This window comes from Dermacentor andersoni, chromosome 7 (genome assembly GCF_023375885.2).
Source record: "Dermacentor andersoni chromosome 7, qqDerAnde1_hic_scaffold, whole genome shotgun sequence".
In the NCBI taxonomy this organism is placed as follows: Eukaryota; Metazoa; Arthropoda; class Arachnida; order Ixodida; family Ixodidae; genus Dermacentor; species Dermacentor andersoni.
In genome coordinates, this window is record NC_092820.1 from 19,884,641 (window position 1) to 20,340,652 (window position 456,012).

General features: G+C 46.0%; 3 protein-coding genes, 3 long non-coding RNA genes and 2 pseudogenes across 11 annotated transcripts; 3 read left to right on the plus strand and 5 right to left on the minus strand.

The window, feature by feature from the left end:
* Positions 1 to 23,235: 23,235 nt before the first annotated feature.
* Positions 23,236 to 24,035, minus strand: LOC126535664 (uncharacterized; annotated as a pseudogene).
* A 26,077-nt stretch (positions 24,036 to 50,112) lies between these two features.
* Positions 50,113 to 357,917, plus strand: norpA (no receptor potential A). The gene is made up of 31 exons (XM_072289167.1): positions 50,113 to 50,478; positions 85,957 to 86,044; positions 96,945 to 97,042; positions 97,962 to 98,048; positions 110,530 to 110,589; positions 111,671 to 111,808; positions 116,780 to 116,859; positions 146,221 to 146,274; positions 156,512 to 156,593; positions 157,978 to 158,078; positions 173,450 to 173,507; positions 180,969 to 181,288; positions 183,982 to 184,075; positions 210,255 to 210,334; positions 211,179 to 211,263; positions 218,363 to 218,453; positions 219,797 to 219,929; positions 228,106 to 228,145; positions 228,782 to 228,817; positions 230,585 to 230,802; positions 263,792 to 263,864; positions 267,794 to 267,897; positions 290,423 to 290,694; positions 296,012 to 296,107; positions 297,755 to 297,859; positions 302,186 to 302,338; positions 304,314 to 304,441; positions 305,522 to 305,787; positions 310,487 to 310,588; positions 313,593 to 313,737; positions 344,262 to 357,917. The coding sequence occupies exons 3-31, from the start codon at positions 96,959 to 96,961 to the stop codon at positions 344,328 to 344,330; spliced, it is 3,354 nt and encodes a 1,117-aa protein (XP_072145268.1). The 5' UTR covers positions 50,113 to 50,478; positions 85,957 to 86,044; positions 96,945 to 96,958; the 3' UTR covers positions 344,331 to 357,917.
* LOC140219445 (uncharacterized) lies at positions 128,500 to 134,475 on the plus strand (annotated as a pseudogene).
* On the minus strand, positions 273,975 to 278,481 carry LOC140219395 (uncharacterized). The gene is made up of 2 exons (XR_011895624.1): positions 277,420 to 278,481; positions 273,975 to 276,938 (listed from the first exon to the last, which is right to left on the minus strand). It is a non-coding gene; the product is annotated as an uncharacterized lncRNA (long non-coding RNA).
* A 3,148-nt stretch (positions 357,918 to 361,065) lies between the features above and the next one.
* On the minus strand, positions 361,066 to 375,342 carry LOC140219396 (uncharacterized). 2 transcript variants are annotated; one of them, XR_011895626.1, is made up of 3 exons: positions 367,203 to 375,342; positions 362,375 to 362,432; positions 361,066 to 361,263 (listed from the first exon to the last, which is right to left on the minus strand). It is a non-coding gene; the product is annotated as an uncharacterized lncRNA (long non-coding RNA). The 2 variants fall into 2 exon arrangements; XR_011895625.1 differs by lacking the exon at positions 367,203 to 375,342 and adding an exon at positions 367,010 to 367,174.
* Positions 375,343 to 375,887: 545 nt separating this feature from the next.
* Positions 375,888 to 399,667, minus strand: LOC129385993 (protein CEBPZOS-like). 3 transcript variants are annotated; one of them, XM_072289170.1, is made up of 6 exons: positions 399,433 to 399,667; positions 398,376 to 398,503; positions 393,893 to 393,937; positions 391,030 to 391,293; positions 385,454 to 385,646; positions 376,479 to 378,481 (listed from the first exon to the last, which is right to left on the minus strand). In XM_072289170.1, the coding sequence occupies exons 2-4, from the start codon at positions 398,497 to 398,499 to the stop codon at positions 391,214 to 391,216; spliced, it is 249 nt and encodes an 82-aa protein (XP_072145271.1). In that variant the 5' UTR covers positions 398,500 to 398,503; positions 399,433 to 399,667; the 3' UTR covers positions 376,479 to 378,481; positions 385,454 to 385,646; positions 391,030 to 391,213. The 3 variants fall into 3 exon arrangements, with proteins under 3 accessions (XP_072145269.1, XP_072145271.1, XP_072145270.1); XM_072289169.1 differs by lacking the exon at positions 376,479 to 378,481 and having other exon boundaries at positions 384,380 to 385,646; XM_072289168.1 differs by lacking the exons at positions 376,479 to 378,481; positions 393,893 to 393,937; positions 398,376 to 398,503; positions 399,433 to 399,667 and adding exons at positions 375,888 to 376,452; positions 382,474 to 382,526 and having other exon boundaries at positions 391,030 to 391,212.
* Positions 399,668 to 406,782: 7,115 nt separating this feature from the next.
* On the plus strand, positions 406,783 to 419,079 carry LOC140219398 (uncharacterized). Its single transcript, XR_011895627.1, has 3 exons — positions 406,783 to 406,839; positions 413,328 to 413,436; positions 413,641 to 419,079. It is a non-coding gene; the product is annotated as an uncharacterized lncRNA (long non-coding RNA).
* A 93-nt stretch (positions 419,080 to 419,172) lies between these two features.
* Positions 419,173 to 443,458, minus strand: LOC140219397 (tubulin-specific chaperone C-like). 3 transcript variants are annotated; one of them, XM_072289172.1, is made up of 7 exons: positions 443,369 to 443,458; positions 443,125 to 443,262; positions 438,138 to 438,182; positions 437,269 to 437,531; positions 435,123 to 435,301; positions 430,720 to 430,824; positions 419,173 to 419,774 (listed from the first exon to the last, which is right to left on the minus strand). In XM_072289172.1, the coding sequence occupies exons 4-7, from the start codon at positions 437,425 to 437,427 to the stop codon at positions 419,222 to 419,224; spliced, it is 996 nt and encodes a 331-aa protein (XP_072145273.1). In that variant the 5' UTR covers positions 437,428 to 437,531; positions 438,138 to 438,182; positions 443,125 to 443,262; positions 443,369 to 443,458; the 3' UTR covers positions 419,173 to 419,221. The 3 variants fall into 3 exon arrangements, with proteins under 3 accessions (XP_072145273.1, XP_072145272.1, XP_072145274.1); XM_072289171.1 differs by having other exon boundaries at positions 443,077 to 443,262; XM_072289173.1 differs by lacking the exon at positions 430,720 to 430,824 and having other exon boundaries at positions 443,077 to 443,262.
* Positions 443,459 to 456,012: the final 12,554 nt, after the last annotated feature.

A 456,012-nucleotide genomic window follows, 5' to 3' on the forward strand; every position in this document is an offset into this window, starting at 1 on the left:
TTCATCATCTGGATAACCCTCTTCATTAAAAAATATGTCAAGTCCATGAGGGCAGAAATTAGTTTGTCACCGCGCTTATTCTGTTTTCCCTCCAGCATAGTATGCTTTAACGTCATGTGCTTGCTCTCAAGGTGCATGTTAGTGTTGACAGCTGCTCTAGTCCTAAAGCACTAGGCCCACTCTTGTGGTCTAACTGCACAGTGGTCTTTGAAGTACTTCAGGAAGTCCCTCAGTTTTTCTTCCTCACTAGAAAGGAATTGTTTAAGATAATCTTCAAATGTCTTTTCCTCAAGGAACTCTAAGTGTAGGCGCACACTATGGTAGACATGTGGCCTTAGCTGTCTCTCTAAACACTCGAGTATTTTCTTACGCCAATTCTTATTCACATGCCAGGCACAGAGAAGTTTCTGTTTTGGGACACCCATGACCGTGGATCATGCTTTGTAGAATTACGAGGCATCATCAGATATAAATGTCTTAGCAGCCACTTTTTTGGCCATGGCCGACTCCAGATATTTGAAGAAGGCTGCCAAAGTTTGCTCGTTCATCCAGTTGCAGATGATATAAGCTATGGCTACACCTGATCCTACTTTATCTAGCACCAGAAGAGTCGTCAGGTCAAACTGATACTATGTAGTTCCATGTGTGGAGTCAAGACCTACAGTGCCTGCAGGGCCCAATTTTTCTAGTAGCTCCTTCTGAGGCTCTGTCATCAGAACAAGAGCAAAGTCTGCTGAAGAAAATGTACCACTTGGGTCCACTGCACCTTGTGCCTTGTACAGGCGGACAGGTGTTTCACCTTTTTCTTTCATCACAAGCACCCACGTGTCTACACTGACAGCGTCATTAGTGTGACACCGTTCAGGAGCATCTATGTTGCAGGGTTGAGCCCTCTGCCAAGTGCACTGGCCTCAGCTTGGATGCCACAGATGGTCTTATTCGTTTTAGGATGGTTTTCATGGGCACACCTCTTTCTAGGTTCTCTGCTATGCTGGCCTTTTCCTTGTCACTCATTCTCAAGTGCTGAATTACTGGTTTATGACCATAATGGTCTCTTTGATACCTGACTTTTATGGTGGTGCCTTCAGGTGTCGGACTCTTGAGTGTTGTCCTTTGTGACAGCAATAAATGAAAGACATATCTTACCAGACCTACAGCTCTCTTGACTTTTCTCCCGACGGTCACTATGACCTTCCTTTTTCCTTGCCTCGCCTGATCTATTACAGTAATAGTGGACCCTTCTCTCTCCACTGGCCAGCTTTTGGGGTCCGTGGGCAAAATGAACCAGCAGTTTTGGCTACCCTCTTCTTCTGCTTTAAATTCATGAAATTCTGTATTAAAAGCACAAAATAGCATTAGATAGGGACAAGTACATTGGGGAGAGAGATGCAAACAAAAATAATCACTTTTAAGGCCTTGGACACGGGTTAACGTAGCATTTATTTTACTCCCTCACTTTCAACTCGACCGTGTCATGAGGCCACCCTTGATATTGCTCAAATTTCTGTTAAAATTGAATTTCAAATGCGATGCACCCTAACTTCAAAAAATTACCATGTTAGTTTTCTTTTAATAAGAAACAAATCTGAAACTTAAGCATGATCTATCCTCACTCCTTCAATATTGAATCGGACTGTACGTTCACCGCAATGCTGTTACGATAAGACAAGACGAACTGACAGCACGTGGTGCAAGCTACGCCCCAGAACAGTGCGAATCCCTTCTCTCAGTTTCTTCTTGAAAAGTTTTTCTTTTCAAGAAGAGCTTGATTTTTTCACTGTAGATAGGGTCTTGGCGAGGGAGTGTTCCATGGTCACGCGGTTATGATCTGGCTTGCGCATGCGCCTGGTTCGAAGAGGCTGCATTGTGTGTGATTTCAATAAACCAGTTGCTAGTCTGCGTTCGTCCTGTCTTCTTCTACCTTGGTGTCTCGTCCCAAGCGCAGTTTAAGTTCACAAAAAGATGTCTTACCAAGTAGCCTCCGAACACACTTTCTTAAACAAAAAAAGGATTGCGCGTGCGTCAAATTTCGCTCCATTTTATGAAATCGACAACTAGAGTCCTTCAATTGAAGAACTGTGGTACTACTAAAGAATTTTCCCAAAGTACGCCGGGAGACCAAGCCGCTGACAGCCGCAATTTCAAGTGTGGTCCTGGACCTACGTCGGCCTGCATTCGGACCTATTGCGGCCTGCACTGAGGCGAAGACTACGCCACGCACGCAAGTAGCCCAGAGCAACGTCAGAACCCAGAGCAAATCCCTCCTCTCGTTTAAGAAAAAAAAAAGGGGGGGGGGGGGTTGTGCGAGCGTCAAATTTCGTTCTATTCTAAGAAATGTACTACTAAAGAGTTTTCCCACAACACGCTGGGAGACCATCCCGGCGACATCCGCAAATTCAAGTATGGTCCCGGTTCTGCGTCTCTGCCGCATTGCAACGTGCATGGAGGCGAAGACTAGGCCACGCACGCACGTGGCACAGAGCAACGTCAGAACGCAGAACAGCTTACTCCTTTCGCTTAAAAAAAAGATGTACAAACGTCAAATTTCACTCCACTTGCTGTGCAGGAAAGCAGACTATGCCAAACGTATGTCATGTAGCGTATCGTGGAGAGCGCGCACACATGACTATACTATAGATGGATAAACAAATTATATTTAACGAGGATACAAACTTCAAAATACCCCAAGGAAATAAATCGGGCACCTGCTCAAAAGGTGCTCTTCGCGAAACAGATGGAGAAAGAGAAAACCCCATTGGACCACAGATCTCCAGTGAATGTACAAAGGACGTCGTACAAAGGATATTTTGACGTCCGTCGGACATCCCTAGAAGTCCCGATGATGTACTACGGATGTCCATGGGATCGTCCGACGCAAGAGAGTTGCACATCCAACGAACGTCCTTCGTACATGAAAATCAAATATTAGGACGTCCACAGGACCTTTGAAGACAACCCATTGGAGCACCAACGTCCTACAGATGTCCAGCAGAGATCCAAAACGGGACACTCGAACGCCCCTGGGATATTCGGACGTCCAAGAGATGTTTAAATACAGATTATTCTTATTGCACAATCCCAAGTACATCCTATGGACCTTTTTGTCAGGATGTAGGACACTTCTAGGCCATTTTACCAATTGTCCAAAGGACGTTTGTGGGACATTTGGTTGTGGATTTAATATTTCCACAGGGCGTCCATATTGATTATAAATTACCGTAATTGGGACGTTCCTCAGAATGAGCCCTAGCAGTGCAGCAAGCCTGCTGTAATTTACATACCATTAACAAAGTAAGCTTGGCCTGGTTTTGTGATGGCTTGTGGGCAATGAAGAAAAGGAACTGCATGGCTTTTGAAGATCCATGCCAGTGCTCCAACAAGGCAACCAAATACTTTTTGTCATGCAAAAGGTGAAGTAGGAGGCAGGCCAGGAATATAGCCCACCGCATCTCTAAGCACGTTAAATGAAGGCTGTAGTGCAGCTAAGCATTGTGCACATGGTTCCCCGCTACGCTAACCAAATACGTTACATACAACTCGATAAAAATGCATTAATTGAAATCGTATAGACATGTAAGTTATACTTTTCTGTGCTAACTGGAACGAAGCTACAGAACTAAGTTCTGCAGGCTGCTGAATCATCTGACAATCTCATTAAAAACACAGCATTTATTTCAATAAAACAGTTGCAGGAAAATCAGTGGTTCAACTCTGAAATGCATTCAGCAGTTTTCAGTAAAGCCCATCAATGCAAAGAAATAAAACTCAATAATTTCATCATACAAGCGCAGCCATTAGGACTTATTTATATCGCACCATGGTTAGTAAAAGTGCACATGAATGAAACTGTTTACAAATGCACTTTGGATAGCAAGAAAATTTAAGAATTCGCAGTGGGGGCACTACGGAACTTATCACGAGGCTTGCTGTGGGCTCACTCCGTGGTCGCGGGCACATCAACGCAATATTTCCTGGACAGTTCAGATATGTTAGCCACTTCAGGTTGTCACAGCCTTTCCCTAGGCCATATTCAGTAGTTACAAACACCAACACGAGTTATGCTAAAGGTGTCACAACTACATTAGGCGTTAACAAAATTACTTTAGACTAGTTTAGTGGTCATATACAGACACAGACAGTTGCATGACCATCCATTTATAGAGCAAATGCGCTATGCATCTATAAAAAGTTCTGGTAAAGGTCACCAGAGCAAACATTGACACTTTCATGCAGTGACGAGACCATTTCAGCTGAGCTAATAATTTGCAGATGCACCTCGGCCAGTAAAAGAACTTTAAAAGCCCTCTGCAAGGGGGGGGGGGGGGGGTACAAATAAGCTAGTAGGAGGGTTACTGTGGGCTAGCTCACTTCAACGGTCGCAGGCACATAAATTCAATATTTGCTGGAAAGTTCACAGGTGTCTTAGCCATGAAGGAAGCTACTCCAGACTTTCTGCAGGCCTGCTTCAGTGGTCGCACACAGTAAGTACTCAATATTTTAGACACACGGGGCATTAAAAAAATTACTGTAGGATCACGTGGCAGTTGGAAACACGAACATTACTGGAGAGTTAAGAGATACAAAAGGAGTTACAAGACGCTTGATTCAACACAATACCAAACTGATTTCACAGGTACTAGAAGTTACAAGACGCTTGCTGTACTTGAGTGGTCACAAGCACAAATTCACCATGAGTGTTCATAGGCTTGAAGGCCTCTAAGCAAGTAAACAGAAGCTGAATGCGACCTTTGCGTAGTCACAGCCAAATATTGCTGAACCGTCACAGGTACCTTGGCCACTACACAATCAACTAAAAGCTTGCAGCATGCTCGCTTAAGTAGTCACAGACAGAAAAATGCATTATATGAGTTCACCCATATGAAAAGCTAATAGAGGATTCGTGTGGGCTTGCTTCAGCGGCCACACATAAACACAAGTTCATCCTAAAAAATCACGGGTATCAGAGCATCGATGCAAGTTACCAGAGGCAGAGCATGACTGTTCTTCAATGGCAGCAGTTAAAATACTTCTGAAAAGATCGCAGGTATCTTGGCGACTAAACATTTTACTAAGGCTCACTGCAGGCTGGCTCAGCGGTCGAAGACATCTATATTGCAGTTCACGTGTACTAAGAAATTTAGTGGGGCATTTCTGTGGACTTGCTTGAATAGTCCCAGAGACAAAAATTAACCCAGAGTTCACAGGTACATCGGCCCATAAGGATGTCGCCACACGCTGGGTGGTCTTTTGTCCATAGTTTCAGATGCAGAACAGAAGAGATCCGGGGTACGGTACACAATTTACTAGTCATCCTGAAGGATCGGTTCCAGTGGTTCATCATCATCATCATCAGCCTGGTTACGCCCACTGCAGGGCAAAGGCCTCTCCCATACTCCCATACTTCTCCAACTACCCCGGTCATGTACTAATTGTGGCCATGTTGACCCTCCAAACTTCCTAATCTCATCTGCCCACCTAACATTCTGTTGCCCCCTGCTACGCTTCCCTTCCCTCGGAATCCAGTCCGTAACCCTTAATGACCATCGGTTATCTTCCCTCCTCATTACATGTCCTGCCCATGCCCCATTTCTTTTTCTTGATTTCAACTAAGATGTCATAAACGTGCGTTTGCTCCCTCACCCAATCTGCTCTTTTTTTATCCCTTAACGTTACACCTATCATTCTTCTTTCCATAGCTCGTTGCGTCGTCCTCAATTTAGGTAGAACCCTTTTCGTAAGCCTCCAGGTTTCTGCCCCGTAGGTGAGTACTGGTAAGACACAGCTGTTATACACTTTTCTCTTGAGGGATAATGGCAACTTGCTGTTCATGATCTGCAAAGGCCTGCCAAACGCACCCCAGCCCATTCTTATTCTTCTGATTATTTCACTCTCATGATCCGGATCAGCAGTCACTACCTGTCCTAAGTAGGTGTATTCCCTTACCACTTCCAGTGCCTCGCTACCTATCGTAAACTGCTGTTCCCTTCCGAGACTGTTAAACATTACTTTAATCTTCTGGAGATTAATTTTTAGTCCCACCCTTCTGCTCTGCCTCTCCAGGTCAGTGAGCATGCATTGCAGTTGGTCTCCTGAGTTACTAAGCAAGGCAATATCATCAGCGAATCGCAAGTTACTAAGGTATTCTCCATTTACTTTTATCCCCAATTCTTCCCAATCCAGGTCTCTGAATACCTCCTGTAAACACGCTGTGAATAGCATTGGAGAGACCGTATCTCCCTGCCTGACGCCTTTCTTTACTGGGATTTTGTTGCTTTCTTCATGGAGGACTACAGTGGCTGCGGAGCCGCTATAGATATCTTTCAGTATTTTTACATACGGCTTGTCTACACCTTGATTCCGCAATGCCTCCATGACTGCTGAGGTTTCGACTGAATCAAACGCTTTCTCGTAATCAATGAAAGCTATATATAATGATTGGTTATATTCCGCACATTTCTCTATCACCTGATTGATAGTGTGAATATGATCTATTGTTGAGTAGCCTTTACGGAATCCTGCCTGGTCCTTTGGTTGACGGAAGTCTAAGGTGTTCCTGATTCAATTTGCAATTACCTTACTAAATACTTTGTAGGCAACGGACAGTACGCTGATCGGTCTATAATTTTTCAAGTCTTTGGCGTTCCGTTTCTTATCGATTATGATTATGTTAGCGTTCTTCCAAGATTCCGGTACGCTCGAGGTCATGAGGCATTGTGTATACAGGGTGGCCAGTTTTTCTAGAACAATCTGCCCACCATCCTTCAACAAATCTGTTGTTACCTGATCCTCCCCAGCTGCCTTCCCCCTTTGCATAGCTCCCAAGGCTTTCCTTACTTCTTCCGGCGTTACTTGTGGGATTTCTAATTCCTCTAGACTATTCTCTCTTCCATTATCATCGTGGGTGCCACTCGTACTGTATAAATCTCTATAGAACTATCAACACGCAGATTTCTTTAATCCGTTGGAAAATTGCGCGGCACCGGGATTCGAACCACGGACCTCTTGCACGCGAGGCGGGTGTTCTACCTCTACGCCACCGCTGCACTGGTTGCAGCCACGAAAATGCCACGTGTCTGCAACCACGTTTCGTGGTTGCAGACACGAAAATAAACTGTTGAGATCAGAGGTACTAAGAAGGTTAGCAGAATTCCGTGGGCTTGTTTCTGTTTTGATCATCAACAAAGAATGATGTCGACCCAAAATGACACCAGGCTCATGGCAGGAACACAGCATGGCTGTAAAGTATGCACTAAAAACGTGTAAGAAGTGTGTACGAAAATTGCTATCCACCATGTGCATGTTAACAACCTACACGTTTAACAGCAATCTGCAGGTTCTTACAGCAACTTCGCTTCCTTGTGGCCTAATACAAACTCGTTGAGCTAACAGTTATCGGAAAAGAAGTAATGACTTCAACTCTGTACAAAGATAAAAGGAATTCTCCTGGTCTCTACGTCAGCATAGCTATGTATAGCGACCTGATAACAGTAAATAATGTCGCAGTATCGTCCGAAAAGCGAAGCAGCGATTGGGACAGCATATTACTAGACGCCTATAATTAAGCAGCTGTACGTGTTATCGCCAGAGTAACTTACAGTAAACCTTCGCTTCCTTGTTAATTTAACAAACGGTGTCGTGCGCAAAGCCAAACATGAACACATCTCCCTGATGGTAAACACGCTCTATGAACGCTGGCGTGATGAAGCGGGACAGCAACGACAAGCCATCGCATCTTGCTGCTTTCAGCCACAATGCGTTTCCAGAGCCAAGTTTACGCCACCTTCGACACTAAGCTGCGCGGGAACAGCGCCCACGAAGCCACTACCCACCGCGGCGCACGTCCGCGTCAGCGGAATTTCTTCAGGAGTGTCCCTACAATTTCTATCGCAATAATAAACAAAAATTAGGTGAATGCCAACTATATAACTCCAGTAAATATACAATGACATTATGGGGATGCAAGTCTCAATCTTATCCAGTGCGTCGCGCACACATGTAAGCATATACGCTGGCCAAAATGATAGCAAATGAGAGAAGAAAGCTAAAGCAGCACGGTTGGTCAACAGCCCTGTGTGCGAGGTGCTGCCATTGAAATACAATTGCCTACAATATAGTTCCGTTATTCGGAACTTCCGCGATTGCAAACGCGATTAAGCGAAGAAAACTCAAACGGTAGACGAAACTTACGTGACACGGCAAATCACCTGACAGAAATTTAATTAACAGTCGAAGAGACAAACGTTCAGCATTATTAAAAAAATAAATTACTGGGTTTTACGTGCCAAACCCACAATCTGATTATGAAGCGTGCCATAGTGGGGGACTCTGGAATAATTTGGACTACCTAGGGTTCTTAACGTGCACCCAAACCCAAATCTAAGTACACGGGTGTTTTCGCATTTAGCAGTTCACAAGATGTCGCCCAAAATTTCGTTATTATCAGAAACAAATGTGTACGGCATTGTATTACAGAAACGCATGGGAAAGTCCAGTAACGCGGCCGGCCAACCATCACGTGCAACAAGTGCTGCGATCACGAATCAAATGCCCACAAATTTTGTTATTTCAACCGCACGCCGTTTTACGATCACTCTCGCAGTCGCAGTTACGCAAAAAAAAAAAACTCGAGCGGCAGACGAAGCTCAAGCGACACGGTTAATCAGTGAGGGCGAGGGCTTGACGCAAATTTAGCAGTCATCGAAGATCGACAAACGTTCCCCATTACTAATACGAAACAATACGACCACATGCGAACGAGTTATAGTATAAGTAGCGTAAATGTGTCGAATGTGTCGAGACCTAAGCTTGATCTTATTACCCTCATAATAGCATGCATCCAACCTCACACGCAAATAGGCAGCAGCCTAACAAGTCGCCCAAAAGTTTCGTTATTTCGAAAAATGTGCTTGTCACCATTTGACATGTATATATATATATATATATATATATATATATATATATATATATATATATATATATATATATGTCATCATCATCAGCCTGGTTACGCCCACTGCAGGGCAAAGGCCTCTCCCATACTTCTCCAACAACCCTGGTCATGTACTAATTGTGGCCGTGTCTTCCCTGCAAACTTCTTAATCTCATCTGCCCACCTAACTTTCTGTCGCCCCCTGCTACGCTTCCCTTCCCTCGGAATCCAGTCCGTAACCCTTAATGACCATCGGTTATCTTCCCTCCTCATTACATGTCCTGCCCATGCCCCATTTCTTTTTCTTGATTTCAACTAAGATGTCATAAACGTGCGTTTGCTCCCTCACCCAATCTGCTCTTTTCTTATCCCTTAACGTTACACCTATCATTCTTCTTTCCATAGCTCGTTGCGTCGTCCTCAATTTAAGCAGAACCCTTTTCGTAAGCCTCCAGGTTTCTGCCCCGTACGTGAGTGCTGGTAAGAAACAGCTGTTATACACTTTTCTCTAGAGGGATAATGGCAACCTGCTGTTCATGATCTGCGAATGCCTGCCAAACGCACCCCAGCCCATTCTTATTCTTCTGATTATTTCATTCTCATGATCCGGATCAGCAGTCACTACCTGTCCTAAGTAGATGTATTCCCTTACCACTTCCAGTGCCTCGCTACCTATCGTAAACTGCTGTTCCCTGCCGAGACTGTTAAACATTACTTTAGTTTTCTGCAGATTCATTTTTAGTCCCACCCTTCTGCTCTGCCTCTCCAGGTCAGTGAGCATGCATTGCAGTATATATATCTGCTGTACGTAATGGTTAATTGACCGGCCGCGCTGATGAACTTTACCACCCTTGTCTTTACGACTGGTATACCAGCCGTAAAGACAGGCGTGGTAAAGTTCAGCAGTGCGGTCGGCCAATTAGCCATCACGTACTACATGCAGCAAGTGCTCCGATCATGGTACTGATGCTTACATCTGTATTTCACTTCCCAAGTTCACGTACAAACCTGCACGGTTATTCCTTCATTCTAATGTCAGCGACAAGCTATCCCATCATCCTTCAATACCGCCATTTCCACTTATTGTGTAGAATCCCACCCCTATTTGTAATGCCGTGCGAGACATTCAGAGTACTGAAATAAGAAAATTTAGTTAATCCATCCTTACGCAGTTTTTACGATTGCTATCGCGATCTCTAAGCAAACAAAACAGCAATGGCAGACGAAGCTTAAGCGACACGGTTACTCACTACGAGCGTGTGATGGAGTCAACTCTCACAAACTCTTATGATAAATCAATTGCGACCACGTGCGAGCGTGCTCGTCAGCGCGCACATTTTGTCGGTACAGAGCTGAGATGTGAAGTTGACCTTAACACCATACTAGCATGCATCCGTTCACGTGTAAATAAGCAGAAACCTAACAAGTCGCCCAGATGTTTCGTTATTACGATAACGTGCACGACACTATTGGCCAAAAACAATACCAGCCGTAAATACACGCGTTGTTAAAGTCAGCAGCGTGACAGGCCATCATGGGCAGCAAATTCTCAGATCGCGATACAAACGCCAACAAAGTTCTATTATTCCGAACGTACGCAGTTTTACGATTACTTTAGCAATCGCTGTTACGCAAAGAAAACGCCAACAGCACACGTACCTAAGTTTACGGGACACGGTTATCACTACTAGCACGCGAAATAACCAGTCAAGCGAGGAAAAGGTTTCACTGTTATTTAAATAATACGACCACGTGCGAACGAGCCATTAAGTAGGCGCAAACGTTTCGTTCGTCACAGACTGCCGAGGAGTAAGCTTGTCTTGATGTCACCACCATCCGATCACGTGTAAGTGAGCAGAAAGCTAACAAGTCGCCCTAAAGTTTCGTTATTCCAAGAAAAGTGCATGCGCTGTTAGTAGGGACAATATAGCAGCCCTAAAGACAGACGTATTAAAATTCAGCAGCGTTGCCTGCCATAACGTGCAGCAAGTGCACCGACCGTGGTACAAATGCTTATAAAATTTCAGCTATTTCATCCGTACGCAGTTGTACGATTGATTGCTCTCGCAATCACGGTTACGCAAAGAAAACGCAAACAAAGCTCAAGCAACGCTATTCTGGACAGTGTGTGTCGGGAAGTTATTATAATTAATATTCATTTTCTTATTATTCGCCACTGTTCAGAAAAGACACAACGATAACTCTCGCGGACCCATCCTGTGGGCTCCATGGAAGGAGTTAGCGGTTCTAAAGTTTCGAATTCAAAATTTCTTTTTTGGCGGATCTCAGCGCTGCGCTGAGATCCGCCAGAAGATCCGCAAAGTAAGCTCGGAAGTTTGCAGAAAAGTAGTACGATGCGTCCAAACGCAGCACAACGAATGGTCAATCGCCGATTGATGTTACCGTCGCTGCAAATGATGGGGATGTACTACAATGCCCGCCATTCGATTACGCGCAGATACTTTAGTCGAAAAATTGCAGGACTGCTAATAGAAAAACGTTGACTTCATGAACTGTCACTTACCTCTTGATAGGCGTAAGACATGCAGGCGCCGCAGAAATGGAGCTCCAATGCGCATGACAAATACGTTCACCTGGAACAGACAAACGCTCATGCTCGAACTCATGAGCACATGACAAAACGACACAACCACCACGTTCAGAGAAAGCGCACGAACTGAACCTGTGAGTGCGCGGAGCGCACCAACCCAGCAACCTTCAGGCATTCCGAGCTTACACAGAAGGGCGAAGAGATCCAATAAGACGGCGGCGTTAAGTCATGTGACCGACTACGCTCAGATCAGTGCAAAGCGTGCGTGTGCATACAACAGACAGTGGTGACTCGACTGGGTAAAAGCAGTCACTGCTCCGTACAACGGCAGGCGTTGCAGGCGTTGCAGAAGCTGCCGTACTCTTCTTTCTTTACACGTTAGGAGAGCGTAGGAGTACAGTGTAGTAGGAGCATACGTTGGTTCTTCATTCTATGAGCATACGACCACAGAACACCTGGTAGGACACGATTGATTGGGTTACGCCTTGCGGTAGGTGGTAATGCGCAGCTGTTCCGGCGTTCTGCCGGTCGCTTTGTGATGTTTCCTCCCGATGTGCTTGTGCAGTTTCGGTCGTTCATTTCAACTTCTCCGTTTATTGTCTCCCAGGTAGCACAAAAGAGATACGTAACGTTTTCGTAGCGTTTATCCAAGACGATAAAAACGGGTTAAAGAAGACACGAATGAGAGAACTTCGGCGGGAAAACGTCGTATATCTCTGCTAATGACCGGCTTAATTACTTTCTTGAGACGATCTAGAACAGGTCTGCAAGACGTATTCGAAAAGCTGGTCTAGAAATAGGATTGGGAAAGACACAAGTAATCCCTTTGCCAAAACTATTCGTAACCAATTTCTAAACGTTTTTAGGACGTTATCAAAAAGCTGGTCTAGAAGCGGTCTTGAAAGGTTTACGATCATCTGAAGCTAATTTTCGCGGGTGACGGGCGCGATCAGAAATCGTTGTTCAAAACACGCGTTCAGTTTCGCCTCACGCGACTGGCCTATGCCGCGCAGACGTCGTCAGCCGCACCCGTTGGCACGGCCTAGGGCAATCGCGTGAGGTGAAACTGATCGGGCGTTTCTAACAACGATCTCCAATCGCGCCCCATATAAGTAGAAGCGTCGGTGTTGACTGTAAGAGCCACGGCGCAGTGCCAAGCACTGTTCCCCGCATGGCCGGCGCATCCTCTACCAAGTCGCACGAAAATGAGCCTGTTAGGAATAATAAATCCTTAATACCGCCTTTAGTAAGCTACGATGCTTACAACCACAATGGGAATGACATCCTGCAAAGAACAAATGACCACGTCTTGGCAGGTGGCCAGACCAAGCCCTTCATGCCAAGAGTGCATGAAATGAGAACATTGTGACAAAGCAAAAACACTTTATTAAAATGTAATGCTTATGCAAGGTTCGAACAAACTGTGTGAGAAATGCAAATAGAAGTAAAGGTACATCAACAATGACAAAAGTCGCAGAAAGGATTCGTAATGAACTCGAAAGTGAACATTCACTAGCACATAAACAAAATTCCAAGTACACATACAAAAATGAACAGAAAAACCTGGAGTGTACTAAAGTGTCTAATTTATCATAGTAAAGTGCACGTGCTATTAGAAAGACTAGAGTTATGCAGAAGTGACATCGGAGCGAATGGAAGAAGTAGACTGAAAAATGCAAGAGTATGAATCGGATGGTAACTGCCTCCAAGCAATGTTACCTATCAGCTAGAAGCTTGAAAAGAGCACAAAAAGAAATACCACCGCATACCATTCCTGTGACAGAAATAAAAAAAAAATGAGAACAATGCAAAATTGGAAATATTGCCTGTAGGATATATCAAAGAAGGTAATGGCGAGAAAAAAATAACCATACAACAAAAAAGCAAAAAGTGAAATTAGTACAGAATACTTAAACGGGCGATTCAGTGTAACAAGTGAACACTACTGTAGTACAGCGAACGATGAGACAGTAATGCTGCATCTTGCCACTCCAGAACGTGAGAAATGAATATGCAAGCGTCATATTAGAAACTTACATAAACATGGGAATAAACTGGAATGCACTGGAAGCTGCATTTGTGTAACAAAGGAAGCAATGGTCATAATAAATAGTATGTGTTTTACCTAAAAAGCCCTTTACAAGAGGCAAAGTTGTACCTCTCTGGCAAAAACAAAGTTGCAACGAATAATTTGCAAACCAGCAAATACATTAATTAGCACACTGACATGTCACACTTTGCGCACATCTCCAGTCTCCTGAAGTAAAAAAAAGCTCTCTGAATGAGCAAAACGTTTAACACATGTAGCCCAGAGCAAATTCTTTGCCAGTTCACTCACACTTTCACATCCAAAAACATTTGCCACAAAGTCCAGGCACAGTTCCACTGATGTTTACCAATTCACCCCCACTTTCACGTCCAAAAATATTTGGCACACAGTCCAGGCAGAGCTTCATAGATAAACAGCTTGAGAGCACCCTACTGATTATTGTGCAGTCCCGCTGCTGGAAATAGAACTGCCGCACATGCTGGTAGTGGTTTCAATGTAGACACAATTGCTGCCCTGGACAGGTATGCTCAGATATCTGCACTGGTGCTCCATTTTGTTGAAGTAGACACATTGATGCACTACGCTGGTAATTGAAATGTATTGAATGCACAAGTATTGGCTTCACCAGAGAGACTTGCCCACATACGACCACTGGCATATATATGCACTTGCTCTTCACTCAGTAGTATTGAAATTAAAGTGTTCCTCATGTGGGAGCCAGTGTAAAACCGGTGTCACACGACCACTCTCGATCGCGATCACGCCCGATCCGGATCGAAATTATCGATGCGACTGGCTCACTCTCGTAGCTTGCGCAGAGGAGCCAATCACGACCGAGAAATTCGATTTGTAACGGACTGGATAGCGGCTAAAAGAGCCCCGTGTGAAACCGGTATCAAATAATGCACAGACGTACGCTAGGAAAATGTGTTGCACAAGGACAAAGAACTGCGACATGCCCTGTTGTGCGAAGCGCGCGAACAGAACACATGTATATATATATAAAAAAAAAACTGCGAGAGCGCTTCGCGAACTCCATGCGCACACATGGCACCCGCACGAACTCGGTAGGCCGCCGTAAAGCGCGAAGGGCGCACAGCGTACATTCCGACACATGTCCCAAACTGCAAACAATCGTACTACCTAAAGCATACAAGTTATTTTATACCAAGGGCATACTCGACTCACGTATGCAGTATCCACAAGCGAGTTATGCAGCGTACATGCTGTATCCATTCGCCAAATAGTAAAATTGATAACAAGCACAAAGCTACGAGGGACTCAATACATTACTACCATTTGAGGCGTCAAATAAAATCGAATTTGGCCGTTTCATATATTGGACACAATATATGGACACATGTGGTACCCGGTAATACCATGAAATACCCATCACGTGGGTAAAGGGGGCGAAAACACAATCGAGAACCTGAAGCGCAAACGATAAAAGCGCGGTATGGTGCACGCAAAATTCTGTCAGTGCGCTGTAGCGCGAGGGAAGAAAATAGGGCGAGCACTTGACCTCACCTTTTGGGATACCGCACTAGTACTGAATCATAAAAAAAAAGCCTGTTTGAAACAGTTCCCTTGTCTGCAACACTCTTGCTAAACGGGAGACTAAAATACCACGATGACGGCTCTATTGCGGAGATCGGCAAGGTGCGCACAGACAGAAATTTTGCCGCCTTTCTTCGTATTCTGCAAAATGCTTTCTTGTTAGGATCACGCATAGCGGCCGATCCCGACGCTAGGGACACACAGGCACGATTTCGTCCCTCTAACTTTCGTCCTTATACTGCCCTTAACGCCTTAATTACAGCGTCAGTGAAAAGGCGCCTCACATAACATGACAATGAACTTGAAGAGCTGATTAGTGCCCTCCACTCCGCGCCCTCCAATTGAAAACACTACTGATTTCCAAATTAAACTACACAAAGAGATCGCACAACCCAAACTAATCACAGAACGTCGTTTTCTTGACGGCAAAACCCTGCAACACTTACATGACAAAGGGCAGCGGCAGCACATTCAGAACAGCCGCTATCATACCACAGCGCAATGCAAGTGCGATAACGCTATTATGCCCGGCTCAAATAGATCGCACTACCCAAACTAATCGCAGAATGTCGTTTTCTTGACAGCAAAGCACTGCAAACTTACATGACAAAGGGCAGCGGCAGCACATTCAGAACAGTCGCAAACAGACCATAGTGCCATGCGGGTGCGATAACGCAACTATGCCCGGCTTCACGAATAACATGGCCGCCTTGGTCACATAACAATTGAAAACACTACTGATTTCCAAATTAAAACCACACAAACATATCGCACAACCCAAACTGATCACAGAATATCGTTTTCTTGACAGCAAAACACTGCAACACTTACATAGCAAAGGGCAGCGGCAGCACATTCAGAACAGCCGCAAACACACCACAGCGCAATGGGAGTGCGGTGACGCGACGACGCCATGACGACGCGACTATGTCCGGTTCGCCCGGCATCACGAATCACGTGGCCACCTTGGTCACATGATTTGACGACGGTATCGCCACCTTGCGCAAGGTTGGATCGCGTTGATGGGTTGTTGAATATTGTAGAAGCCGCTAAAGAGGCTGACGCGCCGTGGCGTGGCGGTGGCGCCTTGAGTCGTTTTCAAAACGTATTCACCCCTCGTTTTTAAGCTGCCTGGCTTCCAACGTTATCAAAACGTATTCACCCCTCGTTTTTAAGCTATCTTGTTTGGAAAGTCTCTGATGCGTCGATTTTGGTCAAAAATCCGTTTCAGACGTTGAATCCCTTAATATGACGTTTTCAAGACTTTGTGTGCTACCTGGGCTGCATCGGAAGTTTGATTCTGATTGCAGCAACTTCACATTGCTGGCTGACGTCTTTTCGGAAGAGCGTGCGCTGAAGGCAGCCGTGGACTTAATATTCCGCGATATAATCACGTGGCACGTGTTGGACAGCGTGTGTTGGTCCCACATATGGCTGGTATGGGACATCCCATTGAAAACATCCTTCGGACATCCATAGGATTAAAGTTTTGGGATTTTGTTTAGATCCCAGAAGTTCAATCGTATGGATGTCTGAAGGATGTCTTAAATATGACATCCCGAAATGAATGTCCTCATGTTTTCCCACTGGACGTCCCGACCGGGACTTGGACGTTCGGATCTAATCGGGATGTCCAGAGGAAATTCGTGGTCCAATGAGAAAGGCCCGCAAGACATAAACAACTGCCTTTTTGTCGGCGTACTGCGCAACAAGAAATTTTAAAAAGCCCGAGATATAATATTGCGTTTAAACGTCATTTGCTCACGATGAATGAGAATAAACTTAATAAAACTGTTCCTCAGCCTTATTGTTTCGGAACACCACGTGCACGTACTCAGCCTCGAAGCTGTGCGCAGCAATCTGGTTCCCCGAATACTTCTCCATTGTAGGGAGGGAAGTGCCACATACGTCGCATTTCATCAATTTCTTGACATCCACGGCCATTTTGTGAACGTTCCTGATGTGTTGCAGCATGTTCTTCCTCTGGATGAATAGTTTGCTGCAAAATTCGCAGCGACGATCGTCATCGCCGATGGCAGCTCGATCACAGACGTGCGCCATTCCGAAACGGAGTAGGCGGCGTTTGGAAGCAGGTGGTTTCCGTGTCATTGCACGCACGTGGGTTGTTGTATAATCCGGCGGCAATACAGGGAAGAAACCTCCCCAATCACATGATACACTAGGTATTCAGTGGCACCATAGGGACATTTGGAAACCAACTTAGGAAGCCAACATCCGGGAACGTACGGTCACGTGATGCTGCCGTCTATTGTTCACCGGCCTCAGCCAGCCTGCGGGGACACGCATGTAACGGGAGAGGTTCTCCGCAGTACGTGCCATAGGGTTTCCTACAATTTTTGTAGGAAACTCTATGGTACTTGCCACATGGCTCTACATTGCGCATGCCCGGCCGTCGCCTAGCAACGGAGACGCGTGCTCCGCGATCACGGCCGGAAGCAGCCGTAGAGACGTGAGCGACTACACATTCGCGTTTAATGCAGCGCGCTAGCATACGCCTAGCGCAGACGACTCAGATGACCCAATGAAATATGTCGCTTTACAGTAGCCGAAATCAAGCTTCGAAGAACTTGAAAGATACGAAGGCTCTCAGGTAGGCATATCTGAAAGAAATGTTGCACCTACAGCTGCTGCAACAGGCATTTATATGTGCTGCATGCAGGCAGCCGCAGCCACCCACGGCTGTGTCTTTGATGAAGATATGATGAAGATATTAAAGGTTAGCGCGAGTGTTGCTCTACTCTATCCGAACATTTCTGCTGTACAGGTCATTCATTTGAGTGTTTTAGCACCGCCCTATGGTAAACGCGGCAAATGCTGCAATTGCTACCACACGCAAACTTGGCGTGGCAAACACTTCGCGACGGTAGCAACGGCGACGCGCTTCGTTATTTACCGTACGGCTGTTCCGGCTGCGCTAAAACTCTCCATTAATTAGGTCTCAGGAGGGTGTTCTGCTGTGATGGCTGCGGGTATCTCCAAATAATGCACGTATAGCATGGAATATGGGGCATATGACTTTGGGGGCCAGTATACTGGCCCCCGAAGCCATGCAAAGCAGACATCCACGCATGTACAGCAAAATATCTTGAACAACAACAACAAAAACCAACACTGGCAGCCACACTGACCACTTCATAAATGGCTGTTGCGCGCGCGCGCATTATGTTTATCGCACTAATGGGCATGCAAGAAGAGAAAATGCGAACTGCTGGCCACGACGCATGAAGAATCAGAATATAGTTAATTTTTGCTAACACTTAGTTACTATAAACACAAAGCACGGAATTAGGAAAGTCTCGTATTCGAGGACTTGCTGTGGCAAGTAGGTCGAATGTTGCTACAAGAAAGCTACATCACAGGCATACATGTATTATACACTGTTACAAATGAATGCAGCATAAAACTTAAATTTGAAAGTAATTAGTAATATATATGAGGTACGCACACATTGGCAGCACAGAAATAAATATGTCATAAAAAATACTACAAAAACATTGCAGCAACCCACAAGGACACATAAAAGATTGGTACACCTGTATAATTTCTTGGAATTGCTAAATCAGCTTAAAAATTACCATTTGAAAGTGATGAGTAATATATATCAGGTAAGTACACATTGGCAGCACAGAAATAAATATGTCATAAAAAGTACTACAAAAGCATTGCAGCAGCCCACAAGGACACATAAAAGACTGGTATATCTTTAGCATTTCTTCATCTAGCACACAAGACACACTAGGGTGGGGTGAAAACACAGACACGTGCTAACTTCCAACAGATTGCTTTTCAGAAGCGTCCCACACATATATATGGCGATGATCAAGAGCATGCGCAACTGCGTTTGTAACATTTGACGTGATACACGCACGAAGAATACGCCAATACAACAATCAAGCAAAAGTTTACTTTCCAAACACATGATGGATAGTTCAGATGTAAATTGCAATAAAGAAATTAAATTTTGTCGGGTAGTTTTTTGTTGCGCTTCCCGCTAAGTCTTTCACTCCTTATGGTTGAGATAATTTTTTGTATCAATGGTGCGCACTCACACACAAGTCCCCAAAAAATTTTCAACCAAGATTCTCAAAAGCCATGACAGGCTACGGCGACCACTATTTCCAGCTAAGTATAACATAAATGAAATACCAACATATTTCATGTGTAGCAGATTCCAGTGCAGAAGAGCAAAATCCCGGAAAGTCGTTAATGGAGTGTGAAGGAAAGAAACAAATGAAGGTGTCACGCAAAATGTCTCTGTCATCATGCCAAAGATTACATTCTACCTCTCACTAACTCTAGCAGTACGAACCAACAAATAATATAACACGACATAATGGGAGCATCGAATACAAGACAGTCACAGCTAAAAAAAATACTTTGCAAATGGCTTTATTTATTTTAGTATTTTTACTTCCAAGCGCCCAACATATATGTAGGCTTGCAATTATCACAATGGTGATTTGTAACATTCACAATTTTAGCCTTTCTGCCCACCCTTCACCGTGAATCCCAGTGCTCCTCTGGCGCAGATGGTCCTTGTGCAACTGCAATTTCTTCATTGCAATTCCAGTTGCTGGTGATGTCAATGCTACTTTTTTGCTTTCACACCTGAGCACCCTTTTGTCGGTGAACCTCTAACAGCAATTCCATTTCTCGTGGCCACATTTTTTTCAGCGAGCATTCTCAGCTCATGTAACGAGCCAAACAACTGCTGCAATACTGTCACCATTTTAGTGTTCGCGTAGGCCGGGATGCGGTCTGATTGACTTAGATTGGAGTGACACGGTGATACGCACTCATTGCTCAAGCTCCCATGCTTTATTCCAGGTTGCCAACCGAGTACTCACATTTGGCTAAATGCTGTTAATAGACATTACATTACCCTCCTTGGGGAAAATGAAATGAATGCGGACACAATGTGATTAGGGAAACCATAAACGGAAAGCAATTCACTGTTGAAAAGTCGTGAATGTCTCCTACGAACAAACAGTCACAATGTCAGGTTGCGAAATCAGAAAGATGGTGTGGAGGCTTTCTGTTTCTCTTTGGGTAGCGCTCTCTTGGAGAACTCTGTGCAATGCTGGTGGTGCAGGATCTGGCATTGAGGTGGGTAGAGGATATATGATGTCATCACAGTCAAATGATGTTTTGGCTGGTGCTTGTTTAAGGCCAGAGGCATCTTTGAAAAAAATTGAGTTGCGCGTTATTACTCTATTTCCTCTCGATGCCTTGATTTGTGATCCATGAACGCTGACAATGGTATAAGGGTCTGGATCATAGTACGAAGTAAACTTGTGTCTGTCTCGCTTGCACAAGACTCGTTGACTGACACAGAAGCGATGTGGTTGAGCGTGCCTGCGTGCATCAGCATGTTGTTTGTTGTAGGCCCTTTTCTCGAGCACAGTTGTTTTCAACTTTGTTACGTCTTCCGTTTCCGAAGCAGCTTCAACATAGCAAGGCAGCAGATTTCTCATCGGTCTGCCAAACAGCAGTTCATACGGTGATCTTCCTGTAGTCAAGTGTTTTGAAGGCCTGTATGACATCAGGAAAGTGTCGAGCTCTACTTTCCAATCTGTGTTCTCAAGCTGACTAGTGTGAACATACATTTTCAATGTTCTCATAAACCGCCCAGCGTCACCATTAGCTTGAGGCCACAAAGGTGTGATCCAATGATGCCGAAATCCTAATTCTTTTGCGAATGCAGCAAACTCTTTGCTATGGAATAGTGGCCCATTGTCACTTTTTACCTGTGCAGGGATTCCAAACTGGCAAAACACTTGTCGTAGGGAGGGAAGCACACTGTTTGCACTTGTGGAGTGTATGACTTGTACCACTGGGTATCGTGAGAAGTCATCTAACACTACCATAGCGTACTTTCCATCTGGGAAGGGACCACAAAAGTAGACTGATATTTCTTCCCAGGGACCACTGGGTAGTTCCGTCATGGCAAGTGGTTCTTGTTTTGCTTGGGGAACAGCTGCTTGACATGGTAGACAGCTTTTAATCAAAGTGTGCACGAGCTTATCCATGCCTGGGAACCACACTTCTTCTCTTAACATTTGTTTTGTTTTCACAATCCCTTGAGGCCCTTGTGGGCAAGCAGCACTGCTTGTTTCTGCAGGGTAGTGGGAAGAACTAGGCGTGTTCCTCGAAGGACGATGCCCTCTGGCGTTGTTGTTAGTTGTTTTTATAGATGCAAATGGCTTCAGTTCAGCTGAGACCCAGCTGGTGAGTGTGGGGTGCTGGATAGCACTGATAAGTGACTGTAGCTGCTGGTCTGCTTTCGTTGCATCAGCGACTTCTTGAACCGAGAAGGCCTTTGGGATGTTGTGGCGCTAGATAAAGTTGACATACTCATTAGGTACTTTGTCGATGCGGGCACACATTTACGGTTCAGGAACTGGATGCCTGGAAAGGTAATCGAAAGAGTTACTACTTCCTGCAGTGTGTTGTACAACAAGCTTGTACTGTTGAATGCGTAGAGCAAGTTCAATTTGGGAGTAGCGAATTTGAACTGGTGTAAGCGCTCTACTTGCATAAGCCATCACTACAATGTCTTCACTGTCACGCTGTGTGAGGATAGCATCTACCACCAATTCTGTCGGTTTGGATGGGTCAAAGTAAGCAAGGGTGGAGGCATCGGACATGGCTTGCTTTAGGCTCTCAAGAGCATTTTGCTGTCGTTCTGTCCACTCCCAGACAACATCCATCAGTGTCAGTTCACGTAAAGGCTGTGTGAGGTCAGCAAGATTTCTCAGAAGTCTGCCTGAATAGTTGATCATTCCTAGCAGGCTCTTCACTTCTTGTGGTGATTCCGGTGTTTTAATCTGTAGGAAGGCTGCTATCTTCTTAGGATCAGGACGAATGCCATCAGCTGAAAAATTAAGTCCAAAGAAGTTCAGTTCACGTTGATGAAAGTGACTCTTCTTTTCATTCAGTGTAAATCCAGCGTCTTGGCGTCGCTGCAGAACGGCTTCCAAGGACAAGTCTCGCTCCTGTTTTGTTTGCCCAAAAACAAGAATATCATCACTAACATTCAGGACATTGGGGTTGCCGTTGAGCACTTGGCGTATGGTGTTCTGAAAGATTTCCGCTGCACTGCTGATGCCGAAGTTCAGTCGTTTGTAGCGAAACAACCCAACATGTGTTGAGAGCGTGGTGAGTTGCCTTGAGGAAGGGTCAAGTTCCAACTGATGATATCCATTCCTTAAGTCAAGATTGGAGAACATTGTTACTCCATTTAAGGCAACAATGATGTCATCCACTGTTGGGCACAAATGTCATTCACGTTGAATGACAGTGTTCACAACACGCATGTCAATGCAGATTCGAATTTCATCAGGCTGATGCGGTTTAGGCACAATAACCACAGGGGACACCCACGGTGTAGGTCCTATGGCTGGCTCAATGATGTCTTCTGAAAGGAGGTGTTCAAGTTCTTTCTCTGTGGCGTCACGTAAGGCAAACGGAATACGCCTGTGTGGTTGTGCAACAGGTGGGACAGTGTCGTCCACAAAAAGATGAATGTGGTGGTTTTTGAGTTTTCCAACTTCACTAAACAACTTGGGGAATGCTTCCACGATTGACTTGTCACCTTGATGCTCATTAACTTGGTATGTGATCTGGACAAGCCCCAGGTTGGATGCTGTTGTGAAGCTTAAGAGTGGTGCACAGTTTCCTCGAATGACAAAGATGTCTTCTTCAATGCAATTATCTTTGTATCTCATTGTGACAGAGACTTTGCCTAGAAGTTCAAGCGGAGATGTTGCTTTGTATGAGAACACTCTGATGGATGTTTCCTGGAGTTTCACCTTCAGGCGATAGCTCTCAAAGTCATTTTCGCCAACAATTGACACTGTTGCACCTGTGTCGATTATGAAAGTGACCGGCACATTGTTGACAGTGACAATAACTTTTGGAGATGGGCCTGTCTGAGGTGAGGTCACGGCAACGAAAACATACTCGTCACTGCTTGAACTGGTGTCACGGGTGGCAGCACATTCTTTGGTGCTAGAACTCTTCTTACTGCAAACTGTCTGTGAATTCCTGCTTGGACCATTGTCACAGTCCACTGCTTGTACCATTTGTCTCGTTGAACGACAGAATCGTGCAAAGTGACCAACCTTGTTACATGCCTTGCATGTCTTGCCCCATGCAGCACAACTCGATCGTACGCCTTGGTGAGGCCACTTGCCACCGCAGTTGCGACAATCTGCTGATGAGACACGAGGTCGTTGCGGTGCATAGGTCTATCGTGGCATCTGTCGGCTGTTTCTTTGGTGTTGGCCATGGTGCTGTCCTTCCTTGTGCACCGCGAGCACCGCCGCATTGCTGTCGACGTTCTTTTCGATTTCGGATACATCCCGTTCGACATACTCGAGCATTCTTCCCTGTTTAAGTAAGTCAGGTAAAGTGAGGGAATGAAGCATTGCGTATTTGCGAAGGCGAGACGACGTTGTGGCGAGGATTATTTGGTTCTGTACTTCAGCGTCGACGTTCTCGAAGTTACAGTGGCGAGAGAGCTGCCGGAGGCGCGCGTAGAAGGCGTCCATTGGCTCACCAACGTTTTGCTGGGCTACGCGAAATTTGTAGATCGCCAATGTCGAGTTCACTCGCGGGGCGAAGTATGCACTCAGTTTCACTCGTGCGGCATCGTATTCTGGCGTCGATGGGCTCTGCGTGGTCTGGGTCGCGCTTGTAGCTGTTGCAGCTTGTGTAGGGCTGTCGGGGAGGGAGCGAAATATGTCGTAGACTTCCTCGCCGACGTAGTGTAGGAGGAGCGCTTTCTTGCGTGCATCTGCCGTGATGTCACACTCTAAAAGAAAGTTCTCGAACCTTTATATCCATTTGGTTCATTCGTGACCAGTATTGTTGGCGTCTGTGGCGTGAAGGTCGAAACTTGGGAAGGGTGGGAGCGAGTGTGCCATGGCTGCGATTGCCGGTTACCGCTTGCTGCTGAGGGATGATACGACGGAATGACTGTTGGTCGGGCACTCACATGAGACCAAGTAACACTTCTGACACCATTTTAGTGTTCGCGTAGACCGGGATGCGGTCTGATTGATTTAGATTGGAGTGAGACGGTGATACGCACTCATTGCTCAAGCTCCCATGCTTTATTCCAAGTTGCCAACCGAGTACTCACATTTGGCTAAATGCTGTTAATAGACACTACAACCATGAATGTAGTGCAGGGAAGACAGTATGCGCTCGGTTTAGGCCTTTATCTTCGATTTGAAATGGTGCCTGCTCTGTTCAGATGTTTTCTACAAATCACACTCAAGATGTTCAGTGACTACATCACCTACGTCTTCAGTGTATCGTGCATCAGAAGATGCGCAGCCTGTAATAGCATGGGCAGTCATATTCGGCCCTTCCCTGTATTCTGCAGGCGGACGTGAAAAACCCCACCCATCAACAAGCAAAAAAACTGCAGCAAAGTGCTTGCATGGCAATTTTGTCCTGTTAAAGTCGAAGCATGTACAGCTTGGAGTGCTGAAGTTAACTTTATGAAAGCCCCTACCCTCATTGACAGAACGAATACGGAATGTTCCTTTTTCACTGCCACCTTCCATGTGCTCGGACCTGTAATCACACACTCGTGCAAGCCGCTCCATAATGTGTGTTGCTACAACAGGAGGCCTCCCATGGAGGAACTCAGGCGCAGCATGGTGGTAAAGACGGTATGAAGGTGAAAAACTCAGATTCGCCTGCAAGAATTACACCTCTTTCTCTGGAAAAAATTTTTCGACCAAGACTTTTAAAAGCCCCTGCAGACTACGGCGACCGCTATTTCCAGCTAAGTATGTCTTGAGCTCCTTGTTTTTTTTATTCAGTTCCATTATTCGTGCCAAAAGGGAGGTGCAACCTATACATGTTCACCCACATTTCCTTTACTGAGAGCCATTTACTGCTTACATAGGCTTGCAACTACTCATTTTCCTTCCAATGGGGTGACTGCTTCACAGCTTCAATAGCTTTTGTTAGATCATCCTCATTCGCACTGGATGCTACTTGCCTGAGCATTTTCTTCACAATGTCGACATCTTCTACTTCATTTTCTTTTTTCGAAATCCACCTGTGCCAAGCCTGTTCTCTGCGAAAATCACACAGGACTGGCCGACTGTTCTGGAAGGCAGCAGAAAGTGCGCTGATTTCCGCCTGGCTGTAGTCCACCATCCAAAACTTAGGACTCAGAGTTGGCTTCCAGGCCTTAAAGGTGTTTAGCGCCTCTTCGATGCAATCAGCCGTTTCAAATTGTACCATGAAGGCACCATCAATAGCATAGGTACTTGCGGTCTTCACTATAATAAGGAATAGCGGTAGGGCATAATCTGTTTCATCTGTGGCGTCGACATACCACATCATCACTATACTTGAGCATCAGTTCCCTCATAAACTCAGTCTGAATACAAAGCAGCAGTGTCTGCTCGCATTCCTGTGCCACAGTTTCTAAAGCGTCACAGTAAGGTAACTCATCCTGTGACTCCTCTTGCCCTTCTGAATGATTTTCCATTGACTTCACATGATAGGGTCGAAAAAAACATCTTGTTCCAGATGCTTTCTCAATCATTTGTTCAACATACATTGCTACATTTTATTGATCAACTGAACTAAATCTATCCTTACGGAGGGCCTTCTGGATATGATTTCTTATGTCTGTCTTTGTAGGGTAGAAATCTCTGCATGTGGTCGAGGGGCACTGCTTGTTTGAGAACAGTACATCTCAGACAAAAACGTCAGACAGCTCTCGACTGGTTTTACAGATGTCACACCTTGTTGTACAAGCTCGCAAATTTTTTGACACTTCTGAATTTATTGGCTGCGCGTAGCCTGCGCACCGGGCATCAATGTCGTGGTTGGAGTGACTTTCCTTGTCGGACATGCAGACATTGAAGCGATGCTGGCGCAGAACAGGTTTAGCACTAGCTTCTTCTTGCAATGCCAACCTCAGCCGGGACATCACTTCCTTCGAAGCTGTCTCGTGCTGCCATTTGGTACATTGTTCTGAAATGTTCTAAAGAGAAAAGAAAAGAGCAGATGGTAAACAGGGTAAACAAAATTAAGCGGTTCTGAATTTTGTCGGAATGAAATGATAACCTCTTTCAGTGATAGAGAATAGAGATAAATTTGGCATACGAAAGCAAAGGCATGACAGCTGAAATGCATAGACATAAGAAGCTGATGTCATTATATTGGTGACATTACAGAACAATAACATCAATACAATACCACTACAATAATGCTAAACAACATTTTTACAGCTTTATCAGCATAGGCCAGGAAGTCTATGCATGGCCAAGCATCCTTTATCCACAAATACTGCAATTCCGTGCTGTAAAGCACTTTTTTAATGCTTCTCGACCGACAGTTTCGCCTGTGGCATCAAATGCTTAGACCTTGCATCAAGAATTGCAGTATGAATAAGTGAAAAGATCGAAACAAAAGGCAAGAAATAATAATGACAACAAACAAGAAAGATCTTGTACATTTATGCAACAGTCAAATGTATTACAAAATTGAGACTGCCCATGTTTGTCAAGAAGCATTTCGAGATGTCTGTACAACACTCATGGTTTCTTGGGCATTGTAACATGCGCTAGCTATTGTATTGCGAAATCAAACTCATGCGCTGACCCAGCGTTCCAAAAGAAGTGTAGAGAGGGATATATATCATCTCAACAAGCATACTCGGATTTTAAAGTTATTCTGATGACAGAAAGAAATTAATAAAACAAGTAGTTACGTTCACAAGCTGAATAACATTTCATTCATTGATTCCAAAAACAGTCATAAATAAAGCTGTAAAACTTGTAGGTTGAATAATTGTCCATACTTCTCCAAAAGAAATTGATTATTAAAACAAGGGTTCAAAGGTGGAGGCGGGTACTTAAAATTAAAAATTGCTCATACTCATAGACATTACCCCGTCAGTTCAGCCACTTTCAACCAAAGACACATTTCTGCACTCGACGAGGAGCAAAGAATGTCATTCAATACTGATTGCACAATCCACATGCGTTCACAAAAACATGTCTTTCATAGCGCATATTTCAAACCACAAGTTTCTTTCACAAAATTAGTGCCAACTAGTTTCGCTTAGTGGATGCCCCCAATTTTAACACTCCAAAATGTCCTAAAATAATTAATTAAATCAATGCGTGAAGAGAGTAAGCGCATTTTATTGGAAAAAATGAGAATTTAGGCATCATTTGAAATTCGCTCCATGTCAGCTCATTACATATTTGACTGCAAAAATCTACATTTTATTCATGACCGCTAAGCTGATGAAGTGAATGACTAAGCTGAAATGGTCTAATTTCAAGTCCCTTAAATTAAAAATAAACATGCAGCTGAAAAAGGCTGTTTACCTTATCATCAATGTTGATCTTCCTGGGCTTCCAGTGAGTAAATCAATCCCAAAGTCAAAAAGTTAATATAGGCTATATGTGTTTTTGCTTACCCTGAATTCCGGGAACAACTCCACTTGTTTTACGTGCATCATTGCAGTGCAGCCCTTCTTCGTTCCTTGTAAATTCACCTTTTGTCGTTGGAAGGCAGCTGCTGACTATTCTGCGTCTTTCTCCTATTGAATGAAGTGAGATATCGAACATCAGTACGCTATAAATAATGACAATTACATTTGGATGAGTGCATGCAGTTAGTGCATTCATTGTGAGTGCAGTATTGGTTCCTTGCTCATGCTCGTCCTTTATGGAACAATAAGTTCCATGGTCGCTTTGGCTCCTGCCAGTTGTCAATATTATAATTTAGCTTCGGAGAAGCACTCCACATCGTCCCTTGGGCACAGGCACAACAGCATTTGGCTCACATTTAAACTAGCATTATAGATCAACTTATAGATCAAATTTCGCTTATTATACTTTTCCGTGAATTCTGCCATGACACACAGCACTGGAAGTCCTGCTACTAGAGTACGGTCTACTTCAGTCTAACCTCCCACAAGTGCGTGTCACATTTTTAGATGGTATTTTTGACTAGTATCAAGGTTAAGACACCCATCGTCATTACGGCTATATTGACACGTGTACTTATCTTCATCGGGCGACCACGTTTCGCCACCTAACAAATGTAATCGCACAGCGCGGGACGCGCCTGCATGTATCCGAAGTTTCTGGAAAGTTATCGATACTTCTACCCGGCTATCTGTTGTCGCCGAACGTTGTGTTATCTGATTTCATCGTGTAACGCGAATGGTGTAGAACATTGTGGAAGGTACGCGGGTCCGAACGATTAGTCTGGAACATTCGACGACTGCTCTATAAAAGCCGACGCGCTTGACTCGCTGATCAGATTTCCGACGATCGCCGAACGTGTTCGCCGCTATCGTTGTGCTACAAGCGTAGCCTGTTTTTGTGGGCACAGGTTCGCCCAATAAAAGCTAGTTTTGTATTCCACCGTATTGCTGCTTTTCTTCACCGTCACTACCACGTGACAATATTAAATTGATCACCAGGTGAATGGCTAAATTTCCACACCCTAAATATTAACTAATTAAAGAAATATGAAAGCATAATGCAAAATTGGAGGACGCTTAAGCTTCGCCTTCAAGAGTGAAACGCGACAGCGTTCCCGTCGACCCGCCAAGGGGTGTAAGAGAACGCGCTACGGCGCTGCGATCACTTACGAGGCGCCCCGCATCGGATTTTGCACCCACCAATCACGCGGTGAGCGTCGAGCAACGCAGCGTTCGGCGCGGCAACGAAACGTGCGCCTGAGCAAGTGGAACGAACCAAAGAACTCGGTGTCTCGGAGGGGGAAACGATCTACGCCAGCCAAACGTCGTGATCGGCACGGGCAGAGAGATATATAGATAGTGATCTAAAGAAAGGAAGGACGCTTGATTCTGCAACCCGTGAGAGAGCACGGCGAAGCGTCGTCAGGGGAGAGGGAGTCGGGGCCGCGACGCGCCTCGCGCCGGTCCCCGCACAGCCCCGGATGGATGGATGGATGGATGTCATGAGCGTCCCCTTTGGAACGGGGCGGTGGGTTGCGCCACCAAGCTCTTGCTACTATGCTGCTTAATATCCTACCTAGGATAACCAATGAAAAAAGAAAAAAACACTATGAACTACCACGTTCAAACTATCTGATCCCCTATTGCGAACTGTGCTTTTGTACGTCTCCGTCTTTTGTCGTTTCCCTACTTTTCTTCAACCAATCCTCCAATCGCCTCTTACTAATGTCTATTGCGGACCTGTTTGCTTTACCACTGCTCCCGCTGAACCCAAGGGCTTCAAGGAGGCCAGTGGTGCCTAAATCGACCGCTGGGTAGACGTCTTCACATTCTAATAAAATATGCTCCGTCGTTTCCCTAGCTTTACCGCAGCAAGCACATGCTTCTTCTTCCTTCTTATATCTCGCTTTATAGGTGCGTGTTCTAAGGCATCCCGATGTCGCTTCGAAAAGTAATGAGCTTCCCTTTGAGTTATCATAAATGGTTTCTTTCCTGATTTCGTTTTTTCCTCTTAAGTAGTTACTCATATGGCAGGTTTCTTTTCCATTGCCGCCACCCATGAGATTAATTCAGCCTCTCTGACTTTCCGCTTGACCTTCCTTGTTTCTGTGTTGCCCACCCCACAGGCCGCATACTTGCTGGTAAGCTTCCTAGTTCTTTTCCTCCACTGTGAATCAATGTTTTGCCTGTACAGATACCTGAACACTCTCCCAGCCCATTTACTTTCAATATTACTACGAGCTTCCCTCACTTCAAAACTAGCCCAGCCCATATCACCCTGCACAGCTTCATTTGTAGTTTTCCCGTGAGCGCCCAATGCGAGGCGGCCCACGGACCTTTGGTTCACATCGGGTCCTGATTGTACCCCTGATTTAAAGCAAACAACCGCATTTCCAAAAGTAAGTCCTGGAACCATTACACCTTTCCACATACCGCGGAGCACCTCGTACCTATTGTATCCCCATAACGCTCTGAGCTTCATTATGGCTGCATTTCTATTCCCCTTTACTGTTATGGTTTTTTCCTGTGTTTCCATATACCCATTGCCTTCGTTTATCCATATACCAAGGTATTTATATTCTGTTACCCGAGGTATTTCTTGGCCCTGTATCTCCACTGTCTGTTCACTCTTTTCATTGAATACCCTAACACCTGATTTTCTAACACTAAATTTCAAACCTAAATTGTTGCCTTCCTGTCCACAGATATTAGCCACACGTTGCAAATCACTTTGCTTGTTAGCGATCAACACAATGTCGTCCGCATAAAATAAACCTGGGAGTTGCTGCTCTATTACTGTACCTGCCTGTTTGTATGAGAGATTAAATCCGATATTACTTCCTTCTAGCGCCCTCTCCATCCTCACCATGTACATCATAAACAGCAGCGGGGATAAAGGGCACCCCTGCATCAGTCCCTTGTTGATATGAGCTTTCTCCGCGCTCCTCATCCCTTCCCATTCAACACAAACGGTATTTTCTAGGTAAATCTCTCTCAAAAGCTGTAGACAATCGTTACCTAAGCCTTCCCCTTCCAGAATATCCCACAAAATGTTGCGGTCTACGTTGTCGTAGGCTCCTGTAATGTCCAAAAAGCCCACATACAACGGTCTGCTTTCTGCTTTTGATATTTCAATACACTGAGTAAGAACAAACAAGTTATCATCCAAACGCCTACCTATTCTAAAGCCATTCTGAAGCTCTCCCAAAATGCCATTATTCTGTGCCCATGCTTGAAGCTTTAATTTGATTGCCTGCATTGCTAGCCTGTATATTACCGATGTAATGGTCAACGGTCTATACGAGTGAATTCTGTCTTTCTCCCGCTTACCTTTATAAATTAAATTCATTCTACTTTGTCGCCAACTGTCTGGTATTCGTCTATCTTTTAAAGTTTTTTCCACCGCTTTCACCAGAGCTTCCTTACTTTTTGGTCCCAATTCATTTATCAGCCTAACGGGAACCTCGTCTAGCCCTGTGGCTGTGCGCTTAGGAATTTTCTCTTCCGCTTTCTTCCAGTCTAAATTTGTCAGCACCAGCTCCTTTTCCACTTGGGTCTCTTTCATGCTCTTTCTTTCTTCAAGCACAACCTCGTCCTTGCCTTGGAAAGATTCGGCTGTTACTTTTTGGATGTAATTTATTGCCGCTTCTTCTTCCAGTCTGTTTTCATCTTCGTCTAGGATATGTTGTTGTATTGTTGTTGAGTTCCTGCCTAATAATTTTATGTGATTCCAAAATATTCTAGGTGCGGCCTTCTTTTTCTCACGTATTTCTGACAACCAACGTTCACTTTCACCTTTTAATTTTGCTTGCACCAATGCGCGCGTGGCGCGCCACCTGCGGGGCAGCGCCGTACATTGAGAGGAGGGGGTCTTCTGTGTTTGCCGCAAGATGGCTCTGCGTGGGCGGAAAGCGCAGAAGAAATGTAGCGGAAACGTACTCCGCTACTCGTGTAACTGCAACTTCTGTAAGTTACATGCTCATAATTACCGATATACACCGCAGTATAACTTTCTACGGCACGTTTCTAAAACAACACCGCATTCACTCGAGGCGCTTTTGTACCGCTTTGAAGCATCGAACTCGTGGCTGAGTCCTATAAAACTATAGAACATGTTTTTCTAGATTGTTGGGCGGGTGTCTTCTTTTGGGATGTACTTCAGAGGACTATCAAAAAGGACTTTCTTTTAGATCCACAGGGTATTAGATATTTATCTATAGAAAACGACGATGGACTGCCGTTTGACCTAATTATGCTAGTTGGCCTTCACTGTCTATGGCGCGCCCGTATGGCGGGGTATCACTGCGATCGGGATGCTCGGCCGGCACGAATGCTTTTCCGAGAATGCATGTCGAGATTTGTGGAAATTCAGAAAGCACAAGATTGTGTACCTGCGTGGCTGTCAAGGGTGGGACCCTTGACCGCGCTCAAAGAATTCTAAAATAGTCAGCCCTGTAAGGCTGACACTTGGTGCTGAAAACTTGCTAATTTATCTTCTTTTCCCAGATGTCGTTTGTTGTTTGATATAGAAGTACAAAACCGGCATTAAGTAAAAAAAAAACACTCGTGGCTGAGTGGTAGCGTCTCCGCCTCACACTCCGGACACCCTGGTTCGATTCCCACGCAGCCCATGTTGCAAGTTGTTTTTATTTATAAATTGCCTGCCGGGATTTTTCGATCACGGCCAACGCCGCGCACGCCGACACTGACGCCGCACCGACGACACCGGCTTTTCTGCGACACGAGCTCCTTAACGCTGTCGCGTTAATAAATTGTACACGTTAACGATGTCGACAAGCATAGACTTGAATGGATGCACTGTCCACTTCTGTTTCTTCAGAAGCATCGCCATTGCTCAGTTCTAACGGTATTTTATCATTACAGAAACTATATAAATACTCACTTGAAATACTTGTCCATAAATCTGTTAACGGTAAGCTCCTGTTCTCTATAATTAATTACTCACGACCAGTTTCCTCACTCCACATCCACCCGGTTCACTTCTACCACATTCATTATTTATTGCCACAACCTAGAACTAATCATGGTAAATTCACTACTAATTTTCCCCCACACAACTCAGGAACTCATTAACTTGTCGTATTATGATACACTCTCATTTCATCATCATCATCATCATCAGCCTGATTACGCCCACTGCAGGGCAAAGGCCTCTCCCATACTTCTCCAACTACCCCGGACGTCATGTACTAATTGTGGCCATGTTGTCCCTGCAAACTTCTTAATCTCATCCGCCCACCTAACCTTCTGCCGCCCCCTGCTACGCTTCCCTTCCCTTGGAATCCAGTCCGTAACCCTTAATGACCATCGGTTATCTTCCCTCCTCATTACATGTCCAGCCCATGCCCATTTTTTTTCTTGATTTCAACTAAGATATCAGTAACTCGCGTTTGTTCCCTCACCCAATCTGCTCTTTTCTTATCCCTTAACGTTACACCTATCATTCTTTCCATAGCTCGTTCCGTCGTCCTCAATTTAAGTAGAACCCTTTTCGTAAACCTCCAGGTTTCTGCCCCGTACGTGAGTACTGGTAAGACGCAGCTGTTATAAACTTTTCTCTTGAGGGATAATGGCAATCTGCTGTTCATGATCTGAGAATGCCTGCCAAATGCCCCCCAGCCCATTCTTATTCTTCTGGTTATTTCAGTCTCATGATCCGGATCCGTGGTCACTACCTGCCCTAAGTAGATGTATTGCCTTACCGCTTCCAGTGCCTCGCTACCTATCGTAAACTGCTGTTCTCTTCCTGGTAAAGATTACTTTAGTTTTCTGCAGATTAATTTTCAGACCCAGCTTTCTGCTTTGCCTCTCCAGGCCAGTGAGCATGCATTGCAGTTGGTCCCCTGAGTTACTAAGCAAGGCAATATCATCAGCGAATCGCAAGTTACTAAGGTATTCTCCATTAACTCTAATCCCCAATTCTTCCCAATCCAGGTCTCTGAAAACCTCCTGTCAACACGCTGTGAATAGCATTGGAGAGATCGTGTCTTCCTGTCTGACGCCTTTCTTTATTGGGATTTTGTTGCTTCCTTTATGGAGGGCTACGGTAGCTGTGGAGCCGCTATAGATATATTTCAGTATTTTTACATACAGCTCGTCTACACCCTGATGCCGTAATGCCTCCATGACTGATGAGATTTCGACTGAATAAAACGCTTTCTCGTAATCAATGAAAGCTATATATAAGGGTTGGTTATATTCCGCACATTTCTCTATCGCCTGACTGATAGTGTGAACATGGTCAATTGTTGAGTAGCCTTTACGGAATCCTGCCTGGTCCTTTGGTTGACGAAAGTCTAAGGTGTTCCTGATTCTGTTTGCAATTACCTTAGTAAATACTTTGTAGGCAGCGGACAGTAAGCTGATCGGTCTATAATTTTTCAAGTCTTTGGCGTCCCCGTTCTTATGGATTAGGATTATGTTAGCGTTTTTCCACTATTCCTCATTTATACACATTTAGATCGACCCTCCGTGAATTTTTTCACTCAGTATGTTCATTTCATCATCATCATTTTATTATCAATTATTTTGTGTTATTAAAATACCTTACAGTGTTAGCTATAGTATCTCATTTTGAACAGTGTCTTGTGTGGCGTATAGGTATATTGGATTTACTTATTCTACTCATCTCTAGCGGAAGGTTCCTTGTAAAGTCTGTTGACTATGGTATCTCCCTCTGTATGCATGTATTATTCCCCATTTAAAACCTTAAAAATATTGACACGTGTACTTATCTTTATCGGGCGACCACGTTTGGCCGCCTAACAAATGTTATCGTGCAGCGCAGGACGCGCCTGCATGTAAAAGAAGTTTCTGGAAAGTTTTCGATGCTTCTATCCGCTGTCTGTTGTCGCCGAACTTTGTGTTATCTGATTTTATCGCGTGACGCGAATAGTGTAGAACTTTGTGGAAGACACGCGGGTCCCATCGGTTAATCTGGCACATTCGACGGCTGATCTATAAAAGCCGACGCGCTTTACCCGCTGAGCAGATTTTACGACGATCGCCGACTGTGTTCGCCGCTCTCGTTGTGCTTTAAGTGTAGCCTGTTTTGTGGGCACAGGTTCGCCCAATAAAAGCTAGTTTTTGCCTTTCACAGTTTTGCTACTGTGTTCTTTGACGTCACGACCACGTGACATCTGGTGGAGGTGCTTTGCGTTCATGTACCGGACGCCCCCACAAACCCGTGACCCAAGCCCTCATTCGGAAGACACCAACGTCGCCAAGAACCAGCGAGGTAGCCGCAGGCTGCAAGGACTGCCCCCGGAGCACGGACTTTTGCCTGAGACGACTAGGAAGATGGCCACCACGTCCACCCCAATGGCAGCCCCTGCGTCACCCGTCGTGCTGCAGCAGCCCAGGGAGCCTCCGACGTTCCGCGGTTCAACTTTCGAGGACCCGGAAAGCTGGTTTGAGACGTACGAGAGAGTCGCTACCTTTAATAACTGGAACAGCGACGACAAACTGCGATATGTCTTCTTCGCTTTGGAAGACGCGGCCAGGACGTGGTTCGAGAACCGAGAAGCCACCTTAACGACCTGGGAACTTTTCCGAAGCGGCTTCCTGCAGACGTTCGCAAGCGTCGTACGCCGAGAACGAGCCCAAGCGCTATTAGAAACCCGGGTGCAGCAACCTAATGAGACGACCGCGATCTACACGGAAGAAATGAGCCGTCTCTTCCGCCACGCCGACCCTGAAATGCCCGAGGAGAAGAAAGTCCGCCTGCTGATGCGTGGCGTGAAGGAGGAACTTTTTGCCGGAATGGTACGAAGCCCACCGAAGACCGTCGACGAGTTTCTTCGCGAGGCCACCAGCATCGAGAAGACACTCGAGATCCGAAACCGGCAATTCGACCGCCGCACAAACTCGACGAACTACGCTGGAGTTCAATCACTGGCCACCGACGACCTGCGCGAGGCTATCCGAGCGGTCGTGCGGGAGGAGCTACAAAAGCTGTTCCCACCATCACAGCCTCAAGTGGCTTCGATTGCCGACGCCGTGCGAGAGGAGCTCCAACAACAACTTGGAGTAGCCCCTGTATCGCCCCAGCCCGAGCCGCAAGCGATGACCTACGCCGCCGTCGCACGCCGTCAAGGTCCCCCTCCGCGACCGCGCCAGGGCCCTGTCACGCCGCAGTTCCGTCGTCCGCCGCCGCCAGCGCCAGCACGACCATCCGTCGCCCAGCGCACCTACGCGAGGAAGACGGACATTTGGCGCGCTCCTGACCACCGCCCGCTCTGCTACCACTGCGGAGAAGCGGGTCACGTCTACCGACGATGTCCATACCGGGAGATGGGACTGCGAGGTTTCGCCGTGAACGCTCCGCGCCCGCAGCAAGGTGAACGCCCCCGCGATATCGCCGATTACCTCGCCGCTACTCAGTGGAGCTCTCGACGACCGTCGCGTTCGCCATCACCAGGCCGCTACCTGTCGCCGTGGCGCCGACCATACACTGGCCCAGCGCGGGGCCGCTCTGCGAGCCCATACCCGGAAAACTAAAAGCAGCAACCGATGGAGGTGCGGTTGCTGTTCGTCGAACTGACGAAGATCCTCCGCCGCCGACGAAGACGACGAAGAGACCATCTCGACGACATAATAACGACACGCCGCCGTCCCGACGAAGTCGGGAAGCCAAGACTGCACCGACGAAAGACGACTTGACGACCCACCGTTCCAGCTTTAGTTCAACACGACGCAGCCGTGATCCGACGCCAAGACGTAACTGCAACGCCAGACAAAGAACCACCGACCTCGACGTGCTTCTCGACGGCCACGCAGTTACCGCCTTAGTGGACACAGGGGCCGATTACTCCGTAATGAGTGGACACATCGCCGCCCATTTGAAGAAAGTTAAAACTGCATGGGAAGGCCCTCAAATTCGAACCGCTGGAGGACACCTCATCACTCCGACTGGAATCTGCACGGCAAGAATAACCATTCATGACCGGACTTACCCTGCCACCTTCGTTATCCTCCAACAGTGTTCACGAGACGTCATTCTCGGCATGGACTTCCTGAACCAACACGGCGCAATCATCGACCTGAAGTCGAAGTCAATAACGCTGTCGGAAGATCAAGCGATACCGCCGGAGAGCCCTCGTAGTCACCACGCCTTGAGGGTGCTCGAAGATCAAGTGAGCATCCCGCCTCGCTCCAGCATTGTCATTTCAGTCGGCACCGAAACACCCGCTGACGTAGAAGGCGTCATCGAAGGCGACCAACGTCTACTGCTCGACCGTGAAATTTGCGTCGCAAGAGGGATCGCTCGACTGCACGGAGGAAACACGAAGGTGTTGCTGACAAACTTCAGCCAGGAGTTCAAGCACATCAACAAGGGCACGACGATCGCATACATCGAGGAAATTCAGGAAACCAGCGATGCTTTTGTCCTCTCCGATTCTGTCGCATCTACCCCGACGACCGTAGTTCCCGAGCCAGACTTCGACATAAATCCAAGTCTCCCCGTGATTAAGAAGCAACAGCTCAGAAGTCTGCTTCGACGATACAAAGACTGCTTTTCGACGTCATCGAGGATTCGACAAACCCCAGTCGCAAAGCATCGCATAATAACCGAAGAGTGCGCTCGACCACTCCGCCAGAGCCCTTACAGAGTTTCGACGCGAGAACGCGAAGCTATAAGACACCAAGTCGACGAAATGCTGCGCGACGACATCATCCAGCCGTCGAAAAGCCCGTGGGCCTCTCCAGTAGTTTTAGTTAAGAAAAAGGACGGAACCCTACGTTTCTGCGTCGATTATCGTCGATTGAACAAAATCACGAAGAAAGACGTATACCCCCTCCCACGGATAGACGACGCATTGGATCGGCTCTGCAATGCTAAATACTTCTCATCGATGGACCTCAAGTCTGGCTACTGGCAAATAGAAGTCGACGAAAGAGATCGTGAAAAGACCGCCTTCATCACGCCAGACGGCCTCTACGAGTTCAAGGTTATGCCATTCGGACTGTGCTCGGCGCCTGCAACGTTCCAGCGCGTCATGGACACGGTATTAGCAGGATTAAAGTGGCAGACCTGTCTCGTTTACTTGGATGACGTCGTCGTCTTCGCCGGAAATTTCGACGATCACCTCAAGCGGCTTGCGACAGTACTAGAAGCCATCAAGTCGTCAGGGCTTACTCTGAAGCCGGAAAAATGCCGCTTCGCTTACGATGAGCTTCTGTTCCTAGGCCACGTAATCAGCAAATCTGGTGTCCGTCCAGACCCGCAAAAGACAGCTGCAATCGCACAGTTCCCGCAACCCATCGACAAGAAAGCAGTGCGTAGATTCCTTGGCATGTGTGCCTACTACAGGCGCTTTGTCAAGGACTTTTCACGCATCGCCGAGCCGTTGACACGTCTAACTAAATGTGATGTTGAGTTCAAGTGGGAAACGCCGCAGGCCGACGCATTTGAAGAACTCAAACGACGCATGCAGTCGCCGCCGGTACTTGCGCACTTCGACGAGTACGCCGATACAGAAATCCATACTGACGCCAGTAGCCTAGGCCTCGGTGCCGTTCTAGTCCAGAGGAGAAACGGAGTCGAACAGGTGATAGCTTACGCTAGCCGGTCGCTGTCAAAAGCGGAAGGCAACTATTCTACGACCGAAAAGGAATGCCTCGCCATCGTTTGGGCTACAGCTAAATTTCGCCCTTATCTTTATGGCAGGCCATTCAAAGTCGTCAGTGACCATCATGCGTTGTGTTGGCTAGCGAATATAAAGGATCCTTCAGGACGACTGGCGCGGTGGAGCCTCAGACTACAAGAATACGACATCACTGTAACCTACAAGTCCGGACGAAAACACTCCGATGCCGACTGCCTATCACGCGCCCCCATTGACCCGCCGCCGCAAGACGACGAGAATGACGACGCCTTCCTTGGCATAATAAGCGCGGAAGACTTCGCTGCACAGCAACAGGCAGACGTGGAGCTAAAAGGCCTCGTCGAATATTTGGAAGGGCACACCGACGTTGTCCCCAGGGCATTTAAGCGCGGATTATCTTCCTTCACGCTTCAAAACAATCTACTCGTGAAGAAGAACTTTTCACCAGTCCGCGCCAACTACCTTCTTGTTGTCCCGTCAGGACTTCGTCCAGAAGTATTGCACGCCCTACATGACGATCCGACCTCTGGACATCTAGGATTTTCCCGGACACTATCGAGGATACAAGAAAAGTATTATTGGCCGCACCTGACCGCCGACGTCGCCCGTTATGTCAGAACATGCCGAGACTGTCAGCGACGCAAGACACCGCCCACAAGGCCAGCCGGATTACTACAGCCAATCGAGCCTCCTTGCCGACCATTCCAGCAGATCGGGATGGACTTGCTGGGACCCTTTCCGACGTCAACAACCGGAAATAAGTGGATCGTCGTGGCAACGGACTACCTCACCCGCTTCGCTGAAACTAAAGCACTGCCGAAAGGTAGCGCAGCCGAAGTGGCGAAATTCTTTGTCGAAAACATCCTGCTGCGACATGGCGCCCCAGAAGTCCTCATCACCGACAGAGGAACGGCCTTTACAGCGGAGCTCACTCAAGCCATTCTGAACTACAGTCAGACAAGGCACAGGAGGACAACGGCCTACCATCCGCAGACGAATGGTCTTACGGAGCGGCTGAATAAGACCCTCGCCGACATGCTAGCGATGTACGTCGACGTCGAACACAAGACGTGGGATGCCGTCCTGCCGTACGTAACATTCGCTTACAACACGGCGGTGCAAGAAACAACACAGATCACGCCGTTCAAGTTGGTTTACGGCAGGAACCCGACGACGACGCTCGACGCCATGTTGCCGCACGTCACTGACGAAGAGAATCTTGACGTCGCTACCTATCTCCAGCGCGCCGAAGAAGCCCGACAACTCGCCCGCCTACGGATCAAAAACCAGCAGCGTACCGACAGCCGACACTACAACCTCCGACGACGCTTCGTCGAGTACCAGCCCGGCGACCGTGTTTGGGTATGGACCCCGATACGCCGACGAGGACTGAGTGAGAAACTACTGCGACGCTATTTCGGATCCTACAAGGTCATCCGACGTATTGGCGCACTGGACTATGAGGTCGTGCCAGACGGCATTTCGCATTCACAGCGGCGCCGCGCACGACCTGAAGTGGTCCACGTGGTGCGTCTTAAACCGTTTTACGGACGCTAACGAACTTCCCTTATTTTGTTGTTTTCTTTACTACGAGTGCTTATTTATTACTTTCGTTTGTTTGCAGCATCGGGTCGATGCTTTTTAAGAGGGGGGTAATGACACGTGTACTTATCTTTATCGGGCGACCACGTTTGGCCGCCTAACAAATGTTATCGTGCAGCGCAGGACGCGCCTGCATGTAAAAGAAGTTTCTGGAAAGTTTTCGATGCTTCTATCCGCTGTCTGTTGTCGCCGAACTTTGTGTTATCTGATTTTATCGCGTGACGCGAATAGTGTAGAACTTTGTGGAAGACACGCGGGTCCCATCGGTTAATCTGGCACATTCGACGGCTGATCTATAAAAGCCGACGCGCTTTACCCGCTGAGCAGATTTTACGACGATCGCCGACTGTGTTCGCCGCTCTTGTTGTGCTTTAAGTGTAGCCTGTTTTGTGGGCACAGGTTCGCCCAATAAAAGCTAGTTTTTGCCTTTCACAGTTTTGCTACTGTGTTCTTTGACGTCACGACCACGTGACAATATATAACCTTTCACTGCAGTGATGCGGATGGCAGATATGCTATCGTGAACGCGCATAAGCAGAATTTCGTGTGACGTACCGATGCTTGCACGCTTCAGTTCGTAAGATATATGAGCGCATTCTACCCATATCGGATCCACGTAGTCTCCGCGCAATTGTCACGTACCTGTCGAGCACTTCTTGAATCTTGCACCTTGTGAAGGTCTCGCCCAAAGAAGCAGCCCCTGCAGTTGGTCCCCTGAGTTACTAAGCAAGGCAATATCATCAGCGAATCGCAAGTTACTAAAGTATTCTCCATTAACTCTAATCCCCAATTCTTCCCAATCCAGGTCTCTGAAAACCTCCTGTCAACACGCTGTGAATAGCATTGGAGAGATCGTGTCTTCCTGTCTGACGCCTTTCTTTATTGGGATTTTGTTGCTTCCTTTATGGAGGGCTACGGTGGCTGTGGAGCCGCTATAGATATATTTCAGTATTTTTACATACGGCTTGTCTACACCCTGATTCCGCAATGCCTCCATGACTGCTGAGGTTTCGACTGAATCAAACGCTTTCTCGTAATCAATGAAAGCTATATATAATGATTGGTTATATTCCGCACATTTCTCTATCACCTGATTGATAGTGTGAATATGATCTATTGTTGAGTAGCCTTTACGGAATCCTGCCTGGTCCTTTGGTTGACAGAAGTCTAAGGTGTCCAAAAACAGCGCTTGTCTACGTCGTCCTTTTTGTCCTCCGTCTATGTTTGCGCTGTAAGTTACGATTTATACCATGGAATTCCAACTAGCCCGTAGTCAAACCTTGCCCTGTCCACGGTTTGGACAACCTTAAAAGGCATATCTTCATTCACGGCTACATCTCCGCGCTGAGTGCTGAACATCAGCCTGCCTGATATAAAATAAATATTTATATCATCGTACCATCGATCCTGACGCGGTACGTACGTACTACACGCTTGCGATGAACATACCTTTTGGCTTTACAAAGTGCTCAGTATAGAAGTACACATTGACAGCGGCGAGGTCCCTCAGAAGCTCTTCGTATACTTCTTTGAAGCCTGCATAACCGTTTCAGGTGTTTCCACACTTTTTCAAACTCCCGCAGGTGCCTCTTTAAAGCTTCTTCTTCAGCTGCTGTCGGTACGGCAGGATCCATCGTTACTCCCGCCACAGAAAAAGTGGTGCGAAAATCTGCTCACGGCCACGGGCACACGGGCACGCCTGGTGGTGTAGTCGTATATTATAGTTTGTGATTCTCCAGTCACTTTCGCGCGCTCATTCGATTCTCGTCTGCTGCACGCGCCGGCGCAAGCGGTGGTACCATTGCTAGGCGACGGCCGGGCATGCGCAGTGCAGAGCCATGTGGTACGTACTGCGGAGAACCTCTCCCCCAATAAACACCGACGAGCACAGCTTCTCGGGGTCAGTCCATATGGTCAGTCATCGTTCATCACCACCACGCTGCGGAGCGTCCGTCTAACGGAGGGTGCCTCGAGCCCTCCCTTCACGAACCCGGGCAGATGGGCGACGAATACCCACGGATCGTCCCACGCCGACGCGAGCGGCGAAACACCGCCCCCCGGCCGTTGCTGCCGCCATGCCGCTGTACGGAAGGCTCGAGCCGTTCGAGGGAGATAGGTCCGCCTGGCCAATTTACGAGGAACAAGTCGACGTGTACTTCCGGGCAAACTACACACCCGAGGCCAAACAGCGGGAAATTTTCCTGGCCATGCTGCCGGACCCGCGTCTTCAGTCTCCTGCTCGACCTTCTCAAGCCAGCCACGCCTGCGAGCTACTCGCCATACTGCGCTTCAACCCGGCACCGTCCACACTAATGGAGCGTTTCCGATGCAACAACCGGAGCCGCCGCGAAGGAGAGATCCTCGGGCAGTTCGTTGCTGCGCTACGAGGGTTAGCGAGTGCCTGCGTTTTCGGGGACCAGCTGGACTCGCTGCTCCGGGACCGTTTCATCTGCGGCATCAACAATGCCGCCATGCAGACGCGAATCCTGGAGTTTCCTGACCCCTATCTGTACGCCACCGTGAAGGCAGCGCTGGCAATGGAAGCTGCCGGCAAGGAAGCCGGCGAGATTGCCCGTGCGACTGGCTCACCGTCGGCGGAAGCGGCGGTCAACAAGTTGGCGACAAAGGGTGGCACCTGTGGCCGCTGTCGTGGTGCCCACTCCCCCTCACAGTGCCAGTTCTCTCAAGCACAATGCTTCACGTGCGGGAAAGCTGGGCACCTGGCACGTGTATGCCGAAGGGGGAGGACGAACAGCAAACAGCAGCAGCAGCCTGGTTCAAACCCAGGTACCACACAAGCCCGCGGCCAGGGTACGTGGCGGGGGCGTGCGGCAGCAGGCCCGAGTACTTCCGCGGCCAGGCTCCACGTCGTGGCCGAGGACCCGCAGATTTTCGACTTGTGGAACACAGGCCTTGTACCGTCGTCTGTGCCGCTGTACATGGTGACCGTCGAAATCTGCGAGCACCCCATTTCTATAGAGCTGGACACAGGGGCCAGCGTGTTGGTAATGGCCGGGAAACTCTTCAGGCGTACTTTCCCCGGTGTGTCCGTCGAGGCTTTGGGCGTGATGCTGCGCAACTACTCCGGGCAGCTATCCTGGGTCCATGCATGGTCAGGCACAGGTCAGCGTTCGCTTTGGTGACAGGGAGGCAACCCTTCCCCTTTACTTAATCAAGGGGTCGTCGCCGACGCTGCTGGGCCGAAACTGGATTCATGCACTGGGCGTTCGTCTGGCAGAGTACCAGGAAGCCAGCTTGCATGTGCTGAAAGACGCCCCCAGCCTCCTGACCGAGTTCGAGTCCCTGTTCCAGCCAGCGGTGGGCACATTTGCCGGCACAACGGCTGGCATCTATGTACCCGAGGGAGCCCAGCCTCGTTTTTCCAAACCTCGCCCACTGCCGTTCGTCCTGGAGGACGGAGTCACCCAGGAGCTGCAACGGTTACAGCGAGAGGGCAGCCTGGTGCCCGTCAAGACGTCTGAATGGGCCGCTCCCATCGTACCAGTCCTCAAACGAGACGGCAGTGTCAGAATCTGCGGGGATTTCAAGGTTACAATCAACCCCGTCGCTACCATCGAGAAGCACCCGTTGCCCCGGATTTAAGATCTCTGGTCAGCGTTGTCCGGTGGACAGAAGTTTACCAAGCTCGACCTCAGAGATGCTTACCCGCAGTTGGTGCTCCAGGATGCCTCCCTGAAGTATGTCAAACTTTGGCGCTCTTCCAGTACACGCGCTTACCGTTTGGCGTGGCCTCAGACCCAGCCATATTTCAGAGGGAGATGGACAACCTCTTCAGGGGCATGAGGCACGTGACGGTGTACTTGGATGACATCCTGGTTACTGGCAGCAACGACAGGGACCACCTGCCGAACCTGCACAACGTCCTGGCACGACTGCAGAACGCCAGTCTCAAGCTTAAGCTGGAAAAGTGCATTTTCCTCGCCCCCAGTGTTGAGTACTTGTGACATATTTCCCAGGCTGGCCTAGCCCCGGCTCCCCGCAAAGTTCATGCTGTGCTCAAGGCGCCTAAGCCCCAGAACAAGAAGGCGGTTCAGAGCTACCACGGCCTCATGAACTTCTACAGGAGTTTTCTGCCGAACCTGTCGGAGCATCTACAGCCGCGCCATCTTCTGCTTCGAGATGGTCAGCAATGGGTCTAGAAGAAGGGGCAGGACCGGGTCTTCGAGTGCAGCAAGGAGCTAATCACCAATGCTCCAGTGCTGATGCACTTCGATCCTGCCAAGCCTGTCGTCCTGACCGTAGATGCGTCGCCATACGGCGTGGGAGCCGTCCTGGCGCACCGGGACAAGGATGGCCTGGAGCGCCCTGTGTCGTTTCCTTCTCGTGCGATTCATATTGCAGAGCAACGCTACAGCCAGCTGGACAAGGAAAGCCTGGCCCTCATGTTCAGTGTCGAACGTTTCCACCAGTATCTGCGAGGCCGGAAGTTCGAGGCGGTCACGGACCACAAGCAGCTTTTGGGGCTGCTGGGGTCTGACAAGGCAGTTCCTGTGGGGTTCCAGAGTGGTGATCCCAGTTTCCGGTCCAGGGTCCTGCACTTGCAGCTCGCGGGCCATCCTGGCGTGGAAAAACCAAGATGGTGGCCCGGTCCCATGTTTAGTCCCTGGACCAGGACATCACTCACATGATGCAGAGCTGCCAAATCGGCCAGGAGCGAGCCTCACGTCATGTGGAAATCACGCCCTGGCCGTTCCAATAGAGACCCTGGTCCCGCCTACATGTGGATTTCGGGGACCTTTCAAGGCCCACTACTTTCTGGTGGTGGTGGACGCCTTTTCGAATTGGGTGAAGGTTCTACCTGTCACCACTCCATCAGCAGGCGCGACTATTGCAGCGCTACGACAGGTCTTCGCCGCCCAGGGGTTGCCGGACGTCATCGTGTCCGACAATGGTCCTGCTTTCGCCAGCACTGAGTACCTGGCCTGGCTGATGAAGAACGGAATCCGCCGGATGATGGTACCGCCGTACCACCCTGCTTCAAATGGCGCAGCCGAGCGGGTGGTGCAAGCCATCAAGGACAAGCTCAAGAAGAGCCAGACTTGGGATTTCCGGACGCAGATTGCCCGGATACTGTTTCAGTACCGGACCACGCCCCACAATGTCACTGGCCCCCTGTGCCCCCTGTGAGCTCCTGCTGTGTCGTATGGTCAAGACACCCTTGGACGTCTTGCATCCGCGGACCTCCGATCCACAGTTCTCCTGAAGCAGCTGAAACAGAAGCTGGCTGCTGACCAAGAGTGCCGTCCCGGCCTTTGCCGGAGCCGACAGCTCCAGTTTTCGCCAGGAACTTCCGTCCTGGCCCACCCTGGTCCACCGGACAGGTGGTGTCCTGCCAGCGCCTCATCGCTGCTCGTCCGCATGCCAGACGGGGCTACGTGGTACAGACACGCCGACCATGTTAGGCCTCGCCTTGGGACCTGGCCAGCACCCTCGACTGCCACTTCCGAGTTACAGCCCGCAGGAGGACTAGCGGCAGCACCTGTCGCTTCCAGCGGAGCACCGCCAACCTCGGAGGCCGTTGCCAGTGGTGCGGCGCACGTTGGGCCGGTGTCGAGCCCGGCACCACTCACAAGGCCGACCACTGCGGACCCTCCGGATGGAGCGAGGCTGTCTCAGGTAGCACCCGGCGTTGCCACACCCGGCCCGTCAACACCGGTGCCCAGGCGGAATACTCGACGGCGGAAGCCACCGGACCGTTACTCGCCTGGCTGGCAGGCGCCATCGACCCGGCTAGAACGGAGACAGAGCCTCGCACATTGAACTTGGGAGTTTTTTTGTTGTCGACAAACAAACTGGGGGTAAGGGGGTGTGACTAGAGTCACTGGAAAAAATTTCAGAGTACCGCAGACGTCGGGATTTGACTGGCAACACTGAGCGGCCACCGCCATATACCTTCCAAGCCGACTGCGTCGCGGGAAGGCCGCCGTGTTGGAAGAGCTTGATATTCGGTGACACATCGGGCTGAGTGTTTACTGAAGTACAAATACTTTGTGCCCGGAGGTAATGGTAGCTAAGAACGAAAATAAAATGTTATTTTGTGCGAAGTAATGCAGCCGGTGGTTGTTTTGCACGCCGATCGTGTTCACTGCTGGAACTGTGCTACGATTGTGGGCAGCAGCTTAGCGCTGCTATCAGGAGCTTATGCACGCGTTTTTTTTTTTTTTCCCTTCCGCGGAGCGAGCTACGAAGGAAACACTTCGTCACTTCGAGCCGGAATGAGGCAAGCTTGTGCTTTTGGGCATGAACATCGTGGATCGCCGTCGGCTTCTATTGAATGTTTCCAATCAGGACGAAACTAACACCTGACAGTGTCACAGGCACATACGTTCATTGTATAATTTCGCAAGCTAAATCGGATACATTTAATTTAGTTTGCAAAGGGATACCGCGCGTTCTCGATTCTGCCGGGCGACTTCGTCCGCCGTATACGCACGACACACTGCGACTGCCGTGTGCGCACCGGTGTTTGCGCCGTGATCGTAACACGATCTGTGCACAGCAGGCGTAAAAACCAACTTCGATGACCATTTTGCGCACTAAATCTTGGGGAAGGCCAATATGAGCCATTTGCGTGATTGCAGCAACGTATATGTACTTCTGTACACTGATAATGCGCGAGCGTTTGCTACATTGTGATTTATGAGCGCGGCTGTCTAGTGCGTTCATGAGCGGCTACTCTTCTAATCTTATTTATGACTGTTTTGTTAGACTGCCAAGATTTGCTGCCTGTGTAAGAAAAAAAAAAGCAGGAACGCCGGCTGGTGACGCAGCACTTTTTTCTTCTAAGTTACATAGGTGATGTATAAAATTATTGTGCTTTTAGAGCGGTTTATGTAACATTCATAGTGACACAGTGAAACTAAAGCTACTGGGTATTCTGTTGTATTGTATTTCTTATTATGGGGCATCAAGCACAACATTATTTGGGTATGCACAGTAGCATTTCAACATAAAAGATAATATGTATGCTGACTTCAGTTCATTGCATGTGCTCGGCTTACAAGCTCAAAATTTGAAGCATGTGTTGTTAATATCACCTGGCCATTGATTTCAAGCTCGAATTGCGTATGTATAAATGAGTAAAGGATAAGTGGAAGAAAGGAAGTATCATGGGCCTCGTATTGATCATGTTTTTATTGACTGCGCGATCGTCACGATGTGCGAAAAACAAGTGCCATATGGGTCCAGTGACTCGAGGCGAGAGCGCGCTCACGTGCGCGGAGAAATCATGCGAGTACCTGGTGCATGTGAGGACGCGGAATTCTCGCGCGACAAGTGTGCCTTCGCGTGCCACGAGCACGGAATAACCGCGTGTGTTGAGCAACAAACGCGTACCCGTGTGCCCGCGTCAAACGTGCAAGACGCGAACGATCCCTGCAATGAACTCCTATTTTCGCAGCATCGCTAACACCGCGTGCACTTCGCTTAAATATCTTCTAAAACAGTGCCGAAAAGCACAAGCAAGGTGTACTTATACCTCGCACACGCGGGTGTTTTTTTGTAGGCTCGAAGTTCTCCCGGCCGATTCTGTGTAGCTACGCAGAACGACGCTCTCGGTCATTTTTCCCGGTCGGAATCTAGAAAAATGTATTTCCAGACTCAGTTCGGTTGCTGCATCCGAAGGCGCAGCAGCCAGGCATGATTTCCTTGCAGTCAAACGCGAGCGCGACAATCGTAACATCAAAAAACGTAGGGAACCTGCGCTGCCTACGCTCTAACCATAGAATAAAGAACAAACTAACTCAGCCGGCCCGCCCGGCGCTTGGAAGGTATTGGCGGCGAGGAGTTACGGAGTCGCCATCTATCGGAAGCGCCTCGCTGGCGTAGTATGAGGGATCACGTGGCGCGCTCCTCATAGGTTTTGCTGTCAGCGCTCACTGAAAACACCACGCGCGAGCTCTCCCGGATATTTCTGTAAGTACTTTTGAAACGGGGGAAGTTTTTTACTGTCTAAATAATAATCTTGGGCAAACTGAAAGCACAGTATCGTTTAGAGACGCTATGTCTCTTTACCGAATACGTACAGCGAACGCCACTGCCGCGGCCGCCGCGATGGAGTCTCCCGAACCGGTTTCTTGCGTGAAAGTTAGGCAAACGCTGAGAGCAGAGTATGTGAAATATGTCCTTATAGTGTTTGTATAACTAGATGGAGCCTATTAGAATGAAGCCTCAATGCAGCGATCGCACAGATTCGCAGCGACCGACTGCGCGTCTGCATGCTTGTCCGCGTACTGTTTCGCTTTCACTGCGTGCGCGTTTTCGCACCGTGCCATGAGCCGCAGAATATGAGCATTTGACAGTATACAAGCAACCATTGTTGCGTGGGCGCTATCAGAGCTATTCAAAAATAATTTCATTGTAGAGGCTTCGACGCCTACGGGGACTGTGATGTGCCGTCGCGACGATTCAATGTTTTTTTCTTCTAAATTCTAGGACGCTTCAATATTACTTCTCGAGTTGCGCCGCTGTATGTTTATCGGCGTTCTCAGCGTGCGATTTCCCGCTGCTTCTTTTTGGTAATCCTGTGCATTAATCCATAACACAAACATGACCATATGCCATGCTTTTTTAATGTGCTTCTTACCACTCCCTTTCCACTCCAGTGAACTTGCCAGTATCTATAGCATCGACAAGTTCGTAGACCAAACCGTCATGACATTAGTCGGGCAGCGGACTCGGGCGAGCGTCTCAGTGCGCGTTTTCCGAACATCGCATACCCGGCGGCGTAGCAGAAATCTTTCTCGCGTCTGTGCTTGCTGCATACCCGAGTTGTAGCCGATGACCGTTTGCCGGTTTTATGTTTCGCGAGCCAAGCTTCACGCAGCTTCTTGTCCTGCGGCTGCGTGTGAATAAGGCTGACACCGGGCTCCGTTGCGTAAGTCCGGCACTGCGGCACCGAGCAATAGCCTACCATGTTGCGCGCCTTCAAAAGCAGCCACTACCTATTGAAGTGCTTTCAAGCGTTGTAAAGGAGGCACTCGAAGCGGGAAAATCTCGCCACTAAATGAGGACCGCAGCGTACGAGGGAATTTAAACTCTCGTTTTCAGCTCGCTTCGGCGCTCCCGAAGCAGCCGACGCGACCGCTATGTCCACGTGATCCCTAATAGCACGTCACACCGACGGTGGCGCCAGCTTTTCCAGTGGTGGAGCTCGAGGCCAATATGGCACTCCAAAGTCACGTGGTACGGTTGGGCCAATGAACGCGTCGGCGGCGCGGGGAAAACGAATGCGGTACTCTGAAATTTTTTCCAGTGATTCTAGGCAATGTTCTAGGTGTGACAAGCATGTGACGCCCCCTCGGGCATCATCTTCGTTGGCCCGCCAGGCTCGGTAGGCAACATTGGCTACCGCACCCAATAAACACCGACGAGCTAGCACAGCTGCTCGATCGGCGTCAGTCATCGTTCATCGCCACCACGCTGCGGAGCGTCCGCCTAACGGAGGGTGCCTCGAGGCCTCCCTTAATTGTTCACGAATTCGGGCGAGTCGTGACAATGTTGTATGATGATCTCTATCTGGGTTTAAAAGACTGATACATCATGCTATTTGGTCTCGTAGGCAGCACAGTGCGAGATCTATCTGCTGTCTACCGGTCTGGTAAGAGTTCTATGGGTCAGGTGGGAATATATATCAGACTCATAGAAGGACCCGTACAACCTTTACATATTCCTAAGAGACTTGTAGAAATTTCTATCAGTTTTCTTTTTTCTAGGGATGCGTCTGATTTTAAAACTGTGGGGTGACACGTATTTTTGTTGGCATAAAGTTACGACTGAAGCGCTTTCTATGGGATAACTTGCTCGTCGGTAAATTAATCAAAGGGCAGCTCTACGTGGCCTTCGCTCACGGAACCGTACGAATAAACACGAATCGTTTTCCTCATCACGACTGCGCATTGCTCACTCGTGGAGGCCAGAGGTCAACCGCTCAGTTCAAATATGCGCGGTGAAGCGCGCGCCGGGCAATTAGAGAGAGGATGAAAGCGTCCTCGGCAGTTTCGTTTTCTTATTCGTTTGGCGCTCAACCGCGTTTCCTCAAGGGGTGCAGAAGATAGCGCCAACCTTTCCTTTCTCGTTACGAACCACTTCTCTCTTTTATTCATCGCAATAGGTAGTCTCGACTCGAAGAAATAGCCAAGTCGGCGACGCTTTGCGAGTGTACAGAACCTGCCTTCCACCTTCGCTACGGGGAGTAGGGTGCACTTCACAAGCCCCCCACACTCGATCAGAACTGCTTGCGGCTGGTTCACAAGTCGCCACTGCAGCTCCAAATATCTTCTTCGGCGCTTATCCGCCCCACTGTGCACTACAATAGCGTGCGAACGTTCTTGTACAGGTTCACATTCTTCGCCGCAACCTGCCACCAGCGGTTGCGACTAATTAGATCATCGCTGCGACCTTGCAAACCCCACCCTCTAACGACATAAGCCCTGAGGAATCGGACCGTTGCGGTTGAGAAAGTGGATGCGGCGAGCGTGACGTGCGAGCAATACAAGCAAGGGACCAGCAGCAGCGCACCTGCGGAGAACGCGCTCCCGGGCGCCATCAGCCCCATCGTCATTTCACGCGCGGCGGCGGCGACGCTCCCTTCGGCACTGCGGCAAAGACGGCCCGAGCCAGCGGCAGCGACCCGCCAAGCAGGTGAGTGCGACGCCTTTGCAGTGTGTATTTCTCGCATTCTAACCAGCGCCCCTCGCTGCGCCCGTCCGGCCGCGATCGGGGTGGCCGAACGGGTTTTTTTTGCATCCCTCGGAACAGCGCCGCTCAGGTCCTCCCCGCGGGAAGATGTGTTCCCTTCGCTCCTTTCGGGCTGTGGGCCGACCATTCCCCCCACCCCTTGAGGTGCGCGCTGCCTCTCCGCTGTCGTAGTGCACAAGCAGCGCGGCCGAAAATCGGCGACGATGTCCGCGCGCAGCCTGCTTGCCACGCGCGGCAACCGCCGTTTGTTTACGTCCCTTGCCGGATGATTGATTCACGGGCGCACCCAGCTGCGTCCGAGCCAAGTGATGTGCGTTTGTGTTTTGCAGTCCGCCCGGACGAAATTTTCCGCGGCCGGAGGACGTAATGCGCGCATTCTCTGATACGGATCCCAGTAAAGAGCCTCCCACGGTCCCTGACCGTGAGTCGGAACACGCTGTCTTGCGGTTTTGAACATGTCGTTGCACCTCTAATCCGCGCTCGTTTTCGGATGCCCGCGGCGCAGGTGCCCCCGCGCGCATTCTTGGCGGCCACAAATATTTTTGTTTGAGAAGGCGGCCGTTAGAGGCTTTGCTCAGCACATCCCACGTACGGCTTCGTTTCGTTTGATTCCTCTGTCCTTGTCGCGCTGGAAGGGAGCCGTGCTATCTAGCGATATGCCGCTGCTCTGTAATTAGCGACGATGACGCCGAAGGATTCTCGAGAAGGAACTAGCGCACGCGGCTTGCAGCGGTTTCGGTCCATGCGGAACCGTCGTGTGTGTTCCGGTAACATCGACGGGGCGCGCGGCTTGTAATGTTGGAAACATCGCGTGCCGCGAGGGAGTGCCAGGTACACCGTCGTACTGTCACGTCAAGTGTGGCGCCGCGCGTCCGTCTCACCTCTTGACCATTTCGCATAATATGTGCGCCGCGTGCTGAGCGTCATCCGGCGTTCCGTCTTTCGTCGCCCGTATCGATCACGACTTGCACTTGTTCACGGCCCGTGTAGGACGTACCACGTACGCTTTCAACAACTTTCTAGAAATGAGCGAGAAGAAAGGGGGTTAACCGAGGGGCCCGATTTTTATTAGTCATATCATAAGCAGCCAACAAACACTGACACCAAGGATAACATAGGGGAAATTACTTGTTCTTAATAAATGAAATAAAGAAACGATAAATTAATGGAAATTGAAGTGGATGGAAAAACAACTTGCCGCAGGTGGGAACCGAACCCACAACCTTCGCATGTGTTTGTTGGCTTCTTATGATATTTCTATAAATGAGGGGTTTGGTATTTGTAGAGCAGACGAGGCGTTTTCGCCGCCCAGACGCAATGCCGTGGAACCGATAGGGCAGCTGCCTTCCTGCCTGATATTTATTTTCCAGGGGATCTATAGCTACGCCTGTTTAAGCGTGTACGCAGACGTCTCAGACAGTGTCGGGTATACTTTTGTATTGGGTCCAGTATTCCTTAGACATTGAGAATGTGCATTTGGTGCTGGATCGAAGCTCATTCACCACTATGCTGTTTAATATGAAGTAACCTCCAGTGCTGGGCTGGCACAGCTTTTAACAGAAATTTTATTCATAAAAGGCTCAAGCTGGAGTGCTAGAGGGTAGGCTAGATGACGTGGACACCAGCTTCTAAAATTTTCAGTGCCGCTAAAGTCCCTGTGAGTCGAATGATACTCCTGATAATATTAACCCTTCATATATAAATTATGAAAATAGATTCGGTCTCCTTAAAGTGCTGTGTGGTAAAGTGTGCTGGACATTGCAAGATACAAACTGGGCCATTAAAAAGCTGTTGGCCCAAGTGCGAGTATGCTGTCGCAGAGACTGGTCATGAATTTGTAGATGGCATGTAAAATGATGAGCTCTTTAGTGGCAAAAATATAATGTTCAAATTGTTTGCAACACTAAAAAAATTTGTTGATTCCACACAGCTCTCCATTATTCCTGGAATATAGTGCAGCAGCTAATGTCACTTGTGTTTTCATGATGATTGTGTCACTATTGCTTGAACACTATGCCTCCCTGAAAATTTCTAGTGCCTATTTTTTGTTTCACCATACAGAAAGGTGGGCATCATCCGCAGTATAAGTTCCCCTCAAAGAACAAGGTGTTAGTCCACGTGTCATATTGATGTGTATACATTAAGTGCCATGAATTGTCTTTGCTAGACTGCTGGGGAGGGTATTCTGTAAAGGCTCACTCACACTAGGCTGATTCGACACCGATTTCAGTCTGCTGACTCTCCGTTTTTTTCCTTTGGTTCGGCGCCTCCGTCACACGGTACCGACGCCGACAATCTGCCGACGGTCGGCGGAGAGCTCCGAGTTGGTACAGTGTGACAGAGGCGCTGAGACGAAGGTGAAAAACCGTCACCGGCAGTGAGCAGGCAGAAATCAGTGTTGGATCAGCCTAGTGTGAGTGAGCCTTAAGTGCCAGACTAGTGAACGTGCCCATTTCGCCTGCTGTTGAAGTGTTGATTGGTTGGGCTGGGGTACCAGCAAGAAAGAAACAGGTACTCCTAGCCAGTCTCCTTCTTGCTGGTTCAGCTCCAGCCAGTCAGCGGCAGTTGAAATGGACAGTCCAATAGGTGGCTAATTACAGAACACTCCTCTGTAGTCTAGCCCTCATGGCGTGCATGTGCTAGCACATTATGCTATAATACACAATACAAGAAACTGATAATTAGGTTAATTCGTAATGGTTGGCAGTGCAACACAAGCAAGGACAAGCAGGGACATTTCATGGTCAGCTGTGCAGCTCTACAAACAATGTCTCTGTTAAATGACATTGCACGTATGTACAGGACGGAATGAAGAAAAGGCAACAAAAAATACCTGGGGTAATCACAACCTAAAGCTTTTACTTGCTACATGCCGATCCAGCAGAGCCTAATCTCTCACACTGCAGCAAATACATTTGAATATTCAATTTGTGAAGGGTATCACCTCTGCCACACAGATGGAAGGTACTTGTTGTGAAAGCACATAAACCCACAAATGTAACACGAAACAAACAAAAATTAACAGTGATTTTTCTTTCTTTCTTTGTATTTCCTTTTTTTCTCTCTGTCTTTTTCACTTGCCAGAATGACTGCTGTACTTACGACTGTCCCTTATGCCCAGTTCCATAACCAGAAAGAATTCCTGATCACTTAGGTTCACAGGTGGATGACTGAAGCTTAACAGTGTGCCCTCCTTTGGGTTTGTCTTCCTTATGTCTACCAGCTCAGTAGCATTGCTGCTAAGCAGGATTGTGCCCGTCCTGCTTCATTACTTGCCCTTGCTTATATTACACTTCCATTGTTATCACAAACATACAGTAAATGCAAAATAAAACATGCTGATCAAATTTGTGTCAAGTGAAAACCAGGCTTCATGTTGATGATCATCGGCATAAGTGGTCATCACGATATCAGCACTACTTTTCTAAATTTAGCAGGCTTAGAGCTTTCTGTAGGCATCAGAGTACTCTTGCATTGTACAACATATGTTATGATTTCAAGTATTGTTATATATATAGTGAGCTCTTTCTTTTTCAGATTTTTTTGTTTCAGTGGTTTCCAACTTTATATGTCATAGACCTTCTTACTCATATATAGGTTGTGGACCCTTGTGAAATTTTTTCTTTTACATTTCACCCAGAAACGTGCAAAGAAGAAATGAACAGTTGGGCATGGTTCTACTGTCAGGAGCAAGGCAGTATATGTAATTTTCAGTCTGCGAAAATATTTTATTTTATTCTCATTTTAAACCACCTGCACACTGCTCCGACTTCTGTCATAAACAGCTCATTAGAATGGGGAAGTGGGCAGTAGGGGTTGTAGGGTTACAAGTGCCCCATGACTTGATCACTTAGCAGAAACAAAGTTACAAGTCTATTCCATGTGTAGTAATAAAAAGCCACCGATGTGGTCGGCACACAGGTCAAGCTACAAGTCTTCTTGAATGCCAATCCTGTTTCTTTTTTTTTTTTTTTTCACATGAGAGAATGCTGCTTCACTACCTCATCATCATCAGCCTGTTTTGCGATGTCCACCTCCATACTCTGCTTCTAATTTCTTATAGACTCATCGGTGTGAGCACGTAGTCATCAGCATACAAGCATGCTTTGTAAGTCAATCCTTCAACTATATGATTTATAAAAATTAGCGAGAACATCAGAATCACAACATCTATATTTTGGCAAACTGCTGCTGTTGGTCATTGAAGAAAAACAGGCGTAATAAGGATAAAATTCCTACTGCAGGCTGGAAAACAAACAAACGAATGAGTCGCTGCTGTTTTTGCTGGTCTACACAGCAACAAGTGCTGATGGTAACTGGCACTGTGTGCACTAAAGGAGATTAATTTTATCAGCTGAAAGATGCATTGTATTTAACTACAAAACAGGTCAAGGAAAATGCACTTGTGGGCTGACAGGATTTTCTATATTATTTTATTTTATTCTTCAAAAATTGGTACATGAATCACTGTGACCTAGCTACAGGAGCTGCATTTTGGTGGAGGTAGCAGTGCAAATGTGCTTGTGTGTAGATTTAAGGGTACATTGATGAACACCAGATGGGCAGGACTAACTTGGAATCTTCCACTACGACCTCTCTCTTGTCAGATGTGTAGCTTTTGAATGTTGGACAGACACTACAGGGAAAAATTATTTGAGTGGTATCTGTAAATTACCCTTCTACAATTAAAAAAAACAAACAGCCACTCTTGCTATCGGAAGTTCAGTGAGGCAGAAATTATGCAAAAAGGAAAGACAGCAGATGGTGGAACGGCCTTGAAGTTCTCATACGAGCTTGCCCTAATGTCGTGGATGTCGATGTCATCTGCTCAAACCTCATCAATTTTTTATCAGTATGGTAGGACTACATTTTATTTCAGTAGATCTCATGATTGATAGCAAGCTTGGAATAATTCTTGCCGAGTCACAATGGTCAAAATAGGAAAAAAAAATATTTCAAAATATGTGATGCCCTAGCATGTTGGCACTGAGGTTTTAATATGAAATTTTTAAGAAATGGAAGTTGGACTTTCATTGTCTCTTCTGATAATCAACCAATCACTGCAAAACCATGTGTCTTTAGTGTCCGTTCAGAGCCTCGTCAATCATTTTATGAATGTATTTGGCTTCAGTTACAGTTCAACTTCAGTTGGCCTTTCTGCTGTGAATACACAAATGGAGTAAAGAAAAGTTGTACTTTCAGATAGATCAGGTGCTAGAAGCCAATTCAGTTTGATGTGGTTGCATTGTGTTTAAGTGTATGCAATGCTGACAATGCCAAGGACTGCATTGGGGTTTCTTTACTAGGCAATGCTGCTGCTCTAATGTCTTGACATGTACAAGGGTGAAGCACTGCACAAACATTCACGAGAAGGAAACTAGGGCAAGCTCAGCAGCTGCGAAGGAGTCCACTGTAGCTGTTGGGGCTGAAGGCAGTTGGGCAGGTGAGGAGAGCTCGTACTAGGAACATCCCCTCTCGTAATATTGCTGCAGTAATATTCCTCTAGAGGAGCATCGACGAAGAAGACGCTTTTGATCTGGCGTGTACATTCGCCCATATGGTTCAGTACTTGCTCTCCTTGTAAATATATTGTAAATGCATTTCCCTGTTGTGTCTGGGTCTACGTAATATCTTGGCGAAGATGCAGGGGGGTCTGATGCAAGATGGAGCTCTGCAGCAGTTGCCACTCTAGGCATGTCTTCCGGCAGTGAAACTGCATCAGCAGCCATGCCAGCTGTCATCCTGGCTCTATCCCGTGATCCTGGGACATTTTCTGGCGCTGATAGTGACGATGTTGACAACTGGATTCGACTTGTGAGTGCGTAAGCGCACATTAGAGGTAGGACTTGACCTTGATGCTGGTGAACATGTTTTATCTAAAGGGAACTGCGAAGGCCTGGTTCGATAACAATGAAGAGGAGTTCACAAGCCGGAGCGTATTTAAGACAAAACTTCGGGAGTTGTTTGGCCAACCTGCAGGCTGCCAGCATTCCGCCAAGAAAGAACTTGCCATGCATGTGCATCTACCGAGTCTACTGGTTGTACCGGGACACTGACTGTTTGTCTCGTAATCCTGTGGTTCCATCTGAAGCCTCCGATGGTGTGCCTGCATGTGTACTCGTGCTGTCCACTTTTGAGCCACGTCCGTGATCAACAGCGCCATGATCCCATCTTAGGTGAGCTTATTCAGAAGCTGGATTCTCCAGCATCCAATCCATCCCTTCGCCTCTTCGTGCTTGAAGATGGCACATTATATCGCCACAATGTCCACCCGGATGGACACGAACTGCTGCTTGTCCTTCTTACACATCTGCGCTTGAGCGTTCTCGGCCAGCTCCATGACACCCCACCCGCTGGTCATCTTGGAGTTTCCCGGACCTACGATCGCATTCGGTATCGCTTCTTTTGGCCCTGTCTTTACCGCCTCGTTCGTCGCTACGTTGCTGCATGTGACCCGTGCCAATGCCAAAAGAAACCACTTATGCCTCCTGCTGGCCTCCTTCAGCCCCTCGACATCCCATCTGAACCCTTCTTCTGAGTTGGTCTTGATCTCTTCGGTTCTTTCCCTGCCTCTACTGCTGGCAACAAATGGATTGCCATTGTTAGAGACCACACCACCTTATACGCAATTACACACGCTCTCCCTACCAGTTGTGCAGCAGACGTCACTGATTTCCTGCTACGGGATGTCATCTTGCATCATGGAGCCCTTTGTGAACTCCTCACTGACTGTGGCGCTGCTTTTTCTCCAGAGTTATCGATGACCTGCTTCACTCCTGCATGACAAAACACAAATTTACTATGGCTTACCACCCACAAATGAACGGCTTGACTGAACGATTCAGCGGGATGCCAACTGACATGCTTTCTATGCATGTTTCTTCTGACCATCAAGACTGGGACACTGCATTGCCCTTCGTTACGTTTGTCTACAATTCCTTCCGTCACAATACCGCTGGCTCTTCACCCTTTTATCCTCTGTTTGGCCACCACCCAACGCTACCTTTTGACACTATCATTCCCGCTGCTGACCATTTGCGCCCAGAGTACGCCCGCAATGCAATTTCCAAAGCTTACAAGGCGCACCATATTGCTCGCCATCACCTTACAGCATCGCAAGACTACCACCAGAGGCACCACTATGGCTCCTGTCATCGCAATGTTATCTATACCCCGGGCGCCGTTGTGCTTCTGTGGACTCTGACTCGGCATATCAGACTCTCTGAAAAATTGCTTTCCCGGTACTCCGAACCCTACCGTGCCTTAAGATGTGTAACAGATGTCACTTACGCGATTGGCCCACCTCAAGTCTACCTCTTCCTTCATTTCGCTGCCTACAGACGTTGTTCACATATCCCGCCTTAAACTTTACCGCTCCCATACACCATAGCAAGCACCGTGACGGTGATTCTGCAACTGGAGGACATGTTACGGTAATATTCCTCTAGAAGTGCATGGACAAAGATGATGCTTTTGAGCTGGCACGCGCATTCGACCATATGGCTCAGTGCTTGCTCTCCTTGTAAATATATCGCAAATACGTTTCCCTGTTGTGTCAGCTTCCATGTAACAATATTGTAAAAGCTATTTGCAATACTTCAAGTCTCAATGTAGCTGATGCATGGTGTTGCAAGTCTCAATGCAGCTGATGTTGCCTTGATGCAATCAAGGCAACATTGAAAACAACTGTAGAACAACATTGAGAACTACTCTACGTACAGTGGTGCCTAAAGGTAATAAACAGCACATACTCATGGCACAGATGGAAATCCTACATTAAGTGTAGCAAGAATTACAGTAGCAATTTATAGTTCAACATTTCGGCCTGGTAGATAACAAGAAGCACGGTACTGTATATTGTCATTGTAATTCTTGCCATACTTGATATCAACAAATCTGAACCCCTCTGTTTTGTGTGCAGGAAGTGCAGGCACATTGATAGGCCAGTGCTACCAACAGAGACCATTTATCTAGAGTTTGAATATTAATGAATTACTTGGAAAGCTAGAAGCCTTGGTGCATCTTAGCAGTGTCCTAGGCACATAAGGAACATGACATAAAAGCAGAAGAACGGTGAAATCTAGGTCAGGTGCAGGGTGAAGACCTGTAACAGCAGAAGAATAGACAGCGGGTCGAGTGTGGGGCTTCCCTGCTTGGGGATTCGGGAAAGGAAACCCTTCTGCTGACTCACTCAGTGGAACGACTAAAACTAGATCGCATCCAAAGGTTGCACCAAACAGGATGACACAGCACCTACAAGGATTTACTAGACATGTTGTTGGTGTGAAGTATGGTGTATGAAGCAAGCCAACCGGAAAGACACAGAGAAGCTGTCAGGCAAGAGCAGTGACCAAAGTGTGAGGGAATTATTGGAAACTTTTCACATAAGAAAGAAAGGGTCTGCTTGTATTATGGACACATATATACGTTGCTTTCTTCAAAAGGCAGCTTGTGACAATGTGTTTCTTTGTTACACATTCTTTGTACTGTGTGCTATGTGTGCATGAGCATCTTAGTTTTGTATCTGGGTCCGCTGCTAAAAAGTTGGTAGTTGGCAGTTCTTTGGGTCATTCCGGTTATCTGGCTTCATGTCCTGTACTTTGTGCTAAGAACAACACTTATAGTAAACCTAAACACCAACTTGCCCTAGAACAAGTTCACATGGAAGGGTGGCGGGTGATATCCTTACAGGGCAGTATCTTAGGATATTACCTAGAGGGAGATCTGGTGATAATGTCAATGTGAATTTTGTAGTCTTCCATCATGGGAATATGGGTTTGGCTTGTATTAAACATGGTTTGGCCTTAGACAGGGTCACAGCTGTGCTGATAAAGTTTTCTAGGTATAAACTCTTCCTAAAAGACCTTGGTTCTCCTGCATTACATTGTACAGTATTGGTTCCTCACATCTGAGACAAGAATTAGCATTTTCCATTTTGCACCCCTCACTGCCTAGCTGCACTTAAGGAATCAATCTAAAACAAAGCATCTCACATTATCCCCTCTCAATACTTAAGTCAGTAGTATTTCATTAGAACAGTCACTTGGCTTGCCTTCAATTGCATTGTGCCATGTCATCTTGCACCTTTGCCAGCTTCATTCTTTTTCTATTGCCTGAAGTCGCACGATATGCTGTTAAAGCCACAGTTCAGAATATTGCCCAACCTTAATACTTAGCCAGACAATAATAACATGTGTAAATTGTCACACATTGCTTCTCGGCCAATCAGCTAAAATCAATTTGTCACACGTCAGCTGTAAACACATACTCTTTGCCCTTTACAGTAGTGTGGAATGCTCTTCCTGATCACAGCCACGTGCATAGGCCACAAAATATTCAGAGGAAAACTATCTACCTGGTGTGCATAGCTTCATACACACACTGCTCCTGAACTGATGCACTGCACAAACTCTAGGAAACATATCACGTAATAGTTCTGCGGAAAACCGCAAGGTGCAGAGAAGTAATTAATTAAGGGAAAATGAAACATCTACCCAATCGTCCCGGACCAGGACAAATTTTTCTTCAACTGCGTGGATTTTATTTCGAGCAACATGTATGGGTTTCCTTTGTATCAGTTGCTACGATTGGGTAGATGTCTCATTTTCCCTTAATTAATTACTTCTCTCCACCTTGCGGGTTTCCACAGAACTATAACGTGAAACTCTTGCCTTTGCTTCGAGTTGTTGACAAATTCGACTTCGCCCTGCCATCTACTAGCTGCCTGGTTAGCTCAGGTGGTAGAGTGACTGCCCCAGTAAGGTGGTGGTCCCGGGTTTGAGTCCTGGACCAGGACGAATTTTTCTTCAACTGCAAGGCTTTTCTTTCGAGGAACCTGTATGGTTTTCTTTTGTAGCAATTTCTACGATTGGGTGGATGTCTAATTTTTCCCTTAATTAGCTAGGAAACATACCTACTTGCTAAATTTCTTGTTTTCCAAGTTTGTCTTTACCCTCTGTACTTGTTTTCAGTGTATAGATATTTATCTTTGACAGTTGTTTGCTTTTACGTTTCTCATAACTATTGCAACTGCATTTCCGTTATATGTTCTCTAAATTCTTGAGAGTATCCTGATGTTACAGGCTTCACATCCCCCTCCTCCTCACCCTTTGATAATGCATTTGATGCCTTAAGGGAGAAATAAGTGAAACAGTATGTCAGGTATAATGCAAAGGACAGAAAGACAGCGCAGACCTAGTTTTGAGCTCGTAGCTATTGTCTAGAGCATGTAAGCAGTTGTGTATTATAGTAATGGAATAGGTGCCACATGAAGAGAAACAAGTCAAGTATGGCAGAAAACTAGGTGTCCATACAAGTCATAAGTTCACAGGAAGACCAGCAGATGTCTCCGAAGTCAATGTTGTCTCCATTGAGGCCTGACGAAGACAAGTCCTCTTTTCAAAACTTTGACTCTAGAGACATTTCTTGTTCAACCACTGTTGATCACAGAGAATTAAACGTTGTGATGAGATTAGGAAAGTTGTGAGCAAAATCTGAATCATTTTATTACACATAGGTAAAGTGATCCACATACACATGTTATATGCAGGAGCAGGAGGGCGATAGTCAGACTGAAGTCCTACAAAATCCAATTTAAAGAGAATGGAGTCTACTGTTTGGCTGCTGTAGATAGGTAAGAGAGGCATTTGACCTGCAGTGGACATGAAAAGGGCTGATGATGTGAGGGATGATCTTGCCTGTATCTTTGTTAGCCCATGGGATGGATGGGGGGTTTTGTGTGAGAAGCATGAAAGATGAGTGGAGGCACTGATTGATTAGCTTGGCTTTCACTGGTGCTCTTTCTTGGCCGCAGTGTGCAACCTTGCTATGCTTAGGGGGCGAAGCTTCTTTGGAAACTGTCATTAGAATAATTCTTCTCATGCTTATCAGAAACAAGTCCTCTGTCTGTGCATTGAATGTGAGCATAACCGCAGCATGTTCAAAGCCTACCACTGACTGTCGTGGTTCAGTATGTGGGAGAGTGGAAGTGCAGGCAGAACACATTTGTTAGGAGGACCTCATGAATACATAGGTTGTAAGTGACTGTGAACATACGTAACTACAGTGCCATACACACTATAGTGATGGAAACGTAGTTGAACTGAGCAAGTGAAACTGCAGATCACTCGGGATTTAAAATCTAGAGGCAGCCCAGAATTTAACTGCACTTTATAGGCAGCTGTAGGTAGGCCTGAGGGAAAATTTGATTGCAGTACAACGTAAAGACTTGTGCTTAGAGGTCCCCATCGTATCCCCAGTCGGCTGGCACCTCTGAATACCATTTGGCCTGCTCTCAAGTCTTGCATAAAAAACAAAAGAAAGTCTGTGTGACAAATTCTGACACCAGTATTCCTGCCTCTTCTTGGAAATCTCTGCTTTTTACATATTGATCTCCTTGTGACTGCTTTTAAATCCAAATGCTTCATAATTCTCTGGGCTTGGCTCATCTATTGAGAGTGGAAGGAAATTATACTTTATTAAAATATGCTCAGTCATTTCCCTGGCTTACATGTAACAGTGACAAAGGTAATCTACGTTATCAAACTTGTTTGCAAGCATCCAGCCCTACCACTGAAAAGCAAGGCACTCTTGTTGGAGTTGTCAAAAATGATTGTTTTCTAACACCTTCAAATTGAATGTCCCCAACTGCAGTAAATTATGGGATCGATATACATTTGTGGATAGCTCCAGATTAATTTTTACCTCCTGGAGTTCTTTAATGTGTACCTACTGAGTGCATGACCTTGTGTGCATTTTGCCCCCATCAAAATTCAACAAACCCACAGCTTCCATAATGGTGCAGTAGAGCTATAACCTTCACTTACTTCTGCATCTTGGTTGCTCCCTTGTAAACCCTCTCGTAATTTCTTACTTTTTTTTAATTTTACTTAGCCATCTTAGGCTTGTCATGCTCCACTTTAGCAGCTGCATTCACTTGCAAGCCGCCATGCTATTCTTCACATTGCAGGGGTACAGGCACTGAATGCCCACAGCACTCATTGTTCCTCCACTTGTAGGGGTGTTGGAATATTAGAAAATTTTGATTAACAGATCAAATAAGGCCCTATTGGATTTAGTCTTCAAATCGAATAATCGGTATTTGTAAACGTGAATATTTTTCGAACAATTTTTGAGTAGTTTAAATCCTCTAGTGTGTGCACCCAAATAAAAAATCTGAGCAGAAGTGCCATAAATTTTCATCTTGGCAGCCATAGCAGGCAAAAGAATGCAGGCCCTCCTGTAATCAAGAGTAGATGTAAGCATGAAATGGCTACCAGCAAAGCAGATTGGTTGGAGTAATTAGGACGGTTGCTCACATCCATCTCACAATCATCCATGGCACACTGGATGCTGCTGGCCTGGTCACACAGTGTGGCGCCATCTCGAGAGAGAAAGAGGCGGTGCAAAAACCGCTCTGCGAGATTTAGGACCGCTGGCATTGAAAAGAGCACAAACAACCCTGTCTCAGTGCCGAAAGATGACAATCAAGTGTGTGGTGCACTGTATCTGCCTTTTGAACATCACTATTGGAAATGACAGATAAAACTTCAACGTACTAGTAGAAACAGCTTGAGTGATATTGTGAACAAACATTAAAAGGAAGTCGGAAGCAATACTTTTGGTTACTTGTTTGGGCAGTAACTAGTGCATGTAATGCGGCCCTGTGCAAAGGGTTCAAGGCCAGAGACCGCATTTTCTAAAGTTTTGGCTGGTTGCCCAGATGTTCTCGTCACAGTGCCAAGATAATGGCTCCGGCTTTTGGCTCAAGGTCACTTGAAGGTCGTCACTGACAATGGGAGCTAACAGCATATCATGCTTAAAGAAAGAAACATTAGAAGTTACGTATATAGCAGAGCCATTGTACATTACTCGGGGAGCCAGACCTCTTCTTCTGAATCGGGATTCTCTGAAGAATTCTGGGTATGCAAGCTAAGTGCCTTTTTGTTTTTTATGCTCTATTTCAACTTTTAAGAAACACTGTTTCATAATGTGCAACAGTATGACAGAAAATTGCTTACATTGTGAATACTAGGATATGAATATCATTCTATGTTCATGATTTGGTCTCAAAAATTACTATTCCCACACCCCTGTTTGTCTATACTTTTCTACTATGTCTAAGCTTCATGCTGAAGCTTAGTCTTTTACCTCCCAAATGTTGGGTACTTCATGTCTCCTCGGATTGTTTTATTTGTTGTACTGCCAAAAACCCTATTCTTGACTTGAAGGCTAGAATTGCTGCCTGATCCCAGCCATACTTCTGCATTCAGCGACCTACCGTTGCAGCCTTGCACATTACGCTAATTACTTCATATTTGTATCACATGCTTTCTGACAGCAACATTGTTGCTTTCTTTACTTCCTTTCTCTACTCTTTTTTGCAGTCTTCCCGTATTCATCCATGCACTGAAATATTTGCATGCTTTGACTATAGGTAATTTTGAGCACTACAACATAATTGTGTTGCCATCATCTTTATACCATTAGCATTTTTTTCTTTGAACAAATGTTTCAAGATATTGTGGGTGGCAGATTACATGATGTCACCTCCCCAGGTAGCTTGCTTGAAGGCTTAGAGTTCACTTGCGTGACATATATTGGAATTGTAAATTAGCTAATTAACAATATTGTTACAGTAACTCGGGTGTTATACTAACTAATTAGGTAATTAGTCATTCACTTTGGGGCACATGTAATTGCAGAATTGAAGCTGGGTGGTAACTAGGTCTATTTAATGGAAGTCATAATACTAACACCAGTTTCAAGATATTTGTTCCTGACATGTTCTACAAAATTCATTAGCATTACAGTTAGTTTCCTCCCAGAGTTCATGGAGGGAGCCCTTTGAGAAACTAGTAACTTATGTATTTCGTAACACGTATTTAAGATGGATTATGAACTCCCAAGATTGCCTTTGAAGTCTCGAGACTCGTGCCACTTTCGAGTGATGCGAGGGCCGTGATTTTTGTAAAATTGACATGAATTTATTGGTACTAGGCTTCAATTTGGCTAATTGCAACATGTGCTCTAAAGGTTAATAATTAAAAAGCTTCATAGCTTTTCAACTTTTTTTTTACTTGCTTTTAGCTTTAGGTAGTGCAACAAAGACAAAAAAAGAGTGAATTTACAGGACATGCACTTTGCTTTTTTATCTCATGTTTATTTTGATGGTATTGCTTTTAGCAGTTTCTGTTGTACTTAAGCATTTGACTTTCATTAACAAAATTCATTTGTGAGAAATGACAGTGGCTTTCCAGCTAGTTCACGCTATTGTCTTATCATGCTACCTCAATCAATTATGAATCCACTGCAATATTACCACCTTACTGTATTGCAAGTAAAAAGTTTATTGATGAATTTTTGTTAACATTGTTGGCCAGTATTTTCAGTTTTCAAGTTAGCCACCTGCAGAGGCAGGGTTGCACTTTCTTGTGCAAATGAGTTTTAAACAATTCCAATTGGGGTTAGAAACAACAAACCAGTGGTATAGCCAGAAATTTTTTCACCCTCTTCACCATGGAGAGTGGGGGGGGGGGGGAGGGGCTGTCCTGGCAGATTGTATCCTAATAGGAATCGAAAGGGGGGGGGGGTGCATGGCCAGTGTAACCCTCCCCCCGGCTACGCCACTACAACAAACACTATCCCATAACGCCCATCTTTTCTTGTGCATATATGTGTGTGGGAAATTCCAAGTCTCTTGCCTTCGCTCCACAAGTAGTCACCAACTTTTGAAGGTAACTTCAACTATCCATTAGAACAGTCCCATTGGTGAACGCAAGGCTTGGTTGGCAATGTGTAAACTTTCCCTATTTGTTGACTTGGCAAATTAATTCATGGTTTGAAGAGTTATACACCTGTGACATAGGTGCATTCAATCGCGATCAAGCTGTCGGGGTTGAGCTTGTGGGAGATACGGGTGGTTCTCCTCCGTACTCTTGGGACAAAGGAACGACAGTACAGTAGTGCAAACAATCACAAGGGCATTTATTGCACCTTTCATAGATCAATGCCAGCTAGCCGAGTTGCTATCCCCAAAACATGCCGATGGGCGCGCGACAAATCTAGAAGTCCGACTTACCGCGACCGATAGCGAGCGAATATGTTCGCCCCATGCTGGATCCCAACGCCTGGTCGTTCGCGTGTTCGGTCACGCCAACGGAGGCGCGCTCGAAGGCCGCCACGCGAGGCGGTCTCGCAGAAGCATGGGTCGCCGCGCGCGCGTGGGACGTCCACGCCGTGCGCCCGACCCGCCGGGGGAAGAGCAGCCCCTTGTCCCTCGGCGCCCGAGTAACCCCGCCGCGGCGCGACGGTCGCGACATCTCTCGCACCGCGCTTGTACCACGCCGCGGGCGCCAGGCCACGCGAGCCGTGCGGGAAAACAGCATATCAGGGGATGCGCTATGCGGGAAAAACATCAGAGGACGCGCGAGAGTCGCGCATCCCCACAAGCTCAGTCCGCATCGAGTGTTCCTTCACTCATGACTTTGCTCCATGTGGAATCACAAGTTGTGCATTGGCCACTAAAGATTGTGATTGTAGGCTGACATCTGCACTGTGATTTTTACTGCATATGAGAAAAATTTCTAAGTGCTTTGGATCACATATCAAAACCTGGTGCAATACAGCTCACCCAACTTGATCCAAGTTTTTGTACTGGGTAGCAGCAATCAACATTGATTGAAGTTAGAATATTTCATCCCTATTGGGCCCTATGGCAAGCAGAAGTGTCTGTGCAACATTGATATGAGACCTAGAAATTTCAATTGTCAACAGATAAACCCTATTAATTTAACATCCTATATAATTACCTACCGTCCCTGGCAAAATCATGGAACATATCATATACTTGCATATCACAAAATTCTCGAACTCAATCTGCTCTTTTTGCCCTTGTCGACATGGGTTTTACAAAGGGAATTCTTGCGAAAGGCAGTTGGCCATCTTCCCTCATGACCAGCATGTTAACCTTGACAGTAACCGTCAGACTGATGCTGCATTCCTCGTTTTCGCAAAAGCATTTGACACGGTTCCTCATAAGCGTTTGCTTTTAAAATTGTCTCAGTTAAACTTGCACAAACAGGTAGCAAACTAGAGCATTCTTCACTAACTGTTATTAGTTTGTCTTCATTAATAACCATTATTCGAATAGGCTCCCCATAAAGCCAGGTATCCTGCAGAGGGCCCTCCTAGGACTGCTACTTTTAAAAAAAATTATATCGGTGATCAACCAATGCATGTATCGCGTAACATTAGTATGTTTGCAGATGATTGTGTAATCTACTGCACAGTTGCCAACAGATTTGACCACACACACATCCAGAACAACCTTAACAATGTACAAGAAAAGTGTCGTTGCCGTCTAATTAACTTAAATCCTAATCAATGTAAACTTGTGTCCTTCTCTTTCTGCCATAACCCTCTCAGTTTTACCTATTCAATTGCTAACTTTCCAATACAATCAGTCCAATCATTCAAATACCTCAATGTCGCTCTGTCTTCTAGTCTGTCCTGGTGCTTGCACACTACTAAGGTCATTTTAGCTGCTAGTAAATCACTGAGATTTCTTAGGCACCATCTACGTCATACTCTGCAACATGTAAAACCGTTGCCGTACAAATAATTTCATCATCATCATCATGATCATCACCATCAGCCTGGTTACGCCCACTGCAGGGCAAAGGCCTCTCCCATACTTCTCCAACTCCAAACTAGGAATAGGCAAGAATCAGATGTACGCGTTAAGAGACAAAGCCGGCAATATCACTTCTAATATCGATAAGATAGTTCAAGTGGCTGAGGTGTTCTATGAAGATTTATACAGTATCGGTGGCACCCACGAAGATAATGGTAGAGGGAATAGGCTAGAGGAATTTGACATCCCACAAGTAATGCCGGAAAAAGTAAAGAAAGCCTTGGGAGCTATGTAAAGGGGGAAGGCAGCGGGGGAGGATCAGGTTATAGCAGATTTGTTGAAGGATGGTGGGCAGATTGTTTATACGCAATGCCTCATGACCTCGAGCGTACCGGAATCTTGAAAGAACGCCAACATAATCTTAATCCATAAGAAAGGGGACGCCAAAGTCTTGAAAAATTATAGACCGATCAGCTTACTGTCCGTTGTCTACAAAGTATTTACTAACGTAATCGCAAATACAATCAGGAACACCTTAGACTTCTGTCAAGAAAGGACCAGGCAGGATTTTGTAAAGGCTACTCAACAATAGACTATATTCACATTATAAATCAGGTGATAGAGAAATATAACGAACCCTTATATATAGCTTTCATTGATTACGAGAAAGTGTTGGATTCAGTCGAAACCTCAGCAGTCATGGAGGCATTACGGAATCAGGGTGTAGACAAGCCGTATGTAAAAATACTGAAATATATCTATAGCGGCTCCACAGCCACTGTAGTCCTCCATAAAGGAAGCAACAAAATCCCAGTAAAGAAAGGCGTCAGGCAGGGAGATACGATCTCTCCAATGCTATTCACAGCGTGTTTACAGGAGGTATTCAGAGACCTGGATTGGGAAGAATTGGGGATAAGAGTAAATGGAGAATACCTCAGTAACTTGCGATTCGCTGATGATATTGCCTTGCTTAGTAACTCAGGAGACCAACTGCAATGCATGCTCACTGACCTGGAGAGGCAGAGCAGAAGGGTGGGACTAAAAATTAATCTCCAGAAGATTAAAGTAATGTTTAACAGTCTCGGAAGGGAACAGCAGTTTACGATAGGTAGCGAGGCACTGGAAGTGGTAAGGGAATACATCTACTTAGGACAGGTAGTGACTGCGGATCCGGATCATGAGACGGAAATAATCAGAAGAATAAGAATGGGCTGGGGTGCGTTTGGCAGGCATTCTCAGATCATGAACAGCAGATTGCCATTATCCCTCAAGAGAAAAGTTTATAACAGCTGCGTCTTACCAGTACTCATGTACGGGGCAGAAACCTGGAGGCTTACAAAAAGGGTTCTACTTAAATTGAAGACGACGCAACGAGCTATGGAAAGAAGAATGATAGGTGTAACGTTAAAGGATAAGAAAAGGGCAGATTGGGTGAGGGAACAAACGCGAGTTAGACATCTTAGTTGAAATCAAGAAAAAGAAATGGGTATGGGCAGGACATGTAATGAGGAGGGAAGATAACCGATGGTAATTAAGGGTTACGGACTGTATTCCAAGAGAATGGAAGTGTAGGAGGGGGCGGCAGAAAGTTAGGTGGATGGATGAGCTTAAGAAGTTTTCAGGGACAACATGGCCACAATTAGCACATGACCAGGACAAATCATTTTTGAGATTAACACTTGAGTATGCATCTCCAATCTGGAACCAGCATCAAATTTATATCATAAATACACTCACGCTACTAGGTTTATTCCTTCTTCATATTCACCTGATATCAGCATTTCATCATTGAAAGCAAAATCTGGTTTGTCAACACTTGCTTTCCATTGACAGGTTGCCACCCTCTCTCTCTTCCATTTATTTTTTGCACCGTTCCCTTAATTGCCCACTGTACATCACACGCTCCCTTCATGCACATCTCGCCGCACCAGTCATCATCCCCTTCAGGTTGCATGCGCACATGCCCGGACCACCACATTTCAAGCATCAATTTTTCATTCAAGCAGCAGGAGCCTGGAACAGCTTCGCACACGCCATCACAGCCATCGCAAGCCCATCTGCCTTTGCCGAAGCTGTTGTCACCCTCACCCATACTGCAATATGAACTCCCGTTTCTAATATTTATTTTGTGATCCACCACTTATGTAATGCCACTTCAATGGGGTTTTTAAGTAAATAAAGTAAAGTGAAGGAAACATGGATGTAATACGATTGAAGAGGACAATACAAATGCCTTGTTCTTGTTGTGTCAGGGTCTTGTGACAATCTTTTGAAACCATGAATTCTTACCTGTTTGCTTTTCTTTCTGTTGTCCAAACAAATTAGTGCCTGGTTAATTGATTTGTTCTTTGGGTTTATCATAAATAGCAATGGTCATTGTTGCCACCTTTGTGAAGTCCCATTTTTATTTTTACATTAGTTACAATCTTCACTCCTATTCATGTAACTTTCACAGTGTTTTCCTGTTAGACTTCTTTTAATGTAAACGCAGTTGGACTACTACTATTCCAAAATGTGCCACAGCAGGCCAAACACTGATATATTCTTTGAGGCTTCCTTTACATGCTGTTGATCATCAAAGGACTGCTGCCTATGTATCTATATATTGCATCTCGATTCTTTAGGCTATTGTGACACACATTCACTATTCTCTGTAGATGCAATAGTTATGGTTAAAATATGATGGTGTACCTAATATTATTTAACTTTGTTTATTTTTGTTATATTTCTAACCCTTCACGGAAAGCCTTTCTTTTCAAACATTTGCCTATACTAGAATGGCAAGTATCAGATTCTTGTGTGATAGCTTGTATTTTACTTCTTCATTTATTATTATACGATTGTTTTTGCATATGTTCAACATCATCTTTTCTATAACACCTTCGTATCCATCTGATTTCTCATTGTTCACATTCATGTCACCTAAAATGAGTTTCTACTTAGCCTCTTATTGGTTTAGGGCCTTCATTTTGTCAAGTACGTTCTTTATTTCAGGAAATCCTCGGTGCACGTACACAAACGCAGTCTGCGTTCCGTCCCACCCCGCCGCATGCGGCTTTCTCCGCCGATTACTTCACTCACTCACTTCGTTGTCACGCGCTTCCCGCATGCCGACCGCACACACACCATTGCCTACTGTCCCGTGCCTGCTCATCATCATCATCATCATCAGCCTATTTTATGGCCACTGCAGGACGAAAGCCTCTCCCCGCAATCTCCAGTTACCCCTGTCCTGTGACAGCCGATTCCAACTAGCACCCGCAAATTTCCTGATTTCGTCGCACCACCTAGTCCTCTGTTGTCCTCTACAGTGCTTTCCTTCTTTTGGTACCCATTCTGTCAGCCTAATGGTCCAACGGTTATCTAATGTGTGCATTACATGACCTGCCCAGCGCCATTTTTTTCTCTTGATGTCTATTAGAATATCGTCTGCACCCATTAGCTCTCTGATCCAAACCGCTCTCTTTCTGTCTCTTAAAGTTATGCCTAGTATTCTTCATTCCATCGCTCTTTGCACAGTCCTCAATTTGTTCTCAAGTTTCTTTGTCAGTCTCCAAGTCTCTGCCTCATATGTCAGCACCGGTAAAATGCACTGATTGTATACCTGCCTTTTCAATTATAAAGGTAAGCTTCCAGTCAGGAGCTCACGATGTCTGCCGTATGCGATCCAACCCATTTTTATTCTTCTGTGAATTTCCTTCTCATGGTCAGGGTTCCTTGTGATTAGTTGACCTAGGTAAACATACTCCTTCACAGACTCTAGAGGCTGACTGGTGTTCCTGAATTCTTGTTCCCTTGCCCGGTCGTTCATAACTATCTTTGTCTTCTGCATATTAATCTTCAGCCCCACTCTTACACTCTTTCTGTTAAGGTCCTCAATCACTTGTTGTAACTCCTCTGCAGTGTTGCTGAAACAATGTCATCGGCAAACCAAAGGTTGCTGAGGTATTCGCCGTCAATCCTTACTCCCAAACCTTCCCAGTTTAATAGCTTGAATATTTCTTCCAAGCACGCAGTGAATAGCATTGGAGAGATTGTGTCTCCTTGTCTGACTCCTTTCTTTATGGGTATCTTCCTACTTTTCTTGTGTAGAATTAAGGTGGCTGTGGAATCTCTAGATATTTTCCAAGGTATTTACGTAAGCAGTCTGTACTCCTTGATTACGCAATGCCTCTACGACTGCTGGTACCTCTACTGAATCAACTGCTTTTTCGTAATCTATGAAAGCCATATAAAGAGGCTTATTGTACTCTGCGGATTTCTCGATAACCTGATTAATGATATGGATGTGATCCATTGTAGAGAATCCTTTCCTGAAGCCCGCCTGTTCCCTTGATTGACTAAAGTCCAGTGTTGCCCTTATCCTGTAGGAGATTATTTTGGTAAATATTTTATATAATACTGGGAGTGAGCTAATAGGCCTATAATTTTTCAGTTCTTTAATGTCTCCCTTTTTGTGTATTAGTATAATGTTTGCATTCTTCCAGTTTTCTGGGACCTTTGCAGTTGATAGACATTTCGTATAAAGAGCCGCCAGTTTTTCAAGCATTATGTCTCCTCCATGTTTGATTAAATCGACTGTTATTCCATCTTCTCCTGCTGCTTTTCCCCATTTCATGTCTTGCAAGGCCCTTCTGACCTCATCTCTAGTTATAGGAGGAGTTCCTGTATCCCGTTAATTGTCGTTTCGAGTGGAGTTCTCCCGAGTCCTTTGGGTATTGTACTGGTCAGTATAGAATTCTTCCGCTTCATTTATTATACCTTCGAGATTGCTGATGTTATTACCCTGCTTATCTATCAGTGCATACATCTTGGTTTGTCCTATGCCAAGTATCCTCCTCACCAATTTCAGGCTACGACCATTTTTTTCGGCTTCCTGAGTCTTTCTCACGTTATAATCTTGAATATCACTTATTTTCGCCTTGTTGATCAGTTTTGACAGTTACGCGAATTCTATCTGATCTCTTAAATGGGACACTTTCATTCTTTCTCGTTTCTTTATTAGGTCCTTTGTTATTTGGGAGAGCTTGCCTACTGGTTGCTTTGGTGCCTTGCCTCCCACTTCAGTTGCTGCCTCTGAAGCCAGCCTTACGGTTTCATTCATTAGCTCTATGTCATCATCATCTTTCTGTTCTAAGGCTGCAAATTTGCTTGCAAGTACCAGCCTAAATTTGTCTGCTTTTACCCTTACTGCCTCTAAGTTGACCTCTTTCTTCTTGACCAATTTACTCTTTCTCTCTTCAAATTGAGGTGAATCCTAGCCTTCATTAACCTATGATCACTACACTTTACCCTACCTATCACTTCTACATCCTGCACTAAGGTGGGATCGGCACAAAGTATGAAATCAATTTCATTCCTTGTTTCACCATTAGGGCTTTTCCAAGTCCACTTTCTGTGGCTACGCTTCCTAAAATAGGTGTTCATTATTCTCAGCTTATTCCTTTTTGCGAATTCTACCAGCACCTCTCCTCTAGCATTTCTAGAATCGACGCCGTAGTTGCCAATTGCCTGTTCATCGGCCTGCTTTTTCCCCACTTATGCATTGAAGTCACCCATTACTACTGTATATCGAGTTTGCACTTTTCTCATTGCTAATTCAGCATCTTCATAAAACTGCTCTACTTCCTCATCGTCGTGGCTGGATGTTGGAGCATAGGCTTGTACTACCTTTAATCTATACCTCTTATTAAGTTTGATTACGACGACGGCTACTGTCTCATTAATGCTGTAGAATTCGTCAATGTTGCCCGCTATGTCCTTATGGATTAAGAATCCTACTCCGTATTGCTTCTTATCTGGCACACCTCAATAGCAGAGGACATGGCTGTTATTGAGCAGCGTATAAGCCTCACCAGTTATTCTAACCTCACTAAGGCTGATGATTTCCCAAACAATGTCTGATAGTTCCACGAACAGTACTGCTAAGCTAGCCTCACTCAGCAGAGTTCGGCAAGTAAAGGTTGCCAGGGTCAGTTTCCAATCGCGGCCTGTCCGGACCCAGAGATTCTTTGCACCCTCTGCTGTGTTACAGGTCCGACCGCCGCCTTGGACAGGTGCTCCGCAGCCGCTGGGGACTGAGGGCCGTGAGGTAATTGTAGATATCATTGGGGAGGCTGTGTCCAAGTGCTGCACCAGGGAGGCCAATTCCTGTTCTGGTGAGGGAGTGTCTTTGTTCAAGCTTAATGGGCCTTCCTAATTTGGTTGTACCTTGGTTAGTATAGCCCCACTCGCTCTCGGCATCTTTCGGCGGTGTCAGGCGCCACTCCAAGCCTGCAGATGTAGTGCACTGGAGGATGTCATACGGAGGTACACCATCGTAAAAAAAAGGGGGGGTTTGAACTTCCGACTACCGCAACCGAGCAGAAGACATAGCTCAGTAAGATAATCCCGCAGGCAGCTAGGCTACCTTGTCACCTAGAAGTACGGTCCAGAGGGTCCTACGTGCCTAAGAGATCCGCTGATTTGTCCGCCCTTTGTGGGTTTTGCTGATCGTCATAGGTTGCACAATATAGTGTCAATTCAGAGTAGTCCCAACATCGTGTTTTCCGAATCTCATGCACGCATGCGGCCTTGAACGCGCCTAGGTACACAATATATTTTCGGTGAATTTGAACAGCACTTAACACATGTGCGTAAAAATATAAAGGGAAAAGTTTTTCAGTGCTTACCAAGAGGCCGGGAGTTGCGTATGATCTGCTCGTCGCGTCTGCTTGTCCCTTGGCATCCAAAAACTAGCGCGCCTGCGGGTAGCTATTCACAATGGCCAGTCGCACCGCCTTCTCAATACCGCTCCGAGTCTCGTGCGGAGGGAGTGACTTGAAAGCTCCCAATGGTGTCTCCACCCTTTCTTCAGCTTTGGACAGCGCTTATAATAGAGCCAATGAGAAGGAGGAAAAGGGGGGAGGGGGAGGGTAACAGATCCCGTAGTTTTTCTGGGAATGCTGTGGCCCTAAACGGTAGGAAGTTGGGAATTGTATGCCTCGTTTAACCTGCAGTGGTGCCTTCTTCGATCAGTCAGACATGCTTTGGGCATTTCGTAATTATAAACAAATTGGCGGCTGTGTTGCTGCCACGGTTGCAATACAGTTCTCAGGATTACAAATGAAAATACGCAAGAAAGAATATCTGCAGATGCAGACGAAAGGTATGGACGCATATACGATCGTTCTGACGTGCTGGAAATCTGGGCGTTAACTTCACAGCTAGGTGTTGTTGCTACATGCTTTTCCTTCTTTGCATGAATATTGTAAACAAAAACCTTCCCATCATTTCACTCTGTTCTATTTGTGCGGAAATTTCGCATCCTCAAGGAAAGCCCGTTTTGGCAGTGTGCCTCGTAAGTTGCTGTGGATAAGTTCTGTGCCGGAACAGTGGCCTGCTACTCTATACAGTTTCCTACCATCTCGTGCCTGCGACTCTACGCCACCTGGCATCGGTCCGGTATCCTCACAATTTAATTGTACAAGTAACAAGTACCTCCATCTCCTTTCCTTTGTTACTGCTGCCCATCCACAAGTGCTGTACACTCCTAGTAGGACCTCTCTGCCTTCGATGTAACATTTTATCTATGTTTTCTTGTCATGAATTCCAGCAAACTAAGGACAGACAGGTTGCACATGTGAGAAATGTTTGTCATTGGAAAAACAAACGTAAAAATAAACTCAAAACAAATAATGTACAGTACAAGTTAATTCCACACATTCCCTAAATTCCTCAGACACTATGCATTGATAAGTCCAAAGTATTTACATTGAGACCGCCGGCATTGCCGCGTCGTCAATGCTTTCGATGAAGTCATTGGACCCACCGACGCGTCCTGGATTCAACCTTGTTTCAGCCGTCCCGTACACGGTTGATCTGGCCAGAAGGAAGGTCAGGACAGTCGGGTGACCGAGGCACCTGAATCGCCTGGCAGTCTTATCTAGCCTGCGGATTATAGCTGCAGGGACTCTTAGAAATTGTGCCATAAGCATGTAGCCCACTCAGCTCATGAGTCGGTGCCACGGCAGCTGAAGCACAGCCCCCACTCAATTGCCACCGTTTCCATGACCCATCTGTCACATCCAAGCTCCAGCTCCTGGTCGTCGTCCCAGAGTGTCGCTGGGTAGCTCCCCTCTACTACTTGTTCTTCCACAGTGTTGGCCATGCACTTCCACGTGCATTTTTCAGCTTCCTCTTCGTTCATATTCAGTTCTTTTCGTGCTACCACTTCCTTATTTTCTAACATCTTCTTTCTCTTTATCTCTTCCTCTACCACCTCGTACTTTCTTGCTCTTTTTTTTTTTCGATAGCAATTATATGGACACTCCAGGTGGATTTCTGCCATCACCTTCACCGTGATGCTTCATATAAAGTCCAAGTGCAATAACACTGTGGTCGTGCACCATATGCTGTATGTGCAAGTGAAAGCTCGCGAGGGTGAGCCGATGATGGCGGCTCAATGGGGGAATGGAGGGGGGGGGGTGCAATGAGGCGTTCTCCTATGGCAGCCGCTCCAAATGGTGCGGCCATGCAGGCCCTAGCTTGAAAGTGAACTGCGATGAGTACAGAGTCTAGGTGCACTGAGGGCTCACAGCTTCATGTGTCTTGTGTTTCTCTGGCTTAGTTCATGTTGAAGCGAGAGGCAGAACGAACGTCAATCATTTCTCCACAGCTGTAAATATCTGAATCATTAGCCCCTATCATGCTATCCTGGCCTCTCTCCTGATCTCTTGCATGTGCGTAATGTCAGTACCACCCACATGTATCCTTCGTTTGCAACCTGCCTGGCCTTTCCTTTTTGTTCCGTGTTAGAGGATGTAGATTTCATCTTGTCACCTCTGTCATGTCCGTCATTTTCACTCACAGTGGCAGCCCTGAGGTGCCATTCTGGATGGCTTCCGCCTCATTGTCGAATTCACCAACTTGTCAGCTCTGGTTGGCTCACAGGGCTGCTATGGCCTCTCTTGTTAGCGTAAAATGCCAGCATGGAGGAATTTTATTGTGTTCAAAAGAGCACCGTTAGTTAGCTTGTCCTTCAATAGCTTTAGCCTTTCCTTGGCTAGTTTTCACTCATCTTGTCTACACCTTACTTTCTAACCGTGTGATGCTGTGCAAAAGCTTTGACAATTCCTGTAGTTTCACTTCCACCACACTACCTGCAGCTGAATTCAACTTCCTCCACACTCTCATCCCCTGTTCTCTACTCTCTTTTACTCCGAAATCTGTGCCAAACTGTCTACAGCTTAGTCACCAACCTTAAGCAGCATTTGGCTGTACTTTAAAGGAAAGCGTTCGTCATCTCTTTCATGCCTTACTATTAGTGCCTTATAGACCCAGTTACTTTTATCTGAAATCCTTAATTACAAACAAAATGTCAAAAAGAAAACCTGTGGTAGTATGTGTAGACAAAAGAAGGAAGCTGAGCATTTTCGGCTGAGCATCTTCATTGTGGTTGCATTTTTTTTTTCAGTGAAAGGTTGACAGGAAAGTAATAATGCAGCAAAGGGCAGTGAAATGAAAAGGCTGCACCCACAGGCAAAATCTGAATAACTAGAAGCTTTAGGCAATTACAATTTGCTATGGACTAAAGTGCTGAACGGCTGCTGGACTTTTGGTTCTTTCTGGTAATTGTGATTTCAAGGTTTAATGTGACCTTTAAGTTTTTGCCACACTGCGCTACATTTAGTCTAGGGTAAAGCAATATTCTTTGAAAGCAAGCTATGCTAGCCACGTCGCTGTGGGATGCACACAGCTGTCTCTGTCAAATTGACGAGATAACTGGCTCTGCCATAGCCTGGCTTCAAATTTCAGATGTGTGCAACTGCAGCACTGGATAATTTCTCCATTTGCCAAAAATAACACTCCATCCAGAGATTTTACTTACATCTACTGTCATCTGCACATGTGCCAAGCCCAGACTGTCAAATTGCGCTCACACCTGTATAAATATCCCAAGCAGCTGCTGTCAGTATCGTGGATGCACTACAGATATCATTGCATACATAGTAGTACACTTTGGCTGGGCTCTAACCTGCCACAATGGGCTGGTCGCTATGTCGTTCTGGCAAGCCCAAGGTCATGGGTTCGATTCCCAACCGTACAATGAGGGAGGAATGCAAAAATGTTTGTGTGCCGTTCTTTGCGGGCACATTAAAAAAAACTCCAAGCGGTCATAATCGAGTTTTGGGGTATTAACCCCTTCCCCTTTTTTTCTGGACTCTTATTATTTAGCAAATTTGAGGTGGCATAATGCAGTGAACTGAGTTGTGGCCCAGGAATCTCTATCAAGTGATAAAATTTCAATTGTATAATTGTTGTTATTGCATATTGGCTTCATGGAAGTGTGTAGCCAAGAACTTAAAACGTTAGAAATTGTGCTGCCATATAATGGGTAGGATATGTAAACTTAGTGCATCTTTGAGGGCAGGTGTAGAGGCATCTTCACTTAGAGCATTCTATCATCTCTCTATGCTTTGCTGCTAGATTGTTGTAGTACTTGAGATATCTGTTACTACAAAGCACTTGCAGCAGTCTCTCTTTAACCATATGTATATGTAGTCAGTAAAAAATGTTGCATTGAATAGTGGGAAGGTGACCAAGCATAAACATTTTCCAACAAGAGTTCCTATGTAACACCTAGTTCTGTTGCACTAACTTTGCTGTTGTGTTTGCATTCCAACTTATACACTGGAAAGAATGGCAAGCTCAAAGGTGTGCATTAGTCGCTCATCGGCAAGTACTAGCTCATTAAGTTCGAAAGTGTTGGAGAGCTGTCCGGAGCATTTGATCGATGTTGCTGTATTCGCAAAATACTTGTAAGTCTTCAAACATCATGTTAAGGTCACTACTGAAGGAATTCAAATCTATTGGGCAACTTTTTTTTTATCTAGGTAGAGAAAATAATTGCAAATTTGGCCCTGAAAAGTGACCAAGAAATAAGAAAGGCTTTGCCATACTGAGTTAATTATTTAGTGTTGTAATATCCCAGAAAGGAGATTTCGTTCATGCTGAACTCTCACTTGGCAGCATTGATGACATGTCAAAATCAGTCAATTTTACTGCGAGCAGAGTCTTGGTAAGCTGAAGAAAAGACATGAAGGAAAGATAGGTCTGAAGTTTCTACTCTGGCTTCTCATGATGTTGCGAGATTTGGGCAGCATCTGCTCAGTAGTTCTTGTTAAAAATCTGCCAACATACTAGGGCAACACTGCATTCTTAAAGAAACAAAGACTCAACCAAGCGAGCTTGGAAAATTTTTTTCACACAAAAAGACAGCTCAAACATGTCAAAATACTTTCAAATCGGTGATGTCGTATCAATGCTCTAGAGTTGCCGTTTGGGTGTTAAAGAAAGGGAAACATAGCTCTTCGTGTTCTGACACATATTTTCATAGTTGTAAGAACTCTACCACATGCTTCTACATAAAAGTGTCACATTTAGCAAGTAAGCTTGGAAAGCATTTACGAATATTTTAATTTGATAGTCCTAAAGTTTGTCTCGAAATGCCAAACCTGGAGTTATTGATGTTATCATTAAATTGTGACACAGAACAAGATTTGCTGATGTGTAGCTATAAGGCTGGATATGATGACGTTGCTCGTAGAGAAAGATGAGCTAAAGTGCTGCACATGTTTTTTCTGGCTGCACTCATGTTTGGCACTCTAGCAATCGTAGGAATAAAATGAGCTATTAGATGGATGGATGGATGGATGGATGGATGAATGAATGAATGGATGGGTGGATGGGTGGGTAAGTGGGTGGACAGGCAGGCGGGCGGGCGGGCGGGCGGGCGGGCGGGCGGGCGGGCGGGCGGGCGGATGGATGGATGGATGGATGGATGGATGGATGGATGGATGGATCGGTGGGTGGGTGGGTGGGTGGGTGGGTGTCAATTGTTCGACAAGTAAGTAATGATGTACACAATATTTGCAGTGAAATACAATGGCAGACTGCAGCTGTGTCATGAAAATAAAGTGAACAGTAAAAATACAACATAATGCCATCTTTTGGTTTCTGAAAGGCACAATGAGCATTTAACGCACGAACCAATACAAAAATACCACATATGCATAACAGCTAAGCATAAACATACTAAAAGATAAATAAAATGAGACATTAAAAGCAATGCTTGCAAAGGAACACTTCTCATAGTGCAGTGTTAGTTGCATTCTCTCCAGTAAAATAAAACGCAAATGGCACATTATCAGACTTGATTCTCATTAACAAAAACAAAATTCACATATGGGAACATCCAAGCACTATTTGACTAGCCTTGTATTCAGCAAAAGAAAAATAGAAACAACTTCATCATCATCATCATCAGCCTGGTTACACCCACTGCAGGGCAAAGGCCTCTCCCATACTTCTCCAACAACCCTGGTCATGTACTAATTGTGGCCGTGTCTTCCCTGCAAACTTCTTAATCTCATCCGCCCACCTAACTTTCTGCCGCCCCCTGCTACGCTTCCCTTCCCTTGGAATCCAGTCCGTAACCCTTAATGACCATCGGTTATCTTCCCTCCTCATTACACGTCCTGCCCAGGCCCATTTCTTTTTCTTGATTTCAACTAAGATGTCATTAACTTGCGTTTGTTCCCTCACCCAATCTGCTCTTTTCTTATCCCTTAACGTTACACCCATCATTCTTCTTTCCATAGCTCGTTGCGTCGTCCTCAATTTAAGTAGAACCCTTTTCGTAAGTAAGCCTCCAGGTTTCTGCCCCGTAGGTGAGTACTGGTAAGACACAGCTATTATACACTTTTCTCTTGAGGGATAATGGCAACCTGCTGTTCATGATCTGAGAATGCCTGCCAAATGCACCCCAGCCCATTCTTATTCTTCTGATTATTTCCGTCTCATGATCCGGATCTGCCGTCACTACCTGCCCTAAGTAGATGTACTCCCTTACCACTTCCAGTGCCTCGCTGCCTATTGTAAATTGCTGTTCTCTTCCGAGACTGTTAAACATTGCTTTAGTTTTCTGCAGATTAATTTTTAGACCCACTCTTCTGCTTTGCCTCTTCAGGTCAGTGAGCATGCATTGCAATTGGTCCCCTGAGTTACTAAGCAAGGCAATATCATCAGCGAATCGCAAGTTACTAAGGTATTCTCCATTAACTTTTATCCCCAATTCTTCCCAATCCAGGTCTCTGAATACCTCCTGTAAACACGCTGAGAAACAACTTAGCCTATAAAAAGAACACTCTTAAAACCACCAAAACGTCAGCGCAATGATAAATTTAGTAAGAGAAGCAGGCAACGCCCTGTAGCGAAAGGGTGCCAAATTAGCTTCTCCATAAAGGAGGAAAATTCGGAACACAGCTGCTTCATAAAAAAATTGTTTTAACATATTGTTCTCACTCGACGAGAAAGTCATTTTCTTCGAATAAGTAAACATGCAGTACAAGTACAAAAATGGTATGCTCTATAAATAATTTGAGTAGAATAACTATACCATATTTCCATGCGAGTGAGACTACAGCCAATTTGGGTGTATATTCATGGATCATAATGAATGTCAATGTAGTTGCAGTTAGTGGTTATCTAGTACCACAGCACAGTTGGCGTGCACTAGTCAACCAAATGCAGTGGTACCAGGCCACACCATGCTGCTGAGAGTGCTGAGCCACTTGTAGCAGTATCAAATCAGCCCTTGCCTTTTAAGCTGTCTCACTGCTTTCCGTACACTCAGCCTAACATCACGTAACAGGATTCTATATTTGTCACATTTTTGAAAACATACAGCACTACTAAAAATGCAATCAGGTGCCACGAAAGGCCAAATCATTGATTCAGCTGATGCTGGAGACTAGCTGCTACATCTACATCTGTGTAGCGTTATCTGGTTGGTGTTCATACACTGGACTCAACATAGCAGCAGTGTTTAATTGCATTGGCCCCCCACAGCAGTACTACCAAGGAAACATGTTGCAGTGAGTGCTCATCTTAAGGTGGCCACTTCAAAGGGAACATTATTTTTGGGTGCTGAAGATAGTGAGGTTTAGCCTTGTAGTAATTACCGTGACTACAAGTTAGATCGCTACCAGTTTAATAAGAGGAAGAAAATTTGTCAGCACTCCTAAAGGCACATAGTACGATGCCATGTGGGGCTGGAGTGCGAACCATGCTTGGAAGATCACTCTCTTGCTGACTGGCTTGAGCATCCTAAACCTGAAAAAGAGGAAAGAATCTTTACAACTAAGCAAACACATCACTTATTACTTACCCCACATTCAAATGTTCACCCTTGCTTGAAGCCCATGCTTGACTGTCACTATAACAACAGGTGCGAACGTGCCCAAGACACTCACTGTCTCTCCTTGGGCGCATTCGCATCGAGCTTTATCTTGACCAAATCAAGCATGGGCTTCAAGTTAAGGCACGTTTCTGAATGCGTGGGTAAGATATACAAGGTCGCTTAAGACGCCGAAAGTAACCGGTTTTCAGCTTCTCTAAATACAGTGATTAGGTTAAAATCCCAGAGTATAAATCCACACCTATAGCATCTATATCATAGGGGCAGATCTAAGGCATCTGCTTAAATAGTACCACTGACAATAAAATTTGTCTTTGCAAGCAGTAGAGCACAGCAAAGCTTTATATAATATGCAAAAAGATCGACTGTTTAAGAACATGTGAAAGTACATGGCTTGTGCCTACAAATGGTACAAACACATAATACTGCACGCTATACACAGGAGCTTTGTAAACGTACAGAGGACAGAGGAGCAACAAAGCATGCAAAATATCATGCAGCTCTACAGACAGCCCTTATTAAAAAAGACCTCCACTGGCAGACAGAACAAAAGCAATGCATGAACGGTGACTACCTCACAACATCGAGCACCACTATCGAAAACGTGTGCCAGAACTACTGAAACCATTGTGCCGTTGTGCACAAAACCTGTGGACCATGGGAAGCACGTACAGTATAAGAAACACCAGGACGATTATGAGAAGATGAACTGAAACATGGGACAAAGGGAGACAAACAAGAACGTCACTTCTCTATTGCCATTTCTTTCCGGTTGCAGTCCAGCTGTTCAAACGAGTCTTAGCTATGTACCAATTGGCTGTTTAAAACTATTCTGAGAAGAAACATCACCGACATGCCTTGAAGGGTGCTGCCAAAACCGTTGGGCGTTTGCGTTGTGCATCAGCTCTTCCGGCCCATGCTAAGCAATCATTACCAGCATAAAAGAGAAAAAAATACAAAACAAGCTGACATACCTTGAAAACCATGTGCCTTCTGCGACCGGACACCACTGCAGACATGGCTGGGAATAAGAAATGAAGCGTCACAGCATCCGCACCACAACCTAAAAGTGGTTCGTTATGAGAATGGAAAGGTTGGTGCTATCAGAGTCCTTCCATGTTTTTCTGGTCACGAAAATTCGCTGTCACGCTATGGGAGAGGTTCATATGCTGCCCAAAAGTGCCGCGACGCAGCGCCACTGTGCCACAGAGGGCATCGTTCGCGTACCGAAACGCGTGCGCAGTGCGAGGCGAGCTGAGTGATCGGGTGCATTATGTGCATGTACTGTGCTATTTTTCGAGTGCTGGGCTGTTTAGTTGAAGTGGCGGGGTGGGACAACGATGCCGAACACGTGTTGCATGCCGGGGTGCCGTTCCGGCTACAAGAGCACGACTGAAAAAGTGTCGTTGTTCTGTTTACCTGTTGACAAGGAGCAGTGCAAGAAATGGAAGCGGACCATACCGCGGCAGGAAAGTTGCGGTTTTAACTTCGAATCGATGTGTGCATTCTGTATTTATTGCCATTCGTTTGCTGGTGTTTGTTTCCTGCTTCCCCCCCCCCGATGCATATCTCTTGTTTGATGTTCTTTCTTTATGCTTATTATATCAGTGTCATGCTTTTAACAAACTTTTTGCATTGTGAATGGTGGACCATTTGTGACCGGACGCCTCTTTGTGCTGTGTGTATTTCACTGCGCTTATTTTACATGATAAATAAATGATCGTGCTTGTATGTTGTTTTTGCACCGACACGTTTTATTTCTTAATCGAGTTATATAGTTTCTTTTTGTTTTGTTTTTTTTCATTTTTCGACCATGATAAGAATATCAGGACCGGTGATTACAACATTTTAACATCTTGTGAATAGTTGCGCGGTAAGAACCAAATTACCTAGACTCGTCGTTTCTGCGTCGAAACCACGAGCAGCATGAATAAGGGCTGGGCTTACTGATGCTTCTAAACGGCTGCTTGCTAAGGCAATTGCCTAATTACAATACAGCTTGTTTCAACTGTGCAGGTCCTAACACTTCATGCTCGCCTTAATCCGTTGCTAAAATCCGCACTGAAGACACTTAGTAGCGAAGTTCATCTTGCATTAATCCTACCTAAATCTCATTCAGAAATGGCATCGCTTTGCAGAGAAATCTTAAGCGCATGGAGCAGCTCAATTTCCTTTTCTTTGTCATTAAGTATTCTACTGTAGCAGCCCTTTGGAATAAAAATTTCATTCTTTTGATTTCCTGATAAGATACTGCCCACAGTTTAGCAGAAAGTGAACAGCTGTGCTCGGCGAGCAATCTGGCACTATGCTCAACGGAGAGTTTGTGCTTACTTATGGCAGAGTCCTTCTTACGGGTAAGCAGGGGTGCCATAGCTCGTATGTTTGCATCTGGTGATAAGTGGGACCACTGGTGCTTTGTTGCGAATGCGCGGTGTTTAATTTCAGGCAAATATTAAAAAGGGGAGCCCACCGAAGGGTTGAGGCAAACGGCGATGATGAAGAAATCTGGGCCGAGACCGCCCGGTCGTGTACAGCGGATGCATTTCGATGGGGGCGAAATGCAAAACACCCGTCTATTTAAATTTAGGTGCATTCTAAAGGATCCCAGGTGGTCAAAATTAATCCTGAGTCCCCCACTAAGGCGTGCCTCATAATCGTATCGCGGTTCTGGCTCTTAAAATCCCAGAATTTTTTTTTGGACTGAGACCACCGAAAGCGCCATGTTATGAGCGGCTTTTTTTTTTTCATCCCGGGCACTCGTATCATGGCAGAAGACGCGCTCAGGCAGTTATTTATGCATGTTGAATGTTAAAAATAGTTACGTGAAAGTAAAGCGATGGTTGTGGAAGTTGAGAAAGCTAGGATACCGAGGCTGCCCCATACATAACCACAGCGGTAGTGGCGTTCGCATGCCCTCTCATGCATGGTTGCGCCTCTAGCGGTGGGCGCTGGCTCTATATGAAGCTGAGGGGGCAGTTTCGTGACCAGAAAAAAATGGAAGAACTCTGGTGCTATCTTGCTATCTTCTGCGTCCCTTCGGGGAGCACAGCACAGAGCAACACGACTCAGCGATGGAGAAAGCTCAGCGCCAGCACATGGCCAGCACTGGAACACAAGCTCACACATGCCCGCATATCCTTTGTTGCTGCGCCATTGCAATGGCTGCACTTATGGAGAGGTGTGACAGGCACGTGACTGTGAGAATAATTGATAATTGGACAATAATGCTGCGAAAATCTCTTTAAATCATTTGACTTTTCTGACCTCCTTAAACACCATTTTTAATTTAGTGCAAAATTTGTGTGTGCTTCCAGCTCCTTGCTTTCGAGCATGCTTTCGATGCACATGGCCTCCAAGATACAGTGTCAAGTGTCGGAGGCCACGCAATCACTTCCACACGGGAAGCTTGCCACAGTTTAAAAAAGTTTGGTGGTGCTCAACAAAAGTAGAGTGCTTTGATATAATTTTCATGCAGTTTTTTTCTACTATATATATCAGTTCATTCCCAAACATACTGTACCTTGATTTTTCAATTACTTTTCCAAAGTAGCAAATAAAGAAATTAATTGCAAAAAAAAATATACATCTATGGACATCCATTACATGATCACTGATGATACTGGGCGATTGTCGCACCAAACTACAGGCTCCAACTGAGCAGCATCTTCCACGCCAAAATCACAGAAGCGCGCGTAGACAATGCAAAAGCTTTGGGGGGCCTACAATGCACATCTAAAGTACAAGCTTTATGGATGTTCTATGGACATCCAAAATTTTTTTCTGCTCTACGTCTGATGAACGAACTAAATGGATGTTCATTGGACATCCAAAACTTTGATGCCATTGTACGTCCCTTAGACGTATGTGCATGCAAAGGATGTCCATAGGACATCCCATTTTTTGCTGGATGTTTGGAGCAATCCGGTACATCTATTGGATGTTTGTGCCTATCTGGGTACTCCTTTTTGTAATCACATCCGTTCCCCTTGAAATCGACTTCTTTAGGCATTGTCACAATGGCCAGTGCCACGCTAGGATAACCTTCTTCTAATAGGCGCCGAACCTGTTCATTAAATCTGGCGCTCATTTTGTGCATGCACGATCTGGTGAGAGAAGACTCAAGGCACGACATGGCAATTCCATTTTTTTACTATTTGTAATGCTTGGATTGAAAGTTTAACAATGGCTTCGAAGATCTAGGGGAGTACTGCCAATACATGTGATTTTGTTCGAAGACCAAGGAAATGTCTAGAAACAGTATTACGGGTCTCCGAGGAAATTCCTTGGTAAACTTTAATCCTCCTCCATTAAGTTTAAAATGCTCACTTACTGGGATAGCAACGGCATCAAATTCGTCCCCATTGCTGAAAATCAGGTAATCATCAGCGTAACGAAAAATCTTAATAACACAATCGCCTAAGGCCTTCTCTAAGCAGCTGTCAATCTTGCTCAGGTAAAGTTAGTGTTGCTCTTTAGTCGCCTTTAAGGCAACGAAGTGATGATGTGATAAAGTGAGGTGGCACATGAGCTCCCTTTGTCTGTCTTCCAGAGGAGGAGCATCCAAACGGGACTCACCTGAGGGTGCGCCCTGGTGACGCCAGCATGCCTCTGCCACGATGAATTAGCCACCTGCTGCAGTGAGTAGCCCACGGCAGACTAGCCCAGCTCTTCCTCGGCATGTGCATCAAAGCATGAAATCACCAGGGGGCAGTGACCAAAACAGCACTTGAACGAGGAATGCCTCAGGGGCTGATGCTTCAGAAGTGTATGCAGTTGGGCTGCCTGGTTCGTGACTGGACCATAAATGGGGCAAAAGAACAGGACATTGTCTTGTCCCTTTCTTACGTCCAGTCTATATATTTATTTATTTAAAAAATACCTTATAGGCCCCTAGAGCTTCTTTTGCTCTGTTTCTGGTGAAGGTCTTGGTAAGGTGGCTTGTTTTTTTCTCCATTTCCTTTTCTGTACCTCATTTCCTGCTTAGCTAGCAATGCTGCAGAAGCTACAGAAGTAGTGCAGTGATACAAGTCTTGCTTCACACATTTTGCTGTGGGGTTGTTCTTGATCTTCGACACTCTTTAAGGAACAAATCCTTCATATATTACAACTACATCTTAATTACATTAGGCTGCATCAAGTGACGTATTATGTATGCACATCTGTGCTTCCAGTATGTTACATACTACGCATTGGCAACAAGTGCAGTTGTCATGGTGTAGCCGCTGGCCACAAAACGTGCGACTCCTCTCATTCAGACATAAATAGGTTCAGATCTGTAATGGCTTCTATGCAATAAGTATATCATAGTTTGTAGCATACAAGTATGAGACTTAATATTGCATTGAATTACATAGTGCATATGTAATATTTTTATCTGGTCATGAATGCAAGGAGTGAGAGAAGTCTCCCTAGCATTTGCCAGTTGTCTGTAAAATGGAGTACGGGCCTGATGTTGTTGAAGCATTGGCTCCAGTGATGTTTTTCGTTTCACTCCTGTTGATCACATTGAGTCTGGGAACTCTTCTGTCGGGTGCACATACCACTGATGGGCAGGCAGCAGTGCACAAAAGGCACCCAGTATGCAAATATTGTTATCGGCACTTTAACATTAACCCCCTGCAGAGCATGATTTCATGAAAGTGCGATGGTGCTCACATATCCTTGAAAAAAAAAAAAAATTCATGAACTCCATTGATGTGAATTTCTTCAGAAGACGAGATTCTTAGTAGATGTTGCCAAGTTTGTAAAAGATACAAATTATAGATTGAGAGTTATAGATTTTAGATTTACAGGCCCAAAGAACAATTAGTTTTATGAGTTACCTTGAAAAGATCATTCTTATTCTTCAAAGTGACAAATATCAACAAAGAAGATGTGTCATTGTAGTCATCTGGTCCTTTTGCCTACACAGTGCAACCTTGTTTATGAATGTACAGCTTGTCTATAGAGGCATGGAGAATGTAATTGGGCATAATCAAAACTGTAGGAACAACATGGTTAGATAAGATGCCACCACTGTTACAATCGGCCAGAAGTGATAGTGACCTTCTAGCCTCTCCTAGCCCTCTGTGACATATCTCTTCGTGAAGCCAACAATGCATCTCCCTCGAACAGGCTATCGGCGCCACAAGGCGAGGCACGTTTGGTGAACTGAGTAATGTTAGCTGGTTCGCAGTCACCTTCACAGACCAATTGGAGCAAGAAAACTGGAAAAGGGTGTTCTACGGGGTTCCCCCACAGACTCCGGTAATCATCACAATCGTTTGACGGACGCGGCAGCTAACTGTGGAGTCAGCTCAGGAACCAAGACGTGCCAGCTTGAATCAAGCATGACAACCCCTGTCTACGAGGTCCCACTCCTTTTAGTGTGTTCAGTGAAACAAAAGTGCAAGAGTGAGTGTATGAACCCTCGCTCTCAAAGGCGGGTCCTTTGGCAACTTTGGACTCCAATTGGATGAAGGTTAAATGGTTCCTAGGCCAGTTTCCCTGGCCCAGGAATCTAGGGAAAACAGAAGTGGTTTTCATCAGCTGTTCTCGGCTCCTTGGTGTGCTTCGTTTCAGTCATGCTAGACTGATGAAATGTAACATTCTCTGCCCTTCATGTAGATACTGTAAATAAATCCCGTACTCCTCGTTTTCGATGAGAACAAGTTCCTCCTTTCATCAACGTCCTGGCGTGGATGATCGGACGACAGCATAGGCTAGCTACCCCTTTTGACATACCCGACCCCAACTCTTACAACTGGCTGGTAGCGTCGAGATGGACTTTGCGACGTGGTGCTATGTCTGCAGTGAGTGCTTGGTTTTTACTTTAACTCCCTGGGCTTCATTTTGTGGTTGTTTAGAACAGTAGGGAAGCTGGATTGTTGATTCTTAGCTAAGTTGTGTTTACCTAGTTATGTTTATCGAGCAGGACCAAGGCAGTAAAGCAGCAATCATGGATTTGAGGACACTGCTGAGAGACAAATTATTGGTTGTCGGGGAGGAACTAGGCCTAGAGGTACACAAGGAAATGATGAAATCGGAACTATTAAAGCTGATTTCCGATCAGGCCAGTGAGGAGGACATTGGAATTGGGTTAGAGCTCTTTAGGAAAAGAAAGAAAGGGAAGAGAGAGAACAGGACAGAGAGGAACATGAGTTAAGAAATATGCAACTTGACCTTGAAAGTAAACGTTTGGTGCTGTCTCGAGTGAGTGAAGGGTTTCTGGAACAACCAAGTGAGGCAGAATCATACCACATGGACAGGTTGTTAAAGCCATTTGAGGTTGGGAACAGCATAAGGTTGTTCCTAAGAAATTTTGAAAGGACTTTTGAGAAGATGAACTTTGCTCCAAGTACATGGTCACAGCTGTTGCTGTTGATGTTGCCATGCAAGGCTGCTGAAGTAATCGCCAGACTCAGTGCACAAGATGCATATGATTGTGTGAAGGTTAAGGCTAGCCTTTTAAACAAGTACCACCTTTCAGCCGAAGCTTTTCGACAAAGGTTTTGAAACACTGGGAAGAAGGATAGTGAGGGATATCCGGAGTTTGCATATGGCTCAAAGGCAAACCTAGTCGAGTGGTTGAAAAGTGCGTAAGCGTAACGAGAGCAGAGACATGATTATTGAATGCATGTCTCTAGAGCAGTTTTACAAAAGCATCCCACATTCTGTGAAGCTTTGGGTGGAAGACAGAGGAAATTTAATAACTGTGGAAAGGGCAGCCGAATTAGCCAAAGAGTATGCAACATGTAGAAAGCTGAATGCTGAGGACGGAAATTGGGACGGTCAAAATGGACCGCGGAAACAGTTTCCATTCAAAAAGGGATCGCACATGAAACGACCAGAGCATGTAGACGCGGAGGAAAGGACGTCAGAAAAGAGCAAGAAGTCAAATGGCAAAACCGTACAAAGAGAGCAGAAAAAGGGAATCTTTTAGGACAATTCACTGCTATAAGTGCCACAAACTCGGACATATCACTGCGAACTGTGGAAGCCTAGCATAGTTTTGTCCTACGTGGACGAAAGAGATGAGAACATGGAACTTTTAAGCCCATATCTTCACAGCATGCATATTAATGGAAAACCATGCTGGGTGCTACGAGACAGTGCCACCACCATCGACATTGTCCATCTGTCTTACGTGACGGTAGAGGACTGCGTCGGAGAAGTAGCATGGATCAAACAGGTTGTAGAAGAACACAGTGTGTGTCTGCCCATGACCAAAGTCAAAATCAGTGGACCGTTCGGGAAGCCCATGACCGAGGCTGCAATTTCCAAATTTTTGTCTCTGCAGTACCCTTACATTTTGAATCAGTCAGATCAGTTACTGCGTGACAAAGGGCTTAAACAAAGAAAGGTCTTAGTACAGGCGTTGGCACGAGGCCAAGCTCGGAAAATTTCGTCGCTTTCGGCTGAAAATGCAGAAGCTGCTCCAGCGGAAGTAGCAAAAGAGGTAACTTCAGTAACCGAATCCGAGCTAGGCTCGAGGGACGAAAAAACGGTTGAGGAAACACGGCCAGCTGACCAGCTCAATGGGAGCGTCTCACTGGGGTGTCAAAGTTCACACCTGCAGGAAGAGCCAGCTGACACACTCACAAGTGAGACAAGGTCGTTACTATCACCGGCCTCAAAGAACTTTGATCAGCTCTTACATGTGGACAGAGAGTCACTGGCAGCTGAGCAAAGTAATAATGTCAGCCTAGCTAAATTACATGAAACAGCTAAAGAAGGCATTGCTAGGCGCAATGTGACGATGCACGAGAAAGGAGGCTCATTATATCAGCACTACAGAGACCGAAAGGGCAAGACTCTGGATCAGTTAGTCATACCTACTAAGTACAGGGAGGACCTTTTGGATCCCTGTCATGGAAATGGGTGGTCAGGCCATCTAGGCATAAACAAATTGAAATAAAGATTGCGAATGTGCATGGAATACTACTGGCCTGGCTGTTTCAAAGACATAGAAAACTGAGATCATGCGACGCCTGCCAGTGCTCGGCTAAACCAGGAGACACATGGAAAGCTCCACTAAAGGTAGTGCCCTTAATATCAGAACCTTTCAGACGACTTGTGATAGAAACGGTAGGGCCTCTATCAAAGACAAAGTCGGGTTACCTGTTTATCATGCTGTGTCCGACTACAAAGTTTCCAGAGGCAATCCCTCTGAAAGAACTCGGCTCCACCGAAGTAGTTGATGCGCTTTTGACAGTATTCCCACGAGTCGGGTTTCCAGCCGAAATTCAGGCAGATCCCAGGCCAGTATTCGCCAGCTCACTAATTTCCACATTCTTACAAAAGTGCGGGGTAAAGTTGATGCACAGTTCTGTCTATCACCCTCAGTAAAATAGTGTAGAGAGGTGGCATTCAGTGCTTAAGGGAGTTTTGCAGGCGCTCTCTTACAAGCACAAACAGAACTGGGAGAATTGTCTTCCGGCTACTTTCTTTGCTTTGCGAACAGTTCCTCATAAGGCTACATGGTTCTCACCAGCAGAACTAGTGTATGGGAGGACACACTGTTCCCCACTGAGAATGTTAAGAGAGATGTGGGTGGAAAGAGGAGAGAGTCAAAGAGTGGTAGAGTATGTGCTAAATCTGCTGGAATGGCTAAATGCAACATAAGAACTAGTTGAAAAGAACAAAAGCATGGTGCAAAGGAATGCCAAGCTATATTACGACAGGATGTGAGGCTTCGAACGTTTAACAGTGGGGACCAGGTAATGGTTCTCAAGCCTTCAAGAAAGAACAAGCTTAAGTTCACTGGTATAGACCCGTTAAAGTGTTGCACAAACTTTCAGATACTAACTATGCTCGGAAAATGGCCGGTTGCAGGAAGGAGGTGAGGATATACACACCTTAATATCAGAACCTTTCAGACGACTTGTGATAGAAACGGTATGTATGTATGATAGAAGCCATATGTAGAGCAGAGCTGGGTCGTTAACTTTACCATCAAAGAACCGGATGACATTAGTACCGAGTTTAATGAGTGTAAGGCTACCTCCAACTCAGAATTCAGCCTGGAAGAAGTTGTAGAACACTCGGTAAGCACAGGTGCTCCTAAACCCGAGCAGCTAGATGAGCTTAAGTGGCTGCTAGGGGAATACACGATAGATTCAGCGAACAGCCAGGTAAAACCAAACTAATAACACATGAAATAGAGCTGACATCAACCAAACCTGTAAGAATAAAGCCTTGCAGGGTGTCTCCATGACAGAGAGAAAATATGGAGGCAGAGATGCAGTGTATGCTAGAGTTGGGAGTTATTGAGCCTGCTGAGAGTGACTACATGTCACCACTAATGTTTGTGGAAACCCCTAATAAGGACCCTTGTTCGTGCGTCAGCTACAGAAAGTTAAATGCCATCACCAGGTATCATTTGTACCCGATACCCAACATTGAGGAACGAATCGAAAGATTCAGCGCTACTGAATACATTTAGACTCTGGATCTTGTGCGGGGATACTGGCAAGTTCCCCTTTTAGAAAGTGCCAGCCCGCTATGCTACATCTATCTCACCTATAGGCACTTTTCGCCCTCTTGTTCTCAGCTTCGGACTGAAAAACATGCCGTCTAGCTTCTCTAAGTTGATGGAAATTGCCCTAAAAGACTTGCAGGAGTTCGCCTTGCCATATCATGATGATGTCGCAATTTTTTCTAACAGCTGGAAACAGCATGTATCGTACCTGAAGCAGGTCTGGTTGAGGGAAGCGGGATTGATGAAGGTGAAAAAATGTAGGTTTGGCTGCTCACAGGTTACTTATCTGGGCCATGTTGCCGGCCAGGGTACGAGATGGCTGGCTGAGCTGAAAACAGCTACGATTGAAGATTTTTCACAGTCGCGCATGAAAGCAGACATTTATTCATTTTTGGGACTTGTTGGGTACTAGCAACGGTACATTCCGAATTACTTGCAAATAGCAAGTGTTTTAATGGATGCACTCCTAAAGGGAGCACCGAGTAGTGTGCACTGGGATAAGAACAAAGAGAACGCTTTCCAAGGTTTGAAAATGTTATTAGTTTCTCATCCTGTGCTTCCTGCACCTGACTATACAAAGGAACTCATAGTTCAGTGGGACGCAAGCGACAGGGGAATGAGCGTGGTACTTAGTCAGGTCGGCAATGATAATGAGGAACATCCTCTTCTCTATGCCAGCCGTAAACTAGCTGGAAAAGAGGAAGCCTATAGCACTTTAGAGAAGGAATGTGCCTCTTTGGTTTGGGCAGCCCAAACGTCGTGTTACCTGTACGGAGCGAGATTCATCTTCGAGACCGACCACTGCTTTCTGACGTTGCTTAATCAGATGTCTCAAAATATGGCTGCTTGCTCCGATGAAGCCTTACTCTCCAACAGTAAAACTTCTCTGTTAGATATAAGAAGGGAAAGTTGCATAGCAATGCAGATTGCTTGAGCAGGCTACCTTGAAACTCGTTCTGCGTTTAGGGATCCCTACTAAATTTTGTTGTTTTATTTTAATAAGACAATCCCCTTTTATGTAGCAGAACTCCATCCATGATTGTTAGGGCGACACGAAATTCCTTCAAAATTTGGGTAGCGAAAAGCAGTATTTGTTGTTTCTGCACTCATCTTTTCTTTGAAGTCTGGTGGGTTTAAAGCAAGATCCAAGATCTGCACAGAGCCGTGTTGTGGGGTTTGCTTTGCTGTTGCCTATCATTGTGAGATGTTTTGAGGTGTATGTCAGCATTTCGCAGCTGGTTGCTGCAAGCCAAGTCATACCCCTTGCCACCAGCCATTCTCTTCCTGCCCAGCGGTTATCAGCACTGGCCAGTCGAGGTTTTCCAGACCACGAAGGAGCTGTTGCAATTGGCCAGGGGGTGATAGTGACCTTCTAACCTTTCCTATCCCGCTGTGACAAATCGTTTCGTGAAGCCAACAATGCATCTCCCTCGGACAGACTACCGGCGTCGCAAGGCGAGGCAAGTTTGGTGGTCTGAGTATTGTTAGCTGGTTCGCTGTCGCCTTCACAGACCAATTGGAGCAAGAAAACTCCTGGAAAAGGGTGTTCTACAGCATTCCCCCATGGACTTCAGTAATCGTCACAGCCGTTTGAGACGCGGCAGCTAACTCCGGAGTCATCTCAGGAGCCAAGGCGTGCTAGCTTGACCTGTCTACGAGGCCCCATTCCTTTCAGTGTGTACAGTGAGACAAAAGCGCAGGAGTGAGTGTGTGAACCCTCTCCTTCAAAGGCTGGTCCTTCGACGACACATCGCTCTCAGTCTTTCTTCATTAATAACCAACCCTCGAACCCACTTCCAGTGACTCCCGGCATCCCGCAGGGTTCTGTCATAGGTCTCTTGTTAGTATTCCTAATTTACATTAATGACTTACCCCAGCATATATCTTTTTGCATCTGCTTCTTCGCCAATGATTGCATTATTTATTGCCAGTGACTAACCCATCTTACCAAGAATCCCTTCAGGCAGACCTAAACCACTTGCTAAATTCGTGTTGGCAGTGGATGATGACACTCAACCCTAACAAATGTAAGTAGTATGTGTCTTTTCACCACAGTCGCAAATTCTTTGTTTTCGAATATACCATTTCTAGCTCCCCTGTTGACTTCGTCCAGTCTTACAAATACTTAGGTATCACCATTTATGAAGATTTATCCTGGCTAACATGTGACTAACCTGATATCATCAGCTAATAAAACACTAGGTTTCTTAAAACGTCACCTGCGGGAAGCTCCACAACACGTCAGACTACAAGCTTACATTTCACTCATCAGCACAAAACTAGAATACGCATCGGCCATGTGGAACCCTAATCAAGCAAATTTAACAAATGGCATTGAAGCTGTACAATACCGGGCTACCAGGTTCATTCACTCTTCATATTCATATGACATTAGCATATCATCTCTAAAATTGCAATCAGGCTTGTGTAATCTTTCTGCTCGCCGCCGCATTGCTAGTCATGTCTTGTATCACAAGTTCTTCTATTCATCACTAAGACAAGAACCATGCACCTGCGTACCCCTACCATGCAGATCCCATTGCATCGGTCACCCTCTTCAAGTTTTGTGTCCACGAGCTCGTACCTACCACCTTCATGAAATCATTTTTTTCTCGGGCAGCAACTGACTGGAACGGCCTTCCCCATCATGTCGTTGCCATAATGTGCCCAACATTTTCGACTGCTGTAAACGCCTGCATTTTGTAAACCCCATCCCTTATGTAACACCCCAGAAGGGGTCTTTAATGAAAATAAAGTGATGTGATGTGATGTGGCTTTAGACGCTCCGATTGGATGAAGGTTGGACAGCAGTTTCCCTGGCCTAGAGATCTAGGGAGGACAGAGGCGGTTTTAAGCAGCCGTTTCCGTCTCCTCGTTGTGCTTCATTTCAGTCATGCTAGACTGATGAAATGTAACATTCTCCACCCATCATGTAGATATTGTAAATAAATCCCGTACTCCTTGTTCTCGATGAGAACGCGTTCCTCCCGTCAACAACATCCTTAGTGTGGATGAGTTGTATGATGGCATGGGCCAGCTACACCTTTTTGACATGCCCTGCCCCAAATCTCGCACCGCCATCAAGGGAAGTACATCCAGAAAGATTGTGTCATGTTGAGACACTACAATCTGAGAAATATGCTGAGAAAGCTTTAAAAAAATCGGGGATATTGTCAAATATTGTCCTTTAATGCAAGTAGAATTCACTGTGATGTTGAATGTGCATTCATTATCGGTAAAGTTGTTTGAAAGTGTGTGTTAAAATATATCAGCTTAAACTTCAAAATTTTTTTAATGTGCCTTCATTTTACTCATGTTAATTGGAAACATTGAAAGAGCAGATGTTGAGAATCTATGTGTATTGAATGGCTGCAATGCACTGTGGCTACATCTAAAGATGTACCATGTTAAAAAATGATTTGGCTGCATGGTGTTTGTGGGTCATGAATATGAATTATTCAGCTTTTATTGCATTAGGAAAAACAAATTTTCAGCGTTCATGGGTTCATGACGTTCAACAAATGGATAAATTTCTCACAAACAATGATTTATGTACATCTGCTGTCACTCCAGGCTGATTATTTAAATTGAATGTTTGGTTTTGTCTGCAATGAGTCGCTCAGTTTCAGATTGTTATTCTTTCAGCGAACATTCAGTACCTTACAAAGAATATACAGACAACTGTCCCAAAGTCAAGGACTGCAACATGACCCTCGGTTAGTAGTAAAAGTGAGATAAGAAGTAAAAAAGCAACAAGAAGAATGCTATGTAGCTCAATGCTAAAATACATAGGTAACAAATTTATATGTTGAGAAATCAAAGGTTTAGGTCTAAAAGCATTGGCCTGCTGAGCACAAGACTACAGGTACAGTTCACAGATGTTGCAGTCTATTCTGGTATGGGTGAAATGAAAATATTCTGGTGCTTTTATATATGCGGATCATAGAACTGAGGTGGTGAAAGTATAATCTGATGTCCACTGTCACATTGTCCTTATCAGTTTATTGTGTAGTTTTGGGATGTCAAGTCAATCAGTCAATCAATATTTTGCTTAGCCTTACACATTCTCAATGTGAAGTTCTTAGCCTAACTACATGTGCCAGCCAAGGTTTCCTGGCCCTTGCATTAACTAGCTTTTTATGATATGTACCATTGGGCCATGATGCAATAAAGCCTGTCAAGTTAAAAGGTAAAGGGTTGGCAATAGGAGGGCAAGATTGGCCCATAACAGAGCATTGCCTGAAATGCAGCGAGGCACGTCCGTGCAAGTCAGTGATCCAGCTGCGTTTTTAAATGCATCTGTTGGGTGCCAGCCTCAGTTGGGGACACCCCCACTGTGAGCATTTTTTGTTCTTGCCCATCGCTGGCTCTTCGTTAATTGAAACAAGGGGTGACCACGTGCTGACATGGCTGTGGTAGCTCTGACAGGTCACGGTTGTGGCCTAGGCCATGAACGGCTCTAATGAGCTTTTGGGCTGCATACGGAAGTGGCTTTTTCAAGGTCTCACTAATGACAGACTGATGAATATTCATGGCTCCTGAGCAAGTTCACTTCTGCTTGTCTCGTGAGAAACAATCTGCTGCTGCCAGGGTTGGGCTGCTCGTCGAACTTGTGAGTCTTCTTAGTTTCAGCTTATAAATCTTGCATTGTTGTTCTCTCGGTTCAAAATGGTATTGAAGAATGCGGGTGAGGTAACTGGAATCTTATCTTATTAGCATGGGCCTTAGAGCAGAACAAGTCAACATTAAGATAAGGATGCATTGTGCAATACCTAAGGGCCGGGACACAGTTTCTAATACTGTTACCACTGATCCTCTGCAGTAAATCTTCTGCAATAAATGTAGGAAGAATGGCCTGTTGTGTTTGCTAGCAGATGAATGGGTGTTCACATGATGCCATTCTTTGCCATGATTTTGTGGCTAAGTTTGTAGGCACATATATACCCTTTCATTTGAGAAAGACAAGTGCAGTATGCAGCAAGTGTTGGGCGCTCTACACTGGCATAAGCATGTGGAAAGAGTTACCTCCAACTTGCTATGGCTGGAGTTGTTCAACTGAGCCTTTGTGCATCTCGCAGCCTCTGGCACTGTCATGACGAAAGCATACGACTTCAACTGGCAACGTCCTGTACCTGAAGCCCTGCTCAAGGGATGCATCTTTGACCGTTGGGAAGAGGTGTGTTTCCTTGCTTTTTCTCTGCTATGCTGCATGTGACACACATGCTACGTCCAACAAGGACTACTTACGATGAACAGTGTGTGCCATACTTACATATTATTGCCATGCATGCATCGTTTTACTTCTGGCTAATGATCACTTTTACTCGGACATCACTGGCATGCTATCCCTCTCACAGAAGACATGTTTACTGTATTAAAAACTGTGAGAATGTTGTTGTCACTGTGATAGAAAGACGGGACCCGTCATGCTACAGTATGTTCTCCAAGAATATTTGACACACTTCAGAGGGCGGATGGGATTGCACAATGCTTGACCATGCTTGCCCTTTTCTGTCCTCGCACAACTGTTCCAGGGTGCCCAATAAACACTCCTGTTCTCCTCATTCACCTTTTGGTTGGTGGCATTGCACTTTCAGTGCCCTGTGATATTATCACTAACCAAGGAGTAGCTTAGCAGCTTATGCTCTGTTTAACTTGAACTTTGAAGCAAGAAGTTGAGATCTGTGTTTTTAGAGGTCTAGCTATCCATTCGTACTTGCAGGATCCCATGATTACCGTGGCCGTTCTTTTGTTTGACATGGTACTCTTTTTAGACATACTTGAAATGAGCTTGTTGATGTGCTGTCATGTACAAGTGTTGGCTGCAGCACTTGTAGTCGCTGTTAGGATACAGCGCACAGCAGGTGCACTTTAAGACAACAAAGAATTGCAGTTCTTATAGTTGAAGTAAGTTAAATTTGAGGGCTCACCAGTTAAAGGAGTACTGTCTTAACATTTTAAACTTTTCATTTATTGCATTAGATGAAGCCCTTTATTTAAAGTGAAGAAAATTATAGTCGAGAACGTCAGTGCTCCTTTAAGCCCAGGCCATTTTTATTAGCGTTTACTTATGTGCATGCCTTTCTTGCCCACAGGAAAAAGAACAAGTAGTCTACGAACCTAATGCTTTGTTCCGAGTTGACGAGTATGGATTTTTCATCTATTGGAACAGCGACGGAAGGGTGTGTACATTTATTTACGTTTATTTTTTCTTTCTTTCTTTTCTTTTACATACATCAAGTGTGCAGCTTGTAAAATGTGCAGCCTGTAAAGTGTTTGCCCTTGTTTAACACATACGCATTGCAGGACTGGGACCTTGATCTTCGAATCTTCCTCTCAGATGTGTTTTAACTGTTTTGTTCTCATAGGGTCATCATTGTTAAGGGTTCCTGCAGGCACCAGCTTTTGAACAGTCTTTGTCTCTTATCATAGAGTGATGTTGGAGCAGGAAGTAAAAGTTTTGAATGTAGAGCAAGTATTTCAGATGGGCATGGTTTTAGAGACACTAAAGGAAAACAACAAATCAGTTTAGGCTAATAAAGCATTGTTTGAGAACACTGCAGGCAGTCATTTCAAAATAATAGTTCAATTATTAGATGAGGAAATGGAGGTCGAAGTATCAGTATTTGAATTTCGCGTCGAAACCCCGGCGCCGGTACGTCAGTGTGACGTCAGGGATTCCAAAGTATGTTTTCGTATTTGGGCCGCGTTGGCTGAGTAAAGGTTCCCGAAACTTGCCATGTTTAATATTTGGTTCCTTTAGAACACAATGTAGTCAATCTGTACAGCTATATAATTAAGTAGGCCGTAGAAGATGCCATCAGAATCCATGACGTCACAGAGACCAGGTGCGGAAACCTCAAGGAGGCGTTGCCACCCGTCTTTCGTTCTTGCGCCTTTTCTGGCTTACCAAGCGTATTATCGTAGTAAGAGTGGTGTTTTTGGTGTCCTAGAGAGGTAATTTACTGATGCAGAAAAAATCATTTTTCTCTTTAGTGTCCCTTTAAGGACACCTGTACAAGACATACAAGTTGCAGCATGAAAGAACAAAGTTAACAAGATTCACTCTTATTAGGGAGTTCTATGTTTTGCTCACCCAAAGTTAGGGGATGTGCACCGCCGGGTGTACGAAATAATAAAAAGGTGCACACAGAAGAAAGCAATGGTGGTACAAAATAGTGTAAGCGGTGCATGGGGCTATGGGTACACAAAGACCCTTGGGTGTGCTATTTCTAAAACTTCCTGCAGTCATCAAGTCCAGGAATGGATGCATTTTTCACATGGTGGCAGCCTGCATGCATAACAAAGGCCCCCCAGATGTTTAGTTGCACACATATCTCACAACAAATGTTGGAAGATGCCAGTTATAAATTTCTCAGTGGCAGAAGGTGTTGTCAATCAATCAATCAGTTGATTTATTGATTGTGTTTGATGAAATTATGTTTGATGAAATGAAAGGTGGGTTTGATGACTGAGATGCTGACGGTGAAGCCATGATGACGGAACACTGGCAGCTAGCATGCAGTAAGAACAGGCTGTGCATTATCACGGTTGCTTGGGACCTGATGGAAAGAGCGACTGCGGGGACGCTCAGCCTGTTATTACCGCATGCTTGCCACCAGTCGCAAAGGCACCTCACAGACTCTGGAGAGAGAAAAAAACACAACTCGCTCTCTGCAACAGTTACTTTTCGCAGTTTATGGACTTTACTCTGACATATTAGGAAGGCGTGCGTTGCACGGCAACATGGCGCGGTGAGCCACGTCGCATGGGAGAGTCCAAGCGAAGAAGGCGTTGCCAACATTTGGTCAGCATAGTGTGCACAGTTGGGCACAGTGTAAAATTTGCGTGTCTGTTGCTCGCTTTCCTACCTGTCTTTGGCTTCGCTGTGTGTCGTCGGCCCAAAGTTGAGTTATGCGCCTGCTGTGGGACAGCTCAGACATCAATAAACTTTGACATGCCAATGAGCAGGACGGTCAAGGAAAGAGACGCACACAGCATGGTTGTCAAAACAACAGGTGCCAAAAATCAGCGCTTCAATGTGATGCTTGCAATAATGGCAGATGGCCAGAAGCGGCTGCGAGGACGAGCTGTTGTGGATCCACAATGTGGATGAAGAGGCCAGCGACGTGGATGACAAGTCTGGTGGTTTCAATGTGGAGTGAAGTGCAATAAAAACGCTGTTACGGTTTGCAAATACAGTCGAAACCTGCAACAACGAATCCCCGCGTAAATGAAATTCTCGAGACAACGGATTCTTTTGTATCCCCGCCGAATGCCTACAGGATTCAATGCATTTTGTACCGCTTGACAATGTAATGCCACTTTACTACAATTCCGCGTCAACGAAATTTGCCAGAGCATAACCCCACATATTATCCACTCACACAAGGCTAGCAGGCTCCAAAATGTGCTCAAATGCATTTGCTTTGCGACGAAATTTCGTAAAATACGACCACATTGCACTTGCGCCGGCGCCGCCATTTTTTTTTTACCGAAACAACTAAGCGCCACAAGCAATCGCGTGTGCTGAGACACATCATGGCCGCCATCTTGTTTGTTGATTGCTCGTTTGAAATTCCACACATGTTGCTACAGGCATGTGGCGACTGTTTTTGCATACCTAAGGTCCGCTCGATTCTCCTGCACCGTTGTGAACCCGTTCACAGTGGTTCACGAGAAGCTAGGAAATTCTAGTACTATATTTCTTCAGTTCAGGCGCAGCACGATGCTCAAAATGAATGCCAAAGTACAGACACGGTGCAGGCATGTTGTTTTTTCCGACTAATGTTCACGGAAGGCGTAAGCTTGAAAAGTCAAGAACTGCTGGTATGATCGGGTCCCGAGGCATAAGTACACCTGCGCTTATGTAGACACAGCAGACACACATAAGCAGGGTTTTAACAGTGCTTGTGCTTGTGCTTGACATAAAAAGTGTAACAGCACAAACACATGGAACCACAAAGTAACAAGGATGTCCTTGATACTTTGTGTTTGCATGTGTTTGCGCTGTTACAATTTTTATGTCAAGTATGCACCAACTCGCCCAGAAAGAAGCTTTAATGTTGTGCTTGTGCGCTGTGTCGTCTGCACCTCGTGAACTGGTTCAGGTGGTGCAGGCAAATCAAACGTACCTCTATTACAGTGCGTAATGTGCGCCTCGGTGAGAAAAAGGCACCAAAAAGAAGGAAATCCACGACCCACCAATGTGGAATTGTTTATGACGCTTGAGATGGCGGTTGCAGCATGGAGTGCCATGCATCGAGCCGTGGTTGAGCAATCATCCGGGAATACGCATCCCTTGCTTCAAGAACGCTGGTTTTGGTGCCACCCGAGAGGCATCACGTGTGGATTCGGCACCGGATGTAGATTTGTGCAAAGGGGCCGTAATATCGATCAATTACCTTCGGGTATACGAGATACGATCACTTTCGTGCTCGGCACCAGATGCGTCAGCGCCTCCGGGCGACAGCATGGGGCGAGGCAAGGTGTGGCTGGCTGCACTTGTCAAAGGGGGGGGTGAGGACCAGGTGGCACGGGTGCAGCAGAGAGATAGAGGAAGGAAGTCATGGGTGGCACGTAGCGTGCTGTGCGCAGATGGACGGCGTGGCAGGAGAGTTGCGGAGTACGGTAATAAACTGAACGTTTGCGACGGACATGGTGGCCTGTCGTCGTTCGTAACAGCACAACATTTGGGATTGCTTTCTACAGCCCAAAAAGTACGAAAAATAAGATATTGAAAAGGTGTTCCTTATTTCACATGACACTGCCTGAAGCAAGTGTCCAAATAACACAGCGCAGTCCTGGCAAATCCACTTCTCTGCTTTCTTCATGCTGTAGTGGCAGCACATATTCGCAAACAAGCAGGCTTGCCAAATATTTAGAATATATAATGCTTCTTTTGTTACTGAGAAAATTCTTCTGAAGCCAAAATAAAAATAAATAAAAATAAGTTTGACCAGACTAAGAATAACCACAAAAAGCAGCAGCAGCTACTGAACAGTCACCTGTTGAACCTACTGAACAAGTCATCTGTTGATACCTCTATAACCAAAATAAATTACAGTAGTCTCACTTTTTCTGAACCCAACGAAATTGCTAATGCTTTCTCGCATTACTTCCGTTTATACTAATAACAACCTACATGCACAGTTGCATAATACTTTAAGCCATACGACACAATCATTCTTCCTGTTTCCAGCTACACCAAATGAAGGGTTTTCCATGATTGCTAGTCTTAAAAATACAAGGCCTGGCATAGATAAAGTTTGTGTAAGGCATTTAAAACTGGTTGCACATTTAGTTTCTGACATGCTCTGTAATATTATTAACCTCACTTTTAACCCCGCTCATTCCTTTCATTTTTAAAAAACGCTAAGATTATTCCTGTTTTTGAAAAAGGGTGACAAACAAACAGTTGTCTACCTATTACTGTCCAATCGCAATTCCTTCCTGCCTTAGTAAACTCATTAAAAAAATTGGTTAATGTCTTAATAACTACATAACAAAGCTTAAGTGTCACGATCCACCCGGGCTCGTGAACAAGGGAGGGCTCGAGGCACCCTCCAATAGACAGACGCTCCGCAGCGTGGTGGTGCTGAACGATGACTGACCGGTGAGCAGCCGTGCTCAACGGTGTTTATTGTGGTGCGGTGACCAATGTTGCCTGCCGAGCTTTAGCAGGCCACCGAGCTTGGCGGGCGAACCAAGATTATGCCCGAGGGGGCGTCACATACTTGCTACATCCCCTTACCCCCAGTTTGTTTGTTAAATGAAAAACGAACGTCCATGTTCACAATATGAGGCTCTGCCTCCATCCTAGCTGGGTCGACGGTGCCTGCTATCCAGGCGAGTAATGGTCTGGTGGCCGCTGTCGTCGAGTACTCCGCCTGGGCACCGGTGTCGACGGGTTGGGTGTGGCAACGCCGGGTGCTGCCTGGGCCAGCCTCGCTCCATCCGGAGGGTCCGTAGTGGTCGGCCTTGCGAGTGGTGCCGGGCTTGACACCGGTCCCACGGGTGCCGCACCACTGGCTACGGTTGCCGCCTCCGAGGTAGGTGGTGCTCTGCTGGGAGCGACTGGTGCTGCCGCTAGTCCTCCTGCAGGCTGGAACTCAGAAGTGGCAGTCGGGGGTGCTGGCCAGGTCCCGAGGCAAGGTCTGACATGGTCGGCGTGTCTATGCCACATGGCCCCGTCTGGCATGTGCACAAGCAGCGATGAGGCGCTGGCAGGAGACACCACCCGTCCCACAGACCAGGGTGGGCCAGGACAGAAGTTCCTGGCGAAAACTGGAGCTCCCGACTTTGGCAAAGGCCCGGGACGGCATCCTTGGTCAGCAGCCAGCTGCTGCTTCAGCTGCTTCACAAGCACTGTGGATCGGAGGTCCGGATGCAAGACGTCCAAGGGTGTCTTGACCATGTGACCCAGCAGGAGCTCACAGGGGGCATAGCCAGTGACATTGTGAAATAGTATCCGGGCAATCTGCGTCCGGAAATCCCCAGTCTGGCTCTTCTTGAGCTTGTCTTTGATGGTTTGCATCACCCGCTCGGCTGCACCATTTGAAGCAGGGTGGTACGGTGGAACCATCATCCGGCGGATTCTGTTTTTCGTCAGCCAGGCCAGGTACTCTGTGCTGGCGAAAGCAGGACCATTGTCGGACACTATGACATCCGGCAACCCCTGGGTGGCGAAGACCTGCCGTAGTGCTGCAATGGTCACGCTTGGTAAACTTCTGTCCACCAGACAATGCTGACCAGAGATCTTCAATCCGGGGCAGCGGGTACTTCTCGATGGTAGCGACGGGGTTGATGGTAACTTTGAAATCCCCGCAAATCCTGACACTGCCATCTCGCTTGAGGACTGGCACGATGGGAGCGGCCCATTCAGATGTCTTTACGGGCACCAGGATGCCCTCTCGCTGCAACTGTTGCAGCTCCTGGGTGACCCCGTCCTTCAGGGTGAACGGCAGTGGGCGAGGCTTCAAAAAACGTGGCCGGGCTCCCTCAGGTACATAGATGCCAGCCGTCGTGCTGGCAAATGTGCCCACCCCTGGCTGGAACAGGGACTTGAACTGGGTCAGGAGGCTGGGGACGTCTTGCACCACATGCAGGCTGGCTTCCTGGTACTGTGGCAGACGAACGCCCAATGCATGAATCCAGTTTCGGCCCAGCAGTGTCAGCGATGACCCCTTCGTTAAGTAAAAGGGAAGGGTTGCCTCCCTGTCGCCAAAGCGAACGCTGACCTGTGCCTGACCCTGGACCTGGGAGAGTTGCCTGGAGTAGCTGCGCAGCATCACGCCCGAAGCCTCGACGGACACGCCGGGGAAAGTACGCTTGAAGAGCTTCCCGGCCATTACAGACACGCTGGCCCCCGTGTCCAGCTCCACGGAAATGGGGTGCCCGCAGATTTCGATGGTCAGCATGTATGGCGGCACAGACGACGGTACAAAGCCTGTGTTCCACATGTCGAAAATCGGTGGGTCCTCGGCCACGACGTGGAGCCTGGCCGAGGAAGAACTTGAGCTTGCTGCCGCATGCCTCCGCCGCGTACCCTTGCGACGGCTATCCTGGCCGCGGGCTTGTGTTGTACCTGGGCTTGAATCCGGCTGCTGCTTGCTGTTCGTCCTCCCACTTCGGCATACACGTGCCAGGGGCCCAGTTTTCCCGCACGTAAAGCATTGTGCTTGAGAGAACTGGCACTGTGAAGGGGAGTGGGCACCACCACAGCGACCGCAGGTACTGCCCTTTGTCGCGAACTTGTTGACCGCCGCTTCCGCCGACGGTGAGCCAGTCGCACGTGAAATCTCGCCGGCGTCCTTGGCGGCAGCTTCCATTGCCAGCGCTGCCTTCACGGCGGCGTCCAGCGACGGGTTGGGAAGCTCCAGGAGTCGCTTCTGCATGGCGGGGTTGTTGATTCCGCAGACGAAACGTTCCCGGAGCAGCGAGTCCAGTTGGTCCCCGAAGGCGCAGGCACTCGCTAACCTTCGTAGCGCAGCAACGAATTGCCCGAGGGTCTCTCCTTCCTGGCAGCTCCGGTTGTTGAAGCGGTAACGCTCCATTAGTGTGGACGGTGCTGGATTAAAATGCGAGTGCGGTATGGCAAGCAGCTCACCCAGCAATGTGCGGCGTGGCTCGCTTGGGAAGGTCGAGCAAGAGGCTGAAGACGCGGGTCCCGTAGCTGGCCAGGAAAATGTCCCGCTGTTTGGCCTCGGGTGTGTCGTTTGCCCGGAAGAACACGTGGACTTGCTCCTCGTAAATTTGCCAGGCGGACCCATCTCCCTCGAACGGCTCGAGCCTTCCGTACAGTGGCATGGCGACAGCAACGTGGGGCGGTGTTTCGCCGCTCGCGGCGGCGTGGGACGCTCCGTAGGTACTCGTCGCCAGCTTCTTCACCAGTGTCACGAGGGTGCCACCCCCGTCGCCAGTGTCACGATCCACCCGGGCTCGTGAACAAGGGAGGGCTCGAGGCACCCTCCGATAGACGGACGCTCCACAGCGTGGTGGTGCTGAACAATGACTGACCGGTGAGCAGCCGTGCTCGTCGGTGTTTATTATGGTGCGGTGACCAATGTTGCCTGCCGAGCTTTAGCAGGCCACCGAGCTTGGCGGGTGAACCAAGATAATGCCCGAGGGGGCGTCACATACTTGCTGCATAAGTTGCTAAGAAACAACAAACTTGGTTTCCACCCTTGAAGTTCCACTAATATAGCTGTGCTCTCTAAATAACTACATAAAAAAGGTGTATTGATTCAGGAAACTTAGCCGGATCTGTTTCTTTTAGGCTTCACTAATGCTTTTGACGCAGTTAAACATCGGGTCCTGTTCAATAAACTTGAGCCTTATGGTATAACTGGTCCTGCGCTATCATTCTTAAAAAATTACTTACTTGACCGGCAATACACAACACACGTAGCAAATACTTTCTTTGTAACAAAATGTATTAACTAGGGTGTACCACAAAGCTTAGTTCAAGGTCCTCTGCTTTTCTTTCTATATATTGGCATGTGTACTTGTTTTTATCGGGCAACCACGTTTGACCGCATAACAAATGTTATCGCACAGCGCAGGACGCGCCTGCATGTATCGGAAGTTTCTGGAATATTATTGATGGTTCCATTCATTATCTCTCACCGAACCTTGTGTAACCTGATTGCATTTATGCGCAACGTAAATAGTGTAGAACTTTGTGGAAGACACGCCGGTCCCAGCAATTTTTCTGAAACATTAGACGATTGACGTATAGAAGCCGATGCACTTGACCCGCTGATCAAATTTCCGATGATCGCCAACTGTGTTCGCCATTGTCATGTGCTTTAAGTGTAACTTGCTTTTGAGGGCACAAGTTCGCCCAATAAAGATTTAGTTTCGCCATTTACAGTTTTGCTACTGTGTTCGTCACAGTCACCACCACGTGACATCTGGTGAAGGTGCTAGTGCTTTCATGTACCAAACACCCCAGCAAAGTCGTGATCCAAACCCGAAAGCCGACGACAACACCAACCTCACCAAGGACTAGCAGGCTAGCCGCAGGCAGCAAGGACTGCTACCTGAATATGGACCTCTTCCCGAGAAGATCGGAGGAATCAAGCTCAAGTCAGCAACCCCAATGGCTGCCCCAGCGTGCTCCATTCTGCTGCAACAACCTTGGGACCCACCAACCTTTCATGGATCATCGTCCGAAGACCCAGAAACCTTGGCTGGAGACGTACGAACAAATCGCAACTTTAAACAACTGGGACTCCGACGACAAGCTGCGACACGACGGTGCAAGAAACTACACAGATCACGTCGTTCAAGCTGGTTTACGGCAGGAACCCAACGACGACTCTCGCTGCCATGCTGCCGCATGTCATCGACGAAAAGGATCTTGACGTCGCCACCTGTCTCCAGCGCACTGAAGAAGCTCGACAGCTCGCCTGCCTACGGATCAAGAACCATCAGTGTACCGACAGCCGACACGACAACCTCCGACGACGCTACGTCGAGTACCAGCCCGGTGACCGTGTTTGTGTTTGGACCCTGATACACCGACGAGGACTCAGTGAGAAACTATTGCGATGCAATTTCGGACCCTACATTATCATCCGACATATTGGCGAACTGACTATGAGGTCGTGCCAGACGGCATTTCACCTTCACAGTGGGGTGCCATGCACTATCTGAAGTGGTCCACATGGTGCGTCTTATGCCCTTTTATGCACGCTGACGAACTTCTTTATTTTGTTGTTTGTTTGCTACGGGTGTTTTTGTTTATTACTTTCAGTTGTTTGCAGCATCGAGTTGATGGTTTTTAAGATGGAGGTATTGACACATACTTGTTTTTATCGGGCGACCACGTGTCACTGCCTAACAAATGTTATCGCACAGTGCAGGACGTGCCTGCATGTATTGGAAGTTTCTGGAATGTTATCGTTGGTTCCATCCACTGTCTGTCACCGGACCTTGTGTAACCTGATTGCATGTATGCGCAACAATAGTGTTTTACTTTGTGGAAGGCACGTGGTTCCCAGCAATTACTCTGGAACATTTGATGACTGATGAATAAAAGCCGACGCGCTTGACCTGCTGATCAGATTTCCGAAGATCGCTCACTGTGTTTGCCACTATCATTGTGCTTTTAAGTGTAACTTGCTTTTTAGGGCACAAGTTCGCCCAATAAAGATTTAGTTTTGCCATTTACAGTTTTGCAACTGTGTTCATCATTGTCACCACCACATGACAATATTAATGATCTTCCAGATTCTCTTACCTCCTCCGACTGCAATCATTGTATTTTGTATGCAGATGACGCAACAATATCTTCATCAGATAAATCTATACTGCTCTTACATCAAAGTTAGATATTGCATTGAGTAACACTATGAAACGCTGTTGCAACAATTACTTAGTTCTTAATCCTCTAAAATCTAAATTTAGGTTGTTTAAAAGTGTTTGAGGCCCTTAGCTTTTATTCCTGAACTAAAGCTTTCAAGCTTTAGTTCCATTCAGTTCCCACTTGCAACAATGTTACTTTTCTTGGCATACATCTCGACGCTAACCTTACATTTCGCTGTCACTTCCAACATCTCAAGCAGAAGACTGTTTGGTATCTGCACGTTAATCAAAGCTCACCCCTCTTTTTTCTCGTGAGGCTCTGCTGGCCTTGTATGTTGCTTTCATTACTAGTCGCATTAATCACGGGGTCATTTCATGGGGCAACATGTACGCTTGGCACTTATCATCAGTTCAACATATCCAAAATCAGTTAATATGCATTACATTCGAACCCACTTATAACGATACCAGTTTTAACAATATATCCGTTATAACAATGAAAAGCTGCTGCACTGTCAACTTTTGCATGTTTTCCATGGTGAAATAGCCCCCTTACTACAATGCCCCGATGCCGCATTATAGGTTATAACAATGAACTCTGGCTGCTAGATGTCCAAGCCGAAAGGCAGTGAAATGCGAGATCCTTGAAAAGAAAAAAAGAAAAAGAAAAATTCGAGCCGCTGCACTTTAGGCCGACTGCTCCAACAGCCGCCGGGTGCTCATTTTTCAGCCAGCACCGCGCAGCTCTCTCCCGTCGCCCTTCCACCCCTCCAAACACGAATGAGCTGCGCCTATAGCTCTACACTGCCCCAAGCTCCGAAGCACGGATGGACCGCACCAACTACGCCGCTCGCAGATCGCTCGTATGTTGCTCTGTTGTTCGCTGGTCAGCGCAGTTCTGCAAACAGCTTAATAGCTTGCGTTCGTCTTTGTTGGTTGCATCGAAATCGTTCCTGGCCATGCAGTCTCTCAGCCTCGCTTGACTCGCTGCCTAAACGGACGATGGCTGATCCGCCCACTGATCATCGGCAATGCACGACGTTGCCGGTGAAAAGAAAGCGCACGGCTGTAGACTTGGAAACTAAGTGCTTTTAACCAAGGATGCGATTGTTGCAAACATGCTTGCATCAAATAGTGACGGCGGTGACGGCAACGATGACGCAGTAAGGCAGGCTAGGCTGCCTCGACGTTGTCCTCACAGGAGGATTGGTAGGTAATTCAGTCCCTCCAGGGCTTCGTTTTCACGGGGAACCTTCTGCTGCACAACATAGAGCATGTGGATGTGTTGGAGAAGGATGTCGGCAAGCTTCGCCTGAAGCATGCAAGGCTAATGGACATAGGCTTTTCTTGTGCAAGCCACTGAGAAGTACATGGCGAGATGCTTGTGGCGATCTCTCCTGAGCGTTTCTTCTGGATTTCTCAAGCTGACAGGCTGCCGCGGCAGCCTTCTCGCAATGTTTAAAAGTCCCCTTTCGGGGCCACCGAAGCGATGCCTCGGCGGTGCTCGCATATCGCTTGCTACCCTTGACACCCCTTTGCAGTTGTTACAGCAGTGCCATTCTTTAACGCCGACAGCTGCGGCTTTTTTCACGCGCTCAGAGCGCCCAGGAAGCAGTTAAATGAGTGAACACAATCAGAAGCCAGATGGAGGAAGGTGGTCGGGAGGGGCAGTGGCCTCCCCGCCAATATAGTTTTCTCACATCAGCTCTGCCGTCCCCCTATTTCGATTTTTTCATGCAACCTGGTTATAACAATGATTGGTTATAACAATGGAATTTTCGTGGCACTTGAATATTGTTAAAAGTGGGTTCGACTGTATTACTTCTAGCTGCATGCAATCCAATGCCTCTGTGTAACTTTGCTTGTACATTATCTTGCCTGTTAATAATTTGTTGCAGTTCAACATAGTCGTCTTATTCCACAAGTTGCTTCATAATAACCTTACATTTCTATTCATTGCAGTTGGCCTTTTGCAGAATAAAAATGCAAGCAGATTTGCAGCTAATAACGATACCTTGTTACCCATGGTTCATACCAATTACATGTGCCTTTGCTGCAATTTCTCTTAGGAATGAATTACCATCAACAATAAATTTCAGTAGTTCTCTTGAAATCTTTAAAAATTACTTCAAGTATAATTTCCTGTGATAAGTGTACTATGATCCTGGCGGGGCATCTAGAACTTCTCTCTCACATGCCACTTTTTGTGTTTCGTCCTTGTTGTTTTCTTCCATGCCTTTTCCTGGCTTTCTTTTATGCCATGCTGATCATGTTTACTTGATTTGAAATGATATGTGTAATAATGTATTGAATCTGTCAATTTATTTTGTAATAATGTTCATTTGCTGTATGTAGATATCACCATCAATGTTGTACTATTAACTGAGGGTCCCACTACAGTTCTTGCACTTTGGGACTCTCAGCTGTGTATTTGTGATGTTGGGTAACGACATTTTTGGAACCAATAAACCTGAATATCTGAATCTGAAGCCACAACTCACGTGAAATGATAAAACAGACAGCATCGCCGAGATCGTCTCAAAGTGTGGAAAACACTGTAGATCAATTTTGCAGCAACAGAGGTCACCACTGCATTTAATTTTGCTAAGTTTTAGTAAGGTGCCAACACATTCATGGCAGTTAAAATAATGCTTTCCACGGCCTGCTTACATACATATAACAGCTGGAAAGTGTACCTCCACCTAGTAATAGGGCAGAAAGAGGTTTTGCTAGACTGACACTAGTTGCCTTCAATTTTCCAAAGGAGGCAAAGTGCACTTATGTGGCACTTTAAGTTCACTTTCATCTATTGTTCTCAAAAATGGCATGTGCACATTTCTTTTGCACTTCTAGGATGGTCAGGTACTCGAATTGTCACAAGTGAATGACATAAGGGCTGGTGGAATACCAAAGGTATGTTTCTGCATTTTCATTCAACACCTTTCTTTCGTACATGCATATTATTTTTTTGATCCACCTCCATGTTAAATGTATTAGCACAGCAGACCCCGTTATGTCAAGCCTACTTGCTATGTCTATGTTCAAAAGCGTACTGCATGAAGCAAAGCATGCTGTCATAAGCTGTTCCAAGTGCTTTGTTTTCCTATCTCTCTTGATTAACCAAGCAAAGTGGGCCTTTGCGGTGATTCCATATGTGTGCAGTGTTTCACACAAATCAAGGAGGCCAGTGTGCAAGGGCTTGCTTTAGTTTCCACCAAGCCATGCAATTTTTGTGCAAGGAGCTTGGGTTGATTGCCGAAAGAGGTGGGCCTCCCACTCTGTAACACACCGTGAACACACCGTGACACACCATATGCGAAACTCCTTTCTTCCAACCATTCTTACATGGGGTGCACAGGTTACTGCATTAATGATTGTTAAGATAGCATGCATGTTTGCTGGAGTCATTTTCATGCAGTAATGTTTCACACATTGCAAATGTTAGGGTTGCTGATCTGACCTAGATGCACAAGCAAAGAACTCCTGAAAGGGCAACTGCAACAAAATTTTTGTCTACATAAAATGGCTAGATTTAGATAGTGTATATATAGATCAGCCTCTGTGCAAAATTTTACATTTGAAGTAGTATGAGTGAATGCATCATGAAAGAATCGGAAAAGTAGACGTTTTTAATACCGAAACGTAAAAAGCACCATCATTACCGCTCACCAGAAGGGATTCATACTCGGAGTTGGCTCAGAGTTGGTACAAAGCTCTGAATAATTCTGTAGGCAAGCAGCAAGATTACAAACACTTGCGTAAAGAGTAATGTCTGCTAAATGTTTTTGTAGTGTACAATTTTCTTAAGACTGCGAAAGTCACTGGGCATGGTGTGTTAGAAGGCGCTGCTGACCCTTGGCTGTTTGCTCTTGCCTTGAGCACATGCTGTGTGGTTGCTTGCATGGCCAACGTGAGGCATTTCTTGGTTCATCCCTCTGTGCGTACGGGAGTGTGGGTACACTGGGGCCTCAGCTTACCCTATACGTGTGTGCAGGATGTGAGACTACTGGCAGAGCTGAGCAGCAAAAACCGGTACGGCCTAGACGAGGTTTCACTGACCATCTGCTCAGGCACGGACATGGTCAACATCAACTACACACATGTCGTCTGCCCAGATCCTGAAACAGCGAAGGTAGTATGCATGGTCCCCTTGTTTTATGACTGTTTAACACTTTACATACACTACTCATTTATGCAGGTTTTAGACTTTGTACAGTTATGCCATGTCATATCATTGTGACATAAAACAGTGTCACAGTATGTATTCAGACGACTTGCTACATAATTTATCCCGGGCACACATTAGTCATAACATCAAAGACTTAGGTGCTTACTGTGTGGCATACAATGCATTTTCTCTGCTAAAACATCTTAATCACCATAGTCACTGGATGATTATCTGTGCCTGCAGACAGTGGTGACGACTTCTGCGTGAATCCGCTTGATGCATTGTGCATGTTGAGTCACTTCTAGGCTGAAGAAGTTAAGGAGTAGATCTTGCTGTGATGTCTCCACCATGCAGACTTGGCTAAATAATGGCTAATGCAGGTACACTTTGCAGTCAGATTGTCAGGACTGCTTCCTTTGTGCCACTGGGCTACGAGTGGTTACATGTCTCCCTTACTAAGTCGTTTGAGAATTATTATTCTCCATAGGCAGTATTGTACAGTAGAATGTTGGTGTTACGATTATGGCTCATACAAATTTCGGGGTGATACAAATTTTTTGTTGGCCTCAGCCAAGTTTCATTAGAGTACAACGTGCTAGAATTCTAATTTAGTGAACTGCTTTTCATTCCTTGGCTTTTGATACTAAGAGACGAGGCCACCGAAAACACTCCACGGTGAGGTGGCACGGCACGGACAGCACGCTGCTGTTGTCAGTCCAGCTAAATGGCCGCACAGTGTTGTGTGGGTTGCCAACCTCGCCTGCCAGCTGCGCCTTCGCTTTGCAAGCACAGATAGCGCAGGCAACGCAAACAGGCTGGGATGGGCTGCGCCAGCCATGCCATTTTTTTCTTCTCTTTGTGTTCGCATTTGTACACCGTGCCTTGTGATGGCTATGCTGTTTCAGCAAGTGCCTTCAAGCAAAGAAATTTGTCTTGCAAGGCGAAAAACCTCCCCTGGATAAACGTGGATAAGGATCCAAAAAGAAGAGGCATAGAATTAGCAAAAAAGCTAAACCTCACACCATCGATATTGTGCATTATCATTGGACAACGTGATCAAATAATGAAGAATGTGCTCCGCTTCAGCGTAGACACGAAGGAGGCAAGTACCACCCCCTGCATTAAGCTGGAGGAAGCTCTATTAACCTGGTAAATTTCTCTGAGAAAAAGCCAATGAGATAGCACTTTCTTTGGGCATTGATGGGTTTCAGGCTTCTGGTGGCTGACTCCATTGCTTCAAAGCAAGGCATGGTCTTGCCTGCAAAATTGTCGCCAATGAAGCAAAAAAAGAAAAAAAAAAGATGACCAGTCAGTCGTGAGCGGTTGAACTACCAAGTTTATTTGGTTAATGCTATCAAAGCAGTGCAAAATCGTGCTGCTTGCTTCATTCATTTTTCTTATTCATACGATATCAGCTTGTCATCCCTTAAAAATGAATCTGGTCTGCCTACTCTTTCGTCTCGCCGCAGGATCGCCACGCTATCACTTTACCACAAGTTTTATCACAGTTCTTTCAGCCATCCACCTTATATCGCTCCCGCCGCGCGCACTTCCCCCCGCACGGGCCATCCACTTCAAGTCCCCCAACCCCGTTCTGGCACCACAACTTTTTCTGCATCATTTTTTTGCCGTGCAGCTTCAGAATGCAATGGCCTTCCCCACGACATTGTTTCAATCACCTGTCCATCACGTTTTATTCAAAGTGTATCCATGTACCTGTCTTGTTAAAAACCTGTGGCATTAGTAACATCTCTATACAACCCACCCCTTATGTAACACCCCCTTGTGGGGTCTTTAAGGAAATGAAGTGAAGTGAAGTGAAGTGAATTGAGACTATGTTGGTGTTGCTCATCTTGGGATATGAGCCCCAAGACATGTTTAACGCAGATGAGGCAGACCTGTTTTTTAACCTTCAGCCTGAGAAGAGCCTCTGCTTTAAAAGCCAAGTATGTCGGGATGGGCAGAAAAGCAAGGAGAGGATCACCATTCTATTCTGCTGCAATTCTGACGGATCAGAGAATTTTCATCTCACTGTAGTGGGCAAGCGTTAAGCGGGAGAATCGCCTGCACTGCATTTACTGGGCAAGCAAGAAAGCTTGGATGACGGTAGCCCTGTTTGAAGAGTTCTTTTCACTCCTCGACCGAAGGATGTCGAGTAAGAACAGAAAGATTTTCCCGAATATTGATCAGTGTGCCACCCGCCCTAAGAAGACAACGCTTCAAAATGCAAAGGTAGCTTTTTTTACCCCAAATACAACACCTTTTTAAAGGACTTCTTGTGCGGTGCCTACTCGCTAAGATTAGTCGTAGCAGCAAAAACTTGAAAATAAGCCTTCTGGATGCGCTGCACCTCATTGCCATGGCTTGGGACTGGCTCACATCAGTTACCGTAGCCAACTGTTTTGGGAAGTGCGGTGCCTTTAGAAATCCCAATGTAATGAATGCCCCAAGAGCCATAGGAACCAACAATCAAGGAGGGGAGTGATCTTCGCGCCGTGTGCTCCGTGCAAGATTTTCTCGCAGCAGATGTGAAGACGATTTCTCACGACTTGCGGTGTGCACACGATCGATGACGAAGGTGACGTCCAGCGAGTGACGTTGACGGGAACAATGACGAGGAGCCACCACAAGCAGCTGAAATGCTGCATGTTTTGAGGCACGCCATGGGCACAAAAGAAGGCAGTGATGGTACTTGCGAGTGTTATTATGCATATGGGAAAAGTCTGCTGGCTTACTTGATGAAAAAGAAAAAGCAACAAGACATGAGTGATTTATTTACCTGCAAGTAAACTGTTTGTTTTTTGCTCCACTCAGTGAAAAGCTTGTCAGTTTCTCTAACTTTAACTCCCGTTTTTATTTTTTTTAACTGATACGAATTTCGGGTGGTACAAATATTTTTCACGGCTCCTTAAGATTCACATCATTGAGATTCTACTGTATTAGCAGTTCTGTTTTAAACCAGATAGCAAGAAATGTAGTAGAAATTCTTGAGTGTTACTTTGAACAGCGGGGTTGAGCAGAGTTCTTGAGCAGTTGTTGGGCAGACTTACCAGACACTCGTGTGTGTAAGAAGCTGCAAAACTCAAGCAGAGCGCAATTAGGTCCATTTTCTCATTGGAGTAAAACCACAACACATGGGGCTTTTCAACTGAGACAATATTTCATGATTTTCACATCCTTTATACAAAACTAGATAACATAAATACCTTTTTCTATATACTTTTAATTTATGTTTAAATGAATTCTACTTACAAAAATAGGATAGACAGTTGGCATTGCTGGCACCTTAAAGAGGTGGGCGCAAAATTTGACCTATATATGAAAAGAAGATTGCAGCAGAATCAAAGAACTAAGCAAAACTGCAATAAATTAAAAATGCATTTCAAGCTTTGCAAACACCTGTAGGGACTTTCAGGTGACATGAACAAATTTCTCTTTTTATCAATTTCTAGAGGAACAATATGAAATGAGTTGTTGCTCCATCAAATAGCAGGCGAATTTCTCTAGCTATCTGAATGAGTTTTGGTGTCAAGATGCAAGGGCACAGGCATTTTGCTCTTTTGTAGTTCAAGGCAGTGTGCAAGCATAATTTTGCAATTAAAAACTTGTAATAAAATGAGACACTAAACATTATACCAGCAAAGAGAGGGTTAGCATGTGTCCTGTCATCCTCACTTTGCCAGTCCTGTTCACTAATGTTTGGTCTATGGTAGAACCAACATGCCCAGCTTCGCACTCTTGCAAAATAAAAAATTATATCTCTCCATCAAGTTGTAAGGAATTTGTTGCGTGTGCCAATATTTCCAAATATGTATGTGTGCAGTGCACAGCAGCTGCTATGGCACGGGTGTTCGTTTGTACCATTCGTGCTGAGGCACCAGACTTTGTGGGCATGCTGTGCTCTCTCATGTTCGCTGACATTCAGTCTTTTCCACATGACTATCATGCCTCCTGACATCTGGCTTCCCTGCATCACACATGCTATGGTGAGAGTCGATGTTGTAGTTATGCAGCTTTCATGAGAAATGGCTTGAATATTCCAATGCTAGTGCCACTTGACAGCGTGAATAGCTCGAGCGGTACAGGAAGTTGCTTTCACTTTTTGAGCTGCAGAATGTTGGCACTCGGAGACTGACCATGTTTTGTTATTGCACCCCACGGGACTGCTCTGAAAAATGCTGCCCGTTTGGCTTCAAAGCACAGCACTAAAATTGCAGAACACTGTCACTCTGACATGGTTCCGTTCACGGTACTGAATCTGTAAACAAAGCCTCAGTGTTTGGTATGGATAAACATTTGCTTGGTATACCTGCATGGTGAGTCTAACTTCCTCGATCCCTCAGGATGTTTCGCCGAAGAACTGTTCCTTCTGCTGTCAGTGTAAGTTGAAACCCTGAAAAGTTGTAAACAACTTGCTTTTCTTTCCAGTTTCACCTGCATCTGTAGCAGGGGCCGAAATGACAATACATGTACGATTTTCCCTACTTAGAAACTGGCTACTGAGCAATTGCACAGCGCACTTATACATAATTATGGAGAACAGAAGTTCCGATCACCTATTCTCAGTTTGCATTTCAATTTATGCTAACTCTTCATTTATCGAATAGCTGGCATTTTATAGAAGGAGCAATGAATGCCCCTTTTGTATGTTGGTGCTGCTGTGTTTGTTACTGAGAGCTTTTGAGACCCCACACATAGTATACAAAGTCTTCAAAGTAGTAGTAGTACTTTTGTTGTAAAAAAGAGGAACAAAGGAGGTAAGAAATAATCCGGTGGCCATGAAGAAGATCCAGGTGAACACAAAAGATAGGAGAGAGGAAAGTCGTAATAGGTGTTAGGAAATTAGAAGAAAGCTAAATGGAAAAAGAATGCACTGGTCAACTGGTTGTACTCTTTTCAGACTCCTGAATTTTTCTCACAATGCCTTCTCTGCAGGTGTGGCAAGCTGGCCTGCGCAGCATCACCAACAACATCAAAGCCAACAATGTGTGTCCCGCCACCTGCCTTGAAAAACAGTTGAGTCAGATTTTTTTCACGCCATGGGCTCCATACCACTGACTTAATGCACCACAGGACTAGTAGCACAGTTGGCATCGAAAATTTATGTGAATAGGAGTTCGACAAAGAGAATATTTTTCGAGTCTGTGCACACTGCCTGTATTTAATATTTGCTACCTGTACCTTTGTACGCAATTAACATAGTGTTGTACTGTTGTACAGGTTGCAAGATATACCTGGCCTGACATTGGATTTTTTGTTGAACTTAAATATTACAATGTTTTGAAATTGACTATACATTCTAGTTCAGCAGGTAATTGATTGTTCTGTGCCAAGGAAGGTGGCAGAATGCAAAGCAGCTCAGTATTTTCTGTAATGTCACAGTATGTTTACACAAATGTTGTAAATTACTTCATAATAGTACTAGCTCAATAATGCCAAGTAAATCAGATTTTCCGGGATATCATAATTTAACGGATAATAATATACTGCTAGTACAAAATGAAATATGAACTTTTTTAAATATCCAATAACATTCTGTCATTGTAACAAATGGGGGATTATTGTTTCTGGAACCATAAAGTTATTAAGAAGCTCAAATGACTTTATGCATGAAAGGGACTTTATCCAATGTGAAGTGCATATGCGGAGTCTACATACATCTGTTGCTTTGATAAATGCACTTCTATATGTCCGTCATTTGTTTGCATGGTGCCATGCACGAGTGTGGCTGACATAAGACTGATTCATGAACAAAAGACTCGACATCTCCCATGTGATGTCCAATGCCATTGTATCATTTGATATGTTGTGGCACACCGTAGAATGGATTGACTTACCACTATTGATTACACTACAAATTTGATACACACATACATTACTCATGTACTGTATACAGTCGAACCCACTTATAACAATATTGAAGTGCCACGAAAATTTTATTGTTATAACAAATAAGCGTTGTAACCAGGTTGCATGAAAAAAAAAAAAAATAGGGAAATGGCAGAGCTGTTGTGAGGAAACTATAATGGTGGGGAGGCCAGTACCCCTCCCCACCACCTTCACCATCTGGCTGCTGATTGTGTTGACTCGTTTAACTGTTTAACTCTGCTTCCTGCGTGCTTCAATTGAATGTAACAAGCTGCGGCTGTCGGCGTTCAAGAATGGCACTGCTATTACAACTTCAAAGAGGAGTCACGGGCGTCAAGTGACATGCGAGCTCCACCAAGGCATCCCAGCCCCAAAAGGAGCCTTTTAAAAAATGTGTGAAGGTTGCCGCAGCAGCCTGTGAGCTTCAGAAATCCAGAAGAAACGGTGTGGCAAGATCATCATAAGCATCTCACCACATAGTTTTCACTGGCTTGCGCAAGAAAACTCTGTCCGTCAGCCTTGCTTGCTTTACACAAAGCTTGCCGACATCCTTTTCCAAGGCATCTAGGTGCTCCATGTATTGCAGCAGAAGGTCCCTCGTGAAAATGAAGCCCCAGAGTGACTGAATCATCTGCAGGGCCTCCTGTGAGGACAATGTTGAGGCAGCCTGCCCTACCGCGTCACCACTGTCATCGCTCTTCGATGCAAGCACGTTCACGAGGATCGCCTCATCAGTTAGAAGTTTTGATGTTTCTAATGCATTGTGCACATCTAAAAACGCTTCGAGTCCTGAAACATCCTCATCAACTGCGGACCAAAAGTTCAGGCATCACTTCATCAGAGGGATATTCACAGGCTTTGTATAAGTCACTGCTGCTTGGGACAAGGCATGCTTTCCTAAAGCAGTTCCACACCGTAGAAGCACTTACTTCGGACCATGCACGGAAGATAAACTGCACAGCCATCAATAGATTGATCTTCAATTCTGTTTGCTCCTTGCTTGTCCATGTGGCCATGTCCATCAACAAGACTAACTTGTTCAAGATGCGGCGACGATGCATGGCCTTAAAATTGGTGATCACGCAGGTGTCCATGGGCTGCAAGCTTGCCGTCATGTTCGGTGGCAGGAAAAAACTTCCACGCTTTATAGCTTGGGCATGGAGTGGGTAGGCACTACAATTACAGTAATCCCTCACTATAACGAAGTCAGTGGGAGGGTAAGAAAATTCGTTATAAGTGGTAATTCGATATAAGTGACCACTCGAGAAAAGCTAAAGCAGTTGAGCTTTAATTGCACCACAACTGCGAGGAAGTCAAAATCTATTGTATTCAGTGAAGCAAAACTTTATTCAGGTGCAAAAAAAAGGCAGTGAGCTTTAGCTGTTTCAAGTTCCCGGTGTGAGCAACCCCTGCTCTCACTTGACCAAGCATTGCACGAGGCAGTGGTCGCCGCCCATGCATTCTACCTTATTTCGCAGCAGGCATAGGTAGCACGTCTGCACCATAGTTGGCACTTCACGTGGCTCTTTGTCCGCCGGCTCTTCGTCCTCGTTAGGGCCACCAACAGCGTCATTTAGTATCTCAGCATCCATCACTGGGGCGACCATGGGAGCAGCAGCATCAGCCAACACGAATGTCTCGAAGTCGCCTTCTACCTCTTGGCCAGCAATTTTATGAACAGCCTCGTACAGATAGCTACAAGTCTGGTCATCGTCAGTCTGGTCATCGTCAGGGTCGCTTATGATGGCGCGGGAGAAGCCGGTGTGGCCAGAGCAGTTGGCGACCTTCGAAGGTGCGAGTTATTTCCTTGAAAAGTTCAGCAAATGGATTGCCCCAAGCAAATCAATGTTGTACTTCTTCACTGGCATCATACGCTAAGAGCATGCGCTGCAAAAGAGCCTTGCGGTACAGCTTCCGGGTGGTCTCAATGATGCCCTGATCCATCAGTTGCTGTACCGTGGGTGTGTTTGCAGGATAAAATTTCACAGCAATCGCCTTGAGGTTGTCGATCTTCCCATGGCTCGGGCAATCGTCAATTATGAAAAACACTTACCGATTCTTTGCGTCGAACGGTCTATCCAGAAGGCGCACATAGCCATCAAATATAGCAGCAGTCATCCATGCTTGCTTGTTACTTATGTAGATGCATTCCTTGGGAATAGCTGCATTTCGGAAGCACTGCTGCTTCTCCTTCCCCAGTATCGACAACGGAAGCTTGTTCTCGCTTGTTGCATTGGCACCAAACAGCACCGTGACACGCTTCTTGCTGTGTTTTCCTCTGGGTGAGGATCCGCCAGCGTTAGTGAAAGTGTGATTCTGTAGCATCTTGTAGAAAAATGCAGCCTCATCTAGGTTATAGATGTCTTTGTCTTCATATTTTTTCAGTCCAGCTTGGAGCCGATGTTGGCGCCACACGTCTAGAGTGTTACGATTCATGGCTGCCCTTTTGCCAACGTGACTTCAAGGTCATGCCTTGTATTTTCTTGAACCACTCAAGCCAGCCATTCCTGCACTTGAAATCTTTGTGGCCCATTTGGAGGGCAAGAGCTTTGGCTTTTGCAATAAGTGCCGGTCCATGTACGGGGAGATTTGCACTCCTGGCATTTTTCAGCCACTGTAGAAGTGCACGTTCAACTTTGGGTCTTCCTTGTCTTTTTAATACATTTGATAAAGTAGGCGGCGGTATACCAAATTCCTTTCCAATGTCAGTTTTCTGCCAGTCGCCTTTTTTCCACTTCTTTTATGAGCAGAACTTTCTGCTCCAAAGTCAGACACTTTCGCCCAGAGACTGACGGAGCCATTCATCACTGTAGACCACAAAAGCACACGCCAGGCATGCCTAACGAAGCACTCCGAATGACACACAATCACATGGCCATCGGCGCCAAAGTTACTGAATGCGGCAGGCAATGCAGAAAGCAGAATCTTCTAAATGTCGTCAGGGCAGGCACGCACCCAAAAGGAGTGGGGGGGGGGGGGGGGGGCCTCCTTGCCCAAGCCACCACTCCTCACACATTTTTAAAGTGCCGCCAGATCAATGTTGAGACTTGAGAGCTATTCAGTGGTCAACATTTACCTGCCACTTTCACTCCTTTTGGATGGTGGTAGTTATCGGCATCTCTTGGGGTGTAAGGCCAGTTTTCTCATAGATTCGGTGCCCGCGCGATTAACTCGAGATGTGTTCAGTTGTCTCCATGTATTCAATGGTCACGCGCATTGCTGTTGCTTCGTTAGTTCAACCTTCTTTGTTTAGGCTGATCCAGGAACCAGGAAAGCGATTTGGTTCTTAGTCAGCCGGTCTCAATGCTCGTGGAACGAGTTTCAGCCGGAGAAAATGCCAATTGCATTGGAACTTTTCCTTTTGCTTCATTATTTCCTTGAGTGATGACTCGCCGCGAGGCTGGCAGATCCCTGGAACCATATACCTGCGATATGAGTTAGGTAAGGTGGAAAATAAAATGATGCGAAAGAACATCCATCATCAAACCCTGCAATAATCCTTAAACTCATAAGCAATATAACTGTCACCTGTTGCCTCGTCTGGTTTTTCCTTAATTGTAAAGCACTTTTTGTGCAAAATTGGCAACTGGAAACAAGAGTCACAAGGAGTTGAGAAATTAAGCGATCTACTAACGGAGAGAGCCAAGGCAACAGCCAAACAGGAAGGAAAAGCAAAAATTAACAAATTTAACCAATGTTTACGAAAATATTTATGGATCAACATCTTATTTAAAGAGGAAGTCGAGAAAATGCCGCCGGAAGTGGAGAACAATTCCGTGTGTATTGAATGGCGCTTCTACAGTTATCAGTCAAACCGTCTGACGTAGCCACTTCTCTGCTGTGCTTATGTGGGTGTTTTTCTAAGCTTTCGCGGTGGGTGCAGTACATCTAGAACCGCAGTGTCCTGTGCTCTATGTGGTTGTATGGGACTGGTGGCCATGCATCATTATGCAACTTTCCAAATAACATTATGAGTCGGTTTCGCCACTTGGTAGAGCAGTAAACGAAGGATCTGAAAGAAGTGTGTTTGTTATGCAAATATGTATTTCTCTATAACTCCTCCAGAGCTAATTCAAAAAACACTACTATAGTCGGATACAACTGAAGTCTGCAGTGAAGCCCTGCCCACCGCGAGGCTGCAAATAAATTGTACTTCAAACTTTTCCTGTTACCCAAATAAGGCGGTAACCACAAAAATAAAATTATTAGCACGTAATTTTATACGTTTTACCGCACCTATAATAGTGAAATGGCGAAACCCTAATTCTTTATTGAATTGAAATAAAATGCTTGTTTCGCTGCAACTATTTATTGTCAAGTTTCACTTCAGTTGGCAGTGAAGTTTCACGAGTAAAACGGGCTCAGCAGTGAAATGAATTGTACCGCAGACTTCTGAAGAGTGAAATGCTCAGACTCCATATACCTTGTCCATTTCTGTTGCACACCTAATTGCTTCCAGCGATGAAAAGAATCTTTAAGAACAGCAGACGCTCTGGAACTATCAAGTAGAACGCCACTTTGAAAAGACCTCATGACGATGATTTTGTTTGTTTCTCTGATTGGCTGGCAGAGTAACACAATCTCGTGCAGTCCGTGTGCCTTGGTTGATAACTGCTGGATTTCTTTTTTAAGTTGTATTCTACTACTATAGAAATTTTTATTTTAAACTTTTGCTTGTTTACTTATTCTTGGGTCACTCCACGCCAAATCAACCAACGTTTTTTCAACCATCACAGATAAAGCTGCAAAAATTTCCACATGTTTGTTGGAGTTCAAAACTCATCCTCCACATTTATTTTTTTTTTGCCACAAAAATTTCGTTGAATTTTGACGACAATTTGTTTTTCCTACCATGCTGAGCTAGACGGCATCAATCAACATTTTTTCTCGACACACTGTATGATCCACTCCTTCAAATTGTGTTTATGGCAACCCAAAGATGCGATGTGACTGCAAAAATTGCCAATTTTATAAATATTTGAATACTTCAATTGGTTCTGGCCCTAGCAAAAGCGTGTAAAATTGCAAAGTTTGAGTTTTTTCTCGGAACGTAGAAAAACCTGGAAGTCACATATAACATATATACTGGTAGCCCAGCTAACATAGTACAGCTGAAAATTATTTAAAGTATCGAAGGTTTAGCAATTCACATGGAAAAAAATTTTAAAGTTCCATTTTTTTGCAAGAAACTCCATATTCAAGGTAAAAGAAGGTGCCTTGGTGGTCGGCCTAAAAATATATGCATTATATCATTCGATAGTCCTATGTGTCTACTATGCATGTGAGAAGTTATAAAAAGGTATTATTTTTTAAATGCAAGAAATTATTTTTTGAATTTTCGTGTCAGCACCGGCTTCTTTTCGACGTGAGTCAAGCTAGGTAGAGCACTGATTCGGGTGCTCCGCGGCCCAGGCTTGCTGGCCTGGGATCCAGATGACAAAGCAAGCATCGTCTGCAATGCAGACGAAAGGGAGACGGTGTGATCATCTGCATTTCATTGCGAACAGACGCATGCTTCAGTGCAATGCGGCTTGTGCTTGGTGTGTGCCAGGTAAACCATCCACTAATTGCACGTGGAACTTAAGAGGAAGCTTGCTAAATACATCTAAAAGGAGAATTCGTCTTTTTCGGCAACCACTGCGCCAAATTTGACGAGGTTTGTTGCAGTTAAAAGAAAAATTTAAAATCTAGTGACTGTTGGTTTCGGATTTTCGAGTTAGGTCGTCAATTTTTTATTAAAAATTGTCAAAAATCAGAAATTTTCAAGAGACGAAACTATCAAGTTTAAAACTCTAACTCAACAACGAAAAACGTTAATGCAATTATGTTAATTGGAACTAATAGTACATCTAAAGCGGACAAAACTGATATGTTACACATGAGTATAAAAAAAATTTAGTAATATAGAAATACAGCTTTTGCAGAACCCTTGTAACCAACGTAACAAATTCACGTAAGATGCAAAATGACATATAAAATTTGTCCGCTTTGAATGGATGCCGTTCACAGAACCGCGATACCTGTTTCTGATGCAGAGCTATGAATTTGTAAACTACGTGCTTCTACTTTTTCCGAAAGATAGAATATTTTAAAATCTTTTTAACAAAATTCAAGCCCTAAATCGAAAATCCCCTTCCAACAGTCACTAGAATTTAACTTTCTCTCTCAAATGCAACAAATTTCATTAAAATCGGTCCAGGGCTTATCTCAAAAAAACGTTTTTGCGTTTTACATGTATTTGAATAGGCCGCGTCAGAGTTGAGCCCGACCTAAAGCTTCCTCTTAATTTCCCCAGAGAGTCCTGCACATTTGAAAGGTATGTTTCATACATTCATAAATTGAAATATTTACACATAAGTATAAACTAAACTTCACGAAACTTTCTCTCAAGTCTCTAAATATTTTAAGGCAGTTTGTCGTGTGCTCATCATGACCACGCACGCTTATATCTTCTTCCGTTTCTCTGCCGCGGGTGCGCTTTAATACCACGGCGCTGCAATTATGCTTCAGAAGCTCCTTTCCTTTCTTCTCCTCCCTTAAATTCGTTCTCTTAACTACTACACGCAGAGACAAAGCAACAGCGCTCGCATTTGATCCCATATATGAGATGAATATATATATATAGAGAAAGAGAGAATTATCAGTCATAGCACTCGTAGTACAGCCCTCTCATCCGTTCTTTTTTTCGAAAGTAGTCTTATTATGGTTATAATTACACTAAGGTATTTCGCCCTCGTGAGCAGCATTCCTTGAGATAGTTACTCAGGCTAGCTTCCCACGCTAAGAGTGCCGCGCTCGCACCTGTTTAAGCTTTTCCTAGACTCTAGAGCTATACTATGCCCGCGAAGCCTTGAGCGATCGGAACGCACGTTTTCTGCGCTTGGCCGGCAGAGAAGGGGGCTTTGTTCCGGCCACAAAGCACTCCATGTCTCAGTAAGATGCCTGGTGTGGTCTCGTGCGGACGCTGTCCTCTCGGTGAGTGCATATTCCCCTCATCTTTTAAAAAGTTCAATTATTCCAAGCATTTGTTTCGCAAACCATACTTAGTTCAAGGGAATTTTCCCCATCTCCATAATTTCTCTCGTCGTATTCGAGTGCTGATTGCCCTGTTATCAGTTGTTCACGAAACTTTCTCTCAAGTCTCTAAATATTTTAAGGCAGTTTGTCGTGTGCGTATCATGACCACGCACGCTTAATCTCCTTCCGTTTCTCTACCGCAGGTGCGCTTTAAAACCATGGCGCTGCAATTATGCTTCAGAAACTTTCCTTTCCTTTCTTCTTCTCCTTCCTTAAATTCGTTCTCTTAACTACTACACGCAGAGACAAAGCAACAGCGCTCGCATTTGATCCCATATATGAGATGAATATATTGTCACGTGGTGGTGACGTTGAAGAACACAGTAGTAATACTGTGAAAGACAAAACTAACTTTTATTGGGCGAACCTGTGCCCACAAAAACAGGCTACACTTATAGCACAACGATAGCGGCGAACACGGTCGGCGATCGGCGAAAATCTGATCAGCGGGTCAAGCGCGTCGGCTTTTATAGATCAGTTGTCGAATGTTCCAGATTAACCGATGGGACCCGCACGTCTTCCACAAAGTTCTACACTATTCGTGTAGCGCATACATGCAATCAGATTACACAAGTTGCGGTGAAAGACAGTGGACAGAACCATCGATAACATTCCAGAAACTTCTTTTACATGCAGGCGCGTCCTGCGCTGCGCGATAACATTGGTTAGGCGGCCAAACGTGGTCGCCCGATAAAGATAAGTACACGTGTCAACATATATATATATATATATATATATATATATATATATATATATATATATATATATAGAGAGAGAGAGAGAGAGAGAAATTATCAGCCATAGCACTCGTAGTACAGCCCTCTCGGCCGTTCTCTTTTTTGAAAGTAGTCTTATTAGGGTTATTATAATTACACGAAGGTATTTCGCCCTTGTGAGCAGCAGTCCTTGAGATAGTTACTTGGGCTAGCTTCCCACGCTAAGAGTGACGCGCTCACCTAGCACGTGATCAAGCTTTTAATTCCTAGTCTCTATAGCCGCTCGAGTTCGCTCTTATCCACGGGCGGCCATTTTTCCAAGAAAGTATGCCTTCCAACCACTCGGAATTTTGCGGAACAGAATAATATGCGGATAATGAATACCTTCTTCCGCAAGCGGGTTAGCCGAAAGTGGACGTGGAGGAGCCCGAATGGTGAGACTAGAAATGAAATAGACTTCATACTCTGCGCAGACCCTGGCATCATACAAGATGTAGACGTGGTCGGCAAGGTGCGCTGCAGTGACCATAGGATGGTAAGAACTCGAATTAGCCTAGACTTGAGGAGGGAACGGAAGAAACTGGTACATAAGAAGCCAATAAATGAGTTAGCGGTAAGAGGGAAACTAGAGGAATTCCGGATCAAGCTACAGAACAGGTATTTGGCTTTAACTCAGGAAGAGGACCTTAGTGTTGAAGCATTGAACGACAATCTTATGGGCATCATTAAGGAGTGCGCAATAGAAGCCGGTGGTAACTCTGTTAGACAGGAGACCAGTAAGCTATCGCAGGAGACGAAAGATCTGATCAAGAAACGTCAATGTATGAAAGCCTCTAACCCTACAGCTGGAATAGAACTGGCAGAACTTTCAAAGTTAATCAACAAGAGTAAGACAGCTGACATAAGGAACTATAATATGGATAGAATTGAACATGCTCTCGGGAACGGAGGAAGCCTAAAAGCAGCGAAGAACAAACTAGGAATAGGCAAGAATCAGATGTATGCGGTAAGAGACAAAGCCAGCAATATCGTTACTGATATGGATGAGATAGTTCAAGTGGCTGAAGAGTTCTATAGAGATTTATACAGTACCAGTAACACCCACGACGATAATGTGAGAGAGAATAGTCTAGAGGAACTTGAAATCCCTCAAGTAACGCCAGAAGAAGTAAAGAATGCCTTGGGAGCTATGCAAAGGGGGAAGGCAGCTGGGGAGGATCAGGTAACAGCAGATTTGTTGAAGGATGGTGGGAACATTATCCTAGAAAGACTGGCCACCCTATATACACAATGCCTCATAACCTCGAACGTACCGGAATCTTGGAAGAACGCTAACATAATCCTAATCCATAAAAAAGGGGATGCCAAAGACTTGAAAAATTATAGACTGATCAGCTTACTGTCCGTTGCATACAAAGTATTTACTAAGGTAATCGCAAATAGAATCAGGAACACCTTAGACTTCTGTCAACCAAAGGACCAGGCAGGATTCCGTAAAGGCTACTCAACAATAGACCATATTCACACTATCAATCAGGTGATAGAGAAATGTGCAGAATATAACCAACCCTTATATATAGCCTTCATTGATTACAAAAAAGCGTTTGATTCAGTCGAAACCTCAGCAGTCATGGAGGCATTACGGAATCAGGGTGTAGATGAGCCATATGTAAATATACTGGAAGATATCTATAGCGGCTCCACAGGCACCGTAGTCCTTCATAAAGAAAGCAACAAAATCCCAATAAAGAAAGGCGTCAGACAGGGAGATACGATCTCTCCAATGCTATTCACAGCATGTTTACAGGGGGTATTCAGAGACCTGGAGTGGGGAGAATTGGGGATAAAAGTTGATGGAGAATACCTTAGCAACTTGAGATTCGCTGATGATATTGCCTTGCCTTGCTTAGTAACTCAGGAGACCAATTGCAATGCATGCTCACTGGCCTAGAGAGGCAAAGCAGAAGGGTGGGTCTGAAAATTAATCTGTAGAAAACTAAAATAATCTTTAACAGTCTCGGAAGAGAACAGCAGTTTACGATAGGTAGCGAGGCACTGGAAGCGGTAAGGGAATACATCTACTTAGGGCAGGTAGTGACCACGGATCCGGATCATGAGACTGAAATAACCAGAAGAATAAGAATGGGCTGGGGGGCATTTGGCAGGCATTCTCAAATCATGAACAGCAGGTTGCCACTATCCCTCAAGAGAAAAGTGTATAACAGCCGTGTCTTACCTGTACTCACGTATGGGGCAGAAACCTGGAGGCTTACGAAAAGGGTTCTACTTAAATTGAGGACGACGCAACGAGCTATGGAAAGAAGAATGATAGGTGTAACGTTAAGGGATAAGAAAAGGGCAGATTGGGTGAGGGAACAAACACGGGTAAATGACATCTTAGTTGAAATCAAGAAAAAGAAATGGGCATGGACCAGACATGTAATGAGGAGGGAAGATAACCGATGGTCATTAAGGGTTACGGACTGGATTCCAAGGGAAAGGAAGCGTAGCAGGGGGCGGTAGAAAGTTAGGTGGGCGGATGAGATTAAGAAGTTTGCAGGGACAACATGGCCACAATTAGTACATGACTGGGGTAGTTGGAGAAGTATGGGAGAGGCCTTTGCCCTGCAGTGGGCGTAACCAGGCTGATGATGATGATGATAAACTAAACGCAGAAAGAGCGCTCGCATCGTTCATGCAAAGCATTATAAATCAAATCTGGCCCTGAAATCGGTGAATTAATTTTCTATTTTCAGATGAACACCTTTTGCCCTGCTCACTGGGACCCAGAGACTCATAAGACGACACAAGTGAAAAACACCTTCCTGATTAGAACTAACAGCCTAGATGAACGTGAACTTAGTCTTCTGGTATTGCGTGCGAAAAGCGACTAGGACACTTTAGAAACAGTATGCACACACCATTATTACGTCTATATTAAGAAGTTCACGACACTATGTGCGTGAAAGATGTGCTCGGACCCTTTCTCCGTCCATGGGTCAAACCGTCGGGGGTACGTGGGTCATATCTCTGGGCCTCGCTACAGCAGTGTCTCTCTTGGGGCTGGTTCCTGGTGAGAGACTCTGTTCACAATGTATAGTCAGGTGTTTCCAAATGCGGGTGCAGTTAGACACAGCCAATAAGAGCTTGGCAGATTGTGAAACAATATGCGAGTCTACATTTGAAGGGTATGCATCCACCTCAACAAACTGTGCTGCACCACGAGATGGACTGGAAGGACCTCGAGCAGAAAACGGAAGTGCCATGAGGAAGAAGCAGCTGTCGCAGGTGGCACCTTGCCCAATGATAATAGTAAGGATGCTCAAGTGCAAGGCATAGCCTATGAATTGGCACCAACCACCGTACTTGTGGAAGACTATAAAAAGCTTCTTGAAGACGTGAGAGATCGATTCGTATGAGAAAGAAAACGGTCGAAAGAAATTTCTCTTCTGGCATTGGCGCCTCATTCATGGTCCCGAAAAAAAGTTGCTGAGTGCTTTGGTGCATCGGAAAGTCAAGTTCGCATTGCTATGAAAATTAGGCAACAGGGAGGAATTTTGGCCTCTCCTACGTCAAAGTGAAGTAGACCACTAGACGAGAGAACAAGAAGCATAATAAAGTTCTATGAGGATGAACATACATCCGTCTATCTTTCAGGCAAGAGAGACGTCGTCCGATGTGAAGCAAAAAAGATTGCTGCAAAGGAATCTTAAGAAAGCGCACGAAGAATGGAAGAAAAGTAACACAGAGCTGAAGTGGGGCTTTTCCAACTTCGCCTACCTGAGGCCACGCCACTGTTTACTTGCCGGTGCTCCGGGAACGCACTCTGTTTGTGTTTGCATTTACCACCAAAATGTAACATTGATGCTGCAGTCCTTGGGCATTTTACAAACAATCGACTCGCTCCTTCAGATGACTGTGTGTGAGATTACGAATGAGTGCTGTATGACCGCTATATGCAGCAATTGCCCAGGAGATTCGTCGCTCAAGTCGCTGATATTGAGCTCTCCTGCACTGAACCGAGATTTGGCAGCAAGTGTTTCTGTCCGTCAGTGGGCTAGTGGAGTGCGCTGCCGATTGGAAACAATCTTGTTTACCCATAATGACTTTGTAGACCGTCTCCTTGAGATGATGTGACTTAAAATTGCATCACTTTGTCAGCAAGCTTCAAGCTCGGCACCTACGCAATTTGACGACCGCTCTCATGCCTGCAGAAGCCATAGTTGTAATGGATTTCTCTGAATACTACAGCTTTCTCATTCAGAGTCCCCCGCAGTCAATATAATGCAGGGTACGCACAGGTCCTTGAAAACCTTGAAAACCCTTGAATTTGAATATTTCGTTTTCAAGGCCCTTGAAAATCCTGTACGTTTTGCTGCTCCTTAAAAATCCTTGAATTCCTAGCGTAGTACATGCAAATGACTATCAATAAAAAAACGCTGTTAAAATATTTGTATTTTCAGTACCGTGCTTCAATATATGTATTTCAGGCGTAAAAAAATCTGTTTGTGCTAATATAACCAATGTTGTGCGACGGTTAGCCACATTGGAGCCACTCGGCTCTGAAACCAACTTGAGCCGATTCAATCCAATCCGATCTTGGCGCTTTGTTATGGTGGTTGACGGCATTGCATTGTGCCGTCGCTTCTGCACCCTACTTGTTGCGGCTGAAACATCTGAATACAAAGCTAATGCCTGGAAAAAGCAAATTTCAAGGCGCGTGGCTTCACAACGAGGCTTACAAAGACTGGATTGCACTAGATACGACGAGTGAGCACTGTCGATATCACCAACATGGGCGAGTCAGCATTAAAGAGCCATATGAAGAGTGCTAAGCATGCTGGCATCATGGAGATTGCAGCCAACAGCTCGGTGCGAAGGTACTTAGTTCCAAGCACGGGGCAATTCATTCATCTCACAAGGTGGCAACGAGGTATTATACCTCGGTGTTTATGGGGCACTCGACATCCGAGGACATCCAAGGAACGCTGCTGACTGCGCTCGAGCCTTTCCCCCTTGAGAAAATTCTTCAGATTTGAATGGATGGTCCCAATGTTAACCTGAAGTTACTCAAGAATTTCCAAGAGCACCTGCATCAAGCATACCAAGTTCGATGTCTGGACATTGGGACTTGTGGCCTCCACACCATGCACAACATCTACAGGGCAGGTGTTACAGCAAGTAAGTGGGGACTTGACTGCTCTCCAGTCTGAGCGCGCTTTTCCATGGTTCTCCTGCAAGAAGGGAGGACTTCTCAGCAGTTACCGGTCAGAAGGCTTTTCCCCTGAACTTTGTTGCCCACCGGTGGTTGGAGAATGTGCCTGGGATAGAGAGAGAATTGCCGTTGTGGTGTGACATTAAGAAGTTTATTGCAGCTGCAAGGAAGAAGGAAGTAAGCCCCCCAAAGTGTGGATCATTTCACAACTTGTGTGAGTTTGCCAGTGATGACTTACTGCTAGCAAAGCTTCAATTTGCACTGGGTGTGGCCATGACCCTCAAGCCATTCCTCACTGAGTACCAAACGGATCAGCCCATGGTGTTCTTTCTTGCAAGGGACTTGGAAACTGTGGTCAGGAAGCTACTAACGAAGTTTCTGAAGTGCTCGGTCTTGTCTTCAGCAGAAGAAGCCACTGGTCTGCTGATGGTGGACATTGAAAGCACCGAGAACCACACTCCACTTGAAAAGGTGGATGTAGGCCATGCCGCTGAACAGACTGTCAGGAAAACTAAAGCAAGCCAAAAGGACGTGTTCCAGTTCCGCATGGAATGCAAATGCTTCTTGATCAGTGTGTTAAAGAAGGTGCTTGAGAGAAGTCCCCTGAGATTCCCAGTCGTGAGGAGTTTGTCCTCTCTGGACCCACGACAAATGTGTACTAAACTAGATGAGTGCCTGGCTGGCTTCAGAAGAGCGTTCGATGCCCTCATTACAGCGAGCAGAATGTCTGAGCACCAGAGAGACACTGTACTGGGGGAGTGCACCGAGTTCCCGCAGGAAGAGATGCATAACCTGTGAATGTTTGAGAAGAATGTAAACACGTTGGACGAGTTCTTGACTGAGCTGATGAAGTTTAATTCATTATATGGGGAACTGTGGAAGGTTGTCAAACTTTTGCTCGTGCTCAACCACGCACAGACCACTGTGGAGCGAGGGTTTAGCGTGAACCACCAGGTTGCTGTAGAAAACCTGAAGGACTTGTCGTACATTTCGCAACGTATTGTGTGCGACGCTGTGGACAAGGCAGGGGGCGTCCTTAAGGTCCCTATTACAAAAGAGCTGAGGACTGCTGTATCAGCTGCCCGGCAGCAGTATGCTGCATATCTGGAAGCAGAAAAAAAAGAAGCAATGTGATGATGTAAGGGAATCAAAGAGGCGCTGCATTGACGAAGAGATCGACGCAATGAAAAAGAAAAAGAAACTCGAGGCGACAATAGCTGACCTCCAGGCTTCAGTGGATACGTATGCCGAAAAGGCAGAAGCAGCTAATGATCTGAAGTATGTGGTCAGATCAAATAGTCTGAGGAAGGCTGCACGAAGCAAGACTGAGGAACTGTGTAGCCTCAACCAGAAGATTCAGGAAAAGCAGCAGGAGCTCCCCTGAAGTTGCCATTAGCACTTTTGCACAATGGATTGCTGTTCGACATTGGTGCAATGCACTGCAGGGTGTTTTTCAAGACGGAACATATATTATGTTGGTTTAGTGCAATACGATCTGTTGCTTGAAATGTTTTTCTTCGACTTTGTTCAGTAATATTATGTTGGTTTAGTGCAATACAAGCTGTTCCTTGAAATGTTTTTTCTTTTCAACTTTGTTCAGTAATATTATGTTGGTTTAGTGCAGTACAAGCTGTTCCTTGAAATGTTTTTACTTTTTCTACTTTATTCAGTAATGTTATGTTGGTTTAGTGCAATACAAGCTGTTCCTTGAAATGTTTTTTCTTTTCGACTTTGTTCAGTAATATTATGTTGGTTTAGTGCAGTACAAGCTGTTCCTTGAAATCTTTTTACTTTTTCTACTTTATTCAGTAATGTTATGTTGGTTTAGTGCAATACAAGCTGTTCCCTGAAATGTTTTTCTTTTTCGAATTTGTTCAGTAATATTATGTTGGTTTAGTGCAATATAAGCTGTTCCTTGAAATGCTTTTTTTTTTTTTTTCGACTTTGTTCAGTAAAATTTGTACCTGATATTGAAAACTGCTGCATGTAGCATTGTGTTAAGTCCTTGAAATTACTCCAACTGGGCCTTGAAATTCCTTAAATATCCTTGAATTTTCCCTTTTATGTCTGTACGAACCCTGATACTGGGACAACTCTCAAGCAACAGTACACTCGATTGTAGTCTACTCTCGCTCTACGGACTCTTCTGATGAACGACATGTTCAGTCGTACGTAGTGATATCCGACTACCTCGACCATACAACTGCCGCTGCTTCGACGTTTCAGCAGGTGCTGATGGATCAACTTAAAGTAGACATGCCGCAGGTAGAACATGTGCACTACTTTTCGGATGGGGCTGCTTCCCAGTACAAGAACAGAAAGAATTTTGCAAACCTGTGCTACCAAAAGGAAGATATTACTTTGGATGCTAAATGGCATTTTTTTGCTGCATCACACGGAAAAAGTGCCTGTGATGGGGTGGGTGGCACCCTGAAACGGTTGGCTGCCAAGGCAAGCCTACAAAGGCCTTTCTCAAGGAAGATTCTGACACTATTTGAGCTGTACGACTGGGCACGTGAAAGCCTTTTACATATAAAACCAATTTGGGTGCTGGAGAGTGCAATATCTAAACGGGAGGTAGAACTGTCGTCCAGGTTCTCGAATGCTATGCGCATTAACGGCACCAGGTCGTTACATTATTTTCAGCCGACGTCACTTTTTCAACTAAAAGTTGCATTCACATCTTCGTCGAAGACAAGAAGTGTTAAAGCTGTTCGACAGCCGGCACCTGCTCAGCTATAAAAGTGATAGGGGCTATGTTCAGGCTAATGTATTCAAACGCGGTTGACATTAAATTTTCGTAGCCATGGAAAGAAAAGTCAGGGATATGGCGTTGGAAATAGCTTGTCTTAGTTTGCATACAATAAAAAAAGCCACAAGCTCCTTGCTGAATAGTTTCTTGGCCTCACTTTGTTGCCAATATGTCTTTGCAGGATGGCTACGCTTCATATATGTACGCTGTTTACGTGATCCACGTACTGAAAATTAAAAAAAAAATCATTTCTTGCGGTTAACATAATACCTTTTTATAACTTCTCACATGCATAGTAGACACATGGGGCTATCTAATGATATAATGCATATATTTTTAGGCCGACCACCAAGGCACCTTTTTTTACCTTGAATATGGAGTTTTTTGCAAAAAAATTGAACTTTACAATTTTTTCCCCTACGAACTGCTAAACCTTCGATACTTTAAATATTTTTCAGCTGTACTATGTTAGCTGGGCTACCAGTATATATGTTATATGTGACTTCCAGCTTTTTCTACGTTCCGAGAAAAAAACTCAAACTTTGCAATTTTTCACGCTTTTGCTTGGGCCAGAACCAATCGAAGTATTCAAATATTTATAAAATTGGCAATTTTTGCAGTCACATCGCATCTTTGGGTTGCCATAAAAGCAATTTGAAGGAGTGGATCATACAGTGTGTCTTTGAGAAAAAATGTTAATTGATGCCGTCTAGCTCAGCTTGGCAGGAAAAACAAATTGTCGTCAAAATTCTATGAAATTTTTGGCAAGGGAAAATAAATGTGGAGGATGAGTTTTGAACTCCAACAAACATGTAGAAATTTTTGCAGCTATATCTGTGATGGTCGAAAAAACTGTTGATTTGGCGTGGAATGACCCTCTTGGCAGTGTTCCTTCTGCGCTTCTTTCCTGCGCGAGTCCATTTGATGTAGTTCCTTGTTTGCCAAATAAAGGAGAGGTGTATTTCACAGGCCTACCTGTGAGATACACCTTATTTCATTTTTCTTTTGCGGGTTTACATGTCTTTATGGTGAATGGTGGGCTTTATTCATATTTGTACTAATAAAGGTACCCCCCTCATTTGCATAGGAAAGTTACCTTGGGTTGGGCCCTCTTCCGAAAAAAGAATACTGGGTACATGCCTGCGTCAGGGCATCTCGCCTTCCTCGTCAGTGCGCACTGGTGATGGCTACAGTTGCAATGGCGGGTTTGGCATTGGCTTCACGTGTAGAGGAAGAAAAGTGATCAGAGTGGTGGAGACCAAGAAGCAGGAACCGTGGGAGGGCACCCGTTGGTGGAAGATTGTGTTGGAAGGGCAGGCTGGAAGAGGGCAGCTTTGGAGGAGCAGCGGCGTCGAAACTGGCAGCGAGGAAATGCGGAGTTGACATGAAGGAGAGCGAGAGGAGTGACTGGCATCTAAACGGCTTGCAGACTGGAGAGCGAATGAGAAGGGGAAGGCCGTGGGCCGCTTTTACAGGGGGGCGGTGCAGAGGTCATGGAAGACTACGAGAGTATCACGCTGGAAAGCGCCTTAAATGCCGTGGCTCAAGTCTGAGGTTGTGTTTGTTGTGTTCGAAAATCTATCAGCCGCTCCTTGTGGATACGCAGCGTGATCGTGAAAACTGAACAGTTTTGCAGTAGGGACTTTCCATGATCACTGGGCAATTTTTTCTCGAATTGTGCAGCCGTGAAGTTTGCAAAACAAAAGTTTTTCGGCGCACCATCGTCAACAGCACTGTGCTAATTCTACGATTGGAGGGTCGGTGTTCGCGTACCGTAACGTCCGTGCCATCGACACATGTCTACAAACCAAATTCAATGATCCTACCACACATTTAGACCGTTTGTCTAAAGTCTGATGGTTTGAATCGAGCATGACCAGCTCGAAAAAATCGACGGAAAACACCAGCTTGCGTTGACCCGTCATGTTGACAGCCTGACTGACAATGCTCAGGTTTTTGATGTTTTCGACAAGTTATTGGTGGATTTGTACCATCGAAAGTGCAATGAAGCTAGGGGCAATGTTTTATTGTGATGCAGGTCAATTATAGCGAGTGGCAAGAATATTTCTAGACTTCCCCAAAGTCGTCTTCCCAATTTGTCAACGTAGCTCCTCGCATCAAACATGACACTTATAATCCAAGGGACACTTCTTTTGTGCTTGTTGGCACGTTTCAGCATCACAAGTGCTCTTTAAGAGTGGTAAAACTTTGCTCATACAGCGCACTTCATGGAATGCTATGGCACAAGTCTACCCGCAGTCTTTTGGCCACTTTTCAGCATTGAAAAGACCGTTGTTTTCATCATCATCATCATCATCATCATCAGCCTAGTTACGCCCACTGCAGGGCAAAGGCCTCTCCCATACTTCTCCAACTACCCCGGTCATGTACTAATTGTGGCCATGTTGTCCCTGCAAACGTCTTAATGTCATCTGCCCACCTAACTCTCTGCCGCCCCCTGCTACGCTTCCCTTCTCTTGGAATCCAGTCCGTAGCTCTTAGTGACCATCGGTTATCTTCCCTCCTCATTACATGTCCGGCCCATGCCCATTTCTTTTTCTTGATTTCAACTAAGATGTCGTTTACCCGCGTTTGTTGCCTCACCCAATCTGCTCTTTTCTTATCCCTTAACGTTACACCCATCATTCTTCTTTCCATAGCTCGTTGCGTCGTTCTCAATTTCAGCAGAACCCTTTTCGTAAGCCTCCAGGTTTCTGCCCCATATGTGAGTACTGGTAACACACAGCTGTTGTACACTTTCCTTTTGAGGGATAGTGGCAACCTACTGTTCATGATTTGAGAATGCCTGCCAAACGCACCCCAACCCATTCTTATTCTTCTGGTTATTTCAGTCTCATGATCCGGATCCGTGGTCACTACCTGCCCTAAGTAGATGTATTCCCTTACCACTTCCAGTGTTTCGCTACCTATCGTAAACTGCTGTTCTCTTCCGAGACTGTTAAACAGTACTTTAGTTTTCTGCAGATTAATTTTCAGACCCACCCTTCTGCTTTGCCTCTCCAGGTCAGTGAGCATGCATTGCAATTGGTCTCCTGAGTTACTAAGCAAGGCAATATCATCAGCGAATCGCAAGTTGCTAAGGTATTCTCCATCAACTTTTATCCCCAATTCTTCCCACTCCAGGCCTCTGAATACCTCCTGTAAACATGCTGTGAATAGCATTGGAGATATCGTATCTCCCTGTCTGACGCCTTTCTTTATAGGGATTTTGTTGCTTTCTTTGTGGAGGACTACGGTGGCTGTGGAGCCGCTATAGATATCTTCCAGTATTTTTACATATGGCTCATCTACACCCTGATTCCGTAATGCCTCCATGACTGCTGAGGTTTCGACTGAATCAAACGCTTTCTCGTAATCAATGAAAGCTATATATAAGGGTTGGTTATATTCTGCACATTTCTCTATCACTTGATTGATAGTGTGAATATGGTCTATTGTTGAGTAGCCTTTACGGAATCCTGCCTGGTCCTTTGGTTGACAGAAGTCTAAGGTGTTCCTGATTCTATTTGCGATTACCTTAGTAAATACTTTGTAGGCAACGGACAGTAAGCTGATCGGTCTATAATTTTTCAAGTCTTTGGCGTCCCCTTTCTTATGGATTAGGATTATGTTAGCGTTCTTCCAAGATTCCGGTACGCTCGAGGTTATGAGGCATTGCGTATACAGGGTGGCCAGTTTCTCTAGAACAATCTGACCACCATCCTTCAACAAATCTGCTGTTACCTGATCCTCCCCAGCTGCCTTCCCCCTTTGCATAGCTCCTAAGGCTTTCTTTACTTCTTCTGGCGTTACCTGTGGGATTTCGAATTCCTCTAGGCTATTCTCTCTTCCACTATCGTCGTGGGTGCCACTGGTACTGTATAAATCTCTATAGAACTCCTCAGCCACTTGAACTATCTCGTCCATATTAGTAACGATATTGCTGGCTTTGTCTCTTAACGCACACATCTGATTCTTGCCTATTCCTAGTTTCTTCTTCACTGTTTTTAGGCTTCCTCCGTTCCTGAGAGCCTGTTCAATTCTATCCATATTATAGTTCCTGATGTCCGCTGTCTTACGCTTGTTGATTAACTTAGAAAGTTCTGCCTGTTCTATTCTAGCTGTAGGATTAGAGGCTTTCATACATTGGCGTTTCTTGATCAGATCTTTCGTCTCCTGCGATAGCTTACTGGTTTCCTGTCTAACGGCGTTACCACCGACTTCTATTGCGCACTCCTTAATGATGCCCATGAGATTGTCGTTCATTGCTTCAACACTAAGGTCCTCTTCCTGAGTTAAAGCCGAATACCTGTTCTGTAGTTTGATCCGGAATTTCTCTAGTTTCCCTCTTACCGCTAACTCATTGATTGGCTTCTTGTGTACCAGTTTCTTTCGTTCCCTCCTCAAGTCTAGGCTAATTCGAGTTCTTACCATCCTGTGGTCACTGCAGCGTACCTTGCCGAGCACGTCTACATCTTGAATGATGCCAGGGTTCGCGCAGAGTATGAAGTCGATTTCATTTCTAGTCTCACCATTCGGGCTCCTCCACGTCCACTTTCGGCTAACCCGCTTGCGGAAAAAGGTATTCATTATACGCATATTATTCTGTTCTGCAAACTCTACTAATAATTCTCCTCTGCTATTCCTAGAGCCTATGCCATATTCCCCCACTGACTTGTCTCCAGCCTGCTTCTTGCCTACCCTGCCATTGAAGTCGCCCATCAGTATAGTGTATTTTGTTTTGACTTTACCCATCGCCGATTCTACGTCTTCATAAAAGCTTTCGACTTCCTGGTCATCATGACTAGATGTAGGAGCGTAGACCTGTACAACCTTCATTTTGTACCTCTTATTAAGTTTCACAACAAGACATGCCACCCTCTCGTTAATGCTATAGAATTCCTGTATGTTACCAGCTATTTCCTTATTAATCAGGAATCCGACTCCTAGTTCTCGTCTCTCCGCTAAGCCCCGGTAACACAGTATATGCCCGCTTTTTAGCACTGTATATGCTTCTTTTGTCCTCCTAACCTCACTGAGCCCTATTATATCCCATTTACTACCCTCTAATTCCTCCGATAACACTGCTAGACTCGCCTCACTAGATAGCGTTCTAACGTTAAACGTTGCCAGGTTCAGATTCCAATGGCGGCCTGTCCGGAGCCAGGTATTCTTAGCACCCTCTGCAGCGTCACAGATCTGACCGCCGCCGTGGTCAGTTGCTTCGCGGCTGCTGGGGACTGAGGGCCGGGGTTCGATTGTTGTATTCATATAGGAGGTTGTGGCCAAGTACTGCACCAGGGTGGCCAATCCTGCTCTGGTGAGAGAGTGCGTTACCGGTTCTGGTCACCGGGATCAGGCCGCACTCCAGGCCTGTTTGTGCAATTTTCTCAACACACGGTTTTTTTTTTTTTTGTATTTTCCGGTGGAGAATAGCGCGGCACCGGGATTTGAATCACGGTCCTCTTGCACTGGAGACGGATACTCTACCGTCCCCGTAGGAGTTAAATTAAAAATTAATTTATGGGGTTTTACGTGACAAAACCACTTTCTGATTATGCACGCCGTAGTGGGGGACTCCGAAAATTTCGACCACCTGGGGTTCTTTAACGTGCACCTTATTCTAAGTACACGGGTGTTTTCGCATTTCGCCCCCATCGAAATGCGGCCGCCGTGGTCGGGGTCCGATCCCGCGACCTCGTGCTCAGCAGTCTAACACCATAACCACTGAGCAACCACGGCGGGTCCCGCAGGAGTTGTACGCCTCATTTAACCTACAGTGGTGCCCTACTTGGTCAGTCAAGGTGGACCAATCTGAGCTCGGTTATACCGCATGGATGGCACTCGGCTAGAGAACCTGGTATTTATGACCTGCACATGTGAGTGTGAGCCCATACATATTTGAAGATATATATCTTTCTTTTTTTTTTTTTTTTGTTTAGGAGGGTTCCCGTACAGTGATAAAATAAAGGAAAAGACATTAAAAGAAAGAAAAAGGGGCGGAAAAAAAAAAAAAAGGAACATAACAGGTGATTTGAACTCGTGACCCTTCGATGTTGCCCGGAAAGATAGCTCAGTCGGTTGGTTCGTCAGGCCCCAGGCTACTTTCAAGCGCCACAGCTCCTGCTCCGAGCCTCACACACAAAAAACTGCAGCGCCGTGGTTTTAAAGCGCACCCGTGGTAGAGAAACGGAATGCGATATAAGCGTGCGTAGCCATGATACGCACACGACAAACTGCCTTAAAATATTTAGACTTGAGGGAAAGCTTCGGTAACAAACGATAGCACAGCAATCAGCACTCGAATATAATTATAACCCTAATAATAATTGTAAATATTCATCTCATCTATTGGATCTAATGCGCGCGCTGTTTCTTTGTCTCTGCGTGTAGTACAGTTAAGAGAGCCAGTTTAAGGGTGGAGAAGAAGAAAGAAGAGAAAAGCAAAAACTGCAGCGCCGTGGTTTTAAAGCGCACCCGTGGTAGAGAAACGGAATGCGATATAAGCTTGCATAGCCATGATACGCACACGACAAACTGCCTTAGAATATTTAGACTTGAGGGAAAGCTTCGTTAGCAAACGATAGCACGGCAATCAGCACTCGAATATAATTATAACCCTAATACTAATTGTAAATATTCATCTCATCTATGGGATCTAATGCGCGCGCTGTTGCTTTGTTCTGTGTGTAGTAGTTAAGAGAGCCAGTTTAAGGGTGGAGAAGAAGGGAGGGAAGGAAAGTCTCTGAAGCAAAATTACAGCGCCGTGGTTTTAAAGCGCATCCCGTGGTAGAGAAACGGAAGGCGATATAAGCGTGCGTAGCCATGATACGCACACGACAAACTGCCTTAGAATATTTAGACTTGAGGGAAAGCTTCGTTAGCAAACGATAGCACGGCAATCAGCACTCGAATATAATTATAACTCTAATAATAATTGTAAATATTCATCTCATCTATTGGATCTAATGCGCGCGCTGTTTCTTTGTCTCTGCGTGTAGTACAGTTAAGAGAGCCAGTTTAAGGGCGGAGAAGAAGAAAGAAGAGAAAAGCAAAAACTGCAGCGCCGTGGTTTTAAAGCGCACCCGTGGTAGAGAAACGGAATGCGATATAAGCGTGCGTAGCCATGATACGCACACGACAAACTGCCTTAGAATATTTAGACTTGAGGGAAAGCTTCGTTAGTAAACGATAGCACGGCAATCAGCACTCGAATATAATTATAACCCTAATACTAATTGTAAATATTCATCTCATCTATGGGATCTAATGCGCGCGCTGTTGCTTTGTCTCTGCGTGTAGTAGTTGAGAGAGCCAGTTTAAGGGCGGAGTAGTTGGAAGGCATACTTTCTAGGAAAAATGGCCGCTCAAGGAGAAGAGCGAACTCGAGCGGCTTTAGAGGCTAGGAAAACTGCCTTAAAATATTTAGACTTGAGGGAAAGCTTCGTTAACAAACTATAACACGGCAATCAGCACTCGAATACGACGAGAGAAATTACTGAGACGTGGAAAATTCCCTTGAAAAAAAATCTGGTTTGCTAGACAAATGCTTGTATGTATTGAACCTCTTAAAAGATGAGGGGTGAAATATGCGCTCACCGAGAGGGCATCTTCAGCACGAGACATCCACAAGGCACCTTACAGAGATGAGGAGAGCTTCGCGGCCGGAACGAAGCCTCCCTTCTCCGCCGGCCAAGAGGGGGAAACGCGCTTTCCGATCGCTCAAGGTTGCGCGGACAAAGCATAACTCTAGCGTCTAGGAAAAGCTTAACCAGGTGCGATGGCGGCACGCATAGCGTGGGAAGCTAGCCGCCAGAATAACTATACCAAGGACTGCTGCTGATGAGGGCGAAATACCTTCGTGTAATTATAATAACCCTAATAGGACTACTTTCGAAAAAAAAAGGAAACGGCCCAGAGGGCTATACTACGAGAGCTATGACTGATAGTTTTCTCTCTATATATATATATATATTCATCTCATCTATGGGATCGAATGCGCGCGCTGTTTCTTTGTCCCTGCATGTAGTACAGTTAAGAGAGCCAGTTTAAGGGCGGAGAAAAAGAAAGAAGAGAAAAGCAAAAAACTGCAGCGCCGTGGTTTTAAAGCGCACCCGTGGTAGAGAAACGGAATGCGATATAAGCGTGCGTAGCCATGATACGCACACGACAAACTGCCTTAAAATATTGAGACTTGAGGGAAAGCTTCGGTAACAAACGATAGCACAGCAATCAGCACTCGAATATAATTATAACCCTAATACTAATTGTAAATATTCATCTCATCTATGGGATCTAATGCGCGCGCTGTTGCTTTGTTCTGTGTGTAGTAGTTAAGAGAGCCAGTTTAAGGGTGGAGAAGAAGGGAGGGAAGGAAAGTCTCTGAAGCAAAATTACAGCGCCGTGGTTTTAAAGCACATCCCGTGGTAGAGAAACGGAAGGCGATATAAGCGTGCGTAGCCATGATACGCACACGACAAACTGCCTTAGAATATTTAGACTTGAGGGAAAGCTTCGTTAGCAAACGATAGCACGGCAATCAGCACTCGAATGTAATTATAACTCTAATAATAATTGTAAATATTCATCTCATCTATTGGATCTAATGCGCGCGCTGTTTCTTTGTCTCTGCGTGTAGTACAGTTAAGAGAGCCAGTTTAAGGGCGGAGAAGAAGAAAGAAGAGAAAAGCAAAAACTGCAGCGCCGTGGTTTTAAAGCGCACCCGTGGTAGAGAAACGGAATGCGATATAAGCGTGCGTAGCCATGATACGCACACGACAAACTGCCTTAGAATATTTAGACTTGAGGGAAAGCTTCGTTAGCAAACGATAGCACGGCAATCAGCACTCGAATATAATTATAACCCTAATACTAATTGTAAATATTCATCTCATCTATGGGATCTAATGCGCGCGCTGTTGCTTTGTCTCTGCGTGTAGTAGTTGAGAGAGCCAGTTTAAGGGCGGAGTAGTTGGAAGGCATACTTTCTAGGAAAAATGGCCGCTCAAGGAGAAGAGCGAACTCGAGCGGCTTTAGAGGCTAGGAAAACTGCCTTAAAATATTTAGACTTGAGGGAAAGCTTCGTTAACAAACTATAACACGGCAATCAGCACTCGAATATGACGAGAGAAATTACTGAGACGTGGAAAATTCCCTTGAAAAAAAAATCTGGTTTGCTAGACAAATGCTTGTATGTATTGAACCTCTTAAAAGATGAGGGGTGAAATATGCGCTCACCGAGAGGGCATCTTCAGCACGAGACATCCACAAGGCACCTTACAGCATCGCAAAGTGCCAGGAAAACATTATTTTCGTGTGGATTCTATCATGGGGAACACCAGCGATGCGATTGCAACTGAGATTAACGGTTCAGAGGCATGTTGCACCACGGAGTTTGACAGCTTCTGTTCGCTCTGCAGTAAACAGCTAGGAGCACTCAGCAATCGCTTGGTGCCCGTTACCAGGCGGTCATTGGTTGTGGGCTTGGTACTTTTGTGACCTGTTCTGTGCCTTCATGAGACTTCCTCACTGCAGTGTTTTGACAGCGACTTTCTGCGGTCATCGAGTGAGACGTGTTCATGTTTGCTTGTGCGTGCATGACACCATGCTTGTTAATTCACAACTCGTTAATACGAAATTTCGGATAATTCGAAGTAGCCGCTGTGGTCTGTCTAGCAGTGTACTGAAAGCAATATGTAACACATCCCGCTAATTCACATTGAAATCTGCACCACCACCGCTTATTCGAACTCCACGCGATTGTGGATGGGCAGAGTGCTAGTGTGAGGGAGCTCGCTGGCATTGCCACGTGGGTCGCGCAGCTTTGCTTTTTCCATCCGCGGTCTTTTGTTTAGGCCTGACTGGAGGGAGACGTGTTTGCACCTGGCCAGGCATGGCCAGAGCTTCTGTTGCATGTAACTTCTCTCCCGTGAGGTTCCGTATTACGCTCAAGGGCGATAAAATCGTCGCTGTGCACCATATGCTGTATGTGCGAGCGAAAGCATGCGAGGGTGTGCTGGCCAACGCAGCTCAATGTCACGTGCGCGAACGAGGAGGGCGGGGCGGATGCGTGCCCTTTCTTTTCGCGCGAGAGGCACCAGGGTGAGGTGGAAGGAGGACGTTCTTCTCAGGCAACTGCTGCTTACGGCACAGCCATGCAGGTGCGGTATCTTGAAATCAGTCTGCGACGTGACCAAAGTGCCCGCCCGTGTGGGCCTCATTTTCAAAGCAATCTGCGATGTTTGCAGCGTGTGTGTAGTGCCGGTAGCTTCGTATGCAATGTGCTTTCTACATTACGCTCGTGTTGAAGCGAGAGCTGTACGAAGGTCACTTCGCTCGCTGCTACTGCCACGATTCCTTACTCCAGCATTTTTCAACGAGCTTCAGCTGTCATCAAGCGACAGGTGTTCATGTTTACCTGTGCGCACATGACACCGTACTTGGTAACAAAATTAGTAAGCAAATGTATACAAATTTATTTGGCCGATAAAACTACTATCTTTACTTCGTATAGCTATCTACTAATTTGCTATCGCAATCGATGCTTCACTTTCCAGGTGAAACAGCGAAATTTTTTTTCTGCGCAATGGTCAGCGGGACGAGTGCGTGGATGGAGCAAGAGCCATCTCGACGTCAGGCACGTCGGATCGCATTGCCCGCATCCGGTTACGTTGGCTGCGCCAGTGCTTCAAAGTATAGACGTTGTTCATGCCAACGTGACGTAGCATGTGTGCACGCGTGCTCACGCCACGTCGGACTATATACACGCCTTAACTGAACAATTTTTTTCTCTGACTTTCATTAGTTCGAATTTTGTATAATTCGAATTTTTGTAGCATACCCGCGGAATTCGAATGAACAAGCTTTTACTGTAAGTTATTTAGTATGCCTATGTTTACAAGTTCATATTGCTGATAAAACTACTATCCTTACTTCATATAGCTGTCCACTAGTTTGCTATTGCAGTCGATGCTTTGCCTTTTGGGCGAAACTGCAACTTTTTTATTTCCAAATGACAAATGTAGGGCACTTGTCGCTCCTGTCCATATTGGTGCGCAAAAATACAGAAGCACAGCTTGCTGTTTTTGCCGCCTTTACACGTGTCTCTTTTGAGTGCATGCGTCTTGGACGACAACATCTGAAAGAACAGTCCTGTTTCATCACAGTTATATATGTCGGTGTAAACATAGTTGCCAAGGAGTCGGGGCAGCATTTCCTCCACCCACTTCTGCTTCGTCTCCATGTCAAGTGAAGCTTCTTCGCCTTTGTAAACAATGCCGTTCCTCTCCTTGAAGAGGTGTACTTAGCCGCCACCTGGCTGGAAGTTCACATTGTTGATGAGTAAGGCAAACTGCTTAACTTTTGTGGCCAGAATTGGCCCGGTGATTGACAAGTTCATGGCATGGGCATCAAGAAATCACTTGTAGAGGGCTTCCACCTCCTTATAGGAACTTCGTAGAATGTGTTTGCGTCCATTGTCTACCGACCAGTTTTATTTGTTGAACTTCTCTGCAGAGCGAACTACACTGTCAGTTACGATAATCTGTACTTCTTTACCAAGTCATATTTGTTTACCGTCCTTCACGATACTGCATTTCATTGACAACCTATATCAGTACATTTTCTCTTCACCGGCAACGGCATTGCTGATGATCAGTGGGCAAATCGGACATCTTCCATTTTGGCGGCAAGTCAAACGAGGCGGAGAAACCATGTGGCCAGGAACGACTTCGATGCAACCAACAAAGATGTGCACGAGGGACTTTCAGAGAGTGGCATGGCATAGAGCTATGGCCGCAGCCCATTCATGTTCAGAGGAGTGGAAAGGCAATGGGAGAGAGGCGTACAAGGCGGGTGAAGCGTATGAGTGCATGGCCATTGGGGCGGTAGGCAAGGGTGCGGTGGCTCAAATTCCTCTTTTTCTTTTCACGGATTTCTCATTCCATTACCTTACAGCACAGGCACCCACTAGCCAGGCTTCATTGTTATAGCCGATAATGCGACATAGGGGCTTTGTAATTTCACCATAGAAAACATGCAAATGTTGATGGTGCAGCAGCTTCTCATTGTTAGAAGCGATATATCTTTAGAAACAGTACCGTTATACGTGTGTTTGACTGTACTCAGACTGGTTGGTTATTAGCAACTAGAAGTGACACCACTAAAACAGGACAGCAGCTAGAACAACTGGACGATAAACACCATGTTACTCTTGTTGTCATCTTGTCGGCAGCATCCTGTTGGAAGCATGATGTCCCATCAGATTTGCTATCGCCTCGTTTCAGGTTAATTTTCTATTTGCTACTTGTATTATTTACATACGATTTCATTCTTCAGTGTAGGTGATAACATCCACTTTCCGTGAAATCAAGTTATACTGTACTGCTGTTTGCCATGCTTCTGAATTCTCCACGAACAAGATGTCTTTGCTCAAGTGTACTGACTGTTAATTTTGCTGATGATTTATTAATACACATATCTGCATCTCACCTTCAGGGCAGAAAATACAGCCTGATGATGCTACTTTCTGGCAATGATTTATTTGTGAACTGTGGGGTGGCACACAGCCTCCCTTTTATTGTTTTATTCTCTGTTGAGAACTTTACTCAACTGTTCTGTCCATTGTAAAAAGCGCACCAGCAGAGGAAGGAAGGCCAGAAGAAGCTGGTGTGCCGCCCTCCGCCTACTGGTGCACTATTTTTTACCATGGATTACAAACTAGCCCAGTCACGTGCCTTCTTCTGTGCAGTTGGATCAAGCTAGGATTCCTGGTGGATCCAGATGGAAAATTACCAGTCCGAAGGTGGGTCCCACTTTTGGAGCTCTCCCATGTCTCGTGTGCATGCTTCTTTGCAAGACCGGCCAGGTTTGCACATGCACCTGTATTATGACAGGTATGTCAGCTAGTGCAAGGTCTTAGTGTGCAAGGTCTTAGTGATCGAAGTAAAGGTCGTAGACATTTATTAAACCGTGTAGTCGAGGCTGTCTTATGCACCAGAAAGGACGTAAACTGGTATCGAATTGGGACAAGGATATATGAAAACGGGGGAGACCAACTGGCCCAGCAAACTGCTCTCCTAAATTCCAAGTTCACCGCAATTCAAGGCGTGTTGTGCGGTGAAGCATACTAAGATTGGAAAGGGGCTGATGTCGCGGAACAGAGTATGCGTTCCTTAACCCCGTGAGGGTCAATTTTTTTCAATAAATGCAACACTCCAGGGTTAATATCTTTATTTCAGATCTATAGTCCTCAGAGTGACCTATCTTGAAGAAAATTTACTCTAATTTTTTTAAATGACCGTAAAGGGATAAAAATATATTTTCCGTAGGTAAACAATTCAAGGAGTCTACCAACAGGAAAAACCGGGAATTCTCAGGAATCTTGCATAGTCCGGAAATACTTAGAGAAAACTCAGTGAATTTGTGCTTATATCAGGGAGAATTAGCTGTAATTTCATTGAAAGGGAATCAAAGTCGCGCTAATGCTGGCTCGAATAACAGGAATCGCAACCAATCGTCTTTGATGCCATGTCATCGGCTGGAAGAGTTGCCAGTGTAGTCAATGACCAATTTTCCGCAGACCAGACTTTTGTTACATGCCCGATAATTCGAACGGCTTCGCGGCACTACCATGTACCCCATGGTATTGAGTCAATGTGTAAAAACCAGGGTGTCTACCAACAGGGGAAACCGGGAATACTCAGAGATATTGAATAGTCTGGAAATACTCGGGGAAAACTCAGGGAATTTATGCTTCTATCAGGGAAAATTAGCTGTAATTTTATTGAAAAGGAACGAAAGTCGCGGTAATGCTGGCTCGAGTAACAAAGAGGAATCGTAATGAATCTACTTTGACGCCGTGTCGTCGGCTGGAGGACGTGCCAGTGTACAGTCAACGACAGACTTTCCGGACGCCCGATAATTCTGAGAGTTTTGCGGCACCACCCCCTAGAGTCAACGTCGGAAATTTTGGACGCCAGAACTCTTTGTCATCCGATTTTCCAGACTTTTTGCCGTAACAGCAGATCCAAAATGGCATTAATCAAACAAAGCCTCCACCACCGCCATTTTGATTACCTCGCCGCCTTGAACGGCGCTCTCGCACGCAGATCCGCTTGCAGCCGTAGCCACCATCGTGGCAGCGCTAGGCCCAGCTACTTCGACGTTCGCTGTTAAGCTTCTTGCCGTTCGGTGCCGTGTTTTTAATTGAAAGAATTCGCCACTGTCCTCAATGCGACTCCGCCTTTGTGGTCCTCGCTATTAGCTTCGAAGCTTGGAAAGCACGACGCGTTGCATAAGACAGGTTCCTGAAAGTTTTCTTCGCCTTAGTAAAGTAGTGTTATGTAGTGAAGCATACGCAAAAGTATTGCAGTGAAGCATAACAAGCGTCGGAAGGGGCAATTGTCACGGGGCGCAGTATACATTCCTTAATTATACACGCGTACACTCGCCATATCCTTCTCAGTACGAGTATTCATATGCCTAATAAGTGTACTGGCATGCATTCAGAGCTTTTTGGCATGTGCTTCTGGCGATTTGAGCCCTTAAAGGGACCCTGAAACAATAGAGTAGGGCCTGCTGATCATTAATTGACGCATCTAAGTGCTCGACATAAAGCGTGTAGCTCATTATAAGGTTTTAAAAATCTACATCGCTGCTGATCGCAGCACACTGCTCGGTGGAATTTTCAGTTGCCTCTACCCCATACGGCGTAAATCACTTAATTGATGTCAGCAGGGCAAGCTATCCGATTGGCTGCCCAGGGTGCATTGTTGATAATTTTTCCATCTTTATTGGGAACAAATGATGTCCATAATAGTTGCAAAGCTAATTTGTTTCTATAAAAAGAAAGTAACAGAAAGAGAATGCACGAGAACAATTTCTCACTACACCTAAGCACTTTTGGCACACAGCAAGCGTCGTCTGCTTGTGTTACAACATGCTCCATTTTGACGAGAGCTCCACTGTCAGTCGGTCTCAGTCTTTTCGCAATCACTATGATTCGCTTTGTTGCACTGTGAACTGTGAACATAGCAACTGGCAATATGTCAAGTTGGGACATCGTGTCCCTCTGCAAAGCAGCAGACGAGCGGACTGGCTGCAGCGCATCGAACTGCCGCTATCCGATCGGCGCCAGGATTTGCGTGTTTGCGGCCATCACTTTACACCAGAAGATTACTAACACAATAGTGTTTTGTAAGTTCGGTATTGGGGTAAATGCAAGCGCAAGGGGACAGGGCCTGGCCATTTGACCGTGTCGTTTCACGGGATGAACGGAAGCACAAATGTGAATGGTCTGCACAGTGCAGCCACCTGGTGGCAGAGAGCTCAACCACACACAGTAGCAGCAATGAAATGTATTCTTTGCAGCTGGTGCAAATATTATGCAGGAGCGTAATCGAAAAGACGTTTTTGTAAATGTTTAAAATGTTTTTCACTTGGTTAGAGCAATATTAGTGCTTTGTTTGGCTGGTTAAGCTCTGCAACAGGTGGCTGGACCGTGCAGACCGTTCGGGCCGCTCATGCGCTGTGACATACGCATGCTGCTTCGATAGGTCTCGCTTGGGGTCGACTGCTGAGAGTTTGGAGAGGCTTCGCACGCTTGCTTCTAGAGAACCACAAGTCGACGACATGACGTGACATCATGACGCAGAGCCAGTGAAGGTGGAGCTTAGCCCCGATCACTCAGCGAACGAGTTGAGGAGAAAATGCATGACTATGGAGGAGGGTAACTTGTAATCGTCTGTAGCTCTTTAATATGAGATGTTTCACAAATTCTGGCGCTGTACCCCACGCGTCTACAAAATTTGTTCAAACCGTTTCAGGGCAAAAAGACATGCATTTCTTTGGTCAAACTGTCCGGTTTTCTTTTTTTTATGTTTTCGCAGCCCCTAGGGAGTACTAAAAATCGTATGTTCACTGTACAACTGACCATGAGGATGGTTCAAATGGTTCGTGAAGCGAACATGCGTCGGAAGGAGGATGAGAACAGAAAGGACTGGTGCATTGAGAAATGAACGGGAAAGGAGGCGTGCCATCGTTTCTTTGAAGAAGCTTGAGATAAAAAAAAAAGTGTGTTGGCTGACGCCAAGATGCAGGTGTCCCTCATTCAAACCAAAATAAACTCTTTCAAGCAACGAAACGCAACATTGAGGCATGGTGCGCAGGCTGAGAGTATGTCTGGACAGCTTTTGAGAGAGAATCTCACTTGTGACAAAGTTTGGACATCATACCGATGAGCTTGTAATCAATTGATAGAAATAGCTCTCATTCGAAAATATTTGCTTCTGTATGCATCTCCTTTTTATCTGTATTTGAGAACGGTTGAATTGATTTGCACTTGGTTTTACCTTTTTTTTTTTAATGTATTTTATTTCCTGAGCATTCCACTAGCCCCCCTTTTCTGTTTTCTTATTGAATAAAATAAGCACTACTCCTTATTACAAAAACTGAGTCGCTTTTTTATTTTTTAACATGCTTATAGAGAGTGACAGCATTGGGCGACATGGTGTCCAGCCCCCCTTGACATAAAACAAAGTTCTGTGTCACTCAGGGAATATTGCAAAGCCACTCAGGGAAAACCTGGAGAACTCGTGGAATTTGGAAATGTCAACTTGGTAGACACCCTGAAAAACACTAGGCCAGGTCAGGTCAGCTTCGATGTTTGCTAATAAGCTTGCCGTTCTGTGCCGTGTTTATCATTGAAAGAATTCGCTGCTGTCAGCAAACCGATTTCGCCTTTGTAATCCTCACAATTGACTTCGAAGTTTGGAAAACACGGCGCGTTGCATAATGCCTGGTCCCGAAAGTCAGCTTCACCTCGCGCAAAGTATTGCGGGGAAAGTTTACGAGCGTGGGAAGAACAATTGTCAAGGGAAACAGTATGTATTCCTTAAAGATACACGTGTGCACCCGCCATCTCTTGTCACAGTACGAGCACCGATATGCCTAATAAGTGTACTGGCAGCCCTTCAGAGCTTTTTCTGATGTGCCTGTAGTGATTTGAGCCCTTATGAGCAGTAAAATACATGTATTCATTTTTTGGGTTGCCTAATTTTTTGGACATTTTCGCGGCCCCTAGGGAGTTTGAAAAATTGAACATTGAGTGTACCACTGACCAAGAGGATGCTTCAAATGGTCCATGGGACGAACGCGCAGCGGAGGGGAACGAGAACAGAAAATGCCTATACATTGAGGAATGAACGGGAAAGGAAGTGTGCTACTGCTTCTTTGAAGGAGTTTGAGCTAAAAAAAAAAGAAACGTGTTGGCTGATGCCGAGATGCAGGTGTCTCTCATTAAAAGCAAAATAAACTATTTAAAGCAGTGAAACGCAACACTGAGGCATTATGTGAGGGGTGAGAGATGTCAGGGCAGTTGAGATTGACTTTCCAGCTGCTCAGAGAAAATCTCACTAGTGACAAAGTCCGGGCCTCATACTAATGAGCTTGCTATCAGTTGATAGAAATAGCTCATATTCGAAAATACAGTCGATCCCGGGTATATCGAACTCGAAGGGGATCACGAAATAGTTTGATATATCGATAATTAGAAATATAAAATATGCATGTCAAAAGCTTCTCTAACAACTCCACACATCTCAAGGCAGTTTCCCTATGTCGTGACTAACGGGAACTTACCGAGCTTTACCTCCAAGGCGCGTGAAAAAACAAAAACACAATGCAATGACCAGAGCACTTTATTTCAGAAGAAAAAGAACTATGACCTTTGCTTGCTTTTTCTTCTACACCATCAAGTTCATTAAGCTGTCCTCAAGCTTGTTGACAGTGTCCAAATGACAAAGGCCAGCTCCTTCCATTGTGTCACAACAGCGGCAAATGACGCTGAAAGCTGATGCAAGTTCAGCTGCAGTGCATGGTGATTGGTCCTCTTCGCCAGAACCTTCGCCGTTGCTCGAGTCTGCGTCCTCGTCACCCATGATGTCAGCCACAATCTCCCCATCAGCGCGATCCGCTACAGCTTGCACGCCGTCGTCGGCGCTGACGAAATCGCGTGCTGTAACGCCGCCTGGGATGGTACCTGGGAATGCAGAGAGCTCGCGAAATTCGCTGTCCAGGCATCCAGCGTCATCGTCTTCACTGTCAAGACATCCATCGTCTGCAGCTACCACAAAGCCTGCTTTGCGGAAGCAGTTCACAATTCACAAAAGATGGGACGCTTACATGACACGCTCCAGGGTGACTCGACTGCACTGCCTTCAGCTTAACATCAGCTTTGTTCTTGAGGATCGTACTCAGGTGTTGCGTGGAATTCCGAACGCTGCCGTGGCCGACGTTTTCTCGCCAGCATCCACCAGTCGAATGATGTCCGCCTTTGTTGAAAAATCCAAATTGTTGCGTTTTTTCGCAGCCATGGTCAGGAACATGTGCAAAAGCGGAAAGAAAAATGCACTGCACCACATGAGTCTCAAGCCTTCGCGTTGGCCTCGTGAATAAAAGGAACAAAGCGAATCGAAAGACGCACCACTCCGCGTCTCCGCACTACCACCAGCCCAAGCTGCACTAACCTCGTTCGTCTCACTGTGCCAGCTGTGTCAGCCAACCAAAACACAGGAAACTAGTGCCTGCGGTCAGCATGGTTTCTCCCTCCCGCTTCCCTTTCACACCAAATCGCACTCCAAGTGCTCCACGTCACGTGCCTTTTACCCACACGCCCCTTTCTCAGAGTTCGGCGCGGCGCGCGTGAGATCGCGGGAACATCGCGAGAGCTTCGCGAGAAGCGCACTTGTGGGAGTGGGATGCGATGGGAGAAGCGCACTTGCAGGGGTGCAGTATAGTGGGAGAAGTGCTATTGCCGGGGCGCAGCTCAGCGTGGAGTTCGATACATCGATATGCCACGGGAGTTCTATATACGCAAACAATACCGCTATACTTTTGCATGGAATTCCCAAAGGTATTTTTCAACTGTTCGATATAGGCAATAATTCGATATATCCGGGATCGACTATTTGTTCAGTATGTATCTCTTTTTTATTCATATTTGAATATGTTTGACTCAATTTGCATGGGCTTTACCATTTTTTTTGAAGATATTTTATTCACTGCATTTTACTAACGCCCCCCTTCTGTTTTCTTTTTGAATAAAATGAACACTACTCTTCACTATTCAAATTGGATTAAGTCGTTTTTCTTATTTTTAACATGCTTACTAGAGAGTGACAGCATCGGGCGACATGGTTTCAGTCCATCTTGACATAAAACAAGTTCTGTGTCACTCAGGAAATTTCACAACGGCATTCAGAGAAAACCTGGAAAACTCAAGGGAATTTGGAAATGTCAGCTTGGTAGACACCCTGGAACATGCATTGTTTATTCATGAGTACAGATGGGCTTGCATAAATACTTCATCACCAGCCTATTTTATGTCCACTGCAGGACGAAAGCCTCTCCCTGCAATCTGCCTTGCGCCAACCGATTCTAACTTGCACCTGCGAATTTTCTAATTTCGTCATCCTACCTAGCCTTATAATAAGTATAAGAAAGTCGATACACATACTGGAATAGATCTACAGTAGAACCTCGTCCATACATCTTGTAAAAGACCGCAAGAAAAGACAACATACTAACAAAGAAAACATACAATCCGAAGTAGCTAAAAAAATTGACAGACCCAACTATTGTTGACATCCACGTAATGTGAAGCATTGCGCGGATCGTTGCGGCACGAGCTGCCGACATGCATCAAGCTGGTGGTGCTGCAGCGGCCAGAGACGCATTTTGTTTTTTTCCAATTGCGTGGTGTTTTAAGATGGCCACAGGAAACCAAGACGAAATCAAGCTGGTGGGTGATGCCAGATGCCACCGAAGCGAAATGTGATGTCCACATGTCACCGCCTGCAATGAAGAATGGCAGCGTGTTTGGATTATCGCTTACTAAAAGCGTGCAGCGCGCTACAAATCGCACTACGCACCACACACTGTAAAACATAGGTGAAGATGCTTATCTTAATAGATCTAGCGGGATAGCTGTGAATGCAGCATGCGGCAACCCCACCATAGATTTGCTGGTATCGAAATAAGAAATTGTGCACGCCATCGTTTTCACGAGACGAGCAGCTATATGCTGTTCTCGATTACGCAGGCCTCGCACCTTTTCCTGTTCACATGGGATCTATCAGCCGGAAAATGTATGTGATCGTAGTCTGCAGCAGGGAACAGCATCGTGTTTCGGTTATCGTCTATTAAAAAGGTGCGCTACGCTTCCGACAGGCACTATGTACGCACTCTGAAACAGATAGGCAAAGATGCTTATCAGAATAGGATTGGTGGTGATAGCTGTGAATTCCACGTATGACAACCCCAGCGATAATTTGCTGGTACCAAAATGAGAAACTGTGGGCACGCCGGCATTTTCATGTGAGACGGGTGGGCAAGTATTGTGATGAAGCTGCTGCACCGGGTAGCTATATACCGTTCTCGATCGTACACGCCTTGCGTCTCTTCTTCTTCACATGGGATCTAGAGGCCGGAAAACGTATCATACAACCACAGCTTCGCGATGTACTGAACGTTGGTGCTGAAAAATTGTCTTCTCTGGCAAGGTATGAACTGGCATAAAATGAGTGTAACATCTATTGAGTCATTTTTTATGTTCTTGATTGTTGAGTGGTCATTCAACAGGTGAGGCATCTGGTAGAAGCCAATTATCCAGTACACTTGCTTTCTTCGGTGGCTGAAAAGTTGCTCAAGGTCATGCAACAAGGACATAGGCCAGAGAAATGTGATGTCGCTGAAAAGAGCCGGCCTTTCGTTCTGCCATATGTGCACAACATTTCGCACAGGTTAAAGGAGATTGTCAGGGCACTAGAGTGAGTGTGGTTTTCTCGGCTCCAAAGAAACTACAGAAGCTATGCAAGTGAGTCAGCGCACTACGTGCTAACTTTGCTTTGTGCTCCATCAAGCACAAGTCAGGTTTCGTCCAATACGTAGAAGGGGTCGTTTACTCAATCCCACTGAAGTGCAGAAGACCGACCTATGTTTGCCAAACTGGCAGACACCTCAACGACTGCTTGCACAAGCACCGAAACAAAGTGTACAACACGGTGCAGGGTCAGCTTGGCATTCATTGCCAGCATTGCAAGTGCACTCCCCTCTTTCAACAGTTCATGGTATTGGCAAGGCATAGGTCGCACTTAATCTGAGAAATAATAGAAGCGGAGTACTTTCACAATCTAGGTGACCACTGTGTAAGCACCTCTTTTATTGCTCTGTCATGACCTGAGTGAGATAACGAGGCCGAGCGCAGGGCAATCGTGGGCACGTGAAGTGATTTGTGTTGTCAATGAGCTGATTCTCTGTATTCCCCCTTTTCTGCTTGCTGCACATATATATTATGCTCGTCCGCAAATAAAGATCGGCTTTAAGTTAGCACTCTTTACTCGTCTCGGTCCTTTCCTACTTTCGTGCGCTACGCAAATGATGCCAGAAGAAAGTGAGGAGGAAGCATGCCGTCTTCCATCATACGCTAAGCACCGGGGGAAATGGGAGGAAGGGGGCAGAAACTGCTTATGTGCAGCCGCGTGTGGTTGGGCTGGCCATATCGTGAAAGCGATCTGCGTTGGCGCGAGAGTCTAGGTGCGCCAATGGCTCATACCTTTGTGTGTGGTGTGTACTCGCCACTCGGTTTGCGTTGAAGTTATAGAGAGCACAAAACTCACTTCAGCAGGTTGCCATTATCTCTCAAGAGAAAAGTTTATAACAGCTGTGTCTTACCAGTACTCACTTACGGGGCAGAAACCTGGAGGCTTACGAAAAGGGTTCTACTTAAATTGAGGACGACGCAACGAGCTATGGAAAGAAGAATGATAGGTGTAACATTAAAGGATAAGAAAAGAGCAGATTGGGTGAGGGAACAAACGCGCGTAAATGACATCTTAGTTGAAATCAAGAAAAAGAAATGGGCATGGGCAGGACATGTAATGAGGAGGGAAGATAACCGATGGTCATTAAGGGTTACGGACTGGATTCCGAGGGAAGGGAAGCGTAGCAGGGGGCGACAGAAAGTTAGGTGGGCAGATGAGATTAGGAAGTTTGGAGGGTCAACATGGCCACAATTAGTACATGACCGGGGCAGTTGGAGAAGTATGGGAGAGGCCTTTGCCCTGCAGTGGGCGTAACCAGGCTGATGATGATGATGATGATGATACCAAGTGCAATAAGAGGCTACTGTCACGGGAAATTAAATATATTTCTTAATTTCAAACGCGCGCCACCGCCGTCTCCTGTCCCAGTACGGACATCGAGATTCCTAAAACGTTGCGTAATGCCGGTTCCCGAAAGTTTGCTTTGCCGCAACGCAAAGATGTTATGCGGTCAAGCAAATGAAATAGATTAAGGTGAAGCATACCAGGAATGCAAAGGGGTAACTGTGTTGGGACGAGACATGTTCCTTATTTACGCACGCATGGGCCCGTCATCTCCTGCCACAGTACGAGCACCGAGACGCTTAATAATTGTACTGGTAGGTCTTGAAAGCAATTTCGGACATGGCTGCGGCAGTTTGAGTCCTTTTAGGCAGTTAAAAGCCATGCATTCTTCAGACATTTCTGTGGTCCCCTGGGAGTTGGAAAAATCAAACGTTGACTGTAAACCAAGATCAAACTATCGAGGTTTTACTGTTTGCACCTTGAATGATAGTTGTCCTTGAAGTGTACTAGAGACTACAGTACTGGCGTCCTCTGTGGCAGAGGTCCTCTGTGGTGTGGCAAGTCACATCATGAAATTATTCAGTTGTTGATAATAATATACATGTTGATCCTGCTTTCCAGCCGTTGCTTTTGCTTCACTGTGACTGAGCTGCCAACAGGTTGTTTGTGGACAGTGCTATGACCCATGTTACAGCGGAGTTGTGAGATGTTTCACTTTATTTGTTTATTGCGAGTCACTAATTAGAGTGCGCAACATTTTATAGCCATCACTCCCATGGGAGATGACAAGGTTCTTCAAAAGTTGCAAAGCATCCATAAGGAGGGATTTATGGCTCACTCTGAAATTTTTCCCACTCCCTGCTTGTGGGGCTGCAGGATAGCACAGACATTTGCATCAGGCAAGACTGAGAAGCTGGTGTACCAATGCATTGGCGATGTTGGACTCCCAAGTGGCAAGGTAGGCCTGCCATTTTGTGTTTTGGCAGAAAACTCTAGCCATTTGATCTCAGACTCAGTGCTGCACATGGTCAGGGGTGGTTCTGGATGGCCACTTCAGGGATACCTTCACAAGGTTTCGCATCACTATATTACATTTCGTGCTTAACCCTTTCAGGGTTGATTTTCTTTTTTTTTTTTGCCACATGCAACTGCCCAGGCTCAATTTTTTTTATTGCAAATTCCAATTCTTCTGAGAGACCTATTTTAAAAAAAATTTACCGGAATCTTTTACGGTGACCGTAAAGTGAGAAAAAAATATTTTGTGTTGGTATATATGTACTACAATATGGGCACAAACAGTACACAACCGGAGTAGTTGGAGGAGTATGGGAGAGGCCTTTGCCTTGCAGTGGGCATAACCAGGCTGATGATGATGATATGTACTGTTTATTCATGAATAAGAACAATAAAAAAATGAAATAAACTTATGAGAATTAAAAATGTGCACATGAGAATATTTCGCAAGTCTCAAATGTTCCTGCTCTTAAACTAATATTTATGTCCATAGCATAATTGAACTGCATAGGTGAGCGCACTCAAGAAAACTGTGTGGTTGTGCCCGTCAAAAAAGCAGAACATGTCATAAACTTATGCTAATCTTCATCTTATCGCCAACCAGAGGCAATTAGTTCTCGGGAGTCTCAAAAAAAGGAAAAGAAGGAAACGCATGCACGGTGGCATCCTTCCTATGTACACCCCTGTGAGCACTAAACGAGCGAGCAATTAGTAATGAGATTATATTAGAAAGGTTGGAAATAGCTGTGTAAGCATGCCTTCTCTAGCGTTATAGCCTTTGCATGATGGACTATGATTGTGTTGTGTAGATATCTTTGTGTACGCATGCCTATTCTCGGGTGGATATTAAAGGCTGGTGTTATTCAAATAAAAATAAAGTTCTTCCATAATTTTTTTATAGCCTAATACAATGAAGCAATAAAATAAGATATATGTGCTTCACTCGACTTTTTTTTTTTTTTTTTGTGAATGCAAGGTGGTCTCACGTCACAGAGATGTCTCCCAGATGGTACCTGGGCTTGAAGCGGTCTACTTAAAAAGCTGCAACCTCATTAAAACTTTGTTTTGGGCTAGTTTATTCATTTCTAAAGTATATGCTGAGCAGCACACAAAGAAGCACCAGCAAAGAAGGGACATTTCACTTGTCCTGTCCTTGTTTGAGTATTTTTGGGGGTTACATCTGAAGCTGCAACTCTGCATTGGTTTATTATATTCAACCAACATTTTGTACATCTCTTGTGAGGGCTAGTCTAAGTGTCGCCTTCCCAATTGCTATGCAATTTATGACGGCAGACTTTTGGTGACCTATTTGTACCCAACGGTTGCAGAATGATGTCATCGAACCAAAGGAGTTCACCCTCGAGAAGTTTCAAGAGTTGTACCAAAGGGTCTGTCCCCGCAATGACATCGAGGAGCTTTTCAATTCCATGTGAGTTTGAAATTTTGATGAGACAAGAAATCTTGCAGGAATAGTGAAATTTGCATCATCTAAGAAATGAGCACTGAAAAATTCGCCTTCATCTAATTGCTCGATTGGTCAGGTCAAGATTATTACACAGTAAAAGTTACTGCACAGGTTCCCAGAACACTCCTGATATGTCACATCTTGTAAGTAAACATTTACTTACACAATACCCCAAGAAACTGGACAGATTATTACAGTATCAATTACATCCATCGTTTTCATCATGGCCCGCCAACAGTAGGCTGGCTTTTTAGTAGCAAAGCCAAGATTACCATAATGTAGTTTATGATAGTATTTGTTCACAATAATGATGACACAACGTTGTGACACCACAACAACACATATTCCTTTTCTCATTGCTGCGGGCTCGTAGGCTCTGGTTGGTTCTACGGAAACCCACAATGTGGATTACAAGTTTATTTCTGTCACAGCCCTTCCTCCTCCTCCTCCGCCCTGTGGGCTTCCTCTGAACTGATTCAGTGTCTGTGTGCTTCGAGTTTTCAATTGATTCACCCTCACTCTGCTGGCATCCTGGTTAGCTCAGCTGGTGGAGTGACTGGCCCGGAAAGGCGTTGGTACAAGTTTCAATCCTTGGACCAAGATGAGCTCTTATTCCACTGCAAAGCCTTAATTTCTGTGCAACCTATGTGGGTTTCCTTTGTTGCTTTGGCTACTGTGGAGGGAATGACAAATTTTACGATTAGCCACTGGCATGTTTGTCAGCATTGTCACGTGACTGCGAGCACAAATAGGGCTCGTCCAGTGTGACTTCCATGACAGATGGTAAGTGATGCATTCTGTCCCCTGCTTGTTAGTCACTGTTTATCAATACTCAATTGCAGCTCCAGCTGCATGCACGTGATGTTTGTAAACTTCATTCAGTCTTGACTATTGAACAAAATTACTTCACTAATGTTGAATTCCAATGGCGGAGCCGGAGCAAGTTTTTCTGCTCGTTTCGGAGCAAGTTTGTTCCAATGGCAGAGTGACGGTGGGAGTAAGATGTTCCAATGAGAGAGTCGGAGGGGATTCAGAACAGGAGTCACTCCATGGAGCAGAAAAAGCTGCTCTGCCAAAATCGGCGGAGTGGACCGGAACTCTGCGTGACGTATTTCCTTTACCACGTTTGTCTGCTAGGAGACGCCACCGATCACGACTCGCGAGGAAGCTAAAGCTGCTGCACGCTTGGCGAGATATCCATTCCGCACTTTAAAAAAAAAAACAGGTGAACGGCGCTGAAGAGACAAGTGACCGGTGCGGCGGTGCTGGGAGCAAACAGCGGAAGGAAATGACAACACGCAAGGTATCCTGGGTAACTCGGTGATAGAACTTCCGCTTCCGCCTTGCTCCGGCGGCGCAGGTTGTGTTCCATTCGCGGATCTGGAGGCGTTGCTCTGCGCCAGAGTCGAGTGCTCGCTCGCGGAGTCCGTCGGCTGCTCCGACTCCGCCATTGGAATTCAACATAAGTTGAAGTAAATGCATGGTGTTGAATGAGATGGAAGACTGGAAAATTGAGAAAATATTTTTATATAGTGAATTTCACTAAATTGAGATGTCATTTCGAAAGTTCAACAGTACCGTAATATCCCGACAAATGCCCCACCCCTGTTTATGGCACAGTGATGCTACCACTGCGCCAATTGCGCCGAACTGTGCTGAGAGGCAAACCCTGCTACATCCTGCTAGATTTCAGCAAAATATGAGAAAACTGCCCCACCCTGTGCCTAAGGTGTTGCTCAGGCTTTCAAAAGCTGAAGTAAGTCTGCAAGAGCCATTGCTCCTAACAATCGAAAGCGGCATGGCAGGAATCAGCAGCTGCGGTAACTCCTCAGTGAACCGAGTCAATCCTATCCAGTTAAGCCTGGATCGTACCGCTGTTTCTTCCATGGCTATTATCTATGTTCGATACACCCCCCCCCCCCACCCCGCATGCAGGTTGCTTAGGCAATGCTACAGCGTCTGTTGTTTTCAGGCGGCAGCGAGTGATTGCTATGGTGCCAAGCCGGGCTGCCTCAGTGACCGATGTAAATTAGTGACCGAGGTTTCGGACGCTGTACAGTATTTTACTCTGAATTTTTTGGACATGTCCCGCACGATGTCATAAGCATGGCAGCCACAAACAAAGTTGCCACCATTCAATTTGTTGCCTATCCCCTACTTTCGTTGGCAAGGTCATTTCACTGCCATGCCGCCATTATGATTTTGGTGAACTCGGCACCAAACAGCAACTTTCACCGCTGGATACTGATGAATTGATGCTCATTAGGCCTAGCTGCATGGTACGGCCATGGCGAAAATTCGCTGTCAATCAGCAGGTCGTTGTATCAGAGCCGCGAAGGACGTGACAACAGCAAGATAGCCATAACAAGAAGAACACAGGTTTATTGGGAAGTGTTGCTTTTATAGCCGACCAAGTGATAACGGGCCGACCGCAACACGCATGTCAGGAACAGGCGCACGGTCATGCACACGCCTGATACATCCTTTCATGTGAACAAACAAAACAGACTCTTGACAGATTCGTTAAGCAATTTGATTAACTGCCTTGTCATAGTGAAGGCGTTCCGGGGGTCTAGTGTTCCGGGACGATCTTCTCGGAACTGGGGTCTGCACAGAAACCGGTGTTGGCCTTCCTTCTGTGTTGTGCACTGTTGTGCCCCATCAGTCATTCGTGGCGATTCCAAGGCCTACGATGTTGATCCGGCCGAAGAATGCATTGCAGGTACCTGAGGGTTGTCGACAGGCGTGCTTGCTTCGGTTGTGTGGTCCCCATCTTCGCTGCTCGTCTCAGCATACGGCTCATCCGTTTGTATGAGGTGTTTGCGGTTGCGCCGCAGAACTTGCCTGTTATATTCAGTTTCTTTATTCATTTCAGTTCTTTATTTCCCAGGGGGCGCTTCTGTTCTTCATTATATATATTGGTTGTATATGTTAAATAAATGGCTTTTTACTTCGGGACGGCTGGAGCCTGACTTCCACCTTCGGTCAACACCACATTGGCAACAAGGATGTTGTGAACGTACCCCCAGCCCTGCTGCACCATCCGTATCCACCCACCATGAGCTTCACCGGGCTTGCTCCGCCACTGTTTTTCCTTCCGACGCCCGGCCGTCCCTCATTGCCATGGGAGCAGTGGGAGCAGATGTTCAACGTGTACTTGCTGGCATCCGGAGCCGCCGCATTCAAGCCGGAGCAACGCAAGGCTATTCTTTTGCATTGTTTGGGGGCGGAGGGCCAGCGTATTTATCAGACGCTACATACAGGGACCAGCGCCGCAGCACCGGCCGCGCCAAGTGCCGCAGCACGCGCCGATGACAAGTCTGTCGTGGCCCCTCCTGACGAATACGACTCTGCACTCACGGCATAACAGCACCAGTTTCCAACGTCGCGCAATGTTATCATCGAGCGCCATTGCTTTCACCGCCGTAGCCAACACACAGGCGAGTCCGTTCATGACTTTGTTGCCGCTGTACGGGAGCTAGCGTCACATTGTTCGTTTGCCTCGCAAGATGATGCTCTGCGGGATCAATTCGTTGCCGGCGTAGCTTCCACTCGTGTACGTGAGCGGTTACTGCTCGAGGGTTCCACACTTCCATTCGAGAATTCTGTTCGAATTGCACTTCAGTTTGAGCAAGTGGCTGAAGAGCTAAAGGAGCTTTCTGCTTCGGTCGAAGCAATTTCATTGTGGCAGCGTCGTAAACCATCCTCGCATTCTTCAAAAAAAAAAAAAAAGGTATTCACAACCGGCAGCCACCTTTAAGCAGAATTTAACGAGGAGCGTGGGCGGCTCACGTGCGCCGCAGCGGAACCGCCCCTCTGAGCGGAACCGAGAACAGAGTAGCCGCTCCGGTTCGCCACGTTGTTTCCGATGCGGCTCGCGGGACCACATCGCGTCAGCGCCGCAGTGCCCAGCGCAAGGCAAGACTTGTTCGTTTTGCGGTTGCAAGGGCCACTTTCAAAGGGTATGCAACCGCAAGCTAACCCAAATGCAAGGACGAGTCCGTGAAGTTGAATTTCATGAAGATGTTTCGTCATCCAGCAGTGCTGAGGAAGTTTTGACTGTGCAACGTTCCGTGCGTAGCGGAATTCATATTCAAGTGCAAGTCGGGAATGTCACTTTGACATTCCTTGTTGATTCAGGGTCGTCTGTTTCAGTCCTGTCGGAGCAAGAATTCAGTCGATATCTTCAGAGCGTTCCGCTCCTGCCTGCTCCGCATGTTAGTCTGTTTGACTACTCTGAATGGCCGATTCCAGTGCTGGGTTGTTTCCAGGCAGACGTTCGGTTTAAAGGCCGCACAGCGTTGGTACGTTTTTATGTTCACCGAGGAACTTGTCTGATCGGTCTTGACGGCATTAAAGCCTTCGATCTTCGCATTGAAGGTTCTGCTCTCAAGTGCTTATACATGTCCGTTGCTCCGCAGCCGACTGTTGTTGACCCGCTATCCTGTTCTATTTCCACACCGTCAAGCACGCAGTCCCGTAACAAAGCTCTTCTGCCAGCCTTAGCACATGAGTTCAGTTCTTTTTTCAGTCCCGAGTTGGGTCTTGCTAAGGGGTTCATGCATCGCATCAAGACACGGCAAGGCGTGCAGCCTGTAACTTCGAAGCTTCGCCGTCTGCCATATTCTCTCCGGTCACCAGTATCAAATGAGCTTCAGAGGTTGCTGAGCCTTGACATCATTGAGCGGATCGATGCTTCTGAATGGCTGTCCCCCATTGTTGTTGTTAAGAAGAAAGATGGTAGCATCAGGATATGCATAGACCCTTGAGAGCTGAACAAAGCTATTGTTCCAGACAGTTTACCGTTGCCCCACACAGAGGAGCTGCTTCACGCTTTGGTAGGCGCTACGCACTTCTCCAAACTTGACTTGGCTTCCGCTTACCATCAGGTTCTCTTGCACCCTGACAGCAGGGATCTGACAGCTTTCATCACTCATGATGGCCTTTTTTGTTTTAAAAGAGTTTGCTTTGGGTTGGTTTCTGCCCCAGCGGCGTTTCAGAAGATGATGGCGAAAATCCTTGACTGCTGCCCTGGCGTGTTGTTCTACATTGATGATGTCATCATTTTTGGCAAGACCGCAGAAGAACACCTTTCATACTTTAAGACCGTGCTGCAAAAGATCAAGAACGCAGGTCTGAAACTGAACAACAAATGCCTTTTCGACGTTCCAGAACTTGCCTTTCTAGGGCACAAGGTCACTGCACGTGGTATCTCACCACTTCCAGAGAAAGTAGACTCCATAGTTAACACACCAGTGCCAACTGATGTGGCCACCCTTCGTTCGTTGCTGGGTCTCGTAGAATACTACTCCAAGTTTGTTCCACACTTGGCACAAGTGGTTGAGTCTATGAGAGTCTTACTTCGCGAAAATGAGCCATTCATCTGGTCTGCCGAAGCAGACAGCAGTTTCCGGAGGGTCAAGGAAATGCTTTCGTCGAGTAGAGTCCTCCAGATGTTCGATCCGTCATTGCCAGTCATTGTGTCGACCGACGCGTCCGACTGTGGGCTGGGAGCAGTCCTGCAGCAACAAAGTGGCCACGAGCTTCGCACAGTCGCTTTCGTATCTCATACACTGTCGCCTGCAGAGAGAAAATATTCAGTCGGTGAATGAGAAGCTCTTGCGTGCATTTGGGCGTGTGAGCGATGGCACACGTACCTGTGGGGTCGCCATTTCACAATTCGAACAGACCACCAGGCACTGGTGTCCTTGCTGTCGTCACAAGGACATGGAAGACACCCACTTCGAATCGCACGCTGGAGTGCACGAACACTTTGCTACAATTTCACTGTTGGATACCGCAAGGGGTCCACAAACACTGTAGCAGATGCACTTTCTCAGCTACCAGCGCCTACCTCGGAGGCAGAGATTGCTAAGGAGGAAGAAATTGTCTCGTTCATTGAACCAGCCTGCGTGACTAAGGAGAAGTTCAGGCAGGCCACCCTCGACAACAGTTGCCTGGAAACCGTCAAGTCATTCGTGCTGAGTTCCTGGCCGCCAAAGAAGTCCATACCAGAAGAAGCGAAACCATTCTATGCCATTCGGGAAAAACTTTCTGTTGTCGATAACCTGCTTCTGCGTGGAGAGCGCCTCATTGTTCCGTCCTCCCTCATGGCTCAGATCATCGGCACCGCACACGAGACACATCCAGGTATCACGCGCACGAAGGCGCGACTGTGTGAGCGGTTCTGGTGGCCACGAATGGATAAGCAAGTGGAAACGGCAGTAAAAAACTGCCATATCTGCCTGGAGGCAGATAAGTCCACCAAAACATCACCAGCACTGTTGCAACCTGTTGAATGGCCTGAGCGACCGTGGCACAAGCTTGGCCTAGACATTGTTGGTCCTTTGTAGCATGCAGCTTACAACAGCAGATTAGCTGTAACGCTTGTTGACTACCATTCTAAATGGCCTGAGGTGTATTTTTGCAGCAAAGTGTCCACGAGCACCGTGAAAGACTTTTTAACAACTGTTTTTGCCTGTGAAGGCTACCCGGAAGAGATTGTTTGTGACAATGGACCTCAGTTCACTTCGCGGGAGTTCATAACTTTCCTGCAAAACAGAGGCATTAGTCTTTCACATTCTTCAGTATACTACCCCCATGCCACTGGGCAAATAGAATGTTTTAATCGCACATTGAAGAATTTCCTTCAAGTTTCACTCCTCGAAAGACGACCACTCCGGCAAGCTGTCACAGAATACCTTGCCATTTACCGCTGTACTCTGCGCGCTACCACCGGGGTCGCCCCAGCAGTCCTACTGCATGGTAGAATGCCCCGAACCAGGCTGTATGTCGTGGGTTTCTCAGCACCAGCATTTGCTGAAGACCCAGCCAAGGAGTTGGCGCGACTTCGTCAAAGGGTGAGGCATCAGCAGCAAAGCAGCAAGCACTACACGGACAAAAGGAGAGCCGCCAAGAAGACGAAGATAGCCGTAGGCGATTTTGTCCGTATCAAAAAAACCGTCCATTCGGTTCAAGGGAGACTGCGCCTTTTCTTCACCAACTGAGGTGATCAAGAGGAGGGGACCAGCCTCTTTCGGACTTGGAGACGGCCGTACGTGAAATGCCTCCAAGCTTTCCAGGGTTCCGGAGAGGGGCACCTGGGAACCAGGCCGACCTGCCACGCCGCAGCCGCGGTCTCCTGATGCGCTGCAGCCTGCCACATCGCAGCTTCCTGATGCGCTGCAACCTGCCACGCCGCAGCCACGGTCTCCTGAGGCGCTGCAGCCTGCCACGCCGCAGCCGCTGTCTCCCGATGTGCTGCAGCCTGCCGTGCTACAGCCTCCTTCTCCCAGGACGCAGGCACTGTCTCCTGGCATACCGCAGCAGCAGTCAATGAGCCCGTCGCCAGTGCGACGTCCAACGTGCCTGACCCGAGAGCGCCGGCCACCGGCCTGGCTCCAAGACTATCAGACCAATTAGTTGGCGGTCTGACATTGTGTACATAGGTTGTAAATATGTGTAAATAAGTACAGTGTGCATGCTTTGGGGTTTTCCTTACTAATACTTACTAACAACTAACCACTAAAAATAAGGGAGGGAGTATGTTATATTCAGTTTCGTTATTCATTTCAGTTCTTTATTCCCTAGGGGGCGCTTCTGTTCTTCATTATATATATTGGTTGTATATGTTAAATAAACGGCTTCTTACTTCGGGACGGCTGGAGCCTGACTTCCACCTTCGGTCAACACCACATTGCCCACCTTCAGTTACCAGCTGGTAGGACCTTGGAGCTTGCGTGCCTCTTACCCTTGCTTTCCGGAACCACATTGTCGTTCCTCGCAGCCGTACTCCGTCCCCTCAAGAAAGCCTTGGCAAAGGTTTGCCTTGTGCGTGCTGGCAGTGCTTCTTCACCTCGGTGCAGGATACTTCATGGAAGTCCGGAAGATTGGCTCGCAGGCAAATCTTGCAGCAGTTCACCAGGGGATCGCCCGTCCTTTAGTGGAGCTGAGCGATAAGCCAGTAGTCCTTGCCAGAAGTCGTCCCCGGACTCCTGGGTTTTTTTTCAAGATGCATTTGACAAATCTGTACACCTTTTTTCGCCAACCCATTTGACTGCGGGTAATGAGGACTAGAAGTTACATGTGAAAAATCATAGTTTCGTGCAAACATGGCGAAGTCATAACTCGAAAACTGAGGTCCATTGTCCATGCAAACTTCTAACGGGATGCCATATCTTGCGAAGATAGCGCTTAGTGCAGCTGTTGCAGTCCTCAAGGTAGTGTCCTGGAGTTGTTGGACCTCTGGTAAGTTCGACAAAACATCATAAGCGACAAGGTAGGAGTCTCCAGCAAAGAAAAATATGTCCACTCCAACCCTGTACCACGGGCATCTGGGAACTGACCACATCAGTAGAGGTTCTTTTGCTTGTGCATAAGCATATTTCTTACAGGTTGAACAGCTTGCATGTAGCGCTACAATTTCACTGTTAAGGCCTGGCCAAAAAACAAGGCGGCATGCTCTCTCTTTGCACTTTTGAACACCAAGATGTCCCGCATGAATTCTGGACAAAATCTTCTTTCGCATGCTCTGGGGTACGATTACTTTGGATCCTTTGAAAAGTATCCGATTCACAACAGATAGTCCTTGTGCAAAAGGCTTGAGTTCACCCTCAACGGGTTGGCTCCTTGACAAACGTTCCACCACTACCTGCAGGTAGCTGTCGCGTGCAGTTTTTCTGTCCGCAATTCACTCTCTGTCGTTGGCGTCACCATGTAACCTAGGGACTGCACTGCGTGAATTTCCACGTCGTCCATGTTTGTGTCTTGTCTGCTGCAGTCATCAGCCATGGATCGTGATAACATATCAGCCAGAACTAGGTTCTTTCTCAGAATGTAGCGTAAAACAAAGTCATACTTAAACAGACAAAGAAAAAACCTTTGCAGTCGGGGCGGCATGTCATCAATTGCTTTTTCTGCTATCGACATGAGTGGCTTGTGGTCAGTTTCTATGAGTAGCTTTCGCCTGTATACGGATTGATAAAATTTTTCGCATCCGAAGCAAATGCCAAGGGCCTCCTTTTCAATCTGAGCGTATCTCTGCTCTGCCTGTGTGAGAATGCGTAATGCGTATGCTACGGGTCGCCATTCATCGCTGTGACGTTGCAGCAGAGCTTCTCCTACACCGTCCCGTTAAGCGTCGCACGAAATCTTGGTTTCCTTTTGAGCATCAACGATAGTGGCCAAATCTTGTGTTATGCTCTTCCACTCCCTAGCGTGGTTTTCAGTCCACTGAAAATCTGAGCGACACTTGATAAGATATCTCAACAACACTGTTTGTTCAGACAGCCGCGGCACACATTTTCCGAAGTAGTTTAGCACTCCCAGCATGCGTTGAACATCGGGCTTACTTGTTGGTTCCGGCATTTCAATCATGCTTTTAACGAGCTGTGGGTTCGGTAATATACCATTTGAGGTCACCAAGAAGCTTCATTTCTGTGACGCCGAACTTGCATTTTTGTGCATTAATAGTTAAGCCAGCTTTTTCGGCTGCTTTCAGGACAGCTACTAGGCGCTTGTCGTGCTCTCGCCGTGTTGAACCCCACACCAAAATGTCATCTATGTATACTAGTACGCCCGGCAGCCTGCCTAGAACTTGAGTCATTGTTTGTTGAAACACTTCTGGTGCAGACAATATTCCCAACGGTAGACGCAAAAATCAGTTTCTCCCAAAAGGCAACGAGAAGGTACATATCTTTGAGGTTTGCTCATCCAAAGTTATCTGGTGGTAGCCAGAGTTAGCATCCAAACAGCTGAAGTATGTGGCACCCGCTAACTTAGCTTCCAAATTTTTGCACTTAGGGAGGGGAAAATGCTGCCTTTTCACCTGCTGTTTGGTATTCCTAGAATCCAAACACACTCGTAGACTGCCATCTTTTTTCTCCACAAGTACCAGGGGCTTACCCAGTCACTAGGCTCCTGTTCTTTTATGACGATTCCAGCCCGCACAATTCCTTCGAGTTCATTTTTGAGAGGCCCCTCCAGTGCCAAAGGAAAACGACGACCTGGCTGGACAACCGGTACTGCTCCAGGTTTCAGGACCATGTGATAGTGCTGCTTCAGGCAATCAAGTGCCTCGAAGACATGTCTGAAATCCTTCAGATGATCATGTACAGAAGCCGCGTTCACAGCATCCCAAGGACTCACTGGCTTCTAGTCCCAGTATGGACTGGCAACCATTTTTTACAATGAAGAATTTCACTTGAGTGTGGGCATTTCCAACACGCACAATTTTCGACACTGTCCCAAAGCACGTTCTGACACCCTTACCAGTAAGTCAAGATGCTCCAAAGTTGCACTGTGAGGCTTGTTTCTTTAAGTCACGTAGAAATTTTTCGAACGGTTCTCCTTCCGCTTGGGTCCTCGTGCAAAACAGGTATCCTTCATGCACCTTGTTGGTCACCTCTGTGCAGTAGACGTCGAACTTTTGTATTAAGGTCTTGTAGTCATCCTTGCTCTCCTTTGGCTCGAACTTGAAATTGTTGAATACATCGAGCGACTCGTCACCCACGATGCTCAGCAGCAGTGCAGCTTTCGAAGCCTCACTTTTTAGCTGGTCCTTCACTTCCGTTTCTTGCAGGAAGAGCTCAAACTTTTGCTTGAAACACTTCCACGATGCCGAGACATTCCCTGCCAGACGCAGGGGCTTCGGTGCCTGCAGCCATTCCATGCTTCGTACTGCACCGCTGCCGAAGCTAGAGCGTCATAGCCACTTCTGACACCATGTATCCGAGCCGCGAAGGACGGGACAACAGCAAGATAGCCAGAACAAGAAGAATGCAGGTTTATTGGGAAGTGTTGCTTTTATAGCCGACCAAGTGATAACGGGCCGACCGCTGCGCGCATGTCGGGAACAGGTGCATGGTCATGCACGCGCCTAATGCAGTCGTAACGGCTAAGTGGGCTGTCAGTATGTTCGAACTCATAAACCCCCTTGGCGATTGGGAGTGGGATCATGGGCTAGCCTCACGGCCAAAAGCCAAGATTGGGTCCACGGGCGATATGCTAGCAACTATCGGGGAGGGGACCCTTTTTGTTTGTTTTTTGCACTTAATGGACAGAACAGCAAAATCTCACGTGTAGGCATAAAGGTGCAAACTGAATACATACATCAGAGCTTAATCTGACAGCATTGCACAGCGAAAAGTTGCGCATATATCTGCACTTCGCAGCTGCGCGGTACACACATCGAGCTGCAGCATAGTGAACGAATTAGAAACGGCTTTGCGGTCTCGACCATCGCGGTATTTTAAGTAGATCGTATATCAGTAAGCACAGCACTAGGGCGGTAAGTAGGTAAATTTTCGTACCGCTGGTGTTAAAAAAAAAGCAACGAAATTACCTTACTGCTAAAGTTGATGTTTTTGGGCTGCCTGATTATTTGGACGTATCTTGGGAAAATTTTTAAAATGAGTCAGTGACTTATTTCACCATCAAGTTTGACACTCAGAACGCTAATTTCACATTCGGAGGCGAAAGTCTCGACACAGCGACTAACCCATCATGCGACATAAGTGATTATCTAGCATGCTAGCCTATAATAAGCCTGGCAGTCTATAGCAGCTGTGCCCTCTCTAGGTGACATTTACCTGCAATAAGGTATATGTGAATTTTGGGGGAGGAGGCCTGTATATAGACACCCACCTATGAATGCAAAATGATCTTATGCTCGTTTAAAATATGATGATGAATCTTTCGGAATGGAAGCATTCTTGGAGAATCAAACAAAATGAAGTTGTCTTGGAATTAATCACTTGTTTTCAATATAACCATGTTATACCATAAATAGTCAAATCAAAAGGGACATTTTTGTTTGCCAGCTCTACTTGTTCACAAATACTGTGTCTGTTGCATAAGTCTGAATGACTTATGCAAGCAGCTATTTGTGCAGCTAGCATTAGTCTTATCAGAATTACTGGTACTTGAACTTTAAAGGACTTTATAATATTGAGAGTTTGCAATCGCTTTCATAAACTTGCTCCGAAATTACATTTTACTGCTTCAAAACACATCTTTGGCTGCTCCAAAAGCTTTTCTGAAGTTGTATGGGCCAGTAGCATCACTGATGGCATTATTTGCTTTCTTTTTTTTTTTTTCCAAAAGCACCAAAAGGTAGCCCACAGGATCAGTTAGCTACTGCTGTAAAAAGGAACAATGCTTGCTGGGAAGGGCAGTCTTCTTTAGTTCCAAGTCCTAAAGGTGGTTCTAAAAATTCATTGCAAAACTACAGGCCCTTATCCCTGACGTGCGTAAGCTATAAAACAATTGAGCTTATTATTTAGACTGCCGTAATGGAACATCTTCATAACAACAATTTCTTTTCGAATTCCCAACATGGGTTTAGGCTGGATTGTCATGTACAACGCAACTAGTAGAATTCTGCCAGGATATGTTTTTCTCTTACGATTCAGGATTTCAAATTTACTGCATATTTTTGGATTCTAAGGAAGTTTTTGATGCCGTTCCTCATGCTTTACTAATACATAAATTATCCTGCCTCTCAATAAACCCTACTATAATCAATCGGATTAGTAGTTACTTAACTGGGTGCACTTAACATGTTCTGGTCAATGGAGTTTCATCAACTCACGTCACCATGACCTCAGGTGTACTGCAAGGTTTAGTTCTTGGGCTGTTGTTATTCTTAATTTGCATAATTGATATTGAGAGGGCCTTGAATGCAAAGTGCGTTTATATGCAGATGGTTGTGTTGTTTATAGAAATGTGCAAAACATACAAGATGTCTCCAGCTTATAGAATAACCTCAACAGAATACATGCATGGTGCGTAAAATGATGCACGCCTTCGAACAGTTCAAAATGTCAGTTCATGTCATTTACCCGAAAATGTGTGCTAGTGAGATCACTGTATAACTTGGATGGCCTTCCTCTTGAAATAATTCAGCATTATAAACATCTTGGTGTCTTTTTTTTTTTCAGAAAACTTAAAGTTAAACTTAAGTATCTCACTTTAAAGTCATCCAGAATACTTAATCTTACCAGACATAACTTTTATCAGGTCCCTGTAAATGTATAAGAAGAAGTTTACGTTACGAATGGGCGTTCAATTCTTGAATATGCTTGTGCTGCGTAGCACCCTCAAACCTTGTTGAAAACCTCAGAACGAATTCAAAACCGTGCTGCCAGGTTTGTTTCTGGCAGTTATGACTTCCACAGCATTGTCTCAGTAATTAAAAAATATCTAGGGTGGAAATCATTAGCACATTGTCAAATGCCCACAAAACTGCAACTGTTTTTCCAGATATACTTTGGTGTCACCGGAATAGACAAAGATCAGCACATTCTTCCTCCCCACTATGTCTCTCAGCGATGTGATCAGGATTATAAAGTTCTCGAAATGCGCTGTCACACTGAAGTTTTCCTTCATTCCTTTTTCCCGCTCACTTCAGCTCTGTGGTATAGGCCCCTTATGAGCGTTAATCAATGTAAAACCTGTTCCAAGTTTACATCTTTCTCATCGTTAAATTTCTCATAGCTGCAAATTAACCTATTATCATTTCTTCACTTGTGTCTTGGTTTATGGTTTGCCTATTGTAACAATTTACCTTTTGCTTTATTGTTTTCTTGGTTTCCCTTGTCTATGTTTTCCTGCTGGTGTTAGTCTTGCTCTTTCTTCTGAGATTTCTGTATATGTGTATTTTCTTTCCGGGGTCAGTCCTTTCAGTACCAGTGTATCTCTGAAATACCCCCCCCCCCCCCCCCCTGCTACAATGCCCTTGTGGCGCTGCAGATATTCACATAAATAATAAAAAAAAATCTTTTGGTTCATTCCCTTTTGCTGCAATGGTGGCCTTCGCAGAAGCTAGGTACCATGGGAGATCAGCAAGTAATGCAAAACAATTCCGAAATTTGACATTTTGTTTGGCAGTGACAGTGACTGTTCTTTTGAAGGTTTCGAGGAGGACTGAACGAGAACATATAAACAAACCTTCACTACCTTTGGGTACAATGGTCTTTATATGTCAATTTTTTTTCTTTTTTTGAACTTTCCTTCATTGTAGTATACCGAAAGTTAGCCCACTCCCTCTTTTCACCCTATTTGCTCTAGATTTTAGGTGGGCTATCTCTCGGGATATTGCAGTATGTGTTTTGTTGTGTGTGTGGATTTTATGCTGCAGTGTTTACCTGTTAGTTTTTCCAGCACGTGCAGATAGTGGCTTTTTTCCCTTCATTATCATGCTGAAAGCCACTCTTGTTCCCTGCACAAGCAAGTTACTCACAACTTGAATTTGTTCTGTGAGTGGATGCTTTGACCCACAGATTGCGCATAGAATGCTATGTGCACGCACCCACAGGCACATACAAAAGACAGAGGAAACAAGCACTTTGCTGTTTATTCCCACACTTGTATCCATTTGTATTTTGTGTCTACGTGTACAGTTTCTTGTCTGGTTTACTATGGTATTTAGTTTTATTTGCAAAATTTTGTTATACTGTTTTGTGATATCCAATGTCTGGCAGGCTGCGAAATGTCATTTGCATAATGAATGCAAATCTGGCTTGCTTGTTGTTTTAGCATTTCTTTCTGGTGCTTTGTAATAGCAGTTTGTGACTCCTTCAGCTCACCGGTGTTCAAATCTGTGCTCCTTTCATCTGGAACACAGGCACCTGCTGTGCACATTAGCTCTGACTCTGAAGAAGAAGTCTCTGAGGCTCTTTATGCCAACAGCAGTTGTGCAGAAAGAAGGGCTCTTTAAAGAGGCACTGAAGAGAAGAATGGTTTCACCGGTACCAGCAAATTACCCTTGCCAAAAAAAAAATGCCACTCTTGGCAAGCCAGAAAAGACTGGCACTGATGCTGCCTTGAAGTTCCCGCACCAGCTTACTGTGAAGTCGTGGATTTCGGCCGTGTTAATTGTTTGTTCATAAAAATAAAAATCGTGTTCTAAAGGAGCCAGGAACATTTAGTGTGCCAATATGGCCCAAATATGAAAAAATACTTTGATATCTGTGATGTCACACTGACATCAGGCTAGCCAGCCTGTCTTCACTCGCCATCCTCCCTGTCTCTCTCTCTCTTTCTCCCTCCCTCAAAAAATTAAATTTTGACTTTATTTTATTTTGTATTAATCAACTTATTACCACAAAGTTAACAACAATAGAGTTTGCAAAGAATACTTTATCACTTGTAAACTGACTTGGTGTTTCTCTTTCAAGTCCCGTTAATGACATTGTGGCTATTCCTAGTGAAATTGCTTTGTCATGTTTGGGGTCTCCAAGGCAACTAATTGTTGTAGAGAAAGAAGTAAGGCATACACCCACCCAAGCAACTTTCCTGTTGCTGTACATGTATTGACATCTTTTTTACATTTGCAGAACGGAAGGCAGGACAGATTACATCAGCCTGAAGCAGTTGATCACATTTCTCAATGAAGTAAGTCATGTTGCTCTGTACGTAACTGGATAGCGCCTTATCTGTGTCTTTTCTGCATTTGCATAACTGTGAAAATATTCAAAGAGGGTTTGATACTAGTTGGGTAAATTACCTCAGCATAAAGTTTTCAATTTGCAATCTAGGATTTGTATATTTGTGTTGTATATGCATTCAGCAGTTCCTGGATTTCATGCTTCGAAAGTGGCAGATACCACCGTGATGGCTACTGTGATCATTTCACTCTTCGTGTAATGCCCTACTGGGGCCCTTGAGTTATAGGTATACCAAATAGTAGATTTTGAATCGCATATCGAATTAAATCAATGAAAAAAAGCCATATATTGGATCAAATATGGTGCACACTTGTTACAACGGACTCTGATAATCATGCAAAAAAGTCCGTTACATCCTGTTCTATCCAAAATTACGGTCGTGGTATGTTGTGAAATGGGGAGACTTTCACATAAACCACAGTTTAACCCGTAAGTGCGTGCAAAAAGGATAAATACATCAAAAATAAAATACCTAACCATAGATAAATTGGTTTGCATGGTAATCACACAACCATGTGGCATGGTGTCTTCCTGTCCGCTGTTTTACGGATGCCGGTTGCTGACAAATGGAGGCACCCTCGTACTAGAGCATAGGTGCATCCATACAACGGCAAGATTAATGGCTGGCACAACAGCAGAAAGTGTGCTGGCCTGTGATACTGTGCCAACCAACCAGCTCAAGCGCACCGCTGCCACCACCGACAAAAACGATGGCTACAGTTTGTTCTTCACCAAAAACAGTTGCTGGAAGTATGAAGCAATGTCTTAATTTTATCTGTCATGACAAGCAGTGACCACTGTCAAATGTGTAGCATGAACGAGAGCCACAGTGTGAGGCAAGTTCAACTTGGAGCCTGGCTGCCACTGCGCTGCATGCGAGACGGCTTGACCGCATCATGCCCCTCGCAGTCTGGGCACCACGAAAAGCAGCCTATCTTCATTTTTGTGCAAATCGATGTGATGAGAAATAGAGCATTCTCAAAACGCTGCAGTTTGCGATGGGTGGCGGTGGTCCTCTTGCATGGTCAACACGAAAACTCTCCGCCGGCAGGGCGCTGCGCGACACACTGTTGCAGTAAGCTTGCTGCTAGTGTGGTCGTTGCTTAAGAAAAAATTCATTTTCACAACATCCACAAACAACCAGAAATGGTTGCTTCAAGCGCACTGCCACATGCATGTGCCGTGGCGGCAAAGTGTGTTGCGTTTACACTGTATAGACAAAATTTCCCTTAAATGTAGTCTGTTGTAGCCAATAGTCCATTATAGTCAGACCCGTGTTAAAAGCGAAATTGTTTACATTGATAGTACAGGAGATCAAACTAATTGAGAAAGATAGTCTGTTATATCCGAAAGTATGTTGTATGCAGATCTATTGTAACAGGCGTGGACTCTATCGAATGTTAGAAAGCTGTCTGCAAAATTTAATGCTTACAAATTTTGGGCAAGAAAATAAAGCGCTGCACATGGTTGGGAGTCTCGTAGCATTAAATAACAAGAATGTAGCAAGCTGTCTGTAACTTAGGCACATAGAAATCGAGATATACAGCACAGTCCACTCTCATTAAAGGGGACACCAAATTTATTTATTTGAATACCTGCAGCACCACAAGGCCATTGTAGCAGGGACGGTTTACGCACTTTCATTAAGGATTAGAAGTTTCTGGAATTTATTTATGTCGGTGACGGTTGCGATGTGTGATGGCTAGCTATTCCACTCAGTTATAGTGCGCGGTATGAACGATCTGGCATAAGTTAGTGTGCGACACGTGAAGCGTTCGATTTTAAAAGGGTGATCACGGCGGGGAAAGATGGCAGAGGGTGGCCTAAAGAAGTCCTCGCGAAGTGATGCATGATGGCAGAGCTTATGAAGAAGTGATAAGCGAGCGATTTTACGGCAACATGATAACACCTGCAGTTCAGCACGATTCTTCAATGAAGTGACGCTAATGTGACGTGAGTAATCCGAAAAAATAAAACGCACAGCACGGTTCTGCAGGGCTTCGATGTTTTTAATAGTGTAGTCTTGATCGGGATCCCAAATGGCTGAGGCATATTCTATTTTAGGACGGATTAAAGTGATATAAGCCAGTTTACGTAAGTGCGATGGGGTGTGTTTCAAGTTACGTTTAAGAAACCCAAGTGAGCGGTTTGCTGAAGCAAAGGTGACGTTAATACTGTATGGTAATGCCAGGGCAGGTCAGACTGAAAGTTATCTCCAAGATATTTGTACGTGGTTGTAAGTTCCACTGAAGTATTATTTAGCAAGTAAGACGTTGGAATGCGAAAAGCTTTTTTAGTGAAAGACATCAACTTAGTTTTCGAAGGATTTAGTGTCATTAGCCAAGTTGTGCACCACAAAGTTAAGGAGTCAAGGTCACATTGCAGAGATTGGCGGTCAGCTTCAGAAGAGATGTTGCGGCAAATAACACAATCGTCAGCGAATAGCCTAACTCTAGATTTGAGGGAGGAGGGTAAGTCATTTATATAAATTAGGAAAAGCAATGGACCGAGCACACTTCCTTGAGGAACACCGTATGAGACTGAGACGAAAGGAGAGTCAAAGTTATTGACTGACGTGAACTGTTGTCTATTAGAGAGGAAGGCTTGCACCCATGCCAGAACAAGTGGGTGAATATTAAGTTGTCTAATTTTAGTAAGAGCCGGTGGTGAGGAACTCGATCGAACGCTTTTGAGAAGTCAAGGAATATGGCGTCAATTTGGATGCCGGCATTCAATGATGAGTGTAAATCCTGAGTAAATCCTGCAAGTTGTGTTTCACATGAGAAGCCCTTGCGAAAACCGTGCTGGTATTTGAAGATGATATTGTGTTCCTCTAAATATGTAATTACTTGTCAGTAATTAGTACATGACCGGGGTAGTTGGAGAAGTATGGGAGAGGCCTTTGCCCTGCAGTGGGCGTAACCAGGCTGATGATGATGATGATGATGATGATGATGATGATGATGATGATGATGATGATGGTGATGATATAATGTGTTCCAAGAGTGCCAATGTGTTCCACGATAGTGATAGAGAGAAGATGGCTGCCAAGCAACGATAGATACCAGAAGAAATATGTTTAAGTATTTTGTTGTCGAAGCCATTATGATCAGATGCAGATGAAGTTATTAAGTCGACGTAATTGCTGATTGAACCATGGAGAAATGTTGCTTGTTTTGATTTTCATAGCTGGAATGTATTTGTCAATTAAGTTTGAAAGAGTATTTTTAAAAAGGTTCCAGTTATCTTCAATGGAACGTGACAAATGGGCATCTAAAAAATGTTCCGTAAAATGGGATAATTCGATACATATTGCATCAAAATTGGCTCACTTATAACACCTTATACGCTTTCCAGCAACTCTCTTTTTGTTGAGTGAACAAGTTAAGCTTCCAGTAATTATGTTATGGTCAGAAAGACCATAGAGATGAGCTATGTCAGTAAACAGGTCAGGTTGAGAAGTTAAAATTAGGTCAATAATGTTTACGCATGTGCTCAAGCAACGTGTAGGTTTTTCGATAAGCTGGCACAACAAAAAATCAAGGCAGGAATCAAGAAATTCCTGTGCCTGAGTATCGTTGGCTGAAACAGATAGTGTTAGACCATTGAATATTGGGATAGTTGAAGTCTCCAAAGATTATAAGAACTGCATTTGGAAACCTCCCGCATATTTCAACAATAATGCGATGAAATTTACTTTCGAAGGTCGCATTCATGTCCGGGGGGCGATAAAAAACACCAACAATGAGATCAGTGGAACCAAGCTTCAGGGACACAAATACGCTTTCAAAAAATGAGTTAACAAAGATAGGTATAGCAATGAAATCTTTAGAAATTCCAATAAGCACACCCCCGCCTCTTCGATCCTTTCTATCGCAGCGAAAAAAGTTAAAATCTACTTGACTGACAAGAATATTATTATCGGAAACAGTATCGTTCAGCCACGTTTCTGTTAGTGCGATGATGGAAGGAGAACTTGAGTCGATAATTGAAGATAGTTCAACACTTTTAGAAAGAACACTTCTGATATTAGTGTAGAAGAAAGAGACCTTTCCGTCTGAACGAGATGGGGTGGTTACATGTGCTCGACACTCAGAAGGGGCACGTCACGTAGGTGGGGTGATTGCTCAGCGTGCGTCGGTGCATGGTACACCACGCAATTAGAAATTGTGTCCCAAATGTAAGTGGCCTTATTTAGGGACAGCCTGTCAAAAATAAGACGCACACGATCACCTTCCTTCCTTAATGTTTTCGAAAACTGCAATAACTTCCTGCGTTTGTCCCGCACAGCCTCAGAATAGTCCTGTGCGACATTGAAGGGCGTATTTTGTAGTTGGAAGCCTGTGCTCAGAATAGTTTCGACTTCTTTGTCATTAAAAAGTTTAGCGATGATGGGACGCTTTTTAACTGAGGAGAAGCGACCTACTATGCGGTGAGCCCTGGCTAGTGACGAAATCGAAAAGTCAAGTCGGTTCATGCAGGAGTCACGCACAAGATGTTCAGATGATTTACATGTTTCAAATTGTTCCCCGTCATCAATTCCATAGAATATTACGTTTGACCTTCAGGAACGATTTTCCAAGTCGTCAATTTTGGCTTGAAGGTCTGAGAGGTCTGATGAAGGTCTGATATTGTCCTGGCGTGACAGGTTTTCCACCTCATCAGATTTTGAAGTGAGTTTAGTGATAGATTCCCTAAGTGAGACAATTTCGGAGTTAAGCTTGTCATACATAGCACTACAGTCAACAGCTCCTGTAGAAGATTCGAGCGAAGATACACATGTTTCAAGGGCTTCGAAGCGGGAATTAAAAGATTCCTTGATATCGGCAATGTCACATGCAATTTGTTTCTGACCAGCCAACAATTGTGCGAGAAGATTAGCCGTCTCTGGAGGGGAACTAGTAGAGCACTGACTGCTAGTAGTGTTATTAGCCTCACTTGACTTTGATGTACTTGCTGAAGGCACACCTCTAGGTCCAGGGTGAAGTTCAACATCCCCACTCAAGAGAGGGCTATCAGTAACAGTGCAAAATGTGAAAGCAGCAAGTAACAACCCTGTTCGGGTAGAACAGCAGCAGCAAAAAGCGGTCATCAGAACGGTGGCTATAGGCACCTTGAATATAACATACCTCCGTGAAAAACAGGCAGGGTTTAAGCAACATTCTGGCTTCGCTGCTGTACTGCCCACTGAAGGAAGGTGTCATTGCGAAGACCTTTATATCATCCGGTGTAGACGTCGCTGACCGCAGCTTAGCAGTGATTGGTAGAACGACGATGACATCAGCCAGAAGCGAAGCACGTGGGAGGCCGTCGGCAAAGCCAAGGGGCATGCCAGGGCTATCACCAACAGGAGTGACAGGGCTGTCCATGGGCACACCATCGACTGCATCCATGTGCCGGTGAAAAGGAAGCGCAGAATATAAGGCAGCGTCCCTGCAGAAGAATCCATGGAAGCATCCCAAGAACTGCGTGAAAAACAGCCAGTGTTTAAGCAACATTCCAGTGTCGCTGTTGTACTGCCCACTCTATATATACAGTATCTTTCATCAATAGAATTTCTGTTGAATAGAATCAAGTCCCTTTTTTCTGCTGAAACTAAAGAATTAGTTACATTCTGTTGTACTGAATGCCAATGAGGTTCTTAGTTTAATAGTGGACCTGTGTTTTGCTGCAATCTTTTATTTATTAAATAGAAAGTTGGGCTTTCCAGTTTTTCTTTGAACTAAAAAAAGGGCTACCCCAATTTTGTGACAGGTGGATTAAAGTAAGGCCAATGTGCATAACAAACGAAAGGACCCTGCATCACATGACCTAATCACTTCTCCAAGCATATCCGGCCCCAACAGTTACGAGCAGGTGCCATACACCGCGTTTCATTGTCAGGTTGGACGGGATTTGCCACCTGTCAAAGATTGTAAAATTTGGAAAGTCACGTCAAGTTCACTTGATGCTTCCCACCTCTTTGTTCATCCGCAGTCCGTGCAAATGCATGCAACCAGCCATGCTGCTTTTGAGCCTGCCATGCACATCGAATGCGAGTCTTGTGATGGGTTGCTTGAAGCGACAACAAGAGACAGATGTGCATCTCTGAACAGTGTAGGGAACGAGAGATCGCTGCACGGTGTGTCCCAAAGATGGTGGCCGTGAACAACTCTGTTGCCATCCTGTGCACTCAGCTTCATTTGCAACGCAGTTTGTCGGCTTTCCGAGCATTGCATAGCTGCTGCGAATAGATCTGGATCGATTTGGCACCAAACTGTAACTTATGCCCGATGAGGCAGCGCCAATTAGGCCTAATGGCCTAGGCAGTGTGGCCGTGATGAAAATTCGCCACTGGCTGGTGGTGTAATGGGCCACAAGCCGTCACAGAGTGCTTGCCATTAATATGTTGTACGGGGGCCTTATCAGGGATCAGTCTTGAGATCACCTGTGCGGGCAAGATTGATGGCTGTTGAAGTGGCATGAAGTTCGGTGCCGCATATCCAACAGAATCTGTGAGCCTATCGGAGACTAATCAGCCTGATCTTCACACATGCTTTTGCACTTAACGAAATATGCGCTGCTTTTGTTGCCGTTCGCTCTGTCCATATCGCATTATCATTTCAACCAGTCCTGTCGACTCAGACGAACGTTGTACCGGCGGAGGTGGACCTGGCCGATGCGGCAAAGTAGAGTAAAGTGGAAGTAAAAACAAGTATTGTTCTTTGTTCCATTTGGGCAAAAGTTAAGGCCACCCTCAGTAACAGCATGCCTGTCACAAACGAATTAATTTCTTGCTGATGTGTTTAGAGCAGATGTGAAGCTGACTGCTGGCCCTCCACAACCATAGAGTAAAGCTGTACCTAGCCATGGCATTGCTCCATCTTTCACATTTGCTGTTTTACGGTCTCCATGTTCTAACTGTGCTGTCTGTGCCGATTCATAGAGTCCAGCACCTACGTCCTCAACTTGTCTGTGCAGCCATGTGCCTGAATTTGACAGGCAAATTCTGCATAATTTGTCGACACTCCATCACTCGCTGTTATGGAAGTGCAAATGGTGCATTGTAAGCTGTTTGTCTACAGACAGCATGGTAACGCACATGTGGATTGGCAATTGAAGATAACGTTTATTTTGTTCTTGTTTTTTAATTTAAAGAAGTATAGGTGGCACAAAAGGGAGCTACAAATTTAGATGATCCCTGCACACACATGCCTTTCGTAGAAGAACAGTAACACTCAGTTGAAAGCTACCCATATCTTGCGCCTCTTGGTTATGTCTTCACTGTTTGGTAGAGTCAGCAGCTGTGTACAGATCAAATGAAAGGATGAAATTTATTTAGTTATCGTAGACGTTCTCAATGTCTGAAATGCAAAAAAAGTGCAGGAAGTGCAGCCTGCAATTCGCTGGTATGCTTTTGTCTATGCAGAAGCAACGCGACCCACGGCTAAACGAGATCCTGCACCCGTTCTATGATGAGCGGAGGGCACGGGAGATTGTCACTGCCCACGAGGTCAACCCCGACAATGTGCGGGAGGGTCGGCTCAGCCAGGGGGGCCTGGTGCGCTACCTCATGTCGGATCAGAATGCGCCCGTGTTTCTCGATCGGCTCGACATGTACATGGAGATGGACCAGCCGCTGTCCCACTACTACATCAACTCCTCCCACAACACCTACCTCACGGGGAGGCAGTTTGGGGGCAAGTCCTCCGTGGAGATGTACCGGCAGGTGCTCCTAGCAGGATGCAGGTTCGTGCCCCTGAATTCTGCTCATCTTGGGTGAAAAAGGAGGTACGGAAAAGATGTTGCAAAAAAATAAAACAAATAAATGAGTGCACAGATAGTATGCCTCATTACAAATGTTGAAGGTATATTGGAGCAGCGCGATAGTACGAGCGCAAGAAAACAACTACGATGGGACTAGCAGTGACTGCCAACTTTAATCTATTGGAAGAAGCACCAGCCATTTATAGTCTGACATAAAAACAACAAGGAAAACCATTTAAATTGACAAGCATGCACACAAGTAGCACTAGAGGTACAGGTGTTTATCCAGAATAAATCTTGATTTGTTAGGCCAAATGACGCTCCACTGACAAGCTTACCTTTTGCTTTTGCAATGCAGCAAGTGCCTACAAATTCTTTTTTCTTTCTTTAGTTTTTGCATGTTTCTGGAACCTGGTGCTGCTAAACAGTGGAGTGCGCGCACATCTGTTACAATGAACAGCTGCCATACCGGTTTTTTTTTTCACTGTTTTTGTGCTGTCTTGCTCTGTCGTGAAAAAGTTGCCCGATTTGTCCAATATGTATCTTTTGAACAGCTTAAAGGTATGTGTGCATTTATGATTTTTTATTACATTGCATAGTTTTAAAAGTTTCTAAGGAGCGGAGAATACTAAGGTGACTTGATGTCGACTGGTGACTTTCTTTAGATTGTGAGGAAGCGTGTGAACACACTGGGTATGGCATGTACTGGTCTTCTTTTTTCCTTGTCGTGCTTTTGCAAAAAGTAAAGAAGTGCACAAGCAAAGAAATAAGCCAGCTGGCAGTTAGGTGTTTGCCATAGCACAGGACGGAGGCTCGATGAGTAGTGGCAGGTTTTTCCTAGGCTGGCCTTTGTGGCAAAGGACGGGGCCCAAACTGGCAGCGGGAACCTGCCCAGGTACCACAATGCACCGTTGCAGTACTTTGGGGAAGGAGAGTCAGTGCATTGCCGGTGGGTCCCCTTTTCGGGCCAGGTCTTCCAAGCCACCCACCACTGTCTCCAGAGCAGCAGTTGGAGATGCGGCCACACTTCTCGAACACCACGTCAATCCCTGACCTGCATCTTGACCACATTCTCTTTCTCTCCTTTTTGTCTCCTGTTGTCTTTTCGTTCTCTTCCTTTTTCTTTCTGCATACAGTAAGACCTCGTTGATTTGAATTCCATGAGACTGGAAAAAATGTCAGAATTAACGGAATGTCGAGTTATAAAGGGTATCAAGAAAACAATAAACAAATGCTTACTAGGTCAGCACGCTTTTATTTACTGAATGAACGAGCAAATCGTGCTTCTATTTTGAACAAAAGCAGTGCGGAAGCTGCAATTCTTGTCATATCGTGACTGATTGCCTTTAGCAGCAGCGAAGGCCTCGTGACTTCCTTCACAGCACAGCCGCGGCCACACGCCTTCATCTGAGACATGTTTTTTATTACCGCATGCACATCCTGATTATCTTTTTGCCAGTGAGCTAGTTGCCAACAGATCATCCATCCATCGTGACGTAGCCATTGCTCTTCATTGCTCTTTAACACTGCGCTTTGCACAGTGTTAAAATGAAACAACCGTTTGCCGCAACCACTGGGACAATACCACAGCTGCTATCGATATGTTTATGGACAGCAGTCTTGCAGTTATGAAGGCATGCTGCTGACCCGTGCACCCATTCAAAACGAAACTGCTGTTTGCCACAACCGCTGTGGACAAAACAATGGTGCCTATCGACGCGATCCTGGATGGCGACTCCGTGTGTTATGTGCAGCGGTAAACGCAAGAATAAGGGCCTTAAAGGCACAAAGCAGGGCACGAGGCGTTCCGGCATTGTTGTGATTCACATACGACTCGGCCGCTTCGTGTCAATTGGATGCTATTGCCATTGCTGCTCTTTTGCGTCACACATTTGCGGTGCTTCGCGCTCGCCGAGTTCCGAGAGTTGTCCGAATTAACCAATGTGCCACCAAGTACGTCTGAATTAATTAGGGTTTTATTGCATTAAATAATGTGTACACTTGCCAAGGTCGGAGAACGAGTCCGAACTATCCGATTTTCTAAATTAATGTTGTCTAACTAATGAGGTTTTAGTGCATATCCTAGAATATTTTAATCATTTTTCTTTGTCTTTTCTCGTTATAATTTCCCAAATCACCTGAAATGACACTCACCTTACTCCAAAAGGTCACTGGGGCTGTCCTTTCTTGCAGCACCAAACACTGAATTCCCACTGGCACCATAGCAACAATAACCAACTAATTTTCACAAACACTCACCTCTTTCTCTTGTTTTTCCTAAAGCATCCTATATAATTTTCGTATTGCTTTTTTCTATAAATGCATGAATTCAAACCATTTCTCTCTGAATTCTTGCCCATGAAGGGGCAAAAAGTAGGTGGCAGTTTTTCTTGCAAACAATTCCGTATTCAAATATCATTCATCACTTAACATTTCTCACCGTTATTTGACATCTGGTTTGAATTCAACTCAAGCTTAAACAGGGACTGCAGTAAAGACACATGCATATTTGCATGTATATAAAAAGAACAGTGTAATTTGTGCGCAGTGATGACAACTGTACATTGGTTACCTGAAAATTGAGTTCTGCTACTTTCCGCTAACTTCATGCTGAAAGAGCCTTGCCTCGGAGGAGTGCGTTTCGTGTACAGTAACCACAACTGGCTGTGGTGCAGGTGCGTGGAGCTTGACTGCTGGGATGGCAAAGGCGAAGACGAGGAGCCCATCATCACACATGGCAAGGCCATGTGCACCGACATCCTCTTCAAGGTGTGTGCTTAGCTCGAAATTATAAACTGAACACGGCTTACTCTGGCACAGATTTAACGCACCTGAAAGCAGTTCTGTCCAAATGCTTGACAATGCTGAAGTGGTCTTGTGTTGTATTCAACATGTGCAAACAACTTGCAGTTCCCTGCACTCTTGACACTTCTAAGTGATAATTTTTTGCTAACACTAGGAGCATGTATATAGAATGAACTTTGTTGACAAAGTAGCTGCAGAAATATTGAAGTTCGGAATATTGAGCACTTGCGGTGTGATATATTTGCAAACAGTGAACTGTACACCAACACCTTTGGACACTTTCGACAGGCAAAGTTGTCATGTTGCCTTCATCCTTAAGGCTGATACCCTGTTTGCGTATGAATATGACTGAAAGCAAATTAACTTGTCATTAAAGGAAACATTTATCGATATCACAGTAGCTGCTTGACAGGGCTGGTGCTCTGATTTGTTTATTCTTATACTGATGAAACCTGCAATAACAAAATCGCCAAGGAACGTGAAAAAATTCACTTTCCTCTTGTGCGCCACATGCTGTAAGTGCAAGGGAAAGCGTGCGAGGGTGAGCCAAGAAGCCTGGTGGCTTGATGCACGACGTCATTCCACGCATTGTGCACTTGGCTTGGAAGGGGAGGGGGGATCAATGGAGGGGATGGGAGAGCTTTGCAGGCTTTGCTTTGTTCCGATAGATATTGTTACGAAGAGTTGCGAGGAAATGGTTTTATTTACAGGCGATGGACGATGATCGTAGCGTGATTGCAGCGCAGCTCGGCCTCCCAAACTCCTCGTCCTCTTCGTCTTCTCTCTTCTTGTCCGCACCTTTCGTATCCGTTACATTTCCCCGCAAGCAGACAAAGCCCGTAGGGCGAGTCAGGATGGACAAGCAGTGTAGAAAGGCTTCAGGCGAGCAATATGAGTCAGCTGAGTTCTGCTTGATCGCCGACCATCGCGCAGGAGGCGAGCTATGACGTAAGTGAGTTCGCTCAGGCGGTCCACGACTACAAATGGGCCTGAATATTGTGACAAGAACTTTTGGCACAATCCGCGCTTGCGTTGCGGTGTCCAAAGAAGGACCAAGTCACCTTTCTCCAACGATACTTGTACGTGACGGTCGTCGTATCGCTCTTTCGAACGACTTTGCGAGGCCAGAGTACGAAGACGAGCTATTCGACGGGCTTCTCCGGCGAGACACAAAGTCTTCGATACAGAATCGTCACTGTGCAGTACGAAGGGTAAGAAAGTGTCGAGAGGGCTTCGCGGTAACCTTGCATACAAAAGATAAAATGGGCTATAGTTCGTGGTTTCATGTTTCGCCGTGTTGTATGCGTAAGTGATGAATGGAAGCAAGTCTTCCCAGTTCTTATGATTGGAGGAGGCGTACATGGCAAGCATGTTGGTCAGCGTTCTGTTCGTCCTTTCAACGAGGCCATTGGCCTGTGGATGATACGGCGTGGAATGACGGAACTGTGAAGTGCACAAACGAAGTAACTCTTCAATGGCATCAGCAGTGAACTGGCGACCACGGTCGCTGATGATGACACATGGTGGGCCATGACGAAGGACCACGGAACACAGCAGGAAGACTGCCACGCAAGCAGCGGTAGAAGACGGTATGGCTGCAGTTTCTGCATACCGTGTAAGATGGTCTACGCAGACAATTATCCAACGGTTCTTGTTGTTAGATAACGGGAATGGACCCAAAAGGTCAATCCCTACTTGCTCGAACGGCATACTGGGCGGTGTCAATGGCCAAAGGGGACCCGGGGCTGCGGTGGTCGGCCGCTTGTGACGTTGGCACGTTTCACAACTAGCGACATAGCGCTTGGTTGTTTTGTACATCTTGGGTCAGTAAAAGCGCTCCTGCGTGCGATGCAGCGCTCGTACGAAGCCGAAATGGCCGGATGTCACATCGTCATGCATGGCGCGTAGAACGTCGAAGCGGAGACTCTCGGGGACAACAAGCAGAAAACGCGCTCCATGCCCGGAGTAATTAGTTTTGTAGAGCAATTTATCACGGACAGTAAAGCGACCGCTGCCTTTAGATGTACAGGCAGTGACAAAAAAGCGGATCGAGGGTAACATCATTTCGTTGTTCTCGCTGAAAGTCTGCCGCATCAGGGAACGTAGAAGTAACAGCAGCGAGACAGTCGTCAAAATTCTCTGCATCGCAGTCGGTAGTCGCAAGAGGAATCCGAGAGAGGCAGTCTGCGTCAGCATGACGACGGCCACTCTTGAACGATACCACAAAGTCGTATTCCGGGAGGCGCAGCGCCCAACGTGCGAGACGACCAGAGGGATCACGCAAACCGATCAGCCAGCATAAAGAATGGTGGTCAGTGATAATCTTGAATGGTCTACCGTAAAGATAACACCGAAACTTTTGTATGGCGAAAACGGCTGCCAGGCATTCCTGTTCCGTAACCGCATAATTGCGTTCAGATTTGCTCAGGCAATGGCTGGCATATGCGACAACATGTTCTGCGCCACTGTGACGTTGTACAAGTACCGCTCCTATCCCGATTCCACTCGCATCAGTGTGAACTTCAGTCGGGCAAGATGGATCGAAGTGACGCAAGAGGCGTGCTGACGTTAGTATAAACTTCAGTTGAGAGAATGATGCGTCACAGTCTGGTGTCCAATTGAAGGATGCATTTTGTCGCAAAATACTTGTCAACGGGTGAACGATGTCGGCAAACCGGGGAACAAAGTGACGAAAATACGAACATAGGCCAATGAATGAGCGGAGTTCTCGTGCTGACTGCGGTGGCTTGAAGGAGCTCACTGCTTGAATCTTACGAGGATCGGGTCTGACGCCATCCTTGTCGACTAAGTGTCCCAGGACCAGTGTTTGACGTTCGCCGAACCGACACTTTTTTGAGTTTAGAACCAGTCCAGCTTTCTCAATGCAGTCGAGAACGAGGCTGAGGCATTCGTTATGTTCTTCAAACGTGCGGCAAAGATTATAACATCATCGAGGTAACACATGCATATCTCCCACATTAGTCCACGTAGTACTGTGTCCATGAATCTTTCAAAGGTGGCAGGAGCATTGCAAAGGCCAAAAGGCATAACATTAAATTCGAGTAGGCCATCTGGAGTCACGAAAGCGGTGATTTCCTTGTCGGCAGGGTCCATAGGTATTTGCCAATACCCCGATCGCAAATCAAGTGTTGAGAAGTAAGAAGCAGAGTGTAAGCAATCAGTGACGTCATCGATTCGGGGTAGCGGATATACATCCTTCTTCGTCACTGCATTTAGATGTCTGTAGTCCACGCAGAATCTCCAGGAGCCATCTTTTTTTCGGACCAGGATTAATGGGGCTGCCCATGGACTACACGATTCTTGAACGACACCTTTGTTCATCATCTCCTTGACTTGCTCTGCAATAACTTTGCGCTGGGACGATGACACTCGGTAGGGCTTCTGGTGTCTGGTAGGGCTTCTGGTGGTGCTGAGCCGGTATCTATTCTGTGACGAGCGCGGGACGACGGTAAATGAAGGGGTGCATCTCCATGCGTGATGTCAAATGCAGCCTCATGCCTGGCAAGGACCTGTACCAGTGCTTGCCGTTCCGATGTACCGAGAGCCTTGCTGATCATGCTAAGCATTAGCTCTTCAGAATGGCGATGATCGCAAGGAGCGCAAGCTTTAGAGACGTCCGTAGTTAGTGCCGCTATTGAGCTACACGCGGCTTTATCGAAGAGAGCGATTTTCATACCGCGAGGAAGGACAACCGGCGTGGCGGAACAGTTCAGCACCCACAATGTGGCGACTCCTTTCGTCATGCACACGACAGAGCAGGGCACAAGTATATCTTTTTTAGCACAGTTTATGCGGAGAGGCCTAACTACAAGGTCAACACAATCAGCATCAACGAACGGGCGTCAGGCACCACGATGGTGCAATCACTTCATCAAGAACACTGAGTGTGTCTGTGTCCCTGTCTTCACCACCCGACCTTTGTTCGGAATGTGCTGATATAAATAACTTGTTCAGTGATATTTCGCCACAACCACAATCCACGGAAGTGCCGCACTGTTCAAGAAAATCTATCCCAAGGATAACATCGTGCGAACAACGAGAAAGAACAAGGAATTCCGACACAAACTTTCCCAGCCAACAAAACACTCGCAGCACAAACGCCAAGGGGATGAAGCCACTCGCTGCCTACTCCACGAAAGGTAATACCGTCGTTCCAAGAAAACATAACTTTGTGGCCTAGACAGTTTTTGAAAGCGAAGCTCATCACAGTCACAGTCGCCCCAGTATCAACTAACGCCATGGTCGGTATTCCGTCAATCGAGACATTCACTTTGTTTTTGAGCATCACAACAGGCAGAGGCATTCCTGGCAAAGACCGTCCGGCGACCACACCTCCATTGGCCGCGGATGCTAGTTTCCCGGCGGCGGTGAGGAAGAACGGCGCCGAGGAGACGGAGAGCGGAGGGGACGGTTATTTGGTGGCGTCAAACTGCGCTCAGATGCTAGCGAATCGCCGCGTCTGGGCTCGTGTGAGAAGTGGTCCATTGTAAGGAAATCGGTCGTCCACAAATCATATGAAGTACGGGTTCTGGGTGACGAGAACATCGGTGGTGTCCTACGTGATTGACGGCCTTGGTGACAATACCGAGCTATATAGCCTGTGGAACCGCAGTTGTAGCACACGGGAGGGTCACAGTTCACAGCGTCTTCCTCAAAACGAATGGTAGGCTTCTGCAGGCGGCGAGAAAGTTTGTTGTCATGTGGATAACGTGTCCCTGCTGCTTGCTGAAATCCGTTGTATCTTTCATAAGTCACGTCGTGGTAGTAGGGTTGGTGCTGTTCTTGTCGCGGCCTGACAGAAGTCAGAGGGCCTCGGGGGTAAAAACGTGGCTGCTCTCGTTGTGGCCGAGCGTCATAAGCAGGGCCTCTGTCATAGAGACGTGGCTGCTGTCGAGGCGCGAGTTCATAATCCTCAGTGCCCCTTGACGCAAGATACGGAGAGAAGGATGCCACGTTTGGCTCAAAATCTGGTGGTAGGCGGAAGCTATGAGTGCCTGGATGTGTCACTTGCGCGTGCAGGCTGAGCTCTTCCCGAACTATTTCCCGGATCGTTCATGCAAGATCGAGAGGCTGGTTGCTGTCCACGCTTGCAACTGTTGTCACATTGGCTAGCCTGCCAAACTTCAGCGTGATGCGCCTCGTCTTTAGTTGCTCGAAAGTGCGACAGTGCCGAATGACGTCAGCGACGGAAGCCAGGTTGTCTTTTGCAATGAGGAAATTCTATGCATCCTCGGCAATTCCTTTTAGGATGTGCCCGACTTTGTCTTCCTCGGACATTCCACAGTCCACCGTCCTACACAGTTTTATTACTGCCTCGATGTACGTCGTGCAGGTTTCGCCTGGCACTTGCGCACGTTGCAGTAGCGTCTGTTCTGTCCTTTTATTTTTCGGCGAGGAGTCGCTGAATCGCTCTTTGATTTCCGAAACAAATCTTCCCCATGTTGTGAACGTCTCCTCGTGATTGTCGAACCACAACAACGCCGTATCCGTTAGAAAGAACACGACGTTCGAAAGCTGAGAAGCGCTGTTCCACTTGTTGGCGGCACTCACCCGGTGATAATGGATGAGCCATTCCTCGACGTCTTTGTCCGATCTTCCGACGAAGGGACGCGCATCTCTCAGTTGCAGAACAGAACTTGTCGGCGCAGCAGTTGGAATGGGCCGTTGTTCGTCTGCGTCGTGGGACATATTCAACTCTGGTGGATTCGGTGGGAGTCCAGCAAGGCGACGGCTCCGTCGAAGAACTTGTGGTTCAGCCTCCGTCATCGGGTGTCGATTACCCAGCACCTTCCACCACAACTGTTTTGAAGAGTTGCGAGGAAATGGTTTTATTAACAGGCGATGGACGATGATCGTAGCGTGATCGCAGTGCAGCTCAGCCTCCCAAACTCCTCGTCCTCTTCGTCTTCTCTCTTCTTGTCCGCCCCTTTCGTATCCGTTACAATATGTACCAAAAATATTGTCGACGTGGCATGAAACAGGAGCTTTGGTCACTGACTCTCAAATTCAACAAAATGAATCTTTCTTGTCATTAAAATTTGTTTAAGAAATATTTACGGCCCGTTTTGGGTAAAGAAAGTTAATTGCAACTATACTTATTTGTTATTATAATGAAATGTTGATACAGTGGAGTAAAGTGCCAATTTTACCGAATGTTTTATTCAGGTCTAGCTGTACAATATCTGATTGTACAGTGGAATGTCCTTAATTTGCACTCGTTTAATTTGAACTTCCAATTTATTCGAACTGACACTGTGATCCTGTCAAAATTACATATATTTAAATGTGCAAGAACACTTGATAATTAGAATGCATAAGCATTTGCGACAATTAGTTCGACGATACTATGCCGCCGACTATGCTCTAAGCAGCGCGCCAACTTGCACAGTGGCATTTCTGACCGAGCGACATGCCGGCTGCTGCTTCTATCTCCCATTGTAAGTACCATATTTTGGCATGTATAACTCGCACCGATTTTTTTTTAAGTCGGGATGCAGTTTAAATGCAAATTTTGCCTTACAGTGTGGCTTCACAACAGTACAAATTTTGCGTAGAGGTTGGTTTCACGGCAGCCCATGCCGCGCTGCAGTGAAGCCACAGTTCTGGAACTTGTCACTCGTGTGTGAGCTCTAAGCACATGTGCCATCTAACACAGCACTGCGCGTAAGTCCTTCATTCTGTAACAAGCATGTGACGCCCCCTCAGGCATAATCTTCGTTGGCCCGCCAGGCTCGGTGGTTTGCCAGGCTCGGTAGGCAACATTAGTCACCGCATCAATAAACACAGACGAGCACAGCTGCTCGGCGGTAAGTCATTGTTCATCACCACTGTGCTGCGAAGCGTCTGTCTAACGTAGAGTGCCTTGAGCCCTCCCTCATGCACGAACCCTGGTGGATCATGACACAGCCGACGAGTATCCATGGATCATCCCACGCCACTGTGAGCAGTGAAACACTACCCCCCGTTGCTGCCGCCATGCCGCTGTACGGAAGGCTTGAGCCCTTCAAGGGAGATGGGTCCACCTGGACAGTTTACGACGAACAAGTCCACGTGTTCTCCTGGGAAAACGACACACCCGAGGCCAAACAGTGAGACATTTTCCTGGCTTGCTGCTGGACCTGCGTCTTCAGTCTCCTGCTCGACCTTCTCAAGCCAGCCACGCCGCAGGTTAAGGCACTGGGTGAGCTGCTCGCCATACTGCGCTTCAACCAAGCACCGTCCATCCACACTAATGGAGCGTTTCCGATTCAACAACTGGAGCTGCCGGGAAGGAGAGACCCTCGGGAAGTTCGTTGTTGCGTTAGGAGGGTTAGCGAGTGCCTGCGTTTTCGGGGACCAGCTGGAGTCGCTGCTCCGGGACCGTTTCGCCTGGGCATCAACAACCCCGCCATGCAGACGCGACTTCTGGAGCTTCCCGACCCCTTGCTGGACGACGCCGTGAAGGCAGCGCTGGTAATAGAAGCTGCCGGCAAGGAAGCCGGCGAGATTGCCCGTGCGACTGGCTCACCATTGGCAGAAGCGGCGGTCAACAAGTTGGCGACAAAGGGTAGCACCTGCGGCCGCTGTCGTGGTGCCCACTCCCCCTCACAGTGCCAGTTCTCTCAAGCACAGTGCTTCATGTGCGGGAAAATTGGGCACCTGGCACGTGTATGCCGAAGGGTGAGGACGAACAGTGGACAGCAGCAGCAGCCTGGTTCCAGCTCAGGTACCACACATGCCTGTGGCCAGGGTAGCCGGCGCAAGGGTACGTGGCGGGGGTGTGCGGCAGCAGGCTCAAGTTCTTCCGCGGCCAGGCTCCACGTTGTGGCCCGCCGATTTTCGACATGTGGCACACAGGCTTTGTTCCATCGTCTGTGCCGCTGTACATGCTGACCGTCGAAGTCTGCAGGCACCCCATTTCCACGGAACTGGACACAGGGGCCAGCGTGTCAGTAATGGCCAGGAAACTCTTCAAGCGTACCTTCCTCAGCGTGTCCGTCGAGGCTTCAGGCGTGGTGCTGCGCAGCTACTCCAAGCAGCTCTCCCGGGTCCAGAGTCAGGCACAGGTCAGCATTCACTTTGGCGACGGGGAGGCAACCCTTCCCCTTTACCTAACTAAGGGGTTGTCGCTGACGCTGCTGAGCCAAAACTGGATTCATGCTCTGGGCGTTCGTCTGGCAGAGTACCAGGAAGCCAGCGTGCATGTGGTGAAAGTGGTCCCCAGCCTCCTGACCGAGTCCAAGTGCCTGTTCCAGCCAGGGGTAGACATATTCACCGGCACGACGGCTGGCATCTATGTACCTGAGGGAGCCCAGCCACGTTTTTTTCAAGCCTCGCCCTCTGCCGTTCGCCCGGAAAGACGGGGTCACCCAGGAGCTGCAACGGTTACAGTGAGAGGGCATCCTGGTGCCTGTCAAGACATCTGAATGGGCCGCTCCCATCGTACCAGTCCTCAAACGAGACGGCAGTGTCAGGATCTGTGGGGATTTCAAGGTTACCAGAAACCCCGTCGCTACCGTCAAGAATTACCCGCTGCCCCAGATTGAAGATCTCTGGTCAGCATTCTCCGGTAGACAGAAGTTTACCAAGCTCGACCTCAGAGATGCTTACCAGCAGCTGGTGCTCCAGGATGCCTCCCTGAAGTATGTCACAATATCGTCAACTTTGACGCTCTTCCAGTACACGTGCTTACCATTTGGCGTGGCCTCAGCCCCAGCCATATTTCAGAGGGGGATGGACAACCTCCTCAGGGGCATGAGGTACGTGGTGGTGTACTTGGTTGACATCCTGGTTACTGGCAGCAATGACGGGAACCACCTGCAGAACCTGCACAATGTCCTGGCACGACTGCAAGACGTTGGTCTCAAGCTCAAGCTGGAAAAGTGCATGCTCCTGTCCCCCAGTGTTGAGTACTTGGGACGTGTCATTTTCTAGGCTGGCCTAGCCCTGGCTCCCCGCAAAGTTGATGCTGTGCTCAAGGCGCCTAAGCCCCAGAACAAGAAGGAGCTTCAGAGCTACCTCGGCCTCGTCAACTTCTACAGGAGTTTCCTGCCGAACCTGTCTGAGCATGTACAGTTGCTTCATCTTCTGCTTCAAGATGGTCAGCAATGACTCTGGAAGAAGGAGCAGGACCAGGCTTTTCAGCGCAGCAAGGAGCTAATCAGCAAGGCTCCAGTGCTGGTACACTTCGAGCCTGCCAAGGCTGTCATCCTGATCGTAGATGCGTCGCCGTACGGCATGGGAGCTGTCCTGGCGCACCGAGACAAGGATGGCCAGGAATGCCTGTGTCGTTTGCTTCATGTCAGCTTCATGCTGCAGAGTAACGCTACAGCCAGCTGGACAAGGAAGGCCTGGCCCTCATGTTCGGTGTCGAACGCTTCCACCAGTATCTGTGGGGCCGAAAGTTCGAGGCAGTCACAGACCACAAGCCGCTGTTGGGGCTGCTAGGGCCTGACAAGGCAGTTCCTGTGCAGACATCACCTCGAGTGGTACGCTGGGCCTTGAGGCTGGCAGCTTACAGTTAACAGCTGGTTTACCGTCCGGGAAAGGACTTGGGACCTGCTGATGCCCTGAGCCGCCTGCCCCTGCGAGAGGTGCCTGATGCTGTTCCGGAAGCTGCTGAAGTGTTCATGCTGGAGCACGCGTACCCGGAGGTACTCTCCAGATCTGCGGTATCGCAAGCGACCAGCCGGGACCCAGTCCTGTCTCATCATCATCAGCCTGGTTACGCCCACTGCAGAGCAATGGCCTCTCCCATACCTCTCCAACTACCCCAGTCATGTACTAATTGTGGCTATGTTATCCCTGCAAACTTCTTAATCTCATCCGTCCACCTAACTTTTTGTCGCCCCCTGGTACACTTCCCTTCCCTTGGAGTCCAGTCCGTAACCCTTAATGACCATCGGTTATCTTCCTTCCTCATTACATGTCCTGCCCATGCCCATTTCTTTTTCTTGATTTCAACTAAGATGTCATTAACTTGTGTTTGTTCCCTCACCCAATCTGCTCTTTTCTTATCCCTTAACGTTACACCCATCATTCTTCTTTCCATAGCTCGTTTCGTCGTCCTCAATTTATGTAGGACCCTCTTCGTGAGCCGAGGGCATCTTTCATTCTTCAGGCGAATGATGGCTTTTTCAGCTGCAGCAGCTATTTTGAGCCTGTCCTCGCCATCATCATGAGCGCCAAAGAAACGGCGCAGCAGGTCTGCCGCATCCAACGCTTGCGCGGGCGTTGGTACGTCGGGTTCACCAATATTAGGCGCCAGGCTGTCGTCGACACATTCGTCACTGTCGTCATTAGGCACCCCCGTCACCGCGCGCACAATTCCCGCCTCCGCCACCACGTCGGCATGAAGCAGGCCGGAAGCAATTGGCGATCGTGCTTGCCAGTACAGCCATTTAAGCAGCCTTTAGCATCTCGATCGCCTGGTACAAGTCGATCGTGGACTCGCGCTTCATGTTCCTATTGAGCAGAATCCGGTCGATCACACGCTTGCGGTAGCCCTACTTAAAGGGACACTAAAGTGAAAAATGATTTCTTCTGCATCAGTAAATTACCATTCTACAACACCAAAAACATTACTCTTACAATGATAAGACGTTTGGTAAGCCAGAAAAAGTGCAAGAACGAAATACGGGTGGCGACGCCTACTTAAGTTCCCGCACCTGGGGGCTGTGACGTCTCGGATTTTGATGGCATTTTCTAGGGCCTACTAATTATATGTAGCGGTACAGATTGACTACATTGTGTTCTAAAGGAACCAAGTATTAAACATGGCATGTTTCGGGAACCTTTATTCAGCCAACGCGATCCCATATGTGAAAACATACTTTGGAATCCCAAACGTCACGCTGACATACCAGCGCTGGGGTTTCGGCAAGAAATTCAAATACTGATACTTGGACCTTCATTTTCTCATCTAATAATCAAACTATTCTTTTGAAATGACTGCCTGCAGGGTTCTCAAACTATGCTTCATTAGTCTAAACTGCTTTATTGTTTCGCTTTAGTGTCCCTTTAAAATCCATGATAACTCCTTGGTCAAGGGGTTGCACAACTGCAGTGCAGTTTGGTGGCAAGAAGCATAGCTCGATGTTTTTGAGCACGGCAGCACTGTGGTGGACCACGCAGTTGTCCAGTACGAGGCATATCTTCCAGTTCAGCTTGCCCAGCCAGTCGTCCCACTCTCGCAGCCATTGTGCAAAAATTTCTCTCATCATGCAAGCCTTACAGTTGCACACATAACTCACTTGGAGCTTTCGTTTGCCTTTGAAGCATCGTGGGGACGCACTTTTGCCGACCACGAGTGCAGGCACCTTTTCCGACTCATCCATGTTGGCATAAAGCAACACTGTTACGCGGACCTTACTCTGTTTACCACCCTGGCAGCGTTCACCTTTGAAAGCCAAGGTTTTTTGCGGTAACATCTGGTAGAACAGGGCTGTCTCATCCACGTTGAATAAATCCTTGGCACTGTATTTTTCTAGCAGCTGTCTGACGTTTGTCTCCACCCACGCCACTGCAGCTTCGCGGTGACAAACTGCGCTTCCTTGCTGACAGCCCTGCCAACGATGTCGTGGCGCTCCTCGAAACGCTGCAGCCAGCGGACACTCGCCACAAAATCGTCGTGCCCCATGATGCACGCGAAACCCCTCGCTTTGCACTGCAACAGTGCCCCACTCACAGCAGTGCCGCTTGTTCTTGCGTCCCAAAACCACTTAAGACCACCTTCTCTACAGCTTCAAAAGCGGGGGCTCGCAGCTTCTTTCCGTCGCCTTTTATGCCACGTGCGGCAGCACTGTTGACAGCTTCTTTGCTGCTCAAAATCATTGATAGCAGCTCAACACTATGCCGAAATAGTTGGCCACTTTTTTCTTCTTCACACCGGACTCGACTTTCAGCATAACCACCTTCTGCTCGATTGATATCGTTTTGCGCTTCCGTTTGCCGTCATCCATCTCCTTTCTGGTGGCGGGGAACTTGCACGATCGAACAGATAGAAATACTGATATCGTTGATGCGCATGGAGGTAACGACAAGCAACAACAAAACTGCAGTCGGTGCTGCCCCACACACGCAGTGGAAGAGCGGGCGGGTCCACCAGTAAATGCTCGTTGTGGAAAAAAATTGCCGACGATTACATTACATCCTAATGCGAAATTTTAGCCCAGCTCTTCAGCTGTTTTGGCTTTTCTATATACTGAGGCAAATAATTCGAGCAAGACATGTATTGGCAGTTACAACTTCTTATTCTTCACTTCTTCAAGGAACACTCCACTCCGAGTTCTTGATTGTCATGCAGGTAGCTTTGTGGTCGGAGAAATAGATGGATTTATGCTCGACTTGCTGCACCAATGCCTGGTTCGGCATAGCGCACCTCTGGATTCTGGCTGCGACAGCGCTGGGCCTCTGCTCGGGCAGCTCGTTTAACAGAAGCGGCAGACGAAGGAATTCCACCGGTTGCCTTGCCCATTGCTCAGAAAGAACTGGCTGGGAATGAACTACTTATATAGGCAGACGCATTATATTCTAGTATAAACTGTCTGTGAGCCTCGGACAATTCATCTGGTGCGGAACATTTCGCACTAGCCGCCGCAAACGAAGCGTAGCTTGGCGCAGCAGCCGCACTTATCGGGAGGTTGCGGGAGGCATAGGAAGAGATGGCAGCATAGGTGCATAGGAAGAGATGGCAGCGGCTGACTAACGCTGCTAGCGAGTTAACTGAAGGTGGCTTTGCGTTTGGGCTTGAGAAGCACGCACCGTGATCCGCTGATACCGAGCTGGTGCTTCGGCAACCGGAGAATACCATGCACTCTCGCGCAGTCGCCGCCACAGAAGAGAGGAGGGGGGAAGGGGTACACGCAGTGGCGAATGGCGGCAGCTATGCATTTCGGCTTGGGCAGCAGCACATCATCGAGATCAGCCGCCCCCGAGCTGGCGCTCTGATTGCCGCCGCACATCGGTGGCATCAGAGGAGGAGCGAACAGACCAAGGCTCGTGCCGTGCACGAGAGATGGCGCCAGAAGCGCACGCAGCTAGAGCAGCGCGCTGGCCCCAGTTGCGGAGCTGGTTATGGCTAGGCACGACGGCGCAACGAAACACAGGAATGGGCGCCACAGAGCTGCGCTCTAAAGAATGGTTCGTTATACCCATCGTGAGGAAACTTTAGCTTCGTTAAAACAAGGTTTTATATACATGGGCATCTATTGGAACTTCAAGGGGAATCACAATTGCTTCGTTATATCCCGTTTTGTTATAACAAGGTTTTACTATATATAAAATTAATAATAATCTTTATTACATCCAGTCGTGTCATGGTTACAGTATACAGCTCGCATAAGCAACATTGCTTGTATGCAAGGCTGGGCAGTCAGCTGGTTGTACTGATATGTGTACAAATAAATAAATAATGAAAAAGAAAGAAATATATAAAGTGAAAGGGGGTTTATTGCAGCTCGTACGAGGGATCGCAAGTAGCTCTTGATCGCGAGTCCTAGCCGTTCGCATCAGCAGCCCGAGCTCGGGTCTCGCGCCGCAGCGGTGGCAGTCCGCACAGCGCCACATGCATGTTACCCACTACAATTGCCCCCGCCGCGAAGAGGAGCCATCCTGGCGACCTAAGGTGATGACACGATAAGGGGGTCGTGGTACGGCTTCAGACGACTGACGTGAACCGTCTCGCGGCCACGGCGGCGTTTGTCCGAAGATGGCGTCACCGGTTCCACCACATAATTCACCGGCGATGTACACGCGGCGATCCGGTACGGACCCTGATATTTTGGAGCAAGCTTTGGGCTAAGGCCTGGAGATTGGAAGGGCAGCTGAAGCCAGACGTGAGAGTCCACGGCGAAGGACTGTGTGGGCTGCCCGTTGTCGCGGCGATCTTTGTGGATACCTTGGGTATCCGACGTGAACAAGCGAGCCAGTTGGCGGCACTCTTCAGCATGGCGAGCAACTTCGGAAAGAGGGGTGAATTCAGAGGCATCCGGATGATATGGTAGCATAGTGTCGAGGGTAGTGGATGGTTCACGTCCATAAAGAAGGAAAAATGGGGAGAAGCCTGTGGTAGCCTGAACGGCGGTGTTATACGCGTACGTCACAAAAGGGAGGACATTGTCCCAATTGGAATGATCAGACGCAACATACATGGTGAGCATGTCACCCAGAGTGCGGTTGAACCGTTCCGTGAGACCGTTAGTCTGTGGGTGATACGCCGTAGTGGTGCGGTGAATAGTGCGGCAAGCGGCGAGTAGCTCATTAATAACTTCGGACAAGAAGACACGGCCTCGGTCGCTGAGCAGTTTTCGCGGTGCGCCATGCCGTAAGATGAAATGCCGTAACATGAATGCGGCGACATCGCGAGCAGCAGCCGAAGCAAGTGCAGCGGTTTCGGCATATCTTGTGAGGTGGTCTACTGCAACAATTATCCAACGATTTCCTTTAGCAGTGGATGGAAGAGGCCCATAGAGGTCAATGCCAATCCGATCAAAAGGACGTGCAGGACACGGCAAAGGTTGCAGAGGGCCAGTCGTATGAGGAGATGTCTTGCGTCGCTGACAGGCTACACATGACCGAATGTATTTGCGGACATAAGAATACATGCCGCGCCAGTAGTAGCGCTGACGGAGCCGCTCGTAGGTTTTCAGGACGCCAGCATGAGCTTGTTGGGGGTCGGCGTGGAAATACGTGCATATGTCGGAGCGCAAATGGCGAGGGATGACTAGCAGCCATTTGCGACCGTCCGGCTGATAGTTTCGGCGGTACAAGATGGCGTCCCGTAGCACGAAATGGGTGGCTTGGCGACGAAGGGCTCGAGGGCATGTAGCCTTTGAGGACTGTGAAGAATGTCAATGAGAGACACAATCCACGGGTCTTTCCTTTGTTCAGACGGCATGTCAGTAACAGCAAGTGTAGCAACCGGGCACTCTACGGGTGAGGGTGGCGTTTCGTCGGATCTCATGGGTGATCGGGAGAGTGCATCGGCATCAGAATGTTGGCTCCCGGATCGATAGATGACGCGAATGTCAAATTCTTGGAGCCGAAGAGCCCAACGTCCAAGACGGCCTGACGGGTCTTTCAGTGACGCAAGCCAGCAGAGCGCGTGGTGGTCTGTCACAACATCGAACGGATGGCCATACAAGTAAGGGCGAAATTTGTTTAACGCCCAAACTATAGCCAAACATTCTTTTTCTGTGACAGAATAATTGGTTTCTGCCTTCGTGAGGGCACGACTCGCATATGCAACCACATATTCCGGAAAGCCAGGCTTGCGTTGCGCAAGGACGGCTCCAAGACCAACGCCACTGGCGTCTGTATGAACTTCGGTCGGTGCAGTTGGGTCATAGTGGCGTAGAACAGGTGGTGAGGTAAGCAGACGACGCAAAGTGGTGAAGGCTTGGTCACATGCCGGAGTCCAATCGCGAAGGTCACCTGGGCCAGCCAGGAGCTTCGTCAGAGGAGCGATGATGCAGGCAAAATTGCGTACAAAGCGTCGAAAATACGAGCAAAGGCCGATAAAACTTCGGAGCTCTTTCAGTGTAGTCGGCCGCGGAAATTCTGCGACAGCACGAAGTTTGTCAGGGTCGGGAAGGACGCCGTCTTTGGAAACGACATGGCCAAGTATGGTCAGCTGTCGGGCGCCGAAGCGGCACTTTTTCAAGTTAAGTTGAAGGCCGGCGGTGGCAAGACAAGTAAGGACTTCGCGTAGACGAGAGAGGTGAGTGGTGAAATCAGGGGAGAAAACTACCACGTCGTCTAAATAACACAGGCACGTCTTCCATTTGAGGCCTCGCAGAATATTGTCCATCATTCTTTCGAATGTCGCGGGCGCATTGCAGAGGCCGAATGGCATTACTGTAAACTCATACAGGCCATCAGGCGTAATGAAAGCTGTTTTCGGGCGGTCGGATTCATCCACTGGCACTTGCCAATAGCCCGATCGCAAGTCCAAAGAAGAAAAGAATTCAGCACCATGTAGACAATCCAGGGCGTCATCTATGCGCGGTAGAGGATAGACATCTTTTCGTGTAATCTTGTTGAGGCGACGATAGTCCACACAGAAACGAATCGAGCCATTTTTTTTCTTAACGAGTACTACGGGCGATGACCAAGGGCTGCACGATGGCTTGATAACACCACGGTCAAGCATGTCTTCAACTTGCTCGGTGATGACACGACGCTCGGTGGATGACACGCGGTACGGACGCTGGCGTAATGGTGCGTGATGTCCCGTATCAATGTGGTGAGAGACGGTACTTGTGCGGCCTAACGATGCTTGGTTCCAGTCAAAAGACGCGTGAAACTCATTTAAAAGAGTAATTAGCCGCTCACGTTGTGTCGGCTCGAGGTCATCGGCAATGGAGCGACAAAAAACATCCGGTGGGACTCGGTTAGATGGCACATGGGGCGTCAGTGCTGTTACGTTGGCAGTATCGACGTCGTCGGCCATGGGGAAATGCACAATAGCGTCAGCGTCCACAGACTCGATGGTACCAATAGTCTCGCCACAGTGCAAAGCCAAAGTGTACGAATTTGGGTTAGAAATCAGTATTTCTGCAGCACCATGGTGAACCGTGAGGAGGGCGAAAGGCAACAATATAGGCTGGCGGCGAATGAAGACGGCAGCGGGTGTAAACATGACCGTCGCTTCGGCAAGCGATGCACATGAAAGAGGGACAAATACAGCACTGTGAGGAGGAAGGTCAGTATCTGAAGCTACACAGATCCTGCTAAGATCGTGAACTAGAAAGTCGCGAGATGGCAAATCGCACAGAACGGAGAACTGAACCTCAGCACGTGCACAGTCGATGACGGCATGATGGCGCGACAGAAAATCCCAACCGAGAATGACATCGTGGGAGCAACAAGTTAACACAAAGAAATCAATGGAATACAAAATGTCTCGAATCAGCACTCTGGCAGTGCACATAGCGACTGGCTGTACTTGTTGCGCACTGGCTGTTCTAAGCAATGGAATCGAAGGCTTCATGGTCACTTTCCGCAATGCACGACAAAGCTTCTCGCTAATCACGGATACAGCAGCACCTGTATCGACGAGCGCAAGGGATTTGATGCCATCAACGCACACTTCAATAACGTTAGCGGGGGAAAAACGAGGACTTTGATGTTCCGACGATGACGCAGTTCGTGCCTCAGGAACTGCGGAAATCAGTTTTCCGCCTCAGCAGTACTGGCACTGGGTCTACGACGCATGGGTGAGAGTGAGCGCCGACGAGGGGAAGGCGAGCGACGAGTGCCGTAGAGCTGTGACTGCGGTGCCGGTATGTCATCAGCAGCGTAGACTTCTGGTGGTGGTCGTGAAGGCATACGGAAAGGTCGGAAGTCGGAGCTGGGTCGTCGCGGGGTGCCCACGAAGGCCGGCAAGCGCCGGCGGCAGAAGCGCACTACATGACCCGGGGTACCGCAGGCATAGCATATTGGGCGGTTGTCAGCAGTGCGCCAAGGATTTGGACCCTGCTGCTGTGCACTGAAAAAGGGATCCGCCGGCTGGCGAGGCGAAGGCGGAGGAGAGAACACCGGCGGGCGAGGCGCTGAAGGCGGAGGAGAGAACCCCTGTAGACGAGGCGCCCGCGCAACGGCTTCAGCATACGTCAGAGGCGCGGCCACGGGGGAGCCGGCTGACACGGAGGTGGAAGAGCTTCGGTCACTTGCTCTTGAATTATCTGTCGGAGCGCTGGAGCCAAACATTGAGAAGGCTTCTCCGTGGTCGGCAAAATCGAGAGCTGTCGTGCGACCTCCTCGCGCACAAATTCTTTTATTTGCGTCAGCAAAGTTGTGTGGTTGTCGCCAATAATTAATGCTGCTAGCGAATCTTCCGTAGGCGGTGGGCGCCGAGCTAAGATGCGTTGTTTCCGTAGCTCGTCAAAACTTTGGCACAAATTGATAACTTCGGCCACGGTACGCGGATCCTTCGCTAACAACATCTGAAAGGCGTCCTCATCAATGCCTTTCATAATGTGTTTTATCTTGTCCTGTTCTGACATTGACGGATTCACGCGCTTACACAGGTCAATGACATCTTCGATGTAACTTGTGAAAGTTTCACCGTGATGTTGCGCACGCCCCCGTAAGCGTTGTTCTGCGCGAAGCTTGCGCACAGCGGGGCGCCCGAACACTTCAGCGAAACTTGTTTTGAATGTGCTCCATGTTGCGAAATCGTGTTCGTGGTTTCGGAACCAGAGGTTCGCGACGCCGGTTAAGTAAAACAACACGTTGTGCAACTTGGTGACGTCGTCCCACTTGTTATGTTGGCTCACCCGTTCGTAAGATGACAACCAATCCTCCACGTCATGATCATCGGTGCCGCTAAAGATGGCAGGATCACGCTGGCGCAACACACCGGAAACGATGACCGCCGGAGGCTGTGGTGCATGTTCCTGGGTGGTTTCGTCAGGCATGGTCGCAGCAGTCGGTAGCGTCCGGCTTCGGAGTTCCAGTTTCCGAGGTCTACCCCGCACCTCCACCAAATGAAAGGGGGTTTATTGCAGCTCGTACGAGGGATCGCAAGTAGCTCTTGATCGCGAGTCCTAGCCGTTCGCATCAGCAGCCCGAGCTCGGGTCTCGCGCCGCAGCGGTGGCAGTCCGCACAGCGCCACATGCATGTTACCCACTACAAAAGAAAAAAAAAAGAAATATAGGAAAAGAAGTAATATTGCAAAAGAATGATATTGCAAAAAGCAACATAATAATGCATCAACAGCAAAAAAAAGAACTTCACCATAAGGTTCGCATGCTTCAAATCCTGAATAAGAAGTTTAAAAGATATGGGCATTACATATCACCCATGACCTTAAATGTGATTTAATTTGTTTGAATGTTCCTGTAATATCATCATCATTTAATTTATTGAAATTAGCCGGCACGTAGAAAGCACGAGTCCTCTTGCTGTAGTTTGTGTGCACACGAGGTATCACATATCTTTCTGTCTGACGTAAGCTGCGAGATTTCACATTAAAATTTTTGAAATTAGTAGAAAAACAACTCTCACACATGGCGTTGAACAAAACTTGTTGCTCGACATACAACATGTCTGACTGGTACATGCTCAGCAAGACATCTTCCCAATGGCCAAGTGTGCCATACGAGAGGCTATAGGCAATTTTATTTTGGATGCGGTTAATTATCTTAAGTCTACTAGAAGAAGCAAAGCAATAAATTGTTATTCCGTACCTTATGATCGATTCACCAAGTGCTTTGTAAACCATTTTACGAACATTTACATCACAGAAAGATTTTAGGGCATACAAATGAGCGCACACAGCACATAAGCGCCTTGCGAGCTCTTCAATGTGGACATTCCGTGACAATGTGTCGTCGAAGTGTAATCCCAGGTATTTTGTGTTATTTACCAGAGTTACCGGAGGACATGAGCATGCAAGGCAGTCACTGGTGGGGAGATAAACAGGGGAAATATCCGCGACTGCTTTATACGGGCTGTGAAAACATATCATGTTAGTCTTCGATTTATCAATAAACATTTTGTTACTAATGAACCAGTCAAGTAGTTTACAGACATCATACTGTAATACTCTAGCGGCTTCGTTCGAAAGTTTGTTCGAGTAAACCAAAGCCGCGTCATCAGCGTATAAATAAATTTTTTCTATTAGTGGTAAGCGAGCAAGATCATTCACCTAAATGTTAAACAAAAGCGGCCCCAATACGGACCCTTATGGTACCCCTGATTTAACACGCAACAAAGAACTATAGGACTCCGCCACACGGACACACTGCTGTCTGCCTGTTAAATAATTTTTTAAAGATGAGTAATAAGGGCCTCTGAAACCACATATGTTTAGTTTTGATAGTACTAACCGTTCATGGGGGGGGGGGGGGGGTCTAATGTGTCAAATGCTTGTTGTAAGTCAACGAAAAGAGTCAAAACAACTTTGTTTTAATCTAGTTCGTTAAAGATACTGTATAGTCATTAAAATCTTCCAACAGGCCCACAGCACTCTGTCCTGAGCGAATGCCAAACTGTGCTGGGTTAATAAGGCTAAACTTTCCACAGAATGAGGCCGTATTAACATAGACTATTTTTTCCAATATGCTTGCCAAAGATGAAAGAATTGAAATTGGTCGGTAATTCTCGTAATGTTTTCGAGATCCTTTCTTATAAAGAGGTCTCACAATGCTAACTTTCATGTTTTCATGTATCTGACCGGTTTTTCATGTTTCATTTAAGATGTAAAGTAGTGTTGATTTGAGCACATCGAAATTCACAGCTATATCACTTATCCTAATTTTATCAAAACCTGGAGATCTTGTTAAGCTCATGGATCGTATTATATCCTACAATTCTGCTTCATCAACAGTAGGCAGAAAAGCAGAATGAATATTAGAGAATGTAACATTGTTCGGAAGATTTGCCGGTATGCACCCATTTGGGATGTTGTTTACTGACTCGATAAAGTGTTTGTCAAAATAATTCGCTATCTAGACAGCAGGTGACTGGACGAAAGCGTCTGCAAGAGTATTATCAATACTCTTTTTCGCCGATCTCCCTATTAGAGTGTTAACCAAGTTCCACGTTTTACCAGTATTACAACTGCAAGCTGAAAACTTGCCTGTGTGGTAGCACTTCCTAGCTAGTCTTATTTTAGCGTTTACTTTGTTTCTCATTTGCCTCAATTCTTTTCTTGAAAGAGCATCCCCGGGTTTATCTTGGCATTTTCTAAGGAGTTTGCTTCTGACGCTGCAAAGCTCCATTATTTCGTTATCAATCCACGGGCTCTTTTTATTTCTTCTTTTAAGCTTTATTTTCTTTTCGGAGCAAAGGTAAATCTCTCTAAAGGCCTCTACAAACAGTTTGTAAGCCTTTGGGTGGCCGTGCCGCATTAAAGAATCCCAGTTAAACGTTCTCACACGTTTATCTACTTCATTAGAATTCAAAACATATTTCTCTACAGTCTTTGTTTCAGTTAAAGCAACAGCATCTTCTGAAACTGCTATAGCAATAAAGTAGTGGTCCGATACTTTTTCCTTAATAACACAGCCAAATGAATTATATTTGCAGTGCTGATATGGTCTATACACGACCTTGTTAATTGATGACTGAGAATTTCCTCTTGTGTATAACTCTGAATATTGTTTTCGAGTCCGTAGCTTGCCAAAAGTGTTAAGTAATCAGATGTTGCAGTCTTATTTGTTGCAAAAATTTCTATAGTAAGATCACCGGCCCAAATAATGCTGCTTCTGTCTGCATATTTTGGAGGAAGCTTGCCAAATCGTCTAAAAATATATTTATGTTAGTGCTCGGTGGCCTCTAAACAGCAACTACTTCAGCATCTTGAAAATCAAAGGACACTCTTTTACAATGCCAATCACTTTTCACATAGACCACTACGCCACCACCTCTTTTGTTATCTCTGCACAAAAAGAAAGACTGAAAGCCATGCCGTGCAAAATGAGCGCATTTGTCTTTTGAAATATTGATTTCTTTTAAAATTAAAACATGTAATGATGGCAATGCTTTAGCTAGGTGAACCTTTAACATGCCCCAGTGTTTGCGCAGGGTTCTTACATTCACATGGATTAGCTCAAGCAATAAGCTACTGGAAAGATCTGACGCCCACTTATCTTTCCTTGATAGCCATTGTTCAGTTGGGTGTACTTGGTCAACCATTTCAAATTATTTTATTTAAGCCTTGTTCATTGTCAATGCGTAACACTGATGTTCCTTCGTGTTTCCTTACAAGTATTCTGCCATTGCGCACCCAGACGAAACGATATTGCTTATCTTTCGCCAGATTTTTTGTCATCCATAGCAGTTTCTTTCCTCGGGAAGTTAGACTATTGTTCAAGTATATATATCTTTTCACCCTTCAGTCTGTTCCGCTTTTCAATCCATCGCTCTTTTATTTCACTCCTTGAAAATCGCACCAGAATAGGTGGGACGGAGTTAGCTTTGCCTTTGATTCTGTGCACGGCTTCAATGTCATCGTGACTGGGCCTAGGAAGTTCGAGTTTGGTTGCAATAGATTCCACTACCTTTTGTAGGTCCTCGTTATCAGTCACTTTGACACCATGGATTTCTAAATTGCTTCTTCATGAGTACCGTTCAAGATCATCTGCTGCTTGCTCCATATTCGACAGCCTGTCAGATTTGGCCAGAAGCTCGGCTTCCAGTTCAGTTACTTTATTTGTTTGTTCCCTTAAGTTCCTTTCTATGTTCCTCCAACTTTTGCAGAATTGTGTCATACTTAGATGAAAGCAATCCCAATGCTGTCTCAATACCCTGAATTGCCGTCCTATGCACCAGCATTTCCTGGTTGGAAGCCTGGAGCTTGGCCAACTGCACGTCTTGCCGCCTTTCTAACACACCTAGTCGACTTAGTACGACATCAAGTTTGGCCAGTATATGTGTCAGTGACAGCTCGACCGATACATCTGTTGCTCTAGCCTTCTGGGTTACGCCGTCACCGTCTCCAGTTAGCAATCGCGATGCATGATTTACGCAAGTCAGACACACCCACTGTTGTCTTTCCTTAGTATAATAATAATGAAGGACGTGTTTTTGCCACAAATTAAGACACACACAATGGAGGAAACATAGATGACAGCATGGGTGGCACTTCCAACTAATTTACTTTGGATGCTTACCCAGGAACATACACCGTAAAATTCCAAGCAAGTGCCCCCCCATCTGTGCTGCTCGCATAGTCGTGTTTATATTGGCAGCTTGTTTACAATGAGAGAGCTGTGCAAACACGTCTGTTTTCACTTTATTTGCGCAGTCATTCCGAGCGTCCATGCACTAGTGCTGGTTCTGGGCGAAGCTACGCGCCGCTCGCTCATTTGTACCATGCATGGAGGAAGGAAAACCCTCCCTCCATGAAACCATGCGTCCCCAATTGTCGTATGCGGCAAGTCAGACTCCGATGCGTCACATGATGGATCGCATGCAAAATTGCACCATGTGTCTCGCACTTAATTCACATGTGACACTTCGCACATTTGACCAAAACGGCGACTGACGAAGGCTATGCAGATACCTGGCCTTGGGAGAAGTTCGGCTAAACAATAAATTTTTTTCTCACTAAATTGCTTCGTGTTATGTAATTTAATATGCAATTTCTTAAAGAAATGCCAAAAAGACTGTAGCCAAGTGTTCCGGTGAAAATGCGTGCAGCAGTGAACTACGTGAAGAAAGGGAGGGGGGCGCTTGCTCGGTAGTTGGCGCCAATTTCAAATCACTCGAAAACGGAGGGGTGAGGAGGGTTGCTTGCATGGGTAGGGGCACTTGCTCAGACGTTCACAGTACACATACACACATGTGCAGGCTATTCACAAGCTTATGATATCCAGCAGTCGAACAATCTCTCCTCCGATTGGTAAAGGATAGCAGATGCATTGCTAACAGGGCTTCAGCTTTTCTTTTTTATATAATAAGCTTCCAGTAGCTCAAATGCTGCCTGATTTCTGCTTCTACCGAGAATCTTCATCTCCTGAAAACGTGGTTGATACGTGCAGGTCTTGCAGTGCACTGCCAAATGTGCCATGCCATCTTTCCTTAGATTTAGGTCATGTCCCTTACTCGTTCACTTATGCAGCACCCGGTCTGTCCAGTGTAGGACTTGCCACATGTAAGGGGTATTTTCTATTTTGTATTTCATGCATGCACATTTCCCTTGAGTTGGGCCATGTTTCTTGCCAAAGCCTTTCCGACCGGTCTCCTCACGAGCGGTTCTCGAGCAGAGTCGAACCAGTTTGACAGGGGCAGAAAAGGCAATGGGTACCCCATACCATCCTACCACCTTCTTGAGGTTATGGGAGACCTTACGAACATAACGATTCACTGCATGTTTTACGGTCCTGGCACTTTCTTTCTCCCTTGTGGCACTTGTACCTTTTACCTTTCATAAAAGGTTTTAGTGACTAACGTCACTAATGAGACGAGGAACCATGCTTTCTTAAGTCGCTGGATCTGATTATCAATAGGTGCCTGCATCGTGTGCGTACATGATTTCCTGAAAGCAGAGTCCAGGCAGGGCGTAGCGATTCCACGCTTGACGATTTTGGAATGGCAAGAATCGCTTGACAGCAACCCTTTGCTGGCACGTGGGAAATATTGCCGACAAGCTTGCCTGTCATGAAAGCTTAATCTTAAATCTAAAAATTGCAGGATGTTACATAGTGGCAATTCATGTGTAAACGAAAGCTTTTTGCCGTAGTTCTCAAAATGTTTAAAATATCATCGCAGTGCTTCAGGACCCTTGTCTGTTAACAAGAATCAAAAAGTTGACCATATATCTAAAAGCCTTAAAAATATTCAAAGTGCTGTCTCATTTAAAAGCTTCAGCAAGCAGGCGATCAACACTTGGTAGGAATATATTACACAGCAGCTGCACAATACACCAACCAATGCAAATGTCGTGTTCTTGCAATAAAAGCTGTTTGTCCAAACAAATAAAGGTACTATTAAGATAGGCTTCCAGTAGCGGTAAAAAGTTCTCAAGCATAACAGCAGCTACGTTTTGTAAAGATATTATGCCACTTCTATGCCCATTTTTACCACACCAAAAAACGCCTTGTTTAGATAGATCCTCAACATCTGTGGAAAACCATTGCCTAGAGATTGATTGCTCCGTTAAACTGCACTATCTCTTGTGAATTACCTGTCAAGAAAGAGTCATTTACTTTTACAGATTTTAGTACCTTTTATAGACGCATACCTGCAGGTCTCAGCTATGCAACAGACTGCATTAACCAATAACGCGAATTATTTAGGCTTGTGTGCGTATAAATTTTTTGGTCCGAAGTGAAGTCAAAGCAGATAGTAATTATTGTCGCATAATTTCAATGCAAATGGTTCGCAAGTAGTTGCTGAATTTGCATAAAACCTTGGCATGGAAGCGAGATGTTGACAATCTAGAAAAGTTGGTTCCTTACTTGCAAAAAAAGAAACAGGTTAAAGTTTGTAATCAGTTCTTTTTTTTTTTTCGAAGTGCTCTTATTCAGGTATTTTCATGCAAAAGTGCAAATGCAGCACTTCTTACAACCCCAGCGGCACAGATTTGTTTGCAAGCCCTTGTTCACTGTTCTCCTTCAGTCTACTCTAATCTTGTGGTGGTCGAGGCCGCAGCAGCGTTTTCTGCTCACCCGTCATACGTCATCGCAGTGCTGCGAAGTGCAACCTTGACTGCTCGACGCGAGCACCTTATGCTGGATTGCACAAGTTCAGCTTGATGGTTTCAGTCTACACACAAGCTCAAGCCGTTTCGTTCTACAAGTGCTCGGAAGAAAAAAATAAGAAAAAATTCACAGTACCATCGCGGTGCAGCCATGCATGCCAATTTTTCACAGCAGCGCAGACCGCATTGCCCCCCTTTAGGGCAAAGTTCTCCATTGTCAGTTTCACTGAAGAGATGGGAAACAGAGCAGCTGGTCAGAGATATGATGTGGGTGATGCGTGCATCCACAACTAAAGACTGTTTTTACAAAGATTCGGGTGTTGTATGCAGTTATTTTTGTGGGTGATGCTCCTAAATGTTTTTTTTCTTTGCAAGGTATTATAATTGGGGGATGCACATGGAAAAATATATGTATTTGTTCATTTCAAGTTTTTTGAAAACCTTGAATACTGGAATTCGAGCTGAAGCAAATATTCAATAGTAACATAATATTTGATAAAATATTCAAAATTTTTTAATATTTGCACCAGCCTAGTGTTATTGACTCATGGCTTGCAGCAGTCCACATCAATGCCTGTGGAGTCGCCAGCTGTCTTCTCTGTCTGCATATTATAAATAAATTATAGACTCCAGCAGAATGGTGCATTAGTGGCTTACACATTGGGGTCTGCAGAAGCATACATTGGAAATTGAAATTCACTTTAGTGCTTCTTTAATTAGAACTAAATCCTCCGACACAGTGTTCTTTGTATGAGGAAATGAATTTCATACTTGTATGGAATCTACTGATGTTTCTCTGTGAATCGTTTCGTTCAATGTTTCATTCTTCCATAATAGTGGGTGGATGTATACCTGGGTGTTTCGTGCTCTTTTCATGCTTCTATGGTCATGCACACTTCTGTGTAGAGCAGGGGTGGGACCAAACTTTCTGTCTTGGGGAACCCCACCTGTCTTTCTAAGGCTTGCAACATAGTCAGTCCTCTCTATTGCAGGATGTCATCTATGCCATCAGAGACTGTGCATTTGTGACTTCCGATTATCCTGTGATTCTTTCATTTGAAAATCACTGCTGGTAAGTGTGCATGCTTGCGTAGCGCATTGCATTCCTGCACATTGCGGGTTAACTGCTGGGAAGTCAGTTCATGTTCTTTAAAAAGCCTCCCCCCCCCCCCCCCTCCTCTGGATATGTTAGGGAAAAAAAGGCAACACTAAAGAACTAAGAAAAAAAAATATATCATTCAGTGGTTCCACTGTGATGTCAATGATTACTATTTAAAGTTTATGTTCCTAAGCTTGTTTGCACATTTGGTTGCACATCACGATGGCAACAAGAAAAGAGAGGCTGCACAAAATGCCAAATAGAGTTATGGGCATTGTAAGGTAAATCGTGTCAAAGCAAAGTGAAAAATAAAGTGTTGCATTACAGGGTCATTTCCCATTCTGTCATTGTTTGTTTGTGCTTAGTTGACATATGCCATGCCAAGTGACAAAAAATTTGCTGAGAAATCTGTAGCATTGCTTTAAACATGACTTCTCCATGAAACTTTCATGGTGAACTTCTACGCGTATGCTTATATCTTCTGTAAACCAAATTGAACTAATTGTATCAGAAAATAACTATGTCTCTCTCTCACTTTATTCTTATAAACATCCCTCAGTGCTGTTTAGGCAAAGTGATAATTTCATATGTTTATATCCTCCACTTAAATAAATCTTTGTATAACAAAGCACTTTTTTCTTTCCATTGTGTAGTTGTGATCTGTTGTAAGTAATATGCTAATTATCAGTGCAAATGTTTAATGATTTAATGTTGGCATTGTGACTTCTATGGGCTAGGGTTATTAACTGTGTATTTCATTATTTACAGTTGCTGCACTAATGTCAAGGCTCAATAATGCTTCTCTGTTTCTCTGTAGCAAAAAGCAGCAGTATAAACTTGCCAAGTATTGCCTGGATATTTTTGGTGACCTGCTGATTACTGAACCACTGCCAAGTTATCCGGTATGTTCACCACTTGTTCCTAAATATGCACTCAGCTTCTTCAGTTTAGACACCCTCCTAGCTCCCTGATGGCAGCCAGCAAGGTAAAGTAAGGATGCACATTTTCAACTTGTATAGGCTCTACTGCATGCTTCTCGCAAATTGAAGTATATGACATGTTGAACAAATATGAAGGCTCGACACACTTATATACATTAATCCGATACTGAAGTTTGTTTGTAAATGTGCACCATGGTGCCATCAGTGTTGCAGTGATGTCACGACACAGCGCAAAATTTGCTGACATCACGTAGCAATAAGGCTAGCTAGCTAGCTGCTTATATACAGTAATTTTCTTTGTAAATAATTATGATTATTTGATGAAGATTTCATATTGCAACGGAACAGCCGCCACAGTGTGGCTGCACTGAGGAGGACGAAGACGACGTGTGTGCCGGCTTGATATAGCGTCGCCATTTTGGCCTCCGTGAGCTTTGCTGTAAATAAATTGTAAATAGTATTCGGCTTCAGCTTCATGTAACATTAATTTGGTGGAGGTGGACGTTCCCCGTACTCGTCATGGAGCTTCGCAGCAGTCGCAACGGCAACAATGCAACTTCAGCTCCTGCTGGCGGCACTTCATCTACGCAAGCGTCTCCGCCTGCAGCCCCGACCTACGTCGCCGTTTCCCCACCTCGGGATCCTGGTGTTTTCTACGGAGTCGGCAGTCCTGACGTTGACGACTGGCTCCGCTTATACGAACGTGTCAGCACCAGTCACAGGTGGGATCCGACTATTATGCTTGCCAACGTACTTTTCTACTTCGACGGAGCTCCATTGGCGTGGTTCCAGACTCACGAAGAGGCGATCTCGAGCTGGGATCTCTTCAAAGACAAGCTCCGCGACCTTTTTGGCAATCCGTTTGGTCGACAAGTCAATGCCAAGAAAGCCCTTGCCACACGTGTACAGACATCGACCGAGTCCTACGTGTCGTACATTCTCAACGTCTTGGCCCTTTGTACCAAGGCTGACCCGAACATGACTGAGGATGATAAGGTTAATCACGTCCTCAAACTCATTGCTGACGACGCCTTCAATTTGCTGGTGTTTATGAATGTCACCAGCATCAATACCATCCTCAAGGAGTGCTGCCGTCTCGAGCATGCTAAAAGCCGCCGGGTATCCCAGCACATCACGCGACTTCCCAACACAGCTGCTACGTCATCCTGTGACGACCTCTTCCACCAGCCATCGCGATGTGACAACTTGACCCACACCATTCGTCGTGAGGTCGAAGCGGCACAACCGGCGGCCCCTTCATTCCCATTACCTGATCATTCTCCGGTGACAATCTCCTTGATCCAGGCCGTCGTCCGTCAAGAGTTGTCCAACGTCGGCCTGCAATCCATTCGTTCAGTACGCTCGGAACCTTTGTCTCCACGCACGTCCTCACCGCGCTCTTCTTACTCCTTATTGACAGCGCAACCCATCCGAATGGCGAACCGTGGACGACAAGCCGATCTGTTTTAACTGCCGACGCATTGGACATGTCGCTTGCCACTGCCGCAGCCGCTGGACTTCTCCGACGCGCTATTATCCTGACTACCTCCCTCGCCCCTCTAGCGCATCCTTTTCCTTCGCCCCTTCTATGCCTGCCCCATCATCTGACCCTGCGACACTTTGACACAACCCCGCTACTCCCGCTCGCCTTCTCCCTCCCGCCGCCAATCTCGCTCGCCCCCGTCACGCCGTGCTTCTTCTCCGACCTACTCGCCGCACCCTCGACCGGAAAACTAGACAGTGCAGCTTCTGGAGGTGAAGCTGCATTGACGACATTGGCACGAAATCCTCGCTTCACCTTACCCACGAACAAGAATCTTTTGGGCGTTCTCATCGACACTGTTCCTGTGTGCGCGTTGATTGACACCGGGGCGCATGTGTCCATTATGAGTGCTGCTCTTCGCCGTCGGCTCAAGAAAGTTCTGACGCCTGCCCCGAACCGAGTTGTACAAGTCGCCGACGGAGGGGCTGTCGCTATTGTTGGCATGTGCTCTGAGCAACTCACCATTGCTGAGAGACACACCTTCGTTCTCTTCACTGTCATCGAGCATTGCCCTCACGAACTCATTCTCGGTCTGGACTTCCTTGCCAATCATTCTGCCCTCATTGACTGTTCGGGCGGCTCACTTCGCCTTCACTTGCCCCTTGTGGCCGACCCTGTGGATCCACCTCCAAGCCGTTTGAGCTGCATGGATTTTATTCGCCTACCGCCTCACTCTGTGGCACAGGTCGACTTGTCCTCACCAGCTGTACCTGACGGTAATTACGTGGTCGCACCAATTCCGGCAGTTATACTTACACGTGGTGTTACCGTGCCGCACACTGTGCTGACAATTACTGGCAACTGCACCTGCCTTCCCCTTGTCAATTTCGCGCTAACCGCGCAAGTTCTGCCTCAGGGGATTTCATTGACTATAATTAGCGCTTTGCAGGATGATGAGGTCGAGCCATTCACAGTGGAGGATCGTCACAGCTCAGGCGATACCGTGACGTCATCGCACGGTACGGACGTCGACATTGAGAAGATGGTTCCCTGTGACCTTACACCTGCTCAAGCTGCAGCCCTTTGCCGCGTTCTTCAAGGCTGTCGCGACATTTTTTACTTTGACAATCGACCCTTAGGTCAAACGTCCGTCGTGACCCATCGCATAAACACTGTCGATGCCAACCCTATTCACCGACGTCCATATCGTGTTTCTGCATCAGAACGAGCTGTTATCCAACAGGAAGTCAACAAGATGCTTGCAAAGGACATTATGGAGTCTTCCTGTAGTTCCTGGGCTTCTCCCATCGTACTTGTCAAAAAGAAGGATGGAACGTGGCGTTTTTGTGTGGATTATCGCCACCTGAACAAAATTACAAAAAAGGATGTGTACCCTTTGCCACGTATTGATGACGCTCTAGACTGCCTGTACGGTGCCACTTATTTTTCTTCTATCGACTTACGGTCCGGATACTGGCAGATATCCGTCGACGACATGGACAGAGAGAAGACTGCATTTGTTACCCCTGACGGCCTTTATCAGTTCAAGGTGATGCCTTTCGGTCTCTGTAACGCGCCCGCCACCTTCGAACGAATGATGGACTCTGCTTCAGGGGTTCAAGTGGTCCACCTGTTTGTGCTATCTGGACGACGTCATCGTTTATTCACCCACATTTGACACGCATCTAGACCGCCTTTCAGTGATTCTTGACGTGTTCCGCCGCGCCGGTCTCCAGTTGAACTCGTCAAAATGTCACTTCGCTCGCCGCCAAATCACCGTCCTTGGACACCTCGTGGACGCCAGAGGCGTGCGACCTGACCCGGACAAAATTCGCGCTGTTACGAACTTTCCTGTCCCGAAGTCTACCAAGGGCGTTCGTAGTTTCGTAGGGCTGTGCTCATATTTCCGACGCTTTGTGAAGGACTTTGTGACCATCGCCCGTCCCCTTACCGACCTCTTGAAGAAAGACGCCCCTTTTTCTTGGGGTCCTGACCATGCCGCATCTTTTTCGCAGCTGACTACTTTCCTTACCATGCTTCCAATTTTGGCCCACTTTAACCCGTCTGCCTCAACGGAAGTTCGAACTGATGCCAGTGGTCACGGCATAGGAGCAGTGTTAGCACAACGCCAGCGTGGACATGATCGCGTTATAGCCTATGCCAGCCGACTTCTATCACCCGCCGAGCGCAATTATTCAATCACAGAGCGCGAGTGCCTGACTCTTGTGTGGGCTGTTGCGAAATTTCGTCCATACTTGTATGGACGCCTCTTCTGTGTCATCACTGATCACCACGCGCTCTGCTGGCTATCCTCGCTCAAGGACCCCACGGGACGACTCGCTCGCTGGGCGTTACGCCTGCAAGAATATACCTTCTCCGTGGTATACAAGACGGGACGCTTGCACCAGGATGCCGATTGTTTGTCTCGCTACCCCGTCGACGACCCGGCTGATGCGGACACCATCACTTGCGTTTTCTCTGTGTCCCAGTTGCTCGAAATCGGCAATAAGCAACGCCGCGATCCTTCATTACGAGCCCTCATCGACCATCTGGAGTCAACGCCTGGTGACACCTCTCTCCGGATGTTTCTCCTTAAGGAAGGGGAATCATACCGCCACAGTTTTGATCCACACGGCCTTGACCTTCTGCTCGTCATTCCATCGCACCTGCGTTCTACTGTCCTCCAGCAACTTCACGATGCTCCTTTGGCTGGACACTTGGGCGTCTCGCACACATACGACCGTGTGCGCCATCGATTCTTTTGGCTGGGTCTCGCCCGCTTCGTGTGGCGCTACGTTGCCGCTTGTGAGCCTTGTCAGCACCGGAAGAAGCCCTCCACACCTCCAACTGGATGTCTCCAGCCGATCGATATCCCACCCGAACCCTTTTTCCGTGTTGGTCTAGACCTTCTTGGACCACTTCCTCTCTCCGGCTCCGGAAATAAGTGGGTCGTCGTCGCTACTGATTATGCTTGGCGGTACGCAATCACCAGAGCCCTCCCGACAAGTTGTGCTACTGACGTTGCTGACTTTCTTCTGTATGACGTCATTTTAGTGCACGGTGCTCCGCGTCAATTACTCACTGACCGTGGCCGCAGCTTTCTCTAGGCAGTCGTCGAGGGCATCCTCCGCTCCTGCTCGACAAAGCACAAGTTCACGTTCTACCACCCACAGACCAATGGCCTCACGGAGCGCCTCAACCGGACCATCACCGACATGTTTTCGAAGTACGTTGCGACCGACCACCACGACTGGGATCTTCACTTACCATATGTGACGTTCGCGTATAATTCTTCGCGTCATGACACTGCTGGCTATTCACCATTCTATCTCCTGTATGGCCGAGAACCCGCGTTGCCCTTGGACACCTTGCTGCCCTCGGTCACAGATTCCGCCACTGAATACGCCCGCGACGCGATCGCACACGCCGATCACGTGCACCAGCTCGCCCGCACCCGTCTCGAGGCCTCACAGGAGCATCAGGGATGGCTCTATGATTGCCACCATCATGACGTGCACTTTTCTCTGGGTTCTCTGGTGCTTCTCTGGTCACCCGTTCGACGTGTGGGCCTTTCCGAAAAGCTGCTGTCGCGCTACACTGGCCCTTACCGTGTGGTACGACAAGTGACCGATGTCACATATGAAATCATCCCCGCCGATCTCTCAGCGTCATCATCAGCTGCAAGTGACATCATTCATGTGGCAAGACTAAAACGATACCACACACCTTTCACCGCGGATGTGTAGATTAAGCACCGGGACGGTGCTTCTACAGCCGGGGGTGATGCAACGGAACAGCCGCCACAGTGTGGCTGCACTGAGGAGGACGAAGACGACGTGTGTGCCGGCTTGATATGGCGTCGCCATTTTGGCCGGCCTCCGTGAGCTTCCCTGTGAATAAATTGTAAATAGTATTCGGCTTTAGCTTCACGTAACAATATCATTTATTTTTATTTATTTATTAGTAAACCCTCAAGGCCCAGAGGGCATTACTGAGTGGATGGGTACAATATAAGTACAAAACAAAACAACAACAGGGATTCAAAGGAAAAAAATTAGTTTGCAGCGAACACCAGAAAGTGTTCAGTAACTGCATGCTTGAACAATGCTTGGCCCTCAGTGGCAACGATGCAGGAGGGACTCCACTCTCTATTTATCTTCGGGAAAAAAGAATGTAAAAAGAGATTAGTGCGGCACAAAAGGACGGCTACTTTATTTTGGGTGGTCGACGCTTGAGCAAAAGTAAGCAAGTTCCGAGATAAATTCCTGTTGAAGTACTTGTTTATGGTTTGACCAGGAATGTGTTGATAATAAAAAAAAAAATGAGCAGGAGTAGTTGTGCTCATGTTTAGCTGACGTGGCAATTGCAGGAATAGACGAAGCCAGTGTTTCATGCCATTATGCATGGGTACAGAAATCGAAAGTAGTTTGTTGACTAGGGTTACGAGCGACGTGTTTGCAGCTTTGCAGTGACATATCCGAGTTAAACAAGAACTGGGGCATCTGCCCGGCCTGCTATGTGCCAACATGGAAAATGGTGCAGACAACAGGACAAGAGATGTACAAACTGTAAAGATGCACTGTTCTGGTTGCGTATCTTAAGCCTTTTCATCTGCACTATTTGCCATGCCAAATGAATGTCAGCTGAGTCAGCTTCAAATTGCTGCTCTGTATCAAATTTCAGACAAACCTTTTTATATGCCCAGAGTTTCACACCAGAATTTTCAGACTGCTGGAGTTTAATTTTTACATTATATGTATGAGGTCAAGGTGTGTCACAATAATTGAATGCTTAAAGCTAAAGGAGCAAGATAGAGTCAGCAACGTGCAACAGGTGCAACGGGAGAACCTATTCGACCCACGGCACACCTGTTCCAGCACAAACACAAGGTGTAAATGCGAGAGAGTGAAAAACAGCTGCATTCTAACAATTGAACCATCTATAACAGATACCCCGAATGGAGCCAATAGTTACAATGCACGCACTTCTGCATTGCGATGTATAGCTGGCTGCATTTACAAGCAGCTAAACATATGTCTGCAGAGAGACACAGTGGGAAAATTCTGAACACAGTGCACCAATCTTAGTGAAAAGAACTAGGTGATGGGGTAAGTGAGCTGGAATTGTCTTCGTGCTCAACAAAACCATTGAAAGACTACGACACGGTGTGAATATATTTAATGTGGTGAAAACAAGGTTGAGCAAGAGAGAAAAGAAAGAATAGAACCTAGTTGCCTTTCAGTAGACAACCTTAAACTGTCATTTGTGTGTTGCTATGCCAAGGCCTTGAAAGTTGACGAGTAATGACAAACTGACAGTTGCAGGAAAATTTTCTCCCTTGCCATTTGGTGACTTTTGATGGGGCAGTTTATGGTTGCTTGCGCAAATATTATTAGTGATGGGTAAATTTACCCACTGGTAAAATGCTTCACACAAGCAGCCCTTGGAAACAGGCATGTTTTGGAAAGAATGGGGGTCCCCTTGTTCAGAGAGCGTACAAGGGCTGATGAAAACTAGGTGTGAATGCCGAGGGGAATTTCAAGGTGACCTTCTAGTAGTGAGCTTTAATACTTGCAGTTGGAACCAGCAGTACCGCTTCCAAGTCCCAACGACCTCAAGAGGAAGATTCTCATAAAGAACAAGCGACTCAAGCCAGAGGACGAAAAGCGTGAGTTTGTTTTTGCCGCAGTTGGAACTTTCAGAAAGGATGGCTGCTAAACACCTGGTGATGTGGCCTAGATAAAGCAAAAAATTTCCTTCTTTAAACGAAGGAGTGATTTACAAAGTGGGAACTTAGTCCACTTAATTTATGTCTGTACAAGACTTGGCCTTGGTTTAATTTGTGGCAGGCTTTGTTCTGTTGGCAATGAGCTCAGGCCTTCATTTATTTCTGGAGAACATTTCATGGTTCTTTTTATAAAGCATGGTTTGTTTAGAAGTGCATTAATAGAGTAGCTAATGCGTGTGTGAGGCTATGGGTCACAAAGGTCACCTGCTGCAATATTACCATCTGCACTCTTGCAAAACATTTTTATGAAACAAAATAGGTGAAACGAGGTGGCGAGTAGGACATATTTGTTTCATGAATGGTCTTATATGTCTCACACACTGTCTTATAATATACTTAAGAGTAGTAATTGCTTCAAATTTCTCTCTTGTGCATGCATGAAGTTTCTGCACATACAGGTATAGTCAAATCTTTATGGGATGTGGGATCTGACATAAAGCAGAATAGGTGCTGAGCCAGGCCACCCAGCATGGTACATTTACTAGTGTGTGTGATGACCGGAATAATTTCAATAATTGCCAGCCAAAAACTGGGCTGACGTTCGACTTTCTCATGGCACTCGCATCCCGTAAACTTTGGACCTTGCCTGTGCAGGTGTTTAAGATGGTGCTTTGTTCGGGGACTGTCAGCGTATTGCACACCTGTGAGCCTTGTTATTATTCTTGATAACATGTTGAAACTCATTATTAGGGAAAGTATCTCATATTCATGGCTGGGCAATGTGGCTGGGTCTAGGCATTGCCTCTTTATTAGGGATGCCTAACACATTAAAATTTGGTGACAGGTGCCACTTCAACATCACAGGGCTACAGAAGTAAAGTAAGCATCATATGCAAAGATAAAGACATGCACATTTATGTTTACATGCCTTTACTTTATGCCGAGTGATATTGGATAGCCATGCTAAACCAAGCAGCTGACAGCAAGTCCTTTAGGTGCCGTAAATCATTTTAAAATGCTATGAAAGGCCAAGTTTTATGGGTAAGTTCTGGGGTGGGCAGGATGTTGGGCAGCTCTGGGGGCCAAAAGAAGTCGACGCCATCAAGAATGTTCGTGATAACAATACCACATAGATGGGTCTTTCGTTTGATTACCAGTTGTGTGAAGGATGGAACAAATCACGAACCTGTTCTTCAAGTGCATGGGGAGGTTGGCTGAGGTGCACCGTACAGGACAGTCTGTTGTTGTCATTTTAATGACATTATGTGGCGGTGGTGTCGCAGGTGAACTGGAGCTCTGGCGGAAAGGACAGCTTCAGAATGACGACGAGGAGGAAGAGAAGGAAGATGCCTCGGTTACTATCATCGCACCAACCGAGGAAGGGGAGGGAGGTGAGTGCGAGAATGACCTGAAGCTGTTGCATGCTCCACTTGAGGAATGCCTTTAATTAGTTTAGTATGCTGAACTGTTTGCGTGTATCCAGGTTTCTGCACACTCCATGAGATTAACTGTAAAGGTATTGGGCAAATGAGAGTTTTATTGCAATTTACAAGAGCCTGGGATAGGTGCATGTTGTGTAGAAGATAGCTCCAGCAAGTAAGTCTGTGAGAACTAGTCTTCAGTAACATTGGCCAGGGAACAAATCTGTAATAATAACAATAATAATAATAATAATAATAATAATAATAATAATAATATCTATTTCACTCATGAAGTGAGGGAGTGTGGGAAAAAAAGCTGACAAGTCAGCTTGACTAGTTCCCAGCTCCCTGGAGTACAAAATAGAAGAAACAGAAACACTTTTGGCATTGGCAACGTAAAAACCACAAACAAATAGTAATAGTAATACAGCAATAACTTGCCCACAACAGTGAGAATAACTAACTATAGAAATAAAAAGTTTGTTAACTGCGTGATAGACCAATGTTAAAGTAAACGTACAAACATGAAAAAACTGCAAGTAAAAAGCGCTACATAATGAAGGAAAAGACGAAAAATAAAATGGCACACATTTGTGTAGTATGAAACAGTACATTAGTACTTTGCAATGCGTATAGCGTACATGCGCAGAGATGAAAAACCATATAAAATTTGGTCATGGGAAAGGAGTTTTGCCACAGAAGAACAATTTGAGTTTCTGGTTCAGTGCTGTTTCGGGAGTGAATCCATTGTTATGGCTGAAATTTAGCAAATGCAGTAGCGTTCTGTTTACCATTTGTTGTCCGTATCCGGTTCTGCACATTTTGATTAGTCATGGCTGTGTGTTTCGATTCTCATAAAGTGTGGTCCTTTTAGAAAGCGATGCCAACCGTAGTAGGGAATATCTGTTATTTTTTACGTCAAGCTTATAATGTGAACACAGGCAACGTAGATATAACTCGTCTGTTTTCATTATGCAGTACTTCAAGAACGGAGGGTGGGAAGGGTGACTGATGGGGACGTTTTCAATATTTCGTAACATTTTTTTCTGCAATATCATGATTCTTTGCAAATTACCTTTTGTTGTGTTCCCCCAAACTAATTGACAATATTTCATATGTGAGTAGAATAGCGCATTGTACAATAGAAGCTTAACCTTTGACGGTAGAATGTATCTGTTGGCGTATGTCAATCCAACGATGTGAGACAGTTTTGACACAACGTGGTCGATATTGCCACTTGGAGTGACGTATGAAGAACACGGTAACAATACTGTGAAAGACAAAACTATCTTTTATTGGGCAAACTTTTGCCCACAAAAGCAGGCTACACTTAAAGACTGGCGACAACGGCGAACACAGTCGGCGATCATCGAAATCTGATCAGCTGGTCAAGTGCGTCGGCTTTTATACATCAGTTGTCGAATGTTCCAGAGTAATCGCTGGGGCCCACATGCAATCAGATTACACAACGTTCGGTCACAGACAGTGGATGGAACCATTGATAACATTCCACCCAGCTCATATTTTCACTGAAATACACTCCAAGTATTATAAATGTGCTTACATCTCTACCTTTGAGTTGTGCAGCTTAATGTCTGAGGTAATGTTAATCTTCTTGTTTTTTGCACGGTATATGACAGCCTTCGTTTTACTAAGGTTTATTTTCAATTAGTTAAGTTGCACCCATGTATCTAATTCCACAAGCGTTCTGTTCACTCTCAGAATCAGCTCATCCGTACTTCCTGCAGAGAATAACAGTGTCACATCATCAGCATAAATGACAAATTTCACCATAGGATCGACGTTAACAATGTCATTCAAATATGTTAGTGATAAGTTAAGATGTGAGCATTCCTCACATGTGGGCATATACAAAAAGGAAACTTGTTTTATATACATCTGACTGTTTTCAACCCTGTAACAATATCATCAGTGGGAAGGTCATTCCAGTCCCAGACAGTTTTCAAGAAAAATGGATAGGAAACATGTAATACTCTTTTCAGGTGGTGGGTAGACGACTTTTTAATGGTTTACAGGGAAGGTTTACAGGAAATGACTGGGGACTCCCACTTCAATTGCTGCTTCTGAAGCCAGCCTAGTTATGGTTTTCTTCATTGCCTCTATGTCATCTTCATCTCTCTGTTCTAAGACTTCAAATTTGTTTGAAAGTGCCAACCTGAATTGGTCTGCTTTTACCCCTACTGCACTTAGGTTAGCCTGTTCCTTCTTGACCAATTTTACCCTTTCTCTCTTCAAATTAAGGTGAATCCTAGCCCTCACTAACCTATGATCACTGTACTTTACCCTACCTAACACTTCTACATCCTGCATTATGCTGGTATCGACAGAAAGTATGAAATCAATTCCATTTCTTGTTTCATCATTAGGGCTTTTCCAGGTCCACTTTCTGTTCCCACGCTTCCTGAAGAAGGTGTTCATTATTCGCAGCTTATTCCTTTCTGCGAATTCTACCAACATATCTCCTCAAGTGTTCCTAGAATCCACACCGTAGTTGCCAATTGCTTGTTCGCCAGCCTGCTTTTTCCCCTCTTTTGCATTGAAGTCGCCCATGACTACAGTATACTATATGGCTTTATTTATGTTGTTATACAGTTAAAACCTTGATATAACAAAGTAGGTAAAATCAGCAATTTGCTTCGTTGTATCGACATTCAGCCTTTTAAACAAAGAAGTGCAGTCACCTACCAAGTTTTCTTACACGGAAAGGGGCCGCAGAATTTTATGAATTATAGGGCAATCGAAAAAAGCGAATTTGAGTAAGAGAACACTTCATTTTGATTAATTTTGGAGTCGGCGATGAATGCTACAGTTTCATGCCACGTTGACGGTATCTTCACATTGGCGGTACAAATTAAGTGAAGCCAGCAACTCGCGTGCACTCCGCCCCCGTGGCTGATAGCATCGCCTGCACTGGGATGACGCTATCAGGAAAAGTGCCAGCAGTGGGGAGCGAATGCTTCATCTGCCTCTCGCTCCAACGAGTCACCAAAACTCGAGATTACGCTACCTTCAACAGTAAACACACGTAAAGAGAGCTTACATGATCATGATGCCCTGCCGTCTCGGCACACCCACTCTTTTCACACATCACACGTGGCAGATTACCTATAAAGCAGGGTGCGTGGCTGCCACGCGCAGCCACGACTGGGATGCACGTCAGAAATTGCAGTGTTGGAATCTAAATGTTGCGAAGCTTGTATGAGTTAATGAGTTAATGTGATGGATGACACGTGCATCAACCTTGTTGCCTGTAGCTGTTAGCTCTCCGTGTCATGAGGACAAAGGGGATGCTGGTCAAGGGAAGAGTGCTGATGAGAGGCATACGAGGCATAGAGAAATATGATGCTTATGTAAACACATTTAAGGCTTCTATAACCTCTTGTACCTACCAATTCTAAGGGATCGGCCAAGAATGCCAGTGGTGCATACGCAGCTTTACATACGCAGAAACCTAAGTAGTCTATTCAAGCACGCACTGGGTGGCCAATATACTAGGCCAGCCAGCAGCGAGTTATTGGGCACATACCCAGTGGTTGTCCATCCTGCAAACACAGCACCTGCAAAGTGGGGCCAGGAGGCAATGACAGCCCTCGTAGAATTATGCCACATAGGTGCTGTCTGCATCAGGCAGACTATACAAGCTGCAGTAATAATCGGCAGACATTGTTGATAGCTAATACAATTTCTATATGTGTAGTGATTTTGACTTTGGCACAAATAGACTTTCGTGATAATGTATGATACTATCTTAGTGTTAATCCAGGGAAAACACGGGGAAGGCGGAAGATGGAAATTCAAGATGATGAGTAAAACGAGAACATGGTGAAAGCAGGACCCAACATTTTGACAAGTGGACTTGTCTTCTTCAAGGCGACATATGCTTTTCTTGCTGCAGTATATATAGGTGGGGTTCTTCTAAAGGGGAGAGGGCGTAAGGCCGGTGGGTGCAGCAATGAGCGAAGGTGTGTTAGTGACGAGAGTGCCGAATTGAGAATAAAGGAGGGCTGTGCACAAGGCCAGGGACACGGCCGTCTGTCAATCACGTGTCAACGCCCGTGTGTCAGCCGGCGTGTCAACGGCGTGCACAGCAGCCCTCTATTGTTTCGCTGGTGGTCGTGGCCTACTGTGCCTCTGAAAGAGATAATACAAGGAGCGGCAGAAACTGGTGCTCGTGAAAAAAAAAGGGGGGAAGAAAAGAAAGAAAAAGAAAGGAAAATACTGAAGTGGTATAAATAAATAAATAAAAAGAAAAAATACGGAAAGAAGAAGAAACTAAACAACCACACCAAGTGTTGTTGCCTATAGCTTGAAATTTAGCATAGCAAGTAGATTCTAAAGCTCCCTTTGAAACCTTTATGCCTATTGGTTGTAATGTCTTGAACTCATGGATAAGGCATGATTCCCTGTATTTTCTTTCTCGTTCAGAACGGAAATTTGACTGTAAAATGTAGAGTTTAAGTTCATCAAAGTTATGACCTTGTTGGTTGAAATGCTTGGCAATGGCTTTGGGAAGCTTTTTAGCTGTGCCCGCACGATGTCCATTTAATTTGACGTTCATTGATTGTCCCATTTCACCTATATATTGTTTCTTACAGAAGGAACATTCAAGCATATAAGTCACATCTGAACTTGTACAAGTGAAGCTAGATTTGACTTTGTGTGTATAACTATTTGCAGTGCTTTTAATTTTAATGTCACTTTGAAGGTGCCTGCAGGTTTTGCACCTGGGGCGACAACATGCTTTTATTATGGGAGAATGCTGTTGGCTGACTTCTGCATGCACTAACATGTCTTTAAAGTTCCTGTCAACGATAGGTACCCTTGGTACATCTGGGAATGCTTTGCGTATAGAGATGCCCACCATATGAAACAACAGCCTTACTAAGATTCAGTAGAAAAATGGAACATGATTCATGAGCAAGTCAAAGAGACAATACGTTTTAAGACTGATGAACACTGTTCTTACTGGTTTTAAGTGGCACATGTCTAGTTTATCTAAATGACATTGTCACCTTTCTTCCAAGCTTTGAAGAAGGTACTTCACTTCGCTAGCATCAAGCTAAAACCAGGACACTGCAACTTGGGTTACAAAGAGCTGAAGTTTCTTGGCCATGTTACGAGTGTGGATGGCATTAGGTCTCTGCAAGGGGACAAGTCTTTTTGCCCAAACATTGACTTGAGCCTGAGGCATCCCTTGTTTAAGAGCCAATGTTTCACAGAAGGGATCTGCCATTATCAGGGTGCCTCGAACCACTGTTTGGACAAGGTGTCAAATACATCTCAAAAAGACTTGTCGCTGGACAAGTTAGTGCAGTTTTCTATACATCCCTTTTAATGGCATGAGAAGCAGACACCACAATGTCAGGTCAGTGTTTGTCATGTTCTATGTGTCATGTTCTGTGTGTCCTGTTCTGTGGGTCATGTCCACTTTTCACACCATAAAAAAAGAATGTATATTGTCGAACACGGCCATTTTCGACAGCCATTTCAACACAGCAATGCCTGAGGTATCCCTCATTCAGTTGTCCAATGTTTCGCCAAGGGAGCCTGTTTTCATTGGCGTGCCTTGAGCCAGTATTTTGACAAGGAGGCTTCTCGAGGACAAAAGTCCCCTTGTCTAAGCATTTTCTTTGGACACGTCGATGAAAATACGTCCCCTTAGCAAAACATTGGCTCCGACTTGAAGTGTTCCTTTTTTGACTACTGTTTACTTCTGCTCTGTGACGATTACACGAACACTACATGCATATGCATTTACCTTGCATCTCCCCATGATCAAACTCTTTCGTATCGAGAATTTGAGGCAAGACCACAAATGTTTGAGCTATGAAGACTGCAGCTGTTGCTGCAGATCCTCTGTAACACAAATGAAATCATGGAAAAGCATGCGTTTTCCTAGCACCCTGCACATTTGCCAATATCGGAAGATAGCAGCTTGCTGCTACTTAATTAAGTTTAATAGGGGCTGTGGGGTACAGCCAGAGAACAAGGTCTCTATCTTCTGATGATGTCATATCTTGCTTGATTTACTTACTCGATTTGAATTCAACATGAGCTGTAGCTTCACATATTGTGCACCTTTGGAATCCTATATTTATTTATTGTACAATATTAAGTGAGAAGCTACAAAGTATAACGTCACAAAGATGCAGCAACATTGCCAAGCTTCTCATGCAGGCATGAAAACTCCATTGGCACACACTTTCTCAGGAGATAATTGGATTTCACATGGCCAAGTTTTCAGAAGTCATTTGGCTGACATTATAGTTCGAAGTGGCAAACAATGAAGAAGAACAAAACTTTTCTTTTTTACAAACAGGGAGTGTATCTGCAGTAAATATTGAGGTTGTTGATACCCTTTTTTAGTGTGAGTTGTTTAAAGTGTTATTCCTTGGCAAATGTGTCAGTTAACAGACTCTCAGTGAGTGGACGCACACTTGTGATGAGTGTATGCTTTTAGCGGCTACCGCCACCGCGGGCTGACCAGCCTGCCAGTGCCGTTGTTATTGCTGACTAACGTCCCTTTGTGGCCCAACTTTCAGAGGTCGAGCCAAGTTCACCCACACAGAAAAACAACCCTGGATCCAAAAGTGAGATTTCGGCCATCCACGCTTCTCGCCCTGTGCGCTTCTCTCCTTCTCTGCTGTGTGCTGCCTTGCCAGTCCACGGTTCATCGGGTTCACGCACTGCTTGTGCTGACCGCTTCTCTCTGCACTGCGCCGCTTTCCGTGTTGTCATCTCCATGGCTGGACCCGAGCGCCACCTGCTGGCCTAGCCAGGGTGTGGTTTCTGCTTCTGCTGTCCTCCTCTCACGCTTCTTGTCCTCCTCTGCACACAAACTGTCCCCTGATCCCTTCTCGGTGCCACTCCTTGGCTTCACGTGGCACCTGCTGCACTCTCTCGCTCTTCTCTTCCAGAGTCTAGTCGCAGTTGCGGCCGACTGGTGTTCCTTTGAAGCTTTCCTTCTATCTCATCTTCCTTGGCCACCGTAGCAGTAGTACTTTGCTTGCAGCTACAAGGTTTCTCATTTTCCTCTTGATAACAGCTTAGCATTCTGTTGGCCAACACATTTATTGTTTTCTCAAATGTGCAGCTGCCGTAGCTGGGTGGCTGTATTGTCAGGGAGGCTGTACAGGCTTTTGAAATTTTTGGTGCTAGTTTTATAGCCTGCCAGGTAACACCGTAGTAGAAAATGTTGCCTGGAGAGTTCTTTCTTTTTTTTTTTTTTTCACTCAGTGTATTTGCTGGAAACTGCTTTATTGGCACCTGCTTTATATTTTCTGATTAAAGTTAAGTTCATATAAAGCAGGCAATTGGTGTTGGACCATAACTTACCGCTAACTTCTCGCCATCCACAGAGCACAATGCTGTCTTCACTTCTGTAGAATGCGGCGAGACACCACCATTTTTGGAATGATTGGATTGAAGCATGTTTAGTTTTGATCAGATGTATAACCAAAATAAATTTCTAAAGGATAACTGTGTTAAAGTTTGGATTGGTCACGTTAGAGCTCTGTAAAAACACTGCAACAATGGACACACAAAAGGCAGATGCAGTTTACCCTGCTGTTGTGACCATGCACACCTTTTAGATAAGCTAAAGCGTTTGTACTAAAAGCACTTGATATCTTTTGCTACACAATATACACCAGTAAAAAAGACAGTTTGCTCCATGGCAGGGTGTGAGACTCATGCTGGTCTACCACTGTTTCAATTATTACAAATAGTGTGCACATCTATACCATGAACGTTAACTCTCATTTCTACATAGCCTTTCAACAAAGCAAGACTGCAGCATCATAAAGAAAATTGGGTTTACTTTTGGTTTAGGGCATTGAAACTGGGAGAGCCATGTCACTCGAAGCAACTTTCACAAAATTTATTCGCATTATCTGTTCTGATCTGTCTTGTAGCAGAGCTTCAGTGCACCTGATTAATGTCCTTCCTGTTGAGAGCACACACTTCTGCTTCCCTGCTTGACACTGCACCACTTGTGCACAAGTGAAAATTGATGTTGACTCAGATGTGCTACGTTAGCTTCGTAAAGCATGGCTTGATCCATGTTCTTCACAGCCTTTATACTTTGGTTGCTAGGTATGTTGGAATTTCCAAAAAGAGTGTTGGTTATGATTTGACAACTTTCCTGAGAGCATAAGCTTGCTTCCGAGTCAGGCTGGCACTGCTGTCTGTGTCAAATAGCTTTCATACTTTTCTTTTCAATATGTAGTACTAAAGCAGTTACTGTGAAGTAACAGCACTGAAAGCAGGGCGTGTTGATAAGGATCTGTACTTAAGAACGAAATAGAGCAAAAGACATTGGCACAAAAAAAAGTAGACAACTCAACTGCTGGTGTGCTTATGTGTGCTTACACAACACAAGTGCTGATGTACTTGTGTGTGATAACACAAATGCTGTGTTATCAGCACTTGTGTTCTCTACTTTTCTTTATCCCTGCATTTTTCATGCTGTTTGGGTCTTACACATGGATCATTATGAAGTCTCGTTAGCGCTAGCTATTTTCATTATCCATTTCGTATATTAACCGTTTTCGTATAACTGTTTTCATTTGTTCTTTTGAGTAACACTCTGAAGCGTTAATAGGGATTGGTCCAGAGAGGCCACTAAGAAGTTCAACGGCTGTTGGGAACTCTCGAAAGCAGCTTTGCATTCTCTATGCAAAATTGAGAGTAGTCTCTGATGTCGTACGAAAATATGTGCAAAACTGGAATGTTCTCCATGCAATTACTTATGTCAGTTACTTGATGTACGGAAATGTATGCATGCATGTACACATATGTGCACATTTGTGTTGACCAGTTGTGCAGCCAGGATCAAGCAGCAGCCCTCTACATTGTGAACCAGCCACCTTCATTTTATTTCGTGTTGCATAGCTGAGCACACATTTTATAGGCAGCCTTGTGCTTTTCATCAACTGCTCATCTCTGTCATCTATGCAGTCAAAAGAAAAAAAACTGATAGACATGCAGCAATTAGCTAAAGGCTGTTGCTTGGCAGTATGATTGCAACTTTCGCTCGGACCTGAACTCTCAAATGCATCTGCATCTGTTCCTTTCCTTTTTTTTTTTCATGAGAAAAGTATTTTATTGAAAACATTTCTTTTAGCTTATCACTATGCTCAGGTTGTGGTGTCAAGTGCAATTGCAACAAGCAATTACATTTGCAGTTGTCAAGTGCAACAAATCTGTTGCACCTTGCTATTTGTTGTGCTGCAAATGCCCACTTCTCACAAGCCACTTCTGACAGCGTTAGGCTTCGATGAACATTGGGTTAATCTCTGCACCAAAGCCATAGACAAAATCTGGTAAAACATCATATCAGTCAAACACGAGTATTCACGCATGGAAAACAAGCATTTAACCATGGGATAATTATTTGATCATCGATTATATCAATGGAGCCCCCACGACATGCCTCATAATCAGAATGTGGTTTTCGCACATAAAACCCCATAATTTAATTTTCTTTTCTTGTACAGGATAGCTTAACAAGGCTTGCTGCTAGGGTAGTTGGTTCATGGTATAGAATAAAATTAAAAGAGTGCAAAAAAAAAAAGAAGGACATAAACAAAGCGGAACAGCACGGAAATTTGACATTGGCAGTGAAGTTGCAGGGGGGGGCTCTTGCACAGGTGGGGGCACTTGCTCGGAATTTCACGGTAGTTCAAATGGCTGTTCTGACTAAACCGCTGCCTCAACTGCTCTAAAATTTTGCACAGAGGGGATGTTTCACAGTTAATTTTTATTAGTAAAATGCTTGGATGCAGTGAATTTGCCTGTTTCATTCAAGCTAACCAAGGTATGTCAGGATAAATTGAAATGCAAACAGGAAATAACTGGCCAGAACACCTCTTACACGTAGTTACATCGAAGTCTACTATCCACATCAGTACTTGACAGCCAGTTTCTAAGCATGGAGTAGTCAGAAGTGTTCGTTTCTTAGTCTTAATTAAGCCACTGTTACGAATTCAGGTGAACCTGAAAACAAAACAATGCATTGAGTAGTTTTGAATTTGTGATGACAATACATGTCTATAGCAGTGCTGGAAGGAAAATGTGGATTTTCTCAGTGGGAAAGGCGCTGGTGCTATGTGCTGCTTGGAGAAATAAACTGCTTTACATTGTGCCATCTGCACTGTTGGTGTTTCATCCCTTTAGGGCAGGGCAGACGATTGCACTATTTCTTTCATTAATAAAATTACATTTTCAATCTTGCATTGCAGCAGACTTGTATTTCTCTCATGTTTTGGTGAAAGAGTCAAGTACAGCATCCAGGCATGGTATTCAATGAGATGCACTGTAAAAGAATTCTCCCTCTAGAAATTTTGAGTGCAAGCAGGGCAGTGATTTAGCCAGACGTATGCTGTGCTCCCTTATTGATGCAATATACAGTACCCTGCTTTGATCCAGGGACTGGCACGGTTGTTTGCATCGTGGGAATTTCCTTGTCTGTTGAATTTCTATGGTGTTGTAGTTGCAGTGGTACAACGTCACCACGTTGCCCCTCCCTCTTTTTCTTCTCCTCGTGTGCAGAAAAGAAGGTAAGGTGGGCTTTGCTGCCGGAGCGGCTGACCCCGTGACCCACATTTGGTCGGTGGTTGTCAGGTGGAGGCGCAGCTGGAGGAGCAGCTGGCCATGGCCCACTACCAGTACACGGGGGCCACGGTGCACGTGCACCCGGTGCTCTCGTCGCTCGTCAACTACGCGCAGCCCGTCAAGTTCCAGGGCTTCGATGTGGCCGAGGAACGGTCCATCCACTTCAACATGTCCTCGTTTGCCGAGACGGCTGCCCTCGGTTGCCTCAAATCACAGGCTATCGAGTTTGTCAAGTATCCTTTCTTGTTGAGATGTGGCTCCGATGGCAAATCAACAACTGGTGTCCAGATTGCACCATCCCTGTGACGGAAACCGATGGGACTTAGTTTTTAAAAGCAGGTGAAGTTTTGATATGAATATCCATGGCATGCTTGCGGTAGTAAAATAGGTTAGGAAGTTATATCCCAGCATTATACTTTTGTTAAAATCTGTCTAAGCTCGTAACACTGTGACAAAGTTCAGAGTGTGCACCAAGTTTTCCATTGTCTTGCAGATAGTGGTATTACAGTGCAGTCCACTTATAACGATATCGAGAAAGACGAAAAATATGATCGTTATAACCGATGATCGCTATATCTGGACTGCAGTTACCAAAAAAAAAAAAAAAATTTTAAACGCGTTTGCGCTCTTTACCTTTGCAGCTCTGAACTCTAATTCGCTACTTGCTCTAAAGAATAGATGATGTATACAGTAGGCCGTGAAAAACAAACTTTATTTCTAGCGCCATTGACCGTGTCAAGGATTACGCGCGCCGAAATAGTCCGAAATCTGCACTTGCTTTTGCGGCAGCTTCAGCTTCACAACCGCAGTGTGCATGGATTCCAGCTGCTGCGCGAACACTGGCGGCAATCCTTTAGCATGCATAAAATCAATTAAGGAGTCGATCGACGACAGTGCACTTTGCGTGGACATCGTGGTCGGGGTCAAGGAGCCACTGTCGATCTCGTTGTCACTGTCGCTGATGCCGTCGCCACCGTCGCACAACTTTGCGTCTGTCGAGACAGCACATCTTCGGCGATCGCCTCGTCAGTGACCTCATCGCAGAACGAGGCAGCACTGTCTGCAGTCAAAAACTCCTCCTTCGACACACCACCTGTGTCACCAGTAGGAACGAGCTCCCAGAGCTCGGTTATGTCAGCGAATTCCACCGGGTCGGTCTCAGCGGGTTGGGGAAGTTCGTCCTTACGCACAAAGCCCGCCTTCTTGAAGCAATTGGTGATGAACCACTGGTAAAGCGCCTCTTCAACATCGGCGTACAAAGGGTCTCTAACCCCTTTTCCGCTGATCGGAATGGCCGCTGATAGCTCCTGCCTTCACAATCGCGGTGCTCCCGGTTTTCAAGATGGTTGATATCTTTAACTGAACGAGCTCATACTTCTTCACGAGGGCGCTCACCTTGAAGCTGCATCGAGAGTCCTGCAAAATATCAATCTTCGTGTCAAGCGACACAGCTTTGCGCTTTGTCGGCGCCATCTTCGAACTGGGTTGAACCGTTTGTTGCACGCTGCTTCGGTGGCGTCAGCCTGCTATCGCGAGAGAGTCGCGGGACGGGCGCCACCGCGCCGCTTTGCTTGTCGCTTCTTTTTTTCTTTCTCTCTCTATCGGAGCGACTGTGGCCGACGCGCATGAAGCAGCTAGCGCCATCTTGTGGCGCGCTGCGCCAACGTTGGCTGCGCCTACTCGTGCGCGGGCGGGGCGAGACGCACTGCGCGGTAATGGCGGCAGATACGAACTTACGGAGGTAAACATCGCCTCGTCTCGACATCGTTCGTTTCAGGGAACTAAGCAACGCAAACGTTACGATTATTTGGCACGGAAAACGCCGTCCAGACTGCAAAATTTTGATCGTTATATCCAATATGCGGTGAATAACCTATCGTTATAAATGGTTCTTTTCCCCATAGACCTAATGCATAAAATGACACTCTCATGTCGACCCATCGTTATAACCGATATATCGTTATATGTGGTATCGTTATAAGTGGACTGCACTGTATACTTTTTTAACAATGTATTGCATCATAATATTTATACTGAAGCTTTTGACTTAACCCTTTCAGGGTCAATGACGTAAATGTACGGCGCCGCGAACAAGTCCGAAAATGGTCGATGCCGTATATTTACGGCGCCATCTGTACGTTTAAAAAGCGCGCCAATTTCCAAACTTTTTCTTTTCTGTCATGTGCTGCCACTATGTGGGAATACAGGGAAATTTTTTCGCGTGCCTCCCTCTCTCGGTTTTTGTTGCATGGTCTGTTTTAGCGCTAGTTCGCTTCCGCGCGTCTATATAGTACCGCTCGCGCATTGGCACGCGCGCGGGCGGGGGGCGGTTCTGGTTTTGTTTCACAGGCGGTTTTGGCGTCTTGCGCTTGCAAAACTGATGGCTGTCTCGTTACTAATCACTCAAAGGACGACCACCTCTTTCTCGCTCGTTCAGTGCTCACAGGGGTGCGCATAGCAAGAATGCCGCCGTGCATGCGCTTCCATTGCTTCTTTTTTCGACACTCGCGAAAACTAATATCCTCTGGTTGGCGATAAGATGAAGATTAGCAGAAGTTTGTCACACGTTGTGCTTTTTTGACGGGCACACAACCACAGTTTTCTTGAGTGCGTGCACCTACGCAGTTCGATTACGCTATGGATGTACATATTAGTGTAAGAGCAGCAACATTTGAGTCTTGCAACATAGTCTCGTGTCCGCATTTTCAAGGCCTTGAACTGTGTGTATAAAAATGCATCAAATTTTTAATCCTTATAAGTTTATTTCCTTTTTATTGTTGTTATTCATGAATGAAGAGTACATATATACCAACGCAAAATATTTTTTTCTCACTTTACAGTCACCCTAGAAAAATTGCAGTAAATTTTTTTTGAAATAAGTCCCTAAGAAGAATTGAAATCTGCAATAAAAAACTCGACCCTGGGTGGTCGCATATGTCGAAAAAAATCGACCCTCAAAGGGTTAATGTCAAACCACTGTTCACCTACAAACAAGCAGAATAAACTGCATATAAGCATAGATACACAAAAATTCAGTTTGTTCTACTGAACTGAGTTCAGCATATCAAAAGCCTGGATAGTCAGCCACCACCTCCAAGGAGACCTGCTAGTATCAGGATATCAAGGCATTGATACAAGAGTGTGGTTGCCAGAAACAGTGCTTAATGAAATATCACACCTGTTTTGAAGACCTTCTATTGCTGGTCATGAGACATGGCTTCAATTTGAGTGCTGCAAGCTACACATTGTACAGAGGGTCATGAAAAGGTGACTAACATTCTAAAGGTAGCATGAGGGTGCAGTCAGTTCTCTGAAAAAAAAACTTTGAAGCTGGTTCACCTTCATCTAGGATTTTTACCGAAGACACCATCAGATAACATCACTCATATTACGGATTTATCTGTGGGCTAGAGGATGGTAATGCTAGTCCAATGTGATCAGCATTTTGAGGCAGGTAATAAAAGCATGAGTGTATTGACCTAACAGTTTCTGTGGAAATTTTGACGTTGCAAAGAGTTTTGTGAAAGGACATTGTGTTGCCAGATTCTCTCAATATTTAAGTGTTCTAACTTGTTACTTAGATTAGCCTAGCCCTTCTGTATACCACACTCCTTTCTGGCTCAGTTGATAAGCTGCACAGTTGTTCGATAGCCATCTCAGCTACATACAGTTCCCGCACCAAATCAGTGTTGAAATGTGAAGTGTGGGCAGGTGGCATCAGGCACACTTCAGCCTCAATCACTCTATCTGTCACGCCATTTCAGAACTCCAACCTATTGCAGTTTCATTTCTCTTACAAATCTTGCATAGTCTCACAGAAAATAATTTGCCACTGCTTTTAAGGTAACAAAACAAACCAAAGAACATTCTATGTGCACCATCAGTCAAGTGTGGAAACGAACCTTGGTTATTTGGCTTTGGAATCGGGCATTCTGTACATTGAGCCGAGAGTTCATCAGCACACCGGCATCCACGCTGCGGAAAGACAAGAGGACAAAGCACGTTGTGACAATAGAGGGCACCCCCCCCCCCTCAAACGCTGGAGGGAATCAGTTGCATTGTGAGGTTACACTCAAAGTTAGATCTTGAGGACAAAAGAGAACAAGCAATGCAAAATTATTCCTGACGTGCAATTAAAGATATACAGGGTGTCCCACATAATTTGAGCCAAGAATTTAAAAATGAAAGGAGTGTCGGATGCGAATTGAACCGAGCACATACTATTCGCAATAGCCTATATATAGTAACTCAGACAATTTTTTGTTTTCCCCATAACTCAATAATTAATTAAGCTTAATTATTCAACTTTTTAATTATTGGCCAAGTACCCCAAGTATGATACGCAGATTTGTAGAGCACCTTCAGAAACCACCAATCAAGTTGTTTCCTTTACGATACGTCTCACGTAGTCCTTTATTTCTGGGTTGCAAAGAAAGCCTGCAAAATAAGAAAAAAAGCCACGTGACGGAGTGTTTACGCAGTGGTATCGTGCTGCTCTCAAGTGTGTGCTCGGTGAACAAGGTCGGCTCCTGTCGGATGACAGCGAAAATGCATGCTGCTGGCCAAGCGCTGCCGATGAGATAAAGAACGCCCTGCCTCTACGTCGCCAGTCACGATGCAGCCGACCTTGTTCACCAAATGCACGCTTAAAAGCAGCACGATACCACTGCGTTAACACTCCGTCACATGGCTTTTTTCTTATTTTGCAGGCTTTCTTTGCAACCCGGAAATAAAGGACTGTGCGAGACGTATCGTAAAGGAAACAACTCGATTGGTGGTTTCTGAAGGTGCTCTACAAACCTGCATATCATACTTGGGGTCCTCAGCCAATAATTAAAAAGTCGGGTAATTAAACTTAATTATTTAATAAGTTATGGCGAAAACAAGCAGTTGTCCGAGTTACTATAGACTATTGCGAATAGCATACATTCGGTTCAATTCGCTTCCGACGCTTCTTTCATTTTAAATTCTTGGCTCAAGTTATGTGAGACACCGTGTATATATTGCTACGAGGCGCTGCAGTAGCAAACGATGATGAGAGGACTGACGAAGACGGCGATTGCCGATAGTCGCGGGCACGGGCTCTGTCTTGTATGCATGTCTTCTGCCCGTTGTATATTTATCTTGTAAATATACAGTATTTACTCACATAATGATCACACTTTTTTGTCAAGAAAATTGACGCAAATTCAGGGGTGCGATCATTACGCGGATTAAATTTCCCGCAAAAAAAAAAGTATATATATGTTTTTTCATTTCGCATTTGCTGCGGGATGACAGCGGGTCAACAAATAAGCGGCTGCCGCTGTATGTAGTGCGGGACACCAAAACAAAAATGGCGGCCGGCGGAGCAAGCCGAACGCACCAAACGCGATTTCTTTTTTCTTCTCGTGAGTAAATTACGTGCATTGAAACAGTTTCTTCCGTATCAGTAGTGAGTAATATTGTTGATATCGACAAGTTTGCGGCAATAACGTAGCCATGTCCACTTTGAGGGAACATAAACAGATGTGCGCACTTAGCTGCCAGTGACATAGAAACACATGGCAGGCATGCTGCGAAAACTGCGGCATTTGTCTTCACTACTATCCTAATACGGCACGTTTCCACTAAGGGTGGGCGAATATCTTAGCTATGTTACTAGCGTCGGCGTATGAATAGGGTACACTTTTAACGTATCAGTATAAACGTGGCTGCTATAGTTGCCGCTCGCAGTTTGTTGCGTGCCCACGAGTGCAGACGAGAATCAAAAGGCGCTTTTTTTTGTTGTTGTTGTTGTTTACCACAACCATTTAAAGCCTACACATAATAAAGGCAAGTGTGATTGTAGCTTTTTTTTTTTTTTGTCGTGGAAGTGCAGAAAGTGATGAAAGGAATGAAATGGGGCATCTGCTTAAGAATGTTTGGTGCGTGCAGACCACTTGGTTTGTCTTGAAGAGTCCTTCGCGTAGGATTCGACAGATGGTAAGAGCGATCATTATTGGCTAAACTTGGCACACGACATATCGCTGCGGCAAGTTCAGGGTGCGATCATTACACGAAGAATAAAAAAATAGAATTTTGATGACAAAATTCAGGGGTGCGATCATTACGCTAGTAAATATGGTATTGTCAAGCGTCTTTTCTCTCCATAAAATTTTGGTAGAGAGTGCGGGTTTTACAAGTCTCCAGACAGATTTACGCAGCAGGCGCTCCTTGGTGGCATCTACAATGTCAGCGCAAGCGGGGACGAGGATGCTTCAAGCAGCTCTCCAACCGTGCCTCAACCATCAGCCACCAACCACCCCGTCGTCTTCACAGAACCTCATGACCCAGGTACCTTTTCCAGCTCTGACAGCACCGACATCAAAGATTGGCTTCAGCTGTACGAATGGGTGAACACTAGCAACAACTGGGACCCGACTCTGATGCTAGCGAACATCATATTTTACCTGGCTGGCATGGCACAAGTGTGGTTTCTGAACCAGAAACAGGAACGTACCAGCTGGGAGGTATGTAAACAAAAGCTCATCGATCTGTTCGGCAAGCCCATCGGACGCCATGGTGCTGCGCAGAAAGAACTTGCATGCCAAGCTCAGACTTGCACCAAGTCCTATGTGACATACATCCAGGATGTGCTCGCACTTTGTCACAAAGTCAATGAGAAGATGCTGGAAACGGAAAAGGTTGCGCATATCCTCAAAGGTATCGCGAATGACGCGTTTACACTCCTGGTTTTTAAGAACTCATCCACAGTGGAAGACATCATCAATAAATGCCCATGCTTCGAAAACGCAAAAAGTCGCTGCATTGCTCGGAACTTCACACGTCTTCCGAACACGGCTGCGACGTCCACCTCTCGAGGACCTCCTTCTCCCACCCGTTCCACCCATTCCTGCTGCATCCAACAATATTGTGCGCATCATCCGCCGCAAGATTGAAGCTTCCTCCCCAGTTACCCTTCAGGTGCGTAACCCCGACGAGTCCCATGCAACCATTTCCGTTATCCAAATCGTTGTGCGTCCAGAACTAGCAAACACAGGATTACAGACGCTTTGCCCAGGCAACAGACCTGACCACCGTCCGCCTGCCGCACCTGAGTTATACAGAAGCCCATCTGTTCACCCCCGTTATCAGAATTCTGCAGAATGGCGCACATTCGATGACAGGCCCATCTGCTTCTGTTGTGGACACGTTGGACACATTTCCCGCCATTGTCGTAGTGCTTGGAACTCGCAGCCTTGGCCGAACTATTGAAACATCAAACATCCAGGTGGTAGTTCTCGAGCGCCGATACGCAATGACGATGACAACACTCCACCATCATGGCCAGCATGATCAAACCACTCCCCTTCGCCATCCCGACACCTGCCCCGCTCACCTCTGTGTCAGCATTCTCCTTCTCCCTCATATTCCCACCGCTCATCGGAAAACTGATGGGCACAGCTTCAAGAGGTGAGCCTCCCACAACGACCTGACCCGAAATTCCTCTGCTCACACTACCTGTACATCGCAACCTTATCAATGTAGACATGGACGGTACAACTGTCATCGCACTCATTGACACTGGTGCCCACATATTGGTCATCAACTCAAACCTTTAGTACTCGTTTTAAGAAAGTTCTTACCCCTGCTCCAATCGCTGTAGTCTGCGTAGCCAGTGGTACGACTACAGCTGGTTCCGGTTTGTGTACCGCCTGTGTCACTGCTGCCGGACGCCACGTACACTTCAGTTTTGTTTTATGTCCTGGATCAATGCCCACATGCAATCATCTTAGGACTTGACTTTCTCTCGGCGAATTCACCTCTTATTGACTGCTCTGCAGGAATTATCCAGCTTGCCTTACCTCATGCCATTGAGCCTTCTAATCCTGTGCTATGTCGGCTGTGTTCTGCCGATTACATTCGTCTGCCACATCTAGCCGTGACGTACATCTACGTCTCTGCTGGTCCTTCAGTAGATGACGGTGATTACATCGTGTCGCCCAACGCTACCGTCCTCTGTTCGCGGAATGTCATGTTCCTGCACTTGATCATCACTATAAAGGGCGATGCCGCATGTCTCCCTATTGTGAATTTTGGGCTATGTCCTCAAGTGATACCTTAGGGTATCTTTCTTGCAACTCTAGCTCCAGCCTCCAACTATCATGTTCCTGTCTTAACTGATCCTACTGCACCAGCTCCTGCTGCTATTGATTCAAACCCCACGATTTTAGATAACATAACGAAGATGATCGCAACTGACCTGGCCGAACGCATGCACATGCTTCGGGGCCTGCTCATGTTGTACCAGGACATATTTTATCTCAGTGACTGACCACTGAGCCAAATAACAGTTGTCAAGCATTGGATTCGCACAGGAGATACCAAACCCATACACCGACGTCATTATTGTGTCCTTCCATTGAGCGCCAAGTTATACAAAAGGAAGTTGAGAAAATGCTTGCCCGTGATATCATCGAACCTTCTTCATGCCCATGGGCATCACCTGTCATGCTCGTTACAAAGGAGGACAACTAGTGGCACTTATGTATCGACTAACGGAATCTTAACCAAGTAACCAAAAGGACATGTACCCCCTACCTCGGATAGGTGATCCCCTTGACTGTCTCAGGGGTTTCAACTATTTTTCTTTGATAGACCTTCATTCCAGGTATTGGCAGATTGCAGTTGACAAAATGGATCGTGAAAAGACGGCATTTATTACACCTGACGGGCTCTATCAGTTTAAGGTGATGCCGTTCGGGCTATGCAATGCTCCCGCCTCATTCGAACGAATGATGGACACCCTCCTTCACGGCTTAAAGTGGTCATTCTGCTTATGCTACCTCGATGATGTCATTGTCTTCTCGCCTACTTTTGACACACACCTCAAGCAACTCTTGACAGTTCTTTCAGTGTTCCACATGGTCAAACTTCAGCTCAATTCCACGCAATGTCACTTCGGCCGCTGGCAACTTACTGTGCTCAGACATCTCGTCGACTATTCCAGTGTTCGTTCCGATCTGGAGAAAGTTTGTCTGGTCAAGGATTTCTGCACAGATGCCTGTGTAAAACTACGCCAAGATACTTTGTGCTATCGATAGTGTATTAAGTTGTTTTCAAGAGACACAGATATATATTTCAAAATTAGTGTCGGGAAGGAATGAGAAACAAAGAAAACTGTTTTTAGCGGATTGACGCACAACATATTCTTTCGACACCAGGAAGTTCTCTTATGCAGATCAACGTTAACATTTCGCTGTAGCTCATCGACATTATTAACGAAAGTAAAAATAGTCGTGCCGTCTGCATATAATATCCAGTCGGTAGTGGTCAGAGTATTAGGTAGGTCGTTAATAAATAGTAGAAACAGCAGTGGGCCAAGGATCGAGCCCGAGAAACGCCTTGATATATGTTCGTAGCAGATGAGAGTTTGCCGTCAATCTGAGCAACTTGAGTACGATTAGTTAGGTAGCTAGAAATAAGCTGAAGTGGCAGGCCAGTTATGCCGTAAGATTCAAGTTTATATATTAGAATTTTGTGATTAATGATGTCAAAAGTTTTTGTTAACTCTATAAATACACTTCCAACCAGAAAGCCTTGGTCGATTACCTTCTTGACTTTATCGGTGAAAGTTAGAAGCGCAAGCTCAATTGAGCAACCCTGCCGAAAGCCATACTGTTTAGGTGATAGGAGGTTAAATTTTACTAGGTAGGATGATAAACGTGTAATAACTAGTCGTTCAGTTATTTTACTGAAAAATGAAAGCATACAAATAGGCCTGTAGTTATTGAGAAGTTCATGATTGCCTTTTTGGTAAACAAGTGTTATTTTACCAACTTTCAGAGAACTGGGAAATAGGCCTGCTTTAAACATTTTGTTTAACTGTATCTGTTATGATAGGAGACAGTTCATTAGAAACTAACTTGATACGAGATGGGGGAACAGAGTCTAGGCCAGGTCCAGTAGACCTAAGTGAAGACATAACATGAAGAACTTCCTTTGCATTTGTAGGTCGCAAGTAGAAAGAATGAAGATGACGAGGCAATGTCGGTAATGGGGTATCTGTTTGAGAATCGCAAGTACTACTAAAATACTCACTGAAGGCATTCGCGATATCAGCTTGGTGGCAGTATGTTTGTGTCTCAGTTTTTATTTTTGTTAAATGCTCACAACATTTATTATTTAAAAATTCGTTGATGACCTGCCAGTTGCGCCTCACATTATTGCCATTATTCAAAATCTTATTCTGAAAGTAATCTCGTTTGGCACATTTAAGTGCGGCTGCAAGTGTGTTAGAATATTTTTTGAAATGAGATTTAAGTTCACAGTTAAATGGCTCACAAATTACCCTTTTGTGGAGCTGATTTTTCTTCAAGATACATCGAAGTAGCACTCTCGTGACCCAAGTTTTTCGAGGGGAACTGAAAAAACGAGTTATGATAGATGTAGTACAGTCAAACCCAGTTATATCGAACTCTCAAAAAAACGCCTATCAGTTCAATATAGAACATAATTCGATATAAGCCTGCTAAATGATATCATAAAAGCACATACCATTTATAAAATCACTTTATTGATGAAACTAGCTTAGTTTCACATAAATTAGTCCTGCATTTTCTTCTGCTTGTGCAATTTCACTGCCTGGGACGCACACACTTCCCCACATTGTCAAAAGGAGTCTGAGCAGCTGAGGCCGCAACCTTCCGCATTCGCTCAGAAGCACTGGACTAGTGTGAGTGCACCAGTCACTTCGGAGGATGTGGGCAAAGGACCGTCGTTGCTTTCCTCATTGTGCCCACTTTCATTTGTGCTCGGTATGATGTTGGCGATGTAGTCTTCATTTTGGGGCTCTCCCATGGTCGCGACACCATCATCTGCACTCAAACTCGTCCACCATTGATGCGGCAACAGCTTCCGGAAATTCTGACAGCTCACTCCAAACTTCGGCAACACTGGCAACTGTTTCGTCGCATTCATCAGAATTTACAGTCATCACCAAGCACACGGAAGCCGGCATGTATGAAGAACTACTTCTACATGGCCGTGCGTACGCGTCGAGCGCCACAGGCACCGGGTCGCGAGTTTTGCCGCTTTAGCCTTAATCGTGCCGAGAGTGCTCCTTGGAATCTCGCACGCTGCGGGGGTGTCCGACTTCACATCGTGTGCGACCCGGTTTATGATTTCGAGCTTCACGACGAAAGGCGAATTCTGCCGCTTCATCATGGCAACACTGCGGGAGAAGGCCCACAAGGCACAAACACAATGAACCAGAAAAGCAGCGACACAACTCCCACTTTCGCCATCTTTCACGACGAGAGCACAAGGCTGTCTGAGCAAGCGCTGCAGGCGGGCCAGGATAATTTTTTGCAGGGGGGTGTCGACAGCGCGCCCGAGCAGCCCGAGGCAGCGCAGTCACGGTAGGGAGAGCGGTTGGATGGAGCCGCACCGCCGATATATAGGGAGTCGCGGCTATTTTTGTTCGATGTAAGCGTAATTTTTGCTTTATATAGTCATTGTAACTATACCGTGACCAGAAATTGTTTGATATATAGAATAATTCGATGTAAACGGGTACGATACAGTCTGATTTGACTGTAGTGCATTGATGAATTCAGCTTGTAACTTCACCCAAGATCAACTGATAAGCCTCTTCAGCGCAAGATTCACAGATACTGCGGTCCAGTCATTTGACTGTATCATAGAGATAAATTTTTGAGAGTCAAAATGTACTTTCTTTTTCTTTTCAGTCGATTTAGAATTTTCTGTACCTAAAGTCAAAAATATAGGGTAGTGGTCGGTTATGCTGTGCTCAATGAATCCTGCTGTATAATCTGTAGTAAAGTTGATTAATATGTGCTCAATTAACGTATTAGATCCTGCCATGTCACATCTGGTTGGAGAAGTAATTAAAAAAGCAATAGACTGAACAAGACTCTTCATAAACTGGACAACCACAAGACAGCTTTCACCTTTGGTTGCAGGGACACCTTTTATTTCTACATTATTTAGTCGGGAGTACTGTTCCAGTTCGGAAACCCTGGGTGCCAAGTGGCCATTCTTTCTATTTTTTTTTTATTTATTCATACTGTCAGCACAAGCCAAAACAGGAGTTGCGGTTACATTGCTGTCACCAAACTAAACAAAGTAGATGTTTAAACAATTCAATAGAAAGCAGTCCCAAGGTACATAGTACATGTTTAAACAATTCAATAGGAAGCAATCAGGATAGGAAGGCACAGCATATAAACAAATATGAAGCAATAAACAACATGAGTTACCATTAACAAGTTATAGCACTTTATGGGTTTAACGAAAAAGTAATGTGCCGAAACAACTGCAACCGACAAAGAGCTAGCAGTACAACGTATTCTCAACCGTTCACAAGTAATTGGTAACAGCCTTTACAAATGATTGTAAATCAATACATTCTACTATATCATGTGGCAAGTTGTTCCAACCGTCTATGCTTCGAACCAGGAACAAATTTTTGAATGATTCCGTTCTATAATTAAGTGGTTTAATATGTTTTAGATGCTTTGTTCTGGGGTTAGCAGGTCTCTCTAATGTGATGTGTTTTTCTAAGTCTACTTTATAGTCTCCGCTTAATACGTGAAAAAAGAATGTCAGCCTGTTAAGCTGCATTTTCTGCTTGACAGTCATGAGGCCAGCTCTTATTTCTATGTTCGGTGAAGGACTGGGTTCTAGCGTATGTGTTAACCCTTTGAAGGTTTTAGCCGTACATGTACGGCGGCGGTTTTCTGTCCCGCAAGGTCTTCGCCGTACGGGTACGGTTCCGACCCTCCGTTTGAAATTTCGCGCCATAATGACGATGAGCGCTCATCGGGAGGTGCTGCCACCCCTTAGCACTTACAAGATGCGTTTGAAATTGGTGCTACCTTCTTGGGGAGATAAACAGAGCTGATTGCTAGCTTCAGCGCGTCGCTCAGACTGCGGCAACGCCCCTTTGGCGGTTTCGGTTTCGCCACGTGATCGCAACGGAGGCGTGCGAAACATCATTTTTTTCTCTGTCGGCACTCTCTTGCAGGGCGGTGGAAGTTGATTTCTATCTTGATTGGCGCTGCTCTTAGCTTGCTTATAGCGGCGTTCGCGAGGTATTCCCGCTCCCACTCTCAGTGGCAACGCGCTTTCGCGGATTCGGTTCCGCCGCGCGATCGCAACGGAGGCGCGCGAAACGTTGTTTTTCTCTTTGTCGGCACGCTCTCGCAGGGGCGGCGGAAGTTGATTTCTATCTTGATTGGCACTTCTCTTAGCTTGGTTATCACCACTTGCTTATCAGCGCCGTTCGCGAGGTATTCTCGCTCACCGCGGCAACGCGCTTACGCAAGAGGGTGCCTCAGACCTCTGCCCAAGGTAGCCGCACGAAGAGATGGCATGTGTGCGCCAACACAACTCCTCGCTTCAAGAGAACAGACACGCATTTTAGGTGTGCAGACTGCGATAAGGCGCTGTGCGTAGACCCGTGTTACAACGAGTACCACGCTCGGAAATACTATTGAACATTTTGCAATTCTGAGTGATGCCGGCACCAAAATACTGTTCCTAATTATTTTTGACTATTTATTCCCGACTTAATACATTTTGGACATTCAAGATCCGCAAAAAAATAATTTGACCACCTGGGAAAGTTTTTTTCAAAATAATTCGACCCTCAAAGGGTTAAAAATAAACCTCAAGGCCCTGTTTTGTACACGCTCACATTTTAGTATGTTTTGTTGAGTGTACGGCTCCCAAACATTACTTGCATAAGTCAGTACAGGAAGTACAGTCGTTTTGTAGGCCATTGTTTTTACCTCTGGGGTGGCGTCATGAAGTTTTCACCGTAATGACCAAAGTTTACATGCGGCCTTATTACAGATGTTGTCGACACGTACCGACCAGTTCAAATCATGTGCGAGATGAATTCCTAGGTATTTAAATTCCTTCACCTCAGCTAATTCGGTTCCGTTAATGCTGTAGGGAAAAATTAAAGGATCTTTTTTACACGTCATACGCATACAAACAGTCTTTGATGCATTCAGTTCCACTTGCCACTCGTCACACAAGAGAGTGACTTTTTGTAGATGGTTACTAAGCTCCTGTTGATCATTAGGAGTGCATATTTTAGCATATATAATGGTATCATCTGCATAATGCTTGATGGCTATTTGTGGTGAAAAACCTGCTCCCGCATCACTAATATAAATGGAAAAAAGTAAAGGGCCTATAACATATCCTTGCAGCACACCCGATCGAACTGATTTATTGGTACTGCAAACAGAATTTAATGAAACAAATTGTTCCCTTTCTGACAAATATGCATCAATCCATTTTAATAGCTGAGTATTGCCTAAGAAATGAGACAGCTTCATAAGCAGCTTTCTATGGGATATTCTGTCGAATGCTTTGCGGAAATCTATAAAGATAATATCTATTTGACCCCTTCCATCAATACAGTGACCGATTTCATGTATAACTTCAGTGAGAATAATGACTGTGGAGTACCCTCGGCGAAAGCCATGCTGGTTTTTACCCAAAATGTCGTTTTCTCCCACAAATTTAGTTAGATGGGTAGTTAAGATGTGCTCCAGCGTTTTGCAACATGTACTTGTCAAAGAGATTGGTCAGTAATTAGTGACATCATGTTTGGAACCTTTTTTGTGAATCGGTACTACCTTAGCCCGCCTCCAGTCTCTCAGAACATCGCCAGATTCAAGAGATTTAGTGTAGATATCCGAAAGGAAACATGAGCACCACTCGGCATATCTCTTTAAAAAAGCGTTGGGAATTTGATCAGGGCCAGGACATCTTTTCTCATCTAGTTTAAGGAGCAGGTTCAAGATGCCGTATTGTCTAATAGTTGGTTCAGGTATGCAGTGCCTAATGGAATGCAGTCTTTCTGGTGTAGAACCATCATCCCATGTGAAGGCCGATTCAAAATATTCATTGAAGAGGCAAGCCATTTCAGAGCTGTTCGTGATAAACTTATTTTTACTTGTCAGAAATTGAATGCCGGATTTGGGCCCTGAAATGTACCTCCAAAATTTTCCCAGAGAGGATATAATGAAATTGGTAAGTGTTTCATTCATAAAACAATGTTTCGCTTTAATAATTTCCATTTTAAGTTCCTGTGAAATGGAATGAGAACAATTACATGTTCTTGTAGACAAAAATTTTCTAGACCTCATTCGTTTCAGGAGACGCTTTTTATGAATTATTTTTCGTGTAATCTATAGGTTCTTTCTGTTAACTTTCTTGGGGCGCTTAGGAACAAATAGTTCTATTGATTCCAATACCACACTTTTAAACTTCTCCCAAGCATTATTTACTGATGTAGTATTTAGCAAAATAAAATGGCTGAAATCATCATAACCTTCCTCTAAATGGTCCAATACTGCAACATCATCTGCTTTAGAGAAATCGGAGATTAGCAAAGTCATATTCTTTTCTGCTCGGTTATGTTTGGTAGAGACATACGTGATCACCATTTTGTGGTCAGAAATCCCTTCTAAGACTTCACACCAGTACTTGGACTGTGTGACAGATCTGCTTAAAAACAACAAATCAAGTAGCGATTCTCCTGAATCGCGGGTTCGTGTGGGCATAGTTACTATTTGTGTTAAGTCAAGGGAAAAGTCAGATTCAGAAGAACACGAGACACGGCCTGATCATTTTGATGCTCCCGATTATATACCCAGTCAATATTCGGTAAATTAAAATCTCCGGCCATTATAATCTTACAGTTGCTGTTGCCAAACTTTTCAACTAAGAAGTCATTGAGCAATAGCATGTATTCTTCGGTGGTGCCAGGGGGGCGATATACTGCAACAATTACAAAATACGAACCACCAATCTCTGTGATACCCACAATACACTCCAGTTCTGGAGGGGATGAAATTTCAACGAAGACCATTGAAGTTTTATAAACAATAGCAACACCTCCTCCTCTGGATCCTTGGTCTTCGCAACAAGCCATATAGTTCGCAGGAAGGAAATAAGCACTCTCGATTGATTTATTTAACCAGGTTTCAGTTACAATTACGACATCCGGTTCATGTTCCAAGAGGACAGCTTCCAAAAGAGAAGATTTGTTGCATATGCTCCGTGCATTGGTGTTTAAAACTACTAGTCTGTCAGGGACACTCTTCACTGCTGTCAGAGCTGTTTCCCCTATCGTAGGGCTTTTCTCTGCTGCCTATGTTGCTATTTTTGTCATGACGATGTGGCTCCCGACAGGGCCTACATGTGGAAGTGTCATCATCTCAGTAATAAGGCTTGGCGTCCACATAAAGGCTGTCATAAATTAGGCGCACTCACTTTCCACTCGACTTCTCATATTTAGCGCTTTCCCATAGGCACTTTCTGCTGTTCACCACGCTCTTTGAGAAGTCATCGCTTATCGAAACGTTCATGCCTTTCAACTTGGGACAATTGTGCATAATTTCCTGTTTTTCCTTGAAGTCATACAGCCGGAAAATAACTGGTCGTGCTTTTGGCTGCGTTTTTTTCCAAGACGGTGCATGCGCTCAATGCTGCAGGGAGAAGTACCAATCACAGAAAATATCTTGTCCTGCATCAGCTTCGATAAATCTGCCTGTGTTTCATCCTCTTGTTCAGCCAAACCGAAAATGATAAGGTTATTGCGGCGCTGGCGATTTTCCAAATCGTCAACTTTTCTAGTTAGCACTGTGACTGTTTCATTCAGACGAGACATCGTCCACTGTTTGTCATCAAGTTTAGAAAAAGAAGACTCAAGTTTGTGCTAAGCGGTCTTCAATTAGTTTTATGGCAGCACCATTTACTTTCACTTCTTTTTGAACTGCTCTCTGATCACGTTTATTGTCACTTAACGTCTTGCTCTGGTCTTTCAATGTTTGTAAAATCTGTTCAAGTTTTTCATCTGTGGTCGAACCGGGGCCCGGATTCAACTCGACATCGCCACTTGTGATAAGCTTGAGACAATCACACAAGCAGCGCTACAGTGCGGGGCCACGGCACGATGATCAGTGACAAATAATTACTTCTAAGTGAGGAAGTGTCGTGTGTCACCTGCAGACAAGCAAATACGAACACATTGGAAACCATGCTTGCATACGTGCCTTGCCCTCAACTGAGTCCGTAGAGGTCCGGGAGCCAGCTTAAGTAGGGTTCGGTTCGTGACTTGGTCGTCGATAATTGGTCGATGCTTCCGATGTACGTATCGCCGCCACTAGTGCCTAGTAGCTGCATCTGCAGTAGATCCAGATGATTTGGTTACATCAATTGACGCGCCGGCTTGCAGTGTGTGGTGATTGCACTTGAATTCGTGGTGGTGATGAGAAAAGGGACCTGCAGACAAGCAAATACAAACACGTTGGAAACCATGCTTGCATGCGTGCCGTGCCCGCAACTGTTCCTCATCTTCCAGAGCCCTGTTTTCAACAGCAAGATCGGTATTCTGCTTCTTAACCATCTCGAAAAGTTAATTAAAGATGTTAAAGCTGGCACGCATCACAGCAACCTCAGCGCGCAAAGCGTCCATATCTTTTGCCAACTCAGCATTGGTCAGCATTGGTCAGCATTGTGTAAACAGCACCCAATTTGGCAGCAGCGGCAGTGGTGTACACAGAGAAAAATATGGTTGGAAAGCAAAGGAAAGAAGAAAAGGCCAACCTGTGGCAAAAGTAGGAGTAGATTAGCGACTTGCTCGCGACCGCAACCGTTGCTGCCAAATGTGGGAGACAACCCCAACGATGCCTGCTTATATGTTGGAACTTGGCCGGTAGAGGGCAGACGCAGCAGACCAGTCACTGTTGTGACGAGGTGGTCAGCTGGGCACCGCACGTGCAGAGGTGATAACCTTTCCCTGCTTCGGCTCATAGATTGTTCCACATATGCTGTCCTGTGGCAAAAGTAGGAGTAGATTAGCGACTTGCTCGCAACTGCAACTGCTGCTGCCGAAAGTCAACCACTTTTGGTCACTGAATGTGAATGCCTCGCCCTCGTTTGGGCAGTAAGTAAATTTCACTTCTACCTCTATGGATGGCCTTTCACGGTTATCACAGATCACCATGCCCTATGGTGGCTTTCATCTTTAAAAGATCCAGCTGGACATCTAGGTCGGTGGGCTCTATGGCTCCCAGAGTACTCTTACACAGTGTTATGTAAGACAGGCCGATTCCATAAGGATGTTGATTGCTTGTGATGTCATCCAGTAGACCCACAACACCAGTGTGAGACCGGCGAGTCAGCCTGCGTCCTCGCGCTTACCGCATTTCATTTGGTGACGCTACCCTTGATGCTAACGATGCTACCCTTACCTGAGAGACATCATCCTCAGCCTGACGGACCTGCCACCTTCACCCAGTTTGCATATGTTTGTGCTGCAAGATGGCATATTGTACTGTTACAACATGCACCCTGATGGCCCTGAAGTGCTACTGGTCGTTCCCAAGCATATGCGTGATACTGTGTTCACACAGTTACATGATGTCCCAACCACTGGTCATCTGGGAGTCTCAAAGACATATGGCCATGTTCGACATCGCTTCTTCTAGCCCGATATTTACTATTCTGTTTCCCGTTACGTCACCTCCTGCAAATCTTGTCAGCTCCGCAAAAAACCAGCAGCCCTACCAGCTGGCTGTCTCCAGCCCATTCAAATACCATCTTCACCATTCTTTCGAGTTGGTCTTGATCTTCTTGGCCCTTTTCCTCTATCTCCTAGTGAGAACAAGTGGCTAGCGGTGGCTACCGACTGCACCACCAGGTACGCGATCACGGAGGCTCTTCCAACCAGTTTTGCAACTGATGTCGCTGACTTCCTTCTCGACACTGTGATACTTCACCACAGTGCTCCTCGACAACTCCGTACCGACCTGGGCCGCGACTTTCTCTCACAGGTTGTCCAGGACATCTTGCACACCTGCATTACGAAGCACAAGTTTACAACAGCATATTGTCCTCATACCAATGGCTTCACAGAGCGGCTCAATAGAACTATCACAGAAATGCTTGCTATGTACGTCTCTATCGACCACCGTGACTGTGATGCCTCTCTGCCGTTCGTCACATTCGCCCACAGTACGTCCCGCCATGATTCTGCTGGTTTCTCTCCACTTTTTCTCTGGTATGGGCGAGACCCTGTTCTACCGTTTGATATGATTTTCCCAGCCGTTCTCGATACGATGTCAGAATATGCCCGAGATGCCATATCTAGAGCAACCGAGGCACATGAGATTGCACGCCTGAGCCTGACCACTTCCCAAGAAAAGTAACGACGTATATATATGACGCTCGTCACCGCGATACCCACTTTAACCCTGGTGAAATTGTGCTTCTTTGGAAACCAGCACGGCGAGTTGGTCTTTGTAAGGAGCTGATTTCACCCTACTCAGGCCCATACCGTGTCTTGCGTCTAGTATCAGACGGGACCTACGAGTTACAACCTCTCAATACTTCCACACCGCAATCCTCCTCTGATATCGTTCACTTTGCTTGACTCAAGCGATATCGCTCAAACCTACCAAGTGCTGGGACAGCGCCTTCGTCGCTGGGGGTCATGCTACGAGGCCCTGCAGTAGCGAACAAGAATGAGAGGACTGACGAAGATGACGATAACCGATAGTCACTTGTATGGGCTCCATCTTGTATGCCTGTCTTTTGCCCGTTGTATGTGTATCTTGTAAATATATTGTCAAGTGTCTTTTCTCCCCGTAACAATATGTACTTCATTCGAAATACTTAAATCTTGAAATTTTTTCTAATCTCCTTAAGGTCAAAGGTTGAGCTAGTTGGAATGGATGCATACTTAAAATCAGCGTGCAAAATGATAGCAACACGAAAAGAAGAACACAGGATCATACCTCCGAACTCTCCGAATTTCCATAAAGCTTACGCTGGTGGCTATGGCATTCTGCTTTTGAGTAAAGTCGTGAGTTCAATTACCAACTGTGGTGGTGGTTGCACTTCGTTGGGGATGAAGTGCAAAAAGCGCCTCTGTACTGAGATTTTGGTGCACATTAAAGAACCTCAGGTATTTGGAGTCCCCGCACTACAGCATCACTGTACAGCTTCAGGGCACTGGACCTTACAATTTAATTTTTGAAGCGTGCATTTTTGACAGCCAATGCAGCAGATATGCACACCCCACTGAAGCCTAATCATAGTTTTCATTCAAGTTACTATGTGTTTGAAGCATATGTTTTGACACGTCATCAACCTATATCAGAAAAGCATGATGCTATAGGAGAAAGATGTGCTTGATGCTTGGAGCATCAACTGTCAGAAATGCATCATCATCATCATCAGCCTGGTTACGCCCACTGCAGGGAAAAGGCCTCTCCCATACTTCTCCAACTACCCCGGTCATGTGCTAATTGTGGCCATGTTGTCCCTGCGAACTTCTTAATCTCATCCGCCCACCTAACTTTCTGCCGCCCTCTGCTACGCTTCCCTTCCCTTGGAATCCATTCTGTAACTCTTAATGACCATCGGTTATCTTCCCTCCTCATTACGTGTCCTGCCCATGCCCATTTCTTTTTCTTGATTTCAACTAAGATATCATTAACTCGCGTTTGTTCCCTCACCCAATCTGCTCTTTTCTTATCCCTTAACGTTACACCTATCATTTTTCTTTCCATAGCTCGTTGCGTCGTCCTCAATTTAAGTAGAACCCTTTTCGTAAGCCTCCAGGTTTCTGCCCCGTACGTGAGTACTGGTAAGACACAGCTGTTATAAACTTTTCTCTTGAGGGATAATGGCAACCTGCTGTTCATGATCTGAGAATGCCTGCCAAACGCACCTCAGCCGATTCTTATTCTTCTGATTATTTCAGTCTCATGATCCGGATCCGCAGTCACTACCTGTCCTAAGTAGATGTATTCCCTTACCACTTCCAGTGCCTCACTACCTATTGTAAACTGCTGTTCTCTTCCAAGACTGTTAAACATTACTCTAGTTTTCTGCAGATTAATTTTTAGACCCACCCTTCGGCTTTGCCTCTCCAGGTCAGTGAGCATGCATTGCAGTTGGTCCCCTGAGTTACTAACCAAGGCAATATCATCAGCAAATTGCAAGTTACTAAGGTATTCTCCATTAACTCTTATCCCCAATTCTTCCCAATCCAGGTCTCTGAATACCTCCTGTAAACATGCTGTGAATAGCATTGGAGAGATCGTATCTCCCTGCCTGACGCCTTTCTTTATTGGTATTTTATTGCTTTCTTTATGGAGGACTGCGGTGGCTGTGGAGCCCCTATAGATATCTTTCAGTATTTTTACATATGGCTCATCTACACCCTGATTCCGCAGTGCCTCCATGACTGCTGAGGTTTCGACTGAATCAAACGCTTTCTCGTAATCAATGAAAGCTATATATAAAGGTTGGTTATAATCCGCACATTTTTCTATCACCTGATTGATAGTGTGAATATGGTCTATTGTTGAGTAGCCTTTACGGAATCCTGCCTGGTCCTTTGGTTGACGGAAGTCTAAGGTGTTCCTGATTCTATTTGCAATTACCTTAGTAAATACTTTGTAGGCAACGGACAGTAAACTGATCAGTCTATAATTTTTCATGTCCTTGGCATCCCCTTTCTTATGGATTAAGATTATGTTAGCATTTTTCCAAGATTCCGGTACGCTCGAAGTCATGAGGCGTTGCGTATACAGGGTGGCCAGTTTCTCTAGAACAATCTGCCCATCATCCTTCAACAAATCTGCTGTTACGTGATCCTCCCCAGCTGCCTTCCCCCTTTGCATAGCTCCCAAGGCATTCTTTACTTCTTCTGGCGTTACCTGTGGAATTTCAAATTCCTCTAGACTATTCTCTCTTTCAATATTATCGTGGGTGTCACTGGTACTGTATAAATCTCTATAGAACTCCTCAGCCACTTGAACTATCTCATCCATATCAGTAATGATATTGCCGGCTTTGTCTCTTAGCGCATACATCTGATTCTTGCCAATTCCTAGTTCAGAAATGCATGATATAGGCTAAGTATGTGCTTGATATGCAACTTCCTAATTAGGCCTACGCCAGTTGCGTGTCTCTGCTGCACTGTTTGTTTGTTTGTTTGTTTGTATGTTTGTTTGTTTGTTCATTCGTTTGTTTATTCTCTTAACCACAACATCATTTAGGCATTACAGTAAAGGGAAGAGGGTGTTGCACACAGTAAGCAAATTATAGCAGTGCATATTCTAAACACTGTTTAGATAAACAATAAGAAAATTTAAATAATACATAAGAATTCTAATGCATATTTCTTATGTAAAAAGCTAAGGAAGTGCTTAGAAGATTTGGTTGTGCTTTCTCTAATTCCAACTGTAGATTAGGTTGCTTGCAGCTAGAGCTTGTCCTGCTGGCTCCTTTTTTCTTCTTTTCTTGTGTGTGTTTGTGTGTGTGCGTGCATTTGCTTGGCATTTAGGGTGAGGATAATAAGAATAAACACGTTTCTTGGACATTAGTGTTAAAAAATTGAATTTTTTTGCTTTACAGAGAATTCACATGTGCAGACTGTATGTGATTTCATGTTTGAACACAACTTACTATAGCTGAACAGTTCTTACGCGAATGTCAAGGGTGCTCTCTTTTATTATTTGCATGCGTTTAAGATTTACCACTGTGGCTGATCACATTGGAGTAACTACTGGAGTAACTACCATAGTGAACTTAAAGACTGTGAGAATCGAATTAATGTTTATCTCAATGCAGGGGAGCATTGTTCACAATAATGCTAGGAGCTGCTTTTACAGCATCCGCAGTACATGCACACGTCCTTCAGGGGGAGAGGTGCAGCAACAAGCAAGCACTAGCCCCAGCCGCACCGGCTCATTCCCCACTTGTCACCAGTGCTCGGGCAGAGGCTGTGACAGGTTGACAAGTGAAAAGCTGTTGCTTCGTCGCGTTCAGGGCAAACCCCAAAATTCGGCCTAGTCTCTCAACAAGAAGATTCAGTTGCTGTGTCCTGAAACAAAATTTGCTTTGCACACTGTTGCAGAGATGGCCACTTCTATTGCAGTACTGAGGTTCAACAGAAGGAGGTTCCACGCTAGTGGGACGTCCTTCTAACTCGGGAGTTCATCGCAAGAGCTCTGCAGGTACCACACAAACAGCAGGAGAGCTTTCAAGTTTTACACTTCTGGAAAGACTGGACTGCATTCTGGCCAAATTTCATACGAACATGTCATTTTCAATAGTAATAAGCATGTTAAGAAACTTTGAACTTCATTTTTAACTGCTACCTCTGTTTTGCCTAATGCTTTGACTCTACATAAGTTTTCAAACTTTTTGCTTTGACAATTGACAACACAGTCTTGAGCATTGTCAGAGCAAAGCTCACATTGAAGGCACACTGCATGCAAACTCTCAATTTCTGTTTGCCTAACTGTTACACTCCTTACAGATTATTATTGTGTGTTAAGGGGGGACGTGGCAATGAAAACTTTTTTTTATTTGTGGGAATAAATTGGTGAAATTTGGCATGCAGGTGTGATTTGTTATGCTGATATCATAACTGAAATTAGTTTAGTGCTATCTATTATAGTTTTCAAGTCACAACAATTTACACCCTGTAATGATCATACCTAAATTAATTAATTACACATAACTTCGCCAAGATTTTCTCATCCCCATGTTCACAAAGGCCCATTCTGTGCAATAAAGCTATTGGTTTATTTTTTAGATGCCAAAACGAGTTTAAAAATATTTTTAGCTCTCCTATGCATATTGTCTTACTAACAACTTTTTCAAAAAACCCATTATAAATTTTTTATGAGGTGCAGTTATAAACGGACAGCTTTATTGGACACATCAATGTTTCAGGATCGAAGTGCAAAAGACAGAATGATTTTGTCTTCATTCGTTGTGAAATGGCACTGGGATGACCGAAAGCAACTGCACGAAAAATGAAAGCTGAGAAAACAGATCTCAAAGTTTCATTTGTTGTAAACCATTAAATCTTTATTTTGTGCTCCTAAAACCCACCTGGAATGTAGTCCTTTGCCTGTAAGGACACATATTCTTTACATTTTGATGTAGTTTTTTTTTTTCGTTCTTGCAGCAGTTTCGTGCACCTTAGTTGCCTTTTTGGTCACCATGCATCCATACGTCTTGCAGAGGCATGTGACAGTGCATTCAAAACGTCCACTCTTGTCTCTCATTGCGCAACCTCTTTATTAGTGGAGTTGGAGCTGAAATTCACAGTTGAATATTTGGCACGAAAACTTCTGCTCCACCGATGTCACGTTGCCATCACGACTGCATGCGGACATAACGCCACTATTGCTCGCGGTTGCCCCTTCACCATCGCTCGGAGACGTGCCTTCACCGTTGCTTGCGGTCGTGCCTTCATCATCGCTCGCGGTCGCGTAGGTGTTCTATGGTCACGTCGTCAGCAATGCACGCGAGCGTGCTTTCCCAGTCACCCACGTGCACTGGTCGTGCCTCGTCAACAAGCTCGACGGCATCCGCTTCTACGAGTAGTTCTCTCCCTCTTTTCCACGCCTTTCGTGGTCTTCCGTGCACCTGGGCCATTCAGAACGTCATGCATGGATGGATGGAAGGTAGGAGCGTCCCCTTTGAAACGGAGTGATGGCAGTTTCCACCATGCTCAGCTTTTTATTTTTGTTTAACTGTGTTGTAAGTTATTAAAATTTGCCATTTTCTTTAAATACGTCATCCTAAACTTTTAACCTTATGTCACCTCTCTGCTTTTGAGCTACACCAATCCTCCAATCGCTTTTTGCTAATTTCCACCGCATATTTATTTACATGACTATTGTTATCTCTGAACCCTAGGGCCTCAGGAAGCCTGACTGTGCCCGCGTCGACATCAGGATGGCTACCATCACATTTAAGTATGAGGTGTTCTGTTGCTTCTAAGTTTGCAGGGACAACATGGCCACAATTAGTGCATGACCGGGGTAGTTGGAGAAGTATGGGAAAGGCCTTTGCCTTGCAGTGGGCATAACCAGGCTGATGATGATGATGATTGTTTCTACAGATTTACCACACACAGTACATGTGTCTTCTTCGTTAAATTTCTTTTTGTAGCTCCACATTCTAAGATATCCTGACCTAGCTTCAAAGAGTAGGCACTGCCCCTTGAGTTATCATAAAACGCTTCCTTCCTGATCTGCTGTTTCCAGTATCCATATAGTTCCACACTATGCTTCTTTTCCATTGAATTTATCCAATTTTTACCTTCCGTATTTTGAACCTGTCGTTTAATGCTCTTTCTCCGTCCTTGTGTCTGGCATACTTACTGGTTAGCTTCCTAGTTCTTTTTAGCCATTGTGACTCAACGCTCTTTCTGTATAGGTATTTAAATACCTTAGATGCCCACCTGTTATCGTCCAATTTCCTTAGGCATCTTTCGTATAGGATTTTACTCTGAGCTACCCGTGATTCGAACGATGCCCAGCCCATATCCCCCTGTACTGCTTCGTTTGTGGTTACCCCGTGGGCACCTAGTGCTAATCTTCCAACAGCTCTCTGATTTACTCCTAGTCTCGACTGAACTTCTGCCCTTAAGTACAGGACTGCATTCCCGAAAGTAAGCCCCGGCAACATTACTCCCTTCCAAATACCTCTCAGTACCTCATACCTGTTGTACCCCCACAATGCCCTATGTTTCATTATCCCGGCATCTCTTAGCTCTTTTGCTATGAGAGACTGTTCGTGCTTTTCCGTGTGCATCTTCCCTTTGTTTACCCATACCCCGAGACATTGGTATTCAGCCACTCGGGGTACTTCATGGCCTTGTATTGTAAGCTCCTGATCAGTTGTATCGTCGAAAAACATCCCACCGGGCTTAGCTGTACTAAAACTCAAACCTAAACTGTCTCCTTCGTCTCCACAGTAATTAACCGGAGTTTGCAAATCTTCTTGGCTATATGCTAACAGTACAATATCGTCCGCATACATTAAATCCGGTAGTCGTTGCTCAAAAACCTTTTCGCCTAATCTGTACGACAGATTATACCTTAGATTGCTTCCTTGTAGACTTCTTTCCATACTTATCATATAAAGCATGAACAGCAGCGGTGATAGAGGACAACCTTGCCTTAATCCTTTGTGAACCTCGACAGTTGTCGTACTCTTGATTCCGTCCCATGTTATTTCAACATTATTTTCTCGATACATTTCCTGTAGAAAATCAATTACCTCATAACCGATACCTTCATCTTTTAATATGTTCCGCAGGAGTTCCCTGTTCACATGTCGTATGCACCGCTTATGTCCAGAAAGGCTAAATACAGAGGTCTATTTTCTGCCTTAGCTATTTCTATGCTCTGGGTAAGCACGAACACGCTATCATCTAAGCGCCTACCACTTCTGAACCCGTTCTGAAGTTCTCCGAGTATTCTATTACTTTCTACCCATGACTGCATTCTTAATTTCGCTGCCTGCATTGCCAGCCTATATATAACTGATGTTATTGTAATTGGTCGGAAGGATGTTATGTTCTTCTTATCACCTTTCCCTTTATAAATCAAATTCATTTTACTCTGTTTCCAGCTGCACGGAATTTGCTTATTTGTTATGACTGCCTACAATGCTTTTATCAGCGTTTCCTTGCTTCTTGGGCCAAGTTCATGAATTAACTTGATTGGAATTTCGTCTATCCCCGCGGACGTGCATTTTGGAATATTTGCTTCCGCCTTTTTCCAGTTAAGATAGGTCAGTTCTAAGCTGTTTTCTATTGTGCTATTCTGTGCTGCTCCCTCATTTGGGGAGATTACCCTATCATCTTTCCTAAATGACCTTGCTATGACTGAACCAATGTAGTTCACAGTGTCATCTCCCTCTAAACAATTTCCCTCAGCATCGTGAATCTGTTCTGCTTTCTGTGATTCACTTTACTCAGCCAGCTTATATGGTTCCAGAATTTTCTTGACCCCCCTTTAGTTGCATCGCGAACTTCAGCCAGCCAGCGATCACAGGACTGCTTTATTTTAGCCTGGACGAGGACCTGCACTTGTTGTTACCGGTGAAAAACTATTGCGTTGTTTCGAACGATTTGCTGCTACCGCCTTCGTCGCTGTCACGTATCCCTGTCAATTTCACTGCTGCCGACCTTTCATCGTTTGACGCGCAAGTCGAGCCACTTACGTCGAGCTGCGCAAAGAAAGATGCACTTGTACCGCGCTCTGTCGTGAGAGTAGTGAATGGCGCCTCAAATTTGTGGGCTTTCAATTGTTCTTGCGTCCCTGCCGTTCTCCCGCGTGATATGAGGCTCGCTGAATTTGACGAGGTTACTTACAGCTCCATTACAGTTCTAAGCGAGGAGGAGCAGTCTCATACTAGCGATCCCCAACGAAGCATTTCTGAAGAGCAGATCCTACGAATGATCAACAAGGCACTGCCCTCACATGAGCGCCACGCTCTCGCACAAGTTTTGTGGGCAAATCTTTCTGTGTTCGATTTCACACAAGGCGACAAGCAGGCTTCACTCCCACATTCTCATGCTCGTCACAGAATTGACACCGGATCTGCGCACCCCATTCGGCAAAAGCCTTACCGCGTTTCTTGAACAGAGAGGACAGTTATTGCTGAACAGGTGAAAGACATGCTGCGGGAAAGTGTTGTTCAAGAGTCTTCTAGTCCGTGGGCAGCACCAGTAATCTTAGTAAAGAAGAAGGATGGATCGTGGCAGTTTTGCGTTGAGAACAGGAAACTGAATGCGGTCACCAAAAAGGATGTGTATCCGCTTCCTAGAATTGATGATGTCATCGATTGTCTACATTTCGCTGCCTACTTTTCATCACTGGATTTGCGATCAGGGTATTGGCAGATACCCATGCACCCAGACGATAAGGAGAAAACAGCCTTCATGACACCAGACGGTCTTTATGAATTTAACGTTATGCCTTTCGGCCTTTGTAATGCGCCAGCAACATTCGAACGATTCATGGATACTATCCTCTAAGGACTTAAATGGGAAATTTGTTTGTGCTACCTCGATGACGTGGTGATTTTTGGCAGCACATTGAGTGAGCATAACAGCCGTCTCAATCTTGTTCTGGATTGTATCAAAAGCCGGCTTGATCCTAAATTCCAAGAAATGTCGTTTCGGAGAAACCGAGACGTTAGTACTTGGGCATCTGGTCAACAAAAACGGTGTGAGGCCAGATCCACGGAAGGTTGAGGCAGTCAGCTCCTTCGAAGCACCGAAATTGGTGCGGGAGTTGAGGAGTTTCATGGGCCTGTGCTCGTATTTTCGTCGCTTCGTTTCAAGATTCGCCGACGTGGTGTACCCCCTAACATGTCTTCTCCAAAAAGCCGTCCCTTTCAACTGGACATCGGCTTGTGACGACGCGTTCCATCCGCTAAAATTTCTGCTAACGTCAGGGCCCATATTGCGTCACTTCAATGCATCCGCACCTACGGAAGTGCACGCTGATGCCAGTGGCATCGGCATCGGTGCCGTAGTTGTGTAACGTCATCAAGGAGCTGAACACGTTGTGGCTTATGCTAGTCACTCTTTGACTAAGGCGGAACGCAATTACGCTGTGACCGAGCAAGAATGTTTGGCAGCTGTTTTCGCTGTCCACAAATTTCGGCCCTATATCTACGGACGCGCGTTCACTATCATTACTGACCACCACGCGTTGTGCTGGTTGGTGAATCTCCGTGACCCGAGTGGACGACTGGCACGTTGGGCTCTTCGACTGCAGGAGTACGACTTCGTTATTTCCTACAAGTCCGGGCGTCGCCACGCAGATGCGGTCTGTCTCTCCCGCCTTCCTCTGACGACGACGGAGTGTGACGAAGACAATTTTGATGACTGTATTGCTCCCATTTCTTCTACATTCCCAAACTCGATGACTTTCAAAGCAGAGCAGGAAAATGACATTAGTTTGGAACCTTTGTTGGTAGCCGCATCGCGTCCTGGAGCCACCGGTCGATCTTGTGTCCGTGACGGCCTGCTTTACAAGACCAATTATTCGGCTAAAGGCACACGCTTCCTTCTGGTGGTGCCGCAGAGTCTGCGAACGGACATACTGAGAGCCATGCACGACGATGTGACCTCTGGCCATCTAGGATTCATCAGAACTTTGAACCAGACACAGGAGCGTTTTTACTGGCCCAGAATGCGGGACACAGTCAAGCAATACGTCGCCAGTTGCGAACAATGTCAACGCTACAAGCGCCCTACGACCGCTCCGCCAGGTCTCCTCCAACCTCTGCCGCCCCCTCGCCTGCCATTTGAACAAGTGGGTATCGATCTTCTGGGCCCATTTCCTCAATCATCTAACGACAACCGATGGGTGATCGTATGTGTCGACCATCTGACCCGTTACGCGATAACGGCGGCTGTACCATCTTCAACAGCTGCGTCCCTTGCAACGTTTTTGCATCGATTCATTATTCTTCAACATGGTCCCCCCGTGTGATCATTAGCGATCGCGGTCGTCAGTTCGTTGCGGACGCTGTAGAAGAACTGCTTCGTCTCTGCAGTTCGCAGTTCCGTCATTCAACGCCTTATCACCCTCAGGCAAATGGGCTTGTAGAACGTACGAACAGAAATCTAACTAACATGCTGACTATGTAGGTATCTTCCGATCACAAGGACTGGGATGACGTACTCCCCTTCATCACCTATGCTTTTAATACTGCAAAGCATGAGACGACCGATTATAGTCCTTTTTATTTCCTTTACACACGTTCACCGTTAAGCTGCATTGACACTATACTACCGTTTGACTTTCACAGCAAGTACTCTGTTGCCAAGACGCTTTGTCTTGCCGAAGAAGCCAGGCGTATCGCTCGTCTTCGTACTGTGGCATCACAACACCGATCGAAAGAGTGCTATAACAGCCGACACCAGCCTGTCTCGTACGCCAAAGGAGACTTTGTGTGGTTGTGGACTCCGCAACGTAAACGTGGCTTATGCGAAAAGTTTTTACCCCAGTACACGGGCCCATTCGTCATAGTAGATCGCTTGAGTGACTTGACGTACGTGGTGGCACGCTTGACGTCGGCTGGTCGTCGGTCTAGCCGTACCCAGTTAGTACATGTTGCCCGTCTTAAGCGGTTTCACTCTACGCTTTCCGAGTGATTTGGGCTTGCCCAGCGGGCTTCGTCTGGCAACCGGGGATTGTTACAGCATGAGCCAGGCGAGGAAAAGAGGAAGAAGACTGGAGCTGGTGCAGCCTCAGGACGCTATCTTGACTTTACCATCAATCTCGTCCCTTGAATAAAGCCGGTTTAACATTAACCGTAACAATATTCCCATTTTTGGCCTATTTCCTCTTCAGATAACGGCGCCCCCTTTGCTTCTCTGTGTTCCCGTGATGCCAACCGTCGTTGTTCGATGGCCTCCCTAATTTCCTTATTCCACCAACTTCGTGGCTTCCTCTTTCCTATCTAGCAGTTTACTTCTTTTATTTATATACTAATGAGTAGTTCTAACTGATTATAATCCCAGTTTTCCATGGGATTTTTCTATATTGCTTCCTCTATGCTGACTGCTATTTGTGCTATTTGTTCGTCATTTATTTCGCGTACTCTTTTTTACTTCCCTGCATTTCTCTTTTGAGCAGGGCTCCCAACTGTAGACTAATACGCTTATGATCACTTCCGAGGTTGTACTTCCCCTCTTTGTCTATTTCCATTATTGTGAGCTTGCTATACATCCCCTGCAACATTAAGCAGTAGTGAATGGTCGTTTGCCTGTTACAGCATTCTCACGTGATTTGTCCCTCACACTTAGTTTCTCTATTTCCTGTAACTAGGTTGTGTCGCTCACAGAAGTCTAGCATCAACTTCCCGTCACAATCTGTGTATCCATGCAGATCCTCGATGTGGCCATTCATGTCACCCAGCAGACAAATATTGGCACCTTCTCCAAATTGCTTTATATCACACTGCACTTGCTCCCCATCCCCCGCGGCTTTCCCTTTCTTCGGTTTCATCGCTAAACCTACGTCCCTAGGCTCAACGAGCAAGTCCGCCACATCACTTGAACGATGCTGACCTCGACCGCTATCCCAAACAAAAATAAAAATTTAGCACTCCCTACCCCATGTAAGGATCACTTCGAAGAGCTAGCTGAGATAATTAAATAAGCCTATCAAATAGGTCCTGCCTACCACATAGGCCTAATGGGGGAACTGCCAGACCTAGACAAAGCCGGTATGTTTACTACTCTTACCGAGAATTCAAAATTTGCGCCCCTACTCCATGCAAAAGAGAACACTTCGAAAACACTAGCAAATAAAAAGAAAAGAATACTTAGCTACGAACGACGTCGCTGAAGCCTCGGCACAGGATTGTCCACCACATCCACCCAGCAAGCACCCAAAAAAGCCTCCTAATCATTCCTTTGGGGCTCATCACAGAAAAGGTGCGTAAGCTGCCACGATCGTCAATCACGTTGATCGGTACGCACAGCTCTCTGCTGTGCAAATGCGCGCCAGAGATGTTCGTCAGCAATTCAAATCTACAACGGCCAGTAGGAGCGCGCCCTGTGCCCCACGTGACTGCTACGCCCAATCGCAATGTCGGGTTTGCCGTTTTTTCGCTTGCGTTTGCTGGTTTATTTTTTGGTGGAGAAATGCGTCGCTTCGGCTATCTTAAGCTTCGATCTCTCCCATGGATCTCTCCTTTTTACGATGATGCCAAGATGGTGGCGCTGCATCAATGGATAGCCGGGCGATCCACAGTGTGATGGGGCCTTCGAAAACCCGATTTTTCCGCAATTTTTAATGATAGCACTCTAGGAAAGTGCTGTTTTCTGAATTTCTACCGCATGTTTTGTTGTAATACACCACGAGGTAAATAAAGGTCCGTGGACCACGAAAAGAAATAAATCAGCAAATCGAAAACTTTGACCACTTCAATTGCCACGTCATGAGAATAATCTTTTTTGTGTGAAATCAATTGAATATGCAGTATTTTCTCGCGAATCACTGAGCTTGAAATTGTTCAAAAGAGTGACTGGTTTCTGCTGCTGCTGAGTTGTGAGTACAGCAGTGCAACTCAGTTTGGACTGGATGCACAAAGCGCACCACTGAGATGTCATTGCCCAAAGTTTATGGCCAACTGGTGGCACTCATGCTGCAAGTCTTCACTTGCACGAGTGTTTCGCACGAGACAGTGGTGGCCAAGGCCTGCAGGCCTAGTCTCAAGTTGTATAAGACATTATTATTTATGTGTATTGATACTTAGTATAACACACCCCTCACAAGTTCACGAGTTCTTTATTGCACAAAAGGTCGTGCATTGGGTATTGTATAAAGGTGGGGCTTTTGTATGAGTTGTGAAAGGGGCCCCCTAGTCTGCAGGCATGACAGGCTAAATGCAATGAATGTGTGAATGAAGAAAAGCAGAAGAAAAATGAAGCAGTGTTTGCAACAGTGCAAATCTATTGTATTGTCATTGATTCAATGATACAAGCATGAAAGGGTCTAGCCTAGTTTTGTAATAGATTTGTTCCACGACTGTGCTTATACAAAAAGGAAAATGAGCCATAATTAAAATGGGCATTTGGTGCAACTAGGATGATTAGGTTCGTTGATCATAGTGGGTATGCAACATTCTGATAAGTAATTTCTGCTGAACGGCAAAATAATTTGGCCTATGATTTTGTAAAGCAAAATGAGAACATGGTAATTAATGCACTCAGTGTTTTTAATTGTGATAGCAATCATGGGGACTCTCAAGGTGTGATTGCGTTGTTGACACCAACATTAGTCTTGTTGTGCTGTCACAGTATTGATGCACACGTGCGGCCCTCATATGGAGGGTCAGGTCTCCAGAGACATACAGTACGCTTGACAGCAAAGTCACAAAGCCAAGTGGACACACCATTGTACTCCGCTCAATCGACTCTGCAGGAGCCAGGGTAGCACTCTAGCTTTCTCTGCTGTCATGAGCATTGTTCACACACACATTAGCATTCAGCAGCTGTGTCATACCACCACATAGTGGTGCATACGCTGGTCTGAGCAAAACGGGCATCAAGGCAAATCTGCCCAATCCTTTCTTTGGGCTCTGGCAAGCATTTTTCATGTTCTCTCTCATGTCATACACCATTGAGGCTCCTCATCACGCCAGCTTTCTTGCACGCCTTCAGTGCAATGCCAAACCTTGCTATCGCTTTCAGTGCTTTTCCTTTGGCCGAAACTGCCAATTGCTTTAGTGGTATGCTATATTGACAGAAATTTGTCTAGCTGAAAGAGTGCAGTTGGTGACTTTTGTGTTGCTGCACACGTCTTTGAAGTGGAGTGCAATATTTTGAAACAGTCATGCTAATTTCCTTGACTTGTGTGACAGTTACAACAAGCGACAGCTGAGTCGCATTTATCCTAAAGGAACAAGGGCTGATTCAAGCAACTTTCTTCCACAGGTAAGACATTCCTCACTGGCAGTTTTATAGTCCTGTGAGTATCTGTTTGGAGTTGTTGAATTCAGAATTATAGGCCACATTTATAATGCAGCTGCATTGGATGAGTGAGTAGAGACAGAATACTTTCTTCACATGTTTAAGAAGTGACAAAGGTGAAAATTAAGTTTAGCTAAAGTGACTAATTGCATTCCTGGAGATCTCTCAGCATTCCATCTGTTCTAAGGAATGACTTGATCATGAAAAAAGTTGTAGTGGAAGAAAGCATGTCTCTTCCTGACCTAAGTTGTCCACAAGCGGAAAGCAATCTAATAACACATCATTCTCTGGCCTCCCGGCTTCCAAGGGCTCTCTGGCGCTCTGACCATCGCACATTTTGTTGCTCTGTTACTCTCACTCTGTCAGAGCAAAACACAAAGATGATCACCATGTTCCTTGTTCACCATCACCATGTTCCAACAAACGTGTCATTCTGAGGAAAATTTTATTAATTACAGGGAATATTCATGACAAACTACACACGGACATCGCTGCCAACAAAACTGCCAATGGGGCTGTGCTAAAGAAGCACAAACGGGAGTAGTGTTAACATATAAAGACAGTAAATTGCAAGATTGCTACATTGATACAATTGTGCATCTCAAAGCTTTCCCCCAGAATTAGCATTAACAAGCATGGAGAAGAAAGTAAAGTCAATCAAGGTCTTACGAAACATTGCTTAGCAAGTTAAACTTGAGCTTTGTGTGTGTTTCATAGATGGCACAAGTAGAGGAAACACATTTTTACACATTGGATAGCTTAATCATGCAGAGAGGCAGATTTATGAGTTGCTTTTTTAAATGTTTCACTTTCTTTCTTAAAACACTTTCAAGCCACGTTCATGGCTTTTAGTTCCAGTTTGTTTACAAGTATTGTCATGCGAATAAATACATGTATTGATTGATTGATTCTTGCTGCTTTGTTACTGGTGTCGAGCACCATGGAAAATTCACTTCTCTGTAACAAATATCACATTGGTACCTGTATTGCCTTTTTCACTATAAACTTTTTACATTTACAGTCTGGTCCTTTCATTGTTCTTTCACAAGAGCTCTAGCATTTTTACAGCACTTGATTTGAGGAGCATAAAGCAGGTGGCACTACTGGCTCACCGCCCCCTGTCCCTCCTTATTAACTGGCCTGATTGTATAAATCTCCGCAAGAAGTAGGCAGAGAAGACAGAAAGCTGAGCATGTTTGTAGGATTCGTGGTACAAAAAAATGCTTATGACAGATAGCGGTTTAGACAAGGCATTAATGAGGAACTTCCATGTTTACACTGTTCTTCGCGAACACCCATGTGTAACTGCGAGTCGGCCTAGTTGGAACAGATTCATTATTTTAAAAAAATGTTTTGTACGCAAACAGACAGGGACAAAGAAAAGGGTAACACAAGGACGAGCACTTTCCTTGTGCTCATCCTTGTGTTACCCTTTTCTTTGTCCCTGTCTGTTTGCGCACAAAACAATTTGTTTTTAAATAATGCACCCATGTGTGTCCATGATTGAGCATCCACACACAGGTAGTGTGTCTTCTTTCTTGTCCACCACTGTACAACCATTTAGTAATGTGGTTTATTATTAGTACTAGTAGGCAGGTAAGTCACTGTCGTTGTTTTGTTCAGAGCTTCACATTGCTCTATCTCAGTAACTTCCCCACATTGTTCATCTTTTTCTGTTTCTTTTTGTTGCGAAATTGATTGATTGTTATCATGTCAAACATATTTTATTAAACTATGAGAAACCATGCTGTGTTCTTTGATTGTGTCATACATGAACTGTACTGACAAGCTGCTTATAAAGGCTGTAAAACTACCAAGTCTGCGATTACTATTCATCAGTTCAAACTCAAAATTAATTCGACAACAATGAAAAAAAAGTTGTCAGGAGCACAGACAAAAAGCTCAAAAATAGGCTTGATGGGGTCTGTACCCCCTGAAAAAAAAAGTTTCACATTGGCAACATGAACAATAACAGAATTTATACAATGACTACATAGTGAAAAGAAAGTACATGTTATAAGGAGAAAAAAAAACATGCACAAGGCGAGTACATCATATGGAAATAAAATCAAAATGCAAGTGTATCGTATTAAAATTATGAAGAGTCTTGTCAGTTTAGGAGAAATGGCATTCTGTAACGGATTGTTTGGTCACCGTATTGCATTCTTGAGGCAGGAATGTGCCAGATTTCTTGGTTATGTGTGTTGTGTGTGATATGAGGTTGCCCAAGACAAGCTATTCTCTCAAGATAGCCAGAGTTTCCCTTTCGCATCCTTTTTACGAGCAAATAGTCGCAAAAATCATGCACCTTTTTTATTCCAAGACAGGCAAAGAGAGGCTAAGTTTGAGCGTCGAATCTCAAATTAGATTTTGCACGTAGGGCTTTTTTTTGCAACAGAAAAGTTTCATTATATTGGTCTTAGTTATAGTAGCCCAAACCAGGTGACAGTATGTGATATGTGAAAGAAAAAGGGAGTTGTATATGAGCAATCTTAAATTTTTAGGAAGAAAAAAGCATAATCTGCTATGGATACCAGCAACACGAGTAAGTTTAGTAGCTACCCGATCGATACGAATATTCCACATTAAATGTTCAGTCGTCTGGTATTTTATTTCTTCATTTACTTGTTGTTAAATGTGAGTAATCGATAACGAAAGATGTATTATGGATAAACAAAGAACTGTTATGATGATTTCATTGTAAGGGTAGAAGATTTGTTAATGATTGCACCAGGCCAGCGAACTCGGTTCATAAATGGTAGCACAGCCATTCCACGTCTCAAGTCCCGACAATGACAACACAGTGCTGCTGACAAGTTGCTCATTGCTTAGGCTGTGTTCAAATGCTCGCCGTAGACAGCAAGGTAGACGAGGAAGCAGACAGCAACTATCTTAAGTCTTGTTCCAGTTCTCTCAAAGGCATTAAAGTAGACAGCTTTGCAAAGACAGCATCGAAGTCAAAAACGATGCAGGCTAGTTTCCTGTCCAAACAAGATGGCGGCTGAGCAGGGTCATTGGAAACTCGGTGGGAAGATCGTCTGTGCACAAGGAAACGTAGACATGCTTTCCTATGCCCTTAACCTAAATCGCATCGGGTTTTTCATGGGTTTGCAGGCAGAAATACTTAAAATAAAGAAATAATGTGTGCTTTTCTCAACTTTTCTTTTTGTCGCCACGAGGTGGCGTCACATAGCAGAAGCATCTTCCAGACAGCGCTAAACATGTTCCATTACTTAGCCTCGAAGCTGTCTCGGCTGTCTCCTTAGCTGTCTACGTAGACTGTCTTAATACGCTTAATAAAGTTTTGATTATAGACAAGTGGCTATGTTTTAAGTCGAGCTATGTTCAAGACGAGCCTCACACACCCATATCTCAGCATCCCTATGGGGTGGCTCAGGTCTATCAGGAAACTTGCATGGACAGTGGCCATCCTAAGCCTCGTTTCAATTCTGACAAAGCCAGCAAAGACATTATCAAAGCAAAAAGCAATGCTGGCTACATTGCTGTCCTAACAAGATGGCAGCTGACCAGCCTTCCTGGAAGGTCAATGGAAAGTTCACCTGCGTGCAAGAAAGCATAGTCGGAGATTTGGTTAGAACTTAAGCCACATTCTGTTTTCCTTAGGTTCGCATCTATTAAGTGTGTATGCAAAATAGAGTCGTATTTGCTTTTCCTAGCTTTTTTTGAGTGTGTGTGTGTGTAAACGTGAAGTGCTGTCAAGTTGTAGAGGCGCATTCCAAATGTGCTCTAAAACTTGGGCTGTCCTCTTAACCATCAAAGCAGACTGACTTCAATGCTGGCTAGAATTATAGCACAGTCCAGGTAATATCTTTTAAAAATTCCCTGATCGCTGCACCTGCATGTACTACTGATGTGTGCAATGCTGTGTGCAGATCTTCTGGAATGCGGGCTGCCAGATGGTGGCCCTCAACTTCCAGACACCTGACCTTCCCATGCAGCTCAACCAGGGCAAGTTTGAGTACAACGGCGGCTGCGGGTCAGTGTTCATTCTAACATGCCTGTGCACTGTGTCTTAGTGTGACAATGCCCAATAACTGTGAATGTTGGTGCATGATTGATGTGTTATACAAATGTTCCTTTCTCTTAAATTGTATTCTTAGACCAGTTATGGCTGATGCACATCTATTTGATGCACTCTCTTCAACATATTAAATTTTTATTTTATGTCCTAATTGTCAGTAGTGTAAAGGCCAGTCACGAGATGGCGCCATGTGTCCATTGGTGCGCCGTCACCGTTTCGCCTTTTTCAAAGCCACTCTTGTTTTCTCCCTCTCATTTATTTTTTTTTTTGCCCTGTGCTATTAAACAATATGGCAGCTTGACAGTTGTGTGTTGTTTCGTTGGCTTCATGCCAAATCCACTCAATCCGCAACCCCAAAAGATCTGGTCACCCTGGGTACTCAACAAAACCAAGGGGTTATGGGCCCAGGACGACACACCGACCACTTTTTGGAAGAAATGAGACGGATTGCCTTGGTTGAGTGATGAAAAAGTGCAACCACGTTGAAGCAGAAGACGTCAAGCTACACCACCTTCACTACATCGTGCCGATTGTCTTCAGAAGATTAGACAGGCGTGAGCATCAAGAAACTGTTGGGAAGAAGTGACTGACAAGTGATGTGTGCCCGTGAAGAAAAGTGAGAAGCGCGTATTTTTTTCATAAGACGGATGTCACGCGACACCGGCGTTGTTGCAGGCTCCCTGTTGGATGTGTATGGAAGACGCTTAGGCACGTCCAGCATGGGTACGGCAAAACTGTCAGGAAGAAGTGACTGACAAAATCTTTTCAGTGGATGTTAGTGGCGAAATTTTTCGGGAAGGAGTGACCAACAAATCGTTTTAGCATACGCTAATTGGGAAACAGCTCCGAAGAAGAAGTGCGCTGTCCCTCTTGCGTTCAAGGATCAATGAACATGTCGGCATTAGACGAGTTTAGACTGCCGAAGTTGTCATCAGATAACTATCACACATGGTCGATAAGGGCAAGAGCAGCTCTCGTCCAGAAGGGATGCTGGGAAGCAATCAACCCTGGATTCTCAAATAGAGAAATAAACGAGAAAAGCAGACTGACAACAAGGCCCTGACCTCTCTGTTCCTTATTGTCGAGGACAACTACCTGGATGACATTGGGACTTGCAGAACTCCAAAAGAAGCCTGGAATATGCTGCAGGAAATGCACTCAAAGTTTGGGCTTTTGCATATACTACAGCTGATGCGCGACTTCAACGTAAAAATGAAGAGAGACGAGTCAATGCAAGATTACCTAGGAAGATTGATGGTGCTGCATAGGAAGTGCGTCAAATGCAGGCTATGCATTTACAGACAGAGAGGTTGCATTAGTGATGCTAATTGGACTTCCTAACACATACGAACCGCTCATTCTGAATTTGGAGCAAGACGAACAAACCCTCACGACCAAAGCAGTGAAGGCAAGTCTGCTGATCAAAGAAAACAGAAAGCTGCGTCGTGACAAGATCGGTTGAGCGACGAAGAGAGTCAGACAAGGGCCCTGATCACTAACGCTCAATTAAGGACTGAAAGCAAGCAGCCCAATGAGAAGGTGCATCATCAACTCACTGTCAAGAAGGATAAGAAGTTTCGTCAATGCACCTCAAGTATGCAAAAGAAGAAGGTGTGATGCTTTGCTTGTAGCAAAATTGTTCATATAGCCAGAGATTGTGACCAGTTTCAAGACGAAGGGGATGACCAGAAGAAGAGAAACTCATCACAGACAAAGATTGCAACACAGATGGCTTTATGTGCCAAAAATGTGATAACAGCGCCTCCTCGTGTGGCATCTTGATAGCGGTGCTACAGATCACATGACATCACACAAGGCGAAGGTCACTGACTTCAATCCATGCAAGTCAGGAATAGAAACTGCAAACAAAGAATCCATGAGTGTCATGGGGAATGGAAGAGTTCAGATTAAACTATTTGAAGAGTGCAGTGGGTCATTCATCATGCTAGAAGATGTCCTTTATGTGCCCGACTTGAACGGCAACCTACTATCAGTCGGAAGAATTGAAGAACGAGGTTTGCACGTGACGTTCGCCAGGGGCAAAGCCGAAGTCACAAAGGACACCGATGAGCTGATTCTTACTGCAACTCGAGAAGGAAGACTGTACTCTGTCAAAGAAGAAATAATGTCGACGAAGGTGACAAAGACAAAAGACACAGCTTTGTGGCACAGACTAGGCCACCTTCACCAGGATGCTGTTCGATGCCTCTGTGGAGCTAGTGAAGACCCTGTGAAGGACAAATGTAACACATGTCGTCTGGGAAAGCTAAGGCAAAGCAGTTTCCCAAAGGGTGAGGCAACATGGGCTAAGATACCACTGGAGCTGGTGCATTCAGATGTGGTTGGAAATATCACACCAACGACCGAAGGAGGCTCCAGTTGCTTTGTAACATTCACAGACGACTACTCAAGATATACTGTGGTGTACCCCATGAAGGCCAAAAGTGAAGTGCTTCATAAGTTTGACAAGTACAGACGCATGGCAGAAAATCTGCGCAACACGAAGGTGAAAACCTTGCGTAGTGACAATGGAAGAGAGTACACAAGCAAAGAGTTCAACGAGTACCTTTACCTGGCCAAGCATGGCATAAGGCGCCAGCTGACCATTTCTGGCATGCCTGAGCAGAATGGAGTCACAGAGAGAATGGACCAAACATTGCTTGACATGATGCGGTGCCTTCTCATCGAATCAGGTGTCACCAAAAGGCTCTGGGCTGACGCCGTTGTCTGCAAAACACATCAAAAACAAGTGCCCGTCGAAGGCAGTTGGAGGGGAGTCACCAGAAGCTCTGTGGACAGAAGGAGAAGTGGAACTGGACCACCTAAGAGTGTTTGGGTGCAGAGCATGGAGTGTGCGAAACAGACGGTGCAAGGCGAGCAAGTTGGACCCGAAAGCAGAAGAGTGCATACTGGTCGGCTACCCAGAAGAAGTGAGGGGTACAAGCTGCGGAACCAGAAGGAAGATCGCTTTTTTGTAAGTCAGGACGTTACCTTTGAAAAAGAGTCCTTCCCATGCAAGCTTACCCAAGTTGCAAGTAGAAAGACTGAAGCACATAGCAACACTTATTGCACAGTCACGTTACAAGTTGAAGACAGCTTGAGCGAGCCATATGATGTTGGTTGTTCAGATTGCAATGATACTGATTACAACTATGCTGAAGAAGTTGGCTAATCAGCTGATGAAGACAAGCCAACTACACAGGACAAAGGAGCTATGCAGCGACTGTCCAGCGTGACAGATTGTGGTACACAGGCACCAAGACGGTCGGAAAGACTAGCAAACAAAAAACCACGTCAAAGTGAATGTCACGGCTGCTGCATAGCCAGGCAAAACAGCCAAAGAGATTCAGAAACTCTACACGAAGCCTTATCTGCACCAGACAAGGAGGAATGGAAAGCAGCTATACGAAGTGAACTGAACAGCCTCGAAGCTTCCAATACATGGGAGCTAGTGCCATGACCGAAAGACAGACAAGTCGTAAAATGCAAGTTGGTGTTCTGCAAGAAGTACGACGAAAATGGTGACCTCGAGCAATACAAGGCACGGTTGGTTGCATGCGGATACTCACAAGTGAAAGGTACTGATTACAAGGAAACCTTCTCCCCAGTAGTGAAGCTGAAGTCCGTCAGGACACTGTTGGCCATAGCAGTGGAGAGGAATTGGAAGATCCACCAGATGGACATCACGGCAGCATACTTAAATGGTATTCTGAAGGAGACCATCTACATGCAACAACCGCAGCCTTTGAATGACTGTAAGAAGGATGAAGTCTGCCTTCTGAAGAAGAGCCTTTACGGGCTACAACATTCTGGAAGGGAGCGTAACCTTGCCTTGGACAAAATGCTCAAGTGAGAAGGGATGACAAGATCAAAGGCGGAACCCTGTGTTTATGTCAGCAAGAAGAACCTCATTGTAGGAGTCTACGTTGATGACTTGCTCATCATCACAGAAGATGAGAAACAGATTGCCGACTTCAAGAGCCGCTTGGGTCAACGATTTGATGCAAGACTTGGGTGAAGCTATCCACATTCTTTCTATATGACTAAAGAAATAAAAAGATGGAGAACTAGCTTTGGACCAGACGGCCTATGCTAACGACATACTGGAGACATTTGGCATGTCAGATTCAAAGGCAGCGCCATCTCCTTTGGATCGTGGAAGCAAGTACCAGAGAGGAAACAACAATAACCCATCAAGTGAGAACCTGCCCCACAAGTGCACACAAGCAATTGGTGCGTTGCTTTACCTCGTCGGAGGCACAAGGCTGGACTTGGCTTTTGTGACTACTTACATGAGCCAGTTCAATGAACATCCCACAGAAGAACATTGGAATGGCATAAGGCACATTCTTTGCTATGTGAAACAGACAATGAATAATGCACCAGTCTGCCAAAGAACTAGGAAGTGCATACAAGCCTTTTGCGACGCAGACTGGGCTAGTGACAAGGCTGACAGGAAGTCATTCAGCGGGTAGGTGTTCACACTAGCTGGGGCTGCAATTTCCTGTAGTAAGAAGCAGAAAAGCACTGCATTGTCAACAGTCAAAGCGGAATATGTAGCAATGTGCCACGCTACAAAGGAAGTAATGTGTTCCAAAATTTCATGAAGGAACTTAATGCGCACGAATTCATGCACGAACCACAGATTTTAATGGCTGACAACCAAGGTGCAATTGCGCTTGCAAAAAGGCAAGTTACTTCAGGTAGAAGCAAACACATTGACCTCAAGTATTATTTCCTGAGAGAAAAGGTCAAAGAGGGAAAGCTACAACTCCAGTATGTCGAATCGTTGAGCAACTGTGCCGACCTCTTCACTAAAGCCTTAAATGGAAGAATGACTCTCAAACACTGTGAATGTTTGGGCATCAAAAGTGTGGGCGCAATGACAGTCCATTAAGGGGGAGTGTCAGTAGTGTAATGGCCACTCATGAGGTGGTGCCATGTGTCCATTGGTGTGCCATTGCTGTTTCACCTTTTTCAAAGCCACTCTTGTTTTCTCTCTTTTGTTTTTTTTTTTGCCATGTGCTACTAAACAAAATGGCAGCTTGACAGTTGTGCGTCGTTTCGTTGGCTTCGTGCCAAATCCACTCAATCCGCGACCCCAAAAGATCTGGTCACCCTGCGTACAAACCACGGTGTAAGAATAATTTAGGTGTTGACACTGCGGCCGGCGCACCGTCCTGGTTGTGTTCGCCGCCGGCGCTGTTTCCGTTTCCCGGCGACAGGTGGCGCTAGTAGGTGGAGGCTCTCGGATTTGCGCTGCGTAGGTTATCGATGCTAAGCGTTGCTCGTTTGTCGAGCTCGATATCGGGGTATATAGAAAAGTATGCACAGGCATGAATACACCGGGATTCTGCAGTAACAAGACTGATTATCTATGAATGTGCAACTGATTTCTCGACGACGTTTTTATTATAGATCTGGTATCTAGCATACGTTGAAGCCAGTGTATCAATCGTATTTTCTAGTTGCGCCCGCCAATGTTAGCTAATTAAAGCAAAAATAAATAAATTGTAGCCGGATTTTCGGGGAAATAGCGTAAGGACAGCTAGCCAAAATGCCGTTCCGAGCTTCGGTCGTCAACCCAGCAATCTCGCGCTGTGCGCTGGCAGTGCGGCTGCCGCCGCTGCTCATCTTCCTCTTTACAAAATAAACGTCCTCAAAGCACCTTGAACCATTGCACCTCTAGCTTACACATGTACTTGGTTACAAACTTCGCTCGACACGCGACCCCTACGCAGGCTTCTGCTCAGTGTTAAGGCGATGGCGGTTATACTTTGCGCCAGTACTGCAAGCCGTGTGCAGTACAGCTTGATGAAGGGCATGTCACACGGCTAAATCCATCGCAACTCTCAAAGCAGTATATCTTGCGCTAGTTGCCCATGAATGGGCATAATTTTTCTATTCTACTCTGTCATTTCAAGAGAACAATGCGCGCTCTTATATTAGAAAAAAAAAATGTCCGACCTGAAGTAGGTCTGGTGGTGTGTACAGTGCTCTTACATTTGTGTAGAATATTAGGAATGGCATGCTGAAAGGGGGGCTGAACATATAATTTATTCTGTTACAAAACTATACATTGCATGGCACAAACTGTTTAATACATACATTCACAAAAAATCTAACAAAATTAGTACATTCTGTAAACTTGGCAACACGATTCAGGATGAACAAAGTTTCGCAAGCTTTTTTTTCTCTTGAGCTTGTTTTTTCAAGTTCATGGTTGCAGCTTTGCAGTGCTGCCTCATTCTCATGGTTAAGAAATAGTGCAGAATTTGTGCAATGACCTCTTCTTTGTGCTGAGCACATGGAAAAGTCAAGGTCTTTGTGTCAAGCACATGCTCCACCGTTTCCCAGTATACAGACTGACTGTCGGCATTTTTTGCAAAGTGCTCCTCAGCTACTCTCAACAGCTCAAAGAGATTCGCGTTGGGGTGCAACAGTCCACCCCTGCTCTTTGTGTTGGTCAGGGATGCTTCAGCAGAGCTGTTTTGCGGAATGGTAAAAGCAGACCGGCAACAATCGCACGTGGTGGCTTTCATCAACTTTCGGCTCAAGAATCCAACCACATAGTAAAGTATGCAGTCAACGACTTGCGCTGTATCCTTTCCGTTTACTGTGATAACATCCTCACATTCCCAGTCCTCAACAAGAATCAGTTTATCAAGCTTTTCTTTTAGCTGATCAATGAAGCCAGGCGAAGAGTTGCTTGCACTGCCTAGTTCGATCAGGGCTCTGAAGTCTGATGCGTCTAGTAATGGCTTCTCATCGACCACGCAGCAATTGCCAAACTTGGGAGGCCTCAGAAGGCTGTAAATGGACATTGTATTGTACAGTTGCATAAATGTTGGCATTGAAGGATGGTCATTCTGGCTTCCAGCAAGTCTTATCTTGCCAAAGAATCTTTCGATCGGATCTTGATTCATTTTATTTGTAAGAACGTATCTGAACTCGTACTGATGCAAAAGAACCTCACAAAGCTCTTTAGTTGATCTCAAGGTAACTCGGAGCCCTTCAGAAGTGCTTTTTGTCAGGAACATATCTTTCGTGATATTTCCACTCTGCAGCTCTTTTTCCCAGTTATCCAACCATTCTACCCCACGTGACAGAATGCCTAGGTCAGAGCCCTGCTTTGTGACACCTTCATGAGGAAACCGCCGGTTCAAGGCATCGAAAAGATTATTAAGAAACAATGTGAATTCTTGCGTGGCTTCAGTGTCTCCCAGACTGCGCACACCACGGTTTCTGTAAAATTCAATACCTGCTGCCATCGTGCGACTGAACACTTGCGTGGCAAGCTTTACCCGCATCTTTTCACAGTTGCTTGGATAAATGTGGGAATGTGTTATTTTTTGACACACCTTCAAAGCTCCAACATTCGCTTGGTCTTCTTTATAAACTGCTGCATAGTCCTCCCACCTAATCCAACGTCCCTCCTTTTTCAGGTACCTTTGTTGCAAAAGACGGTTCCTGATGCATTTAAAGAGGTGTGGAGCATCAGAAAATGCAAAAACTTTTCGTGTGGGGTCGCTTGGATGTGTGAAGGAGTTCCGGCAGGCTTCTAGTGACCCACTTATACCCAGTGTTCGCCACATAGTCCTGTTTGTCGAAGCTCCATCACAAACAAACCCATGAATTTTTGCTCCAGCTTCCTCCATAAGTAAAATTGCCTGAAGGAGCAACTGTGCAAGAATAGTACCCCTCGTGGCACCTTTTGCTGCAAAAACACCTATTGGCTGAGCATAACTTTCACCAAAAGGGCAGAACATAAAAACAAGAGCATGGTCTGCAAGCTCGGTACTGTTTTCCGTCTCTGATGCCAGACCGACGTAGGTCATTGTCTTTGAGTTGACAGCCTTACTTTTACGGACTTGCATCTCATCAAAGATGATAATACCGTGCCGCTTGAAGTCATCTTTCTTTTCAAGTTTCTTTTTTAAGGCTATGAAGAACTTACTATCAAAGCCTGTTTTAAAGCCCACCAATGAGATGTAGCGGTGTATTGTTCGTACTGAAGGCAAGGCGAGAATTTCACTCTCCATCAAGAATCTGTATCCTCCAGGTGACCTAATATGGAGGAGAAGGCAGAGCAAGATCCAGTCATCTGAGTATCTTCTACCGTTTTTTGAGCGAGCTTTGCCTGCAGCTACACACTCTTTCAACACCAGCTTTTGCGCTTCAGGAAGGTTTGCTTCTCTGGAAAGGCGTTCGAGTGTTTCATTACTGATTTCTAGTAGTTTTGATTTGCAGTTAGCCAATTCTTGTTCAAGATTATGTTTTTGTTTTTGAAGCCGCACTTTTGACTTGTAGCAGGCAATCCTGGCGCGCCGCAACATTTCAATGCGTGTTTTTTTCGATGGACTGGCCGGAATGCGAATGTGTTTCAGTTGAGAATTCTTTTTCTTTCGTGCAGCATGAATACGAAGTACATCTTTTAACTTAGCACATGCATTGCAACTTGTACTCTCTGTCACTAGTAGGCAACGGTTGTGCCGCCAGGTTCCACATTTGTCAATATATGCGCACTCGGGGCGTATATTATTGTACATTTCACCACTGGGACCACCTGCACACACATGCATTTCATGAAAGACCCGTACTGCACACTCTATATCAGCTAGGGAATTCATGGGCAAACCAGAACTTATGGTCTGTACGTTAACAAAACGGCCATAAACAAAACATTTCACTGACAAGGAGTCATTATGTGATGTGGTTACTTCTAGTACTTTTCTATGAAAAGGCGCCTGGTTACTCTCTTTCGGCAATTCTAGCTCACTGAAAACAACAGATTTAACCCCAAATCTGTCAGAAACTTGGACTGCCCAGGCTTCACTTGGGAGTTTAAGGCTGGAAGCACAGCCTGACAGAGCGGAAATTGTCATTTGCTGTCCTCCGTCCTGGAGGAACAGGGACTCGGTGGGTCGCTGCTCTTGCGTTGGTCCATGACTTCTCTCTTGCTCCGTAGTTTTTTGAGATGAGGAAGAAACTTGTTGCTGAATGAAAAGAAATGATAGAATTAGGAATGTTTCTGCCGTCCGAACTAAGCCAAAGTTTCGTTTACGTCATCTATATTATGTCATTACTTCTCTTAACAAGTCGGTGTTATATGTTTCTTACTATTTTATTATTTCTTATTAATCTAAAATTTTCCTGTTACCAACCTCTTCTTTAACGCCTGAACGGCGCTGAAATTAAATAAATGAATGTGCACTTTCCGGATGGCACCTAATAGTGAGCAAAGCTTATGCGATTACTAGCACACTGTGCTCTTAGATGTCCCATGAGATCCTGGCTAATTAATTATAATCAAATAAATATACTGAAGGGAAGAAAAGACGGCTGCAGCAACCGTATCGTATTTACGATAATTTCCGCTCAGTAGGTATTGTAGAACAATATCATGATTTGTTGCGCCTAGTGAGCTTAGGTGAAGCGGCTGGAGGAATGCCACCTGAATTTAAAACAGGAAATTACCTTTTCAGCTGTGTGACTAGGTGCGTCGGCAGTGCATGTGCCACTCAATGTGTCAGTATCGTGTTGAAAAGGATCCTTTTCTTCACGTGGAGGGGGCGCGACGCTGCTGAAATCCAAGCGTGGCCTCTTACAAGGCGCGTCTGTTGATTCGGCATCAGAATATTTTGAACTCGTTGTGTCAACCAGCAATAAACTTGGTGTATTTTCAACGGCCAGGTGTAGCTCTTCAGAAGCATTCGACGCTTCTGGCTGTCCTTGCTTCTTAGGCTTCTGAGAAGTCGGCGGCAGAGCCTGCCGTTTCCGCGGAGGTTTTCTCGTTTTTTGCTGCACAGTCAAGTATCCTGGGCAATTCGGGAAAATGCTAGGCACAGCGTCGGGTGAGAGCACCGGCTTTTTTTGTGCGTGCAGAAGGACGTTCCCCTTGTATTCCGCGTGATATGTTGCAGAGATCACTTCATTCGGGAAGTGCTTCGCGCACACGTGGTCGGTAGGCTGCAAAACTCTGTCTGCTCTCGGAATCGCCCGTCGCCACTTTTCTAAACGTTCGGGTTCACGCGGAGCCTTGAAAAGCGACACACGCTCCGTGCATGTCCGATACCCCGACTTGCAATTCGGTACAAAGCACTTCTTGCCCATTTTGAAGCGCAGCAAGCCTGAGCGCAACTAATTGCACTCGGCGTCACATGACGCGGCGTGGTATACGTTGAGTGAATCCCAGCAGAATACCAATCAGCCGAACAATGCACTCACAGGACTGACAGGCACAACCAAACACTTTTCGAGAATCCGGAGAAGCCTTCACACACACACACACACACACACACACGAGTTTCAGCAAGTACACTTCTGCACCTATACCACGTGTATTCACCCCGCGCGTGGCGTGAAAATTTCTGAACGCACCCGAGCGGGCAGCGCGGGCCCCTGGGCTCCCATACTACAGCGCCATCTGTACCCTTGCGGCGAAAACTACCGCCGATTCAAGGTCATCTGCGAACACAATCTGCCCGCGCGTTCTCTCTACGGGGAGCGGCGAGTGTCAGCACCTAAATTATTCTTACACCGTGGTACAAACAAAACAACAAAACCAACTCACCAAACCAACACTAATCCCACTTGTAGCCAAGTTTTGCTGCATTTTGTCCTTATCTGTGTAGTTGTACATTGCATATTTTTGCTTGTATTCATTTTCTAGTTACAATGTACATGATAAGTTTTTGTACTTTGCCCACCTGCTAGGCTGTCACCTTGAGAGCCGCAGTATTGTAAACAAATATAAGTAAATGAATACTATGGAGGATATGGCCATGAGCATGTATGCTGAGTGGCTGTTGTGTTACAGCGAAAATACACATGGCAGACTATCAACTAGGATATATTGCATATGATTACACATTGCTAAGAAGGCAGTGTAAGCCAGAATGTTTATTTCAGTAGGCACACATATAACAAACTCATGTACAACAAAGTGGTCGTTATAATAAAGACATTTTTATTTGTCATTTCCACTTATATATTTGCTGTGCACCTTTGGTCCAGTTTTAACAAGTCACATAATATAATCTGAGCAGATGAAGTGAAATAGAAAATGTTGCCAGAGTCTAGAGATAAATTTGTCGAATAATGAGCTTTCAAACTTTTGGCAAATATTCAGCAAAAGAGAGACAGCATCGTCGTAGCAGGCAGTCCTCGCAGTGCACCTGCAGCACTGCCTGGCCGCTCCAGTCTGTTGTCTCTCAATGGGGCATTCCTTAGGTGCTTCCCAAGAGACAGCCGCCTTCATCAGCCCCTGCCCTGGCGCCGACTGTTGATGGGTGAGCAAAGAAGCTCCCTTCAAGTTGACGACAACCACTGGATTCTGTAGACACAGTAACCACCATGAAGGCCAGGCTTCCCAGGCCGCTGCTAGCTGACCATCATGCAGAGCCCACTAATTGGTGCAAGGGGCCAACATTACGATCGGATAGCAGGGGCAGTGAGTTTCGAGCCTCCCTTGCTTTCCAGCAATCAATCAGCTTCGTGAAGCTCATAATACGTCCCACCAGCATCACCCAGACGGTGACGAGGCCCGACATAGACTGTGACAGGTCAACAAAGAAGCTCCCTTCAAGCTAACCATCATGCAGAGCCCACTAATTGATGCGCAAGGCCAACGTCTCCCATGGGAACAGCGTTGACATCAGGTTCCCAGGTTATTACTTGGTTGCGCCATATGCAGAGGCGATTGTGCAACAATGGATGCAGAGTCCGGCAGAACGGCGTGATGTCATGGGAGGGATATTGCGAACGATTCAACGATTACGATTGGCAGAGATAAAGTAATCGGATTTCCTAGTCTAGTCACCTAGGCAAGACGACTACTTTAAAAGTGGACACCCTTGATACAGTAAGTGTGTGCTAACGAGTCCCAACGTGCTCTCCCCAAAAGATGGCAGGTCTGACCTGTAGCTCGTGCTATGAGAACAATGTACTGCGCTCCATGCTTCGGCCAGTATGAGTATCTCTTGTTCTGTAAATAACTTTGCCTTTCCAATGTAAATAAACCGCCTGTTCCATTTCTCTAACCTCGCACTCGTCAAAAAAGAAGCAACCCTCCTCAAGAAAGCTCAGACGACGACGTTGGCCTTAGCCTTCGTGTGATGCCCTGGTTGCACAGGCCAGCTACCCATTACCAAGACACACCAGGGGCATAGGCTAGAGAGCAACCTTCAGTTGACGCCAGACTCTGAGGCCACGACCGCCGAGTACTACGTCTTCCATGGGAATGACTTCGACTTGAGGCTCCCAAATTGCTACGTGGTTGCCTCGTATACAGGGCAATCCCCAACATTGGGGGTGGAGTCCGGCGGAACGGTGTAACGTCATGGGTGGGATATTGCAAACAATTCGACGATGGTGCAGCGGTGGCGTAGAGGTACAACACCCGCCTCGCGTGCAAGAGGTCCGTGGTTCGAATCCCGGTGCCGCGCAATTTTCCACCGGATTAAAAAAAAAATTGCCGTGTTCATAAAATTGCATAAACAGGCCTGGAGTGTGGCCTGATCCCGGTGACCAGAACCAGTAACGCACTCCCTCACCAGAGCAAGATTGGCCACCCTGGTGCAGTACTTGGCCACAACCTCCTATATGAATACAACAATCAAACCCCAGCCCTCAGTCCCCAGCAGCTACGAAGCAACTGACCACGGCGGCAGTCAGACCTGCGACGCTGTAGAGGGTGCTAAGAATCCCTGGCTCCGGACAGGCCGCCATTGGAATATATGAACCTGGCAACGTTTAACGCTAGAACGTTATCTAGTGAGGCGAGTCTAGCAGTGCTATTAGAGGAATTAGAGGGCAGTAAATGGGATATAATAGGGCTCAGTGAAGTTAGGAGGCCAAAAGAAGCATATACAGTGCTAAAAAGCAGGCACGTCCTGTGCTACCGGGGCTTAGCGGAGAGACGAGAACTAGGAGTCGGATTCCTGATTAATAATAACATAGCTGGTAACGTACAGGAATTCTATAGCATTAACGAGAGGGTGGCACGTCTTGTTGTGAAACTTAATAAGAGGTACAAAATGAAGGTTATACAGGTCTACGCCCCTACATCCAGTCATGATGACCAGGAAGTCGAAAGCTTCTATGAAGACGTGGAATCGGCGATGGGTAAAGTCAAAACAAAATACAGTATACTGATGGGCAACCTCAATGCCAAGGTAGGCAAGAAGCAGGCTGGAGACAAGGCAGTGGGGGAATATGGCATAGGCACTAGGAATAGCAGGGGAGAGTTATTAGTAGAGTTTGCGGAACAGAATAATATGCGGATAATGAATACCTTCTTCCGCAAGCGGGATAGCCGAAAGTGGACGTGGAGGAGCCCGAACGGCGAGACTAGAAATGAAATAGACTTCATACTCTGCGCTAGCCCTGGTATCATACAAGATGTGGACGTGCTCAGCAAAGTGCGCTGCAGTGACCATAGGATGGTAAGAACTCGAATTAGCCTAGACCTGAGGAGGGAATGGAAGAAACTGGTACTTAAGAAGCCGATCAATGAGTTAGCGGTAAGAGGGAAAATAGAGGAATTCCAGATCAAGCTACAGAACAGGTATTCGGCATTAACTCAGGAAGAGGACCTTAGTGTTGAAGCAATGAACGACAATCTTGTGGGCATCATTAAGGAGTGTGCAATAGAAGTCGATGGTAACTCCGTTAGAGAGGATACCAATAAGCTATTGCAGGAGACGAAAGATCTGATCAAGAAACACCAATGTATGAAAGCCTCTAACCCTACAGCTAGAATAGAACTGGCAGAACTTTCGAAGTTAATCAACAAGCGTAAGACAGCTGACATAAGGAAGTATAATATTGCCACGTGCCTTTCGGGCTTTGCATCTGTGCCGGTGGCGTCCGAATGACGGATGTTAACGCGTGTGAGCACTCGCGCAAACCTACCGCGATAGCGTCGTATCTACGATGGGCCCATCATATCAGGCAGGGCAACTCGCGCTATCTCCCGCAATAGTTCTACGCACGTTACTTCACAGCCTTTAAATACTGCCCGCAGATAGGGGGTGTTCGTTCTTTTGTCGATTGCTGTCCATGCTTGCACATGTTGCTATTGGGCTAGTTGCTTTTGGTTATGTGGGGCACAAGTTCGCCTCAATAAATGGTTGTCTTGCTGTGCGCTCGTCTTCTGTAATTACCGGTGTGTAGCACCACTCGTGACAACTGGTGGAGGTGCTTGGTATGTCCAGCGCTCGTTCAGGCACTCGTGACACCAGTCTGCATCAGCCAGAAGAAGACGACCCACGAAGAAGTCGCCGGAATCTTGGGCTCTCCCCTGAGTACGGCTTCCTACCAGAGAAGACACGCCCTGCAAAACAGGCCACGACAGTCAAGATGAGCGAGCCCATCACTCCTACAGCCGTCGTGTTGCAGCAGCCACGGGAGCCACCAACATTCCGTGGAAATCCCTGCGATGATCCTGAAGACTGGCTCGAACAGTTCGAGCGCGTGGCGAGCTACAACAAGTGGGACGACGACGCGAAGCTGCAGCGCGTTTACTTCGCGCTGGAGGAGTCTGCACGTACGTGGTTCACCAACCAAGAGTCGCAGCTCAGGACATGGGAAGACTTCAAGCGAAGCCTTCTTGTTACATTTACAAGTGTCCTTCGCAAAGGAAGAGCAGAGCGACAACTTCAAACACGTCTCCAGCTGCCCAACGAAAGCGTGGCCGTCTTCGTGGAAGAAATGAAGAATCTTTTTGGTCGGGCAGACCCAGAAATGCCGGAAGAAAAGAAGCTTGGTTTTCTTATCAGAGGAGTGAAAGAAGAGCTTTTCGCTGGGCTTATGCGCAACCCACCGAAAACAGTCGCTGAATTTTTAAGTGAAGCCGCAGCCATGGAAAAAACACTCGACGTTCGGAGAAGACAGTACGGACGCCCTGCTCTGGTCTGTGGTGCGTCTCCCACGGAATTCGACACCGTGAGCAGGAGCAACCTTCACGACACAATCAAGGCTGTAGTACAAGAGGAACTTCGTAAAATGTTCCCTAGCTCCAGTGTTCAAGTCGCAGCGCTCAGCGACGTTATCAGGCAAGAAGTCCAGCAGGCACTGGGAACAGGGCCACTAGTTCAGCCGCACCAAGCACCGGAATATACCCCTCGACCACCTCAGGTTATGTCGTATGCCGCCGCGGTGCAAAGCCAAGTGCGGCCGACCAGATCGGCGTACACGCCGTTGCAACGCTCACGACCAAATGACCGCCCGCCTAGAGTCGAACAGGCAGCCCCGAGAAAGTCCGACGTCTGGAGGACTCCCGACCAGCGTCCTTTATGCTTCCACTGCGGCGAGCCCGGCCATGTATACCGTCGCTGCTTCTACAGGAACCTCGGCATCCGTGGGTTCCCTATCGGGGCTCCACGTCCGCAACCTGGCCAAAGGCCACTTGAGATAGAACACTACCTACAAAGGCAGAATTCGTCAACAAGCCGCTACAGGTCGCCGTCACCCTCATCCCGGCGCTCTACTTCTCCTCGTCCTAGCTACGCGGAAGCAGTGCGGGGAAGGTCCCCCAGCCCTGGCTTGGGAAACTGAGGACGGCAACCGGTGGAGGCACGGTTGCGGCCAGTCGCACTGCTGAAAACCCTCCCCCGCCGCAACATTCTAGGGATGAAACTACGCCTGCGCCGCCCGAACAAAATGTGTCAACGACGCGACAATATAATCTTCATGCCAGCGACGAAACCAAGCGATCCGTCAGTAGCAAATACCGGCAAAGCCGCAGCACCGCACCCCGACGCACGTGCAATACCACAACAAAATCCACAGACCTAGCAGTGAAGATAGACAACCGGGATGTGTTTGCACTGGTTGACACCGGTGCTGACTTCTCCGTCGTGAGCGCAGTGTTTGCCACTAAACTAAGGAAAGTTCTTACTGCTTGGGACGGCCCACAGATACGAACAGCAGGTGGTCACGTAGTAACGCCAAAGGGAAGATGTACGGCTCGTGTAGCGGTGCGAGGACACACGTACCCTACCGTTTTCATCGTCCCAGAGCAGTGCTCCCGTGACGTCATTCTGGGCGTAGATTTCCTTTCGGCAAACAGTGCGGTCATTAATCTACAGGCACAGACCATAAGTCTTTCACCAGAGAATGCCATCGCGCACGATTTAAGTCCTGCATTATCTGCTTCACTCGCGATTCTCGATGAACATATCACGTTGCCACCCCGGTCGAGTACTCTGATCGCAGTGGGTACCAACAACGGCAGCTGCATGGAGGGATTGGTCGAAGCGAACCCAAGTTTGCTGTTTGAGCGGGGGTTGTCAGTAGCAAGAGGGATCGTCCGCCTGGTCGAAGGAACAGCCAATATACTGATAACGAATTTCTGCTCGGAATACCGTCATCTCGCTAAAGGAACCACGGTGGCGCTCTTCGAGACCATTCCTGACATAGGCAACGTCCTCACACTCGAAAACGAACTCGCACCTCGACCTCCTGACATTTCATTCGATATAAACCCTGATCTACCACAAGCGAGACAAGAACGGCTGCAGAAACTGCTTCATACCTACCAGGATTGCTTCGCTACATCGTCCAAGATTCGACAGACGACGCTTACAAAGCATCGGATAATAACAGATGAATGTACACGGCCTATTCACCAGTCGCCGTACCGCGTGTCCATGAAAGAACGGGAAGCAATCAGGAAACAGATAAAAGAAATGCTGCACGACGACGTCATCGAACCCTCTCAAAGTCCCTGGGCTTCCCCCGTCGTGCTCGTGAAAAAAAGAGACAACACCCTAAGATTCTGTGTCGATTACCGCCGACTCAACAAGGTCACGAGAAAGGACGTCTACCCGCTCCCTCGAATTGACGACGCCTTGGATCGCCTTTGCAATGCAAGATACTTCTCGTCCATGGACCTAAAGAGCGGCTATTGGCAGGTAGAGGTTGACGAAAGGGATCGCGAAAAGACTGCGTTCATTACACCAGATGGCTTATACCAGTTCAAGGTCATGCCATTTGGGCTGTGTACTGCCCCTGCAACCTTCCAAAGGGTAATGGACACCGTATTGGCTGGACTTAAGTGGCAGACTTGTCTGGTATATCTTGATGATGTGATAGTATTCGCTTCTACCTTCGACGAACACCTTAGCAGGCTAGAGGTGGTACTGCATGCTATCAAGTCTTCCGGACTTACGCTGAAGCCTGAAAAATGTCGCTTCGTCTACGCACAGCTGAAATTCCTGGGCCACGTTGTGAACTCTGCAGGCATCTTACCAGACCCAGAGAAGACAGCTGCCGTGCGACACTTTCCACCGCCCCGTGAAAAGAGAGGCGTCAGAAGGTTTCTCGGACTTTGCGCCTATTACAGACGTTTCGTCAAAGACCTCGCGTATCGCAGAGCCTTTGACACGCCTGACAAAAGAGGACGTCCCGTTTGTATGGCATGCACCACAAGAAGAAGCGTTTCGAGAACTCCAGCGCTGTCTCCAATCGCCACCCATTTTGGCGCACTTCGACGACAAGGCGGAAACTGAAATCCACACCGACGCCAGCAGTTACGGGCTCGGCGCCGTTCTTGTTCAGAGACAGAACGGACGAGAGCACGTCATCGCCTATGCCAGTCATTCTTTATCGAAGGCCGAGTCAAACTATTCCACAACGGAAAAAGAATGTCTGGCAATAGTGTGGGCAACATCAAAATTTCGCCCATATGTATACGGCTGACCTTTTACTGTCGTTACCGATCACCATGCGTTATGCTGGTTAGCAAACCTGAAGGACCCGTCCGGACGCCTCGCAAGATGGAGTTTGCGGCTGCAGGAGTTCGATATCTCCGTAGTCTACAAGAACGGAAGAAAGCATTCAGACGCAGACTGTCTGTCCCGAGCCCCCGTCGAGCAACCACCACCGTGTACAGACGACGACTCTACCTTTCTTGGCATAGTTACCGCCTCCGATTTCGCCACGCAACAGCGGACCGACCCTGAACTTAGTGGCCTCATTGAGTACCTTGAAGGACGAAGTGACAGGGTGCCACAAATCTTCAAGCGCAGTGTGTCAGCTTTCTGCTTGAGAAATGGTGTCCTAACCAAAAAGAACTTCGATCCTACGAAGAAGGCCTACCTTCTTGTTGTACCATCGTCGCTCCGTCCAGAAATTTTGCTGGCGTCTCATGATGAAGCAACATTTGGACACCTCGGCTCTGCACGAACACTCGCGCGGATTCGAGAAAGTTATTACTGGCCGCGTATTGCCGAAGAAGTCAAGCACTACGTCCGTACGTGCAGAGAGTGTCAACGCCGCAAGACTCCCCCAACGAAACCTGCCGGATTCCTGCAACCGATCAAACCCTCGAGAAAACCGTTCCAGCAAGTTGGATTGGACTTTCTTGGGCCTTTTCCGACGTCCACCGCTGGGAACAAATGGATTATAGTTGCGACGGATTACTTGACGCGCTACGCAGAAACGTGCGCCCTCTCAAGAGCCACCGATGAAGAAGCTGCCAGATTTTTTATTTTTCATATCGTCCTGCGTCACGGCGCGCCAGAGGTCATTATCACTGACAGGGGCACAGCATTCTGTAGTGACCTGATGCAGGCCATACTACGGTACAGCCAAACTACTCACCGCAGAACTACCGCATACCATCCGCAAAGTAATGGTCTCACGGAACGGCTAAATAAAACCCTGGCGGACATGATGTCGATGTACGTTGACGTAGAACATAAAACGTGGGACGAAGTACTCCCTTATGTCACCTTCGCATATAATACCGCCATTCAGGAGACAACTGGGTTGACACCGTTCGCTCTTGTTTACGGCCGGGAAGTGACTACGACACTCGACGCCATGCTCCCTCATGTGAATGAAGGTGACCCACATCCTGATGTGGCGACGCTTCAGCAGCGCGCCGAAGAGGCCCGGCAGCTCGCTCAAGTACGAACAGTAAGACAGCAAGCAATTGACGCCCGGCACTACAGCCTTCGACACCGCCATCAAGAATACACGCCCGGCGACCAAGTTTGGGTATGGGCACCAGTTCGCCGACGAGGCCTCAGCGAGAAGCTTCTTCGACGTTATTTCGGCCCATACAAGATTGTCCGCCGTGTGGGTGCATTGAACTATGAGGTCATTCCTGACGGGCTGACGAACTCTCAGCGACGGCGCGCACGGCCTGAAATCGTTCATGTTGTGCGCATGAAGCCGTATTACGCACGTTAGAAAACTTCTAGCGTAGTTTTTTTCTTTACTTTGTGTTCACCACGAACTCTAGTACTGTGTACTTACTTACCTAAGTGCTTATTTTCAACATCGAGACGATGCTTTTTTTGGAGGGGAGCAATGCCACGTGCCTTTCGGGCTTTGCATCTGTGCCGGTGGCGTCCGAATGACGGATGTTAACGGATGTGAGCACTCGCGCAAACCTACCGCGATAGCGTCGTATCTACGATGGGCCCATCGTATCAGGCAGGGCAACTCGCGCTATCTCCCGCGATAGTTCTACGCACGTTACTTCACAGCCTTTAAATACTGCCCGCAGATAGGGGGTGTTCGTTCTTTTGTCGATTGCTGTCCATGCTTGCACATGTTGCTATTGGGCTAGTTGCTTTTGGTTATGTGGGGCACAAGTTCGCCTCAATAAATGGTTGTCTTGCTGTGCGCTCGTCTTCTGTAATTACCGGTGTGTAGCACCACTCGTGACAATATGGATAGAATTGAACATGCTCTCAGGAACGGAGGAAGCCTAAAAGCAGTGAAGAAGAAACTAGGAATTGGCAAGAATCAGATGTATGCGTTAAGAGACAAAGCCGGCAATATCATTACTACTATGGATGAGATAGTTCAAGTGGCTGAGGAGTTCTATAGAGATTTATACAGTACCAGTGGCACCCACGACGATAATGGAAGAGAGAATAGTCTAGAGGAATTCGAAATCCCACAGGTACCACCGGAAGAAGTAAAGAAAGCCTTGGGAGCTATGCAAAGGGGGAAGGCAGCTGGGGAGGATCAGGTAACAGCAGATTTGTTGAAGGATGGTGGGCAGATTGTTCTAGAGAAACTGGCCACCCTGTATACACAATGCCTCAGGACTTCGAGCGTCCCAGAATCTTGTAAAAACGCTAATACAATCCTAATCCATAAGAAAGGGGACGCCAAAGACTTGAAAAATTATAGACCGATCAGTTTACTGTCTGTTGCCTACAAAGTATTTACTAAGGTAATTGCAAATAGAATCAGGAACACCTTAGACTTCCGTCAACCAAAGGACCAGGCAGGATTCCGTAAAGGCTACTCATCAATAGACCATATTCACACTATCAATCAGGTGATAGAAAAATGTGCGGAATATAACCAACCTTTATATATAGCTTTCATTGATTACGAGAAAGCGTTTGATTTAGTCGAAACCTCAGCAGTCATGGAGGCATTGCGGAATCAGGGTGTAGACAAGCCGTATGTAAAAATACTGAAACATATCTATAGCGGCTCCACAGCCACCGTAGTCCTCCATAAAGGAAGCAACAAAATCCCAATAAAGAAAGGCATCAGGCAGGGAGATACGATCTCTCCGATACTATTCACAGCGTGTTTACAGGAAGTATTCAGATACCTGGATTGGGAAGAATTGGGGATAAGAGTTAATGGAGAATACCTTAGTAACTTGCGATTCGCTGATGATATTGCCTTGCTTAGTAACTCAGGGGACCAACTGCAATGCATGCTCACTGACCTGGAGAGGCAAAGTCGAAGGGTGGGTCTAAAAATTAATCTGCAGAAAACTAAAGTAATGTTTAACAGTCTCGGAAGGGAACAGCAGTTTACAATAGGTAGTGAGTCACTGGAAGTGGTAAGGGAATACATCTACTTAGGACAGGTAGTGACTGTGGATCCGGATCATGAGACTGAAATAATCAGAAGAATAAGAATGGGCTGGGGTGCATTTAGCAGGCATTCTCAGATCATGAACAGCAGGTTGCCATTATCCCTCAAGAGAAAAGTTTATAACAGCTGTGTCTTATCAGTACTCACGTACGGGGCAGAAACCTGGAGGATTACGAAGAGAGTTCTTCTTAAATTGAGGACGACGCAACAAGCTATGGAAAGAAGAATGATAGGTGTAGCGTTAAGGGATAAGAAAAGAGCAGATTGGGTGAGAGAACAAACGCGAGTTAATGATATCTTAGTTGAAATCAAGAAAAAGAAATGGGCATGGGCAGGACACGTAATGAGGAGGGAAGATAACCGATGGTCATTAAGAGTTACGGAATGGATTCCAAGGGAAGGAAAGCGTAGCAGAGGGCGGGAGAAAGTTAGGTGGGCGGGTGAGATTAAGAAGTTTACAGGGACAACATGGCCACAATTAGTACATGACCGGGGTAGTTGGAGAAGTATGGGAGAGGCCTTAGCCCTGCAGTGGGCATAACCAGGCTGATGATGATGATTGGCCGTCAAATTCAATTTCCCTAGTCTAGTCACCTCAAATTCCCTAGTCTAGTCACCTAGGGACACCTTTGGTGCAGTGGCGTGTCCAGTGAGTACTCCTACATAGAGTGCACTTCCACATCTGCAGCTAGCGTAAATAATGTAAAATAAATCGTTTTCTTTCACTCCCGGTCCCAGACATACTCATCCCTGTGCCTGGAGGATTCCTGCCCTAAACGCTATGCCGAGTCGCAACAAGCATAACTCATGAACTCTACAAGGCATTTGCCATAAGTTCTGTTGAGTCAGTATGCTTTCGAATGCCTCGACTATCGAGAGCATTGAGCACCTCTGCGGAGGAGCCAGAGAACGATCTTGCCATTGGTTTCCAAAGATTTATTCTTACTCAGCCACAACAGGTTTCAAGCCTGTTGTTCTGTGTTATTCTTTGTTTTCTTTCCTTTTTTCTGTTTTCTTGAATTTATATATTGCAGTCACACAGTGGCAGTCAGTCCTAACCTATGTGCTGTCTGCTGTTTCATATCCTGTTTTATTGCGCCATTTTTCTTGCATATATTTTGCTGGACTTTGTCTCAAACTCATGTGTCATGCTAGCAACACCTGCTAAGCTTCAGTGCAACCAGCTTGCTTCATTTGCTTGGTTACAGGTTGTAGTGTGGAAACTGCCTGCATAATTCTTCTGAAATGAAAAGTGTTGCTCGCATCCACTGCATATTGTTGCTTCCAGCCAAAACAAATTTCAGGTTTATTTTCAGCCATGACGGGAGCCACTTGATGTTACTTTTGTTTTGACTGCTGAAAACAATGTCTTGTCTCGTAGTGCAATGTAGCAATTTTTCTCTCCAGCTTTATCAAGTGGCTTGACTTAATGAGAGTGATGTCCTGCTTGCATTTACAACATCCCTGACTAGATCCCAAATTATGTTGCATTTCTTGCATAGCAGAAGCGTTTTCATGTACGTGGCCTGTATTGTTTCTGGAGGCAGGTACATAACACGTTTTTGGTAGAACTGTCCAGCTGCATGAACCACGTAGTGATGGCAAGACATCAACGCAGGTACCTTCTGAAGCCTGACTTTATGCGACGGGCAGACAAGTCCTTCGACCCATTTGCGGAGTCACCCGTGGACGGTGTGATTGCGGCCCAGTGTTCGGTGCGGGTGCTGTCGGGCCAGTTCCTGTCGGACAAGAAAGTGGGCACATACGTCGAGGTAGACATGTATGGACTTCCCACGGACACCATCCGCAAGGAGTTTCGCACCCGCATGGTTCCTGCCAACGGACTCAACCCTGTCTACAACGAGGAACCCTTTGTCTTCCGAAAGGCATGTGCAGAGCCTCGCAACATGCACCCTCAGGGTGAAGCGTGCAAAACGAGTGGTTTGAGATGTTCTTAAGAATGCCTCACCTTGGGTAGAAGAGTACAGCAAGCAGAAAATAAATCCATTACCATAGTTTCATTTCCAACCTGCTTTATTTTGTGCCCTCAATTCAGAAACCACTCGAAGTTTACAGGGAAAGCATGTAAAGCTATGTTGGTTTTCCAAGATCAACCCATGTGCCTGAATGCGTTGCAGCAAATTTTCTTTATCAGTGATTTTAGATAGACTGTGAGATGTGAGAGATTCAAGAGTTTGCTGGACAATGCCACATGGATCTAGACTTAGAAATACATGCAGAACCGCTTCGACACTATCCTCACAAGAACAGTGCGGAACATGCCAAGGCTCTGATTGGTCACCACAAACACTGTTCAGTACAGGACTGAGGGTTTTTATTGCTGAATTTTTGTGCCATTGATGTGTGAAGCAAGAGAACAGACCACCGTTACACGCTACAGCAATTTGCCTATTCGATTGCTGTATTCTAAAACAGTACAAATTGATCTTGACGTAACATGCAAAAATGTTTTTGTTTCTTGGACTGGTAGATACTCATTGTGCTTTCTGTGCATATTGGGCCACAGGTTACTAGCTGTTGTATATTTTGAAATTATGTTCCTTTATTGTTGTCATGTGGAATTCACACGCACAGGAAATCGAGTAACACTGAGGCTAAGAGATATAATTTGACCCAACTTATGCCAGCTAAAGTAAAGTACAACTTGGTGGCAGCAGTATGACATTTGTAGTTTGAATGGGGAAGCTTACAACTGGCCCCTGTTTATAGGTGTCAATCATGCATTCTGCAGCGTGTAATGGTAGTAATGCACACAGGAAAAGCATAACAAACATGTAGCGAAGTGCCTCATATTGGGCATTTTGATAAAGCGAAATTTGTTGTTAAGGCTTGTCTTAAAATTGTGTAGAAAGCATTGTGTGATTTATAAATGTTGCAGTTAGCCATCTACTAGAAAGAAAACTGGGATATAGCTTAAATAAGAAAAGTTGTGTTCCCAAAAATGTTCTAGAAGGAAGCTGCAGTTGAGAGCTCCAGATGAATTTTTAACACCAAAGCTCCATGTTGGACCCTGTAATCATGACACAAGGGTCCTTCGTAGCATTTACGATTGATTATGATTGTTGTGCGAAGAAATAAATTTACAATTCCTTGCTTGGCAGCAGAATAACCTATTTAACAGTTAAGTAGCGTCAAGTACGTTCTTTGGCACATGCACACACACACTGTCTACATTCAATCCCCCCACATCACACGCGCCTTGCTCCGCCGATTACTTCACTCACTCAGTTCGTTGTTGCACGCTCCCCGCATGCCGACCACACACACGCGCCTTCCATGTTCTCCCTGATCGCCACACACCGTTGCATACCGTCCCATGGCTGCGACTCTACACCACCTGGCGTCAGCCCAGTACCATCACAGATTCCTCCCCCCCCCCCCTTTATCCTGTGAAGAGGGCTTCCAAGGCACATGATAAGGGTTCAGCTGGTCAGCATTAGCGTGGCCTGTCTGTTTCCCTGTAGCAGGGTCTCTGAGTCTGTAGATATTGCGTCCAGTGTGTGCAGTCATTCTAAATGGTCCTGTGTGCCGTGGGGCAAACTTTGCTGTGAATCCAATGGCTGCCTTACTTAGTGGGCGCATGTCCCAGAAAACAAAGTCTCCAACCTGCAAGGTAGCTGGAGTGCTCTTATCTAGCTCTGCTTTTAGTTTAAACTTTGTGGGGTTCTCCTCCCGTGCTCTTGGGACAAAGGAACGACAACACAGTAGTGCAAACAATCACAAGGGCATTTATTGCACCTTTCATAGATCAATGCCTGCTAGCCGAGTTGCTAGCCCCAAAACATGCCAATGGGCGCGCGACAAATCTAGAAGTCCGACTCACCGCGACCGGATAGCGAGCAAACAAGTTCGCCCTATGCTGGATCCCAACGCCTGGTCGTTCACATGTACGGTCACGCGAACGGTGGCGCGATCCAAGGCGGCCAAGCGAGACGGTCTCGCAGAAGCATGGATCAGCGCACGCGCAGCACAACACGTCCGTACTGCTTTCTGTCCCGACCCAAAGAGGAAGCGCCTTCCGCTCCCACACCCAAGTAACCCCGCCGGTAGCAGCGCAACACTCGCGCCATCTCTCGCACTGCGCTTCAACCACTCCGACCGCAGCAGGCGCCAGGCCACGCGAGCCGTGCGGAAAAACCAACATATCAGGGGACGCGTGAGGGTCGCACATCCCCACATCCCCCCAACCTTAGATCACTACATATTCCGGCGAAACATGTCACTCGGTTTAACATCAATGCGTGCTTCGCGAACAAAGTAGTACATGCAACAGTGGCCGCGCCGAAGAAATGTCCACACGCTGTCCATAGCATACGAGCCGACATTGTCCCTGGGTACACCGCTGGCGTCCGCCGGTCACAGCAGCAGCTTTGCGGACTCGACGGCACGATTCCAGGCCAGGATTCCGGAAACAACGACACAGTAGTCGGTACGAGCAAGCGTCGCTCGCGCCGACGTGCCCTGCTGGCAAGAGCGGCCGTAGCTGTCAGTGACCGCCGGCTCTTTTGTCCGCCGCCGAGGGTTGTGAGCTGGATGCAGGAGGCCGCCGAAGTCGCTGCGCCAAACTGGCCACAGCATCACCATCGCCCGGGGTGGCTCGATCGTAGTCCGGGGCAGCAGCGCAAACGATGTGCAGGTGACAGCAAGCCAGGGGTGACACCAATCACGCTGCGTACACTCAACACACTCGGCAAACACTAAAGTAGTGCAAGGGAGAGGAATTCTGCATGCGCATCGCCCACGTGGTACGATGTTCAACTCTGCTAGCAAAAGATCGGGCAGCTACTCAGATACTAAGTTCATGTGAACGAAGCTCGCTTCCTTGAGTTGAACGAGTAATTTCAATTCGTGCGAGGCTAAATAGAATGAGGGAAGCAAATTGCAACGCCTCAATGCCACGGTCCACCAGTTTGTGTCCGTCCACCTGCGACAGGCAGCTTCGTAAAGCCTTAGGCCTAAAGCGTCGCTACCCTGACAACAACCGGCATCCAAAAACAACACCCAAAATGAGCGCAAAACAGGCAGCCGCGAGAAGACGTCAGCTCTGTGAGGTGGTCCTACCCCGCTCGGTGCACACAGCATCCGAGTTGACGGCGCCCACCATCTCAGACGGTGTCGGAGCGCCCGGTGCCAGCCTGCAATACCAGTCAGCCCGTAGTGGCCACCCGGCTCCCAGAGCCGCGACTTCATCCAAGTCAAAGAGATAGAAGAAGCTATTTACATAAGAAATTCGGACCACCCACGAGGCTTCCGTACTCACTCGCTTCAGGCTTGCCACTGCTCCGCGGGCACTCAGCCTCGCTCTCCCAGGATGCAGACCACGTGGCTCTCGTACTGACAAATGTCATTAAAAAAAAAAAAAACACTTGCGAAAAGGCTTAGCATGTTGATAAGTTCAAACACACTACAGCCACCGTCGCCTCGCTCAAGAAAGCACACCGCCAACGCTAGCGATAAAAATCCACGCTAGCCCTACGCTTCAGTTCAAACAAAGGTCTCGAACGAAGCAAAACTGTTAAATCTATCGTCCGATGCCCCAAGAGCCCCACGTTGGGCAGCCAGATGTGGGGTTCTCCTTCCGTGCTCTTGGCACAAAGGAACGACAACACAGTAGTGCAAACAATCACAAGGGCATTTATTGCACCTTTCATAGATCAATGCCTGCTAGCCGAGTTGCTAGCCCCAAAACATGCCGATGGGCGCGCGACAAATCTAGAAGTCCGACTCACCGCGACCGGGTAGCGAGCGAATAAGTTCGCCCCACACTGGATCCCAATGCCTGGTCGTTCGCATGTAAGGTCACGCGAACGGTGGCACGTTCCAAGGCGGCCACGCGAGACGGTCTCGCAGAAGCATGGATCGGCGCACGCGCGGCACGGCACGTCCGTACTGCTTTCTGTCTCGACCCAAAGAGGAAGTGCCTTCCGCTCCCGCACCCAAGTAACCCCGCCGGTAGCAGCGCAACACTTGCGCCATCTCTCGCGCTGCACTTCAACCCTCCGACCGCCGCGGGCGCCAGGCCACGCGAGCCGTGCGGGAAAACCAATATATCAGGGGACGCGTGAGGGTCGCGCATCCCCACAACTTGTAGTCAACGGTGGTTGACTCCACCGTAAATTCGGACACGACGGACTGCCAGTTGGGGTGCGCACCTGAGAAGCGCCGCCATTGTTTAGCTGAATCTCCAATGCTGCTGGAAGCAACTGAAAACGGCGGTCAGGGAGGATCACTGCAGTATCACAGTACTCTGAGTACTTCTCCAGAAAGTCTTGCAGCGAGTGTCGGTTTTGGTAGCCACTGAATTTCGGCAGTGGGACGGGCGCACTTTTGATGTTGAGCGCTGGCCCCGCGCTGGTTGTCTCGTCAGGCCTAACCATGTCATTGAGCCGCGTGGTACGCAGAATTTGAGCTATATCAGCCGCAAGTCTCTCCCTTTCCATTGTGGTCCCGGAGGTCGAAGCCAACAGTCCTTGGACGATCGAAGAAGGCAGGAGAGGCTGTGCAACTGGCTGGGTGGCACTAGACGATTCTTGGTCCTTCATGTTAGGTCCGGTCGGACGAGCCCCCGCTTGTCAAGTACATTCTTTATTTCGGAAAATCCTCGGCGCATGCACACACACACGGTCTGTGTTTCGTCCCTTTGCACCGCACGCGGCTTTCTCCGCCGATTACTTCACTCACTCAGTTCATTGTGGCGCGCTCCCCGCATGCCGACCACGCACACACGCCTTCCATGTTCTCCCTTATCGCCACACACCGTTGCCGACCGTCTCGTGCCTGCGACTCTACGGCACCTGTCGTCGCCCGGTACCCTCACAGTAGCATAATAGCTGAACCATTAAAGTTGTATGAAGCACTGTGCAGGTATTTTTGCTGTATATAACCTCATGCATGTTTCTTGCCAGGATTGGCTAAGGCATTGCACAAGACTTTTAAAGTAAGACAGTAGGCAGTGTACAACTTATTTCTCGGAATTTAGGAATAGGTTGTAGGTACTATTGTCATTTGTCATTGCTGACAATGGTGCTGTCTGCTCATTATCTTGCGATTCCAAAACATCAAGTAAGTGCATTGCACATTATCGTTGCTTGCAGCCTAAAGATATCGGTAAGAGTCATTTCAACATACATCAAAACATTGTCCGTGATGAGAGATGTGCATTTGCGGCTGCTGTGCATGCAGGTAGTTCTTCCCGATCTGGCTGTGATCCGGATAGCTGTCTATGATGAGAATGGCAAAATGCTGGGTCAGCGCATCCTTCCCATGGATGGCCTGCAAGCAGGTGAGCTACTTCCTACACTTCATCCGGGACCGATTGTCGTACAAACTTGTACTTGTACAAGCTTGTTGAGAAACTACCTGGGTCCCTTGTGCACACTGCAGTTTTTAACATGAATAACTGCTTGTTTGCCCAGCTTTCTCATTTCTTTTTCAGTAGAACCTCGTCGATTCGGATTTAGATGGCACCCAAGCAGTTCTAACCCAGCACGCTGGATTAAAACAAAACCGCAACTGCTGAGGACAAAAGCATAGTCACTATCAGCGCGAAAATGGATGGCGACTATGCAATCCTGAAGGCACGCAGCCCATGTGGTGTCATGCTCAGTGATAAACACAAGAACAAAGGCTGAAAGGGGGCAACAGAAGAATGCATGAAACTCTCTGACGTTCCCATATGGTTTCTATGGTTTATGCCGGTGACTAGGCCATTCAATGCGATTTTATGTGGTTTCATTTTCTTGGAAAGCATGCTTATACTGTATCTGTATCTATGAGGTTCCTAAAGAGAACGCAGGAATAAACAAGTTGACATCCTAGCATTCTAATCAGCAGCCGCATGCAAAGCTTGGCCTCAGCTCGTATAACTGTTGTATTCTTTGGCTGTAGACCCTGAGTGGGGCCTCAGCAGAACACCACAAAGTGAATTCAGAAACCATCTGACGAGCGCAGGCCGGTGCACATGGTGAGCGCCATTCATTCGCACTTGAATGAGCTTTGTGATAATATTGACATGCTGGAAGAACACTGCTATCTCCAATCGACCTCCTGTGCCTGCTTGGGAGGCACTTTGTTCTTGGAAGGAGTCATGTACTTCGTGTGAAGGCGCACTCGCCTCCATTTGCAGTGGTGCTAGCTAGCAATGCCAATGTAATGAAACTGAGCCAAGTCAAAGGCACCCTGCTTCCCTAGTAGTGCCTACTTTAAAAAATACTGCAAGCCCCTTGCTCACAATTAGCTTTTATCATTTTGTCAATGGGAGCATGGAAAGTTTAGGCGGGAATTTTTCAACCTGCGTTTTTTGAGAATCTCACTTGTTAATTGGACTTCAAGCCCTAAAAATATGGTGTAGCATATGTGTATTCAGTTGTTTAGAAGCAAATAAACAAAGTATAAAATATCATTTAGTGACCCTTTTAGCATCAGTTTACTTGGCTTCCTTTTCCTCTCTTTCTTCTTTATGTGTAGTGCATTTTCATCAGTTTCTTAAGAACTGTTTTCTGATTTCCATGAATGCGCTTGTAAATGTATTTGGGTGGTATCTACTTCTAAGTATTTTTTAGTGCTGGCACTATTGTTCCTGCTTGCATCACCTATTTCCTGGAACATTTGTTGCCGCAGGTGGCACTTGCATTCTGTTTTTTTCCTCTTTTTTTTTTCTGCCTGTAAACTTTCAAGGAAGCTGAGGAATCTCTCTTCAGGAAAAAAATAATAAACGGCATTAGCAGAACACCTTGTAAATAGCTCTTGGCTTTAACTCTTCAATCTGTGCAGGTTTTGAATGTTGATTCATTGTAATCTGCTTTTGGACTGTCATATTGAATCACATTTAATGTGATTACAGGCACCTTATAATTAGTACTTCTTTTTGCTGCTTTTCTTTTTCATTGTTGATGTGGTGATTGTGCAATGAAAGCTTCTCTTTCCTCAGGCTATCGGCATGTCTCTCTACGGACAGAGGGCAACTTCCCCATGTCACTGGCCATGTTGTTTATCTGCATTGAGCTCAAGATCTACGTTCCAGATGGCTTGGGAGGTCAGATAATCATACTGCTGTCATCATAAATGATATAGTTTGCCAAGATCTTAAATCCTGTTGTGTCTTGTTTATAGCCAACATCCAATGCTTTCCTTGGTAGCATTGAAGTTGTGCAAATTTAATGCTATCACTTGCATTGTAATGTTACTGAATATGTTAAGAGGTTGAAGAATGCTTTCTTGGAACTGTAGAAACCTGCAGTTAAACACTGATGCAGTTCACAGTGTTTCAGTAATACCTTCGATTATTTTTGGACTTTTTGTGGCTCAGACAGAGTCTGTTTCCAGTGTACAGGTCACCTCTGTGAAGTTCTTGCACAGCAGTTATGGTGCACAGTGCATGGTACACAATGCAAGCATGGTGGACAGTGAAATCATTGTGCTATCTGATGAAACAGTTAAAGTTTATGAAAATACCAGACAAGAATGGTACTGCCTATGATGACAACACAATAATGATACTTGTTCTGTGCCTTTCGTCTTGCCATTGTCAAATATTGCGCTGCTGTTGTTTCCTGCTGATATGAAAGTGTTACTGATGGATAAAAAGAAGCATCCATAGTCTACTTGCATTGGAGGAAACATAATGCGAGAGTGGGACATCTTTTAGTTAAATCTTACGTTGTGTGTCATAGCCTATTATCAGTTATTTCTGGTAAATTTCACGGCAATAGACATACTCAACATATGCATACTAGGGGGAACCCGGAAGTAACAAGAATTTTCTTTAATTTCTGTATTTTTTACCATTCCAAAACATTAATCACCTTCAAAGGACTCTCTCTGGGATGTAATAAACTTGTTCCACTGCCTTATTTATTGTTCACAAATGTGCAGCAACTCTTGCAAACTGATGGCCCTCTGTGCCTTTCTTCTTTGTCTCTTCCACATTTTGGACATGCTTGACCTCAAGCTCCCGTTTCAGTTGAAGTGTAGCATTTTCAGGAAGGCTCCGTGCTGTGTGTTTAGGAGTTATGCACAAGCCCAAGTTCCACAGGTTTGCAGCGTTTTCTTCAAACTGCACTGTGCAACCGGTTGAGCACTTCACCATGAAAATGCTGACTGTTTGACCTTGCAGGGAAAATTTGAAAGGAACAAGCTCTTGAACATCAAAAAATTTTCTGAGGGAAGATAATTTCAGTGTTGGGAGAATTTGATGAACACACATTGTTCTTTGACATCTGCCTTCGCAATACCGACACACATGGCGACAGAGGCTCAAAAGAAAGCAATCCAGTGAGCAGGCAAAACTCCACATGCGGACGTTACTTGGTCAACAGATAGGGACGGTAGTATTGACTACCCTTCCTCCTCTAAAAAAAATTCACCGGCTATTATAATACTCTCTAATGCAAAATTTGAGCGCAGCTCTATACTTGTTTTCATTTCGCAATATATTGAGGCAAAGAATTTGAGAAAGACATGTAGCAGAGTCGGCAACCGTCTAAAATCTGATCTGCGGGTTGGCTTTTATACATGACTAATCAAAGGTTCCAGTGTATTTGCTGGTGCAACTTGGCTTCCAGAAAGTACTACACAATTTGCATCGCGCATACATTCAGATTACAAAACAATCACAATCAAAACAAGCACGAGCGAGAGCTGGTGCAAGCAGACGATAGTACAAAACTAGTGCTCCGGCTGTGACCAGATAGAGTAAGCATCGAGCGGTCGGGCGGGTCCGCATGAAACCAGCTTCCCGCACGCACGTCGCTGAAGGGCCGCTCTCATTGGTGTCCGCCCTCATTGGTGTCCGCCCTTCGCGGCTTGCATCTTATTTCATCTGCCGCTCCGCGGTTGCTCTTTCATCCTTTGCTGTTGTGCTCATTCGCTCGGTTATGCCGACGCTGACACTCGCTGCAGGAAGGGGCGCCTAAGAGCTGCGCTCTGAAAATTCTTGCTACTTGTGGGTGCTTCCTCGTATAAGTAGTTTACAATTGTTGTACTTTCAGGCACGTACCCGGGGAGAGGGGGGGCTGCCCCCCCCTCAATTAAGCGGCATACCCCCCCCCCCCCTTCCTCCTCCACGCCGACGCCAACACTCCTCACGTACATTCCTAAAGCGTCAACAAATCAATCTAGGCGGCGGTGAACATTTTGCTGCCTTTTACAGCCAAAGCTGTATATGGCTAACCTTCCATTCTTTTTTCGGCGTCCGCCAACAGAAAAAATAATCATGTGGGCCGATCCTGGTGATAGTGCATAAAGGGTGCAAGCTCAATGGCACATACCCCTGTGGGCTCGGGAACCTGTAACGTGCCCTGTAACGTATGGGGAGTGCTTAACGCCTGCTTCACCAGCCCCGCAGGTCAGCGTGGCATTGCATTACCTTCGGGCCGACCCGCAGCAAAGGTGAAGCACTTTGTTTTCATTTGAGAGCTTTGACTGTCGTCAGCTCTCGCTGCCATTCCATCTTCACTGAGTGGAATGGTTGTCAATTTTTTCGCTCTTTTTGGATGGCGGTAGTTATGGCCATCTCCAGGGGTGTGAAGGCCAGTTTTTTCATTGATTTGGTGCCCGCACGATTATCTCGAGAGGAGTTCAGTTGTCAGCATCTATTCAACGATCATGCACATCACTGTGGCTTCGTTAGTTCAACTGTATTTGTTTAGACTAATCCAGGGACCAGGGAAGAGGTTCGGTTCGTAGTCAGGTGGTCTGTAAGCTCGTGGAATGAGTTGCTGCCGGAGAAAACGCCAGTTGCGTTTAACTTTTCCTTTTGCTTCATTATTTTCTCAAGTGGCGGCTCGTGGCGACGCTGGCAGATCCTCAGAACCATATACCCGCAATATGGGTTAGATAATGTGGAAAATAAATAATGCGAAACAGCGTCCATCACCAGATTCTGAAATAACCATTAAAGCCATAAGCAATATGACTGTCACCCATTAGCTCGTCTGGCTTTTCCCCAATTGTACAGCAATTTTCGTGCAAAATTGGCAACTGAATGTAAAAATCGCAAGTTGAGAAATTAAGCGATCTACTTAGGGAAAGAGCCAAGGTAACAGCCAAACAGGAAGCAAAAGCGAAAATTAGCAAATTTAACCATTGTTTGTTAAAATATTTATGGATCAACATTTCTTTATTTAAAAAGGAAGTATAGAAAAGGCCGCCGGAAGTGCAGAATAATTCTGTGTGTTTTGAATCAAGCTTCCACTGTTATCAGTGGAGCCACCTCACAGCCAGTTCTCTGCTGTGCTAATGTGAATGTTTTTATAACCTTCCGCAGTGGGCGCGGTATGTCTAGAACCGCAGCGTCCTGCGCTCTACGCGGTTGTACGGGACTGGTGACCACGCATCGTTAAGCAACTTTCCGAAAAGCAACACGAGTCACTTTTACCACTTAAATTGGTAGAGCAGTAAACGGGGGACCCAAAAGAACTGTGATTGTTCCGCACGTATATGTATAAGAACGAGAAGAAAGAGGGTGGACCGAGGGGCCCGATTTTTATTAATCATATCGTGAGAAGCCAACAAAGACCCCAAGGAAAACATGGGCGAATTACTTGTACTTACTGAATGAATTAAACAAATGATAAATTAATGACAATGAAAGTGAATGGGGAAACGGCACCGCGGTAGCTCAATTGGTTAGAGCATTGCACGCAGAGTGCCAAGACGTGGGATTGTTCCCCACCTGCGGCAAGTTATTTTTTCATCCACTTTCATTGCCATTAATTTATCATTTCTTTAATTCATTTAGTAAGTACAAGCAATTTCCCCTATGTTTTCCTTGGTGTCATTGTTGGCTTCTCATGATATGATTATATAAATATAATTCTTCCATTGCTAATTCAGAAAACGCTACTAGAAATCTTCATTTGACACTTTCACTTGTTTACTTGTTCTTGGCAGTGTTCTTTGTGCGCTTCTGTCATGCGCGAGTCCATTTGATGTGGTTCCTTGTTCGCCAAGTGAAGGAGAGGTGTATCTTACAGGCGTGCATACGTGTGAGGTGCACCTTATTTCAATTCTCTTTTGCGGGCTTACGCGTCTTTATGGCGAATGACAGGCATTATTCACATTTGTACTATTAAAGGTACCTCCCCCCTCATTTGCATAGAAAAGTTACCTTGGGTTGCCTACCCCCCCCCCCCCCCCCCCCAAAAAAAATATCCTGGGTACATGCCTGTGTACTTTACTGAATCATGTTTTGTGACAGCAATTATACTAGGTGGCTACAGCCAATAATGGTATTAGCAAAAAAATATTTTAATGCTGTTTTCATGTGCATTGTTAAGTAGTTGCTGCTTCTGATGGTCTGCTCTCAGGCTAAGGTATGGTTACGTCTGGTCATCTGTGTTTGTCCCTCTCTTCGGTGCAGACTTGATGGATGCCCTGTCAGATCCACGGGCGTTCTTGTCGGCCCAGGAGAAGCGACTTGTCCAGATGCGTGCCATGGGCATCGAGGAGGCCGACATCCTCGTCAACCGGCCCGAGCTTGGCTCCCAGCAAAAGAAAGACGACGAAAAGCGGGGTGCGCTGCCTATCCTGTTGTGCATTACTCACGTAATGCACGGCAGCATTATGGACGTCTGACATTTCACTCTGTGCGACGCATGAAGTCTCAGACGTGCTCTTGAGACAAAGGAACGACAATACAGTAGTGTAAAGAATCACAAGGGCATTTATTGTGCCTTTTGTACAATAAGGCTGCCTAGCCGAAATGCAACCCATGGAATGTGCTGATGGGTGCAGACGAATTGAGGAAGTCTGACTCACAGTGACAGAATATGAGCTAATATGTTCGCCCCCATGCTGGACACCAACGCCTAATCGTTCACGCGTACAGTCACGCGAATGGTGGCGCGTTCAAATGATAGGGTTCATTTATCCCGGTGCCCCACTCCGAAGCCTTTCTCGGGACAGTCCCGTGAAGCGTATCGGCGCATGTGCGAAACGTCTGATCAGTTAGTCTGACGCCAAGCCCGAGAGGGGGATGCTACACCCTCTTGCACCCGAGTAACTCTGCCGTTAGGTGGCGTTGGCAGTGTAACACTCTCTCTCGCACTATTCTGCAACTACACTGACTGGCAGCGGCACTTAGACATGCAGGCAAGCAGGATAACAGGAGATGCAAGAGCCATGCAGGGAAAACAACATGAGGGGGAGCAAGAGAGTCGAGCGACTCGCAGACGTCCTCCAATTACCTTGTGCTGTTCGCTCAACCACATGGCCGCAATTTTCTAGCGCCGGCAACAAGCACCAGGCGTTGCCATCACAGAAAGCAATCTATTCAGCTTGTTGCGTCACTTGTCACCTAGAAGTCCTCGCGACCGTTTCTCACCATTATCGCGTGATTGCACAAAAAACGCAACAGCAACCAATCTGCCCACTTCGATCTGAATTCTCTGTTGCTACTTGCTTTCTGCTGTGATAGCGAAAATGAAATAGTAAAATTAGCCTATGCTTAGTCTCACTTTACGCCGACAACAAAGCACAGGGGATGTTTTGTCATTATTATTGAGATCAGTTGTTTGTTTTTACACTGTGATGTGACACTTGGTGATGCCACCAAGAGCTGCAAAGAAAATGTTTTGATTTTTACCTACCAGCTGGTGCCACAGCATTGCGCACTGGCAACATGGAAGCATTTTTTAAGACGTTGGCCTTGCAGCATGTTTTAAATTTTCTGACAGGCATACAACTGTATTTATTCAGAGAACAGTGGAAATTTATTGCTGTTTTTTTTTGGTATGTCACATCTAAAATGGTTGCTTCATTCCATAGCATGAAAGGGTCCACCTGTCATGTTGCTTGAAGTCACGTGCATGTCAGTGCCTCCTAACTTGAAAAAATACCTCATTATTCCTGGTTATTCGGGACATTTATCTGCTTTTAATGCGCTTGTGGATTTTCTGAAGACATTCACTGGAATGGAAATCGCAAATTTGTGCTTGACACCGAGCTGATACAATGAAATCATAGGCTGTTCACATTGGCCGTTTGGAGCTGCAGGGATTCCCTTTCCGTCTTTCAAACTCACTGCTGTAATACGAAATTTTAGCAGTTGAAGAATTGAGCTGTTAATAAGGTACTTACTTTATCAGGGAAATTTCAAGGAAGTTGACAGTTCTAAAAAATTCAAGGGGGAAAGCTGGGAATTTTCACTCTCGTTGCTTTGAATAGGGAAAATTCGTACTCACATTGGCTATGGCGAGGTTAGTGGGATGCCAGAAGAAAGCCAAGTTTCTTACACAATCCATCAATAGTGGTGTCTTTTGCTAGTTTTTACTGTGCAACATAGAATGTTGCTTAGTTATGAGTTCGACGCAGGCTTGTCTGGTCAGGTAGCATGTTATGAAAGTGATAAAAATTAAGGTCTTTGATGAAGTAAAGTCAACGTTCAAGTTTCTCAACACTCAAAAACATTAAATGATAGCTTTTTATTTGGTTGGCTACCCTGATTTTCCACTTTTTGTGATAGGGTGTTGCTTTTTACACCACTGCAGAGGAGTGGCGTGTGGAGGCCATCACGGTGGACGCACTGCGGGCAGAGAAGGAGTACATCAAGCTGCGGCGCAAGCAGATGAAAGAGCTCGAGGGATTGCGCAAGAGACACCACAAGGATAAGCAGCACGTGAGCATGGCATCTCCTTAGCAGCTTGTCCCCTCTTGCCACCTGTTTGTTTCCTCCTCGACATTTTTTGGCTCTCCTTCCTTCTCGTTACAAGACCACTCGGGTGCTGCTTCCCATTAAGCTTCGCCAGTGGTGTCCACGATTGAGTGCATAATGCACACAACTGGGGCACCAGAGTCTCAGTTCACATCGCTCGCTCGAGTGGCTCCTTGGCGCACGTGGCGTGTAGTACTGCACAGGTCTCCTCGTCCAATATATCGAATAGTAAATATTCAATTTGCAAATCGCATTATTTGGATGTTCACTATTCGATTCGATTCGGTGATATTCGCATATTTGCACACCACTAAATTTTGCCTCACACTCCTCAAAGCACACACTGGTATCTACAGGGGTGCTAGTCGCCATTTGTTCACACATTTCATTACCCGTTGCACCAACCAGCATTAAAATGGGAGGGACAAGTCATATTCACACTTTGGGTTGTGCACGAAACACACACGGACAAACTAAAGAACTAATGCTCGTGTCGTCTAGTCCTTTCCTTTGTGTTTCACGCGCAACTCAAAGTGTGAATATTAATTGTTGCCAACCTGCCCGCTTTCAGTTCCTCTGGTGGGTAACAATACAGGTTCTGTAATATACCATGAGAAGCTAGCATGGAAACTTTAAGCTTCTCTCACTTTTTACATCCTTTTTGGTTTAACAAAAATATGTTCATAGTGACACTTTTACATTCTTTTTTGCTTACCAAGAATCAGTTTGTCGGAAGACTTTTACGTCCTTTTCGGCTTACCAAGAATGTAACCTTAAAAGCAGCACCTTCCAGTGGTTTAGGTGGTGAGACAGTTGGGCGCCAGAGATTGTGTCCACCAGAAGCAGATAGGTGATCACCATGGTCGCTGGGGGATGTAGCTGCACAATGACTTGCAGTTCAGCTGAGAATTGAATTATTCCAACATTCAGTACTCGATTCGGTGATAATTGAGTATTCGCACGCCCCTAGTTAAATATAGCTCAAGTGATTGGCTGCTGTGATAGAGGCACGACGTATACGTAGAAGAGACACGGCCCCCACAGGTGCAGAAGCAGCAGTGCCTGGCAGTGGAGAAGCTTTTGCCGCGGGATGCTGGCGACGACTCGGGCACGGCTGCCAGCGAGGACTGCGCAGTGCGGTCACTCGTGGTCAACCAGATGCACCAGTGGTCGTCCCTGCTGGCCTCGCAGCGCAGCCAGGAATGGGAGCTGCTGCGCCAGCAGCTCACCCAGCAGGGGGCCCTGCTGCGCACACTCATGCTCAAGGCACAGGCCGCGCAGATGAAGCAGCTGGACGCAAAGTTCGAGAGGCAAGGGCATCAATCGGTCGGTTTGTTTCGGTTTTTCCAAACGCTGGGGGTGGCAAGAAAAAAAAAAAAGGCAAAGTCACAGCGCTGTTTCACTGTGGCCTCGTCACCCCAGTAAGTCAACAGTATGAGGAATGCATTCATCAAAGCACATGCTTACAAATGCCTCCAATTCAGCACATAACTTACAATAAAAAGAAAACAAGTGTGCTATACATTATAACAATACTTAACGGTTAAAAAATGAGAAAGTGTTAAAATAATTTTTGAATGCAAGGTACTTCTTTGGAAGACAATTGCACGTTTATTTTAGCGTTGCAGAACCATTGCTACCTATACTGGCACAATAGGAAATTATCAGCAATTCTAGATGAATGCAGACTTTTTTCGAGATGCAGGGGTTGTAACAGGATCAGATAGAAAAGGATTGTGGTTTGCAGTAATGTCTGCACAACATGATAAACACAACACAATAAATCCCAGTTTTAGTTGGAAACTTTGTTCACTTCAAAGTTGTGAATAAACAAGCAGATTGATTGATTGCATCAGTGTCGACGAAGCAACACACAGATTGCGCATTGTAGTGGAGAGCAGAATAATTTTGGTCACCTTGGCTTTAATGTGCGCCTAAATACAAGCAAACGAGTGTTCTTGCATTTTGCCATCATTGGAATGCAGTTGTAGTTGGGTACCAAACATGGGATCACAGAGGTTCTTTTCAGTTCTGTACCTAAACAGCACCTCATGGTTTACAAATATCCGGTTTATCTGTAGGCCTAAGGGAATACCACAGGTAATGGCATTCCTTGGGCTGATAACAATGCAGTTAATAAGATGCAGTGCAATGAATTGCACTTCTGTACAGCAAAAAAGCTGTAAGGTGCAGTAATCACAGTTGCCCAGACGTTCTGTCAGCGAAAATTGCGCTAACATAATTTAGAACAAATGAACTAAAGAAAGCACAACAATGTTCTGTTAAAAAAGGCAGTAAAAGTATTTTGTGTAAACCTTCAGTTTAGACCACACGGTGTAAGACACAATCATTAGGTGAGGACAGTGGAGCCCAGCCAGTGAGGAGACACAATCGACCAGATGAAGCACTATCCGACTGTGCTCCGCCAACAGTGGTAATCTGTCGACAGAGCAGCAGAATTCATGACTGAAAATTTTGTTGCTGCAGCAACCACTGCTGCACAGGCCGTTTGAAATCACGTGCGAGACGTGTCTCCACGTCTCTGATTTTGCTGACAGGCGCACATCAGGGGCGTTTTCGGAGCTGTTCTGCACTTGCCTTTGTCCACTTCGAGTGATAATTGCAGAATTGGAAAAAACTTGAGTATCAAGTTTACAACTTCGCATTGCACCAGACAAGTCAGTACATCTAAATCGGATATATTTGGCATATTATACACTGCTCTAAATGTACCAGTAATTTGTGGGTAGGACTTTTGCAAAACCCTCATAAACATTGTACCACTTTCCTAAGCTCTAAATTCATATATCAATATTCTCCATTTTAGGTACTCTAACTGATGCAGTTTACAGAATTGAGATATCTGTTTTTGCTTTATGTTACAAATTTCTGTAATCGGGCTTCCATATTTTTACTTACTAATTTTTTTAAATATTTACTAAAGCTTCAAGCACTAAATCAACATTTTGCTTCCTACAGTCACTAGAATTTAACTTCCTCCCTAAAATGCAAAAAAATTTAATCAAATACGTCCAGGTATAGTTTCATAAAAGCATTTCTGCAGTTGACATGTATTTTAATGGGCGGCATCAAAGTTGGTCCCCAGCTATGGCTTTCTCTTAAGCCATAGAGCCACATTATTAGAATTATTGAAATAGCTATGCCTAGGGAACATGCCTGCTACACATACAGACCTATTAGGTAACTAACTCGGAACGCCCAGCAAACACCTTCAAAAGCCAGGATGTTTTCCATAAAGAAGCTTTTCATCAGAGAGTCGTCTGGCGGCACACCTCGGTGGCAGGGACTTTATTTGGCAGCCATGAAACACATGCTGTTCTCACTTAAAATTAGTCTCTTGCACTGTGCTTTAGAGTTGGAGATTTATTTGAAACAACTAAATCATTGATTTTGAACACTTTCCTGCCTGCGGGGAAAACAGCAGTTTTTGGGTAAATACTTTTTTCCTATCACAAAGCACACTTTATGCTATGGTATCAAATTGAAGGAGAAATGTTCTTTCTAACTATTGAAGAACATGTTTGTTAAAATGAATTTGAAAAAAAAATTATCTCAACGAAGCTTTTGCAGAAAAAAGTTATATGAAAACGTCATTCTTGCTTCACACAGAAAATTTTTTTTTTAATTCGAGGATATACGTTCTGAATGCAAAGGCCCTGTGCAATGTTCTAGCAAATATTATCTTTCTATGTAAAAAATTTCTTGAGATATAAAAGAAAATGTGAACCCTAGTGACGAGCCCTAGCGGGTTGCCAAGGTCAATTCCCAAACGTCTTTTTGTGCAAAACTTGACGCACTGCATGGCCGCCGGGACGTGACCCCGACTGCAGGTTGTGAACAAACACCCTGCTGCAGGTGAGAGCCGCAACCTGTGGAGCATGCGTCATTATATATCGGCGCACGGCAGCTTTGAAGTGGTTCTATGAAAAGAACCGGAACTTCATTTGGAAACCTGACTAACCGAAGTTTTCTTCCACGCCAGTGCTGCTTCAAAAGTACGAAAACTCACATGCAGGTGCATTGGAATCGATAGAAGTGCAATGTTTCGGTGAATGAACGGCGCACAACGCTGACGCCATCTTGGAAACAATGAGCACTCACAGGCCGACCACAGATCTTATGCGAAAGCACTTTAAAAATCTGCGTGTGGCAGATAAAGGGAACCGGAAACCGAAACTCATTTAATAGTTTCTAGATAGCCCAATAACTGCCACTAGCTCTCTGAGAGCACTCGGAAAGCAGGAAAATACGTATTTGCCACTGTCGATAACGGACTATCGATGGGAATAGGCACAAACCGAAAAGTGTTAATGTGTGAAACTTAACTGAAAGAATGATCAGCTCAATATGCTCCTATAATTTTGTCACATTTCACCATAGTGACACGACATTGCACTTGAAATAACATAAGAAATGCAAAAGGCACAATTGATAGCTTGGATGCTACTAACAACCCTGAAGTTGGTTAGAAAGGTACATGTCACACTGATCTCAGGGCCGTGCGGATGTTGGGAGAGATCGAGTCAGGAGACGCAGGCAAGCACAGCAAACAGATTTTGCTAATAACACACCCAAAATAAAACACACTCAAAACTCAACTGACAAAGATAAACTCCACACTTGAGTAGCCTACATATGTCCTTATTCTCCCCTATGTTCATCCTTAGAGCGTTCCGCGCGAAAGTCCGGCAACCCCGGCCTATGGCCGCACGCTTACAAAAGGGACGCTCTTGTAAAGTTCAGTCATGGTGCGCGTCTCCAAGTCCGATGTGCGTTGGCTCTTGATCCCAGTCGGTGCTCCCGCCGATTCCCCAAGTTTTGCTTCCTTGGTATCGGCCGGCCAGCTCCTCCGTCTCGGATGCCGCCGCCCCGAACTATGTTGGTGACATTGCACCCAGGCCTGCCTGGCTAGGCCTAACACCGGGCTCCGTTGCTACCTCTCTGTGTGCCGACGAGAAGCCCTGGGGACTATTGTCCGTGCTGGTCTGCCGAAGAAGGGGGCTCCAATTCCTGGAGTGTCTGGCACTGTCATGGGAGGCTGCAGCAGGTCCGGGGAGCCTCGCTCGAATGTCGCTGAGGTCGACGGCTACACCCTGGGTCGCCAGCGTCACGAGCCTGTCCGAACCTCCATGGGACCTGTCGCCAGTACGAAGCTGGTGCTCCAACCTTCTTGGCCCAGAGCCACGTCGATAATGCCACCTTGGCGCCGCTCCTCCTCCGATCACACCTCGGGTCAGGCGCCTCGAGGGCTCGTGCCGTTCAGAACGGTCGGCGCACATTGCCCTCTTCTTTTCTTATTGTGTCCCATGCCTCTTACATATAACAGTACACCACCGCAAAATAAAGCAGACCTGAGTGAGAACTTGCTCATAAACAAAAAATGAAATGTTTCTCCAATATTTTGGGGTCATGTAAACATTGAGCGGGCTGCGTCTCGACTCGTACGTGTTTTCATTTCATGTCAGGAGACTTACGATTGTGCATCAATCACAGTATTTTTATAAAATATGAGTGAAAAACTGGAAGTGCAAAATATAAAGCACGTCTTGATAAAGCACAGTGCATGAGTCACATGTACTAAATATGCCCAAGGTGTTGGAATAACCCAGTCTCGGTGATACCCTTTTGACCTACCGATGCCTTCCATAAAGAAAGCCTTTTCTAATGGTGCCCTGGAAGCAACACTGGTGCACAATTATTGCCCACTATTCATTGTTACAAATAACGCTTGTAAAAATTGCCCCTCAAGTATTGTCATTCCATGCTACATGAGCCATGTAACTTGAACATCTGTCATTGAGACACTGGCCTGTTTAGTTTATGTTAGTGTGGCCTCCAGTCATATTGTATATTTTTATTCTGCTAAATTGTGGTTTGGGATACACCCCAGTGAGCAGCAAACTTTGTTGGCTGGTAAAAGCACATGGAGGCCTCATTGCTCCAGTTGCCAACAACAATGGCGGTGAAGCTGCTGCTTGTCTGCCACAGGGAGAACAAGGAGATGAAGACCAAGCAGGCCAAGGTGTCGGTGGAGACGGCGCGGGAAGTGTCCAGTGACAAGACATTGCGCAACAAGGCAGAGCGAGAACGGTGATTTCCAGTTGCTTTTTTTGTTGTTGTTGTTCGTTTTTATCACTGCTACCAAGTTGTGTCACTCTGCACATGCACCTATCCTAAATTTCTTGAACATTAGTTTCCCATTCCATAGCAAGAAAGGTTGTCTGATAAAATTTTTTTTGTTTTGTGAATGCTATTGTATATTTTTGAACATGCGCGAGCACCAGCGATTACTCTTGGATATTCGATGATCCCATGAAGTGGATTTGACAACCAGCGACTGAGCTTGTCTTTCTGTGCACAAGTTCGCTCGATGAAGAGTCAAATTGTTAACCCGTACTTTGGCAGTGTTTAATTCTTTGCCGTTGCTACACAACAATATCTGACCTGGGCATATGATAATTCAGGTTGATTATTGTTGTGTTGAAATCTACGAGATGCTGAGCTGTAGTTGCACCCTTGGCATGCTGCAAGAGTACATGCATCTTTCGAGCAAGCTAGTTAGCATCAAAAGCACTGCTGGCTCTCATTTCATTGTGCAAACGAATTTTCAATACTTGCGCATTTTTGCATTGCATTTTTGTGCTTTTTGTAAATGTAATTGCCAACTTACCCAAATCTCTGCTCTTTCACTTTTTATGACAGTGTCTGTACTTGTCTTGCCAGTCATGTCAACTAAACCCTGTTGATATGTTGCTGCAAAGCTACTCTAAAATTGAACTTGTTGCTCTTTATTTTGTCTTTTGGTACATAGAGCGGTGTGAGAAGGTTACAGGGTGTGTAAAAGTTTTCTGTAATGTTGATTTTGGCATGTACAGTTTGCACAATATTGCAACAACTTAATGCTCTCTGCCCTTGCTCGCTTGTTTCCTTGAGACTTTCCTTGACCAGCTATTTATTTTGTTTCCAGTACCTCAAAGGTCCCCATTTTGGAATTTTACATAAGGGGTCGACAACAGTTTAACATAGCAGAAGACGTACAGTATCTTCTTTGATGTTGATGGAGCTGGAATGGTGCAGGGCATCGGCAGGAAGACCATTCCAGTCTTTCGAGATTCGCACGGAAAGAGAAGATAAATGAGTTGCGGTCCGGGCTTCGGCGAGAGTGTACAGCTCTATCGTGGTTGAGTCGGCTAGGATTGCGATCAGCTGCAATGACTGCAGATGGTCGAAGAGATAAAATTTATTAAAGGGACAAAGTTGAGTGACTTTGCGTTGAAGACTAATAGGGGCCTTTAGTTTTGTGATGCTTCTGTTGTATGAGTAACCCAAGAGGATAAATGTAGTAGCACGGTTTTGAACAGATTCTAGTGTTTTTATCACGTTAAATTGATTAGGGTCCCATGTGGCGCATGCATATTCTAGTTTTGGTCTGAGTAGAGAATCATAAGCTAATAATTTTACAGAAGATGGTGCTAGGCTAAGTTACACCACAAGTAACCGAGAACACGGTTAGCTTCGTTGGTTATCCCGGCCGCATGGTATGACCAAGAGAGATGTCCTCGTGTGTCGCCCGCATCGGCCGTGCCAGGATTGAACCAAACCAACGAGAGCAGGTGACATCCCACAAGTGACACTTTGCCCCACAGTGTCATCACATTCCTTTTTGACTCACTAAGCGCACAAGCCTCGACGGGTCGTAAGTGCACAACATATGGCAGCTTCCCGTGTAGGGAATGGGGAAGCGTGAGGCCTTGACATGCACCAAAACGTCGGTGATAGTGCAGAAAGCATATTCTCTGTAAAACATGCACCATGCAGTTATGTTGTTCGGCAATCGGCAGACTTAATCCGAACAGTGAAGGCACATCCGTAATGGCTTTACTTTTAACAAATGCAGGCTATAAAGAGCAAACATCGAATGCGCTGGAAGGAAGGTGCATTAAGGCAGCACATTTAAGGCACCCGAACCAGAAATCTCCAGCACCACCACAGGAGAAGCAAAAAGACACTTAAGGCTTGTTTGGGTTAAGTATGATGGTGACTGTAAATTGGCAGGGTATGCTGCTATCATCTTGGTGCTTAGGGGCACGCGTTCGCGGCGCACGGTTGGCCCTGCTCGGGAAGCTACACTGGCAGCTGGGGCAGTTGATGCCTGGACATTATTCCCTAAACCTTTGAGGGTCGAATTTTTGTCACAAGAACCATGGCCCTGTGGTCAGCCTTTTTTTTATTATTGCAGTTTCCAGTAGTAGCAAGTAACTGAAAACTCTTAAATACGGCAAAAATTTATTTCAAGCAATATTTTGTCTCAAGAATGTTTACTCGCACCAACAGTATATGCACTATTACGCTATACAGTAAGAGGTTAAGAAAAAGATGTAGCAAAACTTATGGCTATCAATTTGTTGCCCCAAAAACATATTTCATCAGAAGAAGAAACACGTCAGAAACGAGTCTGAAGGAGAAACGCTTGTGCAGTTATCCCAAGAAGAGGCAACGTGCATGGCCATGCCGAAATCAGGACTGCACGTGCCCACAGTATACGGGCATACACAGCCGAGAGGAAAATGGAGCTGTAGGCAAAGAAAAAGAAAACTGATCTCTGAATTTTGGTCGCACCAGCTACCGGATAGAGGCGGCCGCAAGAAACAATAGCACCTCCTCTATGCACGGCTGGGGGAGGTAGTTGGACGATGTGCGCACAACCATGTGATCGAATAGTCGAGTAGTGCGCACCAGTAAGTGGAAACACAATTTCAAATGATTTTGGGCGACTCCATAGAGATGGCAGCACTTCTCAACAAGCAGTAGCGTCGAATACACATGAACGTAAGAACACATGAACAAACATTAGAAGGGTACTGTACATGTATGTCAAAAACCTTCAAAGGGTTAATGTGTTGCGTTCCCTCGTGCAAAATCTAAATTGCCAGCCTCTTGTTGTGACACTCATTTATTTTCCGCTCTAGCAAAACAGATTCTAAAAGCAGTAAGGAGCAGTGGCAGAGGAAGGCACGCTCCCATTCGTGGCTCTCTCTTCCATTCAGAGGCAGTGCGCATTCTCACGTGCCCGCTCCTGCATGTGCCCCCGCAGGCGATTGCGTGAGAAGAACAGCAACAACACCAAGAAGTTCATCGAGGAGCGCAAATCAGCGGCACTGAAGCAGAGCAAGGAACGCGAGCGCCTCAAGAAGGTCCACGAGAAGCAGCTGCACGACCTGCAGCGCGAGATCGACAATGTGAGTGCACTGTACTACTTCTTCGGATTATCCTGGTACCTACATACTTGTACACTTCGTGAATGAATTAAGCAGTCAGGCTTGTATTGTACGTTACAATTAATGTACATTGTAATTTTGGCAGAGGAGGTTGGTCTTAGAAATAAAATTTTATTCTTTGTGATATGGTGCTGAGAACTTGTACATATACGTAATGTTTATGTGCGTATTTTGAATATGCAGTCCATTTTTTTATCTCCTCAGTTTCAAATTTTATATGAGCATCCTTTAAGTAACTTTTGCAAAAATATTTGCAAAACAGCAGTTCCTCAAGTTTCATTAAACAGTGTCTTCTGTATGATTCAAGGAATGCAATAAGGCGAACTTTACTGCTCTGCCTTACATATAACATGAGTTGCGAGGTATTGAATTTAAAACTCAAGAAAGGTGTTTTTCCGGTGACTAACTTTGAAGTCTCGGAACTCTTGTTCTAAGTAAAAGCAGAGCAATAACGTTGGTATTATTGCATTCCTTGAATCATACAGAAGCCATTGGTGCCCTGTTTAATGAGACTTCAGGAACTGATATTGTCATATAGTAGTGATGGCAAAGAACACAGTAGCAATACATTAGCCGACTGATTTTTCGGACTCCAAAAATTCTGACATGCTCGATTATTCGGTCTCCTTCGTGGCACCACCATTCTCCCCATAGACCATAAAGTATAACAACTGCCAAAAGTTCAGACACCTTGCAACCTCTCGTCTGAATTTTCGGACACTCGTTGAGCCAACTCGATCGAGTGCACCATGCACCGACTCTGACCGGTGCATGGTTCGACTTGCTGAATGCCATTTTTGTTTTGAATGGAGCCTCCTTGCTGCCCCACGAAGTGGCACTACTGCAAATCCCCACTCATCATCATCGTTTCTGCCTGGTTTGTGGTTACAGCAGTTCCGGTCTCAGCTTAGTAAGCCATGTGAAGACAATCCAGCAGCTGATTTAGGTGTTTCTTCATGCACGACGCTGCGAGTAGGCCACGTTTTCCGTTTGTGCGACAGGTGTTGGCGTGACGGCGTGGTAATGTTTGCTTTGTGTGCTGTATTGAAGTTGCGGTGATCCACCGCGGCATACGGAAACATCGCGTCAAGTGTCTAATGGCGCCGACAGTGCCCGCGCAGACTGCGCTGGGAAATGCCGGCAAGCGGGTGCCAGGAAGCCTAGGATTTGTTGCCTTCTGATGTGCTCCCTACTGCCGCCGAAAATGTTCTGCCGAGACCTGCGCAATGATTGTATTGCGATTCCAGACACCGTCTCATTTGACAGTTTCACAGGTGATGACACTGCTGTACTGACATGCGCAGAACTCGACGACGGTGAGATCATTCGTCAGGTTTCTGCTGGACCGGTGGACGATGACTCCGAGTCGGAAGATGACGTACCATGTGTTACGCTGCCATCGCATACGGAGCATGTACAAGCAGTGACTGTGCTTTCAGCCTCCTATAGTGACTGTACAACCCTCTCCGAGATGCACGCTTATCTGATTGCGTGTAAACGGAACAGCGTGCAACGGCGCATTCACGATTTCTGCAAGCCTACTGCAGAGCCCGAATAAGTGTGTGAAAACAAAGGATTTCATTTTTTTTTTTCTTGATCTGCTTTTTCGGACACCTGTTTATTCGGACATTTCTGCAGTCCCCGTGAGGTCTGAATAAACGGTCGGCGACTGTACTGTGAATGACGAAACTCACTTTTATTGGGCAAACCTGTGCCCTTAAAAGCAGGCTACACTTAAAGCACAACGATAGCGGCGAACACAGTTGGTGATCATCGAAATCTCATCTGCCGGTCAAGCGCGTAGGCTTTTATACACGAGCCATAGAACATTCCAGAGTGATAGCTGGTGCCCGCGTGTCCTCCAGAAAGTTCTACACCACTTGCATCATGCATACATGCCATCAGATTACACAAGGTTCGGTGAGAACAGACAGCAGATAGAACCATCGATAACATTGCAGAAACTTCCGATACATGCAAGCACGTCCTACACTGAGCAATAACATTTGTCAGATGGTGAAAAGCACTCACCCGAAAAAGATAAACAAGTCCATGTGTAAGTATTTTACAAATATTTGCAAAAGTTACTTAAAGGATGCTCATATAAAATTAGAACCTGAGAAGACAAACAAAAATGGACTGCATATTCAAAATACGCACATAAACATCGCATATATGTACTAGTTCTCAGCACTACACCTCGATGAATAAAGATTTAAAAAATTTTTGGTCTAGGACCCACGTCCCCACTTAAGTGCAAACGATTCCCAGACTACTACGCTGCATTGTCCAGTTCACAGATGCACTTGCATTTGTAAAAGTGCCTTAATTCAGACTGAAATACTTGCACTTCATACTACTCCAAACTTAGAAGCCAGCTACAGAGCGATTGCACCTCGCATTTCTATAAAACTACATGAAACAGGCATCCTAATCAGTTGTGTCTTGTCGTTGCTTTGATGGTAGTACATTTCTGAGAGTCCCTTTGTTTGGGAATTTTACTGGGCCTTTTGAAAGGCTTTTTAAAGTGCAGCATACTGAAAGCAAAACTCAACACTAAGGTTAGCAAGTCAGTGCAAAAGCCTTTGAGCAGATCTTGTTTCAGAGTGGAAAGTCCTCAACAATGATTCTAGGATTATATACACACATTAACATTCCGTTCGTTCAATTCTGGCAATGTCCCACAGGGGACACCTTTGAATATGGATGATATATATGTACATATTTACATATATTTTTTTCATCCACTTTCATTTCCATTAATTTATCATTTCTTTAATTCAATTAGTAAGCACAAATAATTACCCCCTATGTCGTTCTTGGTGTCATTGTTTGTTGGCTTCTTATGATGTGATTAATAAAAATCGGGCCCTTCAGTTAACCCCCTTTCATCTTTTTTATATATATATATGTATATGCACACACCTGCACACGCGCACACTTGCGCACACACACGCAGTTAACCCTTTAAGGGTCAATAACGTAAATTTAAGGTGCTGCGAACAAGTCTAAAAAGGGTCGATGCCGTATATTTATGGCACTGTCTGTACGTTTAAAAAGCGCGTCAATTTCCTAACTTTTTCTTTTCTGTCATATGCTGCCACTATGTGGGAATACAGCGAATTTTTTTTGTTCGCCTCCCTCTCTCTGTTTACGTTGCATGGTTTGTTTCAGCGCTAGTTCATTTCCGTGTGTCTATATAGTACCGCTCGTGCATTGGCACACGCGCGGGCGGGTGGCGGTTCTGGTTTTGTCTTCGCGGGCGGTTTTGGCGTCTTGCGCTTGTAAAACTGATGGCTATCTCGTTACTAATCGCTCAAAGGGCAACCACCTCTTTCTCGCTCGTTCAGTGCTCACAGGGGTGCGCATAGCAAGGATGCCGCCGTGCATTCGCTTCCGTTGCTTCTTTTTTTGACACTCGCGAAAACTAATTGCCCCTGTTTGGCGATAAGATGAAGATTAGCAGAAGTTTGTCACACGTGCTTTTTTGACAGGCACACAACCACACGGTTTTCTTGAGTGCGTGCACCTACGCAGTTCGATTACGCTATGGATGTACATATTAGTGTAAAAGCAGCAACATTTGAATCTTGCAAAATATTCTCATGTGCGCATTTTCGAGGCCTTGAACTATGTGTATAAAAATGCATCAAATTTTTAATCCTTATACGTTTATTTCCTTCTTATTGTCGTTATTCATGAATGAAGAGCACATATATACCAACTCAAAATATTTTTTCTTACTTTACGGTCACCCTAAAAAAATTACGGTTAAGTTTTTTTGAAATAAGTCCCTAAGAAGGATTGGAATCTGCAATAAAAAAAAATTAATCCTGGGTGGTCGCATATGGCGAAAGAAATCAGGTTAAACCTCAATATGACAAATTATTTAACTTTTCATAACTTCTTCTACATAGAGTACCATGTATTTAGAACCTCATTATAAAGTGTGTTAATACACGATTTCAATATAACAAAATTTCACTGTTTCCGCAGTGGAATATGGAGACAATAAATCAAAACTTCCACTGACACAGATGGTCAGGTGGTTGAATTACAAGTAGCTGCTTGCGAACACACCTCTCAAATCGTGCTTCATGCAACAAGAGTGACAGCGGAAGTGGAGCAGCGTCATGTTTCGTATAAAGTCCAGGTGCGATAAGATCCTACCATGCCCTGCGCACTGTGTGCTTTAGGTGCGAAGGAAAGCGTGTGAAGGTGAGATAAGTAAGATGTTGGCAGCCGCCTTCCGCGCAAGCAGAGGATAGAGGCAAGGGAGCCAGCTCGCAGCAACACAAGCGGGCGCGAGGGAGCGGGGGGAGTGGGGTGTAAGTTGGCACGCGTCTCAGTCGTGGCTGCGCATGGCTGTGAGTGCACCCTGCTTTAGATGTAATCTGCCATGTGTGCAAAGAGTGGGCATGTTGAGACGGCGTTGCGTCATGTAAGCTGTCTTCCCGCACGTTTAGTATTTGAGGTTGCGTAATCTCAAGTTTCGGTGACCCATTGGAGCGAGAGGCCAATGAAGCATTCGCTCCCCGCTGCCAGCGCTTTTCACGATAGCATCGTCCCAGTGCAGGCAACACAATCCGCTGCGGCAACGAAGTGCACGCGACAGCATGACTGGCTTCGATTAATTTGTACTGCCGATATGAAGATATCGTCGACATGGCATGAAACCGTATAATTTGTTGCAGACTCCTAAATTCAACATAATGAATTGTTTTCAAATGAGCTTTTTTCGATTGCCTGATAATTGTGAAAATTTTGCGAACCATTTCTGTGTGAGAAAAATTGATCAACAATTTTTCAATATTGGCCTCAAGCTCCACCACTGGAAAAGCTGGCGCCACCGTCGACGTGACGTGCTATGAGGGATCACGTGGACGTAGCGGCCGCGTCAGCTGCTTCGGGAGCGCTAAAGTGAGCTGAACATGAGAGTTTAAATTCCCTCGTACGCTGCGGTCCTCATTTAGTGGCGAGATTTTCCCGCTTCGAGTGTCTCCTTTACAACGCTTGAAAGCACTACAATAGGTAGTGGCTGTCTTTGAAGGCGCACAACATGGTAGGCTACTGGTCAGTGCCGCAGTGCTGGACCTACGCAACGGAGCTCTGTGTCAGCCTTATTCACACGTAGTAGCCGCAGGACAAGAAGCTGCGTGAAGCTTGGCTCGCGAAACAAAAAACCGGCAAACAGTCATTAGCTACAACTCGGGTATGCAGCAAGCACAGACGCGAGGAAGATTTCTGCTACGGCGCCGGGTCTGCAATGTTTGGAAAATGCACACTGAGACGCTCGCCCGAGTCTGCTGCCCGACGAATGTCATGACGGTTTGGTCTATGAGCTTGTCGATGCTATAGATACTGGCAAGTTCACTGGAGTGGAAAGGGAGCGGTAAGAAGCACATTAAAAAAAATCATGGCATATGGTTGTGTTTGTGTTATGATTAATGCACTGGATTGCAAAAAAGAAGCAGAGGGAAATCGCCCGCTGAGAACACTGATAAACATACAGTGTGACGCAACTCGAGAAATAATATTGAAACATCCAAGAATTTAGAAGAAAAAATAGATTGAATCGTCGCGACGGCACGTCACAGTCCCCAATTATTTTTGAACAGCTCTCATAGCGCCCACGCAACAATGGTTGCCTGTATACTGTCAAATGCTCATATTCTGTGGCCTATAGCTCATGGCACGGTGTGAAAACGCGCACGCAGCAAAAATGCAACAATGCGCAGGCAAGCATGCAGACGCGCATTCGGTTGCTGCGAATCTGTGCGATCGCTGCATTGAGGCTTCCTTCTATTACGCTGCATTTACTTATACAAACACTATAAGAACATATTTCACATAGTTTGCTCTCAACGTTTACCAACCTTTCACGCAAGAAGCCCGTTCGGAAGACTCCAACGCGGCGACTGCGCGCAGTGGCGTTTACTGTACGTATTCGGTAAAGAGATAGCGTCTGTAAACGATTCTGTGCTTTCAGTTTGCCCAAGATTATTATTTAGACAGTAAAAAAACTTCTCTCGTTACGAAAGTACTTACAGAAATGTCCGGGAGGGCTCGCGCGTGGTGTTTTCAGTGAGCGCTGACAGCAAAACCTAAGAGGAGCGTGCTGCGTGATCCCTCATACTACGCCAGCGAGGCGCTTCCGATAGATGGCGACTCCGTAACTCCTCGGCGCCAATAACAAAGCAAATTGCCGATTTTACCGACTTCATTCAACTAGGAGCTTGCTCCGCTTCCCCTCTTTCCCTTTACTCGCATGGGGAGGCGGCACTCATGCCTGAAGCCACCATATTTCTTTTTCACCCTCGCACACTTTCACTCACACCTAAAGCCCCAAGTGTGGTGCGATAGCATCTTATCACACTTGGACTCATACGGAACATGATGCGGCTTCACTTAGACTGTCGCTCTTGTCGTGCTGCGCTTGATTTGAGAGTCACATTTGCAAGCAGCCGCTAGTAGTTAAATAATTTAACCATCTGTGTCCGTGGCATTCCTTTGCTGTGAAAGCGAAATTTGCTTTTATTGAAATCGCATACAAACACACTTTGTTATACTGAGCTCCTCACTCCCCGCAGGGGCGTCTGCGTCAGCAGGCGTTTGGTGTGTTGCGACACCACGTACCCGAGCACACGAGGGTTGGACCCTCCCGCGTGTAGCCGTGCGTGGCTTAGCCGTGTCTGGGGAAAAGGGGATCCTGGGGGTTGAGCTGATGCTGGGTGTTTGGACCTTTAAGGCCCTCCAGCGGACACAACACACCCATTTGGCCTCTGCTTCACATAGACGGACGGCACCCCCGGACTGACCCACCCGGGGGAAATTGGTAGTTGCCTTTTCCTGTCTCTCTCTCCCTCCAGCCTTCGTCTTTCTCTTACTTTTTCATCTTTCCTGTCTTCTCCTAGCTTCCGTTTACTTCCAATTTTTCCAGGCAGCAAGGGTTAACCTTGTGTGATTAACCAACCTAGGTTATCTCATATTTGGTTATAGTGATAACGTACAGCTGGCGTTTGCAGGACCTGTTTTTACAGTCCCTGTAACGTCCTCTTGTAGGGCTCCATGGTGGGTGGCTGGCGTTATTGCCGAAAACTACATTATTCTATGGCTAGTTCCTTCCCTCCCCTCCCAGATCGCCCTCAGAAAAGAGGGCGCACCGAAAATGTATTTCAGTTTTTTGTACGACAAAGACCCAACTTCCCACGATTTCACGTCATTCATTCGGAAAAGTAAGATAAACAAGTACGCACAATCTCCCCATTTCTAGTTTCGAAGTCTTTAACTGAGGCTCTTGGTCCAGGCTACAAGGCATCAAGGATGGCAAGTGGAGATCTCCTTTTGGAGCTCCGTGTTCTGAAACAATACGAAAAGTTACCCAATCTAGTGTCTTTTGGGGACTTTCAAGTGACAGTGACTCCGCACCGCACTATGAACACTACACGCGGCGTTGTCTCAGATGATGACGTGCTTCAGCTGACAGAGGCAGAGCTCCTAGAGGGCTTCAATGAACAAAATGTTGTTAATGTGAAAAGAATAAAGAAGAGGTGCGATGGTAAAGAAATTGCAACCAAACACCTAATTCTCACCTTCAGTTCAAGTGTCCTGCCCGAATCAATCGAGGCCGGGTACATAAAGCTCCGTGTCAGGCCTTACGTGCCCAATCCACTCAGATGTTTCAAATGCCAACGTTTCGGCCACAGTTCGCAGAGCTGCCGAGGCCGTCAAACCTGTGCGAAGTGCAGTGCCCACGAACATACTTCTGAAACTTGTGAGAACACTCTCCATTGTGTAAACTGTGAAGGGGAGCACGCCGCATACTCGCGGTCGTGCCCATCCTGGAAGAAGGAGAAAGAAATAGTCACGATCAAAGTAAAGGAAAACATAACTTTCAAGGAGGCACGCAGTTGGGTATCTTACCTGCCCAAAAACACATTTGCAGAAGTGGCGCATCAGGGGGCAGCGCCACAACGGTCTCCGGCGGCTGTCCGACCCACACCCAGTGAGACAGCAGTGACTCCATCCGCCCCCCCCCCCCCCCCCCCCTACCCTGGTGGATGCAGCTAGCGCTGCTACGCCAATCCAGCAGACGGGGCCATCTACCTCCGGCCAGGTGACCTCGAAGGCCTCATCCAACGTGCCGAGGCCTTCACGCCAAACAAAGTGCTCGGAAGAGCGCGTGTCCAGTGCCTCGCAAGAGGCGATGGACACAACCACCAGCCAGACGGCGCCACCAGCGCCTAAGGAGCGGCGAGGCGCTCTTGACCGCTCCAAAAGAGATAAAACTCCCGTCACGGCGCCTTCAAAGCGCCCGTGAACTAATCTGTTTCTTAAACACACAGCACCAAACACATTTACCAATATCGAAACACAAATACTGCAGTGGAATGTACGAGGACTTCCATATAACCTCGACGACATTAGAGAAATAATACACAAACATAATCCGAAGCTGCTGTGTGTTCAAGAGACACACCTGAAACCTACCAATACAAATTTTCTTCGAAACTACACCATCTTCCGCAAAGACGATGAGGAAGCTAATGCCTCCGGTGGTGTAGCGATAATAGCCGACAAGGCAGTAGCTTGCCGACCCGTCGCCCTTAACACGCCCCTCGAGGCAGTGTCAGTTCGGGCCATTCTATTTCATAAATTAGTAACAGTGTGTTCCATTTATACACCGCCAAAGCAGCGTCTCGAAAAAACAGACTTTTATAACCTTATTGACCAGCTCCCCGAGCCTTACATACTCGTGGGAGATTTTAACGCACATAACACAAGTGGGGAGACTCGCGATGCGATGCGAGAGGTCGACTTATTGAAAATTTCCTTTTAACCACCGGTGCCTGTCTCTTTAATAAGAAAGAACCAACGTATTATAATCCACATCATAACTCGTACTCATCAATAGACCTGGCGATCGGATCCGCTTCCATCTTTCCTGATTTAGAGTGGCATGTAATCAAAAACCCATTCGGAAGTGATCACTTCCCAGTAACGCTGAACTCCATTAACAAACAGGACTTGCATCCACACTTCCCTAGCTGGAAACTGGCCTCAGCGGACTGGGAACGTTTTAGGGAATCCACCCACATATCACGAGATTTTATAGATAATTTTACTATAGATCATGCTGTTTCATACTTCACCGCTTTTATCATTGACGCCGCTGAAAAGTTCATTCCTCAAACAAGAGGCACTTCATCCAAAAGACAGGTCCCCTGGTGGAATGACGATTGTAGAGAGGCGAGGAAGAGACAAAACAAAGCTTGGAACAAATTACGTGAATGTCCCACAGCGGAAAATCTTATAAAATTTAAACAGATTAAATCACAGGGAAGAAGGACACGACGACTGGCAAAGAGGGCAAGCTGGCAGAGGTTTCTCTCCGGTATAAATTCATATACTCGAGAATATAAAGTGTGGGATGGGCTGAAAAGGCTTAAGGGGCAAGAAATTCATCCGTTGCCCCTAGTAAACGGTGAAGCAAACCGCTTGGAAGACCAAGCTGACGCCCTTGGCGAACACTTCCAATACGTTTCCAGTTCTAAACATTACTCCAAGGCGTTTCTAAAACACAAACAAGTAGCAGAACACAAGGCTATCGACCGCAAATGCAGACAGAACGAACCCTTCAATGCGCCTTTTAACATCGCCGAGTTGAGATCCTCCCTGACTGCATGTCAGAGCTCCGCGCCTGGACCAGACAGGATCATGTACGACATGATTAAACACCTCTCCAGTGATACTCAAATTACTCTGCTAGCACTTTTTAACACAATATGGGCTGCGGGATACCTCCCTACCGCATGGAAAGAAGCGTTGGTTGTTCCGATTCTTAAACAGGGCAAAGACCCCACATTAGTAACAAGTTATCGCCGGATTGCCCTCACAAGTTGTATATGCAAACTTTTTGAAAAAATAAACCGTCGACTTTTACACATCCTTTGAATTAAATAAGTCTCTTGATCCGTATCAGTGTGGTTTTAGAGTAGGACGATCTACAACCGACCATCTAGTGCGTATGGAAGCAAACATTCGCGATGCCTTCGTACATAAACAGTCCTTCTTATCCGTATTTCTCGACATGGAGAAGGCGTACGATACAACTTGGCGCTACGGTATCCTGCATGACCTATCGACGCTGGGCATCCGCGGCACTATGTTAAACATTATAGAAAGCTACCTACAAAACCGTACATTCCGGGTGAAAATAGGTAATGTGCTGTCGCGAGCATTCATACAGGAAACTGGGGTACCCCAGGGAGGCGTACTGAGCTGCACACTCTTTGTAGTTAAAATGAACACGCTTCGTAAAACATTACCCACATCTATTTTTTATTCCGTCTACGTAGACGACATACAAGTAGGTTTCAAATCCTGCAACCTAACAGTCTGTGAGAGGCAGGTACAACAGTGTTTAAACAAAGTCTCCAAGTGGGCAGACGAAAACGGGTTCAAAGTGAACCCCAACAAAAACTCTTGCGTTCTTTTCACCAGGAAAAAAGGGCTTGCTGCAGATCCCACTGTTGAAATACATGGGCAACGAATACCCGTAAATAAGGAACACAAATTCTTAGGTGTTATACTTGACTCCAGGCTTACATTCGTCCCACACATAAAATATCTTAAAGCAAAATGTCTTAAAACAATGAACTTACTTAAAATCCTATCCCACACAACATGGGGTAGCGACAGAAAATGTTTATTGAATCTGTACAGGAGCCTAGTTCGATCACGACTGGACTATGGTGCCGTGGTTTATCACTCTGCCGCCCCGAGTGCGCTAAAAATGTTAGACACCGTCCACCACCTGGGTATCCGCCTGGCCACTCGCGCCTTTAGAACAAGCCCTGTCGAAAGCCTATACGTAGAGTCAGATGAGTGGTCACTCCATTTTCAGAGTACATACATCAGCTTCACTTACTTTCTTAAAGTGCGCTCTAATAAGGAAGATTCGTGTTTCAGGACAGTAAACGACTTGACGTGTGAAACACTTTTCCGTAACAGACCCTCCATGAGGCTTCCTTTGTCACTGCGTGTAAGAGAACTTAGTGAAGAAATGGATGTCCCGATACTCGAACATCGCCTAATGGCTCCTGCTAATCTATTACCGCCCTGGGAGTGGCAGGAGATAGAATGTGACACATCCTTTGTAGAGGTCTCGAAGCACGCTCCTGAGCTTGAAATTGCTATGCATTTCCGAGAGCTTCAATCGAAGTACTCCTGCTACGAATTTTACACAGACGCGTCGAAATCCCATGCTGGCGTATCTTACGCTGCTGTTGGTCCCTCTCTTTCTGAATCTGACGTGTTGAACCCCCTAACAAGTATCTTCACTGCAGAAGCCTATGCAGTACTATCTGCAGTAAAACATATAAAGACACTGAAACTTGACAGAGCAATAATATTTACAGACTCGTTAAGTCTTGTAAAAGCACTCATTTCTTTACAAAAGCATACAAATCCTGTCTTCAATGAACTTCTACACACACTTATGTAACATCTACTCATCACATAGACATGTAGTAATATGCTGGGTTCCTGGCCATAGAGGAATCGAGGGAAATGTGCTTGCTGACGAGATGGCCAATTCAATGACATCGCAGGGTACTCGTTCTGCTGCAGTCCCTGCCAGAGACATGAAGCCTTTCCTCAGAAACAAACTACGAAGCCACTGGCAACGCTTGTGGGACGCAGAAATGAGTAATAAGCTTCACGTAATTAAGCCTAAGTTAGGTTTCTGGCACCCAAGAACGAAAACACGAAGAACAGACGTCCTGTTCACTAGACTAAGAATAGGACACAAGTTCGGCACTCATAACTTTCTCCTGACCGGTAACGAGCCTCCAACCTGTGGTAGATGCGGCGACAGGCTTTCTGTCCTCCACATCTTCCTGGAGTGCCGGGAAGCCGAAAGAGACAAGAGGAAACATTTTCCTTTTGCATACAGCCATCACGTCCCTCTGCATTCGGACATGTTTCTTGGTGTAGAACCGATGTTTAAGACCAAAGCATTCCTCGCTTACTTGAAAGATGTTGTGCTACACGTAACACGCCCAATTATTTTGTAGTGCATCCTCTTTCCAGAGGATACATCTACGATAGCGTTCTTTTATAGCACATGCCTCTAGGTCCTTGGCTTTCAAGGGCTCTCATGGGGCAGAAGTGCTCCAGACATTTTTAGCATCTCACTGATCTTATATATTGCATCATTCTTTCTCAATGCCTTGTAATGTTCATAGTACACGTCAATAGTCATTCCCATAATTTTATTACTCATACATTTTATGGAATTTGCATCAACTCTTTTAGGCCCCTTTACAGCCACAACACATTAAGATCATAGAACCCATCTGTCCACTGCGAACTCATAAACATTAGCATGGCGCTCTTTGGCCACACCTGGCCCTTGCGCCATTAAACATCAAACATCATCATCATCACTGAGCTTCGCATTACATGGTGTTCTATGGACAAGAGTTTATGAAATGTTAAGTACTTCATTATATCGAGAATTTTGTTATATTAAACTTAATTATATCGAGGTTTAACTCTGTATATATATATATATATATGTGTGCGTGTTCTGTGGCGATGCGCGACTCTCACGCGTCCCCTGCTATGTTGTTTTCCCGCATAGCTCGCATCTTCTGTAATCCGGCTTTGCCACGTGGCTTGCTGCCTGTGGCAGTCGGTGTAGTTGAAACGCATTGCGAGAGATGGCGCGAGTGTGGCTCTGCTAACGCCACCTAACAGCGGGGTTGCTTGGGCACGGAAAGGAGAAGGCTCTTCCTCTTGGGCTCAGGGTCGGCAAGCAGCGCAGACGTTCTGCGTGTGCACCGAGCGACGCTTCCGCAAGACCGTCTCGCAAAGCCTACCCCGGAATGGACTGACTAACACGATTGTTCGAACGTGCCACCGTTCGCGTGACTGTACGCACAAACGACCAGGCATTGGTGTCCTGCATGGGGCAAACATATTCGTTCGTTATCCGGTAGCGGTGAGTCGGACTTCCGTGATTTGTGGTGCGCCCATCGGCATGTTTTGTGGATAGCAACTCGGCTAGCAGTCATTAGTCGAAAGGTGCAATAAATGCCCTTGTGATTGTTTGCGCAACTGTGTTGTCGTTCCTTCGTCCGAAGAGCACGGGTGAGAACCCCACATATGGCGCCCAACGTGGGGCTCTTGGGGCATCGGACGATAGTTTTAACAGTTTTGCTTCGTTCAAGACCTTTGAATAAAAGTGTAGGGCTAGCATGGATTTTGATTGATAGCGTCTGCGGTGTGCTTTCTTGAGCGAGGCAACGGTGGCTGTAGTGTGTTTTAACTTGTCAACATATGCTAAGCCTTTTTGCAAGTTTTTTTTTTTTATATAAATGACATTTGTCGGTACGATAACCACGTGGTCTACATCCTGGGAGAGAGGCTTAGCGCCCGCGAATCGTTGGCAAGCCTGAAGCGAGTGAGTATGGAAGCCTTGTGGGTGGTACGAATTTCTTATGTAAACAGCTTCTTCTATCTCTTTGACTCTGATGAAGTCGCAGCTCTGGGAGCCGGGTGGCCGCGGGCCACAGGGGCCGCTACTGGCTGACTGGTATTGCGGCCCGGCACTGGGCGCCCCGACACCGTCTGGCATGGTGGGCACCGTCAACTCGGATGCTGTGTGCACCGAGCGGGGTAGAACCACCTAACAGAGCTGACATCTCCTCGCGGCTGCCTGTGTTTCGCCCATGTTATTTTTGGGCGGTTTTTTTTGGATGCTGGTTGTCACGGTAGCGACGCTTCAGGCCTAAGGCTTTACGAAGCTGCCTGTCGCACGTGGAGGGACACAACCTGGTGGACCGTGGTGTTGGTGTTGCACTTTGCTTCTTTCATTCTAGTTAGCCTCGCGTGAATTGAAATTACTCGTTCGACTCAAGGAGGCGAGCTTCGTTCACGTGAACTTAGCATCTGAGTAGCCACCCAATCTTTCGCTAGCCGAGTTGAACATCATACCACATGGGCAATACGCATGCAGAATTCCTCTCCCTTGCACTACTTTAGTGTGTGCCGATTGCATTGAGTGTATGCAGCGTGAGTGGAGTCACCCCTGGTTTGCTGTCACCTGCACATCGCCTGCGCTGCTGCCCCAGACTACGATCGAGCCACCCCAGGCAATGGTGATGCTGTGGCCAGTTCGGTGCAGTGACTTTGGCAGCCGCCTGTATCCGGCTCGCAACCCTCAGCGGCGGAGAAAAGAGCTGGCAGTCACCAACAGCTACTGCGGCTCTCGCCAGCAGGGCACGTCGGCGCAAGCGACACTTGCTCGTACCGACTACTGCGTTGCCGTTTCCGGAGTACTGGCCTGTAATCATGCCGTTGAGTTTGCAGAGCTGCTGCTGTGACCAGCGGACACTAGTGGTGTACCCAAGGACAATGTCGGCTCGCATGTTATGGACAGCGTGTGGACATTTCCTCAGCACGGCCACTGTTGCATGTACTACCTTGTTCATAAAGCACGTGTTGATGTTAGACTGTGTGACATGTTTCGCCGGAATATGTAGTGATTTAAGTTTGGGGGGAAGTGGGGATCCGCGACTCTCACGCGTCCCCTGATATGTTGTTTCCGTGCATAGCTCCCTTCTCCTGTAATCTGGCTTCGCCGCGTGGCTTGCTGCCCGCGGCAGTCGGTGTGGTTGAAGCACATTGCTAAGATGGCGCGTATGTGGCTCTGCTAACGCCACCTAACAGCGGGGTTACTTGGGCGCGGAAAGGAGAAGGCTCCTCCCCTTGGGCTCGGGGTCGGCAAGCGGCAGGACCGTCTTGTGAAGCCTACCCCGGAATGGATAATATGATTGTTCGAACGCGCCACCGTTCGCGTGACTGTACGCACGAACGACCAGGCGTTGGTGTCCTGCATGGGGCGAACATATTCGCTCGTTATCCGGTCGCGGTAAGTCGGACTTCCACGATTTGTCGCGTGCCTATCGCCATGTTTTGTGGATATTAACTCTGCTAGCAGGCATTAGTCAATAAAAGGTGCAATAAATGCCCTTGTAATTGTTTGGACTACTGTATTGTCATTTCTTTGACCCAAGAGCACGGGTGAGAACCCCACAGTTCTGAGGAACTACTTTATTCTCAAAGATTCTGCGCCACAACGACAAAGAAGTTGTGGCTCTGATGATGATATGAGTTGATGATAATATATACAGATGAGGAAGATGAGATGCGAATATTGTGCTCACACTACCCCCTAAAGCGGCCAGCCTGGCCGCATAAGTGTGCTACAAAAGGCGTTATACATAAGGTTCCAAATGAGACACGTGCACAATTTCTGTCCTGTGACAATGACAGTCAGAGGAAGCATAAAGAGGCAAAATGCGGTAATTAACAGGTTAATTTCGTTCAACAATCCAGTAGGATCCAAGAAAATGACTGTGAAATTTGTCACATAAGCCACAGTACAGATGTCCAGAGTAATGTTTCGTTGCCAGGGCAGAAAGCCACACTGCGGTGGGTGGAGTCGTAGCAGTGTTTGCGAGCATCCTAGGAGATGTCGGTATTAATGCAGGCAAGGCAGCGGCAGTGGGCGAGGTGGGAAACAAATTGTTCGGAAAAAGGCACTGCCAATGAGACAGGAGCCAAGAAGAAAGATGCATCAAGGCCGAAAGTTGGATAGTGGCTGTAGACAAGGAAGAAGGAGGTAAAGCTGGTGGTATGTGTAGGTGCAGTGTTGTAGGCAAAAGTCACAAATGATAGGATTGCATTCCAGTTTGTGTGATCCGGGCTGATGTGCATTGAGATCGTGTCTGAGAGTGTATGATGGAAATGCTCGGTTAAGCCATTGGGTCACTTTATTATTTGGGAAAAAACAAATAAGATCGATCGGTGACTGTTTTTACCGTCGAGTTTAACTCAGTATGCTAGTTTCACATTCAGAGGCAAAAATCTCAACATAAAGACTAATCCATCATGTGGCATAGGTGGTTATGTAGCATGCTAGCCTAGATGTATGGCAGAGTTTATGGCAGCTGTGCAACTGCCCTCCCTGGGTGACATTCCCCTGCAATAAGCGGCATAAATATGGGGGAGGGGGTGTGTGTATTGCTACCACCTACGAATGCAAAATGATCTTACTGAGTGTCAAATTTGGTTATGAATATTTGAGAGTGGAAGCATTTTTCAAAAACCTAACAAAAGGAAGTTCTCTTGGAATTGATCACTCAAGTTTTCAATATAAACATATATACCATAAATCGTCAAATCAAAAGAAGCAGTTTGTTTGTGAGCTCTACATGTTCGCAAGAACTGTGTCTGCCAAAGCGTAAAAAATGACGTATGCAAGCAGCTATTTGCATAGCTGGCATTAGTTTCATCAATATTACTGCTGCTTCAACTTCAGAGGACTTTATAATATGAAGAGTTTGCAATCGCTTTCATAAACCTGCTCTGAAATTCCATTTTACTGTTGTGGTATGCATTTTTGGCTGCCCTAAAAGCTGCTATGAAATGGCATGGGCCAATGTCATCACTGCGTTCTGTTGCACCCTTCCTGTACAATGTTATCATTAACAAGTGGGTGCTCTGAATCTCGCAGGTGCATTTTGGTCAAGGCGTACCCGCTTATCGCTTCTTCATTCAGATGTGTTTGAATTTCCAGCCATTTTTCCTGCTTGCGACCACCTTGCATGTTTATGTAACACATTTTACCTTCTCTATTCTTATCCTTTGTGCATCTTTTCCTAACTCCTTGTGGTCTAATTCTGTCCTTTACTAGTGTGTCACTACATTCAATACTTAAAGGGTCCCTGAAACGATTCGGACAAATTTTGTAGACGCGCAGGATACAGCTACATTAAGACATTCGTGCCTCTATTTGTGGGAAACATCTCATATTAAGAGAGCTACAGATGATTACAAGTTACCCTCTTCCATAGCCATGCTTTTTCTCCTCAACTCGTTCGCTCAGTGATCAGGGCTAAGATCCGCCTTCACTGGCTCTCCATCATGATGGGACGTTGTGCCATCCACTTCCGTTTCCGGTTGTCTTGCAGCGAGCACACAAAGCCTCTCCAACCTCTCCACCAGCCACCTGGCAGTCGATCCCAAGCGAGAGCTATCAAAGCAGCGTGCATTGCAAGCATTCTGTCACAGCGCCGAGCGTGTCTGGTATCCTGGTAACCACAGGCGAGATGGGTGTTTTGACAGATGGGTGTAGGCGTTAACTAAAACCCCTCTATTTAACTATTACTAGTGTTCATAAAAACTCGCTATCATAAAACTCGCAACTAATGCTGTGATGAAGGAGCTTTAGTGTAGATGCACTAGATGTATGGGTGTAGCCTGATTGATCTGCACGGTCCAGCCAGCTGGTTGTGCAGAGCGTAACCAGCTAACTAAAGAGCTAAAATTGCTGTAACCAACTGTAAACATTTTAAGCATTTAGAAAAACAATGTGCTTACGATTACGCTCCTGCCAAAAATTTACACCAGCAGCAAAGTAGAATACACTTGGTTACTGCTGTATTAGTTCTGTGTTTGGTTGAGCTCTGTGCCACTAGGTGGCTGCACCATACAGGCCATTCACGTTTGGGCCTTCGCTCATCTCGTAAAACACCCAGGTCCAGTTCACTTGCACTTACATTTACCCGAATACCAGACACACGAAACAATATTGTTGTAGTAATCCTTTGGCGTGAAGTGATGGCCACAAACACGTAGATGCTGGTGCCGATTAAATACCGACAACCAGCACTGCAGCCACTCTGCTGTCATGTTTGCCTCACAAAAGGACACAGTGTCGCAGTTTGACATGTTGCTGATCACTATATTTGCAGCCCACAACGCAAGAGCAAACCATAGTGCTCGCGAAAAGACAGATTGAGGCAAACACAGACCGCACAGCTCGCGTCAAGGCGGAGCACGTTGTAACACAAGCAGACGACACTTGCTGTGTGCCGGAAGTGCTTGAGTATAGTGATAAATTGTCCTTGTGCACTCTTTCTGTCACTTTCTTTTTTATAGAAACAAATTAAAGGGACCCTGAAACGCTTTTGACGATTTTCTACAAATGTACTGAGTCGTTAGAGTAGGTCCTTCTGATCATTAATTGACACATCTAAGTGCTCCGCGTAAAGCGTGTAACTTATTATAAGTTTTTAAATATGCACATCGCTGCCGATCGCAGCGCACTGCTCGGTGGAATTTTAAGCCGCCCCTACCCATATGACCGAAATCACCCATATGACGTCAGTGGGGCGAGCTATCCGATTGGCTGATCAAGGCGCGTGATCGATAATTTTTCCAACTTTATGGTAAACAAATGATCTTCGTAATAGTTGGAATGTTAGTTCATTTGTTTTTATAAAAAGAAAGTAACATAAAGAGAATGCACAAGAACGACTTTTCAATACAATTAAGCACTTCCGGCACACAGCAAGTGTCGTCTGCTTGTGTTACAACGTACTCCATTTTGACGAGAGCTCCGCAGTCAGAGTCGGTTTCAGTCTTTTCGCGAGCACTATGCGACTTTGTTGCCTTGTGGACTGCAAAAGTAGCGACTGGCAATATGTCAAGCTGTGACATCGTGTCCCTCTGCAAGGCAGCGTACGAGCGAACTGGCTGCTGCGCATCGGACGGCCGCTATCCGATCGGCGCCAGGATTTGCGCGTTTGTGGCCGTTACTTTACACCGGAAGATTACTAACGCAATAGCGTTTCACGAGTCCGGTATAGGGCAAACGCAAGCGCAAGGGGACAGGGTCTGGCCGCTTGACTGTGCCGTAACGGGATGAGCCATGAGATGAGCAGAAGGGCAAATGTGAATGGTCTGCACGGTGCAGCCACCTGGTGGCACAGAGCTCAACCATACACAGTAGCAGCAACGAAGTGTATTCTTCTTTGCTGCTGGTGTGTACTTTTCGCAAGAGTGTAATCATCAACACGTTGTTTTTATAAATGTTTAAAATGTTTTACACTTGGTTAGAGCAATATTAGCGCTTTGTTTGGCTGGTTAAGCGCTGCGCCAACAAGTGTCTGTACCGTGCAGACCGATCAGGCCGCTCACGTGCGTCTACGCTAAAGTTCCTTCATCAGCTTGAGTTTATGCTTCCGGTCATTTGCCGAAATGATCAGCTTGCCTGTGGTTACCAGAATACCAGACACGTTCGGCGCTACGACAGATTGATCGCAACGCACGCTGCTTCGATAGCTCCGCTTGGGGTCGACGGCCAAGCGGCTAGCGGAGAGGTCTTCGCACGGGCGGGGGCGGGCTCCAAAACAACCGGAAGTGGACGATGTGACGTCGCATCGGGACGCCGAACCAGTGAAGGCGGAGCTTAGTCCCGCTCGCTCGGCGAACGAGTTGAGGAGGAAAAGCATGGCTAGGGAGGAGGGTAACTTCTAATCGCTTGTAGCTCCATTAATACGTAACGCTTCACTTAAATTGTGGTGCGAATGTCCTACTTAAGCTGTACCCTACGCGTCTACAAAATTGTCCGAACCGTTTCAGGGGCCCTTTAAAGGGACACTAAAGGTTACCAGAAACTCAAGTTAAAGTGGTAGAGCAATGTTCTAGAACGTCTAAGGCGTGAATATAATCGCGAACAGAGCTTTAGTAACCGAGAAATTGAGGTAAATGCATGACACGATTTGAGACCCCCCAGCGACATTCCGGTACTAGCCCGATGACGAAAGCACTCCTCATAATTTGTGTTACTAATACTCAACTACTCGTATTAAAAATATCATTTCATTCGATTATAAGACGGAAAAAAATGCTACTTGTCTACGTCTATTCGATTCTAAGAAAAAATAACATTTTGACGTTACCCTTCAGTAATATGGGTGTTCGAAAGGTTTCGTTTTCGCTCGACTCTGCGCCGCGCACGCTTTGGAGTTTCAGTAGTTTCGTTATCGCGTTGTGCTGTGAGGGTTCTGCTGGCTCGCGAAACTTTCACTTGGAACAAGCAGCGAGAATGCCACGTCCATGTGATGTCGTGGGAAGCCCTCGTTGCGTTCCCGCTCCGGAGAGCCGGTGTCGAGGCCGCCGTCTTGGTACGCAACGACGCCGGCAGTGCGAGCCCTCAGCAGCAGGTCGCGCTCGTCGGTGCTCAAATCGCTGAAGTTGAGCCCACCATCGCGAGCCAATCTGTCGGTGTCAGGGTCCATTGCGACGAGCGTCGAAGTTTGCGTCATAGAATGAAGTACCAGCTTATGGGCGTCTTGCACTGGAGTTTGAGGTATAGTAGCGGCGCCTGGTGGCGGTGCGGGAAACGACATCTGGGTCGTGCCAGCTTGGGTCGTATTGAGCCCTGGTTGTGGCGAAGCACGTTTCTAGCCCGAGTTTTGCGTCGATTCGCACTTTGTTATGCCCTGTTGCGAGTGCGAAAAGGCTCGTCACTTCTCACAGACCACGCCGACCACGCTGCGAGCTCGCCGCAGCCTATAGTTTAACGAAAACGGGCTCTCCGTTTGCCGTGGGACGTAATGTGGGACGTAATTCGTTTCTCCTTCCAGTAGCTACCATACTCGCGCTTTCGCTCTGCTGTCGGCTCTGTCTTGGCTCTGTTTCTGGCCGCGCGTTTGCGTTTTGCGCAGAAAAGCCGTAGCGCCGTCTGCGGACGCCGTTCTACTCACCGATGGCGCAACGTCACTATGAGACCATGATGTCAGTACTCCTCGATCGGAGGGCGGGCGATTTGAACTGCGCTAGAGGTACGCGGACGCTTCAGAACGCATTTTCTCTTAAAATAAGTCCCTCCTTGGCACGAAACAAGCGTTTCGAGGTTTCTGTGATGGTATTTCAACAGTCCACGTTGACTTAATAGTAACCTTTAGTGTCCCTTTAACAAATAAGCACTTTGTCCGGTGTTCTTCCTAAGTCTCTGTTTTAGCAGCACTTTTCCATCATAAAATTAACAAGCATTCCAACTGTTGCGAAAAGCATTTATTCACCATAAACTTGAGAAATTTATCGATAACGTGCCTTGGGCAGCCAATCGGATAGTTCACCCTACTGGCGTCATATGGTCACCTCGTGTCACCTGGTCAGGGGTGGCTGAAAACTCAGGCCAATGCCATGCTGCGATTGGTAGCGATGTACATGTTTAAAACCTCATACTAAATTACACACTTCATGCGGAGCATTTAGATGCACCACTTAATGACCAGAAGGGCCAAGCCTAACGACTCACAATGTTTGTACAAAATCGTCAAAAATCGTTTCAGGGTCCCTTTAATCTTCCTTCCTGATTGCCTGGGTCCCACCTAAAAAAGTTACTGTCCATGCCACAAATCAACGTCCAATCGGTGTTGCTACATTGTCGTTAAAATATATCCCGTCCATACACAGAAGCGCCTTCGCTGCCTGCCCGGTGCACTTCTTGGTTGATGCCAATGATTGTAAAATTGATTGCCTAAGCTAGGGTCCAAATTTCTCTGTTTACTGCAAGCACTGCCCTTTCATTTGCATGCCCCTGCTTTTCAACTTCTGGCACTGTGCATACTACAAGTTGTGCTTCCTTTGAAACGTTCCACAGATCAGTAACCCCTTTGGTTATTTGCTTCATGACCCTGTCCCCCATCCTTGCAGTATGTCAGCAACTCCACCCATTATCGCCACTAGGCCTCTCTCCTCCATTGTTTCCCACATGTGTTGCTTCACTTTCATTATCACTTACTTAATCAGTTTCCCGGGAAGCGTACTAATCTGTACTCGCTCGCCGGCACCTACCCTCTCTATTATCACCGGTTCTACTTTTTGCATGTTTGAATTGCCAAGAAAGACATGTCGATGTTTTGCAGCGAAGCTGTTGAGGGCTACGTCCCCCAGGATCGTGTCCATGTGTTAACACAAAACTATCATCATCAGTATTGGCTTCAGCGTCGTCGTCTTCCACAGCAGGCTCGTTGGTGCCCCTTGGCGCTACTGCGCAAATGCATTCCTACCCCTGCTCCCACGTCCGTCATTGCCATTAATTAATTATATAATGAATTAATTAAGAAACACAGAGACATTACTAATTTTACAGCACAGCTGTTAAGGGCTAGTTCCTCCAGGATCGTGTCCATGTGTCGACACAAAACTCCCCGTACGTGAGTCGAACGCGAAGATAGTGTAATGCCGGGCCGACCCGCAGGGGAGGTGCAGTTTGCCATTAAGGGGCCCACATATGCTGGTCCTTCCTCGCAGAGTGGAAGGACACTGAGCTTTTTTTCTCCTCATTGCTGAAAGGTGCACCTGGGGCCGTGATGCCCTCCCTCCCTGTCTCATCCTCACCCTTCGCTTTGTTGTATTCTGTGGCTGGCACGTCAGTGGTAGCCGCTTTGTGACCATCACTGGCATGTGCGCCACTGCTTTCCATCGTGGTGGTTTTGGCTTCCTTACCTGCTCTTGCTTCATTTCCAGCCCCATTCGTCGTGCTCGCATCAAAGCGTTCACCATTGCTTTGCGGAATGGCACCCCTCAGCTTCATTTTTACATTAGCTAGCCTTTCTTATACTTCCTTCCTCTGCTTCTGTTTGCTCTTCAGTTTTTTTCTTTTTTCTAGTTTTCTAACCCGCTTGGCTAGCTTACCCTTCAGCTCTCGACAGTCTAGTCCTGACCCTAGTACACATGCTACACATAAAGACTGCCCCGTTTGCTTCACGTACCGACTCAAACCATGTTTCTCCCAACACTAGGAACATTCCCACTCAGAACAACGCACATGAGGGTTCCTCCCAGTACTGGCTGTCATCTTGTACTAAGAAGGTGTAGTAAAAGATTTGAGTGCAGCTCTATACATGTTTTCATATCACATGTCAATATGCTGTACTATGATTATATAAGTACACGTTTTACATTAGGAAGAGAATGGTGTGAGTAGCTTGACTGGCGCAGGCAATGTCTCATGCGGCACATTGCCAACAGAGCGAAGTGTTGCACGACTGCCTTGCTAATCGAGAGATAGCGAAAGGCAGCGTGTGAGTGACGCGTGGGCGCGATTCACAGCAGCCGCCACAAACAGAATTCTGCTCATGTAGCGCTTTGGTTCCATATATGGTATCGGTGGACAAGCTGCCCGCATGCCTTATCGATGGCGTCATCTGTGAACAGACAACGATGAGTTTCTTGTAGCGGTCATCGCCGCAGAGTCCATCTTGCGCAGCACTAGGCTTCTCTTCTCACGGTCTCACCATACCCTCCTCCTCTTCAATCCCTCGCTGCGCTCATTATCGCAGCCTTTCATCCCTCACTGCGTTTCTCATGCGCTCTTTCATCGTTCGCTCAGTTGCACTGAAGAACACTGATGCTCAATGCAGGAATTGGCACCTAAAAGTTGCACTTTAAAAAGTTCTACTTTTTAGAAGAACTTAATTTTAGTAGAACTTTTTTCTGTAAGTCGACTCTACTTGCAGAAAAAAATACAATTATTCATTAAATACTTATATCTAACCAACCGGTGCAGAAACCTGGAGGCTTACGAGAAGGGTTCTACTTAAATTGAGGATGACGCAACAAGCTATGGAAAGAATGATGGGTGTAACGTTAAGGGATAAGAAAGGAGCAGATTGGGTGAGGGAACAAACGCGAGTTAATGACATCTTAGTTGAAATCAAGAAAAAGAAATGGGCATGGGCTGGACATGTAATGAGGAGGGAAGATGGTCATTAAGGGTTACGGACTGGATCCCAAGGGAAGGGAAGCGTAGCAGGGGGCGGCAGAAAGTTAGGTGGGCGAATGAGATTAAGAAGTTTGCAGGGACAACATGGCCACAATTAGTACATGACCGGGGTTGTTGGAGAAGTATGGGAGAGGCCTTTGCCCTGCAGTGGGCGTAACCAGGCTGATGATAAATTAATGATAAATCTAACCAAAAATATCAAGAAACTGAAAAGCATGAAAACTACCGTATTTATTCGAATCTAGGCCGGCCCTGATTCTGAGCTAAACCATGAAAGTCCGAAGCCAGAAAAAAAAAAACTTACCTCGAATGTAGGCTGAACAAAAAAGCGAGCACAGCATTCACAAAATGAAAACAGCATTTATTGAATATGAAGATGATGAGCTCATTCTATGTCGCTATCTTCCTTATTGCTGTCATCTTCTTGTCGCGGCCGGCGCATGCAAAAATCTTCTCCCGTTGCCCCCTCCAATGACGGATATTTTTCTCACCGATGCTGAAGTCCCGCCTGGCTTGAACGTTTGACGATGCCTCTGCAGCTAGCACAACCTTTTGTTTGAAAGCAGCAGCATAGTGGCATCACCTGTTTCGTGCCATTACGATAACGCCACGCCGCAAGCGGATATGACACCGGTCAAAATGGCGACGTCGCTCGTGTGCTTCACTTGGCTACTGGTGCGGCTCAGTCGCAATACTAACTTTTCTAGATGGCGCTAGCTATGCACATTATTTATCAATTTCAATTAAAAACTGCCATGTTTTTTTTAAATCCTTGAATCTAAGCCAGCCCTAGAGTTTAGTACATGAATATTTGAAAAAAAACTATTAGCCTAGATACATATAGATATGGTAATATATATAGATTGCTTGGCTAACCTAAGACTTCTAACTTCTAACAACCAATGAGCGAAAAATCAAATAAAAGAACTTATCGTTTTGGTGCACTGCTCCTGCTACGCTGAGTAGGCACTTGCACTCAGCACATCTGTTCCCTTCCGTATCACTCGAGAGTGTGACGCCCTGTTCTCTTGAATATGTGGGATGCTGCTGACAGTGAATGGCGCCGTAGGTAACGGTAACTGCCAAAGGCACTGGCTGTACAGGAGCCGCCATACTGGTAATTTGTGCGGGAACAGAAGGCAACGTTCAGAAGTGGAGTTTCAGGTTTATGTTGTGAATCCCCACACCTCCACCAAATATGTGATGCGGTTGTTATGAACGATGACAGGTCCTTGCGTCTGGAGCAGTATGGCAGTAGGCACTACTTAATGGTGCCATTGTGGTGCTCAACCATTTGTCCTGCCGTTCGGTATGGCACAGTGTGACGGTCCTTGATGCCCCAGTGTTTTAGGAGACCGCACCATAAAGTGCTCACGAAGGGCTTCCCATTGTCACTTGTGATGGCCGCAGGTGCGTCATGGCAACACAAAACTGCAACCATACACTCTAAGATTTTCGCATCTGTTGCTGCTCACAGAGGAAAGAGCTCTGGAAAATTAGTGAATTTGTCGGTAACCACCAGCCAGTATTTGTGACCACGAGGTGTGATGGTGCAAGGGCCCGATAACATCGGCACTAAGCTCTCCCATGGGAGCTGGGCTGACTGTTCATGAGGCCCTCAGGCTTCTGGCATTGAGCTTTTGTGCACTCACAGAGAACACAGCATTGCACATACTTTGATATTTCAGCTCACGTGCCTAGCTAGGCTAACCGTGCTGAGACAATGTCTCATCATTTTGAAAAATCCAGGATGGGCTGCAGTGTGGTGATCGTGTGCCATCTTCAGTGTCGGGGTTGAACAAGTAGCCATGACACCTTCTTGTTGCCTCTTTGCTGGACCAGCAGCTCGCTTGGCTCCAGTTCTGTTGTCTCTGCCAGATTATGAAGAAGGTGGTGATCAGGGTTCAAGCTTAGGAGCCTAATCTCTTGGACCACAGTCCTCAATCCTTAGAGACGGCCATCAAGAGCCTGTTCTTGGATGAGCCGTCCTGTGTCACCTAAGAGTGTAGCATCCTCCTCTAAGGCTACTACTACTTGCTCAAATGTAATTTTCACTTCAGGTTCTCGAGCAGCAAGGGGGAACAGTGTCTCATGTAGACTGTCACTAGACTGTCACTTGGGTGGTTTTAACATTGGAGAGGGGTGCTGCTCAAGGCATCTGTGGGTATATTTGCCAGTCCCCGCCTGTGCTTTAATCGGCAATTGAAGCCTGTACAGCCGTAAAGAAAGTGTCAGTGCGATTAAATCATCTCTATAACTCGAACCATTTGTGTTGCGTCGGAAAATTGCAAAACTGTGCCTTTTCCAGTGACTTTATTATAACTTCCCCAAACTGCATGGAAGGCTTCTAATCCCACCAACCTGTACATCTCGTCGCCTTTTTAACTCTTGCAGCATCCAGCACTTGCATGGTTCAACATTTTCCTTTAATCAATCGTTTTTGCCTAGCCCCATTATAGAGTGGAACAATTTACCAGATAGAGTTGTCAATGAGCGCAACCCCATTATCTTCAAGCAGCTGCTTACTGATCACCTTAAACACTAACCTTATAGTGACCGTACTGTGCCTTCATTCTTTTGCGATTGCAGTCTCACATTGTGTCTGTTCTGCTGATTTGCTTTTGCATTCTATTCAGTGTGCCTCTTAGCTTTTTGTTTTTGTTTTGTTTTAATACGAATCCACAGGCTGAGCTTTGTAAGCAATTGTAACCATATCTTTGTTTCTATCCTTATCTTCTGTAACCCCCCCTCCCCTTATGTAATACCCTGACAGCGGTCCTTAAGGAAAAATAAATGATAAATGATGATGAAACCCTGTAGTCATAGGATACAACACTTGACCCTGGGCAAAGCTTGGTCGGTGCTAAACATTGTGGGAGATACGGGGTTCTCCTCCGTACTCTTGGGACAAAGGAACGACAACACAGTAGTGCAAACAATCACAAGGGCATTTATTGCACCTTTCATAGATCAATGCCAGCTAGCCGAGTTGCTATCCACAAAACATGCCGATGGGCGCGCGACAAATCTAGAAGTCTGACTCACCGAGCGACCGGATAGCGAGCGAATATGTTCGCCCCATGCTGGATCCAAACGCCTGGTCATTCGCGTGTACGGTCACGCGAATGGTGGCACGTTCGAAGGCGGCCACGCGAGACAGTCTCGCAGAAGCATCGGACGGTGCCCGCGCGGACGTTCGCGCCCGCCGACGATGTCGAACCAAAGACCACGCGCCTTGTCTCTCGGCGCCCGAGTAACCCTGCCGCGGCACGACCGTCGCGCCATCTCTCGCACCGCGCTTGTACCACTCCGACCGCCGCGGGCGCCAGGCCACGCGAGCCGTGCGGGAAAACAGCATATCAGGGAATGCGTGAGAGTCGCGCATCCCCACAACATCCATGACAAGAACGAGTGGTAACAGTGGATGTCAAATTCACTAAGTTCGACATAGGCCCTGAACTTTTCCACTGCACACACTACTGCAAGGCACTCCCACTCCTGGACAGTATTATGGCTTTCAGCCTCTGTATGAACCCGGCTAATGAAGTAAACAAGCTGCAGTCCACCAAGTCCAGCCTGCATTAGCAACTGCTTCAATGCCAACACCACTTGCATCAGCTTCAACCACAAAAGGTCGGTTTAGATCTCAAAGGTCCACAACTGCATCCTGAGATAAGGATTACTTGAGTGCAGCAAAAGCCTACACTTGACTCTGTGCCCACTGCCACGGCTTATTCTTCTTCGGAAGGACCTTGAGTGGATGTGCTGTCAGTGAGAAGTGTGAGATGAAGAAGTGCCTATAATGGCTAGCAAGCCCAGGAAGGTTTGCAATTGCTTAATTATGCTGGGTCTTGGGTAAACTAGCACTGTATGCAACTTTTCTTCATCTGGTCTGCACTGCCCAGGTGAGATGGTGTGGTCCAAGAACTTAAGTGACTGATGGCTCACTTGTATTTTTTCTGCATTAATCGTAAGGCCAGCACCTTCAATATGTTTGCAGTACTTCCTTCACCTGCTCAACTTGACTAACAAGCATCACCGAGTAGATTAGAACATCATCTAAAAAGGCCATAGTGAAGTAGTGATTGATTCCCTTTAGCACACGGTCCATCAAGGTTTGAAAAGTTGCCGCCTTCCACCCCAAAGGGCATCCTGACGAATTCAAACGTACCCTGTTCGCGGTTTAGGGAGCTGACCTCCAGCGGAGCACAGAGCGGCATCACCTGACAGTTCAGCCCCCACCGCTGCTGCCGCGGAACCTGCCAGCAAAGCCTTGGCTGCCAGGAGCCTTTGACGAACTGCTGCCACAATTTGCTCATGTTGCATGGCGGAGCAATTGGTCTGCCCTAGAAGATGCTGCAGCAACTCTTCTGACACGTTCACCACCTCCATGTCGATGCCCATGTTGATCTCAGATGAGCTCCCACTTGTTACGAATGAAGACAGGCTGACACGTCCACCGCAAACATTCACTTTATTACCACGCTCGGCAACTCTCCCACCACGCCGTCCATCCGTGCACACCACACCACACTTTGCACCACCCGCGCCTTTCTTCCTCTTTTGCCACTGCACTCGCGCCGCCTGGTCCTTCGCCTGGCAACTACAGTGAACAACGCCTTGCCTTGCTCGAGCTCTCAATCTGCTTACACCGCCACTCTCTCCTCACACGGTTTACTCACACTAAGCAAATCAGTCTACAGCAAGCGCAAGGCAGTCCGAACCGATGTGAGCATGAGCTTCAGTCTCATGGCCAGCGTCCTTTGAGTCTTCTTTCGGTTTTGCCTCTAGCACCAGGAGAGTGGCTCATGTCTTCCTGGCTACAATACTAATGGTCAATGACCCACATTTTTACATAATGTTTGTGCTTACCGCTGCTTTGTTTTCATTCCAGTTTTGCAACACTATTTCAGTTCTTTGTTCGCATCAATCCATAAAGCGGTTGCCTGGGTCATCCATTATAGTAAACCCCTGTTAACTTGACGCTGTAAAAACCAGAAAAAATTGTGAGGTAAACAGAGTTTCGAGATGAGCAAAATTACAACAATAGAGGCCTGCTGGCTGAACAGACAACATGGAAGCTTTCCAAAATGCCGTCAGTAATATTCTCGATCACTTTCGCGTGCATTGCACTGGACATTTCGGCATCTATGGGCAAAGGCACTACTGACGCCGCGCCAAGACGATTGATTCTAATGCAGTATTTGAAGCTGGTCATCGGAGCATAACCTGTTTCAAACAACCAAACAGTTGGCACTGCTACTTTCTGCATTGTAATGAATTCTGGACAATTTCAGTTTGAAAGCCAAAACTGAACTGCAGAATGGCAGATTTGTTACATCTTCAGCAGATGCCCACAAATGGTGGAACATTTATGCCTCACCATCGTATGAGCATGAAGCAAGTGTCCTTACAAAGCCACAATTTCATTGAAAATTTGTGGGCTCGCGAATGCTCGATGCTTTTGGGTGCAGCACATAGGCTGATTACACCTGCTGAAAAGTGCCAATCGTCTTGCTCAAGGTAATGATTAATACTGTCACCATGTTGATATACCCTTAACAGCGTCCTTAATTGCAGGAGGGAAGAAAGTTCACCGACGATTGCGATACTCCCTAATGCAAAATTTTAGCGCAGCTGTATACATGTTTTCATTTCACAAAATGTTGGCTGGTGCAGACAATCTGTCTCGTGTGGCACATTGCAAATCAAGTGAAATGTGGCATGTCTGCCTCGCTAATCGGGAGATCGTGAGATACAGCATGTGGGTGACGCGTGGGCATGGTTCACAGCAACCTCCATAGATAGCACTCCACTCATGCTGTGCTTTGTTTTCATACAGACCTTGTTTCCATGCACTGCTCTGGCGCCATCTCGTAGCCATCGTCACCGCAAAGCCCGTCTTGCGCAGCACTACACTTTTCTGCTCATGCTTTCGCCATACCCTCCTCCTTCATTTTCCTCATTGCGCTCTCTTCTCTATCGCCGTCTTTCATCTCCCACTGCGCTCTGCACTAACTCGGTTACGACAGACAATGGCGACACGCGCCACAGGAGCCTAAGAGCTGCACTCGAAAATGATCTGCAGCTGCTGCGTGTGGCCACAACAAGGTGGCAGTCGAGCAAGCGCGCACGAGCAGTGATAGACAGAAAGGAGGGGGCAGAAGATGAGCGGGTAACGCAGTCCAGCGCGACATCCGACTTGGCTAGCGAGCTGCCAGCAGGTGAAAAGCGAGTGCAAGCGAGTGCCCCGTTGCCTTCTGCCTGGTATTTTTGAAATCAAGGTTCAGAGATATCCCGAGTGTGACGCAAAAGCTTTTCGAGATAAAAGGTGAAAAGCACATGGGTTTGTACCATGGGTGAAAAAAGAGATTTGACTTAACCAATATTTCGACATATCAGAGTTTAAGTTAACGAGGGTTTACTGTAATTTTTTGCTGATCAATGGCTGTGGAACCAACTTGCATCTCTGTAACAGCTCACATCTGCTATGGTGAGGTGTGCATGCAATGATGGTTCTTTGTTTTGTTTTTCTGGACACACAGGCAAGCAAAGCTGCCAAGCACCTTATTGGACAATGTGTACCAAAAATGGAATCGTTAATTAACTACTGCATATATCGTCATGATTTTTCAGTATTATAGACATTATTAGGTCTAATTTAAGATTGTAGCATTATTTTGCTGAATTCTTAAGCGGAACATTTATTTTTTAAGGTGAACGGAAGAATTGAAAATGACATTGGGTGATGTTGCTGAGGGCTTCCTATACAATGCGTCGCAACAATAAACAAACCTGGCAGCAAGTTGAGCGTGGTTGTGCTATGGCACAGGGCCTGGAGCTGTACAACACGGCCGAGCTGGAGTACAAGCTGTGTGCCAAGCTGGAGTGCTTCGTGTGACGCCTGCCAAATAAGTGGGGCGCTTCCCTGGCTGCTCACTGCTGCCGCTGCCACGACACGAGGAGGGAGGCCTGCGATTCCGGCGTCGCCCAAGGTCGGCGCTCGGCAACCGGGGCATGGCCCGACCGCACACGTGCAAGCTTCCCTTCACGTTTTCTGTGCCACAAGTGAGCTGTGCACACTGTGGCAGCTTGTCACAATGACACAGCCTGTCGTGGATTCAAATTCAGGGAGCAGGTGACGTTATGCTCTCATTGGTAACCAAGGTTGCCATTACCGAAAGGCATTGATTGGCCTTTTGAGTGCATTTTCATGTTCAATATACTTGCGCGTGATTGCATGACTTTCTTGTAACTAAGAGGAATCCCCTACACAGTGAGCTGAAAAGAAAGTTTAGGTGACATTGTTGTAGCGGTCTCTTTATTTTTTTTCTCTCATTATATGATATAAGTTAGGGCTGCTGTGTGGATTTCAGCAGCACATTTGTCTTCCTGCAAAGTCAGTCGGTGGAAAATATGTGCTCTTATCTGAAAATCATGGCTTCAGAATCTTGCGATAACCAAGTGATGTTATTTTTCCATGGTAAAACAGACTGCAATCGTGGGGAAATTTTTCAGTGCAAAATTGTCTTTTGCAGGGGGCTGTCTGATCACTCTAGGTCTGAGTGGAAGTGAGACCTTTTACTTTGTTAACTTTTCTGGACAGACCGAGGGCTTGTTTCAATCTGCACGAACTCTGCATTTCACACAAAGGGCAGCACAGGAATGGCTGTTGATTTGATGTTGTTGTTACTGAGCACGCTCTTCCTGTAGACAAGCAGTCTAGTTGTTGAAGCATTGCTGAAGCTCAATGTTGATGCGACGACACATGTCAAGACAGAGAAGGTGACACATTTTGGACGCGCATATTGTTTGCCGTCAGTGGGTGGTTATATAAACCAGAAATTATTTATTTTGAGGCCTGCCCATTAGCTCCATGAAATCTTTGTGTTTCTAGTGACAGCACAAGGCGTGAGGCCATCTTAACGCTATCTTATTTTCATAATTGTGAGGTTTATAATTTTCTACCTGCTCCCCACCATTGTGTTCCTGCAGTATTTTTGTTTTTGAGGGCACTGTAAGGTGGTCTTGTTTTTCTCCTTTAGTTAATTTTTCTTGACGTAAACCATATTAAATGTGCAGCAACCAGTCAGTGACTGCTCATACACATTTAAGCAATTTCATCGCATGGTGTACTGGCACAAAATGCAGTTCAGGGCATCCCTGTTGGAAGACTCGGAACTGCCCGCACTTAAATGCTAAAGCACTAAATTTTAGTGTGAGTCGGCCAGTGTGCTGGAAAAGCATGGTAACTGAGAAAAGTGAGAATACCTACGACTAGCTCTTTATTCGTCATCTGAATTCAGATAAGTTTTTGTGTACGAGACAGATTGCACTTGCTGCAACAAGCATTGACAGCAGCGTACAAGGAAACTTGCACTTGAAAGTGTCCACCAATAATCTAGTCTTGAAGCTCTTTAATGGCACATTTGATTGGTTTCTTTCAAGCACTCTAGAGAGCTTTGGCCATGCACATTGCATTCGGCGAGTCGAAATCGAGTGCGTGAAACACATTTACCTGGTTCATTCAGAGCACTCGTCACCTCTGCACTGGGAGCGCTGCAAAGATCCAACAGGACTCCAGTCACGTGACTTTTCCAATTGCTCTAGGAGTTGCTGAATGGTTAGCTCGGGCATGCCTTTTCTCCACTGTCGAGAGGCCTCCACATTGCTGCAAGTCGAGTCGAAGCATGGTAGGAACTCCTTTGAGTGTAGAGCAGGGCCTGTCCCGAGTCGTGCGACTGCTTGCCACCTCTCCGTCTGCACGGTGCTTTGGTGCCAATTAATGCTGCACTACGTTCTTTTGTTTCTAGCTGAGTTGGGGTGTGTAATGATGCATTATTCCAAGAGGAAAGTGCACAATTATTAATTGTGGGCACTCCTTTGTGCCCCTGGTGCCTGTCACCAGTTAGAAACACGATGAAGTTACTTGACCATGCGCAATTGATCGCTGGTGAGAGCGAGTGATACAACTTTCAGCACACGTGGGACGGGGAATGGGCGGCTTTCCGTTGCTGATGCGTCCAGTGTATCTCACCATCTTCTGTACAGTCCAACATGAAATATCTTTCACTTGTGCAGCGCCTATGACAGAACCCGAGAGACCACATCAGGGACAAACCGTGAGATGAGTAAGCCATGCTGTCGCGCATTGGCTTTCGGTGACCTTTTGCTCCTTTTGTATCTGATGTTCGTACCTAACCTGTGTGGAACAGATGGCCAAAGGTGACCAGTGTCGTTATGTTTCATTGTGCACTTCTGTGTTGTTTTTGCTCCCTACAAGAAGAAGCCAAAAGGTGTACGAGTTGTTGTTGGATGTGTACCCTGTTGAATGTTGATGTGATGGAAAAAATAGGAGTGCCTCTGTAATACATAAGTATTCAGAAGCTATTTCCTGATGATTTTCAAAGTTGCAGGCCTGATTGTTTACGAGCATGTATTCTAGTCACTGAGTTGTTTCCTTTCCATGTACTTAGTTTGTAAGCAGACGATGTTTTTGCTGACACGGGTTCACGTGCACGTGACTTCTAAATGACTGAATGTAATAGTGTCAAATGCACCTCACGTCCACCTCAAGTTTTTCAGTGCAGTTCCTGTATTTCTTTCTTAAATAATGTGCATTTATTTTGGAGCTATGACTTTGTGCACCGTAGTAATGCAGTGTGAATACAGTGGCATTTGCAGAAGCCTATTGAGTGCCTGCACTTAGCTATACCTGTTTTCACTTCCTTCACTCGTTATTGACTGCATTGTTCTGATGTCTAGAAATGCATGTGGCACCGCAGTTGTGCAAAGTGAGCTCATGTTCAAACCTGCATCTCAAACAGGTGGGCAGTTTGTGCACAGTGTGCCTGTGCGCCCATAGCTCGTTTTCGAGCTCGAGCCTGCACAGATGTCGTTGGTGCCGCCTCGTACCCTGAGAAACAGCGCAATATAAAACCAGCACAAGCAAGACCAGTGCTCATACTGTGTCGTCTTCCTTGTCCTTTGTTTATTTCACACTGTTTTTTAGCTACGCTCCTACTGCAGTAACCTCCATCGAGGTGCAGATCTTTCTATCTTAAGTCTTTAGACTTATCTTCATCAGATCTAAAGGTTGAGGTAAAATTTGCTAGAGAAATTTATAGGTAACTACAACACCAGGTGCCACGTACCAGTTACCTAGAAATTAAGCATTGCTCTTGTAAATGTCGCTCTGCTTGATGCCATGACCTTCAGACTTGATAAAAAGTTACTAAAACTGTGAATTCTGCACAGATGTCGTCATTATTTAAAGTGACGGTATAGCTGTTACCTTTATAAAGGTTACTGTGATAGGAGTGTAGCTTTTGCAAAGTATCCTCTTGGATCTGATAGTTGTTCAGTATTGAAAAGCTTTGAAAAGTGAAAAGTGTGCTTGTTTATTGCAGTGTGTGAAAACAGTATAAAATTGCACAAACATAGGATGCTCTGGATTTGAAAAATAATTTGCATCTGCAGGTTATTAACATGCTGCCCATATAGTTTCTCTTCCGCTGTACTTGTTTCCGAACTAGTCGGCTTTAGAAGACTGATCAAATGAAGCCAAGAGACAGCCACAAACATAAACGAAAAAAGTACATGGTCTCAGCAAATATGCGCAAGTTCAACAATGAATAATCTGTGAAGTCCTTGCACAACTTGTGTCAAGAACTCTCTGCTTTAGGATAATTCATTGTGGTAAAATAACGTAACTACCATATTTTCTGGTGTACAATTTGCACTGTTGAATAACTTGCACCATTCCCACAAGTAGGTTTTTAAAGAATAGGTTGGTACATAAAATGCGTGTCTTGTACGACACTACTACTCACTACACAGTCAGTGCGATCAAATGCGACACACGTGCTTGCATTTAATGAAACAGCATAATTGGAATGCTTTAGTTCAGTGCAATCTGCCACGGCAGTGCAAAACACACGTGTACAATTGTCAACATGAATTGCACTATGCTAGAAATAACCTTTTTTTGTTTTGGAGCACCCAGTTTCACTTAGTCTAACGCTGTGCGCATGTGAAAACGAAGAAAATTTGTTCTTTGTTATGGTTGTCAAATTTCTTCTTCTCGAACGCATCATCAAACAGTTATTTAAAAAACAGCATTGCAAATGTGCGTATTTGCTCGTTTCCCATTTTCAAGTGCAAATACACCAGCATGTGATGCAGGCATATTGTGCACCAAAAAAAACAGAGGCACCAGAAATTCAGTTGGCATAGCATCCAGGCTAATGAACGTTGCCACCTTATCCTGCCATGTACCGTCTTGAAAGCTTATTGTTGCACTCATGCTATTTAAGAAACCACACAGGCAGTTGTTGTCACTGCCATGGCATTGCAAGTTACCTGCACATCAAATACTATAGGCTGACATGCACTACCATGACCGTTACGCTGCTAACGGGAGGGTCTGACGCATGTGGCTGTCGTAAGGCTATTTGAAGAAAAAGATATTAAAACAAATACAAGTTCAAATTCAAATTCGGATTGTTTATTAATCCTTGAAAAAAGAATAGGAATGCGTCCAACACTGTGTCCAACAATAGGAATGTGTCCAACACAACAAGTTGCGTCATCACAGCACAGACACAAATTGGCACTGCGGTAACCTAATACCACATTTCCAGAGTGACATTCTTTTGATCGCACTGATCGCATTCCAGTTGACTTGCTGCAACCTGTGTCACTTCTGCCATTGTCCCCCTTCGAGGATTTTGCAAAAATGGTGCTTTGAGTGAGCTTAGCTGTTTTTTGCAGTGTGCCGTTTTATGCTTTTCTTGCTTGAACCTGTCGTCCAAACTGCCTCTCAAAGTAGATGGCTTGATTTTCCCAAGTCTAGTCCATGTTTCCGTGCATTCTCAGGGCAGCTTTCTCCCTATGCGCCGGTGCTTTCAAAGGGTGCACTGCACAGTAGCCTTGGTGGGATGACAATCTCGCTCTCGTTGACACTAACTCAGGCGTATTTGAATTAAGGTGCATGCCAATAAAAAGAGAAGGAAGCACATTGTGCAAGGTGTTTTTTTCTTTTTTTTTTAGTAATGGCTGCAGGGATGAATGAATTTTTTTAATGCTATTTACTAGATAGGATGACATTGGTGAAGCAGAACAAGCCTGCCTGCAAACATTTGTGAGAAGTGTGCTGAAAAGGCTTCCACATAAATTATTTATTTCTGTCTAATAAAGAAATATGCTGAACCTAACCCGCACCCTCCCTTTTCTGCTACCTTAGTTTGGGTGTGGGATCAGGTTTTAAGGCTGCGATAAATCAGTAGTATAAGAAATGTCTGTGGGACACTTTTTATTTGCTGTTTGCACAGTTGGTAATTGTCCAAACAGCAAACAAAAAAGTTGGCTACCCTAATCAACAATGTGAGACTGCATCAACCTCGTTGAATATAGCAATGATGGCATTGAGCAAGGAGGGGTTATTTGATTCTTATCTAATTTGTAACTTTGATTAGGCTGCAATTAGCAGCATATGTGTTTCACCTCTCACACCCAATAGCACTCGTCTATCTCACTTTAGGATAGTTATCAAAGTATGCATACCAATATTAGATGCTACAGTGGATTATATTGTGACATGCAATGTATCGTACACAGGCAAATGGAACTTTGAACTTGAGAAAACTAATTTCACTTGAGTCTGCCTAGTGCTGTTGTTGCATTTTCTGGCAAGTGAAAATTTTCAACAATAGATATCACTACTAAAGCCTGACGCTTTGAGAAAAGCTGCATTTGTTGCTGAACAAGGGAGCCTCTGTTCAAAGTGAACTCGGAACAGTGTAGAGCAGCAAGCCTTGATGAGCATGTTCTTGTTAGACTTCTGCTCAAGCACTGTTTTGCATTTTTTTAGACATAGGTGCATGCACACACTGGTCACTTCCAAGACTACTGATCTGACTATAGCTTGATCTAGTCTCCTGCAATGCTATCAGATGCGGCTATAAAAGTCTGGTCATTCAGAAAACTGCCATGTGCATTGAAGTTAAGGGTGGTGAACAATAATTGCCTACCTGCTATTCCCTCGTTTCTGATGAAATATTCTGGAATGGCTGCACTTAGGATGCTCGGCAGCTTTCCAACTAGCTAGTGTGGCACGGGGTAAAGTTGTCGGGCATGCACTGCCAGGTTGGTCCTTGCACAAACCTGTCCTTGTGGATGATATTAATGAACTGTGCAAACACAAACTTGAGCTACTGCCTAAAACAGTATAGTGTAAAAGTAGAAAATAACAAGCTGTTACAATTTTTTAGCAACCATATGTGAAGTGGAATACAGCAGTTACGTTTGCCAAAGTAACATTAGGCTGCAGTGGCTGACAATGTAAAGCTCTCATGTGAGAAGTGAAGGCATGTAAACAAGTGAAACTAACACAAACCCAATCGAGGCATGATGTCTTTGTATTGCTGCCATTAACAAAAATATAGCCATAGCATCAACTATAGCCGGATGTGAAGCTTTGGGTTGCAAAACCCCATAAATTACCAATTAATTTCAACTGAGAAGTTAATTTATTCCAGTATAATTGAGAGTTGGGCATGTGTATCATCTGTTTAGTTGTTTATGTAGGCTTTTAAAATGAAATGCAATGTCACTGCGAGGCTTTCATTACTTCTTTTTTAAGTGCTAGTTTTGTGAAGGTATTCTGTTATGCAGAACATTTATTTTACAGCTACTATAGGATCAAGTGATGAGAAACAAACATAACAACAGTTGCTCATAAGCCAAGCTAGAAAGGCTTAACTGGTACACGCAAACGAGGAAGGGTTTAGTCTACGTCATATTTTTGTCCAACATTTCTAGTAGTGTAGCGTAGCGCATGAATGACACTATGTAGTTTTATCACCAGAGACTGTTTTGCAGTTAAATTACTTTGCTTCTTGCATCCTCTTGCTGTGTATTCAAAGATTTTGTTTACGTAGTCTTCATCCTGTAATCATGTGGAATGTAGCATAATCTTTTGGAATGTTACATTTATTAGATTTCTAAGGTTTATGACATAAAAATAAGCATTCAGCTATAGAGCATTCAGAATTGTATCCGAACTCTTAATTGAGAAATTTGTGACGGCCACACTCTAATGCCTTGGTTCCGTGCACAGTATAGGTTCCTTGCATTAATCTTTAGCAAGCTACCTAGTTCATAAGTAGATGACACACTACTTTTACACATCACTCACAAAGTATAGCATCATATTTCATTAATTTAATTGCTGTTCTATATTTAGCTTTAAGTGTTCTGTAAAAAGAGGCTGTGTAGGGTTGTTGCATGCTGCCAGTCACCAAATTATTCCTGTAGCAAAAAATAAAGGTGTCACTTCAGAAAGGATGTGTGAGGGGCGCTAAAAGCAAATCTTGTGTCAATCTATTACATATTAGATAACACTTCTAAAACCTGGGAATGTGGTGTTTATTTTCGTTTTTTTTTTTAACCATGTGGTTTTATTTTCAGAGAAAATTGTGATGAAGGGGTGAAACAGTAAATTGGGCGAGTTGGTTAGAGTCTGACCTCGTTCGACCAGTGCAGCCAGACGGAACACAAGCAGAAGAGCAGAGCCCTCTGTTCTCAGCTTGTGCTTCATTGTTTTGCTCTACACTTAAACATGGTCTGAATCTTGCACATTCATGTTAACATACACAGTGAATACAGTCCTAGAATGCACGATTTCTTTTGCATGTTAGGTGTTTGCCTAGTATTTATAAACTTTACATTTAAGATAAGGGGATTCAAGCTAGGAAACATCATTTTCTGATGTAACACGTGCCAATGTTTCTGAGCATCGTCTCCATTTTTGCAGATAAACAAGATTTTAGAGACAATCACATTCTCATACCTCTTGCACATAACAGTCAAGAACCAAAGAAATGCTGGAGAAAACTTGTCAAAATGCTTTCAGGCAAGAGAAGGGACGTTGTGCCAGACTTGCTTTGTACTAAACTACGCAGTGCATTGTTGGTGAATGGTAGAATCAGTTTTTTGTTTCTTTGGAATATCTGCTTGTTCTCACGGAAATCTTTGCTGACCATATTCCATGGCTAAATTCTGGAACTACATGTCCATAACTCAAAATTAGCATGTATTCTGCCATGTGGCTTATTATATGGTCGATGTGTCAGAGCTGGTATTAGTAGTATTTCCTATTTTATGAAAGTACTGTGCCAGCTATGGCCTGCCAACATAGTGCACCATCGGAGTTGAAACATTTCAGCTGCAGTTAACTACGCCAGAGCCATTAACAGGTACCATTGCATTTGTTGAAACACCTAGATTCATTAAATTATTACTCATGTAAAAGCTATTATGATCATGCGCATTGATTTGCCTGCACTTTAAGTCTGTAAAACTCACTTGATAGTAAAAATATATCCATAGGTTTTGAGACATTTGATATGAAGGTTACTAGGCTGGTTGTAGGTAAACTGCATTACAGCTACAGACACGGTTAAAATATAGGTATTGCACCTGCAACTTCTGTTAAGCTGTCATGCTGTCATGCGAACTCCTTGCATACTTTTTTTTTTTTACGCTCCTGGCATTGATTTCTTGCAGTGGCTTGGCTTCTGTTTCATTTGTGGATGGTTTGTCAATGCTACTCATGGCAAACTGACATGTACAACGTTCTGTCAAGCCTCATATGAGTTATTCAGTCATTGATTTAGGTTTATTTTCACTGCTTCTCATGTGTACCAGTGAGCAACTACCTGTGTTGATTTAGTATTAACAGTACTATATAACTTGATGAACAGTGTACAGTAATCAATGCTGCCTGAAGAAATTGTGTGCTGCGTAAAACGTTTTTGCTTTCCGAACAAAAGCAGCTCAGCCTAGAATGCATAGCACATCCTGGAGGGAAAGGTGCCATCCACGCAGCCCTCTTCAGTGGTAATTCAGTCGGTGAGAGAACGATCGAAACTATGCAGCTCAGTTATGCTGATTACTTGGTGTGCAGTGTACGCAACTTAAATGTCAATTACTGCAACAATAACACTTTGATTAACAATTTGCTAAATGGATGCACACGGTTCTCAGTGTACTAAATTTATCCTTGAAAATGTATTGGCTATGAGGTTCTGCTCATAATATCTATCGTTTGCTCAGGCACTAACTGTTGCTGTTAGTGACAGCACCACAAAATGAGTAGGACAATGATGCATGCATAGCCACATGAAATCAAAACACATCTAAAATTGTGTGCAACCTCATGGTGGTTGGGTAGGCTGCAACGCAGCAACTAAAATAAAATGATGAATGCCAGCTCAAAGCCTCTACTTCTTGCCATTCATGTGGTAGTTAAATGACAGCACTAATTTTACCCCTACTAAGCCTGTGCAAAGTTCTTATGACAGAAGCTATGAATGTGATGAGCATTTTCAGGGCACCTTAAGGTAATCAGACTGTGCCAAGTTAAAACAGATCAGAGTCTGAAATGTGTGGCAGCAACGACAAAGTTTTCTTGTATATATACTGGCAGTAAGTTGAGGGGAGACCTAGCCATAAATTACTTGCAGGTCAAAAAGACGAAGGAATAGCGTAGAGGCAGACACATGCTCTCGATGTCTTGAAGAGGCAAGAAAGGAAAAGCAACTCAAAATCGCAAAAACTTCCAAACTGAAATGAAGGATGAAGAAGATAACACAAGAACATGAAAGGAAAAATTGTCAACCACCTGACCGTAGCACAAAGCTACAAAAAAAAAGCCATGCAGATTTCTCAGAGATCATATGAGCAATCCGTATGGGTTTTCTTTGTAGCTTCACGCTGCGGTCAGGTGGTTAACTTTCCCTTTGATAAACCTTCCTCCACTTCGTGAGCTTTCGCAGAACTGATCTGCCAACACAGGAACACGTGACGTTATTTCCTTCATCCCAACTGGCAGTATTATTACGATCACATTAACTGGCTTATACTCACATTCAAAGAAACTTCTAACTTGTTTTAAGCATGTTTTGAGTTTACATAACCAAACATACTATAATCACTAGTTTTCACAATAAAGCATAAACAGAATGTAATAAGTTAGTGGTTACAGTAACTGAAGAGCAAATTTAAGAAATCATAGCCAGCTGTTAAGAATAGACACAGGCAGAAAAGCACATGTACTCACCTACTGGCTGCAGTTAGTGATCTACTTCATGCTAGCTGCTACAACAGATCACCTGGTTGACCAAACATTTATTTTATCAAAGAAATCTTATTCCTTCTCATATCTCACAGTTGTGAATGTCACAATTCTTGGTTATTACTATCTTTAATGCAGCTTACACTTGTGCAGTTTTCATACAAGCAATGTTATGTCAGTCAAAAGGAAGTGTATGCAAAGTAACTTTAGAAAATCAATAAAGTTACAGTAGCCTCAAAACTAACTATTGCTGTTTTTGGTAATAGTCGATAAATTATTATTTTACAAAGGCCACTCTCTTTTACATAACGAATGAATATGTGGCATATTTATCAGCTAAATTGATGCTGTACAGTGTGACAATATGTGCAGCTATTGTCCCTGAGATACCTTATAGTTCAATATCATACACTGTGCAAGATCTGACATTATTACTATTTTGCTAGTCAAGCAGTTTTGTGCCATTCTGCTAACCTGAGGGAAACTTGAATCTTCATAACATGTCATGAAACATGAACACGACAGCTTGAACTAGCACACTGATAGCTGCTGGTACTTGGTATGCCCTTCTGTTGTCTACTTATGTGCAGACACACATTACATGCCGCATCACGTGGCTTTTGCATTTACTGGACACAAGTTCATTTGAACAGTATCAGGTTTTGTGAGGCTGACAATCATGGCAGTTTGGGAAAAGACCTTCTCATTTCAGTTGCTTTCTTTACAAAGTGGACATTATCTTTTCTAGCAGCGTGGTCTTTGCTTACTATACAATGCTTTTCAATTACCTTTTTTGCTGCAAGTAATGCAACCTTTCCATTTATGATTAGGTCAGCCTGTTTTTAACTGTCTATAACAGTTTCTTGCTTGTCGCAGGTTGATATCTAAAAAAATGCATGATTGTTTTGGTACAATTTCTAACTGAAAGAGCAGAGGTTTGAGGCCTCAGGGCATCGAACTTATAAACTTCTTAAACAAGAATACCGTCACCTGCATATCCGTGATTGTTTCAGGCGATTGGGGATGGTCGTATGTGCTCACCTTAACCGTCGTGTATTTCGCACTCTTGCAAGTTGTTCAGGCACAGCTGTGCTTATTTCTTGTATTTTGTTATTGAACTATCCCCTTGCTGTGCACTTGATGCTGTGAGTGCAGATCATGCTTTTCTGACCATAGAAAAAACAAGGATCCGTGTTAAGTTGTTCAGACATTTGCAATAAGGTGTCTTGGAGCTTTTTCTCTTTAGACATATTTTTTGACTGAGCTATGCAAATTGTGTAAGGCTTGACAGTAAATAATGTTAGACAGTAATTGAACACCACTGAAATGTCTGGTCCCAACTCACCTTTTTCTAGCACCCTGCATGCAGAAGCATCTGCAGACAAAATAGAGCTAGAGCTAGCATAAAGCATGATGAAACTGCCGATTTTTTTTTTACTCTGTACCTTAGCAGCATTTTTTCCCAAACAGTATAAACTAGCACGCTTAACTGAACACCTCGATAGGTTCCTTGACATTGTACAACCTGTAACTGTGTCCTTGCCATTTGTGTGACCCATACCTGGCATCCACGGCATGCTGTTGCCTAGCCGTCACTTTGGACGAGCGCAGTAAAAAAAACTTAGGTTGGAACAAGTGTGCTACCGTGACAGACCACATCAGCTAAGGTGCGACCCAAACAGCAACTTGCATGCTCCACTTGCACTTCTGTTGGTGAAAATTGCACAATGGCCAAACTGCACAAGCACCTAGAAGCATGCGTATGGCATAGCAATCCGTATTGGTCTTCACATGCCTCGTGAAACATTACAAACCACCTTAGTGTCTTCTCACATTAAGCTTTGCTATCTTGGTGACTTCCAGGTAAAGGTAACTGTCAGAAATGTGCCATTTACTTCAGAATTGCCACCACCACCTGAAAGCTAATGATGACCAGATCTGAAGCCAGAGCTTGAAGACCACATGCCTGCCAGGCCATAACGTTCTTGTGTTGGGGCTGCTGTCACAGAGGAGGGCCCTTCCCGCTCGGCTTGCGGCACAGGTTTGCCGTTGTTGATGTCATCCAACAGCGGTGGACCTAACTTGCGGACCAGGCTAGTCATAGCAGAACAACACAGGCAGTGATGTAGATACTAACTAGTCAGATTCAACTGAGCAGATGATACGTCTGCAGGGTGGCCAGCGCTCACCTTTTGCTTAGCTGTAAGCTCTCCAGTGAACTTGTCTTGCTAACATTGCAAAATCTGGTCTTCCAGCCACTGAACCCACCTCACTGATGCTCTATTATTAGCCACACAACAGGTAATATTCAGGTTTGTGGTGCAGTAAAACCTGGTGCACAAAGTATGAAGTGATTCTCTGTTGGGTTCACCATAGCTCAACCAGCAGTGGAAAATCAGTTTCGACCCCATCTTGTAGAAAGTGGACAACATCTGCACTTAGGAGCAGTACGTTAAAAAGCAAAGGAAGAGCGTGGCCACAGTGCAGTGACGTGAAAGAATCAATCTTTTCTACAAGCATTTAGCAAAGGTATTTTTCGAGTATGTCTGTTATCTATTCCATGTTCCCATTTGTATTCAGGGAACGGGGTGGAGCATTTTTGGCAGTGTGTCGGTGTGTTTAATCCCCGATGCATTTAAGGTATGCCTCCCCCTCGAGACCTTGACAAGAAATTGTGACGGGATCGATCACGTGTGTAATCTGCTTGGCACTTCTGTTTAAACCAATCTTGACTTCTTGATCGCTGTGCCTACAGGAATACACACAGAAACAGGCAGTGGGTTCCTGCACTGTCAAGAACTTCAGAGTTTGGAACAAGCAAAAAAGTGTGCAGTCATTAATGGGTTTTGGAATGGCTGCACCCATATTTTTCACCAATGTCCGCAATAGGACCTCACAGAGTGCTTTATGCAGTGAAACTCAGTAAAATGTCATGTGTCTTTTTCAGTCTTTGCCTCCTCACCTAATCTATTGCAAAAATGTATTTGACAGCCATGTCAGAAAAATTTTCAGTGGAAATTGCTTTGTCCACTTATGTTTCTGTGCAGTCTCTTGAAGGCAACAGTTCACGAGCTAGCTCAGCAGGCACCAGATCAGTCCACTTGTTTTCATAGTTCCTATAGTAGATGGTGCAATGCTGCCAATGTGTTACTTGACTAGTCTTTCAGAAAAATCGCTTTGCAGTCCATTCAGAAAAAGTAAGAATACAGTTGGTGCTTTTGTGCGCGTGCTTCTGAGGTTCTGTGGTGCCCGCTGTTATGCCCCGTCTTTTGCTCTATTGTTTTATGTACATAGACTCTCGCTCTCTTGTGGACTTCAAGACAAGTATATTAACAATGTTTTCAAACACCACCTGCTGTCTTGTCTTTCTTGTCAGGCCATCTTGATGCCACTGTCTTAATTAAGCTGTGGCACTGGAACAGCTGCTTGATGCTCATTGGTTGTGTGTCTGAGTGCTACATGCACATCGAGCTCATCCACGGGCTCTGATCTGCGACACTTGATTCCATTCTTGTGGCCTTCGTAATTCGATGGGATGCTACGGTTATCGCCGGGACTGCAGCCACTTGGTGCAACAAATGAATCGTTACAAAATATTGTCACATTATAGTCGACAGTGATCATCAGCAAAAGTCTGTCAGGAATTTAACTCTTTGTTGGGCAAACTTGTGCCCCAAGGACAAGCAAAACTCAAGCAACAACGATGACAGGGAACACAGTTCTTAGTCATCGAATCTCAAGTGACAGGTCAAGTCCATTTATACATGCATCATTGCACATTCCAGAGTAATTGCTGGCCTTTAGTTACGTTCGAGACTATACAACACCATTAGTGTTGTGTGCTATCTGATCAGGCAAGACTTTTGATTTAAAGAACCAGCAGCAACAATAAAGAAATTTCGTATACTGTAGGCACTACTTACACTAAGCGATAACCTGATAACGGTGACAATCTCATGAAACACAGTCACCGACAAAAAGTAAACGTGTACACACGACAATATGGCAACTGATTATGTATTACATGCATTTACAGGATTTGGCATAGATTGCAACTGAAATTGTTCAGCTGTAGTTGACCTATCGAAGGAGTTGATGAAAAAGTACCTGTTATGGAAATACCGGTTAATATATGCATATCTATATCTCCTGCTAAGCAGCATATGGGCGGCAGAGCCATTGTTTAGTAAAGAATGACAGTCTTTTGTCTTTGTGCAAACTAAATTTATCCATCTGTTAAAAGTAGAATATTATGTGTACTGTTATGTCTGCATGAGTTGCAAGTTGTGGCCAAAGTCCTTGGCTCTGGGCCAAGTTCATGCCATCATAGATTGCAATCATCATACCTTGATGGTGAAGGAGCGCACTGACAAGGACAACACGAAGACACACAAGAAAAACACGACGCTCGCTGCACTCGTAACTACTTTATTTCAGAACAAACGCTTCACATTTATATACCTGCGCACCCTCAGACGTCAAAGATAAGCAAGGCAAGATTCGTGTGGTCGACGGCGGCGTGCTGGTTGTTCTTGGAATGTGTACTGCGCGTTTAAGTATAGCCGACCGCCCTACTTCTGTTCTCTTTGCTGTGATCGACAACTGCCCTTACGACGTTATCCTTGGATTGGACTTTTTATCCACTCATTCTGCTCTCATCGACTGCGTGACTGGCGTTCTTCAGTTAGAACTGCCTCAACTCGCTGATGCTCCGAGCACCGCACTTGTGCTCGCTTCACGATGTGCATCTGTCACCCGAGGCAGTTACGTCACTTTGACCACCCAGCCACAGGTTCCTGCAGTGAATATGTGCTTCGCCCCATCATCGATGTGCTTGTGAACCGGATCATTGCTGTTCCGCATTCGCTCGTCACGGTTACTAATAACAACATCGTTCTACCACTTCTGAATTTCAGCCTCTGCCCTCAAGTGATTCCGGCCGGCATGTTCTTGGCCAGCATCTCTAGTGGTTCCGAATTTAACATTGAGAGTCTGAATGCCAAGAGTAGTTTATTAGCTTCAATTGCAGCTCACAGCTCTGGTTCCTTAATGGATGACTTTGCAAAAATGATTGCACCTGACCTCACCTCTGCACAGGCCACGGACGTATGTCTCCGGCTTGAATCGTTCAGTGACATCTTTGATTTCGGTGACAGGCCTTTAGGCCAATCATCTGTTGTTCATCACCGTATAAACACTGGAGACATGAATCCTATTCGTTGGCACCCCTATCAGGTATCGCATGCTGAATGTCGAGTCATCCAATCAAAAGTGGACAAAATGCTCCGCAAAAGGGTCATCGAGCAATCAGCCAGCCCTTGGGCTTCGCCTGTCGTCCTTGTGAAAAAGAAAGATAGTACCTGGCGTTTTTGTGTCGGTTATCGCCACTTAAACAAGATCATGCGAAAAGACGTCTACCCACTACCAAGCATCGATGACCCCTAAGACTGCTTGCACGGAGCTAAATACTTCTCATCCATCGATCTGCAATCTGGCTAGTGGCAGATTTCAATTGATGAAACTGGAAACTGACGCCACTACGTTGAGTAGTGTCGTCGGAGGTTGTAGTGTCGGCTGTCGGTACGCTGCTGGTTCTTGATCCGAAGGCTGGCCAGCTGTTTCTCTTCTTCGACGCGCTGGAGGTGGGAGGCAACGTCAAGATTCTCTTCGTCGGTGACATGTGGCAGCATGGCGTTGAGAGTCATCGTCGGGCTCCTGCCGTAAACCAGCTCGAACAGCGTGATCTGTACTTTCTTGCACTGCCATGTTGTAAGCGAAGGTTACGTATGGCAGGACGACATCCCAGGTGTTGTGCTCAACGTCGACGTACATTGCTAGCATGTCGGCGAGGGTCTTATTCAGGCATTCCGTAAGACCATTCATCTGTGGGTGGTAGGCAGTTGTCATCCTGTGGCTTGTCTGACTGTACTGCAGAATTGCTTGGGTGAGCTGCGCTGTAAAGGCCGTTCCCCTGTTGGTAATGAGGACTTCTGGGGCGCCATGTCGCAGCAGAATATTCTCGACAAGGAATTTTGCCACTTCGGCTGCGCCACGCTGCGCCACCTTTCGGCAGAGCTTTCCTTTCAGCAAAGTGGGTGAGGTAATCCGTCACCACGACGATCCACTTATTTTCGGTTGTTGGTTGATGTCAGAAAGGGTCCCAACAAGTCCATCTCGATCTGCTGAAATGGTCGGCAAGGAAGCTCGATCAGCTGTAGTAATCCCGCTGGCCTTGTCGGTGGTGTCTTGCGTCGCTGACAGTCTCGGCATGTCTTGACGTAACGGGCAACGTCGGCGGTCAGGTGTGGCCAGTAATACTTTTCCTGCATGCTCGATAGTGTCTGGGAGAATTTGAGATGTCCAGCAGTCAGATTGTCATGTAAGGTGTGCAGTACTTCTGGACACTGCGCCGAGGGAACAACAAGAAGGTAGTTGGTACGAGCTGGTGAGAAGTTCTTCTTTATGAGTACGTTGTTTTCAAGCGAGAACTGAGACAATCCTCACTTAAATTTATTTATTTATTATACCTCAAAGGTTCCTGAACAGGACATTACATGAGGCGTGGGCACATAGTAAAAAAAAAATGGCGTGTCAGGTTAAGTAATGTGACTTGAAAGATGGTTTTCGATGGCAGCTTTGAAGCGAGAAATGTCAGTGATGAGGGCGATGTCAGACGGAAGGGTATTCCATTCACGGGCTGTGTATAGAAAAAAAGAACATTGATACATAGTAAGATGGGTGCGATGTAGATACATAGCATTAAGATGCGTGTGGCGGGAAAAACGATGGGCTAGAATCATGATTTGGTTACCTGTGGGTTGTAAATGAGAGAACCTAAAAAATAAAAGAAGATGAGCAGTTTTGCGACAGGAGGTGAGTGAGGGAACACACAACCTGGATTTTAACCCTTCCAGACGCCACTTTATCCCGTTGATTGAAAAGTTGCTTTCACCACATCTCTTGCATCTTCAGAATCGTACAAAGTGTACAGCTGTAGAAAATGTTAAGAATTTTCAATTATTTAGCGAGTTTTGTCAAGTTTACAAAATTAAGACTTCACGCGAAAATTCGCTACAGGAACACAATATATGAGAACATACTATTTCGTGTTTTGAAAAGCTTGAAAAGCACTTATCTAGCCACTTGAAAATTATGCCTGGTGCACAACATTGTAAAAAACAATGAAAGAAGCGAACCCGCTACATACAACATACTGACACAGAGTAAAAACACCCAGCCGTCTACCTTCCCACTTATTTTGCTAAAACATTCTGCACATTATACAAAATTGCAGCACAGTTCCAATAGTAAGTGTTTCAAGATGTAGGAAACACATTTTAAATAACATTAATTTCATCAGTGCTTTTGCTATTGATGCACTCTCCTGCTGGGCACAATTGTGTAGACAGTGTCTCAAAGGATTAAGGCTGAAACACTTGTATTATAGCAGTAGTCAGATAGAATGAATCTGCCAGCTCGGTTCTGAACCGATTCAATGGCATTAATCGTATTAACCTGATGGTTGTCATAAATAGCACAAGCATATTCTAGTTTAACTCGGATTAAGGTTTTATATGCTAGTAGTTTGACTGAGGGAGATGCTGATGACAAGTTGCGGCGTAGATAATCTAGTAATCGGTTGCAGGAATTAGTTAACTGATTTATATGATAGGTCCAAGAGAAGTCGCTAGATATACGCACTCCTAGGTATTTAAATGTTTCACACTGTGTTAAAGTGCAGTTGTTAAGGGAGTGGGACGGTACTACATAATTACGGCGTCGATGAAAGCACACGTGAGAACACTTACTGACATTGAGGGACATGTACCATTTGCTGCACCATGCCTGGATTTGGAGAAGGTCTTCCTGAAGAGTGGAGCCGTTTAAAGCATTTGTTATTTGTCGGTATAAAACGCAATCGTCCGCGAAAAGACATATGTTGGATGATAAGTCAAGTGGAAGGTCATTATTATATATGATAAAGAGGAGAGGCCCAAGGACAGAGCCTTGGGGCACACCAGATACTACAGGAGATAGGATTGAGATCGAGTTACCGGAAACAAACTGAAGGCGCTCGGTTAGAAATTCACGGATCCAATTAAAGATGTCTGGGTGAAGATTAAGGTGCGAGAGTTTATGCGGGAGAAGAATATGTGACACTTTATTGAAGGCTTTTTCGAAGTCCAGAAAGAGAGCACCAGTGGGGATGTTGCGATCGAGACGATAATGCAAATCGTGTAGGAACAGAGCAAGTTGTGTGTCGCAATAATGCCCTAGGGACAACGTCAGTGTTCCCTTCCAAATACTCGAGGAGGCTTCTTAGCTCCAGGTCTGCTCGTCATTGTTCAGCGAAGTCTTCTGCACTTATCATTCCCAGGAAGGTGTCGTCGTCTTGCGGTGGAGGGTCAGTGGGGGCGCGTGATAGGCAGACAGCATCAGTTTTTGTCCGGACTTGTAGACTACAGTGATGTCATATTCTTGAAGTCTGAGGCTCCACCACACCAAGTGTCCTGAAAGGTCGTTTAAATTCGCTAGCCAACACAGCGCGTGATGGTCGCTGACAACTTTGAACGGCTTGCCATATAGGTAAGGGAGGAATTTCGCTGTAGCCCAAACGATGGCGAGGCATTCCTTTTCCGTTGTGGAATAATTGCCTTCCGCTTTTGACAACGACCGGCTAGCGTAAGCTATCACGTGTTCATGTCCATCTTTTCTCTGGACTAGGACGGCACCGAGGCCTAGGCTACTGGCGTCAGTGTGGATTTCGGTATCGGCGTGCTCGTCGAAGTGCGCAAGTACAGGCGGCGACTTCGTGAGTCGTTTGAGTTTTTCAAATGCGTTGGCCTGCGGCGTTTCCCACTTGATCTTGACATCAGATTTAGTCAGATGCGTCAGCGGCTCAGCAATGCGTGAAAAGTCCTTTACAAAGCGCCTATAGTAGGCACACATGCCAAGGAATCTACGCACTGCCTTCTTGTCGATGGGCTACTAGAACTTTGTGACAGCAGCTGTCTTCTGTGGGTTGGGGTGGACTCCAGACTTGCTGATGATGTGGCCCAGGAACAGAAGCTCATCATAAGCGAATCGGCACTTCTCTGGCTTCAGTGTGAGCCCTGATGACTTGATGGCCTCTAGTACTGTCACAAATCACCTAAGGTGATCATGGAAACTCCCTGCGAAACGACGACGTCATCCAATTAGACAAGACAGGTCTGCCACTTCAACCCTGCTAACACAGGGTCTATCCCGCACTGGAACATCGCAGGCGCCGAGGACAGACCGAATGGCATGACCTTGAACTCGTAGAGCCGTCTGGTGTGATGAAGGCGGTTTTTTCTCGATCCCTCTCGTCGACTTCTATCTGCCAGTAGCCAGTCCTGAGATCCATCAATAGGAAGTATTTCGCATTGCAAAGCCTATCCAACGCGTAGTCTATTCGTGGGAGGGGGTATACGTCCTTCTTCAGTGATCTTGTTAAGTCGACGGTAATCGACTCAGAAACGCAGGGTTCCGTCCTTTTTCTTCACCAAGACCACAGGAGATGCCCACGGGCTTTTCGATGGATGGATGATGTCGTCATGCAGCATTTCATAGACTTTTTGCCTTATAGCTTCACGTTCTCGTGTTGAATCTCGGTAAGGGCTGTGGCGGAGTGGTCGAGCGCTCTTCGGTTATTATGCGATGCTTTGCAACTGGTGTTTGTCGAATCCTCAATGACGTCAAAAAGCAGTCGTTGTATTGTCGAAGATTTCTGAGCTCTTGCTGCTTACTCAGGGGGAGACTTGGATTTATGTCGAAGTCTTGTTCGGAAACTATGATCATGGGGGTCGATGCGGCAGAATCCAAGGGGACAAATGCATTGCTGGCTTCCACAAGTTCATCGGTGTATGCGATCGTCGTGCCCTTGTTGATGTGCTTGAACACCTGGCTAAGTCTGTCAGCATCACCTTCGCTTTCTCTCCGTGAAGTCAAGTGATCCCTCTAGCGATGCAAATTTCATGGTCGAGTAGCAGGCGTTGGTCACCCTCAATGATGCCTTCTACGTCAGCAGGTGTTTTGGTGCCGACGGAAATGACAATGCTGGAGTGGGGCCGGTCACCGACTTGATTTTCGAGCACGCTCAAGGCATGGTGACTACAAGAGCTCTGGCGGTATCGCTTGGTCTTCAGATAGCATTATTGACTTCGAATTCAGGTCGATGATTGCGCCATGTTGGTTCAGAAAGTCTATGCCGAGAATTATGTACGTCTGGTGAGCACTGTTGAAGGATAACGAAGGTGGCAAGGTAGGTGCGGTCATTAATAGTGATTCCGGCCGTGCAGATTCCAGTTGGTGTTATTAGGTATTAGTCGGCTTGTGTGTCCACTAAGGAGGTGACTGCGTGGCCGTCAAAAGCATGTCAATATCGGTGGTTCTTTGTCTTGCGTTGCAGTTAGGTCTTGGCGTTGGATCACGGCTGCGTCGTGTTGAACTGAAGCTGGAACATCACGTCGTCAAGTCGCTTTCCGTTGGTGTATTGTTGACTTCATGGCTTCACCGGGACAGCAGCGTCTCGTTGATATATCGTCGAGATCATCTATTCGTCGTCTTCGGCAGCGGCAGAGGATCTTTGTCAGTACGACGAACAGCAACCGCACCTCAATCGATTGCTGCTTTTAGTTTTCCGGATACGGGCTCGCAGACGGGCTCCGGGCTGGGCCAGTGTATTGTCAGCACTGCGGCGACAGGTAGCGGCCTGGTCACGGTGAATGGAATGGTCGTCGAGGGCACCACTGAGTGGCGGCGAAATGGTTGGCGATATTGCAAGGTCGTTTGCCAAGCTGTGGTTGCAGTGCATTAACAGAGAACCCTCGCAGACCCATCTCCCGGTATGGGCATCGGCAGTAGATGTGACGCACTTCTCCGCAGTGATAACAGAGCGGGCGGTGGTCAGGAGTGTGCCAGACGTCTGTCTTCCTTGGAATGCTGCGCGGGGCGATGGGTTGGCGTGCTGGCGGCGACGGTGGTGGACGACGGAACTGTGGCGTCACTGGGCCCTGCTACGGGCACGGAGGGGGAACGTGACGGCAGGCTGCAGCGCCATACGTCATCGCTTGCGGCTGACTCTGCGGCGATTCAGGGGCTACTCCGAGTGATTGTTGGGGCTCCTCGTGTACGACGTCGGCAATCAAAGCCACTTGAGTCTGTGACGAAGGGAACAGCTTCGGAAGCTCCTCCTGCAGGACCGCTCTGATAGTCTTGCGCAGGTCGTCTTCCGTGGCCAGTGATTGAACTCCAGTGTAGTTAAGTTCAAGCGGCGGTTGAATTGCCGGTTCCGCATTTCTAGTGTCTTCTCGATGCTGGTGGCCTCCCGAAAAAACTTGTCGATGGTCTTCGGTGGGCTTCGTATCATTCCGCCAAAAAGTTCTTCCTTCACACCACGCATGAGCAGGCAGACTTCTCCTCGGGCATTTCTGGGTCAGTGTGGTGGAACAGACGGCTCATTTCTTCTGTAAAGACGGCAACATTCTCATTAGGTAGCTGCACTTGGGTGTCTAGTAGAGCTTGGGCTCGTTCTCTGCGCATGACGCTTGTGAATGTCTGCAGGAAGCCGCTTCCTAACAGGTTCCGCGGCGTTAAGGTGGCTTCTCTATTCTCAAACCACATCCTGGTGGCATCTTCCAATGCAAAAAACACATGTCGCAACTTGTCGTCGGAGTCCCAGTTGTTCAAAATCGCAGTTCATTCATACGTCTCCAGCCAGGTTTCTGGGTCATCAGACGATGATTCATGGAAGATTGGTGGGTCCCGAGGTTGTTGCAGCAGAATGGGGGATGCTGGGGCAGCCATTGGGGTTGCCGACTTGTGCTTGATCCCTCTGGTCTTCTCAGGAAGAGGTCTGTATTCAGGTAGCAGTCCTTGCTGCCTACGGCCAGCTCGCTGGTATTTGGCGACGTTGGTGTTGTCCTCGGGCTTGGATCGTAGCTTTTCGGGGGCGTCCGGTACATGAACGCACTAGCACCTCCACCAGATGTCACATGGTAGTGACTGTGACGAGCACAGTAGCAAAACTGTAAATGACAAAACTAAATCTTTATTGGGCGAACTTGTGCCCTCAAAAGCAAGTTACATGTAAAGCACAACGAAAGCGGCGAACGCAGTCGGCGATTGTCGGAAATTTGATCAGTGGGTCAAGCGCGTCGGCTTTTATACATCAGTCATTGAATGTTCCAGAGTAATCACTGGGACCCGCGTGTCTTCCGCAATGTTCTACACTATTCGCGTTGCACATACATGCAATCAGATTACATAAGGTTTGGTGACGGACAGCGGATGGAACTATCGATAACATTCCAGAAACTTCCGATACATGTGGCTGCGTCCTGCACTGTGCGATAACATTTTCTATGCGGTGAAACGTGGTCGCCCGATAAACAAGTACACGTATCAATATCATGATTTACCTATATTGTCGCAAGGCATTGCATAGGTTGGGTGGCAGCCTAAAACATAATGTGCAATTGGTCACTGCATGATAAAGTTAAAAAAGCATACAGCGTACAATGGGAAAAGACCACTCTTGCCACAATCTGCACATCAGGTGTTCCTTGTTGCTGAAGCAAGAGGAACACGCCCCATGCAATTTTTTTCACTTACATGATGAAGGCGCCACTTGCCAGTTGCCGATGGCCACTGCTAAGCATGAGGTCATGGGATAAAATTCCAGCCACAGCAGCCGTATTTCAATGGGGGCGAAATGCAAGAACACCCATGTAGATTTAGGTGTACTACGTTTAAGGACCTCAGGTGGTCAAAATTAAAACGGAGCCCCCGCTATACAGCGTGCCTCATAATTAGATTGTGGTTTTGGCACGTAGAACCCCATAATTTCTTTTAATAATAAGTGGCAATGTTTCCACAATGACGTGGAAATAGTAAAAGTTTCAACAAAACATGCTGCTGGGCTAGTTGGTTCATAATGCTTAGGAAAAAGGTACTGTTTACCAATAAAGTCACTACATAACTAACTGCCCTCTTTTGTTTTGCTGTCCTTGGGAATTGCACCAGCTGTATCTTCCAGTTAATCTCATTCCAGCATTTGCACACATATACCCATGAGAGGCTGAAGCAGTGACGTTTAAGTGTGATAAATTAGCAAAAAAGTAAATGGATAGCTACCTCGAAACAATCCCCAAAAAGTGCCATGGCCTTATTTCCTTATATATTAATTTACTTACCCGCCGTGGTTGCTCAGTGGCTATGGTGTTAGGCTGCTGAGCACGAGGTCGCGGGATCGAATCCCGGCCACGGCGGCCGCATTTCGATGGGGGCGAAATGCGAAAACACCCGTGTACTTAGATTTAGGTGCACGTTAAAGAACCCCAGGTGGTCAAAATTTCCGGAGTCCCCCACTACGGCGTGCCTCATAATCAGAAAGTGGTTTTGGCTTGTAAAACCCCATAATTTAATTTTTTTTAATTAATTTACTTACTCTTGGAACCCAAGGTCATAACAGAGAGGAGCTGTTAACAAAATACATCATTTAGACCCTTTTTAAAGGTGGCAGAATGACGGGAGACAGGGGCAAGAAGGTGGTATTGATTCACTTTCCTCTGTGGGGAAAAGATGCATGGCAGAAATTAGTGTGCCATGATGGGACTTTCACCTCGAATTAATGTTCGTTCCAACAAGACGCACAGACTTCGGGATAAAAATTTCATTTTTAAAAACTGGTTTAGTGTAATAGATCTTATGGAATAGGTTTAAGGTTGGAGAATTCATGGCATGATTAAAATGTCAGAAGGCCTAAGTTAACTTTCATTGATGCCTGTGTAATGACAATGAGAGACTAACGAGTGACATAGTTTTGAACAGATTCAAGGGGTTTTATTAGCGTGGTACATGTAGTGCTAGAGAGACCCCGGATGAATAAATATTATTCTAATTTCTATCTAACTAAAGGTTTCAACAAAATGAACATTGCACAAATTAGTAGTCATATTCAGTCTCCCTGCCATTGTTTGCCATATTCACTCTTCCTTTCATTACCCATATTGTCTCCCTGGTATTATGAAGTTGTCTGCCAATATTTGGCATATTCAGCCTCCTGTCATTATACGCCATATTCAGGCTCCTTGGTATTTGCCATATTTAGCCTTGTCAGTATTTGCCATGTGAAATATCTAGGCCACTTTTTGCCATAGTGAGCCTTCCTGCCTCATAGGGGGTGACATGCACATGCGCGCTCGTGTGTGTGTGTGTGTGTGCGCGTGGGGAATAGATGGAATAAGTGACTGGAGCTTTCCACAAGGAAACTGCTGAAAAAGGGGCCATCAGTGAGAAGTATTCTTCAGACTCTGAAGAATACTGAACTTGGAGTAAAAAACGATAGTGATAATAAGGACAAAGAAAAGCATAAAATGAAGTTGCAGTTTTGCCTGAAAGGTGAAGCATCAATTACGATAAAAATTATTAGACAGCTATATACGAAATGAGGATATTTATCCGAAATTAGGATATTTTTATCGGCCATATGAACTCATAAATGTTCACTCAATAATTAAATTAACAAGCATGGTGTCTTGCGCACACAGACAAACACATTTCACTTGATGAGCGTGGACATTTGCTGGCGTGAGGAAGAGCGGCTTGCTTCACTGTGAATTAAGCAAGGCGATTCCACGAGAGATTAAACATGCACGTCCGCTTGATATCTTTGTTTTGTATATGTTTTTTTTTTATGTTGTAGGAACATTCAAACTGCACTGTACCAAAAATTTTATTCCCTAAAGGCGTTCCCAGCAATCCAAAAAAAATTTTAAAGGTGGCAGCACAAGCGTCACCCTATTGCGGTTTGCTAACCACAATATTTTCCAATTTCACAGCCGAATTAAATTCAAATAAAGAACTTTTCTGGCAATCTTAATACACTTCACAGTAAATTAGTTCCATGCTTGTTTTTGTGCTGGGCTCAAACGAAAAAAATGTCAAAAATTCCAAACACGACCCAAATCAGAAAACTTTTAACTTTGGTGCGTCTTGACGCATTTTCTATTTCACACAGACACTTGAAAAAAGTGTCAAACACAGAACATACTCTTTACAACATTTAGGCAAAATATTACCTTCCTACATATAACACAAAAGAAGAATAAAACAAACAAGTTCTTTAAAAAAAACTCGTTTTCAAGAAATAAAGGAAATTCTAGTTCCAATGTTGGAAGAAATTTTGGATGAAAGCCTGATTATGTCATGCAAAATGTTGGTGTGATAATGTTTCCTCATTTGCGTTATTCACAAAATATAACAGGCCAAGATGGCCCACGTTGAGTTTGCTGGCTTTAGTGCCGCAAAAAGAAAAGGAAACGATTGCCCCAAATTAAGGAAGGTTTACCTGGGTTTTTTATTGTGGCAAGAACAGAACGTGTTTTCTGCTCTCTCTTCTGGGACACAAGAGAGAACAGACTCAACACTATACTCGTGGTGCAAGAACAAATTTATTGTGCGTCTCTTGCAGTTAGTATTTGACAAGGTTCAATCACCATCAGCTGGCTAGCGGCAGCTCTCAGAATGGATAGCGCATGTCCACTTGGCCGATTGCGGGCACACATCCACAAATGCCATTACTGAACTCCCGGCAGAAGCGGCACTGACTTCCACTCCACTGACAATGCTCCTCGGTATTGGCTGCAGCAGGCACATGAAGCAGGACCACATTCTTGAGGTTGCTGCTAAGCTGGGAGACCATTTCATGTGCCAACGAAATGGCGCCGGCGCTTCCAGGCCTCAGATTGTGCTGGGAAGCTTGGTGCTTAAACCCACACCGTCACAGGTGTTCTTCCTATGCCCGGTAGTGGAACATATCCACCTCGCGGATGTACACTTGGAGCAGCACCACTCGTACAGTTGGTAACCTATTTTTAAAATGGCTCGCTGCACCATCGCTGACGCATGTTACATGAAAGTACTTTTTCATCTAACACTTCGTGAACTCTACCTAGGGCACATAGCAGGCGTGCACTGCGTCGTGATGCATGTCATCGCTTATGACAGCAAAGATGTGCGTTGTTTTCCTTGTTGTGGTGACACAGGTGAAAATGGAGATTTGTTTCTTGTGCCAATGGTACGATTGTGTTTCATTTGAGAGGAGGACAGTCCAGTTTTCCGCAAAATCAAAATGCAGAACAATGCTTCCATGCTGGTTGCACTTTTTTGTCTCGCGAATAGCCACAGCTTGAGTGTGCCGTATGTGTTGTGAGGAAACCATTTGTTCACCCATTTGCCATGCTCTTTCACAAAAAGGGTTGGAGATGACGTCTTCTCGACCGAAGCACCACTTTCCCAAACGATAAATGGGGCCTTGTCCTCGTCGACCATTCCCAGACTGGCCAAAGTGCGGCTTTCACTCCAGGGGCAGTGCTCGCATTCACGTAACATACCGTATTTACATGATTGTAAGTTGACTCAAATGTAAGTCGACCCCCCCATATCGCGTGACAGGAAAAAAAAAAAAGCATACCCAAGGGCGCATTCTGTGGTTGGGAAGCCGCAAAGGCACAATGCTTTTATGCCTTCCAATGAGATTTCCATGCTGGTTATGTTGTCAAGCGCGGAGACACAAAGGTTGGCATTAGCGCCATAAATGCAAGCGCAAATGTCTTGTGGTGCGAGCAGCACCCGTTTTGGATGCAGGCTGTAAATCTTTGACAGGACGATGGCACTTTCGGGATGAGCTACTTTGAACATCTGCAATGTCATGCGGATAGAATGTATCATAAACCACTTCGAAAAGTACTTTCTCTGGCCATTTGTGATGACTAACACAACTTCATTCTTGTTTGGGCTCTGCCGAGAGCACCCAAGTTCATCCAAGGTTGAGTATCCAAGCGCAGCTTGTACATCCGATGGGCTCAACTTTGACTTCATGTACAAATCAAAATCTGACCACATACCATGTTTCTCGCGCCAATTTCGAGCCTTTCTGAGCATGCGTGTTGTGACAGCTGGGATTGCCTCTTGAACGCATTTGTTTTCCACTTCTCGTGACACGATGGTTATGAGACAGAAGCGCTCTCAATAGGACCTTGAAGAGCTCAATCATATGCTTGCTTCGAGCTATTAAACTAGCCAGTGCGTGCATGACATTCTGTCACAGACAGGCCAGCTGTACTGATGCTTCTATATGCAGCACTTAAAGTTGAGCGTATCTTCGTCACCACGACCCTTTCAATCTCGGCCCATTTTCTGTTTCCACAAGATCATCTGCTGCGTTTGTGAACGGAAGATGGTAACTTTAATGGTAGAACACCAGAAGAAAGGTGAACATACTTGTTCAAGTCGTCAATTACTTCTTCTTCTTGAAGGAATGCCTCATCTGCTTCATCGCACATGTCACTAGAGGAAGACAGCGTTGAGGCGCGTAAAGTAGTTGGCAGACGTCGTCAGTGTCACAAATATCCTCAGCCTCTGATGGTAGCTTCAGCAGGGAGGCAACATCCACAATGTTTACGCAATGAAATTTTTTCCATAGCAATCTTCGTATTGTCAGCGCTTAAATAATCAGCACAGAATACTTGGACTGGGCTATGAGCTAGGCCATGTCGAAACGTATATACTGAACAGCACTGCACCCTTTCTGTCACTTTTTCTGCTCCACTGTCGTGACTGAGCCTCCAGAATGTCTCACGGTTTCATGAAAAGGCCATCTGGCGCCACCAGGGACCTCAGCTGTTCTAGGCGTAAGAAAGCATGTCAGCAAGGTGCCGACAAAACCTCGCAAATTAGGCAACTTCGGCAGCCTTTGGCTCAGTCATGCCGCACTGCACTTTTTTCAGACAGCTGAAACGCAGAGGTGAAGGTTAAGGTAAGACATGAAGACATCTGTGAGCGACGTGGAAAGCTTGTGATAAAAGGAAACGAAATAAACAGCTCGGGGAATGATCAGATAAGTTTTTTAGAAAGGCACAATGCGAGTCGCAGGTGGTGGTGCCAAAGAAGGTTCCAGTATCCATTGCATGTGAGGGATGGGGAGCAGGCAGTGAAGTAGCACCTCCATAATGATGCGCCTGTTGATTATGGAAGCGCTCCATCACTTACGGATTAGCCTGCCTTGTTGCCGCTTACAGGTGATTTACTGTGTGCACCAGGTGGGTTTTGGTAAAGTCAGCCACAGCATGCACTTGTGGTGTCTCGCATGCTATTGACAAGCGAATAATGGAGACGTAAGTGCGATGCCCATGCAGGTTGTAGGCTGCGAACTTGGTACACATTAGCACTTTAGAGGGCGGCAGCCCCTACCTTCGCGCAACTAAACACAAATAAAACTTAACAATACATTTTTGTTGAAAACAAGCTGCTAGAGTGAAGTTCTGAAGCAGCAAAGTAATTAGAACTAGATTTGCATACAATGCAAACTGATAGACAACCAGCAAAGGTACTGAAGCCAGCATGCTCAAAATGGGTCACCTTGGCCCGTTATATTTTGTGAAGAAGCAAATGAGGAAATGTTCTCGCACCCACGTTTTGCCTGACATAAGCAGACTTCCATCCAAAATTTTTTCAAAAATTGGAACCGGAATTTTCTTATACTTTTTGAAATTGATCTTTTTGAAAGAAAAGCTTGTTTATTTAACCACTCTTTTTCTTCTCGTTTCATGTAGGTAGATAATATTTCGCATTAATGTTGCTAAGAGAACGTTCTGTTTGACAGTTTATTTTTTTCTTCATGTTTGTTTATGAAATAGAACATGCACCAAGACGTGTCAAAGTTGCAAAAGCTTTCCGATTTTGGCCAAGGTTGAAATTTTTTTACATTTTTTTCATTTGTGTAAAAAAATGCATGAAACTGATGTGGTGTGAAGTGTATTAAAATGAGCACAATTTTTTTTCGACACGTTTTTAGTTTGTATTTAATTTGGCTGTGAAATCTGAAAATATTGTGGTAAGCAATGAGAGGCGCACTGGCGTCGCTACCTTAACATATCTTTTTGGCTTGCTGGGAACGCTTTCTGGGAATAAATTTTTTTGGTTTCGTGCAGTTTGAATATTCCTACATAACATATAAAAAACCAGACAAAACAAAGATGTCAAGTGGACAGGCATGTTTGATCTCTCGTGGAATCACCCAGCGGTGAGAACACGGCACACACGAAGCTACAAGCTCTTGGTGCACCTAGACTCTGTACTTGTTGCACATTGCTTTCGAGATTAAACTTGCGCGGCCGCGCTCAGCCACGCCATACGCAGTGGCCGCTGGAGTAGAACGCCCCCCACCTCACCCCGGTTCCTTGCGCATGGTAGAAGACGGTGCGCTTCCTCCCCACCTTACTCCCTTGTGCACACGAGATCAAGCCACCATCCTTGGCTCACCATGGCACGCTTTCACTGCCACCTACAGCATATGGCGCACGACCACGGTGTTATCGCACTTGGATTTTATACAGAACATCACAATGACACCGACGACAAAAATGTCCTTGGAGTGTCCATGTAATTGCCACCACAATAAAAGAAGGAAACACATGTGCGCTGAGAGGACTGTGGAATGACACTCCTTGTCACATTCGGTTTGATGTGTGCCATACAAGCGCATTAATTCCTACATGACTAAATGCAATTCTGCATGATAGTTGGTTTCATAACTGTTGCAGGCCACAGAAGTTGCATTTGGGGCATTCACATTTTACTTAATGGCATTGAAAAGCCAACTTCAAGCAGTGCAGTGAAGCCAACTTTCTCTACAATTAACCAAATTTTTATGGGTGTTCTGCAAATAGCTATCTTATTCTGAGTGTATTTCGGGCATTTATTTAATGTGCTAATTTGCACAAGCATGTAAAAAAATTTTGGGAACATTTTTTTTTTTTTTAATAATAACTCTAGATGTAAAGATATAAGAACTTAAAGCAAATAAGTGTAGCAACAACACAGAACACTAATTGCCTTGCTTCATTGACAATATCAGGTACTACAACAATATATTTTATGGTTTCACACCTACTTGCCTGCAAAAGGGTACAACATGCATGCGTGTTTGGTATAACACAGAACTCATAATGAACAACTAAACAAACAAAAATTAACTGGTAACCTAAGGAAACCAAGGTGAATCCTCACTAATTCACGAGCAAGTAGCTTCATGCTGAGGTGGTTCATGAAACAGTATGCTGAGCCAAGGACCCGAACAAGGACGGTGACCGTCATGTGCAGTGCCTCTGGGAAATGCATGCAGCAGTACAACAATACCTGCTTTCATGTTATTGCGATAGCAAATACATGGACACTCCAGGCGTATTTCTGCTGTCGGTGTCGCCGTGAGGTTCCATATAATGTCCATGGACGATAAAAACTTTGGCGCGTGCCATATGCTGTATGTGTGAGTGAAAGCGTGCAAGGGTGAGCCGGCAATCGCGGCTTAATCTCGTGCATGCAACAGAGGAAAGCACGGAGGAAGCGAGCCGCCTTCCGTCGCATGCATGGCTTTCATTCTACTCCGGGCGACGCGGGAGGCCACACGCATCTTGCCGGGTGGCTGTATCTTGAAAGCCATCTACCACGGGGGCAGAGTCCGCCGTGTGCTGTGTTTTCGCGGCTTAGTTCACGTTGATGCGAGCAGCAGGTCGAAGGTCAATTCGCTCTCTGCTGCCGCCGCGTTTCCTCACTGCAGTGTTTCGACAGCGAGTTTTCGTGGTCATTGAGTGAGATGTGTTCATGTTTGCTTGTGCACGCTCGACACCATGCTTGTTAATTCAGTTGGTATGACTATGGTTACAAGTTTCTACAACCAATAAAACTACTATCCTTACTTCGTATAGCTGTCCACTAATTTGCTATCGTAACCAATGCTTCGCCTTAGGGCGGAACTTTTGCTCATGCCACATCAACCGATTGATGTGGTATCATCAATCGTATCACAGCCCCTCCACAAAAAAATTGAGGGGGGGCTGCCCCGCCTCTGACTTTAAGCACTGTTTCTGACACTTACTACTCCAAGAGGCCTAAAATGCTACTCTGGCACATTCATCAATATGCATTAAAATTTACAGGACTGTTTAAGCACAACATTTCTGCCAAAGTTTGCGTGCAGGGCTGTCTTCTATCACCTATAATGAAAAGGAGTTCGTTTGCCTGCATGTACAGTCGGCCAATACTAAAGCAATATCACACGAGCACCTCACATTTGTGCAGGGATAAGCGGATGTGCACAAGTGAGTGATTATCATCTGCTAGCCTGTTCTGCTAGTGTGTGACATGTCTGCCCCGTTGCAAGGCACTCACACACTTTTTGATCAACGCTCGCATAATGTTAAAAGTTGGGCAGCTGCACAAATTACAACCCGCACATTCACAACAATGTGTTTCTTTATTGTGCCATGTGTTCCTATACCCCTATACAGTGTCGCCCAGTGACATCCGTGACAGCTTCCAGTTGGGTGAAGGCTGATCGGCTGCAAGCCAGTTGAAGTCGTCCACCTTTTTGCAGTTGTTGACAGTCTTGTCTAAGCGCGATGCACACTAGTCTCACTCATCTCCGTCATAAGCAAAGTCGTACTTGGCAAACGGGAGCTCTTTTGAGTCTTCGATAATGGAGAGTGCCTGGATGTGCACTCAGAATTTGCACTTGTGGACGTCGTGTACTCGCAGCTGCTGACAGGCGATGTGGAACGTACAACCCTTGCACTCCTCCATGAACATTGAAGTGGCCATAGGTCCGCACCGGATGTGGCAGTTCTTGGGCCAGCATGCGAACAGTGTCGCTGGACAGCCATGGACGGTCACTTTGCAGGTGCCGAGAGAATCGAGTTCCATGTCCTTGCCGTTGACGTCAGACAGCATCAACGTTTCCCCTGATTTGCTTTGGAAGCCCAAGGTGGAGGCAGGAAAGCCTCGCCTCTCAGATCTTGCATCACTGTGCACAACAATTTACGACAAAAATCAATGTGGAACTGCAGTTTAATCAAACTGGCAACTACAGTGATGAATGTGGTAAGAAAGATCCCCAAACTGCTGTGAATCTTTTATGACTGCAAACAGCAATTATGAGCCACCAACTCTTCGATGCATTTAGGCACTCCTACATGACCTTGGATTAAAAAGAAACTCCAAGCACTTGTGGAAAACATTGCGAAAACTACAGCCCCACTTGAAGCACTCCTGGAAGCTGCTGGACTACTTACAAGAAGTTCCTTTGCAATCAAAATTAACATGCAGCTTGTATGTAACAGCATATGCACATTGTCACTGAATTTTCTTGCACATGTGCTTCACAAATTCGCAAATATCCCCGATGGCACATGTGCTCCATAATGTGAACATTCTTGGAACAAAGGGAGAGTGTGCTGCTGTGCATGTGTGCCAGCGTTACTGGCAAAGCATCTTGATAACCATCTGATGGAATCTGATCGTCAGCACAGCTACGGGTATACTTTTGGTAGGGCACGCGTATTCAACTCGTCTGCTTTGCCATGAATCTGTGGAATGATCTTCCCGACATGATTGCTGATGTGTCTAACTGCAATGCATTCTGCGAGCAACTACTGTCTCGTTCACTTCATTATACACTTCCCTAAAATCTGTGCTCACATTCTGTGAGTGATAGTGCCATTTCTGCAATTATAGTCGTTAATGTTGTTTTTGTTGTTGCTGTATGCATCTCATCTGCACAGATGCACAATTTGAAATTTTTTATACTTCCCTTATCCTATGCTCCAACCAGAGCCTGTAAGGTATGGTAAATAAATAGCGCAGTGGTAGGGTGAACTAAATGAGTTTGACAGAAAATGTTTCACTTTAATTGTGTCTATTGCGATGGCATTCACGGTGCACTAATAGGTAGTTTACGACGACCAGGGACAGGCACACCTGTCAGCACTCGTTTACCCGGTATTACCGCTCACATGGTGTCCTCCGTCATTAAGGATGGAAACTTCAAAGGAACAATACAACATACAAACACAGTGGCATGAATCAGCTATGCTGGCACCCTGTCTAACGGCTACACATGTGCACTTACGACGGGAAAAAAAATGTGGGATCACAAGATGTAAAGCGTTCGCGCAAGTTGGTTGAAAAGTGCGACCTTCCTCAGCCAACAATATTAAATGTCATTCATTTCTTCAGCAGTAGCAACAGTAATTTATTTTATTTCATTAGAGAAAAAGAGATAGCAAAAGCCACAGGTATTGTAATTGACAGCTGCACCGCCCTGCAGCCATGGAAAAGATAGAAGGTAACAGAATAGTTATTACATGCCAAGACTACCATCTGATTATTAAGCACATCATAGCGGGGGACACCGCCCTCTTATTCATCCCTCTACGCTCCAATATGGCGGGACGGGGCAGCAATAACTCCCTTCACATCATAACCTGGAACTGCCGCAGCTTCCGGGGCAAGCGTGCGCCCCTGCAGCTTCTACTTCCTACACTTTCCCCAACACCCCAAGTCCTTCTACTCCAAGATACCGCCAATCAGGCCACACTCCCCAGTTACAACTCCACACACTCTGACACCACAAACAGACCCAGGGCGTCCACACTTGTGCACCGCACTTTAACACACAAGACACATTACATCACATCAGAGACGCCCTGCGTGATCGCCGAAATTATCCATCATACACATACACTCCCGTCCACCTTTATTGCCAATATCTACCACCCCCCATCCCAACCGATGGCCTCGTTGGAATCCCTCCTCCGAGAGTTGTACCGCCTAGCAGGGAAGCACCCCGTACTAATCGGTGGGGATTTCAACAGCCAGCACACTGACTGGGGATATAAAACAACCACACACAGAGGTCGCAGGCTCTGGCTGCTCATGCAGAACCTCCAACTTTCCGTCCACAACAACTTTCAGATGCCTACGCGAATCGGCAACAGTGTCAGCATGGACACTAGTCCGGATCTGGTGATCAGCCGCTCCCTCCGTGATGTGACCTGGACGAGAACACAACACACACTGGGCAGTGATCATTACATGATACAAGTCATTGTCCCATTCAAACCATCCCGCCACGCCTACATGACACACAAACTCATTAACTGGGACGCTCTCCGCACCGCGCGGACTGCCCTCCCTGACAACCCCATCACCGACATCACCGACTGGGTAGATTCTCTTCAGACTGACATCCAACACCATACGCAGCTGATTGAAACCACCACAGACACCCCGACACTAGACACCCGACTCGCCCACCTCTGGGAGGCCTACCACAGCCTCCTAGAAAGGTGGAAACGGGGTAAACATAACAGAACACTAAGGAAACGCTTAGCCGCATTACAATCACAAATTCAACTACATTCGGAGGAGCTCTGCCGCTCAAATTGGGGGCAAGTATGCGACGGCATCGCCGGCAAACTGACAACCAAAAGGGCGTGGCACCTCCTCCGACACCTCATCGATCCATCGAAAACAAAAAACACCACCCAGCACCACGTCACCCGGCTCATACACAAACACATGGACCACCCCAATGCTCTCTTGGGTACACTCCGCGACACATACACTTCACCTGGCATACCATCTCCTCTCCCCTCATACACAGAACAGCCGAACCCCGAACTCGACACCGACATAACAGAGGCAGAGGTGAGAGCAGCCCTCATGACTCTCCGCACCAATTCCGCGCCTGGCCCCGACCAGATCACCAACACAGCGCTTCGTAATCTGGACAATCAATCGATTACTCGCATCACGGAGTACTTCAACCAGTGCTGGAAAGAGGGCACCCTCCCCCAGTCTTGGCGACATGCAAAGGTAATCTTCATTCCGAAGCCCAACAAACCACTTACACTCCAAAACCTTCGCCCAATCTCGCTAACCTCGTGTCTCGGAAAGCTTTTCGAGCATGTGGTATCAGCGAGGCTCGCACAGCACATGACAGACCATGACTCATACCCTCACAGCATGGTGGGATTCCGCCCCCATTTGTCCACACAAGACGCCGTGTTGCAAATCACCCATGACATCTTCGATCCGCTCATTCCAAGCCACACCAAGGCAGTCCTGGCTTTGGATTTATCCAAAGCCTTTGATCGCGTCGAACATCACGCGATCATGACTGCACTCTCCCCACTGAATGTGGGCGCACGTATGTACACCTACATTCAGGCATTCCTCACAGCACGCACGGCCGAGCTTCACTTCGACCCGCTCACCTACCCCACATACTCACTAAAAAGCGTAGGCACCCCGCAAAGCTCCGTCCTCTCACCTTTCTTATTTAATATCACACTCATCCCCCTAGCACGACAATTGGCAACCATTCCTCACCTGAAACATACTCTCTACGCAGACGACATTACACTATGGACTACCCATGGCAGTGATGGCGCCATACAGGACACCATCCAAGCAGGCACCAATCTGACCCAAAACTATGCAGTTAGCGTAGGACTTTCTTGTTCCCCAGAGAAGTCCGAGCTGCTGTGCATTCGCCCCAAGAACCGCAACTTGCCCTGCTCCCCCATCGTCACCGAGCTGGACGGTAGACCGATACCAGAGGTCGAAACCCTCAGGATACTTGGTATGCATATCCAGAGTAATGGGAAGCACACGACTACACTCCGGAGACTCAGGCAGGTAGTAGGGGCGATCTTGCACCTTATCCGCCGGCTCTCGGGCCACCACAGAGGCATGAGGGAACGTGATCTATGCCGACTTGTTCACGCCTTTATACTCAGCTGTGTACTCTACTCCACCCCCTATCTCAAGCTCTCTCGCCATGAAACTGACACCATGGACGCTCTTATTCGCCGAGCATACAAAGTCGCCCTCCACCTTCCCATAAATACACCTACCGACCGACTCTTACAATTAGGCCTCCACAACACAATCGGGGAACTTGTAGATGCGCACCGCCAAGCACAATACCTTCATCTCACACAAACCAACACTGGCCGGTACATACTGCACTCCCTTGGAATCCGGATACCAGCCAACGGTCTGACATTACGCCCCATATCAAAACCCTTACACCGCGAACTGCTCATTAAGCCACTCCCCCGTAACATGCACCCCGACCACCACAATAAGCGCCGCAGAGCTCGAGCTACAGCGCTGCACCGTTACTACGGCTCGGAACCGGACGCCGTATGGGTAGATGCAGCCTGCTGTCGCTGTCGTGGTGAACCACATTCTCTCTCTGATTGGAACGCACACACTCCCCCCAGACACCTCTCCCGAAGCTGCAGAGGAAGCCGCCATTGCCCTAGCTATCATCGACACAGAAGCACGGTATGTTTTATCAGACTCCAAAACTGCAATCCTAAATTTCGCACCAGGCCGAGTCCACGTCCCTGCTTTTTGCATACTGGACTCGCCCGTTGCGCCCCCGCCCCATCATGTGGAGCTGATTTGGGTGCCCACGCACTGCGGGAATCCTGGAAACGAGGCCGCCAACCTCTTAGCCCGAGGTTCTTTAAACCGGGCTCTTGTGGCCTCCGATCCGGGATTCACGAAGGAGCGCGCGCACACTTTCAACGAGCTGACGAATGCCTCCAAGGCGGCGCGTCAGCTGTACCCCGCACCGCACAAATCTCTTAGCAATCGACAAGTAACCCTTTGGCGCCGATTACAAACTCACACTCTCCCATCTCCTCTGACTCTTTCTCACTATCACCCACTTTTCCTCACATCAGCCTGTAATCTCTGTCCCGAACCTCGTGCTTCTGCTCTCCACCTCCTTTCCCATTGCCCGGCGGATGCTCCCCCGCGGGGCCTCGAGCACCTGAAGACCTGGGAGGACTGGGAGATCCTGCTGCGCTCTGGAGACCCGGTCGTGCAGACCATGGCTACTGATCGGGCTGCCGGCGTTATGGAGCGAAGCAACATAAACGCTTGAGTGCAGTGGGGTCGTGCGGGGGCCTGGGAGCCTGCGTGCTCCAAACTCCTCAGTCTTACAATAAAGCTTTTATGATGATGATTAATTTTGACCACCTGGAGTTCTCTAACGTGCACCTAAGTACACTAATGTAATTTTTTTTTTGCCTCCACTGGAATGCAGTTGTCATGACTGGGGTTTGTCTCACGACCTTCAACACAGCAGTGAAATGTGATAGCCACTAAGCTACCACAACAGGTAGGTAACTGAATAGGAAAAGGGAGAATGGTTGTAAAGAAAATAAAATAGAAGGACATAAGTAAAAACAAAGGTACATGACTATACCTACAAACACTGCAAACATGACAATGACAAAGCTTCTAGTTCACAATCATCCAACATATGGCAGATGAAAGAGAAGATTTCACAAAAGGTTCCACAAGGTCATTTAGTCCAGTGGTTCCACCTGTGGTCCGAGCATGTCACTCACTGGTCAGACAACTAGCTTCAGAAACAAGTCATGTCACGCAGCAAAGCAGCGAAAGCCCAGACACGAAAGATACCAAGAAGCCCAGCGATTGCAAACACGAACGGCCACGCCTGCGACCGCTGGCATCTGTGACCGGTGGAGTGCGCATGTGTGTGCATTTGTGCATTCTCCCCCTTTACCCGCCTCTACGAGTGCCGGCCGCAAACGTGGTGAGAGTCTGCTCCCTCACTCTCCGGTGCAAGGCGCGTTCCTGGGGAGCCACAAAAAAGGGCTCCTTGTTTAGCTCTTTGTTGAGCAGCTTGTCAAGTTGTCCACTCCTCGTGTAGTAATGTAATTAAGTGTTTTATTTGTTACGCCACCTTGTCTCTGCCTGCCTGGGCCCCTCTCCGTGGCTGGTCAAGCTCCAGAGTACTGGGCTAATGCTGCAACAATAGAGTCAGCGGCACGAGCACTAATAGTATGGAAGCAACAGGTGCCTTACTGCTGTGATTAAGAAACTGTCACAGAGGTACCAGTGCCACAACAAAAAAGCCTGGATGATGAGTGAGCTTTGCCATTGGTGGCTCACGGAATTCATCGAACAGATGGAATGTGAAGAATTGAGGGAAGCTCACTTGGAAAATTGCAGTGTGGACCACTCTGGATACATGGAGAGGTGCTCCTCCTTCTGGACAAAACAGTGAGTTGGAACCTCACGGATGCTGATATATATATCATCATGTCATATCAGTCATTCTATCATCACTGCATCCCGAGCAGGCTTGTGCTCAACATAAACATGGCTGCAAAAGGACTTCCACTGTAGCCAGACTTGATGCTTCAAGGCGCATTGTTTAGAGTGCGGTCAGGATACCCTGAGCTCGCCAAGCAAGGAGCGACTGCAACATGCCATTACCGTGACTCAAAGATCCCAAGCGCGCAATGTATATAATTATTATATATACAACATATAATTTTGCAGGTGCAATGTATATGTACATTTGGAGGGCACCACCTTCCAGTCAATTGGGGCATGTCCTTGTGCCTTCTAAAATGCTGACACTGCACATGAGAGTGCAGCTTATTTTTGGAGTACAGTCAGAAGTTTGCCCTTCAACTGTGAAGAGCTACCTAGAAAAAAAAAGTGGGTTTTGTTTGGGATGATATAAATAACACAGGCTAGGAAAGCGTCCACTGATAAAGCGATAGCAAATGTTTTCACGTTGTATAAGTTTCTGCATGCTGATGATGCTGTAAAGACTTTAGATATGACGAATGAGGCACCTGTTGCCAGAGTGACTGATGGGTCAAATAACAGTGATGAGAGAGACAATGACTTACAAGAGCAGCCTGTACACATAATCCAGAGAAAACAGGGGGAAGTCGGGAGATGGAAATTCAAAACGATGAGCAAAACGAGAACAAGGTGAAAGCTGGAGCCAACGTTTCAACAAGTGGACTTGTGGCTTTGAAGAAGACAAGTCCACTTGTCAAAACGTTGGCCCCAGCTTTCACCTTGTTCTCGTTTTGCTCACCTGTACACGTAATGTCACCCAAAGATGGCCTTGCTTACAAACGAGCCCATCTGGGACTTGGTTTTTGCTAACAGCCTTCTGCCTCAATACATGGAACAGCTAGACATGCTTCAAAAAGATCTGTCTGGACTTTGTGTGATGCAGGCAAATTTGACCGATTATGCATATTATGCTGTGAGGTAGTAAGTACTACTGTGACTTGCTCTATGTGACATGATCGTTCAAACACTTGAAACATGTTTGTCCTTGCTCATTTCTGCATAACCCAGGTATAGCAATATTAACTATTAGTACCAATGACACTTCTGTGGCATCTCTATAAGTGCATTTGACTATGTGTGAGTTCTTGCGCATATCTCCTGAACTGGCAAGCTGAACAGAACTCTAATGGGGTAAGGAACATACATCTAAATAATGTCTGCATTAAAGAATATTGCTTGGTAATCTTGCAACAAGAAATAGCCAAGCTGCAAGGCAGGGCTTCAGACCGAAATTTAGCAGGCACCTCTCTCTCTTTGCTTGCTGCCGTAGTCACTGCCTTTCAAGGTACACTAAAGAGAGAAATAAGTTCAGCTGCATTAATAAATTATCCTTTTATAAGACCAAGAAAGCCTTTCTTATCATCACACAAGCCAGATGAGATGCGAGAACAAAAATATATACAGGTGGTGATGCCACCTTGAAGTTTTCACAGAAGCTCACCGTGATGTCATAAACTTTGATGGCACCTGCTTTGACCTAGTTCATTTTTTATCGGTAAATATGGACCATATTGCTACGGAACAGTATTTGCGATATTATATTCTGAAGGGGCCGACGACGGGACTTTGCTAGCTTCCATAACCTTTCCTGCACCAGAACAGCCCAAGTAAGAAAATAGTATGACAGCCATGATGTCACCTGACATACTGGCACTGAAATTCTTGTGCGAAATCCAAGCTATGAAAGTTTGGTCTTCGTTATATCTTTCAGTAATAAACCTCTTACAGTGTAATTAATGAAAACGGACTTTTTAAATAATACTTTATTCGTCTGAATCAATTCGGTGTTTCTCTTTAGCGCCCCATTCACAACAGCACCTTTTACCGTATTTACTCGCATAACGACTGCATATTTTTGTAAAAAATATTGCCACAGATTCAGGGGTGCGATCATTATGTGGGTTAAATTTACCGCAAAAAGAAAACATTTTCTTTTCATCCCGCATTTGCTGCGGGATGACAAAAGGTCAACAAATAGACGGTTGCTGCTGTAACAGTGCGGGAAACCAAAACAAAAATGGCAGCCGGCGGAGCAAGCGAAACAGGCCGAACGCGATGTTTTTCTTCTTGTGAATACATTACGTGCATTGAAACAGTTTCTTCCGTATCAGTTATGCATAATAATGTTACTATCAGCAAGTTTGTGGCAATAGCGCTGCCATGACCACTTTGAAGGGACATAAACAGAGATGGGCGCGCTTAGCTGCCAGTGACTGAAACCCATGGTAGGGACGCTATGGAAACTGAGGCATTTGTCGTCACTGCTATCCTAATACAGCAAGTTTCCGCTAAGTGTGGGCGAATATCTCAGCTGTGTTACAAGCGTCGGCGTATGAATAGGGTACACTTCTAACGTATCAGTGTAAACGTGGCTACTATTGTTGCCGCTCGCGATTTGTTGTGTGCCCACGAGTGTAGATGAGAAGAATCGAAAAGGACCTTTTTTGTTGTTGACCACAACCATTATAAAGTCTACAAATAATAAAGCCAAAGCAAGTTTGGTTGTAGCTCTTTTTTTAATGGAAGTGAGGAAAGTGATGAAAGGAATTAAATGGGGCATCTGCTTAAGAATGTTCGGGCATGCAGACTGCTTGGTATGTCTTGAGTAATTCGAGGAGCATTCGACAGCATTCGACAGATGGTAAGCGCAATCATTAGCTAGACTTGGCTCACGACATATCGCTGTGGCAAGTTCAGGGTGCGATCATTACACGGGAAAGGAAAAAAAATCATTATGCAAGTAAATACGGTGTCAGGCCTAAAAATGAGGAGTAATGAAGTTTAATCAGTAGCGGTGATAGTGCCGGCTATCACTGTACCCTATGTGGCTCGCTCATCAGGGGGCGCTGCTGTCTTTGAGCTGGGGCCCCGTGCCGACTTGAAGGCAGATCGTTTGCATGGCTTGGGCCACTCCCGGACGTCATCCACTTCTGCTCTCAGTGTCCCAAGCTGCTCCCGGACCCAGCGTAAACTGGCTGCGGGCAGGCGACTGGCCACTTCCGCAGTTATCATCTGCAAGCATAGCAACACAGGCACAAGCAACTTAGAGATATTTCACTCTTATGGTAGAATTAGGAATGAATTCGTACCTGGAAACGTGTAGCACAAGAGACGAACAGAAAAAGCCTGGAAATGCTAATAAAGACATGCACAAGGCAGCAATGAAGAAACTAAGGAAATGACTGGTGACGTATTTCCATCTGTGCATTATTCAAAGTTCTATTTTTTTTTAGTCTCGTGCCAAAACCCCAGCATCAGTGCATCAGCATGACATTACGAATTTCAAAGTATATTTTTGTAATTGGGCCACATTGGCTCAGTAAAAGTTTCCATAACTTGCCATGTTCAGTTCTTGGCTCTTTTAGAACAGAATGTATGTAGTCGTATCTTAACCGATAAGCAATTACCTAGGCCCCAGCAGACACCACCAAAGTCCTCAACATCACGGTGACCAGGTGGTGTTAGATACGGGACCGTTTCCTGAGCCTACTTCGAGTTCCCCAGACCACATCGAATCGCACCACAGCTAATTAAGGAGTGCAGAAACCCGGATACCACATTCCTGAGGCACGGCACGTGCAAACAAGTTGGCGGACCCCACTTCGTGTGCAGCCGGTAGAGCTATTCACTGCGTGGCTCTTCCCGAAAGCGAAGCGAGAGCCTGGCACTGTGGCGGGTAAAGTGGGTCCCGAAGCAAGACGGCTGTAATACGCCGTGACAACCTGGCGGCGTCGCCCCCATCCATGTATTGTGACGGCGCATTGCAAGTCAGCAAGGCAAGACCGCAGCAAGAAGAAAGCCCTCGGACAAACACACGAGCAGCGACTCTCTTCGCCGGGTGTGACTCCATCGCACGGGCGCCTACCATTGGCCGAAAATGACGACACCCGAGCGGGCTCGCCGATTGGCCGAAAATGGCGTCACCTGAGCGGGCTCTCCCATTGGCCGAACGTGACATGTCTTCGAGACACTGAAGGGCTTAAAAGACGCAGAACGGAAGCAGCAGGAGAGCATTCCTAGAGCATTCCTTCATTCATCTCTTTCGAGCTTCTTGCCACGGGCCGCAGCGTCTGAGTTGCTGCCGGCCCGTAATGACTTTAAGACTGTTAATTGACTCTCACTGTAAATAATGTAAATAAACCCTCCCAAGTGTTTTTCATCTCGAAGTCCTCCTCAACTCCTACAACTGGTTGCTAGCGGTGGGATCACCTCCAAATGCAACAACTGGTGGCAGCGCTACGGATCAACCTTCGTCAAGAGAAATCCTGAGGAACCCGGAGCAGCGAAAAAGAGCCTTCGTCCAAAGGAGTCGCGAGGAACCGGGAAGAGCGAAGAAGAGAGAGCCTTCGTCGAAAGAGGTCCTAAGAAACTGGGAGTAGCGAAGAAGAGCGAGCCTTCGACCCAGGGAGTCCTGAGGAACCGGGAACAGCGGACCAATGAACCGGATGGCAGGGTGCTGCAACCGTAAGTGAGCGCGTGGTTTTTTTCCTTTTGATTCGCCAGACTTCAAATATTGTGTGTTTATTTTGATAGTTCTGGGAATCGGAAATTTGTTGCATTGCGTGTTTGCACAAATTAATTACGGAAAACAGTTTTAACCACCAGTCGGGGCAGCTGCCATGCATCTTGGAAGGTTGACGAGGTTAGACTTGTTGTTGGTGTGCGACGATTTGGGAGTTGAGGCAGACGAACAGATGAAAACGCCAGCTATCATAAAGGCGATTGAAGATAGTGGCAATGATGATAAAAGCATCGAGCTTGCTTGGGAGGTGATACAAGAACCACGGGAGCGTGAGCGTCGTGAACGTAAGAGTGAGCGTAAGCGTCGTGAACGTAAGAGTGAGCGTAAGCGTGAAGAACGCGAGAAGGAACGGAAGCGTGAGCTTCACGAACTTACTCTTAGGTGTGAGCATCAAGAACGTGAGAATGAACGTGAATGTGCGTATCAAGAACGTAAGCGTGAGCGTGAGCAAAAGTATGAGAGAGAGAAGGCAGCATTGATCAAACAGCTACAATATTTTTATCAATTAATGGCACAGAGACAACAGCTGTCTGAAAATTCTGTAGGCAGTACAGAGCAAAAGAATGAAGAAGTGTCTAGCAGATTTTCACCAAGAGCCGACGAGAAAAGTAGTGCCTGTGAGATGGGCTGCACGTTCATAGGTGAACAGAAAGGACTAGCCGCTAACGATGCCTTAGTGGCAACAGAGGCCGTTAAAGGCCGCAGGGAGAGCGACGAGGTGCTGTGCCAACAGATGACTGTAGAGACAGCTAGGCCAGCTGCGAACAAATTGGCACAGTTACCACGGGCGTGCGTCGCTTGTAATGTTAGCGAGGTTGCTAGCGAAGAAAAGGGTACTGCTGACCCGACAGACGCGAGCACCCATGTCAGGTCAGATCTACGTGCCGAAGTGAAGTGCCAGCTGGACGATGCAGTTGAGGGTAATTCTCAGGATTGCGAGCTCCGTAGCTCAAGGGAATACAACTGCATTGTTCAGGGATCAGTGCAGCTCTTCGCCAGTCTAGGTAGCCTAGATAGGGATGATTCAGTTATTAATCATTCGGACTGTGTGCGTGAGACAGCGATCGATACCGACAGGCTGTGTGCCGATGCACAGCGTGAGCTGGGCAATGCAGTAGAGGGCAATTCGCAAGAGTGCGAGTTGCATAACTCGAGTAAAGCCTGCTGCATTGTTCAAGAGTCGGTTGAGCTGTCCGCCAGTTGAGGCAAAGTGAGAGTAGATTTAAACGTAAATCACTCAGACTGTGCGGGTAAGAGACCGATCCGGGCCGAGGAGATGTGTAACGGCCAGCACGAGGCGCCAGAAGGCGACATGAAAGAGAATTCCCAGAGAAAACGCCGCAGAAAGAAGCGCCCTAAAGATAGGAATGCGGTTACTAATGTAGCGCCGCCAAAGACGGCAAGAGACCCAAAAGGGCAGGGCACGAGGAAAAGAAAGGTGCGGTCGTCATTGACGATGTTGACGCATCAAACACGTTCAAGCCACCGGTCAAAGGGGGACCGAGAAGCATGTTCTGCACGCACGCGGACAAAGGGCACGGGGCAGTTAAATTCCTCGTCGTTCCGTCGTTCTTTCCGAAGCTTAGCGTGTAGTACAAAGAAGCGCAAGGTGGTAAGACGAGACCAGGTGGGGAGTAGCGACACGGTCAATCGAGGTCGTGATGAAAACGGGGCGCCACGACGCAAATTGGCATTAGACTGTAACGTCTTGGGGGAGCTGATAGTGAGTCAGCCCTTTTGTTGTTCCTCGATAGCCAGAGTAGCTTTCGGACCGCGACCACTTCGAGTACGGCTCAAAAGTGAGTCAGTTGAAAACATTTGGAACGGGAGGCAAACAGAGCTTCCGTAGAAGTGCAACGTTCTGTTTTGTTTTATTTTTTTGAGCACTTGGATCATTTTCGCGATTTGAGACTAAGAATTTCTTTCAATATATAAGGTATGAGCTTTGTTTGTGTTTTGTTCGAGAAGCTCCAAGATTAGAAAGATGAGTTTTATGTAAGCATGTAGTATTGCGAGGTGTTCATTAATAAGTAAATAGGCTTTTTTTTTTGTGTGTGTGAGTAACCTGAATGTCAAGGTTATCGGTGAGGAGCCTATCGTAGCGCGCGTGTGTTTTAGTTAACCTTCTTTTTCTTTTATAAGCGTTTTTTTATTTTCTAAGGTTAACCGCATAGGTTTTCAGTAAGTGCATCATTTGCACTGAGAAGCGTTCTTAGTTCCATTAGCGCGTGTCCTGTGCGGATGGAAGGAAGCAGGTTTTTTATTGGGTTGCTCGTGTGTGTTGAGGGCAGCCGTACTCTGACTTCTCTGGTTAGCGTGCCTGGAACTAATTATTAGAAGACACATTATTTTAAGGGTTCTGCGGAGTGCTAAGTCCCGCAAGTTTAATTGTTCGTTTAGGTTACGTGTCCTGTGGGGACTAAAGGAAGAAACGTGAGTAAGCGTAATAAAAAGTTTGCCTACGACACAAGTACGCGTTCTGATTAGTGACCACAAGGCTAGCGCGCTTGTGATTACGTACTTGTGAAGTGGACCAGACTGTTCAGTGGCACCAATACGTGCGATAAGTACGCCACTGCGATAAGTTGAAAACATGCTGTTCATGTAGTTAGGCCACTTAAGTTATGTTCGGCTGTTTTCACTGTTTGTTTGCAACGGCAACAACCCACTGTTTTGCTACAACAATAGCAATCTGGTCTTTTCGGCATTCGGGGAGAAATGGATAGTGGTTTGGAAAGGTGGTTGGAACTGCTTTGTCAAAATTGAGGAAATAAAAGATCAGGGTTCATTTTGATTCAGTAATAGCCTGGCGAGTCAGGTGTGAAGAGCCTGCGCTTACACGTGGTGCAGCGCTGTGTTGTTTTGTTTGTTTGACGTATGTTCTCCAGGGCCCAGGATCCCGAAGTTCGTCAAATGAGGCTCGACACCAGTACCCTGCAGGTTCTTTCAGCGTTCCTCATGGCCAGCGAATTGAGTTCACCGGCCATTCCGAACTTCCAGGGTGAGGACGAGCTGTTATATACCGGACCGTTTCCTGAGCCTACTTCGAGTTCCCCAGACCACATCGAATGACACCACAGCTAATTAAGGAGCGCAGAAACACGGATACCACATTCCTGAGGCACGGCACGTGCAAACAAGTTGGCAGACCCCACTTCGTGTGCAGCCGGTGGAGCTATTCACTGCTTGGCTCTTCCCGAAAGTGAAGCGAGAGCCTGGCACTGTGGCGGGTAAAGTGGGTCCCGAAGCAAGACGGCTGTAATACGCCGTGACAACCTGGCGGCGTCGCCCCCATCCATGTATTGTGACGGCGCATTGCAAGTCAGCAAGGCAAGACCGCAGCAAGAAGAAAGCCCTCGGACAAACACATGAGCAGCGACTCTCTTCGCCGGGTGTGACTCCATCGCACGGGCGCCTACTATTGGCCGAAAATGGCGTCACCTGAGCAGGCTCTCCCATTGGCCGAACGTGACGTGTCTTCAAGACACCGAAGGGCTTAAAAGACGCAGACCAGGAGCAGCAGGAGAGCATTCCTAGAGCATTCCTTCATTCATCTCTTTCGAGCTTCTTGCCACGGGCCGCAGCGTCCGAGTTGCTGCTGGCCCGTAATGACTTTAAGACTGTTCATTTACTCTCACTGTAAATAATGTAAATAAACCTCCCAAGTTTTCATCCCGACGTCCTCCTCAACTCCTACAGTGGGGAAATTTCTTCTTCTGCTGCCCGTCTCTGGCTTCTCAATTAGCCTCTTCTCTCTAAAGCACCTAAGCTATGGTACTGTAGAAGAGCGATTTACTAATACAGGTGAAATCATTTTTCTCTTTGTTGTCTCTTAATATGACGGCTGGAGGTTGACATGACACTAAGACTTGCCTGCAACTCCTGCAGTTTTCCATCCATCTGTGCCAAGTCACCATCCGCGTCCAGGAGCTGCTCAAACTGCCGCTTGACCTGGCTGAAGTTGTCCAGGAGGCTGAGGTGTTGCTCGTGTTGAGGTCGGCCACTGTCTCCTTCTACCTCTAAGGACCCTATGTTGGCAGGGCAGCCACTACTGGGCTCACTCCTCAATTCCCCAGGTCTTGTAGTCATATGTGCGCACTGCATTGTCGCCAAACATAGCTCCAGTCTTGTAGTATGCTGGAAGGATAGGGCACACAAACAGCATGGATGCATTCACGCTTCTTTCTGCCAGCTTCATTTCAATATCCTATGGCATCACATAAAGGGATGGGTTGGGGAGGGAGGGAGGGGGGGGGGCAGGACTTAAAGAAGGAGACAACCATAACTACAATGTGCACAGTATAAATAAGGTAGTAAGTAAGAAGTGAACGAACAAAGTAATGACATAGGAAACAATATTTGAAACAGTATGACAGGCAGTATGACAACAACAAGAATGCAGCTCATACCACTCAATCCAACAGTTTGCATCAGAACACTTGAGATCAAAGTACAATTGGAGAAAAAATACCCAGCAAAATTCACATATGCGCAGGAGCTCTGTATTTTCCTTTCAACGCCAGAGAAGGTTTTCTTTCTGTAATGCAAGGTACTGCACTATGACACAGATAACTTGACTCTACCATTGCCGATTAGTACACCAAAGCCAGCCCATAAGCCACCAGTGTTCCATTTAATGAACCCTTTGGAAGCAGTTGAGTCCCAGCTGCTCAATACGAGCATGGTGCCACAGACATAGTTCGTTTAACTTGCCAAATTCATCGCCCCGTCAACTGATGCTGACTGGCTCCTTAAAAGTAAACGAAATTCCAGTGTTGGATGCCCAGAAGACAATCTGAATTTGTATCAATGAGGCCGCTTTTGAACCTATTGCAATATAGGGCCCCTCAACCAACATACATTATTGCCAATTGTTACATTGTAGACCAATCCACAGGCTGAGTGTCCTCATTGCCTACGACTTTCCTTATAGTAGTAGCAGTAGTAGTGGCTCCTGAGGGCATTTAAGCTTAGGTTTATGCTTCGCTGTGTCTATTGCTGCTTACTGCCACCTCTGCTACAACTATGAAAAGAAATACAACTGCGATCACTGCCATGGTGGCCTCCATACAAGAATCACTATGTCTGTGATATGGGTGTTTGCCACTCTTGTCATTCCATGTTCACTAAGCAGTTAGTGAGCTTCAATTCAGCTGAACTTCTTTCCTTAACCCCTCGACACATAAGAACATTTATGGAGCAAAAAAATAAGATTCAGCTATTCCACCCTATTCAGTGTTCACTGAAATCCAGTCACGATCAGAATGCTCTGTCCACAATGCACACAAAGTTGCCAACACAGGCTCGTGGTGTAAATGCGGGTTTGCAAGAAATATATTTTCTTGTGCCTTCTCAGCTGGTGAAACTATGCTTATGTTTCTTAATTTTGAGAGCAAGTAGAAATACTTAAATTACAGCTTTTCTATTACGCTGCTCTAAAGAAAACTTGCGCAATGTCTTTTGTGTAAGTCTTTGTGTAAAAATATGATATAAGCTGAGTCTGTCAGTGTGCATTTTCTCAATATCCAGTCAGAAAACATAACAAAATATCATGATTTACTCTGATCTTTCATTATTCCACTGACTATTATCTAAACAATGCTAGTACGTTAACTGTGCTATGAGGGTAGGATGGCTCAGAGTGATCAATAACACAGGGTTTGAACCCCTAATGGACTATCGTGCACATGTCTGCAATGGATGCACGATAGGGTTTGCATGCTGCTTGAGAACAATAAAAGGGTGCTTCACAGATAGACAAATGAAGGAAAGAAGGTGAACTGAGCTGGTTTCAGGACTGTGTTAATGACATTAGGAGTAATGCAATGTGTTAAAATTTAAATTAAGTTCTGTGGTTTTACATGCCAAAACTACAATATGATTAGGAGGCATGCTGTAGTGGAGGACTCCAGATTAATTTTGACCACTTGGGGTTCGTGCACCCAATGAGCAGTAAACAAGCATTTTTGCATTTTGCGCCCATGGAAATGCGGCTGCAGTGGCTGGAATTTGATCCCACACCCTCGGGCTCAGCAGTTTACCACAAAGTCACTATGCCACCATGGCAAGTAATGCCATGGCATTACTTGCGCCTGGCACTGTGTCGTGTCTGGCATTAGTTTTTCTTTTGTTGTGAGGTCAGAGTATCACTGTGAGGGTCAAAACATGCAGTGACACTGCAAACTTATCTCAAGCAATGAAGACACACCTCTATAGCGGCTTAACTTAACAAACACAGGCTGTGAGGAGTAAACGCTGAATGCTTTTGAAGGAAGATGTATTAAGCTAGCACCAATTCAAGGCACGACAACCAGAAATTCCCAGCACCGTGTGCAGGAGAAGCAAGATGATGCTTGAGGTGCGTTGACGCAAAGTATGATGATTACTGTATTTAAATTTTCTACCCAACAATGCCATTTTTCAATAGGTTAAGTGATTTGGTGCGGTCTTGTAAAACGGTGCTCAATGTAGGAACGACATGTTACAGCTTGCTTGCATGACTGTGTTGAATACGTATAGGAGCACCATTTCCTAATAAACCTTACAATCTGCGCGTTCAGCATTTGTCTTGTTGCCTCTTTCTTTCTAGTCATTGTCAGTCTTTGTGCTGTTTCACAAGACATTTTCCAAGCATGCCAAAGCTCTGCCAAGTGCTCATTCTTGCAACAGACTGTCCATCATGAACAGAGAACTCCGGTAGAGCAGCGTATGTTTACAGTGAGTTGGGAAAGCACACCTTCAAGACCAGGCCTGAAGTTCTGGTACATCCAGTATCGGTACTCTGAAAAGCAGAAAGAAGCGGAACAAGGTTTGACCACCAGCACAGAGAGATGGAAAACATTTAAGAGCAGCATACAACAGCACAGGATAAAAACTAACATTAGTCGTACTTTGCACTAATGATGGAGGTTCAAGAACAAGGTGTCGAGTTTGCTGCATAAAAACCACAGCAAGATCCCTGTCAAAATTTTTTCATGGCTTAGTGTGTTAGACATACTTGTAACAGGAGGTAGCGCAAGAAAAACACAATCACATGGGAGAGCATGAATACCAAGAGCTAAACTTGCACTGTTTATTCACTGGCACAAGCTGCTAAATATGTAGGCTTTGTGGGAAACAAAAAGCACACACGTAGACTACGGCGACTGCATGTGCACATCCCTCTCTGTCGTTGATAGACGCCCTGCTGGCACCATTGCTCCCACACTCTGACATTAAATCTGCTTCTAATATCAATCGTGCATTTGACCATTGAGAGTTTCGTGTTTTTTCTTCGTACCCACCCATGCAATTGTGTCTGTTTTGCGCTACCTCCTGTTACAAGTACATATCTGTGCACCCCTGATAAATCACCCACACTTGCACTCCTCTGAAAAACATTTCACCTTTCCGACTCAATAAAAGCACTAAAAGATAGCTCCATAGATGGGCTTAAATACAGCTGTGAGTTGGGTATCTCTGTGAATTGCTGACTCAGACTGGTCTAAAATGAGACCTGCTCCATTTCAAAGCAATCTGCAGGGGAAGACAAGGAAAAGCTTAGAATGCTGCCGTAGCAGGTTCAGGGAGTTATATGGTCTGCTTAAGCCTATCCCACCAAATGCGGTCCGGCAAAGGCTACTGTCAGCCAATCAGAAATTAAAGCCAATTGCAAATTTTGGGAAAATAGGAAGGCTCGCCCATTGTGCGCTGCTAATCTTTCCCCGAACTTCAGTCAGTACCACACGCATGGAGCGTCATCGGAGATGGACAGTGGGGCAGCCTTTATTCTAGTTCTCACTGCTGTACAGCATAGACTGGGTGAGGTACAGGGTTAGTACAGGGGATAAAGTCCTGTGCTGGGTGTCACCGGTTGTCCCTACGGGAGTAACCAAGGAGAGACTTTTGTACACACTAACATAGGGAAGAAAATAAAAATCAAATTGTGGGTTTTTAAGTGCCAAAACCACCATCTGATTGTGAGGCACACTGTAGTGGGGGACTCCAGAAATTTGTGCCGCTTGGGGTTCTTTAACGTGCTCCTTAATCTAAGAACACGGGTGTTTTCGCATTTTGCTCCCATCAAAATGCAGCTACCATGGTCGGGATTCGATCCTGCAACCTCGTGCTTAGCAGCCCAACACCATAGCCACCAAGCAACCACGGCGGATCATAAGGATGAAATGAACACGTCGATAGGCGAAGGCTACACAACCATATTAAATAAAGCAAAAAAACCATCTTATAGATGATGGATACATTGTTGCACTAACAGGAAATAGAGACTTAGGAAGAAAAGTAGGAAACGATAGGTCGAGCGCTGTGCTTCAATTGTTTTATTCTCACAGCAGAGCATGGTCAATCAACAAATGTGCGTGCGTACATCGGTGTCGTCTAGAATGATTACAGTGACGTTTTTAACAGCTGCATCTTGCTGTAAAACAGAAAAACAGACGTATCACTAATGCAACTCAATGCCTCTCTTTTCTCATGTAATATGCCTCCAGATGTTCTCTTGCTAACGTATCACCACTCCTGCCAATTATCTTAATCTCACGCTGTAGTGGCTGACATCTGCTGGCCAAGTGAACCATGCAATATGCAGGTAAATTCACATTAACTTTGTCAATTATAGACAATCCATGCTCCTGTGCTCGGTCACTGACACATCTCCCCATTTGGCCCATGTAGGTCTTCCCACATTTCAGTGGTACCTCATATATAACGCCTGTCACACATTTTACGTACAGTTTGGTGTGGTTTGCTAAGCTGTAATAAAACAGTTGAAGTTCATCACTCAAGCTATCGTTTCCTACTTTTCTTCCCAAGTCTTTATTTCCTGTCAGCACAATAATGTATTCATCAGATCTCAACCAATTTACCAAGCAACAAGTTCTACTCTCCCTTTTATATTTATTTATTTATTTATGGTACCCTCAAGGCCCGAAGGCATTACAGAGGGGAGTGGGAAAACAGGAAGTATAACAATGAAGTACGGAAAATAAACAATGCAGCGTGTTAGTAATTCCTAATTATACAATACTATTTAATATCTTGCCCAATATTTGTAAGTACGACAGACAATGTAAACAAAGTAGCATCTTGATAATTCCTGTTAGTACAATGTTAACCAGTGTCATCCTTAGTCGCTTGTAAGTACGGCAAGTAAATGAAATAACATGTTAATAATTCCTAATTATACAATGTTAGCTAATGCCTTACAAAACAGTTTGTTGTCGACAATAGATACAATTTCACAGGAAAGGGCGTTCCATTGCAGTGATGATCTGGGAAAAAAAGATTGACTGAAAGTGTTAGTGTTGCCTGTTTGAAGTCCAACCTTATGGTGATGATCGATGCGGCTCGATAGGTAATGAGGCTGAGAAATGAAGTTACTGTGAAGGGAGGAATGGTAATAAAATTTTGTGGCTTTGCTGACCACTGTTGCACAGGACTTTAATTGCACATTTATAAACCAAAACCCTCCAAATGATTGAAAAGAGTGCTTCCAACCAGATAGTTCTTTATGGACATGCCTTGTTAATTGCCCTTGATTCAATATTAGCCTCGTTACACATTCTTATGTCACCACTTGTGTTTCTATGCTTCCTTTGCCTAATTTTATGCTTCTTTAAAGGGGCCCTGAACCACCCCTCGGGCTTGGTGAAATAACATAGTCCGCAGGTAGCATACACTGTTGTGAACATCTCTGCCAAGTTCTGCTGTCGAACGCAGTCCCTGGAGCTCGCAAGCGGAGCACGAAGTCACCTTTTTCTCAAACGCTCTCGTTTCAAAAACCCCATGCTCCTTTCTCTTTTCTGTGTGCTCTATTTCGTCATAAAGCACACTCCATTACATGGCTGCTATTGGTCGCTGCGCTCGGCTACACCGCGGCCGCCGTGAGGTGCCGCCACGAGTCCAGTGGCTAAGCGCACTGCGGCTCTCTGAGGACAGCCGCGTTTGTTTAGCGCGGCATAGGCACTAAATCGGAAATTTGAACTGCGCGCCACGATGACGTCTCCGCCGTAGCATTCGCAGTGCAAGGCACTGGAGGAGAACGGGGAGCACAGCCGAGGCCGTGTTTGATTGCCGATAACTCTGCTTCTGCTGAACGCATTGAACTACTTTTTGCAGCAAAGTGGTTCTGAAATAGCCTATCTTCACTTCAAATGTCTTTCTCCACTTCGATAAAAAGTGGTTCAGGGCACCTTTAACTTGCAATGACAATGTAAGTGTTATTTCCATAATTTGTTTTTCCATTCTGGTTTTGAATTCTTTTGTATAGTGTGCAAGGTATACATTTCCTTGTGCTTTTATATACACCTTTAGTTACACTGTACAGAGGGCCGAGTTGGGGGAAAAGGGGCATAGCGTCGGTTTCCTAGCTAGGTAACTGCAGTAATATACATTCTTTTTTTGTCAAAACAAAGTATAAAGGACATTATGCTGGCATTAGCTTCATAATAATGGATCAAATAAGGAATGTTTGATTCTCAATGAGCATTGGGCACCTTTGCCAACATAGTTTTGAACACAACTAAGGTGAGGTGAACACTTTTAGAGTCAAGTCAGCTGAAGGAGAGGAAGAAAGTCACTACAAGAGTGCATGGAGCTTTTCATGCTAAGTTGTGCTGCTCAAACCAAGATCTTTAAATAGTGGCAATTTATATCAGAAGTTTACAAAACACTTTCCCTTTAAGTGTGTCATTCACGCATTTGGGAACACCCACCCTCAAAAAGGGTTTGCACCCACACATAAGGAGGTCCCATAGTCGAGGCTCCTTATGTGTACTACACACATGTAATAGTTCTGTATTTTTACCAATAAATAAATTCTGAAATTGGTCCGTATCTTGCCACCAAACGATGATCATTTGTCTTGCTTGCATTTTTAATTTTCATGAAAACTCTGTGCTCACTACTTTCTACTCAAGGATGTCATGTAACGTGCATGCTGTTCCTGACCTGGAAGTGGTGGGCATGCAGCGTTAAAGTACGGAAACAGATGCAAGACAGATGACCACTACATTGTTCGAGGTCAAGCTAAGCCCCGAAGTGTGTGAGTGCAGTGTTCAACGCTAGTTTCCAACCCAAGATCGACGTCAACAACAGAGTGTACTTATTTAGAGTGCGATTTTATACAAGACATTTGCGGAATTATATAAACATGGATAAGCATAACCAACTTCAGTGCATGAAGCCTAAGATCAATTGAGCTAAATCGCCTCGGACAAGTCTACCTTGTGAGCTATTGAGGCGCCGGTAGTAGTAGTAGCAACCACAAAAGGCAACAACTTCCGCAACTGTTGCAACGGCCAATGCGGTGCCCAGGAAGCCCCCTCTGGCTCGGCTTTTCTGAAGCATTTGACTACAAAAGAAAGACAGGACAGTGCATAATTAATGAGCTCGGTGCACAAGCGTGCACGCCTAGTAGCCTGTCGGACGGGGCAAGGTTCTGACTGGTGCTGCATAAGTCACGGGGCGCTTTTTTTTGATGCTACGCTGGATTGGATTTTTTACAAGCACTGATCCAGGAGGGCAGATATGAATGGCAGATGGAGGCCTAGGGTGAGCACCCGAAATTATAAAAACAATGTGTCTAAAGGTGCATCGGACGTACCTACTTGGCTTTTGCTTCGCAGCTCCCGCCTACCGATTTTTTCACGTTTTTGCAGAAGGACGTTTATTTAACTTAAAGCGAACAATTACGATATGCTTTTGAAAAGTCACGGACGGCAGCTGCATACTAAAAGTCTGGAACGAGCAAAGATACTGCTCCAGGAGAGCAGGCCCGGTCTCTACTACGGCCCCTACTGCTCCCCCGGGAAAATCGGTGATGTTATGTTGAAAGTAAGCTCTTAAAAAAGTTTGCACCCTTTGGGGCTTGTCCCACAACAATAATCATCATCCGTCTTGCCCGCATTTCCTTTCAGAGAGCCCGGTACCAAGTCACGAACGGCTTGCGCGTCATCAGCGTGACTCGACAGGAAAGTAGCGAGCGCCGAGTTTTCAAGAAAGGAAACGCAATTCAATGCAGATAATTATTGCTGTGGGACAAGATAAGCCCCAAATGGTGAAACGTTTTTAAGAGTGCAGAGCGCCGTGCGCGTGAAAGATATAATCCGGCATGACTGACTCAGCACGAGCGCCGCAGGCGCGAGAAAGTCTGTCCGACGTGCACCCGGCAACGAAAAAAGCGCCCCGCCACTTCTGCAACACCAGAAGAACCTCGCCATACATGAAACTCTATGCTTGCCACCATAGGCAGGTCGTTCGGTCGTTCGATAAAAAACGCACTTGTAGTTGATGGACTTGATGCAACGCTCGTAGTGGTTTCCGCTTCACAAACTTCCCACTGCCGGTAACATTTACGAATGACTTACTAATTGTCAACGCACAGAACGAGGAACATGTGGTTTTAAAGGTCAACCGGCTCTTTAAACCATATAGAGGACAAGCTACCCATAGGGCCCATGCATTGAAATCGGGAACCGCAAGAGCGCCGCCATGTTGCTACGCGCCGAGGTTGCCAGCTCCTGAGACGCTTGCTAGACTTGGTGACAGTAGTCAGTTTGCGTGCGTCTATTTGTCGTACAAAAATCCGACTCCTATTGCACACTTCTTAACGATACCCATAAGATTTTCGTTCATTGCTTCAACACTAAGGTTATCTTCCTGAGTTGAAGCCGAATACCTCTTCTGTAGCTTGATCCGAAATTCCTCTATTTTCCCTCCTACCGCTAACTCATTGATCGGCTTCTTATGTACCAGTTTTTTCCATTGCCTCCTCAAGTCTAGGCTACTTCGAGATCTTACCATCCTATGGTCACTGCAGCGCACCTTGCCGAGCACGTCCACGTCTTGTACGATGCCAGGGTTAGCGCAGAGTATGAAGTCTATTTCATTTCTAGTCTCGCCGTTCGGGCTCCTCGATGTCCACTTTCGGTTACCCGCTTGCGGAAGAAGGTATTCATTGTCCGCAAATTATTCCGTTCTGCAAACTCTACTAATAACTCTCCCCTACTATTCCTAGAACCTATGCCATATTCCCCCACTGACTTTTCTCCAGCCTGCTTCTTGCCTACCCTGGCATTGAAGTTGCCCTACAGTATAGCGTATTTTGTTTCGACTTTACCCATCGCCGATTCCACGTCTTCATAGAATCTTTCGACTTGCTGGTCATCATGACTGGATGTAGGCGGCTAGACCTTTAAGGCCTTCAATTTGTACCTCTTAAGTTTCACAACAAGACTTGCCACCCTCTCGTTAATGCTATACAATTCCTGTATGTTACCAACTATATCCTTATTAATCAGGAATCCGACTCCTAGTTCTCGTCTCTCCGCTAAGCCCCGGTGGCACAGGATGTGCCCGCTTTTTAGCACTGTATATGCTTCATTTGTCCTCCCAACCTCACTGCGCTCTATTATATCCCATTTAATGCCCGCTAATTCCTCCAATAGCACTGCTAGACTCGCCTCACGAGATAATGTTCTAGCGTTAAACGTTGCCTGGTTCAGATTCCAATGGTGGCGTGTCCGGATCCAGAGATTCTTAGCACCCTCTGCTGCGTCACAGGTCTGACAGCCGCCGTGGTCAGTTGCTTCACACTGCTGGGGACTGAGGGTTTGATTGTTCTATTCATATAGAAGGTTGTGGCCAAGTAGTGCACCAAGGTGGCCAATCCTGCTCTGGTGAGGGAGTGCATTACCGGTTGTGGTCACCAGGGTCAGGCCACCAGGCCTGTTATACAACTGTATCAACATGTGGATTTTTTTTTATCTGGTGGAAAATTGCGTGGCACCGGGATTTGAACCACAGTTCTTTTGTACGTGAGGCGGATGCTCTACCTCTACGCTATCGCTGCATCGGGGCGCAAGTAGTAAGTAATTATACAGGAAGCGTTTTATTTACTGGAATCGGAGGATTGGAGTAAATTAGTTCGCCCACTCAAAGAGTGGGAATGGTCCAACTGTCAGAATTCCGACGAGTTAAAAGGACTGGAATCACATAAACCACAACTCTGAAGGAATGGAGTGGGAATAGAATGGAGCGCCCCCACTCTGCAATCCTGCACCATGTCGATACATCCTGTTCTTGGGCAATGCCAGAGCAGCTCTAGAACCACAAAGACGACTGCACTACCAGGGCGAAACACATCGAAAGCCCGTCAGCTGCTGCATGATCACGTGCTGCCAACGAGCAATCCTGCACAACACACACACACACACACATATATATATATATTGTAACGATGTTAGTAAAACAAGGATATTTATTAAAGGCGAACTTGTGCCCACAAGTAAAAGTCACTGCAGTCGTGCAGGAATCCGCGGCAGTCGCGTTCTCAAACTGGGCTCGAACCGTCTTCCTCTTCTTCTCGCGTGACACCTCGTGCGCGTGCCGCATGCGAGCCGGGTCCAACTGGCTGCCCGTGCCACGAAGCTCGCTTCCTGTTGTTGCTGAACAACACCACTGTACGGCGTGCACAGTGCCCAATGCAAAGGGCGCGCAACTTGAATGTCACCAAGTTTGTCGTGGCATTATCCCCCTCCTTGCCGCATCGGCCCGATGCGTGAGAGGAAGTAGGGGTTCCTGTGGGCTCTCACTTTTTTGTTTTTGTTGTTGTTGTTGTTCATGACCTCTCCTGGTAGGGTTTCATGCGGACAACATGCACAACTTCCGTGGAGTTGCGTCGTCTTGGGCTCTCGTGTCCAGCGGATTTCACTTCGTAAGTGACGTCGCTTATACGACGAAGTATTTCGTAAGGGCCGAAGTATCGGCACAGAAGCTTTTCAGATAGTCCACGGCGTTGCACTGGGGTCCATACCCACACCTTGTCACCGGGCTGGTAATGAGCTTCACTACGGCGCTGGTTGTACCGGCTGGAGTCGATGCGTTGTTGGCGGCGTATTCGGTACCTTGCCATCTGTCGTGCCTCCTCGGCTCGTTGCAAGAAATCATCTAGGTCAGATGAGTTATGGTTTTCTTCATCTAACGGCAACATAGCATCCAAAGTTGTGGTTACTGCTTGGCCGAATACAAGTTCAAACGGGGTGACTCGTGTTGTTTCCTGAACGGCCGTATTATATGCGAAGGTGATGTATGGCAAAATTTCGTCCCACAGCCTATGTTCAACGTCGACATACATCGAAAGCATGTCGGTCAGTGTTCTGTTAAGGCGTTCAGTTAAACCGTTTGTCTGAGGGTGGTACGCCGTAGTTTTCCTATGATCAGTATGTGTCATTTGCAACAAGCATTTCATTAGGTCCGCAGTAAAGGCCGTTCCACGATCGGTAATAACAACTGCGGGAGCGCCATGCCTCAGCACGATATTGTGGACAAAGAATTTTGCAACTTCGACAGCCGTTGCATTGTACAGGGAATCAGTTTCTGCGTAACGGGTCAGATAGTCCGTGGCCACAACTATCCACTTTTTGCCTAAAGATGATGTTGGGAAGGGTCCAAGGAGGTCCATACCGACTTGTTGGAATGGGGCTTTTGGTGGCTCTATTGGCTGGAGGAGGCCGGCCGGTTTTACGGATGTAGTCTTGCGCCTTTGACACTCGCGACAAGTCTTGACGTAGTGCTGCACTGAGGCTAATAACTTGGGCCAGTAGTATTTCAGACGAATCCTAGCGACTGTACGGCTCACGCCCATGTGTCCAGACGTCGGCTCATCGTGACATGCATGCAAAACTTCTCGCATAGATGTGGGTACGACAAGTAAAAACTTTGTCTCGCTGTTCTCGAAGTTTCTCTTGTAGAGGACACTTGCTCGCAGACAGAACGAGGATAGCCCCCTAGAGAAAATACGCGGCAGTTGAACGTCCAGTCCCTCCAGGCGCTGTATAAGTGGAAGCAATTCCGGGTCATCTCGTTGTTGTTGAGCAATTTGTGACGCGTCAACAATGCCAAGGAACGGGAAATCCTCTTCTTCTGACACAGTTGTCTCGACGGGTGCGCGTGACAAGCAGTCGGCATCGCTGTGTTTCCTCCCGGATCGGTATACGACAGTAATGTCATACTCTTGAAGCCTAAGGCTCCATCTTGCTAGTCGTCCGGATGGATCCTTGAGATTCGCCAGCCAGCAAAGCGAATGGTGATCGCTGACTGCTCTGAATGGTCTACCATAGAGGTAGGGCCGAAATTTACGTATTGCCCAAATGACTGCAAGGCACTCTTTCTCGGTTGCGGAGTAGTTTGCCTCTGCTTTCGAGAGCTTACGGCTGGCATAAGCAATTACTATCTCCTGGCCGTTATTCCACTGCACTAGTATGGCACCGAGGCCGACGTTACTCGCATCGGTATGAACTTCAGTGTCGGCTGTCTCATCAAAATGGGCAAGGATTGGAGAAGCTTGCAGGCGTTTCCTTAACTCGTCAAAGGCATCTTGTTGTTTGCTTTTCCACATGAAAGGTTGATCATCTCTTGTCAGTATTGTAAGGGGCTCAGCAATGTTTGAAAAGTTTTCCACAAATCTTCCGTAGTATGCGCATAAACCCAAGAAACGTCGCACTGACTTTTTGTCTGTGGGTGTCGGGAACCTCGCAACAGCTGCTGTCTTTTCGGGATCTGGTCGGACGCCTTCAGCACTGATGACGTGTCCGAGAAACCGAAGTTCATCGAAGCCGAATTGACAATATATATATATATATATATATATATATATATATATATATATATATATATATATATATATATATATATATATATACCTATACACACAGTGCGCAGTCTGGTACCTTAGGTAGGGGCTAGGACTCGTAAAAACTATAGTGTTCTCCATCCACAACTGTGACAAGTACCAGGCCACCAAACTCCTTGCCCTGTGCACGTTGCTATCCATCTTCATGAGCCTAGATCCTGATGCAACCAGTGGTGCCACACTGCTATTTTCAAAGGCCACCACTAGGTGAAGCGCCAGGGCCCGCCCAGGCCAGGGAATATCGGCTTGGTCCGATACACAAACGACAGTAAACTTCGAATTGACAGGACTGCGAATTGGATTAGGAATTTTTTAACTAACTGGTACCAATTTGTAACTACTAATGAACTTTTTTCTCCGCGATCGCTAGTAAGATCGGGTGTGCCACAGAGCTCTGTATTGGGACCAATTTTATTGCACCACAAACATGGCTCCACACAACAGTTTTGATTGAAAACATATGCGAGTGCATATGCTTGTGTCGGACAGCGAGAATACGTAAGAGTTACTAGGCAATGTCAAATACATGCAATCTGGCTTACAAAACAAAAGAAACTGGTCACTATTTAGTAATAGTTTTCTTTTGTGTGTAACAACTTCACCCTTGAAAAGTTCCTCATTCTACAAAAGTTTATATAGTGAAATATAGAAATATTTGGATGCATTTGAGTTATCACCTGGTCCAAGGAAGTTCTAGTGGCAGCCTGTCTCGATCTCGCAATTCTTGGTACTCCCCAATATACAGCATGCCTGACTGCTGCAGTGGTCAAGTGCTCTGCAGCTGTAGGAAACTGAGGGATAAGGGTGGATTGCACAATTTATGGCATTTCCAGATATTTAACTTAGTACCATCTCTATACTATGTCGACACTATGCCACTAGACCATTGCTGTGCTGCAGTCATCATAATATTAATTACTCATCATATACACAAGCTATACAGCTGGTTAGGCAAAATTTTAAACTCCGCAAGGAAGACGGGACGTGAACTGAAACAGACATACACAAAGCATAGGCTTCCAAGTGGTTTTATTTCGTGAAGGCAGATATTATATAAGGTACTTCAAATTAGCAAAACAAGGAGCAATTGGAAATAATTTGTGCACGAGGCAGTGACGAAAAATATCAAGGCCATGTATGCATTAAGAGTGCAGGAGAGTCTTAATGTGCCCATCTAAGACTTAATTCTTTCCTTGAGAATCTCCTCTTGCAGTGCAGGAGCTGCGACAACAAAAGCTGCCTGCCTTATCTGTAACAGAATAAATTCCTTTTGAAGGCAAAATCAAAAACAGAAAGAGAAGTCATCAAGGCATTCCACATCGCTAAAAGGTGTGAGAACTAAGTTAGCTCACCTTCTTGATCCCCATTAAGGAGAGAAATAGAATTCTTAGATGGCCCCCCCCCCCCCTTCCCACCTTGGGACTTTACTGCACTCTTAATACACAGGTGGCCTTGCTAATTTTCGTCACTGCCTCGTGCACAATTTCTTTGCAAATGTTCTTGTTTTGCCATTTTGAAGAACCTTATAAAATCTCTGCTTTCACCAAACAAAGCCAGTCGGAAGTCTACACTTTGTGCATGCATCTATGTTTTTGTTCATGTCCCGTCTTCCTCGCACAGTTCAAAATTTTGCTGAAGCTACGAGCTGACTAGCCCAACAACATGCTTTACTTCAGTGTACAGCTGGGCTTGTTGGCAAAGCTACACAATGCCAGCTCAAGTGACCGTGTGTGTCTGCTCTTCCGTGTTCTCATGATGTGGCTCAGCCTTGAGTGCATGTGTAGTTTCAATACTGGCTACTATATCTTAACTACTAACATAATTTCTACGTTCAACTTCCAGCCAGACATGAGTACCTCATACTACATTCTGAACATTGCTGCAGTCTAGCAGGATTTCTGTCTAATGCACTGGCCTCTACCACCAAATGCCTGAGAAATTAAGAAAAATTATGTAGAGTCCAAACACAGTGGGGATTTATGTTACAGGAGGCATGTTGCAGGTAAATGGCTACATAGCGTTGGTTCGGGTTCTTCCTAACATTGCAGTGTTGACCAATGCGTTTGTGAATGGCGAGTGATTGCATATATGACACAAGCTTTGTGAGGAGAGTACGATTGCAAAGGCATGGTTTCTTTGCCTCTTTCCTAACACTTTGTGGTGGCTGCTGTTTTGACGAGTGGAAAACTTGGCTTATGCAGCATGAGCAAATGGGCAAGTGCCTATTCTAGGCCCATCTCGTAGAATGGGTATGTGTCACTGCAACACAAGTATACAAACCTTACATGTGGTATTAAGTGTCATATGTCTATATACTTCTCGTCAACGTTCTTCACTAAACAAGCACGTCACCTTCATCCTCACTGCACAGAGAACAGCTACAGGTGATAAGGTGGCTTCCCTGCACAACATGCTTGCGACATCTGCTACTGCTAGCTTGCCAAGGCAAATACACTTTCCATCATTTGGATTGCAACAATGCATTAAATATGAATGTTTCATAGATTCTGATTAACCATTTTACATAGATTTTAACATGTACGTTGGATCTACATGATTGTGTTTTGTACTCTAGTGAAGAAACATTACAGCATAAAGGTAGTACTATGTTGCACAGTGTCCTGTTGTGCTAGCTGCTACAGTGAGAGGGACTTAGAAATGTGAGCGAATCCCAAAGGTGGTGCATTCTAACAAAGCACCTCGAAGTCCAGCCACAAAGGGAGAATGGGAGAGACTGACATGCTCAATTTGATAAGCAACTTGTATATGCACACATGCTCTGACACGTATTATGCACTGTAATACACGTGCAACTATCCCATACACACAGCTATGCATTGGCTAGCAAGAAGTATGTGCACGATAGTGGTCAAATGGTTAGAGCGTCAGGTTGTTATGCTGGGAGACAGGTTCGGGCTCACTGTAACATACTTTTGTTTTCAATGCAGAAGACCGAAACGAGTTGGGACGCAAAATTGCCTACTGCAAAGTGCTTGGTATGAAGAAATAATTTTTTGCATTAAAAATGTCCAAATCTAGCACATGCAAGTGTGCATTCCCACATATCTGAAATGTTTTGAGGTGCAGCACATTGCAAGTGCAGTGGCTTTGCCACAAGGTTGACGTGTATAACAGTAAAGAGCGTAGCAACAATGGTAGCTTTTCCACATAATTAAGGTGCAATGCGGTGCAGCACATTGCAACAGCTGTGGCTTCCACATAAAGCTAATGTGCATAATGCTGCAGCATAATGGAGCATGTTTTTAACAGACACAACATAGATGCTCTTTACATGCACTTCAATAATTTTATGAGCAGCTAAAGTGGTTGTGCATGTAGCAACGATAATGTTTTTGTTTTCACTTTTCAGACTGCAGAATGCCCATTTCTACATTATACTAGGGCAAATAAGTAGCTTTTTATTCTCAATGCCTTTTAAACAGTGTAGTGTTATCATGACCACAGTATATTAGAGAAAATATGAAAACTTAGTATAATACAACTCAATAACTCAACTCAATAAGTGTTGCTTTTAGTAGCACTGAAAATCATGTCAAGGAGCTTGGAGAACTTTCTCCTACTAAGTGTACGTAAAAAGCATTTCGAAATGGTGAGCTCAATATGCTCAAACTTCAGTCACAGGCTGCATTCTTAGTCTTCCCCAAAATATAGGTCATGACCCTGAGACAGCGTACATCAGATTCAGCTTGCAGTTATGAAGTGGCTTGGGAAGTTCACAAGTAGATATGAAATTATTTTAAAGTTCAGGCTATAGTTTTGTTTGTGCAGTTGTGCCTGCTCATAGCACAACTGCCGCTGTATAGCATACTTGTGATAAAAACAGCTCCCCAACAGAAAGGCACTCCTTTTTGTGCAACTTCCGTGATTGTCTATTAGACAGTCACAAGAACACGAAAAGGGTTTGAGACTTTTAAGACCAATTTCCTTGAGGTAAAGTTTAGCATGGAGGCAGTTTGGTCTGAAGGAAGTTACTCCTACTCACACATGCCTGTGTTCTTTTTTTTTCATTTAGTTTCAAGTCCACCTAAATTATTGCAGTCATGACAGCCGTCCATAGTATGGTAGCATCAATCTTTGTATCAATCATTCGAGCATTGAAATCTAAAAGTTTGCAGCAGTGTAAAACGACAGGAGGACAAGGGAAGAGAGCAGAAATATCACATTTTAACATTAGTGGGTTGCGGTGTAACAGAAATAGGCAAGCACTAATTGAGCGACAAGGCCACCGGACACAGGAAAAGCAGATTTAGATGAAATACAGCAGCCTGTAAGGAAGAGACGGAACATTAATTCTTTGTGAAGCTTAGTCTGCATCACTGTTTTATAACATCGATGATTATGAACATGCCAGAGGCGAAGCATACTGTTAAGGGGATGTTGGGAGTATAGAAAGACTGTATTTACAACATATATACAAGATGAGTCAGAGTAGTTAAGATGGCTGACCACCAACAACATGCAGCAGCCAGTGTCTTGCGGTGTTCTTTCTCTCTTCTTTCATCCTTCCGTAACAAGACCCTCAGGTGGTGAAGCGCTGTCTCGGCTCATGGTAGGCAAAGAATGGCTTCAGCCGCGAAACATGCACGACGTCAACAGGTGTCGGACGTGAGGAAGCATCAAACTGAAGTAGCGAAACCCCGCAACCTACGTCGTTAACTTGACTTAGGACTTCATAAGGCCCTGTGTAGCGAGAGAGAAGCTTCTGGGAAAGGCCAACCCGACGACATGGTGAACAAAGGAGCACCCAAGCACCTGGCGTGAGCTTAACATCGCGATGGCACCAGTCATAACTCTTTTTGTATATGCTGCAAGGCTAATAAATGAGATCGGGCGACTTGACGTGCCATGTGAGCGCGATCGATGACTTCACGAGTATACTCAGTTGCAACACGTGGCACAGAACTCCGAGAGGATAGTGTCAAAGGGCAAAGTGGGATCGTGACCATACAAAAGATAAAAGGGTGAATATCCTGCAGTGTCACATCGAGACGAGTTATACACGAACGTCACGTAGGCCAGCGTGGCGTCCCAGTCACGGTGATCGTTGGAGACCTACATCGACAGCATCTGTGATTGTTCGGTTGAAACATTTCATAAGACCGTTTGTTTGTGGGTGGAAGGCGGTGGACAGCTTGGTGCTCAGTGGCACAAAAGCGGAGGAGGTCGTCGACAACTCGAGACAAGAATGAGCAGCTGCGGTCTGTAATAACTGTCGAGGTGCACCGTGGTGGAGAATGACGTCGTGGAGGAGAAAATCGGCGACGTCTGTTGCACAACTCGTCGGCAACACCTTTGTTATTATGTAGCGTGTCGTGTAATCAGTAGCGACAGCAATCAACTTGTTAACTCTAGTCGTCGTCGGAAAAGTGCCAGGCAAGTCAAGGCCTAAGCGAGAGAACGCTTCAGAGGGAACTTCAACTGGATGGAGTCGTCCGACGGGTGGTAGGGGAGGTTTCTGCCGGCGCCGACATAATTTGCAAGTTGCGACATAACAGTGCACAAAGCAGTAATGACCCGGCCAGAAGAACCGGAGTCGTACGTGATCGTACGTACGCAAAACTCCAAGGTGTCCGGCTGTCAGTGCATCGTGAAATTATGAGCAACGGATTGCAGATGACGAGGAAGAACAAGGAGCAACTTAGGGCCATCAGCGTTGATATTGCAGTGGTAGAGGATGCCGTTGTGCAGCACGAACATGCGGCATGTGCCGTCAGTGCTGCTGGAGTGATTGCAGTGGCAATGATGGACTGTAAGGACTCGTCGCATTGTTGTTTGGCGCGCATGTCAGTCATGTCAGCGAAAGCGATCACGCAGGTCACCGGATCATGCACAGAAGGATCAGGTGGATCCACGGGGTGACGAGAGGCAGTCAGTGTCCTTGTGGAGGCATCCATTCTTGTAACTGACAATAAATAAAAATTCCTGGAGCCACAAAGCCCAGCGGCCAAGCCGTCCTTTCGGGTCCCGGAGGGAAGACAGCCGGCAGAGTGCGTGGTGGTCTGTAACGACCGAAAATGTACGGCCATACAAATATGGCCGGAAATTGACGACAGCCCAAACTAAAGTGAAGCACTCCCACTCGGTGACGGGGTAATTTCTCTCGGCAGGTGACAGCAGGTGGCTGACGTAAGCTGTCACGCGCTCGGTATCATTTTGTTGTTGATCGAGAACAGCGCCGATGCCATGGCCGCTTGCGCCAGTGTGGACTTCGGTCGGTGCAGATGGATCAAAGTGGGCAAGTATGGGAGGGGTGGTCAGAAATCCGATGAGAGTGGCAAAAGCGTGAGCCTGCTCCGGGCCCCATGAGAATGGCATGTGCTTCTTTAGATCTGTCAAAGGCCGAGCAATGTTGGCAAAGTTTTTGACGAAACGGTGAAAGTAAGAACACAGGCCGACGAAGCAGCGCACGTCAGAAGCAGAATGTGGCACAGGGAAACTGTGTATGGCACGAACTTCTGAATCTGGTTGGACACTGGATGCGTCAATGAGGTGTCCCAACACGGTAATCCGACGGCGCCCAAATTGACACTTCGTGGAGTTCACTTGGAGGCCGGCTTTTCCGAAGGCCGCAATAATGGCAGCGAGTCGGGTAAGGCGGCTGCCGAACATGGGAGAAAAAACAACAGCTTCGTCAAGGTAACAAAGACAGGTGGTCCATTTGTAGCCTCGCAGAAGAGAGTCCATCACACGTTCAAATGTCGCAGGAGCATTGCACAGGCCAAAGGGCATGACTTTGAACTGATATAAGTCATCCGGCATGATGAAGGCCGTCTTCTCCAACCATTTCATCAACTGAAATCTGCCAGTAGCTGGATTGAAGATCGATGGACGATACGTACTTAGCTCTGTGCAAGCAGTCAAGGCGTCATCGATGCATTGTAGTGGCTAGACGTCTTTTCATGTGATCTCATTTAAGTGGCAATAATCTACGAAAAATGCCGGGCACCATCTTTCTTGTTTCACACAGACGACAGGCGAAGCCCAAGGGCTGGCAGATGGCTCGATGACCCCTTTGCAGAGCGTTTTGTCCACCTCTGATTGAATGACTCGATGTTCAGCGAGCGATGCACGAAAGGGACGCCGACGAATAGGATTTGTGTCTCCAGTGTTTATCTGGTAGTGAACAACAGATGTTCGGCCTAAAGGCCTGTCGCCAAAATCAAAGATGCCACTGTACAATCCAAGCAGGAGACTCATGTCCCTGGCCTGTGCAGAGGTGAGGTTAAGTGCAATCATTTTTGCAAAGTCATCCGTTAAGGAACCAGAGCTGGGAGCTGCAATTGGCACTAATAAACCACGCTCAGAATTCAGACTCGCAATATCAAATTCAGAACCACTGGAAACGCTGTCCAAGAGCATGCCGGCCAGAATCACTTGAGGGCACAGGCTGAAATTCAAAAGCGGTAAAATGACGTCGTTATTAGTAACCGTGACCAGTGTATACGGAACAATAACGTTCCGGTTCAAAAGCACATAGATGATGGGGCGAAGCACATATTCACCATCAGGAACCTGTGGTTGGACGGTCAAAGTGAGCACAAGTGCGGTAGGGCGGTGCTCGGAGCATCGGCGAGTTGAGGCAGTTCTAACTGAAGAACGCCGGTCGTGCAGTCGATGAGAGCAGAATGAGTGGATAAAAAGTCAAATCCAAGGATAACGTCATGAGGGCAGATGTTGATCACAGCAAAAAGAACAGAAGTAGGGCGGCCAGCTATACTTGCAGATCACATTCCAAGAACAACCAGTATGCCACCGTCAGCCATATGAAGCACTCGGGTAGCTGCTGGGGTGAGGACCTTCTTTAAACGTCTACGCAGGCTAGCACTCATCACAGATATGTGGGCTGCACTGTCGACGAGTGCTTGGACAGCTACGCTGTCTATTTTAACGCCAATTACAGTTCTCCTTGTGGGTATAGACAGAGGATTTGCTGCAGCATTAGGCAATGCAGCACCACCTTCGAGGGCTGCATTTCTTAGTTTTACCAACGGGTGCGGCCAAACGCCACAGGGGACGAAAGGCGATGTGGCTGCGGCGAACAGGAAGATGGGCGACGTGTTTGCGGTGAACGAGACTGGTGTCCGTGCGGCGATGGTGAGCGACTGTACCACATGTTCCTAGCAGAGTTGGCGCTGTTAGATTTGGCAGTGGGCGAAACATTGCGGGCATTTTCATCAAAACGGCTCAGTTTGGTCGGCGTGCGAAGTGTTTAGGTCCACACGAGTTGCGACATTATCAGGCGACATGACCAATGCGGCGGCAGGTGAAACATATCGGCTGGTCATCCGCAGTTCTCGACTCAGTCGGGTTGCAATAACGCAGAGAGAAGCATCGGGGTGGAGCAAAAATAGTAGAAGGGCGTTTGTTAGCTCTGGGATTGGCAACAGCACAGACAGAAAGTAAACCAATGTTTTCAAGTTCCTGGTGAATGATGGCTTGTAAGAGGGGGACTGAAAATGTAGCATCAGGGATACGCGAACAGAAATGCAGCTGCCATCGCATCCAGTTCATATCAACGATTTGCACCATGTCCTCCAATGGCAACGCATGCTGCTGTGTGGGTTGATCTTCACACGTCGGCGTTGCAGCAGTATTGGGAAGTCAGGCGAATGGTTGCAAGACGCTTCGGCTTTTGGCATTGACATAGCGATATTACATATTGCTATGTAATATAGTCTTCTCGTTAACTTACAGGCAGAGACAAGTTAACGAACTAGATGCTGCATTACATATGGGCAGTCAGGACCCTCCGTTGCTGTTTCCGAAATAAACTTTCAGTTGCGAGGCCATCGTTATACACACATTCACAAAAGAGAAAGCGATATTGGGACACGCATCACATTTTTCATCTCGTTGTAGCCGTAGCCATGGGTGACTGAGTAGCCTAATCAATATATTTTTTTTATCGAGTCTGCCAGCAAGCTTTTTTTGTCCACAGAACCGAATAACCCTTTGATAAACTGAAGCTAAAGTACTGAATTTAATGTAGTAAACAGTTGCACGGATGATAATTCGCCCATATTTCGTACCTGTTGGTTCCAAATGTTATTGTTTAGTTTGGTTTACCTCAGGACATTCATTTTTGCAGTAGTGAAGCGGTGCATCACGTTCATGCAGAAAAAGAATGCATCATTTCTAATAGCTTCACGTTTTTCATATATTTGCATGTGAAACCAGCAGTGTGATCTCTCCTAGCGTTAAATGAATGCACAAATGTTCTCATTTGTGGTCTTAATAATACTTAAGCTGTTTACATGCATTGTATAGTTAGGCAGACATAAATTTTATGGACAATAGCAATATTTATTTAACGTGCTGCTTAAGCACCCTAGAACAGACAGTGTACATTTGCATGTGTTCTGTTGTCGCAAACCATTACAATATATATGTCACACCTTCTTGCATTTCATATTGCAAAACTGTGCTTTTTCAATTTCTGATTCGGTCAAAATTTCTGTTCCAGACATGCAGTAACGAGGATGGCACCAGTATAAAGCAACACACTCCACACACTAAACAGAAGCTGCTGCCTGCTACAAGGCCATTGTGTGGACATTGGCTGCTACTACAAGGTAAACAACACATGGTTCAGAAATAAATATGCCTGATATTTGCTGTATTGGCTTGCTAGTCTTGAGATACATGTCATTTGTTAGCAGCAGAAATGAATGTTTGTTCATGTTTATGGTTCAGTATAATTGGTTCGAACATAAAAGAAAACACACAATTTCGTTAATCTGTGCTGTATCTCATGTGTCACCATTCTACCCCAACAGAGTCCATGCCAAGCATATTTTGGTCATCACAGGAGCTCCTATCCACACCAACAGAAAGGGGCTGGAGCCGAATTTGCAAGGCTTTTACACCACAAACAAAGAAGCGCGTGCAGAAGAATTTGTATGAGATATCAAGTCTGCGGAGCACTGTGTCAACACTGAAAAGAGCTTCAGCCACCATTCCACCAGCACGGACAAATTGGCCGAGTCATCCAGGCAACTCAAAAAGGACTTTATGGAAATTCTTCATCTTCAGATGCACCTGCAACTTCTGATCAAGCACAGACGACGCTGGCCAAAAGAGTTCCGTCAGTTTGCCCTTAATCAGCTTCCTGGCCATGTGAATTCCATTTGTGCCAAGTGTAATTTTTCTTCTATAAATGCAAGCTTTTTCATTGCCCATTCTCGTTAGAGATCATTCATCCTCATCCAAACATAAAGGTCAACCGATTCTTCGCTGATACTTAATACCAGTCACTGTCTAGTAGCATAACATATCTGTAGCAGTACCTTTCAGTATATGCTGTCATGCACAATTCCCCTCCTGAAATAGCTGATGCAACATCGACATGTGTCTTGCACCTACGCACCGTTTGCTATGAACCATTTTACTTGATGTTTTTGGCCTTCAATGCTTGCAGAGCAGAGTGGCTTCTCTCTTGAATGCAAGCTTGCTCATTTTCCATATTCCTAGTCTCGTTGATGATTGCTCTTCTTCCTCGATAGCCTGGGTCTTTGTGCAAGCTACACTGAATGATTGAATGCAGAATCTGGTTTTGCTGCCCCACTTGGTTGTCGTAGCCGTGTTACATTTCTCGGATGTGGGGGCCTGGTCAGTTACATTGGTAAGCAGTCTCTCGAGGTAAGCATTTGCTCCTGCAGTCCGCACAGCAACATAGACTCCCAGTATACACGCGCCATAACTGGTGCTCCCGTTCGTTCTTTCCTGCTGCAGCCATGGGCAAATTGTACTTGTGGCCTACCTCGGCCATGATTTGCTCGGAACGGAGACCAACATATGTGCTTACATGGTTCCAAGTGTATTAAGTTGTTAGCTGTACGGGTGGAAAGGCCCGCAAAAATGGCTGCCGAAGGTGATGCCCACGAAAGCGACTTGTCCATATTGAGACGAAGTGGGACACCAAATGTGAGCCACACATTAGCGGCCCTCGACAGAAAAGAAACGTGCAGGTTGGAAAGGAGTTACTGCTAAAATGCTGGATAGTCCATTTCGCTGTGTTGGTTGCGGCAGCAGATGCCTGCGTCACCTGATTGCTTCGCAATGGAAGTTGCTCATCTTCAACGGCAACTGTCGGTTCAAACAGGTGCGACGCTCTGTCCAATCTGTTTGTACAGCTGGTTGTCGCTCGTTACCAGACCACCACATGCGACGAAGGCAAGCATTATGCCTGTAAGTAGGCGGCTGAATGTATCCTAAGAGACCCGTGTATGTGAATGCTGACTGTTGCCATATGGTTTGTAGCCAATGTATAATGTATTGCCTGAACACTATGTGGTGAATGATTGCCGTTTATTTTTGCTGTTATCTCACTTCGTTACGGTCGCCGTGTTATGCTTATCGGATGTGACAGCTTGGTCAGTTGCATTGGAAAGCAGTCTCTCGAAGTAAGCATTTGCTCCTGCAATGTGCACAGCGACGTAGACTCCCAATTTATACACCGTGATTCGTGCTCTCTGTTCAGCTTTTCGTGCTGCAGCCATGGGCAAATTGTGCCTGTTGCCTTTCTCGGCCGTGATTAAGCACGAACGGAGACCGTCATACATGCTTGCATGGTCCGACGTGTGTGAAGTTGGGTGCAAAGGCCCGCAAAAATGGCTGATGAAGGTGATGCCCAGGGAAGCGACTTGTCCATATTGAGTCAATGTGGGACACCAAGTGCGAGCCGCACATTAGCGGCCCCCGAAAGAAAAGTAATGTGCAGGTTGGAAAGGAGTGAACGCTAAAATGCCGGGTAGTCCATGTCGGTGTGTAAGCTGCAGCAGCAGATGCCTGCATCACCCGATTGCTTCGCAATGCAAGTTGCTGATCTTTAACGGCGACTGCTGCTGCAAACAGGCGGGACACTCTGTCTAATCTGCTTGCGCCGCTGATTGTCGCTCGTTACTAGACCGTCATGTGCGACGACGACGCTGAGGTGTTTACGAGCTCGCGTCAAAGATTCCAGCGTATCTCGACATAGAAATTTTATTTCTGCTATTGCACGAGAACGTACACTGCTTGTCTTCTGCCAATAAAGTCACACGTTCTGTTCACTCACTTGTGGCTTGTTTGTATGGGCGTCAGTAGAGGCTCTTTGGTCTCCTGGCAATTAGAACGCACTGGCTTCGCGGCAGCCGAGGCAGCGAGGCATGCCGCATAGCCTGCGGGGCGAGTACAGCGCGTACGAGCCATGAGCGTACACGACCGGCGAAAAGCGGCCGTATTGGATAATGCTCTACAAAAAAAAATTCGCATTTCCGCTTTCTGTTTTAGCAGTGCTATCTGGCGTCCACCTAGGTAAGTTCCATGCGCTGCCGCTGCTTATTTTCGAACCACTGCGGAAGGTACAGTTTCCCTTTTCTAAAGTTGTTCTTTATTCTATGTTATGGATGGTCAGGCCCCAGCGCCTCCCTGCCCCTCCACTTCCGGAAAACTGAAAACTTTCCGCCTATGAAGTCTGCTCCCAGGATATCAAATTTTACGTCAGCCACGACAAAATCACACCGAAATGTCTTCTTAAGGCCCAGGTCTAGTGAGAGAGAGCGGTGCCCGTATATCGATCGGTATTGTGTTGTTGACAGCTTGCAGCGGTGATGCACACGGTCGTTTGCGATTGGCTGACGACGTCGGCACTACGCTGACTTCTGGCCTGGTCACCCTCATTGCTGGCCCGAGGCGTTTCCCGACTTTTCACAGGGCGACACACAGTTCCGTGCAGCATCTCCAAACTTTAGGTGGTACCAGCAGGCTACCAGCATTTCCGCCGCCATGGTGCTGCAGCACGCTGCCGTCTGCCTTGGCTGCCACGATGACGGTGTCGGTGAGGCGAAAAATTTCTACTCGCATCTCAAGCAGGGCGTGAGTGGGTGGAGCTTCGACATGCACCGATGAAACTGTCGGCGTAGCCACGGCTGGTCTCCTTCGCTTCTAATGGACTTGCACTACTTGGACTGCACGATGGACCCTTTTGAAATGCAGTTTCACCAACTCGCCTTACTGCCGTTCCATCTCCTTCATCCACCTTAATCCAATCACGAATCAATCATTATTTAAGTTCGCTAATCATTAATCATCTCTTATACACGGCTAGACATGCTTTGGTTCGCTTCTGGCCTTCCTTAGGTCACGTGATATAATATGTACCTCACAACACGGCCTTGAAACAAGGCCTTCGCCTTAAAACTTTCCCCTAAAAAGTGAGTGAAAGAGCCCACAACAAAACAAATGCATATCGCCGCTCGCGTTGGAGCTCGGTTTAACGGCCACCTGTGTCTAAAACGGCGCTCCGTTGCAGCTGTCTATTTGTGAATGTATGACATAGTTCGCGACGGAGTGTAGACCTGATAAGGCGACTGAGGGGAATTTTTGGTACCATTTCGCTCCACCATTGCTATGGGAAGGCCATGCGTGATCCGTACGCCTGAAGAGCAGCGTATCTGTGAGGAGCGACAGCGAGAGCAGCGGCGGGAGAGAGGCCATCGACGTTGCGCCAACCTGGCAGCCCGAGCATAAGAGCATGCCTGCGATGTGGTATGTAAGCGACGAGCAAAAGCCGACAACGCATATCGTGACGACGCCACAAGGGCGCAGTGTTGGGATTCGACGGCGCCTATGCAAGGTTCTAAGGAGACATTCTCGATTGCAACTACGTATGAACCAAGCTGCCGAGTATGTGATTGCCTACGGTTCAATTACGACCTCTCGGAAATCAATGGCATACGGTCGGAAGAGCGATGGTAGAAGGCAATGGATGTGCTGGCACAATGCTTACCGGGCAAGAACGTTGGGGAGTTTGGAGTCTGCGGCACGTGTAAGTAGGCGCTGGTAAAGGGTAAGGTGCCTCGATTCAGTGCAATGCATGTACAGAGGCTCTGCTAAAGGGTGCAGTTCCACGTTTCTCGACAACGAACGGTTATGTGTACCCGCATGCGCCGGCACATCTTCTGAAGGTCAACGCCAATCGGATCAGCTTCGCTGCTCATTTACCTTCATAGAGTGGAATGGTTCATGAATTTTTGTATACCCGAGTCACAGCGGCACATTTCAAAAGCCCTTGAGTCAAGGGCCTTAGAAACTGCCAAACTTTGCCGACCTCAAAGAAGGTCTGTTGCTGCCGCTTGGCACTAGTCAATAACTCGCCTGTTTCAAATTATGAATGAGTGGTGCAATGCTCACCATACCAAAGTTGCACAAAAAGCAAGTAAAATATGGTTGATAGCTCTTTCATAGCAATTAGTAGAACATGAAAGTGAAACATGTTTTCACGGAAGCTGTTGCACGTTTGCTTTGTGAACTCACGGTCCAATGCGACGAAAGGGACAAGATTTGCAGCCTGGCGACCATGTTGCAGGTTTGCTTGACAAGCAGCGACCTGCTTCCCAGTTGCCTTGGTGAAGGTAAAAGCATTTTGGTCTGGCTCTGTAGTGTCTGGGGCTGCCAGTTGAGTTACGCTGGGCTCAGCTTCAAGAATGCAAGTGGCAGAGCTCGCAGCACCCCCTCCCTACCCCATGCGCCGCGAATGAGTTCATGCTGGCGGGCACATGTCTCTCACTGGACCAAAGCGAGATTCGCCCGTGGACGCCGTTGCCTTTCATGCGCCACTTGGCGCAGCAGTTTTCTCAGTTGGTGCCATTGCAAGTGAAGTAGTAGGCGGTGTGTAAGCACCGCTGATGCATGTTGGAGCTGCACTCTTTAAGCGAGGAGGCGTCACAGGCTAGTCAGATGCGAAAGAGAAACCATGTGTGGAAACTGCGTTGTCACCCCAGCAGAAGGCCCACACCAGGCTACACTGCATTGGAGCCTTTACTGGGCTGGGACTACCGAAGCGCTGTCAGCACTCGTTAGTGTCATGATGCAGTACTTCACTTCACCGCTCCTAGATGGCAGCGCTATTTTATGCATTCTCGCTGATGTCGCATCAATTACAGGAAGTTGATGGTGGACTCCGGCACAAAACACTTTCGTGCTAAAAAATGAATTGATAATTCATAGCAATGTTGCAGCACATAGTAAAACGTATTAAATTGATGCTGATAGCTGATATTGATGCTGATAGATGCTGAGAGAATGGTTTAGCAGCAGACCTTTCTTTGATAACGCTCTACGAGAGTGCGTGTGACTGCCACTAGAACGCCTTCGAGATATCGAGGGAGTTCCATGAAACTTTGCAGACTCGATTGACTTTTGGCTCGGTCTCCGTCGGATCTGCTCGTGTAGCAGCGCCCAATATGCCGTTGAGTTAGAAGACTATCGGTTCGAAGGCCTTCAATGTGCCTGTGTGACACCGGCATTAAATTAAAAATTGCAATGCGTTCATTCACAACAATGGGTGTCTTTATTGTGCCATGTGTTCCTATACCTCTATACAGTGTCACCCAGTGACATCGGTGACAGCTTCCAGTTGGGTGAAGGCTGATCTGCTGCAAGCCAGTTGAAGTCATCCACCTTGTTCCAGTTGTTGACAGTCTTGTCTAAGCGTGATGCACACCAGTCTCGCTCGTCTCCGTCATAAGCAAAGTCATACTTGGCAAACAGGAGCTCTTTTGAGTCTTCGATAATGGAGCGTGCCTGAATGTGCACTCGGAATTCGCACTTGTGGCTGTTGTGTACTCGCAGCTGCTGACAGGCGATGTGAAACGTGCAACACTCGCACTCCTCCACGAACACTGAGGTGGCCACAGGTCCGCACCGGATGTGGCAGTTCTTGAGCCGGCGTGCAAACAGTGTCGCTGGACAGCCATGAACGGTCACTTCGCAGGTGTTGAGAGAATCGAGTTCCATGTCCTTGCCATTGATGTTAGACAGCATCAACGTTTCTCCTGATCTGCCTTGGAAGCCCAAGGTGGAGGCATTCTTCAAGGCATCAGCAGGGAAGCCTGGCCCCGACTCGCATTGCCCCGTGGATCTGGCATCACTGCACACAACAAATTATGACAAGTGTCAATGTGACACTGCAGTGTAATCAAACCAGCAGCTACAGTGACAAAAGTGTTTGGTAAGAAAGATCCCCAACCTCCTGTGAATTTCATTTCATAAACTCATATTCCCTAATACCTGTGCCACAAGGGCAAAAAAAATAACAAACATGCTAATCACTTAAATTTTAATGCCATTTGCATGACACTATACAATGTCATTTGACACTAATGTCATTTTTTAATGCTTCTGCCAGAACTCATTCGACTGAGAAATGCATACTCTCAATGCGATAGCTTGTGCAGGACAGTATAATTAAAGCATCTGAATCAGTCTCCTAAAACTACAACAGTCCCGTAAGCAGTTTTAGTACTCAGTAAGCTTCCTAAGGTTGGCACTGCAATGGCTTCAACGTGGCAGGTGCTAATTTACTTCTGGGCTTCAGATTTGGCATGCAATGGCCGAAGTTGTTATGGATGGTTGTAACGTTGTAAAAGACGGCAACAAACTGAAGCTAACACCATGATATGCTTACTTTTACATTTCTCTATTTATGAAGGCACACTAAAGTTGCGAATGCATGTTTATTTTTTAATTAGTGCCCTAATAACCTCACTTTGGAAGATGCTGTCATCAACATTGTGTCAAATGCAATTAAATTTGGACATGTGGCAGCTCCACCGCAAAAAAAATGTAATTAGGGAATTCAAAATATCATTGATCACTGTATTTACTTGCATAATATTCGCACCCGCAAAGTTGGCCATCAAAAATTAGATTTTTTTATTTCCTTAAGTAATCATTGCACCCTCAAAAATTGCTGCAACGACGGTTGTCTACTTGATCTGACATCAATGCTTACACGACTCGGGCTATGCTGGGCCAAGGTCACCTTATTTGTCCATTTTGTGACTCTAGGTGTAGCTATAGGCTGCAAACGAGATCCTCCGGTCTTCAGCGGCAACGACGACCATGACGTGGAGGATTGGCTCTCGTCATACGATCGTGTGAGTGCGCATAACAAATGGGATGACAAAGCTAAACTGACTAACGTCATCTATCTTTCTGGAGTCGCTAATCTCTGGTTCCGGAATCACGAATTCAACCTTTCCACCTGGACAGCATTTACCCATTCTTCCAAAGAAGTCTTCGGTCGCCCTGCTGTGCGCAAGCTCCGCGCAGAACAATGCTTGCATAGTCGCGCTCAGCAAAAGGGTGAAAACTTCACAAGCTACATTGAGGACGTAGTTGACCTTTGCCGGCGCATTAATCCCGCCATGTCCGACTCTGAAAAGATCAAGAATGTCATGAAGGGCATAAAGGATGACGCCTTCCAAATGCTCTTGGCGAAGAATCCTCAAACGATTGACGAGGTCATTACACTGTGCCAGAGCTACAATGAGCTCCACAAAAAACGCCTTACTATGCGCCGAGCTGCCGCGCCCGACGACACGATTTCGGCTTTAACTGACACTTCCAGTGCTGCTCCCGCCCACTCTTCGTTCCTCGACCAAATCAAGCAATTCGTTCGCGAAGAAGCCGCGCACCAACTGTCACTGCTGCCTGCTACCCAGCCGTCTGACTCCTCTTTGTCCCCGGAACTCCGACGCGTCATACACGAACAAGTCAGCGATGCACTACCTCTCGCTAATCAACCACCCTCAGCGCCGGTTCCGCTCACGTACGCTGCCGTCCCCAGGCCTAGACCACCACCGGAAGTTGCGCACTACACCCCCACAAGCGGCTTCTACGCCTCGCCTTCTCCAGCTGCGAACTACTTGCCCAGAAGCGGCTTCTGCGCGCCTCCGCAGCCCCTACGCCCAGCTCAAAACAGTGCACCACTACCTAGGCCCCCTGTTGATAATCTGTGGCGTACCCAAGACAACCGGCCGATCTGCTTTGCGTGTGGCTTTGCTGGCCACGTGGCACGGTTCTGCCACCGGCGGGGTTGGTATCCTCCCGATACTGCAAGATGTCAAGGGAATGCTCCCGACTCCCAGTCCCGCTATTTGCCACCAGTTCCGCAGATTTTCTTTTTTTTGGAGTATGCAGCAAAGCATGGTGGGGGTTTTTTGAGTCCAGAGACTGGCCTTGGGCTCCGTGTAACACTGAAAAGTACACTGTATCTTCTGGATTATGTGACTTCCACGCATAAGTATAAGTACTTACTGCAAATCTCAGTCAAGACAAGTGGAGAACATTTTTGGGATTGTGCGGCGATCATTTGGATGCAATGATCATCCTACTCCAGAGCAGTTTTTGATCATTATTAGCAACCTCTGCTTCTACAGCTTAGCGAGACCACTCAGAGGTGGAAATTCACAGCCTGAACTTACCAACGCACTTTTGGAGCCATCTGATACATGTCGAGAAAAAGCTGCTCAGATAACAGCACTGGTTGACAAGCTCTTAGATGAAGAGAACTTAGAAGATGCAGCAGTTGTGAAAAAACAGCTCCTTGTTTGACCACAAGGACTACACAGAGAAAAAGAGTGACAGCCAATTAATTTATTATATAGCTGGATATGTCGTGCGGAAGTCGCTGAAGAGAATTTCATGTCCTGAGTGTGTGTCTTCACTCTGCATTCTTCCTGGTCAAGCCATGTCGAACGATAATGTTTCCTTAACTAAAGAGTTTGACCATGGTGGCTTGATTTACCCATCCAAGCCACTTGAAATACTTGTGACAGAACTTGAAAATGCATTTACTGTTTTCTTTAGCAGCAACAACCTACATGCCAACAGCACGACCCGTTTTCTAAGCTTTGTTCAAGGAAATAAACTTAAAGTGGCTGGCTGCCCAGGCCATGGGCATGAAGTGACAGCCAACATTATTAAGTTTTATGCCCTTACAAGGCTGCATTTCATCGCGAAAGCTTTAAACAAATGTAGAAACTCGCAGAGAGAAAAACAAAAGCTTCTAAAGATGAGGCAGTGCCAGCGAGAGTGAGGCATCGTCGAGTTCATTGTGGATAGTCTTATGTTTTGTACATATACAATAAAGATATTGTATATGCCGAGTTCTGGCCTACTGTTTAATGTTCCTGTTGCAATGTAGCTGTAGTACACTCGACCAGCCCTGCTAGAAGCTTCGGTGCTGCCTTCGCCAAAAGAAGAGGACTCCGTGGTACACGGTTTGCAAATGCAGTGCCATGGCGCTTGGCCCAGTTTCAGTTGACCTGTGTCAGCTTACATTGTTTTCAGTGTAGGCTCTTGCATAATTAGTACTCCGGCTGCGCCAAAGCAGCTTTCATTTTGGGAATCCTGGGCATGGCAAACGCATTACGATGGGGGCGAAAACACCAGTGTACTGAGATTTAGGTGCACGTTAAAGAACCCCAGGTAGTCCAAAATTATTCCGGAATCTTCCACAACGGCGTCCCGGCGTCCCTCATAATCAGATCTTTGTTTTGGCACGTAAAACCCCATAATTTGATGGTGTTTTTTTTTTTCCATTTTGGGGCACTCCAAGAATAGCTTTTCAGAATGCATGGTACCGATTTCTCGGTATGGAAGACGAAGAATATTAATCGCTTGTAAGCTACTACGAACAAATATAAACCTCTGTGACTTCATTAGGAGAGCCACAACTGCAGATACAGCAAACAACGTTCGCGTGCTTGTCTGCCGAAACCAGCACTGGATCTTGCACCAAGCTCGCGTGGCTGACAGGGCCATGCTGCAAAAAAAAAAAGTGTGCCACAAGCAAAATAAAAGAAAGGTGAAAGCACACTTCCAGTGAGTTTCGGTACTGTAGGCTGTAGAATCGCGCAAGCAAGCGTCAGAGTTGAGTGCACCAGCCAGCAGCAGCGCCACCTACCCACAAGATTGGGAAATATTACACTTCTCCTCCACTGGTCCCGACACTAGAAAGACTTTTCCAGCCTCTATAACAAAGACGCGACAGTGCGCGCTCACTGGGGTCACTCACAGACGCCGCTTCGTGCTTTGTTATCGACAGTATTTCAAAATGCTTCATTATGTATAAACGTAATTGTTATATTTTTATAGCTGTTATGTTAGATCAATGCAAAAAGAAAAGAAGCACTTTCTTGCATGATATAAATCTGCTTCAATGAGCGCTGAACGTTTCGCGCCGTAGCTGCATAGCCAGGCGCGCCGACGCGAGGCAACCCAAGCGTGCAATAACAGAGAGGAACTGTTCCCCGAGATCATGCAGCGTACAAACCATGTCGTGCCATCTGCGCATGCGTGGGCGCGTGTCCGCAAGCGTTCGTGTGGTCTGGGCTTAACGTGCATAGTGCGCTCGGCACGAAACCTGCCAAGCCAGGGCGAGTCACGTGCCTGAACTCTGTCACCCACTTCCTGGCAGCTCATCAACGTATGCTAGTTTTTTTGTTTTTTTTCTGCTATGCCGCGCTTTCGCACAGGGCGACCCTATCTTAAAGAAAAAGCCGAATCGCAATCGCCATCACATGCTGCTGCATGTGTCTCTTCACTGTTCGCTGCTGCCCTGTGCGTTTCAGGTAACTGCAACAGCACTGCAACGTGGACTACCTGAACGTGACGGACGCAAGTTTAGTGCACGCGGAAAGACCGAAGTGCTTGCTGTTCGACATGACGCAAAGACGGAAGGCCCTTTCGTTTAAAGAGAAAATTAAAATCCTCAAGAAGGCCGACGACAACCGGAAGAAGAAACGTGTTGAGTTGGCAAAGGAGCTAGGCATAGCACCGCCGACAATGTGCACCATTCTTGGACAGCAAGACGTGATGAAGAATGCCCAGCACTTTGGCGTGAACGTGAAACAGGCGAAGACAGCTATAAACGTGAAGCTGAAAGAGGTCCTGTGACATGGTTTGGCGAAGTTATAGTGGCCGCAACAACGTGGACGGCAAGGTACTGCGCGAGAAGGCAGACAACATTGCGCTTTCCCTGGGAATTGAAAATTTCCGAACTTCCCGGGGATGGCTACATCATTTTAAAGTGAGACACAGACTTGTCTACAGAGTCGTTTGCGGTGAAGGGAAAAAAGTGGACCAGTCAGCTGTCAGCGACTGGCTGAACACGCTGCCGGCGCTGATTTCGGATTATGCACCGCGTAACTAATGCTGATGGGGCGGGCCTCTTTTCCAATTTGCAACCAGAGAGGAGCTTTTGTGTGAAGGGCCAGGCTTGCCATGGCGGCCAAAAAAGTAAGGAGAGAATCACCGTGATTTTTTGCGTGAATGCCCACGGCTCAGAGAAAATGCAGCTTACCGTCATAGGTAAGTCTAAACAGCCGAGGGGCTTTCGATCGGCAGGACGTTTACCTTGTTTGTACAAAGGGGAACAAACGCGAGTTAATGACATCTTAATTGAAATCAAGAAAAAGAAATGGGCATGGGCAGGACATGTAATAAGGGAAGATAACCGATGGTCATTAACCCTTTCGCTGTCGGACCTTTCTGGCCGTGACGCACCCCCAGTGTCGGCTTGGTTTCAGGGAACGAGCATAACAGGGAATGAACATAGCAATTTATTTTTGATTATGATTGGTATACATATAACATAGTCAATGCAATATGCACATTTAAGTGTTCTGCAGCTGTTGTTAGTAAACATCATCATCATCATCAGCCTGACTATAAAATCCGTTCAACATCCGAATCTGACGATGCGGAACCCTCTTCCTTGCATACGATTCTGTCCGAGTCCGAATCCGAGCTCGGCTCGTATTCTGAATCAGAATTGAGCCACCGCTCCAATGAGCAGACGAAGGTCCCGCGCGCTGAGCCATCCGAAAGTAACCGCGCGCAGGGAGGATGCGCTTTCAGTCGCCCGCACAACGGAGATAAATGGGACGTTGCGTGATCAAGAAGACAGAGGGAGATGGAAAAAGGCTAAACAAAGTTCGAAGGGCTTTACGTTTACTGCTGCAAGTTGGAAGCGAGGGTGCGGCGAGAGAGCGAAAGCAGCAATCGAGTCACTCTTTTCGGAGAGGCAATGGCACGTGCGCCTGAACTTGACGCGCCGTAGCAGGCACACCAACAGAAGAAAAACAAAAACCTTCAAACCAGCGGAGAGGGCAGAACAACCCTTGAACCCATAACCACACGCGCGCGACGCATGATCCAGCGAACGCGGAGCCACCGCGCCACTCGGCAAAGAGAAAGTGGGGAGTGGCAGTCGCACCGTACTCTTCAATACAGGGATTAACACAGGTCGAGGCGAATATACGAACTTGTAGGAAGAGTCAACAGATGGCGTGGCCAGTTTAGGAGCGCCAGCTTTGCGCTCAGGCGCGAAATTTTGAACGCACGATAGAGAATGTACCGGTACGTCAGTGACACTGTGGGGGGGAAGCGCGATGACATACCGGTACGTCCGTGACAGCGAAAGGGTTAAGGGTTACGGACTGGATTCTAAGAGAAGGGAAGTGTAGCAGGGGGCGGCAGAAAGTTAGGTGGGCGTATGAGATTAAGAAGTTTACAGGGACAACATGGCCACAATTAGTACATGACCGAGGTAGTTGGAGCGCATGCCCTGCAGTGGGCGTAACCAGGCTGATGATGATGACGATCAAAGTCAAATCCCGGCTCAGCGGCCATTGAACATAATGTGTTTTGTTTCCACATAAACCGTACCAGCTTATTGCGTACGTATCGGTTAACACACAGTGTTTCCACTTTTCGTTGGGCAAACATGGCAATGCGTCGTCTCCATCAGGCGGCCCGGCAGAACAAGCCTCAGAGACCAAAACAATGGCCTCCAAGCGCCCTGTGCGTTTGCGCGTGAAGCCGCATCAACACCAACATCGTTTCGGCGCTGTGCCAGAGAGCATTGCGACGGTCATGGTGGTGGCGGTTGTCACGGCTGTAGCGTTGCACAAGCAAGGGCTTGCATCATGCCGAAGGTCGGATAAAAACGATGCCGGGTGCTAAGCATAGAAGAAAAATTAGACATCGTTCATGCTGTCAAATGTGACACAAAGAAGTCGGCGCTGGCACGCGACATGCGTCTACTGTTGACTACGGTGCATGGCATTTGGAATGCGAAGTTGCTCGGCAGCGCTGCTGCGACCACGAAGAGATGTCGGCTACGAGGTCCGACTCTTCGCCATCATTGCCTCTGTTGTTGCCGAAGTGTCGCCTAGCAACAGTGATAAGGATGACAAGGAAAGTGACAGCATGGGTGATTCAGGCCCAACAGTAGCAGAAGCTGCATGTTGTATCAACCTCATGAATGCAATCGTCGCGACAAGAACAGCACCCCACAAAGAAAAGGTGCCCGTGACTCCTGCAATGCTACCACGCCTGTGCATGGAGAATATGCAACACCAACGAGGAATCTGCCACGTGAGTGCTTCCCGAGAAGAGAGGGCTGGCTGAAAAGCTGACTCACAGCTTCAGTAAGTTTGAGGTCGCTGTCGTCACTATTACGCCACTGCAGCATCAAACAAAAATAACACTTTCGTAGAGCAAAGTGAATAAATACTGCATGTTTTTCCCCTTTCATCACACTCTCTCTGAGTTCTGTTTTTGACAGGTACCATATTTACTTGCATAATGATCACACCCCTGAAATTTGTCGTCAAAATTCAATTTTTTTTCTTTCCCGTGTAATGATCGCACTCCGAACTTGTCGCAGCGATATGTCGTGTACCAAGTCTAGCTAAAGATGATGGTACTTACCATCTGTCGAATGCTATGCGAACGACTCTCGAAGACATACCAAGCGATCTGCACGAACTTAACATTCTTAAGCAGATGTCCCATTCCGTTCCTTTCATCACTTTCTGCACTTCTATTAAAAAAAAAAAAAGCTACAACCAAAGTTACCTTGGCTTTATTATTTGTAGGCTTCATAATAGTTTTGGTCAACAACAACAACAACAAAAAAGGCGCCTTTCGATTCTTCTCGTCTGCATGCGTGGGCACACAACAAATCATGAGCGGCAACGATCGTGGCCACATTTACACCGATACATTAGAAGTGTACCCTATTCATACACTGATGCTTGTAACACAGCTAAGGTATTCACCCACCCTTAGCGGAAACGTGCTGTACGAGGATAGTAGTGAAGACAAATGCCGCAGTTTCTGCAGCATGCCCGCCATGTTATGTCACTGGCAGCTAAGCGCGCCCATCTCTGTTTCTGTCCCTTCAAAGTGGACATGGCTACCTTATTGTTGTAAATTTCGCATTATTCCTTACTGATACGGGAGAAACTGTTTCAATGCGTGTAATGTACTCACAAGAAAAAAAAAGAAATGCGCTCGACTTGATCTGCTGGCCGCCATTTTTGTTTTGGTGTCCTGCACTGTTACAAGAAGCCGCCTGTTTGTTGACCTGTTGTCATCCCGCAGCAAATGTGGGATGAAAAAAAAAAATTTCAGCGGGAAATTTAACCCACGTAAGGCGTCAATTTTTTTCACAAAGGAGTGCGATCATTACGCGAGTAAATATGGTAAGGGGGCGATCTCATGCTATTTTGATTAAGCAGTATTACCGTTTAGTACATACTTTTTCCAAGCTCCGGCCAACTACAGTTTAACAAGGTTTCACTGTATGTGTGTGTATATATATTGTATTGGAGGAGAACGAGCAGCAGGCACTGTTTCGAAAAAGACGACGAGTGGTTGGAAGCCTTGTGCCTGTGTTGCCTAGGCTGTGTGACCTTTTGCTGCAGTGCTCTACTACCTGAGGGTTCTACCAATTAAACTAAACGCCTCTTGACATTTGGTGGATGTGCTGGGCCCTGTAACTCCGTAGCCGGACGCTCCCTACCATTTCTTCCATGCCTCAGGAAGATATGCAGCCCGATCTTCCACTGGCATCGCCTGTCGTCTGCTCCGGTGCTCTTCACCAACGAGATCCTAGTCTTCAGCGGCAGCGACGAGCATGACGTAGAGGATTGGCTCTCATCATACAATCAAGTGAGTGCGCATGACAAATGGGATGACACATTTAAACTGACTAAAGTCGTCTTCTATCTTTCTGAAGTCGCTAATCTATGGTTCCGGAATCACGAATCCAACCTTTCCACCTGGACAGCATTTACCCATTCTTTCAAAGAAGTCTTCGGTCGCCCTGCTGCGCGCAAGCTCCGCGCAGCACAACGCTTGCGTAGTCGCGCTCAGAAAAAGGGTGAAAACTTCACAAGCTACATTGAGGACGTAGTTGACCTTTGCCGGCGCATTAATCCCACAATGCCCGACTCTGAAATGATCAAGAATGTAATGAAGGGCATAGAGGATGACTCCTTTCAAATGCTCTTGGCGAAAAATCCTCAAACGATTGACGAGGTAATTACCCTGTGCCAGAGCTACGATAAGCTCTGCAAACAACGCCTTACTACACGCCGAGCTTCCACGCCGGACGACACGGTTTCGGCCTTAACCGACAGTTCCAGTGTTGCTCCCACCCACTCTTCATTCCTCGACCAAATCAAGCAATTCGTTCGCGAAGAAGTCACGCGCCAACTGTCACTGCTGCCTGCTACCCAGTCATCTGAGTCCTCTTTGTCCCCGGAACTCTGACAGGCCATACATGACGCACTACTTCTCGCTAATAAGCCACCTTCAGCGCCGGTTCCGCTCACGCACGCTGCCGTCATTGCCAGGCCAAGACCTCTGCCTGAAGTTGCGCACCACACGCCCACAAGCGGCTTCTACGCCTTGCCTTCTGCAGCTGCGAACTACTTGCCCAGAATCGGCTTCTGCATGCCTCTACAGCCCCTACGCCCAGCTCAGGACTGTACACCCCTATCTCGGCCCCCTGTTGACAATCCATGGCATACCCAAGACAACCAGCCGACCTGCTTCATGAGTGGCTTTGCTGGCCACGTGGCACTACGGTTCTGCTGCCAGCGGGGTTGGTATCCTCCCGATACTGCGAGACTTCAAGAGAATGCTCCCGACTCCCCAGTCCTGCTATTCGCCACCTGTTCCACACTTCGTTCCTTCATCTCCTGTTCCCAATGCTTTAAGACTCGTCAATCTCCATCTCCCCATCGACGTTCCCTGTCCCCCATCGTCCGCCACCCTCCAGCTGTGGAGGAAAACTAAAAGGCACAGTTCCAGAGGCAAGAACTGCAATGTCTTTGAACTGCTCAAGCCCTCATTTATTCCCTACGAACGTCATTGAAGTTTTTGCCAAAGGTATCGCTGTTCATGCGCTTGTAGACATAGGTGCTGCAGTATCCGTAATTGCCGACCAGCTTCACTGTACGCTCCGAAAAGTCTAAACACCGTTTTCTGCCATTTCGCTACATACAGCAGGCGCTGAGCCAATTGAGCCCTTAAGAACATGTACCGTCCGTGTCGCCATACAAGACAGTTTATACCACATTGAGTTTGTTGTTCTTCCTCGCTGCTCTCATGCCATCATTCTAGGATGGGACTTCCTCTCATCACATCTTGTGCCTGTGTAGAATTTGCGCTGTCTGTGGCAGTCTTTCTGAAGATTTGCCTCCACCTTCTGCTGGAGTGATTGTCGCCACCGACACTGATATCCCTCCTTTCCCTTCTGCCCTTGTACCTGTTTCCTGTCCTGCTTTCTATGATTCCACAGTTCTTTTCACGCCATCTCAACTTGCTACATGCCGTCATCCCTTCTTGCTTCCGTTTGCCTTCCTCCCCTTTCGCCAGGGCTCCAGTGCACTTTTCGTTTCGAATCCGTTTTCATGTCCATCAAGCTTACATCATGGCGAGTGCCCCGGTTTTGCTGACGAATTCGACACGAGCTGTGTCTACTATGTGCCTGATGACTCGACTCCTCTTCACGTTACGCCATGGCTCTCTCTGTCTCTGCGCCTGCATGTGACCAAATGTTTGCTCCATCTATTGACCCCAACCTCACTGCGAGTCAGCGAACGCAGATTGTCGACCTCCTTAACAGATTTCAAACTTCTTTCAACCTCCAAAAACAATGTTTAGGACGTTCATCAGTCGTTCATCACATCAACACCAGCAGCCATGCGCCTCTATACCAACGTCCATACCGTGTGGCTGCGACGGAGTGCCTTGTCATCGATGAGCACGCAGGAGACATGATCCGACGCGGCGTGATACAGCCATCAGACAGTCCCTGGGATTCTCCAGTAGTGCTGGTCAAAAAGAAAGAGGGGGCAATTCATTTTTGTATGGACTATCAACGACTCAACAAGATAACCTGGAAAGATGTTTATCCTCTTCCATATATCTACAACGCACTGGACTGCCTCCAAGACGCTGAATTCATTTCGTCTTTAGACTTACGATCCGGTTATTGGCAGGTCCTGGTGGCTGACGCTGACCGCCCGAAAACAGCATTTGTTACGCCTGACAGCTTATATGAATTTACCATGATGCTCTTTGGCCTGTGTAAAGCACCTGCAACGTTTGAAAGAATGATGGATAACATCCTCCGAGCCTCAAATGGCAGACATGCCTTTGTTATCTCAATGACATTGTAATCTTTTCCCCGGACTTTTCTTCTCACCTGCTCTGTCTCAAATGCGTGCTCACTTGCCTCCCTGATGCTGGACTCCAGCTCAACTTGAAGAAGTGTCACTTCGCCGCCCGGCAGCTAGTCATCCTTGGCCATGTTGTTTCGAAAGATGGTGTGTTCCCAGATACAACCAAACTGCAAGCCGCCGCTGAATTCCCACGATCAAAGACCCCAAAAGAACTCCACAGCTCCATTGGATTGTGCTCCCACTTTCGTCGTTTCATCCGCAACTTTGCCACCATAATCGCGCCTTTGACGCAGCTTCTCGCGGGTAATCACGACCTCTTGGCCTGGCCATCAGTTTATGATGCCGCATTCACGACGTTGCGTCGTCTTCTAACCTTACCCCCCATACCCCGACATTTTCACCAAAGCACATCGACAGAAATGCACATGGATGCCAGTCGCGTCGGCATTGGCACTGTTCTTGCACAACGAAAGACTGGCTTCGATGAATATGTTGTTGCCTTCGCTAGCCACGCACTCACGAAAGTGGAAGCAAACTATTCCATTACAGAAAAGGAATGCCTGGCTATCATTTGGGCTATAAATAAAGTTTCGTCCTTACCTCTACGGCTGCCCGTTCGAAGTCATCACGAACCACCATGCACTCTGCTGGCTGTCGTCCTTAAAAGATCATTCAGGTCGCCTCGCTCGATGGGCGCTTCGCCTCCAAGAGTATGATATTCGAGTGCTGTACCGCTCTGGCCATAAACATTCGGACACGGATGCCTTGTCCCACTCCCCAGTGTCAGGACAGCCCAATTATCAGAAAGTACGAATATGGGAGTCCTCCCTCACTGCCACGGAAATGCTTTCTGAGCAGCAGAAGGATCAATAGATTGTTGCTATGCTGGCTTTTCTGTCAGACCCATCAGCGCTATCAACTGGCCATGCACTGCATGGCCAAGCACACTTCGCTGTTCGCTGTTCATGATGGCCTCCTATACCTCCGTAACTATCTCTCGGACGGGCGCAAATGGTTACTCGTGGTCCCTCGGCATCTACGTTCGGACATATGTGCAGCGTTTCACAAAGACCCACAATGCGCACATGCAGGAGTACTGAAAACATACACGCCCCTGCAAATTCGTTATTACTGGCGCGGGATGTACCGATTCGTTTGCCAATATGTCCACTCCTGCCTCGCTTGCCAGCACCACAAGAATACCTCTCATGCCTCGGCTGCTCCACTGCAACCATTGCCTTGTCCAGGACGGGCCTTTGACCGGGTCTGAGTTCATCTTTATGGGCCTTTTCCGAGTACTTCAGATGGCAACTGCTGGGTGATAGTGGCGGTAGACCATCCCACGCGCTACATGGAAACTTTGCCTCTGCCCAACGCATCTGCGCGGGATGTTGCCTGGTTCCTTCTGCATAACATCATACTTCACCATGGAGCTCCCAGAGCTGCTGAGCGACAGAGGCCACGTCTCTCTCCCTGATGTTATAGAAGCCCTACTCAAGGAATGCCACGTAATTCACCGTACCACTACTGCATGCCACCCGCCGACTAATGGGATGAATGAGCACTTTAACCGCACTTTTGGCAACATGTTAGCCATGTAGGTCGCATCTGACCAAACCAATTGGGACTGCATTCTACCTTTCGTGATGTACGCTTATAATACCGCCACCCTGACACAACGGAGGCAGTATACTACCCTGTCCGAAGCTGCTGCACACGCGAAAGAGTGCCGAAAACTCGCCCGCACATTTACTTCAGAAGATCAGCAGCGACAGAAGCACCTTCGGGATATTCCCTCCTCTCCTGCATCCTATGCCCCAGACTCACTAGTCTGGATTTGGGTTCCCACTACCAGCCCTGGACTTTCACCCAAGCTTGTGCCCAAGTACAAGGGACCATCCGTGTCGTCAGTCAAACGTCTCCTCTGAACTATTTGGTAGAACCCCTTGAGCCACCTTTCGATAAGTGCCGTTGAGGGCGCGAAATAGTGCACGTTCAGCAGCTCAAGCCGTACGTTGATCTACCTGTGCTATCTTGGCCGTAGGTCGCTGAAACGGCTCCTCTTCTTCGAGGAGGCAATTGTACTGGAGGAGAACGAGCAGCAGGCAATGCTTCAAGAAAGACGATGACGAGTGGTTGGAAGCCTTGTGCTTGTGTTACCTAAGCTGTGTGACCTTTCGCTGCGGTGCTCTACTACCTGAGGGTTCTACTAATTAAACTATAATGTCTCTTGACAATATATATATTAAATTCTGGGGTTTTATTTGCCAAAATCAGGATCTGATTATGAGGCATGATGTAACAAGGGACTCCAGATAAATTTTGACCACTGCTGACGCTTGGTCACTGTCATCTGATGTCATGTACTCCCGTGAACAAAAGTATACGAGCAGGGATTGCACGAAAAAGCCGATGTTTTTCTCTTCGTGCGAATGCAACTTGAAATTGCGGACTGCAGTCCAAGCTTGGCACTGTGAACTTTCCAGTGTACAGTCAACGACTGAATTTTCGGACATGCCTGATATTTCGGATGTCTTCGCGGCACCGCCACGAGCCCCATAGAATCAATGTATAAGGACATCTGAAGTTTCGGACGCTCGAACCCCCCGCCGTACAATTTTCCGGACTTTTTGACAGACGGAAGGAATTTTTGGCTCCTCGCGCAGCGCCCTTGAGAAGGAAATCCACTTGCAGTCGAAGCATATCACCGCTTTGAAGCACAACTAGACGAATCTAGTCGTCACACACCGATTTGGTCTGGCCACGCTGGCTATGTTCATCGCCGCACTTCCGCCTCCGGCGGAGTTTCCGGAGCGGCGCCATTTTGTTTGTTTGTTTGTTTGCGCAGGCCACGTTTTGGCTAGCGTGGTGTGTGGTTGTCTGTTGTGTCAAGTGTGCTCTGCGACGCTAGGCCTAGGTGCTTCGACGCTCGTGAGCGAACTCCACTGTTCGCAACTTGAGGATTTCGCTTGCCTTCGATGGCGCCCACTCCGTCTTCGTCGTCCTCGCCGATGGCATCGAAGTGCGCAGAACTGACTGACGAGGAAATAGTCCGTCGGGTTGTGGGGGATTCAGAAGACTCCGATGTTGAAAATGAGGAGCCAATGCCTGCGCCACCTACAGGCGCCGAGTTGACGCGAGCACTGTTGACTCTTTCATCGGTGTACAGTGCTGACATGACCCTTGCTCAGATCGAGGTGAATATGATCGCATGCAACCGGAACACCGTCAAAACAACAATGAACAAGTTCTTCAAGCCACTGCAGCAATAACACCGCCTGCCCGACGATGCACATGTACATAATAAACCGGCAGTCGGCTGCATACAGAGTTTTTGAACGCCTCTTTTTATAGCCACTTCACTGATGCTGTGGCAGGGTTTCAGAAGCCTGTTACTTCGCCCTTTACCTCTAGATCTGAGAAAAAAATAAAAAGGGTGCGTTATTTTGCATGCATTCATTTCTTCGGACTGCCTGAATTTTCGGACATTTTTACGTTCCCTAGAGGGTCCGAAAAATCGGTCGTTGACTGTACTTGTGAATTTCAGTTTATGCAGGTTAATAACGAAGAAATTCTGTTTTTTTGGTGGCTTTGTGGCGCGTATACTTTTGCTCATGAGTGTTCGACATGCTATGTCACACTAACAGCCCAAATACAAAAATAATGTGACGCCAATGTCACCTGACATACTGACACTGGAGTTCTTTTGTGAAATCGAAGGAATGAAAGCTTGGTTTTTGTTTTATCTTTCAGTAATCAACCTCTTACAGCGCAATTAGCAAAAACATGCTTTTCGAAAAATACTTTATTCGTCTGAATCGATTCAGTGTTTTTCTTTAGTGTCCCATTCACAACAGCATCCTTTATCAGGCCTAAAACTGAGAAGTAATGAGGTTTGATCAGTAGTGGTGATAGTGCTGGCTATAACTATACCCTACGTGGCTCACCCGTCAGGGGCCGCTGCTGCCTTTGAGCTGGGGCACCGTGCCGACTTGAAGGCAAATCGCTTGCGTGGCTTGAGCCGCTCCCGGACCTCATCCACCTGTGCTCTCAGTGTCCCAAACTGTTCCCGGACCCAGCGCAAACTGGCTGCAGGCAGGTGGTTGGCTGCTTCTGTAGTTATCATCTGCAAGCATGGCAACACAGGCATGAGCAAGTTAGAGAGAACTGCTTCACTCTCATGTGGCATTTCTCTAAAAAAAAAAAAAGTTGCCTAAAATGAACAGGGTTGTTACAATTAAGCAGCAATATGCATTTGCAAATGTACAGGACACCATGTAAAGAAATATTTTTTTTACTAACCCCGAAGAGCTAATGGCAGATTTCACCAATCACAGAGGGCTAATAGCGGATTTGACCAATCAAGGAGGGCTAATTTGGAATAAACATCTGGGCAGAACTCATGATTGCTATCCCAGAATGTGAATAGCCAAAATGCGTCATGTACGAGGTGTGCTGCGCTCCTCTCTCATGCTTTCCCCTGGACATGCTGCACCTTTTTGTGGTGCTGTTGTAGAGTCTGCACACACACAGTGACTGGCGTCAAAGAGGTTCATTGAAGAGTGGCTCATACGAACTGGCACATACTCAAGTTTGCATCAAAGTGCTTCATTGAAGAGGGGAACAAACACTGTGGCACATACACAAACGGCCCAGATTTCGAAGACAGTGTCTTCCTTAGAGAAACCCTTTTCGGAATCGGGTATCTGGGAAACTTCTTGCCTTTTTCGTGGGCTGATCCTGGAGATAGTGTCGTATAAAAGCATGGTGCCAATCGCGAACATAGGTCTGGTACGGTGGTAGCACTGTGTGGCATTGGCGATACCAGTTACAGCCTTGTGGCAGTGCTGGTATCAGCACCAGTGACAGCACCAGCGGTATTAGTGCAGGGTGTATACCAGTGGTATTGATACTACCCTGCGGTGCCAGTGGTATAAGCATCATTATTCCATGTGGTACCGGTGATACCCGTCGTGTTGGAAATATTGGCACCGGTGATACCACTGTGCATTACCACTGCACTATCGTGGTACTGCCTAGTAGTGGTAACAGCGATAAGGAAAGTATCCTCACATTCTTCCTTCGTGATAGCTATACCATCTTGAGATGCTGTTGTTGGGATGCTGCATTTGTGGTCGAAGAGCCGCTGTCGCTTGAGATGCTGCGGGCCTCTTGGAATAAATTATATGGTTCATAGACACATTCTCACTCCCAACTTGCTCAGAAAAACATTCTCCTTTATAGACGTCAACTAGAGGTTCAATCGCCTTCCAACTTTTTTTTAGACAGCACTATCCCTCCTGAACGGCCAACAGTTTTGATGGGATGGCTAAATGGCTAAAAAAATAACCAGTCCAACAATGCCAAGAATGCTATTCACATTAAAAATAAAACGGTATTGTTTTATGTCATCGTGAAACTAGACATAAAAGATCTTGGCACTGTTCTGCCAGAGTCATGTTTCTACAAAATCCAGAGATTTACACATGGAGAGAGTGCAAAGAGGCAAAATGTTTTTAAAACAATAGTTTTTAAACATGTTCTATAGTGATGCATGCATATTTTGATTTTCCCTATTCACTTATATGACAGGCATGCATTAAGTTGCCGCGCAAGATGTGCTCATGGTATAACACAGACCAGCTGAAATGCTCACTGTGTCGGACACACACACAAATGCATGAAAATTTTGAAGCCTTGGCCAAAGAACAATGAAAAATCATGCATAAGTGCAACATCAGAACTACAAAAAAAAAAAAAAGAGAGAGAATGGTTACTCATGCTACATCATCCTATCAATTTAGGAGCCAAATTTTGTGACGTGAAAACGAAAATACCACTTTGTTGTATTGCTGCTCATTTGCTATGGTACTTGCAGAATCAAACACCATAAGTGTTCAGCTTCTAATCTGTCCCTGTTCCATGTGACCATGTCCCCGTTTTCTGAAAGAAATCAGTTTGCAACGTGTAACATGTGCAGGAACAAAGAGTTCTGGGGTAATGCTTAGCACATGGCATTCTATACGTAGCAAATATGACGGAACAAAAACACACTAAGTTAGGGCTGAAGGGTGACACAACGCTGAGACTTGCCTGCAACTCCTGCAGCTTTCCATCCAGCTGTGCCAAGTCACCATCTGCATCGAGGAGCTGCTCAAGCTGCCACTTGGCCTGGCTGAAGTTGTCCAGGAGGCTGAGGTGTTGCTCGTGTTGTGGTCGGCCACTGTCACCTTCTACCTCTAAGGACCCCATGCTGTGAGGGCAGCCACTACTGACTCACTCCTCAATGCCCCATGTCTTGTAGTCGTATGTGCGCAAGGTGTCCTTACCAAATGTATCTCCAAGCTTGTAGAATGCTGGAAGGTTAGGGCACACAAACACCACAGATTAACACTGCATCCTGTCTACTTTATTTATTTGAATAACATAAGGGGCCATTAGTGCATTACATGGGAGGGGTGTACATAGAAATTACAAGCATAAGGAGAATGTGCACAACAAAATGAGATAGGAGAACAGATGCAACAAAGAAATGGCATAAAAAATGTAACCAATTTCCTAGCAGTTTAACAACAATGTGTATGCAGTTCACGCTGCTCAAGCTGAAAGACAGTTCGTATCAGGACAAGTTGGGTTAAAGTACAGTCAGAGAAAAAATACATAAAACAGCAGAAGGAATCGACTAGTAGGGCAAGAACATGTGCTCGCAGAACCACAGTATGGCAAGCTTGTCTACTACAACAAAATAGTGAACTTTGTGATTCAGCAAGTATGCATGCAAAAAACTGCACGGGTCCTTTTGAGATAGGTTAGATTGAGAGCTTCTTTTAAATGCTTCATGCCTGGGAAAACTTCAGGGCTTTTTAATTTACAGTGTAGAGGAGTGCTTTCATAACATCATGCAGGGTGAGCAGAGAACTTTGGTGGAGCAGCACAGATATACTGGCATTTGGAAAACACACCTTCAAGACCGGGCCTGAAGTGCTGGTACAACCAGTATCGGGACTCTGAAAAGCAGGAAAACGTGGAGCAAGATATACCCAACAACAAAAAAAAAAAACAGAATATTGAATAAATATTGGCGTAAGTACTGAACAGGGCAGCATACAATAGTGTAGCAGGAAGACAAAGATAGTCATACTACACATGCATGATATAACAATGTTTTTACAGTGGTTCTTGAGTGTCTAGAGGTAGTGCAGGCCAAGTTGCCTAGAGCTTGACTAGCATGATCAGCAGAGAGGGCAGGGACACACATGAGAAACTTGAGTAAACACATGAGTAATGAAGAACAAAATGCTTATTTGCATTGCTATGTAAAAAAAGAAAAGAAAGGTGGATACAACACGCTTTGGGAATAGGTTTAAGCAACGATTTTATTGGCGTTTGCAATGAACGCCATTCTTGTTCAGGGACCATTTTCAAGTACAGTCGCCGATTGATTTTTTGGACTCCAAAAATTCGGACATGCTCGATTATTCAGTCTGCCTTGCGGCACCGCGATTCTCCCCATATACCATAATGTATAACAACTGCCGAAAGTTCGGACACCTTGCAACCTCTCGTCTGATTTTTCGGACGCTCCTTGAGCCAACTCGATCGAGAGCAACATGCATCGACTCTGACCGGTGCGTGGTTCGACTTGCTGAACTCCGTTTTTGTTTTGAACGGAGCCTCCTTGCTGCCCCACAAAGTGGCACTGCTGCAAATCCCCGCTCATCATCATCGTTTATGCTTGGTTCGTAGCTACAGCAGTTCCGGTCTCAGCTTAGTAAGCCATGTCAAGACAATCCAACAGCTGATTTGTTTGTTTCTTCGTGCACAACACTGCGAGTAGGCCACGTTTTTTGTTTGTGCGACTGGTGTTGGTGTGACGCCGTGGTGATGTTTGCTTTGTGTGCTGTGTCGAGGTTGCGGTGATGCAACGCAGCATACGGAAACATCGCGTCGAGTGTCTAATGGCGCCGACAGTGCCTGCGCAGACTGTGCTGGGGAATGCCGGCAAGCGGGTGCCGGGAGGCCTAGGATTTGTTGCCTTCCGATGTGCTCCCTACTGACGCCGAAAATGTTCTGCCGAGACCTGCGCAGTGGTTGCATTGCGATTCCGGACACCGTCTCATTTGACAGTTTCACAGATGCTAAAACTGCTGTACTGACATGCGCAGAACTCGATGATGGCGAGATCATTCGTCAGGTTTCTGCTGCATCGCCGGATGATGACTCTGAGTTGGAAGATGACGCACCATGTGCTACGCTGCCGTTGCATGCGGAGCGTGTACAAGCATTGACTGTGCTCCAAGATTCAGGTTTATCTGATTGCGCGTAAACGGAACAGCGTGCAACGGCGCATTCACGATTTCTTCAAGCCTACTGCCGAGCCCGAATAAGTGCGTGGAAGTAAAGGATTTTTTTTTTTTAATCTGCCTTCTCGGACACCTGTTTATTCGGACATTTCCGCAGTCCCAGTGAGGTCCAAATAAATGGTCGGCGACTGTATAAAGAACATGACCAAGTTTGACACATTTTCACCAGGATATGCCTTGCTCAACATAAACTTCAGGCATTGAATCATACGCATCCCATGCATGATGAAAAATTAATAATGACGGTGCAACCACAATGACATGATGACAACTGTATGACAACAATACGATGACGAAGATGGAATGACCACAACTGTATGAAGATGACGCACTGATTACAATGGTATGATGACACTGGAATCATGACAGATGCCAACGATGGAATGAGCACAAATGCATAATGATGATGGAATGACAATGACAGCATGATGACGACACAACCGCCACAACGGCATGACATTACTGGAATCACCATGACAGAACGATGGAACAGCGATGGCACGATGACAATGGGATGACGATGCTAAAATGATAAAAATAGTACGATGGCAACGACATGACGACAATAGGTGACAAAGCTTGAACAACCATGAAGGCATAATGACTGTGTGACAATGATGTTATGACGATGGCGTGACGACACTAATACGGCAATGTTGAAATGATGAAGCTGGAATGAAGACAATGCAATGACAGTGGCATCACAACGAAGGCGTGATAGTAATGAGATGACAACACTGAAATTACTACGACAGCGTGAGGATGATGGAATGAAGGCGATGGCACGACAATGGTGACAATGACAATGTTATGACAACACAGTAATGGCAACAGAGTGAAAACGGTGGTCATGTCAATGTTAGAGCTCCCGTCTGTGCTTACATAAATGACCTGCTGCCCCAGAAAGCCACAGCTTGTACTATATCTGGTGCTTGTTTGCAATATGTCCAGCTTTACTGGAAGCGATACAACATTTTTAACTACCCGAATTGCTGCCGTTGTCCGAGCAATAGCTTGAACAATTAGGCATTTTGGCTGCATGACACGAACGTTAAACGCACAGGTGAGACGTAACACTGTCGAGTTTGCTGCATGAAACCCATGATGAGGAGGTGTTTTGTGGTACAAGGGCAAGATATGGCCAAAGAGCACAAAAAGAAAATTGAATTCTGAAGTGTTACATGCCAAAATAATAACCTGATTATGAGGCATACAGTAGGAGGAGGCTCTGGGCAAATTCTGACCACCCAGGGTTCTTTAATGTGCATCCAATACATAAGTGTTTTTGCATTCTGTCCACATTGGAATGTAGCTGCCCCAGCTGGGATCGCCCTCATGCTCACCAGTGCAACACCACAGCAACTGAGCTACAGCTACCTCTCTATCAATGACACAACAGATGCGCAATGTGCAAAATAGAGAAATTTTTGCTGATGGCTTCAATTAGCAGTTGGAATCTTCCTGCTGAATAATTTCGAACACAATGTCCAGTCATCGCTTATTAGTGAAGCAAGTCGGCTGAAGGAAAGGAAGAGTGCGACTTTTGTTTTTTATTTATTCAGAAGAATGTTACAGGCCCTATGACAGGGGGGCATTTTAAACAGTAAAAATATATAATGTACAAATTTCCTACAGGAACAGTGCTACAAGAAGGTTGCCGTGTTATACAATATTGAAGGCACAGGGAATACAAAGCAATATCTGAGGTTTTAAAGTTTATTTAACATAATGATCGTATACAATTGCAAAGTACACACTTTTAAACAAATTATTAAAGGGTCCCTACCAATTGTTATTAGGAAAAAAACACTTTTATGGCAGCTGTTTCTTTTTTATACTGTAAAATCACATCAAACTGAAATAGCTGAATAAATAAAACAAGAAAATACAGTAGTAGGGAACATTTCACAAATGAGATACATTTTTCTAACAATTTTCTTGGCACACGAATACTTGTTACCATTAACCATTACCATTAATTAAAGGAATACTGTTTATAAAAATAATATACAACATTGGAAAAAATGCACAATCAAATACACTAAGCTGGGCATTCGTGAACGGTGTTAAATGGGTAAAGTGTGAGTAACTGATAGCAGAACGTGTCGTGGTTAGATATGGAGGCCATGTTATCATGGAAGTCATTCCAGAGACTAATGGCACGAGGTAGAGCATATGAATTAAATGCATTTGTTTTACTGTACATGTGCATGAAACTGAACTGATTATGTAATCTGCGTGAAAAAGAGTGGAGTATTTGCAGTTGTGTGCGGGTTCGTTTATTAGCGTAAAAATATTTGTAGAATAAGTACAGAAGAGCGATGTTGTGGCGGATATCTAATGGCGGCAGTAGAAGGTCTAGTTTAATTTGTGTAATACTTGAGTTTATACCGTAGTTACGTGTTATGAAACAGGCTGCTCTATTTTGTATCCTTTGCATCATATCTGTGAGGTAATTTTGATGAGGAGACCGAATTGGGGAGGCGAATTCTAACTGCGGCAAAATCAATGTTTGAAAAGCGAGTTTTCGAATGTTTGTTGGGGCATTTCGCAAGTTGCGTCGTAGATAGCCAAGAGAATGTGATGCTTTGGCGCATGTAGAAACGATGTGTGGCACCCATGAAAGATTCTTTGTAAGAACAAGGTACTTGTATGATGAAGTGTGGGAAAGCATAGTGTTATTAATTTAATACGAAAATTTAAATTTACACATTTTCGGCTGAAGCACATCACCTCGCACTTTGTAAAGTTTAGTGTCATGAGCCATTTGTTACACTAGTTAGTGATAATGTTAAGATCTGCTTGAAGTGCCAAGTGATCGTCAGTCGTGTGAATAGGACAGTAGATAATGCAGTCTTTGGCAAAAAGGCGCATGCAGGAAGTGATCCGGGTGGGTAAGTCGTTAATGTAGATGAAGAGTAAAGGGCCGAGGATGCTGCCTTCTGGCACACCAGAGCTAACAGAAAAAGGCAGGGAAAAGAAATTGTTAACAACAGTAAACTGTTCTCGAAAAGAAATAAAATTACGAATCCAGGATAATGTTAAAGAGTGAAGTCGCAGGGCGGAAGCAACTGCGTATTTCGCGACCGGGTGCAAGGGGCACTGACGGCTCAATCTTGCGCGCCATATATGGAGGGAAGCAGCGCTGAAGGGACCGGGGGTGCGTACTTGGCACGGCCGCGCGCGGTGGCGCGCCGTATATTGAAAGGGATCCGCAGATGGCTCGCACCTTTGTGCGCGCTGTGTTCTCGCTGCTCCAGCCTCTAGTGTTCAAGCGATAGACCGCGCGAAGGTCACTTTGCTCGGGGCTGCTGCCGCGCTTGCTCACACAGCGTTTTGATAGCGGGTGTCCGCGCTGACATCATGCTTGCTAATTCACTTTGTAAGCGAACGTTTCTAAGTTTATACGACCGATAAAACTACTATTCTACTCACATAGCTGTCTGCTAACTTTCTATCGCAATCGATGCTTCGCCTTTCGGGCAAAACTGCGAATTCTTTCAGTTTCAGTTCTCGGCTGCTTAATTTTGATGCTTACTTTTTCACTTTTCTTTAGTTGCACTCTGTTGCCGACTTCACTCCATACCTCTTGTATTTCCGGGCACACCTACCCAGCGGCGCATACTCATCCCGGAGGATTGGCCAAGAACGTTCACACGCCCAGTTGCACATGCCCAGTGGCACAATCCAGTGACCCAAGTGGTCTATTCGGGCCACTGGCCGCCTACCCACGGGCCCCCAAGTTCACGTAAAAGAGGTCAATACAGACGGGCATTCCAAAAAGTGCCCAAGTTCCCATTCCCAAAGACTGCTAAAATTTACTTTCCTACCTTGTGAGCGGTCGAGACGCCGGTAGTAGTAGTAGCAACCACCAATGGCAGCAACTTCCACTACTGCTGCAACGAGCCAGCCGGTGCCAACGTAATGCACGATGGTCCTCCTGGCCCCGTCTTTCCGAAGCATTTGTCTACATGAGACAGGACAGTGCAAAACGAATGCGGTGTGCGTGCACGCGTCGTAGCTAAAGGGATAACATCAAAGGTACTGCGAAGGCTGGAACTTCGTGTAAAGGGACCGTTTTCTTTTCTTTCAATGAGTGGCTGATACTTGCGGTAGTGTCGCACATTACTTCCCCCCTCTTTTTTGGCTTTGGATTGGATTGGCGCGGCTCGCTACGTGCTCGCGCGCGCTTTGCCGAGCGCAGATTGATCTGCGCCTGGTTTGAGCACTAGGATTTTACACGATCGCTTTTCCGAGCGCAGATTGGTGTGCGTCTGGTTTGTGCACTAGGCTATTATACGATCGCTTGTCGCTGCTTTCATTTCCTCTGGTTTGATTTGGCGCGGCTTGGTGCAGACGCACAGACTTGTGCACTGGTCTTTGAACACATCGCTCGCTGCTCGCGCTATGATTGTAGGAGTTGGAGGCGATCCCACCGCTAGCGCCAGTTGTAGGAGTTGAGGACGGACTTCGGTATGAAAGAACTTGGGAGGTTTATTTTACATTATATACAGAGAGACGTCAATGAGCAGTCGTACAGTCATTACGGGCCGGCAGCAACTCGGACGCTGCGGCCCGCGGCAAGAAGTTCGAGAGGGGAATCAGGGAATGCTCTCGGTCTGCATCTTTTTAAGCCCTTCGATCTCTGGAAGGCGCGTCATGTTCGGCCAATGGGAGAGCCCGCTCAGCTATGGTAGGCACCCGTGCGGTGGTGTCACACCCGGCGGCTCCCCGCGGTCTTGCCTTGCTGTGGTGCAATGCTCTCTTCAAAGGCGGCCGGTGAGACGCTGCCAGGCCTTCCCGGTACATCACAGCCGTCTTGCTTCGGTACCCAATTTACTTGCAACAATGCCGGGCTATCCCTTCGCTTTTTAGCACAGTCAAGCATTGAATAGCAACAACCGGCGGCGTACGAAGCGGGCGCCCTCAACTTGTTTGCCCGTGCGCGCCTCTGCGCTTCTCAATTAGCTGTGGTGCGATTCGATGTGGTCTGGGGAACTCGAAGGGGGCTCAGGAAACAGCCCCATATCTAACAGTATAAGGAAGTGCTGCGCCGCGGGCGTACGGCGTGTGTAAGAGCGCAGCAATGTGGCGGGAAACATTCATACAAAAGCAAAGGGTCAGGAAGCTGCGCTTTGTTTTCCATTACTTTGTCATGTACCTTCGCACTGAAAAGCACCGAGCGATCGCTTCTCACAAACTCAGAAATGAGTTTTTGCAGCACGTGTGGCGATTAAGTGACTCCCACCGCAGCCATGTGAGGTGCGACTCCATCAGCGGTGCATTAATTACCCTGCAGCCTGCGGAGAGGAGGTGGCGCTTCACTTTCTGCATGCCAATAACTTTCCATTTTTTTCGTGTGAACGGCCCTGATCGGTTCCACAAAGTTCATGCGGTGGTTGAGTTTCCCATTGCAGATTAAGGCTCGCTCCTTTAGCATCCACGAAGTTCGGGATGCAGTTGTATGCGGCCCATACATCACTGTGGATGGTGGTTCCCGGTTCAACGTTGGCTGCAGTAATGGGGCCTAGCCTCTCCGCGTCTCGTCTGTCGACCTTGAATAGTCGGAGCTGCCCGGCGGTCACGCAGATCATGCCGAATACCCATGATCCACGATCTGCAATGCCGCCGTGTTTCTGGCGGCTCGGCGGAACGTTGTCGCCCAATTTGCACAATCCTCCCTGGCCACCGAGTGGTCGCGCCAGCAGCTCGTCGCGCACGACCTCACGGTTGGCAGAAAGTAAAGCGCCACCTCCTCTCCGCCGGCTGCAGGGTAACTGCACCGTTGCTGGAGTCGCACCTCACATGGCTGTGGTGGGAGTCAATTAACTAATGGCCACACGCGCTGCACACTCATTTCTACGTTTGTTAGAAGCGATCGCTCGGCGCTACCCAGTGTGAAGGTACATGACAAAGTAATGGAAAACAAAGCGCAGTTTTCTGAACCTTTGCTTTTGTATGAATGTTTCCCGGCATTGCCGCGCGCTTACATACACGGTACGCCCATAGAATGTACGCCCGCGGCGCAGCACTTCCGCGCTAAGCGACGCTCACTTTGCTCACTTCGTATTTATATATAAGCGCGAGCAGTGAGCGATGTGTTCAAAGAACAGGTCAAAAAGCAGGCGCACACCAAGCCTGTGCACTCGCCTGCACCAAGCCGCGCCGAATAAAACCAGAGGAAATGAAAGCAGCGACAAGCGATCGTATAAAAGCCGAGTGTAAAACTAGTCGCGCACCAATCTGCGCTCGGAGAAGCGATTGTGTAAAAGCCTAGTGCAAACCAGGCGCACATCAATCTGCGCTCAAAAAAGCGCGCGCAAGCACGTAGCGAGCCGCGCCAATCCAATTCAGAAGCCAATCTAATCCGAAACGTTTCGGTTCTGTTTTCAGGAGTACGGCGATGACGGTAAAAATTCGCAGAGGAGCTGCAGTAAACGCGGCATTTCACATTATTGACAGGGTGCGGCTAGAAAAATGCGCGTCGATACATGCGATACATGCCCCAGATATTTGGTATCTTCGCTGTGCAGTGCAATCAAATTTGAAACTACTTTGAAGGCGCGGCCGCGCGGCTGCTAGGATTGAAATAGTGTAATCCCTTAGAGCTTTTTTTTTCCTCAGTGTCTGCTAAAATGTTGGTTAGTGCTGTGGCGCCAATATATGGTCTGGTGTGCACTTTCCGCGCGAGCCGAGGCCTGAGCGCGCCCGCACTTCATTCTCCCGTAGGTTTCGCTAGTCCCGAGCCGGACGCAATGAACGCACTTATAACGTACCGCTTTGCAGGACCCGCGCGTTCCTTTGCTGCATTCGGCACGTTCACTGAAGTGGCGTGCCGTTGAGAGCGCGACAGAACGTGAGTAGTTTTAATTGAAGTGCATGCCACAATCGTTAATGTGCTGTTATTGACGTATTTATTTATGCCGCTTTACCAAATGATAACGAAAGTCTAGCTTGAAAAATTCCAAGGGCGCTTTATTGTTCCATCACACAGATAGTCACTACGCTTTAAGCGCTTTAATTCTGGAGTTAGGCTTTTGAAACGAAAAGCTTCACTACGCTAGTCAACACCGCGCTTCGCGCGAGCCGGTATGTCGGAATTGGCTCCGAAAGCGTGTTCGGAGTCGGCGCAGGTGGCCACTGCCGCGCACTATGCGTCGTCGTTTGACGTTCGCCGCAAGCGCGTTTATCGTGGAGGCCGACTATATAACAGCTCGCCAGAGAACAGGCGTGCGCATTCAGCATGGAATGAGAAGAGAGTGATACCACAGAACACCTATACAAACTTAGAGAAGGGAAACTGTACCTTCCACAGTGCTATGGAAATAAGCGTAGCGGTGGCGTCGTGAACTATGTGAAGTATGTGACCACGGGTGGCGCTGTACAACAGGAACTATATCGAGAAAATAATGTTGAAATAACATGGGAAGGAATCAAGAGTACGACAAGTGTCGAGGTTCACAAAGGATTAAGGCAAGGTTGTCCTCTATCACCGCTGCTGTTCATGCTTTATATGATAAGCATGGAAAGAAGGTTACAACGAAGCAATCTAGGGTATAATCTGTCGTACAGATTAGGCGAAAAGGTTAATTGTTGACCAACGACTACCGGGTTTAATGTATGCGGACGATATTGTACTGTTCGCAGATAGCCAGGAAGATTTGCAAACTCTGGTTAATTACTGTGGGGACGAAGGAGACAGTTTAGGTTTCAGTTTTAGTGCAGCAAAGTCCGGTGGGATGTTTTTCAACGATACAACTGATCAGGAGCTTACAATACAAGGCCACGAAATACCCCGAGTGGCCGAATACAAGTATCTCGGGGTTTGGATAAACAAAGGGCAGATGTACACGGAAAAGCACGAACAGTCTCTAATAGCAAAAGGGCGAAGAGATGCCGGGATAATGAAACATAAGGCATTGTGGGGTTACAACAGGTATGAGGTACTGAGAGGCATTTGGAAGGGAGTAATGGTGCCGGGGCTTACTTTCGGGAATGCGGTCCTGTGTTTAAGGGCAGAGGTTCAGTCGAGACTAGAGGTAAATCAGAGAGCTGTGGGAAGGTTAGCACTAGGTGCCCACGGGAAAACCACAAACGAAGCAGTACAGGGAGATATGGGCTGGGCGTCATTCGAAGCACGGGAAGCTCAGAGTAAAATCCTATACGAAAAACGTCTGAGGAAATTGGATGATAACAGGTGGGCAGCTAAGGTGTTTAAATACCTATACAGAAAGAGCGTTGACTCACAATGACGGAAAAGAACTAGAAAGCTAACCAGTAAGTATGCCAGACACGAGGACGAAAAAGGACAGAGCATTAAACGACAGGTTAAAAATGCGGAAGGTAAAAATTGGATAAATTCAATGGGAAACAAGCATAGTGTAGAACTATATCGAAACTGGAAACAGCAGATCAGGAAGGAAGCGTTTTATGATAACTCAAGAGGCAGTGCCCTACTCTTTGAAGCTAGATCAGGATGTCTTAGAACGCGGAGCTATAAAAAGAAATTTAACGAAGAAGAAGACACATGTACTGTGTGTGGTAAATATGTAGAAACAATGGAACACCTCATACTAAAATGTGATGGTATCAACCCCGATGTCGATGCGGCCACAGTCACCCTTCCTGAGGCCCTAGGGTTCAGAGATAATGATAGTCATGTAAATAAAGGTGCGGTGGAAATTAGCAAAAGGCGATTGGAGGATTGGTGGCTCAAAAGCAGAGAGGTGACATAAGGTTAAAAGGGTAGGAAGACGTATTTAAAGAAAATCGAGAAATTCAATAACACACAACACAGATAAAAATAAAAGGCAAAATAAAAATCTGAGCATGGTGGCAACTGCCATCGCCCCGTTTCAAAGGGGACGCTCCTACCTTCCATCCATAGAGTTAGTAGAACAACTCTAGAGGAAAAGCTGGGCCGGAAAAGTGGGAACCTCTAGGGCGCCGCCCTGTTGCTACTGGTCAATGTGGCCAGCGCAATTACTATTGAAAGAGCTGAAAACAAGTACAGGTCACCGTATGCTTTGTCACCTAAAAACGCATACCTGAGGTTTTATGAAGGTGGTGGGTTAATATTAAGTTTATAGAAAGCGATCACTAAGTCCGTGACTTATGTAAATCACGAACTACGCATTCATTTAATAAAGGATGACGCGAATTTCGGTTTCGAATCTGTTTTTTGGATGCGTAGTAGTTTCGTACAGTTTAGGTTTGACATGCGATCGCGCGTCGACATCGGACGCTATGGCACACTCGTGCCTTCTGTGCCACCGAAGCCCCGAAGTACCCAGGCATATACCTTCACATGTAAGTAAACGAATGTATCTCCTTGTTGAGAATATCACGCGAGTAGGCAGCTCTTATGGGGCATCACAATCGTTTGAGAAGCGTCACAGTAGAGCATTTTTCTACATGCGGAGCGGCGTTTTTATTTGCAGGTTTCCCTTCAGTAGGAAATTGCTGGACTGGTGGACCAGCGCACCGGAATTGTACTGGCGAAGCCACAAGCAACTCAAAGAATCTGTTTAATTGGTGCACTTTGAACAATCATGCTTCTACAAAGGCCACAGCAGAAAAACAGCCTGATGCCGAGTATTTCTGTGCCACGAAGTAATCAAGAGGCGAGTGTCTAATGCGGACGAAATCGAGTGCATCGACACTTAGAACGACAGAAAGCTGAGCTAGTTGGTAAGGATTCATTATGCAAAACAGAGGTGAGGCGTGCAGACAGGACACAAGAGTAGAGAAGTGGGCGGCGCTCGTGTTGCATGTTTGCTTGTAAATACTCTATTCTTGTGTCCTGTCTGCACGCCTCACCTCCGTTTTGCATAACGAGTGTATCAACCCACATATTAATAGCGTAGGCGTTTTATTAACTGTGCAATATTTTCAACACTTCCTTGCATGCCATTTCATGTGGAATATCTTTTTTGGTCACAAATTTGTGCAGCGAATCTATTTGCATGATCGACTTCGGGCCTGTAGGTCCGTTCACTTGCACTTGATGCTGAGTCTTTTACATGTATCCATAAACTGCAGATATGCAAATCAGATCCCTGCGAGCATTTTCAAAATTCAGTTATTTTAGACAACAGGCACGTATGCAATACTGACATAATCTCAAATACCACTAAGCAGCTGGGACACATTTTTGTTGACCATACTCGCAGGTAAAATAAGTAGGTTATGTGGACAGCTCCAGCTCATTTTCCTTAAATCATTGTGTACAAGGGGTATGCAAAAATAATTTTTTTCTCGCGCACCGATTCTTTTGCTGTATAAGCAAGAGAACCCAACACGTTAGTGTAACGTATCTTGTACATCACACTAATAAGTGCTTTAATTTACCAAGTGAGATGAGTTACTTTTATGGATCATTCAGTCATATCACACTGCAAGCTGCATTCATCAATCTTCAATTGGATTTCGCATGAAACATGTTTCCCTTTTATGCAGATATGCAATGGCAAGCCCTTCCGTGTGTTCCAAAGGTAAAATTTAAGCTCGAAATTAAAGAAGACATTTCTAGTCAGAAACAAGCAAAAATGGTGAATGCAGAGTATCAGAAGCCCAAGGTACAGAAATTATGAGATGTGTCGAATGATTTTAAGGAAAGAATGGTATTTGAAGATGCAAGATTCTTTAGTGGAAATCAAGCAAGTCAGTACAGGTAGAATACTCTGAGAAATTATGCGAGTTATGGGATAGCACACAATGGGTCAGGAAATGCGTTGTTTTTCTGAAAAACTAAAGCTGATGACTGTCATATCATGAGTCACTTTAGCATCATGAGACTGCTGTTTGATAAATTCAGAAACAAACCAAAAAGCAAGCCACACAAAAATAAGAATAAAAACTATTTAATGATGCTCTCTCCACACTGGGACAAATAATAAGAAACGGATCACGTCTAATGTGGACATATCAGACACCTTGTGAAACACTAAAGGAAAAGTTCAGTTTCGAGCTATGGCACTTGCCACATAGATGTGGGGGGCCTTGCACCAATAGTAATAGTTACCACTGCATCTAGAAATTTAAAGCATTCATGCAGACAAGGATGATTCTTTATATTTTTGGCTACCACTTCAAATGCCTCCACTAAGTGTTACAATGCTGCACGCAGCCATACTAAGGATCTCACAGCAACACTTGCAGGTAAACAGCAAAAGCAGTCAAAGTGCTGGTGTATTCTGGACACTGTCTTTGAAAACTTTTAGGCCAGAACAGTGCAAGAAACAGACATAAGAACTGCATTTATTTCTATAATTCCCCATTTGAATGGCCTTTTCTTTTTCCTTCGACAATGCCTTCGCCTAGCCACAGCAGCTCCCTCATACAGACTCCGCAAGCCAAGAGGCCGTGGAGGCAAATGCAGGTAAGAGGCAAGAAGCAATAGCACTGGTATCGACATTCATCTAATTTCTTTCTTTTTCTTTCGTTTAGACAGGCAGCACACCTCGAACAGCCACCTTGACTGCGGGTGTGTCACCCTAGTCGCCAAGGAAACATTTGAGGGAAAGCGACAGGCTACGTGAACAGCCACTTCTCCATGTAAATGATACTCTTTCTCTCGGATGACTCCTACGTTCGCCACGCCAGCACACTTGTGCACAAAGATGCCGCGGAGGCACGTGCAGGTCAGAGGCAATAAGCAGTGGCACTGGTGTCGACATTCGCCCAATTTCTTTTTCATACACTGAGGCAGCCAGCTCACCTCGAACAGCCACCTTAACTGCGGGTGTGTTAGTAGATTCCTGTTGTACATATGCTCATAATAAACTTCAGTAAACTTGAACTTGATAATAAACTTGAAGGCAAATGGGACATTGATGCATTGTTTTTTTGAACATTTATTGTACACATACAATATATGTTATACTTTGCAGTGCTACAGAGCGTATTTTGAAGCTTCCCCCTATATTTTGCAGCTTTAATTACGTATGTGTTGTGTGGCCCTCAATTCAGTTCATGTTGTAGCAGATGTTTTGTCTGTGTATCGCACATTGGCTTAAGCTCGTGATATCCACATACTTCTCTCACATATACAAAATAAAGTTCTATGTAGTCCTCAGTGTTACAACAAAAAATGAAAGTAAACAATCCGATCGTGGAATTGTGTTTATTACAGTCATTCCTAGGACAGTTACTGACAAGTTGACAACTTGAACTGGTCAATCCGTCCATAGCCTCCTCTATTTTTCAAAAATAAAGGAGGCTATGATCCATCATGGCAAGGAATTGTATGTATACATAAAAAAAGGGGGGGGGGGTATAACAGGATTAGGGCGGTACGAAAAAAAATGTACCAACACCATCCTCTAGACCCATTCCGTTAAGGTACCGTAACAAAGCGCATTAATATGATGAAGTTCATACAACCAACTCTGATATTACTACACACGCCAGGCGACGCGAGCTACATTTGCCATGACGCATTCGCGACTGCACCGGATGCCCTCCATATTATTCTCATTAATCGTGCTAACTGCACCGAGGCAAAAGAAAGATCATGGGCGCAGGTGCCTTTAAAGTATCTCGACCTTGCGAGGCACTGCTGCGCGTGCCAGGGGAGCTGTCCGTGCGAACACTCCCTGGCACACACCTGCCTCGGCGGCCCCAACCTACGTACCGTTCTGCTTCGAGCTTTGATCCCCCCACTGTCCCTTGGGTGCCCTGGAGTTCCTGTGCCGCCTGCTTTATTATAATCTCAGGTGCTCGCCTGAGACTTCCGTTTGTCGGTTACATGTGCCCTACAGCTGGATCAGTACTTATAACAATTAAAAAAACCCGATCTATCGTCGCGACGATAGATCGCGAAAGCGGCTTTTGCAACATACCGCGCCCGTGCGAAGAGAATTACGGAACGCCAACGAGGAATCTGACGACAGCTTCGAGCTCGTAACCTCGTCGAGCGACACTCCTGCAACAGGCGTGACCGCTGAAAACCGCATACCGCCGGAAACTTCAACAGGATCATCCCTAGTTTGCATAACTGCCACCTATACGACCAACATGGACCACACCCACACCGTCCCGCAACATAGAATAAAGAACCAACTTATAAAGCCCAAACACACGGCTGCACGCACACATCACGACACTACAAGCAAGACGCCATGCTGCTACGCTGCTACTGTTGCCGGATTAAAACTGACTACTGTCACCAAGTCTAGCAAGCGTCTCAGGAGCTGGCAACCTCGGCGTGTAGCAACATGGCGGCGCTCTTGCGGTTCCCGATTTCAATGCATGGGCCCTATGGGTAGCTTGTCCTCTAGAGTCAGTATAGTAACTCTATGCTTCCATCCATCCATCCGGAAACGTGGCTTTGCACACGCTTCACCAGGTTTGCACACGCTTTACCAGGTGTTCTGTGGCTTAACTGGGTTTCTGGCTGCTGCGCCTCGATCGTGCTCCCGCCAGTTTAGTTGCTGTGTAGCAAACGTAGCGCCTACATATTTATGTAGGCGCTACGTTTGCCACACAGCAACCAAACTGGCGGGAGCACGATCGAGGCGCAGCAGAATACATGTAGCGCTGAGTCATATCGAGTTAAGGCACACTCTGAACTGACTTTTAAGGGCATCCAGAGTAGTGCCGCCGCGCTCCAGCTGTTGCATTCCGTGTAGGGCTGACAGAATGCGGTTTCCAGATGGCACGATGGCCTCGACTGGAATAAACGCACACGACACCAAAGATTGAGTAAGCCTGAAAATATTTTATTTGCATTTTACAAGTACAACAAAAAGCACACGTCTACGCATCCACACAAACGCGGTTACATAGTCAAGAACATAGTCAATAAGAGATGGCTCACTAATAAGGGTAGCACAAACGCACAAGAAAGAAGACCTAAGCTACAAAACGTACGGTCGGCTGCTAAGTATAATAATTTCCCTGTCACCGCTTGTCACTTTTATACAGCATCTTTACAGCACTACCAGGCCGGGTAGTTTGGCGGAAAGAACGCAACAGCTTATACGGCCGTCAGCTGCGTCTTCCTTACGGGTGTCATAATTATCCTAATCTCCGCATCAACGTCGTGCAAGTTCGCATACAGGTATCTGTATCTGAACCATATGTGCCAGCTTAATACACGTGTAGTGAAATTATGATAAGCACTGTGTGTTATCAAACGTATTGGTTTTGCAAGTGCGCATTACAGCTGACGGAACGACATACTGTAAGTGAAGCACAAGAGAACAAGGACAAAAGGAGGATACAACACTTGAAGAAATGAAGAATTAGTAGGCGTACAGCAAACAAGCGATGACGGAGAACACACAATGATGCATCGGGTGTTCTGTGACATCGGTGTGCGTACTTACGGTGTTATGGAGATCAACGGCATAAAAACGTACCTTCAAGCGTACTCCCTCAACCTCCGCCGCATTCATTATGATAATCAACGCCTAATCAAAATGAGGCACTATGTTTTGCCAAGAGTAGACCTCTTTACAGCAAGTCTATGTAATGACTCGCAGACGAAACCAGCATGCTTTCGAAAATGTTTTACCGCCGTAGTATTCGAACGCCAACGGCCAGGAAACACATCGATACCAATAGGCTGTCGGCTGTCGGTGGTTAATCGAGCACAAAAACCTTGACGCTATGACTAAAAAGCAGCTTCAACAATCAAATTAAAAGAAAATCAACTGCCTATTTGCCTGAGGTAAAAAAGCATCATTAGACACCTCGATTGTTCATGTCAATGGTTTGTGTAAATTAAAAATGGATGGATGGAAGGTAGGAGCGTCCCCTTTGAAACGGGGCGATGGCAGTTGCCACCATGCTCAGATTTTTATTTTGCCTTTTATTTTTATCTGTGTTGTGTGTTATTGAATTTCTCGATTTTCTTTAAATACGTCTTCCTACCCTTTTAAACTTATGTCACCTCTCTGCTTTTTAGCCACCAATCCTCCAATCGCCTTTTGCTAATTTCCACCGCACCTTTATTTACATGACTATCATTATCTCTGAACCCTAGGGCCTCAGGAAGGGTGACTGTGGCCGCATCGACATCGGGGTTGATACCATCACATTTTAGTATGAGGTGTTCCATTGTTTCTACATATTTACCACACACAGTACAGGTGTCTTCTTCTTCGTTAAATTTCTTTTTATAGCTCCGCGTTCTAAGACATCCTGATCTAGCTTCAAAGAGTAGGGCACTGCCTCTTGAGTTATCATAAAACGCTTCCTTCCTGATCTGCTGTTTCCAGTTTCGATATAGTTCTACACTATGCTTATTTCCCATTGAATTTATCCAATTTTTACCTTCCGCATTTTTAACCTGTCGTTTAATGCTCTGTCCTTTTTCGTCCTCGTGTCTGGCATACTTACTGGTTAGCTTTCTAGTTCTTTTCCGCCATTGTGAGTCAACGCTCTTTCTGTATAGGTATTTAAACACCTTAGCTGCCCACCTGTTATCATCCAATTTCCTCAGACGTTTTTCGTATAGGATTTTACTCTGAGCTTCCCGTGCTTCGAATGACGCCCAGCCCATATCTCCCTGTACTGCTTCGTTTGTGGTTTTCCCGTGGGCACCTAGTGCTAACCTTCCCACAGCTCTCTGATTTACCTCTAGTCTCGACTGAACCTCTGCCCTTAAACACAGGACCGCATTCCCGAAAGTAAGCCCCGGCACCATTACTCCCTTCCAAATGCCTCTCAGTACCTCATACCTGTTGTAACCCCACAATGCCTTATGTTTCATTATCCCGGCATCTCTTCGCCCTTTTGCTATTAGAGACTGTTCGTGCTTTTCCGTGTACATCTGCCCTTTGTTTATCCAAACCCCGAGATACTTGTATTCGGCCACTCGGGGTATTTCGTGGCCTTGTATTGTAAGCTCCTGATCAGTTGTATCGTTGAAAAACATCCCACCGGACTTAGCTGCACTAAAACTGAAACCTAAACTGTCTCCTTCGTCCCCACAGTAATTAACCAGAGTTTGCAAATCTTCCTGGCTATCTGCGAACAGTACAATATCGTCCGCATACATTAAACCCGGTAGTCGTTGGTCAACAACCTTTTCGCCTAATCTGTACGACAGATTATACCCTAGATTGCTTCGTTGTAACCTTCTTTCCATGCTTATCATATAAAGCATGAACAGCAGCGGTGATAGAGGACAACCTTGCCTTAATCCTTTGTGAACCTCGACAGTTGTCGTACTCTTGATTCCTTCCCATGTTATTTCAACATTATTTTCTCGATATAGTTCCTGTAGAAAATCAATTACCTCATTACCGATACCTTCAGCTTTTAATATGTTCCACAGGAGTTCCCTGTTCACATTGTCGTATGCACCACTTATGTCCAGGAAGGCTAAATACAGAGGTCTATTTTCCGCCTTAGCTATTTCTATGCACTGGGTAAGCACGAACAGGCTATCATCTAAGCGCCTACCACTTCTGAACCCGTTCTGAAGTTCTCCAAGTATTCTATTACTTTCTACCCATGACTGCAT

Coding starts and splice junctions, on each gene's coding strand:
- norpA (XM_072289167.1), top strand. CDS start 96,959: ATGACGAAAGCATACGACTTCAACTGGCAACGTCCTGTACCTGAAGCC. Junction 156,594..157,977: donor TTGGACTCCCAAGTGGCAAG/GTAGGCCTGCCA, acceptor CAACGGTTGCAG/AATGATGTCATCGAACCAAA. Junction 313,738..344,261: donor TGCAGCGCGAGATCGACAAT/GTGAGTGCACTG, acceptor GCTATGGCACAG/GGCCTGGAGCTGTACAACAC.
- LOC129385993 (XM_072289168.1), bottom strand. CDS start 385,558: ATGACGTCCGGGAGTGGCCCAAGCCATGCAAACGATCTGCCTTCAAGT. Junction 382,527..385,453: donor TGATGAGCGAGCCACATAGG/GTACAGTGATAG, acceptor TGTTTTGTCCAG/AAGGAGGAGCACCTCTCCAT. Junction 376,453..382,473: donor TCCACACTGCAATTTTCCAA/GTGAGCTTCCCT, acceptor TGTTGTGCACAG/TGATGCAAGATCTGAGAGGC.
- LOC140219397 (XM_072289172.1), bottom strand. CDS start 437,427: ATGGGGTCCTTAGAGGTAGAAGGTGACAGTGGCCGACCACAACACGAG. Junction 435,302..437,268: donor GAAAGCTGCAGGAGTTGCAG/GCAAGTCTCAGC, acceptor CCATGCTTGCAG/ATGATAACTACAGAAGCAGC. Junction 430,825..435,122: donor GCAGCAGCGGCCCCTGACGG/GTGAGCCACGTA, acceptor CTTTTTGACCAG/CACTACTGGAGAATCCCAGG.